The 559,121-nt window shown below is 56.7% G+C and overlaps 8 protein-coding genes and 1 pseudogene across 20 annotated transcripts; 6 read left to right on the top strand and 3 right to left on the bottom strand.

Annotated features, from left to right (window-relative positions):
- The first annotated feature begins 5,406 nt into the window (after positions 1–5,406).
- SNX8 (sorting nexin 8) lies at positions 5,407–44,657 on the top strand. 2 transcript variants are annotated; one of them, XM_047713355.1, is made up of 11 exons: positions 5,407–5,542; positions 29,553–29,743; positions 31,922–32,039; positions 32,287–32,408; positions 34,137–34,217; positions 35,152–35,312; positions 35,916–36,048; positions 38,845–38,913; positions 40,355–40,504; positions 40,813–40,962; positions 42,006–44,657. In XM_047713355.1, exons 1-11 carry the CDS (start codon positions 5,437–5,439, stop codon positions 42,114–42,116), a joined length of 1,392 nt encoding a protein of 463 aa, XP_047569311.1. In that variant the 5' UTR covers positions 5,407–5,436; the 3' UTR covers positions 42,117–44,657. The 2 variants fall into 2 exon arrangements, with proteins under 2 accessions (XP_047569311.1, XP_047569312.1); XM_047713356.1 differs by having other exon boundaries at positions 40,816–40,962.
- A 304-nt stretch (positions 44,658–44,961) lies between these two features.
- Positions 44,962–55,779, bottom strand: NUDT1 (nudix hydrolase 1). 3 transcript variants are annotated; one of them, XM_047713361.1, is made up of 4 exons: positions 55,683–55,779; positions 54,018–54,186; positions 45,508–45,653; positions 44,962–45,254 (listed from the first exon to the last, which is right to left on the bottom strand). In XM_047713361.1, the coding sequence occupies exons 2-4, from the start codon at positions 54,167–54,169 to the stop codon at positions 45,082–45,084; spliced, it is 471 nt and encodes a 156-aa protein (XP_047569317.1). In that variant the 5' UTR covers positions 54,170–54,186; positions 55,683–55,779; the 3' UTR covers positions 44,962–45,081. The 3 variants fall into 3 exon arrangements, with proteins under 3 accessions (XP_047569317.1, XP_047569315.1, XP_047569316.1); XM_047713359.1 differs by having other exon boundaries at positions 44,962–45,386; XM_047713360.1 differs by having other exon boundaries at positions 44,962–45,386; positions 55,688–55,768.
- Positions 55,771–61,176, top strand: MRM2 (mitochondrial rRNA methyltransferase 2). Its single transcript, XM_047713357.1, has 3 exons — positions 55,771–55,850; positions 57,571–57,860; positions 59,997–61,176. Exons 1-3 carry the CDS (start codon positions 55,786–55,788, stop codon positions 60,437–60,439), a joined length of 798 nt encoding a protein of 265 aa, XP_047569313.1. The 5' UTR covers positions 55,771–55,785; the 3' UTR covers positions 60,440–61,176.
- An 810-nt stretch (positions 61,177–61,986) lies between these two features.
- Positions 61,987–378,795, top strand: MAD1L1 (mitotic arrest deficient 1 like 1). Of its 4 annotated transcripts, none has more exons than XM_047713391.1 (19): positions 61,987–62,216; positions 64,709–64,868; positions 67,874–68,014; positions 70,079–70,258; positions 72,841–72,965; positions 73,774–73,855; positions 74,759–74,889; positions 74,976–75,090; positions 76,711–76,772; positions 77,969–78,106; positions 124,470–124,556; positions 187,726–187,870; positions 229,640–229,780; positions 244,367–244,423; positions 265,780–265,868; positions 286,132–286,222; positions 306,350–306,557; positions 333,033–333,223; positions 378,323–378,795. In XM_047713391.1, exons 2-19 carry the CDS (start codon positions 64,719–64,721, stop codon positions 378,479–378,481), a joined length of 2,292 nt encoding a protein of 763 aa, XP_047569347.1. In that variant the 5' UTR covers positions 61,987–62,216; positions 64,709–64,718; the 3' UTR covers positions 378,482–378,795. The 4 variants fall into 4 exon arrangements, with proteins under 4 accessions (XP_047569347.1, XP_047569348.1, XP_047569349.1 ...); XM_047713392.1 differs by having other exon boundaries at positions 64,712–64,868; XM_047713393.1 differs by lacking the exon at positions 77,969–78,106 and having other exon boundaries at positions 61,989–62,216.
- Positions 349,405–351,961, top strand: LOC125090586 (RNA-binding protein 42-like; annotated as a pseudogene).
- A 40,759-nt stretch (positions 378,796–419,554) lies between the features above and the next one.
- ELFN1 (extracellular leucine rich repeat and fibronectin type III domain containing 1) lies at positions 419,555–422,478 on the bottom strand. Its single transcript, XM_047714562.1, has one exon. It carries the CDS (start codon positions 422,468–422,470, stop codon positions 419,996–419,998), a length of 2,475 nt encoding a protein of 824 aa, XP_047570518.1. The 5' UTR covers positions 422,471–422,478; the 3' UTR covers positions 419,555–419,995.
- Positions 422,479–422,623: 145 nt separating this feature from the next.
- Positions 422,624–486,994, bottom strand: LOC125091126 (basic proline-rich protein-like). Its single transcript, XM_047714563.1, has 3 exons — positions 486,530–486,994; positions 448,594–448,731; positions 422,624–422,737 (listed from the first exon to the last, which is right to left on the bottom strand). Exons 1-3 carry the CDS (start codon positions 486,964–486,966, stop codon positions 422,626–422,628), a joined length of 687 nt encoding a protein of 228 aa, XP_047570519.1. The 5' UTR covers positions 486,967–486,994; the 3' UTR covers positions 422,624–422,625.
- Positions 486,995–541,209: 54,215 nt separating this feature from the next.
- On the top strand, positions 541,210–542,977 carry PSMG3 (proteasome assembly chaperone 3). 3 transcript variants are annotated; one of them, XM_047714647.1, is made up of 3 exons: positions 541,210–541,561; positions 541,677–541,913; positions 542,464–542,977. In XM_047714647.1, the coding sequence occupies exons 2-3, from the start codon at positions 541,698–541,700 to the stop codon at positions 542,614–542,616; spliced, it is 369 nt and encodes a 122-aa protein (XP_047570603.1). In that variant the 5' UTR covers positions 541,210–541,561; positions 541,677–541,697; the 3' UTR covers positions 542,617–542,977. The 3 variants fall into 3 exon arrangements, with proteins under 3 accessions (XP_047570603.1, XP_047570605.1, XP_047570602.1); XM_047714649.1 differs by having other exon boundaries at positions 541,210–541,409; XM_047714646.1 differs by having other exon boundaries at positions 541,210–541,913.
- Positions 542,978–546,051: 3,074 nt separating this feature from the next.
- TMEM184A (transmembrane protein 184A) lies at positions 546,052–557,296 on the top strand. Of its 5 annotated transcripts, none has more exons than XM_047714639.1 (10): positions 546,052–546,308; positions 551,014–551,259; positions 552,587–552,679; positions 553,005–553,170; positions 553,466–553,556; positions 553,663–553,738; positions 553,825–553,916; positions 554,981–555,150; positions 555,674–555,871; positions 556,478–557,296. In XM_047714639.1, the coding sequence occupies exons 2-10, from the start codon at positions 551,014–551,016 to the stop codon at positions 556,711–556,713; spliced, it is 1,368 nt and encodes a 455-aa protein (XP_047570595.1). In that variant the 5' UTR covers positions 546,052–546,308; the 3' UTR covers positions 556,714–557,296. The 5 variants fall into 5 exon arrangements, with proteins under 5 accessions (XP_047570595.1, XP_047570596.1, XP_047570597.1 ...); XM_047714640.1 differs by lacking the exon at positions 546,052–546,308 and adding an exon at positions 550,167–550,340; XM_047714641.1 differs by lacking the exon at positions 546,052–546,308 and adding an exon at positions 550,414–550,533.
- Positions 557,297–559,121: the final 1,825 nt, after the last annotated feature.

A 559,121-nucleotide genomic window follows, 5' to 3' on the forward strand; every position in this document is an offset into this window, starting at 1 on the left:
GTTGGCCACCTGGATGGTTTCTTCTACGTGTCCCTGGAGGCACATGGTCCGGCTACCCCCCGTAGGGCAGGACCTCGTCTCTCCTGGTTTCCAGGAACGTGTTCCTTGCTTCCTTCTTATTTTTTTTTTTTAAGATTTTATGTATTTCTTTGACACAGAGAGAGAGAGAGACCACAAGTAGGCAGAGAGGCAGGCAGAGAGAGAGGGGGAAGCTGACCCCCTGCCAAGCAGAGAGCAGGACGCGGGGCTCGATCCCAAGACCCCGAGATCATGACCTGAGCCAAAGGCAGAGGCTTAAACCACTGAGCCACGCAGGCGACCCTCCTTGCTTCCTTCTGAGGCCTCCCCTGAGATGCCTGTCATGTGGGAAACTACCAGCCTTGTGTTTATAACAGTTTGAGTATTACCATCTAAGACGACGTAGCTTTTCTATGCCCCAGTCCTCCCGAACCGACTTGTTAACACGCTCGTGTCTGCTGACAATATGTTCGTGGCAATCTAGGCTCTTTCTCTCATGCTTCTCGGAATTCTTCCAGTCTCTGCCCATCCCCCACCTTGGAAGCCTGTTGCACAGTTTGCAGGGGCTTGGATAGCGACAGCCCCCTCGTGCATACCAGCGCCAGGATTGTGTGCTTCCTGTGTGGCATGCCATTGTGTGTGTCTCCACGGCCATATGCTCGCCCAGGCTGTCGTTAACAGACATTTGGGGTATTTCCAGAATTTAGCTATTTGAGGGAGCCTTCGAGGAATGAGCCTTCTTGGGTGGGTGTATGATTTTATTTCCCTCGCGGAAATACCTAGGAGTGGGGTCACCTCGAGGGCCATTCTTTTTGCACTCTTGGTCTGGTGTGGACAGCCAGCTCCCATGTTGCTTCTCAAGGTGGGCAGGTTAGCTCCTTGTCAGTCCTCCTCTTCTCTGGGAGGTTTGGGCCATATCCCATCCTCTCTGGGGCCCAACCCTCGCTCTCCAGCCGTCTTGATCTCTGGCCATGGAACCCAGGCTCCCAGGGTTGTGATCACGTCTCAAAGCTCTGTGGGTCACTTGGTCTCCACTCTAGTTCATTGTTGTAACTTAAAAAAATCTTTCCTGTATCAGGTACGCTTTCTTGCTTAAGATGCCAGGAATGGGGGCGCCTGGGTGGCTCAGTGGGTTAAGCCTCTGCCTTTGGCTCAGGTCATGATCTCAGGGTCCTGGGATAGAGCCCCGCATTGGGCTCTCTGCTCAGCGGGGAGCCTGCTTCTTCCTCTCTCTCTGCCTGCTTCTGTGCCTACTTGTGGTCTCTGTCTGTCAAATAAATAAATAAAATCTTAAAAAAACAAGATGCCAGGAACGTATTAAAAACATTTTAGGGGGAGGGGACAATTTTTGCCAGCACATCTGTATGTTTGGGGAAGGAGGGTGAATGTTCTTCTGCATCAGACTACCAGAAGACATCTCTTATTTAAACCTTACCCTTTGGGGAACAAACCTTTGAAATAAAGAACTGCTGATATTTGCACTCGACACACCAGCATGCAGAAGCTAAAGAGAGTCAAGTAGCTTGTCCAGCGTCTAAAGAAGAGAACACAATGTTGTTGTGATATTTAAACCTTCCCAGGGCTCCTGCTCCTGGTGTGAGCAAATCTTTTTCCTTCACGTGGGAGTTCTAGGATAGGCACTTCAGAAGGTATCTTGGAGGGTCACAGGAGGATTTGATGTTTTTAAAGATTTTATTTATTTGAGAGACGGGGGTGGGGGAGGAGAGGGAGAGAGAGATGCAGACTCTATGCTGAGCACAGAGCCCAATACAGGGCTTGATCTCACCGCCTGAGATCATGACCCTGATGTCACGACCTGAGCCCAAATCAAGAGTGGGACGCTCAACACACTGAGCCAGCTACGCACCCCCGGAGGGTCTGATTTCATGACCTTTATGCGATGAAGTGAGTTGGTACTGGTTCATCACTCAGCACGGAGCCTGTCACATAGGAGTTGAATAAACGTTTGGGGGCCGTCGATATTATCCATGACATTGTTACCATTTTCCCTGCCTTTAGAATCCCTCCCCTTCCCCCCGGTATGATTTACAGAGCCATACGCCACTGGCGCCCCAAGCTTCCTCAAACAAGATGTTCCGGGGGACTGGAATTTCCACAGTGAGAGTGTTGAGGGGTAACGGCTGGGTCTATGGCACGGGGTAATAATGCCACAGGGACTATGACGGTGGTCTCCGGCACTGGACAGGCCGGGTTCAAATCCTGGCTCTTCTGCGGACCAGCTCTGCCATCTCAGCGTGTGGATTTTCCGCCTTTGTTGTCCGGAAAATGGAGACAATTATGCTACTATTTCATAAGATTTACTGTGGGGTGTCGAGGAGCCTCCCGATAAAAGGCACCTAGAAAAGGGCTCAGCACATAGTAGGCAGGCATTCAATAAACGCTAGTTTGGTTAGTGTGGTTAGTATTGACCGCTGTTTGCAAAATATTTCTGGCTTTCTGTCCTCCAGGCACAGGGTGATGTCATCCCTTTGGTTCTCTCGTGGGTGGGCAGAGCCACGCCACTAGTTCTAGCCAAGAAGCCCTGAGTGGAACGTTGTATCATTTCTGGGCCAGAGCATTTCAGTGTTCACGCTGGACCCTCCAGGGGCGCTTTCCCTTGGTCACGATGGCAGAAATCCCAGACGGTGGCCACTCCATCGTCCTGGGTTTCCGAGAGACTATGGTGAGCGTAATCGCCTTGTTATTTCAGGCTGCGGAAATGCACCAGCATGATATCACTTATCCTGACAAATACATCAGCTAGATGAACAGTCGAGGATACAGTACTCAGAGCATTTTAGAGATTTTATTTATTTATTTGACAGACAGAGATCACAAGTAGGCAGAGAGGCAGGAAGAGAGAGAGGAGGAAGCAGGCTCCCTGCTGAGCAGAGAGCCCGAAGTGAGGCTCGATCCCAGGACCCTGGGATCATGACCTGAGCCAAAGGCAGAGGCTTTAACCCACTGAGCCACCCAGGCACTCCTGAACGGTCTTAATGTAACTGGATTCTTGCCATTAATTGAAAGGTTTTAAAAGCCAGAAATTCTGATTTCTACTTGCTGTTCCCCGAATGAAAGAGAAATAGTGTAAGGATTAGTCTTCCTGGTGAGGATCTAAAGAAGTCGCAGACAGACATAGTTCAGTGCACATTTCCGAAGACTTTCTAACCATTGGAGATACCTGGCAATGGAGCCCACCACCTGTGAGGACCGAGTTCCCTTTTCTGGCATTCAGAACTGGTCACGTCAGAACCCACGGCCTGTTCCCCTTTCTTCCCACAACACGTATGTTTCCAGCCCTAACAGCTGCTTCGCTCTGCGGTGAGAATCCTGCTGTACCCTTCGGTTCCCCACCCTCCTCCCCCACCACACAAAATCCAGTACCTAGGAAATGCCCAGGCAATGTTTGCAGGAATAAAACTTTCAAAGTAGAGCAGTGGTCTTCCACCTGGCTGCTCATTAGAATCATCTGGGAAGCTTAAGAAAAACAAAAACAAAAACAAAACCACCAAGTCTGGGCCACACTCCAGATGAATCAAATCAGAATTTCTGGGGGCTGAGTATATTCGAACTCTCCCCAGGTGACTGGAAAGCACAGCAAAGATCCAGAACCCCAGAACCACTGAGCTAGAGGCTGTGTGGGTCAGTGTCAGGGGTGTTAAAATAATACATTTATGCTATCATTCTTGAATAATGTCTATCTGTATATCGTATAATGCTTTACAGTTTGGAAAATGCAGTGAACTCTTAGATATTTAGTAAAGACTATTATCTAGTGAGGGACAGAGATACTTGCTGACAATACAGGGACGTTAACAGAGAGAGTGTGTGTGTGTGTTTGTGTGTGTGTGTGTGTTTCGGGGATGGAGAGATGCGGAGTCAGGGAAAGTGCTGAGCTCATCATTTGATGCAAGAGCAGCTGAAAGCAAGGTCAGGGTGGCGGAAGGAAGCAGCATCAGAGGGGGGCTGTGTATCATAGGATCCTTCTGGGTCACCCCCGTGACTTGGGGAAGCCCATGTGTAGCAGGGGGCAGCACTTGCTAGGTTATGGAGGGAGAGAGTGTCTCTGTGTCAGCTCCCAGGGACATCCTGGATGCGGTGATGTGTAACCAGAGCAGGGTCTGGTAGCTGCAGCAAGGAGAAGGGACTTCCTGGGGAAGGACCCAGATGGGTTAGAGCTGGGCTATTGATCGCTGTAACCAGCTCCCAGAGGGCTTTGGTAGGCATCAGAATCAGGAGGTCCCAGCTCCTTGCTTTGGAAAGGAGGCCCTCCTGGACGGAGCCCTTCCTGGGGCTCCAGCTTCCTCTTTTGCCATTTCTGCACCCACACTTTTAGCTCCAGGAGGACCACAGTGCCTGCAGCTGCTTGATGATGCCTCAGGGTCTTTGTGCCTGCTGGAGGCTGCTGCCTTCTCCTCCTGCTTAACTCCTCATCCCCTCTGCCTCACCCAGGGGTCCCCTCATCCCTTCCCTGAGCCCCCACAGTGTGACTTTCGAACAGCCAGGACACTTCCTCTGCTGTCCTGTCCTCCAGATTGGGGTGGGGGGGGGAGTATGTAATGGACCCAGGTGTCCTGGGCTCCCAGCACTGGGCAGCCTGCCCTCGGGTCAGGGAGGGGTAGTGTGTGTGCCGTGTGAACAGTAAGGCGGGTTTGCGAGAGAGCAGGTGAGCAAGTGAGTGGACGGATGAATGAGTGAGTGATTGAGTGAGCGAGCCACAGACGGGATGAATGAGCGAGTGAGTGTGTGGGTGAGTGAGAGAGCAAGGCGGGGGACGCATGAATGAGTGAGCGAGCGAGCGCGGGAGTGAATGAGTGTGTGCTTGAGTAAGGGGCGGTGGACGAATGAGTGAAGGAGCGAGCAAGCGAGGGGGTGAGTGAGTGAGCCGGAGTGGGAGGGTGGATAAATGCAAGAATGCGAGTGGGGGAACTAATGAGTGGGTGGGGGATGGGTGCATGAGGGGCGGGGCGAGAGCCTAGGGGAAGGGCTGAGGGCTGCAGGGTGAGGGACGCGGGGGGGGGGGGGGGCGGGGTGCGGGGGTGGGGAGAGGCCCACGCGGAAGTCCAAGTAAGCTGACAAGGGGGTGAGTGTGATGACCCGCGGCTGAACGAGTGGGCGAGCGGCGCGGGCTGCGAGCCCGCGGCGGGAAGCGGGAGCGCAGGCCAGCCCTCCGGGTGGCCGCGTGGCCGGGGCGTGGCGTGGCGGGGCGTTTAGGGGCCGGACTAGGGGCGTGGCAGGCCTGGGGTGGGCGTGGTGAAGTCAGGCAAAGGGCGTGGCAGGCCCGGAGCGGGTGTGGCGAGGCCGGACAAGGGGCGTGGCGAGGGCGTGTCTGGGCGGGGCCCGGGCGGGGCGTGCGGGGGGGTGGGCGTGGTGAAGCGGGTCGGCGGGTGCGGAGGAAGTCACGTGGCGCGCGCTCACATGACTGGCGGCGTGATGGACCGGCTGCCCGTGGAGGCAGGCGCGGCGCCAGTCGCGGCGGCAGCTGAGGCGGAGGCTGACGAGGAGGCGGACCCGCCGGCGGCAGGTACGGCTGGCGGTCTCTTGCTATCGCGCCCGGCCCTGGCCCCCCACCCTGTGACCCCGCGGCCCTCGGCTCCTTGGCTGCGCGCTGGTGCCCCGCGCGCCCCTGCCACGCTGCGGAGCGCGCCGCGGGCCCGGGGACCCGAGCACCTGCTCAGGTTTGTCCCGGCCGCGCCTCCCTGTGCAAACTCCTCGGGGCGGAGGCCTGCCCCCCCGTCCCCCAGTCCCCCCACTCCGCTCCCTGCGGTGCCGCCCAGGCCGGCCGCGTGGGGCGCAGCCCCGGCACTTGGCGGGGCTCGGACAAGAAATCGCGCCGGCCAGGACTTGTGAGTTCCTATTCGCAGCCCGGACATACTTCGCCCTCAGCGCTTCTGCCCCAGGGGATGAGCGTCAGCACGGAAAAGCGTGAGCGAGGCTTGGGTTTTCTAGGATGCTGCGTGTTGAAAAGTTCCCTGCTTTAGTCCCCTAACTGGAGAACAGTTGCAGGGGCGGTGTTGGTCGGAGTTGCTGCTGCTGCTTGGAGCGGGTTGGGATGGGGCACGAGGCTGAGGGACTCCGCCTGGGGAGAGGGTCTGGCGAGGTGTCCCCTGGAAGGCTCCCAGAGTGTTTATTCATTAGGGAGAGAAGGCAGGGGAGTGGCTGGGAAGCTGCGAGAGTTGCTGGTGGACATTGGACTGGGCCCATTGATGTAAAAGCTTGTGGGTGAGTCTGCGTTCGGAATGAAGTCCCCCACCTCCAGAATTGGTTTTTAGTTATTTTTCATTTCATTTGTAGCCGTGTAAGGGGAAGCATGTGATGGCTCTTGCTGTTGTTTAGAACACTGTGTTCTTGAGGTCACACATTTGAACCTGGCGTGGGCAGTCCACCTCACCCGTCCCAGGGCCCCAGCCTGGACCCCTTGGCTGGTCACTCTTGGGAATGGGAGGCTGTCATTGGCTTATTAACGCTGGGATTATGAAACAGTTCCTAGTTGCTGGATGTGGTGGGGATTCGGGGGTCTCTTCATAGGCATGGGCGCTGTGGCGGACCTGTCCGGCGGGACTCAACCATTGACTGCCATTTGTGGATGGTACGAGCTCTCAAGCTTGCGCTTCCTGTGACTCGGGGGGAATAACCATGGTAGTTGGCTTTCTTTGGGGCTATGGTGATTTTATTAGGCGTGCTTACCCTGCGGACAGTGCAGCACCTGTTTACAGAGTACTGTCCTATAGCCAGGTGAGTCTCCAAGTGGGGTTCATGGACTGTTGGGATATGCTCTGTCCTTTCATTCCATTTAAAACCCTTTGTCCTATCAGGCAGGTGAAATGGTGGAACAAATCTTTTCTTCTTCTTCTTCTTCTTCTTCTTTTTTTTTTTTTTTTTTTTAAAGATTTCAGTCATTTGAGGGAGAGAGAGAACGAGCTGGGTGAGGGGCAGAGGGAGAAGCGGACTCCCCACGGAGCAGGGAGCTGGCTGTGGGGCTCGATCCAAGGACTCCGGGATCATGACCTGAGCTGAAGGCAGACACTTAACCGACTGAGCCACCCAGGCGCCCCAGAACAAACTTTTTTTACACTGGGGTAAATACAACCCAGAAGCAAGTGACTTGGCCAAAGTGGGCAAGTATTAAGGAGGCATGTCCAGGTGGGAGTCATGGCTGGGGTGGGGGGTGGAGTCAGAAAACCTAGGGTTTGAGGCTGAATCTTGCCCTTAGACCATAAATGTCTATCTCACACCGTAACCAAGGCTCATTTTGATTTGTCGAAGGGTTTGTGCTTACGAGTGTAGAATGGAGTTTCTCTCTGGTATTCTGTCCACATAGGCAGAACCCGCTCATGATATTGATTGTAGGGACTGTGAGGTCTAGGTCTTTGTAGCGCTTTTGGGATTTTCAGAGAAAATGGTGTTCCCTGGATTTCGGCATTAAATAGTCTTATATTCGAATGCTTTGGAGCTCAATCTGTGAATAGTAACTCCCTAAAAATGTAACTTTCAATTCAACTATATGTGGACAAATGGGTTTTCTTAAAAAAAAAAAAAAAAAGTAGAACAGTAGCCATTAAGTGAAAATCTCACACCGATGGCTATCACTGTCTTTTTACAAGAGGGGACGTTACTGGTCTGGGATGGATTCTGTCCTGTTTTTATGTTTTATATGTATATGGACTTAGGAAACGTGGATCTCCTCAAGCACATGTGCCCACATTCCCCTAAATCAGTTTTCTGCCACTGCTGTAACAAATTACTACCAATGCGGTGGCTTAAACGACACGAATCTGTCATCTCACAGATCTGGATGGAGGTCAGTAGTCCAGAGTAGGTTTCCCAGGGCTAGTATCAGGTGTGGGCAGGGCTGCGTTCCCCTGGAGGCCCCAGGGGAAAATGCATTTTCTGGCCTTTCTAGCTTGCACACGCCTCCCAGATTCCTTGGCTGCTGGTCCCCTTTCTACAGCAACCATGGGTCACTTCTTTCTTAGGCTGTCATTTCTCTGGTTTCCCTTTTCTTATTTATTTCTTCCACTTTTGAGGACCCCTGGACGACACTGGGCCCACCTGGATAATCCACACCCTGTGGCTTATTTTAAGGGCCGCTGGCTGGCCACCTGCATTCCATCTGCTGCTACCTTAGTTCCCCTTTACCGTGGAAACGACAGATTCCGTTTCCAGGGCTGAGATTGTGGACCGCTTGTGGGGGGGCATTATTATGCCTCCCACGAGCAGTGGGAGTGGCATCCTTGGTTTGTGGGGTGTGCACATGTTTCGTCTTAGCAGACACCCACCCCTTATCCTCTTGGCGGGTCCTGCCAGTTTGCCCTTGTGACTGTAGTGTGCCATGTTAAGAACATCACTTCCTCATAACCTCCTGGATGCTACCTGCTATCTTACAAACTCCTTTCAGACTTATAATCAGAAAGTGTTTCATTTCTGTTTGGACCTGATTTCCTCTAGTATTATTGGGGTTTAGTTTCTTGCCACAGTTTGATCTTGTGCGGCCTCTCTGAACTCACCGTTCGTATCTCCTGCCCATTTTCTCAGGAGTGTGTCTTTTCCCTTATTGATTTGTCCCGTGCATTTTTTCATTTTGAACACACGGCCTTTGGGGATTTTGTGTTAAAATTGTTACTATTACAGTGTCCGATGGGAACATCCTGTTCTCTGTGCAGGATGAGATTTAATTTCAGGGCCTTTTGGGAGGTTCTAAAGCTCAGCACTTGGGACACAGAATGGCAAGGAATGAATGTGAGAGATGCGTGACTGTGTAATTGGAGTTTTTGAGATTGCCCTGATAAAAAAACACACACACACACACGACTGCTGCGTATCGCGGCCCGGCTTTCTGCAGTCCGATGGACCTAAATTTGTATTGAGAACACGGGGGAACCAGCTTCACTTCTGTTGGAGTGCCTCACTTGATGGCATTCCATACGTTCCATCTGGTTAGGAAGCTCCCAGCCATTTGTCTCCTGGTTTTCTCTGGGGTCACGGCTGAGCTCTGCTCATCATCTGAGCTCCTGCACATGGGCACCCACCTTCTCTGCATGCCTGGCCGATTTCCTTGCTCTCTTGGCCCCGCCACCACCCCTCGCCTGCTTCTTCTCTGGGTGTGCGTTTGTCAGAATTCACTGAGCTGTCACATAACATGTATGCATATGGGTTAAATTATACCTCAGTGTGCTGTTTGCATTCCGGAAAAAAGCTCTTCCTGTCCATCCTCCTCGCCATCACTACACACGTTTTGACTGTAAGCTCCCAGTAGGCAAAAACTATTATTTTTCTTCACCTCCCAGGATCTAGAGTAAGATCTGCTTTGTAGGAAAGGCTGAGATGTTTGAAAATAATTTTTATCGGAAGTTTTTTTTAAGGATAGTATCGCATTTTCATTTGATAACGGTAGCGTGGAAATACGATTTAAGTTTGCTTTGCTGGCCTTTAAACTCTCTTCTACTGACATACACAATTTGCAAGGTAAAATGTGTCAATTTGAAGAAAGAGGAACTAACGGAATCAGTATTATGTAGAACAGATTTGCCAGAATTTGTGGTTAGCAAGAAAGTGATGTGTTACGGGCGGGGGAATTCTGTTTTGATATTTTTTCCTTCCTAAGAAACAGGCAACACAAAAAGAGATGTTTGCTCGTCCCGCTTGCTGGGGAGAGACTGGAGGGGTGGCCTGGGTGTGAAGTGGGGCCGGCCGGGGGCGCAGGGGGATGCCTGGCCCCCAGAGTATTTGGAGAGCGTGACTCTTGATCCTGTTGCCCTCTGAGGAGCTGCCGTGTTTTCACTCTCTCTGTGTTTTTATTATAGAATCACTCAAAAACTGTAACCAGACTTCAGGGGTAGAAACTCTTTGTTGAAACAGTCAGGATTGAAATACCCTCTAGCCCAGGGTCCTCAGAATGGCTGAGATGCATGTCCTGTCTGTCGTTTGGCTTACTGGGGACTCTGATGCCTCACTTGACGTTTTCTGTTGGCTGGGTTGCTGGAGGGGAGCCCACCGGCTGTTTCTGCCTGTGGAGCAGTGTTTGGTGGGGTTTTCGAGGACTCCTGACCCGTTTGGAGGTTGTGTGCTCAGCAGAGGCGAAGGGAAATTATGTGATGCTGGATTAATTCCAGGGAAGCTCGGTATGGACTGGAGAGATTTGTGGGTTAGAAGTCCGTTTATGTGGGTCTCCCGAGAATCTTTCATACCTGATTTGTGCTGGTAAAGTTTGCTCACCACAAGTCTTAACCGGTGAGTTGTAATCAAACCAGTAAAATTGCACTGTTGTATGAGAATTGGCACTTGGAGGAGAATGTTTGTTGTACAAGAACGTAACTGCCAGTACAAACTTTTGATAAACGGAGAACTCGCCCATAATTCCGCCAGTTCAACACAACCGCCGCATTTTGGCGTGCCCTTGACTGGTGAGCAGCACGACTGTCAGCTGTATGCGGTAAATACAGTGTGGGGCCGTAAGCGGGTTTCCTTTCTGATTTTCTTTTTTTTTTTTTTTTTTAATTTAAAAAAAATTTTTTTTTAAAGATTTTATTTATTTATTTGACAGAGAGAAATCACAAGTAAGCAGAGAGGCAGGCAGAGAGAGAGGAGGAAGCAGGCTCCCTGCTGAGCAGAAAGCCTGATGTGGGGCTCGAACCCAGGACCTGGGATCATGACCTGAGCCGAAGGCAGCGGCTTAACCCACTGAGCCACCCAGGCGCCCCCCTTTCTGATTTTCTTAATGTTTCTTTTCTCCAATTTATTTTATTGTGAGGTTAGGGTAGATCCTACATATACAAAATATGTTTTAATTGACCTTTTGCTACCGGTGAGGCTTACAGCCAGCAGTGGGCTGTGCGTGGTTAAGTTTTTGGGGAGTCGGAAGTTACATGTAGATTTTCAGCGGTGCTGGGGTGAGGTTATGCCCCTCACCCGCATGTTGCTTGAGGGTCAACTTTATTTCCTTTCTCCTGTGCGTATGTTTTTTACGTGGCTGTCCTCATGGTGTATGGACCCCTTATAGCCTGGCCTTTCCACTGAACATTATTTTTATGTTGCAAAAAACAGCTTTCATCACTGTCTGTTGAAATCCTGCGCACCCGGCATCAGGCTGTCTGTTGGTGCTGCTGAAGTGCTGATGTCCTGCAGTTTGCGTTCAAGACACTCTTGCCGTGTTTTCCAGAAAATGGTTCTTTGAATTGAACCAGGGGTAAAACTTGCCCTCCAGCTTGCATTAGGTCAGCGGTTTGTCTCCCACGAAGCTAGTTTGCCACCTCACAGGTGACGCCGTTACCCGCTGTGCAGCTGAATCAGAGTCTCTGTGAGCTCGGTTGCCTGGCTTTGAGAACGGGGAGAGGCCCTTGGAGTGACCTCTTTGGGGCCCTTTGCTAATGTCAGAACTGAGTCCCCCTGCCCTTTGCTGAGGGGCTCCAGAGAAGCCAGAGAAAACACACACATTAGTGACCTAGGTTTCTGTCAAGTTAAAAAACATGTGGGGTTCGACTCTGTCGCGTAGAATGCTTCCTTGCGTGGTGAAACTATGAATGAAGAGCAAGCAAAATGCCATGAAAAGTTGGCAGTGGTCGCTCTGGTAGGAGAGAGGGGGGTTTGACCTCCAAGGCATACAGGGCGGGGGTGGGGGTTCAGGTACTGCTGGTCTTTTACTGGTCCACCTGGGTGTGTGTTGGAGATACAGTTTTGTTACACGGCCCGTAGCCATGTCACACCCGTGTGGTGTTATCTGTTTCACATGGGAAACGTGGAGGGCAACCCTGCGATCCCAAGCCGCCAGGCGCACTTGCTGACGATGTGGCTGGCCCAGTAGAGCTGGGCGCAGGGGGTCTTGTTTTAATGTGGTTTTGTAGGCATTTTGAAAGGCATTTTGAACTCTTTTGGGTTCTACTCTCTAGTTCATATTGGAAATGTATTTGTAGTGAAATACACGTGTGATTGTGTCAAGGTCAGAATCAATGGAGATTCCTGCCCTGAATCAGCAGGAGAGGGCCCCCCACCCGCCCCGGCTTCCACTGTTTCTGATGTCTATGTCTGGTTGCTACCGGCGCTGGTGAATTCAGCAGTTTCGGTGGGTCTGGGGAAAAGAAAAGCAGCAACCCAGACCTAAGGGCTGCTGGCCTGTGTTGCAGCCGGAGAGCTGTCTGGGGACGTCACCAGCAGTTCCCAGGATGTCCTTGGCCAAGGCCATCTACCGTAAAGGAATACGGCAATCGTCATGACTTAGCACTGTTAATTGTCTTGGGGATGGTAAGGTCACCTCCCAGCTCCTGAGAAATGTCCCTCACTGCTGGGTTTTCGTACCAGTGGGAGATTGAAGGTTGCATTTGTTGCTCTTCTGAGGAAGGTTTGTAGGTGCAGTTCTGTATCTCGGGGCGTCTCATGTGCCACAGGCTTTCCTTCTCGTGACAAACAGTGAAGGCGGGAGTCTGTTGGAGTCCCTGCAGAGTTTAGAGGTTAGCTGTGACCTGTGGAAGTGGCATGTTTCTCGAGATGGACCTGGTCACGGGTAGACAGTATCCCGTCTTCTCCCTCCTGGCTGAAGGGGCTTCCACGGAGGGCAATCTTCACGGAGCAGAGGACGGGTCGTGTTGCTGAGGAAGCCTTGCACACAGCTTCCTGTGTGTCAGACGCCCTGTTGGGGTCTCACGGAGGAGATGCGGTGCCCCTCACAGTCACCCTGCAAAGTCAGCTGTTTATCACACCCCCACTTTACGGATGGGGAAACTGAGGCGGCAGCAGTCCCGTTGCTGGCCTGGGACCCGAGAGTGGGATTCACATGCAGCTGAGCATGTGGCTCTGGTTCAGAAGCGGCAGATGTCACCTCCTTGCTCCAGTCCCCCTTGGGCTTGTGTCGTGATCCTGCCTTTCACGAGCCTCCCCCAGGTTTCACTTAAGTAGCCTTCCCTGCTGTGAACTTCCCTTCTCTGGAACCTTTTACGCACAGCGAGATTGTTCTATGTGACTGTTCTTGAAATACCACGGAGGACCATTCATTGTGGAATGTCGCCTATCTCTCTTCAGGAAGGGGGTGCACAGTAGATGGTGTGGCGGGATGACCGCAGGAGGTCTGTATATGGGCGGTGGTGGTTTTGCAGGAGAACCGTGACCCGCATGGTTTGCACGTGGGCCTGGGCTCTGCTCGTCGCTATCGGAGCCCCAGTTCACTCTGGGGAGCTGGGGGTCGATGTCGAACGGAGTGTTTCTTCCCGCTGAGCGGGATGTGACAGCGCTCAAAAACAAATTTCGCAGATCATGGCCGAGTTCCCTCCTCTCATGAAGACACTCAGATGATCCGAGATAACGGATTCTGGAGTCTTGGGGCTGCAGACGGCAGAGCGCAGTCCAGCCTTCTCTGCACGGAAAACTGGGTCTCCACGTTCAGCACACATTTGGCTGTGCGGGCAAGACTGACTACATACTTCTCTCACTGTGACATTCTTCCCAGTTCCTAGTTTGTTCATGCCAGTTTCTGGGGCGTTCCTTTCTCCGGCTGATGAATGGCATTCCTGGTTGTCGACCCTGCAGGCAGCTGGCTGGCAGGGACCTCGTCTTACTTTTTGTGATTCCTTCCATAGAGCGGTTGAGGTTTGTTCAGATGGATTTAATTGTATCTCACTTGGCTTATAATATGAGTGACTGCTTGGAATTTTATTAGCGGAGCCTCATTTGGTTGTGAATGCAGGCTTTTTAGTCTTCGCTGGGGTAGAGACGCACTTAGGCCTGCGGGATGTTTTGGAATATTTTCACTTCGACGGCAAGAGATCCTAGAAAACCTGAGTCACTTTCAGGCTGAACCAACCAGACCCGGGGTGAGGGTTTAAAGAAAGAATAAAAACCAAAACCAGATTGAATTTAGTTAAAGAGAGAGAGCATGATTCTTTTTGGAATTTTTGAACTCCTTCTTTGTAAGTTATTCTAAGATTTCCCAAATTAGCTAAAACAGTATTCCTTTTAAATGCTGGAAAAAATCTTTGGGCCTCCCCACATGTAAACATTCCAGAAGTGAGAGACCGAAGAGGTTTTTTGAGGAATAAACCCAACTTGAATGGGGCCCTTTCAGAAGCAGGTTTGGTGAGCTTCATGGAGAAGCAGAGATTGGGTGGCCCCTGTGCTGGTTCCTCCTGCTCCAGTTTGAGTCAGAGGAAGTCATCTGAGAGGTGACTGTTTTTGGCACTCAGCTTCAGTTTTGTGATGTCTTCAGGAAACAGACCCGTGATTTTTTTTCCCCTTCTGTGGTTTGGTCTCTTGCGTCTCCCTTGGAAAGGGGTAGCCCTCACAGCTGAGAATGTCCTATTTGTGTGTGAGTGGCTCTCCTGTGTCCCAAGATCCCCGGGGCCATCCTCATCGGTTTGTGATTAGCACGGAACTTCAGGCGTCATCAGTGTCACTGTGTAGAGTCCAGTGCTGGCAGCCATGAGCACGCCAGGCCCGTAATCCGCTTGGTCTGGGGTTTGGTCTGAAATTTCCATGTCTGGTCTGTAGGTCCTTTGGAAAAGAAAAGCTGGAGCACTAGGCACCATGCTAGCTGCTTTCACATACCTTCTTAAGAAAAAATTCTTGCATCCGGACAGTGATGTTGATCGTATGGTCCCCATCTTAGGGACGAGAAAACTGAGCGAGGTGAGGGAGGTGAGCTGTTGGTTCACAGTCACACAGGAGTCAGTGATGTGTGCTTAGACCATCTGAGCTCCGGCTCCAGGCATGGGGTGTGCCTGTCCTTGCTCCTCTCCCCATGAGTCATGGAGCAAGCATGGGATTGGACATCATCAGGTAGTCTGGTGTGGGTTCTGGCTCTGAGAGACTCAGCTGGCCAGCTCTGTGACCTTGGGCTGGCCCTGCTGCCAGCTGAGCCTCGTTTTCACATCTGTAAAGAGGGACCAAGCACCGGCTAAGGAGACGTTACGTGAAGCATTCAGTAAGGTTCCAGACACAAAGAAATGTGACCATTGGGAATGGCCCCGGTTTGGATGGTGGTGGGTACTGCACGCAGCTGTCTGGATGGCCGGCTTCATCCCTGTCTGAATTTGCGGGAAGAGTTAGGGGAGTGGGGAGACACATTTATTAAGGGCAACTCTGTTTGCTTCGGGCATTTAGCGGCTGCTTCTACTTCTGACTTGTAGCTTCCTGGTCACAGGGGTGACAGGGACCCCATGGGCCACTGTGAGTTTCTGTGGCCGTGTCGCCAGCTGGACTTTTCTGCTTGAGCCTGGAACAACCGGAGGGTTTCACAGGTGGATGATTTTCCCCATCTTGGTAGATACCTTCGTTCAAGGTCGCAGGCCACTGTGTTCCAGGCACGGCGCTGGCAGCGAGAAGCAGTTTGTATCCACAAGCTGGAGAGAAGAGCGGGAATTCGTAACACATGTGACAGCCTCACTGAGGTCTCAGTCACACACACACAATTCTCCCATTTGAAGTCTCCAATTTGGTGGTTTCAGTGTATTCATGGAAATGTGCAGCTGTCGCTGTCCTCAGTCTTCAGGCCTTCTTGTCTCCCCCAGGAGGAACCCCAAAGCCTTCATGGTCAGTCTTCATTCCCCAGTTCCTCTCCTCCTAGTCTAGGCACTGTTGATCTTTCTGCCCCTACAGATTTGCCTCTTCTGGGGTCTGTGTTACGTATGCCTTGGTGCCTGGCTTCCTTCACTGAGGGTCAGGTTTATCTGCAGGGTAGCACGGACCGGCATGCCGTCATGCTGTGTGGCTGCGTGGTGTCCCATCTTATCGAGACTGTACCTTACCTGTTCATCGGTCGGTGGACACGTGGACTGTTGTCACATTTTGGCTGTTGTGAATAGTGCTGCTGTGCACGTCCATGTACCCTTGTTTGTGTGGACACAGTTTTCATTCTTGGCAGTGGAATGACTGGGTCCGATGGCAGCCTCTTTCTGACCCTTGGAGGGATTGCTGGACTGTTTTCTGGCAAGTACGCGGGCTCCAGTTTCTCCATGTCCTCACCAACACTTGTTAGTGCCTCTTGTTTGTTTTTCTTTTTCATGCCCGTCTTTTTGATTATCGCCATCCCTCTTTTTGATTATCGCCATCCCAGTGGGTGTGAGATGGAATCTCCTTGTTGGGCGTCTTTTCATGTGCATATTGGCCTTTCGTGTATTTTTTGGGGAAATGTATATTCAAATCGTTCATCCATTTCTAAAATTACGTAGTTTGCCTTTTTAACTTTTTAGTTCATTTTATTTTTTTGGGTAGTTTGTCTTATTAAAAAAAAACCACGAGTTTTAAGAATTTCTTTGTATATTCTAGATACATACCCTTTATCAGATCCGCGATTCCTCCGTGTTTCTCCCCATTCTGTGCGTTGTCTTTCAGCTTTCTTCACGGTGTCTAGCAGCAGGACAGCCTTTAATTTTGATGAAATCCAGTTGATCTTTTTTTTTTTTTTAAGATTTTATTTATTTGACAGAGAGAGATCACAAGTAGGCAGAGAGGCAGGTGGCGACAGAGAGGGGGAAGCAGGTTCCCCGCTGAGCAGAGAGCCCGATGTGGGGCTCGATCCCAGGACCCTGAGATCATGACCTGAGCTGAAGGCAGAGGCTTAACCCACTGAGCCACCCAGGCACCCCCAGTTGATCTCTTTTGTTCTTTTGTTGTTTGTGCCTTTGGTGTCAACGGCTAAGAAGGCTTTGCCTCACTCCAGGTCAGGAAGATCTGGTTCTGTATTTTCTGCTCAGAGTTTGCAGTTTTAGCGCTCTCAAAATGGACCCTGGACCTGCGTGTATGGACCTCTCGTGTATGGCGTGCGGCTGGGTTCCAGCTGCATTCCTGCATACGCAGAGCGCACAGGCGGCACGTGCTGTGTGCCACCCCCAGGCTTGGCAGCGTCAGGGAGCCCAAGCTCCCTGAGCTGGGGTGGGGACGTGGTGAATGTTCAGGGGTGGGAGAAGCCTGTGGGTGAGACATGGAGGCTCGGCAAGGAGATTCAGCCCAGAGAGTAGGAAAGGATCACAAGCCTCTTCACGGAGCTTTGGAAACGCTTTGCTGTTACAGGAGTGTTTGAACTGAGTTTTGGAGAGGATTCAATTCCAAAATTCTCGGCTAAGAAGTACCTGAGGACTTGGAAGGACCTGAAGAGATTGTTTATTTTTACTTTGCTTCAAGGTAAAAACACTTGAATCGTTGCAGGAAGATGAAAACCTTTCTTCTCTTGCTGCGCAGGTTCACTATCCGTATGGCGCGTTACGGCTTTGTACAATCAGCGTTTTTGCCTTAGTTACTCTGGGGAACAGTGGCGATGGTCGCGAATTGGCCGGGTGGCCGTGGCGGGGGTGGGGAGGTGCTGCCAGTGTGAGTGGTCCCCGCTCAGGTCTCACCACATGTATCTCACTGAGGCAGGGTTTGTCACCGAGGGGACCTTGATGAGATTTGGTGTGGACGAGTGGGCAGGAGGCTGCTTCCCTGCCCACGAGATTGGAGCGGGCCTCCATTTCTGTATGTGGCTTTCTTGCTCACAGGACTTGGAGGATTTTCACTGAGGCTGCAAATGATTCCTGCGCACTTACTGTGCCCCGCGAGCCGTTCTTGATCACTGTGTGTGCCGAGGGAGGAGGCCTGCTGTTCTGGAGAGGATGGTCTTGTCGGGGGAGGCAGACAATTTCCAGACGCACTGAGCCAGTGACCTGTGTTTGCACGTGGAGTGGGGGGAGGGGACAAGTTGCAGTTGTCTCCGAGTACATGTCATGGGAAAGTGGTGTTGGTGCCAAGATTCAAAGGAGGTGAAGGAGCCGGCCTGCGGGTGGCTGGAGAGGGGGTGGCCCCTGCATGTGAGCGACAGACTCCCAAGTGGCAGGTGCCTGCCATGGCTAGAGAGAGGCGAGCAGAGGGGCGGCAGGACTGGAGTGTTTGCTGGTTGAGAAGGCAGAAAGGGACAGTTGTGGGGGCTAGAGGGGCGGGTGTGAGGAAACCTTGCACAAGGATCTATTCCCCTCCGGGATTGCCATTCTGATCACAGGCAGGAAGCTAAAATTTCAGTTTCCTTAGTCTTTTTTTCTCTCTCTGTCTCTCTTTTTTTTCTTTGAGAGACTGAGAGAGCGTACATGTGTAAGTGGGGACAGAGGAAGAGAGAGAGAATCTTTTTTTTTTTTAAGATTTTATTTATTTATTTGACAGAAAGAGATCACAAGTAGACAGAGAGGCAGGCAGAGAGAGAGAGAGAGAGAGAGAGAGGGAAGCAGGCTCCCTGCCGAGCAGAGAGCCCGATGCGGGACTCGATCCCAGGACCCTGAGATCATGACCTGAGCTGAAGGCAGCGGGTTAACCCACTGAGCCACCCAGGCGCCCCGAGAGAGAGAGAATCTTAAGCAGACTCTGCACTGAGCAGGGAGCCCAACATGGGCCTCGATCCCAGGACCCCCAGGATCGTGACCTGAGCTGAAGCAGAGTCAGACCTTAACCGACAGAGCCACCAAGGCGCACTGGTTTTCTCTTTTTAATGCCGCTGTCGTACATCTGTGGGATTACTGAGGTCACTGCACCAATGCTCAGAAGAGGGTTTCTTTTCCTGTTTTTTTTTAAAGAATTTATTTATTTATTTGACAGGCACAACGAGAGAGGGAGCACAAGCAGGGGTAGTGGGAGAGGGAGAAGCAGGCTCCCTGCTGAGTATGAAGCCTGATGTGGGGCTTGATCTCAGGACCCTGAGATCATGATCTGAGCCAAAGGCAGACACTTAACGACTGAGCCACACAGGCACCCCCAGAAGAGGACTTCTGAAAAAAGTCTTACTCAACATGGGTGTGTATAAAAGCCATCCAGGGAAGTGTCCATTAGCAGGAAAAAAATGTAGCATTCTCTAGGATTTGATGCTAATGATAGAATAAAAAAATAGAGCAGAATATTTTGCGAATGAGGCTGTTCTTCATGCATTTTCAGTGGCTGGGAATAGTTAGCGGGAGACTGGCTCCCTGAATTTTAGTTGCATACCTGAGATCTTGTGCAATCACTCCAGGTTCTTAGGAAGACAGAAGAATGGTTTCGGTAAAAAATCAAGGTGAAAAGATGAGTTGCTGGCAGCCGTGGTGGAGAAGTGTAGGCCCTACTGGAACGGTGAGGGGGAAGCAGGTGAGATTCCTGGGTGTGAGGCAGCCAGGCCTATTGCTGACGGGAGTGGGATGTGGCTCGGTTGCTCAGGAAGCTTGGAAGTACTGGCCAAGCCAGACCTGTGACCCCGGGGACCTCACCGAAAGGACCGTACCCAGCAGAAGGGAGTGTACATGCCTACCACCCGCCGTGTGCCAAGTGCTCCTGGCAGCGCCACGCATCCAAGGGAAACCCGGGAGCTAGTCAGGTGTCCAGCAGCGGACTGAGGAGCTAGACTGCAGCCTGAGCCCATGGTGGGGTCTGTAGCGATGACTGCGGCATGCGGGGACACGGGTGGGCCTCACGCAGCATGCCCAGTGGAAGCAGGCAGAGTCAGGGGGACTTACGGCCTGATGCCACTTATGCAACAACGGACCAAAGTCATGTGTGGGGCTAAAAGGTGGCAGTCACCTTTGGGGAGCGGAGGGGAGCCTATGTGTCCCCTCTATCTATCTGGGTGCAGCCACCCGGCCAGGCACGGAGCCAAGCAGAGTTGATGTGTGCACTTTGCGCACATGTGCTCTCTTCGGGACAAGAAAATGCAAAGGGAATGATTACGTTTATTGTATATGTGAAATATAATACTGCGTGTGCTTTATGGATGCGTGTGGACATGTGGGAAGCACGCTGGCCTGCCTGCAGATGCTGCCCGCAGGCCCTGGGGCAGTGGGTGCTGGCAGATGGCGGTGGTGGTGTGCCCTGTAATGTGTTTGCTGTAGCTGCCATCTTTTCAGAGAAACACATGGCACAATGTTATCTTCCGTGAAATCTCCATAGCGGATACAGGGAGTCTGATATTTTTTGTACTTTTATGTACGTTTGAAATATTTCACAACAAAGACAAACGTAATGCATTTATAAAGTACCCAAGAACAGAGCTTGATGAAAGGAGAACAGGGTTTGTGGTGATTGTGTTATGTGAGTGGCTAAGAGCCTAGGAGGTTTTTGCTTTTACAGAAAATTTGGCAGAGGAATGTGGTCATGTACACAGGTGGAAACACACTTTGTGTTTAAAAAATCCCCTATATGTTGTGGTCTGTCCGTGTGGGGAGTATGTGCAAAGGGGAATCAGATGTGTGCACGCTGTAGGGGGAGTGGCGTTCTTTTTCTTCTCTTTTTTCTCGGTGGAGGGGACAGAGGGACAGAGAGAATCCCAAGCAAACTCTGCATAGTGTGGATCCAGATGCGGGGCTCGATCCCCGGACCCAAGACCATGACTGGATCCGAAATTAGGAGTTGGGGCCTCTGGAGTAGTTTTCTTTTCTTTTTTTTTTTTTTTTTTAAGATTTTTATTTATTTATTTGAGAGAGAGACAGTGAGAGAGAGCATGAGCGAGGAGAAGGTCAGAGGGAGAAGCAGACTCCCCATGGAGCTGGGAGCCCGATGTGGGACTCGATCCCAGGACTCCAGGATCATGACCTGAGCCGAAGGCAGTTGTCCAACCAACTGAGCCACCCAGGCGTCCCTAGTTTTCTTTTTTTTTAAAAATGTCATAATGGTCCATGAAATAGGTTGGTAAGAGAAAGCTACATCCGAGCGGTAGCAAAGCTGGGGCTGTGAGCGTTTCTGTGTGTCTGAGCTCCAGGTTACGGGTCTGCCACCCACCCGAGGGTTGTTCACGGTGCTCCCTGGCCGTCCGCCTGCTGAGCTGTTACTTCTGAGGCCGTGGTCACCATAAGGACGAAGACACTGTTGCTTCCATTTCCTGAGATCAGCTGAATTTCAGAAAAACAGAGTAGCTTAGGACAGCTCTGGATCAGATGTAGAAACCTGTTTTGTGAGCCTGAAGAGGAATATTCCTTTGAAAATTGGGGACCCTGCTAGTTCGATTTCCTGTTATTTTGGTGGAAGAGTGGTCATCTGGAATGCCCTTGGTCACTGCCCTCTCTGATGATGAGTTCAAGCATGGTGTCCACATTTATGAGCCCCTGCCTGATTTTTGTCAGATTTTCCATGGGTCCAGGCAAGGTGCTGAGTTCCTTCTTCTGCTCATTCTTGTTTGCTGGATCTCAAACTGTGGCCCCCTGGACCAGCAGCCCCTGCCCCTGGGAGCTTGTTAGAAACTCAGGGTCTGAGGCCTCACCCTGGACTCTGGCGACGAGCCCAGCAATCTGTGTGGGTTTTCAGCTGTAAAACATCCGTGACCCACAATTCGAACCATTTTCAGGTGTGTAGTTCATGGCGTTAAGCACATTGACACTAGTGTGCAACTGTCACCACCGCCTGTCTCCAGAACTTTCTCATCTTCCTAAACGGAAACTCTGTCCCCATGAAACACTGACCCCCCCACCCCCACCACCCCAGCCCCCTGGCCCAGCTGTCCATTCTCTGTGTCTGTGATTTTGACGAGTTCGGGGACCTCCTAAAACGGGATCCCACTGTGTCTGTCCGTCCGTGCTCGGCTTCTTTTACTGGGCCCTGAGGTTCATCCGTATTGGGGCTGCGGCCAGGGTTCCTTCTTTTTTTTTTTTAAGATTTTATTTATTTATTTGACAGAGATCACAAGTAGGCAGAGAGGCAGGAAATCAGGCTCCCTGCTGAGCAGAAAGCGCAATGTGGGGCTCGATCCCAGGACCCTGGGATCATGACCTGAGCTGAAGGCAGCAGCTTAACCCACTGAGCCACCCAGGCGCCCTGGTTCCTTCCTTTTTAAGGCTGAAACTATTCCACAGTGTGGACAGACCACGTCGTGTTCATCTGCAGGACTTGGCTGCTGGGACTTGTGCTGTGAGTGACGCGTCCTCCTGGCCCTGCTTCCAGTTCTTGCAGGGAGAGACCCAGCAGTGGGACTGCTGGTTATGGGGTGATTTTCCTTATTCTGCAAGGTGATGCCCACTCTGCTTGGAGGCTGGACCCCCGAGACTGCGCCGTCTCTCGCTGGCCCTTGTCCTCCCGTGTTCTGGTTAATGGGTGGCCGAGGATGGCGGTCATGGTGGATCTGCGTGGTGGTAGACACGTGAGCTTGGAGGCCATCAGAACATGTCCCAGTGTACCCTCCTACTAAACTCGGACAGTGGGAACCTTCCTCCCTGGCTGCCTCTGGGGAACAAATGACTTATCGAGATTTGAAAAGCTCTTGATGCTGGGAGGGGCTCTGTGCAAGCGGTGAGGACCCCGGGCAGTGGCAGGGCTGAGCGCAGTTAGGGACACCCACACGAGCTCCATGCAGCCCTGGGCGTGGGTCAGTGTGCATCCCAAGGGGCGGCTCCTGGGACTGGCTGGCCTGCGCCGTCTGTGCAGCGTCTCATGGCCTGTGACTTCTGCAGCCCTCGGTGCTTGCTGAGGCTGGCTTAGTGTGAAGCGCAGGCATGTGTACCGGTGTGACTCACCAGGCAAATCCTCTTGGTTTCCTAAAGCTCTGGCCGTGCTGGGTGAGTACTGGCCTGGTTGATAGCTGCTGTCAGAGCACGGGGGGCTAGCCGTCTCTGCATGTGTGCCCCTGGCAGGACTGCCACCCACACGCTCTGACGGAAATGTGTTGGGAGGGCTCGGCGTGTTGGACGTTTTGTTGTGTCTCATTGGTGGATAGCTGACTTGGAGAATCACAGCATTTCAGAGCTGAGGGGATGCTGAAGACGGCTCACTGACTGGTACCCTTCGTGCACTGCGGAGAGGCAGAGGTGTGCACTGGGGGTCCCACGGGGCGCTGGTGGCTGGCTTGGGAGTGACGCCTGTTTCTCTGACGCCTGCCAGGCTGTCTGGCAGTAGCGAGGTATCTGGAGGAGCGGGGCCTGAGCCTCACCCCTGCCATGCGTGAGGCCTTGGTCTGCAGCCGGCCTGGAGCCCAGCGCCCCAAACACCTGTTGTTATGGGCAGTTGGGTCTACATTTTAGTCCGTGGATGCACCAAGACTTTTTGAAGTTGAACACCAGAATCTGGAAAGGAGGCCGGGGGATTACGAGTGAGTTCTAGGAGTTATTTTTAGCTCTGTTGTGTTGTTTCCTCACAAGGGCCACTAGGGCAAGGAGGAATCAGCCTGCGGGTCTGAGCCTGCGGGTGTGGGAGCGGCTTTCCTCCCAGTGGCTCGTGGGTGGCGTGTCCAGTCTAGGCCTTGTTCTGGACTGGCCTTCTGGTTGGGTCTAAACCCCACAATTGAGCAGGTTGGTGCCAGAAGGGTTGGGCCCGGGAGGGCACTCCGCTGGGGGGGACCTCTGAGGGGTTGTTGTGGTCATCGAGGTGCACCGAGGGTAAGGGGCAGGCGTCCTGACCCCTTCTTACTGGTGATAAGTGGTAAGCTCAGAGGCAGTCACCTGCCTGGCCACGTGGTGAGGAAGTGAGACACCGGATATCAGCACATGTGTATCTGACGTCAAAACCCATCCTTCCAGCCCTTCAGTCTGGGGCCCAGCCGCCTCTTTCCTTGTCTGCCTCACCTGTCGGGGCTGGGTGGGCACGAAGTATGTCTCTTTCATGAGAGCGTTGAGGTCCTGTCTTCAAACTTGACATTCACTCCCAGAAAACCAGAGTCTTCCTCCACGTGTGCCTGATCTTTCCATGGTGAGTGGGCCGTTACAGGACAGGTGGCTGATCTGACATGACCTGTTTTCCTTCCTAAACCGGTTTAAAAACATTTTTTTTTTTTAAAACATGGATGTCCTCATTCAGGAAGCCGATACTTGGGGCCATAGCTTCCTTAAAACTGAAGCTTCTCCGGAGGGGCTCTTCTTCGGGTGGCGGGGACCCATCAGGAGCACGTGCTGTGTCTGTGAGTTAAAAGGTGCCACTTGGAGTCTGACTTGAAATGTTTTTTTTTTTTTTTTTTTTTTTTTTTTGTTCTGACTTTTAGCTTCTCTTGTGGTCAGAGTTCAGATTCTTCAGCAGCACATGACCATTTGGTAATCATTACTGAGCATACGTTCTGTCTTGGGATATCTTACTTTAACCATCAGGAAAAGAACAAACCTAGGACGTGCTTGATAGTGAAAACTCCCTCTTACTTACCAATTAAATTAAATTAAATTAATTAATTAATTAACTTTTTTTACTTAACAAATTTTAGTGAAGACTTCTTGGTGCTTCCCAAATTATTTTTCCCTTATTACTTCTATCCTCCATTCTTTTGACAGTGCCCTGTTTTGCATCAGATAGGTGTTTTCTTGTGTACTGTTGAAATTTCTTTGTTTTGGTCCCTATATGATTTTCTGGTATTTTCTTAGGGATTGCCCTGGGAGTCATAGTTTGCATCTTAACATGTACCAGTCCAACTTGGATGGTACCAGTGTAATTTCAGGTGTGTGTGTGGAAACCTCGCTGCCGTACAGCTCCCTTCCGCTCTGTGCTCCCTCACCGTCCTGCAGATTGTATCCCTGTAAATGGTATGCGGTCAAAGCGGATTTGTGGGCTTGCCCAACTCAGCTGTCTTCTAAGTCAAGCAGGAAAACAGTTACAAGTGAGGAGTTAAGTTTCTGCTGCCTTTTATATTTACCCTGTGTAGTTCTGGTTCTCGTTCTTTCTTCGTGTGGATTTGTTTCTTGCAAGGAAGGGCTGCTGGTGCCAAGGTAAATTTGCCGTTTTTGCTCTTCTGGGGCTGTCTTAATTTCTTCTCCGTTTTGGAAGGATAGTTTTCCTGGCTGTAGAATAGGGTTGACCGTTCTGTCCTCTGGCACTTTGTGCCATCCCACTGCCTTGTGGCCTCTGCGGCTTCTGAGGAGTGAGCTACCCACTTGCTGATCTCCCAGTGCTTTCAGGCTTCTCTTTGTCTCTGGATGGTTTGAACAGTGCAATTCTGATCTGTCTAGTTGTGAATCTTCCCGAGTTTATCTTAGTTGGAGTTTTTTGGATTCTTCGATTTTTGGGGGGAGATTTTATTTATTTATTTGAGAGAGAGAGAGTGTGAGCATGTGCATGTGCACACAGGGGCGGGGAGGGATGGGGGAGGGAGAGGGAAGGAATCCCAAGGAGTCTCTGCACTAAGTGTGGAGCCTGACATGGGGCTTGATCTTACGACTCCAAGATCATGACTTGAGCTGAAACCCTACAGTCGGATGCTTAACTGACTGAGCCACCCAGGTGCCTCATGGGTTCTGGGATTTTAAAAATCAAATTTTGGAAAATTTTGGCAATTCCTTCAAATATTTGTTCTGAGCCTTTCTGCTTTGGGGCCCCTGATGATGGTGATGTTGGTGTGCTTGACAGGTCTCTGAGGGTCTGTCCATCTTCCTCATTCGCTCTCCTTTCTGTCCTCTGGACTAGACAATCTCTGTTGGCCTATCTTTCCCTCTGCCCTGTCGGATCTGCAGTTGCATCCCTCTAGTGAATTTTTCATTTCATTTATTGAGCTTCTCTAATCCATAATTTCTATCTGCCTCTCTTGCACAACTCTTTTAATCAGTATTTTCTGTTGCTGAGACATGGTTCTCCTACTTTCCCTTGGTTCTTTAGAGATGGTTCCCGTTAGTTCTTGGAACCTATTTCTAAGAGCTGACCTACAGTCTCTGTCAAATGAGTTTAGTGCCTGGTCCTCCTCGAGGACAGTTTCTGGTGGAGGTTTTTTCCTTGTGTTTGGCCAACCTGTCTCATTTCTTTGCATGTCTTACAAACTTTCGTTGTTAACTGGATGGTTTAAATAATATAATGTGGCCACTCTGGAAATCAGATTTTCCTCCCTCCCCAAGGTGTTGCTGCATATTGTTGACTTTTTTTTAACGACCTCTCTGAACTAATTCCCGTAAAGTCTGTTGTGAGTGTTGTGTGGCTGCCGTGACAAAGCACAAACTAGGTGGCTTGAAGCAGCAGAAACGTCTCACGGCCCTGGAGGTAGGAAGTCTGAGATCCGGGTGTGGGCAGGGCTGCGTGCGCTCCCAGCCCACAGCGGAGAGTACTTCCTGCCCCTTCCAGCATCTGGCTGCCATGGGCCACCCTCCACCTTCTTGGTTTGTGGCCACGTGGCTTCAGTCTCTGCCTCTGCTGTCATGTGCCCACCCCTGTGTGTTGGGGGTCTCTGGGGCCTCCTGTGGTCCTCCCTTGTCTTATGAGGACTCTAGTCACAATGGAGTGAGAGCCTGCCCTATTCCAGTGTGGCCTCATTTTTTTGTTTTCTTTTATGAAAGATTTTATTTATTTTCTCGAGGGAGAGAATGCAAGCATGAGCAGGGGGAAGGGCAGAGGCAGGGGGAGAAACAGGCTCCCTGCTGAGCAAGGAGCCCAATGTGGGGCTGGAGCCCAATGTGGGGCTCGATCCCAGGAGCCTGAGATCATGACCTGATCAGAAGGCAGATGGTTACCCAACTGAGCCACCCGGGTGCCCCCAGCATGGCCTTGTTTTGACTTAAGTAATCATCACATCAATACTACACTCTGGCTTGCCACACATCTTCAGTTTCCTGTGTTCTGAAAACGCGAGTTCTGACCATTTTTGTTTCTCTCGAAGGAAGGATTTTCGGAGGTTCTTACTTCTGCCACTTACTGGAGTCGCCCACCTTCTACGCATAAGGTGTTCCTAGTTCTCGTTTGTGTTCCGTACGCTGCGGTCACGCTGACTGTACAACATAGCGGTATTGGCGTGTTTACGGGCGGTGCACCCTCGACGGGAACAACTCAGGAGCATCTTATCAACCCCCAAAGAAACCCCTTATTTTCCAGTCCTCACTTCCCAGTTCTCCCATCGCTGCTCCCCACCCCCAGGTGGGCACCCGTCCACTTTGTTTCTGTACTTTGCATGGACTCATCCCGTACGTGGTCTTTGTGTCTGGCATCTTCCACCATCGTGTTTTCAGGTCTGTCTGTCTTGTAGCGTGAATCTGTCCTGCATCCCTTCGTACAGCAGACTAGTAGTCCGTTCGGATAAGCCACCCACTTCAGTTTATTCCTGGCCAGTTGGGTTTCTCTGCTCTCTGGCTCCTGTGGACCTTTGTTTGCAGGTGTCTGTGTGGACATCCACGTTCACCTCTCGGGGGTATTTCTGCCGGTGGGACTGTGGGCTCACACGGGGGCTCTGCCTCTCACGCTGTGCGGACGTGCCGGGCTGTTCTGGAAGACGGCTTCCACCAGCACGTGTAAGGCTTTTCCGCATCCTGGCCAGTGCTCACTAGTCCTTGTCTTTCTTTTCTTTTAGATGAGAGCTGTTACAGTGGGTGGTATCTTACCATGAATGTGATTTGCATTTCCATGACGGTCTGGGATGTTGGAGCATCTTTTTGTGTGCTTAGTGGCCACTGGTATACCTTGGGAGGAATTTTTATGCAAATCCTTGGCCCATTTTTAAATTGGGTTGTGTGTCTGTCTTTTATTTTTACTGTGTCGTCAGAGTTCTTTATGTATTCCAGGTATAAGTTTCCTTTCAGATATAGGTATTTGCATATCTCTTCTCTGATAAAAATGTTCTTCCCCTGGTACCTTTTGACTTCGTTTTTCCTGTCTGTCCACATATTCTGTGCTCTGATTACACAAAACTTTGTTTTTCCCAGACATGCTGCTTTTCATTCCTGAAAATGCAGTAAATAGTGGCAGTCAGCCATTTGGCAAGCTTTCTTTGAGGCCCTTCTTTGTGCCAACCCCCCCCCCCCCCAAGCAGCAGGGATGTATCCCCTGGAGCTTGTGCTCAGACGTGGCGTCTGGGCCCCCTTTCTCATGATCAGGGTGTTGTTAAAGTTAGGTCACAGTGGGATTCCCATTTGCCCTGGAGTTTGGATCCTCGCGGACTGTGCCCGGCCTTGGGGACCGTCCATAGCCGTGTACGGAATGCGTATTAGTGAGCTCAGTGAGCCTGCAGTGTTTGTTACTGTTGTCGAGTGGGCACTTGAGAAACACTTGTTGGCTCCTTGACTGAGAGGACATGTGGTCCCTGAAGAGAGTGGGTAAACAGTTTAAGGCCAGCAAAATATTTTTACACGGAAAGGGGCTGGGTTCTTAGGATGAGAGAACCTTCTGGAGCTGTGGTCTCCACATTTCGGCCATTAAGATATTGGGGACTCTTAATATATACACACATGTACACACGCACGTGCACACGCATGACATACACACGCACAACCATGGTTGTATGCACAGACACACTTGCACATTCACACTTATACACACCCCATATACTCGTCTACTTAAATGCTCATGCACACACACGTACACAGCTGCGTACATACATACCCACATATCTCACACTTGTATACACTCGCACATACACTGTATACACATACCACCCCCATATACACACAGTCACACTCATGAACACACATACGCCCACGTACACACACTCAGACACGTGCACACACATGCTCACATATGCACACACCATGCTCCTCTACATGCTCACGCACACGTATGCGTGGACATGCATACAATACTTGTTTAGGAAGTTATGTGCATGGCTGTCCTGCATCACGTGTGTTGTATTGCTGTCACAGGAGTGTCACGTTGTGGAAGGAGAGCTGGAAATACAACTAGAATTGCTTCTGTTTTCTCCTTGCGCCCTGGGGTATGTGGCCGCACTCAGGGGGGAGCTTTCTGCTTTAGAGCACATAATACTGAGCTTGTGTGTGGAGTTTTTATGAGGCCCTTGGGGTTCTCAAGTAAGCATTAAGGCTGTAGTTTATTTTCTTTCTTTAATCTTTAAGGTCAATTAAAGGCAACTACATTTTCAATTCTAAAATGCTGAGTAATTTCACGGATGAAGATAATCTAGTCTTTAATTCTGTTTAGAATAGAAGCCATACTCTTACTTTGAAGTGTTGTTTTAAGAAGGAAATCATGAAAAATGATACAACCAAGTTGTGGAAAATTTGGAAAAAAGAGGAAAGAAATCTACATTTTGTTGCGGTTACTTACAGTAGTGTTGGCTAGAGGAGGACCCCCTCCCCCTCTGTGGGGTACCTTAACTTTACTATGTTTTTTAACCCAAAAGAACTTTGTTTCTTAAGAACTCGCTGTACTAAAAACCAAACTGGCTTTTTAACATGACTTCTGTGTTTGTTAGCCTGTGATCTCTCTGCTCCGTCTCTGGCTGTTCTGTGAGGGGTGGGCGGCTCCTGCCTGTAGGGAAGCGGAGTGATTCTTCGGCTTGTGAGATTGGGGATCTTAGCTCTAAGCAAGCATGGGGGTTTTTTGCCTGCATGGAATTGGAATGATTCTTTTGGCACACGGAGTCATAGGTGTTCACTGTAGAAACGGTGGGACGGAGAAATTGTACAGCTCGCGCTTCAGTTTTAACCTCTTTCTGGGCTGTAGAGAAATGGCGGGCTCTTTTCCATGAAACTCGTAAAGAGCTCACTTTTTTCCTGTCCAAGTTGAAAACTCAGTCTGACTGGTCTTGGATCCATGGGTGTATTTGCTGACTCCTGGTCGGCTGGATGCCTCACGGTGGTGACTCTTAGGAGCAGAAGCTCCATGGCCTGAATGAAGGGGGGTGACAGGGCCACGGTCCGGGTGCTGAGGGAGTGCACGGTGGTGGGAGGGCCGGCCGGGGGCAGCCTCCACTTTTCCGAGCAGCTGTTTTTATTGGCCATTTACCATCTCTTGTCCAGACTCCCCCACGCCCCAAGTCAGCCAGCGGAGGGACCCGCACCCCAGTCGGATGCAGATGCCACAGGGGAACCCGCTGCTGCTGTCCTGCACCCTGCAGGAGCTGCTGGCCAGGGACACTGTGCAGGTGGAGCTCATCCCTGGGAAGAAGGGCCTCTTCCTGAAGCATGTGGAATATGAGGTCTCCAGCCAGGTGAGGGGTAGGCGGCGTGTGCCCTCTGGGAGGGGGGGCGGCGTGGGGGGGGATGGGCCGCGAGGGAGTCTGTGTGTTGGTCTTAGAGGGGAGAGCCGACACCGGGCGTGGAGAGCCAAGCCGCCTGACAGATGTTTGCGCAGCTGGGCCGTCCCGGTGTCTCCGTCTGGCTCAGCCACACCCCCAGCTCGCTCATCCTGCCCTCGCTGGCCCTGTGTCTGGGAAGCTGCTTGGAGGAGCGCCTCTGGGGCACAGGCTGGCCTGACTCCATCCTTGAGGGTGGAGTGTGGGCTCCGGGTCATGTCTGGAGGGCAGGGTTGCCATGCATCTTATCCCCACTGGGGACGCTGCCTGTGCTCTTAGGGGCCCCCGATACCGGAGTCAGGGAGGTGCTGGGCACCTGGCCGCTCTTCTGTGCGGTGACGGGATGGCATCCGCAGTGCTAACTAACTTTCTTTCTCTCTCTCTCTCTTTCTTTCTTTCTTTCTTTTAAAGATTTTATTTATTTATTTACCAGAGAGTGAGAGAGAGCAGGAGTGAACAGCAGGCAGAGAGAGAAGCGGGTTCCTTGCTGAGCAGGGAGCCCGACGCAGGACTCAATCCCAGAACCCTGGGATCATGACCTGAGCTGAAGGCAGATGCTCAACCGACTGAACCCCCCAGGCTTCCCTGCATTCTCTTTCTATATCCTGGTGCTTTTAGATCAGATACTGGGGTAGTTTTTGTTCAGAAACCGAGGATTAAGTCATCGATGAGCTGACAGCATCGTTGGGCTTGTGGAGTCCCACTGTGTTAGTGGGGGACGCACCAGGACAGGTGGAGTGGGGCTGTGCTGGCATGCCAGTGTTGGGCCATTGTGGGGCTTCGGTTGGAAGGGTCCGTGTCATCCCAGGGAGGAAACACGTTTTCCAAACCGAACGGCCGTGTGTGTGCGCTGTGGGAGTCTGCAGTCACAGGGTTTGTGTGTCAAGATGTTTTCAAGCTACAGAGGCTGAAGTCTGTGAATCAGCTTTGTTCTAGGGTGCGTGTGGGTGCTGCTCCCCTGGGCGCGGGCACATCTCCTCCCTCTGGGTCTTGTTGCAGGTGCGGTGGCTCTGGGTGGTGGGGGCTACCCTCCCTGTGTGGTGCTAGCAGCTGGCCCTTTCCTGTTCTTTCAGGAAGTCTGTTGTCCCATGATGCACATTTTCTCAAGGAGGCAGCTGTGTGCAGGCCACCTCCTGAGACATGCTGTTCTGGCAGTGGCAGGGCCACGCGTTCTGTCCTGAGCCCCGCTCCTCCACGGGCTGCCCCATGATCTGTGTCCCGCAGACAGGGCATCTGTCACAGTCTGCCCCACACGGACATGTTGTCGTCACTCAGAGACCACAATTGGTGCCATGGTCCCTCTGGGTGGGTGTGCATTCTGTGGGTCTGGACGCTGATGACCGGTGTTACCCGATGGTGTCCCCCAGTGTTAACGACCCTGAAAGTCCTTGTGTCCCACCGTCCATCCCTCTGCCCTGAAGCCCTGGCGGCTGGCCCTCCCCTCCTGTGTGCACAGCTCTGATTCCCTGGAGCACCCAGCCATCGGGATCAGACAGGCGTCTGTCGCTGAGCTGCGTTACTTACAAGCAAGACAGCCTGCAGACCGCTGCTCGTGCGTGTGTGTCACGTGCGCTCTGACGTGGAGCTGGGGTGGGCTTCTCTGCTGCGTGGGGGCTGGCTGTCACGGAGCCCGCGGGTCTGTCCAGGATGGGACGTCTGCGTGTCCAGCCTGCCTGGGCAGTGTCTGGTCTGCCGTGACAGCCAGCGCTCTCCCAGGAGGTCGTGCCTGTCACACCTGCACCGTGTGACCCTGTATGGGAGGGTGCCTCCAGGACGAAGTGAAGAAGGCGTTGTTTGCATGTGCTGCCTTGTAAGGGTGGGGGGCGGGGTGGCTGTGCTGGGGCAGACCCCTGTGAGAAGTGTGCAGTCCTCAGGAGAGCCCGGTCATGGGTGGGTGGGCAGAGTGATCACTCCGGGCAGTGTTGGCAGTTGTGTGAGCTCTGCCGGGGGGATGGGGCTTGTCCTCGGTAGAGTCTGGTGAGATTTGGGGTGGGGGGTATTGAGCCACAGCACTCCCGTGGCTCTGGTTGGTGGCGGGGGCGCACGGGGGCGGTTTCTGGTGTCCAGTCCAAGCACAGAGCCCTGGTCTTGCAGCGCTTCAAGTCCTCCGTGTACAGACGGTACAACGACTTCGTGGTTTTCCATGAGATGCTGCTGCAGAAGTTCCCCTACCGCATGGTGCCGGCCCTACCGCCCAAGAGAGTGCTGGGAGGTAAGGCCGGGGTGCCACACGTCGGGGCGCTGGAGGCCAGGGTGCCGGGAAGGCCGGTGTAGGCCAGCGGGCAGGTGCAGCTGAGCCCATCTTGCCAGTCAGCGGTCTGCATGGTGGGGAGCACTGTGGGTGCGGACAGCAGGGCCCCTGCTGCTCCTGGCGGCTTTCCCTACTGGGGTGTGTTTGCGGGGGGCTGGGATGGTGCGGCTGCCCAGCCCGTTGCTGAGCCCGTGCTCTTTGCCTGCAGCCGACCGAGAGTTCATCGAGGCCCGGCGGAGGGCGCTGAGGCGCTTCATCAACCTGGTGGCTCGGCACCCTCCGTTCTCCGAGGACGTGGCCCTCAGGCTGTTCCTGTCCTTTAGTGGTCCCGTGAGTACTTTGCTGTCCCGGGTGGGGCCTGAGCTTCCCGACACTCACTTTGCTTGTCTTGCTGTCCTCGCGTGGGTGCCCTGACGGAGTCCGGCACACGTGATGGCCCCGAGTGAGATTTCCTTTCTTCCCGGTTTAATGGGAAGGTGGTGTCAGGAGCCATCCGTGGCTTTGGCCTGGCAGGATTTGGAGATTCGGAGCGCCGTCACTGTGGGCGCTGAGGCTCGTTCACTGAAGGCTTTGCTTGGGAGGGTTACGGAAGTGCTGGAGACCCCAGGTTGCAATGAGTCTCAGTGTCCCAGAAAGCAAATAAGGCCACTTTGATGACGTGCCATTGGAAGACTAAGCTGAGTCCTTTTCACAGAGCTGCAGGATAGACCACGTCCTGGGAGACCGTCTCCACATGGATGTTAATTTCTGTTAGAAACCAAGCAGCTGTGTCTGTCAGCTGTTGTGCAGCGTTCCTTAGCCTTGGGAAGCAAGGCAGAGCCCTTCCTTCCAGTTGGGGAGGAAGTCCCTGCCTTGTCCCAAGAGCAGTCTGCTCGCTGGCTGGGGTTGGAGTAGGGGTGGTGGAGGGCCTCCAGCAAGGTCGCTGTACCGGGGGCATAAGCGGGGGCATCTTCTGTCCGAGGGAACCCCTTCTTGCCCCTTCTTGCGTACTTTCCCAGTATGGAAAGCCGCCAGGAGCAGCCCACGGCCCTACTGTCCGCAACCTCTTCTGGGAGGGGCTCAGTCCCACCCTTTCCCACTGGGGAAAGGTGCTGGACACAGTTGAGGAGGCGCAGAGGCAGACACACCCCGTGAGACAGAGGGGCCTGGGACCTCCTCGAGAAGGCTTTCCTGCTGCTTGCCTAGGGGTACCTGTCACCACCGCCCCTTTTCTGGGACGTGAAGCAGACATTCCATGAATGCTTGCTGTGACCGTCTGCTCTTGAGCTGAGTGTGGGCCTTGGAACCCCGGGCAGACAGGCTCCTTTCACGCAGGAATCTTTACTGTCAGAGAGGAATGTGGGGGGACATGGGAGCCACATGTGCTGGGCACAGAGCCAGGCGGCATCCCTGTGCTGGGGACGTGAGGCCCCTCTGACCCCTTCCTCACACAGATAGGGTGTTCCTAAGAGCTCCCTGACTCCATTTCCTCTGGTAAAATGAGAGATTAGGACAGATGATCCTCCAGGCTTCTCTGAAATTCTAAAATTCCCTGACCTGTAAAAAGCTGCAGATGAGGCTCTCTGCTGTATTTCCCGTGGCTCTTTGTGGGTCCTGGTCTTAGCCATGGCTTTGCTGAGGAGGCCTGTGTGCTGCCCATCAGCCCTCCCGGGGCTCTGTGGGGCTGCCTTCTGTGGGTCTGTCCGTAGGAAGGAGACCTCAGCTCTCGTCTCTGTGCCCCATGTGGCGGGACCTACCAGGACCTGATGCTGTGGCACGGGGGTCATCCCTGCTCTGCAAATGGGAGTTCCTGTGTTTCTGGAGAGAGAGCTCCCCTCTGGAGCCAGAGGTTTCGTGGTGCTGGTGTGGTTACACCAGGCTTTCCTGTCTGTGGAAGGCCACTTAAAGGTTAAGGTCAATGGGAAGAAATCCGGGAAGATAGTGACAAGATCTTCTGGGGATGCCTATGTAACAGCCCTCTTGCGGAGGGTCTGCGTCCTGCCTCCTGCTGGCCTCCTTGGTCTCACACAGACTGTTCTGCAGCTGGTAGATGTGGGCTGTTTCTGTTTTCCTTTGCAGGACGTGCAGCACAAGTTAAAGGAATCAGCTCAGTGTGTTGGAGATGAATTCATGAACTGTAAGCTGGCTCCCCGGGCCAAGGTACTTCTCTCGTCGTGATGCGCACCCTCCAGTCCTGGCAGTGACCACTCGACCCGGTCATGCTCTCTTGCTTCCACCACATGCCGGGGATGGCGCTGAGGCCCGCCGCCGGGTTTTCTCATCGACTCTCCTTTCACCTGCTCCAACGCACAGCACGTGACCTGCCCATTTCACAGATGGGGAGACGGCCCCGAGAGGCTGCCAGGGTCCCAGACCCGCCTAGCAGCCGACCCAGTTGGGGCTGAATGCGGTCTGGCCTCAGAGCCCCCCAGCTCTCCTGCCACTTTGAGGCTTTTTTGTGATCCAGGTAGACTCCTGCCGGGTCACCAGGCTCTCAGATTTCAGGGGGCGTGGGATTGTTGCGTTGGTTTATTGTAAAATTTGGCAAATCTGTTTTGTCTCTAAAAAGAATTAAGGTGGCCACTGGGTAGCTTTTTCCTTTTCCTTCTTAAACTGCTTCTCTGTGCGGAAATATGGACTCTTATCTTTGTTTCATTTCCTAAGGTTTCTGTTTTCTAAGCATTACGGAGTTAACATTAGTTAACGCTAATGGGTAGTTAACAGTAAAGCTGGTAAAAAGCGCCCCTTGAGGGAAAAGTGCGGCCCCTAGAGTCAGGATTCATTCATGTCACTTCGAGCTTGAAGGTTCTCATTGGAGCACATTCTGGCAGGACCTCTGGTTGGATCCGCTTTTGGTGGACGCTAGTATTGCCATCTCCTGGGGTCACTCAGCTTGGTGTTTGTGGTGTATGCATGATGATGCTTTCTGTTTCTTTTTTGGACAATGAGGGAGGCCCTAGGAGGCCCCCACATGGCCTGATGTCTGGGCTGACGAGCTGCTCCGTTAGAGGGCTTCGTCTCCGTCCTGAAGGGCGTAGTCTCCAGAAGGCCCCTCACAGCCTGTAATCCACAGCCTTGCTGTCCTTCCTGCCAGGACTTCCTCCCGGCCGACATCCAGACTCAGTTTGCCGTCAGCCGGGAACTCATTCGGAACATCTACAACAGCTTCCACAAGCTTCGAGATCGGGCCGAGCGGATCGCGTCCAGGGCCATCGACAATGCTGCTGACCTTCTCATATTCGGGAAGGAGCTGAGGCAGGTGCCCCACTCAGTTCTGCAGGGCAGTCTGGGGAGGGATCTGCAGCGCATGGGGCAGAAGGTGTTTTACCATAGCCACACCGGTTCTGACCTGTTTCACTTTTAGAAGGTGAAGGAGAGGGTTGGGGAAATGGATCATGGAATTTAGCAGAAAAAAAAATGGGGGAATTTAGGCAGGGAAGCGTGGATCCCTGAACACACAAGCCTGTGCTATGTAGGTGACACGGTGTCTTCCCTGCTGTCAGGACTAGACCAGAAAAGGACACCAGACTGTTCGTGCTCCTCTGGGTGGAGGGGTGGTGGGACAGGCATCCAGGACCGCGCCCTCCTCCTCAGTCTACACACGTCTGCCTCCCAAACCCTCGTGTGCACACCTGTCCCCTGGGCGGGGGGGGGGAGGGGGGCCTTGCTGACCAGGACTGGTTCAGGAGGCCTGGGTGGGGGGTGGCTGAGGTCCTGCCTTTCTGGCAGATGCTCAGGTGGCCCTGGGGACCCCTTTTTGTGGAGTAGAGGGTGCCCTGGGATGACACGTCAGGCTGGATGGCCAGCTCGGCTCCCAGTCCTTGAGTGTCTTGTCTCCTCTGTTTCTTGTTCCCTTAGTGCTTTGGGGTCTGACACGACCCCACTGCCCTCCTGGGCCTCTCTGAACAGCAGCACGTGGGGGTCCCTTAAACAGGCGCTGAAAGGCCTGTCCGTGGAATTTGCCCTGCTTGCTGACAAAGCTGCCCAGCAGGTGAGTGAACTTGTTCTCCTTGGCGCCTGTTCCAACAGGCCATGCCTTGGGAATGGACGCCGGCATGGCTTCCTATGCAGACTTCGGAGTCCTGAGTCTGGAGCGAGTGGGTGCTGGTCTCAGTTGGAACCGCACGTCACCACCTGTTCTGAGGGCCTCCCCGTGAGCCCTTGACACTCTGAAGAGGGTTGCCCGTGACAAAGACAGACTGGGTTCTGGCCCTTTGAGAGTTGACTTTGCTGAGATGAGAAGCTGTAAGATGTCCTTGAAAACATAATCTAGGACTTCCCCGGATGCTTCTGGGTGGACTAGGTGGTTCCCACTTGGCTGTGCTAGTCAGCAAGTACTCGGTTCCTCGATAACTTACCAGGACAGTTAGTAAGCTCTAGTAGCCCAAGAGAGCCCACCTGCGTTCACCCTAGAGACCCAGTTAGCCTCCGGAAATGCTTCCGCCACACGCGCAGGGGCTGTGTGGTCCTCGGGGATCGATGCCAAGGTCCGGAGGTTACTGACAGACGGAGAGGCTCATCGGCATGCGTTTATGCTATAAAACTGCTACGTGACTCTGAGGGTGAGTGTTGGCAGCCTGGTTCTTGGGGAGATGGACTTTAGGCTGGTAGTAGATGGTTTCAAATAGATGAAAACGGTGTACTTGTGTAGGGCCTTGCTGCCTGTGTGACGCTTGAAGCTCCTTAGTAGCAGGCCAGAGGACACAGGGACAGCAGCAGACCCTCTGACCGTGAAGCTGGGTGATTTTCAGGCTCGGGGTGAGGCCCTCGGGCCCAGGACGTCTCTGAGTGCCGAAAAGGAGATTTGATCTCATTGTTGGTATGGAAAGTCCTGGGTTTTCTTTGTGGTTCTGGTGCCTGTGTGTTCCCGTTAGAAACTGAGCACAGGGTGTTGTTGGCATTTCTCAGAATTGGCACTGGGCCCAGTCCCTGTCCAGGCCTGCCAGGGGCCCACGTGTGCACCGCAGGGAGGACCGGTGCCGTGCTGTTGGAGGTGCGGCTGTGGAGAGAGGCGGCCTGCTCCGTGCTCGGCCACTGTCCTGTGCTGGGCCTGCGCTGGGGTTCCGTTGCTCCCTGGGCCTGTTTCCCTGTCTGGGCGATGCAAGGGCTGGAGGAGGTCATTTAGACACTTTTTATGGAGCCTGCTGGACTTTACTCAAAGCTCACTTTAAAATCTAAAATGGAAGCTGTCCTGGTTGCAAGGACCTAGGTCCTGGGCCCACACAGCTCCCAGTTCAATGGGTAGCCTCATGCGGGGGTGGGGGAACGTGTAGGGGTGTGCCGTGAATCTCCGGGCATCACGCGGAACAGAAACTTCTCTAACTCTGTCATCTCCCGTGTTTTCCAGCTGAGATTTGGATGCTGTGTTTCTGCCTTTGAAGAGGGAGAGAGGGTTCAGGCTTCTGATGTGGTTCAAGTTCATAGTTTGAACCTCCCCCCCTCCCCCTGCCCCCAAGCTCTGAGATTCTCTGATAGCTCTTGGATGCTGCTTTGAAATGTGATGTCTGAGGAAGTGCCACTTCCTGACTATTCCTCGTGGTTTTCATGTTGGAGTGAAATTAATACAGTTTTAATGTGAAACTGGATCAAACGATCGTCAGGACTTTCACCCAGCATGGCTCAGGTTCTGTTCACTCTCACTGCACGAGGATGGACATCTGAGGGCTGGTTTTCCTAACTCTGTTTCCACATACCCTGGTTTTATTCTTCCTAGACCTGTTAGGGGCCCCAGGTTGCTGTATCCCAGTGGGACAATGGAGACTCCCAGTGGGCTGTATTTTTCCACACTGATGGGATGGTGGTTTGGGGTCTTGTGTGGCGTTGGACAAGAATTGGGACCTAGCCAGTGACGTGAGCAGGAATGGCCCCTCAGCTACTAGGCCGGGGAACCTCCATCCTCCTGTGCCCCTCCACCCAGTCAGGAGGGAGCAGGGTGCCTGTGGACCTCTGGTGTTTTCCTTTCTGAGTTTAAAAAACCTGGAACATGCCTGTTATTTTCCTGTGACCTTATTGGCTAGTCTTGGCTTTAGGTGTGGGAATGAGTGGCCTGGAACCTCTGAGCTCAGCAGGTGTGAGTCCTGGTTCCCCTGGTGGCAGAACCTGGGCAGGAGCCCCTGGCTCCCAGGGCAGTGCTTGTAACCTGGTCAGACTTATCCTCATTTTCCCCATTCTCTGTCTTTTGGCTCTACCCTCTACACACACGGTCTGATGTGTGGTTTCTGAGATGAGCTTTTCATGCCATTGCTGGAGCCCTAGAGGTTGTGAAAGGGGCTCATTTCTCTGAGGAGCCCACATTGTACCTGGGAGAAGTGAGGTGCTCACCATACACCTGAGAGAGGCACTTGGTGAATGCCTAGGAGGTGTTCAGCAAAACACCCAGGCAAGGTGCTCAGCAAACACCCGGGTGAGGTGCTTGGCAAGTGCTGGTGGCTGAGGGGCATGAGCTGTGCTAGAGCCCTTCAGGACATGTGGCTGTGAGCACAGTGTTAGTATGGAGGGTTCCCAGGAAGCCAATCCAGCCCCAACTGTACTTGGCTTTGGCACGCTGGGAGGAATGGTATCAGTGAGCACAGTGGGCACATGATCTTGGGAACTGAGGCCGTAGTTTTCATCCAGCTGCAGGGTTCTGTGGCTTCCCTGCCTTGTGTTGGGGGTCCGTCATGTGGGAAGGGGGCTCTTCTGCAGAGCTGGCTGGTGGCTGCTGGGGGTGGGGAGAGCCAGCTCAGGCCTACGGATGGGTCTGTGGGTCCTGTGGTGCTCGGTGTGGTCACCCACCCTTGTTTTCTAGGGCAAACAGGAAGAGAATGACGTGGTGGAGAAATTGAACCTCTTCTTGGATTTGCTCCAGTCGTATAAAGTGAGTCTGGCTGCTCCTTGGGCAAAGACAGAGCTATTGAGAAGGATCCATGGTCTCTCATGGGTGTGACTCCTGAGGATGAAGGGCCGCGAACCCAGGGCTGTGGAGGGAGGATGGGCCGTAGGCAGTCTGGCCAGTGTTACTGCCCCTTGGTGGGTTCTGCAGGTGCTCTGGGCTGTGGCCCCCTCAGGTGTGCAGATGGTCCTCTGGCTTCCCTTGGTCTGAGAGTGGCGGCTGTGTGTGCACACATGCGTGTGAGCATATATGTATGCCTGTGTGTATGTTTGGATGTATCCACGTGCATGAGCTGTGTGTGTGCGCATATATATGTGTGTGTGTATTTGTGTGTGTGTATGAGGGTGTGCACGAGTGTGTATGCGCGTGTGTGTGAACATGTGTATATATTTGTGTTTATGTATGAGTGTGTATAGGTGTGAGTGTGGGTATGTACATGTGCACATGCATATGCATGAGTGTATATGCATGCATGTGACCGTGTGCACGTGTGCGTATATGTATGCACCTGTGCGCACACATGCATGTGTATGAGCACGTGTGCACCTGGGGATACACACGTCCACGCACACACGTGCATATGCGTGTGCATGTGACTGTGCAGGCACATGTGTACATGTAGGCATGTGAGCGTGCGTGCTTGTGGGCGCGCGCGTGTGTGTGTGTGACTGTCGTAGCTCCCACCACATAACTGAGGGGCTGGTCTGGTGCTGAGGGAGCTTGTCTCTTCCTGGGGTAGAGGTTCTGGGCAGTCCGACTCCGGCTCCATGCAGATCTGGCTTCCGGACCGGGGTGGCGTTGGTGATGGGCTGGAGTGTCTGTGAAGCAGAGAATCCTTCGTGCTGAGCTCAAGGAGAGGGGGCCCAGTACTTTGAGGAAGGTTCCAGAAGGGATCTCTCCATTAAGTTGGATGGTAGTCAGATCACCTTGAGATCACAGTACTGTCATTCTGTGGCCAGTGTTTCCCACAGGATTCCTGACTGGGGCTATTTCAGACCCCTGGGAAATGCCAGTGTACCTTTTGGAGACGGGTCTTTCTGTTACTGGAGGGACATGGGCTTCCTGCCACTGGGCAGTGGGAAGGTCAGCGGTCCACCTTCCATTGTCCCCGTCCATCCTCTCCTGTGGACAGGACCTTTTCTTGTGGGTTTTTAGTTTGTGGTACTGATGTGCGCTGCAGCCTCTCCTGGTTCGACCCCGGGCCTGTCACCCGAGCAGCTCTGTTCCACGAACACTTGCTGAGCGTGGAGCGAGTGGGTGTGGTGTGAGCAGTTTCCGAAGAGGAAGGGGCTCATGCATGAACAGCGTGGACTTTGGAGCGTGTGTCTCCTCCTGTAGTTCCCCTTTGCACACTGCCTCCCATGGAGGGAGGGTGGCTCCAGGGCCCTTCTGGCCGGTGGTTGAGCGCAGCTGCCCCTCCCCCCAGGACCTGTGCGAACGGCACGAGAAGGGTGTGCTGCATAAGCACCAGCGTGCCCTGCACAAGTACAGCCTGATGAAGAGGCAGATGCTGAGCGCTGCTGTGCAGAGCCGTGAGCCCGAGTCGGTGGAGCAGCTGGAGTCCCGCATCGTCGAGGTGGTTCTCGCATGGGGGATGGGGTGGCCTGTGAGCAGGCCTGACGGGGCCGCTGCATGCCCAGCCTGGCTGGACCCTGGAGTGGTACTTTGGGGCCTGGCTTTGGGCTTCCAGAGTGCGCCGCCTGGGGCTGCCATAGCCGGCAGTGTAGCCAGGGGGCGCTGTGGTGGGCAGGTGGCTTGGAGTTTGCCTCGGCTGTGCTGCGGGGAAGGGGTGGTGGCCGCGGGCTGGGGGGGGGGTTGGCGGCATGTTGGTGCGACGTTCCTCGCGTCCGCGGGGCCGGGAGCAAGGGTGGCTCGTGTGTGCAGCAGGAGAACGCCATCCAGACCATGGAGCTGCGGAGCTACTTCTCCCTGTACTGCCTGCACCAGGAGACGCAGCTGGTCCACGCGTACCTGCCCCTCACCTCCCACATCCTCGGGGCCTTTGTCAACTCGCAGATCCAAGGGCACAAGGAGGTGGGTCTCCCTGCGCTGCCTGGGAGCCTGGCATTTGTGCAGCTGGCCTCGCGAACTGCCAGGGAAGGGCCGCGAGCTGGGGAGCACGGGACCTGGAAACAGGTCTGGTCACAGCTGCTGCCTTACACGTAGCCTGAACGGCAGTGGCAGAGTTGCCCCCTTGATTCGTGGGTTTGGGGGGTGCAGCATGGGACCATGAAGGAAGCAGCATTCCTCCTCTCCTGGAGGAATTTTGGAGTCGGGTAAAGCACAGTATCTCTAGAATTGAGAGAAGAGATGGGACACATCGGGCAGAGAGGGCAAGGGGTTGGTACAGACCCCGGTTCACGTCCTCTGGGTGGCGGCTCCTGCATTGCTTGGAACAGGTGCTCTGCTTGTCTGGAGACTTGGCAAGGTCTGTGGCTCCCTGCCTGGCCCCATGACTCGGCTGTGCCATTTACCCTCTGTGGCAAGTTTCCATTTCCAAAACGTGTGCTGTGCGCCTCCAAGATCGGCGTGGGATGCGGAGGGCGATGGGCTGCAAGCGTCTGGGACTGCTGTGTCCCTGTCCCTGGGCGAGGGTCCTGATGCAGCGGCCAGAGAGGAAGGGGCTTGTCCCCTCTGGGGAAGGCCTACACAGGGGAGTGGGCTCCGAGCCTCCCTCCTCCCTGGGCTGCTGGTAGCCGCTCCTCAACCTGGATACCGGAGTGTGAGCTGGTGGCTGCCGCACATCTGACTCCCACACCCGTGTTCGTGTGTTCCTCTGGTGGAGCCCTCATGTGCGACCCGCCACCCTGAGGGGCCAGTGCTGGCAGAGTGGTCAAGGTGGCAGGTCCCACCTTCTGGCCCGCGTGCAGGGCGCGTGGTTCCCTCTGGTTTCGGCGTCCCTAGTGGAGGAAGGGGTGGAGATGGCGAGGGAAGGGCCAGTGGCCCCCTGGTCTGGCGGTGCTGGGGGAGGTGGCACAGGGCCCCACATGGGCCATGTTGGGGCTCCTCAGGGGTTTTACGGAGATCCGTCTGCTTGTGGCCTTTCTCATCCCGCCGTGCTCCCTCTCGTCCTCCAGATGAGCAAGGTGTGGAACGACTTGCAGCCCAAGCTCAGCTGCCTCTTCGCGGGACCCAGCAGCTCCCTGCTCCCGCCGGGGCCCTCGCAGGACGGCAGGTCTTCTCACTAGTGCCAGAGGCCTGGGGCGGGAGCTCCGGCGGCCTCACTAAAACCTCTTTCCAAACGGTGTGTCCCTCTTTAATTCCCTTCAGACAGCGGCTGCCCCCGCCCACCACAGGGTCCCCGGTGTTGGGCTGATGTCCTGTCCGGGCCGGGTGGGGGTGGGGTTGGAAAGTAGGGCGGAGGCCACGGGGATCTGCTCAACTGCCCCTGACCCCTTCCCTCCCCCCGCCCCCGCCTGCCACACTGTGCCTGTGAGTCTGGCTGGGAGAAGCAGAGGGTCCCTGAAATGGTTTTCTCTGATCCCCAGAGGGCAGGGCGGCAGGATAGTTTCCATGTGGCAGGTGCTGGGGGGACATGTGCAGGGACCCCAGGGGCTTAGAGCAGTCGGGAGGGTCTGGATGAGCTGGCCCCACAGAGGGCAGGACTGTCCCTATGTCGGACGAAAGGTGGCTGTACCGGGCATATCCCTGGAGGCCAGTAGGACGTCTTGGGAAGGTGTGGGCATGGCAGTGTGAGTGTGTGTGGGGTGGGGACTTGGGGGGCGCTGGGTGCACAGAACGTGTTGATTTCCAAGAGACAAGCCTGGGGGAGTGCTGTGGGGGCCGCGGTTTAGTCTTTGGGGAAAGTGTCCTGTGTCCCTACCTGTGTGCACCTCATTCTCTAACCTGTGTGTGCCCAGCGGTCTGCAATGTTGGAGACAAGGTGAACTGTTGCTTCTGTTTGTCCCAGTGCAGCAATGGCTCTGTTCTCTCGGCTGCCTGGATGCCCCCCTCTTTGCAGACCGCACCTTAAGCCTGGAGGCTGGAAGGGCACAGGAATGCCGGCGGGTGGGGGCAGCGTCCTAGCTGGGCTCGGCAGGAGGGGGCCATGCTGCCATGGCTGACCTGCTTTAAACTGACCTCATTTGCTCTGGGCGTTCAGACCGCTGCTTCTAGCTTCCCTCTGCACACACAGGCCCAGAGGGCATCTGTTCAGGAGTCTGGGGTTCCTGTGTGTCGAGGTCCTGGGTGTTTCCTGTTTGGAATCCCTTCTGTGTCTGCAGGCAGGGCGCGTCCTCCAACGTCTGCAGCCCTCTGAGCTCACTGTCCTTGGTCCCGAGCGGGGCTGGAGGTTCTGACCGCATGGCAGGATTCCTGAGATTCACGCCTTCTGGGGGTGCGTGCAGACGTGCAGGGCTTCTCTTGGGTCTCGTCTGCCTGTGTGTCTGCGCACGGCATGGGGACCGAGGGTGACTTCTGTACCCGCAGGCAGGTGGGCTTCCCCGAGGGCACTGTGCACACTGCAGTCTGGGAGACCGTGTCCTTTTGGTCTGGCTGGACAACTGTGTCAGGTGGGGACTCGGGCCCACCCCACGCATGGGTTCTACCTGTGCCAGCAGAGCAGCTGTGGGGGCGCGGGGGGTGGTGGTGGTAAGGCAGTTGTGCCCCACCCAGCCCGTGGTCTTGTGAGGGTGGCTTGTGCCTTCCTGGGCTCACAGGGAGCAGGGCAGAGCGCCTGCAGAGCCCAGCACGTCAGGAGCTGCTTTGGTTACTGGCCTGTTTCTGGGTGGTGCTTGCGTTCTGACCCCCGTTGTAGAAACGGGTTCTCGGGTGCTGTGAGTGGGTCTGTGCGGTCCTGAGGGCTGCTCCCACGGCCTCGTGTACACTTGAGCCATAAAGCAGGAGCCTTAAGTCTCCTGTTCTGTCCCTGCCAGCTGCTGCTCACCCGCATGTACCCTGGCCCGTGAGGGACGGGCCACCCCAGGACCATGGAGACACCCTGAGCAGGCCCTGCCTCACACGCGCTGGGCAGCAGCATGAAGGCGGGAGGGCCGGTGCAGGGAGGGCCTCCTCACCCATGTCCGAGGAGATTTCCAGCTCTAGAGCCTTGCAGTGTGCTTTCTGAAGAGGACTTGCGGACGACTCTGTGTTCCTGCCGTGGAAGCTGGGAGCCACTCTGGTCTGCTGCTCTTGGCTGGAGGGGTGTTTCTGGCCCAACCCCTCCCTCCCCCAGGTCCTGCAGGGAGGTCAACAGATAAGACTTGCTGGAGGTGGGGTGGGGGAGTCATGTCCTCCTGGTGCCCTCAGCTGGGGACAGTAGAGGCCACTTTTAGTCCTGCACACATCCTCCATGTGCCCCTGTGCCTGGGCTGTTCTGCTCAGTGATGTCCTGGGAGGCCTAGGCTGCCCAGGAGAGTGGGATGGCCTTGTCTTCCATGGCCTGCACAGTCCGATGGCATCGACCAGAGCCCTGCTCCGCACTCTGGCAAGGCTGGAGTGGAACTCTGCCCAGGACCTTCCAGCCTGGACCTCGCTCACTTGCTGGCCTGCAGATGTGTGGCAGGAGCAGAAGACGCAGGCTCTGATGTGGGTGCGCGTAGGGCTGCACGGACTGGTGCTGGGCTGCTTCTGTACCCCCTCGGGGATGCAGTTTGCTGTGCGGAGCACTTTATGAGGCTGTGGGGGTCAGTGATTACTACACCCAGTAAACTGGAATTGTTCACAAATGGCCTACATTCCAAGATTTTTACGTAAGCACGAACAACCATTAAACCTGTTTATGACAGTTGCTAAGTTGTGCATTCTCTGCCTCCCCCCTTCCTGGTGGTCAGAGATGTGGACAGCCTCTGGTGAATTAGACCAGGGTTTTAGCCCTGGGCCATGACTGCCTCAGTTTCCCCATGACGTCAGGGTGGTGACTAAGGAGGATACAGCTTCTCGCCCACACGGGTCCCAACAAGAACCTGTGGCATGGCACAAGGCAGCGCCCAGCCCTCCAGCTGTCCCCTCTGCCCCCAGGCTGTGGTCATGGCCAGCCATCTGGCAGCTTCCCGAGGACGGACCTGGGTTGGCTGTACCGGGGTCTGCAAGGAGTGTGGAAAAGGCAAAGGGTCTTTATTTTCACCTCCGCCCACCTCACCCCACCCCTGCCTTGGGGCTCAGTGAGGGGGCATGAGAGTCCTGCAGCCCGCAGGGGTCAGGGTTCTCCTGCCTTTACAGCTCGTCCACCTCACGGAGCGTGTAGTCCAGGATGGTGTTGGGACCCTGGAACTTGAAGTACCCCTGGAATTTCTTCTTCTGAAGCAGAAGGGGAAACCAGTAGCTGTCATCGGGCCACATGTCCGCAAAGGGGATCTGGTCTAGCTGGAACCACTGAGGGCGCATTTCTGTAGCGGGTGGAAAGGAGAGAGCACGCATGTTCCACCTGGGCTGCAATCGCAACGTCAGTGAGTGATCGCCACGCACATCTGTGTGAGGAACTGGACGTGCTCTAGGGTTCAGTCCTCCCAGCTGTGTCACTGTGTGGAAGAGGAACAGGGCTTAGAGCTGGGTGCTGGCGTAGCGCCTGCCTCCCGGGACCTGGACCTGGCTTCCCTTTGCCCGCTGGGGTAGGGAGAAGGGACGGACTCCCACACTCACCGTCGCTTTCCATAGGTGTCCCCTGGACACTCTCTGTGCAGAAAATGTGCACGTCCATCAGCTCAGGCTCACCCACGAACTCAAACATGATGTGGCCCACCTTGTGAAGCGTGTTCACAGTCAGACCGCTCTCCTCCTGTAGCTCCCTGCAGGCAGGGTGGGTGGCTGTTACAGCGAGGCGCTGGGGGGATGTGGAGGAGCGGGGGGGCGGGGGGGTGGGTTGTGCGACCGGAACATGTGAGCACTTCCTGACCTGGTAGGACTTGACGGTTAATCTGGGGACTGTTTAAATCTTGATTCTGTTTAGAGGTTCTGGGTCAGGGCAGACAGGCCAACCCAGTTCAACAGCCCGTGAGCCACAGGGCAGCCCAGGCCCGGCCGAGCTCAGCTGCTTGGGGGTCATGGGGGGCAGGCAGCAGAACTGGGACCCTCCCACCCTGTCCAGCTCCTACTGTTCCTGTGGGCTGGCAACACGCGGGCCGCAGGCTCCAGGCACCTGGGCCCGGAAACCGAAGATCCCCTCTGCTCATACCCATGCTCAGAAAGCACAGGATCACACACAGGTTTCCGTGGTCTCCCAAGGAGGCACCCCAGCCCTCCAGCTGGCTCCCCCACAGCTGATCACAGGGGACCCACTCCCCATCCCAGCACAGGTGTGAGGCACAAGAGCAGAACCAGGCTGCCCCTGAATGTTCTGATGCTGGCCTGTTTCACCGTATCCCGACCACATGTTCGCGGCAGACAATGTGGCCAGTACCCTTGGACACCTCCCCAGAAGGAGCACTTGTGACCAGTTCTGTGTCATCTCTGGGCTGTCTCCCTCATGCATGCCTTTACATGCCTGCAGACACGATGCATGTGCTCGTGCCCGTGGATCTCACACGGGAGCACAGCAGCCCCCGCACCTCCCAAAGCTTGGCCAGTTTCCCAACCAGTGCGGGTCACTAGATGGTAACAGTGGCCAGCTGACCGGTTACGAGGCCCCGGCAAGGAGTTGCTTTGCGTGCATGCCTTGAACCGCTCATGTCTGCCCAGCTAGTGGCTCCACTGCCTCCTTCACTTGTGGTCCAGCAGCTAGCGCGTTCTGGAAGCTCCATGCTTGGGACATGTGGGCTCTCCAGGCTGTGGCAGCAGTGGGGCTCCGTCTGTTCCTTCTTGGGGGAGTCTTGGTTCCCTCCTGCCCTGTATTTATTTGTTTCTGTAAGTGTTCTCATTATGCCTGACCGTTTATAGTCGTGTGCAATGAAGGTGGTTTATTTTCCTTAGCTTTGATCTCTGGGTTCTGTCAGGGACACAATGCATAATTGCTTCCTGTACTGGAACGAGAAGCCAGGGAAGCTGCTTTGCTCATTAAACACAGACACACACATGTGGGGTCTCGGTGGTCCGATTCCAACAGACACCTTCCTCTGTGCGGCACCCACCCCGAGCTCTGGGGAAGGCCTGTGGGGGCGTCGTGGCAGCCGCCTGCCACTGCGGACCAGGCCTGAGTGGTTCTGAAAGCTGGAATTTATTCACTGCCACGGCTAATTAAAATTAGACTTGACCTAAAAACATGAACGTGTGTCTTCACTTGGAGGTGCAAATAGCTCCCCAATTCAGTCCTGGCTCCCCGTGGGGCCTCCCCCAGCACTCCCAGCAGCAGGCTGGTGGGCCTTATTTTGAAGAACCTCACCTAGTGATTTAGTGTTTTGACTAGTTTTGGTTAATCTTCCCCGAATACACAGCAGTGCACGAAATATCAGTAACCTCACTTCACAGGCTGGGGTAATTAGGGGGGATGACAGTTTCAGCTTTGCTGGAGTGTCGGATTGTATGTGTGACGCTTAGCTCTCCAGATGGCAGAGAACAGGCTGAGTCATGCGTTAAAATGACAGCAGCCAAGTGTCTGGGTGGGTGTGGGGGCCCCTGTAGCCCCTCCTGAGGTTCTCTGAACATGGTGCTGTGCCATCATGCTGGGGGCGTCTGGTACGCTAGCCAGAGATGGGACCCTCCACCCACCTAGGGCCCAAACCTGACTCTGACAGGCCCCAAGTCCCCAAGTGCTTGGAACCTACACCCCCTCCCTCAAAGAATGCTGCATCTTTGCTGCTCACACAGCTGCTCCCCCAGGGATGATGGTTCACTTGGCCACCCCAGGTCCGCGGTGAGGAGACCTGCGCCCTGCTCTGGGATCCGTAAGGGCATAAGGGGAGCATGGTGGACAAGGCATGGGCCAGGCTCCCTGCAGAGGCCATCCCCACTCACTTCCCTGCCAGCAGCCTGGACAGCCGTTGTGGCCCAGGGCTGATGCTGGAGTTGGTCATCCCTGTGGCCTGTGGGGCCCTGAGCACCAACAATGGACTAGGGCCAGCAGGCCCTCCCTCTCAACCCAAAGGGGCAGGGGTACCATTCTCCATTGTCAGAGGGGTCCTGACCTCTGGCTCCATCCTGGGCACCGGGCTGGTACCCCAGTGGCCCTGGGGAGAGGAGCTGGGGTTCCTGGAGAGGGCGCCTCAGAGCTGACCCCAAGCCCAGGAGCCAGTGTGGGGCTGTGCAGCCCGCTGGGTGGACTGTGTGGGGCCAAACGTCTTCCCTCAGCCTCAGGGTAGGCCTGCCGCTGCTTTCGTGAAGAATGTCTGTGGCACCATGGCCCGGCCCTCTGCTTCTGAGCATGGGAACCATGCCTGCCCCGTGGACACGGAGGATGTCCTTCAGGGGGAGCAGGTCCTCCACGGGGAGCATGCTGCCTGCAGGGGCATAATGTGCCCTATGGACACCCGGGGGCAGCCGGAAGGAAGCGCCCTCCACGGCCCCACTCATGGGATGAGGCCTCAAGAGTGTGAAAGATCCCAAGCCTTTGAGGACCACGGGCACCTTTAGAACATGGCTGTGAGTGAGCCTGACAATAAAAGGTCGCCGACTCCATGGAGGATGTAATCTGTGGTGAGGCCAGGACAGAGCGACAAGTCCAGGGCCACGGGGTGGCCCTACCGGCGGCCTCTGTGGTCAAGCAAGCATCTGGAGGGCAGACCCCAGGGCTCAGCACAGCAGCTCAGTTACCCATCTGGCTGCAGACACCTCTGTGTGGCACTGGGTACAGTGGCACAGGAAATGGACATCAGGGTCCATGTCATGTCTGCCCTGTGATTATGCCAGAGGGGGGCTGCAGGCAGTGGAAGACGTGTCTCCTTAGCAGAAGATGCTGTGGTAGCTGGACATCGGGATGGATGAATCTCGATCTCTGCCTTACATCGCACCCCAAACTCCATTCCAGATGAGCGGCGGCTATCTAACACTCCTGAACGTTCCAGAAGAAAACTTAGGGCAATGTCTCCTTAAGCTTGGGATAGGCAAAGATTTCTTTAAAAGAATGTAGAAATCCTGCCTTGTAAAGAAAAAGCTGTACCCGGGATCCCATTAAGAGGAGATTTGAGGTCATCGAAGTATCGTTAAGAACAAAGAGGAAAGGGGCACCTGGGTGGCTCAGTGGTTAAGCCTCTGCCTTCAGCTCAGGTCATGATCTCAGGGTCCTCGGATCGAGTCCCACATCGGGCTCTCTGCTCTGCAGGGAGCCTGCTTCCTCCTCTCTCTCTCTCTCTGCTTGCCTCTCTGCCCACTTGTGATCTCTCTCTGTCAAATAAATTAAAAAATCTTTTTTTTTTTTTTTTAAGATTTTATTTTTCTGACACACACAGAGAGAAATCACAAGCAGGCAGAAAGGCAGGCAGAGAGAGAGAGGAGGAAACAGGCTCCCCGCTCAGCAGAGAGCCCAATGCGGGGCTCGATCCCAGGACCCTGAGATCATGACCTGAGCCGAAGGCAGAGGCTTTAACCCACTGAGCCACCCAGGCGCCCCTAAATTAAAAAATCTTAAAAAACCTGCCTTTACTAACCAAGGCAGTTATTAAAAAAAAAAGAACAGAGAGGCAAGCCACGGGAGAGGACACCTGCAGGGGTCTGCATGTGGCCGCGGGAAGACTGTGAGCCGGAGGGCATCTCGACAGAATGGCCCAACACAGAACAGCAAAGAGAACAAAGATCAGAAAAAACTGAACAAAATATCCAGGGTGTGGGACAGCCAGGAAACAGGAACCACGTGTAATGGGAACACCGGCCGGAGGAGAGAGAGAAGGACAAGAAGACATGACTGGGAATGTTCTCGAATTAATGTCAGACACCAAACTACAGGTCCTGGATCTCAGCAGACACCAAACATGACAAATGTCAGACACGTTACCTTCAAAGTGTAATAAAGATAAGAGCCAGGGTGCCTGGGGGCTCAGTTGGCTGAGTGCCTGACTCTTGACTTCAGCTCAGGTCATGATCTCAGGGTTCTGGGACTGAGCCCCGCATTGGGCTCCTTGCTCAGTGTGGAGTCTGCTTGGGATTCTCTCTCTCTCTCCCTCTGCCTCTCTCCCCACTCACATACACACCCTCTAAGATAAAGCAAATAAATAAAATCTAAAAAATAAAATAAAGAATCCTGAAAGGAGCCAGAGGCAGAAAGCACCTGCCCCAGAGAGGAACAGGGTAGGACTCACCTCTGACTCCTGAGACGCAGGGTGGGCAAGACAGGGAGTAGGCCAGCTAGAGTTTGGAGAAGAAACAAAACCCACCAGCCTAGAATTCTGTACTCTCCTTCCCTTCAAAAGGGAAGGTGAAATACAGACATTCTTAAACAAAAGTGGAGGGATTCTATTACCAGCACACTTGCCTGCTAAGAAATAGCAAATTCTTAGAAGGAAAGGGACAGATCAGACCTCGCATCTGCACAGAGAATGTAAGAGCGTGGAAGGAGTAGGTGAAGGCAAGATGAAACAGTTTAATTTTTTTAAGAAAGATTTTATTCATTTGAGAGAGAGCAAGAGAGTGAGAGCATGAGCTGGGGAGAGTGGCAGAGGCAGAAGGCAGAGGCTCCCACTGAGCAGGGAGCCTGACATGGGACTCTATCCCAGGACCCTGAGATCATGACCTGAGCCAAAGGCAGACGGTTAGCTTAACCGCTGAAAGGACTGAGCCACCCAGGCTCCCCAAGGTGAAACAGTTTTAACTCTTAACTGATGTTAACAGGTAACCATTTGCTCAAAGTAACAGGATGTATCTCCTCCTATCCTGTGTGTGCACCTCCCACGCGCCTACGTAAAGGGAACGACCACAAGGATACAGGGCTGGGGGCTGGAATCGGGATGTCTGTTGTCAGGAGGCAGGCAAACTGCCCATGGGACGGGACAGTGCCTGGATTAGCTGTAAATTCTGGGGCAAGTAGCAGAACAGTCACATAAGGAGAGCTTACCTGCTAAAAAAGGAGATGGATGGACTCCTAGAAGGTGCTCAGTTAACACCACAAAAACCAAGAAAAGGAGAGGAAGACAAGAACAGGAACACAGAACAAGGGTTCAGATATGAACCCAACCGTAGGAGTCTCCACTTGGAACATCAGTGGACCACACGCTCCCGTGGAAGGCAGATGGTTGGAGGGGATCGGAAAACAAGACCACCTGTCTGCACGGAACCACGCTGGATAGAAAGATTACAAGCATGAAGGATAAAACGATAAAAATTTAAAAATACAGATCAAAAGTAAGTGGAGAAAAACACACTATGTGAACTAATGAAAGCAGGAATATCCGTCTGGATTTCAGGCATTGGGAATAACGATGGGTATTATGTGTGGGTAAAGCGGCTGCTTCTCCACGATACAGTCTTTAACACGCACGCATGTGCCTCAAAAGAGAGTCAAACGACAGGAGGCAAAAACTAACAACTCCAAGGAGAAACAGATGAATTCACCGTCCTCGTGCGAGACTTCAAGCAGGAAATCAGTACGGATGTGAAAGTGTATAAAGAACTACAAATCCTTAAGAATAAGACAGGCAACCCAGTTTTTAAAAAATGGGCAAAAGACTGGGGCAGACAGTTCACAAAGACCAGACATCCAAGTGGCCCGTGGACACGGAGCAGGCGCACCAGTTCAAGCCCTCGGGGCAAACACAAGTTCATGGAGACCTGGGTCCCTCCAGAGCAGCTGAAATCAGAGAAAGTGCCTGTTGCTGATTGGGAGGGAGAGGAGCTCTTGCGCCTCTGGCGAGTGCACTCGTGAGCAGGACCCGGGGCTCTGCATGCCCCGCCCTGGGGAGCAGCCACCAGGAAAGCTGACATGGCACGGGTAACCTGGGACTGCTGATGGCGGTGCCACTGGTGGCTGCCACCTGGGAACAGCCAGGGGCCATGCACAGGACAGAGACAGCGGTCACAGCTGGTGCGTGAGCCGCAGAAATGCACAGGGGCGCCGGGCGGCACACACCAGGGCGCACATGCGTCACTGCACTCTTGGGACGTTTTAGAACAGACCGAATCTTCGACTGTGACAGAGGCCAGCGGACAGGTGGCCCTTTCCATCTTCTGATCGCTGTGCTGGCCACATGATGGGCCCATTTCTCAAGTGTTCCTGGTGAAGATGGGTGTAGGCTGACTTCAGGACCAGTGTGGTTCATGGAGCCTTGGGGTGTGGGGATGGCAGGGAAAGGAATCATTAACTGTGAGGGGCATCCGGGTCACCTGCCAAGATGGGAAGGCTGTGGTGGGCGGGCAGCCAGGCAAGGAGAGAGGACGAGCCGGGTGGGCCAGAGCTGGGGGTATCTGAGGGGCTGTGGCGGGAGAAGGGTGTGCCCGGACCCCATGGGGCTCTAGGGGTGACACAGGAGGTTGGTTTAATGGTAGACACTTTAAAGGGACCTCATGCATGAGTGCGAGACAGAGACCCAGATGCAGTTTCAGGAAGGCCGCCTGGGGGTCGTGTGGAGAATGGACTCAGGAGGGAGAGGGCAGAGCGGGGAGTCCAGGTGAGAAGGGGAGGTCTGGGTGTGACAGCAGTGGGAGGCGGACTGAGCGGGATTCAAATTCTATCCCGGGGACAGAGAGCACGTCCTGCTTCATCTCCAGGACACGTTTCCTGCCTGATCCCACACCTGCCCTGCGGGAAGGCCACCATCACACTCAGTACTGAGGATCTGGGGTGAGTGAGGCTTACGTATGTGTCTCGTTCAGGAAATGCGGAACATAGAGAGGGCAGGAGGGAAAGGCCCTAAGAAATCAGAGGCCTGGAAGTTTGCTTGCTTGTCGCCAGGACGGCAAGAATGGAGGTGAAGCTCTGCAACCCACAAGGCCCGCGGTGCACACCTCTGCATGGTCCTGCCCCTCCAGCCTCTGGGCATCTGTGGGTGCTACTTTCCACCTGCCATCTGCTCGGACCAAACGTCAGGTCCTTTGGGAATTTTCCCTGTTGCCTGGTTATCTGCCCAGGCTCTTTATTCTGGATGCCCCAGACTACTGGGTGTCCACTAGACCCGCTCTCCACACACGTCCTCAGGCTAGATGAGAGCTCGGGACCTGTTCCCGTGTCCTGACACTGAGCAGAGCCCTAAAGATCGGTGACCCAGTGAACAGTCTCAGTAGAACAAAGACATTTGCGTGGTTGGCTGAACAGACCACTGGCACCCCCGGTTGTCCATATTCCATGCCATTTCTTCCACAGCCCGGCCTACCTCCGGGGCAGCTCACAGGCCCAGATGCCAGTGTCAGCAGACTGGGCTCTGTCCCTGCTGTGCCCTCCCCGGGCAGGATCGGTCACATGGCCTTGCACTTGCCCAGACCAATGACCCCCTGCGGCGGGCCGGGTCCTGGGCCCAAGATGGGGGAGGTGCATGCCATGGACAGTGCAGCCATGGCTTTTCACACCGGGCTGTGGGCCAGTCATGCACCGTGAAGTCTGCTTGGTGACCGGCGATCAAAGGAAGAACAGGACAGGAGATGTGTTCATGCCCCGTTACGTGGTGGGAGCACTGCTGCTCAGGGACTAGACGTTTCTTACATGGGTTGTCATGTTTAGAAAACCCTGAACTCAAGAACCACTGGGCTGTAGTGCCTACAGCCTTCTTCCCTTCCAGGAGCCTCACTGGTATGCACAGGCTCTGTTCCCTGCCCAGGGAAAGCGACCTTAATTAAGGTTGCCAGCTTTCTTCAAAATAACATCCAAATGGCGAAGGCTTGTGTAGTGCTTGGTGACATTTACACACAATTTCATTTTATCTGCACATGCCTATGAGGAGAAAGAAGGGCAAAGGCTTGAAATCGGAGAGCTGTGTGATCGCAGACAAGCTGCTTGGCCTCTCTGGGCTTCGCTTCCCGCCCTTGGGAAGTGTTGAGGATTGTTCAGAGTGTGTGCATGTGCTTGAAAAGGCTGAGACAGAAAGGCTCGTCATTGGCTCCCCTGAACAGACCAAGACACCCAGAGATGGACCAGCCCCATAGCTAGAAGAAGCTGCAGCCTTAACCCACTCCCAGCATCCCAAGCAACACAGAGCACATACACGGCACTTGCCGCCCTTCCACACCCTTTGAGAGAGGCAGGAGATGTTCCTGTCATTCCCATTCCGCAGATGAAAGAACGGAGGCCCGAGGGCTAGTTCAGGAGCTCCAGCCTATCCCCTCGGGAGATGGTGGTGTGGTCAGGCCCACCCTATCCTCACCTTTTGGCCCCGTCCTCGATGGTCTCTCCGTCTTGAACTTTGCCCCCGAAGCCATTCCAGCGGCCGACCCCGAAGCCTCTCTTCTTCATGCCCAGGAGCACTCGCTGAGGCTGCAGCACCAGCACCAAGGTGTAGAGCCTGGAAGTGCCCATGGTCCCCTGGAGAGCCCCTGAGGAAGGCAAGAGGGCTGGGTCAGCCTGACCTGGGCGCAGATGGGGTGGGATGGAGGCCAGGGCCCGGGTGAAATGGGAATGTGCCATGGAAGGGAGGGAGGGGAAGCCTGCTAAGTCATCTCCCAGCCCTCCCCCACATGCTCACCTCTGAACAACAAGTGGGCTTCCGGGCTAGAAAGGGGCTTGGCCCTGTGAAGCCGGCAGCAACAGTGGCCAGGCCCCCAGCAGGAGGTGGCCTTGTCAACTACTCCTCCGCCTCAGCACAGAAGCTGGAGGGCGGTCCACCCCCGGGTGCCAACATCACCATGCAGGTTAGCCCATGGCCTTTTCACCAGTGGGGTCGTCTTCTGGCCTATGGGGATCTGCCTTCTGCCCCTTAGCAGCAGTTGACCTGCAGAGTCCCAGGGAGTGCGTAGCTCCTGAAGGCACAGAGCCCCCCCCAGGAAGGCTGGTTCGCCCTCCAGCCTGTGACAACCATTGCTGCTCTGGGATCTCGTACTGGAACCACAAGGGGCCCCCTTCTGCTCTAGTGGGGGAGCACGATCCTGAGGAAAACTCCCAGGGTGAAGTCTGGGTGACTGCTGGAGACATGGTGGAGAGCCAAGAGCAGGTCCCCTGTCCATGCAGCCCAGCGCAGCCTGGGGCCCACTGAACACAAGTCTTCCCCGCTGGGGCCCACGCTGGATGAGCAGCAGGAGCAGGGATCCTTCTGGGAAGTTCCTGTGTCCCCCAAGGCACCTTCAGCTGGGCCTGGCGTTGGGGGTGGGTCTCTATGCCTGTGTACTTCGTCGTGATGCTCATGGGCTCCGGCCCAGAGCCCTGGCTTCCCAGAGAACTGTGTTGGTGACGGAGAGGATCCTGGGAGCGTCAGCGACCACTTAGGAAGCACTCACTATGCGCGTCTCCAAAAGTATTCATTTAACAAACCCAACAACTCCGTGAGCTATGACTTGCTTTCTCCATTTCCAGAGGAAGAAGTGGAAGCTGAGAGGCAGAGTGGGCTCAAAGGGCAGACTCGGTGCCCCAGTCTGGGTCTAGTTCCGCTGGTGCACAGATACCGGAAGAAGCCGCTGGGGTCCTCGGAGAGCCTACCTAAGGTCAGGGGCTGGGAGGCTGTCGCAGACGGGGCGGCCCTATCTGTTAGCCGTGGGGTCCCAGTCTAGTCACTGTAGACGGAGGCCCCTTCCCAGGGCTCTAAACGGTGATATCCGCTATCCGCGGAGCCCCAGGCCGGCCTTACACAGCGCGGGGGCTTGGGACATCAGGTCCCCGGGCTGCGAGACCGCGGCGGTCCCGGATCCACTCCTCCGACCTCTGCTCACCTCGCCCCCCGCCCCCCTCCCCCAAGGTCCCCCGAGCCCTGCCCTCTTCTACCCGGTCCTGCTATCACCCGGCCCCGCCCGCCCTTTCCCCTCTCCCAAGTCCCCCGAGTCCCCCAAGGTCCCCGATCACTAGGCCCCGCCCCCCGCCCCTTCCTCTCTCCTCAGCTCACCAGACCCGGGCTCCGCTCCCGGGTTCTCCGGTCCCTGCTCTTCCAGCCCGCGTTCCGCGCGCGCGCTTTCGGAACCCGGGCGCCGCTTCCGGGGGCGTGGCCTATGGCCGGAAGTGATGCCTCTACTTCCGGCGCGGGCGGCCGCCGCGGGTCTGCACCTATGGCTCGGTGAGTGAGGTTGGAAGGTTGGTGCGGCTGTGCGCGCAGCCGGCATTTACCGAGCGCCTGTTGCAAGCGTGAGGGAGGAGGAGCGGCCAGGGACGCGTCCCAGGTTCCGGCGGCGGAAACGGGGCGCGGACGCGGGCATCCCCGGCGAAGTGCCTAGGAGCGGACTTCCAATACGGAGCCAGTATTCGGGACGGCTCCCAAGGAGCGGCGGGCGGGCGGAGGGAGCAGGTGAGGGGGCGCTGCAGGTGGAGGTGAAGCTTTCGAAGGGCACATCAGGTCTGAAGGCTGTGAGGGCTCCCACGAGTGGCCATTGTGCTGAACCCCAGACGTGGGTGGGCGCTGGAAGTCAGCTGGCAAATCTGCAGGTCCAGGTGGGTGTGACTCGTTTCCAGCCTTTCCCCCAATTGTGGGAGTTGGTTCTGGGGCCCAGGACTGTTCTGTGCTCCTCGCAGGAGACCCCTTACGCTCTTTGAAGGCAGCAGTTGCAGTTGGTGTGTCCTGATCTTGCCAGCATGCTTCGGTTGTTGAGGGGGCTTTGGCCTGGAGCCATGGGGATGACGGTAGGCTCTTTCCATCAGAAACGCGGATGCAGAATTTAGTGTGTAGGGTGGTGATGTGAGATCAGGAGGGGACTTCGGGGGAGCTCCTGGCAGTCGATAAACTATTAAAAACTTGATTTTGCCAAAGAGACTTGGAAATGGTCCTTCACCTGGTCACACAGGTAGAGTTAAGCTGCATAAGGTGGTGTGACCGGTAAGGCCCTGTGTTGGCCTCTGCAACCATGGAGCTAAGTGAGGCCAGGGCCTGTCCTCGGGGGTTCTCTCGCAGTCCCACAGAGCCCAAGGGAAAGTTGTACTGGGTGAGGAGGAGTTACTGTCGTTGGTATTAACAGTAGTATTAACCAGGGCTGGAAAAACGTTGGTTGACACAAAGTGACTTTCAGTGATGTTCGAGTCTTCCTTCTGAAATCCAAGAGTGGAAGACGCTTCTTTCCTACAAGGTGACAACTGCTGTGCTCGCTTGCTTGGGTGCTGCGAGAAAGCACCCCAGGCCGGGCAGCTGGAACGGCATGGACTTCCGCCTCCCAGTGTTGGGGGCTGCAGACCAGGTCAAGCTGTGGGCAGGGCTGGTTTCTCCTGAGGCCCTTCTCCTTGGCCTGTAGATGGCTGCCTTCTCTCTGTGTCTCCACCTGCAGTCTTTCCTATATGCACATGTGTCCCCTTTTTTTTTTTTTAAGATTTTATTTATTTATTTGACAGACAGAGATCACAAGTAGGCAGAGAGGCAGGCAGAGAGAGAGGGGAAGCAGGATTCCTGCTGAGCAGAGAGCCCGATGCGGGACTCGATCCCAGGACTCTGGGATCATGACCTGAGCCGAAGGCAGAGGCTTTAACCCTCTGAGCCACCCAGGCGCCCCGATGTGTCCCTTTTTTGATGAAGACACCAATCATACTGGATTTGGACCTACCGTATGGTCTCATTTTAACTGAACCACCTCTTTAAAGATCATTTCTATTTTGAGGTACTGGGGTTAGGACTTTAACATATGAATTTGGGGAGGGACTCAGTTCACCCCATTCCACCTGCTTTTGGGCTGGGTAGCTTGCCAAGTATCCTCCCCCCTCAGGCTGCAGGCACCGTCTCTAAAAACATGTGGGTTGAACCAGGGAGCCTCCTGTCCGTGTGACGCCAGCCCATTTGCTCCCTTTTTCTCCATCAGGTTCTGGAAGCTGATAGGTGCGACCCTTCGGTGTCAAAGGTTTCATGTTGCCGGGAGTCACTACAAGGGTCGCACCGGGGCTGAGCACCTGTGGCTGACGCGCCATTTTAAGGACCCATTCGTGAAGGCTGCGAAGGTGGAGAGTTACCGGTGCCGAAGTGCCTTCAAGCTCCTGGAGGTAGACGACAGGCACAGGATCCTGCGGCCTGGCCTCCGGGTGTTAGACTGTGGGGCAGCCCCTGGGGCGTGGAGCCAGGTGGCTGTCCAGAGGGTCAACGCTGCGGGCATAGGTAAGGCCCCTGACCACCCTGGGTCAGCAGGCGTGAGCCAGCTGCCCTCCACCAGAGAATTCGGGATGGCCAAGTCACTTGGTGGCTTGTTTGGTAGTAAGAAGGGTGAAAGTGGAACACTGATGTTTTTGAAATAACGGACAGGGTAGAAGGCTCTAGTGCAGCTTTAAAACACCTTAAATCGCACCATATCTGTGCGTACATCAGTGCGTCGGCGTGCCCCCTTCCAGGGTTTGCTTTTGCACACATAACTATATATGTATGTTTTCTTTTCAAAAAACGCTAGTATCCCACATCCACAATCTTCTTGCTGATTTGGAGCCTTAACGGAGCTGGGTTTTTTCACCTACTGATACACTAACATCTTTCTGCGACAGTACAGCTGAATCAACCCCAGGGGTTCCCAGGTCCTGGTCCTCGAAGCCCAGGGGGTCCCCACAGTCCTGCTGGGGCTGCTCTAGGAGCACCCGCCGCTGAGGCTCTGGGTTTTCCCCTCCAGCTTGGCCTGAGAGACTCTGCTGTTGCCGTTTTTTATTTTAGGATTTTGTCAAAGATTTTCTATATGAAAATGGCTCCCCTGGCTGATCAACGGGGATCCTGTACCCTCAGTTTAGAAAACCATGTTGTCCCTTCAAGTGCTTGTACAGAGCTCCAGAAGACCGCTGTCCGGCGCCGCTTGGCCAGCCTCCCCTTGGGCACTAAGCGTGCCTCCCAGGTCTTCTGCTAGTGTGTGTCCCTCCCTCTCTTTCCTGCTGTAAAATCGGAGGCTGCCACCATCCCTGGCATTCCGTGAACTAGGCCGATTCACAAGGGCCGCTGTGACACGCAGAGTGAGGGCATGTGCCCATTGTCCTACTGAAGAATGGGGTTCAGAGGAATTTGCTGGTCTGCTGAAAGCAGAGGCTGGAAGTGCCGCTCCCTGCATTCACATCTAAGATCCAGCCTCGTTACTGTGGATGGGATGCCTGCAGGGGCTCTAGAACAGGTGGGAAAAATGTTTTTAGCTCAATAAATATTGCCTGAGTGAAGGAATTTGTGTCAGAGACTTCAGTTCCTTTTCCTACCACTGAGCCTACCCATAGATCCAACAAGTGATTTCAGTGCTTCCCATTCCCGTAAATGCTCTTCAGGAGAAGGATGAAGATGGCCAAGTTTAACCTGCAGGAAGACGTGGCAGAGGCAAACTGTGGATAAAATGATGGGGTTTCTTTTCCTCCCAGAAGTTGTGAAAATGCATCCCAAGCTATTTGTCTCTAGTGGACCCCTCCCCATCAGGTTATAACACATGGGATATGAGATGTAGGATGTCCTCCTTTCCAGGGATGAGAATGGTATTTTCTCCTTTGAAACATGTACTCTACAGAGTACCTGACTTCCAGTCTTTACATAAAGTAAAATACACGTTACCCCGCCATGGAACAGCCTCTGCTAAGCAGACGGAACCAGCAAGTCTATGACGCACCCTGATCTGGTGCCCCCCGCTCCCCGTGGGTGCTGGCAGAGGGGGCCCTCCCTGGTGTGGGGGAGGGCCTCGGATGGAGACACCTGTGCCGTGAGGGGGGAGCCCCGCGTCTGGGGGCCACTGTCCCGCAGGCAGGAGGGGGTCCTGCTCGGGGCGAGTGAAACAGTGGCATCTTTACTGTGCCACGGGTGCCACTGAAACCTGTGTGAGGGGTTGGGTTCTGTACCTTGTCTTCTGCCTGTCTCTACCCCTTTCTTGGCTCGTTTCTGGTAGCTTCTGCATTGAAAGCAGTTGGGTTAAGCTGGAGAGCGGACGTGTTGACTGCAGAGGTAGTAGATGTATTAGTGGGTCCTGTTCTGTCCTGGCTTGTCAGAATGGCCACTCAGTTAAGACCTCTCACAGCGAGCAGGCCCCAGGAGGTGACATGACGTCCTGTGCTCTGGGACAGGTGCTCTTCTCCGGGCCCCAGATTCCTCCCGTGCGGATTGAGGACCGCCTCTCCTTGCGCTATGTCTGTGTAGACGGAGAGATCTGGGGATGGGCCTTGCGTCTACTCTCTCGAGTTTGCTCCTGTCCTTTGTCCTGACCTCCTGACCTTTTACTTCCGTTTTTCTCTTTGTATTTCTGAGGGATAGTTCAGGATGTAAATAATGGACTCCCTCTCTCTTCTTTAGATCTCAGTGCTCCCGTTGGCTTTGTGCTTGGGGTCGATCTTCTTCACGTATTCCCCCTGGAAGGAGCAACTTTCCTGTGCCCCGCTGATGTGACTGACCCAAGAACCCTCCAGAGAATCCGAGAACTGCTTCCTGGAGGGAGAGCAGATGTGATTCTGAGTGACATGGCACCCAATGCCACGGGGATCCGCAGCCTGGATCACGACAGGCTCATTGGCCTGTGCTCGTCCCTTCTGGACCTTGCTCCAGATGTCCTGGAGCCCGGCGGAACATTCCTCTGCAAAACGTGGGCTGGAAGTCAGAGCCTGGCATTACAGAAGCGACTGACAGGCCAGTTCCAGAACACCAGGACGGTGAAACCCAGAGCCAGCAGGAAGGAGTCGGCAGAGGTGTACCTCTTGGCCACACAGTACCAAAGAGGGAGGGATTTTGCGGAGGACTGAGAGTTTCTTCTGTCATTTCTGAGCCTTGTTCGCTGCAAGTGTCGTCTGAGCTCTTGCCAGGAGTGTGGTGGGGGCGCGGGGAGTGGGTTCAGGGCTTGACTGGGGATGCAGGAGGCAGGATAAGTGGGGGACCTTTGTTTGAAGCCAAAAAGGTACAACAAAACAATATTCGCTGGCCGGGATGTACCATCAGAAACAGTCTCTAGGATGTGATTCGTGAGGCGGAGGAAAGGATGAAAGGACAGTGGCAAGGTGCTGGCAGCACACTTGGGCCTTGGTGTGACCTTCATGTAACTGTCACGTCACAGAGAAAGTCTCCACCCCTGCCCCTGGACTGACTGCAACAGCCAGTCTCCTTGTCATTTTGCTTATGTAGTGCTAAGTGTGCAGACCTCGACTTTCAAGCTGGGGGCTGATCTCCATCTCTCTGGTGGATGATACGTTAATCCCATCTTCAAGTAGCGGGAGTTCCCCTGTGGTTAGGGAAGGCATTTGGTGTGAATTACCCAGGGGGTGGACGTGCTTTGTTTTGTTCCTGGAATCCTGGCAGGGGGGTCCCCAAGACTGGCAGTGGCCAGAGCAAGCAACCACATGTAGTGTGTGCATTTATTTCCTTCTACTCTCTTCCTGCTCTCTTCCAGGAACTCAGTGAGGCTTTAAAGAACAATGTAGACTGTGCGATTTTAATGGATTTCCATGCTTTTAAGTTTGTTTTTATAAAAATTGGTTTCTCCAAAGCCATTTCCTGGAGGCGTGCTCATTCCTCATGAAGAGTGTATTGACCGTATCACTGATTAAATCTCAGGGATAGGACTGCGGGAGAGCCCAGGAAGGTACCCATAATCTCCACGAGGGCCCGAGATCTCAGTCCAGCACTCTGAAGTGGTTGAAGGCCAGATTTAGCATTTTTCCATTATATTTGGTGGTGGTCAGTTACGTCCGAGACTCCCCTGTCCTACCCCCAGCACATCCCCCGTTCCCATCCTATTTCACACCCTGGGGGGCATTGCAGATCTTCCAGACCTTGGGGGGGGGGTGCAGACCCTCCAGAGCCCCCCTGGGGGGGATGCATACCCTGCAGACTCTGACCTTTGGGGCACAGTGCAGGCCCTGCAGACCCCCTGGGGGGGTGCATACCCTTCAGACTCTGGGGGGGGGTGTGCAGACCTTTGGGGTGCAGTAGACCCTCCAGACTCTGGGCGGGTGGTTGGTGCAGACCCTCGGGTGTTCAGTCTGGGTGGGGGACAGGGAAGAGGAGGTTCAGGAAGGACGACGACCCCCGTTACTAGACGAGGGTCTCTGGCTGTAGGAGCTCAGAGGGCCCTGGGAGGATAGCCTAGCAGCAGAGTATTTTGCTTTGCCAACGAGCCCAGAGAAAAGTCAAGATGTATTAATTCAAGTCAAAAGTGAAGCAAAATTTTCGGAGTTGTCAAGAGCAGGAAAGTTTGGCCCGAAGAGGCCACCGTCGGGCGGTGCTGTTCCACACAATACGGTGAGAGGCCACCGCCCCAAGGGCTATCCGTCCCACTGTGGGGGGCGGGCTCCCCGATCGGCCCGCTGGCTACCCTGTGGTGAGAGTCCTCCGGGCGAGGTCTCCCGGGGACCGGCGGCTCCGGGGCGCACACGGGGCTCCCAGGACTCAGTGGTGCACGGACCTGGGTCTTTACGGCGGGTCCTGCCCAAGTCTCGCGAGAGCACGGCGGCAGGTCTCGCGATACGCGGGCGCGGGCGCCGAGGAGGGAGATCTGAGCGGTGGCGGCGATCGCCGGTGTCTGAGGTTAGCTGCCTAGCGCCGGGGTCCCCGGGGGGCGCCGGTGGGTGGCGGGCCGGGGCAGGGGCCGGGGCCGGGGGACGCGCTGGACGCGGGCGCTGTCCCCTTTTCCTGCCTGTTGGCCTCCTCCCCGCCGCGCTCGGTCCCTCAGAGCGGGACCGGGGTCCCAGTCGGCTTCTCGGGTGGCGGGGAGCCGGGCGAGGGGCCGGGACCGGTGTCAGAGCGGGGCCGGGTCCGAGTCGGCTTCTTTGGTGGTGGGGGCCCGGACCGGGGTCAGAGTCGGACCGGGACCGTGGTAGGAGCGGTACCGACTTCTCTGGTGGCGGGGAGCGGGGCGGGGGCCGGGACCGGAACCGGCACCGGCACCTGAGCGGGGTCGGCTTCTCTGGTGGCGGGGAGCGGTGCGAGGGGCCGGGCCCGGGACCGGAGCGGGGTCGGAGCGGAGCGGGTGTCCCAGTCGGCTTCTCTGGTGGCAGGGAGCCGGGCGAGGGGCCGGGACTGGGGTCGGAGCGGGGTCGGAGCGGGGCCGCGGTCCGAGCCGTCTGCTCTGGTGGTGGGGAGAGGAGCGGAGGTCGGAGCGGGGCAGACCCCGACTCGGCGCCTGGGGTCTGGCGGAGCCGGCCCTGTGCCCGGAGTTGCCAACGGTGGCAGAAGTACCGGTTCGGTGCCCAGGCGGAGAAGGGCCGCTGACAGGCAGCGTGCTCTGCGCGCGCAGCCCAGAGGTTGTGATTTCCCGGGGCTTGGGTTTCCGTGGTTGGGTTGCTGAAGATTGGAGTCTGTGGCATAAAGAGGATGGAGTTTGAGCTGCTGCCTAATCGCGTGCCTTGTGCAGCGGCTTAGTTCCAGGCAGTTGAAAACCTGTGTGTGCTCTTCATTCCAGTGGGTTACATGCATCAGTTCTTACAGGGGACGGCCCTAGTGGAACAGAACCTAGTGGCTAAGTTTCCCATTAGGGGGTGGAGAGTGTGGCCCCGGTCTAACCTGGGCGAACAAAGGGGTTTGCCTTCTGGAGCAGACCTGTGCTGTCTCCTACCGCTTGGGCCTGTATCTACCGGGCTCTCAGCACTCAGTGCTTGTCCTGTTCTGTCTCCCAGCCGGTTTTCCACTGACAGTGTGGTTGAGAAGTGAAGACAGGTGTGTTGTCCGGGATGCAAACGTGGCCTACAGAGAAGGGCTCTATTCTCCTCGAACAGGAATTCAGAGTCAAACTAAGATTCCTCCCTTTCTTCCTTTGGGGTGTTGGCTGGGAGTCGTTTTCTTTTTTCTTTTTTTTTTTTTTTTTTTAAAGATTTTATTTATTTATTTGACAGAGAACACAAGTAGGCAGAGAGGCAGGCAGAGAGAGAGAGGAGGAAGCAGGCTCCCTGCTGAGCAGAGAGCCCGATGCGGGGCTCGATCCCAGGACTCTGAGATCATGACCTGAGCCGAAGGCAGTGGCTTTAACCCACTGAGCCACCCAGGTGCCTATGGGAGTCGTTTTCAATCTAATACTTGGGAAAGTCCAGGGCGCCTGCGTGGCTCAGTCGGTTAAATGGCTGCCTTTGGCTCAGGTCATGATCCCAGGGTCCTGGGATGGAGCCCCGATCGGACTCTCTGCTCAGTGGAGAGCTTACTTTTCCCTCTCCCTCTGCCTGCTGCTCTGCTTACTTGTGCTCTATCTCTCTGTGAAATAAATAAATAAAGTCTTTAAAAAAAAATCCTTAGGAAAGTCTGTGTGAGCAGGCCTTTTACCTAGGTGGAACGTGGTATGTACCTGTAGGAATTCACACCTTTGCTCATTAACTGTACCTGGGATGTTCCCCACGCATTGGTGGGCGGGCGGCTGTCAGGCCATGGTCAGTACAGGTTTGGGTATGTGGGTTCTTTTTATTTTATTTTAATTATTTATTAGAGAGCAAGAGAGTGAGCACAAGTGGGGACAAGCAGATTTCCCTCTGAGCAGGGAGCCTGATACGGGGCTGTATCCCAGAACCCTGGGATCATGACCTGAGCTGAAGGCAGACACTTAAGCATGCCCTGGGGGGTGGCCCACAGATGCTGGTTCTTTGCTGTTGTTCATGCTCTGTCCTCCATGCCCTGGCTTGTGGAGTCCAGTGCACACTGGACTTTAGAGCCACGTACACCTGGGTTCCAGTCTGTTCTGTAACTTTCTGAAGTGCCACTCCATGATGTGTGAAATATGTGCAGAAAGACCTAGTTGGCCCGTCGTGCTGCCTGAGATGTCTTGTGTGGAGTTACAGGCAGAGTGAAGAACCATGTGCCAGTCGCAGCCCTGCCATCTGGACATGTATGCTGGACACTCGTCCTCATGGCATCCTTGCCAAGTGGCTCTCAAATTTACAGATGAGTCTTGGCTGCCAGCTAACTGCAAACATGTGCTGATGAACAGTGGGGTCATGTCAGGACCCAGAAAGAGCCCTGGGAGAGTGGGGCTGTTGGTAGAGCTCGTGGTGCCTGCAGAGGCTCACGGTCATCCCTCCCTCATCTTCCTCCAAAAGCAGAGGGGCCATGGATGACCTGGGGGAAAACACCACTGTGCTGTCCACGCTGCGGTCTTTGAACAACTTCATCTCTCAGCGGGTGGAGGCTGGGTCCGGCCTGGATGCTGCCACCTCTGCCCCAGGTTCTCTGCAGACACAGTATCAGCAGAGCATGCAGGTGCGTGCCCTGGGGTGCCGGGGAGGGGGGGATGTCTCTGGGTGGAAAGTGTGTGCCCTGGGGTGTGGGGGGTGGTCTCTGGGTGGAAGATGTGTGCTGTGGGGTGCAGGAGGGGGTGTCTCTGGGTGGAAGGTGTATGCCCTGGGGTGTGGGGGGTGGTCTCTGGGTGGAAGATGTGTGCTGTGGGGTGCGGGAGGGGGTGTCTCTGGGTGGAAGGTGTGTGCCCTGGCAGTTCTTTTCCAGCGGGAAGTACTTGTGACTGCCTTGTACAGGGGAGTGTTCTCCGGGTAGAAGGCACCTGCCCTTGGCGGGGGCCTGTTCAGGTGCCGGGTAGTTCAGGGGAGTGCCCTCCACGTGGATGGGTCTCCAAGTAAAGAGAAGGACTGGGTGTGCCAGTTGGCAGATCTTGGCTTCCCTCTGCCAGGATGTGGCTTTTATAGTTTGGCTGTAAGAAGTCTTATTTTATTTTATTTCGTGTTCTTAGCGGTGCTTGCTGTAGACCCATCAAAGAGGGGCCAGGTCTCCTGGAGGACTTGAGCTTTCACAGACTTGTGGGGTCCGTCTCACGGGGACCGGGGTCACTGGGGCCACACGAGGAGGGGGTGGTGTGTGCAGCCTGGCCCCGGCCCCTGCCGGTCTGCGTCACTGCTGTGTCAGGCAGCTGCTGTCCCCTGCTTCTGCAGTGGGAGCTGGTCCTTGCTAATGGCCTGGGACAGAGACAGTGGTGTCCTGGGGCTCTAAGAGCCCAGAGGAGGCCCAGGCAACCTGTCCTTGAACACATGCTCCTGTGTTTGTGTGCATGTGTTTGCTGAATAATTGAATGATTTTTGTTTGTTTAGTGGACGGAGCTACTCACTGCCATTTTTTCCCAGAGAATTTTTTTATCCCCAAATTGGATTTTTTAGTGTTTGTTTTTGGTGTTAAAGCACTTTTTGGAAATGACTGTGGTATTTGTTTTTTGTTTGTTTGTTTTTGACTCTTGCTCACAGGAAAAATAAGTTGACAACTTTAGTCTAAAAAATTGTTAACAGTTTTTTGATGCAAATGTCTGGAAACTTTTGGCTAATCTGTCAGAACTATAGGATTTAGAATTTCAGAGGCCCAGTTCTCACTAAGCTAGTACTGTGGATGGCCGCCTCTGTGTGGCGGATCCTTAGGTGGATGCCGTAGGCAGAGTGAGCTGGTCAGAGTCTTGTAGCTGCAGGACTGGTTGGGGGCCCTGATCTGGCCCTGTGCTGTCCCCACACTTCCAGCAGCGGTTTTGTGCCCTACCTAGCCTGCAGAATCTGGGCAGTCCCCACCCCCTGCCCTTTTTCTATGCTCCTGTTTCTGTGGGAAAGGGTTTATAGTCTGGCTCTGCTGCATGTCAGTGCTGGCTTTGCTGCATGTCAGCATGAGTGGAGCTGGAGCGGGTGGCCAGCACCAGTGCCAGGAGCTACAAGGTTGGTTTAAATAGAAACATGTTTCAGTTACTGTCCTTCAAATGCAGTCCCTGTGCCAGGAAGATGTGGCCACGGACCTGTCTCTCTGGAGCTCCTGGCAGCTGTGCGGTAGTGCCCACGGGAGCTGGGGGCCACCGTCCTTTGGAGAGGCTGGGCCCTTGCTGCACGCTGAGATAGGGAGGCCAGTGAATGCGGCATAGGGTGGGCTTCGGAACCCCCACACTTCAGCCACTGTGAACTGAAATGAGAGAAAATGTCAGAGGATAAAGAAAGTGTGGACTCAGGCCCTTGAAGAGTGTGTGAGGGGTTGGGTAGAGCAGATGCCTTTCGTCTGGCCTGGGACTTCTCAGCCTCCGTGCTGCTGACATTTGGGGCTGGAGAATGCTTTGTTTTGCAGGACTTGCTTCTGCTTTATGGGTTGTTAGGGGACATCCCTGGCCTCTGCCCACTGGAGGCTGGTAGCAAACACTGGCTCTCACCCCCTCTTTTGACAGTCAGCAGTGTCTCCAGATGTTGCCAAGTGTCCCTGGTGGGACTGAGAACCTCTCGCTGTAGCCAAGTGTTTCTCGAGCTGCAGTGTGCCTGAGAGTCCCCGAGACTCTGTGTGGAAGGAAGTGCCCGGTTGGGCATCTGTGGGGTGCAGCCTGAGCTTCTGCGTTTCTTTCTACCGCCCGGGAGCTGCTGTGTTCGCAGCCATCCCTGGAACGGTCAGGCCATGGTCCATATGCGGAGGAGGCCTTGGCACACTCACTGGTTCCGGGAAACTGTTTAGTGTGTCTTCTGAGGCCTTTCCAGGCTGGACGTCACCTTTATGTATCTACCCTGTGTGGCAGCCCAACTTCTCAGATGGCTCTTAAGTCCCTGGTGCCTGGTGGACCACACTTTCTCCCACTAAGATGGTTTTGTGGCAGCAGGATTTTGCCGACATAACTAAGAAACCAGTCAGCCTGAAGATGGTGGGCCTGACCTACTCAGAGCAGGAGAGGGAGTCTACATATGGGGGTTCTCCCTTGCTAGTTTTGGAGGTGGAGAGGGCCACATGGCAAGGGATGTGGGTGGTCTCTAGGAGCTGACAGCAGCCCGGGGCTGGTAGCAAGGAGGCGGCACCTTAGTCCTCCTATGTGTGGAAGAGGATCCCAAGGTCCAGGTGAGTTTGGAACCTGGCCACCCCTGTTGATTTTAGCCTGTGAGACCCTGATCAGACAACCTGGCTGGTGTGCCTGGCCTTCTGCCCATAGACCCTGACTGATAACAGGGGGTTTGAGCTGCTAAGTTTGTGGTAATTTGTTACACGGCAATAGGAGACTAACATGCCCTTTTTTCTAGAATGAGCCTACACACTGTCATCTTAGAGCCTACCTTTTTTCTCTGTTGTTATTTCCTCTTTGTCTACTGCTTCCTCCCACCCACTTTCCAGCGAAGGGCCCCACATCTGGCCTTATTCCCCAAGGCTGAGTATGGGCCTTGTTGGTGGCAAGAGCTCAGTGTGAGTGTTGGACAAGCCGCTCCCCTATTTGGCACAGCTGCTGAGGGTTCTCTTTTCCCCGGGTGTGACCTGGTCAGCTGGAGGAACGAGCGGAGCGGATCCGTTCCAAGTCCCAGGTGGTCCAGGTGGAGCGGGAGAAGATGCAGATGGAGCTGAGCCACAAGAGAGCACGAGTGGAGCTGGAGCGGGCGGCCAGCACCAGTGCCAGGTGCTACGAGGTGAGTGCGAGCAGGTGGCCCCGGTGTTGGGGCGTTGTGCACGGGGCCTGCCAGGCCATAAGGCAGGTGAGCCTACCGGCTGGGAGCCTGGGTGCTCTGCCTCTGGGCTGCTGGGGCTGCCTTGTTAGGCCACAGACACCAGCCATGCTTAATGTCCTTGGGGGGCAGGGCGCAGGGGATGGCTGTCCGCCACGTGTGCCCGGCCAGGGCATGCCTCTCTGCTGGGCTGCCTGTTCTCCCTTCTACCCCCACCCCACCCAAAGAATTGGGGTGTAAACCCAGCAGAAATACCAGGTACTGCAGCGTGACAGGCTTAGAAAGTTATGGGGTTGTGTCATCCCAAGTCCAGGCCAGAACAATCTTGCTCACGTGGTCATAGGGCCTTAGAGCCAGGATCTCCAGTCTTGGGGATACTTTCTGTTGTCCCCGGCTCACCCAGGGCAAACTGGGCAAGTGCCACCCCCATTACCTAGGGAAGGTGCTTGGTTTCTACTGAGGTTGTAAATCCCTTCCTTGGGTGCGATCAGCAGCACTTTGCCAGAGGTTTTCAGTAAGTGCCCGTGACCTGTGGGAATGCTGCCAAGACTCGGGCAAAGCGTCGGACCAGCAAGTCTCTGACCTGCTTATGCTTTCCCCAGCTGTAGATGTCTGGCCCCATTCTGGCCTTATGTGGCATGTTTGCGTGCTTTCCTAGTCCTGTAAAAATAGTGATGTCTTCAGGGGTGTGATGCTAACTGGGTGTATTTGACTCTAATATGCAGGCTTCTGGCTGTGGTGTGCCATGTGGGTCTAGTAGCCCAGGAACATGGCCTGTGAGTGGGTCCCATGGCCTTGGCATTGCTCCCAGGCCTTCCTCTTAAGATGGAGCTTTAGTTCATGTTCTGGGTCGTCTTAGGAGGGATAGTCTGGTAGGAAGTGGTGGGAAGGGACAGGGATAGGCTGTGGGAATCTTGCTGCTCTTGAAGGTGCATTATTAGGGCTGCAGGTGGCACCAAGGGCCATTAGATGGTAGGAATGGGGGGTGTTGGTGCTATTGCCCTCGCTCTCAGGCAGACAGCAGGGGGTATGGAGCTATTGGAATTCTCCTGTGCCATTAGTCCTCCAAGGGCAAGACCGGTCCGGGCTGTCCTTGGTCTCCAGGGTGCAGCACAGGCCGTGGCACCTTATATGTGCTCAGAATACGTTGGAATGAGTTGGAGGAGTGGATCGTTGCATGGTTGGTGGAAGTCTTTTCTTGGGGAATTCGAAGGGTGTAGGGCTGAGTTAATCCCGGGTCCTCGAGGAGCTTTCCCTTCCCCCCCACAGACATGGCTGAATGTGACCCAGAACCATGTGAGCCGGTGGCTTTCAAATTGTCCCTTTGAGTCTTAGACATCTATCATGGTTTTTCAGGGCCTGCCAGTTTGGCTGTGGGTGGGGATCTCAGAACCTCTCAGATGGTGACACTTTGGTTGTTGTCTGAGGTCTGGGGACCCGCAGGGACTGTCCCCTGCATACTTGGGACGGGCAGTCTGAATAGAGATGCTAGGTTCCTCTCTGGGGTGGGTTGCTCAGGGCCCTGCATTGTGGAAGGGTTCCCTGACTCTTCGGAGGCTAGACTTGCAGTTCCCTCAAGTGGGCCATGTCCGTCTGCGTTCATTCAGCATTTCTTGGTGCCCGGCTAGAGAGGCCTGGTCTGAGCACCGGCTCGGGAGTGCGGGGGTGCCTCCTGCTGCACCGCCTCCCAGGGAGAGGCCAGGGGTCAGCAGCATCAGGTGCCCAGTCGGTGGTCCCTTTGCTTCTGGGGATGAGGGTGAGCTCCTAAGTGGCTGACTGCCGACTCCCTAGACCCCCACCCCTGCCCCGTCCCGCCCGGGTCCATCAGAGGGAGAATGAGGAGTCTCAGTCTTGGGGCTGCCTTCCCAGTATCAGATGGTCTGCAGGAGAGGATGTGCCTGGAGGGACCTCAGCTCTCGTGGGGTGAGCGGGGCCTGCTGCATGACTGGCACCGGTGTCGGGGGGTCCCTTTCCTGAGGGAGGGCTGGGTGGGTCTCCCATTCCTGCTCACTCTCTCCACTCTGGCAGCGCGAGGTGGACCGCAACCAGGAGCTGCTGACGCGCATTCGGCAGCTGCAGGACCGGGAGGCTGAGGCTGAGGAGAAGATGAAGGAGCAGCTGGAGCGCCATAGGCTGTGTGAGCAGAGCCTGGCCGCTGCCGGCCAGAAGCTGCGGGAGAAGGAGGATGGCCTGGCTGCGGCTGGGGAGGTGAGGGCTGTCCCGGAAAGGGGGCGTTTCTCGGGGGAGAGGCGTGGGTGCCCTGGGGTGCTGGGCAGTGTCTTCTGCCTCCTTGCCATGTGTGCGCAGTGTTCCGGTCGTAGTAATCCTAGTAAAAATACTCATTTTCCGGGGCACCTGGGGCACATCTCCCTTCGGCTCAGGTCATGATCTCAGGGTCCCGGGATTGAGTCCTGAGTCGGGCTCCCTGCTTGGTGGGGAGCCTGCTTCTCCCTCAGCCCTTTCCCCTTCCCATGCTCCTGCTCTCTCCCCGCTCCCTCAAAAAAAGAAACAAACCCAACTTGTTTTCCACTCTGTGGCCTTCATAAATCAAACACCTAGCATTTCATCATTTAAAAACTTGCCCCACGTTTTCTCAGCATATCCTGGTAAATGTACATACGAGCACATGTATGCAGTGGGTAGCAGGTAGCTTTTGGCTTCTGGTACTGATTTTGACGTATTCCCAGGAGTGGGGTTCTGGGTCTCCAGGGACAGCGTCTGGCTTTTGCTACCAGTTGCTGTGTGGTCCGGGCAGCGTTGTTGAGGGCCCTGGTTTCCCTGTGGCCTTACCTGTCATGGATGGTGGTATCTTCTGGAAATACTTGCATCCCTCCCCCTTTCCGAAGATGTAAGTGTCACCCCTGGATTTGCATTCCTTTGATTATTAGCAGGTATGTTAGTATTTGAGAACGTCTTTGAAGCCAGCACACAGAGGAACTGTAGTCCTTACTGTCTCTACCAGTTGAAGGTTGTATAAATTTTAGAAACAGAGCCCAAACACTGCTGCTGGTGGAGCTTGGACTCTCCTGACCTTCCCTGTCCCTCTGCTATGGCGCTGCGGATCACAGGTGCAGTGAGGAAACTGATGAGGAGCTGCCTGGGGAGGGAGCAGGGTGCGGGATCATTGGTATTCTGTCTCTGCGTGCTTTTCTCTACTTGATAGATCTCGGGAAGCAGGCTGCAGGTTATTTTTGCCTTGGCAATGCTGGGGAGCATGTTAAGGTTGTTCCTACATCTGTCTTCTGATGTGGATGTTGGCAGGAGAGGAGCGGTGATCAGCCTCAAGACAAGTCCCCATGTCACCCTTGGCTTGCCTCTGCTGTGTGCTAGAGGCTGGTCTGGGGCCCACGGGGGAGGGCAGGGCCTGCGCTCTGTTCGGTGAAGAGCGAGGTGGTGGGGTAGGACCTTGCCACACAGGTTGCAAAGAGGATGAGAGAGGGGTCCAGGGTGGGAAGGTGGCGGCCAGTTGGGATAGAGGACCGTGAATTTTGTTTCTGTTTCTTTGTACCTTCTTGGAGAAGCCTTCCCCGGTGACTCCATCATCACCGCCCCCACATGCTCTCTCTCCACGCAGCCTGGCTCGTGTGCTTGTCACTGGGAAATCCTCTTGCTGACTGCCAGGCTTCCCTACAGCTGGGTCCTGCGTGCGGCCGGCTGTCTGACCCTGTGTCCTGCGCGGCGCCTGGTGTCCAGGAGGTGTTAATTAGATTCCCGAAGACTTCACAAAGGCTGCTTTCCTAGTCAGATGTAGTTTCGTAGCTTCGTTCTTCTGTGATGCCCAGGTTGATGGGCATCCTTGTAACAGAGTGGACCATGCAGATGGATGGAGCGCAGGAAGTGGATGGCCTGTGTCAGCCTCCCCTGGGGAATGTGGTTCCTGGGTTGGCATGGGCCCCTGGGTCAGGTGAGAGCGTGTCAGGCCTCCTTGTTGGCAGGGGTGCCCTGGAACTGCAGGGACTTTGCTGGACCAGGTCCCTGTCCTCCACTCTGGGAGGTTATTTACAGAGACGTTTCTGAGTGGGCGTCTCTGGTGGCCTGGTCGGTGAGCTGGCTTCCCCTGGGAAAGCCACAGACAGAGAGCAGTCACCAGGTGGTCACTAGGAGGTCACCTGGTGAGGGTATGTCTGATGCAAGGATGGCAGGTCTGTCCCTAAAAGTCCTGAAGCTCGGTCCTGGGCCAGCCTCCCCAGCCCCACCTTTTTGGCCAAGAGCATGCCTGCACTTTCCCCAAGGGTGAATGTCTGGCCTCGTTCTTGCCCTCTGGTTGAGAGTATGAGGTCTGCAGGACATTCCCGTGGCCCCTCCGTCCTAAAGATGGCCTCAGTCCCTTGCTTCTGACCTCTTGGCAGGTCGTGGCTGTGGTTCACAGGGAGTGTTTTATCTGGGGTGGGGACGTGATAGGGGCTCATTTAGGATGGAGAGGCCAGGGCAGGTGTGAAGGGAGACCCACACAAGCACATTGGACATAAGCGAGGGTCCCAAGTGACAGATGTCACAGGGCACAGGGCTGTCTTGTCAGGCAGTCCATCACCATGACCCAGTGGTTTCCCATTTGCTTGAGGGAAATGTGAGGCAGGCTGTAGGCCGGATACTCTGAGGCTGGATTGAGGTTGTGGCATCTCCTCCCAGGTCATATTTTGTAAAGGAGAAGGTGGCTCGGTCCCTGCCCGAGGGAGGGGGTGGCCAATGCAGGCTCTTTTGGAGGCATTTGTCCGTGGGTGTGTGGGTCAGAAGCTCACATCTGCATGTGCGTCGAAGCCTGTAAGCAGCTGTGCCCCCTGCCCCCCCAGACCATCAGCACACTGAAGGGGAGGGTCTCCGAGTTGCAGTGGAGCGTGATGAACCAGGAGATGCAGGTGAAGAGCCTGGAGTCTGAGAAGCAGGAGCTCAAGGAGCAGCTGGCCTTGCAGCACAAGTGAGTGGCTGTGCTGGGGTAGGGCTCTGTCCCAGTGCCAGATGAGCCTGCTCGAGGGTCGCCCTGGATCCAGTCGCCCTGAAACCTGCTGGGGCCCATGCTGAGCTGTGTGTCCGGGTGTCTGGGTGTTACCGGTGCGGGAGACCGTGGATGGAAAGGCTTGGGCTTGTCATCCTGTGCCCTCTCTGGTCTGAGCACCCGGTGACCATGTGTGCTGTCCACGCTGAGCCTGCCCTTCCGGTCTGTCCTCCGCATCCATAGGCTGTTGGCCGCCGATGTAGGGGCCACTGAAGTGAAGACAATGAGTGTTTTAAATGTTCTGGGAACAACACTTAATGTTGTTAATGACTGGGAGCGGTCATTTCTTCCCTCCCCGGAGACTGGGATGCCTGCTTGCAGAGAAGCAAAAGGCGAGGCTTTAAAGGCTATGTGGGGCGCCCCTGGGGTGGGTGGGCTGTGGGGCTGTCCAGGCGGAGGCCACGTTCTGAGCGTGCATGGAATTCTCTCTGTGATCTAGGACTTTCCCTTCACAGGTGGTGTCCTAGGAGAGCTTTGGACTCTCCTGGGCCGGATTGGGGGTGTGGTGGGGGGGTGGTCACTCGAGGGCCCTCATCTGTGGCTGTGCTGGGGCGTGCAGCAAAGGTGAGGGAAGAAAGCTGGGGGTGTGGACTTAGCACCCCAATCTGAGGAGATTGAGACCACAGTGCTCTGGGGCCTGGGGCCTACTCAGGAAGGCCTCCAGGGTGAGGGCAACTCTTGGCTTTACCACCTACCTCTTTCTGCACATGATGTGCTTTTCTCTCGACAGGAAATGTCAGGAGGCTAATCAGAAGGTTCAGGAGCTCCAGGCCAGCCAGGAAGCCAGGGCCGACCAGGAGCAGAGGATCAGGGTGCGTTACTCTGTTTCAGGTGCAGGCTGTACCTGCGGGGTGTCCTGGTAGTGGTCTCAGCCATCCTGCCGCTTTAGCTTGGGCTCGCTTGGGTGTCCAGGGACTGTGAGCAGCCCGTGCCCACTGTACCTTTGACTTAGTTCCTCATTTCTGTGTGTGCCTTGCCTGTGCTTGGGGCTGGGGCTGCTGCCCCCCACCTCCCTCCAGCTTTGCCTCCTTGTCGGGCCTCCTGGCTCCTCCTGCTTCTGCTCGCTCACGTGCTGTTCTCTGGCTCTGGGGCCTGCCCGGCTCTGGCACCTCATTCCTGCTCAGCCCTCTGGCCCGCCTGCCAGAGTGTGCTCGCCTGCGTAATGTGGTGCCTGTTTTTCTTCCAGACCTGATGTGCAGAGACCTTATCTGTGTCCTGTGTCAACCTGTGCCTGCTGCTTGACCCTGTACCTGGCACAGAGCTGGGCCCTGTTAATGTTTGTTGACTGACTGATTTGGTCCTGGTCTCATGCACTGAGCTTGTTCAGTGACTTGTCACTGATGGATGCCAGCTGTCCCCAGTGTGTCTCAAGGGGACTGCAGATGGCAAAGGAAAGGCTGTTGTCAACGTGGAGAAGACTTGCGTGTTACCTGGGCGCTGGCGTGGCAGGAGCGGATCTGGCAGGGGAAGAGCGCTGTATCTTACCGATGCGTTTATTAGGGAGCCTTGGCTGCCTGTCCTCGGACAGGTGTGCTGCACCAGGGCCCCAGCCCCAAGGGCAGGGCATCGCAGAAGTGTGACCCCAACCTGTAACACCATGTTGGGGGTGCCCCTGGAGACCAACACGGACGTGGCACGGGGGTACACTTGGTATTTTGGAAGGGGGCCGGGCCACAGTGGTCAACTTTGTCCTCTCTGTCCCTGGCCTCACTCAGGATCTGGAGCAGAAGCTGTCCCTGCAGGAACAGGATGCCGCAGTCGTGAAGAATATGAAGTCAGAGCTGGTGCGGCTGCCCAAGCTGGAGAGGGAGCTGAAGCAGCTGCGCGAGGAGAGCGCCTACCTGCGGTGAGGCAGGCGTGGGCCGGGGCCAGGCTTTGCTCCTCCTCTCAGACTTGTGGGATTTTGAGGGACTTTGTTTCTGTCCCTGCCAGGGAGATGCGGGAGACCAACGGGCTGCTCCGGGAGGAGCTGGAAGGGCTGCGGCGGCGGCTGGGACGCCAGGAGAAGTTGCAGGAGAGTCTGGTCGTCCTGGAGCTGGAGAAGGAGGTGGAGTGTGGGGGGGACAGTGGGCTGTTCCTTATGGGTGTCCTCTGTCTGGGGGATCCTGGGGTTTCACTCTGGCATTCCGGTTCCCCCCCTGAAATGTGGAAGTGCTGGACTGGTGTGGTGGGATGAAGAGTGGCCGCAGAACTGTGGTGTCCCGTGCGGACGCTCATGAGCCGGTCGGTGGTGGGGAGACTTGGCTGGGTGAGCACAGTGTGCTGGTGGTCACGCATCCCCATGTGGGTGGCGGACACAGAGCAGGGAATCAGGTGACGTGGGGAGGACCCGATCCCCTTCTCCCTGCGCACACGGGGGTGCAGAAGCTCTGTCTCGCCCAGTGCACATGAGGGACACGAGCACTTAGCCTTCTGGCCTCTAGCCCTGGGTCCTGCTGTCCTGTGCTGCGTCACTGACAAGCCGCAGACCCTCTTTTGTCTCCTAGGTGGTGGGAGTGTGCTGGTAGCTGCTTGCACTTGGCCGGACGGGCAGCCTGTGGCCTCACAGGGTGGGAGCCGAGCTCCTCTAGGATGCTGGCTGACATGCGAACTCAGCCTGAGGAAGCAGCTCCAGACCGAGCAGTGTTTCCTCTGGGCAGTTCAGAAATTGGTTAAGATCCGGTCTCCGGAGTCACTCTGCCTTGCGTGAAATCCTGCCATGAATGCTTGCTGGCTCTGTGACCCTGGGCAAGTTACCTAACCTCTCTGTCTGCCTATGTAATGAGGAGTAACGGTGTCTGCCTTGCAGGGTTGTGAGGGCTCAATGAATTCACGTCCCCTGCTTAAACAGGGCCTGGCCCTTGGTAGGTGGTCGCTGAGCATCGGCTCTAGCGACAAAGTCGTTCACCAGCCTGTGCCCTGCATGTGAAAGAGCCATCGAGTGACTGCATGAATGCAGTGAGGCCAGCAGGGCGCTTGGCCCGGGTGGAGGTGGGGCAGGCCACACAGAGACGCATGGTCCTCCCCCTGACGTTTCTTACGTCTCTGGAAGAGGTGGGGAGGACTCCAACATGGGCCGCGGGTGAGCGTGGGAGAATGTGAGATGCAGGATCAGGCAGCCCCACGTGCAGTGCCAGGTGGGGCATGTCCCACCTCCTGTTCTCCCTGCAGGGACCCTGGCCCTAGTCGGCCATGTCCGCTGAGGGGGAGCGTATCTGCCCTGTGGGCCTGGCCTCCCATGGAGCCCCTGGAGCGTGAGAGAGGCAGCACATTCTTGTGGTTTCAGCACTCAGGTCTGCCCTGCTGTTTTTATGGGAGCAAGCACGAGGCTCTTTGCCACCCCTGCCCCCATTCTGTGGTGCTTTGTGCGCTGAGACTCTGACCTGACTCCAGGTCTGACCTGACCAGGAACGGGCGAGGCGCTGAGCGTGCTTGTTGTGGGAGTAAGCCGTCGGCTCCAGAGCGGACTCGGGGCGCTCGGGCGCTCAGCTCAGAGATACGACCAGTTTCTTCTGAGGGATCAGGGAGACGTAACATCCTCCTTGTCGCTGTCACTTTTGTGGGAGGCTCTTTGGTCTGGGGACCGAGGTGGGGTCGCATGATGAAGGGCTGCAGGTGGCTGCAGAGGCCTTGGAAGGGAAATACTGGGGTTACGGTGCTCTTAGCATTCACCTCCCTGTTTTTCCAGAAGCTGCTGGCAAAGCTGCAGAGTTGGGAGCGGCTGGAGCAGACCACGGGCTTGAGCATCAGGTAGGTGGGGGTTGCAAGTGCCTCGGGGTGCTGGGCCGGTGGGCATGGCTGGGAGTGCGGCCCTGGCTCCCCGGCATTGCCAGTAGCCACCCTGCTAGAGTCTGTCGGGGCGGCTCTGGCCGGGGATGCGCAGGTTGGATGAGGTACTTACATTGTTGGGGGGGAAACAGGACCAAAGTGACTCTCTTGCCGAAGTCCTAATAACTCCTTTATTTAAGGTCAGCTGGCAGAGCGCTGGCAGGGATCTGATAGCCCTGGGGTGTCAGGCTTTGTGAAAGGACATCTTTGTGGATGCTGAGGGAGTCATTGCTTTCAGGATAGGTTGTTCCTTTTCGGCAAAAACAAACAGTGGAGATGAACTGGGTTTTGGGGGGCAAAGAAAAAACACTATGGTCGAGGATTGTTGTGTCCTGTAGGTCCCCGCAGCAGCCTCGGCTCATCTGTGAGCTGCTGCCATTGTGGGGATGGCAGGAGGCGGAGGGGCCATGGTGGGGTTGCTGGCTGGGCAGCGGGGGTCTCGTTCCCAGTGGGCAGGACGGCCAGGGTGGGCAGCATTCCACCACCACCTGCCCCTGGCCCCACACGTTCTGCTGCCCGTTGTTCCAGGGGCTACTGCCCCTCTCCCTCCAGCGTGGTTGCCTGTCCCTCGGTCCCCAGGACTCTGTGGGTCCGCTGCGGACTGGCTCTTGCCTGTAGCTTCATCACTGTGTGGTGGTTCCATTCTGGGAGAGGGCTGGTGGGAGATGAGTCCATGGAGCTGTGGTGTTTCAAGAGCCTTTTGTTTTGTCTGCTTGGGTGATGTTAAGACTGTAGCTCCTTGGTTGTCTTTCGTGTTGCTCTGGGCAACTGGGCCAAGACTGAGAACCTTCTTTAAAGAGTTGTCCTGTGATGACACGGTCCTGCTGCTGGTTCTGGACCCTGTGGCAGTTCCCGTCAGCATTATTGACTCCATTGTGCGTCCCTTGAAAGTGCCTCCTCATCGGCTCTGCATGGCTAAGTCACAGGACAGACGAGGCTGCTGATCACGCTTGAACTGCACTTGCGGGGCCCAGGCTCGTGGAGGGCCGGCCCAGCGGGGCCTAGCTGCTTTGTGCTTCCTCATGCTCTCGGCACCTATTAACTCACCGGAAGGCTTCCGTCCTGCTCCCAGGGAGCCTCGTCAGAAGAGAAACCTCCCTGATTTCTTTCTTGTGCAGGAGATCAGAGGCCCACGCATGCCCGATTGGACCAGCTGCCGGCAGGTCTGAACGCCCAGCGCGGGCCACAAAGCACGCAGCATCAGTCAGGCCTGGGGCTGGGGCCCAGCTGGCGGCCATCTCTGGCCCGGAGGGGAGGTACGGCTACTCCTCGGTCCTTTGGTCTCACTTCCAGCCTGAGTATGGCTGGCGTGCGGGGCGCTGACTGCCAGCTGGGGCGGGTCATCTGCCTGGTCACCTGCTTGTGTGTGTTGTGTGTTCAGTGGGTGGCTGGGCTAGGGGGGTGTTGAGCCCCCTTGGGGTCGGCCGTAGGAGAGTGGGCTATGTAGGCAGAGGCCGGTGTCTCTGTCAGCCCCGGGCCAGGGAGCCCCTCTTCAAGTCTGTGCCTGGCTCTGGGCTGGTCTTCTTGCTGGGAGTGCAGCGCAGGCCTCACTGTGCGTGCAGGGAGGAGCACAGTCCCATGTTGCACAGGTGTCCCTTCTGGGGGGCCGGAGGCTTCTGGAAAAGCAGGTGGGGCATCCTCGTGCTCCTGGGCTCCTGGCAGCTGTTGGGGAGGGGTCCTGTAGAGGCAGCTTTTCTTTCATGTGCTTTGTCACCTGTTCCCTGGTCCCTTCCAGGAGCACTTTGGAAACCCCGGCTCCTCCCCTTTACCCCTCCCATCCCAGCAGGCAGGCTGCCCCCCCGAAGTGAGTACATGTGTCATGTAACAGTTGGTGGATCACAGACTTGTGTTTTCCCTGTCGTCAGAGCCGTGTGGAGAGTTGGGTACAGATGGGTCAGCCTGCTGGGCACTGGACTTGAGTCTTGTATGACCTTGAGTGCTATAAGGAGGAGTTTGGCTCTCGTTTTTTGCTGAGTTTGGGGCAGTTAGAGATTTCTGTGCAGGGACAGTGACTTGTAGGAGCCCACATCTTGTGGGATTGAATATGGGGTGGGAAACGTGCAGAGGGAAATAGGGCACAGGGAAAGGTTGGGGTCCCTGCAGGGGGAGCATGGGAGGGAAGGGTGGGCATTGGTTAGGAGCTCTGAGACTGCTGTCTGGGTGGCTGGAGGTAGAACTGCCTGCAGTGGGTCCAGGATGGATGCCTTCCATCACTCTTGCCATGTTCTGTGTGGCAGGGGACTAGAGGACTGGTCAGGCTGTGCTGAGTAATGAATGGCTAGATGTGTGTCTGTCCCCAGGGTGGCCCTCGTGTTGCGGGGGGGTAGCTTGTGCCTCATCTTTCACACCTGTTTGTGGAAGGACTTTTCTAGAACATGGCTTTCTTCCTGTGGAAACATGTTTGTGGGTGTGTCCTAGTTCAGGGGTTCCCCCACCCAAAGCACAGTCAGCCAGGGCGATGGCAGTGGGTTGGAGTGCAGCAGATACCCTGGATGTAGGGGCTGGAGGAGCAAGGTGGGTCTTGTGAGCCGGCGGGCTTGAGTTTCTTGGTGTTTAGGCCAAGGTGTTGTTGTCACGTTGGGACTGAAGGCATTCACTTGGCATGTGTCGTGACCGCAGGTCTGGCCCACGTCCAGTGTCTCCTGGGCTTTGAGGGCTGCCACCACTAGGTGGCACCCCTGCCCCCGTGATCCTGATCCCTGCACCTCGAGAGCCGCAGGGTCCCCGTGGATTTCTGGCCCCACACTTGCTGCCTACCGCTCTTCCTGGTCCTCTGCCGCTCTGCGTGGGACTTACATGCTGCACCTGGGGCCAGAGGAGCAGGGGTGTGAGGGCACCTGTGGGCAGCTGGCTGGCCCCTGTTCGCTGCCCTGCCCGCCCCCGTTGGCTGTCCCACACTTATTCTATTTTCCACCAGCTTCTTTATCATCCGTAAATGCTTGGTGTCTGTGAGCTTCTGATGTTTCAGACCGGATATTCTCTGCACAGGCCATCCTCTGTGCTCACGGCTGTGGCATTTCGCAGCTTCTCGGAGGGCCCTGTAGCTTTACAGAGGTTGGGAACAGAGATCAGGTCTGACACCTGGAAAGACCAAAACCCCTGGAGCTCTCGACTCTTGTCACCCTTCTCCCAGTTTGGGTTTTCTTAGGCCCCAAGGAGCCCAGAGGTGTCAGGAGAGTTGGGTAGAGTTAGCCGGGGAGGGTCAGGCCGTGTAAACCAGTGGGGAAGCCCCTTGGGTCTTTCCTCACCTGCCCTGTGGGCTTGTCCACCTGAGGTTGCTGGATACCTGTCTCCAGCCTGCAGGTCACCTGGGTTGGAGGCGGGTGGGCCTCGGGACTTGGAGAGTCCTGGGTGGGAGGGAATGCTGCTCTAGGCTGGGTGGGGTGCCGCGCACCTGGGGGAGGCCGCCGTGGGGGAGGGAGGGTGAGTGGGTATGATGCTTGGATGTCCTCATTTCAGGGCTTTGAAAGGTGAGTGAGGGATTCGGCAGCAGCACACAGAGCGTGCCCGGGTGTGGACAGCTTTGCTCTGGGTACGTGGCCTGGTGGGGAAGGATTTGAAGGTACTCAAAGCGGATGCCAGGAGACACTCTCTGCATCCGTGTCAGCGTGGATGTGACTGTCTGGGGCACCAGAGAAGGAATAACGTGGGGGAGGGGCAGGGGCAGTAGAGCAGAAGGGGCACCTGCTGCAACATAAGGGCACCTCCTTCAGAGCGCTGGTTCGCGTGGTTCGCTGTGGTAATAGGTTAGGGGGAGCACACTGTCTCAGTAGCGCAGAAGCTTTCTGAGAGCTTAGCACCCTTGCACGATGCAAACCTCCAAGCAGCGCAGGAGGGGAAGGGCCCGGCGCAGTTCCTGCTGACTGTGCGCTTGCACGCCCTCTCCCTGCTCCTCATCTGCGGCGGTGGCCGGGCAGGCCAGGCAGAGGTGGGAGGGGAAAGAAAGGCGTGCAGCCGGAAAGGAGGTAGTAAATCTGCCTGTGGTTTGAGACAAGATGATCACCCACACAGGAGAGCTCAAGGATTCTGTGAAGGGCCACCCAGAACTGGTAAGCCTGACAGGTTCGCGGTTACAGAGACAACTCATGGAGCTGGACTGAATTTCTGCGTACTGGCAGCCAGCCACTGGAAGTACGTGCCACTGACCGTGGCCTCAGAAACTTGATGTGCTTGGGGGTAAATTTGATGAAAACCTGTATGTTGTAAAGTGTAAGTTCTTCCTGAGGGATACGGTGCTCACGGAGTAGAGGAGCTCATGTTGTGGGATGCCAGTTTGCTAAAATTGGTCTGTACTTCCAGTGCAATTCCAGCCTAAGTCCCAGCAGCTTTTTTGGTAGAAACCAACAAAATTCTAAAATTTTATAGGCTTGTTCGTGAAAAAAACCAAGGGCTTACAAAGATTGATTTCAGGACATATTATAAACCATATTGGTCAAGGCAGTGTGGTAATGGCATAAGGATAGACATACACGTCAACAGAAAAGACTAAAAAGTTCAGGAATAATTCAAAAGTATCGAGTCTCTTGGTCTCCATGAAGGTGATGAGATAATTCAGCAGGAGAGTCAGTGTTCCACAAACGGTGCTGAGGCAGTGGGATGTCTGTGTGGTCAGGTCCGGACTCTTGTCTCTTAACGTGGGGCATGCACCTGCCTGGGGTGAAAACCAAGGCTTCTGGAAGGTTAGGACACAAAAGAAGGCACCAAAGATGTAGAAAACTTGGTAGTTTGGAGTTCTCCAAGATGAAAAAGTACCTTTGTTCTTGGAAAAAACAGTTATAATAAAGAAGAGGCAAACCCTCTTATAGGAGGGAGAAAGTACTTGTAATGTCTACAGAGGCCTGATGGAAGATTTGTATCCAGGATTTGTGAAGAATTCTTCCGAGTGAATAAGACAACAGCCAGTTTTTAAAAGCTGGGCAAAAGGTGTTGAACAGACAACTTTACAGAAGAGGGTCCGCGGACGGGAAGGAATAAGAACGTGACACACGTTCCTCATCGTCGTTGTTCAGCGGTGCAGGTGAAGGTCACATGAGGTGCTGCGGCTGGCCCAGTAGAGTGGCTGGGACCAGAGGGAGGCCCCAGCAGGAGTGAGGGTGTGAGCAGTGGTGTTGTGCATTTGCTGCAGGGGTGAGGGGAGGGCAGCCCCTGGGAAGCACTTGGGAAGGCAGCCCCAAGCACTTGGGAAGCTGTTTGTAGTTTCCTGTATGTTTACGACAGAACCTGGCAGTGGTATCCTGGGTTCCTAGCCAAGAGAAATGAAAATGTGACCTCAAAAAGACCTGTCCCTAAATGTTCCCAGTGGCCTGATTCCTAACAATCAAAATGTGGGGACAGCAGGCATGTCCATCAGCAGGGGTGCGGGTTCATGGAACATGGCATATCCCTGGGGCAGGCCAGACTGCTGTGCGCGCACGCGAGTCCTGCCGATGCCAGGTGCTTGGAGGCCACACCGTGTGATGCCCTTTATTTGGAATTTTAACAAAGGCAAAACTGACTGTAGTGGCTATCAGGTAAGTGGCTCCCCACATCTCAGGTTGGGACATAATTGGAGCTAAAGGGGTCCTGATGTTGTGCCAGAAATCACGTGCCCTTGGCTGTCGCAGCAGCTGCTCAGGCGTGTACGCGGTCAGTCGCTCATCCCACCTCCATGAAGGGGACCCATGGATGATGGCAGGCTGGGGAGGGGTGCCGAGGCATGCTTTATAAAGCCTTCATTTTGGGTGGGGCCTGCCCCTATGCTCCTCACCCTGTGTCACTACTGCCCGGTCCCCATCACATGGCTCTTGTGCCCAGTATGCATGACTTGTCAGAGAAGGGGGCCCTTGGCTGCTCCAGCGGGGGGCACCTGACCCCACAGTCTGGGCACCGCCTGGCACATTGTCGTGTGGCAAGCTCTGATTCGGTGCTCAGTCTGGATCCTGTATACCTCGTCACTCGATTTCCACCGGTACTTCTGCACCAGCAGCGAGCTCTACTGAATTGAGGGGCTGTACAGTGTTGTGTAAAGTGGATGAGCTCTGAGTGATCTCAGGCCCCTGGAAGCAGGGCCTCATTAGTTGGACAAATTCTTAAAAGTAGGTGTTTTTTTGTTTTGTTTTGTTTTTTTACCTCAAAAGACATACATGTTTGAAACAGACAGATGGTGCTAAATTGTCCTCCCCAAAGTGCTTTATGTCTCTGTCCTGGCACACAAGTGGCATCACTGGGTTTGGGCAGCATGCTTTCCCAGTGCGGAGCCACAGCACAGCGAGGAGGGCAGGGACCTCCAGTGGGTTGGAGTTGAACAAGCATGTTGAGCAGTTTCCACCCCGGGGGTGGGGGGGGATCCTTACTGAATGGGTGTGGAATGCGTGGTGAGACCCTCTGGAGTCAAGCCTCTCATCTCATGGAGGGAGCAGTTTGCTGGTGGCGGGCGTGCCTCTGTGATTTGGCTCCTTCCCCTGTCCCTTTGTGCCTGGATCTGGCCTGGTTTCAGTCCAGCTGGGAGGGCGTGGCGCCTGTCAGGCAGCTGCAGCTTTGATGGGATTGACGGCGCAGGGAGGCGGAAGGGTGGACAGGTTTTGTTGAAACCTGGCGTCCGTGTCCCTGAAACTGGCCGGTCACCTGCAGTGAGCACGGGAACCAGCTGCTGACCGGGCTGCTTCCCAGCAGCACTTGTCCGCTGGCCAGGGGAGTGGTCTTGGGGCCTGTGTCCCATCCTGGGTGAGGCCGGGCACATGATTCCTTTTAAGAGAGCATCTCATTGACCAACCTGGACTCTTTTATGGCCACAGTCACTGTGGTCGCCACTTCTGATCCCCTGGGTGTTGGATCTGTCAGTACACGAGGTGGTGCTGAGTATCAGGAGGGTGGCCGGGCTATCAGGCACCTTGGTCTTGGTTTGGTTTCCTCTGGGGTTCTGGAGGAGGAGGAGGAGGGAGGCAAGGGCTTCACCTTCTGGCCTCCCGTGCTGGCACCTCTGTGGCCTCAGCCATGAACCTTTCTTTTGTCCCATTGCATGCTCATTTGTCTGCTGAGAGCTGTCGTCCTGCTGCTCGGCCCCGGAAAGGCGCCTTCACCCGCCCTTGGCTCTCCATCAGGCCTGTGCCCTGGTGTTGTGCTGCCTTCCAGCCCCGGTGGCCCCCAGAGGTGTGCAGGTGGCGGCCGGAGGCTTCGGAGTCCATCCCAGCCCCGTGCCACCCTGTGGAGGCCAACAGGGGAAGCAGGCGCTCCCTCGATTTATTCTTGGCCTTAAGTAGCCGGTCATTCTCCTGGTGGCTGAGCCCCAGCTTCTACCTTCACATGTTTGATTTCTTTACTGGTCACCTGCTGTCTTCAGTCTCGTGAAAGAAGAGCAGGGCTTGTCGTCAGAGGCTCTGGGGGCTTGGAGGGTGGCTAGCCTTCGTGAGCACCGAGGGACTGGTGGCCAGTGGCATTTAGTAATCGTTTGGCTAAGTGTTTGGTGAGTGAGTGAGTCGTGAGAGTGTCAGGACTGCTTGTTCCTGTGCCTTTCTGTCTGTGGTTATTGTGACTTAGGATGGGGCCTCTTCTGGCCTGCGCGGCGCGGTGACAAGGCGCCTGTATTGTTCATGCTCTTGTGTTCCCCGGGGGGGAGTCAGAAGACAAGTGTAGCAGAGAGCTCCCTGACAGCTGGCTTTCCCCTCTTGGGCCCCGGGGGAGCGGCCCCTGGCTGTGCCCGGCTCCCCAGTGAGCTTCAGATGTGAGTCCGACTGGCCTGTGCCTGCTGCTGCAAGTGGGTGTGTGCAGCGAGGGTGGAGGGAGCGGCATCCCTGACAGGCCGCTTCCCCCGCCGGCCCAACTGCCGCCTTTCCAGAGGCATGCGGGTGGGCCCACATGAGTCCGGGCACAGTCCTGGCCCCTCTGTCTCTCTGTGTCCCATCCCTGCGGGGAATGGAAACAGGGAGGCGCTCTCCCAGAGGAGCTCTGCCCACTCTTCAGGGGCCGTCCCCTGCGTGTGCTCGCTGGGGCCCCGAGGATGGCCGGGCTGGTCCCAGGTGGAAGGGCGTCTGTGTTTTGCACTTCTGGCTCGGTGCTCGAAGCGCTTTGGAGGGCTTTTCTCCAGCTCTGTAGATACGGCTCGTCTACTTCTGTACCTCCTTTTAAATTGGTTTTAAAAAGTCTAAAGCCAGATAGCAGAAGGATTTAGACAAATTAGGCTCTGCTGGGTTCTCAGGGGATTATGTTGGAGAGAGAGGAGTATCTCTGTGTCTGGTTTCTGCAGACTTGGAGAGGCTTTACTGAATTCCTCCTGGGAGTGCGGGAGGATCCGGCCCTCCCTCATCAGTGCCCCCCCCACACACACACCCCAGCAGTGGGGAGGGGCTGCAGCCGCAGAGCTGGAGGCCTCTGGGGTAGCCTTGCCTGTTTTCCCAGCAGCCCCCGTGGCCTTCGGAGGCCCGGTGTGTTGGGCAGGCTGCGGGGAGCAGCGGGGGCCGGCTACTCGCGCAGCATTAGTTTTGGACTTCCTCACCCGACAGCCTTGGATGTCACCTTTCTGGCTGTGAGGAGTGCGGTTAAGTGCATGGGGCCTTGGGCGCTGATGTCCTTCCTCACGGTCACTGTCATTCGTGTTCGAAGCTAGAGGGCTTCTGTCCTCTCGAGAGCAGACCAGGTGGCTTTCAGTGTCGAATTGCTGGAGTGCGGGGTCAGGCGGTGGGCACACCTCAGTGCTCATGTGTGGGTGGCTGCCTGGGAACACGGGTTCCGATTTTGCCAACACGAGCTGGGGGCCGAGGCTTGGAGGGTGGCCGGCCTGGTGAGCGCTGAGTGACTGGGAGCCCACGTGTCCGTGAAGCAGAGCCCCAGCAACAGGGTAGGTCCATGTTCTTAGAGGCCAAGCGGAATTATCTTTTAAAGAACAGATGCTGGTCAGTACGGGGCCAGGTGATCGTGCTTTGTTGTGTTCCTTCAGCGAGGCTCACACTGTTACCCTGTGCAAAGCCCAGACCTCCCCCCCTGCCCCCCCATCCTCAGCTGTGCCATTTGTCTTTGGGCGCCTCAGGGACAGAGTGCCGAGGTGTCACTGGGGTCTTCATATGGTACACGTGGTGGCTCTGGCACCATGCGGGCTTTAGGCTCCCCGGTCAGGGGGGTGGCATCTGGGCCAGTCCAGCAGACTCTTCCTCAGACCTGCAGTATGTGCGGTCCCCTGGGGATGGGGATGAAGCAGGGGAAGGAGGAGGAAGGCATCCCAGTGGCAGGGGGACATGAACGCCAGTGTGGGTAGGTGCTGGAGTGTGGACCGGGATAGAGGGGGCATTGGTGACCACCCGCACAGATTCGGTGCTGCCGGATCAGAGTCTGCATGGAGCGAGGGTGGGACCAGGAGGCATTGTTCTGGATCCCCTGCTCTTCCTTGCTTGACCTGCCTTGGGTCCTCCCTGGGCTGGTGGGTGGCACTGGGCAGGCGTAGAGACCCTGGGCCTGGAGCAGGCCCTGGTCAGTGGTTCCTCCTGTCCTCACGTCTTCACCAGGGTTTAGTTCCATGGAGGCCGTGGTGGGTTTGTCTCCAGTAGCCTCGGAGTGCTCTCCGTCCCCCCTGGTGGAGCCAAGTGTGTGGCCTAAAGCCTAGGGACTTGGAACTCTGTTTTAAAGTACTTGCCACGTGTGTGCACATCCTGCGTGTTCTGTATTGGGTTCCTCTCGTGGCCTGGGTGTTTCTTCCTGCAGAATGTCTGTCATGGGAGCTGGGAGTGCTGGGGGGGTGTTTTGCTGGGGGGGGGGGAGAGTGGGAGAAGGAGGTGAGTGGGGGGGAGTGGGAGAGTAGAGGGGGTGGGAGAGTGGTCTGGGTCAGCCTTCTTGTTCTGATTCACCAGGCCTTAGTTTGTAGAGGGGAGACAAAGTCTTGCTTTGTAAGGCACCATGACAGTGACACTCAACAAGGAATGGATGTGTCCTTACCTTCCTTCTTGGCTGCTGACACTCACAGATGAGACAGTCGAAGGCAGGAAGGGTGGGTGGACCCTGCCTCCCCCTGCCACCCACACATAGTTTGGGGAACTGTGCGGAGGCCGGTTGCCTTTCCCCGATTGTTTGGGGCAGTGAGGGCTGTCTGTCTGCAGATCAAGCATGGCCTCCTCCATGTGGCTGGTACCGTGGAGCTCCTGTCCTGGGGCTTGGAATTAGTGGCCCTTCCAGAGCAAGGGCCTGGTTTTCCTGCCCTGCCAGGTGTCTCTTGCTCACAGACTGTGTGCGGGCTGGTGCCCGAGGGCCCAGTGGGCAGGTGGCCCCCGAAAGCAAGTGTCTCTGTACTTCTCAGTGAGTCACACGATGGTGGAAGGAGTAGCCTTTGTGGCAGAGGGGCACGTCCTGTGGACCACCATGGGCTTGCGACCTGGGTCGTGTTGCCACAATTTGCATCTAGCATTCTTGACCCTCCGTTGAAGAGCACGTGCTCCCGACCAAGGCTGCTCTACGGGCCCAGGAGGAAGCCTTCGCATGTGCTCTCGGGTCGTCTGGCGTGTCTTGCTTTGGGATGGCCGGCTCTGGCTGGTCTGGGCGTCGGGGCTTGCGAGCAGGCCAGCTGCTGGGACAGCAATATGGCGTGGGGGCAGTCATGGCCCTTACCTGCAAGAGCTGGCTTGGCTGCAGGAAGCCAGGGAGGGCAGAGTAGGAAACGGCATGGTGCCCGCTGGAAGGGCCACCTCCACCAGTCTCGGGGCCCTGCAGCCTTGGGGCTGACGCGGCACACCCAGGCTCAAGCATGCAGACGGTCCTGGCAGACCCCCGCTCTCCTTCCACCCAGCTCCCAGAGTGGGATGCAGAGTAGATGCCTGGAAGGAGACCCCCCCACTGTCCTTTGTGGGGAAACTGCCTGGGGAGATGTCATTCCCGTCATTTTTACCCTCTCTCACTCAAAAGCGAGTTTGGGTCGGTCTAATGGAGTACAGAGGTGTCCCTGTGTGCGAGAACACGCATCCAGGGGTGTGGAGGGAGCATGTGCAGAGGGCAAAGAGGGAAAGGACACTGTTGCCATGAAGCTGAGGGTGAGGGGTGCACGGAATTGCCACCCTAGGCCCTCCACCTCCCTTGCTCTGGTACCTGGAGGCTCCTGGAGGTCCATGGAAATAGGGAATCCGGTGCCTGTGGGATGAGAACCAGCCAGTGGCTGAGTGCTGTTAACATTCATTTCTCCTCCGAGTGTGGGGACTTCTGGACTGGTGACCGCAGTGACAGTGAGGGCCTGTAACGGGTCTTGGGGTCCAGGGTAATGGCCTGACTTATGTAAATGGTAAGATTGGCTGTCAGGCGGCATTCTGTGAATAGCATTTTGTTAGAGACCTCTGCAAATCAGGGAGGAATAGAAGAGAGAAAGCAAATGAAATTTTAAAAAATTGTTTTAGAGCATGCCAAACTGTCCCCAAGTTCCCAGCACAGTGGTTGCCTGAAGTTGGTGTTGAAGGCTTGGCTGGGGAGGGAGCAGCCAGAGCCCTCCAGGCAATGGGGTGCCATCTCAGTAGGGATGTGGTCACGGTCCCGTGTCAGTGTTCTGTGACCCAGGTCTTAGGTGCAGTTGTTATGAGGTAAAATTGATGGTATGAAACAGGTGTAAAACGGATGGAGTTGGGGGTGGCGAGTGGGTGCCCAGTGAGGGAAGCATGGGTGGCTGGCCCCTGGTGTGGTTGCGGGTCTGTCGTGCGGTAGCGGTCACTCTGCACATGTTTGCAGGGTCCTCTCATGAAAGTCGTTGCCACCAGCCTCTTCCTTGCATTCTCCTGTTTTTTCTCGGCCTCCTCCAGGTGCCAGAGGTCCAGGCTCCGGGTCTGTGGCAGCTGGCTGCCCTCCAGGAGGTGCTCACATCGGGAGTTGCCAGAAGGACAAGGTGTGGGAGGCCGCAAGGGGGCTGCTGGCTGCGGCGCAGCAGGCGTGCTCAGGCCGAGCCGGCGGGGAAGCCCGAGCCGACTCTCGCCGCGGAGAGCTGGCTGTGTGCACCTGCACTCGCCAGTCTGCCTCGTGGAGCCGGTGCCGTGCTGGGTATGGAGGGAGCCCCAGGCCAATGCCCCTCGAGACTGGCTGATCGTGCACATGTGTCTGCATACTACCTTTCCGGTTCGACTCTGAAGGCTGTCGTCTTAAGCTTCCTCTGCTGCCGTGAGCGGGTGTGTGTTTGCGGGCACACATGTTGGTGAAGGGGCAGTAGCACATGGGGACGCCAGGCAGCTCTCAGCCCAGAGGCTGATGCCAGGGCAGGGGGGAATAGAGTCTGTGATTTCCGTGGTCCTCGGAAACTGTTGTGGAGCAGCCGGTGTGATTTCAGATCCTGAGGGGCTGGAGACCCTTGCGTGAATCAACACTGTGTTGGTGTGGCTCTGTGGTCGGAAGACGTGAGGGCTGGTCAGGGGGAGTCTCCTTGTGCGCCGTCAGCCGTTGGTTTCCTTTCCCAGGGCTGCTGGTGCTGCTGGCTCTGGCGCCTTGAGACACATACACACACTCACACACACACACGGATGCCCCCCTAGCCCCCGTGTCTGCTGGCATCAGTCCTGGTGAGCCCCGGCCGTGCCGAATTAGATGCCCTGGGGTGTGGCTTGCTGAGAGTCCGGTTTCTTCAAGGCACCCGATGCTTTGTTGTGTGGCGGTCATGCAGTCAGGGGACAGGTGGGAGGCAGTCCCTGAGGCCCCCCTCAGGTTCAGTGATGGCTGGAAGGGTTGCGGGGCTCCAGGTAGCTGTGCCTCGCTGGTGGGGCTTGTTTTAGGAGCGCAGGACCCTGAGGGCTGGGAACAGAGTGCATGTAGGGCACTGGACGACGTGCCTTTTCTCCACCCTTAATCTTTGAGTCCCTCTATCTCGGAGGAGATGAATCTGTTCCAGACGGCTTGCTTCAGTGATTTTCATTAACTCTGCGTCACAAGGCCCGTGCGCAGGACGTCTGCTTGTATTGGCCAGTGGTTCCGTCTGCTTTATCAATCTCTTGCCTGGGGAGGGGCCCCTGGAGCTTTTGTTGGAAGCTTTCCTCCTGGACTGTGTCAGGCTGTATTAATTGCAGTGGGGCTCTGAGGCTGTAGGTTGTCCTTGCCAAGGATCCCCAGTGTCCCTCCTGTCATGCTGGTCTTGAGGAGCCCATGGGCACAATGCACGGTGGGCTTGTGTGTGCACCAGGTGTGGCCTCCCTCGCACACACTCCTTGACTCAGAGGGTTGCACAGACAGCACGAAGGGGCAGCCGGCCCTTGGACAGGGGTTCCTGCACTTAGGGAGGCATGGTGGTGGTGGGGGGCGCCTGGCCCAGGGCAGAAGTGCTATGGGAGGTGGCAGGGCAGGCTTGAGGTGACCTCTGAAGGCAAGGGTGAGTGTGCAGTATAGGACAGAGGCCATGGGCTGCTGAGCAGGCCGAGGTACAGGGAGGACAGCCGGCCATGACAGGTTGGCTTTGCATGCCAAGGTGACTGGCTCTGGTGCAGATGAGGAGTCCCACAGGGACTGTGGAGCTAAGGCTGGGAGACGTCCTTAGCACACAAGACAGGAGGTCACAGGCCTACATGGGGAGTGGGAGGATGGGTGTGGGGAGATGGGGCAGAGGCAGAGATGGGTTTTGGCCCTTAGGAAGGGAGAGCTGTGGACTCTGTTGAGGGCGTGTGCTTTTGAAATAGCCAGGGGGGGGATCATCACGTGTGCACAGGTCTGGATTTGAGGGCTCACTCGGGCTCCCTATCCTCCGGCGTCTTCCAGACCTTGCCATGCTGGCCGAGGGAGCAGTTGTGGGTCAGGAACAGCAGATGCCTGGGCATCAGTGTGTCTCTCTGGCGGGATGGCAGTGCAGTGGAGGTTTCTTGTGGGTTTGCCTGAGTCCCAGCTTCCTTGTCTGCAGAACAGGCATGGCAGCCAGGCATTGACAGGCAGAGCCAACGGCATGTGGTAGCCAGCAGCATCGGTCTGTCCCTGTACCCTGCCAGGGGACCGTGACAGTGGAATGAACACACTTCGGGACACACTGGGCCCTGGGAGACGGGATGGCAACTTTCCTTGGTCTGCCTGTGCTGTGTCTGTATGAGAACCTTGCCTGTTCTGTTGCCAACCTATGTCTTTGCAGGTTAGCGACACCAGAAGGGTCGGGGTGGGCCACAGAGTGAGTGGGCCCATGGACTGGTGTGGGGCTGTGGTTGTGACATTGGTAAAGCCTCCGCCTGCAAATATGGGAGAAGAGGTGATGGGATGGTGGTGGAGTTCCGTGCTTCTAGCGAACACCTGGGATCCGCTGGTGTCCTGCGGTGATGTTGAAAGCATGGACCTCAGCTCTCAGCACACAGCTCCTGTGGCTCTGTCTTGAGTGGGGCGTTTCCTGGGGACTGGTGTGTACGTGCTTGTGGGCCTGTCTGTGAGCCTTGGGGCAGCGTGGCCAGCTTTGCAGCAGGATGAGAGGCAGGGGCTCCTAGAGGGCCTCTGGGCCCAGGAAGACATGGCTGGAAGCCTTTGGAACACGGGCTGGGCTAACGGGACCCGTCCTGTGAGTGTCAAGCCCACTACTGACCTTCAGGGCCCTGAAGTGAGCAGGTTTGCAGATGTGTCTTTTCTGTGAGGCTCTGGGGGCCTGACCTAACTGAAGGACACAAAGAAAACAAATTTGTTGCTCTGCAGACTTTGTCCTCAGTGTTATGGGAGCTGTGCTAAGCAGAGTGTCTGGGTGGCTTGGGTCGTTGGTTGGTTTAATCAGAGCTTGGTGATAGTAGAGATTACTGTCTGCTGCGGGCTCTGAGGGTGTCAGGGAGCCATTCCTTCCTAAACATTGACTACCTGACATGGCGGCTGGCAAGGTGGGGATTGATGTCCTTGGTTTCTCTGGAGACCTGAGCCATCCTGTTAGGAATGAGATGGGGAAAGGGGGTGGGCAGGCCCTGCTGGGTCTCTGTGGTGGCGAGGCTACATCCCTCCTCCGACAGCAAGGGCTGTCTTCTTCCCCTTGCCTCACGCTGCGTCCTACAGATTTTCCCTGCCTGTTGCCCACCTGTGGACAATGCCTGAGCATTTACGGCATGTCTGGCTGGTTCTGGGTGCTGGGTGTCTGAGTCCTCCCAGAAGTGGGCAGGCCAGTGCACAGGTGTGTCAGGCATGGCTCCTGGGAGGGGCGGTGCCTGACCTTCAGCTGAGAGGTTGGGAATTTTCTCCAGGTAGGGGAAGTGGCCCACGTAAACCCACTTAAGCTGGAGGGACCTGGCGAACTTTGATGTCCTCCAGTTCCAAGTGCTGCTGGCCGGTGTGTGGGGGCATGGCAGAGGCCCATGAGCAGCAGGGGTCAGTTCTTGGAGGTGTTCTGGGTCATGCTGTGGAGGTTGGACTTAGGCCTGCGGTGGCGGGGGGAGTATCCGCTGTTTGGGAGGAAGTGCTTCCTTTCTGTGGCCTCTTCCCTGAATTCTGAGACACGGTCTTGGTCCTTGGCTAGACCCTGCCTGTAGATGTCTGTGGTGTGGGTGGTCTACTACAGGTGTCCAAGCCCTGTGGCACGGGGCAGGGGGCCCCCACGGGTGCAGGGGGACAGTCTGCTTCCGACCACAGGGCTGGCAGTGGCGGTCGAGTTGTGTGGGCATTTCGAGAGTTGAGGTGGGTGCAGGTGGCTTGAGTGCCAGGCCAGGTCCTTTCCGTTGTGGCCGCTGTTTCCTCTGCAGGTGAGCGCCTGTTCCCTGCTGACCCCATCATCTGTTGAAGAACTGAGATTTTGGGAAAAGTCAATCACGTACTCCTCCTCTGCGCCTTTATGAGAAGCATAAAGGGCAGACATCAAGCTGGTTCTGGGGATGGCATCACGCAAGCCGGCCTCTGCCCTCATGGTACGAGGACAGAGAGCTTCAAACAGAATCGAAGGGGAGCTCTTGAGGCTCAGAGAGGAGAACTTGCTGCAGCAGCATTTGGCAGAAGTGCTTGACTTAGTTGGAGTCAGACCTTGGTTATGTCTTTGCCGGGTTTGAATAATGATGGTGGGCAGATGGCCAGACGTTTTTCTGGTCTGGAAATCGGTGGCTGACGAGGCTCCAGAGCCTGTTTGTGTAGAGACAGGCCTTGCTCTGAAGAGGGGCTGACCTTGCCGACAGGATGGCTCTGTTGGACCTGGGGCCGCCCTCGAGGGGTCTCCTTGGAGGGTCTCCCTGGAGGGGCCGCCTAGGCCAGCTCCTGGTTGCTGTCTCGGTCACGTTCCCCCCAGCTCTGGATGAGGGGTGCCCACCATTATCCCCACTTGGCAGACGACGCACCAGAGCTTCTGGGGGGCTCACTGGCCAAGGTCACGCAGCACGTTTGTGCCACCCTTGTTGGATTGCTTGGCTGGTCGCAGCGCATGGTGGCCACTGCCCTCCGTCACCTCCGCCCATCTGGCTGTCCAGGTGGTACCGTGCCGCTGGATCCTGCGTCTCCGGGAGCTGAGCTGCCTGCTGCTGGCATCTCAGGCTTCTTTTGGGGCGCTGCCCATCTACTTTGCCCAAGGCGCACTGGGCACAGGTGTGCGTGCTGCCCATCAGCTGATAGCAGCTCTTTGAAGCTTGATGGCTCACAGACGATCTTTGGCAAAGAAGGCCTGCCCACCTTCTGGAAGGCTGACCTCCCTGCCTTTGCTCAGTGCTGAGCACCTTCTGGCGGGTGCTGGGATTTGCTTTTCAGATGGGGGAGACTCTGTGAGGTAGAGGAAGACGGTAATTATTTGGGAGAGGAAGACGGAACTTTAGGGGGATCAACATGACACTCTTCTGTTCTTGGAGGCGGCTGAGTTAGAAGATTAGCAATGAATTTTTTATTACGTGCAAACTGCTCTCAGTTCCGTGGAACCGAACCGTCCTCCCACAGCAGGCGGTGGGGGGGGTGGGGCAGACTTACTTCTTGTTTGGCTTTTCAGTGTGCTGCCGTCTGTCAGCTCTTGAGCTGGTAGGAGATGTTCATGAGCCTGTGCGGAGGCCAGTTCCACACACATGTCTCTGTTTTCAGGCTTGTTCTCTGGTTCCACCTTGCCTGTGGGGCAAGGGTTTGCTGGCCTGATGTCTCCTGAGCGCACTGCCCTTCCCGTGTGACCGTTGTCGCTGAGAGCAAGTCTGGCGTTGCACGCGGGTCTCAGAGTAGGTGCCTCTAACCCAGAGCTCATTCATTCTGGGCTCATACGGGAAGGTTGGAGTTGGTTTTTTACTAGTTTGTGAGCTGAGAGGAATCGCCAGAAACTATTCCCGAAGTTTCTCTTAGTTGGGGCATCTTTTCCTGGTTACTAGTGCTCAGCCACAGTGTCCCAGGTGTCCTAGAAGGGGCCACGGCTCAGCTTGATTCTTTGGGACAGGACTTCCTTTCTTGACGTTCAGCTGACACGACGTGGGGCTGGTCTCGTGAGTGCAGCACAGTGATGGCCTGCCGCAGACTCACTGCCGTGTGTCCCCACGCAGGGCCGTGATGGCTGTCTTGATTGTGTTCCCGGGGCTGTGCTGGTCTCCCTGCCACTCACTTACCCTGTCCCTGGAACCCACCGCCTCCTCCGCCCCTGCCGCCCAGTTGGCCCATCTCCCACCCAACGCAGGGATTCCCCATCGTAGAAGATGTACTTTCTCCTGTTTTGTCCATTTGCCAGGCTGGTTTTCTTGATGGAACAGTGGGTGCCTGTGCAGAAACTTGATTTTGCCGAGAACGGTGGTGGGCCGACTGGGCCTGGCGGCTCTAGTGTGCTGACCCCTGCTTCTGGCTGTGGGGTGGGTTGACCCGCTCACACCCCTGCTCGCTGCTTTCCCTAAGGACTGTGGCAGTCTCCTTCCTCCTTATTTTTGCTCTGGGAGGATCCGGTCTTGGAAAATGAACTGCGTTGGCATTAGTTAGCGGGAGTGGCCGTAGCACGGGATTGGGTGTGCTCTGGCTCTGGGTGTGCATCTCGTGTAGGGAGGCCTTCTCAGGGGCCTGGGCTAAGCCATACTTGTGTCTGTCTTGCCTGCTCTCCGGTGGCCCCGAGTTCCCGGGGCAGGCGATGCTGCCCGTTCCATTCAGCAGCTGTTTGCTGAGTGATCACAGCGTATAGAGAGATCACGGCATGCAGAGAATGAGCTCAGTGTGGTCCCCGCACCGCCCCCCAGCAAAGCACGGTCACGGTTTGGGGGGCTGAGAGGGAAGGGTCTTGAGGGCTAGGGCAGGAGGCTCTGCCTGTTCCAGGAGGGGAAGTCCTCCTCAGGGAAGGCATAGGCCACCTGAGCTGGGCTGGGCATGTGTCTCAGCGCCTGAGGGCTGGATGCCGTGGGCCGCGAGGCCTCCGCTTGGACCCGGGAGTCTTCAGAGCTCTCCTTCCTGGAGCTCTGGAGCTCTCCTCTGGAGCTCTCCTCCTTCTCTCATCTCCCTGGCTGCCCCGTCCTCCTGTGCCAGGACAGGCCGCCACCAGCTCCTCAAGGGACGTGAGCTGCCTGTCTGCCTGTATGGCAAGGAGTTGCTTTTGTTTCCATCAGAAACACGAACCTCGGTTTGGAGCGCTTCCATTTACTGACAACCCTTGCCAAATTAATTTTATTTAATTATCTCCCGGGGCTAAGCTTGAATACATTTTGTGTTAAATTCACATTTTTTCCCCTTTTCTAAACGAAATGGACTTAATATCCTTGTTAAAATCTGATTAAAACTAAAATTGAGTTTTTTGAAGTCTGATTATCCCATGAAATGGAATTTTTAAACGTAATTACGGATGGATTTGCATATACTTTTCAGCACCATTGAAAAGAAAGTTGAAATCATTTATTAATGACATCTTTTCTGTCATTTCCTTGGGGCATGACGCTTGTTCAGGAGCGAGGCAGGTGGAGGAGAAAAGCTCCCCTTCTCCCTGTTCTTTCTCAGAATCTGTTGTAAACTTTCTTCCTTGGAGAACCTGTTCCCAACGAGTCTGAGCATCCTCTCCCTTCCACTGTGCCATGTGCTGCTTGTCCTGTGTGGGCAGTTGACGGCCTGCAGGGCGCATGTGCACCCCTGAGCTGCCTCTCTGACTTCAGAGCTCTTATCCTGGAGGAGGGGGATGGGGCTGGGGGACCGCAGCCTCTGGCGGCCTCCCTGTTCAGCCACCCAACTGTGGATTGATAGTTGACGGGCTACCCCCATCCTAATTCTGGATTACATGCCTACTATTAAAAAAAACAAAAACCAAACACATTTCATAATCACCTGGGCAAAAACGTGGGATTTTTCAGAAGCTACCTCCTTATTCTTTGAGAAACCCCACTATTTCAGAAAGGCATGTTTCCTGTGTCGTGCCTGGACTCTGAGCAGCAGCTCCAGCCACATAGCTGACAGCCGTCTGGCCTGCCTTACCTTCAGGGACTCCGTGTGTAAGGAACAGCAACACCGGCTCTCCCCGCAGGCTGGCCCCTCCCTCAGTGTTCCGGGGGGCTGCAGCCACAACGGGAACAGCCGTGGTGATGGGACGGAGGGGTGAGCCGGGGTGAGGCAGAGTGCCTCACGGCGTGCTGCCCGGCGGGGACTCGTGGTTGCTCTGCGCAGATCTGTGCTGGGGCTGGGAGGGATTCCACATGATCTCAAGAAGCTGGGGATCAGAGTCTCTTTGGAAAATTGCCTGAATTTGAAAGCGCTGCATGGGCTTAGTTAGCTCCATCTGGAACATCACCAGTGTACATCCTGGGTCGGTGGCCGGGGCGCAGCCTGTGTCGTGGCCGGGGCGCAGCCTGTGTCCCAGCAGTGCCTCCTGCCTCCCTTGGTTGGAACGTACAGACCATACAGTACATAGGTATGGGACCGTTCTCATAAGTCTGTTCCTGGGTGAGCTTCCTTCCTCTCTCCTTCCCTCTCCTCCTCTCGCCCCTCCTCTGCTCCCCTTCTTCCCCTCCTCTGCTCCCCTCTTCTCCTCCCCTCTTTCTTCTCCTCTCCCCTCCTCTGCTACTCTCTCCTCCTTCCTCCAACCCTCTCTGCCCTTTCTCCTCTGTCCCCCCCACTCCTGTCTACCTCTCCCCCTCCTCTGATCCTCCCTCCTCCCATTCCTCCTCTCCGCCTCCTCTGCTTCCTCCCTCCCCTTCTTCCTCTCCTCCTCCTTTCCCCCCACTCCCCCATTCCCGCCCCCGCTCTGCTCCCCCCTCCTCTGCTCCCTCCCACTCTTCCTTTAACTTCTCTCCTTTTTACTCTCCAGTGGTTATTACACTCATTTCAAGTCACAGTAAGGGTTACTTTCTTAATTTGCTTTTTATCTGTAGTTATTTTTTCATTCCCATTCTTATTTAATTCAAGTTTTTGAATGTACAGAGCATTAATATGTTTTAGACTGCCAAAATTCTACACAGAAGCAAATCCAAACTGTTTTCCATCCCGTACCCATCCTGTTCAAGTCTTCCCTTTCCTTGGAGGTAACCCATTTTATTTATTTTTTCCTGCAGTATCCTTCCTGTGTTACTTCTTATAACCACTAGGAATGTGTGTGTTTTCCTTTCCCGTTCTGTCACATAAGGGTGATCTGCTGTATTTGCTCTCTGGCGCTTTGCTTGTTCTGTGTGATGGTATCTGTTGAAAGTCCCTGCATGGTCAGAGAGAAGAACACCAATGTTCTTCTCTCTTATTGTTGGGACATGAGTCCTCCGTTGTGTGCGGGCACCACACATGGTTTATCCAAGCCAGTCTCCTGTGCTGAGATGTTTGGGTAGTTTCTGATCCTTGGCAGTTATAAACAATGCTCTCATGAATAGCCTTGTCTGTGTGCACTGACGTTTACTGGTGTTTCTTTGGGGTCAACTGCTGGATTAGGATTGTTGGGGGAAAGGATATCTGTGTCCTCTATGTGCTGTGTGATTGTGTTCTTCGTGCTTTTATGTTCTAAGTTTGTAGAATTATTTTGTAGTTAAGATTCTATGTACTTCATCGTGAACGTGACTGTGTGTGTTTGCTGTGTGTACGTGTGCGTCGGTTGGCTCCCAGGCTGTCCTTGGTCACACGACTGTCTGCCCTGCCTGCCGTGTGACCGGATGCTCGTGTCCCCACAGTCCTGGGGACCATGACTTAGCAGGGTTTTCAGGTGGTCGTGGGCATTCGTCTTCGCTACAGTTCCCAAACAAGTTAGTTTCTTCTTCTTTTCTTTTTTTATCGTGATAGAACACGCCTAACATGAAACGTCCATCTTAAGTGTTGTAAAGCCTCTGGTTCGCCGGCATTCACGTGGTTGTGTGGCCGTCAGCACCGTGTCCAGCACGTTCTCATCTTCCCAAACCTGCAAGTCTGTCCCCATGAAACCCTCGCTCCCCTTCCCCCACCCTCTGGCCCCGGGCGCCCCCATCTCTGTTCCCCTCGCACGGGTGAGATGCTCATACCAGGTTTGTTCTTTAGTCACTGGCCTGTTGTACTGAGCCTGCCGTCTCCACGGTTGTCCCCTTTGGGGGCGGCGCCAGAGTCTCGGTCCTTGTGAAGCCTGACGCGCAGCCACCTGTGCACGACTTGTTTGTTCCCCTGACAGTGGACATGTGCGTCGCTTCCTTCTCCCTTTTGGCTATTGTGAATAATGCTGCTTTGAACATGGGCGTACAGATGCCTCTTCCAGACCCCACTGCCAGTCTATACGTGGCAGTGGAACCACTGGATCCTGTGGCAATTCCGTGTTTCCTTCTCTGACAGAGCCCCGGTCCCTGTTCCTCAGCTTCTGCCCCATTTTACGTTCCCGCCAGCAGAGCACAGGGTGCCAGTTCTCGGCCTTCTTGCCGACACCTATTATCTGTTTGCTTTTGCTTATTTCACTTGTTTGTTATTTTTTTGGCTTGTTTTGATAGTAAGCACCCTAGTGGGTGTGAGGTGGAGTTTCCCTGTGGTTTTGATCTCCAGGTTCCTGGTGCTCAGAGGTGCTGAGCATCTTTTCACGTGCTTGTTGGCTGTTCGCGTGTCTTTGAGGACCCGTGTGTTCGGTCCTTTGTCACGTCTTTCTCAGGTTATTTGTTTCTTGGTGCTGAGTTGTGAGGATTCTTTGTGTCTTCTGGGTGCCAGACCTTATTAGATCCCGGGGTGTGCAGGTACTTCATCCCCTCCATTCTCCTGCTAGCGTCCTGCGTACAAAAGTGTTAAATTTAGACTGAGTCCAGCTTCTGTCTTTTCCTTTGTTGCCTGTGCTTTGATGTCGTCCCCAAGAGGTCCTTGCCAAGCCCAGGGTCTGCAAGCTTCCCCCGTGTGTTTCTTTCTGGGTCTTACTGTTTTAGCTTTTATGTAGAGGTCCTTTGATCCGATTCGAGTTTGTTTTTGTATACAATCTGAAGTAGGGGTCCAGAATCCTTCCTTTCCTGTGGATGTCCAGTGTCCCAGCACTGTTTGCTGGAAAGACTGTCCTTTCCAGTCTTGGCATCCTTGTTGAAAATAATTTGGCCTCAGTGTGCAAGGGTTTATCTCTGGTGCCTGTTCTATTCCACGAGCGTGCAAAGTGTGCCGGTCTGCTTTTTATACCAGTGCTACTTTGGTTCGATTACTGTGGCTTTGTGATAAGCTGTCGAATCAGAAAGTGTGAGCCCTTCCACTGTGATGTCCCCCCCCCCCGCCCCATATCGTTTGGCCTATTCTGGGTCCCTTGAGATTTCACAGGAACTTTAGGATTGACTTTTCTGTTTCTTGCAAAAAACATTATTGGAACTTGGACAAGGACTGCAATGAATTTGTAGATTACTTTGGTTTGTCTTGTCATCCTAGCGACGTGAGCTCTTCTGCAAGGGATGGCTTGCCAGAGGCCCGCTGCAATGCGGCACCTGAACCCCATCGGTGGCTTCTCGTCCCGTTCTGTGCACTAGTCTGTCTGGTTCTTTGAGTGGGCATGTTATCCATGCGTGGTTGCGGGACACCATATGTTGGTCATTGGAAAATACTGGTTCAGGGAGTCGTGCAGATCTTCTAAATGGTACCGCATTGATTGTATATTGTAAACAAAAATCACATCACCAACAGATGCTGGAAAGTCTGTAAAAATAAGAGGTTGTGAAGCTCATGGTGGCTGATAAAAATGTTTTTAAAATGCCCATTTGTATCTGGAAGCTTCTGATGGTCCGTGGCAGCAAGTGGTTTTGGAGGTTTTGGAGGTTTTCCGGGAGGTGAGAAGAGTGTTTCACTCACTCGTGAGAACGATGTGCCAGACACTAGGGGTGAGTGCCTGGGGTCTGCCGTCGTCTCTGGGAAAGGGATTCTCCGCCGAGGTGGCCTTGCCACCTGTGCCACCTGTGGCCTCTGCCACAGCTTGGTCTGCAGCGGAGGTTGACCCTCGAAACAGGCAGGGGTTGGGGTACCGATGCCCCTCGCAGTAAAAACTCCACACGTAATTTTGAATCTCCCCAGACCATCTTCCGATTGTCCGCTGTTGAGCAGAAGCCGTACTGATAACATAGCGGATGCCCATATTTCACGTGATAAAAATTCTGTGCTGTGTGCTTAGGAGGAAGCGAGCCGGAGGAAGTCCGCGCGCAGCACTGTCCTGGAAGTATCGAAGAAACTGCGCACAAGGGGCCCCTTGCAGCTCGCACCAGTGCTGTTTGAGAGGCAACTGTGTATGTCTTGCCAGTAGTTTTGCCTAGTCGATGGCTTGGCTTTTCATTTAGTTGTTGAAGTAGAATTCATGTTCCATCACATTGATGGTGTTAAAGAGTGTGAGTCAGCGCCGCTCAGGATATTCTCAAGATCGTGCAGCTGTAGTCCGATTGCAGAACCTTTTCAGGACCCTCAGGAGGACTCCTGGAGCTCTCAGCAACCATGGCCCATTCTCCTTTCCTCGGTCTCTGCGACCACGAGTCTGCCTGCTTGGATGGTTCATAGGGATGGAGCCCGACCGCATTGTGCGCTCACATCCGGCCCTGTCTTTGCGAGTTTCGTCCGTGTTGTAGCGCGTCTCTACTTGGTGACCTTTTGTGAGTGACTAGTATCCTGTTGGATGGATGGACCACATTTTGTTTGTCCGTTCATCAGTCGACAGACCTTTGGGTTGTTTCCGGTTTGGCTATGTTGAGTAGTGGTGCGTTCTCGCGTGGGTTTTTGTGGGGATCTGTGTTTTCAGTTGTCTTGGGTAAATACCTGAAATGGAGATGTTGGGTCATTGGGCACTTCTCTCTTTCCTTTTGTGAGGAGCTGCCAGACCGTTTTCCACCGTGGCTGCGGCATTTCACGTTCCCGTCCGCCGTATGGGGGCTTCAGATTCCTCACTCCCTCCCCCAAGCGTGTGACCATGGCTGTCCTTGGGGGTGTGGAATGCTAGCTCACTGATGCCTGTTTGTGTTTCCAGTGAGCAGACTTGAGTGTTGCACACGACAAAGGGACGGTTGTGACAGGAGTAGTTCAGAAAAGTCACAGAACATAAACAGCAAAATAGGCAGCAGCCAGCAGCAACCCCCGGTGGGGTAGGGGTCGTGCTGCTCAGGGCTGCCACGTGAGAGCATTTGAAGTCATTTGAAGTGTCCCGTTCTCAACAATTAGGAGACACAGAAAGAAACAAGAAAGTGTCTCTCAAACACAGGGAGAGCAATCATTAGAAATAGAGAGTATTAATATACGGAAATAATGAACAAGGACCAAGTAGAAATTCAGCAGTGGGAAAGTACCCTAACTGAAGCCTGGCCATGGGTCTGAGCATTTGGAAGGGAGAATCTGCGTGGGAAGGCAGGTCCGTTGTGGTTGTCTGCTGGGAGGAGTGGAGAGGAAGGGAAGAGGGAGAGTGGAGAGAGGACACCTCTCACCGCCTCAGCACCGCACCCCTGTTAGCGCTGTGAGATGGGAGCACGAAGGACACAGTCCCGGGTAGGGAAGCGGGACCACCTGTATAGGAGGTGTGGTTTGTGTACAGAAAATGCTAACACACGCGCATGCACACACACACACACACACACACACACACGGCTCTGAGGGCCAAGGGTTGAGTTTGGCATCTCAGACATTGAGGGTCTCCTCATGCTGGTTCTGAACACTCTCATGAAGACGGTCACCCTGGGACATTGTCTGGTCTCTCATGGTCTTCCTGTCCTTGGTTGCCATGTGGACAACCTGCTTTCCAGGTCAGTTGTGTGCCTCTCCTGACAGAACCTTGTCAGACCCTTCTCGCTTGGAAGTAGTCGGTCATGGTCCACCACTGCCATTATGTCTCTGGTGTCTTAGTGTATACTCCATGGTGTTTTTTGATTTTGATTTTGATATTGATGAAATCCAGTGTATCGGTTTTTTCCTTTTATGGGGGGGGTGGTTTTTGTGCCTTACAGAGGGTTCTGCCACTTTGTGCCTGAGAATTAATTTTCCTGTGTTTTTTTTCCTAGAAGCTTTCTGTCCTAATCTTTCATGTGCGGCTGTGTGATCCATCTCATGTGCAGCCCGAGGCTAGAGCCAAGGGTCTGTTTTTTAACCTCTGCTTTGATCAGGTTGAACACTGGTTTTGAAGTCACTCCTTTTCCTGTGCTGTTGTTCCCACAACCAGATAAAGGTGGTGTGCTCGCGGCGGTCTGTGTCTGGCCTCCGTTGTTCCTCGCTGTGGTTCCTTGCTAAATCTTGAAGTGGAGCAGTGCAGGTCTCCTACGCTGGTTTTCCTTTCTTTCTTTTTTTAAGTTTTTTAAGTAGGTTCCACGCCCAGCATGGAGCCCAGTGCGGGGCTTGAACTCACAACCGTGAGATCAAGTGCGGAGCTGCGATTAAGACTCAGACGCTTCAGCATCCGAGCCACCCAGGTGCCCCTGTTTTCCTTTCTTAAGATTGCTAACAGTGGAAGTTTCTCTTGCTTTTCTGTGTACATTTTAGAGGTAGACCATTAGCCTCTGCAAAACCCTGCTGTGATTTTTTTTTATTGAGTTTGCATGAGTTTGTGGATCCGTTTGGAAAGAATTGATGTCTAGCGACACGGACCCTTGCGGTTTGTGGTCGTCTCTCTATTCATTTCAGTTTTTGCATCAGTGTTCTGTACTTCTCAATAGAGGGACCTCGGAGGTTGTATTTATTCATCTGGAGGTGTCAAGTATTAATTGAAGGAGGAACCAGTAAGGTCTCAAAATTGGTCCAAAGGAGAATTTCAAGTATCGTCTGCTTATTTTCAAAGGGGGATCTCGTCACAGCAGATTCGGAAGACAGACGGGTTCAGCTGTGGTCCCAGTGCGTCGTTAGGAGCCGCGGAGAGCACCGTGCCGGGAGCCGGCAGTGCGGGTAGACGGCGCTGCGAACGTGCTGCTCGGCGCGCCCCGCTGTGTAAAGGGCAAGCTCTTCATGTTGCTGTGTCTGTGCCTTGAAGTGGCAGTGATAGGAAACAGGAATTAATTGGCACAAGGAAGCTAGACCTGGGAAACGGTCGGTGCTACAAGGCAGGCAGAGCCGCATTCACAGGATACAAGGCGTAGTTCTGGGGGTGGTATTTGCGTCACTGTTTTCTTCCACTTGCCAGTTTGTACCAGAGCTCAAAGATGATGGGAGTGAGAAGAAGCCTTGAGGGGTAGTGAGAATGGATACCAAGTTCCTTTTCCCTTTTCTCTTTGAAGGTCTGCCCTTCTCTTTGTGATGATAGCAGTCTCAGAGAAAGATTCTTCTGGCTGCTGTCTGTGGGTTTGATCTGATTGTGGGTTCTACTGACGGAGTATTGCAGAGTATAACTCAGGGTATTGGTATTGTTAGGGTCCGTGACCAAAGGAACAAGACTGATATAAAGCGAAAATCAAACAAAGCTTTATTTCACGCCAAGCATCAAAAATCAAACTGACCGGTCAGGGCTGTCTCTTACGAAAAGACGACGCCGATGATTCCAACAAGGTCACTCCCAAGAAGGCCGCTCCGGACGAGGCTGCTCGCAGATGAAGCCGCTCCCCGGTTGGAGCCGCTCCCAAGAAGAGGCCACTCTCAAGAAGGCTGCTGCTGGTGAGGTCACTCCCTGGACAGGGCCGCTCCCAAGAAGAGGCGATGACGACAGCGACAATGACAGGGAGGACAACACCAATGACACAGATTCTGCTCCCCATGACGCCACTCTGACAAGGCTGCTCCGGCGAGGCCGCTCTGGAGGAAGCCTCTTCCCTGACAATGCTGCTTCCGCAGGGCCGCTCACCGAGGAGGCCTCTTCCCAGACGAAGCCGCTTCCCGGAATGACACAGCTCCGGCGAGGCAGCGGCTCAGGGTTTCGGCGAGGTTGCTGCCATCTAGGCCATTCCCTGCGGCGCTGCTGCCGAGGGTCGCAGTGTGTGGACGGGGCCGCTGGCGTCTTGGTGCCGCAGGCATCTTGGGGCCGCAGGCGTCGGGGCGCTGGTGGCGCGGGACCGTTGGTGGCAGGACCGCTGGCAGCACGGGACCGCTGGCGTCTCGACTGCTGGTGGCTGGACCGCTGGCATCTCGGGGCCGCTGGCAGCTCGGGGCTGCAGGCGTTGGGACCACTGGCCGCGTGGGATTGCTGGTGGCACGGGACCGCTGGCATCTGGACCTCTGGCCTCTGGACCACTGGCGGTGCGGGACCACTGGCATCTGGACCGCTGGCATCTTGGGGCCACAGGACTGTTGGTGGCTCGGGGCCGCCGGCGGCGCGGGACCCCTGGTGGCTCAGGGCTGCTGGTGGCTGAACTGCTGGTGTCTGGACCGCCAGTGGCCCCGAGCCACTGTGAGATGCTCGGGGCCGCAGGCGTTGGGACCGCCAACGGCGTCGGGACTGCTGTCGGCTCGGGACCGCTGTCGGCTCAGGGCCGCAGTACCGCCGGCGGTGCTTATAGGTCTTACAAGAGCTGTTACAGCTATTCTTCGGCTCCCTCCAACTCTTCTCTTTGCTGCTCCCGCCGACTCTTCTCTCTGCTACTCCCACCGACTCTTCTCTCTGCTACTCCCACCGACTCTTCTGCTGCTTCTTCTTCCTTCTTCTTCTTCTGACAGCTCTCCTCTCCTCCCCTTGCCAGCCTTGCAGACCAACCTTTATGGGGGTGGTTGAGTCCCGCCCCTACACAGGCGGCCAATTGAATCCCAATTCACCCCAGTGATATACGCACGCCCCACCGATTGGACGTCTCCACCGGGCCTGCCCCGCCCCTACATCTGGGGTCCACAAGCCAGTTCCTCTGGGAGGGGCATGCCCTTTCAGTATGACATGGAGGGCTTCTCTCTGGCCTTGCAGAGCCCTACAGCTAGGCTGTCGTAACCAGGCACAAAGTTAACTTCTGCAGAAACTTAGATAATAAATCTCAGGTTGAACATTTATAGGCTTTCTGTTTGCTCTCTGCAGGCGAGGAAACCGAGCCTGGGGCATTCTCTCCACCAGGTTTCACCCGCCATACCTGTAAATTCGGGTGAGCTCCTCTTTTCTCGAGGCCCCCAGATATCCTGAGTTTCCTGGCATTCCTGGGAGTGACCTTACTACCTATAAGCCGGGGGCTGGGCTGTGTTCTTGGGGCTCGTTGGCATTGCCTGTCGAGGTACAGTCATCCTCTGACCCTGACAAGTGATTCACCATGCTCTGCTGTGTGAGTGTTGTTGTGAGATGCAGACACCCCAGGCAGGGTGCTGGTTGTCCGCTGGTGCAGTTCCGTGCTCTTCGAAAAGCAGAGACGTTCTTCTAGAACCGCACAGGTACCCGTGCTGCCGGGAGAAGGAAGACTCCTTCACAGTCCCTGAATGTGGGAGGCCAGTGCAGTCAGATAGCATTTGCGAATTTCATTTCTTACCAAAGCCAAGTTCACTAAATTGCTGTAGGTCAGAGAGCTTACAAAGGAACCGAGGAAGTAGAACTTTCAGACAACATCCACAAATAACCTTGATAAAGTGTCCCTTTTTAGTTTGTTTTATGTAAGTAGTTCTTACCCCGTGACATTTGGGTCAGTTGACGTCTGAAGTCCTCTGCTCTTGACTAGAATGAGGAGATCTTGACTCAGTTTCTTGATGCGTCTGGAGATGCCACCTCATAACCTGTACCCTGCGTCTGTGCACCGGGGGCCAGGAACACGGAATGCCTGGCTTGCCGCTTCTCTGTGAGCCTGAGACTGTCCTCCTCTGGGGGAGATGCGTGCTCTGGCCGGGGTGCACCTCCAGCTTCCAGGCGGGCCTCAGAGTGAGACACAACTGTCCACAGAGGACAGAGGCTTCAGGACTCTGGCTAACTTGTGACAGGAAATCCTCACTGTGAAACATCTGATGAGCTTGTTATAAGTAAGAATAACGCAGCAGAGGAGGACGTGGGATTGTTTCTGGAGCAGGGGTGAAAGCAGCGTTAAGAAATGAGAGATCTAAGGGCGCCTGGGTAGCTCAGTGGGTTAAAGCCTCTGCCTTCGGCTCAGGTCATGATCCCAGGGTCCTGGGATCGAGCCCTGCATGGGGCTCTCTGCTCAGCGGGAAGCCTGCTTCCTCCTCTCTCTCTCTCTGCCTACTTGTGATCTCTGTCTGTCAAATAAATAAATAAAATATTAAAAAAAAAAAAAAGAAATGAGAGATCTGTGGGGCGCCTGGGGGGCTCAGTCGGTTAAACGGCTGCCTTTGGCCCGGGTTGTGATCCCCGGGTCCTGGGATCAAGTCCCACATCAGGCTCCTTGCTCAGTGGGGAGCCTGCTTCTCCCTCTCTCTCTGTCCCTGTGCATGTGTGCGTGCACGTGCTCTCTCTCTCTCTGTCAAATAAATAAAATCTTTAAAAAAAAATGAGAGATCTCTGTCAGGATAATGATTAATCCTGTTTTCAAAGAAGTCAGCAGGTATTAACATTTGACTCATCAAAACGGGTGAGCATGATTGTTAGAGAGAGCCTCGTAGGTGGAGCAAATAATAATTCTGAGACAAAATATTCTGGGGAGGTACCAGAGACCACCAGATGAAGAGATTGTGTCAGTCTGGAATGGAGCTCTGCCATCTTTATTTTTGTGAAACTCCACTGTCATGTCTGGGAGCTATGGCTTGGAAGGTTCTGGACTCATGGGGAAGAGACATGCAGTGGCTCCTGAGCGGTTCCCATCATGGCAGACCTGGGGTCATTAGCACCGCCTCGTCACTGCCCAGCGCCAGGCACTGTGCCCATGGGACTCTGTCACCACGGACGTGGCGCAGTTTTAGAGGGAGTTGTGATGAGTGTTTCTCCTGAGGAGACACCTTCATGGGACGCAGGGGCACGGGCAGATCTCCCGGGCTTCTGTGGGAGCCTGCGGTTTCCAGAGTCCTTCCCCTAACACTGGACTTGGACAGATTCACACAGAAGATTTTTTCTGGTTGGACAGCGCTCGCCACGGAAATTACCGCTTATTTCCAGGGTGTGTCTTTCTACAAAAAGACCTTGCATACCTTTGGCCAAATTGAATCTTAAATATTTTATAGTTTTGGTGCTATTTTGAATAGAACTTTTAAAAAATTTCACTTTCCAGTATTTGCTGCTAGTGAGTATGTGAGAAACGTTACACAGTTTTTTGTACGTTGACTTTGTGTCTTGCACTCCACTAAATCTTCTCTTAGTACCAGTGAATATTTTTAGATTTTGTAGGATTTCTTATATGAATAGTACTGCTGTATGCAAATAAAGACAGTTTCATTTCTTCCTTTTGAATTCTTTGCCTTTTATTTCTTCCCTTGGATTGTTAGCCGGCGAGGGCCTCCAGTACTGTCTGGAACAGCGGTGGTGATGATGTGCTTTCGTTCACAGTCTTTGGGGAAGACAGTCGATATTTCACTGTTGAGTGTGATTTTAGCCATAGGTTTTTTTTTTTTTCCTAATAGATGCTAATTTTTTAAATGTAGGAAGTTTCAAGGAGATAATGATTTCCTAGGATTTTGTAGAGCATACAATGGCCCACTGTTCTGGTGTGCAGACCTCCTTCACACCTGTAAAGGGACCCGTGCCTATGGGGAGGCGCCCAGGAAGTGCCCCAATATCCTGTCCTTCCAGCCGGCGGTAACCAGTCTCAGCAGTGTCATTCACGTCCTTAGACTTCTGGCTTCTTCTATGCACGTATATGTATTTACTGACGTATCCCGTATCCCAGTATAGTGAACACACAGGTGTACAGTAGCGATCATGTGTGCTCATTGTGACAGGTGCGCTCTTAGTGCCCTTGACCTGTTCTCCCTGCCCCTGCCTGCTTCCTCTGTGGCCCCCACCAGTTCCTCTGTATTTAAGACTATGTTACTCCATTGTGTGTGTTTACCCAGAGAAAACTAACAAAACTCTGGTTTGGTTTGAAAGGATCCGTGCACCCCAATTTTTGTGGCAGCGTTGTGTACCCTAGCCATTGTGCCTGCCTATAGGTGCATACAGAACGTTCCTCAGCTCTAAGCTCTAAAGAGGATAAAATCTTGGGCTGTGAGACCGCATGGACGGAGCTGGAGGGTAGAACTGTGGGTTACTTTTCATGGCGTGTGTAGGGTCTGTAGTGATGACATTTGTTATTCCTTCTTGGTGCTGTTCATTCATGCCTTCTCTCTTTTTTTCGTCAGTAGAATCTCCAGATGTCTATCAACTTGGCCTTTTTAAATAACTACTTTTGACTTTGTTGATTGTGCCATTTTTTTTTTTTTTAATTTCCTCTCTTTTCCCTTTTTTGGGTTGACTCCGCTGACCAGCCTTCCAGATGACTGTGGGCACAGCCAGGGCTGAAGCTGCCAATGGCCTAGCTGCTCATGGGCAACCGCTCTGAGCTCTGGGGGCTCCCTCTGTGCCTTGAGGGGCCATTGCACCAGCCCGAGACCTGTGGCTGGCTGACTGGCAGCTGCATGGCTTGGGTACGGAGGGCAGTGAGTGCGCGAGGGGAGGTAGATGGACAGCATCTGCTTGTCTCCTTCCGAGGTCCGGTATAGCTGTAGTGAAGACCGTGTGGAAGGCAGAGCTCCAGAGAATGGGGACAAGGTAGAAGGAAGTGACAGCGCTGCATTGGGAGCTGGACGAATGTCATGGAGCTGTGATGAATGCAGCCCACCTGAGAAAGGACACAGGGCCGGCAGGGCAGTGGTGGAAGCCAAGCCCGCTGGATGGACGGCCCCATGTTTCCGGGAAGCACGGCTGCTTTCCGTCCCGTGTCTATCGGAGTGGCAGTGACCGACATGGAGGAGGAGGGTCCTTGGAAGTTGTCTTTCGAGGCTGGCAGATCCCTGTCCTCCTCCTTAGGGCAGTGTGGTCGGCCGCCTGCCCTCAGCCCAGCACACACAGGGGTTGGTGTGGTGGATGCCCAGCCGGGGCCTGCTTTCTGGGATGGGGGGCCTCCCAGAGAGCAGGTTCTGCTGTGCTTGTGCTGAACTGGGGCCGTGGTGGCTGGCCTGGGTGCCGCCTGGTTCGTGAGGCAGGGGGGCCCCGGCGCCTGCCTGTCCCAGCCCCTCCCCCAATGTACATGGTGTCTGGGCAGAGGCTCCAGCCTGAAAGATGGGAGACCAGAACAGCATGTGGGTCAGAGCAACCGGGAGGAAATGCAGACCGTGCAAAGAGAAGGCTTCTCACAGATGTCCTCCAAGGAGAGTGGCCGCTTTAGCCCAGAAGAAGGAAAGGCTGTGTGGGAAAAGCACGCAGGGGACAGGAGCAGCTATGGGCAGTCGGGCCTGTGGGAGCGGGTGTGAGAAAGAATCACTCCAAGGGTTGGAAAAGTTGAGGAAATGTCCCAGAAAGAACAAAGGGACAAGAGCAGGCAGAAAGACCAGGCCAAGGGCTGGTGCTTGTGGACCGTGTCCAGATGTGAGGGGTGGTTCGAGTAGTGGCTGGCCCAGGGGTGCTGGTATGCCCTGGTGGGAGCGTTCACACCTAGAGGCCATCTGGCCAGCCTTTCGCAGAATGGAAGCATGTTACCTACAGATCAGGGATCAGAATGGCTCTTGGGTTCCTGACAGCGGCATTGGAATCTGGTAGAGTGCGTCTGTTCTGGACTTGGCAAGAAGATAGTTTTCCTCCTGGAATTCTATTCCCAGTCAAACTGACAGTCCAGTGTGGGGGCAGACTGAAAGTGTTTTGGGATTTGCAGAGTCTTGGAAACCGTATCTCGTTACATCCCTTTCCAGAAAGCTGCTGGAGGGTGCATTCTATTAGAAAACAAAGAGAAAGTGAGGATTTGGGTGTGGGGCCCAGGGACACTGGTGGCCAGAGCCGGAGGGAGCCTCAGGTGTGAAGAAGGCTGAACAGGGAGGAAGGTCTGGGAAAGTTTCTTCCGGTGGGAGCTGATGGGCTGCCGCCTGCGTCTGCATCCCTGGGTCGGGTGTGTGGATTCAGAGAGCTCAGGGTGGGGTCAGGCCTAAGTGCCCTGAAAACCAAGCAAGTGAGGGGAAAGTCAAAGCAGCATGGGAAAAGGGAAGGGCGCGTGTCCCGCGTGGCCATGGTGTGAACGGCGATGGCCCATCATCTGGGCATCACTACTGACTGTCACAAGAGGCGCGACCCGGGAGTCATTGCTGGCGTCCAGGGCGGGAGGGAGTGTGGTCCACACGCGTGTGCAGGCTGGATGGTCCTGGTCCATCACGGGAAGTCGTAGGTGATTCCCCAAACGGGAGAAATCTGGCAAGGTAGCAATATAAGCATGTTGCCGGGAGAATATACCGGCTCAGATAATTCGGAGCGTTTGCTGCAGGAGACAGAGTGGAGGGGGCAAAGGTCTGCCAGTTTGCATAATAACCCTTCTAGTTCGACTCTGCGCTTTGTGTGACTTCTGCAAACGTACATATGCATGTAAGTTCTGTAGACAGGAGAGGAGGTTCCCTGAGAATGAGCCGGTGGGCCAGTGAGTGGGGTGTGCGGCCGGGCGTGGGACTGCGGTGTTGGGACAAGAGGGAATGCCGTTCTGCCCCAGATCTGCCCCTGAGATCACCGGGTCTGTGTGGGTTTCTTGCTCAGGGTGTGGGACACAGCCATGTCCTCACTCAGGGGCCTGCAGACATTTGAAAGACCTAGGCCAGGGCCCACGGTGTGTCTTCCTGCGGGCTCCCAGCCATCGTCGTCACCCTTTGTGGTGGGTGGGCTGACTGGCATCTGGGACCGTCCTTGGAAGAAGGTGGTGAGAGCTGGCACCTTCACGTCAGGGGACAGCCCGGCTGAGGAGGACGTGTGGAGAGAAGCCTCTGCAGTCAGCAGGGGGACCTGTCCTCAGCGCCTGACGCATGCAGCCTCTGCTGGCCCACCTGGGAAGGTGCTGTCAGTGACGTTGCTGTCCTTCCTGCTGTTGCAGCCCACACGAACCCCACCCTGTGAGGCACCCACATGATTGGTGCTGCTTTGCTTCCGTGTGATCTGTGTGAGCACTGTGGTCCTGGGGTTTGCGATCCTGGAGTGTCCTGGGACCCTGACCCAGCAAGTGTCTGCTCAGGGGAGGCGGAAGGCCGGGGGAGTGGTGTTCGTGTCCTTGTAAGAGAATCGCTTTGGCCTTACCTTCTGTTGCAGTGCCACTCACATTCCCAGGAGACCATTCCTTGCAGAAAGAATTCTTTTTTGGTTTGAAGAAGACTGGTTTATACGGGGTGCTGCCAGAGAACCTGCCTACTGAAGGTTTCTACTGAAGGTCTCTACTGGTGTCCCGGGGAGTCTTGCTTATGGCCTCTTCCGTGGCTCTGCTCTTGGTGGGACCACTGGGGGAGGCGGGAGGGACTCTAACTAGAGGCCCAGAGGAGTGACCCAGGGGTGGGCCACCTGCTGTGCTCCCCTGAGACGTTTCTGTGGCCCAGTGTGGATCACACTGTCACCAGGTGCTCCGGGCCCAAAGCTGCATGTTAGCAAGTGTGTGTGTGCCCATGTGTGGTTCTCAAGGCTCTGTTGGACGCAGACCATCCTGCCAGCCTGGTGCCAGTCCCGGGGCTGCGTCCTTCAGGCGACCGTTTGGCCCCCGTCACTGTGTTGGGACCTGTACGGTGGGGTAGTGACCTAGGAGGGTGGGTCAGCTTGGTGCTGTGTGTGCCACCGCTGCCCCTCAGCTTAACATCGGGATTGTCAGAACCCTTTCCCCTTCCCTTTTCTGGGCCAGCCCTTGGCCGCGCCCTCCAACTGCAGCAGCCCGGAAATCTGGGCCCTTCGGATGCAGCATTCAATCCTGCCTGTGTTGGCAAGTTATCTGTTCCAGCTGAGGCCTTGGGATTGTCATGAGGGGACTGCCCTTGGGCGGCCAGCCTGCCACCTGTGTTTCTGCCTCTCGGCCCCAAGCGCCTGGCCCCATTCCATGTCTCTGGGAACGACACCCTCTCTGCTCCACCCTGGAACCCTGGTTCTTGTCGTCCACCGCCGCCTCCCTACTTCCCGTCCATCTCCAGAATACTTCCCTGGTCGCTCCAGCCCTGCTCTTGGGCGGTTAAAACCTCAGCAACTGCCCACTGTGGCTCCTGTCTCCACTATGGCCTTATCTAGAGCCTTCTTTGCTGCAGCCTCCCAAGGACTCTCTCTCAGTGAAGCTATGAGCACTAACTGTCTGGTGCTCTTATTACCAAGGTCAGCTGACAGGTACCCCTTGGCCCTGGGCTCTGCCTCTGCAGCCCTTTCCGAGCTGTCCTGGGTGCCAGCCACCGCCTCTACAGGATTCTGTAGGTGGTCAGGGCACCTGGCGGCTGCAGTCCCTCAAATGCTGCGTGGGGACGGGACATCCAGGCTGGCTTTGTTCACCCAGGGACACCTTCATGACAACCAGGAGGCTGGCCTCAGTTTCCCTCCATGGCCTCTCCCTGTGGCTGGACTGAGCTGCTTCCGGCAGCACCCGGATTCCATGAAATCAGGGAGTCATGGCCAGAGCTCCCCAGCCTCGACCTCGGCCCAGAGTCCGTGTGGCCTGAGTGCTAGAGCCCCACGCCTTCTTCTCTGGGAGGACACTTGCTTATCATTTAGGCTTCATCTGGAACCCGTCTTCTCACGGAGCCTTCCATGAGCCCCTCTGCACCCCAAACTCACCTGCTCCCCACTGTGGCTCCCACACCAGCTGCTCATTGCTCCGTGTTCTTGTGCTGTGATGGTCTGTCCTATCATGGGGTGTGGTGCCCAGCCCGTGCTGAGCACAGGTGGGTGCCTGCCGTGGGGACCTCTGTGTGTTCTTGGCTCTGTGGGTCGGGAGAAGACATTTTTTCCAGGTAAATAACAATTCATGTCCATATATTTGTTTTTCTTGACAACAAAGTAGAACAAGGTGGCCGTAGAACTTTGTTCTTAATTGTGTTTCGTGAGTAACGTCCTTTACCAAGTGGTGGAATGCATATAGATAGAAACCGGTTCCTCACAGCCCCAGCACTAGGAGGTAACCACTCTCAAGGGAGTCCTGTCCATCTTCCTAGATTTTCAGTGTCGTTGTATAGACCTGGTGGCCCTGTGTGTGGGTGAAAGCCTTCCCTTCATGTCCCGTGTCCTCGTGCTGGGTGACAGCACACCCTTCGTGGCACCCGATCCGTGGCTGCCCAGCTGTCCTGGGTGGAGCTGCCGTCATTTCCCTGCTGGTGAGGGTTTGGGCTGTTTCTGCGTCTTGTTGTAAACAGCAGGATAAACTTGTGGTACCCACCTCTCTTTAAAATGAGTGGACCCTGAGACCTGTGTGCTCCTCCTGCTCAGTCCTCCAGTGGCTTGTGATCACACTGGGAATAAAACTCAGAGTGTTGAGCACAGCTATGGGGCTGCTCGCCTGGGCCCTGGGCCCTGGGCCCTCAGGACCCGGGGTCTGTCCGGACTCTCCCAGAACTCCCCTCCTGTGTTTGTGCCTCAGGGACCCAGCACTCAGTGTACCCTTGATCTGGGGACCTGGCCTCACTGGGCTTGTTCTCCACCTTTTTGCTGTCATCACAGGGAGCAGATCCTCAGGCCACTTTTGTTTTTGCAAACAGAATCCTAGATTAGGACAGGAGGTCCTGTTCTCCTAGTCCCTTCCTCACCTGAGGATGGATAGACCCATGTTCAGAAAGGTAGAGTAACCTGCCTGGAGCTCCGCAGCCATCTGGGGTCCCTCCTGGGACCACTGCCTGGGCCTGGGCCTCTAGCAGACCTGCTGCGTCTCCACGGTTCTGAGCCCTTTCCTCCTGTGTGGCTTGGCAGGTTCAGAGAGCATCTTCGCTGTGTGGGCTCTCGTTTTGGGAGTGTCCTCTCTTCCGGCGTTGCCTTTGATCGTCGCCTGCAAGGCGGCAGACCTGGTCTTTAACTCTCCCTTCTTTGCTCTGCTAGCTGCTGTCTCTGCTGAAAGAAATCCCCACGGGCAGGCTGCATGGGCCGGGGTGGGGGTGGGGTACTGAATTTATTGTTCGGGTTTTTGTAATTCTTGAACAGGAGGGGTCGCGACCGGGAGTGGACAGTTGGAGGTGGCAGTCTAGCATGTCTGAGTCACGGCGTGGGTGGACTGGCGGGGAGATGAGCGTGATGTCCCCTTTCTCTCACATGCCCCTCTACCTTCCTGCCGCATCCTTCACCTTCCTCCCTGTGGGGCTGGGGTGCCCGGCCTGTGGCAGCATATCTGGCTGCGTGAGCTGCGATTCCTCCCCTGACACCAGCCCAGTCCCCACCCCCCCCAGCCTTCCTGGTGTCGGGAGAAGTGTTCCCCGAAGCCACTGCTCGGGTGTGCAAGATGATGGCTGTCCTCCCAGCCTGCGAAACTGCCTGCGGCGCTCACGTATGCCGAGGGATGTTTCCTTCTGTGTCCGGCTATGCCTGAGCCCCCTGCTTGCTGGCCTGTTTGAGCTCCTGGCGAAAGTGGGCTTTGGGGCCACTATGTAGCTGCCTTTTTGAATGTTTAAAGTGTTCAAGAGATCAACTTTTCCAGAGATTGGGGGAGCAGGGAGAGAAAATTGTGGCGTTTGTTTGAAAGGTTCTGAGAGTTTTTTTTAGCTCAGACAGTTCAAAGAGCGTCTCTTGTTAGTTAGAGGAATATTCTAGCATCCCTGGGGTGGGCACACGGGCTTAATTGGGACCCAGGCTGCTTTGAAGTCCTTTTAATCCTGCCTGAGCTGGAGGAAGGAATTTGAAGGCAGCAACTGTAAGTCTGAAATTTCTTCATTTTATTTACATGTGTCTGGGGACTTGTGTAAGTCGTTTCCCTGAAGCAGTTAAGCCGGGTTGCTGGCCGATGGACGGCAGCATCTGGGGCCTTGCCGGGTCAGGCGGTTGGCTGCTGCTGACCGTGGCCAGGAGTTTGCTGTCCTTGCAGCTGTCCCCGTAAATGGTCTCCATGTGGGGGAGTCTGTAATTGTGCCAAAGTCACGTAAGGAGGGCTCTCTCCACCCTGATAGTTCTGACCTCACTAACTGAGTGTCCTGCCGCAGGCCTTGGAGGGGAGATTGGACTGTAGCTGCTGGAATTCCAGCCACGGGTTCGTTCCTGTGGAGGGAACTGAGGGCACATGTGCCACCAGCGAGCCATGGCCTGTCATGGTGCGTCCTGACCTCCTCGATGTTCCCCCCACTCCTTGTTCCTTCCCTTCCTGCCACCACTCACAGAGTGGCTGTATGGACTCCGATTCTGTCCTTTGGCTCCCGTCTGTCTCTGAAACACAGCGGGTGCTCAGTACACTGGCTTGTTTTCATTTTGTAAACGTTTGAAATGTTTTTTTTTTTTTTTTTAAGATTTTATTTATTTGACAGAGAGAGAGAGATCACAAGTAGGCAGAGAGGCAGGCAGAGAGAGGAGGAAGCAGGCTCACCGCTGAGCAGAGAGCCGGATGCGGGGCTCAATCCCAGGACCCTGAGATCATGACCTGAGCCGAAGGCAGAGGCTTAACCCACTGAGCCACCCAGGCGCCCCACGTTTGAAATGTTTTATACGTGGAAAAGCACGTCTTTAAGGAACACGCATGTTCCTCTGTCTCTCCACCCCCAAGTCACGAAGAACAGTGGCTCCTCCACGGCCTAGTGGGAGCCCCGTTCTTCTGGAGCTGGCTGGCCTCTGTGAACCTGGCCCAGGCGGGGCACTCTCTGGGACCACGAAGCTCCTGTCTCTGCAGGTGCACGCATGACCCTGATTCCTTCGTTCAGTTTCGTGGGGGCTGGTAACCTATAAATGTGTGAGGGAAGCCGTGTTTCCGTGAAAACACTGCTGAATGCTTCGGAAAGCCTCACAGGACTGCTAGCACATGGCTGCTGAGCACAGCGCCTGGCTGGGAGATAGACCGGGGGGTGGGGGTGGGGGGTTGGAAGATTCAGGAAGGTTGCAGGCGTCCGTGTTCAGGAAACAGCTGAAATCGTGGATGGTGGTTCATGGTGTCTGTAAAAATGTTAGGTGGAACTCAAGTTTGAAAACCCACATTTGGAGAAGTCTGCATCTTGGTGGGGGCTTGTGCATTTGTACCATTTACCAGGTTTGTGACGCCCGTGTGTGGGGTCATTGGCCGGTCCTGGTGGCTTTACATAGGAAGCCTCCTGCTGGTACGTGTCTGGCTTCCTGGTACACGTAGCCGAACCATTGGTGGATAGCCTGCGATTGTTCCATTATAAACGGCCATGACTAGACTTATGTGCACTAACTTATTATGGGATAGATCTAACTCTGTAATGTAAGTTTACAGCGCTAAGCTTCACAGTTGTTTTTTAAATAGTGTAATGCTTCCCAGTTTTCATCCTGTCCTACAGAAGCTGCTGTTTTTGTCTCATTTGTCCTTCTAGACATTTCTTATGCATCTATAAACCAGCTCAGCCACGCTTGCTTATACCCTGTCTCTTTCATACAAAACGTGGCCTAGCACTCTAGTTCTGCTCCATTTTTTTTTTCTCTAGCAGAACACTTTTGAGACCTTCTCACATATAAAAAGATTCTTCTTTTCTCTTTTAAACAGATTTCACTGTAGGGGTGCACTGTGATTTATTCAACCAGCAATTCTAAACTTCTGCTCCGCTGGTCTGAATTCCAGCTCTGGTTGGATACAGTTTTGTTAGTTACTCTTCTGCAAAGATAATGTGTTTTTTTATTTATTCAACTAATATTTATGGCCAGCCTAGTGCCCTGGGCCCAGTGCTATTGGAGGTTCACGGATAGTGTAAGAAACGAAACAAAAGGGGCACCTGAGTGGCTCAGTGGGTTGAGGCCTCTGCCTTGGGCTCGGGTCGTGGTCCCGGGGTCCTGGGATCGGGCCCCGCATTGGGCTCTCTGCTCAGTGGGGAGCCTGCTTCCCCTCCTCTCTCTCTGCCTGCCTCTCTGTCTACTTGTGAGCTCTCTCGCCATCAAATAAATAATAAAATAAAATCTTTGGAAGAAAAAAAAAAAAAAAAAGAAACGAAACAAAACAGCAGTGTCTGTCTGGAGCCTGAATTCTAGTTGAAGCAGAACAAGTAAACAAGTGGGGGCTCTGTGAAGGGGCGGGCATGAGGCAGGGGGACAGAAGTTCAGGGCTGTGGCTGCGGGCTCAACCAGGGTGGTGGGGGCGGGCCCAAAGGAGACTTTGGGGATGTTTGAGCAGGGACCTGAGAGAGCCGAGGGATGTGCTCTGCAGGCACCTGAGGGAGGAGGCTTCCAGAAGAGGGGTGTGCAGAGGCTCTGGGATGGGCCCATGGGAGGCCAGGCCGTACTGGCTCCATAAGCTCTGCGGGCAACTTTGGCGCTGCCCTGGCATTGTGGAGGGCATGCGCTGCTCAGCTGGATGTGAGGTGTGGGGCCTCACTTAGATTTTAAGTGCTCGCTGTGGTTGCTGGCTTACAAGCTGATGCTTGGAGGCAAGGATGAGATAGATGCAGGAAATGGGCCACCAGTCCCCCAGATGGTCACAGGAGAGCCAGGATCGGGGGAGAGGAGTGAGGTGGGAGGAGCAGGAAGGACTCTCTAGCCAGGAGCTGTCCAGGAGGCAGGTGGGCAATCCTGGAACTCAGGACCCTGAGTTTTTTGTTGGGGGTCCATCCCAGGGTGAGGGGGTGGGGAACACAAAGTGGGTTAGGGGCAGGGGCGAGAGGTACCCGGCAGGAAGATGCCAGTGAAGGGACTGGAGAAGGAGTGGAGCTGTCCTGGGAGGACAGGCAGAGCCAAGGGGTGTGGGTGCGGTGGTTGGCAGCCAGTCCCTGCCTGGAGGGGAGGGGGAGCACAGGTGGGGCTGACTCGGGCATGGGGAGCTAGGCTACTGTGCAGAGGTGCTCCAATGGGGAGGGGGGCTTAGGCTCTGTTGAGCAGGGGTAGGATGTGCAGACCCCTCCGGAGTGTTCCCCATGGGCAGAGGGGGCCTAAGGGAGGGTTGTCCACGGGCAGTAGCTTGTCAGACAGGCAGTGTGATGGTAGGGAGAGAGGCCTTTGTTTCTGTGTGAGAGCATCGTGGATTGATTGTGGGGGATGGCTGCAGTGGGATAGGGGTCTGTGGGTGTGTGCTGAGACCCTGTCTCTTGACTGGCCTGCACCTCTCTGTGGGGAAAAAGCCATTTGTTCTCTGTTTATCTGGGAAGACAGGCAGTTTTAGAAGATGTGTGGATGGCTGCTGTCTACTACTTGGCCACCGTGTCATGGAGTAGGGAGAGGGACAGATGACCTTTGTGGGTGCCTGTGGTTTCAGGACCATCAGTGGTCACTTCCTCTGGAGTGTCTGATCTCCAGCTCTGTAGCCATAGGCCTGGGTGCAGCAGGGACAGCCACCGAGGGTGACCCCATCAGAACCTGGTCCACATCCAGGTCACAGGGAATTCATCCTTTTCTTTGGGAAAACAGTCGCTGCTTTTCCCATCCTGAGATAGCAGATTTTATCTTAAGTCAGCGCTTGGTGACATAGCCCCCCCCCCCCCCCCCCCCCCCCCCCCCCCCCCGCCCCAGCTCCATATCCTCCCACAGCTGTGCCCTATCATCAAGAAATACCTGATTTAATGGGACATCCCATTGCCCCTGTGGCTTTGCAGTCATGAATGTCTGTCCTCCTTTTGGGTTTAAGCCAAGTTTTGTGGTGCAGCGTTTTCTAATCCTGGTTCTGCATACTTTCTGCGGGGGGGGGGGGGGTTTGTCCCCCTGTTGTAGGGCCCTGTGCCCGGCTGAAGCCACTCCTGGGAGCCGGGGCCCAGTGGGCTTTATCCTGGGCAGAGTGGTTCTCTGGAAGCGAGCTTGAGCTTCATCTTAGAAATTGGAGTCCTCTGGGTCTCCCGAAATGGGGACTTCAGGCTCAGATGGGAGACCTGGCACCTGCTGGCACGAGCCTCAGAAAGAAGAGCTGCTGGGCAGACGGCCTTTCCTCGAGAGCCCCCCGCGGGGTGACCCCCCCGCTAGGCCCCCACTGTGCTGTGCACAGCTGAGTTGACGTCAGAATTCAGCTGCAGAGTAAACAAAAAGACGTCTTCCCTCTTGAAAGCCCACCAGTCAGAGTTAAAAGGCTTCACAGCTAAAGCCAACGTTGTCAGCAGCAGCTGTCACAGCGTGGGCTGCCGTGGGGACTGTCACTCTCCTGTCATCTCCGAGTCCAGGATCCAGAGGCCCTCTGAAGGCCTTCCGCCTCATCGTGTGTGAAGTGCAGGTCTGGGGACAGATTGATGCTCCTGTCTGAGTGCTCCCGTGCTGTGTCTGGGCCGAGTGCTGCTCGCCAGGAGCGCCGAGCCAGGCCCCAGAGCACTTGCTAAAACATCTCTGCACAGCTGTGGCTCCGCTACAGGCCAGGAGGTCTCTGGAGACTCCGCGCCCTGCCCGTCGGAGGTGCTTTGGCCCCTGCTCTGTGACCTGACGCCAGCGAAGCCTGCAGTTCAGTAATCCCTCCTGCCCACCCAGCTCCCCGGGAGCTGCCTGTGTTCGCGCTGGCCGCTTACGACGGGCGTCTGGCGCTGTGGGCATGGCTCTCCATCCCTGGCTCCCAGGGCTTCTCCTGCCTTGTCCCCAGCCATCGCCTCTTCCGGATGCCCTTCCCCCGTTGTCCCCCGCCCCGGGTCATGCTGTGTTGAGCTCGCACAGGCACGCCCCAGGTGCTGTCAGCCTCTGGCTTCTGCTCTCCAGCTGCACGTTTCCAGCGACTCTTTGCACGTAGTTAAGACACTGCATGGGGGGGGGTGTTCAAGTTTTATTTGTATTCCAACATGTAGGTTATCGTAGGTTAAAGATCCCTTTGACGGCCACTGCTGGTCTCGGCCCTAACCTGGAGGTGCCCCCGGTATCCATTTGGGGTGTCTTTTCTGAGCGTGCTCTGTCAATACACGCATGTGTCATTGGCATATTTTCTTTGAGCCTGGACTTGTGAAGTTGTTGGTGCAGTTTGAGGGACGCTGCCCTTGAGCTCTTTCCCTGAGCACCTGCCGGACACACCGGGTCCTTTGGGAGGAGGAGGGAGTGCTTCTGGAGGAAGGGCTGGGCGGCTGCATGCAGGCAGGGGGTCCTGAAACAGTTGTCCATGTTCCCGTCCTACGGGCCTCCTCCTTGCCTGGTGTATATTACCTGTGCTCCCCCACAGTGCCGCCTGCACCCCCGCTTTCCCTGAGACATGCCAGGCATCTCGGCCCTGCCTTCCAGGGTCTTCGTCTTCTGTCCTCTGTGCTCTGTGCCCAGACCTGTGTAAGTTGGAGAGCACGGGCGGAGAAACATGCACAGACGTGACATGTGACACTGCACACATGCCGGTCTGCCTCCTTTGCCGCCATTGGTCTGGCCACAGGGGAGGGTGGCCTGGGCCTCCAGAACGGCGGGTCTCCCTCGGGCCCGCATGCGCTGTGCAGGGTCTGCCTGGGGGCCCTGACCTGTGTTATGAACCTGGGGAGGCCTGAGTGGCTTCCCATGCCTAGCCCAGCCTTTGTGAGCCGCCGGGACGCCAGTGTGAGAGTGTAGGTCCCGGCATCCTATGGAAGGGCAGAAGGCCCATGGGTTCGGCCCCTGAGCCGCTCTGTGAGCCCCCTCGCCAGATGTGCGTTCTCCTCGGCTTAGCCCCAGTCACTGTGGCCCCCAGGTTCCACCGGTCGAAATTACAGTTTAGGAAAAACTTCAGGAAACTTCAGGAAAAAAATTTAGGAAAAAATTCTATAATTTGTGATGTTCTCATCAGAAATTATAGAAACTCTGGAGGGTGCTCTGCCTCTGTGATGGGGGCCTGGCTCTTCCCACACGTGTTCTCCCTGCTGTCCACACAGGCGCATTGCTGGTCTAGTCGATCCGGCTTTTGGCTTTTGCTCTTCTCAGTGTGTGTATTTTTGTAATCAGAAGACCCACACATGTTGGCATTTCAAAAATGCTGTTCCCGTCACCTCCCCTTCCTGTTCTCACGTGAGTAGCTCATGGTGTGAAAGTAGCCTGAGTGTGGACGACAGCGCAGGGGCCTGGCTGCCGGCCATGTGACACGGGATGCAGCTGTCTGCTTTGTCCTCTGCGCCTCTGTCACGAAGCCTAGGTCGTGGAGGTCATGGCATAGTCTTCTGGGATTCTTTTAGACTTGGACCAAATTCTGGAATCAAATATTTGCATGTGAAATTGACAGAGAACCTGAGAGAGTGTTTTCTTTTCTTTCTTTTTTTTTTTTTAAAGATTTTATTTATTCATTCATGAGAGACAGAGAGAGAGAGAGAGAGGCAGAGGGAGAAGTAGGATCCCAGCTGAGCAGGGAGCCTGATGAGGGCCTCTATCCCAGGACCCTGGGATCGTGACCTGAGCTGAGGGCAGATGCTTCACTGACTGAGCCCCCCCAGGCGCCCCGAATCCCACACAGTTTAATGTATTGATTCCTTATTTCGAGTTGGACCTTGTATTCCTCATTTATGCAGTGAGACATCACCCGTCACTGTCACTGTCACTTGTGTCTTGTTTCCCCCGCAGTGTTATGTGGGTTGGCTTGTATACCTTACAAAAACCATTGCAAAGGCTCCCGTGTCCTCTTGCACCCACGCGGCTAGAGAGTGTGCAAGGCTTGTTGGGTGGCTGCGCTATGCTATGTCTGGGTCCTCGGGTTTGGGGCTCTGCTCAGAGGAGCCCTGTTGAGCTACAAGTCAGCTTGCAGTTGTCTGGATGGTGACTGAACCCTGGCCGTCTCTTTCCTTCAAAGACGGTCCACCTGTTCTCCATCTCTGCAGGGAGAATGTGCCGGCGATGGGAGACCCCTGAGTATTACCTTCTGGTTTTCTGTGCTTTGGGTTGTTAGAGGAAAGCGGGGCCCGGTGCTTGCAGGAGTGACCAGTCAGGACAGTCTGGTTGCAGATCAGAGTCTGGATGCAGGCAGAGGCAGAGCCGCAGGGGTTGGCCCCGCAGGCCACTGAGGAAGGGGCTGCATGGCGGCAGTGAGACCTCCAGCAGCTGCAGGCCGGCTGATACGTGGGCATCATGCCATGCAGTCTTGTCTTCTAGAATTGGGCGTGTGAGGGAAGCAGTCCCTGCAGCCCACATCCTTGCACCGCGAGGAGGGGGTGGCTCATTTGAATGGTGGCACCTGGAATTCGGGGGCTGGGACTGGGGCCAAGGACCAGCCTGCTGGAGGGTCTGCCACAGGTGTGTCGGCCAGATCTGCATGGCTGGGTGTCGTGGTTTGTGCGGGGATGCTCCGGGAGGGGCAGCGAGAACTCAGGCCACCTAGGCTGTGGATGTCCCGCTCCTCAGGCAAGTGGACCAGGTGTGTGTGGCTGGTGTGCTCTCTGGGGGATGGGGGGACGTAGGCTTGCCGCTCCGTTCACTTGAATGTGGAGCCAGGCCCCTTGATGGCTGTCCAGCAGTCCCGCAGTACTTGGGCATCTGAGGGCCTCTGTGTGAGCATTGGCTGAGAGAGCAGAGACCCCGGCATCCTGGGCACAGCGTGTGTGTGTGTGTGTGTGTGTGTGTGTGTGTGTGTGTGTGTTTGTGCTTGTGTGGGAGCGGCCTCGTGTACACTGGCCTGGGTGGGGGCCCCAGGGGCTGCAGGTGCCCACAGTGGGGTGGAGTGTTTCACAGTACGTGTTGGGTTCACTTTTTTCCTGATTGGAACCGTTCCAATTTTCCCTTTTTATGAAATTGTGTCATTTCAAAATATGTTCAGAGGAGATAAGAGAGCCTGGGTGAAGGTGAGTCTGGTTGTCCACTGTGTCTAACTCCTGGCTTTGGGGTCAGATCTGGGCCGCAGGGCACCAAGCTTGCTTCGCGTGCTCCTGACTTTGCCGTTCGGCCTCAGGGTTTCTGGAAGGTGTCTACCTGGAGGGAGCTTCAGGCGACCCGTCCTTGGTCACCGAGAACCCCTAGAGACTCCGTGGTCCTCAGCTACTGGGTCCTGTCCATGGGCCCTTCCCTGCACTCGGGCCTGAGCAGCTGTCTTAGGCAGAAGACGCGGTGCCCACCTACATCCCCACGAAGCGAGGGCAGGGCCAGGGGCAGTGCCCACGTGGAGGCGCATGCTGGCTTGTTGGCTTGTTCTCATTAGACTCATCCCACGGACTTGGTAACCGTTCATGTAACCCTGGACTGGGTGACACAGGGAAACAACAGCTTGAATATCTCTAGAACGTTTCAGAAAAAAATACCTCTTGGCTTGAAAAGATGTATTTTTATGTCTGTATTTTTAACTCCCCGAGGTTGGGAAGCTTGAGGAAGCTCCAAGAAGAATGAGAGCTGGCGTTCAAGGCTGGCTCAAGCCCTCCCCGTGCTGGATTTCAGTCTTGCCCAGGGTCCTTCCAGATGATCACGTGGTCTGGGGAGGAGCGCGGGGAGAAATCGTTCCTTTGCCCCATGGTTCCTTCAGGCCCAGTGAGGGGCTGTTTCGCAGGTGGCCAGGAGGGGAGTCTGTGAGGGCATCTGCAAGGGAGAGAGCCAGGAAGCACCTGCGGGAAGGGTGTGGACTGCAGAGGCCCAGGTATGTGACTAGTCGGGCCATATGGGTGTCATGGACTGTGGACGGGTCACAGGTCCGTGAGCTCCTGTTCTAGGGCCGGCAGACACTGAGAGACCCTGAGGTGAATGCCAAGTGGGGCAGGCGGGATGGGGAGCAGCCTAGGGGTGTGATGGGAGGGTCCCTGTTCCAGGGAGTGCTGATTGTCCTGAGACCTCTTGAGGGCAGAGCACTGCGAGCACAGGGTGAACTGACACAGAGCTTCGTAACACTGGGGTGACATGTCCATATCCAGAGGCAAGGCTGTGGGAGGTAGACCCCTGGGGCCTAGTCCTGTGGTGGATGCTTGTGGGAGCCGGGCCCTGTGGTGCCCTTGGAGGCCAGGGAGAGAGCCTTTGGATCCTGTAGTGACCGGTAGCCACTCCTGTGGTTTGTTACAGCCCCCGTGGCTCCTTCAGTGACAGAGGAGGCTGTGGCGCCTCCCACCCATGGCCACATGCTTGGTCCTTAGGCCCAGAGCTCAGCTGCCACTTGCGGGCCAGGGAGCCCCTTAGCTTGCTTGCCGTGCGCTGTGTGGGGACCACGCCCGCGGTGCCGGGTGTCGTCGTAGTCTATCGCAGGTGTTCCGCGCGCCGGCGTCAGGTTCGGAGGGGCTAGATGGCGGCCCAGTGCTGCTCAGAGAGGAGTGCGCCGCGAGCCGCTCCTGACACCTGGAGGCTCTGTTTCCTCCTCTGTGAGGTGGCAACAGGGCAGTGAGGCTGCTCTGGACGGGATCTGAGATGGGCAGTGTGGAGCAGCGTGAACATGATGAGGAATCGTCTGTGGGGGCGTCTGCTGTGGCCTCTTTTCCCGTCGTTGGTTCCAGGGAGACGGGTACACGACCTGTGCTGAGGACCCCCCAGCTCCCCTGCTCTTCTCTGTAGGGTGACGCTGGCGGCTCGCTGTTGACCGGTTCTTACAACTGAAATGGAGTTGTGTCAAATAAGAATCATTTAGTGCTGTTACATGGCCAGGGGTGGGCTGCGGTTGGAACCCAGGTCATGGTGTGCGCATAGTGACGTGCCACACTGGCCTGGGAGCCACACACGGACGCCACTCGTCCTGGGTCTGTGACTCCTCGGCTGTTGGCATGGTTTTGGCGGCTGTCCTGTGCGGAATGAGGTCCTCTCCAGGAGGTGGCTGACGTGGCCGTGTGTTCTCCACTCCACAGAACCCCGGAAGACCTGTCTGGGTTTGTCGTTGAGCTGCAGCGGCGGGAGCTGGCCTTGCAGGACCGGAACAACACCATCACCACCAGGTAGGCCTGGTGGCCCGGGCGTGTGCGGGGTGGTGGAGCCCCCAGCGTGGGTGTCCCCTGGGTGTGGCTTGGGAGCGGCTCCACTTCACTGCTCCCTTGGCCTTGGACTGAGTGAATGGGAGCTGGGTCTGTCTGAGGGGTGCAGGAGGCCTCATGTTTCTGCCACATGCCCGGCTGCCCCCGCCTTCCCGTGCCTGGGGGCCTTGGGAAGGATGTGTGCGGCATCGGGGAACCCTGGCTTTGTTGTGGCGTGAGCTCCAAGTGACCCCCTGATTGTGGGGAACCTTGAGCCCAGGGGAGGCAGTGCGTGTGTGTTTGCATGCGGTTAGACCTGTGGGCTCAGGAAGGTCCCAGAGAGGAACAGAGAGATGCCCTCGGTCGCGGGTAGCGGGAAGACCTCTGCCCGGGGCTGCATAGTGAGGAAGGAGCCCCCCTTCCTGGTGGGAGGCCTGGAGGCCAGCAGCTGTGTGACATTGTGCAGGCTCAGCATTAATGGTTTTCCCTCCTAACCCTGTGAGGCCAGCACACGCTCGTCATTATACTCCATCCTGACGTGACCCCACAGGGAAGGGCTTGGTCCCATAAGCTGCCCCACTCCATGCATCGGTCTTAAGTCCCGGGTCCTCGGGCTGCCTGAGCTTTTGCCCTGGTTGACTCCAAACCCAGGGTTTCCTTCCACACTGTACCCGTTTGAGGGTTTGCTAGCATGACTAAGAATTCAGGAAAGTGCTTTCTGTGCCGTCACTGATTTTTTGCAAAGGTTGCAGTCTGAGCAGCCAGATGGCAGAGGTGCCTGTGTGAGGGCTGGGGGGTGAGAGCTTCCCTGTTATCTCTGGGTGCAGCCCTGCTCCCAGCACCTAGGTGTGTCCCCAGCTCGGAAGCTGTCTGAGCCCTGTGTGGGCTTGGCGGGGGGTGGGGGTCTGATGGTGTCTCCCTGCTTGCGTTATGCTTATGTTATAGGCTGCTGGGGAGGAGCTTGGCCCCCGCCCCTCCCCCCCAACCGCCATGGGGGTGATTGCTTAATCTGGCCCCTTCTGCAGCCCCCTTGTTATCTCAGACAGGACAGCGGATACAAGGGGCTTGTTAGGAGTCATGAGATGCCCTACCACTTCAGCAACCCTAGGGGTCTTAGGAGTTCATTGCCAGGAAAGGGGGCAGAGACCAGATGCTTCTCCGTCGGGCTGCCCCTGGCTTCTGCCGTGTGGTTGGCCTTCTTTCTCCGGCCTCAGGTGACCCATCCGCAGGCCTCAGGTGAGGTCTCTTTTCTCAGGTCTCCACTTTGGAACAAGGAGGCCTTTCCTGGGACCCCTGCCAGCAGATGCCCCTCCAGCCTCATGGGCCCAGGCGCAGAACTGCTCCAGGCGGGATGGGGTTCCTTGTCTGTGGCTGGCCCACTTCCTGTGGGGCTCTCTAGGGGGCCGAGCGCTGAGTGGGGTCGGGTCCCCACGGGCAAGTGGGTCTGTGAACAGCCGGCCTCAGCCTTGTGCGGACACAGGGTCTTAAGGGCTCACTAGTAGCCAGAGGGAAGGATTTCTTATTTGGGGGGTTGATGTCACTTTGAAAATTGGCTTTTAGAAGCATCTGGTTATGTAGGACATAATCACGTCAATTTAGCTTAAAAACCTCAAACGATAAAGATTGCCTTTTGCTTTCAAAGCTACTGTCAGATGAAACGGGTGTTAAGAGTGATTTGAAATTAAAGCTTTTACATTTTTCCAGACGATCTTCACTTTACTTTGCATTTGAAACAGAATGAACTGCTCAAAGAAAGAAAACTCGCCTTGGTTTTTCTCAGGCCAAACCATGAGGTGCTGGGAAGGTTGGCTTTCGTGTACGGGGAGGTGGGGGCCAGAGCCGCTCCAGCCACATGGCCCCGACAGCCAGCTCACTCTCGGTAGTGAGCGCAGAGCTGACCTTCTCTTCTCCATTCTGGGAGTGGCCATCCCCTGTGGCGGTACCTTGTCCACCTCTCCGGACCCCTGGCTCCCCTCCGGGAGCAAGCTCACGTGTGACAGATGGCCGGGCAGGCCCCTGATGAGGTGGTAGGGACCCTGTGATGTGAAGCCCTTCCTGACCAGCATGGAGAGGACTTGTGTGTCTGGCGTCCTTCACGCTGGCCGGCTGCCGGGTCTGTGGGTTGTGGTCTTGTGTGGGGTGTCAGGAGCCCTGGTGAAGGCAGGACAGCCGACTTCATTCGCTGTTGACTGGGGGTGCCGGGGGCCCCTGGGCAGCCTTTGGAGGAGGCTGTTGCTTGGTGAAGGGGACTTGAATGAGTGGTGAGAGGGCAGTCCTTGCTCATGTTGCCTGTCCCCATCTCTGAGAGGTGGTGCCCTTGGCTGTGCGTCTTCTTGGCAGCCCGCAGGTTGATGGCTTCCCTGTCATCCCTGAGGGGGACTTGAGATCGGCATACTGGTCATAATTCTTCGTGTGGCTCTTTCCTTGCTGTTTGTCTGCAGCATTTAGGCCGTCCTCGCAAACCGTCTAGTGTGATTAGGCCTTGTCATCTTTGTCATCGTGTGTCTGTGTGAGTTATGGTGCTCTTGGGCTGTCCTGAGGCCAGCAAGGCTGGTGACGGCCACAGAAGATTCATGATGACCGAGGACCTGTTCTCTGCACATCGGGGTGGAGTTCACGCTGTGCTAGGAGCTCCAGTGGGTCCCTGGCTCTAGCTCAGGCTGGCCGGCCACCGAGTTGCTGTGTGTCCTTGGACAGAGGAGTCAGCCTGTGCCTCCTGTCAGATGAGAAAGGTGATAACTGTCATGGGACCGTGGCACACTGAGGAAGAAGGCTCTGTCAGCGTCAGGTAGACCTGTGCCTGGTGGGGGACGGGGCAGGAGTGGCCTCTGGGGTAGTTGAGGACATGGCGGCATGAGTTGTCTCCTATATGTACCCAGAGGAGGCCTGGAAGGGGGTGGACTTGGGGTTGGCATGCAGGACAGTGACATCAGGTGAGAGAACAATCCTGGGGGGTGGGTAACTCTGAAGCATGAATTCCGGCGTGACCTTGTCTGTGTGTCGATGGAGGGTGCACGGGAAATTGCCTTGGACCTGGTGTGTTGAGGAGCTTGTGTGGTCCGAGAGAGGTTGGAGAGGCCGTGGACAGTCAGAGATGTAGGCATGCTCAGTGTCCCCCGTGGACTCCACCCCGGCCGCTGGGTGCCCGAGCAGTGCTGAGGTCCCGCTCGGCCTGGAGCTCCCACTCGGAACTCCAGCATCTGTTCCCACAAGGCTCGATCTCCCTGCGTGGGGCTCCTGCTTTGATACGTTCTGGTCGGCGAGTCCGCCCCGGCGTGCTCCTGCCGAGTTCCTTGTGTGCCCTGCGCTTGTGCCGCAGGCTTCTTGGGGCAGGGACGGCATGTTGTGTGCGACGGCGTCCCCGGGGATGCAGAGGACGCGGGTGAGGAGCTGCTCGGTGAGCATGTGTCGGCTGAAGGAATGAACGAACAGCCCAACTGAAGAGCCACAGTGATGGACTGCTGGCCCAGTGAGCCCCGTGGGACTTGCGTCTGTGCCGGGCGGTCGCGGGCCCACAGCTGGGCTCTGGGTGCCCCCTGCTGGGCTGGCTGGACCGCTTCCTGTCACGGGGCGGGCCTGGCTTTGCCTCGTGCATCAGTGCTCCAGTTCCGGGACTCCCGGGGGCTCTGTGATCACCTGGCTGGCCTTCGTGGGGACCAGCCCCACAGCCGTTCCCCTCCCCAGGCCTCACTCTGGTCTTAGGCACGACTGTCTCTGCAGGAGCGTGTCCCGGGGCTTTCCAGGGGTGTAGACTGGGGCCCTGCTGGTCTGGCCAGCTCCCGGTGTTGCTCGGTGTAAACGGGCTTCGGCGGGTGGTGCCGAGGCAGCCCGTGTCTGAGGCCTTGTCTTCACGTGTTCCTTGGTGGCAGTTTGTGGTGGTGCATCTGTTCCACAGACACCGGCACATGTCTGTGAGCTCGGTGACTCCATCGACCGGGACCCCCTTCCTCAGGCTGGGCCGGGCTCCGTCAGCTCGCACTGGTCACAGTACTCACACGATGGGAGGCCCAGAGTCGTGCTGTGAGCACGCAGACCTGGCCGTGGGGGCATCGAGACCCGTGGTGCTGTCTCTCTGGGGCTGGGGGTGAGCTGACCCCCCGCACACACACACACAGTGTGCAGCGTTGGGGGCTCCCATGTGGAGGGAGGAAGTGATGAGATTTTTGGAAGCCCCAACCTTTTCAGAGCCTGCGAATTAGTCATAGTGACATTCGTTCTTGTGCTATGTCCTGGACCCTTGGGAATCTTCCTTGGGTGCTTGCTTCCATGCAGAGGTCAGAGCCCAGTCTTCTGCTGTAGACCATGCTCTCTCTCTGGGGCAGACAACCATCAGTCTAGGGTAGATCGGCTGTCTGTCTGGCTTAGGCTGGCCATTTGGGGTAGATTATACTGTCTGTCTGTCTGTCTCGTGTAGACCACATCATATTGGGTAGACAGGCTCTCTGGCTTAGGCTGGCCATCTGACAGGACTTCCGGTGATGCTCTTCTCCTGTAGCTATGGAGCCCTTGCACTGTGGCCAGTGTGGGTGAAAAACCACATCTGTAATATAACATTAAGTAGTCTCTTATGGTTGGTGTGTGGCTTCCGGGTGTGGCTGCATGGCCTTAGTCCAGGGTCCAAAGTTCAGCTCTGCCACGTGCCATTGGGACCAGTCCTTGAGGGTCCCTCATCTAGAACATGGAGATGTAGTAGGCGCAGGAGACGGTTTGGCCCCTTATGGGGTCGGCATGCGGGTTAGCTGGGACAATAAACCTACATCCCTGTTCCGGCTCCTAGCTGATGAGCCAGTTGTCAGGATGCAGCAGGTGTTGTCACCATGTGCCCCCATTGTCATCAACAGCCATGTCCTCCAGTTGCGATGATGACAGTCTTGGCACATAAGAACTCACAACCTTCCTCGTGGCTGCCTAGCTCTGTTCCTTGGTGCCCTTCCTCTGCTGGGTTCCCTCTGTTCCTTGCCTGTGTGGGCTGTGCTCTGGATGGCAGCTCTGGATCTGGCCTTGTCCAGCCCCCGTCAGCCTCTAGGGTGTGGTCTGGCTCCCCCTTACTGGGCTGTGCCCCTGCTTCTGCTTCCCCTTCCACCTCTCTGGGGAAGGGGACGAAGGGGATGCTTCGGGGCAGCCGTGGCTGGAGGTGGAACCGGCATTCTGTGCAAAGCCCTGGCCCCTTGCGACGCTGGCTGCCCTTCTGCCGTTGCCCCTACACCCTGGTCCATCCCCCCAGCTACACCGGGAACGGCTTAGGCTCCAGACCCTTTGCACTTGTGACTGTACTTCGTGGCCAGCACAGGCTGGTCCTGGCTTGGCGAGGGTTTCACGGGCGAGGAGTCAGAGTGGGTGCCGTGCTCTTGGGCACCACATGGTGTCCTGCCGCTGTGCCTCACATCTGCATGTGTGGCCCCAGGCAAGGGCCCCTCAATTGGCTGCCGTGACTGGCAGTGTGTGCCCCTCTCCTTGACTCTGGGTTGCTCCTTATGCCCCACGTGTTCAGGAACCCAGGACTCTCTTCCACCACTGGCTGCCATCTCCTTCAGATGACGAGGATTCGTGGCGGCATTTCCCACTCTGGCAGCCTCTGCTGTCCCTACGGCCTTCCCTTGGTGTCTGCCCCTGCTGACTTCTCTACCCGCTCCCATTTCCACCACCTCTGCCACACAGCCCCCCTTTAGCAGCGGGACACACTGTGCCCGCCTCTGTCCCTGCTGGCCCTGGAACTTTGCTCAGGCCGTGGCTGACTTGGAATTTCTCTGTGGCTGCGGCTGACTCGCTCCTCAGGGAGGCTTCCCGTTCGACTGCGTGTCCTATAATTAAATGTGTCTTCGTCGTGCACTTGCTTGTCTACCTTGTCCCTGCCGCAGGGCTGGGTCTGGGTGGTTGGGGTCGCCGCTGTGGTTCTGGCCAGAGCGACCCGGGGCGTGCAGTGAGTGAGTGTGGTGCTGGAGGTGTGAAGCTCGGGCGCTGGGGGTGCACAGGCCTCACACGTTCACCTGGCGGGGCCCTCTTGACTTCTCAATCCACCGAGGTGACAGGTGGTTATCTCTGCTCTGCCTGCAGAGTACCTGAGTCCACGTGCCGGCCACACGGGTGCCAGCTGTGTCTCCGCCCGACCGCGAGGCCGGCCCCAGCAGCACTACCTGCCCCGCAGGGTCTGTGTGCAGAGGAGCCTCTTGAGATGGGCCTCAGACTGTCCCTTGGGCAGGTGCACATGTACAGGACCCTCTGGGGCATTCTGTGTCACTCGCCAGTAGGCTGTGGTTTGCTGCCGCCCTTGGGGCCTTGCCTTTCTCTCCTGTCCTTGTCGCCATCGTGTCACTCCTCCCTGTGCCCAGGGCCTCACCTACCTCATGCTTCTCACCTCCTCTGTCAGGAGGTCACAGGGCTCCTCTCTATTCTGGAACATTCCAGCAGTGCTCCCTGACGGAGGGCTAATGCTTCTGGTCTTCATGGAGGCATCTGTGTGTGTCCATCCTCACCTTTTCCTGTGGGAGAGTCCATCCTGCCCAGGCTGCAGCTACCCACTGCCTCCGGATGTTGTTTCTGTGCTCTTCCTGGCCTAATCTGATGCGTTGATTGACCAGTTGATGTGTGCCTGGTGCATTTCTCCATTTGAGTGTGAACTCCATGAGAGTGCAGGGACCGTGAGCATGGGATCAGTGCCCAGGGCACATCTGTTCAGTAAAGAATAAGTGTCTTTTTCTCTTTTCCCAGGATACGTTGTCGATTCCCTGAGCAGTGGTGTCTCTGTGGGTTCTCGTGTCCTCACCCCTGCTGATGAGGACTGGGGGTCAGCGGAGACATCCCCCAGCAGTACCCATGATCCCAGCCTCTCACCTCCACCTGGCGAGGACTGGAGGTCAGCGGGGACATCCCCTGGCTGTGCCCACGATCCCAGCCCTTCACCTCCACCTTGCGAGGACTGGGGGTCAGCGGGGACGTCCCATGGCAGTGCCCACAATCCCAGTCCCTCACCCCTACCTGGTGAGGACTGGGGGTCAGCGGGGACATCCCCTGGCAGTGCCCACAGTCCCACCCCCTCACCCACACCTGGTGAGGACTGGGGGTCAGTGGGGATGTCCCCAGGCAGTGCCTACGATCCCAGCCCCTCCCCCACCTGGTGAAGACTGGGGGTCAGCAGGCATGTCCCCCGGCAGTGCCCATGATCCCAGTTCCTCACCCCTACCTGGCGAGGACTGGGGGTCAGCTGGGATATCCCCTGGCAGTGTTCCTGTCCTTGTCCTTGCCAGGATTAGGGGACAGGGTATCACTCACTGGGGACCCAGGAGCATGGACCTCTCCTTCTTTGCTAGTCCTTCATCAACCGATCCCTCTGAATCTGCGGAGGATGCAGCAGTGGGGCTGGCTGAGTTGGCACCTGTCTTGCGCACAACTGGCCTGGAGCTGGTCCCCTGGCTCCTGCACCCCATCTTGGCCGTGGTGCTGCCAGTCCTCACTGTGGTCTGCTCTGCCCCACACTGTGGCAGGCCAACGGCTTAAAGCCAGTCACACGACGTCCACTGGAGAGTACACGTTGCTGATTTTCTCTACAAAGTGGGTTTTGTAACCCGTTTCATGGCAGCTGGGAAGGCTCCTCCTCCTCCAGGTTTATGGCTGGTGCCCAAGGGGAGACAGCCTGGTGTCCTCAGTGCAGCTGTGACCGGGGTGTCGTTCTGCACAGGCGGGCGTCGTCACTGAGATCCCAGCTTGGAAAGCATCGCACGCTGCAGCCTGGGCTGCCTGAGCCTCGAGGAGCACTGGCTGCCAGGGCAGTTTGGGGCGGGGCAGGAGGGGGAGCTGTGGGTAACCCTGTGGGGGCGGGGCGTGTGTGCATCTGGATGCACTTGCGCTCGTGCACGTGTTCTCGTGCTGATGCCGAGGCTTGGAGAAGGGAAAGGTGTGGGTTCAGAGAGGAGACGTGGTTGCTTTCTAGCCATGAGGTGGATAGGGATCGCTTCTAGGGGCAAGCAGGTTTTGAGTCAGATCTGGCCAGATTGTGAAAAATAAAGACCTGAGAACGGCATATGTGAAGGCCAAGGGGGGCTGCCTGCCTGGCCTGCTGCGCAGACCCCTCACGTCTGTCCTGGGAAGACCTCGGCTGGGGTCTCCTCCAACCTTCGGCCTGCGGACTACAGTTGGGCACTGAGCTCTGTGTGGGGAGCCGAGGGGCTTCTGGCTGTGGGGACCCTGCCTATGGTTTCTGTGTCCTGCTTCTGTCCCTCACCATCCCTGTAGTCACCCGCAGGCTGGCTCCCAGCAGGCTGGACGATGCAGACGCGTGTCCGCTAGGGTGCTGGGGTGCCTTGCTGCCCAAGTCAGGCTGATGACCAGGGAGGCCGGACCTGAGTATTGGCCCATGTGGGTTGAGGCTTCTGCGTGGGCTTCATTTTCTTTATATCCCAAACCGGGGTCATGACACTGGCTGATTCGTAGGGTGGTGGTGACCAGGCAGGCACCGAGGACAGCACCCGGCTGCTGTCAGAGCTCAGTGAAAGGCAGCCTTTCTCCCTTGTCCCAGCACACGTAGCCCCCGTTCAGGATGGTCTCTTGTCTGGCACACACATGCTGACACCAGCCTGTCTGTAAGTCAGGGCCTGTCTTCTTCCCTGAGTCGTGACATGTGGACGGAGACATGGCTGTGCCCCAACGCTGTCACCTGAGGGGACATTAGGACTGGGCCTTGGAGGCGTTGGGGTGGAGCAGGTGTGTCCCCTTGGGACTGCTGCCCTCCTGCTGTGTGGGGTCTGCCTGAGGGCTCTGGCCAACTGCTGGGCTGCCCTTACTTTGGTTCTCAGACCCCCTTCCTCCTTGCTTGGAACTTCTGGCATGAAGGAGAGAGCCCAGGAATCCCTGTGACAGTCGCGGCTGAGCAGAGGGACCCTGGGCCTTCCAGTCCTTGGGGCCCAAAGGCTGCTGGCACCTGCCTGCAGTGCCCGTGTTCCGACGTGAGATGGTGCCCATGGCACTGGCAGCCTTTCTCCCGCTCGGTCCTCCGAGCTTCCCCTAGGGCCTCCCCAGCAGGAGCGCTGCTATCAGGCCTGTAAATTCTGTGGCCGGTTAGAGAGGGTAAGGGAGGGAGGGGGAGAGCGCGGGGACTCAGCGCTGGGGGGCTTCTTCTCAAGCAGCCGTTTCTGGGTCTGCTGGTTGGCTCCTGGCCGGTGTTGGTGGGATGTGCGGGGCGGGCGCAGGCCTTCTGCTAATGTATCTCCAGCTTGGCCTGGGCTGGGTAGGAGTCACCTTCATCATCTGGACTGTAACCATCTGGCTTCTATCCCAGAGACCAAGGTCCCCTCCCCCTAGGGGACATATGGGGTCCCCAGGGAAGTCTGGGCTCATCGGCAGACGTTGCTGGGATTCCTGGCGGTGCCAGCCTGGCATGGGGCAGCTGCCGGCAAAGGGGCAGGTCCGGGAGAGTGGCCTCGGGGGGATGACCATAGGGCCTTGGTCGTGGGACGTGCCCTTTAAAGACCAAGGCTTCTGATGAGCTGGATGGCTCGCGTGTGCTTTGTTGTGCGAGAACAGCAGCTCTCACGGGCTGTGTAGAGTGTGGGTCCATGTGCGTATGGTGGTCCATTGCCACGGTTGGTGCCCTCTGTGGCTGGAGAACTCACCGGCTTTGTGGCCATGGCCTCCATGGGGTGACCTCCGAACTGTCACCCAGCTCGGTGAGCGCACAGAATCCCCTGTGACATGTAAATGTGCGTTCTGGGCTCTCAGGTGCCTCATCTTCAGCCGGCCGCCAGGAGCACGGCTGTGGAGTTGTAAGAAATCCGTTCTGCTTCAGTTCCTCCTGCTGTCAACAGAGAGAGGCCCGGTCCCTGGTTTCTTCTCCGGACCTTATCAGAAGGTCCTCGAAGTCCCGTGAGCTCCCTGGACATAGAATGGCAGAATTTTCTAAAGACTGGCCCCGTTGTGTTGGGCGTCATCAGCCTTGTGCTTCTGGGGTCCTTCCTGTGGATGCACTTAGGTGTGCTGCCTGGAGGTGGTATGTGTGTGTCACCGCAGGCCCTGCCAGCGGAGGTTTGTGTCCAGCCTCTGGGCCCTTTGCTCCACATGCAGACCTGATGGTTCTGAGCCTCTGCATGGACGGTGCTAGGTGCGTCCCTGCCTAGCGGGCGTGTATTTGCTTCCCTCTGCTTCTGGGCCAGGAGGGTGCCTTGTGCTCAGTTCTCCCAAATCTGAGGCTTAGCTGGTCTGTCCTTGGGAGATAGAGCCTGTCCTTGCTGGGCCGTCCCAGCTGAGGGAGAACTCCATGTGCTCCCCAGGCCCTGTCCATGCCCCTGCCCTGGCACCAGTGCAGCCTGAGGTTGTGCCGACAGGGACGCAAGGTTTGGACCTGCGGTGCTGCGGGGACAGAGTGGCAGAGTGGTGGTTGTGGGCAGGGTGTGGGGCAACAGGGGGTCCGGAAGAGCAGGGGTCTGTAGCGGAGGCCAGCCAGGAATGGGCAGGGCAGGGTAAGGCAGGGTAGGGGTTGGCCAGAGTGTGGGATGGGCTTAACAGGACATGGGGTGGGTAGGGCAGGCTGTGGGCTGAGTGGGCAGGGCGTGGGCATAGGGTAGGGCAGGGCGAGGGGTGGGTAGGGCGTGGGCGCAGGGCAGGGCTCTGGCTGCTCCTCGGGGCTGAGCCATCCTGTGACCTCCGCCGTGGCAGCCGGCTCGCATTGTCTCTTGTCAGCAAGAGAAGATGCCATTAATACTTCACGCCCAGACTGTTTTCTTACGTGTTTTGCATTTCCATATTTAAAATGGAATTTGCATATTCATGGTCTTTTAAATAGGTTTTTATTGTTCAGGGATGTGGAAATGGATAAAATGTGAAACTCCTCCTTTTATTCAAGCACTGGAAGGAATTTTCATCCCTAAAATGATATCCGTTTCTGGGCGGTTAGTTCTGTAGCAGTTGCCGTAGGAAAATTACCCTGGCAGCGGGGCTGTCCTAGGTTCGGGTGGCTGTGCCCTCGGCAGGGACTGGGCAGGGTGGGCCTCCGGCCTGTTCCCCAGTCTGCAGCCAGGCCCAGGTGTCATCCCTCTTTGGGGAGAGCAGGAAGGACAGGCACCTGCCCTCTCCCCTTGGGTCTCTCCCAACTGGGACCTTGCCTTCCTCCGGGAGCCAGGGACGAGGTCACTCATGTCCCTTTGGAGACAGAACATAAGGTAGACAAGGCTCTGGATTTCAGAAGGGGCTGAGCCCTTCCCTTTGGACCTGGCAGTCTCACCTGGTGGGCCAGCCATGTCCTCAATGCCCATGGGGGAGGTGTCCCTGTCACTAGAGCCCTGCGCCAGCCACGGACTCCCACCCAGGGCAGCTTGTGCGGGCCCAGCGCCTGGGCCCAGGGGAGACAGCTGCAGAGAGTGTTCCACTTCGCTGCTGCCCGCCTGGGAGTGGGACAGAGCTGGCTGCCCTCTCCGTGCCATCTTCCCCTCCGTGGAGAGGCATTATTTCAGGGATGTGTGAGGTGCTGGCCTGGAGCTGGTTGAAGACGTATTGGTATTTTCATTTCTCTGTGTTTGGGCCAAGCTTCTGGGATGTTTGGGTCGGAGGGAGCTGAGTGGAGACCCTAGACACTGGTAAGGAGCGGGGTGCCCAGGATGCCCTTGGCTCCGGGGTTTTGCGTGGAGCCAAACTGGGCTCCAGGGCCGTCGAGGGCTTGAGAACATGCAGAGCCGTGGCCGCGGTGGCCTCTGCTGTGGTACGGTGTGTCGTAGATACAGGGCCAGATGAGGGCTCTTGGCAGTCCGGGTCATGGAAGGGCCTTGGAGCCTCCAGGGTGACTGAAACAGGGCAGGGAGGCTTTGTTCAGCTCCGACCGGGGCTGCTGACGGAACCCGCCCGATCGCAGAGCTCCTGCTCATTGGACTCTTGATTCTTTTAATATGAAATTTTTTTCATCTCAGGGAGGCCTTTCTAAGTCTCACATAGAGGTCTAGAACACACGATGGTGAACTTTCAAAGTTTTTATATTGTTAGATGCACAGTGCAGAAACAGCAAAGCTGAAATGAGGTCTAACCGTCTGTTGTTGAGTCTCTAAGTGTCACTGATTATGAGGCTGGGACCAGGCGATTTCCTCGCCCAGGGTCACCTGCATGGCTCTGCTCGAGTGAGGCTGGGCTGCAGAGGACAGCGACTACCCTCCTATCGCGGGAAGTGTTGTGAGTGCGGGCTGCTTCCATCAGGGTGGCATTCCGCACCTAACCGGGACTCGTGGACAGTGACAGAAGGTACGGGTGTTGGATCTCCCCACACCCAGACCATCACCCTGGCCCACACTGGAACCCCCTTGGCCTGGGGTCTCTGGGTGAAGGGACCACATCTGGTTTCTCCCTGTTGCTGCTGGGTGTGTCCTTCGCCCCCGCTGGCTTCTGGTAGTGCTGGAATGACAGTCTGTCCTGGCGCTTTTCTGGTGACTTCCATGTGCTCAGGGCAGGCTCAGAGATGGGGATGGGGTCAGCTCCCAGGACAGACAAATCTTCTTTAGTGCCCCCTACCTGTCCAAGGTGGTATTAGAATGTAGGTGTCCACACACATTGGGACATAACTAGAAGCCCGTGATACCTGAATGTTGTTTATTGTTGGGAAGAAGGAGATAGTGAGAGATCTTACAGAGCCTTGAAACTTGCAAAGGGACTGACGTAGACGCAGCCACTGGCCCTCCCTGCTTCCCCTGTGGCAAGAGCCAAAGCCGGTGGTCAGGCCTCCTTGACTCGCCATCCCATTTCCTCAGGCCAGGGCCTCCCTCTGGGAGGAAGACTCAAGGCTCCTTGTTGACACATCTCTCAGTTTCCCGATGGCCTTGTGCGGACTTGATGAGCCGTAGAGCCTGCTTGCCACTGGTCACTGTAAGGAGCGAGCCTGGGAATGTGCCTTCAGGTTCTGGGGGACAAGTGCAGGGTAGCAGTCCTCTGATGTCGTAAGGCAATGTCAGTGCACTTTCGTGGTGTTTGGCAGTGCATTAAAGCCTGCTCCGCCTGGTAGTGTAGCCCAGAGGAGGCCTGGGGAGGGAGGCAGTGCTGAGACGGTGGAGGACACGGCCTGGACACAGCCCGGACACTTAGCCCAGACCAGCTCATTTGGGAACAGTGGCCTGTGGAAGGCATCATTTGGCACGCACATCTGCTGGTGCCTCTGAGTGGTTTCCCTAGAGCCTGCTAGAAACTGGATAAGGCAGAGAGCACAGAAGCACGTGCTGATGCCACACTGTGAGGGCACCAGAAACTTCACACACGTCGTCCTCTCTGCCCCTCGCACTACTGGCATGCAGAATACCGTACCCTGCGTGTGTGCTGGTCTCACTGTCACTGGCCTCCTCTGGGTTGGAGCTTGGCCATGCACTCAGGCGCATCTGGCTTCAGACCCTGGGGGCTCTCATCATTTCGCCTCTCATCGGGCATTGATTTTTCAATGGCTGGCTTAACTGCAGGTCGCTCCTCAGGGTCACGAGACCTTTCTTCCTGACCCTTGTCTGATACTTGAGGCAGAGAAGTGGTTTAGTAGACTCGGTAGGAAGAACAGCAGTGATCTCGTCACGCGTGGGCAGTAATGGTCAGTCTCTTGTCAGGCGCCGGACACCTGAGGGTACCTGATTGCCATGGCTGGTGCCACAGACCTTCTGGATGAAGTGAGCAGTGGAGGCTGGCACGGGAGGAGCTTTTCTGCTGCCTGGGCAGAGAGGACAACAGCGAATCCACCAAACCGGAAAGGCGCTCCTGGTCTTGTCCATGCTTCCCGAATGCCAGAATCGCTCACATTACAGGCTGGCTGCTTCAGAAGTACGTGCAGGGAGATACCCTGAGAATGTAGATTTTTGGGACGTCTCTCTGGAGGTTCATAGTTAGGACTCTTTGTTAACTACATGCTTTGTCTGAGTTAGGACACGATGCCCTCGTGTTGACCGTAAGCATGCACACGCTGTGACTGTGCGCTGGGGGGTGAGATCCAGCACCTTATCTGGACGCGGCTGGACCCCCTGCCTGCCCACACGTACCCCGGGCCCTTGCCTTGCCATCTTAGGAGTCTTTTATGCTAAAAAGTTATGGAAATGCAAGGAGCTTTTGTTTTTCGGGGTTCTGTTTTTCAGTAGTCACTGTTTTTGGAAATTAAATTTTAAAAATTATTGATAATATGTTTATAATTTCCTTAAAAGGAACTCATCACTTAACAAAAGATATATTTTCTGAAACAGGATGTGGTGAGAAGAATGACATTGTTTTATATTTTTACACATCTTTTTAATGTCTGCTAAATGGAAGACGGCTGGATTCTCATATCTGCTTCTGCACTCAGCCTCCTGTGCTGGACTATTCTAGTTGGAATATGTGAAAAAAAATCTGGCCTCATACAGATCTGTAGGTGGAAGTGGGAGGACCTGGGAGGTCCCCACAGCACGTTGGTGCTCAGAACTCTTCATGATCGGGGAGGGGGGTGCTGGAGAAGGGGTGCCGACTGTCATCTGACACCTTCTTTGGGTGGTCCTGCCTTTCCGTGTGGTGTTGCTGTGAGTTTAGAGGGCCTCCTGTGATGTTTTGCCATCTGAAATTCACGAGCACCAGTCATGGAACATCCAGGAAGACTTCCCTCGTTCGGTTTTTCTCAGGAAGCTGTTATTCCTACATACCCCAGAGAGGCCTGTTTTGCCCCACGTTGGGTGTTTGAAGGAGGAGGCCTCTGTTTTTCTGTAGCAGAGCGGATTTTCCTTGCAGGTATCTTTGTTTAGATGGTTCATGGGTGGGCCAGTTGGTATGAGATGACTCCCACCAGGTTTCTGGGGGCGTTAGGACCTTGCTTAAGGCGTTCTCCGGAGAGCAGTAGGACCGCTGTGTGCCTGAAGGGGCTAAGGCCTCTGGGATGCAAGAAGAGCCCTGAGCGGGAGGATGGGGCCTTCTCACACAGTTATGGCTGCTGAACTCACTTGAGCTCTTCGGTGACTGAGGCCGTTTAAATGGGCAGGTTTTTCTTCTTTTTGTGCTAGAGAGCTGACTTGTGGTCAGACATTTCTATCTTTCTTCCAAATAAGAAGCTAGGTGCTGGGTGCCTGGGTGGCTCAGTGGGTTAAGCCGCTGCCTTCGGCTCAAGTCATGATCTCAGGGTCCTGGGATCGAGCCCCGCATCGGGCTCTCTGCTCAGCAGGGAGCCTGCTTCCCCCCTCCTTCCCCATGCTTGCCTCTCTGCCTGCCTGTGATCTCTGTCTGTCAAATAAATGAATGGAATCTTAAAGAAGTTAGTTGCTTTCTCACCAAGATTGGAAACAAGTCAAGGATGTCGTTTGACTTTATGCTGGAAGTCCTAGCCGATGCAATAAGACAAGGGAAGGAAATGTGTGTAGTGGGGGGGAGGAAAGAACACTGTTGGTAGATGACATGGTTGTCTACACAGAAAATTCCAGAGAATCAGCCGAAGGACTTTTAGAACCCAGCCACTATAGCAGGGTTGTAGGATGCAAGGGGAACAGGACCCAGTCATGCATGCTCCTGTATGCCAGCAAGGAGTGGCTAGAATGTGAAGTTGAAAACCTATTTATGTGAGCATAGAAGAAGACAGACCGGCTGACTTAGTCATGAGTCTGATGAACGTGTACAAGATGTCTGTGAAGCGCTTGTCTTTAATAACAAGAACCCACAGTGATGGCGACAGCGCGGAGTGGGTGAATGAGGTGGGTCAGTGGAACATGTGAGAACCCAGAGCCCCTAAGTAGACCCTGGGAGCACAGTTGGATGAGCTTTGCTGAAGGAGCAGAGGCTGGAACTACTGGATGTCCCCCTGCAGAGAATGCATCTAGACACAGTCCTTGCCCCAGAATTAACCCCAAATGGGTCATAGACCCTAGAGTAAAATGCAGAACTTTTACGGAAGTCCTTGAAGGTAACGGGACCAGGTCTGGCTGACCTTTGGTTTGGCGATAATTTTTTAGATAAGAGATCAAAAGCGTAATCTGTGAACGAAAAGCTTCATAAGCTGAGCTTCCTTAAAATTACAGACTTCCATTCTGTGAAAGGTACTGCTAAGGAATGAAAAAACAAACCTCAGTCTGGGGGAACATGTGTCTCAGAGAGGACTGTGATCCAGAACCTACAAAGAACTCTCAGTACTCAGTAGTGAGAAAGCCCAATTACAAGGTGGGCACTAACCAGAACAGACACCGCGACCCGGGGCGTCTGCGCGGCGAACACCCGCACGGGAAGATTTCCCCCGTGGTGTGTCCTTGCGGACACGCAGAGGAAAGCAGTGAGGAGACACCGCTGCCCGCCACCCCTTGCCCCCGGCAGAATGGCCATGGACCAGAACAGGTCAGCACCAGATGCCGGCGGGACGCGGAGCCAAGGGGCCCCTCGCAAGTGGCTGTTGGAAACTCAGAAAGGTGCGGCTGCGTCGGGAGGGGCCTGTGGTTTCTTCCAAAACCAGCCAGGTGCTCGGCGTACAGTCCAGTGGCCACATGCCTCGGCATTTACCCCAGGAGATGACCATGTGGGTCCGAGTGACCCCTGCGCACGGATGTTCACAGTGGCGTTACCCACAGCTGCCCAAACTGAGACGCGACTGGGGTACCCTGGAGTCGGGGACGGACCGTGCGGACCGTGGACGTGCGGACCATGGATGGTGACTTGAATGCTGCAGAGACGTGAGCTCCAGAGCCATGGGGACCCTGACATGCGTGTTCCTGAGCCAGCTCTGGACTGCAGATTCCAGCAGGGGACGGGGGTGGGGTGGGGGGAGGCATTCCCGAGAAGGCGGGACTGCGGGGACGGTGACCGGAGTGGGGGACAACTGAGCACGGGATTTTTTGGGCAGTGCAGTTGTTCTTTATGACATGGGTGTACGTGTAACATTTTACATTTGTTAAACTCTGTAGAAAGTAATGTAAACTGTGCTCTTGAGTAACGTGTCCGTGTTGGTTGCTCAGGTGGGACAAGTGCATCACTCTGCTCTAAGGTGTTAACGGGGAAGCCGGCGGGAGGTACGGGGCAGCTCTGTAACCTCTGCCCAGCTTTCTGTAAATCTAACACTGCCCTACAAGACAATGTCTACAGAGCCAAAACAAAACAGAGACCATGATGGGCCTGCAGAAAGAGCTGTCCCAGTGCTCAGAATCTTGGGACAAGTGCAGATGGCCCTGTCCTTTCTGCCCAGTCTGATTTTCGGGCCGCATGGAGCCAAGAGGGCTGCGCTGTGTCAGGAGGTGGGAGTCCCAGGTCTGTGTTCATGAAGGTGTGTCCCTTCACCAGCCTCTTAAAAACACCTGACACCCCTGTTGTCACGCGCCCTGGTTCCAAGTGGAGTTTCAGGGGGAGATGGGAGGACTTTTGTGACTGCTGGTTACTGTTTTGGTAGAAGCAGATCTGTTTCTTGACCGGTGAGGACCGTTGTGCTTCCCAGCCCCGGTGTGACCTTAGCTCTCACAACCGGGGGTGGTGGTGGTGGGTGATGAAAGTGGGGGAGTAGGGGGAGTAGGGGGTTGGGTAACAGGAGCCCTCAGAGGGTGAGATGTGTGGGAAGAGATGCACCAGGCCACTCTGCAGTCACCCCAGATCAAAATAGGGGTCCCAGCCAGAACATTCCAGACTACTGTTTAGGAGGATGAGCTGGGAGACCTGGGTGCTGTGCTTGGTGTCCCCAGGGACAAGGCTCAGCAGGGAAGGAGACGGGAACTTTGAATTTGAAATTGGTTTAAATTCCTTTCAGTTGAACAATCTCCAGTGTTCCTTGTCTGTTTCTGTTGGAGAGCCAAGGGTATTTAGTAGTCTCTCATTTCTGTGCTCTGCTAATTTTATTATCTTTCCATATTTTCTTGCCATAAATGTAACAGATTTTATTAGGTTAAAGCCATTTTTAATATAGCCTCTCATAAAAAGCCAGAGAAATGAGCAGGATTACATGTTGCCAGCCCTTAGAACGCTGGTCCTTTGCATTTTTTTTTTTTAAAGATTTTATTTATTTATTTGTCATAGAGAAGCGAGAGTGAGCACAGGCAGACAGAGTGGCAGGCAGAGGCAGAGGGAGAAGCAGGCTCGCTGCCAAGCAAGGAGCCCGATGTGGGACTTGATCCCAGGACGCTGGGATCATGACCTGAGCCGAAGGCAGCTGCTTAACCAACTGAGCCACCCAGGCGTCCCGGTCCTTTGCATTTTTAAGCCTTTGGGCCACAGCCGCCTTGGAGCCCTCCCAAAATGCCATCACATGGTGGTCTCACCATGGGCTCTGCTTTGTGCCCCTGGCCAGCTGTGGGGTCCCCGCAGAAGCAGGTAGCCTGTCTTCCCTTTCAGAAGCTTGCAGAGCAGTGCAAGAGGAAAGACCTGTATGAGCTTCTGTTTGGGAAAACGGGAGTCCTGGAGGGGGTGGCTCACTCCGTGTCACCCCTTTTGGCTCAGGGTGACGGGCTTCCCAGGCTCCTCTCCATATGTCCTGTCCATAGGCAGAGACTTGATTCTTAGTCCCAGATGCCACTTGGTCAGACAAGAGTGTCTGCACAGTTGCCTGTGGTTGGACTGTGTTCGGGGGCCTAGAGGAGACAGCAAGGTGCTCCCACTGGGCGGGGACCCGGATCATGGCTTGTCCCTGTGAGTCCTGAGCCCGTGGCCCAGAATATGGTGGTTGCGCTGCGGGGAAGCGCCTGGACGCTTCCTGTGTGGCCGGTTTGAGGCTGCTGGCAGCCCTCCGCATGGGGACCCAGGCTGTGCTGGCTGCTGCCTGGCCCAGAGGGCTGGGCATGTCTCCTGGGAGAGCTGCCCTAGCGGGACGTTTTGAGGCAGTTTCCTGATTCATTTTACATTTCTGTGACATTTTTGTAATTTACTCTATAATATGTCTTAGTGTTAATTATGAAACATCTGCAGAAATTAGTTTCCCATGGAGAGACGTGGTCCTCCAGGATTGTGCTGTGGTTTGTGTGCGGCCCCCTGGGGCACCCTGGAGCCACAGCCAGCGGGTCACACCTCCGGGTATTTTTGGTTTTCTCCTTGCCCTGATGGCACAGCAGTCCTTGCTCTCTGTACCCCTGGGAAGATCCTGGGCTCTACAGGCAGTGGTGGGGAGAAGCAGCTACGGTCAGTGGTCCCCAGTGCTTCCTGACCTGTCCCTCCACTGCACCCCCTCTCGTGCCCGCCTCTGCTGGCTGAGTGGACAGTGGCAGGCCGTCGATGGGGTCAGCCCTGTGGGGCTTGTGACCTAGTCCGAGCTCCCAGCAGCAGTGGGGGTCAGGAGGGGGCCGGTGTGTCTGGTCAGGGGGGCTGGGGGCACGCTCTTAGGGTTTCAGTGATGGGGGTAGGTGCTAGGACTCAGAGGCCGTCCAGTTCTGGGAGAGAGGGTCACAGGACAGACACGCACACTGTCCTTGGCTTTGGGCGGAGAGTGTTGTGCCCACGGAGGCCCACCTGTTGACCTGGGGGGCTGCTCTGATACAGGGGGAGTGTAGCAGCCGTGTCCCTTGTCCTCCGGGATTGGCTCTTCTGTTTCACAGCCCTGGGCTTGCCCATTCCTCTGTGGGTTCCTGATTCTCTGAGAGGACAGCACTGTGAGCTCCCCCCCCCCTCCCCGTGATGGTGGTGCTGCAGACAGGACCCCAGGGGTGGCTGTCAGCCGGGCAGTGTGCTGAGTGTGATGCTCCCTGTCACCCCCGCGGCCTTTCCGTGGACCGCCTCATTCGTGTGTGCAGACAACTCTGTCTGTGTCTGCGACTGTGGGCAGAGAGCCGTGGGCCCTGCGGTGTGTCCGCTTTGCTTGTTTTCCTCTGTCAGGGAGATGAGCGTGTCCGCCTGGCTGTCTCCGCAGACCAGTAGCTCCGGAGGCGTAGATCGCTGTGGCTGCTTTCCTCTCCACGGGAGAGGAAGTCCCTCGGGCTTCATGTCCTGGAGTCTTGTTTACCACTGGGCCTTGGGAAACCGGTTTTCCTCAGCAGCCTTGTCATCGGCAGGCGGCCGGTCAGGAGGCTGCAGAGGGGGCGTTGTGGACCCTTTGGGGATGGAAGGCACAAATGTCCCCCAGAGATCAGTCTCTCGCTTTGCTGTGCTGTTCCGGTGCACCCAGTCTTCTACAGACGCTGAGCAGGCCCCAACTGGAAGCTCCGTCCTGCTCCGTCTAGCTGCTTCTGCACGGGGTCCTGCCAGGCCTGTCACGGGGACGGTGCCACTCACTCTGCTCTAGGTAGCTGCTGGGACTGCTTCCCACTGGCTCTCGGCCTAGAAAGATCAGAGTGCTGCCCGCCCACAAATCCCATTTCACCCTCTGCGACGGCCTCTCGTGTCGGCCTGCCCCCAGCGCTGCCCGGTGGGGTCCTGTGTGGCTTCTGCTTGGCCGGGCGTTCGGGCAGCAGCGCGTACTCTCCTTAGGACCCGGGACACCTCTGCGTGATACAATTTGGGAGCTGAGGCCGTGAGAGTGCTTGTCCCCCTCCCACTGGCATCTTCTGGGTTCCACCTTCATTCCCCACAAATTTACCCGTGGCTGGCCATGTGTGGGTGCGGGTGGGGAAGGGAGAGTGGGTCCCAGCACGGGTGAGGCTGGAGTGGTTGCTGCCTCCGGGGACTTTAGCAGGTGGTCATCCTGCTCGGGCCAGAGAGCAGGCTGTGGCCAGAAAGGGGCTACAGGGCATAGGGAGGTTGAGGAGGAGCAGGCCCCTCCTGCAGGGGATTGGTCCCAGCACCTGCCCTTGCTGCTCCCGAGTTCAGGGGAACAGAGGGGTTTTGGTGCCAGGGCAGCCACGGGCACGGGGAGCTCCGTGCAGTGGCCTCGCTGGGACTCCTTGGGCCCCCAAACCCGTGCAGGCCGAGGCTGCAGGCCGGGGCCCCAGTGCGCTCGCGGACAGAACTTAACTGCACCATATTGTTCCCAGCTCGGCCGTGCCCCAGACACGACCTGTCAGGCTGGGCCTGTTGATCTGACGCTCCCATCAGAGAGGTTTCTGTAACCCCTGAAGGAGGTCATCCGAGCTGCTCTCAACGGTCATTTCCTCGAAACAGCCTTCACAGTTTTTGCTTCCCGCGAATCCTTTCTGGATGTGCGGATTGTTCTATGGGAGTTGAACTGTCTCGGTCCTTGACGACGGTGTGTGCTTCTCTGCCTCCTGGCCGCTGGCCTGGAGAGTGAACTGGGCCACACTCAAGCCCGCGGCCTGGCCCTGGGCCTCTGCAGCCCAGGACACCGCGTGGCGTGATGAGCAGGGCCCTTGGCTGCAGGACGAGCTTGAGCTAGCTGCTGACAAATGCAATTCAGTGACAGAAATGCCAAATAATTAGTCTGGGACCAGAGATGTCTGAGGAATATGTGCAGAACGGAATAATCATCCGGCTTCACGAAGACCAAATTGATTTGGAAACAATCTGGGGAACGCTTCAGCCGCTGGGCTATGGCCCAGACCAGATATGGAATTGTGTGAACCGAAGTGGCCTCAGTGCATTCTTGTAACCACTGACTGTGATTAAAATGCTTTCTGTTTATCGAGGCCCGTTGTGTGCTAGGAGCTTGGCCGACATTGGCTGGACTCATTGTCGCGGTACCAGGGGTGGCCTGAGCCACAGAGCTAAGGGCTCAAGGTCACAGAGCCGGTGCTTGGAGCCTGCCCAGACCGGATCCCAGACTGGCCACTCTTGCTGGGTGCTGTCCTCTGGACCGCTGTCCCCAGTGCCAGCGGCGTGACTGAAGTGGGGTTCGTGGTGGCCCAGCAACGTGGGAATCCGGTGCCGAGACCCCCGGTGACCAGTCTGTTGTCTAGGCATCTCCCCAGGATGCAGCGGGCTTGTCACATGCGCTGCTGCGGACAGGGGGTGTCCGTTGTGGGCCTCTGACTGCTCTCTTGGGGGGCTGCGGGGCTCCTCCTTCCCCAGCTCCTCTCCAGGGGCAGCAGTGCTGCCATATCCCCTCAGCTAGGTGCTGCCCAGTGCCACTGGTTCCTGAACCGTGTCCTGGGCCTGTGCTCTCTGCCCAAGAGCCACCCTGGCTTGGCCCCCTCCTGTCTGCTCACCTCGTAGCCCGCGGGGCCTGCCTTTCTAGCAGGTGTCCTGGGCCAGCACTTGGTCATAGCTTGCCCTCCTCGGTACCGTGCTGCCAGATAGAGTCCAGCTGCACCCTGCGGGCCTGTCCCGGGTCCTTCTTTCCTGCCCCAGCCTCGTCTTCCTGCTGCTCTCCATGCGGGTTTCCGCCTCTTCTTGTGACTAGACTAGAGCCACCCCTCCGTGCTCTTAGAGCCCTATCTCCATGGCCTGTGACGCCGAATTGTGGGCACATCTTCTAGGTATTCCCGCATGGGACCCAGGGCCAGGAGCCCACTCATGTCAGCACCACGCAGATACCCGCTGGAGCGGGGGATGCACGCGTGGCCAACTGTGCTGGCGGCGCAAGGAGTGGCTGGTTCCACGAGAGCGCTGGCAAGAGGCCCTTGAGCCGGACTGCAGCCACTCTCGTCCCACTTGTGTTTATTCTTCCCCCGGGCTTGCCTCTGTGACGCGTGTGTCATTACTCAGTGGACTGCTTTATTACACATCTCCCGTTTTAATTCACCGTTTGTCTGAAATGCCCTGTTCAATGCACGGGAACACGATTTATCAGCCAGGTCGCCTGGCTGTGTGAAGTCGGGTTATGTATTGTGAGGTCTGCGGTTACTAATGAAGCCTGAAGCAGAGGTGGGCAGTGCCATCGCCGGACCGCCGCCTTGAGGGGGCCCAGTGTTCGATGTGGGGCTGATGCGTGAGCGTGTCACGACTTCCATGCCGAAGGAACTCAGTGTGCTGTTTGCAAACCCTGGGAGTGAGCACAGCAGCCAGTCCTCCTCATGCTTGGCTTTTCAGAGCGAGGTTGTGTAGCCGTGTGCCTCGCACGAAAGAGCCACGAAGGGTCCACATGTGGGGCAGTGGCCCATGGCGGCTGTTTCCTCACTCTGAGTGCTCAGAGCATGTGTACTGGGCCTTCCGCGTGCGAGCCCCACGCCTGCTCTCGCCCTACCTTGCAAGGGGGTGGGGTGTGCTCGTGTGTGTGCTCAGTGGGACGGGACTCTGCTCCTCCCTATGTGTCTGGGGACCTAGGTTTTTACTGATCCAAAGTTGCAGTTTGAAGCTGCCTGTGCCGTGGTGGTTTTTACGTCCGCTCTTTTTTTATTTTCGGCTCAGTGAACTGGGATTCTTGGCGGGTTGCTTTGTGGGAGTTTTTGGTCTGTGGGCCACATGTTAAGCTCTTACTTCCATGCACTCTGGGCCAGGGCAGGGGGAGGCTGGGCCCCCCCACAGTGGAGGGGTCTGAGTGCAGTGACCCAGCTCGGTCCGTGCTCCCCGGTCCTTGCTCGTCCCGCCCCGGCAGGAACAGCATGGGAGCATCGTCCTCGTGAAGGGGTTGGCGGGCCGCCACTGGCCTTTCTCATCTACAGAACCACAGATGTCAGCAGGTGGAGGGACCGCGGGCTGGGCACTAATGGGCTGCCTCCTCAAAGCTGTGTGCTGGCTCGCTTTCAAACAGAGCCTTCGAACTGACTTGTTCGGGAGTCTCTTCCTGAGATTTTCAGGCTGGACAAATGTCAGGACTCCTTTTTGATATTGTCAGCTTGGTTTCCTGTAAGAGCTACCAGTGAAAGACCCCAGGAAGCCAGTGGCTGGAAGTCGAGGCAGGAACCGTGCCCAGCCTTGCAACAATGTCTGGAGGGCTGGCACCCTCCCGTCCAGGTGGGAGGGCTGGGGGCGCGTCGTCCTCTCCCATGTGGAGGTTTGCAGGAGCCTCTCACCTGCGCCTCACCAGTTAGGAGCCGAGCGAGCTGGTCCGGTGTCTCCTCTCACTGAGATGGAGGCGTGCAGGATGCTTTAAACTGCCTGTCGGCAGTCTCGCCCCGAAAACGCAGGGCATCTTGTGTGACTGCCCTGGGGAAGGCGTCGTTACCTGCTTCGTGGAAGTACACTGGGTGGATACCTGGAGTGTGGGATGGAGAGGACGACCCCACGGGGCGACACCACATGCTGCCTTCTCCCCAGCCGGTGTCTGCCCTGTGCTCTGTGTGTCCTCAGGAGGGGCACCAGCCCATGTCCATTGTGTCAGGTCTCTGCTGGCATCTGCCTGTCCCCACCTGTCCCATGCGTCCTGTGTCCAGGGGCCTGCCTGTGTGAGCCACAGCTGCTCTTCTCTCAGCCACCCACCTCTCCCTTCCCCTCACATGTCCCCACCTTCAGGCCTCCCCTGACCCTTCTAACAGCCCCCTGGGGTGGCGGGGGTGGTTTCTGAAGGTGTGGTGGCTTCTTTTCCTGCTCTCTGGCTGACTCTGCAGGAGTGAGAGCAGTTTCTGCCATCCATGAGCTGGGTCCAGAGACCAGTCCTGCCACCTGCTGCCCGTGAGTGCCTGGTGCTGGGCTCAGCCTGTGGGTCCCTCACCTGGGAGAGGCGGGCATGTCTGGCACCTCTTGGGGCTGTTGGACGGTTGGGGTGCGATTCATGTCAGGCATGTGGTAGGGTGCCTGGCTGACTTCGTTTTGCAGTTAGTGTCACCATCGTGAACTGGTCCCAGTGCTTTGCTGGGGCTTCCCCCATGACCGTCCGCATCGCCACCAGCTTTGCCCTGGCGTGTGTGGCCTGCGGCAGGTGGTGTTCCTGCTTGCTTCCTTCTGCGTCCTGGGCTCCCAGCTGAAGCATCCCCCCCCGCAGGGCAAGCCCCTGCTCTCCCAGACACAGTCCCGGCATCACGGCCCTTTGGGGGCATTTCTACTCTCCAGTGTCCCTGCCTTGGACAAAGGAAGGCTGCTTCTCCCGGCCGGGGTTCCTGGACTCAGAGGTAGGGTTCCCTGTCCTTGCTAAAGTGCCTAGCACTGAAAGAAGAGGTGACTTTCGCGTGAGTGTGGGGTCGAGGCCGCGCCACTGCGGGTGCCTGGGCCAGGCAGCTGCCCGTGAGCGTTGTCCTGTGTCCCCGGCAGCGAGGCTGTGGGAAATGGGGCTGTGCGGCGTCCACGGCCGGACCGAGTCGCTGTCCCCCTGTGTCGTGTGCACAGCCACGTGTGGCTGTCTGCGCTTCAGTGGAGGACCACGCGGGGGCACTGGCTTTCTCAAAGTAACTAAAAAGCTTGTGCCAGAGAAGCTGAGGGTGCTGACTAGTTGGTGGCTTTATTTATTCATTTCTGGGCATGAATGGTAAACAGCTTTGCTTCTTGGCTCAGCGGGAACAGATTGGGAGCGTTTGCCTGATTGATTCTTTACCTGCAGGGACACGCGGCTGGAGGGGGTCTATCGATCGGGCACCTCCTGCCAAACCCACTCTGAACTAGGCTTAATTACCTCAAGACCAGCTTCCGAGCACCAAGTGTCCCAATAAATCTGCGCTTGGATTTGTTGCTCTGCTCAGGCTGCTGTCTCCCCTGGGCTGCACGTTTCTCCCTGGTGTGTGTCCTTGAAGGAGCCGGCCTCTGTTGGCTGCACCTCCGTCTCGGGCCCAGACCCCCAGGTGGCTTAGTTAGCTGCAAGAGAAGGAAGCCCACCTGTGACCAGCCTAGGTAGACACAGTGCGTGTCACTTCTGCGAGTGGCTGGGAGGTCAGTGTTGGCCTCCCAGAGCCAGTGCTTCTCCCAGAACCAGTGCTTCTCCATCCTACCTGCCGCCCGCTGTCACCAGCCATCAGGTGTTGCCTGCACTGGCCCCCTGGCTGCTGGCTGCCTGGTGCATCTGTCCTAGGGTTTGTTATGGGACTTCATTTTGTCCCTGAGCTGGTGCAGTCCCTCATTGCCCCCGGGCCAGCCCCAGCACACTGGGATGAGGCGTCTGTGTGCCCCACTTTTTATAGCTTACCCCTGTGGCCAGGACGTGATGGACATTCCCATGGGGACAGGAGGTAGCAGGGAGTGCTGGCGACAGAATGGTAGCTGTCCCCTTGGTGGTCCAGTGCGAGGCTCTGGAGTATGTGTCTCTGTGTGTAGGCCCCACCCCGTCCTGCCCTGCCCGGCCACCCGCCCCCCCCCCCCTCGGAGGCTCATGGACAAGGTGCTGCCACCTGCGCCCAGTGCCGTGCCGCTGCCTCTGCGAGCCTGGGCTGTCTCACGACCAGCTCTCAGTTGACGGGAGCGCGTGTGAGGGCGTCTGTGCCTGGTTTGTGGTTCAGGATCGGGTGGGGGATTATTATGTGGCAGTTCTCAAACAGAGGGTACTGCTTACAGCAAGATGAGTGAGAACCAGGGAGTGGACAGGTGTCTGTGGGCAGCTCCATGTTTGTCTATAACTGGATATGATGGGCCCTGCCCCGCCCAGGGTGAGGCCCAGCCCGTGGCTTCCCTTGTGCCGTGAGGACCACTGCTCTGTCCTTGTGGTGACTGTGGCCTTGTGGGCCGGGAGCATGGGGGAGGTCCTGTGCCCGCGCTGGAGCTCTGACCTCATCCTGATGGCTTGGGCGGTAGAGAGACCAGTGTCCTGGGGCTGGGAGGTGAAGCTGTGTGCAGTCATGTTTGACCAGGGCCCTGGAAGTGTCTGCCTGCTCTGGGGCTGGGCTGCTGCAGTGAGGCGTTGGGATGTTGCCTGGCTGTTTCTCGTGCGTTATTTAATGAGAAACTGAAACGTAGAAATGGCTCCTCCTTATGCCCCAGAGGCCTTGAGCGATCTACTTGCCAGGCTCGCCCACTAGGGCAGTCACTAACAACTTGGGTTTTTTTTCTGGAATTTTCCCTCCATTTTTATCTGTGTGTGTGTGTCTGTGACCCTCCCTGCCTGTCTCTGTTTCATCTACTTTGTCCATGGGTCTGTATGGGTCTGTGTGTCCCTGTGGCATGAGCCAGTGGCAGGCAGTCGGCTCCTGATATGGGTAGAGCTTCACGGAACTCATGGACGTCCAGGGAGGTGGGTGGAGTCGCGTGTGGGGCCTTGGGTAGGCCCTGGTGCAGTGGCCGTTGCTGGCAGCTGCCCGGCCTCCTGCAGGCACATTTGAGGACTGCCCTGACTACAGCGGTGTCCTCTGCCCAGGCCTTCCGTGGTGTACTCAGAGGGCTTGCCTTGAAAAGCAGGAAGATAAATGAACCTGCTAATGGGCTTCCCGCATGGCACGGGGGGCCTGTGCCAGCATGCATGTGGGAGCGCCAGGCAGGAGGGTAAATGCTCCTTGGCCGTGCCAGATGAAATGCTGGCGTTTGGCTACTCACAGACCTCATAGCCGTCCGTGGGGCCCTTCACCCTGGCCGGCCGGAAGCAACCCCGGGGCCGGTCCTCACTGTTCGCAGCGCCTGCACTAGATGTGGAAGTCCAGCTGGTTAATGAAGTCGCAGGGACGAGCTGGCCAGGACCTGTCCGCTCCATCGGGTTCCTACCCTCAGGGAGCCTGGGCCTGGAGTGTCTGCTTGGCTGGAAGCCCCGCGGTCAACATGTGTCCAGGCTCCCCGTGAAGCCCTGGGGCCGGACTGTTGGCTCCTGTCTCGGGACCATGTTGTGGACTGCGCGTTTCTGTGAGTGCGTCCAGTGTAGGCCTGTGCTCCGGGGCCATCTCCTCCCTCAACTGTGTGCTACGCATCAGAGGCCGCCCTGTCGCCCTTGCTGGACGCCATCACCCGTCTGTGTGCACGGTCACTGTGGGCAGTGTTGGGTGAGGGAAGGAAGACCCTGGCCTTGCTATGTCCACAGAGGCCACACAGACCAGGCCATGCTGTCCACTCTGTTGCCCAGAGATGGCCTGTGGCTTCTGCTCAAGATGAACTCCCGACGCTGCCAGCCATATGGTTTCGAGGTGCCGTTCTTTTCCACCTTTGTCCCTCCCCTCTCTCTCTCGTCTCTGGCACATGCTCCTGTTTACAAATCTGGAATGATGTGCCAAGATAATTATAATGTTTTATGTTTTAAAAAAGCCTTGGCTTTGTGTTGTTGGGGAAACAAAGGGAGGGCAGACACAGCTCCTGGCGCTGGTGGCAGCTTCTGAGAGCCAGTCTCTTTGGGGGCGTGGAGCGCCGAGCTGGGGTGACGCAGGGGAAGCGATAGGTTCCCGCCCCACGAAAGAGGATGTTGCCTTGGGGTCCAGAAGCCCTGCCCGTCCTGCAGGCATCTCCCCCCACCAGTCTTGGGCACGAGGGTCCTGTGGGCGGCCTGTCCATGTCTCGGCTGGTGCAGACACCTGGCAGTGCCCCCTCTGTCCTTCTGGTGCTTTGCGGGTTATGTCCGTGTACAGCCCTGGTGGACCATGGTCTTGTTCTTTTTCAGAGGATGTGATTTGTGGCTAGCTCAGGGAGGGCTGCCCCTGGCAGTGCTGACTTTATTTTCAGCCTAGGAGGAAGTTATGGAGGATTTTGGGCTGGGGGGTGGACGTGGGGTGATGTGATCCGAACTCTACTTTATTGCAAGGTATAATACATAAGATGGGTTGTTGGGGTGGGAGTGGCCAGCGGGAAATCAGTAGGAGACAGGTGGCTATTTTGGGCAGCATATGGGCTATAAGGAAGTAGTCCCAGAGGTTCAGTGACAGACCGGACCAGGGTGGGAGCGCGGTGCTGGGCGGCGAAGGCAGAACAGGGGTGGCTCTTGGACATCTGGCTTTGAGCTTGTGTGGTTAGAGGTGCTGACCTGGAGAACTGGGGAGGAGGAACAAGAGTCCAAAGGCTTTAGGCTTAATTTGGGTGTGTGCAAATTGGAGGTGCCCTGTAGCCTTTCAGGAGCGAGGCCTGATGGGAATGGAGGGGCCCGGTTGGCATTAGACCTTGGGATGGAGAGCGATTTGGAGCTCGTGTGCCCAGGACATTGATGGGGACACCCTGGAATCCTCCCAGCAGGAGGTGGAGTGAGGAGAGGTTTGCTGAGTACAGTTCTGGGGCTCAGCCCTTTTACAGGAAGACAGGGTGCTCGGCAGGAGGCCGGGACACAGCTGTGGCTGCTGCTGGGGAGAGGCCTCTGAGAGCCCTCTGAGAGCCCTCTGGCGCAGGGCTCCCCTCTCCGTGCAGCACCCTGGGTTTTGGGGTACATTGTTTCTCAACTGAAAGCGCTTCCCAAATCCTCAACCTCTTGTCCTTCCATTGACCACCTGCAGCTGACTTCAGTGTACAGACTAGAGCTGGGGTTTGTGCCCTTCCCGCCAGGTCGGAGTGCCCACGGGAGCTGTGGGCGGGGGCCAATCGTGACGTAGCCGGGGGTCGTGAATCAAAGAGCTGCTTCGGGTGGCATCTTCCAGCTCTGCCCAATTAAAATGAGTGGGTATTTTGTGACACACACCCCCCCACCCACCGCAGTGTCTCAGGGAGAGGAGGGAAAGCCCTGACCTCATGCCTGAGTGTCACAAGGACTTCTGTCAGGGTAGGTGGAGGTGGGCCCAGTGCGGTAGGGGCACACAGCCTCTGAGCTGGCAGCTTCTCCTCTGTTTAAAGAGGTGGGGAGACTTGTTCTGACTTTCACGTAGGGGGACAATGGGGGAGGGGAAGCAGGGAGAGGTGGGCAGGAGAAACGAGAGACACGTGAAGCATAGCAGAAGCCGTGTTTACCACCAGTGGGCACACCCTGCCCTTTGGGTGCAGCACCTCTCCCTCTGGAGACCTGGCATGGGTCCCTGAGCAGCCCTGGGGGTTCGGGCTCTTCTGTGCTGACCTCTGGTCATCGGGGCCGAGGTTTGGAAAGCAGCCCTTGAGCCCGCAGGATTTCCTAGTGGCTGGCTGCTCACGGAGGGAGTCTGGGGTCTTGAGCCACAACTTGTCAGCCCTGGTCTGCATGGAGCGTGGAGGGGAGATGTGGAGCCCACGTGAAAGGGAAGCCTCCCCTTCTAGAAAGACCCTGTGGTGTGCACGTGGTAGAGTGCCAGACAGCATGTGCATGGGGCTTCATTTAGCCTGTTGGGTCTGATGGTGATTTTGGAAGGGAAGTGCCCAGTCTGGGACAGTGCTGCCTCCAGAAGGATGGCTCTGGACAGCGCACACATCCTCGCGGCCCACTGAGGACATGAAGGCTGCAGACTGGGTAGTGAGGGTGGCTGGCTGCCTATAAACCCTTTGAGGGAAGGGAGAATCTGAGCAGGGCTGAGAGGGACACATCCATCACGTGGTTCCAGAAGCCTGGACTGGCAGGGTCTGTTGGCTGGGACGGTTTCGGCAGTGCTGGCCTGGGAGAAAAGCACATAACGGAGGAGCGAGTTGGGCCTCTGGTCCCTGTGTGTACATGTTGAGAGCCACGTGTGTGAGGAGGCAGAAAGGAGACCCGGCTCCCACTGCCTGCAGGTCAGAGCGGGGCCATGACTATGCCCTGTGTGTTGGCCGCAGGTCAAGTTCCCTGACGGAGCCTTAGAGAGAACAGAGGCTGGCTTTGTCCTCTGGGCCAGGGTCAAGGTCCTTCTGGGGTGGGCTAGGCCAGTCTTTTGGGGAATCAGCCGCTTTTCCAAGGAGCTCTGGCTTCTTTTGATGAAAAACACTTGCCCGTGCTCTGGTCCTCGGGCTTTGCCGTTTCCCGAGTGCCATACAGCCGGGGGCCAACCGGATGCAGTCTTCTGGTGGCTTCGCGTCCATGCCGAGTGGTGGTCTCTTGTGTACTCGGACTGGGGCTTGCTCCTCTGTCCGTCAGTTGGAGGATGCCTGTGTTCCGTTTTTGGTTTTGTTTTTCTTTTTAAGATTTTATTTATTTACTCATTAGAGAGAGGGAACACAAGCACTGGGAGCAGCAGGCAGAAGGAGAGGGAGAAGCAGGCTCCCCGCTGAGACCATGACCAGAGCTGAAGGCCGACGCTTAGCCGACAGAGCCACCCAGGCATCCCCATTGCCTTGGTTTTGGGTAAAATGGAATAAAGTGGCTGTATAAACACAAGTTTTCATCTCTCAGGACTGGATACCTGGGAATAGGATGGCTGGCTCATACCCTACATTTAAGTCAAGTACCTGCCCCACTGGCCTGCATCTGCCCATTGTGTGTGAGCACGCAGCCGTGCGCATCCTGCCGCCTCGGCCTTGGCACGTTTGATCCCAGTGGCTGTTATCGGGTGTTGGTGGTGCATGGGGGGTTTACAGCCCGCGCCCCCCCCCGACCCCCACCTGGCTCAGACACTTGCTCCTGGGCCACCCGGCACCTCCCCTCCTAGCCCTGCTGGCACTTGCTTCCCGTCCAGATCCTTCTGTTCCTGGGGACGGACGGTGGGCTTATCTGGCCTTCCTGAGTGCATTAAGTGGGGCCTGTTTCCTCCCTCTGACTTCCCACACCGTTTGGTTGTGTTTCCTCTTCTTGTCGTCACTTGGGAAGCCCTGTGGTTGTTCATCTTCCCCTCCCTCCGCCTGCAGGATCATTTATTTCATTTCTCTGAGGACTGGAAGGGGTGCTGCGCCCCCTCTTCCGGGCCAAGCTCTCTCTCTGCGCCCCAGGCTCTCTCTCCGGCTGGCCTGCCCTGGGGCGATAGCTAGACCTTCTTCTTCAGGATGGCTGCCCCAGCCTTGCTGCGGATGTGCGGTGCACGTGGTCTGCAGTGGCTGCTTAGAGTGAGGTCCTTTCCCGGTGGCGTTTCTTCTCTGCTCCTCTTTTGCTTTTCACTTACTTTCCCTTCAGCGACTTAGCCTCCTTGTGCCATAGGGACTTCATATGAACATTTTCTTTGCTTTTTATACTTTACTGTTTCCTGATTGGGTTTTTATCCCTCAGTTGCGTGCAAGGTGCCAGGGAGTGGGAGACAGAAGGATCTCAGGGACTTGCTGAGACTTCTGGGGACTGTGTGAAGTGCATGGAGCCTCCCTCTTGCGGGCATGTCCTTGGATGTCTTTGCCCAGGCGGGTGATGTGGAGATCTTGAGCCACAGTGGTTATGGGTCTGTGATAGCTGTGGTGGAGCCCTGGAGCTTTGGAGCAGTCTGAAACTGTGCATCCTTCAGCGCTGTGAATTTTGTTTGGGACAAACGAGCACCCTTTCAGAGCAAACTGCTGTCTACGGTGAGAACGGAGGAGGGGCCTCTGCTGCCGTGCCATGGTGCACATCACGTGGAGCGAATCACCGAGGTGTTGTGATGTCAGAAGTAAACTTTCTTGGCCTGTGTTGCAACAAGTAGAGCATCACATGAAAGGAGGTGACAGTTCTGCTACTCTCAGTCCTACAAAGCCGCTGTGCGATCTGCCTGATGTTTGGGCGTGGCTCACAGGAGGGACGGCGGGACACTGCACCTGGGGTGGGGACAGCATCCATCACTCACCTGGGGTGTGGCCTGGCCACTAACATGCGGCCTGGCCACTAACATGCGGCCTGGCAGCCAGGGGAGGTGTTAGGGTTCTTTGAGGCACTGTTTTCTGGGACGGGAGGTGGATGTTGGACACACCGTGCCCGGTCAGAAGCCTTATGAGAGAGGCTTTGGTTTACCATGGGGAAGTTCCTGTTGCTTACTACCCAGAACAGAGCACTTCGGGGTTGGAACGTGCCACCCGTGATGCTCACTGCCTTTCTGTCCCAGGCTCCAATGGCTCCGGACTGCGCTGGGCCCCCCTGTATGGCGCTCTCAGGGTCCTGACCCCGTGCCGTGGGGCCTGGGGTGTTGCTGTTGCTCACCCGGGCCTCCTCGGGTGTGTTCAGAAAGTACCCGGATGCATTCAGAGGAATAATTAGCGTATCCTGTAAGATATGAATCTTAATTCCTAAATTACATATTTAGCAGATGGTCCAAAATAGCACTTGTAATGGCAACATTCAATTAGTGAGTTTAAAAAATGTATATTATTGCAACACTCTCCGTGGGTTTTATTTAGAGGTTTCTAAATATAGCGCTATAAAAACACAGAAGTGTTGCAAACTGTTTACACCCACACTGCGGCAGTGCGCTCTGCGCTACACTTCCCACGTCCACCAGGGCGCGGGGTGTCGTGTCCAGAAGGACACAGTTTCCTCCTCTGCATGGACAGCGAGGAGCAGCATGGCCAGTCCCAACCCCCCATGCCGCCCAGGCTCGTGAGTTCCCACACAGCTGCTAGGAACCCCCACTTCTGAGTGTCTTGGTGGGGCTTGACTCACATGGGGCTCAACATAGGGCCCAGTGCACACTTGACTCATGTTGCATGCTTGTAAAATCCGTTTTCTGCACCTGATCCTGGGGGTGCCTCCAGTGGTCTCATGGCAGCCTCGCTCTGGTACTGTCCACATCGACAGAGGAGGAAGCGACGTTTGAGGTCCTGCTCCAGTTCAGGAGAGAGCTGGGCTCCCACCGTCGAGGGCTCCATCTGGGGTCTCCAGAGGCAAGCCCCATCGCCCATGGTACTCACCGTGGTCCAGTCGTGTTTGGGGGTTCTGAGTTGAGGGGTGGGCGTGGGGAGCCGGGGCATGGCCCTGCTAACGCCCCCTTTCAGGGTGACATAAGCCGCGGAAGCAAGAGTGGGATTAATTTGGGCTGCTGTCGCAGAGACTGCTTCTGCCTAGAGCCCGAGGTTCTCCTCCGTGGCCCTCCTCCTCCTGCTCTGTCCGTCCTTCCACTCTGTCCGCACTGTGGGAGGAAGCACTGAGCCCAAGCAGTCACCGACGGGAGCGCCTTTGTTGTTTCTGCCCTGAAACGAGGAAAGTTTCTTACCAACTTTAAAGAACGCGAGCCAGCACAGGCCTCCCCCCACCTACCAACCCCTGGATCTCTCTGAAAAGCAGGCCTTCCTGGTAATCAAGTGTTTACAGAGGAAGGCTTTGTTCAGACCCTTCCTAGGGCTCTGTATGTTTAAACAAAGAGCTTTTTGGACCTAAACACAGATGTTCATTTGAAAATGAAAAATCAAATTATGCGGAGCCAGCTTTTGAAAGTTAATGCCCTATAGCGAGCAAGACAAAGAGAGGAGACACTGTGTTGTAAATTTCACTTAAATAACTTTTTATTTTAAATAAAGTTTTAAACTAAAGAGGAGTCATTTGAAAGCTGCTCATCTTCCTCTCTGTCCTCCAATGGAACATCTGTGCTTCTCGGGAGGCTGGGAAAGACATGAATGCACAGCTAACCGGCAGAGAGCTCTTTTTACCATAATTACACCTTGCTCATTTCAGAAGCACAATGCCCGCATGAAATGCCAATTAAGCCTGCTATGTTAATGAGTCGGAGCCTGAATGCCCGATTACAGCGGACACGAATCCCACCGGAACGGAACGGGTTTGATAGGACCCCTGAGTTTGTTCTGTTTTAATGGAAATGTTACCATATGTAGCGAAACTTACCACTCGCTTTTATTTAAAAGTGATCCATTTTGGGGTTTTTTGGTCAGCAGATTTTATTTTTTTTATTTATTTATTTTTTTAAAGATTTTTTATTTATTTATCAGAGAGAGAGGGAGAGAGAGCAAGCACAGGCAGACAGAATGGCAGGCAGAGGCAGAGGGAGAAGCAGGCTCCCCACCGAGCAAGGAGCCCGATGTGGGACTCGATCCCAGGACGCTGGGATCATGACCTGAGCCGAAGGCAGCTGCTTAACCAACTGAGCCACCCAGGCGTCCCTGGTCAGCAGATTTTAAAGTAGGTATATTCCGAACCCCTGGAGGGGAGCCTTGTCCCCTCTGCTCTAGGTGGCTGCATAGGGCATCTTGAAGGTCACTGTGACTCCGCTTGCCGCGGGCCTGGGTGCTCTGTGGTGCAAGGCTTGGGGTGTTGCCAGGCGAATCCGGCCCAGGTCAGCAGTGACAGTGACAGGCGTCCAGGTACCGTGTCCATGTCTGGGGTGGCAGCTTGGACACGTGTCTGGGGTTGAGAGCCCTGGACGGCAGAGCTCTGGGTGTCCGGCGGATCCTTGGGTCCCAGCGCTCTGGTGCCCATGGAGGAGCCGCTCTGCACTGTGGCGTCCCCATCTGTGACAGCCAAGCCCTCTCTGGTGGTTTCAGGTAGAAGCACTGGGGACTCGGTGCTGGCACGTTTGCTGTGGCATCGGCTCCTTCTAAAGCTGCCTTCCTGAACTTGGTGCCAACAATGAAAGTGGTCAGCCTGATCTTGGGCAGGGCCCATCACTTGTGGGTGGGTGTCGCCAGTGAGCAGGGCAGGAATGCTGACCTGCTGCTGGGAGAGAAGAAAGCAGTACTCCCTTCCTTCAGCATTGCTCAGAGGAGGGTCCCCTGCAGGGTGGGCAGAGCCCCTCTGACCTGTGGGGTCCACGTGTTGGGCTCCAGCGGTCAGGCTCCTTTCTCTTAGGCTGCTTCCTGGGGTCAGTCACGCAGATCCTCTGGCCTTCAGGACACCCTGTGTTCTCCCTGTGCCCGGCCAGCCCTTTGGCTCCGCCTTCCGGGACTCCTCGGTTAAGTTGGCCCTTGTGCTTTTGTCTTCTTCATAGCACTTAGTGCCTGGCATTGGGGCCCTCCCCTCCTTCTTTGCTGCTGACATACCTGCAGTGAGAAGTGCCTGTTGTCCTGGGCTGTGGTGGCCAAGCACGTCTCACCCCCAGATGGCTGTGGGAAGGCGGCCAATCCCTCCCTTGCTCCCATATCCTGCCCTGGACAGGGAGGACTATCTTTGGGTGGCTGGGGTGGGGGCCCCATCTTGGGCTCGAAGCGCACTGTGTGTCTCGTGGTGAAGTATTTGGGGGGGATGTGTCCCCTGCTCGTTACTCCAGGAGCCATCCTTGGGCTAGGGTTTTATGACTACCCAGCCCATGGGGCTTGGGGGCATCTGACATGGACATTTGCACCACAGGTGGGCAGTGGAGGGCCGCGCAAGGCCCCGGAGTGGGGCCGGGTGATGGATGTGCCAAGCAAAGCAGGCTCCCCTGGCTTAGGATAATTACAGTGGGATTTGGCGGTGCTGTTGTCCACAGAGAAGGCATTCGGGGTGTCAGAATGAAGCATGGAAGTATCAGACAGTTATGTTTTCAGGTTAAGAATTTAATGAGGAGTAAATTCATTTAAACCAGAGAGCTGGCTGTAGGGGAACTTCCTCCGCGAGAGCGTTGTTGCACGGCTCTCCTCGCTGCTGACATTTCATCCTTCGTTGTGCGCTCTCCAGCCCTCTCCCGGGAGGGCCGCCTCCTGCAGGCAGCAGAGTGTTGGACGTGTGGATCCAGAATGTAAAGCCACGGTCTCTGCGGACCACGCCGCATCCCTCGGCTGTCCTCCAGTCGCTGGTGATGGCTCCCCTCTGACACGGCCGGGCGGGGTGCACTGTCACCTGCTTTGCCCTGGCCTGGCCCACGTGGGCGTGTGGCGGCTTCCAGACCACAGCTGCCTATGGGGCACGGGGGGTGCCCTCTGGTCATCATTCCTCTGGCTGAAGATGCTTCTGCTCGAGGCAGCTGAAGCTACACGTCTTCTCCTCATGGGTGGTTTTCAGACACTGGCTAAAATAAATGTTTCATTTTCTGCTGGGTTCTTGGGGGCCCTTTCTTCCATGCCCTGGGGGACTGTTTTGCAGCTTGTGATCAGGACTCGAGTGACTGGTGGCTCCCCCGTCTCACACTCTCCCCATCATGTTCCCAGAGTCCAGGGCACCATCTGAGACTGTCCGTCTGGCTCCAAGCGCCACTGGGGGACTCTTGTTCCGCGGTTGAGTGTGCTATGCCACGCGGCAGGCTACTCTGGGTGGGTGGTGTGCCCTGCCCTCCCCCTCCCTCCGTTGCTTTAACCAGTGGTCCCCCTGACACCTGGCGGGTGGCGGGGTGGTGGTGGTGGGAGCTTGCTGCTGCATGTGGAGTCCCAGAGCCCCTGAGCTCAGTCCACACCTTCTCCATATACCAGGTGGTGGGCTGTGCCCGGTTCCCAGCAGCCCCACCTCTGTCAGATGGATCCCAGGAGTGGGGGCGTTCCAGGGTTCTTCATCTCTCCTTTCCGCTCCCCCTCCCCTGCTCCTGCATTTATTCTCTGAGATGGGAGCACCGTCATGGAGCATTGCCGGTCGCTGTGTGCTGTCCCAGGAGCAGGCCCCATGGGCTTGGTCATCTGGCGAGGAGCCACATGCACTAACATGGCTATGGGGGGCTAGCCTGGGACACAATGCAGGAGAGAAGGGGCACCTGCCTTGGCTGGCTGGGGCTTGTCACAGCAGGAGTGGGTGACCTTGACGTTGAGGCTTGGCATGATAGGAGTTCCCCATCGGTGGGCGGTGTGTGGGGGGGCTCTGCACGAGAGAGCTCATGGGTGGGAGGGAACAAGGCCAAGGGTAGGCCTTGCGTGATGGGGTCCTGGATGGCTGTGTACATGGGGGCTGGGGTGTGATCCCAGGGTGTTGTCTTTGCTCTCCTTAGGTTGTAGGGCTGACATCCTGAGAAGGCGCAGTGCCCCGTCCGCCCAGCCTGTTGTGCAGCATACCTTCTCGGGGAAGGAGGAGAGAGCGCCGCACCATCCTTGGGTGGTAGGCCTCGGGTCTAGTCTAGATGCCCAGTGCACTTGTTGGTGGTGGCAAGTGCAGCCGCAGGGCCTGGTTCTCTCCTGTGTCCTCCCCGCAGCCTGTTTGTGGCAACGGACTATTACTTGTGTGCCACGGAACAGGGCCCAGAGGCTCTGAGAGGCCCACACCCCAGGTGCAAGGCATTGGGTGAGTGAGGCCTTCGTGGCTCCCTCTGCTGCCTGCACCGCACTGTGGAGCACGCTGCCTTTCCTTGTGCCAACTGAGTGTTTATGGGGCGCATGGGAGGCTTGGGGCTGCTTGGGGCCTGTTTGCAGAGCACACGGCCCAGCAGAACAGCCAGCAACTGCTGTGCACTTGGGTCAGCTGATGGAAGAGTATCTTTGTTGTTCCCAGTCTCGCTCTGGCCCGGTGCTCTCTGCCTCTGAGTAGCCTCCAGGGCCGAGCATCCTTTGGGGGCAGAGCCGTCTGCATCTGCTGACACCGTGGACAGAGGTCTCCCCTTGGTAGTGGGCTCCATGCTTAGAAGGACACTGTTCAAGTTGGCTACTTAAGACGCACATAATTGGAAGGGGAGCCTTCCCTGTCCCGCATGGCAGAGGATTGTAAATCTTCTCTGATTAAAGGGAGCGGATTCAGAGGGTGGGAGAGAGGAGTTGGAGACAAATTGGCAGCGCGACTCCCTTCCTTTTGCTGATGGGGAAAGTGGTTAATTAGGTGATTTTTCTCTTCCTCTGACACGTGCAAATGAGACTCTGTTAATAACTGAGCTGTTACGTAAATGGTGAAATTTCAACACCCCTGTCAGCTTGTCAGGCGTGTCTGCAGAGTCGAGGTGAGCTTGAGGGAGAGACACTTGAAGGCTCTTGCCTCTCCGTGGGGTCCTCTGTAAACTCCCGGGGCTCGCTGTGGGCAGGGGTGGGGGGCACCCCATTCCCATCCTCCAACCTGTCTGGGCCTTGCAGCTACTGAAGATGGAGGTAACAGGATGAGTTGCCAGGATGAGGTCAGTGGTCATTGCCCGGGGCTCAGGCTCACCTCGCCACGCTTCTCCCCTGCTTCCTGCGTGCGGGAGCACCAATGCCAGGCTCTGGCCATGCATGGGTGCGCATGTGTGGGGGTCTTGGGAGCCGGCTGTCCCGGGTCGGCGGGGCTCAGAGCACGACCCTGGGCACTGGCCAGACCAGGAGGCGTTTATCGTCCTTAGGAAGCAGGCTTTTCGCTCTCAGAAGTGTGTAGCTGAGACATTCTTTTCAGTCTTTTTTTCTGCCAAAACGCCGGAATCTAAGAAGCTACTGCTTTCTCACACGGGCTTTCGGGAGTAAACACGATCTCATCACTCAGGTGGGGTTTGTTGGTCTGCTCCCTGTTTTCCAGCCAGTCTCCATCGGGGGCGTGCCAGGCCGCTGGCTGTGGGCTTGGAACCTCAGCCGGCTCCTGCCATTTGTTTTTTCTTCCTCCCAGACTCTTGACAGGTTGTTCTTGAACCCCCGTGCCTGCCAACCCACCCTGGGGTTCTGCGCTGTGTGTGGTTCACTCTGCAGGCACCCCCAGCCAGTGGCAGTGACACATGTGGAGCATGAGCTCATGAGGGCTCAGGCCTCCTCCTGCACCCTGCCAGCACCAGGACTGCCTGTGTCTTGGCCTCCCAGCCGGATGGACCATCTCGGGGGATTGTTCCTGGAGGACATGCGGCCTGGGCCTCAGGAGTGCCACCAGGACGTGGTAGCCGAGCTGGTTCCTGGCCTGAGGCATGGAGGCCCTGACCCTGTCTGGTGGATTTTGAAGACGAGGATCTTCTGGCTCAGGTTCCTGGGACTTCCATACCTCCTACCCTGATGCGCGCTCTCCATTCTCCACTCCTGCCTGGCCTCTGGGTGGTGGGTTGTTAGTATAGTGGAGACGGGTAGCTGTCTGTCTTGCAAATCTAAAATGAGATTTTACTTTTTAAATAAAAAGAAAGGAACGCTTGAATATTTGCAGCTGGGAGATGGCAGAGATTAGAAATGCTACTTATCTCTGTAGCACAAAAGAAGGGGAGCGAAGTGCTGCTGAATACTGATGAAGCTGCGGCCGCACGAGCCGCTGTGGGGACGGCCGCCCTTGCTGACGAGCTCCATGGGGACAGGGCCGGCGTTCCCAGCTGTGCTGCGGGCCAGCGGGTGTCTCAGGCCGGAGTGGGAAAGTCACCCTGGCTCTGGCTGGAACTTCCTGAACTCCAGGTGCCTTGTTCTGGAGTCCTACCTGGCCCCAGGCCGCGTTGCCCCCATCTCTGCCATCCCCTGTGCGGCCTCCAGGCCTGCAGCACCTGCTGTCCCCCTCTATAGCTCCCTCACTGCCCGTGTAGCCGCTGGGTAAGGTCACATGGCTCCCTGGGCCAGTGCGTCTTCCCGTCTTCATTCCCATGGCCTGCAGTCCTGTGGGTGCACACAGATTGCACTACTGCCACATGCTGTGTGTCCTCAGCATTGCTCATTCCCCTCATCCGCAAACCAGGCAGGACCGCATGCACACATAAGGGCATGCTGCCACATGCCCGGCCTCCTCCTGGGCTGGGGTCATGGTTGCTGTATGCGGCCGGCTTCCATCGGGCGACGCATGCTGACCACCCCACCGTGGGCTTGGCTGCCCCTCACCCCCGCAGCCCTGTCTTCCCCCTGTTCCAAGCTGGCATGTTCTTACTAGGCGGACTCGTGCACTGTCCCTGCCTTTGGCAAGGAGTAGGCCAGCATTGACTGAGTACCCTCTGTGGGTGGAGCCTGACTGATGGGGCACTCTGTGGGGCTTCTTGTGGAGGCCGGCTGCACTTGTCGGACTCTGAGGTTGTCCTGGAATCTTTGGAGTTGAAGCTGTGTGAGATGTGTCTTTGGAATAAGGGGGACCCTGAGAAGGCAGAGCTATGCAGCCTGGGGCCTGCTGTACCAGGGACTCGACTGGGTCCTTGTCACTTGCATCTCACCTCATCCCCAGAGGTACTGCGTGCTGGGCGTGGTCTTGTGTTGCTGCGGTGCTGATGACAGCCGAAGGTGTCCACGGTCATCAGATGCCTCATGTGTAGGAAGGGGGAAACTGAGGCAGAGAGGAGGCTGCTGCCTGGCCCATAGTGTGTGTCTAAAAGTGGGTGTCCTCGCACCAACGATGACTTCTGTGGCTGGTCACACCTTCATGCCCAGTGCTCTTTGGCGTTGCTGGTCTTACTTTCAGCCTAACAGAGAGTCCCTATATGGGGGCTAAGGAGACTGAGGTTGTGGAGTAATGACCCTTGCCCAGAGTCACACAGCCATTCAGGGGCAGGGGTGGGTGGAAGTTGGGGCTGGAGCTCACGTTCTCACCCATATGCGTTGCCAGGGCTCTGTGCCCTCCGCCCAGCCCTGGGCTCAGCCATGCTGGGTAGGTGCTGCCTGAGCCAGCCCATGCCCTAGCGTTCGTTATTGGGTTCCTTGGAGGGGCTTGAGTTGACAGGTCTGCCTGAAACAGGCACAAGAAGGTTCTCTGGGCGCCGTAGCCTTCTGCCATGGGGGTTGCTTCTTGGTGACCCTGGCCTTGGCCTTGTGTCGTTTGCTAAGGAGCTCCATGATGTTGCCTGCAGCCCCTGTCACCACCCCTTGCCTCCTGTGCATGGTGAACAAACAGAAGTGGACCCCAAGGGGGTCCCAGGAGGGCAGTGGAAAAATTGAAAACCTGGTGAGGGCCAGTGCAGGAAATGACATGGGCTCTAGGCAGTGGAAACCAGAGCCAGATTCATGTTCAGCCACAAGGTTGCTTGTGCCTAAGAACCAGATCTCATACATTAGCTTGCAGGTGGGGACGCTGGGGGGTAGACAGCCCAGCCCACATGCTCAAGAGGGACCAGGTTTGTACCCAACCCACCATACAAGGGAGATACTTCTTTTTTCTTCTGGGAACCCTGGTTGTGGCCGACTAGGTCAGCCTTTGATGGGCCGGTCTCTTGGAGACCATCCATCCTGTCCAGGTAGGGACCCCATGCTTGTGGTGAGCAGCACCTGCTTCCTCGTTTCTGTGCCCTCCAAGGTGATGTCACATCCCTATTCTATTGGTGGGTGGCTGGGGGTTGGTGTAGGTGGCCCTGAGATTTTCCACCCCTGCCAGACCCTTGCTGTCGACACACTCTCTCCCCCTCCTCAGGGAAGCACAGTCTTCCTGGGAGAAGACCCTGGGCCCCCACCCCGGGCTGGGGGCTGCCCCTGAGCGTGCTGTACACCCTGTCTCCGCACAGCCCAGAGTGTGTGTCCACGGATGCTGTGGCTTCTGCACGTGTTCTCCCCCTTGCTCCCCTCCCGAGAGTCCTCCCTGGTGTCCTGGCCCCACCGGGCCGGCTTGTAAATGTGCATGCCTCCCTCTGTATGCCTTGACAGAGCTCATGATACCATGTGTGCAGAACAGCACAGACGTGTGTGTGGTACTCACACACAGTACAAGAGTCGTGTGTCGGGTGTTGCTGTCTGTCCATTGTCCCCGCTCTGTGATGCTTCCTTGTGCGAGCTTGCCCTGGGTTCCAAACCACTCTGCTGTTGGCAGGCTTTTGGGTGGTTCTCTGCTTGGGCCGCTGGTGAGTGTGTGCGGCACGGCGGGTGGGCAGGGTCCCCGGGGCCTCCACCGACGGCAGCCTGTTGTCCCCGTGCTGTGCCGGGAGCCCTGCTCACACCGTCTCTCACCACCATTGTGTCCTGGGGCCTCTTGCCTGTCCAGTTTTGTGATGTGTGTAGTCAGGCCTTGTGCCCGTTTCCCTGTCATGTCGTTGGCTTTATACAGACAGATCTGTGTGGGTTCCTTGGATAACGTGTGTGTGCGTGTGTGTGCGTGTGTGTGTGTGTGTGTGTGTGTGTGTGTGTGTGTAGCGGACTCCTTCTCCTTGAGCCCAACTCATCAGCTTTTTCTCTTTGTGTCTTTCAAGACATCTTTGATGACTTGGAAAAGCACTCCGTGTTTGTTTCTGAAAGCTGTCTTATCTTGCCTTCCACGTCTAGATCCCCTGTCCAAGGACCTGTGTGTAGGTCCCGTGTCCGCGGACCTGTGTGTAGGTCCCCTGCCCGCGGACCCGTGTGGCGTGCTGTGAGGTGCAGGGTTTCAGAAGCCTCCTGTGCCAGGTGGCTAGCCGGCCGACCTGGTCACTTTTGGAAAAGACCACCCACCGTTCCCTGCTGGACTGTTGTGATCACTGTATGCGTTGACTGTGCATGTTTGGGGCTGTTCCCTTAGTTTCTTAGTCCATCTGTCCACGCGTTTCCTTCTGATGAGTGTACATAGAGGAGGAAGAGGCCCGGAGGCTGAGCTCTGGAGGAGCCTGGATTGAGGCGGATCTGGGAGCCGCAGGTAAGGGTGTGTCACAGAGCAGGGGTGATTGATGTGTGGCTGCCTCAGGCTGACCCATTAAGACGACCCTTCAGAAGCTTGCGGCATGGAGTTTGTGGTGGCCTTGACCGTAGTGGGTTCTGTGGAGGTGCGGGGGCAAGCCTGTGTGAGTGAGCGAGCGTGCCCAGAGCCGGAGCGAGGTGGCTCGCGTGAGTTCTGCAAAGGGGATGGGTGAGCCAGTTGGGCTGGGTGAGCTGATGAGGCGGGCTGTGTTCAGGATGCATATTAACGGAATGGCCTGGACCGTGGGCTCCGCTGGAGGTGAGTGTGTCACTGATGAGAGGAGGTGGCGTCAGGGTCTGCTGTGGCTGGGACGTGGGCCGCCATCCGGGCCAGCAGCAGGAGGGGCTGCAGAGTGGGCCCAGGGGAAGGAAGGTGTGGTTTGTTCTGTTTCCTCCATGGAATGCAAAGTAGGACTCTGCGGCCAAGCCTGAGGTTGGTGGAGATTGGTACCTGAGATGGGCATGAGAGACAGCGGGGCAGGGACGCGGCATGACTGCGTGGGGGGCACCAGCCAGCAAGGCCCTGCGTTCCCCTCAGCGATACTCATTGTGCTGCTGCAGGGGTGCGGCCGATGTGATGGTGGCAGCCTCGGGTGTCGTCAGCCCCTGTGGTGAAGTCAGCAGGAGAGCAGAGGTGCAGAGTGAGAGGCATGGTCTCACTGATGCTGGACTTCCCACTGGGATGAGGAGGGGGCGAGGGCAGTGGAATCTGTAGCCTGTGGGCAGCAGGGATGGAGCCGGGTCACAGTTCCTGGAAGGATAGTCAGGCCCTCCTGTGGGGGTTCAAGGGGGCAGGTACTGGGAGGGCAGGACAGGAACTGAAAGGCACCTTGTGGGAGCAGCCCAGCTGCCTGGTAGGTGTGCTGTGGGGAATGGCAGCGAGGCCAGATCCTGCCGGATCTCAGTGCATGTCTGGGATGGAACCAGTCTCCTCTGTCACGGTCACACTACCCACTGGCTTCCTCGTGACACCTCTGGCTACGCCCTGAGGACGCCTCACCCCGGCAGCATTCACAGGGCAGTAAGAATGTGGATCATGGCATGCATTCTTTGCTGAAACCCTCCAACGGCTTCGTGTCTGAGGGGGAGCGGACCAGTCTCTGCAGTGGTTCCCCAGCCCCTGCCTGGGACTTCCTCCCCGTCTTCACCGTCTCCCTGCCTGCTGCCGCCCTCCCGAGCCCCCGCCTTCCTGAGCCCCCACATTAGGGGTCATCCTTTCTGGGCTAGCTCTTCACCTTCTCTTATGGTTTCCTTTGTGCCGCTTGTCTCTCCAGTTGCTTTCATGTCCTCGGGAGCAGCTACTGTGCGTTCAGACAGCGGCCTGACATTTCCATCCTGTGCCTTCCCAGCTGTGCCCTCTTTTCAGGGGAGCCCAGCCCAGCCCCGTTGGCCCAGTGAGCACTCAGAGCTTCCCCGGCCACCTCATCCCAGTTCCTCTGGCTGGCCAGTGCCCAGGGTCTGCGGCTTCTGGTGTCCGTGACGTTGGCTGTGGACGTGCCAGCGACGGGGGCCGGCTGATCCCCGGGTTGGCCAAATCTCCCTGGCCCATGTGCTGGGAGGGAGCCTTCCACGCCCGGAGGGATGGAGAGGGGCAGGCCAGAGCTCTTTGAGTAGCTTTTTAAGATTGTGATTACAAAAGGAATCCATTCTCATTTACAGCATTTGACAAAAACAAAGCAAAAGAAAACCAGGGCAGCTGAGAATAAAGGTTTCCCACAGTCCTTCTCTCCTGTGAGAACCACCTTGAACGTGTTGGCTAAGATCCTTGCTCACATAGAATCGGTGTTTTCCTGATACTATTTTTAGGGAAGTGTAACACTCTGTGTAGTTTGTGGTTTGGGTCTTCTTTCTTTGTTTAATCTCATGAGCATTTTCCGTGTTAAATATTCTTTTAAAACAACTTTTGGCTGTAACTTTCTTTACGAATGCTCTATTGACCCAAACTTGTTATTAGATACTTTTGTCATTTTTTCCATTTTTCTAAGTAACACTTTGATTGGTACACACGTCAGCAAACCTGTCTGCATCCCTGGCCATCTCCTTGAGGAGTCCTTAGCCTGGGACTGGTGCCAGGAAAGTCCGCATGTTCTCCTGTATGACAAGACGTCTGGGCTGCTATAGCACTCAGGGGTCCTGGTGCTCACTCAGTGGTGATGGCAGGCCAGGGTGACCCCACAGCCCAGGGCGGGTGCAGGTCTGGCCCCGCCCCCGATGTGCCGTTTGACCTTGGCCAGGAGCTCATGCTCTCAGAGGTTCCCAAGGGACATCGGAATAGGAACGGTCGGCGTCAGCATGGCTGTGCCCCTGCGCACGGCAGGACCTTCTCTGTCAGCGCCCCTCCCGAGTCAGCCGGCTTTCTGACCCGGATCGGCTTGTTTATGCCACGCTGCTTGGACACCAAGGTGTGCTTCAATGGTTTTCCTGAGACCCTTCTCCTTGAGGGGCACCCTTGCGCCCACCCCGCTCTGGGCCTATGGGACGGCACCCCGTGCTCAGCATGGGCAGGACCCTGTGCGCGCTGGTTGTACTTTACTAGGGCCCCCGCACCTGGCTGGTTCTGTGTGTGTCCAGTGCTGGGGGCCCCGACAGGCTGTGGAGCCCCTGCCCTCGCGGCCGTGGCATAGTTGGTCCCGGCTCCGGTGCCGCCCCAGCCCTGTGTGGAGACTAGAAGAGGGAGGAAGGGGGGTGCACTTGGAAGTTCTGTTAACAGACACGTGCTCACTTTCTTGGCCCCACTCGTCTCAAGCTCCCAGTGGTCTTGTTTCCTCGAAAGCTCCCTGCTTTAGCTCGTCTGTGACCTCAGCATTCCTGGCAGCTCCTTGCCCTGATGTAGGGCACCCCATTCCCCTGCCACCTTGGTGTTCTACCTGAGAGGAGCAGAGCAGTTGGGGGCACCGTCTGTCCCCTCTGTGGCGTCTCCGGGGCCCCAGGGGAGGAGGGGCGGCCGGTGCCTGTGGTTGTGTGCATTTCTCTCTGGCTAGCGCCCACTCAGTCTTTGACCTGCTCCTTGTCACCGGCTGAGTGATAGATCTGGAGTCTCTGATTGGAGGGGCTCTGGCAGCCCTTGTCTTGAATCTCCACATGACCGAGATTTGGTTAGTTGAGGCCAAGGCCCAGCTCTTCACCTGTGTCATTACTGCTTCTCATCCTTTCCTGGGGGCCGGCTTCATCCCCTTCCTCCTGCCTTTGGGTTTGGTGGTTTCGGGAGCCTGCCTTCTCTCCTGTCAGGTGTCCCGGCCTGATGCAGCCCTGTGGGGCGGGCCTTGTGAGTTTACTTGCCACGCCCCTAGCAGGGTCTCAAGGAAGCAGGCCGCGGGCTGTGCCCTCCGGGATGGGTGTCTGACTCCCACGGAGCTTGAGCTGCCCACGTCTCAGGCCGGGCTGCAGGGAAGCCTGTCCCGTGCTATGAGGACACCCCCTTCCTGCGGCCCAGTCCCAGCCGTCTGACGTCTGATGTTAGGGGAACACGGTATGTCGGCATTACCTATTAAACAGCACCTTATCGAGGGGTCATTACATCCCATCAGATGCTGACACCCCGCGCATCCTCCCGCCAGGGCCTGCCCTGCCCCCGGCTGCTGGGTGGGTTCGGTCCCTCTTGCTGCCCAGTGAGGTTCTGGCGGGGTTCCCCCAGCTTGTTGGTCTTTCTCCCGCGTGGACCGTGGGCAGTATTTCTGTGCAGGTCTGGTTGAGCGTGTCCTTGGCTCAGAGTGTGGCATTTGTGCTCCGCCTGGGGGAAGCCGCCGGCTTGCTTCACTCGTGCCCTCACGGTACCTGCTGTGGTGGGTCTTGTGGGTGCAGCGAGGCCAGGGGTGGCTCCTCTTGGGTGTTGTCCTCGTCATTCCGCTTGCCCCACCCTCTCTGAGTGCTTCCTGACCCATCGGGTATCTTCCTTTTGAAGTGCTCTCAGCGTAGATATGACTTAACGTATTTTTCTCCTTATTTGCTCACAGCCTTTGTCTGTTTTTCTGTCTTCTTAAAAAAGTAATTTTGGAGGAGTTTTTAATAGCTTGAGGAAATTAGCTCTTTGTCTGGAAATATGGTTTCCCAGTTTGACATTTTCCTCTATTTGCTCATGAAATTTTCCTGCCGATGTTAATTTTTAATTGTTATCTAGTTGAGTCCATGGGCCTTTTCTTTCAGTGCTTCTGTTTTATTTTTGTTAACGTGGGAGTGCGGAGTGGACGTTGTCTTTCCTCAGTTGGGATCGGTCTCCTGCAGTTTGCTCTGTCGTGCTCTGGTTCTTGGGTCTGGAACCCCTGACCGCTGAGGCTGTCTTGTGTTCAGAGCAGCGGGCTCTCGCTGTGTGGTCCAGAGACCTCTGGTTGTCCTAACAAGACCCTGTGGACAGCCAGTCTTTCCGCGATGCCAGGCTCCTCTGACCGGGAGGTCTCAGTCCCTTTCCCTTGTTTTGAGCGCGAGGACGTGGCTGGCTTTGGTTCCGGTGGCTGCGTGTGGTGTCCGTGGGCCCAGGTGGTGGGGTCCTCTCTGTGTTTTCTCCGTGTCCCGGTTGCGGTTGCTTTCTCCACATGAGCTCCAAGTGTGGTGGCCTCATTTCAAATAAGGGCAGTTCTCATCGGCTTTGCCTTAAACATACAGGCTCATTTAGGGGAGTTGGTGTCTTAATGATTCTGACTCTTGAATACATTGTCCAGATGTGCCTGCTGGTTTGTCTTTTTCTGCTTTTCCTAGTAGTTAAAATTACCTTCCAGTGGATTTTACAGTTACTTTATCTTTTTTGTTGCCCGTGTTGGGGTCTTTTCTTCTGTGACATTGTCTGGGTTTTCCCATTCGGTCCGAGACAGTGCTCAGTTCTGTGAGCCGGGAGCTGCACTCCTGCTCTGGACAGTGCTTGAGAGCTCGGGCATTCTGGTCTTGCTGTGCTCCGTACTGAGTTGAGTTTTAGCCTTCCCAGACCCTGTTTTCTTTACTTTTCCCTGGGGGTGTTATGAGTGCCTCCCTTTGGGGTCTGGCATGAGGCTACCGGAGCCCGAGGGTGCACAGTGCCGTGTGCAGGGCCGGCACCCACGGAGCCTCTGCCCTTGTCACTGTCGTGCTCAGCATCGTGGTCAGCGTCTTCACCACTGGTGAAGTCTTCACCACTGGTGGCTTTGGAGTGGCCGCGTGTCTGTGAGTCCGGGCCTTGAGCCGCACGACTCTGCCTGCCATGCACAGTGCTCTCATGCTTATGCCTGGCTCCTGCCCCTTCGTCTGCGGCCAGGTCCCACTCTCCCTCTCCCTCCTCTCTCTGGAATGCTTGGCCCACCGCGTGAGAGCTTCTGGTGTGGCCCTGGCCCACTGTACAGGAAGGGAAAGCCGAGTGAGGGATCCCTGCAGGGCGGCTCCCTTCTCCTCTGGGTGTTCCGATGGACTGGGCATGGGGGTTGGTGCACACACCGCACATGGGCTGCGGCAGAGGTGCCGGCTCAGCCAGGCACACAGCCGGGCACATGCACATGGCTGGGGAGTGCTCGCCCCAAGGCCTGAATTGCTGATGCCGGCCCCTGCTTCCCATGTGTGTTCTAGCTGCTGCTCTCCCTTTCTGGACTCCAGTCCTCACTGCAGTGCTGAGGGCCCCCTCCCTGTGCACAGATCTGAGGGGTCAGTGTCTGGTTGGCCCCAGTGCTTCCTGGACCTATGCTCGCCAATGCCTGCAGGCACGTGGCACTCCCCTGCTGCACCCCACACCCCATCTCCCAGCCCTGGGTGCACTGGACTCCTTGTCTTCCCCTCATTCGTTCAGGATGTTTTGCTCACCGCCTCCTAGGTGTTGGGTACCATGCATGATGTTGCCCTCCCGCAGCTTCCTGTCTGGTGGGGTGGAGGAAGGGCCCACTGTGTGCCGTGCTGAGGATTGTGGGAGCTAGGGAGCTGGCTCTGACTTGGGCTGTGCAGGGACTGGGTCCGGTGGGAGAGACCTTGGGAGAGGCCAGGGAGAGAGAGCAGTGGGGAAAGAAAAGGGCGTCTAAAGGAGCGGTTGGCTGGTGTAGTGGTCAGGGGAGGGAGAGGCTGTGGAAGAGGGGGGCTGCAGGCAGGTGAGTCTCCCCCAGATGGGTGTGCCCCAAGTGGATCTGGGGCTCAGCCTGAGCAAGGATGCCCTCAGCTTGCTGTCCTCTTTTCAGGGACTCAGCCTAGCCAGGTACAGGAGCGGAGAGAGGAGCAGGTGTGGTCCAGCCACCTGGGCCCACCCCTGAGTCCTTGCTGGGCTGGGAAGCAGTGAGGTGCCATTGGGATCTTTCTGGAAAAATGCTGTGTAAGCACCTCGCACTATTATCATTTAAATGGGACTTTTTCTACTACTGTGATGAAGTCAGGGCTCAGCCAGAGCAGGCTCCCTGCTTGTATGGTTGTGTGGCTTTGGGATGCTAATCTCATAGACAGATGGCCACTTTGAAATCCATTTCCTGTGAAGAAATTGTGTGAAGGGAAGCACTTTCCTTTGTCACCAGCCTTCTTCCTCCTCTTGCTGGGCACCGCAGGCCTGTGGGACTGCTGAGTGGGCTTCTTATCCTGAAAGGCGCTGGTGATGCACACACAGGAAGGGGGCCCTTCAGGAGGCAGGGTGACCCACTGAGACAAAGCTCCGGCCTTCGGGGCGCAGTGGGCGGCTTCTGGTCTGTGTTCGCGGGCCATGTGGGAGACCGAGGACGGCTCCTGCAGTGTCCTCCCAGTAGCACCGGAAGCCCTGCCCGCCGTGGTCTCTGGGCTGCGTCTGCACGCAGGTGGCCCCCTGAGCCTCTGCCGGTGCCTGTGCTGTGGGTCTGTTGCTCCCCACCTGCCACCGAGGTTCTGCGTCAGGCCTTACGGTAAACCACAGTATCACCCTGGCTTCAGCGGGATGAGCCCATGGGCCTGAGCGGCCCTGCTGTCCCGTGAGCTTACCTTGAATGTTGCCGTGCTTGCACTGTGCCCGCGGCTGGTGTGCGCATTCACCGATGGGCCTCCTCTCCTTGCCCTCATGTAAGAACCTGGCGAGTAGGGGTTTTTATCCCATTTGTGGGTGAGGAGGTTGAGATGTGCACTGGGGCTCATCGTCTGACAGCATCCACACCCTCTCCGGTGTCTGGGGGGCGTCGTGCAGGGCAGACTGCAAGTCACGCTAGCAAATGTGCCTCGTTTAAAACGTCCAGTGTCACACAGAGTGTGTTCTCCTACCACAAAGGGATGGAAATTAGACAACAGAGGGAAATTTGGAAAATCCGTAGACCAGAGGACATCAAACCACACATTCGCTAATACCAATGAGTCGAGGGAGAAACATGGGAAATTAGAAATGACTGTGGGTGAGCAGGGCACACACGTGGCACTCACAGGGACGCTCCCAGCTCTAAGGGCTGCACTAAGACCAGAAGATCACGTCCCACCTTAGTGAGCTGGAAGAAGAGCAAACCAAATTTACAGCAAGCCCGGGGAAATATAAATTAGAGATGAACGAAGGAGAGGATAGAAAAAAAGAACAAATAAAAAGTTACTTACTTGAGAAGACGAATAAAATGGGCAAACCATTAGCTGAACTGACTGAGGAAATCGGGGAGAAGGGTCAGCAAAGCAGGAGTGGGAGTGGGGACGTTGCTCCACGGAGGAAGAAGGGCCTGGGAGAGCACCGTGGGGGACTGTGTGCCCACACACTAGACTGTCTCGTGAGACACACGGAGCGCCAGAGTGGACTGAAGATGGGAACTATAGATGGACCTATGTGATTAGTAATCAGCCGCTGGAGTATTTCCAGTGAAGGTCCCAGGACCAGATGGCCTCATTGGTGAATTCTGCCTTATGTTTAAAGAAAGAGCTTACACAATGTTTCTCAAACTATTCCAAAACATAGAAGGGGAGGAATCCCTTTCTACCTCATCTTATGGTGTGCAGACAATTTCAGGAGCTCCCATTTGGGCCCCTGCCTTAGGGCACACACAGTGACTCAGGTGCTAACACCGTGAACTTGTGGAAGAAGCATTGGTGTCCTAAGTCTTTGTGACCTTTGACTGGGGAGTGGCTTCTTAACTAGGATGCCAGAAGCAAAGAGTGCTTCATCCGAATGAAATGCTTACGTGGGTCAAAGGACACTGTTAAGGAAGGGAAAAATCAGCCCACGGAATGGGAGAAGAGACTTGCAAATCAAGTATTTGATGGGGACCTAGCATCCAGAACGTCTAAAGAATTCTCACAGCTCAATGTCAAAAGGACTAAAAACTGAATTTTAAAAATGGACAAGGGGTCTGAGCCATCCACCCACAGAGGACACACAGATGGCCTGTATGCGATGTGGCTGGGATGCCGGCTATTAAGAACTCAGGAAACCGGGATTGGCGAGGATGTAGAGAAATTGCAGCCGTTTCGTGTGACATGGGGCAGGCGCTGTGGAGGATGGGCTGCTTGAGCAGATGCTGGCACACCCATGGCTGGAGATGGAGCAGTTGCCGTAGTCTGCAGTGGGAAGCGGCCCAGCGGCCCGGCGGCCCGGCGGCCCGGCGGCCGGGGAATCCCTGATTGATTTTAAAAATAGGACGTGTCCAGACAACGTGGCTATCGCTCAGCCTTTGAAAGGAGGGGAAGTCTGGTACCCACTCCAGCATAGTCGAGCCTTGAGGACACGATGGTCAGTGGAAGAAGCCAGACAGAAGGAATACACTGTAGGATCCCCTTCACAGGAGGTCCCCGGAGTCATGTCTTCAAATTCAGAGAGACAGGAAGTAGAGGGTGGGCGAGGGGCGGAGGAGGGGAGGGGTCAGTGTTTCATGGGGAGAGTCTCAGTGTGGAAGACAGAACATTCGGGAGATGGCTGGTGGGGGCTGTACCAGTGTGCCTGTGTGCTCAGTGCCCTGGGAGTGTGTGCTTAGCAGAGGTTAAAACATATGCTATGTATATTTCACTGCAAGCACAAAGGGCAAGGGACTTAAGTAGACGTTTTTCTAGATGCGCAACGGTCACATGGGAGCATTGGGACGACTGTGAGATGCCACCTCACGCTGGCTGGGATGGCCAGGAGCTGGGGAGGAGGGCGTGGCTCCTGGAGCAGTGAACTTCCGTCATCCTAAAGTCCTGACACTGACACATGGTGTCTCTGGAATGTGACTGTAAGAGACAGCAAGTAACCAGTGTTGGCCGAGCTGTGAGGAATTGGGAGCCACACAGACAGCGAGCAGGGTGCCAGGCGGTGCCGCCGCTGTGGGAACCAGTCTGATGGGTCCTCAGAAGGTTCACGCGGAGTCCAGCCTAGGGTGGCCGTGTGTAGGGCTGTTCCCTAGGGCACTGAAAATGCATGTCCCCCTGCAAGCCTGCACTGGAGTGCTGAGAGCCGTGCTGCTCACAGGAGCCAGGAGGCAGACAGAACCCAGCAGTCCACCCAGTGACGTGCAGATAAACCTGGCGTGGTGCACCTGTCCCACCGGGGGTCGCTCATTCCTGATTAAGGCGTCGTGTGGCCTCACCTGGTACTGCGACGACAGACCTGGGACCCGTGGTGCACAGTGAGGGGGGCCCTGTGTGCACGATTCCACGGGGCTGGCACGTCCACACCAGGCAAAGCCATGGACACAGACCATAGGTTATGGGTACTGGGCTGGGCAGGGGCTGGGGAGGGGCTGCCCGTGGGCTTGGGGTGAAGGAGTCTTCTTGAATATATGTTTGCATAGCATTGCAAATATACTAAAAACCACTAAATTGTTTAACATGGTGAAAATGGTGAATTTTCTGTAGATTTTATCTCAAAAAACAAGTCAGTCATGCAACAAATGGTTTTGTTATGGTAGTGACTGATAGGCTCACTGAGCAGCTGCCCCCCACCCCCGTCCCATTCTGTTTAAGTGGGGTTGGGGGATGCCCAGTGCGGGGCAGGTCCTTGGCCCCAGGTGTGTGGAGGGCACTCCTGGGGTGGGCTCGGTGCTGGAGTAGACGAGAGCTCAGTGGGACCTCAGGGAAGTCTGAACTCAGTGCTCATCACTGCTTGGTGGGGACAGGGCCAGGGCTCAGGCTTCTGGGAGGGCGTCCCCTTGTGTCGGAGTGGGGCACTGCCATGAGGGCACCCACTCGTTGCGGCTCCCTGGAGTTTGCCGGTTCTGTGATGGGCCGTGAAGGGGTCACTTCAGGGAACACGGTCTTCCAGTCCCTAGGTCTTCATGTGTAATGTGTGGGAGCATGACCATGATGAACTTGGGGCCACGGGAAACAGTGTGGGCACGTCCGGTCATCGGTCTCTGTATGTAGGTGGTTGCTGGAGCCTTGGTGTCTATGGGCAAAACAAAGCTGGGCCTTGGAGCATTTTATAGGATTTGAAGTCCTTTTGCCTGTCCTCTTTGTCTCTGCTGGTAAGACGTTTCTCCTGAGACCTGTCATGACCTCCATCCTGCCCGTGAGCTCTGTGAAGGCTGTCCCCCGCCGTGTCTGCTCTGCCTGGGCGGGTGCCCGACACTCAGTTTGCATTGATTTGTCGGCTGCATGAGCAGCGAGTCCATGGCTGCCTCCAAGCCAGTGGTCGTGCCTTGTACAGGCTCAGGACTACATCCCTGTCTGCAGCAGGAAGAAAGATGGGCCGTGGCAGTCGGGTCTCCTCATTGAGATCATGCCCTTGCGTCTGTCCTGTCTGCCAGCTCCTTCCTTCCTTCTCCAATGGTGCTCCCTGGGGCCTGGCTGTGGAAGCCTTGGGGAGGTTTGGGGGCACGATGGGTGAGCCACAGTGTCCCCAGCCATGGGCCGGCAGGCTGGGTGTTCTTGGTGTTCTCCTCTCGGACCTGCTGTGGCAGATGGGGTGCTGAGTGTCCCTGCATCACCTCTGACCGGTGCGTGTTGTGGGCGCTCACTGCTTGCAGCTGCTCCCACGACCTGCTTCTCTTCTGAGTCTGGCCATGGGACCACGTGGCATGTCTGGCACTGCCACGACTGTCCTCTCTGTTGGCCAGGCTCCTTTTCTCCTCCAGAGATTTCAGAAAATTAGTGGAGCTTTTGTAATTACACCAGACCTTTATTTTTCTACACTATCTATTCAGACACTTTTGAACTTGGAACTGTAGTATCCGGTCTGGGCAATAGAGCTGAATGTCCACCACCACCCCGTTACCCCTGCTGGTACTGTTCGTTCAAACCCCCCTTGAGTGCACAGATTGGAAGGTGATGGGAGAGGCAGTGCCCACAGTGTGTCGGGGAACGTTCATGTCCTTGGCCCATGGTCCTGCATTGGCACGTGCTGGAGGCCAGGTCTGAAGCTGACCGTGTCCCATGTGATGCTTGGCCCCGGGGTACACACTGCATGCAGTTGTCCCGGTGTGGCTGGAGCCCCCACGCCGGCCTCCACTGCCTCAGAGGGAGAGCTGGGAGCCCTTGTGCCCGGGTACCTGGTCACCGCAGGGGCGTGGTCCCATGGCAGCGGCCCCGCTCACGGAGCAGAGCCATGCTCCCGCAGTCCCGACGAGTGCTGGCCCTTCCTTCTAAAGGTCATTTCTGTCTCAGTCAGTTGTTAAAGTTCAAGAGGAAATAAACTGCTTGGAGCTGGCATTTCTCAAGTGTCAGCTCTCCAGCCCCAGCCTTGCGCCGAGCAGGAAGTGGGGTTAATAAGTGAGCTGCTGTGTTGACACGGTGATGGGTGAGCAGATGCTTCTCTCATCTCAGCTTCACTAAAAAAAGTAAAAGAGAAACTAATGATTTTTTAAAATCTCATTTTCTCCTTTCATTTCTGTTGTTCAGCATGGGAAATGCTTTAGAGATGTTTATTAGTGGGGTGCCAGCCCTTAGAGAGCTTGTCCGCCACGGGCACCAGGATGTCATCCCCGGGGAGGGAGCGCTCCTCCCCGTGCGCCCCCACGCAGCCCCCGTGTCCTGCATCCCTGATGGGGGCTCCTCCCCAGGGTGGGGGGAGACAGCAGCCCTCCAGGAGGGGGTCAGCTTCAGCGTCTGCACACAGGGGCCGCACCTAACTGGGTATTGACTTGTGCTTTGGGTCGAGGATGGTGAAATCGATGGGGAAGCAGGCAGGCAGGATGGGTTTTATTAATCAGGCAGCACTGGTGGCTGGAAGGATGCTGCCGGAGCGCAGGTGCTGATTGCAGGCTGTGCCGAGAGAGGCCGCAGCTCCGCTCGCCGAACCACGGCGGTCTATCGATCCTTGGCCCGCTGGGTGCTTCCACCTCGGAGCTGCTGATGGGCCACGGGCCGACGCCAGAGAGAGATGTGGGGGATCTGCCGGCTCGTCTGCCACCCCCTATCCTGCCTCCGTGCCTCCTGCCCTCCCCTATCAACTTAGGAGAGGCTGGGTGGAATGCCCTCTAGGGCGGCTACACACCGTGTCCCCAGCTTCAGATGGAGTCATGGAGAAGGTGGGAGGACACCCATCTCCGCTCCTGCATGGAGCCCCAGTGCCCGTGCAGCACTTGGAGCTGCCCCGGACGGATCCCCAGCCACCGCTGCCACATGGGGCATGGTGGCCGTGGATTCACACTGGAGCTGCTCTGGTCCTGTGCAGACGAGATGGTCTGGGAGTCTTACAGGAAGGGATGGGAGTGAGTGAGCGGAGGGTGCCTTTGGGCATCATCTCTCTGAAGAGGAATGAACACTGCACATGCACGGCCCCGGGCCCTCCAGGCCAGCAGGCAGGCTCGTGGCCACCAGCAGGCTGGTGGGGAGCGCCTGGGGCGGGGTCTGTCTGCCTCCTGCCTCGTGCCTTTCTGAACCTTAAGTCCTGCACGTGTGGTAGAGGCAGGGACCGGTAACCGGGGTCTGCAGGGGGCCAGGTCATCAATGGCTTTTGCCCTTTTGGGCCACAGAATGTTGCATGAAGGCAGCCACAGATGCGACATGAACAGTGGTGGACGCTTAGCCGAGCACGGGTGAAAGAACAGGAACACGGCCCCTTTGGCTGGGCTCCCGCCCGGCCCTGCTGCCTATTGTTCCTAGTGTGACTTCCTGCGTTAGGACCAGGACTGTGCACAGACCCTCATCCCCTCAGCAGCTCCAGGGTGTGGCCATGGTGCCCGAGGAGGTGAGGGTCCGAGTGACTTCTGCCTCTGCCACATCCTGCCCTGCTGAGTCTAGGTGGCCTGGGGTGGGTGATGAGCTCATCCTTCTGTGTGCCTGGCACGCCCGCACTGGGGGACGCAGGGTCTCCCCATGCCTGTGATTCGGAGGCAGCCCCACCTGTGTGTTTGCAGGCTGGGGATGGCTTGGCTAGACCACATGATTCATCACAGTGGGACTGAATTGCAACCGCAAGGTGAATTCTCCTCACATCTCAATGGGGGGTGTATGGTGCAGACCCGGCCATCCGGCTGGAGATGCTGGGGCAGCAGGCTTGTCTGAGGTGGCACTGGGCCACCGGCTGGGGGCCTGGCGTGTGCCTTCTACCCCTACTCTGGGCAGGTTCTTCGAATCCTTCCTTCTCTGGTTTTGTTTCTGTTGTTTGGGTTTGCATTTTTATTTTTCAGAGAAATGTGTAATGACACTTGGATACATTGAGGACGGGAATTAGATGGCCTGTGTAAAGAGCGATGTGCCACCCGGCCTGGGCATAATGGGGCACCGGAATGGGGCTCGCTGCTCTCGCTGAGGTGGCCCCTCTGATGAGTGCTAGCAGGACCCACAGAGGAGGTGTCGCCTGCCTCTGTCCTCTTCTCCCTTCCCCCCGCACGTGGTTCTTGTTGTACCACAGTTAGCACGCGGCAAGACTGACAGAGCCTGTGGTTGCGCTGCTGTCCCTGAGACTTGCCCTCGCGGTGCCGGGCAAGGCTGGCCCCACAGTGGGAGGGCGCCCCCGTGCACGTGGGGCTCCGGGCTGGCCCGTTCCCTCGCCAGCAGGGCTGGGGGCTGTCTCCTGGGATTCCTTCGGGTTGGCAGGACCGGGCTGCTGGTGTCCTCTGTCTGCAAGCCCGTCTCATGGGGGTGGAGTAGCCGCCGTGCGGCCTTGTCCATGCTGGGAAAGGCCTCCTTGACAGACCCCAGGCTGAGATTTGCTCGTGTACTCTTGCCAAAGCACGCGCGGAACAGAAGGTGAAAGCAGAAGGTGAAAGCAGAAGTGAGCAGCCGGGGTCTCTACGGACGGCGGAACTTGGGCCGCCCCCAGCTATTCACCCCCCACCCCCCCGAGGGTGGGCCCAGGGCAGGGGACTTCATGGGTGCTCTGCTTTTTCCACATCGGCTCCTTAGATTCCCCGTCGCCTTCAGGCAGAGCAGGGCAGAGGTGAGTGGCTTCCTTCTTACTGGGGAAGAAATGGAAGGTTCAGGCTTGCTGGGAGCACCCAACCAGTTAGATGCTGAGCGGGCCCCCACTGGATCTCTCCAGCAGGGCAGTCCAGGGCTCTCTGGACGCCGCCGTCAGCGCCCCACCCTCCTGAGTGCCTCGGGATTGGCAGTGGGCTGTGTGGGGTGTAATGGCTTCCAGGCAGTGCACCCAGCCCCAGTGGCGGCCAGAGCCTCACTCGGCAGGGACCTGGGAGTAGAACCCTGCCCATGGCACAGGGTTGCCCCTGGGAGAGTGTTTCTGTGTCCCTGCCTTCCGGAGCTGCTGTGTGACCCCCTGCCACATTCTTAGGAACCTGGCTGGGCATGCGTTTCTTGTGGCCGCAGGATGTGTGTGCCATGCCGGGGATGCCGTCTCGTTGGACGGTTCTGCTGGGGCTCCTCACGAAGGCATTCCATTTCAGTATGTGTGTAGTGCTTGTCGCTGGTGGATCCCTCTCAAGCAGGCCAGGGCACACTGTCCTCAGCCTGGCCTTGAGCAGGGTCCTCCTGTGCCTCCCGCCCTCCCCTCCTCTTGGTCAAGTGTCCCCAAAACCTATCTGTGTCCCTCTGATGTCCACTCCCAGGAGCCCTTGCTGCTTCCTTGCTCGCTTGAGTCCCCCCAAGCTGGGCCGTTCCCATCCTTTCCTGAGGCCCGGACATCTGTTCTCCTCTTGTTGTTGGCTGGTCTGGGAGCCCTGAGCCATCAGTGAACTCCAGGGGCGGGACTGGGGGTGGAGCTTGCCGTCCTTCAGAACCGTAAGACGTGCCTTTGAAGGCTTCATGGTCAAACTCGGATGTAGGGTAATGAGTCCATTCCTCTTTGGCCTGGTGGAACACAGTCGGGGGCAGAGGTGTTAAGCGGATAAACACACGTGAATCTAGAAACTATGACGTGAGCACAAACAACAAAGATTTAGAGCAAGGTGCAGGAGGGAAGCTTGTGATCTGATGGGCGTCACCTCAAGTCTGTGAGATGGTCATGGGAAGTAGGAGACTGTTCCTGGCCGTGTGCCCACCGTGTGCCTTGACCTGGGTAACGGAGGCAGGAAGACTGGTAGGAGTGGGAGAGGGCTGAGGTGTGGGGCCTGTCAGCCCATTTAGTGTGTAATGTGTTGCTTGTCTGTGATCTGTTGAAAATGTGCCGATCCCTTTTACCCCCTGCCCCTCCATCCTGCTGCTATACCTTCCAGAAGGAAACCTGAAGTCCACAGGGAATCCATGTGGCATGGGACCCAGTGGCCAGCAGTGCAACCCCTCTGGCTAGAGGCTGATCCTCTCCAAGCAGTCCTCTCCCTGGGGATGGCTCTGACAGGCACTCCCTGTCACTGAGACCACATGAAGCCTGCATGGCCCCTTGATCCTAGAGGATAGCTGCTCTGCCCCCTTCTCTGCACCTGGGCCCCCAGTCTCTCCTCACCCAGGTGGTGGGGTCTCCCTGGCCTTTGCCCGCACACTGACCCCTCGAAGTGCTCTAGATTGGCTGGAGTTTGGCCTGTCCAGGGCTCTGTCCATCCTGCCTTGTCCCTTGGGTTCCCTCCGGCTGGGTGTCCTCCTGCCCTGTCTTTGGCCCCATGACATCCTGGCAGCCCCGAGCCATCCAGCTGCTGGTGACCCATGTCAGCCTCTAAGCCTGGTGGCAGCGTGGGTGTCCTGTGCCCAGGAGCAGCACCTGACCTACACACCAGTTACACCTCCCTGTGTTGGATCAGCTGGCTCTGACCTGCTGTCCACTCCTTGGCCCTTAGCCCTACCCTGTCCTTTCTGTGGCTTGCCCCTTCTTTCTACCAGACAAAGAGACTTCTAGAATGTTCAGCCTCTCAGCATTCCCTGCTGAGCCTTGATGGAGCCAAGAGCTTGGCAGCCTTCTTGTGGGTGCAGCTACTGCCAGGGCCTGTCGTGTCTGGGGCTGGACCTGTGTGTGTCGCTTTGTCCCGACTCAGCCTGGGAGCCTGAGTACCCTAGACAGAGAACAGGGTCACCTGCTTGATGGTGGTTTGGCCTGGACAGTGGCCCTGTGGGGTGCACAGGGCCTCGTGTGAGTGAGTGAACTGCTGGGGACCAGAATTTTCCTGTCTATTAAATTGAAGAAGTTAGTGGTTTGATCTACATTTCTGAGAGCCTGAAGGCAGATGCTTTAGGGATTTTGCAAAATCCCTAAATAAAATAAAATTTCGTTAATGCGAATAAAATTTGTTAATGTGAATAAAATTTGTTAATGTGAATAAAGTTTTGTTAATCTTTTGTTAGTTTTGCACAAAAGTGTACTTGGTAGAAATCAGGTCCATGTTGGAGACCCCGTGGCTGAGCTTGTGCTGTGCCGTTAACGCCCTTGGGCGGTGGTCTGCCGTGGTCAGCATAATCCCGCGCTATGTGTCTGAGTGCCTTGGATAAAGGTTTGCTTGGCTTGGAGTTGTTTTGGGTTCGAGTCTGGCAATGGCTGTTGGCATTCACCCATACTCCGTGTTTACTAGCCTGGCAGGACGAGGCCCGGGCCCCACACGAGGAGCAGAGCTCCACCAGGGGATGACTGCCCATCTTGCGACACTGCAGCGCCCTGTCCGGGTCCTTCCCAGAGGCGGTGGCCGGTCCTTGGGCTTTCTGCACACGCGGGGTGGTTGATGTTCTTCCTGGGAGGACACAGACAGCTGTGGGGGGCGGGGGGCGGGTCCAGAGGTCACACGGGACCAGAGCCTGCTTCTGCTGAGTCTCCAGGAAGGTCATTAAAATGTCTCCTGCTGCTTCAGAGTAAGCTGTGTCCTCTGTTCCCTGAAAGTGGGTGTTCTCCGGCCGGGACTTTGCCGAGGGCCGCAGTATGAAGATGGTTCTCCGAAGCTCAGACCTCGTCTCCTGCTGCAGACGCCCGCTCAAAAAGGCATTGATCGATAGGCATGCCGACTTCGCCTTCAAGCACTAAGCGCTTTGTTTTGGACTCCCAAAGGCTTGCGGAAATGCCAGTGACCCCAGAGTTCGGCTTACTCTTGGAACTAGCAGTTTAATGTTTTATGAGTTTTCTCTTCTTCGCTTCCCAAGAAAGGCTGAGGTTCACCGGAGAAGGCATCCCGGCGGGAAGAGTTGGCTATCCAGGCACTGGTGTCATGGGTCAGGGCCCTGGGCTCGGCACACATGTGGGGTCCCTTTCTGCCCCTTGGTATGTAGGGGAGAGGGCAGGGCCATCTGTCAGCCGGTAGTTTGAACAACTCTTTTGGGGCACTTTAGCCGGATTCATGGAAACGGAAAACCGTGCTCCTGTGGGAGGCTGGGCTTTCTTGGTTCCTGAGGGCCTCGCTGTTCCTCGCCCTCTGGCCTGTGAGGCCAGGATCCCTGCCGTGGGGCCGGCCCCCTGAGTGTGCCACCAGCCGTTCTCTGTCTCCTCAGAGTTCGTATACAGACGTGAGCCCCTCCTGGCTCCTTGTCCTCGGCCCGCGCTTTGCCTTCCTTTGCAGCCGGGTGGGCATCTAAACGGGGAGGGTGGTCTGCACTTCCTGTCTCCCACTTGCTCCTCTGCTCTCACACCCTTTGCCTTAAGCCCCCTCCTTGCCCACATTGGGGTCACCCTCCCCTGCTCCTTTCCCATGTGACAGAGCCATGCCCTGGATGTCCCCCCCCCCCCAGATGTCCCCTCATGTGCCAGTCATACCTGTGTGTTTGCCTCTCGACCGTCTTGTGCCCGTGGTGGTGGCTGAGTGGTGTGCACGGACCCTGTTTTGTGAGGGGGGGCCTGGGGGGAGGCTGTCCCAGCAGGGTCTTGTAGAGGTCTGACTCACTGGTCCAGCGGTGCCCATGGCCCCAGGAACCGACTGCTTCCTGGGGGCTGCTCTGTGACGTCATGGCTCTCGCTTTCCGTCTCGGCTGTGGCTTGACAGGTAGCAAGAAGGACCCTTCGTGTCATGTTCTTTTGGTTCACGTGAGCCATGCGGTTTCTGTGCCCCATCAGCCTGCAGCCCCATGAGGTCAGGCTTGTGTTTCTCATTCCCTAGGTTTGTGCAGGACCCACAGAGCTTGTCGCTGGGGCCTGTCGCCGCTGGGTGAATGGCTAAGTGCCTCTAGCTGCCGATGGCGCTGGGACCTGCCACAGAGCGTTCAGCGGCGTCCCTTGTGCTGCCCTCAGGGGGATTTTACCTTCCCTCTGGCTTTGGGACAGTTGAGCCCTGATCAAGTGTCAGGCCTCGGCAGGCCTGGGGACACAGGGCCAACAGCCCTGAGGATGGAGCTCATCCCACGGCTGCGGGCATGGTGCCTGTCCCGTGCCTGCCCTACAGGGTCACGTGTCGTCTGGTGTTACTCCTTCCCTTCCGGCTTTCCTGGAAAGCATCTCACCTCTGGGAGAAGCAGGTGTTCTTTCTAACTGGGCCCGAGGGCTTTGCTCACCTGAGCTCAGCCCCAGCACTCTGAAAGGCCCAGTCACCTTCCTGTCTGGGGCCGCCAGACACACGGGGGTGCTGCCTCTGAGTTGACACGCTTGTTCCTGTGACATGTCAGGACTGGGCTGGGCTCCAGTCAGACACCAGGGGGCTGAGGCCTGCTGGTGCTTTAAGGGCCTGCACGGTGAGCTGGCAGCCAGGAGACAAAGACACAGGCATCCTGTGCCCCCAGCTTGCCCCCCCCACCAGCTGCCACCTGCTCTTGGGGTGGTCTCCCGTCTGACTCCCACATGGCTATGAGGGCATTGTGTTGCCACTTTGTGGGACTACGGGGCTTGGCAGACTCCCCCAAGGCTTTCCCCACCGAGCTGGTGGTCAGGGCAGCTTCTGAGCGGCTCAGGTCGATGGCATGCTGGCTGTGTTCTCGCCTTGGCATGCTGGCTGTGTTCTCGCCTTGGCATGCACGAGTGAGGGAATGGGGCTGGTTGAATTCAGTAGCCCGTGTTGGAACATGGGTTCCAAGCCCTCATGAGCTGCTCACCTGAGTTCAGTGATTCTGGGGTCGACGTCACAGTGCTTGATTATCAGGTTGGCCCATGAAGAGTTTAGATGGAGTTAGAACTCAAAATAGCCTCTTCGTAGGCCTGTTTCAAGTGGCTCTGTGCGCCTGTTCTTAAGTGTCTGGTCGTGGAGCACCTGGAGGGGTGGGAGCGGTCGGTCAGGCGTGCGGCTGGGTCACACCTGGATGTGAGACTCTGGGATGGCCGAAGGGAGGTGAGAGTGAGGGGCCCGGTCCGTGGTCCACTCTCTCCTCTCTGCGTGTGTCCCCTTCACTTCTATATTGAAAAACAAAACTCTGTGCTCATGTGGGGAGAGAAGAAACGGGCATTATCTGTCGTCCCCGTAGATGAAGGATTTCTCCAAGTTGAGTGATCAAAGCTGAAAGGCTGCAGTCGGAGGCTGGGTGTGGCTGAGCCCGTAGGTGCCCTCCATGGCCCTCAGCCCGAGCCTGACGTGGTCCCGCCTCCCTGACGCTGCTCCTGTGAGCTCCCCGCAGCCCCCCATGGCACAGTCCAGATGTATGTTCTGCTTCCCCAGGGCTCTTGAGATGGTAAGGATTTCCTGTGGAAAGAGGCACCTTCCCCGCACAGAGAGGTTGGCTCCTTAGTGAGGGTCCTTTCCCAGGACGCCTCCCTTCCCAACCCCTCTCCACAGAGCTCGCTTCCTAGGGGGCTGCCCTGGTCATCGTCCCCTCCATCAGGCCCTGGGGACAGCCACCCCGGGTGTAGAATAGTGAGGCTGTGTAGTCTCGGGATTCGAGGACTCTTCTTCCCGTGCGTGCTGGGCACGTCAGAAGCAGAGGGCGCTCCCTGGCAGGACGGGGGCACTAAGGGCGTTTTGGGGGAAAGAGAAGCAAAGACCAGGCTCTGGAGGTGCTTTGTGGCTGTGTCAGGGGGGTGGGTGTTTGCCCATGGGCCGTCAGGACTGCGGGGTCCTGAACGGGGCCACCCGTGGTCTTCTGAAGGGTCGGTTCCGAGGGGGCTGGTCCAGGTGGGGCCCACAGAGAAGGTCGGTGTGCCGGGATCGTGGCCCGTCGTGAGCAGCCACCCGGGTGCCCCGGCCCCCCGGGGTGTCCTAGCCCCCCCTGCTGGCGGCCGGCCGGGCCGCGTGGGGAAACGGGCCCAGCTCGGGCAGAGGGGGCTCCCTCACCCCGACTGCTGCACATCTGGCTGCTGGGATCCGGATGGAAGTGCTTGCTGCTAATTTAGCTCATTCAGAAGTGCTTTCTCCCCGAGCGCTGTGGTGCCGACAATTTTCCCCATTGTGTGTAGGGTTGAGCTCCCCCTCCCCCCCGCCGCCTGCGTGTTCTGGGATCACCCTGGGTGTCTCTTTGAAATCCAGAAACTCCTGAAAAGCTCTAAGTAGCTATTCACCAGTGAGGAAATGGCAGCGTGCCGCTTGCACGTGCAGCTCTATTTTGGGACCAGCGTGACGAGCGTGTCCTGGTCCCGGGGGGCCCGTGGCTGGGGTGGTGTCCCGAGGGCCAGGTCTCACCGCTCTGCCCTCTCGCCTTTCTCACGCAGCGCCCGAGGGCTGGAGAAGGCCCGGCAGCAGCTCCAGGAGGAGGTCCGCCAGGTCAGCAGCCAGCTGCTGGAGGAGAGGAAGAAGCGGGAGACTCAGGAGGCCTTGGCACGGAGACTACAGAAGCGGGTCCTGCTGCTGACGAAGGTACGGGGTGTGGCGGGGCTTCCCGGGCTGGCCCTGCTCGGGAGGCCTGCTATCCCGGCCTGCAGCCACCAGCCTGTCCCTGCCATGTCTAGCTAGAGCACCTGGTCCCCAGACATGCATGGTTGTCAAGCTCGCTACCAAGGGAAGGGCACCGTTAACCACAGTGGTTTATGTGGTCTGACTGGTCAGGCTTGTGTGGAGCTGCCCGTGTTCTCCCACAGAAGAGCGTCCACTTCCCTGCATCTAAAGCAGAGAGTCATGGTGGCTTCCTCAAGCTGGCCTTTTATCCTGGGATGCTTGCGGGTTCTTGAATCCCAGCAAAGACTTCTGTAAACCCCGCTGGTTCCTTTGGGACTCAGAGGGCCCAGGTGTGGGACCCGTTCTGGAAGGCCATCCCGCCACCCAGTGCTCCGGTGAGGGGCAGGGCTGGGGCTGTGCTGACCCAGTCCTCAGGCAGGGTCTACCTTGCCCTAGGCTGTGGGCGAGGGCAGCCTTCCCTTCTTTCCCCTGAAGCACAGGGTAAGTGGGGGCTGGCCTGTGGCCCGTGGTTTGGAAGGGGAATGGTCTCTGGGGCCAGATGCCCTGGGCTGAATGTTCTTGTTCCCAGCCTTATGGGTGGGGAGACAGGGCTCTCTCTAATCCTCCTGTGCCTGATAAGCTTCTGATGTCTAGCTGGACAGAGTCTGCAGGCAGCGTGTTACTTAAACATTCCCTTGGTTGTTGAAGTTTCAGGAGACGGGGGCAAGAGAGCCTGAATCTGGCCCTAGACATTCTCCGCACGGATGTGGGCTGTCCAGCCTGTTGGCCAAAGACACCTTCCAGCTGCCCCAAACCCCACACTGTGTGGGCCTTGTAGGCCATGCCAGGGAGTGACAGTCTACCTGGGGGACACCAGGAGTTATGCCTCATGCTCTCAGCCTCTGGGACCTCCTGCTTATGAAGCTTGGAGGGGACAGTCCTATTTCAGCTACAAAAAGCCTGCCATTTATTGGCTTCTCCAGCACATTCCTTGTCATGCCATGTTGTCACTCAGAGCCTTGGCATTACTCAGGGCCCTGGGTCCAGGGGCTTCCCAGGTCATGCTCGGCCAACCTTTGCATAAAGGTCCCTGGTGCTGCCCCCAACATCCTGGCTCTGCGCGTGGTCTCTGCGGGAGAGTTATTCAGTGTCCCCTCATGCGCCATGTCCAGGATCTTGGCAGCCTTCTGGCAAAGGCGAGGACACGGTCCTTAGGCCTGGGTGCTCATGGTGGGTGATGGTCAGGGTTATGGAGCCGCCTCCTGGTGCTGCCACTTATTTTTCCCTTCCTTCCCCAGCGCGTACTGTGTGCCACCAGCTCATCTCTGCGCGTGGCGGGGTCATGGCCCTTCCAGCACTTACAGTCTCACGGGACAGGAAACGGTGACACACGTTTGCTAATTGTGATGGAAGTTTTCCTTTTTTTACATTTTTGTTTTAGAGAGGAAGAGTGTGCTTGCACACGGCGGGTGGGCGGTGAGGCAGGGGGAGAGAAGCTCCCAAGCAGACTCCCAGCTGGGCATGGAGTCCGACACGAGGCTCTCTCTCATGACCCTGAGATCGTGACCTGAGTTGAGATCGAGCCGACCGCCCAACCGACTGAGCCCCACACTCATGCCCCGTGTGGTGGAAGTTGTTGGAGCTGAAGCTGTGGTGGAGCTGGGGCCAGAGAGTCAGTTTGTGAGAGTCGTGTGTAGGATTTGGGGGCATGGGCATGAAGGGGCAGCCCAGGCTGCCGGCGTCGGTCCAGACCGTGGAGGGCAGAGGGAACCAGAGGTGGATGGCATGCCTGCCCGGAGGGCGCGTCCACGGCTCAGACGGAGGGGCTGCATGTGGCTGGGGTGAGGGACGCCTGGACATGATGTTCTGTATGTGGGAGCGAGGCCAGGCTGCAGTCCCCAGCGTGGGAAGCTCCCTTGGAGAATGTGCTCAGTCCGTCCGGGTCCCCGTTTTGCCATCCACAGAGCAAGCAGGGCCGTGGTGTGCTGAAGCAGCCTCATGGGCCAGCCCGACTGGCTGCTGTGTGGACAGTGCTCGTGAGGCATGTGAAAACCACGAAGGAGGAAATGGGTTGGAGGGCTCTCAGGAATGGAAACCTGGGACCATTGCGCCATCCGGCAAGCCCACTCTGGGTGTTTCCTCGTGGGCAGCGGAGCCAGTGTGTGGAACAGATGTGTGCTCCCCTGCGTTCACAGCAGCCCAGGTGCCCGGCCGCAGGGGAGCTGGCAGAGAAGACGCGGCATCGGCGCACAACGGAATATCGCTTCACTGTGAAAAAGAAGGAAGTCCTGCCATTTGTGACAACGTGGGGGGCACCTGGAGGGAATTGTGCCAAGTGAAATAAGTCAGAGAAGCACAAATACTGCATGATTTCACACTGGGATCTGAACACGCTGAATTCATGGATACCGGGAACAGATCGGTGGTTGTCAGGCCAGGGGCTGCGGTGGGCATGGTCAGAAGCAACCGACTTCACTTGTAGGATACATCATAGAAGGAAAAATACAAGCCACAGATACAGGGCGTGCCCCCTGCTCATGGGGGATGCAGCTCCCCTCCCAGCCCCCAAGTGTGTGGCAGCCTAAGAGCTACAGGTCTGCTTGGAAGGGGGGCCACAGGGTGCTGTGGCTGGTCGGGAGTCTTCGTGGGGATCCCGGGACCGCTTGTGCGTGGGCATGCGGTGCTCCATCTCCAGGGCTGTCTGTCCAGCCTCATGGGAGCTCTCACGGCTGGATCTGTAGGAGGCCCTGGGTTTCTGGGGCTGTCCTCCCTGCGAGGTCTGTCCTCCCTGCGAAGTCTGTCCTGGTTAGCATCCAGATGGGGACAGCACCCTGCCTACCCCGGTGGCCGCTCTTCTCCTGGGGCGCAGTGATAAGGTCTTGTTTGCTTTCAAACAACTACTGCTTTTGTGTTTAATAAACTTCATTTTCTAGAACAGTTTGCGATTGATAGAAAAAAGGTAAGGCTAGCTCAGAGAGTCCTCACGCGGTCCGCTGCCCTCCATCTCCCCCGTACTGACCCCTCACGTCAGTGTGGCGGGGTCATTACTGGTCACGAACCAGGCCTGACCAGCATCACTAACTGACGTCCACGCTTTCCTCCTGTTCCCTTAGCTAACGCTCCGCCCTTGCTCTGTCCTGGGATCCTGGCAGGACTGAGCAGTCACTTCTTCTTGGCTCCTCAGGCTGTAACGGTTAGCCCTGTTGATGACTTTTCGTATTCCGAGCTTTTTGTTTTGAGATAGTTACACATCACAGGAAGGCAAGGATAGCACAGAGGTTTCCTCACACCCTGTACCACTTCCTCGCTGCTTCCTTTCTATGTCATCACGGTTCCACGAGCTGATACGGGCACACACTTGTGTACATCTGTCTTCTTATCATGTGTGGTTTGGCATCGCCGCCGCTGGCAAGGTGCTGCATGGCCTCACGCATGCCCAGTCACACCCACTTCACCTGCCCCACAATGGCCTGGGCACAGCAACCACTCATCCATCCTCTGTCCCTAAAGTTTATCCTTTCAACAGCATGGTAACCATGGAATCGTCTGGCATGTGGCCATTGGGAGACTGGCTTTTCCACTCTGTGGATCTCCCCGATCTGCCCAGTTTGTGCCTGTGTCAGTGTGTGGTCCCTTTTTGCTGCTGAGCAGGACTCCATGAAGCGGGCACGCTACAGACGTATGCCCGGGTGTCACATGGTGTTTTCATGGCTTCCAGGTTTTGTTGTTACAAAGGCCCCAACTCACAACAATGCCCAGGTTTTGGGTGGCTGTGAGTTTTTGTTCCTCTGGCTGCGACTATGGAGCCCGGCATCAGCGGCCCCTGGGAGCTGGGGACAGGTAGTTCCATACCATCCTGGAGGTGGTAGCCCAGTGGCATTTCTGGGGCGGCAGCTCCGAGCTGTTGTCCAGGTGTGGGGACGTGGGCCAGCATGGTTCTTCCATATGCCAAGCCTGCATTTGCTGGTTTTCTCTTGCTGCGGTGGTGCTATGGCCGTGGGTGGCAGTGGACATGGCACGAGGGTGCTATCTCACAGTTCTGGGCGGGCCTGGCTGCTTCCTAGGACCTAGGGACCCAGGTCCTAGCAGACCGCATTGGGTGGCAGCCCCAGCCTTGGGGGGTGCTGGTGCAGAGGCTGTTGGGGAGAGTTTGCACCAGGTTGGCTGGGCCTGTTGTAGAGTTCAGTTCTGTGGTTGCAGGACCACAGGGGTCCCATCCTTGCTGGCTGTCCTTGCTGCTGCTGTCTGCTCACGTTTTTTCTCACACTTTCCCTGAGGCCCCTGAGGCCCCAGGGGGTCGAGGCCACGCTGCATATCTCTGTGGCTTCCTTTTTTGCCCACACCAGCAAAACTCTTTGCTTCTCCCAGCTTTTGTGGCTTGGTCTGGGGCCAAGGCAGCCTAATCCTTGGTTTCAGGGTCTCTGAACTTAGTTCCATCTGCAGAAATGTCCCCATCTTGCCAGGTGACCATGGCACATCGTGGCCTACCACCTGCGCAGTTACAGATGGGTTATGCTGTGGACGCCAAGGCTTGGAGACTTAGGTGCCTACAAGGCCGGTGGGGAGCACAGATGTGGGGAGTGGTCCTGTGCAATGGGATAGGGTGGACCGGAAGACGGGGTGGGTGTGCCACTCAGAAGGGGCAGCCCCTCCCGGCCCCAGCTGCCGTGTGCCGCAGGAATCGCCCAATTCTGGGAGAAGTCAGCACCCCTTCTATGAAGTATCCCACTCACAGATTTCCCATGGGTCAAGCAGGTGTGCTCATTGTGTGTGTTGAAGGTGACCGGAAGGGATTCGAGAGCAGAGAAGCAGTTGCTGCACACAGGGCGTGTGGGTCCAGTGTTCATGCTAAGTGAGTCCCTCTGGAAAGATCTGCCCGTTGGCCATGAGCAGGTATGGGAAGAACCTTCCTGTCCTCCTAGTAGCCATGCTGCTGTCCTCCATATCCTCGGATCACCACACCAGGGGGGCCAGCGGCTGCGAGCCCTCTCTGTTGGCCGAGATCACTTGGGTTCTAGCAGTTAGAATCCCTGTGGGAGAGCCTCGTCAAACCAGCGCCTCACAACTGGGGCTGGCAGCTGTGACCCCCACCTGTGGACCCCGTGGCCCTCTGTGCCCAGACTGTGCCCCCACCTTTGTGAGGTTTTAGCCTGGCTGTCTTCTTGGGCATTTTCTGTCCTGCAAGGTGACTGTCCAGGTCCCAATGCAGGAAATTTCCATTTTCTCTGTCTCAGCAGGTTGGAACCCAATGGCCCTTCCTGGCCTCATTCCGTCCTCGCTCTGACCCCTGGTGCTCATGGGCCTTGCTGAGTTCGGGAAAGAGTGGATATTGATTGCCTGGCACTGACTGATGGCTTAGACTGACTGTTGCTTGAAGGCACGTTCCCGATGGGTCAATAGCAATCTCCCATATAGCCCTGGGTCCGGCTTGCAGGGTCCCGTCTGGCCAGCCAGGGGGATGATGAAGCCGTTCATCAGGCCTGTCTGTGTGGGCGGGGGTGCGGCCGGCCTGCTGCGTGCCAGGGGCATGCCCACTGTGTGGCCATGATCACAGTGACCCTGTGGGCTTGTGGCATGTCTGTCCCACCCCAGCCAGGCCTGCTTCTGTTCAGGTGCGTCCTCCTCAGGGTGCCTCCGTGGTATCCGTTCTCAGGCCTGAGGGCATGGGGTTGTTGGTCTTCCCCTGTCCTTGCTGAGGAGAGACCACCGCCCCCCCCCCCGCCCTCCCCTGCCTGCCTCCCCCCTGGGCAGGGTGGTGTGTGTGCCCACTGCTGCCGCCGCAGCTCAGCGCCAGGCCGACTACAGGCCTGCCGGCTGGGCTCTGTGCACCAGGGTCCCGTTGCGGGCCCTGTTTATGTGCTTGACATTTCCGCTTACAGTGCTTGGAGCGTGTGGCTTTATTTTGAGACCTTATTAAGCGGCTCCAGTCTCAGGGTTTAATTGTTACTGATAGCTGAGAGCGTAATCACCTTGGTAAAATACCATGACTATTTTAAGCAATTGAAAATTGGCTTCCAGAACTGGGTGAGCACAAACCATTTTCCTATTTGAAATGAGCTATTTCCAGTGTGCCCCTAATATTCCACAATATGGTTATAGAATTTTGTTATTTATAGAACCTCAGCCGTAAAAGCTAACTTTTTAGCAAGAAATTTAAAAAACAAATGAAAGCAGACACTTCCCTTAACTCTTTTATCTATATCCTAACTGTTTCCGAATTCCAGATTGCACTGGTTTCTGAGAGGAGGATGCAGGCCCTGGGTGTCTTACCACCCTGGGGATCAGAGTGCGTGGTTTGGTAGTGATGATGTCCCACCCTTGAAAGATTCCCTGAGTGGGGGGTGGCCCTGGTGGTGGTGGTGGTGGGAGGGGTGGGTAGAGGTCCTGGTTGGGGAGCAGACAGGTGGTCGGAGGTCCTCCTAGGGGCTTCCTTTGTGTTAGGCATGCCAGGGTGTGGTGCTGGCTGGCAGATGTCCACCATGTGGGCTCAGCGTCACCGGGGCTGCAGGCTGTTTTGTGGACACCCGCCCTATGGGCGCCCCGGGACTGTGCCAGAATGTTGTGACTCTGGCTTCGGTCAAGTTCTGGTGGGCTGAGGGGGTGCCCCACTGTTGTTTGGGTCTGCTGGTGCTCAGCAAGTTGGGCCCTCCCCGTGTGGGGGTTTAGAGCTATATGCCCTTCTCTCATGGAGTTCTCTCCATATTCTGACCACGACTCTCTCGTGGGAGATGCATACTGCCACATCTCCCATCTGTGGCTTGCTGCTTCTCTCTTAATTGTGTCTGTTGATGAGTAACGGCTCTTAATGTTAGCGCAGACCAGCTTACGGATTCTGTTACCTTTGTGTGAGCATCTCCTGAGACTTGGTGACCTCAATCACCACAGTTGTGGCTCCCAAAGTCATGGAGATGGTTAGCTGTTCTTTTCTGACTGCTTTATTGTCTCACCTTTTACGGATTGACGTTTGGGTGTGACAGGCCGTGGGTGTCAGGATCTTTTCCCCCCAAGGTGGTAACTGGATTTACCCCGGTGATCATCTTGCCACATATGCAAACACTGAATCGTTATATTGTATGCCAAAAAGTAATGCTATGTGTCGGTTATACCTCACTTAAAATTCTCAGAAAGATTATTTTTTCTCTGTTGAACATGCACTTGGCACAGCACCATCTGTTGAGAGACCAGCCCTTTCCCATGGAGTGTCCCGGGGCCTTTGCCACCCGCAAGGGGTGTTCGTGGACGGTCCAGCTTCTGGATTCTCTGTTTGGTTCCGTTTCCTCTCTCTGTCTGTCTTTTTACCCTGCCACCTTGTCTTCAGTAGTACAGCTTTATGACATGTCCGTACCTGGTAGTCAGCCTTCACATTAGTTCTTCTCTAAGATTCTCTGGCTCATTCTGGTCCTTGCGTATCCTTATGTACATCAGAATCCGTTTGTCCATTTACGTGAAAAACTCTGCTGGAATATGGTAAGGATTACAGTGAATTTGTAAATCAGTTTGGGAAGACATGACATCTGCATGTTGTCTTCTGAACAAGAATATCCCATGTTACATGCATTTTATTAGACACTTTCCTGAGCATTTTCTGTTCCCAGTGCAGTTTTAATGACCTCTCTGAGGACTCTGACCTCGTATGTGTTACTGGTGTGCTGAGATGCACTTGGGTTTTGGCTGCTGCCCTGTGCATAGCAGTCGTGCTGAACTTGCTCCTTGGAAAGCAGCTCTGGCAGAGGTGAGCCTGGCCTCTTCCTCTCCAGCCCTCGTGCCTTTCGTTTCCTTGTTTTCTTTCCCCTCTTATTGCTGGGACCACCTGTCGACTGCCTCGCGGAAGTGATGTGGGCTCTGTCCTTGTGTGCAGATCAGGGAGCTTCGGTACCTCGCCGCCAACGGTGACACGTGCTGTTTGTTTCTGGTGGATACTGTTTATTGGATTAATGGAATTCCATTTTTTTTTTTTTTAAGATTTTTAAGTAATCCCTGTGCCCAGAGTGGGGCTTGAGCTCCCAACCCAAAATGAAGGGCTGCACACACCACCTACTCAGCCAGTTGGGTCCCCCATTTGTTATTTTCTAAAATGCCTACCCCATCAATTTTTTTTTAAGATTTTATTTATTTATTTGACAGAGATCACAAGTAGGCAGAGAGGCAGGCAGAGAGAGAAGGAGGAAGCAGGCTCTCTGCTGAGGGGCTTGATCCCAGGATGTTGGGATCATGATCTGAGCCGAAGGTAGAGGCTTAACCAGCTGAGCCACCCAGGTGCCCCTACCCCATCAATTTTGATGTGGGTTATTTTTCTTATTGTTCTGTTTCGAGTATTTTCTCATACTGTCTCTGTAAGAGCCTGTAAGAGCCGGCCTTCACACAAGGTTCCTGTGCTCAGGACCACAGTGCAGACAGATGGGGTGCTGCAAAGGGATGGAGGGGACCCATACTCCCACTCCTGCTCGTTTGCTGTCTTGTCCACAGACCCTGCTGGAGTGAGCTCTGCGTGCTGGCCTCTGTGCTGGGCACTTCTGGGGCACAGTGACTGCATAGACCTGTGCTCCAAACCCAGGTGTGCCTCCCTCTAGGGGACAGAGCAGATTGGTGAGAGCCTGGGAGCACTGCTGTGGTGACTTTGCTGAGCTCTGGAGTCTGCTAGGGGCGAGGCCCCAGGTGACCCTCTGGTGCTGGGGCCTGGTCACTAGGTTTGGGTTTCTGTGTTTGTTTGAATGACTGTAGATCCATTGGAAGTTGTGAAGATGGTGGGACAGGTCCCCCATAGCTTTCCTGCAGCTTCTGTCCTAGAAACGTCTCCCATGATTGTAGTGCAGAATCAAAGCTGGGCATCTGGTGTCTGCTTTGTGTGCATGCGTGCGTGTGTGCACGTGTGTGTGCGCATGCATGTGTGGCAGTGGGGGCCGGTTCTTTGTCGTGCTAGCACATGTGTAGCTGCACGAAAGCTCTACCACTGTGAAGACCTTTCGCGTGCTGCCCCGAAAGCACACCTGCCCGGTTGTCCCCTGCTGTGTTTGCCGTCTCTACTAATAGGGCATTTCAACAATACTCTATAAATGGAATAGTTACAGTATGGACATTAAAGTTTTGTGTTTTTAGATTCATAGGCTGTTTTTTAGAGCTGTTTTACGTTTATAGACACATTATGGGACAAATACCGACTGCCGGGTTCCTGCTTGCCCTGCCTCAGCAGTAGCTCTCCTGCGAGCCCCCTGCTTCGGAGCTTGGTCTGGTACAATCCACACAGCGTTATTGCCCCACGGTTGTTAACGGAAGCCTGTCCTTCCTCGAGGCTGGCCCTTGGTGTGCGTTGTGCAGCTGGAAGGATTCATGATGGCCCGTGTGCACCGCTGCGGTGTCAGCTCCCAGAATGCGGTCACTGCCCTCAGATCCCTGTCCCCATGTGACCCCCAGACCTGGGAAGCCACTGATGTTTCCCTGTTCCGTGGTTGTGCCCCTCCCAGGCATCATATGTTTGGAGTGCCCCAGCGTGTAGCTTTTCCAGTCAGGCTGCCCTGGTTCCACCATGTCTTCGCATGGCCTGATGGCTTGTTCCTCTTCAGCGCTGGACAGAACAGTTCACCTGCACACTCACTGAGCAAGGGGCATCTTGGTGCCTCCAGGCCTTGGCAGTTTGAAGGAGCATACCATACATGCCTGTATGCAGGTTTTCCTGCGATGCACATTTCCACTTAAGTGTCTGGATCACACGAGAAGAGTGTGTTCCGCATCAAATGCTTTTATAAATTTTTTTTTTTAAGATTTATTTATTTATTTGACAGACAGAAATCACAAGGAGGCAGAGAGGCAGGCAGAGAGAGAGGAGGAAGCAGGCTCCCCGCGGAGCAGAGAGCCCGATGTGGGGCTCGATCCCAGGACCCTGGGATCATGACCTGAGCCGAAGGCAGAGGCTTTAACCCACTGAGCCACCCAGGCGCCCCCGCATCAAATGCTTTTAGCACCAACACTTCCTCGAGGAAGCTGTGTCTCTTCCCTATTTTTCCCTATTTGTAGAAGCTCTGTGGGGTGGGGCCGTTTGTTCCTGATGGGCCCATGGGACACAGAGCTGGGGAAGGAGGGCCCTGGAGGCTGGAGCCTCGCGGGTAGGGTCTGGCTCCCCGCCCCCAGCCTCCCTCCCGGGACAGGTCTTGAGTCATTTCACCGCCTGTAACTGTGTAACTGGGTGCACATAAGACTTCAGGGCACTTGGTTGCTTCTCCCGGGTGAGTGAGGGTACCAGAGTTGGCATCGATGGGGACTAGGCTCATGAGGGAAGGAGGCCGGGCTGGGGAGCAGACTCGGATGGTGAGCCTCCAGCCTTTGCTCCAGCCGCCCTGGCCCGGGCCACAGGCTCCTCCGTCCTGGTGCCTGAGCCCAGGCAGGTTGTGCACAGCTTGACATCCCAGCCTCTTACCTCCATTTCTCTCCCAAAAGAACTGAAACGGCGGCTGCTTCTGATCCAAGTCTTCATCTTCTTCCCGTGTCCTTCTTCAGAGCCCACAAGTTTCCTAGTCTTATTAAAAGGATTGCTCTCATACGCCTTCCTTTTTAATGCTGAAAATTCCTGGGCTTAGGTAGCACAGAAGGAAAGGCGGAAAGCACCCAGTACCTTCCCTGTCTCCTGAGAAGCAGCTGGCTGTCAACAGGGCCTGGCTTGGGTCTGTCCCTGGTGCTCTCTCTACCCCCTCCCCATTGCGGTGACTTTGATCGCTCTGCACCCTGCCCCCCTCTGAAGCCGACCCCCACCCCAGCTTCATTCCGCATGGCAATCTATGCTTTGCGCAGAGATGGTGAGCGCAGGTTCTCCTGACCATGTGTTTACGTCTGCAGCTATCTAGGGAGCTGTGGAGATGGGCCGGGATGTACCTGGTGTGTGCAGAGGGGTAGTGCCTCTGGGCAGTCTGTTTTCAGTCCTCTGTCTGGGGGCATTCCAGCTGTCCTTACTGGATGGAAGCTGCTGTGGGGGTTGCAGCTGGTTCTGAGTAGTAACGGTCACTAAGCCACAGCATGTCTGCACTGTCCTGCTCTGGGACCTGCATTGTCAGGGTTTCCCATCCACACACATGCCCTTAGGGATGTCTTGGGGCCTGCTGACCTGGCACGTGGTTTTGGGGGCCTTGCCACGGTGTGCCAAGCAGAATTTGACCAGAGCCCTCTGTCCCTGTGACTTGAGATGATGAGGCTGAGGAGCTCGACCTTGACCAGGTAGGGGCTATTCTGCCCACCTCGAGACCCACCCTTCCTGGGGTACCCTGGCCTTCTCTGCTGTCCCCAGTCTCTCTGTCTTGATGCCCAGCCTGTCCTCTTCAGGCAAGACTTGAGTAGCTCCCACCGGATCCTTTGGAGCTCTGGGCCTTTGGTGTAGCTGGATTTTGCACGGTCGTGGGTAGTTTCTCCATAGGCAGAGAGGAGTGCTGTCGACACTCGGGCTGATGTTACAGACACACTCTGTGGCTGGCAGGAGCCTGAGTGTGCCCCTCGTCAAACCCATCTCCTCCATGCTAGGGACGAGAGTACTGCAGATCAGAGAGGTTAGTAGTCCTGCAGACTCTGCACTGTCACTCTGTAGGGCGTGAGTCAGTCCTTTACGGCTAGCTCCTTCGTGTGCCTACGGATCAGGTGGAACTTGGGGCATGTGGAGTTGAGTAAGTGGCCCTGGCAGGGCCCAAGACCCGGCCTGTCTGCCTGGCTCCCAGGCACTACCTGGGCTGCGGGTCGGTGGACAGTGTTGAATGCAGAGTCCAGTCTTTCAGAGCCAGTGTAAGGGGACCTGTGCTGGACTGGGCCCAGGGGTGTGCCACAGTGGAGACCTCGCACACAACGGTGACATGTTTCTATCTGCATGGGTGCCCAGTGCTGACTGCTGGTCTTTGGTGATGCTGATGAGGTCTCTGCAGATGTCTGCAGGCCCCCCATGGTCCACATCCTTTCCTGGTCCTTGTCATACCCTGCTCTCCTCCAGCGACCATGGTCATGTCCTTTCTGCATCCCCTCCACCTCCCAGAGGAACATCCCTCTTGCTGTGTTTATTTGTTCCATTTGCCTCTGGGTGCCTGTCCTCCTGTCCCCACACCTGCTGTCCTGGGAGGTTCTGCGCTGCACTTCCTCATTCTCCTGCTTCCGTCCTGGAGGCCACCTAGCTACTGGGGAATGGCAGGAGCTGGGCTCGGAACGCGGCAGCAGTCTGCGAGGTGGAGTGGGGGGGGCTCTGCTGTGAGTTGGGGTCTCAGTCCCTGCCCCGGCTGTGGGGCAGGTCCGGGCAGTGATTCACACCCTTTAAATTCAGGCTCGGATTCAGACCTTGCTTCTTTCTTCCTTCATATCACTTTTGCGTGATCCTTGAGAAAAGCCTGGAAGAGGGTAGTGTACGTCACCCAGCCCGTGGTTTCTAATTTAGCATTTGTCCTGCTTAACGCGGCAGTCCTCCTTCCAAGGCTAGGCAGGCTCCTCTCGGATCCTGCATCGGATCTTCAAATTTTAATTTTTAGGTGTTGATATATTGTCCCTTCGGGTTACCTTTCCAGGCTGACATTTCTCTTACATCCACTGAGGTAAAAAAAGATGCATGTGTTTTGTTATGGGAGCACGCCATTTGCAGACTTGTCACCCCTGTCACCGTGTTACCCACCGAGGAGGCAGCTGGAACCGGGTCAAGGCTGCAAAAACAGTCTTAGAGAGAAGAGCAGTTTTAGGAAATATAATGAAATCAAAACAAAGTGCCTTCTATCCCTCTCCAGTTGGAAAATGTTTACTAAGTTAGGGTTGGAGAGGGCGTGGGGGGTGTGGCACCCTCGGACCCACGACCGTCCAGCCACGGACCTCGCGGACTGCACTGGGCTGCCCTGCTTCTCTTGCTGGCAGCCTTCCCCGTTGCCTGGCTCACTTGTCCTCTTCGTCACTCTGGACAGGGAAGGGCCTTTTCTGTTGTGTTCACGAGCAGCGTGCTATTAGGAGGCTCTTTGTGTGTCGGGGCACTTGGGGAAGGTCTGCTAAGTGTTCGTCGGCCCAGGGAGGGTAACTTGCTCGGCCCCCATGGTAGGTGAGGGCAGCATCCCAGCTCTGATCCCCGTCTCTTGTCTGTACGTGCCGCCTCTGCCTACGAGCGGCCCCTCCCACCTTCCTTCGGCCCCTGGAGGGGTGCCCTGTGTGAGCGAGGGCCCGCTTCCCCCGGGCCACCCTGTCTGCCCACCGCCGATGGCTGTTCGGGCGTCAGAAGCGCTTGCAGCGACATTGTGGATACAGAACTGTCAGTATTGAAGGTTAGGACCTAAATGAGCAACTTGGAAAATGGTGTCTTTCCTCCCAACAGTGGAAGTTAAAAGAATGGTAGCTCCCAGGGGCAGAGGGAAGGAAGATGAGCTGTAATGGGGGCCAATGCCCAGGGCAGAGCCGAGGCTGTGCCCCAGTAATGCAGGGCTTGGACATGCGTCCTCTTCCTCTAGATCCGGGGGTGGCCTGTGTGTGGGGCCTTGGTTTTAGCCTGGTCCCTGCTGTCCCCACCCCGTGCTCCAGAGCATAGCTACAGGCCGCATCCTGTCCTGTCCCCACCCTCGCCCCCAATACAAACCTGAGGTCCCCGGGCCACCTGGGGCTCTTCTCTGTTTTTGGACTTACGGACTGTGTGCCCTTGTAAAAGGTTCGCCGACACATGCATGTTTACTTAAGAAGCACGCGTGTGACTCACGGTCAGTGATGAAGGACTAAAGAGTTGAATCTCAGTGCATTTACGTGGAAAGTTTTAAAAAATTAGTGATAAAAATTAGTATGAATAGGACCTCCCATTTTCCCCAGCTTCCTGGATTGTCCTGTGCACACCCTGGGTCACGGGCTCCCTACACGGAGGTGACTGCAGGGTCCCACCTGAGGGCTTCCCGACTGTGGTGGAGGAGCTGGGCCTCGGCTATCCAACAGGGCTGCTGGCTGCCAGGTCGCTGCCATTGCTTATGCCGTTCTCCGAAGGGGAAGTGGACGGCGTCCTCTCTCATGTCCCCTGCATGCTTCCATCTCCGAGTAGCTGCACTTCGATCCTTCCTCCTTTGAGGTTGGCCCTTTTGGGGTCATGGCCTGTGGCTGCCTGCTCGGCCCACACCGGTGTGGAAGGCGCTCAGGGCTGGGGGGCAGGGATGGTGTGTTCTCCACCCTCGGCTTGGTTTCTCAGATGCCTCTCTGCCAGCAGGTGAGACCTCAGCCCCTAGGCCCCTCAAGACACTCCTAGCACAGGGCTTCTCTGGTGACACTTGCTTGTGAGGCCTGTGTGCCCTAACTGGCTGCGTCCCCATGTCCTGCACGGGTCCAGACTCCAAGCCATCCCACAGGGTGGGGGCCAGGGGGCTGGGGCTATCTTCGTTTGCACGTTTACTATTTTGTTTATGGGGCATTTTTGCTTGAGTGTTGAATTTCTGAAATACAGCATTGAAGTATTTTCTGTCTTGCTTCCTGAGGTCCTGGGGTGGGTGCCTCCCACCGCTCCTCAGCATCCCGGCTGCTAGGGTCTGAGGCATTTGCAGCAGGGGGTTTTTGGCGAAGAAGCCTGAGTGTCCTCACTGGGAAACCCCCATGCAGGCCTACTAGCGCCGGGACAGGGGGGCGTGTGTGGGGGGAAGGACTGCCCACGCAGCCCTGGTGGCCAGAGGGGCCTGAGTGCCACGGGCAGACCTTGGACTCCCGTGTCCCTGTTCACACCGTAAAACCCCCTCCCATCTTGTGAAGATCTGCTGTCTTTTTAACTTGGTTTGGAAGAGATCACAATCTTTGAATGACCTGACCCTGAGCAGAGACAGAGCTGCCAGTGATGGTAACGGTGGTGACAGTGGTGGCATTGGTGGTGGCGGCACTCAGAGCATGGTTCCCGGCCAGGTGCCTCTCAGGTGCCACTGCTCTGAGGAGCCGCACCTCCTGCTGCTGCTGGACCTGCTGAGGGTCTCAGGGTGCCCAGATGCCCTTGACCTCCACTGGCTGCCCTTGGCCTGGGGCTGCTTGGCTGTAGGCCTGCTGGGCCATGTCTGCATTCTGGGTGCCCCCAGGCATCTCCCTGTTGCTGGCTTTTGCCCCCTGACTTCTCCTTCCTATGCCAGCCCAGAGAGGGGGTCTGGAAAGGTGCCTGTGCCCTGAGTATGTGGGAGGGACCCCGGGCTCTCACTCTGGGAGGGGGGGTCCCCACAGCCTCCATGTAGGGGAGGGACCCTGTACCTTCTGTCTGGGGGCGGGGACTTTCTCACTCCAGGCTGCCTCCAGGGGGCCTGGAGACACCAGGCACTCAGCTGTTCCTTGAGACTGTCTCCACCACAGGGTGGTTCCTGGCTTGCAAACTTACCACAGGCAGTAGCAGAATCCAAGGCTGCAGCCGCCTTTGGGTATTCCGTGAGGTGAGTGAGGTGAGTGCGACTTAAACCAGGGTTTGTCCTGAAGGAGAGGGTGTGGCACATGTGTCCCTGACATTGCCCTGGGACTCCTACTGCTGGGGGTGTGGAACCACCGTTCTCCTTCCACGGCCGGCTGGGCTGCCCCTTTCTCCTCCTCTCTCCGGGAACTGGAGGCCCTCTGAGTCTGTGTGTGACCCCGGCCCGTGGCTGCCCTGGGTGGGTGGCCCCCCAAGGCCTGTCCATGGCTGTGTCAGGAAGGCAGTCAGCACCTGGGCTGGGGCCTGGCAGCTGGGCTCCCAGTGTCTCCCTTCTGAGGGAAGAGCCTGGGCCTGAGACTTGGAAAGCCCAAGTTGTAACTGACCTCTGGGACTCTGTGCCTGGAGCTTCTGCCTCGGGACACCCCGCCTCGGAACCCTCACTTCCTGTCCTGGGTGGGGACACGCCTGTGGCCCGTCCCAGCACAGGGCAGCACCATCTGAGTGTTGGGGAAGGCTGTGTGATCCTGAGCCGGTGCTCACGCCAGGCCAGTGGATCGTTCAGCACACACTTGCCATCAGCCCTGCTCTCAGAATCACCCCGCTCCAGAGAATCACTCAAGACCTTCCTAGGTGACACGGGAGAGAGAAGCAGGGACTCTGACAAACGGTAGCTCAGCTATGCCTGCACTCAGTGGTTAAGAAGCACACAGGGGCTGGAGCGCGCACAGCCCCTGCCCTGGGCAGAGCCGAGCTTGTGGGGTGGGGGGGTTGCCTGGGTTTGTGTGGTGCGGCGGCCGCCAGGCCAGCCCCTCATGGCGCATCAGCAGTGTGAGAACAGGCTGCTGCTTCAGCACGCGACATGGTGATCTACTCGTCCGTACCCTCCGTGTGGGGCTGTATGCGGTCTGCTTTAAGCTGACGGTTATGCCTGCATGTCTGTGTTGCAGTAAGGCAACGGCAGACACCCGGTGTAGGGCCTGAATGAATAGTAGTGACGGCTGACCCCTGTCACGCTGACGGATTTCCCTGAACGGAGTTGGGAGACTGGCTGGGAGCTCCTTCCCGCCTGTCCCTGTTGCTGCTTCCTCGTGTCAGAGACTGTGTGTGTGAGTGTGTGTACCTCTGTGTGCCGGGGTGTGAAAATGTGTGTGTTACTGTGCACATATATGTGGTATGTGAGTGTTCACGGAGTGCCGTCGTCTGTGTGCATTTTATGTGCGCATGCATGGGTGTGTATGTACGTGTGAGTGTGCATGTGTGTTTTCTCTGGAAAGCTGGCTGTTTGATGTAGTTGGCTACTTTTCCCAGGAGATCTGCATGGAACATTAGGCCCAGAAGATGAGGACCAGCCCTCGCTGTCGTAATAGTTATTAAGTAGCAATAAAGTGGGATCTGTATTTACAGACCCAGAGTGCACTCAGACTGGAAGGTATTAAATATCATCCATCATCAAATAGAAAACAGTCAAATGCAGGGAGAGTGTTTCAGAGTCAATAATCTTTTGGTTAACTTCGCCCATAAAGATCCCAACTGCCCCTGATAAACCTCTGAGGAGGAGGGAGGGAGTTCCTGCAGACCATGGCACTCCCGGCACGGCCCGGAGTCAGGCCCACAGTGTGCCACGTCTCTGGACTTGCGGTATCGCCCCGGGGGGACTGGATATCCAACGTGGCCTCATGCTGTGGCTCTGGGCCAGGACAGAGGCATCTCTCGGTCCCTTCCCAGAAGTCTGGTTGCTTGCTTTTGCCATGGGTCATTCCCGGCTTACACTGCGTCTGGAGAACAGGGAGAAGTGGCACTCACATTGGCCAGCAGTGCCTGGGGCTTGGGGAGGGGGTGCTGGCTGCTGTCTGCCCAGGAGGGTGGTCTCAGTAAGGAGAAGCTTGGGGGGCCCCTTGGGTCTGTGGTGGATTGTGGACTCTCCCACTGGCGGCCCCCTCCTTCACCGAGGCTGTGAGTCTCCTCTGGACCTGCAGGAAGGTCGTGTTCGCATGAGAGACCATGTGGTGTGCCCGGTGCATGGCTTCGTCCCCGGGGAATCCAGGGGGAAACAGTCCAGTATGGACTTTGTGAGGGAGCGACCGTGGGCTCCGCAAGGCTCTCTCTCCTCTTTTGCCTGGGCCTCAGGACTGGCTTCCGGACCAAGGGCCAGTGGTGCCCGCTCCTTGCCTGATCGGGTCCTGTAAGTAGATGTAAGTGGAAGCCAGAGGCGAGTGTGAGGCCACTGTGTAAGCAGGGATCTGTGTCATGTCTGTTGTGTGTAAGTTCTTGTCAGGGACGTCAGGCCTGGGAGATGTTTGCATAGCTTATGGATGTGCTTTCCAGGTAAAGGGCCTGGTTTCTGGAAGAATGTGGGAGAATTTAGACAGTTCCTGAGTTTGCCCCTTCTAAAGTTTTTATTTTTCTCTAGACCAGAAGTTTCAAGTGTGCGTTACTGTGTTTAAAACTTCTTTACTTGTCCGTCAAGCCTCTGGCCAAGAAGCGGGGTGGTGCCCTCACGGAGCAGCCACTCTGATGGCCCGAGGAGAAGAGGACAGGACCTCCTGCTGCTCTGGGGTTTGCAGGGTCCCATGGGGGGTGGGGGGTGAGAGAGGCTGGCCAGCCCCCCGCTGCACACAGGAAGACAAGCTTTCCGGCCCAGGCAGCCTTCAGATGGTGACCGACTGTGAGAAGCTGTGACATCGCAGAGTGCTGTCCTTGAAAGGCAGTGCCCCCCACCCTGAAGGCATGGGCAGGTGGGCAAGGGGGGAGTCTCGGCACAGCCCTGTTTGCCGGCAGACCGCCCACCTCCACGTGCCCTGGGGGTGTTCAGAGCCGCAGGGTCTGTGACTGGAGCCCTCAAAGAGCCGGGTGGGGACTGCCTGCTGCAGGGACGCAGGTCCAGCCCTGAGCCTGTCCCCTGCCAGCTGGCCCTGCAGCTCCTTTCTGCCACGTGGGACCCGCGCATCCAGTGTGGTCTTGGGGGGCTCATGCATGTGGTCTGGGGCCGCTGCACGCTGCAGGCAGAGCTCTCCTGGGGGGCTGTTTTGTCTTCCCTTGGGCCCCCCAGGAGAGTAATGTGGACTGTCTTCCTGTTGTGTGACCTGTGCTCCCCAGAGCTGAGTGCTCGGCCTGCAGAGTGTGTGTGGGTGTCTGTCTGGCCAAGGACGGCAGCCTTGGGGCGACACATGGTCTCCCACTTGGCTCTCCCCTCCCCTTCCTTTGAGGAATTCGGGTTGCCGTTTCCCTTGCTCTGGGACTTATAGCTCCCACTCTGGGACGTCCTCTTTTCTGGGGCTCCCTTGGGGCTCTGCACTACGCTTTTACAGAGGGCTTTATCCCCAGCTTTATGAAAGACTCTAAATAAATTAGATCCATTGGTTAGGCTTTGCCGGTGATTTTTTATTAACCTCCGGTTAAAGAAATATTGCTAGTTACAGAAGCGTGATTTATTCCCGTGTAAGCCGGCCTCGTTTAGCCACCTGTAAGCCCCCGGGAGGAACGGCTCCGTATTGATGCGAAGTGCTGGGCGGTAATGAGAGGCGTATGTAAGGAGAGGGCTTGGTGGCTGGAGGGGCTGGGAACCTGTGTTTCAAAAGGACTTTTCCCTTTTTGCATGAAATAACTGGGGAGAGTAGCCATCTCACTGCAGTGCGGGTGGAGAGCCGAGCCCTGGTCATGCCTCCCGCAGACTCCAGACCCACATCCAGGGACTGAGTTCCAGGCGCGGAGAGTAGTGCAAACTGGGGGCGCTGAGGTCAGGGGGTAGGTGACCTTCCCTGTCATCCCTGGTTCCTGGTGGCCCCGCCGTGGAGGCGGCGATGCTACCAGGCAGGCTTAGAGGCCTGGGCTCAGATTCTGTGTGGCTTGGGGTATAGGAACTCCCACCTGAGTTTCTGCTTCCTGTGTGGGATGGAGGGGCGTGGGGTATGGCCCCTTCCCTTAACTTCCTTCCTCTGCATCGGGGACATGGAGGTGACCCGTGTGCCTTTGATACGAGAGGCGGTGCTTGTCAGCCTCCTTCCCTGCTGTGCTTGTCACTCAAGCAGGTGGCTTCCGTGCACACACTGCCTTCTCTTCTTGGTGGAACCTGGTTACACTGAGCAGGACAAGTGGGCACCACGCAGGCTGTGGGGCACCAAGGATGTCGTGTCTGGAGCACAGGCGCCCATGTCAGCCCCGATCTCCAGGCTGCTGCCTCGGCTGCCTCTGTTTCTAGACCGCATTTGTAAATCCTTGTGGGTAAAATCCAGACTGCACGCCAGTCTCTTTGGGGGTGCTCGTGTTTTTAGGGAACCATTCCAAGCACATGGCTTCTTGGTGGCGCCCTGTGGCCAGACCTGCAGCCCTGTCATGGTGGCATGACTCCCCAGAGTGAGTGTGGATGTTCGGATCTGGCTGTGGGTGTGCTGCATGGGATCCAGACATGGTCCCTCTGGGCCCGACGCCCTCTGCTGCCGCGGGAGGAGCTGATGGTCAGGGCTTCTCTGATGGCAGGTCAGCCCCGTGTCAGGGCTCGACAGCTGCCTCCTTAGAGCCGTGCAGGCCACTGGCCCTGACCGCCCTCAGCGTTTGCTGCAATTCGAATCCTCTCGGGCCTGCCCTGACATGTGCTTTCTGCTCAGCCCGTGGCATCTGGCCACCTTGGACCCCTTGTCTTCCTCTGTACCTTCGCACGTTGTTGGAACCCCTGCTGCCGGACTGTGGCCGGCGGTGACCCAGGCTCCTGCAGAATCGCAGAGCCACATACTGTGAGCCCAGCTGGACCCAGTGACTTCACAGCTCAAAGCCACTGCCACCTCCCTGTTGCCTGCAGAAGAAGGTGTGTGGACCTGTCTGGAGCCAGGTTCTCCGGGGCCTGTTGGCTGTCCGCTCCCACTGCCGTGGACTCAGCACTATCTCTGTGTGAGCATGCTGTGTGTTGGCAAGGCCGATGGGACCTCCCCGCACACTGTGCTGGAAGAGACCTCAGGGCCCAGAACCCTGTGTCTGGGCAGGTGGGCTCGGTGGAGCAGCCCAAATTCCAGGGGGCAGCTGTGGCTCGGCCTTTTGTGGGCCACATACCAAGTGTCCCTTCCGCAGGTGGGTCCTTGCAGATACCCCCAGTGCTATCCTGGCAGGACCCCCCTGGGCCACGGAGGGCCTCCTGTCAGAGCAGATTGCTGCGTGGTTTTTCAGAGGATTAAAGTTAATTAAAGAGCTCTTCCTTGCTTTCATTTCCTTGTATCTGCTGGCTATTTACATGCTAATGCAAGCCCTGCCGTCCAGAGTGAGGAAGGTGTCAGCTCCAGGCACCTCATCATGCAGGAAAACAGTGGGAAATGAGATGAGCGCTCGCTTATAGATATATATTGTGTCCCTATGGGTAGTGAGAGGTGTGCGGATTCAGACACATTTGAAAGTCAGTGGCACAGTCTTTTTTTTTTTTTTTTAATATTTCCTGAAGTGTCTACAAGGCTGACTTGAATTTTCTCCATTAAGGCCGCATCTTACGCTGCATAATTGAATGCATTATGCATGGTAATCTCTTTGCATAAGCAATTTTATAAAGAAAGAGGACGCAGAAAGTGGAGTCCAAACTTTGCAAGTGCAGCTCTGTCCTTGCAGGCAGCCCAGTTTCCGGGGTGAGGGGCTTTCCGCCCAGAGGGCCAGCTGGTGGCTGTGTTTTCTGGCTCTTAGTACAGCTCTCCAGATGGAGAAACCATGTGGGGTGCGTGGGGGGTCCTGTGAAATGCGTGTGGGTAGATGAGGGAACGCGGCTGCCATTGCAGGCCGTGCTTGGGCTGCAGTGTCCAGAGGTCTCAGGGGTGTTCCTGTCGAGGGGATGTGTGTGTGTCATTTTCTTTTTCCGTAACCACACCTTTTACAGGGGGATTGTCCTCCCTGACTTTTGTCCGCGTGCCTCATTGGAACAGAGCGAGTGAGTTTCTCCTCCAGCTTTCCACTCCCCCTTGGGGGCCTTGGTGGTCAGTGGCATCTTCACAGCATGGAGGTTAGTACCATTTGATGGAGTCCTACCTTCCTCAAGGCAGAGAGGGTTTCGTGGTCCATCACTAAATTAGATGCCTTCAAAGCCCTTCCTCGTCTGGTTGAATTCACACATTGGGAATGTCACTGGAGAGCCTGAGCAATGCTGGACACTGTCTAGTTACCAGAGTGAGCGTCTGAGGGCAGCATCAGCTGCAGTGCCCAGCACCGAGCTTGCTGAATGTCTGTAGAGAGCGGCTAACACTTTGCTGTCTAGGAGGATGGAGAAGTCCTGTCTTCTCCTTCTGCTAAGCACAACTAACAACCCTGGACATTATGTGTAAAACAAACATAAAAGACACAGGGAGATGGTGGCTGGAGACCTCGGGACCTAGGAAACACCACGCGGTGTTTTGCTTTGTTGTCTTATCCCACGATTGGAGCTGGAGGAGTCACCCGGAAGCACCAGGGGCCCTGAGCACCTGTGGAGCCGGACACGTTAGACCGTAGCTGGAAGTACAAACGAGCCTGTGGTGGCTGAGCTCAGTAGTGGAAGGCGGGAGCTGTGGGAGGCGTCCCTGAACCTGGAGACCGAGCAGTGGAACCCGCCAGCATGCCCCCGCACAGAGCAGTGCATCTGGAGAAACACGGCAGCGGCATCTGAACAGAAGCCCATGCTCACACGGGTGTCCTCCACACCCCCAGGACAGGAGAGGCAGGGCTGACGGGCCTCCCAGCGACGACAGGGAGTTGCGGGTGGCTCGCTGGTCTCTTGAGTACAACAGGCTTTTTATTTCTTCCTGAGTCAGTTTTGGTAGTTTGTGTCTGTGGGAATTTGTCCATTTCACTAGGTTGTTGGAGACTTGGTGTCTAGTTGTTGATAGCATTTTTTTATAGTTCTTTTTATTTCTATAAGGTCAGCGATACTGCCTCTGTCATTTCTGCTTTCAGTTACCTGAAGCTTTTCTGTATTTTTTCCCAGGTTGGCCTAGCTAAAGGTTCATTGATTTTACTGATCTCTTTAAAGAGCCACCTTTTGGCTCTGCTGATTTCTCTGTTGTTTTCTGCACTCCTTTTTGCTTACTTCTGCTCTCATCTTTATTACTTCCTTTCTTCAGCTTGCTTTGGGTCAGCTGATATTTGAGGAAGATGCAGAAGCAGTTCGGCGAAAGAAAGATGGCCTTTCAGTAGGTCTCTCTGGAGCACTTAGGCACCCACAGGCAAAAAACCGAACCTTACACTTCATATAAAAAGTAACCACAAAATTAAATGTGGAACATAAAAGTATAAACCTTTTATGAAAAAAAAGAGAGAGAAAATTTTCAGGGTCTAGGCAAAGAGTTCTTAGACCGGGCCATCGAAAACACGATTCGTCAAAAGGAAAAGTGATAAACTGGACTTTGGAACGGCTGAATGTTCCGCGCTGTGAGAGACCCTAGTCCGGACTGCAGAGAGGCGTGCAGACAGCGCGTTTGCAAGCCACGTGTCTGACCAGGACTGTTAGCGGCTATGTCTGAAGAACCCCGAACCCTCCACAGGAGCGAAAATCTAATTAGAAAACTGGCACGCACAGATGGCGGATGGGTGTAGGAGAAGCACCGATAGCCGGCAGGGAGTTGCAAGGAGAACCACAGTGAGGGATCGTGCACACCTCCGAACGGTTAACATAAAAAGTGGTGACAACCCCAAGTGCTGGCAAGGCTGCGGAGAAACTGGATCCCTTGCTGTGCTGGCGGGCACGTAAACAGGCACAGCACTCTGGGTTATAACGTCTCCGTTGTTGAAAGCTCAACCGCAGTGACCAGATGGCCCAGCACTTGCACTCTGGGCATTTATCCTGAAGAAATAAAACTGACGTATGGGACTGTTCCTGGCAGCTTTATGTGGACCAGCCCCGAGTGGAGAGGACGCCAGTGTCCTCCGGCAGGAGGCGGTTGCACACGGCAGGAGGGCCGTTGGGCTGGAGTTGGTCGGATCCAGGTGACCTTCTCTCCAGCTACTCCAAGCTACTGTGATTCCTTCTCTCCTCCTCTGTCCCTGGGCATTTCCACCCTCGGGTGCTGGCATGGGTTGTGACCTTTCCACTCCAGGGCTCTGACCCCTTGTGGAGTGGCCCCAGTCAGCATCGTGAGGGCTCCAGGCAGATGTGTCTAGAGGTGCCTTTGAACCCCGAACCCTTTTAAAACCTAGAATGCCTCTTTTGGTTTTTGTCCTTGATGATAATACTGCACATTTGGGAGCTTTCAAATGCTCCCCCCAAAATACAAAAAGTATAAAGAAGACCTTTTACAAGACCTTAATTCCTGTACCCAGAGGTGGCATTGAAATCATGTTTTTAAGTTTCCTTCATTTCTTCCTTCCTCCCTCCTTCTCCCTTTATCTAGCCATTCATTCATTCGTCTATCCATCCTTCCCCCTGTGCATCTGTTTATCCAGCCAGCTACCCACCTGTCAATCCACCTGTCTGTCATTCCATCTATCCGTCCATCCACCCACCCTTCTATCCCGCTGTCTACCCATCTGTCCATGCATCCATCCATCTGTCCACTCATCCATCTGTCCGTCTGTCCGCCCATCCATCACGGGCTGGTGACCGTAGGGCCAGCGGTGGGATCAGCTGTGTTCCCACAGGTGTTCCAGGTATCAGGAGAATGGGCATGAACAGGACAGACAAGACCTGTTTGTGTCCCCGTGTTTGTCACTTAACATTTATCATGACAAATGCTTGGTCATTAAACAGTTTTTGAAAAACTATTGGAAATTTAGACTGTTTTTAATTTTTCATTAGTTTTGGTGGTGGGAACAGCATCCTTGGATATAACTTGTGGCCCCATCTCTGACTCATTTCTTTCTTTCTTTTTTTTTTTTTTTTAAAGATTTTATTTATTTTTTCGACAGACAGAGATCACAAGTAGGCAGAGAGTCAGGCAGAGAGAGAGAGGGGGAACCAGGCTCCCCACCAAGCAGAGATCCCGATGCGGGGCTCGGTCCCAGGACCCCGAGATCACGACCCAGGCTGAAGGCAGAGGCCCTAACCCACTGAGCTACCCAGGCGCCCCTCTGACTCCTTTCTTAAGATGTGTGTCGGAGCCTGGAATTCCTGGTTATAGGGGAGGAGCACTGCTGGGAGCCTGGGTCAGTGCTGCTGGCTCAGTGCCCGTCCCCTCCAGCAGGCATGTCCATCGCCACTCTCATCAGCAGCTCGTGTCATGTTGCTTTGCGTGAGAGATGGATCTTACTGGATTTCTATGGCCCTTGCCCAAGACTGCATTCAGTCCTCTCCCGTCTTAGACGACACTGTTTTCCAGAGGAGGGAGGAGATTTCCGGGGATTCAGTAGCTTGCCAGAAAGCATTGCCAGGAAGTGGGAGAGCCAGATTTGCAGCCCGAGTCTAGTCCGTCTGCAAAGGGAGGGCATCTGAGAAGCAGGGAAGGCCAAGCAAATGAAGGGTTTTTTTGCAGTCAGATTTGTACAGTAGTGCCCTGTGGCTGCTCTGTCGTGCTCTGAAGAGTCAGCTGGCCACTTGAAATGTCTCTGCCATGTCGAGCGCTCATTGCTGTTTGAACCGGGTGACCTTTGCTGCTGGAGGAGTCGGAGCCCGCTGGCGCGGGATATAGGTGAGGGGGGCCTTTAGTCAGATCCCATCATGGTCCTGCAAGCCCTTGGGAGGTGAGCTGCCCCTGTGCTGGGCTAGGACTCGGCCATGCAGGCCTCCCTCCTGCCTGTCCTGCTGCCTGTCGTCAGGAAGAGGAGAGCCGGGGGGTGAGGGGGACTGCAGGGGTGCTCCAGCCCGGGATGCAGCGGCTTCTCTGCCCTGTGGTGATGGAACCGGGAGGCTGCTGCCAGTGTGAGCAGCTGCCTTGGCTTCTCTGAGTCCCTGGTGAGTCCCTGGGCTGGTGTCCCCAGTCCCGTGGAGCACCGCTGCTTTCCTTGCTGAGGGAAGTGGGAGTCTGTTTTTCTCCTGGCTGGGCTCCTCTGTTCTGTGACCCGTTTGTTCTCCAAGCCTCAGCTGAGTTGGGGTGAGAGGAGATTTTTGTCCCTGAGTGCTCCAGCACTGCCACCCTGTTCGCTGGCCGGTGGGCCTGGAGGGGCAGTTGCACACAGAGACCTTGGCACAGCCGTCCCCTCGGGAACCAGCCCCACATTGGGCCTGCTGGGCGGTGGAAGGGCAGGCCTGTAGCTGGGAACAGTGTCGGCCTTGTAAGCACCTGGAACAGGGACACTCAGTGTGGACGATGCAGCCTCTCCTTTGGCTCTGCTCGAGGCCAGTGGCAAGAAGCCACCATGTGTGATTTAGAAAGTCAGAGGCCAGAATGCCCTGCAGGGCCTGACTGGTCCCTCCATCTCTAGTGCCAGTGTGGGCCTGGGGGACACTGGGAGGGGCCCGTGACTGCAGCATGGCGAGGGGGGACATGGGCAGAGGGGCACGGGCTGAGGGGCCATGGGGAGAGGTTCCCTCCTTCCCCCAGAGGCTGGGAGGGTCCTGGAGACTTGAGGGCCAAAGGAGTGGCCAGCCCTCTTAACCTGTGAACCTCACAGAGCTGCTGCAGGGGCATCGAGGCAGGTCCCCCCCCCAGCAGCTGGCCCCCATGCTCTTGACCCTGAAGGTCACTCACTGGGAGACTAGGCACCGACAGAGCCCTTCCGCCAAGTACTGTGAGTTGTTCAGCAGTTATATTTTTAACATCTTTTTCTTGCTGAGTATTGTCTTGGGTGTCGAAAATTCAGCCGTGAAAGACAAAGAATGAATGTCTCACCTACCCCGTGGAGCTCGCCGTGTGGTCAGGGAGGCACAGAGAGTCCTGACCTAAATAGGAAGTTGTGATGATGGCCGGATGGTGGGCCACAGAGTATGTGGACGGACCCCCCCACCCCAGCAGGGCCCCTGTCCTGGGACGCCCCTCTCCTGGGACATTCCCCCCCACACCCAAGCAGGCCCCTGCCCTGGGACACCCACTATAGTGGGTCCCCCGTCCTGGGCTGTCCCCTCTCCCCACCCCGCCCTGAGCGGCCCCAGTCCAGTGGTTCAGTGGGAATAACCAGGCTTGTATTTTGCTGTTTAATGGGCAAAGACACTCCAAGAAGGTCGGGGTAAGAATAAATTGATATTATGGGTTTTACATAAGTGATCCTACTTGGTCTTAAACATAAGCCGATGAAAGGAGATTCCTCATGTTTCCTGGCTGACAGAACCGAGGCCCCTGGCAGAGTCACTCACTCACGCCTGCCGTGGTGCCACATGGGGCCTGGAGTCCAGGATCTGCCATAGATGTGGCAGTGTGAAGAGCTGAAAGCAGGCCTTTTCGTTGGTTGCTCCGTCCTGGGGACCCAGTGGTTGGTGGCCCTCGGTGTTTATGGTATGAGTGAAGGTGGTGGATCTGGGTGTGAGCTTTCTGGTGTCCTGGGCCTGTGGGGCTGTCAAGCATGCGTGTGCCGAGACCCTGATGGCATGAGGCCACGTGGCCAAGCTGAGAGAGCAGTGCATGGGGTGGGGGTATCCCGCGGACCCAGAGGCGGAGAGGAACCCGCGTGTGGAAGTGGCGCTGCAGGGTAGAAGGTGGGGCTTGGAGAGTCACCTGAGCCGGTGCCCCTTTGCTGTCCTTCTGGAGAGATGCCTGATGCACCCTGCCGTCCGAGCTGGTCCTGTTCCTGGTGTGCTGCCGCGGGCTCCTGCCTAGGCATCCTCACCCCCACCTCCCCCATGTTTTCTCCTTCGTGGCCCTACTTGCTTTTTCGGCATTTACTTCCAACTCTCTCCCGGGCTGAGGTCTAGGAGAGCAGGGCTTCCTGTAGAGCTACTCTAAGCTCGGGGGGACATCCATGCCACTGGACACAAGCTAACTTATTTACTTTCTTTCTAAGATTTTATTTGTTTATTTGAGAGAGAGAGAGACAGACAGAGGAGGAGCCAGGAGGAAAGGGGGAAGCAGAGCTCTTCACTGAGCAGAGAGCCCAATGCAGGACCAGACAGATGCTTAACCGACTGAGCCACCCAGGCGCCCCAGACGTGAACTTCCAATTGAGGATGCAGAGCAGCGTGGCCTCCCTTGGCCTTGTTGGGGATGCTTCCCAGTGATGGGTCATTGAGCTCGGAGCCCCTGTCTAGATTTCTGTCTGGTCAGCAGAGCAGTGCTCCGAAGGAGGGTCTGGCAGGGGGAGCCCCTCCCTGAGCTCTGGGGTCAGCTCCTTGGGGAGGGCCAGGTGGAGGGACAAAGCCTGTCTAGTATCTGATCTTCTCGTTTGAGGAAGGACTTTTAAAATTAGAACTAATTGGGTCATGTCCTATGTCCTAGAGGCACGGGGTTTGGTGCTTTAGTGAGTGGTGAAGACCTTGGGGTCACTGTTGCCCGTGACCTTCCTATGCTCTGTGATCCCAGGGGCGTGGGCTAGGAGCTGTCATGGAGCCTGGGTTTATAAAATGTGTCTCCATCCTGGGTTCCACGCCACCTTCAGGACGACAGCTGAGCCGCCGGCCCCTGCTTCCTGCAGACCTGGGCTCAGATCTCAGCGCCATCACGAGCACCTGAGGACCCTGGTCATGTTGAGCAAGTTCAGGAACTCCATAAGCCTGTTTCCTCACTTGAGAGGGTGAGCCCCTGCCTCCCCTGGCTGTTCCGAAGATGGCGCGACGGACTGTCATGTTCACTCGCATGATGGCCGAATGGATATTTACTGAATGGCTGTTAGCTGTGGGGCTCTGTGCCAGGCACTGGGCACCCCGCAGTGAAGGAGAGGCCCAGTGAGCCATGGCGTGCAGTCACCACCTCGCTGGGCACCTCGTACGTGGGGAGTCCACCTGAGCTCTGGCGCCCATGCCGAAACCTTCCAGTGGGGAAAGCCAGCCCATCTTGTTCAGCTTTTGCTTTACAGCCGTGGTGGGGACAGGGTGCTTGACCCAGAGCCAGGCCACGGCAGCTCGCGCTCTACCCATGTGCCCCCCCCACACACAGCACGGACGCAAGGCTGCCTGCTTGGATCATGCGCACGCGTGTACCGCGCTGCTGTCAGGAGTGACGGCCACAGACGCGTCCTACACCCACCATAAATGAAATGGCAGTTTGTATTAGGGAGTGTAAAATCTCAGTAAAATTGCTTTGGGAAATCTCAATTGATTCCTGCTTTGTTGTAGGGCTTTTCATCCGGAGGTTGAGACTGCGGGAACACGGCTGGCAGTGAGGACACGAGCCACAGCTTCCCCCTTCCCCTGCCTGGCCACAGTTGCTGGCCGAGGACGGGCTGGGGAGGGCCGTGGTCCGTGCTGGGGCCGGCTCCTGGCCTGCTGCTGCCATTGGGGGGACGCCCGAGGATGCTGGTGGACCCGCCCGGTGTCAGGCCTGCCCTGTGCCCGCCAGCCTGTAGGAAAGAGTGCTTGGCCTTGCTCTCCGGGTGGTAAGGTGAGCCGCTCGAAAGACTGCAGAGAGTCACAGCAGCAGAGAAGGTGGTAGGACCCAGAGGCGGGAATGAGGTGTCATCAGGTGTTTGCTGTCAGGTGTGGTGGCCGCAGGCACAGGAGGTCCCGAGGCCCCGGGAAAGCTGCTGGGAGTGGGGTCTCGGCTCCTTTGTGTTGACATGGGGACAGTGGTGTGTGGGACCATGGGCCAGCTCTTCTAGCGGACCCACCAGGGCAACATGGGTGTGTTTAGAAGCATCTCACCAAGCCCAGACGAAGTTTCTGCTGCTTTCTTGAGCGTTCCACTGCCTGTTGTGGAAGCTTGGCAGTGCCCAGCATTTGCACAAGCCAGCCCGGAGCCCTGTGCCTACCAGGATGTCGCTGGCCTCAAAGGGGATGCGTGTTTGCTGCCTCGCCCCCCACCCCCAGCATCTCTGGGAGAGTGTGGGGAAAAGCGCTGTCTGCGAGACCCCAGGCTGAATTCTTGGGAACACAGCCTGGGTCTCCTGGCAGGGCTTCCCGCCTCCCCGCCCACTAGCATTGGTTCTGGGGGGCTTTGCTCCCGATTTGTGGACATTTGACTCTGTAATGCTTCACTGGTCCTTACCCTGTCACTCCATTGTCATCCAAGCTCTGGGCCAGCCTTCTGAAGTTTTCACGCTCAGCAATCCTTTCCCAGAGCCCCCCAAGCGCCCCCTTTCCAGACTGTGCAGTATGATTTTCGGAACTCCCTTGGGCAGCCCTGCCATGCCACCACCTGACTGAGGATCAGCTGCCTCAGGGAGTTGGTCTCTGGTCTCGAAGTTGCTTTCTGATGAGCTGTTTTTAGTGTGACTGGACAGCCACAGCCACGCTTCTAAAACTACAGAATCTTGTTTGTTTACTATTTATTTGTTTCAGCTTTGCACTGGCCTGCAGCACACATACATCAAGAGCTGTCCTAAGAGGACGAGCCTGTGAGTCACAGGAAAGCCGGTCTCCTGTGCTCAGCTCCCAGATGGACAGCTAGTGCCATCATTGGCACCCCGGATGCCCCCCTTTCCCATGCCATCGCACAAGGCGATGCCTTTCTGCTTTGAACACTGCACACCCCCTTCCCCGTTTTTAAGTTTCATGTAAATGGAATCCTGTAACATGTAATCTTTTGTATTTTCTTTCTCTTGCTCAAAATCAGGTTTCTGTGGGCAGTTACTTCCTTTCTGTTCTCTGAGTAGACCACATTGTGCTTTTTCATGCATGCATTCGTGTATAATTTTGAGTTTCTCCGTTTCTGGGCGAGGGTGAACAGTGTTGGTGTGAACGTTCTCCACTTGTCTTTTGGTGCACTTAGATCTGAACTGATGTCTGAGCACCCAGGAGTGAGCTGCTCCGCCACGGGCACGTGACGTGGGGCACGGGAGGGGTCCACTTCTGTGTGTGTGACGCCTGCTGGCGGTGAGTGAGCACTCCTGTTGCCCCAGAGCCTGCTCTCGCTGGAGTGTGTTGTTCAGCTAGGCAGCTGCGTGTCAGTGTGGGTGGTGGGTCTGCCTGTGTCTCCAGTTTGCGTTTATTTCCCAGGGTGTGGCCGGGGGCGGACACCTCTTCATGTGCCTCCCGGCAGGTGGAAGCCCCTCTAGTGAGGCCCCCGGCACACCCACTGTCTAGTTTTCTCTCATCTGCTGTTCTCTTTACGATCAGTAAGAATTCCTCATGCTTTCTGCATGCTGGCCTTTAGTCAGGTGTTTGCACGCAGACGCCTTCTGCCTGTAGCTGGTTTTCACTCTCTCCGACTTAAAAGATCCAAACTATAATGCAGTCTAATTTATCATGTGAAAATTCCTTGTTGGTTATCATTTCCCATGTCCTCTCTAGGGAACCCTCACCTGCCCCATGGTCACTGATGTATGTGTCAGTATTATCTTCTTTTCCGCTTGGCCTTTCCACCCTGAGGGCTCAGAGCACAAAGCTTGACTGTGTCATGGCGAGCTCCCCCCATCCTCCCCTGCAACTATGTCCTGTCAACTCAACTTATGAAATGCTTCCTTTCTCACCACCCCACTGGGCTGCTTATGTGGTAAAACCAGGGTCCCCCTCTGCACCAGTCTGTTTCTCTCTCTTTTTCCCCAGACCACACTGCCTCCATCCCTGGGACTCTGCTCAGCCCTGTTACCTGATAGAGCCAGTCCTCCCTCCCTGGCTGCCTTGGCTGGCGGTGACCCTTTATGTTTTCATGTGGGGTTTAGAAGTCAGTAATCCTGCTGAGATCTCTGTTGGGGGTGTAGCACCATCTTGGTAAGGGTGCATCTGATCCATGAACATGGTATGTATGCTTCTGTGCTTTTTAGGTCATCTCTTTTTCCTCTCAGTGTTTTATAGGGCTTTCTAGTAGACATCTCGTAGATTTGTTTTTTGTGTGTTTTTGTTTTGTGTGTTATTATAAATGGCATCTTCTCTAAAGTTTATTTTTCTAACAATTTTTTGCTGGCACAGAGAAATATAATTTAACTTTGATTATTGAGTTTGATCCAGCAACATTCTAAACTTTTTTTTAAATAAGCTATTTGTGGATTCCATTAGATTTTCTGTGTTCACAGTGTGTCACCTACTCATAATAGTTTTTACTTCCTTGTACCTTTATGGCCATTCTCCCCTTTGGCTGCTGCTCAGGATCTCCAGTACTGTTTCAAACAGAAGTGCTTTGGTAACAGGTGTGTCAGAAGGAAATATGTTCACACTTTCCCTGTTGCAGACGGTGGTGAAATTCCCTTACAGTTTTCATTTGCTAAGAGCATTTTTGTTTATTGTCTTCACCATGAATAGATGTTGAATTTTTATCAAATGCTTTTTCTGCATGTACTGTGGTGATCATATGATTTTTCTTTACTCCGTTAATGTGGAAAATCAAATTAATTGATTTTCAAATGTTAAACCGAGCTGGCATTTCAGGACTAAGCAAACCTATGTATGGTTTTCCTTCCTGAGTAATGCCTAGTTTGATTTGCTAGTAAGTCAGATAGGGATTTTTGCCTCTGTGTTTATGAGATTTTGACAACTAATTCTCATTTCTTCCAAAGTCCTTATCAGGTTTTGATGTCATAGATTTTTCTGGCTTGATAAAATGAGTCAGGGATTCTTTTTTTCTCTTCTCTGTGATGGCGTTTGTGAGATCAGGGTATTTCTTCTTTAAGGGTTGGGTAGATTTCGCCAGTGAAGAGATCTGTGCCTGTGGGGTTTTCTTGTTGGGAAGATTTTAAATTGGGGCTTTGATTTCTTTTAGTAAGTTCAAAGTCGTTTGGATTCTCTTTATGGATGATCATTCATCTTGATGATCTGCGGCTGTGTCTTCTTTTTCCATCTGGCTGTTTGGTTGTGTAAGTGCTTGCTCTCTCGAGCTGTCTCACGAAGAGTTTGTCGGTCCTACTGCTCACTTGAATGAACTGGCTTCTGGCGTTCTTGATTCTGTACCACATATATTCTGCCTCATTAACTTCTATTTGTATACTTTTCCCTTTTCCTTTTTAATTTGTTGTTCTAACTTTTGAGCTACTTGATGATTGTTTTTTTTCCCTCCTGTGCCTTTCAGGCTGTAAACATAGATGCATGCTGTAGTTAAGATACGTTTTATTTTTCTTATCATTTATTTCAAAATACCAGTTTAGTGTGATTTTTATTTTGACTACCAGGTTATTAAGAGTAGATTTAATTTCCAACATTTTGTGATCACCAAATTATTTATTTATAGCTTAGTTTCATTGTGTTAAAGACCACACTCTGGGATGTGTTGTATGACCCCCTAGGGAACCGATGTTTGTAAATGGTCCATGCACCCATCAGAATCACGTGTGGTCTGCCTTGTTGAATGCGGTGTCTTTTAAGTCTCTGCATATCAGTTGTTAATCATACTGTTAAGATTTTCCATGTCCTCAGTGATGTTTCTCCCTTCTTTTTCAATCCTGAGAGACCACCATTGGGATTTCCCAGCTTCACTGTAAGTTTGCCTATTTCTCCCTTTAATTTTGTCAATTATGGCAGCATATCTTTATTAGGCCCATATAGACTGAAAATAATTATCTTCCTGGTCCATTTAGCCTTTTATTATCATGAAATAGGCTTTATAATTTCTTTTGATCTTTGAATCTCCTTTGTGTGATATTAATACAGATGTTATCAGCTTCCTTTTAATATAGCCTTTGTGCCTTTTACTTTCTCAAGTTTTGTTATGATTGTTTCTTCATTATTTTATTATGATGTCGCTCCTACACAGGTTAGAGATAGATTTTGTAGTTTTATACAGTCTGAGAATCTTTGTTTTTTTAAAAAATTGAAATATTTAATTTAGTTGCAATTAGTGATTGATTTGCCTTTTTTTTTTCCAAAGAATTATTTATTTTAGAGAGAGAGTGCACTTGGGCAAGTGAGTGGGGGCAGAGGGAGGGTCAGAGGGAGAGAGAATCCCAAGCAAACGCCCCACTGGGTGCTGAGCCCCACATAGGGCTCGATCTCCCAACCCTGAAAGCACAACCTGAGCCAAAATCAAGAGTCGGAGGCTCGCCTGACAGCGCCACCCAGGCGCTGGATAAACGTGCTTTTAGACTAACAACCTCACTACCTGCCTTTTGCTCATGTTCTTTTTTGTTTTTAATACTTTGTTGTAGACTAACCATTTCCCCCTCATCATCTTGTCGTTATGCTTTAATGCAATTTTTTAGTGCCTGTTGTGGTGATTACAACAGACTGTCAAAGTCTCATAAAAAATAAATACTTCTCTCTCTTCTAGATGATTCAAAGGACCTTAAAACACGGTATCCATTGAGCTTTTGTCCATTTACAGACTGTTCTTGTTGAGCACTTTACACAACACACACACACACACTACTGTAGCTGAAAACATACCATTGTTATATTTTTTAAAAACGTGAATTCCAGGATAGTTACCACACTGTGTTATGTTTAGTGTCAGGTATAGAATAGAGCGAGTCATCGCTTCCATACGACACCCAGTGCTCATCTCCACAAGCGCACCCTTAGTCCCCACCACCTGTTTCCGCCCCACCTAGTGACCATCAGTGTGTTCTCTACTGTTGAGAGTCTGCTTTTTTGTCTGTTTCTTTTTTTCCTTTTGCTCATTTATTTCTTAAATTCCACGTACGAGTGAAATCACAGATTTGTCTTTCTCTGACTTATTTAGCTTAGCCTTATACTCTCTAGGACCATCCATGTCATTGCAAATGGCATGATTTCCTTCTTTTCCTGGCTGAATAATACTCCACAGTGTGGAACGGATATATATATATCACAGCACAGCTTCTTTTTCCATTTATCAATCAGTGGACGCTTGGGCTGCTCCCATAGTTTGGCTATTATACATAATGTTGCGATAAACAGGGGTGCATGTATTTTTTCTAATTAGTGTTTTCATATTTTTTTGGGTAAATATCTAGTAGTGCAATTTTTAGATTATAAGATAGTTCTATTTTTAACTTTCTGAGGAACCTCCATACTGTTTCCAGAGTGGCTGCACCAGCTTGCATCCCCAGCAACATTGCATGGGGGATCCTTTCTCTCCGCACCCTCGCTGACACCCATTGTTGCTTCTGTTGTTGATTTTCGCCGCTGTGACAGGTGTGAAGTGGTACCTCCTGGTGGTTTTGACTCGCATGTCCCTGATGATGAGTGATGTCGAGCCTCTTTCCATGTGGCTGCTGGCCCTCTGGTTGTCCTCTTTGGAGAATGTCTGTTCACATCTGCTGCCCCTTTTTCAACTGGATTATTTGTTTTTTGGGTGTTGAGTTTTGTAACTTCTTTGTATTTTAGATACTAACCCTTTATCAGAGATGTGATTTGAAAATATCTTCCCCCACTCAGTAGGTTGCCTTTTAGTTTTGTTGATGGTTTTCTTTGCTGTGCAGAAGCTTTTTATTTTGATGAAGTCTCAGTAGTTTATTTTTACTTTTGTCTCCCCTGCCTTAGGAGACTTATCTAGTAAGATGTTGCCACGGCCGTGCCTGTGTTCTCTTCTAGGATTTTAATGGTTTCCATTTTCACATTTAGGCCTCTCATCCATGTTGAGGGTGTTGTATATGCTGTAAGAAAGTGGGCCAGTTTCATTGTTTCGCATGTAGCAGTCCAGTTAGTTACTGTTGTCTTGTATGTTCATATAGATGTATAATTCTCACCCTTTTTATTTTTTTTCATTACCACCTGCATCCCTGGGCATCCACCTGGGATCATTTCCTTGGGATCATTTTCTTCTGCTCGCAAAATGCCCTTCGGTGTGGGTCTGATGCTGAGCAATTAATTCAGTTTTTCCCAGTGTGAAAATGTGTTCCTTACAGTTTGACTTCTGAAGAATATTTTTGTTGGGTATGGAATTCTCGGTCGGCTGCCTTGCAGCTGTGCCCATTGAGCCTGGACTTGTGTGTCTTTTGACTCGGACCAAGTGAGCACAGGAGCAAGCCACCTCCTTCCTGCGCCCAGTCCCTTGCCCGCTGTCTCCTCTCCAGCTCTTTGTGGGTATCTTTGTTTCCTGTTTTGTTTTCAGAAGGGATATAAATATTCTACTATATCTAGAATTATATTTTCATTAATAAACTTTGCTTTTGGGACAGTTTTGGGTTTATAGGAAAATGGAGGCGATGGTACAGAGCCCCTGTATTCTTTCCTGCATCCCACCATTTGACCTAACATTCCGCATGTTCCGTGGCCATGGCTGTCAGGATGAGTGCACTAGTTTGGGCACAGAACCGCTAACTAACATCTGTGCTTTAAGGTCTGCTCTTGTGTGGGTCTGTGGGTTTTGCAAGTACATGTCATGTGTGGACCATTATAGTATTATACACAAACACGTATGTATGAGTGCTTCTGTTTTCTGCAAAAGATTTTAGGGAATTGGTACAATTTCATGCTTAAATATTTGGTGGAATTCCCAAGTGGAACCATCTGAGTCTGGTGCCTTGTTTTTAGGAAGGTTATTATTAATTCAACTTCTTTCAATAGATCTAAGCCGACTCAGATTTTCTCCTTCTTGCAAATTGTGGTAGTTTGTGCCTTTCGAGGAATTGGTCCATTTCATGTAAGTTACCAAGTTTCTGGGCATGGGTCTGTTCATAATACTTCTATTCTTCTTCATATCCCCGCGATTAGTAGTGATGACCTTCTCTCACATCTGATATTAGTGTTTTCTGTCTTCTCCCTGTTGTTTAATCTCGGTCAGCCAGCTAGACATTGGTTTTGTTGATTTCTCTCGACTGATTTCCTGTTTCCAATTTCATTGATTTCCGTTCTAATTTTTATTACTTCTTTTCTTTTGCTTTAGGCTTACAGTGCTCTTCTTTCTTCAGTTTTCTAAGATGGGAGCTTAGATGATTGATTTCAATTTCTTTCCTAAACTAAAATATGCATTCGGTGCTGCCTGTTCCCTCTAAACCCTGCTGCATATTGTGTTAAGTTTCATTTCATTTAGTTAAAAATACTGTTCTGTTTCTCTTAAGACTTCTGTGACCCATGTGTTCTTTAGAAGTGTTGTTTAATCTCTAAATAGTTTGGGGGTTTCCAGCTATCTTCCTGTTATTGACTTCCATTTTAATTCCAGAGTGCTCTGAAAGCTTACTCAGTATGATTTCTATTCTTTTAAGTGTGTCCAGGTGTGTTTTATGGCCCAGAACGTGGTCTGTCTCGGGTGAATGTTCTATTCGAGCCGGAGAAGAATGTGTGTCCTGCTGGTGGCGGGTGAAGTATTTTATCAATGTCAATTAGATCCCTTTGATTGATGGTGCTATTTGGTGCAACTATATCCTTACTGATTTTCTGCCTGCTGGATCTGTCAATTACTGATAGAGGGTGTGGAAGTCTCCAGCTACACTAGGAGATACGTCTGTTTCTCCTTGCTGCTTTATCAGTCTTGCCTCATGGATTTCGACCCTCTCTTGTGAGGTGCATGTGTGTTTCGGACTGGTATGTCTTTTTGGGAATACTGACCCCTTTATGATTATGGCATGCCCCTCTTTTTTTTTTTTTTTTAAAGATTTTTATTTATTTATTTGATAGAGATCACAAGTAGGCAGAGAGGCAGGCAGAGAAAGAGGGGGAAGCAGGCTCCCTGCTGAGCAGAATGCCCCATGTGGGGCTCAATCCCAGGACCCTGAGATCATGACCTGAGTGGAAGGCAGAGGCTTAACCCACTGAGCCATCCAGGCCCCCATGGCATGCCCCTCTTATCTCTGATAGGTATTTCTTTTTCCTAAGGTCTGCTTTGCCTGAGATTAATAAATTTACCCTGTCTGCTTCATTGTCTTTTGATTGAGGTTAGTGCAATGTATCCTTCTCCACCCCTTAACTTTTATGTCTGTGTTTGTAAAGTGGGTTTTTTATAGACATATAATTGGGTCCTTTTCTTTCTTTCTTTTTTTTACTCCGCATTGACCTTATCTTTCAGTTAGCGTGTCTTGGTCACTCACAGTGATACTGATCTAGTTGTTCGGCAGCCGTGAAGTTTGTTGCCATTTTCTGTGTGGACACTTGTTCTTGGCTCTTTTTCATTCTTCCCTATTGACCTGCCTGGTTTGGTTTTCAGGAGCGTCTTATAGGACTCCATTTCTTTCTTTTTCTCTGTTAACTCACGAATTACAGTTCTTAAGTGATGTGTCCTCACGGTGGTCCTTGAGTGTGCGGTTGTATCCCAGTCAGAGCCCATTTTGAAGCAGTGCTGTCCCTCTTCCCAGGGCATGCAGGAGACTGACTCCACTGCACCCCCAGGCCCTCCCTCTGTCCCTTTTCGCCACACTACAACTGACTCACCTCCCCACTGAGGCATGGTGGCCCGTCCCTATGAGCGTTTTCTGTGTGATCAGTGCAGACTGAAGAAGGGAGACACTGGTTTGGCTGTCACTAGCCCCTTCCCTGAAGCTCACGCTTTCTTTCTGTAGATCGAGCTTCTGACTGCTACCGACTGCTCCTCTCTGGAGAATGCTCCCGCGTGCTGTTTCCGTCTGAGGATGTCTGTATTTCCTCTTCACTTTCACCCAGCATTTTCCTCTCAGCGCTTGGACGTTTTCACTCCCTCTTGTTCTCACGTGCCGCCTCGCTCTGTTGGGGTTTCTCTGTCTTTGGTTTCCTGAAGTTTGAACAGGAGGTGCCAGAGTGTAGATTCTGTGGTATCGATCTTGCTTGAGGTTCTCTGAGCTTGCTGGATCTGAGGTTTGGAAGATCTCCCCACTGGCGTCTCAGTGCAGCTCCCCTTTCGTAACTGCCCCTTATTCTGAGATGCTCTGCTTTTCTCTTTATTTCTCTCTCTCTTAATTTCAGTTTGGCAAGTGGCTATTGCCACATGCTGTGTCTTTGTTTCCTCTGCCTCTTTTATGTCCGTTTTCATCCTTCCACTCTTCCTGTGTTGTTTTATCCTTTCTCTTATTTTTGTGTTGATGGGCTGGCTCATTAGTTTTCAGGGTTGCTAATGCAGATACTAAAGTTATAGACTTCCTGCTGAATTTTTTCTTGCATCGTTTTTCTCTCTCATATTTTTCTCCATGTCTCCTCTTTTAGAGGTTCCCGGGCGTATTTAACGTAGCAGGTGCTTAATGATATCTTTATCCCTGTTGGAACAATTTAAGGCCCCAGGCCTCCCTTAAAGGCTTTTATTATATTTTATATTAGTTCTTTGTTTCCTGAATTTGTTTCTGATTTGTATGTCGCTGGTTGGTACCTCCACATCACAAAGTTGAGAAGTTATGAACAGGTGCACAGTGAGCAGCACACCTCTAACTTCCTTGCCCTGCTCACCCATATGAAGGCGGCGGGGGATCTGGCTGAGCTTCCGGAGAGTGTGTGCGCGTGCGCGTGCGCCTGTGCCGTGCGCGTACCACTCCTTCCCCACCTCCTCCGCGGCCTTAGCGTCTCAGCTATTTAAGTGTCTAGTGTCGCCGCTGCGCGTTCCTCGTTGGCGGCCCAGGAGCTGCGTTCATGCGCCCTGTCCCACCCAGAGAGTCTGGGCACCTGGTGACCTCACGCAGTCACGGTTGCCTGCTTCCTGGGGTCCGTCCTGCGTGGCCTCCTCTGGGGAAGCCGTTGCTTCCTCCGCCCCTGCCGCCCTGTTGCCGCAGCGTCTTCCCGCCCTCCCCGTGACACGCTTTTGGGGCCTCGGCCAGGCTCTCCTGCTCTGGATGGGCTGCAGGCTGCTGCAGCTGAGGCTGGGGGCTCGTGGTCACTTCTGGAAGTTACTTGAGCTGGCTGGTTACCCTCCTGTCCTTCCTGCCCTTCCTCCCAAATGTTGATGGAAACCCTGACCTCCCCTGTTCTGCCTGGGCCCTCGGCAGCTGGCTCCCGTCTGACCGGCTCGTCCCTTCATGTTCTCTTCTGTAGCCCCGAGTGTCTCTGTAGCCACAGCCCCCATTGCTGTGTTACCTACTTAAGTGTTTGAATTGTTTGCTCACCTTGTTGAGCTTCATTTAGTCTGCTTTTTGTCTTTGTTCTAAACTTGCTTATTGTTCGTTGCTGATACGGTAAATCCCTTTATTGTTTGACACACACCCTGTGAACCTTTTCTTCCGATTCTGGTTGTTCTATTACCTGATGCTGTGGGTTTCATCCTCCTCGTTCTTGTGTTTGCGGGTCTGTTTTCAGTTGTGCTCTGCTCTGTGATCTAGTTTTATTTTTATTTCGTTTTACTATGACCTTACGATCCTTAGAACTTTGTCTTTGGAACTGGTTTGACGCCTGGAGTGAGGTTCTGCTTTTCTAGCCAGGTTCTCTGTTCCCTCCTGTCACGTGCCTGCATGCACCTGCGGCCTTGGGCTGCCGTGTGGTTGCCCGCCCACAGGCAGTGCTGGTGTGCCTATGAGCGTGCGCCACTGTCTGTTTTGTTCTAAAGATTGCCCACTGGGGAGACCGACTTTTTCGGTTCTGGTTCTCTGATCTTCCCTCCTGTTCAGGCACCACATTTTTTGCTTCTCCCCTGCGTGGGGGACTAATTCCATTCCACCCCAGGGAGCTCCTGCCCCGGACCCCAGGGCTGCCCACTCCCTCTGGACTCAGGAGGAGAGCGGCGGGGGTGGGGGTGGCTTAGGGTCCATTTACAGGAGAGGGGGGCGCACGTGTGAGGGACCACGTTCCTTAGGACCACGGGCTGGGGTATTTTGGTGCAGGGGAGTCCATGGAGTAGGGCGGGCCTGTTCTTCAGGAACCTGGGAGTCGCAGCTCATCCGGACACTGGTCAGGGCCACCTTGCCAGCTGTGAGAGTAGCATGTCACCTCTGGGTTCTGTCCCTGCCGTGGCTCAGCAGCACCAGAGGAGGCAGAGCCTCTGCCCCTGTGAGCCAGACATGGTCGTGCCTGCAGCTGCTGGCTGGTTTGCTCACACACCCAGCACAGGCTGGGGCTCGGGGGGAGGTGGATGTGCAGCCTTCGCCGGGCTTGGTGGCAGCGATCTCTCAGTTTGTACTCGGGGCGCGTCTCCACAGCTTCCGCGGCCCTGACCGGATGTGTTTGTTCAGGGATTAATCACCGGCATTTGCTCAAGTGGAAACGGAGCAAACTTCACCACAAGTGGAATCACTCATTAAAAAGTCATTATCAAATCAAACCGGCACATTTCTTGGTCTTTTACTAGTAATGACAAAATCTCTTGAACAGGTATGACAGACAACGAGTCTGCTAGTTCACGCACTGCTCCTTCCATCCTCGGCTCCCCTGGGGACGTGATAGGAGAGCCTCTCGAGGAAGGGCAGTGTTGGGGGGTGGAGGGGGTCAGCGGAGGAGATGACTGCAGCTTGTTCTTGAAGGGAAGCCCCTCACACCGCCCACCGCCCTCTGGGCCAGTGGCGCTCTGGTAGCTCCAACTGAAAAAGTCAATACCAAGATAGAGCGTTCCAATGAAATGAGGATGCTCCATAAACCTTCCTTTGGAAACAGATTTCCCACTGATGTGCGACCAGTGCCAGGTGGATTTGTAACTTTAATTTCTCACTTATTGAATTTCTTGTCATCGGCTAATTGTGGAGTCCACGCTGGAGTGATGAGCGGGCGTGAGGCTTGTGAGCTCTGCCCCTCCTCCAGTCCTGCCCAAGAAGGAGGGCCTCTCCCACCAAGAGGACGTTAAGTCAGGGGCTGTTGCGGGTCCATGAATGCGCCTTTGAGCCTGGGCTGGTACCGGCTGTCCGGATAGTATGTCCGGATGGGAGGGGCTGGGGCCTCGAGGGACCAAGGCAGTGCCACGGCTGGCGCGGGACATGCCTGTGAACCTGATTCCGCAGCATCAGCCTCTCTAGACGCCTGTTTGTAGAACTGACTCTCAGGCCCCACCAGACCTGTGGAAACTAAGTTGACCTCCCCCAAGCCCCCCAGAATGTTCGCATGCACGAGGGTATGAGAAGCATGCTCAGAGCACCTGGGCTTCTGCACGATGACTTGATTTTCTCCACGTGGGCTTCCCAGGTGACAGCACGGAGACAAATGGGGTGCCTGTCCCCAGCTCAGGCTGAGGAAGAATCCAGGCCCCTAAGGAGTGAGAACGGGTGGTGGGCAGCTCACAGGGGAGACAGCAGCTCCTCTCCTGGCATGGGCGCCTTTTGTGCAGGCCCTCCAGACCCTCTCGGTAGCTGCACCCGGGGACCTTAGGTCCCTGCTGCCTTTCCTGGTTGGCCTCCAGAAGCTTGTCTCCCTCTGTCAACATCTGGGGAAGGCATCTTGCAGTTGTGGGCGGGAGAAGCCATGCACCTCTCCCAGGGCCCCGACTCTGGCACACTCTCAGCCTCAGCAGGTGTTCTCAAGGGGCCCCACTGGGCACGCTGCTCTGTGGTGTGGTCCTCCCACTGTGAAACCTGGGTGTGCCTGCTGGAATGGGGTAGAGGGCTTCTGCACAGCTGGGGGCGTCAGCAGGCTCAGGGAATGGGTCTCTGGCCTCCCAGGTCTCCACTCACCTGCAGCTCAAGGCCAGGCCATTGTGGGGAGTGCCTGGATCACCACTGGACCCTGGTCACACCCAGGCTGCTGATTTGGAGCAGCTCGGGGCCCTATGGTGGCCTGGCTGGGCTCTGTCAGGCCATTGAGAATCTAAACGCTCCTGAACTTCTCGAGGAGCCTGACCCCCTGCCCTCTGTGCCCACAGGAGCGGGACGGCATGCGCGCCATCCTGGGTTCCTACGACAGCGAGCTGACTGCGGCCGAGTACTCACCCCAGCTGACGCGTCGCATGCGTGAGGCCGAGGACATGGTGCAGAAGGTGCACGCGCACAACTCGGAGATGGAGGTGAGTGTGCGGTGGGCACAGGGCCAGCCACCCGACTGGCTTCCGCATGCCGGCCCCGCTTGCGACCTGGTGGCCTGGGAGAGGGTGGCCCACCAGGGGACCGCTGCTGGTACAGTGTCACAGACAGACTTTCAGTTCTGATTGGAAAGGTTAGCTCCAGCCGTGCTGAGGGAGTCATCATAAATATAAGTGCATTAATAGCCATTTTATTACGACACATTTGGCTCCACATGAAACATTAATGAAGAGAGATTTGCAGGGAAGGCTTCCTGATACCTTCAGTCGTCCCTGGCATTTTTTTCATTGAGAGATTCCTCCTGTCTGTGTGCGCCCTGTGCGCCCTAATCAGTTAATTACGAGGCTGACAGATCTGGTACCTCCGGTGCCATCTGTTTGAGTTTTGTGTATGTCGGGTGAGGAGGGGCTGTCACTGACCGGCGTGGTCACCCCGTCTTAGCTCACTGGGTCTGCACATCCGGCCCCCGGCCCTGAGGCTTCCAACATGGGCTCGCCCCTCCCACCAACGGCTTTTAGCAGAGGCTTTGGCAGACAGATGGGCACCCGCTTTGTCTCAGCTCCCTGCCATGGGCCCCACTCGCCTCCTAGTCTTCCCCTCCTGGAGTCCTGCCTACTTGCTCAGGACTGGCCCAGTCTCAGCAGAGAAGGTCCCTAACTCTCTCCTCCCCCTTACTGTGGTCAGCAGTGGAGTGGGGCATCACCCAGCCTTCCCATCCACCCACCTCTGGAGTCCTGGGCGAGTCCAGACACGTGGAGGATGCCTAGGCTCAGCCAGCGTCACCACCACCATGGTCTGTTCCTCTCTGTCCTGGTCACTGTCGTCTTTGCTCCTGGATGTGGGCACGGCTGGGCCCCTCCAGAAGCAGGCGAGCCCCTTGTTGGTTTCCTGCCCTTCTCCCAGGACCCAATTCTCTCCATTGGGAGAGAGACTCCCCAGTGCATAACTCCAGCTTCCTGGGATCCCCTGTCTTTGAGGCTGGGTGCTGACCCTGAGACGCAGCCTCAGAGCCCGTTCACTGGCTCTGCTCGCTGTCCTGCCTGCTAGAACAGAGGCCCTGGTCCTCCCGGCAAAGCATCCTGTCTGGCCCTTCTCCACGTTCCCTCCACACCCTGTCGTCTACAACAGCCTCTGTTAGCCTCCACAGGAACACCCCCCCACACCGGGCCCAGGTTGCTGCCTGCAGGGCAGACCGAGCATAGGGAGACTGGCAGCCAGGTGTTCCTGAGTTGGGCCCACCGGTTACTGTTCCCTGGCCTTTCTGGAGCATCAGCAAGCAGGTGAAGTGAAGCTTACTCAGGTGTTAGTGATCAGCAGGTACCCCCCACACACACACACAGACACACCCCAGCCTTTGGAGTGTGGAGGCCGTGGTTGGGTCAGCGCATCCCCGGGGTTGGACTGGAGCGGTCCCATCCTGCTCAGAGGCCTGGGTCTACCCGTGTTGAGAGCTGTGCGCCTCCCAGCCCCCACCAGGTGGCAGCAGACAAAGCCATGGGTCCTGCTCCTGTGTCCAGGCCTTGGGTGGGGACAGGCAGTGTCTCCTCAGCCTCTGTTCCCGCTCTCATTGCTAAGCCCCTCTCTCATCATCTGTGCTGGAAGCAGGGTGTCCTCCCCAGGAGGCTGACAGGCGGCTATCCGACACACGTCCTGGGGGCGGTGTGGCGGTGTAGTGAGGACAAGGGACCCCATGGCAAGGCCTGCCACGTGTGCGATCCACAGAGCTCCTTCTGCCGGAGGACTGTGTGACTGATGAGCTCAGTTCTTTGCTGGCAGCTGCTGGAGCCGAGGTGCCTCTGCTCTCGGGGTTGTGTGCAGGATCAGGATGCGGAGCGCATGGGAGGGGCCTGCAAGGAGCTCTGGCTCATCCACCTGTGGGGACGTCCATCATCCTCGCAGAGAGCCCACTTTGCTCACGCTGTCCCGTGCTGTCTGGGCTAGTCTGGCTAGTTCTCCGGCAGCCCGAGCAGGGGCAACCCCACTCGATGATGTCATAGAAGTGCTCCAGGTAGCACGGACATAGACAGCCCCTCTCTGTGGTCAGTGGAGGACGAGAGCATGGTAGACAGGTAGAAAAGGTGGGAAAGCACAAAGTCCTTCTTGTTCCCGGGCGTCACAGCCTCGGTCCGGGCACAGAGATCAGGCTTCCTCCATGGACCCCGCAAGGTCATCAGGCTGCCCCGCAAGGGGTCTCACATGGGCCCAGGGGTGGCTCTGTCAGCGTCTTGGAGGGTGTGCAGCACTTAGAGGGAACGGCCCAGGTTCTGTCCATACCTTCTCTCTTCCCAGCACCACGCTGGCTCTCCTGCAGCACTGGGACTACCCGCTTCCCCTATGGGAGGCTGCTGCCCCCGAGCACCATCCAGGGGGAGGTCTGAGTCAGGGAGAAGGAGGCCCAACTTTAAGAACTAAGCCCTTTGCAGTGGAAAAAAAAAAAAAAAGGGATTCAGAGGGGGTCGGCGGTAGGTCCCAGGTTCAGGAAAGAGTTGGGCGAGCTCAGGGATGAAGTGGATGTGAAGGTGACCGTGCCCGCTGTGTCCAGAGCAGTGGCACCAAGATCAGCCTGCCCAGTAATGCCAGCAATGAGAGGTGGGAGCGCTGTGGGGCAGCTGGTGCCTAACAGCTCTGCCCCGCCCGCCGTCACCGTCTGTGACAAGCTTCTGTCTCTGAATGGGTGGGCATCCTATCCCCCCAACCCCCATGAAGGTGGGCCCATCCCCAGCCACTGTGCTGACCCTCTCTACACAGCGGGTGGAGGAGAACCTCTGGAGGCATTTTGGTGTGCTCGGTTCTGGCCAGGCAGGGGACCAGGCTTAGGCTAGGGATGCAGTCCCCCCCCCCCCCAACATGAGTCAGCAAACAGGGGTTTTGATGCACAGCTTCCTTGGGGGCCAGTGGCTGGGACAGAAGGAATGCGGTAGTGGCCGTGGGCTGTGAGTTGGGGTCTCTCAGGTTCAGGAGCCTTGTGGACTCCAGGAGGCAGTGGTAGAGTCTGCCTTCTAGGTGGGACACCAAAACGCAGACATGGGCCTAGCAGAGCTGAGTCCTGCAGACGTGTGTCCCCATTGGTGGACAGAGAGTGGGTGGGCATGGGAGGGTGCAGGTGGGTTCACTCTGTTCACACAGGCTCATGGAGCCCCTGGCTTTGTGGCAGCCTGGGGGGCCCAGCCCTACTTGCCCTCATCCCATCTCCCAGCCTGCCATGGTCTTGCCATGTGGTCCCGTGTCCTCACCACACCCGCTTGGGGTCCAGACCGTCTACTGCAGGGCAGCTCTGAAGCCAGGGTCTCTGAAGCCCATTTTACCTCTTCTCTCTGCTCTGGGGCTGCACCCTAGACAGGAGCCCCCAGCCCCTCTCTGCTGAGGCCCTGGGTCCTCGATGGTGGCAGAGGGGCTGTGGCCTCTACTCTGCCTGCTTCCTGACCCTCAGTGGGCAGCCAGCCCTGGGAGAGACCCATGGCTCATCGAGTGGAGCTGTTCATCCACTTTGGGCAGGGGCAGCACGCTGGTGCTGGGAGCAGGTGCGGGCACCCCAGCTTGGAACCTACTCTCTGGGTCACCCAGGCCATGTGCTGACCCCGGGCCCTGTAGGCCACAGGGTGCTGCTCTCCAGGGCTTGGGGCAGAGTTTCCTGTTCTTGGTTATTAAACAGTGATGCTTTACGTACTAGGAACTCAAGAGCTTTCAACACTGCCCCGAAAGGTCTGTCAGAAGTGTATTAGTTGAGCATTACATACGGACACACAGTGACAAGTTACGTCACTTCGTAGAACCTGGTTGTTAAGGTTCCTTGGTGTCTCTTAGGCAAGACCTCTGTCACTGCATGGATGCACCTATCACTTGGGGGACACATGCAGGCCCTGGACCAGCAGTGGTGTTCCAGGTGCTCACTGGCAAGCCCCCAGTGTTGCCTTCAGGGGCCATGGGGAGCCACGAAGTGCATGCAGGGGGAACACCCCCACAGCCCTCGGGGTCTGATTACCGAGGCGGATTAACTCTCCGCAGCTCCCCGCCTGCCTGATGGATTGCCTGTCTAGAAGGCAGGGTCCAGGGGGACAGAGGGGGAGAACATGACCGTGCTGGAAGTCGGGTATGCGTGATAGGTGCGGGGTGTATGCATCTCTCTGCTCCCCACCCCCACACCTGCTGCTGCTTCCTTTTGTTTCCTTCCCTGTTTTGTGTTCTGCCTTCATGGCTGCCCTGTATGTCTTCCCCTCCCCTCCTCCCGTTCTCTGCCATGGCTTCCCTCAACCCATCCCCGTCCCTCACCCCAAGCTCCTATGTCTTCTCACTTGGCTTGGTAGGTTGGCCTTGCCCATAAAGGGCCAGACAGTACGTTCTGTGGGCTCTGCAGCCACATGCTCAGCTGTGTGTGGCTGCTGAAAGCAGCTTTGAGCCCTCTGTGAATGGTGGCGCGTAGGCATGGGCATGGGTGTGTGCCCATAAAACTTTATTGACAAAACAGGCGGGAGGCCTGGATTTGGGTGCCGGCTGTAGTCACAGAATGCCCGTTCCAGCCGCGCTCTTCCTGGGACCCCCTTCCTGGGAGCTGCTTGTGTGAAACCACCATGGTGGGGCGGGCAGGTGCCCTCGGGCAGGCGCAGGGAGAGAGCTGCTCCAGGGGACCCTCTGTTCACTAGCGGGGAGGGTGGGGGTACTGGGCGTCTGACAAGCTTCCTTGCTCCTTGCGAGCTGCTGTCTTTCGCTCCTTCGGCTTAATCAGGTTGTTCTGATGTGGAGCACGTTTTGAGTCCAGCAGACACATTTCAGTGGAACAAGCTGGAAGTGTTGAGATTGGGAGAATCCCAGTAGCGTGTCTCTGGTGAAGTTTGTGCCGTTTTGCATGGATTTTGTTTATTCCACTTAATAAAGCGGCTGAAGAAGTTCGTAGCCTATGTCACGAACCTTCCTGTGTCGACAGAGCTATAAATATGCAGCTCACGCCACCCTGATTCCACATATCAGCCTGATTTGTTTTTTCTGATTTAATTAAAACAGATTATGGTGCTACTGGCTTCATGAAGGTATGCGGAAAATCCCAATTTCCAGTGATTCTCGTGAGAGCCCGGTGACGGTGCTCGGGTCCTCCTGCCCTGGCCGGGGCTGGTTTGGCCTCCGGAGGAGCCCCGGGTAGTTCAACAGGTCTAGGGCCCACTTTTCCTACTTAGGAAAGTAGCCACTTGCTGTCCTTGCACGAAGAACTTGGGGTTACTATCCTGTGAAAAAACACAAAAAACAGTGAAAAATCTGTAGACAGCATTGAAAGGCAGTCACTGTGTGATGGACAAAGGGAGATGAGAAGGGGTCCGTGAGACCAGCCAGGCTCGGGGACCCCTCTGTGGGGAGTGCTCTCTGAGTGCACGGGCAGGGAGACACACGGGAGACAGGTGTTGGGTGGAGGCTTGGGCTCTTGTGCTCAGGACCAAGAGAGGAGGTGGGGGAGTAAGGCTGGTGGCAGGCTCTGTGTGGACACATCAGTGGAGCCCTGGCCTCCGGGGGTGGGGACTGGCCCTATTGGACCCCTGGGGAAGGGCGGACACTGGACTTGGCAGACCGGCACCCCAACTGCCCTGAGGCGGGAGTGGCGGATATGGATTGCATTCATCCAGCGGTACAGTGTGATGTTTGGGTGTCCGTGCCCATGGTGCAGTGACCACCACAGTCCAGCTGGTCACCCCTGCATCACCTGGCCTAGCCCAGCCAGTTTTTTCCTGTGGCAAGAATATCGAAGATCTGCCGTCAGCACATTTCAGGCACGTGGGGCGCTGTAATGCTCTGATCCTGTCACCGGGCTGTGCTCGAGGTCTCCAGGTGTTGTTCGCCTCCCACCCAGCAGGGTGCACGCATGCGCCCACACCTCCCGGGCCCGCCCACCCCTGCCCCTGGCAGTCATGTTTCTCTTCTCAGTTTCTGTGAGTTCAGCGTTTTCAGATTCTGCATGTAAGTGAGGTTTCGTAGTGTTTTTCTTTCTGGTTCTGTTTTAAGTATTTTTCACTCAGTGTGATGTCCTCCAGGTTCGTTCATCTTGTCACAGGTGGCGGGGGCTACGGCCTCTTCGCTTCCTCGTCTGTCGGCCACTGGCGGGCGTTGTGCCTGCCCCTGAGTCTCGGCTGCTGCGACCGGTCCGGGAGGAACCCAGAGTGTAGGCACTGATTTGCGGGAGTGACTTTACTTCCTGTGGACATGCTTCCAGCAGTTGGAGTACTGGATCACATGGGTCATATTTCTATTTTTAATCTTCGGAAGAGCCTCCGTACTGTTTCCCGTGGCGGCCGCGTCACTGCACATCCCCTTCAGCGCTGGGGTCTGGTTGGGGATCCCCGCACGAACAGGCATGAGGTGAGACCCCACCGTGGTCCTCATGTGAGTTTCCCTGATGGTGAGGGCTGCTGAGCACCTTCTCATGTGCCGGTTGGCCGTCTCTATCCTCCGGGAAAGTTTCTCTGTTGATTGTCTTCCCACTTTTAGTTGGGTGTTTGTTTTTTTTGCTCTCAGATTGCACAAGTTCCTTACATGTATGGCATGTTAACCCTTCATCCGATAGATGGTTTGCAAATATCTCCTCCCATTCTGTATTTTCTCCCATTGCCTTGAATTTTGCTGATGGTTTCCTGTGCTGTGCACTAGCTTTTGAATTGGATGTAGTCCCATTAGTTTATTTTCGCTTTTGTTGCCTGTGCTTTGGGTGTCCGATTAAAAGAAGTCAGTCACCAAGGTGAACGTCAATGAGCTCTTCCTGTTTTCTTCTAGGATTTTTCTGGTTGCAAGTCTTTGTTCTGTGTTGATTTTGTGTGTGTGGTGTGAGATTGGGGGTCCATTACTGTTGTTTTCCACGTGGATGTCCAGTTTTCTTAACACGGTCCCTTGAGAGCCTGTTCTTTCCCTGTTGCAAATCGTTGGCACCTTTGTCAAGTGCTAGTTGAGCATATATGCATGGGTTTACTTACTTCTGGGCTCTGTGTTCAGTCCCATTTGTGTGTGTGTCTGTTCTTAGGTTGTTATGCTGGTTTGATTACAACCATTTTATGGTAGTTTGAAATCAGGAAGTGTGATGCCTCCAGCTTTGTTCTCCTTACTCAAGATTTCTGTAGCTACTCAGAGTCTTTTGCGGTTCTATACAAAATTTAGAATTCATTTCTCTGTTCCTGTGAAAAAATTTTGGTAGGGGTTGCACTGAATCTATACTTTGCTTTGGATAATATGGACATTTTAACAGTAGTATGTCTTCCCATTCATAAGCATGAAGAATATCTTTTTATTTATCTGTGTCTCGTTATGTTTCTTTCATCAGCGTCATAGCTTTCAGTCTACGGGTCTTTCACCTCCTTGCATAGATCTATTTCTAAGTGTTTTCTTGTTTTTTTTAATGCTGTTGCAATAGAATCGTTTTCTTTTTTGAATTGTTCATTGTTAGTGCATAGAAACACAACTGACTTTCGCATCAATTCTGTATCCTGCAACTCTACTGAATTCACTGGTGAGTTCTAATGGATTTCTGGTGGAGTCTTGTTTGCTACCCGTTAGATCATGTCACCTGCAGGGACACTTTTACTAATTCCCTGCAGAATTGGATGTCTCTTGCTTCTTTTTCTTATCTGATTGCTCTGGCTAGGACTTCTAGTACCATGTTAAATAGGAGTGGAGAGAGGGCATCCTTGTCTTGTTCCTGACCTCAGGGGGAGATCACTAGCTTCTCACTGCTGAGTATGACGTGAGCTGTGGGCTTGTCCTGTGTGATCTTTATTATGGTGAAGCACTGTGCGTTGGTACCTAATTGATTTTTATCATTAAAGCATGTTAAATTGTATCAAGTGCTGTTTGTGCATCTGTTGAGATGATCATAGGATGTTTATCCTCCATCCCATTAATGTGGGGCATCCCATTGCCAGATTTGTGCGTCCTTGCATCCCGGCAATAGATCCCACTCAGTCATGGTGTGTGACCCTCTTTTTTTTATTTTTTTAATTTATTTATTTGGGACTAAAAACATACACATGTGGAGGGGAGGGGCAGGAGGAGAGGGAGAGAGAGAGAATCATTGGCAAACTCTGTGCTGAGCATGGAGCCTGACACGGGGCTCTCAATCCCATGACCAGGAGATCACAACCTGAGCCAAAAATCAAGAGTCAGATGTTCAGCCAACAGAGCCACTCATGCGCACACATTGTGACCCTATTAATGTGCTGTGGAAAATGGTTTTCTAGTACTTTCTTGAGGATTTTTGCGTCTGTGTTCATCAGGATACTGGACTGTGGTTTGGTTTTCTTGTAAGATCTTTGCCTGACTTTGGCATCAGGCTAATGCTGGCCTTGTAAGATGAGTTTGGAAGTGATCCTTTCTCTCTGGTTTTTTTTTTTTTTGGAGGAGTTTGAGAAGAATTGGTAATAATTCTTCTTTAAATGTTTGGCAGAGGGGTGCCTGGGTGGCTCCGTTGGTTAAGCGTCTGCCTTCAACTCAGGTCATGATCCCAGGGTCCTGAGATTGAGTCCCCATATCAGGCTCCCTGCTCAGTGGGGAGTTTGCTTCTACATCTCACTCTGCCCCTTCCTGCGGCTCATGCTGGCATGCTCACTCTTTCTGTTGCAAATAAATAAATGAATAAGTCTTTTTTCTTTTATTAAATAGATGTTTGGGGGCGCCTGGGTGGCTCAGTGGGTTAAAGCCTCTGCCTTCAGCTCAGGTCATGATCTCGGGGTCCTGGGATTGAGGCCCGCATTGGGCTCTCTGCTCGGCGGGGAGCCTGCTTCCTCCTCTCTCTCTCTCTCTGCCTGCCTCTCTGCCTACCTGTGATCCCTATCTGTCAAATAAATAAGCAAAATCATAAATAAATAAATAAATAGATAGATAGATAGATAGATGTTTGGTAGAATTCACTGGTGAAACCAACTGGTCCTGGGCCTTTCTGTGTTGGGAGATTTTTATTACCAATTCAGCCTTCTTACTTGTTACTGGTTTGTTTGGATCTTCTGTTTCTTCCTGGTTTATTCTTCTTCTTCTTCTTCTTTTTTTTTTCCAAGATTTTATTTATTTGACAGAGCACATGTAAGCAGAGCAATAGGCAGAGGGAGAAGGAGAAGCAGACTCCCCACTGAGCAGGGAGTCTGTTGCGGGTCTTGATCTCAGAACCCTGGGATCATGACCTGAGCTGAAGGCAGACCTTAACCACTGAACCACCCCCACATCCCTTTTCATGGTTTTATTCTTGAGAGCTTGAGTGTTTCTAGGAGTTTGTTCGTTTCTTTTAGGTTGTTCTGCATATTGGTAATTGTCACTAGTAGTTTTTTACGCACCTTCGTATTTCTGTGTTATCTGTTGCAATGTCTTTTTTTCGTTTCCGATTTTCTGTCAGGTGTGTGTGTGTGTCTGTGTGTGTGTGTGTGTTTACTGAGTTTTGTGAAGTTTTGTCAGTTTTATCTTTCCAGAGCAGTTCTTTGTTTCTGTCCTTCCCCATGGATAGTCGTCTCAGCCCACGATCTGTGGGGTCATAGCAGAGACTCCTGCCCCACACCTTGCTGATGTCCCAGGCCAGTCCTTTGTTTCCTGTCTTGGAGCGGGAACGTGGTGACTTTGGGACTGGCTTCTTTGTTGTCTGGCTCCAAATTAAACCTCTATGGCAGTGGTTCTTGAACTTGGTGCATGTCCAAAGGGCGTGAAGGGCTGTGGGTCTCTCCCTGTGAGGCTGTGACTCTGGGAGTGTGGGGGTTGGGCTGAAACATTGTCCCTATGGCAAATTCCCAGGTTACCTGACTGCACTGGTCTCCACTCACACTCTGAGAGCCCTGCCCGCTGAACGGGAGGGACTGAGCCCTGCAACGGGTCTGAGGCACCACCAGGGAGAGCCTCATGGTGCCTGGGTGTGCTCTGCTTATGGAGAGGTGTCGGCGGCTTGGGTCACAGCAGCAGTGGCCTCAGGGTACGGATGTCTCCTTCTGATGGGCTGCACTGCCGCCAGGGTCACCTGACAGAACCCGGGCTCTGGGCTACCACGCAGCCCCGGGAGCAGCCCACCGCTGGCATACAGCAAGCTTGTCTTGTGGCTGCTGTCCATGCAGGGTGGGCTCTTTGGGGCCTCTGCCAGACAAAAACCACGAATGGGCGTGGGTAGGGCCCAATGACTGGTTGGTGTCTCCTCTTCCCTTCTTCTTGGTCACAAACGACATTTGAAATAGAGGAAAGGCAGGAAGCCTGAGGCTTCTGTCTCATTCCCTCCATGCAGCCTGTGACTTTGGCGCACCCTGGCCTCCCTGGGCTTGCACCTCCCCGCTCCTCTCTGTAAGGCATGTGGAGACTGTGTTCAGCGTCTTCCCCAGCCCCATCAGCCCCTTCTCCTGCTGCCCATCCCGGCCTGTGTGTCGGCCCCTCCGCTGGGCCCGGGCTCCGCTGCCAGCGGGTGCTGATCTTCTGTCGCGGCTTCTCACCTCCAGATAAAAATAGCCACACGAGGTCTTGGCGCAGCCTCCACCTGTCACACGTGGCGCGTGGGCTTGGAACATGTGTCTGAGCGCAGTGGCCCCCTGCAGGCCTGGCTGGAGGACGCATCTCTGGAGCAGGAAGGGCTGTGGGAGCTGCTGGGCTTGATGTGGCTCGTGGGCAGCCTTGTCTGCCTGATACGTGCTCCTGGGCCTGCCGCCTTCTGGGGAGTGCCTGGGCCCTGCGCCCGATGTCCCTCTTCCCGTGCTGCCTTCATACATCCGCACTCCAGCCAGCCCCACTGCCTTTCGGGCCCGGGTCGTCTGGACGGGGCTGGAGCTCAGGGCCTGGGCCGCCCGACGCTATTGCGGGTGCACCTTCAGGATGTGCTCCAGCCTTGCATCTGTGACGGACCCAGGGGATGGGGACTCCAGCCAGCCTGCTGTTCCCTGGCCCCCAGCCTCCCTTCTGAGCCCCTCTATAAGCCTCGTACCTGAGAAGTCCCATTACCTCCGTACCCCCAAATGTACAGGACGAGCACCAGCGTGCTGGTCACATACGTCCTTCCCTCCTTTCCCAGTGAGGACGCTGGGGTGCGGAGCCAGGCTGGATGATAGGAGTGACATCTGAGTCCACATCTGGGGCACACGTGGGTTCCTCCAGCCCTCCACCCAGCCTCCGACGCGTGAATGCTGGCTGCAGGGAGGAAACAGCCCTTCTTGGGGTCCTGAAACTGTGGTCCGCGGGCCCTGCTTGGACTGTACGAAACCCAGGCAGTGACCACTGCCACCCACCCCTAGGCCTCGTGCGACTGTCTGAGGGCTCCGGGTGCACCTTCTTCCTCTTCTCCTGGGTATGAGCCTGGTTTTCCCTGAGGCCTCAGCGTTTCAGGCGGCGCCAAGAGCCTGCATGTTGTGAGTGAGACAGATGACGCAGATGACGCGGCCTGCGCCCAGCCACCTGTGGCTGACAAGTCCGGGAGGTCTGACGGCATTCTCCTGCTCAGGCAGCAGCCTGGCCACAGCAGAAACCTCAAGGGGGAGGCGGGAGTAAGTCCCTGTGGAGGCAGGCTGAATGCTTCGGGCAGATGCCATCCTGGCCGGCAGCTGCTCTCATCGACAAGCGGCTTTCTGTGTAGACAGGCCACCCCGAGGGCAGACCTGGGCCCGCCTGCTGCCTTGGCCAGGTGCTGCTTCCTACTCCCAGCTGTTCCCCAGCTGTCCTGGACATGCCCCTCCAGGGGGGTGACACCTGTAGGGACAGTACCGAAGGAAGGAGTGACAGGCTAAGGCCCAGCGGATGGGCTCTCACCAGCGGCCTCAGGGTGGGGGGGACTGGCCAACACTCCATTCCCAAGACGGGATTGACTGTCCTCCAAGTCCCGTTTTTGCCAGCTCTTCTAGTTCCCCAGGATCTCTGTAGCCCTCACGGGTGCCTGTCAAAGTTGTGCCATTTCTGAGCCCTGCGTCATGCAAGGGTTGGAGAAGCACGCCACCTGCATCTCTGTCTTGCAGGGACTGGGATATTGAGCAGGGCACCGAGCATCTTGGATCAGCCTCTGCCTGTTCATCACGGTCTCTGCGCCCCTGCTCGCATGCGTCGGTGCAGAGACCATGGTGACATGTCTGCACCCATCTGCAGTTCTGGTGGTGGGGCCCTCTGCTGCCCAGACTGCCTCGGTGGTCACCGCTCCATTTCTGTGGCTCGTTTGCCAAGTCTGAGTGCAGGAGCCTGGCTAACACCTGGTGTGCCCATGGGCAGACTCAGCACTGGCCTTTCCTCCGTTCCTGGCTGACCTCACACTCGAGGGCTGTGTGGGGACGCTGGTGTCACCACTGGGCACACAGACACACCGCAGCCTGTGGGTTAACCCCTTGCCGTGGAGCACCAGGCAGTTTCTGATCATGGCTGCCGCAGCGCAGCTGGGCATACATTCCGTGGTTTCCTGTGAACACATTCGTGGGTGGGATCCCTGAGTGAGAGGGGACACGTGTTAGACTTCAGGCAAAACCCAAGTCATGCCGCAGAGCGGTTTCCTAGTTTTAATCCCCGCTGTCTGTCCCAATGGCTGGGATTTAATCCCCGCTGTCTGTCCCAACTCTCCTGAGTTCTTTGTCTCTGCTGGTGAGACGGGCTGGTACTTCACGGCAGACCTCAGCTGGCCTGTCCCTGGGCTCGTTGGCACAGGTGCTTTGCCCTCTGGGAAACACCTGTCTTGTGCCCTCTTACCTGTCGTGTGGTTTTGGTTACTGCTCTGTAGCTCTGTCCCTGCTGCTGACCAGGTAGGTGGGGTGGGGTCATCCCCAGCAGGAGCCTATGTGGTCTTGGGGGCAGGGCTGGTCGTCATCCCCAGCAGGAGCGTGCATGGTCTTGGGGGCAGGTGGCCACACTGCCCAGGGCCTTCCATCTGGGGGGCAGCCTGTATCACTCCTCTCTCCCTGACAAGCCACTCACAGATGCCAGCCTGAAAGGGTGGGAGCCACTCTCAGTCCCAGGTGGGCCACATCCTGGCTACACAGAATGACTCTCGTCCTATCCCTGTGAGTGTGCACGCAGCCTCTCCCAGGTGGCCCTTGGTTGCAGCGTGATGTTCCCTGGGCTTCCTCCTTCAGTCTTCCTTCAAACGTCATGTCCTGCCCACAAGAGGTGGTCTCTGCAGTGCCTGCCAGCCTCCCTCCCCAGCCCCCCACTGGCCCACCTGCGCCCCCCTGCCAGCCCTCCACCTACCCACCTGACAGCTGTGCCCATCCCTCTGTGCCTGGCCTGAGGTGAGGCCAAGGCAGGTGGGCTATGGCATGAAGCTTAGCACTCGGGCCTAATGAGCAGTGTTTGGTTTGGGGTTTTCAGCTTGGTTTTGTGGTTGGGGGTTTAGCAGACTGCACTGCTGGGGCGGTGATTCCCATCCTGCCTATGTTCCGCTCCTGGGAGTGTTGGTCACGTGGCCTTGCAAGGTATTGACAAGCGTTCAGGAGCCCTGGCCTCGTTGGCAGGGCTGGTGTGTTGGGAGTGGGTGTGCTTAGGGAGCTTGGTGGGTGCACCCAGATGTCACGACAAGATGCCGGTCTCCCTCAGCCCGAGGACCCAACACCGCTGGCTTCGTTGGTGACCACCTTCTAGCCGCCCTTCCGCAGGCCTCGGGAGCTGGGTGCTGGGAGCCCACTCAGTGCCCTGAGCGTGGAGGCGGTGCATGACCTCTGCATGTCTGTTGCTTGTCGCTCTAGGAAGGACAGCATGTCCAGTCTGCGGGCTGCTCTGGTCTCTGCTCAGGGTCAGGCCGTGGTGGCATGGACTCTCTAGCTGTCACCTCGGCACCTGTGTCCCTGGTGCTTCTGCACAGAGGTGGCTGCTGGCACGTAAGATAGTGGCCTCACAATTCTCTTGCTGCATCTGTTTTCACTGTTTTCTGGGAAAGGTGTATGACTGCTTCTGTCCCTGCACGGCATGTCCTAGACTGATGCTGCTCAGGAGGCATCCACGCAGGACCCCTGGCAGGCTGCTCACCATGCTTCTGGCATTGAGGCCAGGGGCACATTGCAGTGATGGAGGCCTGGGAACCCGGCCCTGGGTGCTGGTGGGCAGCTCCAGACTTCGGTCTGCTGCCTGTTTCACGGTGGTGTCATGGAGACGTAACATGCCAGCTGCACTGGTCAGGCTGGGAGGGTGACCACCCCTGAGCTCCTGCCTGCATCACTGGGACCTGGCCTGGCCCTGCTGTTGTCCCTAGTCAGGAGCCTCCCTTGCATCTCTGTCCTGGGGTGGGCCAGGCCCCCGGGGAGGATCCTAGAAACCCGTTTAGGAGGGGGGTGTCAGTGGTCGGGGGGCGTCAGGGGTTTTCCTGATGTTGCCCTGTTGGAAATGTCACCTCCATAGCTTCCTCTAGAGTATGAGCTTGGCGGGAGGGCATGCATTGTACTCCTTGTGCCAGGGGTGTGAAAACTCCATCAGGAACGTTTCTGCACCCGTGATTGCATTGTTGCTTCCGGCAGCAGGCTCAGGGGTGGACTTCCCACTGTGTGTCCCAGCACTCCAGCCCCCTCCCTGGGCCGCCTCGCAGCCTTCAAGGCCTCAGGCAGGGGCCTGCTCAGGCAGTGGGGTGGTAGGGGCAGTGGAGAGGGGCAGCGGGAGGCCCACTCACAACTGCTTTCTGCCTTGTCTTGAAGGCTCAGCTGTCGCAGGCCCTGGAGGAGCTGGGAGGCCAGAAGCAACGAGCAGACATGGTGAGTCTCTTGGTGGTGGTCTCCGTGGCCACAGGGAGCCTAGGGCGTGGGGACCTTCAGAGCCTGGGCGCAGAAGGAGTCATATCCCTGTCAGGCGCAACCCTGTAGGTCCCTGATGGTCACAGGGTGTCCCCTCGCAGAAATGCAGGAGGGGATGGGACAGGCATGGGGCTTGGAAGCTGGAGCCTGGCCCCCAGGGACTCTGATGTGGGGACCCCAGTGCCCTTTCTGCTCTGCTTCCTGACCTGCTTGACCTGGAGCCAGTGTGAAAACGCTTGTGATCCCCACTTGACCCCCATGGCCAGGTGGTCATTCGGTAGTACCCTGGCTCTGGGCCCATGGCAGCCCCACCTCATAGGGTGTGCAGACAGACACCCACCTGACCCTGCAGCCCGCTTTGCCCTGCTGAGCACTAGGTGTGCTCCTTGGCCGGGTGGCCTTGTGGCCGTATGCTGCCTTCTTGGACCACGTTCCCCCGGATGGGCCGCCTGTGGGGCTGGGTGGGCCGCCGCGTCTCATCATGGGGATACCCGGGGGACGTGGGGCTGGAGGGCAGCTTTCCCGCCTGTGTGTTCCCTTGCTTTCTGCCCATGACGTTTCTTTTCATTGTGTAAAGCTCCCTTGAGCCCTGATATACTGAAGCCCGGTTCCACCTCTAGACCAATTAGCCTGGAACTCGCGGGGGTGGGGGGGTCCACTTCTGCCCAGGTGCTGCTGATGTCAGCCTGCCTCTGCTCAGGGGCCGCTCCCCAGCGCTGGGGGCCTTTGGGGAATGCGCTCGTTGGGGAGCTTTGGGTGAAACGTCCCCGTGGCTCCAGACCCGCAGAGCCGGGCGGGCGGGTGGGGACCCGGCTCTTCCCCCAGTGCGCTCCCGGCTGGGGCCTGGAGGTTCCAGTGCTTGGTACACATCGGCGGGAGGTCTAAGGGGCGCTGGCCCCTTCAGAGCTGGGCTGTGGCCGGCGGCCGCCTCCTGGTCGTCTTGAGCTTGTGTCCTGCTTGTTTCTTTTCTGTCTGGGCTTCCCGCCGGCAGCAGCACCCAGTGGAGTAGAGCAGGCCTCCCTCAGAGGCCCCGGGCCCTCCTCCTCCTCCGTCCTCCCCGGAGGCCCCTCTGCGCCGTGAGGCAGTGAGCCCAGGTGGGCCCCCAGCCCATGAGGACGTGGGTCCGGCCCTGCTGGAAACCGTATTTGCGTGGCAGTTCGAAGGGGGCATCCGTGGCCAGAGCTCCCTGTGACCTGGGGACCAAACCACTGTGGGTCTTGCTCTGTGACCCTCAGCCTGTTTTGGGGACAGTTGTGGCAACGGGTGTGACGTAGGGCACCTCTCGCCGCAGGAAGATGTGCCCCCCAGCCTCTGTCCAGGTGGGTTGGGGACAGCCTGGTTCCTGTGCCACCTGTCCCAGCCTGCTGTCTCTGGGTCCTAAGTCGATTCACTATTTAGGAGAGGAGAGAAAAAGAATATAAACATCTGTAGCTAATTGCAGATGACAAGACAAGGACGGTTTGCCTTTCTGTTATTAATTAGCAAATGTATGCTAATTAGGAAGCACGGCAGAATTCAGTCTTTTCTCTTTAAATGCAATTAATATCACAAGGAAAGATGTCCTGGGCCATAGTTGTATCGTTAACATCCCTCACCCTAATTAGACATGGCCAGTGGTGGCTGGAGAAATGAGCTTTTTGATTAAAACTATGAAAATCCCTCTAATATTTTATGTACTCCAGGGAGCAGGAAGTGAGCATTTATTTTCCGATTTAAGGGGAATGATATTACCCCTCACGACTCTGGGTAATGATGCTGTCGTCTGCCTTGAGTACCGTGTCCCCTTCTGGCTCCTGTGGGCTTGCACTGGCCAGTGTAGGCCCGTGGCGGGTCAGCCACGAAGGGCTCTGGCAGGAGAAGTTCCATCCATTGCACTGGTTGCAACAGATGCTCCTGGGGTGTGCATGGTGTGGCCACATCCCAGCAGGGCAGGCCCGTCGTCCAGGGCTGAGGGGCGTCCACGAGGCCGCAGCCCTTGGCCTCCATGTGGCCTCTCCCAGCCTGCGGCTTCCATCCAGAGCATCAGCTGCGGCTCTGAGGGGCTGGTGCACAGATGGCCGGAGATACCAGTGAGTGGCAATTTTCAGCTCTATGGAGGGGCTGTGCACCCTAGCATGTGCCTTGCTGATGTGTGTGGGACCGTGAGAGCAGTGGGGGGTGCTGGGAAAGCTCAGGAGGAGTCGTGTGCACTCCCATTGTTCAGTGCTGGCAGCCGGCATCCGTATGTACCTGCCGCCCGAGAACCAGGCCTTATCGCAGCCTGCCAGCGTTGCCAGCTGCCTTCCGGAAAATTATTACAAGAATCTCCTGGTTCTGTGACTGACAGTGACTCGTTTCTCGTTCCGGATCCATCCTGCCATGCAACCAAGCCCAGGTTGGAAGATTACCCTGCCTCCACCAGAGAACTTCGTCTGTGGTGGGGGAGTCACACAGGCTCATGGGGGACGTCATGCAGGGACCCAGGGCTGGTGGCAGCCTCGGGTTTTGGCCAGCCTGTTCCCTCGCAGGGTTCTGCGCACATAGAACAGTGTCTGACTGTGTCACCTGCTGCTGAAGCCCAGCATGCTGGCGGCGTGCCTGGCTGTCCTGTAGGCTCCGGATAGCCGGTGCGGGAGGTGGGCCTTCCCTGAAGGTAGTGGGGCTGCTGGCCGGCTGGCGGCCCTGAGTGGTAGTGCTGCCTTGTCCACACCCAAGCCACGTCCCGGGTGTCTTCGGGTGCCCAGTGCCTGGCACGGAGTGAGCACTCGACGTGCAGTGGGCTTGACATAGGGTGAGCATCTGCAGGCTGGTTGGTTCGCGAGTGCCCCAAATACCCATGGTGAGGGTTCAGTTTATTACTGCACACTCTGCTGGTGTGATGGGGAGCCAGGCACTGTTCCAAGAGCTCTGCACACGTCCACTCTCGGAGCCCTGCTAGGTGGCCCTGTTGTCACACCCCCCTAACTCAGCAGGAGGCAGAGGCCTGGGTCCCAGTGAGTTCCAGCTCTAGTGGCTTTGCTGCCGGCACACACCTCTGCCTGGGCCTTCAGTACTCCCAAGTGTGTGGGAATGTCCCTTGTGTTCCTGACTGCACTGACCCATGTGAGTACAGGTCATGGGGTCAGCGTCCCCATCTGGGAAGTGTCCGATACCCAGAGCTTTGTGTCCCTTCCAGAATGGCTCTGCTGAGTGCTGGCCCCCAGGGAAGAGTGCCTGGGGTGGCTCTGTGGGAGCCAGGAAGCCATCTGTAGGGATGGAGGGAAAAGGGCCTAATGAAATATATGCAGAAGTTAGCGTCGAGCTGACCTGAAGTGTACAGGGCTGTCCCTGAGAGCAGAGTCCCCAGCAGGCGCCTAGGGCTAGGGGGTTCCAGGTAATGGAGGGACATGAGCGGGTTTCCAGCTACTATCCCTTGATGGCTGCCTTCGGGCAGGGCTCACGAGAGCATGGAGCTGGCTGCCCTTGCTGCACTGGCTCGTCTGTCCCCCGAGCCCCAGGATGTGGGAGTCCAGAGTCCAGCCCTGGGTCCCTTCCTCCTCAAGGTGCTCCCCATTGGATGCTGGCAAAGGCCAGCCTGGGGCTCTCTGCCTTTGGCCACAAAGGTCCTGCATCTTAAGATGTAGCTCCTAAGGGAGAGACGGGGTCGCATGCCTCCCCGGACAACTCTGCATGCTGGTGGTAAAAAGGTCGGATTCGGCGAATGTTTCCTTAACATGACACTTCGCGGTGGCCGTTTGGACTTTCCACGCCTTTCCACATGCGTGTGTTCACTGAGGCCCCTGCCGTGCTCTATGCATTGCTTCCCTCACCCTTCTGTGTCTCCCCATGCTGTTTCTGCCTCTCGGAATGTGTTCCTGTCTCGCGGGCCTGAGTTTTCCCTCAGCATCGAGCTAAACATCCTCTGCCTCCCCCAATTGCTGTCCCTTCATAGGACATGTTGCCCTCCCATTCCATGCTCATTGTGGGCGCAGGATTGTCATCACAGCCATCATCCTCACTGTGGCCCTGCTTGGGATCATGCCGTGGCCACCGAGTGTGGAGCACTCGCATGTGCTGGACACACGCTCACTGTTGTACTGGACCGTGTCTTGGAGTCCTCGCTGCAGACCCTCCTATGATCTGGCCATGACCCGATGCGGGGACAGATGCAGTGAGTGGCTGGGCGGGTGGCAGGCCGGTGGGCACTGTGGAGCGGGTCCAAGCCAGCTGTTTTTTGTGGACAGTGCCGTCCTGCGGGGCCGAGCCCGGGACTTGGGTTTAAAGTACCGAGTGACTAGAGGCGGACTCGGAAGCATCCTGTGCTGCTGGGCCTCTCGCCTGGGGTGGAGACTTTTTGGTTTTGCCAGGATTGCAAGGACCTAACAAGAGGTTGGTGATTTATTACCTTAAAAAGATCCGTTTGCATCTTAGGGACACTGTCCTGAGAAGATGGCTTCTTAGCCTAGGAAATAAATGTCTAATGGTATAATTTCTGGTTCTTAATTGGATCTCTACACAAAAGGAGAAGAAAACTCCCCAGTGTGGAGGGAGCGCTTTGGTTTGTTCCTGTCTGGAGCAGAGGAACGTGCAGTTCCCAGAGCTGTAGCATGTTGAGTGACTGGCAAGGCCTGACCTCTCCAAGTTTTCTGTCCCGGCTGAAGCTCGGACTTAGCTCGTCAGGTCAGAGGAATCCTGCTATCTTGTGCTCATAGACTCTGTGCAGTACTGACCTCCCATCCGTGATACCGGCCGTGGCTCAGTCCCCACGGTCTTCACAGCCTTCGCTGGAGCTTGGTCCCTTGTTCCCATGCGTCTTACACGCTTCTTGTTAGGCCTCTCCCCAGGTGTTTGATCATTTCCATTTTTCTCACGTTGCTCTCAGCCCTGGCTGACAGCCCCATGCTCACCACGAGCCTTCGGGGCCTCTCCCGGGGCTGAGGGGCTGAGAGAAGGCAGGCACTCCAGATGAGGAGATGGAACCCTCCCACAGGCCCCAGCCTACACAGTTGAGACACAGTGAGAATCTGGAATAGCCACAGATCGAAATTGGTTAATTTATCTTTAAAACCACGGGGTTCCTTCCAGCCAGGGGAATTCTCCACAGTAGACCTTGTCGTGCTTGTCCCATTCTAAGGACAGTGTTTCTGTTTCCTCTTAAATGTCTCACGTCTCTGCAGTGACCCTCTCTGGCCTAGCTCCTTCTCAACTACCAGGTCTTACCATGTCCATGCTACGTCATTTTGCTGCTTACCGTTTTATCAAATCCACTGTGGTTCCCCTCCCACACGTCCGCTGTGCGCCCTGCTGGTGTGTTCTGGAGGAGCTGGGTCGGATGTGGTCCTAGCCATAGCGCCCACGGTCCTCTACAGGGGCTCAGCTGACCTGGATTCTGCCCACCAGGGTCTGGCCGCTGCTTCCTTTGGCCCTCGGCCTGAGGGGGAGGCTTGTGTGGTGACCATGGCCGCCCTGCTCCTCTGGAGTCAGGCTTTTCACGCTGCCTCCCCAACTGGGAAGCGTGGGAATGTGGGTGTCCTGGTGCCCCCGGGTGAGCCCCATAAGGAAGAGCTAAGCTGGGGCATTCAGCAGCATCCATGACATCACCTGTGGAGACATGAAGGGGCCCAGAGTCCTTAGAGCTGTGCCACATTTTCTGGAGAGGGGGTTTCCGTTCTCCAGGGTTTTTCCTGGACTTTCTGACAGTCTCGCCTCCCGGTGTTAACAGCCGCTGTCCTGCAGGGGGCGTCCTCAATGGAACCCTCTAGCAGTACCTGGATGCCTCCTTCCGCATGTTCCTGGGGTAGGCGTCCCCCTCTGCGGAGCTGGGCCTGGGGCAGCAGAACCTTCTCTAGGGACCCAGTGGACGTGAGCTGCCTGTGCTGCCTCCTGATCTGGACAGCGTTTGTCTTCGTTTCAGGTTTGTTTTTTCCAGCTGAAACACTGGATTTCTCCAAGTGTGTCTCTGGGGCCTTTCTGTCTTCTCTCACCATGTGCCTGTCACCTGCTGCTGGGCTGCCCCGGCCAGTGCAGTGTCTCTGGCTCTGAGAGTAATGGCCCCTGGGGCGCTGTCCAGCCTGCCCGCTGGGTCCTCTTTCTTAGCAGGTGTGCCGGCGTAGGGGGCAGCTCCTGGAGGGTGGGCACTGTGCTTGCACATGCTCTCCACCTTGGCTGCTTTGTCTGAGGCATAGGCAGGCATGTACCAGCCCAGGTGACCAGCTGTGCTCATAAGAAAATGCCCAGGACAGCCACCGGAGACTGCCTGTGGCCTCTGGCCTGTCGCATCAGGTGTGTCCCTCTGGAAGGGATGGAACATGATGAGGGCATTCTGTTTCGGCCCCCTCGCCCGTCCCCAGGAAGCAGCAGCCACCACAGGGAGCTTCCTGGATGCATGATGGGCCAGAGCTGAGCAGAAAAATGGCCTTTGACCAGGATTCCCACTCTGACCTCAGCGTTGTCTCTTCTCTGGGACATCTGAGTCACCTACCCTGACTGGGCTCTAGGGAGAAGCCCGGTTTGAATCCTGGGACGCAGCAGGCCTTGGCTCCGTCAGTACCACCTGTGGTCCTTGGCCCAGGGGGAGCCCTCGTGTGTCCCAGGAGCAAGTGATGGAACAGACGAGGGGTTCGAGCATCCTTCCTCTGGCGCTCCCCAGCGCTGGGTTCATTTGGACCTTGTCGAGGGAGAGGCACATTTTCCCGCTCCTCCTGTTGGTTGTGGCCTCATGAAACCGGGTAAGGCCCTTGGGATCAAACTGTGTATCCTCCCAAATTAAACTGAAATACACAGTCTCTATTTAAAGGTTATACTGTACTTGCAAGCCAGCCTTGAGTACCATTAGTATTAAAGTTTAATGATGCTTCGGAGCTGTGAGTGAGCCTGGCAGGCCAGGACTCCTTGCAAGGAGGGAGGGACTTTGTCACCAGAGGAAACAGGCAGGTCAGAGGCTGGTCCACGCTGACCCTGGTATGCTGCCGTGGAGGTCTGTGCCTGGTGCTAGGCCGCTCCGGCACTCTGCTCTCATCTGCTTCTGCTCAGGGTCCAGATCCCCAGAGAGCTCCACCTGGAAGTGTTCATCAGCCCCCCACCCTCTGGGTCTCACGCTTGGAGGTGAGTTCTGTACGTGAGACCGCACTCTGGGGGCTCTGCAGCCGGACTGTCAGAAGAAAGGGAGAGAAGACACAGATTACTAGCATCAGGAATGAGAGAGGGGGCAGGAACGCTTGTCACTGTCCTGGTGGGTGTGAGGTGCATGTCGCTGTAGTTTTGGTTTGCGTTTCCCTGATGGCTAGTGATGTGGATGGAGCATTTCCTCACATGCCTCTTGGCCGTTTGTATACTTTCTTTGGAGAAATGTGCTTTCAGATCCTTTATCCATTTTTAAGTTTTTAAAATCTTTTTATTGAGTTGTAAGACTTCTCTAGGGGTTCTTCATAAATTATAGATACTGGGTCCTCATCAGATAAGTGATTTGTGGGTTGTTCCCTCTAGAGAATGTCTTTTGGTGTGCACACGGTTTTGTCTTTTGTACATTTTGTCTTTTTTTTTTTTTTTTTTTTTTTTTTTTTTTGGTCATTTGGTGTTCTTGGTGTCATATCTAAGAAACTGTTACCATATCCAGGGTCGTAAAAGATTTACTCCTGTGTTTCCTTCTAGGAGTTTTGTGGTTTTAGCTCTTACACTTAGGTTTTAATCATTCTGATGGTGTGAGGTAGGGGTCCCCCTTCCTTCTTTTGCCTGGGGACGTCCAGTGGTCATGGCACCATCTGTTCAAGGGCTGTTGTCTCCCTACAGAAAGTGTCAGTACGCTTGTTGACGATCATTTGAATGTCTTTTGGTGTGCACACGGTTTTGATGCTTGGCTTTATTTCTGGATTTCCGTTTGGGTCCCTTGGTATGCGTGTCGGCCCTTCATCAGCACCATGCTGTTTTGGTTACTGTCACATTGTGGTAAGTTTTGAAAGTAGTAAATGTGAATCTTCCAACTTTCTTCTTTTTCACATTGATCTTGGCTGTTGGGGTCTTTGTAATTCCATATCAATTTTAGTATCCGCTTTCCCATTTCTGCAAAAAACACTGAGGATTTTGACAGGAGTTGCATTGAATTTACGGATCACTTTGAGGAAGATTGCCGTCTTGGACGGCATTAAGTCTTTCAACCCAGGAACACAGGATGTCTTTCCATTTATTCAGGCTTACTTTCTTCTGTTTTAGCAGTGTTTTCTAGTTTTCAGTGTGTGTGTATTCCATCCTTGGTTACACTTACAAGTTTTTTTATTGTCTTTGATGCTCTTGTGAATGGAATTGGTTTCTTTGTTGATTGTTCACTGCTGGGTGCTGCCAATGTTTGTGTGTTGGTCTTGTTTCCTGCCGCTTTGCCAAATTCTTTTAACTCCAGTAGTTTTTGTGAATTCTGTAGGATTTTCAATTTATGAGATCATGTCATCTGTGAGTAGAGATCACTTTACTGCTTCCTTTCCAATTGGAGGTCTTTTGTTTCTTGTTCTTGCCTAACGGCTCCCGCTGGAGCTCCAGTGCCATGTCGAATAGCAGTGCTGGAAGTGTAGGCATCCTTGTTTTCTTCTTGATCTTAGGGGGAAGCTGTGCGTCCTTTCCCACAGAGGATGATGTGAGCCGTGGGTGTCAGTGAATGCCCTTTATCGGCTTGGGGAAGTTCCCTTCTACTCCTACTTGATTGAATGTTTTATAATGAAAGGGTGTTGGATTTTTGTCAAGTGCTTTTTCTGCCTCAGTTGTGATGATAGTGAGTTTTTTTCCCTTCATTCTGTTAATGTGGTACATTGCATTAATTGATTTTTGTATGTCGAGCCATTCTTGCATTCCTGGTAGAAAGTCCACTTGGTCATAGTGTGTGACTTTCAGGTGCCGACAGTGGGGCTAGCTGCTGGTTTGTTGAGGTTTTGTATGCCTGGGTTCATAAGGGCTCTTGGTCTTAGTTTCCTTTTCATGTGGTGCCTTCTCTGGGTGTAGTTTTGGGGTTATGCTGGCCTCATGGAGGAAACTGAGAAGCATTCCTCCTCTTTAACTGCTTGGAAGAATTTGGAAATTCTGTGTTAATTTTTTTACATGATTGGTAGCATTCTCCAGTGAAGCCATCTGGTCCTGGGAATATCTTTGGTACTCATTGAGCGTCCTCGCTTGTCACGAGTCTGTTCAGATTTTCTACTTCTTCTAGAGTCAGTTTTGGTGTTTGTGCATTTCTAGGAGTTGGTCTGACTTGTCCAGGTGGCCTGACTGTTGGTGGACAGCTGCTCTAGGACACTCTGAACATCCTTCTTACTTGCTAAGGTCAGCAGCAGTGACTCTGCTCCCCTTTTTGCCATTGGCAGATGGGCCCTTATCTCTCCCTCTATCAGTCTAGCTAACGTTTGACGGTTTGTTCAGCTTCACTTCTCGGTTGCCATGATTTTTCTTTTCCATGAAAGGGTTTTCCCATTGACTTGGACTTGCCTTGTTTCCATCGACCTTCTCATGTAACTCACCTGTTCTCTCTACTTTCCGGTGGTTTCTTCATCCCTGAGGGGAACAGTTTGATTCTGGTGTGCCTCGCTGCACTTTGCGGTGTCGGCTGTGTTTGGGGTTTCTGCGCTTCTGAGCTCCATGGACTTGGTGTCCTCATCCTTTGTGAGTGTCTAGTTACCCACAGTTGGGGTGCTGGGACTAGTGCCCCAGGCCACATTTGCTCTTCTCCTTTCTGAAAATTGTCTCATTGTGAATCGTTCCTGTGGCTGTGTCTCCAGCCTCCCTGACCTAATCTTCCAGCACAGTGACCTGTGCATTTTTATTTCCAGCGTTGCTGTTTACGTTTCTACAAAGTTTGCCTCGGTCTTCCTTTTTCCCCGTGTGTATCTACTTGATGTTTGAAAGTATGGCATCCAGTTATGTGGACTGTTTCAAAGTCGTTCTGTGCTCATTCTAACATCTGCGTTGGGTGGATGCCAGAGACCCATGTGAGCTTCGTTCAGGGATGCAGCGAGGCTCCTTAGAAGTGGTCAAGTGGTCCAATCTGCTGGGTGGCATCTTGATGACATTCTGGGCTACTCTGGGTCAGCGCTAGTTCTGGGGCTAATTATCACCAGGCCTGGGCCTCGGCCTTCTGGGGTACTCTGCTGGGTGCCCCATGAGTGAGGGGCTTTGGAGTCTGGCTGGACGGAGCAGGTGCTCTTCCCTCTAGTCCCTTCTCCTGGTTTAGTCTTCGATCCGGGGGTCTTTCCTGTCCTGCATCTGCCTGTCAGGGTTGTGCCACGTACTTGTGGGGGACCCTGCATGCGCCCTGCTCCATGGAGTCTGGCTGCCACTGTCACCCCGCGCTCCTCACTCTGCCTCCTCAGCAGGGATAGCAGGCTGGGACAGCCAGCAGGCCTGCCTCATGCTTTCAGCCTTCCAGTCTTCCAGAGGCGGCCCTGACGGTGGAAGCCTCTGGCCCAGCTCTTCCCTCTAGCCTATTGTACACCTGGCCTCACTTAGAGCACTGGGCATTTTTTCCAGAAGGTGCCAGGGCATATGTCATTGATTCAGAGTCTTCTGTGAACATAGATTTGCAGAAAATCACACTTGATGTACTGAGTACTTCCTGATACCAGGGCCTTTGCCTGATTGTCCGGGGCTAGGGCCAACTTAGGCCTGTTCCCTGGCCTGGTCAGGGCTCTTTCCCGTCCCTGTGGCTGTGTGGATGGACCTCAGTCTGTAGGCTGTGGCCCCAGCTCCCATCCTGGCTTCCGGGTGCTGAGTATCCCAGCTGGCGGGATACTCCACCCTGGCGGCCCAGCGTCGCCGCCAGGGTGGAGACGGGAGTGCTGGTGTGAGCTCTGCCTGGGAGGCCAGCCAGCCTTTGTTGTATTAATATCCGGCTTGTCGAGGGGATTTTCACTTGTGTATGAATATTCCATTAATATCTGCAGACTGATGGGAGGATGAGTAGTAACTTTGAGAAGTGGTGGGGCCTCCTGAGCCGTGACCTACTCCAGAGACCTTTTCCTGTCCTGTGTCCTCCTGACCCGTGGACACCACACTCTCACCCTGCTGCTCCCCTTCTTCCCACGTCAGACTGATGGGGATTGGCGGCCGGTTGGTGGTCTGGAGTTCTGACCACACAGGGTCCACGTGGATGTCTGGGGCGGCTCCAGCCTGTACTTGCCTCCCTGACTTGAGCGAGTGGGGTCTCTGATGTGAGGATCTCAGTGGTTGATCGCCCATGTGTCCATGTTCTCCATGCCTCCGTGCCTTTGTCCCCACTGTCCCCGCGTCTCTTTTCCACCCGGGACAGTTCCTGTCCTTGAAGCTGCGCATGTCTGTGTCCAGCTGCGTCTCAGGTGACGGCGTGGTTTCTCAGCAGGCACGTCTTTCTGCCTGCATAGACTGTTCAGTATCAGATGTTGTACTGCGACCTTCCTGCCAGAGGTGGAGGGTTAGGGCCTAGCCAGGGCTCTCGCCCCTTCGACAAGAGCCTTTTCTTGGACTCTTTGGTTCTCCATAGCCGTGTGGGGCTTGGAGGCTGCTGGGGGCTGCTGTGCACACGGGTTCAGGGCGTCCCCCTCGATGCCGGGTGGGGGCTCCATAGGTGCCACCCCTGCTGCCCCCTCTGGGAACGGAGTTGACGTAGATGGGACATTCAGGCACATGGTTGGTTTGTGGGCCTTTTGTAGTTTTGCTTCCTACCACGAGCACATCACCAGACTGTCATGAGTCTGTTACTGGCACCCTTGACAGCGGGTGACTCTTACGGCCCTTGCTTTCCCAGCTGCTTTGGAAATGCCCATAGTCAGTAGCAGTCTCAATATCAGACGAAGGGCAAGGAAAAGAACAGTAATCAATGAGAACAGTACCCCTACATGTCAGTGTGTGTGCCCACGTGGACATTGACCGTCTGGTGAGAGTGGGGCTTGTGTCCAGAGCCGTTGGGGACGTGGCCACGTGGCATGCTGTGCCGGTGCTCCAAGGCCATGCACTTGCCATGGCAATGCAGGTTTCTCATGTGATAGCCAGTTTTTGTGTTGTGACCAGGAGTGTCCTCGTCCCGCCCTCACGGTGGAAGGCTTCCCACAGACTCCGTTGCCGCCGAGAGCATGCGGGGAGCCTATGCACTGCTCTGTCGAAGCGTGGGGTCCGCGTGTGTCAGAGTCACCACTTAGTGCCCCTACAAGCTTGGGCAGCACCCTTAAAATTGATGCCATGTGCCTGGGGGTTCCTGTGTGTCCTGTGCTCGGGGGTTCCCTTGTGTCCTGCCTGCGGCAGGGGGTGCCCTCAGCTGCTGTGCCGGGCTGGCAACCTCCCCAGCGAGAACCTGGCACAGAAGCCCCACAGACCCTCCAGCCACGCGGGGCTGGGCCCCACCACCTGGGGGTTGCAGTCCCAGGAGTTAGCGGTGGGGAGCCAGTGGCCCTGTCACTACTGGGGGCTGGCAAGCCCCCTACTTCTGGACCTGGGCTTACCTCTGCCTACCCCCACCTCTGGTCAGGAGAGTGGTGGGGCCAGCTGTGGGGCTGCTGGGGCGGGTGTCCTGTAGATGGTGTGCCTGTCAGCTCTTGGGCCTCTGTCCTGGCTGACTTGTCCCCTCATCAGCAGGGAGAGGGGTGTCCAGCATGGGGCAGCAGACCAGCCCACTGCTGTCTTGAAGTAAATGCACTTAGAGCAAAGTGACTGTGCCCATTTGTGTGCATGTCGCCTGGGGCTGCCTGTGTGCAAGGCAGCAGCCGGGCCTTCATGCTGTGAGTAGGCTTGATCCATGCCAGTGCAGGGGCCTGGCTTCTAGGGCTCTGTGCTAGAACCAGAGCTCTGCCGGTATTTGCGAAGATGCCCTGATGTGTGGACACCTGGCCCCCTGAGGAGGCACAGCCCCCTGGGAGGCAGGTGGGAGGTGTCCAGGGACCCCAGACCCCCAGACCCTGGCTGTGGGTTGGCCGGCAGAAGTCCCAAGGGCAGCATTTCCCGGTGCTCTCCGCTGTCTGCGCGTGTCTGCCCAAGAAGTGTGAGACTTTCCTGGGGGCCCGTTGAACCAGTGTCTTTCCTGTGGTCTGGGGTCAGGGCTGAGAGTTCCAGGCAACCCCAAATTCATTCAGCAATAGGGTGAGGACCAGGTTCATGCTTCTGGCCCCTGTGAGGGCCTGGAGGTCGGTGCTGGGCCTGGTGGGAGCAGCCTCTCCAGAACTCAGCATTCCTGGGGCAGAAAGCCAGAGGGACAGTAAGGACCTGTGGTTGGGGCATGTGCTGCGTGTGAACCGCTGGCTGCGGTTGGCCGTTGAAAATAAAGGCTCGACTGGGTGGCCTGTCCTTTGGTGGATGCTGGCCTGGGCTCTGAGCCAATAACTGGGTATTTTTAGTGATTCTGTACTGTTTGAGTTAGCAACATGTACACGTGGTATGAAGTGAGGTTCTGGAAAGAAGGCAAGATGGTAATGCTCAGCCGTCTTCCCGCCCAGTAGGCCTTTGTGCTGGAGGCTGCTGGTGTCCCCAGGGTCTTGTGTGCAGGCTGGGAGGTTCTGCGCCGCCTGACTTCCTCCTCGGGCAGCCTCAGAGTGGAGCCGTCAAGTCTTGGGCAGTTCATGGCCTTGGCGTCAGGGTGAGTGGTAGGCTCTGTTTCCCTCATCATCGGAGCCAGGGAGGCTGGGGGTGGAGGGTCCTTTGGCCAGGCCCAGGGCGACTGGCACCTGACCCTCTGCAGGGCTGCCTCCCCAGTCCCCATGCGTGTTAGGTTCCGGGTTTGACACGGAAGTTGCAGGGGGTGTCAGCCCGCCTTGGCTTTGGAGGAAGGTTGACCTCCTTGGCCTCAGCGTGCTTGGCTAGGCAGCGAGAAGCAGCAGCCTCCAGGGGGGCCGTGGGCGGGGCTGGCACATCTGACTTCCCCAGGGGCACCCCCGTTTGTGAGCACAGTCTGCCAGTAGCCGGGTTCCCTAGGCGTTAGAGTCGTTTGGAGCTGGCGCTGCTGGTAATTATGCCTGTTAATTTGGAGAGTGAGCCCAAGAAAGGAATATAAATTTGCGTATTAACTTCAGAGGTTGGAAAGGCAGAGCAGTGTCTCTCTGGGACACACATGTGGAGATGAAGCAGGGAGCTTTGCGAAGGGGCTCCCTCGGGCCGTTGTGAGCCCAGGACCTCATCCAGGCTGTGCCTGGCTTGTTGAGCTGGGCCTTATCACGCATGCTGCCTCGGTCCACGTGTCTACAGACAGCCCCTCTGAGGGACCCCCTTCGGAGCAGACCTGGGAGCTGGCCGTGGTCCTGGGATGCCTCGCAGAGCAGCCCTCGTGGTTTTGTCACTTAGCAAGTCTCTCAGAAGATGCAATCCAATTAGTCCTGTGTTCTTTTTTTCTCTAAACCAACTCCAAATACAGATTTTTCTCAGTCAAGTATGAAATAGGTAGTTGCAGACGGCAATATTAATGCATTTCCAATTTTCACTTCTTCTAGTGCCAACTCCTAGCAGCGTGGCTTCTCCTGTGCCTCCGAGCGAGCCAGGGCTGGGCCTGAGGGTGGAGGAGGGAGGTGCTGCCGGTGGGCGCTGGGCGCCCTTCAGAGGAGTGGCTGTGCGGCACCATGGGGATGGGGCTCTGGCTCTAGCATGTGCTGGGCCCTAGAATGGGCGCTTTCCTCTCGGTCTTCTCGCTTCCTGCTCAGACTTTAGGAATAGGAGGTTCTGTCCCCACTTTACAGATGAGAACATTGAGGTTCAGCCTGTATGTGAACAAGCCCAGGGGCTCCCGCACAGTGTAGTGTGAACCCCCCAGAAGAGGGGCCCGGGAGAGAGGCTGTTCCCAGGCACCTGCAGTAGCACTGCTCACATCTCTCCTCCCACAGCCCCTTTCAAACCCAACTGGTTTCCTTCCTTTTAAATGCTGATGCGTTTAAGTAGTTTCTGAAATTGGGTGTCTGGTGGGTAAAGAAGTTCCAGGTCTCTCTCCCTCCTGGATGGCGTGCTTCCTTGCATCTTTACCTGGGATCCACCCCCTCCCCTGTGCTGTCCTGGCGGGGCCTGGCCCGTCCACGTTCCCACGGCTGCCCTGCTCTGGACCACGCATGCAAGGGATGCACCAGGCCTGGGCGTGTACTGGTCAGCCGTGTGCCCTGGGCCCCTGCCCGTGGGCCTGGCCTGCCTCCTGCACCCCGGCTGAGCTGGGAATCGGGTAAAGAGGTGACAGCAGTGTGTCCACCTTCAGGGGTTCCCAGGCTGGTGGGAAAGGAGAGTCACACACTGGAAGCGAACGGCTCAGTAGCACATGGGGGCTGGCACTCCCCTCTCGGGAGGACTGGTGGGGAAGGTAGCCTTTGAGGTAGGTGTGGATGGTGGCAGGGGACTGACCAGCAGACAGATACCATGTGTCTTGTGTGCCGGCCACCGTCCCGGGATGGGGAGCTGGGGCAGAGCAGGCTTTCCCAGGGCTGAGGCAGTTCCTCATGGGCCTCAGCACATGTGGCCTATAGCCCTCAGAGGCCTGTAGTGTCGGGCCCCGGCAGGGTGGGAGAGGGTGAAGTGGAAAGCCTATTAGTTAGGAGTCAAGCTTACAAGTTAAAAGGGCCTGTTTGGCCTTGAACACTGTGGCATAAGTCAGCAGTTCTTCCTCCTTTCCTGGAAATTGTCCAAAAGTACCAAGAAGAGTAAAAGCCAAAAACGGCAAACCTAAATTTGGGCCAAACAGAACTTCAGCTAAAGCCCAAGCCCCTAATGGGAGGGAGCTGGCTGGCAGCGGAGGCGGTGCCGGTGCGTGGGGGATGGAGCCCTGCAGTGAAGCTGCTCAGAGAGAACACTGCTGGAAGGAGCAGCCCCATGGACCAGCTCCGCTGCCAGGGCACGGCCGCAGCGGGAGGTGGAGATGAGAGCTTGTGGCTTCCCCTCTTGCAGAGAGAAGTTGGGAGGGTGCATGGGACTCAGAGCCACCTGGTCAGATTTGGAAGAAGAGAAGGCACCCTGTCCTTTCTGCAGTGTGGCCCTTTTGCACAAAGCTGGATTGAATGAAAATCTCCTTCACCAATGAGTAATAAAGGCAACATCACACAGTTTTGTAAAACCCAAATGTTTTGTAGAAAAGCAATAACAGAAAAAAGAATTTCACAGAAAAAATTAACAACCCGACCTTGAGCAGGTGAAAACTGTGAACATTTTGCCAGGAATCTGGGAGTGTCCGTGGGGCCGGAGCAGAGGCTTAGCTGCAGCTGGGGGGCCTGAGGGCCGGGGTGTGTATCTACAAGGAGCGGCGGCCACAGCTGACCGCACAGGCCTGGAAGACTGAAACCAGCATGGGGGGGTCAGGAAATAGGGCCAGGCAGTTGCTGTGGGTTCTGTAAATGCGGAGTTCATGGGTTTCATGGAAATTCTCTGGGAGGGAGCAGACTGGAGTGGTCATGGTAGTGGCAGTGTTCCCACCGTGGTAGCTGAAGGTTAAAGCATTTGAAGTTAATGTTGTGTAGCGAGAGCACTTTTAACTGTTGAAAGTGAGCAGTGAGAAGGGTCACACTTCCATTGCAGGAGGCGAACAGGGACTGTCAAAAGCAGAAGAGTGTAGGTATTATGTCAAAGGAAGAGTTACAAAAGCAACCACTAGAACAGAGAGATACAGACTCATTCCACACAAAAAAGTAAACAAGATCATGATACATCATCGACGTTCAGAAAGAGCAGAAATGGGGAGAGATTCGGGGAAGTCCTCGAGGACATCAGCAGGAGAGTTTGACTTTGTGACACCTGGTATTTCGAATGGACCAAGAGTAGTGATGGAAGGAACAGTCTGTTTTAGATAAAGCCCTCAGCGCCAAAACTAAAGAATGCTGTTTATAAACCACTCATGGAAAACATTCGCCAGAATTCACTGTATATTGACGATAGGAAAACCTTCCTGAGCTCAAACAGGCAGAACTAATGCAGACACGCACCTGCTCACGACATGATGAATTTGAGATTATGAACAAAACAAAACAAAAATGAAACAGAACCCAAGCCTCTGTCTTCAGCATTTCTTGGGTCGGAAGTGCACAGAATCCAGAAAACACGTTTCAGAGCCTGTGGGAAGCAGAGCAGGCTTGAGAAGAAAAATCACGGATTAAATATTTATATTATTGAGCAGGAAAGCATGAATAGAGATAGATTAAAGACTCCGATCAAGAACTCAGGAAAGGAAAACAAAATAAGCCCTAGTAAAGCGAAAAGTAGGAATTCGTGAAGATCAAAGCAGAAGTTAATAAGAAAGTGAAAAATAGTGGAAATAATAAATCCAAGTGCTTGTGCCCCAAAATAAAGTTAGTTAAATGCATGAATCATTCACAGTCCCAGTGAAAAATGAGCAGACATACCCCCCACACACATGAGGACTGAGGATAATCAGTTTCTGGCAGGGAGGGTGTGTGGGAGTCCTCCTGGTGCCCGGCCCCCTGGTCCTGCTCGGAGGTGCCCTGCAGGTGTGGGCCCACATGGCCACAGAGCCGGCCGTGGCTCCTGCACTGGACCATGTTTGAGCTGCACCTCGAGGGTGGCGGAGACAGAGCAAACATGGAAGTCAGTCTAAAAAGAATAGACGGAAGTACCACAGCAGTACTCACTCTGGACATGACTGAAACGTTAAGGAGACTGAATACACAGTCTGCACATTGGCTGCTCCTGCCCTCCCCCAGCAAGAGGTAACAGAGAACAGTCGCCTCGGGTTGAGGCGGTTTGGGGTAGATTCTGTGGGGCCGACAGAGCACAGACCCCGTGTATGCCACGCGTGCTGACCGAGCATGATGAGAGAGGCTCTTGAGAGGTGAGCGACAGCTGTGCTGCGTGGCCGTCATGTCCGCGGGGGCCTAGGCTGTGGACGCCACCCTGAGCGCTGGGCCCACAGGTCAGGCAGGGAGCCAGCAGGCCCAGGGCGGGCCCCACAATTCCCCCCATCCCCGCGCTGGGCTGCCAGCTTTTGTTTTAGGGCAAATATTTGCCGTAAAGGAATTTAAACCCAACATTCGTCTTAATAAAATGAGAACATATGGATAATTTCTCGACATGATAGAGTGTGTCTATTTCAACCTCGAACTGACATGCTGTGGAGGAAGATACGGGCTTCCGCTCCAGGGCTGCCGCAGACAGGCACAGGATTGCCCAGGGCTCCAGGCGCCCAGGAGCAGACTCGGGCTGGCAGAGGGAGGCTGCTGCTCGCGCCTCGGACGTGACCATGTGCCGGACTTGCCCACTGAGACGGCCGCAGCAGCCCACGGTCGTGAGGCTGGGGACAGGGTTACCCCGCTGGGCTTCTCAGACCCGCACATCCGGACATGAGCTAGGTAAGAAGATGCACCACGTACAACAGCAGCACCGCAGGGCACCCACAAGCCCCAGGCCCGCTCCCGGTGTGGGGTGCGTGGGGCTGACGGCACCCCCTCATGCGCTGACTTCCCGGTCTGTGCATTTACCACAACCCCAGTGTTTCCTACAAAGGTTGGTTTTTTGTTTTGTTGAGATGGTTGAGGGGAGGGCTGGGACGGGAGAGAGAAAGTACCCTGGAATTGTTGTGGATAGAAGGGCAGAGGAAGAGGACATGAGAGGCAGATGCGGAACTCGCTGACAGTGTGGAGTCAGACGTCGGCGGGTGGCCGTCGCTCCTCAGCATCCTCGTACAGGGACGTCGGGGCCGGTAGGTCGGCCACAGGAGGAACCCTGCGAGGGGACCAGCGCATCCAAGAGCCACATGCTGCGGCATGGATTCCATGCTGTTGGGTGGGAAGCAGCTGAAACCTCTGTCCGTGGAGACGGGTCAGCGAGAGACTGGAGGCCCGCACGGCGGGGTTCTGTGGGGCCACAGACATGAACCGGGAGGCGCGCTCCACACCGGTTTGGAAATCTCTCCCAAATAGATTAGGTGAGAAAGCCAGAGTACAAGACAAGGTGAGGCTGTCTTAGCATTTTTCTAACAGTGAATAAAGAGAGAAATGAGGGGGAAGTACCGGGTCTTGCTTGCTGGCAGGAGCACATGCTGTTCCTGGAGCCGCATGGCCGGACGGCTCCGCGGGGCTGCAGCTAGTGACAGGGTGACCACGGAGCTTTGCAGAGGCCTCTGGGCTGTGTACCTGTTGTGTCCCACCTTTGAACCTCGGGTCCCGAGGCTGCATGGAAGGTGGGGCGGCAGACCGGGGCTGGGACCGGGACATTCCCACAGAGAGACCACCTGTCTGCTGCGCAGGCACTGGCCGCTGTGGGATGTGCAGCCTCCTCCGCTCGAGAGATAGAGACAGCCCAGCCCAGCTGCACTCCGCTGTTTCCTTGTCCACCTGGGAGAGTTATCCTGGGCCACTAGCCCCTGCATAAGCATCTGTACGGCATCAGAAAGGAGTGAGGAGCCTGGCCAGCGCGGGGAGGTGTGTGGGAATGGGAGGGCAGCAGGGGCTCCGGACATGGTTGGCACCACTTCTCCGGGAAGGTGAGCAGGCCTTGTTGCGTGTTGTGGGGCCACGGCATGGTCTCTTTGTGCCTGTCTGTGCAGGGGGACCTCAGCCAGTGGGCACTGGTGGGTGTGTGTGGGGACTCTGTCTCCTTTCCTCTGGGGACTTCGTGGAGGCCACTACTGCTCATGCTGGGTCTCCACAACCAGCAGGATTGTGGTCACCCACATGTGTGGTGGTCCCACCTGGGACCTAGATGACTGGTAACAGGGCTTCATGCAGACTGGAAGCCTTGGGCCTAGGAACTCCTCAATAAGCTGCTGCAGGAGGACCTTTCCAGGAACAATCCAGAAAGGACATTATTGAGAAGAAGGCTGCTCATTCAGGCCCAGTTAGGCAGATAATGTAGACGCTCTCTGGTCCCCCAGCCCTGGGCCACACTGATCTGTCCGCACCCTTCCCACAGACCCTGCTGGCTCCTGGCTCAGGACAGCGGCGTCGTCCACTTGCTGGTGCAGGCTGGGAAGCTCTCGGCCGCTCTGGGGAAAGGGCAGAGTTTTCAGTCGTGCAGCCCAGAGGGTAGTGAGACGGGTCCACAGACCCGGACTGGCCACGTCATTCCCGGCCTGTACCTTTGGGTGGGCGTGGGAGGAGGTCTCTTCCTGAAGTCACCTGTCCCTTGGCGTGCAGAGTTGTGGGGGGTGGGGTCGAGTAGCCTTGGGGCATCAGGACAGGCCACTGCAGGGAGGGGCTTCCTGGGAGCTGTGTGCAGGCCACCCCCAGTGATGTGGGAAGTCTTGAGTCTGCCCTGTGACCCAACCCTGTCCATTGCCCTCATCCGTGCTCACTGGACTGTCGTTATCGTTGTCCAGGCGTTTGTGGGGCTTGGAGCTTGAGACACCTGTCAGCTCGCCCCTGAGCTGCTTTTTGCACTGACTGAGGTCATTTCTAATGAGTACTGGCTTGTCAGAGTCCCTTGGGGGACATCTGCCCCCTTGACTGGGTCTGGTGTGATGAGGAGTGGCAAAGGCTGGCACGCCTGTATTCTTGGTGGTGTGCCCGCCAGCCGTAGGGCTGCAGCTTCCGGGAAAGCCCTATGAAAAGACAAAGGCACCTCTCCGGCCTTCCGCTGTCAACTCGGGGACGCTCACATTCCCACAGAGGAGCCTCGAACCCCACGTCTGGGCCAGAGCAGACCATCCTGGTTACGCGATTTCCTCTCTGGCTGCATGGTGGTTACCGAGAATCTCTCCTGGTCTGAGAGCTGGACGTACAGCGGTCAGACAGACTGACCCTGGCCAGATCAATGGATGCAGAGCCACATCTGCCAGACAGGGCCCTGAGAAATAGCCCTGGGCATCGCGAGCATCTCCAGCAAGGAGGGGGTTTGGGGAAGGGGGCATGCTTTTTGGGGAGCAGGAGTGCTGGGGGCTGTATGCAGTTCACAGGCTTGCTTCTGTGAAGGCCCCTGCCACTGCCCCTGTCCGTGAATCTGGGCCACCAGGCAGGAACCCCCTCTCTGCTCCTTCTTCAGCCTCTTTGCAGTCCCAGTCCCCCGGCACTCCTAGTTAGTTCAAATCCCCGTTCCCTTCCCGGCGACCTGTGCGTCACTGTCATTCTGCAAGGGAATTCAAAGCAGCAAATAAATAAAAGACCATGACTATTAGAGCAGATCAAAGCACTGGTAAACTCAGACTGTGTTCTTTCCAGCTCTTGTGACCCCTTTCCCCCGTTCTGATGTTTCTCATCCGCATGGCCCAGAACGGGTGTATGTCTGTTGCTGCCCCGGCGGTAGGTGCTGAGAGCTACAGGCTGTGAGATCCGGCCGCCCAGGGTCCCTGGGACACAGCAGAGCCCAGGCGATGGCAACTCTGCCCCCAGTGGCTCTGCCTCTGGTGTCACCCCCTCTCCCAGAAGCCGGGTGCAGGATCTTGGGTTCTTGCGGCCCGTGGGGATGGGGTGGGCCGCAGCAGCCACTCCTCCTGACCTGCCTGTGCTCTCTCGTAGCTGGAGATGGAGGTGAAGATGCTGCAGTCCCAGTCCAGCGCTGCTGAGCAGAGCTTCCCGCTGTCCAGGGAGGAGGCCAGCTCACTCCGGTACGTCAGCACCCACGGCCTGTGGGCCTGCCTTCCTGGATCACACTCCGTGCAGTTGGAGCCCTCCGCACGGAGACTCGGCTCTGACCCCTGGCACTGAGGTCCGTCCAGGGTCCTGCCGTCTGTGGGGGCAGTAGGGGGTTGCCCGGGTTCAGGCATGGACAGCCCTGCTTCAGAAGAGCGTCGGCCAGGCCACCTTCCGTCCGTGTGTCCGGCCAGCTCAGGACACAGCTGTCTCCCCCAGAGGCTTTCTTAGTTCCTCCTGACCCCATCCTCACAGAGCGCACGGCCCGCTTCCTGGGAAGGGGGGTGGTCGCAGGTCCTGAAGGAGGAGGCTTTCAGGGAGACTGAGACAGCACTCTGAAGGAGCTTCTCCCAGCTCCCCTTGGGTCCCCAAGCTGGCCCTGCTGTTTCGGTTTGACACTGGAAAGTGGCTGATGGGCAAGTAGACGGCCTTCCCACAGAATCTCTGTGCAAAGCAAGTGCAGGCCAAGCCGCCTGGGCTTGGGGTGCTCTGAGCGCCTGCCACAGGCCAGCACAGGGCGCCCGGCATCCTGTCCTTGGGAGCTTCTTCTGGGTTAGGGAGACAGAGTGGATGAGGACCCTGCTGCTTGGGGATGTGGCTGGGGTCAGAGCATGAGCTGGCTCCTGTGCCCCCCACCGGGACTATGGCCCAGTCTGTGCTGGGCGGACAGCTCTCCTATGTAGATTGAGAGAACCAGGTGCGAGACCGAGTGCCGGCCATGGACATCCCCGTGGAAAGTGTGTGTGCAGGCGATGGTCCCCTTCTAGGTTCCAGGTTTCTCCCGTTGTCCCAGAGCCGCTCTCGTGTCAGGACCTCGGCCTCATAAATAGCCATCTCTGGGGACCCTGTGGCCCTGCACTCACCAGTTTGTTCTTCCCGGGCTTGTTCAGGTGTGAGCGTGTGCGGTGGGTGTCCTGTGGGCTGAGCGTGAGGACGGGGCAGGGCGAGCAAGAGCGCCTCTTGTCTGTCTTCCTGGATGTTACTATGTAAGGGGGATGAGGGGGGATGTCCAGCAAATCAGGTCAGCAGCATTGGGCTGCCGAAGCATGGCAGACGGGCTGTGAGAACCCGAGTGCGTGGAGTCTGCTGGCCTTGGGAGGCTCCGGGGGTGGGCTGGGCAGGGCTGGGGACCTAGGATTAGTGGCGGAGGCAGCAGCGTGTGAGGATGTACGTGGGAGGAAGGTCTCCGTGCTGGAGAGGGACCAGCAGGGTGCTGGGGACTGGGCCAGGCCAGGCGAGGCCCTCTGCAGTTGTGGCCTTATTCCCAGGAGCAGTGGGACCCACAGAGCCTTGAGAACCAAGGAGCTATCACATCTGTAAGAGCACCCTTGGCTGCTCAGAGTGGGGCCCTGGAAGAGGGGCTTGGCCGGGGACAGCTGTCTCCCAGCCGAGCATCAGCTGAGTACTTGCTGTGGGAACCTTGGTGTGCAGAGATGCAGAAAACACTCTCCTACACCTGACTTCCCGGAGCAGACCCAGCCCACAGATGAGCACAGTTGTTGCAGTCAGAGGGCGGGGTTTGTGGGGGTCCTGATAGTAGGTGGGTGAGAAGGGGTGGCAGAGGGGCTCCAGGCAGGCCTGGGGCACAGCCAAGTTCTGGGATGTGGATGGGCTTCCCCACAGGAGCCCCACAAGGAGCTGGGCCAGGGCAGTGTGCTTGGTACTGATCTGAGGGGCCTTGGGGGCTGCCCTGGGAGCCCCCCACAGTGTGGGAACGTGGATGAGACACAGCATCCCCACTCTACCTTAGTGCCCTCACCCCCGGCCATGTAGCAGGTGCTTGGGACCTGAGCCGCCAGGTACAGTGGTCCCGCCTCCCACCGCGCCCTCCCCAGGAATTCGGGGGTGCTGTCCAGACCCTGGTCAGCTGTTGGCCGACCAGGGCCAGCTGCGCTCAACATTTGCATGGGCGGGTACACTTTGGGTGTATTCATTTATATTTATTTTTAAGATCTAAATAAAAGGCTTCATCAGTGATATCTTGTACATCAAAATCAAAGCTGCCTGTTTCCACCATCTCGTTTGGTGAAAGCAACCACGGGAGACGAGCCTTTGTGGCTAATTAATTGGAATTGGGTCGGCAGTTGTGTGGACCACTTGCCGGGACACATGCTCATTGCCCTCCTGAGTATCTGGCCACTTGAGGGAAGGCTGGGGCCATGCATGACAGCACATTGTACGCTCCCCCTCAGCCCTGTGGCGAGAGCACCTGCCAGGCAGGCTCTGGCGTCCACTGAGCACAGCCATGGGGAGCCCCCGACCCTGTCCCTTTCCCGGGATCCTGCCAGCCCCTCCACTGCTATAGTGTGGGTGGAGCCCGCCGCTCACCCTGCCGTTCACTCCACGGTTCACCCTGCTGTTCACCCTGACACTCACTTCACCATTCACCCCGCCGTTCATCCCACGGTTCTCCCTGCCGTCCACCCTGCGGTTCACACGTGTTGTTGTGCACACACACGGAACGTTGCTCTTGAACCAGCAAACTAGGGAATGTGCACAGAGATTCAGGTGGAGCCCGTGGACCTTTTCCCAGGAACAAATCCTGGTGCTCCCCTCTCCGTGGTCACATGGCAGACTGGCAGTCCAGAGTGTGGTCTGTGCCTTCAGTGGCCAGGTGGACTTCAGTCGCTCTAGGGTCGCGTGTGGCTCTCACACCTGCTGGCCCCTCCCACTGCTCTTGGCCCAGCTCCATGCCCTCTCCGCTACCCCAGGACCCCTACTTCAGGGGCTAAAAGGATGTGCCCCATGGTCCCACCCACGCCCTTTCCAGAAGGCCAGGTGATAGACTCTTATTTGTTTTTTTTTTGTTTTTGTTTTTTTGTTTTTTAAAGATTGTATTTATTTATTTGACAGAGAGATCACAAATAGGCAGAAAGGCAGGCAGAGAGAGAGGGGGAAGCAGGCTCCCTGCTGAGCAGAGAGCCTGATATGGGGCTTGATCCCAGGGCCTTGAGATCATGACCCGAGCCAAAGGCAGAGGCTTAACCCACTGAGCCACCCAGGGGCCCCCCTTATTTGTTTTTTTTTTTTTTTTAAGAAAAAAAACCTTGTATTGAACAAGTCCTTGACGAGCACCCTGTCTTCTGTACACCCACGAGTCTATAATCCTGAGGACACGGGCCCTGCCCCCTGAGCTCCCAGAAAGGTTGGTTGATCTCAGAGGCGAGGGCACTGCTGGACAGCCCAGGCCTTGAGGGCACAGCCAGCCTCCCCATGTTTCAGACCTGCTGCTGCCGCCTTCTCGTACAGACCTGGGGCCATGGGCCTTGGTGAGTGGTCCCAGTGGAACAGTGGTGCTGCCAGGGTGAGGCAGCCCTCCAGGCCTGGTGCTCACAGGCCATGAGCTTCTGGGCCAGCACCAGGTTTCTCAGGATCAGCCAGGGAGACTAGGACAGCCTCCTGGAGCCCCTGTGGCCTCACGCTCCCTGCTGACTGGCTGCTTCGTTGGGAGGGTGGACAGGGGAAGCAGGGTCAGCAGGATTCCACCACCTGGGCTGCAGGCACCTCTGTGAGCAGTGGCTGGACCACCAGGCCTGGGCCCCTCTGCCAGCCTGCAGCTCTGCAGACTAGAGCTGGTGGCCGTGGGCCAGGGTCCGGGTGCCACCTGCAGAGTGATAGGGCCTCTCTGTACTGACCTGTGGGGCCTGCTGGCCGCACAGGTCAGCACAGGGGGAGGCGTGTGCCTATGGCCATCTCTGGGCCCGAGTCTTCTCCTTGGAGCCTGTTTCCACCTGCTGTGGATACCCGCTCGGGCCTGTGCTCATGTGCTCTGTGGGCACTCAGTGGCCTCTGGTGGCCCTGCCCCCTCAGTCCTTGCCGATTCTCGTGGGTTATTCTGCATTATTTTTTCTCTTCGGTATTTCTAGTTCTTTCTGAGACTACAATCATCTGGGGGTTGAACTTCCTGAATTAGTGCTGTGTTTTAAAAAGATTTTTGGTTTTATTTTCTATCTTTTTATTCTACTTTCTGTAAGATTCTCTGAGATTTATGAGCCTGTTCTTACTGTATTTCTACAGTGATGTTTCCTAAAATTTCTTCTTGTTGGGCTGTTCCTTGAGGATTCTTTTATACATAAGACGCCTTGTGGCTTCGTGAGCACACTGTGTCTGCTGTGTAGCTCTCCGTTCTCTGGGCGGCCTGTTCTTTCTTGGATGCTTCCGTGTTCAGGTCAGTGTGGTGGGTGTAAACCAGACCTTGTTCTCTCAGTCTGGTTCACTCCGACCTCCAGAGTGCGGTGGGCCCAGCCATCTGCTCATGGGACAGGTAGGGCCTGGAGGGGCCTTGGGACTGGTCGTGTCTTTGGGGAAGATCCTGTCTGCGAGGCGTAGGTGCTGCCATCGCCTGGGAACTGAGGGGACAGGACGACGGGGAAGCTCAGCATCACTATGGAAACCTTCCCGAAGTCCCCTGGTCACCGTGGTGACTTTGCACTTTATCTGGTATTCCTCGGCCCGGAGACCTGCTGTTTTCTCTCTCAAGAAAATAAACGTCTGGTGTTCTTCTAAGACAGGGAGAGAAAAGGGTGATGGGAAACAGAGATGCTGGCTTTTCCGAGGATCTCTAAGTCCCATTCTGGTCAGTCATCCTGTCCTGCCCACGTCCTCACCTTATGACTCAAAACCCAGCATGACACACAGGCAGGCAAGACCCGGAAGGGGAGTGAAGGTGGCCCACGTGGGACCCTGGGACTTGAGCAGGATGGTGGTGAGCTCCCTGCGCCTCTGCCTGAGCCCCTGGACTGGGAGCTGCAGAGGCTCTGACCTGGAGGAACCACAGACACACACTCATCGGGGGATGGAGGGAGAGCCTGTCTGACCACACCCACCCATGACAACCAGCAGGGGCACTCCGTCCCCACAGCCCATGTCAGCCGGGCCAGTGGTGACCCGTCTTCTTGTCCAGGCCCCAGAGCGGGCAGTGCTGCATGTGTCAGCAGGACGAGGTGAGCTGGCCTCCTGCAGCCCACTATCCGGATTTCCCTGCATCTGAGAGCTGGAGCAAGACAGTGGGGGCCTCCTCCCCCCTCCCCACTGCCCCTGCCTCAGAAGGCCCAGCAGGAAGCCTGCACTTTGCCCTGTAGCAGCCACGAGGTGGCCCTTGCTTTCCTGTCCCCAGGGTCCCTGGGACCCCATGGGGAGCCCGGCTTACACCCGACTGTGTGCAGTGTCCACCTCTGCCAGCATCGCATGAACATGGCCCATGGGTAGTGGGACGTGTGCCCGCCTCCTCGACCAGGCACTGCATCTACCCACAGCTGCCTGCCAGACACAGGGAACTCGGTTGCAGGATGTGGTAAAAAATCTCGTATCGTACCCAGGCTGTCGTAACGTGAACGAGAGAAGACAGCGGGCAGCAGAGCAGTGACATGGGTGTTAGAGTTATCTGACACGGATCGTAGAGCAGCAATCATAAAAACGCGTCAACAAACAGGAATCTTATTTAAACAAAGGAAAAAATGGTAAACCTCAACAAAAAAGGAGAAATTAGTTTGTTTATTTGACAGAGAGACAGTGAGAGAGGGAACACAAGCAGGGGTAGTGGCAGGCGGGGGAGAAGCAGGCTCCCCATTGAACAAGGAGCCCAACACGGGGCTCGATCCCAGGATGCTGGGATCGTGACCTGAGCCGAAGGCAGACACTTAATGACTGAGCCACCCAGGCATCCCAAGGAGAAATTAGTAAAAAAAAAAAAAAAAAAAAGAAGGAGAAGAGCCCAACAGAAATTTTTGTAGACCTGGAAAATCCAGCAAGCAGAAATGCAGAGTTCACGGGCAGACTCAGAGTGGGCTGGGGCCAAGAGTCAGGACCTCAGAGGCAGACGGACAGACGGCATCAGTCAGACAGACGTAGGAAACAGGCTGACAGACGGGAGCAGAGCCGCTGGGATCGGGGCCTTGGAGATAAACATGCATTAATTGGAGCCCCAGAAGCAAGAGAGAGACTGGAGCTGGAAAAGTATCTGAACAATGCCTGAAAATGCCTCAAATTTGGTGAAGGGCGTAAACGTGTGGATTTAAGAAGCTGGGCGAACCGCACACCGTGTACGACCACGGAAATTCACATGGCACATCCTAATTAACCTGAAAATTAGAGACGGAGTCTTGAGAGAAGCAGCCTAGGAGTATGCAGGGACGCTACTTGGAGCCGCGCAGCACTGGCCTCGGGGGCTGTGGAGGCTGAGGGAGCGCACAGGGGCATTCACGCTCTGAGGGACACCAGCTGTCAGCTGGGGACAGTGTGCTTCAGGGGGCAGCAGAGAAGCCAGACATCCCCAGAGTGTGAGCAAAGGACCCGCCCATGCCCAGTGGCTAAGGGAGCGTCCCGGACAAGAGGACAGGTGAATGGAGGGGAGGAGGGCAGGGGCGTGGGCTGTCCTCCACCCCTGTGTTCGCTGACTCGCTGACTGGCACATGGCGGTGGCGCTCCGTGCACATGGGGGGCCAGGCCCTGGGGGCAGCTCTGCTTCCACTCCTGACTGTGGTGTCCTGTCACGCCGTCGGCTGAGCCACAGGTGTACGTTTGAGGGCCTGAGGCAACCACGGAGATAGCTGTACCATTCACTGTACTCCGCACTGTCAGTAAAATACAGAGGAACCCTGAATGCGTCCAAGGAGGGCAGAAAACGAGAAACAGAGGCATAGTCAGAGAACAGATGACACCATGGCAGATTTAAGCACAAGCAAATCGGTGATTACTTTTAATGGAAATGATCTAGGCACACCAGTTACAAGATGGAGCTTAGCGGGTGGGTGAAGACATAGGACCGCTCGTATTCTGTTGACCAAGCTTCCTTCAGCCACAGCCATCTCAGCAGGGCGGAAGATGGGGCACCGCTCACATGGCCGCATTAACTAATATCAGATAAAATGTACTTGAGAGCAAAGAAGGTTGCTGTGGACACAAAGGGACATCACACGAAGCCCAGTGTAGCAAGAAGGCACAACAATCCCAAGCGTGTTTCTGCCGAATAGCAGAACTTTAGAACGTGAAGTGAGAAGTGGTAGGACTGATGGCAGGAACAGATGATACACGTGCGCGGTCGAGACCTCTGCTCAGCTCCGATGGCAGGACCGCTGAAAGGGACCGCGTGAATTCACGGAGGAGCTCAGCATCACCACCAACCACAGGGTCTGGCGAGCGTTTATGGTACGCTCCATGGAACCCCCCTTTCACAGGCACCCAGGCATTCTGTAAGTGACCGTGTCCGGGGTCAGAAGACACACTTGGAAGAATCCGTTACAGAGCACGCTCTCTGACCATACCAACCTCACACTAGAAGGAACAGGAAAACAGCGGGACCATCTCTTCCCACTTGCACATTAGACAGCACATCTCCAAATAGCCTGTGTGTGAAAAAGGAAGTCTCGAAGGAGAAAGCACAACTGAGTGGTCTTTAGCTGCGACACGGCTCCGTCAGCACCAAGGCGGTGGATAGCGCTCAAAGGGGGTGGCTCCCAAACTTCTATTCCAGCCTCCAGCCCCAAACAAGCAGAAACGAAGAAAGAATACGTAGCAAACAATAATGAAATCGAAAGCAGAAAAACAATAGAAAATTACTGAAACGAAACATTCTTTGAAGAAGGGCAATAAAATTAATAAACTCCTTGCAAAACAGACCCACATGGAAAGAGAAGGCAGTCACCCGTACCAGGAACGAGATGGTGTTCTGTGGACAGTGTTAGGCTGACAAGCACATTATCTTAGGAGCAATGGACCAATTCCTCAAAATCCACAGATTCCCAAGCCTCAACCAACATGAAATAGATCATCTGCATAGTCTTGCAGGCATTAACCAACCGAGTTCATAACTAAAACACTTCCCCAAAAGATATTTCCAGGCCCAGCAGGTGTCCGTCAAGAATTCTGAGCTTGAAGAGTAATTAACATCAGTTTTAAGCGGTCTGTTCCAGAAAACAGAGGAGGTTGTCAGGGTTTGGGGGGTGTATCTCCAGGAGGATGGCGTGAGCAGTCTTGTATGTTGACCCAGTTCTGCATCTTAACTGTGGTGGTTACACAGATCTGCACATACGGTGGGATTTCATGAGGGCCGGCAAGTGGGAACCTCTGGGGGCTGCCCCAGGGTCCGCTTTCCTGGGTTTGATATTGAACTGTATTTGCTTCACGTTGTTGCCCCAGAGGGAGGCTAAGTGAAGAGCACATGAGCCTCCTTGTACATTTTTTTGCAAATTCCTGTAATTATTTCCTACAAATTGTAGTTTAAAAATTTAAAAAAAAAAAAGGCACCTCCACACAGTCTCCCAATTTGAGCCCTACCCTCACCCTGTTTCCAGAAGTGACTACTGGTGGTGCCTGTTCCTGAGACTGTAGAATTTTCTTGGCTTTTCCATGGCCAGCCCCGGATTTAGCTTTTTGGGTTATTTACCACTCCTCCATCTGCTTTCTGGCTTCTAAAGGTCTTTTGATGTTGTCCCTTCCTTTGTTTTCTTTGTCCTCATGGGAGTACAAAGTATAGGGAAAAACAAAAAGCGAAGCCTTTACTCTTGTTTTAGTGAGATTTTCAGGGAGATTGCACTTCAGTCTGTAGACGAACCACTACCTCTCCTGGAGTCATGGCATTCTTCCCATTCACATCTGTTTTATAAACAGGGAAGGACAGCATTCAAACCCTGTTTCTTCCCATGTTTTTACAGACTCTTTATAAACTTAATGGATAAAATAACCAAACATAGTTAATTAATCCATTTCTGGAGTTTGTTTCCAGTTTTCAGCCATTCAGAGCAAGCTGCTATAAACATCTCTGTGCGTTCGCTGTGGTCCGTGTTCTGACGGACGTGCAAGTATATTTTCTAGGTCTCAGAAGCCCGACAGTATTTGGACCACAGAAGTCTGGCTGCGTTTAGAATTCTGATGCGTCGTACTTTGGCAAGTGATGACAGGTCCTTGCTCTGGTAGTGGCGGTAATCATTGCAGTCAAAGCAACTAGCGTTGATTCATTCCTCTCCGTGGGCCAGGCTCTGCACCTGTGCCTTCTCTACTCTAGGCTATAGAACTCTACCAACAGTCCAAAGAGGGTTTTAGGAAGTAGTGTTCTACTGAGGCTAGTGAACCTACAAAAGAATACATCCCCTAAAAATGCATCCCTGAAAAATAGGGAGCTATGCCTGGCAGAGTACCAGTGGCTAGGTTGTGCCATTGTACCCCAGGACACAGGTCTAAGATGGTGCGTTCTCTTTGGAGAAGGTTAAAACATAATGAGACCAAATACAAGCCACTTTCCTTTTATTATCACCGTGCACCTTAGTTCTAAAGAAGGTCAGCAGGGGTGCCTGGGTGGCTCTATAGGTTAAGCCTCTGCCTTTGGCTCAGGTCATGATCTCAGGGTCCTGAGATTGAGCCCCCCATCGGGCTCTCTGCACAGTGGGGTGCCTGCCTCTCTGCCTACTCTTGATCTTTGTCTGTCAAATAAATAAATAAAAATCTTTAATGGAGGTCAGCAATAAAATTACTCCCTACCTTCAACCCCACCTGGTGCCAGAGACATGTTTGATAGATGTGGACACATGTGTTTGCCATCACACTAAGGTACAGATAAAGTACAGAACATTACCAGCTTTTTTATATTTTACTTTAAACATTATTACAGGGGCATCTGAGTGGCTCAGTCAGTTAAGCATTTGCCTTCAACCCAGGTCATGATCTTGGGGTCCTGGGATCAAGCCCCACATCAGGCTCCTTCCTCAGCGGAGGGTCTGCTTCTCCCTCTGCCTCTTTCACTCCCCCTGCTTGTGCTCTCTCTCTGTCCTTCTCTGTCACTCTGACAAATAAATAAAATCTTTTTAAAAATATTTATATAGTAAAATTACCTTTTTTCGTGAGGGGTGCCATTCTATGAATTTTATTCGCCCCCTCAGTCAGAGAACAAAGTAATCTCATCACCTCAGAATCCCCCTTGTGCCCTCCCTACCTCCACACCGCTGACCCGGTGGCAACCACGGACACCTTCTCCATGTTTGTCAGTGACGTCTGATGAGTGGAGTTCTACAATATGTCATCTTCTGAGACTGGTTTTGTTCACTTGGCTTCAGTGACATTCATCCGCATTGTTCATTGTTATCTGCATAAAGTCCATTCCTCTCCGATGACTATTGCCTTCTAGTAAGTTTTGAAGGCAGGATGTAGGAGTCTTCTAGCTTCATTCTTTCTCAAGATTATTTGGACTCTTCCGAGGTCTTAACCACACTCAAGTCTTCCTATCCCTGAACATGGGATGCCTTCCATTTATTTCGGTTTTCTTTCATTTCTTTCTTTTTTTCTTTTCTTTTTTTTTTTTTTTTAAGATTTTATTTTTAAGTAATCCCTACATACAACATGGGGCTCAAACTGACAACCCTGAGGTCAAGAGTCACATACTCTTCTGACTGAGCCAGCCAGGTGCCCCTTCTTTCATTGCTTTTAGTAACATGTATCAATTTTCAATATACATATCTTTATGTCCGTGGGTAAGTTAATTCCTAAGTATTTTGTTCTTTATGATGTTGTTGTAAGTGGAATTGTTTTCTTAATTTCCTTTTCAGATTATTCATTACTAGGAGATAGAAATATAACTGAATTTTACATAATTGTTTTTAAAGCTTGCACCTTCCTGAATTCATTTATTAACTCCCAATAGGTGTGTGTTGGTTTTGCAGATTTTTTAGGGCTTTCTAGATTATAGCAGCTGCAAATACAGTTTTACTTTTTCCTTTCTAGTATGGAAACTTTTATTTCTTTTTATTGCCTAATTGCTCTGGCTGGAACTTCCAGTAGTATGTCAAATGGAAGTGGTGAGAGCAGGCATCCTTGTCCTGTTTCTGATCCTACAGGAAGACCTTTCAATCTTGTACCACTGAGCTTGATAATAGCTCTGGGTTTTTTCAAATAGGCCCTTTGTCATGTTGAAGTCCCTCTCTGCAGGTAGTTGAGTGTTGCTGGTATGTCAGATGCCTTCCCCATGTCTGTTGAGATGATCATGTGGGGTTTTTCTTTATTCTATTAATATGGTATATTGTATTGAATGATGTCCATATTCTGAGACAACCTTGCATTCCTGGCACGAGTCCCACTTGGTTGTGGTGTATGATCCTTTCAATATGGTGCTGAATTCGGTCTGCTAGTATGTTGTTGAGGATTCTTACGTCTCTGTTGAATAAGGTCATTGGTCTGGGGTTTTCTCATGGTGTCTTTGCCTGGCTGAGTACCACCGTAACACTGGGCTTGTAGAATGAGTTTGGAAGGATGCCCTCCTTTTTAACTTTTTGAAAGAATTTGGGAAGGATTCATGTTTACTCCCTTGTGAATGTTTGGTGGAACTCACCCATGAAGGTGTGCGGTTCTGCGCTTTTCTTTGCCCTGTTTTATCCCTGCTTCTGTTTCCTTACTTTCACTGGTCTCTTCAGATTTCTGTTTTATCTTGTGTCAATTTTAGTAAGTTGTTGGTTGCTAGGAATTAGTCTCACGTATCCAATCTGTGCCTAGTCATCCGTGGTCTTATCGGGCAGTCCTTTTTATTTCCAAAAACATTAGAAGTAATGTCCTAGTTTTCATGTCTAATTTTATTAGGTTTGGACCTAAGTATGTCTTTTCATGTCAGTTCTAAAGTTTGTTTTGTTTTGGTTTACTCTCATACATTGCTATTACCTAGAAATGATTGATTTTGTAGTTATTCATTTTGTATCCTGAAACCTTACTTCATGTTCTCATCAGTTTTATGAGGGTTCTATTGTTCCAATACTTTGGACCTTTCTACATGGATGTTCTGTTGTCTGTTAATTTGGTTAGTTGAGGTCTTCGCCGAGTGATACGCTTTTGGTCTCCTTTCCTTGTGGTTTGTGCTGGTTGGGACACCTGCACGATGTTGAAGTGGGATGATGAAGGCGGACACCTTTGCCTTGTTCTTGGTCTTGGGGGAGGGCATTCAGTCTGAAGCCCTTGAGAATGAGGTGAACTGTAGGTTTTTTGTAGGTGCCTTTTGTCAGCATGTAGAAGTTCCCTTCTCTTCTTGATTTATATTGAATGAATACTGAATTTTTTCAGGTCCTTTCTTTTTCCTTGAATTGATTGGTATGATCATGTGGTGTTCCTTCTTCAGACTGTCGATATGGCAGATTCCGTTGATTTATTTTTCAGTCTTGAACCAGCCTGACACCCTGAGGTGAGCCCTCCTGGGTTGTAATGTAATGTCCTTCTCACATATTGCTGGATTCAGCTTGCTCACATCTTGTTGATGAGTTTTGTGTCCATATTCATGAGGGGTGCCAGCCCGTGGCTCTCCAGGCTGTGCCTGTCTGGGTTTGTACAGCATAATGCTGACCCAGTGAAATGGGCTAGGAGGCATCCCCTTCTCCTTTGTTTTTCTGGAAGAGATGGTGTCGAACTGGCATCATTTCTTCCCTAACCGTTTGCACCCAGTAAAACCAACTAAGCCTGGATGTTTCTGTCGTGTGTAACGTCTCCTCTAGTCCTGGAATTACCCAGGCTGTGTGCTGTATCTTGGGAGAATTCAGCTGGATTGCTGCATTGGTATATCCCACCTGAATTGGCAGGTTCTGTGCACACAGCTGTGTACACGGCTCCTTTCCTGTTGGTTTGGAGGATCTGTGGGGGGAGACCTCTTGCTCCTGATATGATAACTTTGTGTCCTCTGTTTTGTCTCTTCTTTGCCAGTCTTGCTGGAGGCTCGCTGTGTCACTGGCCTCTTCACAGAACGAGTGTTTGGTTTCTTGCATTTTTCTCTTTGTTTTTCTGTTTTCAGTTTCACTGATGTCTGCTCTTTATATATCTTTCCTTCTGCTTGTTCTGGGTAGATTTTTTTCCCTTTCTGTCTGGTTTCTAAGGTGGAGGCTTAGATTATTGATTTGAGATCTTGTTTTCCAGTGGAAGTGTCCCTGCTCCCCTTCAGCTGTGTCCTGCAGTGAGCTGTGTCGTGTTCTTGTCGCATTCACGCAAACGTAATTTAGAGTCTCATCAGGCGCTTCTCCAAACAACGTGTCATTGAGATGTGCGATGTTAGACTTTCAGACACTTAGAGATTCTCCTGCTACTTGCCTGTTACCGATCTCTGGTTTAATTCCGTTATGGTCTGTGAATATAGTTTGTACAATTTCTGGTTTTAAAAATGTGTAAAGGTTTGCTAAATGCCACAGGAATACGATCTGTCTTGGAGAATGCTTTCCTGTCCTTGTGAAGGACTCTGTTGTCCCGGGGAGGGGGAGTGCGTTGTTCCCACATCCATTAGGCCTGCCTGGTCTGTGGCTCGTGTAGCCCTTTCTGCCGCCAGCATCTGCTTGTTGCAAAATGCTTGCTCAGTTTGCTTTCCTGTGCCTCTGGGACCCAGGCACGGGGTCTCCACACTGTGCCTCCACATTGTGCCGTGGCCCCTTTCCAGCGGGCGGCTGGTGCCGTGTCCAGTGTCAACATAGCCCCTCCGCTCGCTCCCTTCCTCCTGTTGTCATTCCTTCTTTCCGTGTTTCTTTCTTGCATGAGCATGTACTATGTGCCAAGCACTGACTCATTTAATTCTTAAAACAAGCTGTTAAAAAAAAAAAAAAAAGACAAAAAAAACCAGTATGGACTATTATTTTCCCAGTTTTTTTTTTTTAAAGATTTTATTTATTTATTTGACAGAGAGGTCACAAGCAGACAGAGAGGCAGGCAGAGAGAGAGGAGGAAGCAGGCTCCCTGCTGAGCAGAGAGCCCGATGCGGGGCTCGATCCCAGGACTCCGAGATCATGACCTGAGCCGAAGGCAGCGGCTTAACCCACTGAGCCACCCAGGCGCCCCTATTTTCCCAGTTTTATAGATGAAGGAAGTGAATGAGTATCTTGTCCAGAGTGATACCCATAACCTTCTTTCGTGCCCAGTGTTCATTTTGGATTACATTTTGGTTTGCAGGAGGCTTACAACAACAGGACAGAGAGCTGGGCATAGTGTGCCTAAGCCCTCGGATCTCTCTCTGACAGGGAGGGTCACCCCATCGCAGGGTCCCACCCTCATGACCTCAGGGAACCGTGGTTACCTCCACGTTCCATCACACGGTGGGTAGGGCTTCAGCATAAGAATTTGGGGAGACACAGACATTCGGTCCACGGCCAGACCCCCGCTCCGTGTATGACTGACCCCAGAGCCTGGGCCGTCAGCCTCTCCATGCTCCAGCCTCTCCAGCCTCTCCTGCGGGATTCCGACAGTTGTGTGCAGACACGGTCCTCTAGGCCTGTGTGAGCCTGACACTTTGCTCTGTGCTGGAAACGCAGGGTGGGCGTGTGACGCACGGGATGGGGAAGGCCGCGGGGGTGGTGTGAGCCGGCGGTCAGGGCCCATCAGGGAGGAGGAGGCAACAGGCAGTGTGTGCAGGTGGGATCTGTGGGTGCTCAGCCTGGACAGGTGCATCATGGGCCACTGCCACTGGCTGTCCCCTCTCTGGGCAACTCTGGGGCTTCACTCCTGGCACCCCGTCCCCACACCATCACCGTTTCGTAGTTCAGTGAGAACAGTGAGCAGCTGCTGTCTCCTAGCTGATTCTTGGACACACACACCCATGTGACTGGCTGAGACTTCTCAAGCAGTGACCTGGGATGGTGTCCGGGTTATAAAGCACCCCCACGTCTACAAAACGTGGAGGTCCTCGGTTTCAGGAAACACACACAGCTGCTTGCTTTGAACCACTTGTAGGCAAAGCAGCCTTGTGAGTGGGGTCCTTCTCCTTCCCTCGGCAAGGTGACAGCTTGCTGGAAGAGGAGGACCAGGGAGAGAAAGTGCTCCATGTTAAAATGAGTCAACAAGTGTTAGTGGTGTAGGCTTGTCCTCCAACTGTGGGCTGGACAAGAGCAAGCCGTCTCCCTGACGTGCCTGCAGCCACATGCCTGCTCCTTTGAACATAGCCCTCAAGGGCACGTGCTCACGAGCCTTCAGAATCCGGAACATCCTGCTGCCCAGCGGCCCAGAGGGCCTTCTCTCACAGCCTGCGCCCAAGATGCAGGAGTCCTTCCTGGAAGGCGGCTTCTCTGAGGCGGCCTTGGGTGCTGGACTTCCCCCCACCCCCACTCTGGGGGATGCCTCCTCGTACAGCCCTCGGCGAAGCTGTGACCCAGCAGGGAAGGGCAGCAACGCTGGAGCCCGACCACCAGAGCCCGCTTCCCGTCAGTTCCCATCGGTTCCTGTCGGCGAGGGTGGTGCATGTCGGCGCTCTGGCCAGTACCCCCAGCTCTGGGCGGCCTGCAGCAGGCTTACGCAGGTGTGAGGTGGGGCACATCAGCCATGTAAGTGACAGCGAGCTGCCTGTGGTCAGAGCGTATAGTGTGACGTTCTTGCAGACACTGTGCCCGCACGCCGCTGTCGGGCACCACACGCCTGCGACCTGACGTTTGCTCTCCAGTGCCTGAGGTCCTCCCTTCCTCCCCCACCCAGGCCGCTGCTCATCTGCGTTCACTCGAGCGGACTGCGTGGCACTTGGAAGTTGGAGAGGAATGGACTCCCGCAGTGTCCACTCCTGTGTGTCAGTGCTCGCTGTTCGGAGAGATCTGTGTGCACAGACCGGCAGTGCGTTCCTCCCGGTTGCCGGCTCGACAAGGCGCGGTGTGTCTGTGCGGGCACTTGGGGCCAGCCGTTCACTTTCCCAGGCTTTTGGCCTTCATCTCCGACAAAGTCCTCGTGTGGAAACGTATTTTCTCTTCTCTCAGGTACCCGCCAACGTGTGGCATGGCTGACGGGGGCGTGTTGCCCTGGTTTGGGAATCTGCCTGTCTGCAGAGTGGCTGCACCACCCCGGATCCCCACGGGCAGCAGACGGCCTCCCAGGGTCTCCTTGCCAGCACCTGGACCGCAGCCTTTCTCACTGTGACCATAGCCGGTGCACGGTGGCCTCTGCCTGTGGTTTGGACTCTGTATCGCAAATGACCGATAGCGCTGAGTGTCTCTGCTGGTCCTCATCGGTGTCTTGCTCGGCCCAGCGTCCCCACTCGGGCCGTTCTCCCCTGGCAGTCTACTCCTTGCCGAGTCTGAGTGTTCTCCGTCCGTTCTCGCACAGGTCCTCTGTCACACACTTTCTTTGCGGGTGTCTCCTCGCATTCTGCCGCTCGCCATTTCGCTGCTTCCTGAGGCTTTTAGAGAGAAATCTGTATCATGTTTTTTCTTTTTATTTGTGATGATTTGGATATCAGAGCTGGGAAACTTCTCCTATCCCAGATTCACATGTTTTCCTGTATATTCTTGGGAACTTTATTATTTTTCAACTTATGTGGAGGTCTATATTCCCATTTTGAGTTTTTTTTATATTATACACATTATAGAATCTGAGGTTTGTTTTTTTTTTGTGTTTTTTTTTTTTTTTTTTTTTTTTTTTTAATAAATACCCAGCTGTCCCAGCACTGTTTGTTAAACAGACATCCTTTCTGGGCACTGGGGTGGCTCAGTTGAACAAGTGTCTGACTCTTAATTTTGGGCTGTCGTGAGTTCTGCGACCTGGGATCAAGCTCCATGTCTGGCTCAGTGCTCAGCGGGGCGTCTGCTACAGATTCCTCCCCTCCCTCTGTCCCTCCTCTGGCTTGCATGCATGCTCTCTCTCACTCTCTCTAAAATAGTTAAATAAATCTTAAAAAAAAAAAAAAACAACAAGCATCCTTTCTGTGCTGGATTGCCTTAGAAAATGTAGCAGAACACACTGTCCACGTGTAAGTGTTTATTTCTGGGGCCTCTTGTTTTTCCTCAGTCTGACTTCAGGCCAGGGCTATTGTGGTCACTGTGGTTTTTTGACAATTCTTGAAATTAGGTTGTTCGCTCTCCAACCTTTTCCCCATTGTTGTTTTGAGCATTCTGGGCCTGTTACATTTCCACATGACTTTTAGAATGAGCTTGTTTGTACAGAGAAATGTGTGGGATTTGACTGGGATGGTTTGGATTCTCTTGAACAGTGTGGGGAGAAGTGAAATCTCGTCAGGCCAGCCCTCCAGCCACGGCCACGGGTACCCCATGTTTCGGGCTCATGCTGATTCCCCGCTGCTCTGCGGACCTCTGCGTAGTTATCAGAAGGCAGGCCTCTGACAGGTTTTCCAGAATGATCTCCCTGCGCTCTGTGTTCTTGGGTGCTGTTGTGGATCACGCTGTCCAATTATCATTCTTTGGTTTCTGTTGATTTCTGTAGCTCAATTCCATTAGGGACACAAAAGGTACTTGAATTACTAAAAAATCCTTTTCAGCACATTGAGGGAGCCTCCTTGCATGGCCCACCCTCTGTCTGTGCTGGTAAATACTATGTGTCCACCCAAGAAGACTGTGCCCTGTGCTGTACTCATCAGAGGGCTCCTGCTGGATGCTTGAGTCAAGCTGGCTGATCATGTTGTTCATGTCTACTTTCTCCTTCTGGGTTTTTTGCTTCTCGCTCTCTCAGTGATTGAGAGAGTGATATGAAATGTCTGGCTGTAACTGAGGGTCTGGCTCTTTCTCCCCACATTTCTGTCAGGTTTTGCCGCGTCTCCATTGAAGCGCTGTCATTGGTGTATGCGCGCTTAGGACGGTAATGTTCTCTTGGCCAGTTGGCCCCTTTGTCATTATGACTTTGCCTTGTGGGTGCCGTTCTTGGCTCTGGAATTCACCTTGACACCAGCAGTGTCTCAGCCTTCTCCGCTGTCCTCTTCGTGTTGGTATCTTACGGAGGTGTGCCTCTTCGTATCACGAGTGCTCCTGTAAGCAGCCCATGGCTGGGGTCTGCTGTCCTGCCCACTTTGATGGCCTGCGTGTAGGCTCACATGTCCTGTGGCGACTGGTACACCTGGGTCTCACTATCTTCTACTCGTCCCATCTCTTCCTCTGCATTCCCCATTTTCCTGTTTTCTTTCTAACTCATTGTGTATATTTTGTTTCATTTTATTTCCTTTATTTCACTTATTAGTCATCACTCTTTGCTATTTTAGGGATTATTTTCAGGGTTACGGTACATCTTCCACATACCACAGCCTTCCTGCAAGTGATGCAGCCTCGTAACTACATGTATCTGATCTTCCCCTCGAGCCTCTGTGCTGTGTGTGTCACACATTCTATTTATAATCCTACCTCAGACCCCAATACACTTTTTATTAGTGTTGTTGAAACAGTCTCCTCAAAAAACAGTAATTTGCTTTTGTATCTTGGCTAGAAGATGCAGTATATACACACAGTAGAATATTACTCAGCCATAAAAAAAAGAATGAGATTTTGCCTCTTGTGACAACATGGATGGACCTAGAGGCTGTTATGCTCAGTGAACTAAGTCAGAGAAGGCAAATGCCATACTGTTTCACTTATGTGGAATCTAAAAGACAAAATGAGTGATCAAATGAAGCGAAACAGAAACGACTCACAGATAGGAGCAGAAACTGCTGGCTACCCAAGGGGGAGGGGTAGGCAAAGTGGGTGGTGGGGATTGGAAGGTACAGACCTGTGGTCATAAAACAGGTAAGTCACGGGGTGTGACATACGACACAGGGAAGGCAGCCCCTGACCGTGCAGCAACTTTGTGTGGGGACAGATGGTGACGTTAGTCATGGGGTTACGTACCTGAAAGTCCTGTGATAGCATTTGTCAGCTGTGTACCAGCTGCAAACAGAAGCTAGCCATCCTTAGAGGAAATCAAGAGCCACATATTTGCCACCATAGTCACGCTGTCCACTGCTCCTCGCTCCTTTGCATGGATCCTCGTGTCCCTGCGGTGTCCCCATCTTGCTGCTAGGAGGGCTTCCCTCGACCTCCCTTGCAGAGCGGGTCTGCCGGCGACACGTTCATGCAGGTTTCGTTCGCCTCAGAACAGCTTTATCTTGTTTTTGTTTATGAATATTTTCACTGGGAATCGAATTCTAGGTTGGCATTGTTTTCTTATTTCAGTATTTCGAAGATTTTTCTTCTGTTTCACACGTGCACTGGGGCTATTTTTCTTCATGTGTCTTGTGCCTGGGGTTTGTTGAGCTCCTTGGGTCTGTGTTTACTTTTCATCAAATGTGGGGCTTTCTTGCAGCATTTGTCCTTCTCTCCATCCCTGTCCTTTCCTCTAGGGACCCTGCTCATGCAGATGTTGTGTTCCATGATGGCCCCACAGCTCAGGGACGGCCCTGTCAGCCTTAAATATTCCTTTTCTTGTCTATTTCACTAGGGATTGTTTGGGATGTTTTGTGTGTTGGGTTGTTTTCTTTCTTTAGTCTTCAAGGGTGTGAACCTGTCTCCTGCCGCGTCAACTGTGTTGTTAGCCTGTCCGGGGTGTCTGTCAGCCTGGGTGCCGGGGCCTCCCCTCCAGGGATCGGGTCATCTTGCTCTTTGCTCCTCAGCCGCTGAGCTGCTGGACAGCGGACTGTTGCTTCCATGTCCCGACACTTGGAGTAACTGTTCTGGTCCTTGGATGCTACTTCCTGTCTGCCATTCTCGGTGGGTTCCAGTTGATTGATTTTTCTCCTCATTATGGGTCATATTTCCCTACTTCTTTTAATGCCCGCTAGGCCTTGATTAGTTGGTGGACACTGAAGTTTTGGCTTGTTGGATTCTGAATGTTTTTGTATTCATATAAATCTTGAGCTTTTTCAGAGATGCAATTAGGTTTCTTGGAAAGAGTTTGGTCCTTTCAGATCTTGTGTGATTTGCTAGGCCATCCTGGAGCGCTTCTGAGTCTGGAGATAATTATCTCTCGCTCCTGAGCCAAGACCTTCCTGAATAATCCATGAAATGAGAGTTTTCCATTCTGGCTAGTGGTGGGGAAGGCCCTGGTCCTTAGCCTGTGTGCGTGCCAGGCCCTGCTTCCTGGACATGCTTTCTGCTTTGTAAATCATGTGAATGTAGTGCCTTTCAAAAAATTAACTTTAAAAAAATGAAGACAAAAATAAGAGTTTCTCACAGTGAGCTGAAGCCTGCCACATGCCTGTGTCGGCACTGAGCCCACTTCCCCACAGTCTGGCTTCCCTCCCCAGCCCACGCTTGTCCTCAGGCCATCTCCATGGTTCTGTGTCCTCTACGACATGTGGTCACACCTGCTGTGAGCAGACCGACAGATGCAGGACACGTGCAGGCTCCTACCTGTGCTGGTTCATTTTCCCTTGCACCCCATCCCCCAGCTGTGATCAGTGAATATCCCCTGTAGCACCCTCCGCTCTCGGTCAGAGCAGACACGTGGGCCGCACTCCCCGCCTGTGCAAGAACCGGCCCCACCCCCACCCCACAGAGGCGCCCTTGCTGCGGAACGGATGTGCGGGCTGGGGACTGTGTCCTCATGGTCCGGCTCTTCTTGTAGGTTGAAGATTGAGGAACTGGAAGGGGAGCGCAGTCGTCTGGAAGAAGACAAGAGGATGCTGGAAATGCAGCTCGAGCGGTTCACCCTGCAGGTGCGTGTGGGCAGGCGGCCACAGGTGGAGGCTTCTCCCAGCGCTCTGCGTCCCCCCCGGGCGCACCCTGCTCTCCTGGCTTCTCCCTGCGTGTCAGTGTCCGTGCTTCCCACACCCATAGACGCCCTGTCTTCTGGTTCATCAGACTAAGCCGAGTCAGGGACCTCCCAGGACACACGCACCCCTCGTTGGCCGAGAGCATGTGTCCCGGAGCCTAGCAGAGATGGGTGCTGCCTTTGGCCCACATGTCACCAGGCCAGGGTCACGGTCCTGTGCTCCATCAGTGCTCTTCCCCTCTCCCCTCCCCCTACACCAGCCACAGCCTGTGGCCCGTGTGGTGGCTGAGAACCCCCAGGGACCTTCTCTGTTGGGGTCTGTGTCCAGGCCCATCCCCACCTCCCACAGCCGTGAAGTCACACTGCCTTTGACTCTGTTCGCTGTTTTTCGTTGTTATCCTCCTGTCTGAATTGTTCCATGGCGAGGAACCTGCAAGTTCGTGATTACCCAGATTTTGGACAGGCCATTGATTTTATCTTGACACCTATTAGAGGCAAATCAAATCCCTTTTTTATTACCGATGCTGGGAGTCGGGAGCAGTGACAACTCTGATGAGGCACGGCGCCGTGGGCCGTGGCTGGCGGCGGTCAGTGCTAGGAGCTGTGCCGGTTTAATTGGGCCGCGGGCCTCAGAAGGGAGAGCTGGGCTGTTGGCAGGTCGGCCCCAGCTGCCTGTCAGCTGGTCCCTGTCAGAGCAGGCTTGGTGGGTGTCTCCTGCATGTCCGGTTGGGTGCAGCCTGCCAGCGGGGCTGACAGCGGCCCAGGGCCCCCCTCCCCACTGTGATTGGGGTGCATGGAGCCCTGCTAAAATCTTTCATTTCCTTTTTCCCTGCCTCTGGGCTTCCAGGGAGCCTGCTGTGGCTCTTGGCGGGATCTCTGGGGTGCGGTGCAGGTGAGCCCCATGGCTCATGGACGTTCACCACCAGTGCCAGCATGCTGGGAGGTTGGGTGTCCGGTGCTCTTCCCATCTCGAGTCTTCCTGGGTGGAGATACTTGGAGCACCACACCGGCCCTTGGGTGGGGCAGAGGCCTTGCAGCAAGTTCTGGAGCTGCTCATGGCCCAGGGGGCTGGGCTCCCACCCACGGGGCCAGGTAGTGTCTGTCTCCCCACCTATGGGAGCCGGTCAGGAGCTCAGCAGGTGCCACAGCCCAGCCACGGGGGCAGGCCTTGGGGGCCAGGTCTCCGTCCTGCTGGGGCTCAGGTGCATGTGGATGGATGTGACGGGACTCCCTGAGTCTTGGCTGCAGCCCCCGGGTGGGGGTGGCAGGGCTGAAATGCAGAGGAGTGGGTGGCGGAAGCTTCTAGATGGTCACACACGCCTGCTTTCTCTGTTCCGGCGGGTGTCCCGCAGCCAGCCTGCTGTTCCTGCAGCAGTGCCGTTGCTGACCTTGAGAGGCAGGGAGAGGGGGACTGTGATAGCCTCTCCATATTCCTGCTTGCAGCTCAGATCCACGAGGGCCTTCCCTGCGTGGAGACTGGGTCTTGTCTCAGGAAAGTCGGCCATGCACCATTGCTGTGCTCTGAAGACCTTTATCTGTGTCCATGATCGCCAGTGGGAGGTCCCACTACCCCGTTTCCCTGATGAGGAAACATCCGGTCAGGGAGGGGCTGTCATTCGGCCCAGGGTACCCAGCAGAAGGGGCAGAGCTGAGCTGGGAACTCTGTTCCTGGTCTCCTGGTCCGCTCCCCCCACCGGCTACCCCAGCCCGGGTCTGCTGTGTGGTGCAGAGGTTGGCACCCCGGGGCTAAGCCGGCCGTTTCAGAGGGCTGGGACTCTGGCTGAGGCAGCGGCTATTCTGTCTGACTGACCCAGACACCATCCCCTCGTCCGGCTCATGACAAGCACCTGTGAGCTCCGGCCCGGCTGAGTGCGCAGACCCCCAGGACAGACAGGAGTGAAGGCCAGGTGAATGGCCCTGCTGGTCATGCAGAGTGGATGAGAAGGACTTGTGTCTGGCCGAGGCCCAGGTGTCCACCCCCTACTGCCCAGTGAGCCCCCCGCCTCACAGGGTGCAGTCCGGCCACGGGACTCCGGTGTTTCTGAGCACACGCCCCCACACTGTCCCCTCTTCCCTCTGCGACAGGCTTCAAGTTGGGCCGCTTCAAGGAAGATTGATTAAAATCAGCTGCAGTTTGACTTAATTGGGAACATATGCTTGGAGAGGGAGCGCCACTAGTTAGACTTCTTGTAATTAGTTCACAGCTGGTTGGTGAGGAAACAGCTCCGGTTACCGCTCCGAGCCTGGTGTGCGCCTGCTGCTCCACTCGCTCTGGGTGCCCAGACGGCGTTGGGGGCAGGTCTGCCGTGGGGCCGGGGCCCAGCTGCCCCCACACTCGTCCTGGTGCCCCAGCCCACGGAGGGGACTCCCACCAGCCGCCCCGGGGGCGGGGGGGGGGGGGGGCGGGGGGGCGGGGAACTGCAGCTGTCCCGTGCATGCCGCCCTCTAGTGATGGGGAAACAGGCCTGCGGTCGGCTAGCCTGTGAATGGCTCACTCACAGACACCTTCTGTAGAGGCGGGATGGGTTGGACAGGTCCAGAATTCTCCAGGGCTGGGAGTGAGCAGACGGCCTGGATGTCTGGGCCTAGAGGCAGAGGGCGCCCTGTGCTCCCCATGTGGCTGCTGGAGCGGGGGACTGGTAGCCGTGGAGCAGGACGTGCCGCCATGGCCCTGGTTCTCCCTGCCTGGGCCCCCTGCTCCCTCCCACCCCAGCCCTGCTCCATACACCTCTCCACAGGCCTCAGTTTCCCAGAGTCAAGAGAATGATTGAGGAATGGTAGCAGGACACGTCCCATTATCCCTGACCTCCCACTGGCCTTTTCTCAGTGAGTGGGCTCTGGCGTGGGTGGTGGCTGTGGCCCTGGTGTCAGTCAGGCCACTTTGATGACCGTAGTGACAGCCCCCAGGCTGGGTGTCTCACTGCCAACCGAGCAGGGCCACTGCTGCGACTTCTGTGAGTAGAAACCCCGCCATCCTGTGCATCACCTTGATGACAACACACATGCTTTTCCACATTGGAGGTTCTGACGGGCCAGGCTTGGGGACTGTGACAGCCATGGGCCACAGGTGTAGCCGAGAGGAGACCAGACATGGCAGCACCAGGGCCAGGGGCCACATGTCTGTCAGCAGCCTGGCCCGGGCTGGACACCGCATGTGCAAAGCACAGCCGGGCCACGTACGTACATGCACTCTGTGCCCTCGGCCCTGCCGGGTTGGTCCCAGCGCGCGACAAGTATCCTCAAATGTCCAGCAAAGCCGGACAAGCTCCTCCGTGCAGACCCACTTCCTACCGCCCAGATCCTGGCATGAGCGTGGGGGCCCCTGATGCCACCCCTCCACCATCCATCAGTGCTTTTACCGTTTTTTGATGCATTTTAAAGCAAATTGCAAACATCTGCACCCTTCCCTGTAAATGCTTCAGCATGCATGTAATCAAGCAGAATTCATCTCTGGGAGAAGAGCCCACGTCCTGCTGCCCTCAGTGCTGCCTGATCACGCTGTGTATCCAGCCAGGTGACCAGCCGGGGTGGGCGCAAGTCCCGATTCACCCCCTGCCCCCCCAGCCCGCCATTGGCTCCCCAGGACGGGATGGGGCTGCCCATAGCCCACCAGCAGCATTGCTCAGGAAGGGGACCAGACTGCAGCCCAGTGACATTTGAAATAAGTATCGTTTTTGGAAACGGAGTGGGTAGAAAATTGCTGGGTTGCCTGTGAGCGGAAAGCTCACGGTGCCCGTGGAGACGTCCCTGCTCCTGTCCCTGCGTCAGCAGGCAAGCAGCCCTGTCTCATCAGACCCTCCCGGCCTCCACCTCCTTCCCTCTTCCTGAATACGAGGTTGGGGGAGCTGCACTCCTCACACCATCCTGCCCTCTCCCCACTGATGCTGTGACAGGATGGCCCCCAAGGTGCCCACTGGTTCCCTCCCACCTGCAGGTTCCCTCTGCCTGGCCTGGGCCCCCTCCCGGGGACAGACCTCCTCTACCCCACCTGCTCCCACCTGCCCAGGAGCCCTGAGCCCAAGGCAGGCCTGACCTCTGCTTCTCAGAACCCTCCTGCCTCTGACCTTTCCCCTGTGGACTCCGGCTACTGACCACGACCCTGGGCGTGTCCCATCCCTGGCTGGCCCTCTGCCTATGTGTCTGCAGTGCTCTCTGGGCCCCTCCCCAGGGGGGCCAAATCCCATAGGCCATGTGTTGGGGATTCCTGCGTGAAGGGAGAGCCCCAACGAGCATGACCAGAGCTTAGGGGCGCTAGACTGACAGTGGCCAACCACAGCCACAGCTGGTCTGCGACAGGCAGGTGCCGATCTCCGCTGTGCGGGAGTCGCCCCTCACCCCTGCCTCCAGTGCCCAGTGAGGCTCCTTGTCAGCTGCACACATAGAAGGCCTCACGGTCGCTGAAGAAAGAGAGTGGTCCTTCCCTCCAAGCAGATGAAGGAGCCGGGTCCCTCAAGTCCCAAGATCCCCACGTCCTGTGCCTCCATTCCCCCAGCAGAGGCCCATGCCTCCTGCTGCACCGTTGGCTCTCATTCCTGCCCTGACAGCTTGGGGTCTCTGTGTGAGGACCACAGGCCCCCTCATCCAGCTGGCTTTCCCCTCAGTGCTCCCAGCTCCCACGACAACTGTCTGGAGCGCCCCCCCACCCCCCACCCCCGGTCTCTGCCCACCAGCCCTGCCCATCCCTTGGGGCCAGCTTGGGCAGTGCCTTCAGGCCACATCTGGGACTTCTTTGTGGGTCGGTCCTCTGGAGCACGAGCTCTGCAGGCAGTGACCTTGCCTGGCTCCCAGCCCACACTCTCGGGGTGTGGACGAGCGGAGCACACCTGGGGATGCAGCAGCAGGTGACATGGCGAGGAGGTGGGCTCTGGAGGAAGCTGGGGCCAAGCAGCTTGGCCCTGCGTCCTGCGGTGGCTGGGACAGGTTGGTGCCGGAAGTGTTTCGCGGTGTTCCTCTCGTGTAGGATCTCCTCTGACTGCTGGTTGTTTTTCCCCTAACAAATTCTTAGTGCCGGCCCCCCTTTTAACTCAAAAGATGACCTGTTTTCAAACCATTCGGCCCCTTGTTGTTCACGTAACAGATCTGGGAGGTCTCATTGGTTTTCTTATGGCCACTTGATGTGTCCCTGTGATGTGCCATAACATACTGAATTCGGTACCTGTTTGTGGCCTGTCTTCGCCTTCTGCGGCCATAAACGTGGCTGTGGCGCATGTCCTGTGTCTGGCATCTCTGTGTGTGTGCGTGTGTGTAGGATAAACTTCGGATCAAAGGGCACCTGTACTTCTTTTGGTGGCTTCTGCCGGATGGTGCCTCATGGTGGTCTGTCAGCGACCACTGCCCCCCACGGGGGACGGCGTGGGCTGCAGGCTCCCCCGCTGTCCCCCGGGGAGACCTCCTGCCCCCGCAGGTGGGGGGGGCTAGCATGCTTTCAACTTCCAGTCCTTGTATTACACGCGGGAGCGAGGGCGTTTCAGTATGTTCGTGTGTGTTAATGTCCTTGGTCCGTTTTTCAAATGGGTTGTTGGTCGTGTTGATTTCTTGGAGCTTTTTGTATTATGAGGAGCTGAGGTGTTTTGTTTTAAGTTGTGAGTTGTATTTTCCCATTGATCATCTGTCTTTTGACTTTGCTTGAGGCGTCTTTAAGTGAGTGGAAGTTTTTGGTATGTAAGTTTTCATACAGGTGCATCTGTCGGCGTCTCGTCTGTGGCTCAGGTTGTGAAGGAGTTCCTCTATGGCGGTTCGCTTTCACGTGTAAACCTACGGCTACTGCGGCGTTTGCGTTTGGTCTGGTGTTTTACCAGGTATGAAGCCTGCCGTCGGCCTGTTCCCTAGAAGACGCTCGTGCCCATAGCCCCAGGACCGCTGACTGCAAACCTGCCCTCACTGGTGCGGGGTGCTGTCCCCTCGGGCCTGGGGTGCCCCCGGGGATGACACGTCCCCTCCTCCCTGCCCCTGTGACTTCTCCTGCAGGATGTTTCTGGCACCTCTTGTTTATTTTTGTGTGGGCCCTGGAATAAATGTATCTAGTTCCCCAGCCAATGTGGACATTGTTAGGTTTCGTGAGAGGAGAGTGAACCTCTGGGGGCGCAGACGTAGGAGGACAATTACCGTTCTGTGTGGGAACACCGCTCTGTGTACGTTTGTGGGGTCCCCTTTGTGCCCCACCCTCACGCTGACAGGTGTTCATCTCCTATGTTTCTTGGTCGCATCTGCCTCTGGTCAGGGGTCTTCCCTCCAGTGTCTCGGCCGTATGAGCGCACACGCGGACTCGGGGCTCCGCTCCAGCGGTCTGTGACCCAGCCCGGGGCAGCCGCGTGCGCCCCTTCACACGTGGAGTGAGCAAGCAGGCGTGTGCCCCAGGCCTGCACTTCTGGATGGATGTGTAAAACAAGACGCTTGAGGAAAGAGCCCAAGCCTCCCTTCCCCTCCGCAGCGCCCGGCTGCTCATGTTTATTAACGCCGAGGACTAAAAAAAGCCAGCTTGCTGATGTGTACTTGCATGGAGACATTTCCACAAGCACTGATTTCTCTTGATTTTTTTATGAGGAGAATGATGTGTCTTGAATCATAAGCCCCCTCTCATCCCACGAGCCAGTGTCAGCAGGCGTCCCCGCAGGCCTCAAGCCCCCCAGGCTCTGCCCCGCCAGCTCTCTCCCCTGTGTGCTCATGGGGCCTTTCCACCTTGTGACCCTCTGGGTACCGGCTGGCCCACTCTGCCCGCTCTGCCGCTGGCTGTGCTGGAACCACGTGGCAGAGGGAGCGCTGGCTCAGGGTGTAGTGGCCCCGCGCCGTCGGTGGCCCTCAAAGCCTCGCTGCTCTCAGACCGCGTGCTGATACCTCGCCCTCTGCATGCTCCTCACCAAGCGTGCCGGTGAGTGTGCCGGTGGCCAAGCCGTCTGTGAGCCTAGAGGCTGGGCGTGATGAGATGTCATGTGTGTCCCTTCGAGGCAAGCTGAATTTTCCTTGGAGTGGGGCTGGAGTGTCGCGGCCACAGGCTGAGGCTGGTGGGCAAAGGCAGCGCCATCATCCTAAGACCACCCATGTGTCCTGGGCCCTGCTCAGCCAGCTATAGCCTCGTGCCCAGTAGCACCCGGTGTCCCTCCTGGGAACCAAGGCCTCGAGCCCCTGGGGCAGAGCTAGGAGAGACCCGTTGTCCTGACGCCAGTGCAGGGCTTCCTGGCCATCATAGCAGTTCCCCCAGCTCCTGTCAAGTTCAGAGGTGTCCATGGAGACACCTCTGAGACGCAGAACGGGCTAAAGGAAGGCCAGCTTAGGGAGCACTTGTCCTGGGCTTCCTGTCCTTTGGGAGTGTCCCAGGACTAGCAGGACACCCGGCCCCACCCTGCACGCCGGGGTCCTGTCCCGGTGGGTGATGGCCTCCACAGGCCCCTTTCACAGCCTGTCACTTTCTCCCCATGAGGCCCGCAGCCTGGATTTGGATCCCATCCTGCTCCTGTCTCCTTGACACTGGCCGAGGGCATGGCCCCACCGGCTGCCATGGCTTGTCCCTTCAGGGCTGGCTGTGTGGCGCTAGACACAGTATGCACACAGACCCCCGTCATCAATCAGGACAGCCCACTGAGAGGTGGAGGCTTTGGCCACAGGTGATGGTGAGTGCCCAGCTTCTGAATCAAGCCTCTGTCCTGGCGAATGAGGGGAAATGAAGGAATAGGAGCCGGGCTTGTGTCGTCCCTGGCCTCTTCCTCGGCCATGTTGGCCCAGGGCAGACGGAGGCTTGCAGAATACCTGCTGCCCCCTCACTGAAATGCCTCTGGCTTGAGGAAGGGACTTGCCTCTGTGGCCACCACCCCTGGGCCTCTATCCCCTTTACTGCCCCCCCCCCACGCCCCCAGTGACCAGTCATGGGCAGGTGTGTGGGTCTCCCATCTGCTCTGGGCCTCAGTTTCTAAATCTCTGAGACAAGAAGTGGGCTGGCTGCTCATGGTGCTGGAGATCCGACAGGCGGTGGGTGGTGGCATGGAGCTTAGCCTGTGCTGCTCTGTGTGACTTCTGCCACCACTCCCTACACTGTCCACATGCAGCTGGCACACTGTCCCATGGGCTCCCGCTCCCCCACTCTGGGGGACGAGGCCTGCTGGGTGCCTAAGGCTTCAGAGGCAGGGAGTGTCCCCAGGAGCCCACTAAGCACCAAGCAAGATCCTTGCTGGCTCCCCGCCGCCTGTGGGACCTGCCCAAGGTCATGTAGCTCCTGAGCCCCAGGAGCACCAGCCCTGGGCCTGTGCAGAGCCAGTCCACAGGCTCGGGGACAGCAGGCAGAAGACGACACAGGGCCAGGGTGGGGGATCAGGGTCACAACGGCAGGGCCCAGGGAGGCCCTGAGACCCAGCAGGTGCCCCTGAGGCCTCTGCTCTTCTTCCTGAGCTGTGCTTCCCTCAGCCAGGAGAGAGATTGATTTAGCTTAGAGGCCGGGTGATTTATAAATATGCATGAGGACCAGCACTTACTTAACCGTGCTGTTTAATTCTCCCTGCATCCCTGCCTCTTCCAGCAGGGCCCGTTGGTATGCGCGTCAGGTCTGGCAGCAGGCGCCCTCCCTCCCGGGCCGTGGGCCAAGGGGCAGCAGTTCCTTGCCTGGCTTGCCAGGGCCGCCGTCCACAGCACGTGTGGCCACAGGCTGGGCGAGGGCCCCCGGGGCTCACTCTCTGTGCAGGCCTGTGAGCACTAGGCCCAGAGGGCCCTCAGGGATGGTGGCCACTGCCCTCAGTCTTCTGCTGATGGGAGAGGGCCGGCACGGGCTGGGGCAGAGGGGCCCCTGGTGCTGCTTGCCACCCCACACCCCGTGGGCCCGGACGCAGAGGGAGCGGCCGTTCTCCCCAGCTAGCATGGAGTCGGGGAGCAAGAGGAAAATCCTCGCTGTGGGGGCAAGTGGGGTGCACCCTGCGGCCCAGCCCCCTGCCCCCAGCACACGGCTGGTGGTCACAGAGGCAGGTCCCTTCTGGAAATGTGCAGCAGATGTCCCCACGACCCTGGCTAGCCCCTGTCTGGCCCTGGTTGGCTTCAACTAGGTTGTTCTCTGGCAGGGGCGCCGGCTCCTGGCGCGAGCGACACAGGTGTGTGTTGCGTGAGGGATCTCACCAGCTGGTCTGAGGACGCCTGCAACTTGGCCTTTGGAGATTCTTGTCAGGACCGCCCGCGTCTTAGCTGCGAATCGATCAAGGGGACGACACATCTCAGCGCCTGGTAGCCATGTCCCCTTCTCACTCCGAGCTGCCCCTTGGTCACAGATGCCCGCAGAGTTGCCCACTCTGTCCCTTGTGCTGGGCGCTCCTGCCACTCATGGTGGAGACGGTAGTGCTCGGGAACAGCTCTGCTCCCTGGGCGCTTGCGCTGTCCTCTGGGTGGGAGGTCGGCTGCGAAGCAGAGGTTCCACGACGCATGCTGCCCAAAGAGCCAGGTGGGAGCTCGAGGGTGGCCCTTGGTGGTGCAGGGCCACTGGCTCCCCTCGGTGGGTCCTTATGGGGTGCTGGCTATGGGTGAGGCACTGGGTTCCCTTTCCCCATCCTCATGGGATCCCCACCTGCTGGAAGCATCTGGGAGCCTCTGCTCTCGGGGGCTGGACGTCCTGTGATCAGCCAGCCGGGGGCACCTGTGTCTCCCTTCCTTCCTGGACCTCCCTGGGGTCCACCGCACGATGCTGCCCACACAGAAGCAGAAGGACGGCCTCCTTGCTTCGAGAGGGGATGGTGTAGCAGGCGCTGTCCAGCTACGCGGTCCCGACACATGGGTCAGCGCCTGTCTGCCCCATGACTGCCCCATGACAGCTCCGCAGGGCATGGGGAGGGGAGAAGGATGGGGTTTGTGGGCGATCCTAGGATGACCACAGTGCCCATTTCCAGTTTGGCTGGGCCTACAGGCAGCTGCCCTGGGAACCAGTCTTCTCTGGACCCTGGGAAGACAGCATTTGGCCACCTGGTATGTACGCTTTCCAATTCCAAACCTGGGCAGACTCCTGAGGGGCCCCGATGGCACCCACCAGCTTCACTTTCCCCTCACCTCCTCCAGCCCTCAGCTTTCTGAGCTCAGTGTGGAAGGCTCCAGGTGGCAGGTGCCAGCGGCACACCCAGGCCCTCAGGGCATTGACACCTCGCTTCGGGGACTCGGTCTGTGCACCCCCCGCCCCCAGCTCCCTCCCCGCCAACCAGCCTCTCTGCAGTCATGGCTGAGAGGCAGCTGCTAGGGTTTTTCTGGGACCCAGGCTGGCCGATGCGCTACCTTGCAGTCTCAGGTCTGCATGTGCTAGTTAGGCACCTCAAAATACCCATGTGTCAAGACTCAGATGAAACAGGCCTGAGCAGAGGGGCCTGGCTCCTGCCGGACATCTCTAGGGAGGACAGACAGCAGAGCTCTGTCCTCGGGATGGGGGCCCAGCAGTGTGTGGGGTCTCGGGGCGGCCAGTCCAGGCAGCCATGGGGGCCTGCAGGAGCCCTGAGGGCCCGGGGCTGGGAGCCTGAGCCCAGGAAACTGGTCTGAGAACATGAGGTCAGGGAACGTCCCTCAGGGGGGACCGTGGCGGCAAATTCTGACCAGCCATGGGGGCACAAGGGTGCCCAGGAAGCTCAGAGATGTTGCGGCCTGGCTGCTGGTTGGGTGCCTCCTGAGGCCCTGGAGACAAGGAGAGCCACTGGTGGGGCCAGGCCCAGCTCTCGGGTCCTGACAGGACAGCTGAGAGGTGCCCAGGTAGATAGGTGCGCGCCCCCAGCTCTTCCAGCTGGCCCCAGGGTGACGCGGGAGGTGGGGGCCTGTGCCACTGTCAGCACACGTTCCCTCACTGGGCCCGGGGCTGCTCTCCCATCTGCATGCCAGCTTTTAACCCCAACACTTGCTTTTTTTTCTCTTCTTTTTTTTTTAAATAGCTGTGTGGGGATTGGATTTATGTATCACTTACCTCACTCATTTGAAACGAGAGTGATTTGGTGGTTTTGGTGGACTTGCAGATGGCGTACCACTCTCATTACCTCAGGACGCCGTCCCGTGCCCTGCCCCTGCGATACCTCTGTCTCCTGCCCTGCGCAGGCCCTGGCCCACTTGCCACCTGTGTGGGGTCCTGTCCTGGGGGTGCTCTGTGAGGGGCTTCTCTCCCTGGGCATTGTGCATCTAAGGAGCACGTGTGTTGTTGTGGGTGTCAGAGCTGAGTAACGTTCCCTTGTGTGGACGTGGTTCTCCCCGCCTTTCATCTGCCGTGAATAGTGATGCTGTGAGTATTTCTTCACAGGCAGACCCCGGTGTGTAGGCCTGCTGGGCTGTATGGTGACTCCACATTCAACTACTTGAGGACCTGTTACCATTTTATACCCACAGCCCTGGTCCTTGGGGGCTCGGCCTCCTCCCCGCCCTCGCCAAGGCTTGTTATCTCATGGGGACTTTGGTTTCCCTTTCCCTGAGGAGCGATGACATCAGCTTTGGGCATCTTGTCATGTACTTACTTGGGTTTGTGTCTCCTCCTTGGAGAAGTGTGTCATCAGACCCTGCCCAACTTTTCATCTGTTACCTGGTCTCGTCTCCACTGAGTCAGTATCGTGGGTACAAGTCACGTACTTGATGTGTGACTCATGAGTATTTTCTCCTGTTTTGTACGTTGTCTTTTCCTTCTCTCAAAGGTGTCTTTCGAAGCACAAAGTTTTTCACTGCGATGACATCCAGTTTGTTTTCCTTTTTCTTTTCTTCTTTGTGTCTAGCATCCTGTCCAGGAATGCATGGTGGAATCCATTGTCACGAAGGCTTAAGCTGACATTTTTTTCCTGGGAATTGTAGTTTTAGCTCTTATGCTTAGGTGTTTGATTAGGAGTTGGGTTTTACATATGGCGTGAGGTAGGGGTCCGGCCTCACATATTTGCCTACGGGTGTCCCGTGGCCCAGCACGTGTATTAAAGGACTATTCTTCCCCGTTGAGTGGTCTTGGCAGAACTATAGGAAATTGCTGGCTATAGATGAGAGAGTCTCCTGTGGGCTCTCGATTCTCCTCCGGTGAGTTCCCCATCTATACCAGGGCCGGCATCCAAGTGCATGGCTCCTGTAATCGAGGTGGGGGTCTTTGTGCCGTACCCCCTTCAGGGTGGCCAGGTTATTCAGGGTTCTCCCAAGCCCCTTGCAGTGCCACGTGACTTTGGGAAGCAGCTGGTGTCTGGGTGATGCGGGATGAAGGGCACGTGCCCACCAGCTGGGTGCGGTCATTGTCACACATGCCGTCCTCCGGTCTGTGGGTGCTTATTTCCGTCTCTGGTCCTTGCCAGCACTGTTTGTTCACTATTGTTTTCAGTGTGCTCTGGCTCGGCTGTGTGGGCTGAGGACGCTCCCCCATCACTGGCACCAGCACTCTGGAAACCAGCCTCTGGCCCAGCCTCGGCGCGGCCTGCCACACAGCCCGTAGTGCGTCCCTGCAGGAGAACCTTCCTCCCCCTCCCACTTTCCTGCTCAGATTCTTCCCACCTAAGGTCAGCAAACCTGAGCCCGTGGGCCAGGTCCAGCCGGCCGTGGATTTTGGCAAATAGAGCTCTCTTGTAACGTAGCAGTGCCCATCTTTCTACATACGTCTGTGGCTGCCTATGCAGTACAGTGGCAACAGAGGCTGTGTGGCCCACAAAACCTGAATATGTGCTTTGTGCCCACTCGTGGAAAGGATTGCTGGCCCACATGATAGCCATCTCCAGGAAACAGGAGAGCAGACCACCAGGCTCGTCTCCCCAGACCATCTGCCCCAGCTTTCGGGGCCCTAAGCCTCTATGCCCTGACCCATTCTCTACCTGTTTCCACTAAAATGAGGGTTTTGTGAAAGACGGAGCGTGATCACAGATGGGATGGAGCAGGGCATGCGCTGTGACCCTGGGCTTCTATGCGGGGCTCCTCATTCCTGGTGCTGCAGTGCGGGCCTTCAGCCCCTGCAGCAGGAGGAGGGCCTGGGACTGCCTGCCCAGTGGTACTGGCTGGCCTTTCCCCCAGCTAGCTGTGTATCCTCCCACTTGTCCTCCACAGTCGGGCCGGGGCAGGGGTCAGTGGGGCACTGTCTTGGCACTGTGGTTACCCAGGTTGGAGTGTAACCCCTCGGTGCTGTTCTTTGCAGAATCCCAAAAGTCTGGCTCTGGAGCCTCCCAGGAGCCTGCTGCCCACCCGGTGGGAACCAGGATGCCCTTAGGGCTCATCTCATTTCTTTCATGGCCTCCTTGAGAGACAGCATCTGTTCCGTGTTGCTTTGTTATTAACACCCCAAAACATAGTGGCTTAACACAGCAGCTTCCTTGCTCAGCACGGGCGTCTGGGTGACTGTACTCGTGTTCCCCGGGCACTAGCTCCAGCTTTCAGTGGGTGGACCTGCAGGGAGGCTGGAAGAGTCAAGGCCTCTCTTGGGGTCTTCGTCCCAGGGAGGCTCTGTCGGGGTCTGCGTGCAGCCTCTGATGCTTCAGAAGAGGCCACACAACGCATATACTCAGACCTAGATGCGCCATGTCGACCTAGAGGCTGTGGGGGACTCCACAGGGAGGATGCGTGGGGCAGTGGGCACTGAGACCTGATCTGGAACCTTCCTGCTGTGGCTGCTTGTCTGGAGAGGGGGCTCAGGCCTGCCATGGGTGCTCATGCATGGGACTGTCTCCCAGGAAGCAGCCTGCCCTCAGCTGTGGGGAGGGAGCGGGTCATGCCCGCAGGCGCATTGCTATTCCATCCTTGTATCGGTCCCAGAAGTGGGGCACCAGCGTTGGACACTGGTCCTCAGGCAGAAGCAGGCGCAGTCAGGATGGCGCCGGCGGATGTGCCTTTAGGCTCACTTGTCAATTTGACCGTAGAGAGGAAAAATGCCCTGGTGGGCTGGGACGCCCGGGATGCCATAGGCTTATGGGGCATGTGACGGCCTCCCAGCCTGATTCTGTGGGGGCCAGCCTGCTTGGGGAGCTCACTCCCTAAGACCCAGGGCTGGCAGGCTCCGCGCTGCCTGGACAGTGGATAGCTGTGCTTGGCCATCCCTGACCCCCTCTGCAGGCCCGTCTCAGTGCAGGGATGAGCCTGGGGTGTGGACCACAGCCCCCATCCCTGCCCCAGACCCCCTCGGGAGGGCCTCCCAGCTCCTTTGACGTCCTCTCCAGCGGAGTCAGGGATGTGGCCCCGCCTGCCCTGCTGGGTCCTTACGGTCCGCACAGATGGAGGGAATGGGCAATACCCAGTCTCACACCTGGGGAGTCTGGCTGTGGCCCCCTGTCAGCTGATGTGCCCAGGAGACCTTCCATCTTCTTTACCCACTGCGGACATGCTGAGGAAGTGCTTCGCGGTGGCACAAAACTTCATGGTCCGTGACAGACCTCAGAGCACATCACTGTCACTCCCTGACATTCCTGAGGGCTGGGTCCATCCATGTTTCCCAGGGGAGGGAGCTCAAGGCCGTGGTGAGCAGTGTGTGGGTGGGGGCAGCTAAGCTCACCCTGGCGCTGGCCATAGGTGCCATCTCCGTGACAGGTGCCTCCCCCCTGGAGGTGGAGGCCAGGCCATGGGACCTTGTCTGCTGGGCTCTGCTGTCAGCCTGTTGGGGCTCCCAGGGCAGGACCAGGTCAGAGGTCATCCTAGCCAGGACACTGTGGCCTCTGCCCACCATCTGGGGCGGTTGGGGATTCTGCTCTCTGTGGCCAGAGCTGGGAGGAGCAGGAGCTTTTGCAGGTCACCCCCAGACTGGGGAGATGACTCTCGCTGCAGCAGAATTGGCTTGGGTGCCAACCCCATGGCTCTACCCTCGCTGTAAATGCCGGGAGCCGAGGCCTCCCCATGCTGGGCCTGCTTGTGTTAACTCCTGTAGGGAGTGGGTCGTTTGTCCCAGCTCATCAGACCCTCATCAAATGGTGAGGCTTTCCCTGCTTGGGTTCCTCCCTCTGTCCGCCCCATCTGGCTGAGCCCTGCTGGATCCCAAAATCCCCTAGCACATGTTTTCTATGCCCACAGTTCGCCCTCGAGGGGAGGACCACCCCAGGATGCCATGGTCCAGGGTGGGAGTGGTGGTTGTCCTTCCCACCCACATGTGTTTGGCATCTCCATAACAGAGGATGACATTCCAGAACCTTGATGTCTGGGCGCAGGTCCCTGATTCACCCCACACCTGCCTCCCTGTGCAGCCCCCTGACATCAGCGGTCACTTCCCGTCTCCAGCCAGGAGAGCATCTACTTCGTGGCTGGGGAAGGAAGGGACTTGACTCTCTGGCTCAGCAGGGGTGGGTCCAGGCCCAAGGACTGCTCACCCATCTTTGTTCTTACACTTTTGAAGGGTTGAAGGAAAACCAAAGGAAGGATGGCATTTGGGGACTCGTGTGTGACAAGAGTTGGGTCTGTGTTTTTGCACGGCTCATGGCTTACTCCTGGGTGCCCAGTGCAGACACCAATTGGGCTGGTGGATGGAGGCGTGTGCCCGTGAAGCCTTACACTCCCTCCCTGTGTGCCCAAACCCCCACCCCAGCCCACAAGGGCCCAGAAAGCAAGCTGCCAGGCCGTCTGCTGCCACCGGGCCTCTGCCCAGCTGCGTGGGGCAGATAGATTTCACATACTTGCTTATCTTTCCCAGACTGTTCAAATTCGAGGAGTAACACTGCCTTCTAGCCTGAGAGTCTATGATTCAGCCAAAGCTACAGAATCTCTCTTTAATCCTTTGGGGTTTTTACAAGGTTCTCAGAACCCATCAAGAGCTCTGAGTCTTCCCCACTCAGTGCCTTCCCCAGCAGGCTCCTCGGAGTCCCGGGCCCCCACCCTCTGGTGGCCGCAGGTGGCCTTCCTCTCTCTCTCCGAGGTGATGCCAGCAGAGAGGGGCTCAGGGGGCCGTGGCTACTGGCCCGCAGCTGAAGCTGGTGTCTGTTCTCCCCTCCTACCATGGGGCTTATGGGCTGCCTTCCCCTGTGCCTAGAACACCCAGAAGTGTTTTACTTTCCAGAGGGGGCATGTAGAAGGGAGACGATCCTGCTGCTCCCTCCCCCAGCCCCATCCCCCTCCCCTTTGCAGGCACCTGCAGGTGTTCTGGGCTGGCGGCTGGCCCCGCCCCGGGCCCCCATGATGGCTGCAGTGTCCTTCAGTGGCGGGGCAGGACCACACCCAAGGCAGCTTCAGCTCGTGCACTGACCCTGGTGCACTTGACGGATGTGTCTGCAGCCAGCCTCCTTCCCAGGGGAGTGGGATGATCGGAATAAGGGCTCTGCCCCTCCCCCATCCCATTTTTCCGGGAAGAGAGAGGAGAAACATGGCAGCGGGAGATGGGACTGTTGTCGAGGAGAAGGCAAAGAACGGCGGATAGGGCGGGAGGGAAGTTTGGCTGTGGTTGTTCTTCTGGCCCAGGTGCCTCACCAGCAGAGATGGGATGGGGTGGTGGGCCAGCGGCCTCCTGCCCGTCTGCTCAGGAGACACGGGCCTCCCAGAGCACCTGGCTGGAGGGAGACCTTGGACCTGCCCCAGAATGGGTCCGGGGCCTTCCTCAAAGCAGTGCCAACTCTCTGCTCTGGCAGAGCTGAGGCCCTTGAGGCAGCCCTCTCCCTCCCCTGCCCTGTTGTGGCCCCTGTCCTTGTCAGGGAGGCCGGAGAGGGATGGCGAGAGAGACGTGGCCAGGGCTGTGACCCCACAAACATCTCTCCCAACAGAAGAGGCAGCATCTCCTGGATCCTGAGCCTCCAGGAGCCAATTTTGTGTGGAGGGGGAGCTTCCCAGGCCTGGCTCCCAGCCCACCCCCACTCGCCTGGGCCACAGGGCAAGTCGTCCAGACTATAAACTGGAGCTGCTCTTGGCAGATCCAAGAGCATGAGGGCAAAAGGCTGGGACCCCCCCCCCACAAACTGACCCAGGGTCATTAGGGTCTTAGAGGCAGGTCCCATGGGCCGCAGGGGTCCCCAGTTCCCCTTCCCCTTGGGGTTCTCTGACCTTCATACCTGTGTGTGTGTGTGTGTGTGTGTGTGTGTGTGTGTGTATGAGGCTGTGCATTGAGTGCCCATCCGTGTGTGTACACATATCTCGGTGTATGAGCATATATGTGTGTCTACCTATGTGAGTGCATATGAGTGTGTTCGTGTGCATGTGCGTGCACACACCTGTACATGTGTGCGTGTGCACGTGAATGTCGTACATGTGTGCGTGCACGTATGTATCTGTTCGTGTGTATGTGCCTCCCTCGCTCCCAAGCGTGAGTAAATTCTGGGAGAGTCAAGCATTCGGCTCCCGTGAGTTTCTGGATGGTGTGTCAAGGCGCCCCTTCCCATCACGGCCACAGGGCGGGACACCAGAAACGGATTTCCCTTGACTGACTGACCCCGCTGGTGACAGGTGTCCTGAGCAGGAGGCAGAGCATCACAGACACCCTGGAGCCCCCCAGCTGGCCCCTCCTTCCCTTCACGGCCCAGAGCAGTGTGGCCTGCCGCCATGGGGTGCCATCGGGCCTTGACGTGGGCTCCGCTGTGTCCGACGCTTGCTGCTCGGTGTTGTTTGTGACGTCCGTTCTCGCGGACAGTCCTCCACATGGGGACCACACACTGCGTTTGATGGGCGTGGACCATAAGACTAAGACCTGTTGGTGCCTGACTCCCGGTGGCCATCTGTGCAAGGCCTGGAGTTGCTGGCCATGGGATGTCCATCTGCTCTCCCTGAGCACCCGTGCTGCCAAGTGGTGTTTCCGGGGTGGCTGTGTCCGTTCCCGTTCTCACCTGCACGAGTGCTGGCCGCTCGATACATGGTGCTCGGTGTTTCCCATCTGTTTGGTGCCGGCTGGGTATTTGGGGATGCGTGCGGGCTATCTCGCAGCCGTTTTAATTGGCATCCCTCTGACGATTAATTTGTGCTCCATTTCCTGCCTTGTCGGCCTTTGGGACACTTTTGCTAAGTGTCTGCATTTTTTGCCCATTTAAAAACTTGAATTGTCTGATGCTTGTCTTGCTTGTGTGAGTCCTCCAGGGATTCTGGGCATGAGTCCTCTGTCAGGTGTTGTATTCCAAGCGTCCGCCTCTGCCGTCACCTTCTCGCTCTGAGTCAAGTGTGCTTGTGTTCATGTGTGGCCAGCACCTTTCCTGTTTCAGAGAAGCCTCTGTCTGCTCCAAGGTCACGATGTCCTCTTGTGTTTTTTCCTAATGTGATTCTGTTTTACCTTGCGTTTCCCAGTTTGCCCTCCCTCAGGAGTCGGGGTTCATGTGTGCTGTGAGGTCAGGGTGATTGGGGCATCCTGTTGCCCCCACACCATTTACTGGGGAGATGGCCCTTCCCCCTGGGCTCCATCTGTCCATGCATTGGTGGCTCTCGGTCATCACTGCTGAGACTGTCATGCGTTGTGGCGTCTGCCAGGTGGCCCCGTAGGCATGTTCATCAGCCGTAGGCTGCAGGGTTCATCCGGGCCCTGGGTTGGGTCTGAGGTTTCCAGTCATTCCCCACATGCTTACTGAGCTCTGCACGGAGGCCAGGCCTCACTCGTTCCCCATGTCTGTGTTGCTGACCTTGTTTCCCTGGGGTGGACCGGCCCCTTCCAGGCCAGGAGGGAAGAGGCGGGACGTGTGGCAGATAGTGAGGCCTTGGTTCTCCCAACTGCAGCCTCAGGAGGGAGGAGGCGTCTTTCCCAGCCTCTGCTGGCTACTGGGGATAAAACCTCAGGAAAATGGCTTCGCCCAGTCACAGGGCCACGCTCACGCTGGTTTCCGGAACTGGGCAGAGCGGGGATCCGCATTGGCTGGAGTGGGGCGGTGTATGCTAACCAGAACAGGGGCTGCCAGGCAGGCGGGAGCAGCAGAGGGGGATCGAGGGGTGTCTGTTGGCTGAGCGAGGGTGGTCCTGGGGCACGGGGGATGCAGGGGCCCCAGCAGAGGCGGTGGGTGAAGCAACAGAAGGCTGGACCCAGTTACTTGCACACCTCTCTGTCCTAGAAGTTGCCTGGGACTGCTCATGGCGGCTTTCTCCATTACTGCCCAAACTGGAAGCGATGAGGGCGCCCTTCAGAAGTGAGCAGACCCGCACACAGGTGCGTCTGCATGAAGGAGTGCTACAGAGCACCAAAAAGAAATGAGCCAGCAAGACAGCAAGGGAGGGGTGCAGCCTTCCACACACGGCGCTAAGTGAAAGAAGCCTGTTTGAAAAGGCTCAGCTAGCCACGTTCTGGAGAAGCCAGAACCGCGGGGGGCAGTGAGCGTGGGGCAGGACACGTGACTGTGCGTTTGTCAACACTGACTGATCTGACTGCACGCTGAACATGGACGTGTGCGTCACTGTGACGTCATCCATGAGGCCAGCACCCAAGCTAGACTCCCGAATGTCAGGGCAACCTTGCTGTGCTTGGAACAGCACCCTGAGGCGGGACGGGGGCCAGCCTTGGTGCCTGGGAAGTGGAGAGGCTGGACCCAGAGGCACGAGGGCCTGTGCCCAGTGCGGCTCTTGTCACGTGCGGCCCGCAGATGCTGGACCTGGTAGCCATGTGGGGGGTGGGCGGCTAGGGCAGCGGCGGGGGAGGGGGCTGGGCTGGGCTGGGCCCCGTCGAGGCGGGGTGCACAGGTGGCCATGGGCGGGAACGCACACCCAGTGTAGAGCAGACACAGGTGGCTGTACCAGCACGTGTGTGTAGACTCACAGCTGAGCAAGGGCCGCATCCACACTGGTAAGCTGCTGACGGCCCTGGTGCTGTTAGTGATAGGGACATGTGGCAGGGCTGCATGGGTACTTAGCTCTCGTCTCAGTCTTTCTCTCAGGTTTGTGTTGTTTTTTTGCATCTGTGGACCTCGAGACAGAGGGGTGTGTGGGAGCCAGGCCCCTGGGTGTGAGTGTTTGCCAGTGGCGTGTTGGAGCGCACAGACTCCCGTGATGCCCTGCCTGTGTGCTTTTCCAGGTGCTGTGTGAGGAGACGGGCAGGCGCCCGGGCAGCCCGAGCACCTGCGACATTCCGAAGGGCTGTCTCCGGGTCTCTCCGTCTTTCCTCCCCCAGCTACCCCTTGCCGCTCCCTGAGGCAGGTCACAGCACCACGGCCTCATCAATCGGGTGTGGAGGCCCAGGGAAGGGGTGGCCGTCCTTGCCCTCACCCCTTAGTGTCCATCCCCAAAGCTGTCCGTCCAGGCCGTGCTCACCCGCCCTGTGGTCCTGCAGGGTGGCTACGACCAGAGCAGGACCAAAGTGCTGCACATGAGCATGAACCCGGCCAGCGCGGCCAAGCAGCGGCTCCGCGAGGACCAGGCCCGGCTGCAGGAGGAGTGTGAGCAGCTGCGGGAGCTCGTGCGCGCCCTGGAGCGAGGCGGCCCTGTCCCCGCTGACCTGGAGGCTGCTACAAGTCTGCCTTCGTCCAAGGAACTAACAGGTAGGCCCCTCCCCAACTGCGTCCGTGGGCCATCCTGTGGGCAGGGGGCTGCGGGAGGGCCTGGGACCGAGCCCCTCAGGGGCCGCAGGTCCCGGCGGGAAGAGATTCCAGCAGCCGTGGGGGAATAAGTGGCTGAACCCTTCCCAGCCCCTCACACGGATTCGTGCCATTTTTTGGTGTATACGTGTCCCATTAATCACGAGTCGATCCAACGCTCTGTGGAAATGGGGACCATCTTTCATGGATCTAAGTACCTTTCATGGAGTCCAGAGCCCTGGCGAAGGGGCCAGGAGAGGGGCACATGAGCACGGCCTCACCCGTACTCTGCAGCTCTGCATACCAGGGCGACAGGCCTTGAGCCCATGGGTCGTCACTGCCTGTGCGAGCAAGTAACCCTCCTTTTCCCACTGAGTCCTGTGCTGGAGCTACCCGGCCAGTGCAGAGCAAAGGGGCCCACCAGCCAAGGGGGGCATATCTGGGAGCCCCACTTGCTCGGGTCCCTGTCCAGGGTGAGGGCCAGGTGCAGAAGCCAGCCTCTCTGCGGGCTGCCCAGCCTATTCCGCCACAGCTCTGGCGGGGACACTGAGCCATCAGTGAGCTAGGGTGAGGCCCCTGTTCCCTGGGTGTTTCCCAGCTGCACTCCGGCACTGCTCCTCCTGCTCGAAGCCCCTCCCGACCTCCTTGGGCAGATCCTCTGTCCCATGAAGGCACAGGGCTCTGTCCACCGTCTTGTCCCCCTCAACTCTACCAGCCCTGCCCAGGACTTGTTCTGCACATGTCTTCTTGCTCGGGGGTCTTGGCTGCAGCCCCCTCTCTGCCCCGTTTGCCATTGCCATTGGCCCAACCTGCTGTCAACTTGACCATGGGAGGTTTGGGGTTTTATATTTCATTTTCAAGGAAGGTGCAAACCCACAGAGAGGACTGGAGGACGCTGGTGGGCGGGTGGCTGAAGGGGGTGGAGCTGAGAGGGGTCCAAGTGGTGCCCCAGAGCCCCCGAGGCTGGAGGTGGTGGCAGGTGGCCCCGGGGGCAGACGGTTAAGGGCACTTGCCAGAGGGCATTAGGACAGGCATAGGTCCCCAGGCCTTCCACTCAGCACCCTGCTGTAGGCAGTGGCCTTGCCCCCGGCAACAATGAAAAGAGGAAACAGAAAACCAAGGTTATTCTCTTAGAGCCAGAATCCCAAAGAGCAGGCCCCATGCTGGCAGAACCTCCCCCGGAACTCGTTAGGGACCGAGGATGTTGGGCTCCATGTCAGGCCTGCTGGGCCAGACACATCTGCGGCGTGCAGAGGGTCCCTGGATGGAAAGAGCGAAGTGAGCTCAGAGGTGGTGCATGTGGGTACCGGGACCCCCGCCCCAATCTGCCCCCTTCTCTTCACCCACCACAACACCCTCTGGACGGGCTCCTTTCGCGGCAGCTGACATGGGGCACTCTGCCAGGTCTGTCCCCTCGCTGTGAGCAGAGTCCCAGGACTGCCGGGCCCTGAGGGAGAGAACAGCACAGGTGAAAAGACAAAACCTCCGTCTTCAGAGAGGAAGGATGTGTTGCTTTACTTTTTTCAAAGAGGAAACACGTGAACTTTCGGAAGTTAAAGACACCAAAACTGAAGTGAAAAGCTAAACAGAAGACTTAGAAAATTGGGGGAGTGTATGTGCACAGAAGAGCAGAAGGTCAGATAGAGGCATGAGGGGCATGGGGTGTCTGCAGCTCCTCTGGTGGCTCCAAGAGAGGGCGGGGGGCCCAGGGGACTCGTGGCTGGTCAGAGGGAGGCACCCCATGCTGGGACTTGTCATAGTGAGGCTTCTCAACACGGGGACAAGGGCACCTGTCACCTCCCAGAGAGGGAGAAACAGGCCTCTCCTTTCTGAACTGTGGCTCGAGGAGCAAGAAAGCCACCAGGGGCCAGACTCTGGGTGCCCGAGGGACCAGACCGCAGCCCACAGCCAGCTCCACGCTCAGCCCCATGAGGGAGGAGTTTGCTTCTGTTTTCGACGTTCAGTGTCTAGAAAACGCTAGCTTGAGGTGCCCTCTCTCAGGAGGCCCGTGGAGGATGCACGCCTTTGAAACGAGGGCAGAAGCCAGGGAGCAATATGTGGATACAGAAGGCTAGAGCGCCAGCCCTGGGGAGATGAGGAAGACCCGGGACAGCTGCCCCAGGAACAGCCAGAGCAGGTTGAGACTGGTCAGAAAGTTCTGGAACCTTGTAGAATGGAAGGTGTCCAGTGTCTCGAGAGATGGTGCAGACTAGAGCTTTCCTCGCCTGGGTGCTGGACTCCCAGCTCGTCATGCCTACCAAACGGTCAGGGTGCTCCAACGTCGACCCCCAGTAGGGGTTTGCCAAGTCGGTCACGAGTACCCAGGAAATGGAGCCGCTGGAGAAACAGGACGGTCAGCAGCTGCAGGGACAGCAGAAGGTGTCGGGAGGAGAGAGAGTCCCGGTCTCCTGTCCGTCCCGGCTCGCATGGCTGCGGTCAGGACAGTGTGGGGACCTGACCCAAGCGACTCAGGGCAAGGAGTCCAGGGAGAGGTCTGACAGCAGTAAGCACGGCCTCACTGTCCGACCCGGGAGCGCCGACACTGTCGTGGGTCCACCACAGGAGGACCTGGTACCGAAGTTACCAGCCAGTGGGTACAGCCAATGCCCCGAGGTAGTAGGACATACACCCATCCCGCCACTGGACTCTCGAAGACTCTCTGTGACCTACCTGTGCAACAGAGTTGGCATCAAACCAAAGCCTAGAATTTCAGGCTCGCGTGCAGGTCGAGCTTGTGAAGGCCGGTGCGTGTCAGTTTCACTGAGACCCCGGCGCTGGTCTGCAGAGACAGAGGCCACAACCCTGTTAGGGATGGGGCCCCCTCAGGGCACCAGGTGACAGCCCGCACAGCTGCCACAGTGGGGAAGGTGCAGGGCTCGTGGGCGTAGCTGGGGCCGCTGCTCCTGCGAGCTCGGTGAGAGCAGGAGCTCTGAGAACCTCTGCTGGGTTGCCCATGGCCTTGTGCCAGGCATTTGTGTCATGTTTGTGGCAGAGGCCACACGGCGAGTGTGGTTGTAGGACCCAGCCCCAGGGGATCACGGTAGAATAGCCAGGTACCTCGTGGTTAGCACTGGAGCCTGCAGGCGGACGACTGGCCTCTGCTGACCGGCTGGCGAGCACACAGATGGCGCAGTGGGGTACTTGTTTCCGCCTGCGAGGCTCCGGGTGCTCAGCCAGCATGCCACCCCGAGGCTCCCAGGTCATCTGCAGGGCACGCAGCCCCAGCCACGTTGGGCCAGGCTACTGGGCGGTGACTTGTGACCTCCCGCCACTCACAGAAGCCTCAGCACTTAAAGTCCCTGGCCAGGGTGCCTGAGTACCCCAGAGATGCCCCTCGGAGACTGGGGCTCCAGGGGCCTTCCAGCCACCAACAGATATCCCCCATGCTGCTGCCCTCTACCCCGGATCTCACAGGCCACCTGCCCTGCCACACCTCCGAGCAGCAGTACCCCTCACCCAGGCCTTCCGCTGTGCTGACCAGTGCTACTGGGAGCAGTCAGGCTTGCCCCACTCTGGGCATCGGTGGAAGGCCAGAGATGAGTCAGGAAACCCCTACAGGGGCCCCTGCTCTCGGGCACCCCAGGGATAGTACTGACCGACGGACCTTATAGGAGCACGACTGGTTCCCTGACAGATGACGTAAAGGGTTAGACAGGCTCCCATCTGCTTTGAGCTGGCCTTGTGGAGCAGCCCCCAAGTTCATTGTGGGTACCCACGGCCTTCAGATGGTGCAGGTGCACATGGCAGGCAGCTGGACTAATGGCGGGAGGCTGGCCTCCTGAGGAGAGCAGCTTGGATGAACAGGAGGAGAAGGACCCATCGGGCTAGCTGGGGGGCAGGCACAGCCGCCCACCCTCGCTGACTGCGCTCTCAGGGTTCAGGGAGAGCTGCTCTGAGGTTCTTATGGATCTTTGACAGAGGGATTGCTGAACGACCACTAGCAAGGACCCAGCCCCCTGGGTCGACAGGAACCGAAAGGCTCAGCCTCCCCCAGCTGGCTCTTGGCTCCCCACAGGGCTCCCTGCAGTACCCGGGCTCGGCCAGGGAGATTATTAATTGCACCTTAATTAGGTAATGCATTAATATTAAAATAACCAGGTTTTGACAGCAACACAGTGAAGGTGATGAGGTTTGTCACGGCCTGGCTGTGTGGGTGCAGCTGATCCCAGGGTGTCCCTGAGTGGGGGAGGGTGGTGGGCTCTGGAGCTCCACCCTGGGGAGGCGGACTGGGGCACAGAGAGCAGCTTGCTTCTCCCTCCGTCGTGCCATCCTCTCTGCGGGCTCTGCAGCGGCCTCCGTGGGTGGGCCATGGGAGGGCCATGGGTCATGAACCAAAGCGGTGCCATCTAGGTGCCTGGCATGGTGGGGTGGCTCCACAAGGCATAGGCCTTCTGAGTTTCTGCCACCCTGGTGCCCTCGGGTGAGGCAGCCACCCCCAGCTTCCACTGGCTCACATGGAGGGGAGGGGAGGGCGCCACCACGGAGGAGATGGGGTGGGCTTGCCGTGGCCCTTGAGGCACACACTCCCATTACCAGCAGCACCAGCCGCTGGCTGCCTTCTGGGCCCACAGGTGGCAGCAGGGCCTGTCCCTGCCCTAAGGACAGAATGGAGGAAGAGCCACGGGAGTCAGGGGCCTCAGAGCAGACCCTGGGTATAGAGGGCCAAAAGAGGGGCAGACTTTGGCGGCTGGGCAGCTTCCCAGGCCAGGGTGGGTGGCTTCAGCTGAGCTTAGTGGGCTGAGTAGGAGGGGAGAAGGGCTGCTGTTCCAGGCAGGGGTCCCCTCAGCTGGTCCTCCGCCCCCACACATGTGCCCAGCCCTGTGTGGGGCCACAGTGAGAGCCGTCCCTATGTGCTGCCAACAAGGAATGCTGCATCCACTGGGGGAAGGAAGACCGACGTGCCTAGGGAATCCAAGGAGCAATGCAGGGTCCCTGCAGTCACCCGCGCCTCTGCCCCAGATGAGCACTCCCATTTGTCCCCGGGGCATGTCCTGTGAGCTGCGGGAGGGTCCTGATCTGGGGCTCTACTGACCCACCCACCCTGCAGAACAGCCCTCACTCCCCAGGCCTGGGAGCAGGAGGAAAGGGTGGGTGGCCTGGGTCTTTGGAGCCTCTGGCTGGTGCCTGAGTGGCACACAACTGGGATGAGTCTGAAAAGCACCACAGGGACTTTAAAACAGAGCAGACATCGAACCTGAGCTTCCAGAATGGGGGCAGATGCACCCAAATACACTGATATTAGAGTACCGGGCACAGGAAACCACCACACAGGTGCTTGTGGGAGCATTAGCCCATTTTCTCAGGGCACATTCTTGGTGGGGATGGCTGGGTCAGCCCGTGGTTGGCTTCCAGAAAACTGGCCCTTGTCCCTCAGTGTCCATATGTGGCCCGTGGCCATGTGGCCCGTGGCCATGTGTCCCCGCGGACGCTGGTGCTGCCGGGGTAGTTCTCATGAGTGTGCATGTGCATGCGCGTGCACGTGTGCGTGCATGTGTGTGGTGATGCAGCATGTCCCGTCCTAGCTGATGCTCCCCACTGTCCAAGGATGAGCCCCAGCAGCACCTTGGGCCGGCCCCGCGTCCTCTGGGGCAGGACTCTGCTCTAGCTTCCCCTTTATTGGGTTGTTTTCTTTATACTGAGTTCGGGGCATTTCATTTTCTCGCTTTCTCCCTTCTCAGAGCAGACATTTTTCATTTGTGCTCAGACAATGAATGTTCCTTTTACGGGAGTCTCATCTGAGAGCCCCGCCTGACCCAAGGTCAAGACACTTTTTTCTTACTTTTCTACGAAGAGGTTTTTAGTCTTACAGCTGACTCGGTGATCTGCGTAGAGTTGAGTTTTGCGTGCGATGTGAGGTTTAGGCTGGGATGAGTTTTGAGAGGAGTTTGCTGAACATCCGGTTGTTCCGGCGTCAACCATGGAAAAGCCTCTTCCGTCTCCGGTGAATTTCCCTTGCTCCGAGGTCCTGTGCCCCTGACCTACGTGTCTGTCGCATCGCTGCCAGCCTGCCTGGCAGCCATAGCTGGACCCTCCATCCGTAACACAAGTCCTCGGACTCGTGCCCCCTCTTCACGAGCACCTTGCCCATTCTCGTCCCACTGCCTTTCCGCATGAACATGAGATCCAGCTTGTCTATGTCTGCAGGAAATCCTGCCGACACTTTCATGGGCATCCTGTTAGGTCTGCACATCAGTCTGGGCAGAGCCGTACCCCTGCGGTGGAAAGACAGCACGGGCTTCCTTGCATTTCCTTCCTCAGCGGTTCCTGTGCTCTGTTAGAAACGTCCTGAAGTGTTTCCTGGTTGTTCTTTGAAATTCTTGGAGTTTACTGTGTGTGTGTGTGTGTGTGTGTGTGTGTGTGTGTGTGTGTGTATGTGTGTATGCTCACTGTTTCCAGCTGATCTTGCTGGATCTTGTGTGTAGAAGTGTGATTGGTCTTGTGTCCTTTGACCTCACAGAACCACATACCAATTTGAGGAGGGTCTTGTTTGGATTGTGTTGGTTTTATTCGTTGTAGTCGTGCCATTTGTGAAGACGGACTGTTCCGTATTTTCCCGTAGAGCCTGGGCACCCGCGTCCCCTGCCTGGCCCGCAGCCCAGTGCTCTGCTGAGTGGTGCGGAGTGTGGGTGTGCCAGCCATATTCCTCACCTCCTGGGGGGCCTTCCATCCCTCCCCGCCGCCGGTGCTGGGAGCTGCAGGCCGTGTGTCTGTGACAGAGGAGCCCCCTAAAAGCCTGCAGAGTGTGTCTGTCAGGTTGGATGCTGAATTTTGGGTCTCCACCTGTGGGTAAGGTCGTGCGTTCTTTCTTCCTTAGGCTGTCAGTGTGGAGGATTGCTTGTGAAATTTTTCAAGTTTGGACTAGCCTTGTATTCCTACAATAAGTTCCTCTTGGTTGTGGCATATTCTTCCATTTTATGGTACTGGATTCAACTTACTAATATTTCATCAATAATTTGTGTGTCGTTGTTCATATTGGTCTGTAGTTGCCTTGTCCTGTCCTTGTCTGATTCATCAGCATAATGAATGAAATGAGTCAGAAAATGTTTCTTCCCCTTCTGTTTCCTAGAGGAGTTGGTGTCAGATTGGCATTACTTCCTCTTTAGCTATCTTATACACACCTGCTGGACTCCATCTGTACCTGTAGCTTTGGGTCGCCGAAGGTTTTTAATACTTACAAGAGCCAGGGACTGAACGGTTGTGCCCCCTTCCCAACACACACAGTTTGTATGTTGAGCCCCTCATCCCCAATGCAACGGTGTTAGAAGGTGGGATCTTGGGGGGTGATGAGGGCATAAGGGTGGGGCCCCCACGAATGGGACTGCTACCCTCAGAAGAGAGACCCACAGCACTCCCTTGCTCCTCCCACCACATGAGAACACAGTGAGAAGACGCTCTCTGTGAGCCTGTAACTGGACCCTCACCAGACTCCAAATCTGCCAGCATCTTCATCTCAGACTCCCCAGCCTCCAGAACCATGAGGAATACAAGCTCGTGTTGATAAGCCACATGGTCTGCCATGTTCTGTGACGGTGGCCCACGGGGACTACGACCACAGGAAGATCAGCTTATCTGGTTGTTCTTAGGTGAATTGTGGTAGTTTGTGGGATTTTTTGGTAATTTATGTCTTTGCTTTTGTTACTTCCTTTTTCAACTTTGATGGAAATTTATCCATTTGATCAGTCTTTCAAAGACCTAGCTTTCGGTTTTATTGGTTTTTCAGTATTGTTCCTCTGTTTTCCAATTTTACTGACTTTTGCTCATTTCCTTGTTACTTCCTTGATCTGCTTGCTCAGCTTCCTCTTGCTCTTTGGTTTCTTTTTCTTTCTTTTCTTTTCTTTTCTTTTCTTTTTTTTTTATTTTTTAAAGATTTTATTTATTTATTTGACAGAGAGAGAGAGAGAGATCACAAGTAGGCAGAGAGAGAGAGAGGAGGAAGCAGGCTCCCTGCCAAGCAGAGAGTCCGATGCGGGGCTCGATCCCAGGACCCTGAGACCATGACCTGAGCTGAAGGCAGAGGCTTTAACCCACTGAGCCACCCAGGCGCCCCCTTTTTTTTTTTTTAAAGATTTTATGTATTTGTTTATTTATTTGTCAGAGAGAGAGCACAAGCAGGCAGAGTGGCAGGCAGAGTCAGAGAGAGAAGCAGGCTCCCTGCCAAGCAAGGAGCCGGATGCGGGACTCGGTCCCAGGATCCTGGGATCATGACCTGAGCCGAAGGCAGCAGCTTAACCAACTGAGCCACCCAGGCATCCCTCTTAGTTTGGTTTCTTAAGCTAGAAAGTGAGATTGCTCATTTGAGATCTTTTTTTGTTTTCTAAAATAAGCATTTAATGCTATAAATTTCCATCTGAGTACTGCTTTAGCTGCATCCACAAATTTTAGTACATTGTAGTTGCATATTTGTTCAGTTCAGAAATTTTTCAAATTTTCTTTAAAGTGTCTTCTGTGATTCATAAATTATTTAGAAGTGTGTTTTTAATTTCAAAATGTCTGGGGATTTTCCAAGTGGCTTTCTGTTATTGATTTCTGGTTTAATTCCATTACATTTAGGGAACACACTTTGTATAATTTGTTTTTTAATTCAGGATTTTTCCGATGGCCAGTACTGAGCAATCTTAGTAAATGTTCCGTGTGCACATGACAGGAAGGTATATTCTGTCTGTTAATCAGTGTGTTTAGATCGTTTATATTTAATGTGATGTTTTAATACATTTGGAGTTAGGTCTGCCGTTTGTGATTAGTTTTACTTGCCTTTGTGTTTTATTCCTGTTTTCCCATTTCTACCGATTTCCAGATTATTTGAACATGTTTTAGTATCTCATTTTGATATATCTTAGGGTTTTTTTATTTTATTGTATCTCTTTGGACACACACACACACACACAACGGCTCAGGATTTTTATCTAGACATTTAGAATTCCTGTTGCTTTGTCTTCATTCCTGACATTCCAAGTTTCCCCCTGCTATCTGCTCCCTGGGTGTTTCTTTCAGGATCCTGGGGTTCCCTCCACATGGTGACCCCGTGTTGCCCTCACTTCTGAAGGACGCCCCTGCTAATTGTAGGTGAGGGGTTCTGTGAGCGTTATGGAAATTGACACTGCTTCTCTCCCTCCGGCCTCCACGGCTTAGGACAAGTCCTCTGCAGTCTCTCGGATAACCTGCCCTCAGCATAAGAGGCACAGAGCATCGGAAACTCAGATTGCAGATAATGGTGTTTGTAAGTTAAAAGTGGGAGACAGGCAAGTGGCAGCATCTGGGGACAGGGGACCTGTACACCGACATGCTCTCCACAGCCGGCTCCAGTGCTAAATGCTGTTTCCGAGCAGACAGTGTTGCAAAGTCCTTGTGGGGCGTCTGTGGAATCTTGCTTGGCGGTTCTGCCATCTCCGTCATCCTGGGTCGGCACCTGTTGGCTGTGTGTTTCCTAGCAGGTTAGTGTTTTCTTGGTTCTTCATGTGCTGCTTAATTTTGGATGTGTTCTGTATGTTTTGAAAGCCGTGTTGCGAGATTCTCGGTGTTTCCGCAGCTCTGTGGAGAATGTTCATCTAGGTCGGTTGGTTTCAGCAGGCGGGCTGTGCAGGTGGACTGAGAGAGCAGTCCCCGTGCCTGCGGACAACTGTGCCTCCACAACCGTTCAGTTTTGGGGCCACACCACAGTCTCCATGGCCCGTGTGGGTGCCAGGCAGACCCCTCGGAGTCCCCTCTCCCCTTGCCCCACATTCTCCTGTTCCCTCCCTGCTCTGCTGTGTACTTCCGCAGCTGGGATTCACCCCACTGTCCTGAGGTCATGGCTCTCAAGGGGCTAGGCGCCCACCCAGCGGCACAGCACCTGCACCTCCATGGGGTTGCCAAGGACCCGGAGGAGAAGGGGATGAGATGAGGAAGAGGAGGGATTTCTCCTGCCTCCTTCTCTCAAGTCTGCCTGCACCTAGCGCTCGCGGCATCCAGCCCAGACTCCAGTGCCTCTCGTCCAGGGCGGGGGCGGGGACACCAGGAACCAAATAAACAAGCAATGGCAGCCAAGCTTGGCAGACTCCGACTGTAAATTTCACCCGCTGTGAAGGAACTAGCCCCACAGTCCCATAGCTGTTGCAGGAGCTGGAGCTCCGATCAGGATGCCTCCCGAGACGTCTCCAGGCGCGGGTGCTGTCACCGGCAAATTGTACCAAGGAAAGAACAATTACCAGCTCTGTACAAGCTCTTCAAGAAAAGTGAAGAGGGAGCACTTTTGAACTCATTTTATGAAGCAAATATTACCCTAATTTGAGAACCAGTGACAGGACAGAAAACAAGACCCTTAGGAACTTATTTTTGTATTTATTCCAGGATTCAGATATCCATTGATGTCATCCACTACATTAATGTGATCTAACCGATTGCTGGGGTAATTTGGCAAAGTTCAACACCCAGGAATACTCTCAGCAAACTAAATAGAGAGGGGGCTTCCTCAGCCTGACACAGAGCGTCTGTAAGCACCCTCACCGCAGATCTGTGCTTCCCCAAGATGAGAAATAAGGCAGAGGCGGTCTAGCACCCCGAGTGAGCATGTCGGGAGTCCAGGTCTGGGCCCCCAGGGATGAGCAGCCTTAGGGACAGGAAGGGAGGGAGCAGAAGCGCTCCTCTGTGGATGAACCTCGGTGCATAAAACCCCAAGAAGCAAAAACAAACCCGAAGACTGCTGAAGTGAGACCGGCATGGATTCCTGTGATCCAGCTGACCTCGTGTCCTGCAGCCTTGCTGAACACACTTGATGTGACAGGAGAGTGCGTGTGTGCATGTAAGAAGCACGTGTGTTGTGCATGATGTGCTGGCAGCGGACACATGGACTCTGAAGTCAGGAACATAATGCCGTTTCTGTTCACTCTCAGCACAAGCAATTCCTGGGTGTGAGGCCAGCAAACTCACAGAGGATCCTTACGCTGCGTGCTCTCGAGCAGTGCTCTGACCAGACAGGAAATGCGACACGCTGTAGATGAGAAGATGGCTCACAGCGTGTGTCCGTCGCCCAGGCTGGTGCGGGGACTTCCTGTGGTGAGGGTGGTGGGACTGGTGCTGCTGGCCCTCTGGTCCCACCCTCGGCCACCTGTGGCCTCTCCCTTTGGGACCAGTGGCGGCCACTCCATGCACTCTCTCCAGCGTGAGCCCCTTCACTGAAAGGCAGGCTTGAGTTCACACCCTCTTCTTTCCTGGAACTGGAATGCATATTTCCAGCAGCGTCACACATAGTCACCAAAATCCATTACCAGTCCAATGTCCTTTAACGGGTGAGTGGAGAACAGGGGTCTGTCTGTGGGTGGAACACTGCTCCGTGTCAGCGTGACCCCCTGCTGACCGCCTGGGGACCTGGGGGGCCCCAGAGGCACCATGCTGGAGGAAGAGCTGGACCCCAGGCAGCGCCCTGCAGGGTCCCCGAGACAGGACACTCAGGAGGGCAAGCGTGCAGGTCGGTGAACAGGTGTGGTGGCAGGTGCCGGGGCCAGGGGCACAAAGTATGTGGCAGTTAGCTGTCCAGGGTAACAGAGCGGTCCTGAGTGTCGGAGGTGGTGGCCTTATAGAACTGGACACCAAAAAGTGTCAATTAAACTGCACAGTTTTCAAAATTTTATATATAAATGGTACCTCATTTTAACATGTTCCTTTGCTCACTAACAAGGAAGAGTGTGTCTCACCTGCTCCTTCCACTGTGGTCTCACCAAGTCCATGCTCCTTGATCACTTCCTTATTGTTTTTCTTTATGATTATTTTTTGTAGAAAGTTTGAACTGTTTTTGAGTTCTCTTCTATTGATTCCATTACTTTTAAGATTAGAAAGTCCTTTTGATAATCCCGTTTTCTTCTGGGGTTTTCTTTTCTTTTTTTTTGGGGGGGGGGGCTTATTTTTCATACTTAAAGATCTACTTGGAACTTACCTTGGTGTGTCGAGTAAGGTCAGGGTCTAAGTTGATCCCTTCCCAAACCAATGAGCGATCGCCTGGCTCCCATTTATCACGCCGTCTTTCTTTCTTCCTCATATTTATGACCTGCCTTTATCTTTGCGAGCCTCTGATACATAACAGCGTCTATATTTGTGTCTCCTGTTGACTTCGTTTATCTCTACTATATGTTTGTTTCTAATTGTAACTCTGAGATATGTTTTAGCATCTGGTGTAGAGCGAGGAGTTCCTTGTCACTTGGAGACTTTCTTACCTGTTTATTATTCTACAGGAACTTTAGAATCACTCTGTCAAGTTCAAGAAAAGGCTGGGGAGGTTTTCGTTTCTATTGGAATTGTGTTAAGTTTGTAACTTACTTCGGTAGGTGAGTCTTCAGCTGCACCTCATTGTCTCTGGGCAGGGAGGGCCCCAGGCACAGACTCATGTGGCCCGACTGCCAGGAGCCAGCACTCCCCCGGACACGCGGCATCCTTGTACTTGGCCCCAGGACCCACGGGCACACCCCAGCCCCTGCTGCTGGGCTGGAAACACAGGGTCCAGGTCACCTTCCTTTTCCAGGTTGGGTCCCGAGTTGCTCTGCTGTGGCACTATGGCTCCCGTGCCGGGCCCCAGGCCTCTCTCCTCCTCCCCCAACCCTCTGAGCTCTGCTGTGTGGCCCCCAGCACGGCCAGGCACAGAGTTGTCTTTGGGAGGGAGAAGTCCACTCCATCTCTCTGGGCCAGAGGTCCCCATGAAGGTACTGTAACAAGTTCTTAGCAACCCTGTAGTTCAGCCCAGCTTGGATCCTAGGTCTCCCCGATCCCATGCCCTGAGCGTGCGCTGAGCCCACCCTTTCAGCCTCACCTCAGAGGGTCCGCAGTGTCTCTGAAGGCTGGGCAGGAAGCAAGGCCCAGGGAGGGAAGGCAGCTTCAGGGTCAGGCTGCTGGTGCATGGGGGGGCAGGTGTGGCCTCGATGGAGAGCCCAGAGCCCAGGGTCATGAAAGAGTCCAGATGCCCGGGCCCCGCCCTCCTGCGCTGCCTCCAGACAGGGGGCTCAGCTGAGTGGTTGGTGCCTTCATCACCACGTGTCCCAGGCCTTTCTGTCCCCAAGCTGCTTGCTTGTTCTCAGGGTCAGGTAATGAAGGGCAACACCATCCGTGGGGTGTTTGACTGGAGTTGTAAAGAAGTTCTGATACTTCGCCCCGGGGACTGCAGCAGACCGGCAGAGCAAGGGGCCCTGCCTCGCCTGCTCCGTGGGCCCCAGTTCCTCCGATGGCCCCGCTGCCTGGACTCTGGGCCTCGGCTCTGTCTGCACCGGGAGGCTGCTGTCCCATCCATCCTCCCTCCTCCGCCCTCTCCCCTCTGCTCTGGGGACAGCCGCTGGGTGCGAGGCTGGAGCTGCTGCCCTGGGCAAGGCCTCCTGCTTGGGGACTGGAAGCGGGTGGGGGCATCTGTGGTAACCACATAGAAGAGGCCTCGGTGGGCATCTGTTCAGAGAAGAGCTGTGTCTGTAGGGCCTGTCCCTCTGCTGGACACCCCCACTGGGGTGTGTCTGAGGCATTGCAAAATCCACGTGTTTAAAACTGAACTCCCATGGCAGCAAGGAGACACCGCCACCCCTTGATAGAATGGCCACGGGCCAGAACACAGTTAGCACCAGACGCCGACGGGACGTGGAGCCGCAGGGCCCGTAGCGTGGGGGAGGATGTGTTGTGTGTCCACGTAGGGGAAATCTCTATACCTTCCACTCAGTTTTGCTGTGACCCTAGAACTCTTCTAATAGCCTTTCATACAAACACTCCTGATCTTTACCTGTTTTAAGCGTGCATTGATTTCTAGTAAATATGCAGGGCTTGCGACCGTCAAAACAATGAGCCTTTCCATCACCCCGAGGGGTCCCTGCTGCCCACTTAAGGCCATCGTCCACTCTGGCTGTGGGGCCAGAGTCTGCATCCTGCTTCTGGTGACATAACCGCCACCTGCTACACACCGAAACGTGTTCGAGGTCCGGCCGTGAACTCATGCGTGCTACCGAGTAATGCTCTCATGGTGCGGACCTCGCTTTGTCTGGGCCATCATCCGCTGATGGATGTGTGGGAGTGTCCTCTTCTTGGCTCATTGGAATGTCACTGCCGAGGATGTGGGACCACGAGACTTGCACGGGGTAAGAGTGGAATTGGGGACTCTGTTTCTTGGGGTGTAGTGGGGACAGGCTTGTGTTTAACCTTTAAAGCAGCTGCCACGCTGCATTCTGGAGCAGCAGCAGCGTCTCTAGCCCGCCGCCTGTGCCCCACATGCCGCTGATTCTCTGGCCCTGGGCATGGCCGTGCTAATGGGCCTGCTGACGGTGTGCCGTCTACCCCGCTTGTGTCTCCCCGACGGCGAGCCGTGGCGAGTGCGTTCCCACATCTCCTGAGTCATTCTCACATCTACTCCACTTAAACGCTTGGAGTGTTTTCTTGTGATCGTTTTCTTCATGCTGCTTTTTGATAAGCAAAAGTTTTAAATTTTGATGAAGTCAAATCTACTCGTGTTTTCTTCTGTGCTTAGCTCTTTGTCTAAGAAATCTTGGCTTGCTCCAGCGTTGCCATCTCCCGGTTTCTTCTAGACACTTTTAGACCTATGCTCTGTATCAAACTAACTTTGATATGTGATGTGAAGGAGGGTGCAGCATTCATTTATTCCTACTTAGAGGTCTGGTTGTTCCCAAAGTACCACCTCTCTCCAACACAGCTTGCTGCTGGATGCACGAAATCGGTCAGGAGAAAGCATAGACGTGCACAGCCGTGGCTCTGAGCTCTAGTGGCTAGATGCTGGGATGCCACGCATGGCTCCTGGGGAAGGAGCTGGGGGGCCATTCACACTGCCAGTGGTGCTCGCTGCCTCTGAGGCCTTGCTGCAGAACCAACACTGAATGCTACTATTGCTTTTTGCCTTTTTTATAAAAGTGAGAAAACCCTCTTTGGATTTCTTTCATCTAGCAGAATCGGGAAATATTCGCATGGGCCTTTTGCTGAAGTGGAGCGGCGGCACGCGGACTGCGCGCTGGTCTCTGTGGTCGGATGACTGTAGCCCAGCCTTACCGTTGGCGTTCCTGTGTCCGTTTCTGCATTGGCTTGCTGGCCTCGTCCCTGCTTTTCATGAATGGTCCAAGCTGCCTCCTGCCTCAGGTCCTTTGTACTGGCTGCCTCCTGCCCACCTTGTGCTTGACTTGTTCCCTGGCTCCCTGGAGGTCTGCTGTGACCAGCTGCCAACACTGCAGCCCCTTCCCAGCCCTGCCCTCTGGTTCTCTATAGCGCTTAACTGCTCTGGAGACCACCTCGCTCTGCTTGTGTGTATTTCTGTCTGTGTCCCCTTTGGGAACATAATTCCCTCAGACCTGAGGTTTCAAGGTTTGTCCACGCTGTGTGCCTTAAGCCTAGAATGATGCCAGACATCCTGTTCACTCTTGTCACATACTTGTTGGGTGAGTAAAGAAGTCACAGCCCTTCTAAAGTTCCTGTCCTGGGGGCTGGTCACAGTGAGGGCTTAGTCCTGCTGCTGCTGTTGGGGGCAGGGAGATGGTTCTCAGACAGGCCACCATGGCAGTCACCTATGCCCCCAGGCACCTGCGGCCACAGTGGAGGTCACCTACACCCCCAGAGGTCTCATCTGGCAGCAGTGGGGGTCAAAAATCACATCGGGGCTGACAGCAAGGTGTTGGCAGGGCTGCATCGACCGGAGGCTCTGGGGGTCCTCTTCTATCTCTTATTTCTAGCTGCTGAAGGCGGCTGCTTTCTGTGGCTCTCAGTCCACCCCCTATCTCCATGCCAGTGGTGCGTCTTCTTCAGACCCGCTCTGCTCCTGCCTCTTCCCCTTGTAGAAGCCACATGAGGACCCTGGTCCCCTGGACCATCTCCATCTGCATCTGCGTCGTTCACTCCCGCCTGCCCGGTCCTTCTGCCTTGGTTCTGGGATTCAGACACAGAAACCTCCCCACAGCCTCTGTCTCAGTAACTCATGTTGATGGGAGAGCCCTGGGCCCTGCCGTGCCTGCAGAGTTGAGCTGGGCTGGACTCTCGTTCTGGCAGTTCCTCTGCTGGCTGGGTGTGCTCCGCCAGGCCCCTTCGCCTCTCTGAGCCTCACCTGACACTTGGCAGCTCTGTTTGCCCATGGGCAGCTATGCGCCACGGACCAGGTCAGGGGCCCCGGGAGTAGCAGCCTGGCTCTGTGGCAGAGCCCCTGGAATGCGGACCACCAGTGGGCCCCCAGGCGCCAGGGCTGCCGTCTGTCCCTGCAGCTTGCCACCTCAGAGCCCTGCTTCCCTCTCGGGCCTGTGTGTCTGGCACACTCCTCACTCCTCTGGATCCCCAGAGGGCTGACTCGCCCCCTGCCCACCCTCTGTCTCCCCCCGCCGTCCCTCCTCCAGACCCTGTGGTCTGTGGGTGGCTACAGCCACCAAGCGGGTTGTCTGTCCTCTGCCTTCATCGGCCTGGCCGCATACATTGGCAGGTTTTAATAGACTGCCACATCTCAAAAGCAGGGAGAGAAAGATTTAAAATCTTGTCTCACCCAAAGCAGACAGATTGACTCGAAAATGACTCCGTCAATAAAAGATGAGCTCTGAGAGGCTCTTCCCTCTCCGAGAGGAAGCACACCTTCCCAGGACTCGGCTTCTGGGAGCCCACTGCTGGAAATGAGGAATGTGCACGCCGTGCGGAACGCCGTGGGAACGGAGCAGGAGCGACCCTGCCACCGCTGCTGGCCTCCGCTGCCTTCAGCTGTGGGCCATCCTGCCCGCTGGCCCCAGGCCGCCGCTGCTCTGTGAGCCCAGCAGGCCACCTGCCGGGGCGTGTGTGAAAGGAGTTGCCGGAAACTTGCCTTAAGCAGTGGTGTTCTCCATTTGTGATGGGATGGAGCTGTTATGCGCTTCTCCACTCTGCATGGCTTCTGGCTCTGGCGCGGGTATATGAGCATGTGTACGTGCCTGTGTGTGTGTGTGTGTGTGTGTGTGTGTGTGAGCGTGTATGTGCATGTGTGAGTGGGGGGGGCCTGTGTGTGTGTGTCCGTGTGTGAGCACACATGTGTGCGTGTGCAGGCCTGCGTATGTGAGCGCACATATGTGGGGATGCGTGAGCGTGTGTGCGGGCCTGTGTGTGTGGGTGTATGACCGTGTGCATGTGAGCACGTGTGCATGCATGGGTGCATGAGCACACATGTGTGGATGTGTGAGAGTGTGTAAGCGCACGTGTGTGTGTGTGGAGCTGCGAGTGTGAGCGCGCGCGTGTGTGTGGGACTGCGTGTGTGAGCACACCTGTGTGTGTGCAGGCCTCTGTGTGAGCACCCATGTGTGTCTGTGAGTGCATGCCTCGGGCAGTGTGCTTCCAGCTGTCTGGTCCCCGGTCCCCCACCCCTGGAAATATGACTTAGCTTCACGGAGCCAGTGTGCTTGTAAGCCAGCGGGTTCCACAGGGTACGTATTTCCCAGCCCTCCTGGAACCTGGGACCCTGCGCTCATGGGGTATGTGCTTTAGTTGGAGGAAATGCCCCCAAACAAGTGAAACAAAGTCAGAGGAGTGTGAGCTTGTACATGAACACTGGGACGTGGGGATCCCAGGGTGGGGGGCCCCTGCTGGTAGCATGGCCGGGAAGGCTCCAACAAGCAACTGAGGCCAGACTCTGTACCCGAGGGGGCGCCTCATGTCCAGGGATGGTTCCTCACGGCAGCACTGGCGCTGCCTGGTGGCCTTTGGGGGACCCATCCTGCCCCAAAGTCCTGGTGTGAATCTCCGACTTCTCTGCTTCCTGGCCGGGTGACAGTGAACAAGGCACTGACCTTCTTTGGGCCTGACCCCACATCTGTCAGCTGCCCAGACAAGAGGCTGGCCATGGCCTTCCACCAAGGCTCAGCTGGTCCTCCACTCCCGAAAGAGGCAGCAGGGTGGGGAGCCTGGTGCCCAGTGAGGCGAGGGAGGGGGGACAGCATTCTCTGGGGCTTCGACTATTCTCCATTCTCCGTGCCGGGGGAGGGAGCCTTCCCGGGAATATGATATCACATGAGCTCCCGCCTGTCACCCCGGGACTCTCCCACCCCATAATCTGGTGGGCTGTAATTGCTGGTGTCTTTTCAGATCATTTTTGTGCAAGGTGACAAGCTGCTTGTGGAGTGAGCCATTAATCACACAGAGATGCCCCTGTTTGAAAGCTGGCACCAAGCTCACCCAGGGCGGGCGTCTGCCAGGCAGCCGGCGGTGGGCATACACGCCGCTCATCTGCATATAATTCCAGGCCAATGTCTTCTCTCTTGTGTAAAACGTGCAATTTCCGGCCCAGCAGGGGAACATGGGCTCATAATGGAGAGACCATGTCCCAGGGGCCCTCTGGCTGCAGGCTGTTTAAGCGAACCCTTCCCTAGGAATGCAAAAGTCTGTGTCTAGTGGGTGGTAGGGACCCATCCACCGGTCCCTGAGGCCCACAGCGGGGGGCAGCAGCATCCACCGTGCCCTTCTGTGGAAGGCTTCCCTGAGTGCTGTGCAGGGAAGCGGGGAGCCCTCAGACCTCCCGGCTGGCACAGGCATGGGCACACAGGTCGCTCCAGGTTGCCTAGGTGCCCCTTGTGCCTGCCAGCCTCCCAGGGCCCTCTCCTGGGTTTGCATTTGGGATGGGACGGCAGCCTGCAGAAAGAGCCCATCAGGGATGCACTTGCTGCGTCAGGGCAGTGGTCCTGCGGTTTTTCTGCGCATGTCCCAGAGGCATGGGACCCCTGCCCAGGGCAGGCATGTCTCTCCCCACTCCGCACCGTTGGCCAGGACCAGGACCCAGACCCACAGTCACAGCCCCTGCAGGGTCGGCTCCCATAGTTGTTGATAAAATTGCATAAATATTTGATGCTTAATTATTAAATATTTAAAAATGTAAAACTAAAATAGTTAGAAGTTACGAGAAGTGAATAATTTAGCCCCAGAAGTGTGGCCCAGCTTTGGGCACAAGCAGAACTAGCACCACCCTCCCACCGTACCTTCTTTCTCGTGCACCTGCCGGAGAGGCCCAGGGACGTTTCCCACAGGGACACCTCAGGCCCAGCCTGGCTCTTCGGCCTTCGGCATGGTCCCGTGTGGTGGGAGTGTGGACAGGGCGCCCACCGCACTACCCTCAGGGGCTAGCCTCTCAAGGTGCAGGGGTGCAGGCGCTCTTTCATTGGATGTCAGGCCCTGCATGGCCCTGACACTTAGCCGTCCTCAGGACGCACCTCTTTACAGAGGCTGGTCCCCTCCCTGGTCTTTTTTGAGCTGCAGGGGCCAACTCAGAACGCATTTGCTTTCATCCATGTGCCCTTCAGATATATGGGGACACGGTTTGTGCCCCAACTTCTCCAGGCCCGGCCAGCACGTTCACATCAAAGAGCTGCTCCTGTGGTCTCGCGGTGTGCTGCCGTGGCTTGGTTCCCATGGGCACAACCGCTGTCCCCCTCTCCTCCCCTCCCCATGTGTGTGTCCTCCGGACACCAGGCAGGCATTTCCTTCAACTCCATCACCAGCTTCCAGAACCCAAGGAACAAACACCCAACCCAGGACCTTGACCTGCAGACCCGCGGCTCCCCCAGGGCCTGTGCACAACGGAGGATGGGACTGCCCTTGCCTCATGCCCATTGCCAAGACTGGGCACCATTGTGCCTCCTGGGCCTTGGGGCCAAGGGTAGCCAGAGCACCAGCTGGCCTTCTGGAATGTCTGGCCCACCTGCCGGTGTCCTGGGGGGCCTGTTGGGGTGGTTGCGTGCTGTCTTTCCTGACCCTCTTGCCCTGCAGGCCTTGCCTGGGCACCTGACCATTTAGTTCAGCCAGAGACAGCCAACAGGGAACACTCTTCCAGAAGCCATCCGGCCCTGGTCAGCTGTGGCCAGCACTGCTGGGTGCATAGTGGGCCTACCCCTTGTCAGGGCCTTAGCCTCCTCACTGGGGAGCCGGGCAATCAGTCAGCCTCCCCACAGACACGCCCAGGCGACAGGCCATGGATTGGAGCTCAGTGAGCATAGAGGACACCGGTGCATGCACCCAGGACACAGGCCGTGCATCAGAGCTCAGTGAACATGGGGGCAGTGGGTGACAGGCACCCTGCTGTCACTGTCCACTGCTAAGCACCCGTGTGGCGTGGACCCCAAGGGCACACTAGCCATCCTCTCTGCCTGTTGACCCCTCCAGGCTGTGGAGTGCAGTGCCAGGGATGCCCAGAGCTGAGGGGCACAGTGTCCAAGGGCCAGGGCACACACGCCAGCCTCAAGGCCTGGGACAGAGCGGGAAGCTGGTTGTCCAGCCTCTTGGAAAAGTGGGGGACACTCCACCCACCCTTGGTCCCTGGGCCTCACCCTGCTGCCTCCTTCCTAGCTGGCCAGTCTCGAAGCCCTCCGTTGCTGCCTTTCCCATGCTGCCCTTGGAGCGGCCCGGACGGGCACCAGGTTTAGAAACAGCTGCCTGGAGCAGCCTGGGCTCAGAGGGCCACTGTTGCTAATGGTGAAATATTAGTGCTGTTTGTTGTTGTTTAAGCCTGAAAATCGTAGCATTGGCTAAGTGTTTTTTATTCACTTCTCAGAAAGAAAAATGACTCTGTCCTGAGTCCCCAAAGGAAAATTTCAAAAGCTGCTTCCAGCTCCTAAACAAAGCACCACTGCAGGAGCCGGACCGGCCTGCCTCTGATGGCTTGGCCAGCAGCAGCCTGGCCCCTGGCCCCCAGCCTCCGGCCCGCTTCCCTGCCCTGTGTGCTTGCCCTGAGCCCGGCCCTTCACCCCTCCTCTCTCCTGCCCTCCCCAGGGCCTCTGTCCCCACCCAGGCAGGCAGCCGGCTGGTGGGCATCCCTGCTGGGGCTGGTCTGCTGGACATGGGGACACACAGCCCTGGGCCCCCTTCCAGGGATCCTGAGCATGGGGCGGGTGTACAGGCCGCTTCAGACCCCGCTGGGTCTGCTGGCGCAGTTTGACTTCTTCCTGCTGAGCCTGTGCTCTTGCCTACCTCCCTGCACCGGTGTTGACAGGTGGTGTGGGTGCCAGTCCACACTTTACTGGTTGGCTTCTCAGGAAGCAAGCTGCTGCCCCCCCCAGTGGGGGGGGGGGGGCTCCAGCTCTTCCCTTGGGCATGAGCCTGACTGCAAGGGGGCAGGTGTCGGCATTTCCCACAGCTGCCCTGAGAGGCGAGGCATCACCTGGGGGACAGGAAGGACACATGTGCCCCCATATGGACCCTGAGCCCCGGCTCCAGTCGGCCTCCCTACCACCCAAGGCAGTGAGGCCCCACTCTTGCAGGTCTGCCAAGCCTCGTTCCTCTCCTCTGTCTGCTTTTTGTCTTCAAAGATCTTGCTCACCCCACTCGTCTGCCACCACCTCCCCTCCCTCCCGCAGCAGTTGCAGTGCGGAGCAAGGACAAACATGCGTGTTCAAGGATGGGCACGTATGTTCCATCTGCCCTGTCTACAGGGAAGCCCCATGTGTACGTTACTTTTGTTTACACTGATTTTCTAGGCGTTATGATTTAGGATTTATGCAGAAATAGCATTTTCTGTACTCCCGGCTCCTTGAGGTGCTGTAGGGAGGCAGTGGGACAAAAGGACCTAGTCCTTGGCTATTCTGAGCTCAGAGTCTGCTGGAGAAATAATGATAACAAAGGAGCTTTTAAAAATGCTCTGTTGTGCTAAAGCAGGCACTATCATGTACCCTGAGAACATACAGCAGGAGATGAGATCTATTCCAGATACACAGTTTTGAAGGTCAGCTAGAAACAACCTCCAGGTACGTGCAAAGGTCCTGAGATGAGGAGGAGAGTGGTGTTTCATTCAGAGCATGAAATAAAGGCAGCCAGGAGCAACTGGAGGGGTGGCCTGGGCTGCTTGGCAAAGGCCTGATGGCCACAGAGGGGATTTTTGGTTTTGTTTTGTGTTAAGATTTTATTTGTTATTTGACAGAGAGAGCACATGCACCAGAGCAAGCATACTCAAGTGGGCGAGAACAAAGGGAGAGGGAGAATCTCAAGTAGACTCCATGCTGAGCATGGAGCCCGACACAGGGATTCAGTCTCATGACCCTGAGATTGTGACCTGAGCCAAAGTCAAGAGTCAGATGCTTAACTGACTGAGCCGTCCGGGCACACCAGCAGAGGGTTTTAACCCAGACCACATCTTCCCTTCAGAGCTCAGAATTTTGTCAGAGGGCCTGACTTGGCTGCCAGGGCCACTCTAGGCTGACTGTGCGGGGAGGCCCGGGGCCCCAGCTACCTCACCTCCCGGTCCCAGCTGTGCTCCCCTGCCAGCTGCCTCCACCATGAAGGGGCTGACCTCCCACAGGGTGGCTGGGATGGTGGCCAGCGGACAGCACCTGCTTTGCTGTCAGAATCCTCTGGCCTGAGATGTGGGTCGGGGAAGCCCACTGATGGGGAGCTGTGGCCCTGAGAGGTCCCAGGATGGAGCTCAGGCTGAGGCACTCAGGGCCGGAGATGTGTCTGTCCAAGTTGGCAGTTCTACTTGGCCCTACTTTGCAGGGCCAAGCAGCTCTGAGTGGGCATCAGGCTGAGACCCGGGCACCTCGCTGGAGCACTCGGGCCACTGGTGCAGAGGGACGTGGACCTCCAGCTGCCCTCCTAGGAACCGTTGGCGTATTTGAAAGTGTTTCTGTGTGGTCCTATCTGCTTGTGCTTCTCAGCACTCCAAGGAGTAAGGGGAGCTTGGAAGAAGGGGCTGCACGTCGGCAGCCTGTGCGAGCAGGGCGCCTGGTTTCCATCCTGAACCCAGGTCAGTGGTCTTTTGGGGCACAGACCTCAGTTGTTGCCGCCCTGCCCACCCAGCTCCTTGTACTTTCCCCAGAAAACTGGGAAGAAGGGGATTAAACCACAGTAGCGCATGTACATTTAGCAAAGTAGAGACACAGTGGGCTCTGTGGGCCAGCACGGCCGTGTGCTGGGGCCCTGAAGAGGCTTTCTGCAGGGAAGGTCCAGCCGTCCACCCGTTGGCCTCTCACTTGCGCTCCTCACCCCTCCAGGATAAAAACATTTCTCTGAATTTCAGACTGTGATCTGGGTCTCCAGAGTTATGTGCCCATAACCGCTGCTCTTTTATCCTGACATCTCTGCTCTCGGGGTGAAGTGCTCTCTCCTGCTAGCCTTTATATAATGGAGAGATGGAAAGCAGTTTATTTTAGTTCTGTGTCCTTCCCACGGGCTTTCCCAGCTGCCTTCCAGGACTCCAGGAGGAGCCAGGTGTTAGACAGAGATGAGCAGGGGGTGGAGGGCAGAGCCATCCAAGGGCCCCATGGACATGGCTGGGGACAGGTGGCATGGCCCCTTGACCTTGGCACCCAGCCCCAGCTCCAGATCCCACTGCCCATGCCCACCTTCCACACCCGGGCTCCTGGCGACAATGTTCTCTCTTTGGCACCCACTTGGCCATCGGCCTTCCTTGTCCCTCACCAAGGACTCTAGGAGAGCAAAGGGCTGCTGAGGAGAGGAGGGGCAGGAGTGGCCTAGAGAGGAAAGACAGTGGTCAGGGTTGGGGGGGCATAGTCTCCCGGCCAGCACAGCTGGAGACTAGTGTTGAGAGGTTGGGGGGGGCAGGAAAGGGCTGAGGGCAAGTCTGGGCCGGGTGCAACCTCCCCCCGATTCTGGGGCTAGTCTCGGGCCTGAGTGCAGGCGCCCCAGGCACGAGGTCTCCATCCTGTCTGGTGATCCCCGGGATGTGCACCCAGCAGGAGAGCTTTGGGGTGGGTGGTCCAGGCTCTCAGCAGACTCGATGAGGCCACTTGTCTGCTCTGCCAGCCCTGCCCACGTGTGGTTGCCACCAGCAGGCCCGGCGCTGGGGATGGCTGTGGCAGGGTACCTGCATGTGGGTGCAGAATGTGGTCCCCACAGGTCCTGGGGTCTCGGGCTCTTGGTCACTGGGACGTGGAGGAGCATCTCATGAGTGCCACATGCACAGGCCACCAAACCCGCCCAGAGGAAGGCTCCGCTCGCTCCCGAGGAGAGCCTGCATCAGAGCAATGGCATTTCCAAGGCAAAAGGCACATCTTTTATTTATTTAATCCAAACCATCATGTGAATTATTCATTCACGTTTATATAAGCAATTGAACGGCAGAGTAAGGGGGAGGTCAGAGCACCGTCTTTGCTCTGCCCTGAATCACAGCCAGAACTCACGGTGTCCCTCCTGAACACGCTGCGTTAAGGTGACTTCACCGGAGAGCTGCTGCCTCTCGCCCGACCCGCACCAGGCAGGCTGGGGTCAGAGCCCTCTTTAGACCTCTGACGGCCCGTGGGACCTTGCGGCGGCTCCCCCGCCCCAACCCAAGCACCCCTGCTCTTGCCCGTCAGAGGGTGACGGGGGACTTACTTCATGCTATTGAGCAGGCTATGTGGGGTAGGGTGTGCGTGCTGCCTGGCGTGTGGTCCTGGCGCCTGGGTGCCCCTCCCAGGGGCACCTGGCAGGTGGCCAGCCTCATCCGCTCCTGATCCAAGCCTTGTCTACTCGTGGGAGTCCATGAACTCTGGAAAGGGCAGCATTTTGGTGCCTGTGGACGAAGGGGCTCCTACCTTCTCCAAGTTCAGGCTCTGTTATTACCAAGATTTAATTTTCCCCGTGGACATCAGCGATACATTAAAGGCCGTGCAGCCTCTGACAGGGGTGAAATATTGCCTCAGAACCTCGGTCAGTGGATTTTCCCTGGTGGAATGGGCTTTCCTCCCGCTGGCGGACCCATCCTCGGTGGGCTGGCCGAGAGACACAGGGAGAAGCGTGGGGTCAGAGCCACCAATTACCCCCTTGGATTTCATAGTCTGATTACTTGATTAATCCAGGGCTCCGTGCCCAAGTCCCAGTGGAGAGGCTCTCTGCTCCAGAAGGAGTGTCCACCAGGGCCATCGGCACCGTGTGTTGGATGGGGGGCAGGTGAGGGCAGGGCATGGAGATGGATATGTGTGGTGGAGAGGCCAGAAGGAGCTGTGCTCTGGTATCAGGAGGCCACATTCAGAGCAAGAATGTGGCCGGCCCCAGGCTGCTTGCAGAGGCACGGGCAGTGCAGACGAGACAGAGGATCTGTGCTCACAGGCCTGGCACCACCCGGAGCATGTGAGGGGCAGGGGGCTGTTGAGAGCTTGGCCTGGGGCAAAGGGCCCTCCCTGTGGCCTTGAGGCAGCCGCAGAGCCTATGGGAGCCTGTGTGTGGCTGTTGGGCTCCCTTCATCGGTGGTATGGCCTGAAGCACGCCGCACTTCACTGTGGCCCCTTAGGGTCCCGTGAGGTCCAGCTTGGTCCTCGTGACACCTCTGGAGACGACTGTGTGCCTGACTCGTACCCAGGAGCTGCAGGGGGAGGGCCTTGAGGCTGCAGGTCAGGAAGGGCAGAGCGGGTATAGGGTCTCCAGTGGGTTTCCCTCCCCGGAATGCAGGCTTCCTGTCCCCTATCCCCGTCACCTCCTCCAGGAAATGACCCTACCCACATCTGCTCATGTTAAGCTGTCCAACTGGACCACCTGCTCTCAGCCCCGCCAGGAAGCTGGTGGTTGACGGTTCTGGGTCTGGGCGTCGGTCTGAGAACAAGGGGCTGCTGTCCCAATCACGATGGGCAGGGCTCTGAGCTGGGCTGACCGGCTCCGAGGCTGGGGGGTTTCCCACCACACCCTTGGCCAGGGGACTCCTGTCTGGCCCAGGGGCATCCCCGTCGTCAGCTCCAGACAGGACCACTGGGAAGGTCCTGGTTTCAGAGGCTACACTGGTGTTCGAGGAGAGCCAGCCTCACTAATGAATGGGGGGGTGGTGGTAATCGAGCTTTCATTACTGGGAAGGCACCATGGGGGACGGAGCCATGGTAATTGCTGTGTAGCCTCCCAACGGCTTTGCACTTGGCACGGCATCTTCTCCTGCAGAGGCCTAGACTGTGGTGGGAGTGACGGGTGGGCCCGGGGGCCTCTGCCCTGAATGGCGCTGCTCGAGCCACATGGGGGCCGAGGGGGCCGAGGGGCCTGACTTCACCTGGTGGCCTTGTCTCCGGGTGCCAGGGGAACCCCAGGGAGCATGGTCATGAGTCTCTAAGGCATCTCTTCTCAAAGACCCCCGTCCACCTGGTGCTTTTCTGCCCTGGCCCATGCAGGTGGGTGTTGGCCCCTCGACAAGAACGCGGCTGCAGCTATGTGTGGGGAACCAGGGCTGCAGGCCAGGCCTGCGTCCCCAGTCAGAGAGCACTCCTCCCTGAGGGCTGTGGCCAGGGGCTGGTCCCTGCACCCCCCACGTCCCAACCCGGGCCAGCTTCCGTGTGCCCTGGTTGTCCTTCAGGAAGGGACCAGGCCAGGGGTGGAATTGGGGCTCAGAGCCGGGAGGGGGTCTGGCGTTCAGAGCCCTGCTCTCCGTGGAGGCACGAGCGCACACTGCTTACGGCCCACGCTCTTCACTCCCGGACAGCACACACTCCGGGGCTCGCCAACACAGGTGGCCTATCCAGCTTCCTGGACCCTCTGCCCGGAGTTCTGACCCTGGCCCCCTACTGCCACCCTGGCTTGCAGGCTCACCTCCTCTCCTCTCTCCCTCAGAGCTGAGGAAGCAGGTGGAGAGCGCCGAGTTGAAGAACCAGCGGCTCAAGGAGGTCTTTCAGACTAAGATCCAGGAGTTCCGGAAAGTCTGCTATGCGCTCACGGGCTACCAGATTGACATCACGACAGAGAACCAGTACCGGCTGACGTCCATGTATGCGGAGCACAAAGCCGACTGTCTCATCTTCAAGGTAGGGCTGCCGGGACCCGCCGTTCGCGCTGCTGGACGACGGCGTGTGTGCGGGATCAGCCTCACTGTGTGTGCGCAGGGGCCCGGGCCAGGGGCGTCTCCTGACTCTCAGCCAACCCCAGCTCTGCCCTGCCCCCCAGGGCCTCTTGCAGGAAGCACCAGGCCCTGATCTGGCTGCCTCTGGCTGTTGGCCGTCCCTGTGTGGCTGGGAGGGAGAGGGCAGTGAGGCCCTGGGCATCCCGCACCAGCCGTGCTCAGGGGACAGCTGGAGTAATGGGGTGAGGGTCCGTGCTGGGCCAGGGAGGCGCCTCAGGACTGGATCATGGCCAAGGCCAGCGTGCTGCACTGCAGGACAAGAGAGGGACCTCCCCTCCGTGGGACTGTGGGACATGCACTCGGGCTTGCTGGTGAGGCCAGGGCTGGGACCCCTGGCTCACAGAGGGCGGGAACTGCGTGACCCGTGTTGGCCCCCAGACTCTCTCTGGAGGTGCTGCCAGGGTGTAGTTCCGGACGGGACACGATAAGTGTCTGTGTGAACTGTCAGAAACGTACTTCACTCCTCTGTGATGTCCCACATCTTGGGAGAACTCGGCATTGCTGATCGTTGTTTCACATCTTGTAGAAATACCACGTTTTCTTTTAAGTGTTAAGTAAATTAACAAAGATGTACAATTCGCTCTGGGCAGCCACCACAGAGTGGAGACAGGCAGAAGTCACTGTCACACCCCCAGGCCCTCTGCCATGCCCCCCACCAGACCCTCTGCCATCCCCCCCAAACAGTCTGCCATACCCCACTCAGACCCTCTGCCATCCCCCCCCACTGGATCCTCTGTCGTCCTTCTCCCAACTCTTCGCCGTTCCTCCCGATAGTCTGCTGTCCCCCTCAGACCCTCTGCCATCCCTCCATACCCTCTGCCATTCCCCCTCCCAACTCTCTGCCGCTCCCCCAGACCCTCTGCCATCCCCCTCTCAAATCTCTGCCATCCTTCAGATGCTCTGCCATCCCCCGAGCCTCTGCCGCCCCCCACCGATGGTCTGCTGTCCCTCCCCACCTTCAGCTCTCCCCCATGCCCGAGGCCTGACTATGCTCAGCAGCCCCGCATAGGCACATGCACCCTGTCCCAGCTCTGGCCAGGGCTTGGTGCAGCAGGGGCCCGCCAGGCTGGCGGTGTGCACAGAGTCTTTCCAGTAGCTTTGCAGAATCCTGGAAGCACGGGCTCCTGCTCTCCATGCCCAGCCTTCAGGGCAGCTCCCAGCCCTCCTGAGCACCAGGGTATGGGGAGGACTGGCCAGAAGCAGGAGCCGTTTCTCTCATTTGTCCATGGAAATCTTGGGGGTGGGTCCATGGAATGGGCCTGGTGATTTCCGTGTCCTTGTCTAGCCTCACTGCCTCTCCACAAAGCAGGGGACCCAGGCACAGGACAGGGTGGTCCCTGTCCCTCCTGTACTCGGCTCTCAGGCATTCCCCTAGATGCCCCGATGGCCCCCATGGAGGACGGCCATAGGCCAGGCAGCTGAGAGACCGCGACTAATGGGTCAGGATCTCCTTCGGCAAGCGCTGGCGCTGTGCAGCCTCCTGGGATGGGATGGAGGGGGGGTGTCCCGGGAAAGAGAGCCTAGGAGCGTGCATGTATGCACATGTGCATGGACATCTGCATGTGATAGGCACATGCACAGGCTCCCCCCTACCCAGACCCCCAGCAGGGCATGGAGGCAGAGTCTTCTCGTGCCTGTCACGGGGCCCTGCTGGTCGGGAGCCAGCCTAGCTCCTTGTGGATGGCTCTGGACAGGTGCCTGCCTCCCTGTGTCTTGGTCCCCTGGAAGCCCAGCTTTGCCAAGGACACTGGTTTTCTTATCATGTGCAGTCTCGTCACCCCATGGTGCCTGGTGCTGTGTGGGCAGGAACGGATGGTGGGGTTTTGCCTTTCTCATCATGGCTCCTTAGGAAGGATGGGAAGCCATGTTGGGTAAAACAGAGGGACAGGGATCTGGGGCCATGGGGCCAGCTAGGGGCCCCAGACACACCCTTCCTGCCCCGAATGTGCGTCTCTCCCTTCAGGGAGAGGCTGTGAGTCCCCAGCGTGGGCCCTGGGCCCTACATTGGACCCCTTTGTGGGTCCAACTGAGGGGATCTCCCCTCCATTCTGCAGGTGAAGCCCACGCTGCCCCGCCCAGCCAGTGCCCCTGTCCTGCACGGGACACGAACCTGCCTCTTGGACTCCCCGATGTGGCCGTGAGGGCCTGCCAGCCTCAGTCCCCCATCCCTCACCCCCAGGGCGACCCCGGCTCCTCCCTCACTCTTCCACTGAAGCCTCCCCCTGCTGCTCACACACACACGGGCACCCGCTGCTCGGGGCACATCCACGTGGGGCCTTTCTCGGAGCTCACGGGCCACCCCACGGGAGGGGTTGGGTGGGCAGGGGGTCCGTCCTCTTGGCTGGCTCAGCCTTCTGTCCACAGACACGCTCCCCAGTGTCCTGAGGGACGGTCCCCTGGCACCAGCTGCCATGCCTCGGGCAGGGCTGGGCAGGGCCCGGAGAGGCGGCTGCTGGCGTGCTGCAGGGCCCCAGGCTGCCTCTGTGGAGGCCCCTCCTCCCCTGTGAAGTGCTGGGCTGTGGGGAGCAGCTAGCCAGCAGCGGGCAGTCTCCGCAGACTCTCCGGAGGTGTGTGCGTGCATTCACATGCTCGGCCAAAGGCCTCCCGGACACTGACGACACCGAGCCTCTGAGCTTCCTCTGGGCCAAGGGCTGGGGGCCCGTGGCTGGAGCTGCCTGGCCTGTCAGGAGTGCTCCAACCCGGCACTCTGAGTGACTGCTGGTGAGTCACCTGTCACCTTTGCCTGCTCACTGTCAAGGGACAGGATACCCCATCCCACCCTGTTCTCTGTCTACTTCCCCGCTCAGGGTCTGGCACGGGCAAGGTGCTCGCTGAGGACAGACAGATGGGGGAGAGAGTGTAAGAAGCTAAGTAGAAGGCAGACCGACCCTCTGCAGATACTCACTGGCTTCCAGAGTCCCAAGAGGGGACGCAAGGGGCCCTGGAGCCCTCCTACCCTTGGCAGGGTCACTGTACCCTGTGGGACTCAGCTTCCCCACCCACAGTGGTGAGCTCAGTCTGGATGCGCCCTGGGGTCAGAAGGGCTTCGCCAGGGCAGGGCTGCCCCTTCGGTGGGGCAGGAGGGCAGTCTTCTCTGTGGGCTGGCAGTCCTGAGTGTGAGAGGCTGTCGGACAGAGATGGGCCCGAGAGACGGGGTGGCCCAGCAGCCCCCATGGGGTGTTGGGACCCTGCCACCTGGGGGCTGATGGCAGACTCCCGCGGCGGTGGTGGTGGAATCAGGCTGGAGGGGGGTTACCTCCTAGCCCCTTTGCTTTATTGTATTTTATTTTCCCAGCAGTGATTTTTCAGGCAGGAAGGGGCCCTAGGCAGAGTTGGGAAATAGCTGAGCACTATCCCAGCTGAGCGGGCTCTGCAGATGTGCGCCGCCATGACTGAGGGCTCAGGCTCACATGCGCACTCTGCGCTAGGACACGTGGCGCCAGCGGTCCGGACATGAGCTGGCTGTGTGCAGGGAAGCTGCTTGGCTTGGGGCCGCCACTTCGAGGACAGCAGGAGCTCTGGCCCAGCAGGGGCCTGGTTGCATGCACACACACACACACACACACCCCTGCCGCAGAGCAAAGCCGGCTCTCCCTTGTGCTCATGCCAGGGCAGGGGCCTGTGAGTTCCCAGGACCAGCCAGAGCCCTGGTTTCTGTGGCCCGTTGTTCTGTGTGGCTGTGGTTCAGGAGCCCTCCCGCCTGCCTCCTGCAAGAAGGCCCTGTTGGAGGGAGGAGACGAGGATGGTGACGATGGCAGCTGAGTCTCATGCCAACGCCCTGTGTGGTCTACCTGTGGACGGGGTTGCTGTGGGACGTGTGGTGTCCTCTCAGCCTAGCCCTGGGGATGGTGTTGGGGCTGGCCGGTAAGGCAGAACCCAGCTTCTGGCCGCGGCAGAGTGGCTCAAAGGCAGCATAGCCACGTCCGGGGCTCACCTGCTGTCCTGGGGTCTCCCATCTGTCCAGGGCATGTGGCAGCGTGTGCCGGTGGGGGCTGGGTGTGAACTGGACACACCCCGTGCGGGCTAGGACCTGAAACTCTAGAGTGACTCCACTCACCACAGTGAGGGCTCTGGGGACTCGGGGGCTGCAGGAACCCGCCAGGTGCCGACCTGCTACCGCACAGTGCTCCCTGGGGGTGTGGGCAGCACCCTTCCCGCACGCTTGCTTGTGTGGGTCCAGGCGCCCCTAGGAGAAGTCTGGCTCATGTGGGGACATCCCTCCCTTCTGGGCTCTGCTTTTGGGGCTTGGAGGCACATTGGTGGCAGCCCGCTCCCCAAGCCTTGCCCCAGAGCTGTCTGAGGATCACCTTGCCCCTCCCATCTGCTGACCAGTGTTTGGGGACGGGGCTTCTTCCTTCGCTTTCACGTGTCTGGGTCAGCTGGCCTTCACAACCCCGCTCAGGCGTGGCCTCCCTGAGAAGCAGGACCTGTCTGGGCTCCTCCAGCACCTGCCTCCCCACCTGGCCCCCGGGAACATCTCTGCAGAGGCCAGGCCCCCCGAGCAGCTGGGCAGGAAGGCAGGCTTTTGAGGGTCCCAGAGCAGTGGAGACCGAGGTCAGGTGGCAGGCAGTGTGTCGGCCTCTAGCTCGCTTTATGCTGTGGGTCTCCTGGGTGGTGCACCTGCTCTGACGGGGTGCACCTCTGCTGGGGGCTCTGGCCTCTCTGGTGTGGGCCCAGAGCTTACAGTGGGGGAGTGTCTCCTAGAGGGAGGTGACCCTTTGGGCTGCAGGGATGGCCCCTGTTGTGTTGTGAACGGCGCCAGACTTGGGGTCAGAGCTATGGAATGTGACTGTCATTATGCCTCCCCTGGGCCATATGGGACATTCACGGGGCTTCGCCTCTGTGAGCCTCCCCTTCCTCTGTGTGCACCTGATGGCCGAGTCGGCCTCAGGGGTCCTCACAATAGGGCCCACAGACCATGTGTGGGAAGGAACCCGGCCCTCTGGACCATGTGGTTCTTGGTGCTCAGCCCTAAGAAGATCTCACAGCATCACACACAGTCCCCACAGGCACGTGCGCACAGGGCTTGGTGCCTCTCCTAGGGCCGAGGCCGAGGTGCAGATGGGCCTCTGCGAGCAGTTTCCTGCCTCTCCCATAGAAGAGCAGCCTGGGGACGCCTGGGTGGCTCAGTTGGTTAAGCAGCTGCCTTCGGCTCAGGTCATGATCCCAGCGTCCTGGGATCGAGTCCCACATCGGGCTCCTTGCTCATCAGGGAGCCTGCTTCTCCCTCTGCCTCTGCCTGCCATTCTGTCTGCCTATGCTCGCTCTCTCTCCCTCTCTCTAAAAAAAAAAAAAAAAAAAAAGAAGAAGAGCAGCCTGAGCACACATCAGAGGTCACGTGTGTCCTGTTCCTACACAGATTGTATAGCTGCTAGAGAAGCCACGGGGGCTCATACCTTGCTCCCACCATGCAGTCATGACAGCGAGCTTTCTCCCTTGGGTGGGCATGTGGGCCACACTGCTTCTTGGTACCCCCTTGGGACGTGCCTGCTGGGCCCTGACAGCCTCCCTGCACCTCCACAGACCTGGGGCCTGCCCCCTCCGTTCCTCTGCCAGCAGATGCCGCTTGTTGGACCCTGGGGAGGAGCAGATCTGGTCCTGCCCAAGGGCATCCATTGTTGAGGGGACATAGGCCCAGGCTGAGCCCCCTGTGTCTGCTCAGCTTGCCCCCAGAAGGGACTGGGTGTATGACTGCCACTGGCCCCACCCCAGCCCTCGTGGCTGTTCTGTCCCCACACCCTGTGCGTGGTGTGGCCCTCGCAGGCCTGGCTGTGGCTGGGACCTGCGCAGGCCATGCTGTCCCCCGACGGAGCTTTCTACTTTGTCCCTGTGCCTGCGGCCTCTTCTGCTTGTAGGGCAGCCTCGTGAATCAGCAGAGCAGCTCTGCCGGCCAGCCTTCCCCTGTGCCCCATCATCCACAGAGCACAGCCTCCCTCCACCGCCCGGGCTCACACCAGCCCCATTGGGCCTGGCTGGCACCGTTGCCGGGGGACCCCTATCCGATGGGCAGAGACAGGCCAGCAGCCTCCTGTGGCACCAAGGGCAGAGCCACCCACTGTAGAGGTGGCCTCCCATGGGAGCAGTTGCTGTGGGTCAGCAGAGGCGGGGAAAGGGGCCAGAGCCAGGCTGGGGAGATGTAGGGCCGCCCTGTCCAGAGGTGGGGAGGTTGGGCCAAGCAAGAGAAGGGATTTGGACAGGCCGTGGTGAGGAGAGAAGCTTGTACTGTGGGGCGATGTCCATGTGGCATCATCTTGCTGGCACAGGCCTAGTAGGCCTTGCAGTTGCCACACCGACAGCTCTTGGCTAGAGGAGGAGGAAGGGGGGCTTCTGGGAGCAGGAACTGCCCCTTGTGCCCCAGGGACAGCTCCCTTTGTTAGGTACTGATCTGGAAGCAGCCCCGACAGTGCAGCCCCACGTCGGGGCCTCGTGTCAGGACAGGAGCCGGTCTGAAGCTGGGTGCACGTCTCTCTGAGGCTGCCTGGGGACATGCCCCACTCCCCGCCGTGAGTTCTGCTCCCGTTGCCGTGGGCCTGATGGTCTGATGGTGTTTCGGCAGCGGGAGGGGGTTCCTGCTGTCCCTATGCAGTGTCTGGCTGACACAGGCCACTTCCCACATTGCTGTCTTCCCATGCAGGAGTCCCAGATCCTACGGCAGAGACGCCCCGACAGTAGGAGAGAGCGGGTAGAAGGGTGAGCTCGCAGGGACCAGTGTCCCAGCACTTTTACCCGCACACGAGAACATCTGCCCGGGGCTGCTCAGGCTTGTTGGACACAGGGCAGGCACAGCCTGGCCTTGGTCTATTGCGGCTCTCCTGTCCCTACCCGTGTGGGACGCCTGCCCTCCCCCACCAACCCCTCAGTCCCTTCCCTGCCAGCCTGCCCCCTGGGCACCCCTTGGCCTAGACCAGGCCATTCTCCGATGTGCTTTTGGATTGCAATAGGCTCTCCCATGAGCGGACGGAAGAGAGTGAGGACCCGAGGCCATGTCCCCAGAAGCAGTGTGTGGGCCTACCTCTTTGTGGGCTGGAGAGCTGGCAGGGCCATGAGAGCACAGTGGCTGACTCCGGGGACGTCTGTGGGCTGCCCCTGCCAGGCAGATGGGTGGCGTTCCTGCCGTGCCTGGTGGCTGCTGACTGATCTGGGTGACCAGGGCGTGCTGTGTCTGGAAGCTTGGTGGGATCAGGCCAGCCCCACATGTAAGTGCCAGCAGTGCCTCTCGGTGGTCCCCTCCTGGCACTTGTCTCCCTGAAGGTGACTTTGTAGAGCAGATGATTTACCGCAGAGCGTGGCTGACTGCTGGGGCACCGCGCAGGTGCACGGGGACGTCCCTGCAGTGTGGCCTGCAGGCCTGATGGTCTAGGGGGCACCGGGCTGGCGTGGGAGTCAGGACTTGGAGGCCTAGTCAGGCCAGGGCCTCTGCACCCTCCCTGCCACCATGGCTGTGTGGTGACTTTCGCAGAACAGTCAGGACTCCAAGGTGCCGGGACATGGCCTGGTCTTACCCCTGCATTTATGCATGAGGGGGCCAGCATCCCAGGTTGGGCCACAACTGTCCAGTTGCTTCAAGTCAGATCCTACAATCAGAGTTGGAGTATGTTTCTGAGCTGAGTAATCGCGAGAGAAAGGGGTTTGCTCTGTTTTCTCAGATTTTTAAAGGAGAGGAGAAAAGGGCCCTAAGGGCACTCAGACTTTGCTGGGTGAACCTGGTCTTCCGTCCGCAGCTCCTGGCAGGGGAGCCTTGCCTGTTGGGGGATGTTAGGGGATATTGGGGGGGTGGGAGCCGCCCTGCCTCATGTCGAGGCTGTGGTGTGGTGTGTGGGCTGCACACACTGTGGGGAGGGGGCTCCTGCTGGTTTGGACAGAGAGCCCTGGACAGTAGAATACGGCTGCTCCTGGGAGGAAGACAGCTTAGTCCCGCCAGCTCTCTTCCCTCGTGGCCCCAGCTTTGCCCTCACTTTGTGTGGATGGAGGCCTGGCTGCGGGAGAATGGTGGGTGAGCCTGGGCATCTATGCGGCCCCACCAGGCAGTGGAGAAGTAACAGGGCTCCTGCGTGGGAGGCCCGGGGGAGGGGGGGAAGCTGTGCTGTTTCTCCTTCGCTCCCTCCCCTGACAGGCAGTAGAGACCACGCACAGGCTCCTGTCGGAAGAAAGCTACTCGTGGAGCATTCCAATCTCCTGCTGTAACAATGAAGTCTAGATAGACACTTTAATTTGAATTTGCCTTTTTTGGGTCCCCTGAATTTCAAATAGAGTTGGTTTGAATACATGCTGACTTCAAAACCTCTCTCCTTTCTTCAGCTGAGCGGGCTCAGGAATCGGGGTGACCCAGAGTGTCCGAGTAGTCGTGTGGAGTGCACTGTGGTCCCCAAGCCCCCTCTGCCCAGACATACTTGTCCCCCGGGCCTCAGGAGGAGAGGCCAGGCTTATGCTAACCTGGATGATGCCCAAGCCAGAGCCCGCGCCTTCTGGTGTCCGCCCTCCTGGGGTGGGGGGACTGGCTTGTTGAGGGGGATTGGACAGCAGCTGGGATCCCAGGACACAGCCCTCAGTTCAGGATGAGGAAAGGCTCCCAACATTGGGAAGAAAATTCATGAACATGAGTAAAGAGCTGGCTGACTTGGTGTACAGTGCTGCCTTTCTGGTTACGAGACACATTCGGGAAAGGCTGGTGACCTCTTGGGATGATAGCTTCTTCCCAAGCAGACGGGCCATGTCCTTCCAGAAGACAGTGGGCCCTCACACTGTGAGCAGCACAGTGCAAAGGAAGACCTGGTTTCAACTCCAGGAGCTTATGCAAAGGCCCTGTGGTAAAGGGGGCCCAGGCATCCTCAAAACTGAAATAAGGCTCTGGGGCTAGATCCCAGGGATTTTGGAGGGGGTCTGAGGGGAGGGAGATGAGGAGCAGGGCCTGGGGCACACAGCACCCTGGCGGCTAGGGCAGCATGTCGGCTCTCCGAGAGCATCAGGAGCTCATTCAAAAGATTTTAAGACAGGGGCTGAGGGCTTAAGCGGACTATTAGGGCGTAAGCACAGAAGCGTGAGGGGGAGGGGTGGTGAGTGGAGTGTGCAGTCCACGTTCACAGCGAGGTGAGCCCCTGCCTCCCCTGGGGCCGCCACCTAGCCCCGTGGTCACAGCCACAGACCCTCTCCCCGACCTCCGTCCTGCGACTCCTGCAGGCCTGGACTCATGCCTCCTTCTTTGCTGGTGGCCATGCTTGCCTGGTGGCCACACAGAGGCCCGGGTCCTGATCGTACAAGCAGCTGTGGGAACCCTATCCAAGTATAGCTGGGCCTGCAGGGTAACTCTCAGCCACGTGGGACCCCGTGTCCGGGGGCAGCGTGGGCTGGTCAGCGGCTCGCTTCTGTGTTCGTGTGTCTTTCCTGGTGAAGTGGGCCCAAAACACGGAGTTTTGTCTCCCACTCTATTCAATGCCAGATTATGAGCATTTTCTGCCTGGTTAAATGTTCGTCCCAATGACGGGCTCAACAGTCCCGTGAGGAACTGTTTGTGGTCCTGCCTTCATTGATTGGGGTATTCCTTTGTGCTCAGACGGTTAGCCAGGTCCTCCGGTCCATCTGCTGGTCTGCTCACTGCAGTGAGATGGCGTTGGCGGGGGAGGGGGGGTAACACCTCCAGATGAGGCCCCCAGGAGATGCATTCTCCATTCAACCCCACAGAGGCCTGTCCCTGTGCCCCCCGGGGACATCCTTGTGCTTCGGGTCCCTAGACAGCATCGCTGGAGAACCCAAGCACATCGCAGCTCCTGTTCTTGGGGGAGAGCCAGGCTGGGAGTCAGTCTGGGTCTCTCATGCTCTGTGCCCTGGACTGTCAGCAGCCCCCTGAACACCACCACCTTCGTCCGCCACAGTGGGCACCAGGGCCCACAAGGGGCTGAGCCCCTGGACACCCAGAGGGCCTGTGAGGCTGGTGATCTGGCCTTGCCCTGTGGACCTGGTCTCCTGGCCTTGGGCTGCTTGCAGGATTTTTTCTGTGCTCACTTCACTGTGGTCCCAGTGGCTCCTCGGGTTTGTGGTGTCATAGTTCACCAGATTCAAACGATCCAGGCTGTCATTCTTCATGTGCTGCTCCTGTGCCTCTCCTGGAGCTCTGGCCCGACTCCCAGAAGGTCACTTGGTGTCACTTGGCTGCGTGCTTGTGTTTCCGTGTCTCAGTTTGGATGGTGTCTGTCGCTCCATCTTCCGGTTCACTGACCTGTTCTCTGGGAGCTGCTCATCTGCTGTGCGCTTTATACGGTAAGCTTTTTGTCTCAGATGTTGTGTTTGTCATATCCAACAGACCCGTTCGGTTCTTTTCTCGTAGGTCACCGTCACCCCCGTTTCGGTTACCTGTTAGCCTGTAACAAATCCCTTAGAGCAACAAGCGCCTGTCACGTCCCAGTGTCTGAGGGCCAGGGCCCCACGAGTGTTGGGTCAGGGGTGCCCATGGGCTTCCGCCCAGGCAGGAGGCTGAGGGGGCACACATATCCTGCTGTCACACCGTGCAGCTCCTGGCAGGAAGCTTCACGGCTCACCACATGGCACTCTCGGGGGCCGCTCGATGCCTGTGGAGTAGGACACGGTGACTTATGTAACTTCGGACAAGGCCATCGCGCTGCCTTCTCTGTGAGGGGACCGCATAGGAGGTGACTTTCCAGGGCGGGAGGGCCAGGAGGGATCATCAGGGGCCGCTCGCCTGATGCTCACTGTGTCCATGTCTTATGAACCGAGAGCGTATTCGTCACTGCCGCGTTCAGGGCCTGCTGTGGGGATTGCCTCGTCTCTGGGCCTGTAACTATTGGCGGACATGTCTCTCAGTTACCGGTCACAGTCGCCTTTTCTGCGTGCTTCCTAACTTCCTGCACTTCCTGAACATGACATGGTTGAGGGTCTTCCTCTGAGCAGTGGGGGCCTTTTTCTGGCTGGCAAGTTGGTCAGCTGGCTCTTTTGGAGGCCGGTGTTCAAGCGTACTCAGAGCTCACTAGTTTGCTTTTATTCTCGGGCTGCTTAGATACTGCTGCTGAGACCTTCGCCCTCTGGGGTCTCTGGTAAAGGCCTGGATGCCCACCAGAAGGTCCTCTCTGGCCAGCGAGGCCCTGTGCACCCTGGGGGCCTTCCCAGGTCACCGAGTGCTCCTGCTCTACTCCGTCCTGCACGGGCTCTGGCCTGCAGGGCCTGGCTCCTCAGGGCTGCTGAGCTAGCCACCCACCCAGTGAGGGGCCCCTCACGTGCCTCCTTTCTCTGGGACTGCTACAGCCGCTCGCCCAGCGTCTGCGCACAGTTGTGTGTATTTCGTCCATTTTCTCCGGTCGTTTACCACATGAAGGCAGCTCTGGTTCCAATGCCCTGGTGGACGTCCCCAGTTCATGTTTTAAGAAGACCAATCAGCCCACAGCAGGGTGGGCTCTGGGGGGTCCGGTCACCCCTGAGATTACACACAGACACGGTCTGTCTCCGCATGGATTCCGCATCTCCTTGCCTCCCCGGAAGTGCCGTGGGCCTGGGTGTGCAGAAGGTCACTCGAGGCAGGACAGTGTGCCGACAGACCGTCCCCGTGCATGCTCTTCCTGGCCGCACAGATGCCTTGGCCCCACCCTCCAGGAGCTGTAGCAGCTCGCCCCACAGACCTCCCAGGGTGACAGATGGGCCAGGGGAGTAGTGGCCTCTGCTTTCCTCAGGGGGGTCTGATCGTTGCTCTTTTCACTTCTCACTGGGGAAAATTGTAAATGTATGAAAGTAAAGATCAGCATCGAGAGTCCCCATGAGCCCCCGAAGCCCTCCACCACCTGCTCCCCATTATTCCGCAGCAGCACTTGGGCTCTGTACCATCACCTAGGACAGTCCGAGTATTTGGTGGGGGCACCGTGATAGCAGGCAGGTGCGGGGAGGGGAGGAGTGGGGCAGGAGGGCCTCGTGGCACAGCGACGGGGCGGCATGAGGGATTGGGCCAGTGCACGGGGTCCCGTGGAGCGCGCGGGGTGGACAGCAGCGGACCAAGCTGGCCCTGCGCCCGGAGAGGGCACCGCAGTGCTGGCGTATGGAAGCCTGAGCAGCAGGCCGGGGTGAAGTCCTCGCTGTGCCCACTGTGCCTGTCCCACAGCCCCCCACGTGCACACACGAGAGCACAGCCCACAGCACATGTTGGGGCTTGAGTGGCTGCTGCCTGGCGGGTTTGTACCAAATAAGACTCTGCTGTGGACACTGGGCACAGTCAGCTCAGTGCCCCCGGCACTGGCCATGGAGCTGGCGGCTCCGCTGCTGAGCGCATCCTCCCACCTCACGGACAGTGTCCTCCACTTTGTGTCTCAACGTGGCCTGTCCTCCGGCACGTGCCAGGCGGGCGCACCATGGGTCCGCGGTGTCTCCCCCCTTCTTAGGGGAGGACAGCGGGCCTGGTGGATTGGGGCCTACTCTTATGACCTCGGTCTACCTTAACTTCCTCCTTAGAGGCTCCAGCCCCGAAGCTGGGAGGCACAGGCCAGCCCGTGCAGCATGTGTCACGCGCTCATTCCGATCCGTACGTGTGTGTGAACCATATACCACCCAGGCACACGTAATCCGACGTAACCGGGGTCGTGTCACACCTGCTGAGGGTTTTCCTGGAGATATCTCTGCTCTCTGTGAACCTTTCTTGCACTTGGCTCCCCCCACCCCATGTGGGGAAGCCCCTGCCTTTGCCCACATTCATGCTCTGAGCAGCCAGGGAGGCTGTAAGACTGAGGTTCAGACCTGACCACGGTGTCCCCCAAACTGACCTGTTCTCCGTGGCAATTTCCCCTTGGTCTGGCGGCTCCTGCTTCCCACAAGCTGTCAGCCTCAGCCGCAAGCGCAGATCCCAGCGCAGGCATGGGCAGGTCTGCCGTGTTGCTAGAGCTGGGGTGCAGCAGGAAGGGGGGGGCCTTCCCCAGACAGGGGCCTGGTTACTGGATGCCTGGGGACTCGCCCGCTCGTACCTGCCCAGCCTACCTGCAGGAGAGGAGGGGCTGTGGGTCCTGAGCCTTCTGCCCCTGGGCAGGTAGCAGGTGGCATGGCGTGAGATGTTCTCCCTAGGCAGCCCAATGCCTGAGCCCCCCAGGCAGTCAGTGAATAGCCACCAGCCCTGGGTGATGTTGATTTGTGAGAGCAGCTCAGTACCCCTCTTAGTTTTTAAGGGAGGCACACGTGGCCTGTACACTGTGTGGACGCTCCTGCGTTGTCAGGATCAGAGAGCCGGCCCTCCCCCTCCCCCTGCCCCTAGAGATGCGCCCTGACACGTGGTGGGGGAGCTTCTGCTCTCCCCCAGAGCCACCCTCCCCAGCCAGCTCAGGCTCCCAACACTGCTTCCTGGCCCACTCAGCACAGTGGCCCTTGCCACACAATGGGACAGTCACCTGCACCCCCACTCTGAGAGTGCCTCCATGAGCCCCCATCAACACCCTGCTGTCCGCTCGCTGGCCAAGTCTTCCTATCTGCAGGCAGGGGTCCGGGTCCAGCCAGCAAGTCGGGAACACTGAAGCCCAGGCCTGCCCTTCTCCACCTGCTGACGGCAGGAGCGGACATGGGAGCCCTTCCAGGTCCCAGGTCTGTCCCCATGGTCCCTCACATGCCTAGCACAGGTGGGGTGTTCCGAGAGGAGTGACCTGGCCCCAAACCAAGTTCCGCGTGCCTCCCAGACGTCCTCCATCCTTAAACTTCAAGCATCTGGCACAGGTGCTGCCCCCATTCCCACAACACACATGTACCCCAATGGGCTTCCCGGGGCGTTTAAGGGTCCCCTTGGGAGGTTAACATAGAGGTGTGTCCCGAGGGATGGGGCTTGTGGTTTTTGTTCTCTTTAGAGAGAGATCTAAGCAAGAGTCTGTGTCATGAAGGAGCACAACGACATGACCCTGTGGCCGGGGCAGATGTCAGCCCAGCGTTTGGCAGGCTGGGCCTTTCATTGGTGCTTAGTGACCTCTAACCAGAAACCACCCCCAGCCCCAGAGGCCGGCCAACTCCCCGTGCCGCAGACCCCAGGGCCTTTGCCTGGCGCAGCATCCTGTCCCCCCGAGCACTGCCCAATCCTGCCACCATGTCCGCTCCTCTGTGTCCTTTCTCTGCCTGACAACAGTGCTATGTTTTCCTCAGGGACACAGCCCCAGGGCTGCACTCCTTGGGCACCCTCCTGACCCCTCTGGAGGCAGCAGCTCCCTGCCCCTGGGTGACTGCATCTGGGCTGCCTTTCTCCACAGTGGGAGACCCCCAGCCATGGAGAGCCTGAGGGGTACCCTGGCCTGTGCGGGGCCACGACCTCTGTTCCCTGCCCACGGCTTCTCCTTAGTCCTCAGAACTGCACCGGAGACGCAGCTGCCTCCACACCCCTAGGAACAGGGAAACTCAGGCTCCAGGCAGAAGATACTGAGCCAGGATTGGCATGGTCTGTCCACCCAAGGCTCTCCTCCTATCTCCGCCTCCCCCCAGGCCACTGCATCCTGTGGGGACTGGGTGGGGCCCTTCCTCTCCTGATTTTGACCTCGGGATGAGCAGGGTTGTGGATCAGAGGCCAGGGCCGTCCCCCCCAGGGCAGGTGTTGACTTTCTCTCTGGGGACACAGTCCCTGCCCCTGGCTGCTGGGATTGACTGTACGCTCTGACATCTCGTTAACTCACCGCAGCGCCGTCTCTGACCACACCTCCCCTCGGGGCCAGGCCTGGGCGCCAACCAAGGCCTGGCGCTGGTCATCACTCAGGGACACTGTCTGCCTGCTGGCCCTACGCTGCTCCCTGGAGCCCAAGGATAAGGGCAGCAGGACTCCAGAGATGAGTGCAAGCCTTGTCCTGGGGGAAGGGGAGGCCCTGCTGGGCACCGTGCATCCTCAGGGCTGATGTGAAATCGGCTGCCTCTGCGTGGTCTGTCCACTGCGATAGCAGAGCCCTATGAAGGGCACATGCCCAGTGCCGTGGCCACCAATGGCAAGTGTGGGCATGGAAGCACATCAAACCTCGAGTGAACACCACTGCCGTTCTCCGCCCTGAGCCCGTCACGCCCATGCTGTGCCCCAGGTGGCCTCCTGTAGAACCACGGGCTGTCCAGGGCTTGAGGGGAGCAGTGTGGGCGACGCGTATCAGAGATAGAATGCCACCACCTCCTTGGGACTTTGGAGCTGTGGCCACCCCTGCGTCTCCATGGGAGCGAGCAACTTCCCCTCCAGCCCCAGGCTTGCCGCACCCCAGGGCTCCCGCCGCATGGCCACCTCCTGCAGCCCAGACTGGTCCATCCATGGCCTCCTTCAAACCCACTGGCGCTCCCTAGAAAGCAGATGCCTGAGCGACACACGCCAGGCTCCCCAGGAGCCTCCACCCTCTCCACCGGTGCCTGTCGGGGTTCTGCCCTACTCCCCACCCCCCCACCACATCCCCACTGGCTCTCTGCGTGTCTGCAGCACCTGACACCTTCCAGGTGAGTGTTGCTTGTACCATCTGTTCCTCCCAGCGTGCTTCCTCTCCCCGGGCAGGTCCCCACGTGTCTGTGTGCTCCCAGCCTTCACACCTGGGGTTAGGGACTAAGAATCTGCCGGTCTGGCGGGAGGTGGGGGCAGGCAGACAACCGGTTATGTTCTGGGTCCACATCTGCCTTCCTCTAAATCCCAGCCTCTGTGTGAGCCCATGCAAGGTGCTCTGGAGCTCTGAGGAGCAAGGGGATGTTGAAGTGGGCCTCATAAGGACCCCAGGAACACAAGGTCCTCAAGGTGGGGACCCTGTGTGCGCAGCTAGGTGCAGGCACCCCATGGCCAGGCCCAGGGCTGCCCCCATGGCAAGGTCTGGAAGTGGGAGCAGTAGTCCACCAGGAGTGGGGGGCCACCCAGAACTCAGGTGCAGCTGTTGGAGCAGCCGCCCTTCCCGGCAGCAAGGGGTGACTGCCACAGAAGCCGACAGCGTGGAAACGTAGTCATGAGCTAACGGTGATCATGTGCGGCTCCCTGTGGCTCAGGGGAGGGATGCCCAGGGCAGTGAGTGATGCCCACAATGACACCAACAGCCTCAGCCTAGGGCTGTGCGTTCCTTGGCCGGCCTGGGCAGCATCCCAGAGCACCTGTGTCCAGCGAAGGCCATGGCTCTGGTGGCTAGACCCCCAGGATTCTGGATTTGGGAGAACCATGAGCACGTATGCATCATGATTGGGAGTGAGGGGTCACGGCCCTGTTCCCATAGGCCTTACTGCTGACCGCATGGGGCAGGAGGGTGCCTGTCCAGCTTGGCAGCGTGGCGCGTGGGCCGGCTGCTGTCTCACCACTGGCTGAAGGTCAGTGGGGCCTCCAACAGTTGACCCACAAAGGGTAGGCTTCACATGGCCCTGCCAGGGGGCCACAGGGGATGGGGTGCCGCTCTAGTAATTGGCCGCCAGCTCTCAAGCCGGCCCCCGGTGGCCACTCAGCCAGGTGGCCACTCTGGCTCCCCAGTCAGCCACCCATCCTCAGCTTTGGCGCCTGTGAAGAGGTGGCCTGATGACGCCCAGCCTGGTCTGCAGAGCGGCGGCAGGCCAGGGCCATGCTGGTTCCTGTACCTGTGACCTGCTCCCTGACTCCCCCCTCCGTTGCCGGGAGGAGTTATGTGTGGTCGAGTTGCCATTTCCAGGGTGGCGTTGACGTCTTGTGATGGAGGCCGGAGGAGGGGACGTCAGAGCAGCACGCAGAGCAAGGTCTCTGCCAGCCTCATGTGCCAGCTGCATGCCCCTTCCACCTGCGCCTGGCTGCCCGCATCGGGGTGCCAGCCCCACTGAGGTGCCTGGCCTCAAGAGTGCGGCCGGGCCTGGCAGCCGGCAGGGAGAGGCCCCGGCCAGCCCCACAAGCCAGAGGGCAGGGCCACGGCTCACAGGGGGAATCATTGATGCTGGCAGCGGTGGACACCCTTAGGCCCCCCGGCTCAACCACATGCTGCAGGGGTGACCCTTCAGCCAGGTGGCCACACGCCGAGGCCACGGAGGCTGGGAGCAGACCCTCTGACGGTGGGAGGGGCAAGGGGGCTCCCCTAGGTCTCTGTAGGGGCACTGACCCTCCTCCTGACCTCCTGGCACCCCAACAGTGGGGTTAGGCTTTAGCCTGTACATCTTGGCATGACACATCAGTCCATAGCAGACACCCCCAAACCGGTCTGACGTGTTTCCCCCCGGGACCCTCTGCGCCATGTGAGCCAGAGGTCAGCGCCACTGTGACCAGTCACTGTTTCCAGGTCCTCTGTGTCCAGGCCCAGGAACCCTGGAGCACCCATCTGCATGTGGGGGTGTCCCCAACACACCGAGGGTGGGCTGGCAGCTGAGTGCACAGCGAGCCCTGCCTAGTCTGTCCTCCACGCGCAGGTTCGGCTCTGCTTCACCACCATGGCCGTCAGCACCGTGTGGGCTCTTAGTGCGGACACAGGCCAGGGCTGGAGAAGGGTCCTGAGCGCATCAATTGTTGCAACCAACACTTACCAGCAGGTCCAACAGACTCTGGAGGCCCAGGCAGCTGCTGCAGCCACAGTGGTTCCTCCCATGGTAGGTGGACCTCCTTTCGTGGGTCCAGTTGGCTTTGGCCCTGGTGATCGGAGTCACCGGGATAGTCCAGAGGCTCGAGAAGCTCTGTTCCTACGTCGAGCAGCAGGTGGTCCCCGCCCCATGGCCCTGCGGCCCCCTCACCAGGCCCTCGTGGGTCCCCCTCTGCCTGGCACCCCGGGACCACCTATGATGCTGCCACCGATGGCTCGGGCCCCAGACCCCCCCCCCCCCGCCGGGCTCCGTGGCTGCTCTGAGACCTCCGCTGGAGGAGCCAGCAACACCTCGAGAGCTGGGGCTAGGCCTGGGGTTGGGCTTGAAAGAGAAGGAAGAGGCAGTGGACACAGCGGCAGTTGGGCTGGAGGAGGCTAGCGCACCTGTGGCCGTTGGGGCAGGAGGTGCCCCCACCAGCCCTGCGGTCATTGGGCCCAACCTGCAATTGGCCCTGGCCATGCCTTTGCCTGAGCCTGAGCCCCTGCCCCTCCCACTAGAAGTTGTACAAGGCCTACTGCCCCCACTGCACATTCCTGAGCTCCTGTCCCTGCGTCCACGACTCCGGCCCCCTCGGCCTGAGCCACCACCTGGCCTCATGGCTCTTGAGGTCCCAGAGCCCTTGGGTGAGGACAAGAAGAAAGGAAAGCCAGAGAAATTGAAACGCTGCATTCGCACAGCAGCTGGGAGCAGCTGGGAGGACCCCAGCCTGCTGGAGTGGGATGCAGGTGACTTTTGGATCTTCTGTGGGGATTTGGGCAATGAAGTGAATGATGACATCTTAGCATGCGCCTTCAGCCGTTTCCCATCCTTTCTTAAGGCTAAGGTGATCTGAGACAAGCGCATGGGACAAGACCAAGGGCTATGGCTTCGTCAGCTTTAAGGACCCCAGCGACTACGTGCGCGCCATGCGTGAGATGAATGGGAAGTATGTGGGCTCACGCCCCATCAAGCTCCGCGAGAGTATGTGGAAGGACCGGAACCTGGATGTGGTGCACAAGGAGCAGAAGGAGAAGAAGCTGGGCCTGAGATAGGGTCGGTGGCCAGGCACCCGCTCCCTCCTGGCCGGGCGCTGGCTCTTCTCCCCATTCTCTTTGGAAGACCCCCAACTAGCCACCCACCCACCCTCCCCAAAACCAGTTTCAATAAATTTACGTTATTTTCCTCACAGCACGGGGAGGTCTCATGGACACATCGCCTTCAGCGTGGGCTGTTGAAGACAGACGGGAGGACGTGGCACAGGGTCAGAGGCCAGGGAAGCCCAGGCTGTCCTCAAGAGCTGACAAGCATTGGAGGGAGGGGAGCCTGAGTGAGGAGCCATACGGATCTGGGAGGTTCTGGCTAATTCAGTCCTGCAGGAGGTGGGGCTTTCTTCCCAGTTCTGCCGCTGCCCACCCCCTCAGGGCCACAGAAGGATCATGACCCTGACTTAGAAGAACCAGGAAGGACCCTTCGGCTCACCCCTGCCCCTTCAGGCAGAGCCGCAGAGCAGGACAGCGCCCAAAGGACTTGGACCGAGGATTTCTTCAAGCAAGTGTCGCTTCTCCTTATGGGAGATGGTGTCTTAACTGTGTGATTCTTATCTGGGCAGTGCCTTTCTACATGGGTGGAAATCTGTCTTCATTAGTGACTGGTTTACATCGGGAGCTGATGGCTGGCCCATGCTCACACCCCTATCCCCTGGTCCTCAATGAGGGGCTCTTGCCCATGACCTTCCTTTACTTTCGTTCCCTACTGCGGTGCTAGGGACAAGGATCAGCCAGGGCAGGGGGAAGAATTGCGGTTAGGGCCCCTTTCGGGGTTCTCTGGGTGCTGGGGAATCACAGATTGGAGGCCACACACCTGGGTCCAGCTTCAGTCTAGGTGACTGTTAGCAAGTTCCAAGGGACCAGATCAGGCGCTCCGGCCCCACCTCCCTTCTGGGCCTCACATACAGGTCCGTCCCCCCGGCATTTGTCCTCCTGCGGTGGCAGCCCCCGCCAACCCCACCAGCGGTCCTCCAAGCTGGCCCCTGGCGCCCGTCACAGGGATGCCTGTAGGAGGTACGGTCACGCAGCTAGGCTGGACCAGTGGTCCTGGCACTTGCGGGTCACTGGAAGCCCGCATCTGGCTCCCAGAGCCACCAAGACCCTGGTGCGGGAGCATTGCCAGCAGCCTGGGCCTGGGTCTCTGCGTCTGAGTGGACGTGCAGGCAGGAGGGCTGATGTGCTAGAGCCATTGCCCTGTGTCCCCGTGGCCCATCTCCGCGTCTGTGAACACCGCGTCTCTGAGGCAGCCGGTCCTGATTAACTGTGCAAACGTAATTAGTTCACATCACAGTTTGTGGAGGCCATTCCTCAGGGAGCTGGTGCACACAGCTTCTGGTGGCCGGGAGGGCCGGCTTCCTGGTGCGGCACTGGTGCTAACCGAGTGCCCTGCTCAGGTCTCCGCTGTCCCGAGTCGAGTCGTAAAGAGCCGCGTCTTCCTGTCTGCCCCCCACCCCCGCACCACACTGTGAATAACACAAAAGCTGCTTTCCCAAGGAGAGTGCCAGGAGCGTGGGGCTGAGCAGGCAGGGTGTCCTGAGACCTCCACAGCCCTGCTGCCCGAACTGGGCACCATGGAGCATGGCACCTGCCACCTGGGGGCCTGGAGTGGTGGGGAACAAGCTGCCTCACCGTGGGGGCATCTCCCCTCCTCACTGTCACTTCCACTGCCCAGGTGGCCACCAAGGTCCCAGGCAGAGCTGGGAGGCTGGGGGGCTGTCCCAGGACAGCCCTTCCGGTCACTGCTCTTCACTGACTCCGTCCCCTGGCTACCAGGCAGCCCAGTTACTTCTTCCGTGGCCCCACACCGTGCTGCGCTCTATCTCACTCACCCGCCCTCTCCCTCTGGTATGGCCTCTGGAGCGGGGCCAACACCAGGCAGGTCTCCCCAGGACGTCTGTCACACCCACAGATCCCATGACGTTGGCCGTGGTGGCTGTATCACGTTAGCCCAGGCAGCTCAGGGAGGAAAGGGTGTGTCCCAAGTCCCAGTCCTTCTCCCCCAGGTTGAGTGCCTCAGTGCCTCCCACATGGAGCCTGGGCCCTGGGTTGGTAGAAGAGAAGGGGGCCTGCTGTCACCTGCAGCAGGCACCTGGAAGGTCTGGGCTTCAGGTGGCTTCTGTCTTCCACAGAGCTCCATCTGTCGTCCAGGGTGCCCTGTCCTGCCTCCCAGCCCTTCCCCTTCTGTAGACAGTAATGTGAACATGCTTATAGGGGACAAGGTGCGCCTCGTAGTCATGGTGAGGCTGCTGGCACCAGAGTGCAAGGCAGTGCTTCTCTTGCTCAGGGAACACTCTGAGTTGGCTGCGGGGAGGGTGCCCCAGCCCAGGTGCTGGCCCCACACTGCCCCAGGCCTGAGGTCTTGTGACAGGTGCACCCCAACACACGCCCCAGCTTCTTTTCCCTTAGGAGGTGTGTCTGGGGAGGGGGGCTGGTCCCTTGAGAGCACGCGTGGTGGGGGTTGACGAAGTTATGAAGGACCAGCTAGTGAAGATATGGGCCTTTGCAGGCCACACGTTCCCCGTCTCCACTGCTGGGCCACACTGGGGTCTGGCACCAGCAGTCCCAGATGAGCACGTAACCGACCACAGCCGTGTGCCGATCGAACTTTACCTACGAGATTCTGATGGCGGGTTTGGCCCACACGCTGTGGTTTTGCTGGCCTCTGTTCCAAGAGACGGGTCTGTCTGCTGAAGTGACTCCAGCAAATTCCTTGCGCCCACATGGGGTGTCTCTGAGATGTGATTCACTTACCACAAAACTCACCCTTTTCAGGTGGACGACCCAGGACTGTTAGTAGGGTATTCGTGGTGACGCGTGGGCCCTCACCCTGGGCGGCGTGTCCACATGCTCCCCTTCTGTCTCCCTCCCCCAGCCCCAGCACCCAGCACCCTTTCTGCCTTTGGACATTTCACGTCAGCAAGCCCCTGACGCACTCCAGTGTATCCGGCTTCTCTCACTCGCGTCAGACTGTTGGGGTTGGTCCATGTGTAGCAGGGGTGAGCACAGCGTTCCTTTGTCAGGGTCTAGTGACGCTGCAGTGTGTGCGACCACGTCTTGTTTATCTGTCGTCTGTTGGTGGTCATTCTGGTTGTGTGCGCTCTTCAGCTGCCACGAGCAGAGCTGCCGTGACGTTTGTGTCTGGCGCGTGGGTAGAGCTTGCTGGCCGTGTGTCGTGGCCGTGGGCACAGCTCACAGGTGCCGGGCTGGGGCCCTTCCTTCCCTGAGCTCAGTTTCCAAGCAGCAGCTCTCACTGGACTGGGTCTGGATGGGGTCGGGGGACTTGGTCAGGGACGTTAGCAGGTGTCTGTTGGGTGTTCTGAGACCCAGAACTCTTCCCCTCTCCTTGGTGATGACTCTTTCCCGTTGACACTTTGAGCACCTTCTGCACGCCCACCCCAGGCCCACGCCTGTGGCTGCAGCCAGGGCATCACAGTCCTGCCTCAGGACAGGCTGCGGGGAGCACACACGAGGCCCGTGGACTGTCGGCTCCCAGGCAGCACCTCAGCTCCAAGGAGGATGTACAGACAGGGCAGGGTGGTGAAGTCGAGGGGAGGCAGGCTGATGGGCTGCTGGGGGAGGGGGGCAGTCAGGTGGCACCTGAGATGGGCGGAGGGTGGTGCGTGCCATCAGGATGGGCTGGGCAGGCCAACATGGAGGAAGGGAGGCCTTCAGAGGCAAGCACAGTGCAGGACAAGGGGTTCAGCGGTGGGTCTGACATGTGAGGCAGATGCACACGGGCAGATAGGGTAACCCTGGTGTCCATATGGGTGCTGCGTGGACAGGGACATCACCACGTGAGTGTAGAGTGAGGGGTATCCCCATATGCATGTGGAGGTTGGGGAGCCCCTCTTCCCCGTCAGGCTTCCAGAAGTACGGTTCAGAGGCTCCAGGGAACACGGGGCCAGAGGCCACAGACAATTGGGCCACTGGTCATCTGCTCCTGGCCCATGCTGGGCAGTGGCTGCATGGCTGAGAACCAGACAGGCAACCAGACAGCCTCCAGGAAATAAAACCAGGGAGAGGAGCAGGGGCCAGCCCGAGTCCTTGGTGACGTGATGGGACATGGGCTACCAGAGCTGGTCTCTGCAAAATGCACCATTTAAACCAAACCAGGACCTACTGGGCAGGGAAGGGGGAAGCCTATGGGTGCCAGGGCCAGAGTGGGAGCCAGCGGCCAGGATGGACAGACAGACCAGGGGTAGATGGAGGAGTAGATGGATGGATGGGTGAGTGGACAGACAGATTGTGGGTAGATGGACAGATGGTAGGCGGATGGGTGAGTGGATAGATGGACAGGTGGTAGATGGATGGGTGAGTGGATGGATGAATGCACAGATAGATGGTAGGTGGATGGATGGGACTGATGGGTGGATGGGTGGGTGGACAGATAGATATGGATGGATGAGTGAGTGAACGGATGGACGGATTGGACAGACAAGATGGTGGATGGATGGGTGAGTCAATGGATGGATGGACAGATGGGTGGGTGAGTGGATGGATGGACAGATAGATGATGGATGAGTGAGTGGTTGGATGGACGGACAGATAGTGGATGGATGGGTGAGCAGATGGACAGACAGTGGATGGATGAGTGAATGAGTGCACGGATGGACAGACAGATGGTAGGTGGGTGGGTGGATAAGGAATGAATAAATGAGGAGGTAGCTCATTCTGTCTGAAGGCTCTGGGAGGTTTCGCAGGAGCATCAGGTTTTGAGGCAGCCCTTGAGAAGGGCCTTGCAAGGAGCCCATTACATAGGCAGAGGAGCTAGCACCTGCAGACCTGAGATGGGAAAACATGGAACATGTGTAGAGAACACATGGCTGGAGAGTGTGGCGCATGACATTTCTGCCCATGGTGTTGGACTCTGTGGGGGGCAGTTGGAGCAGAGGGGATGGCTGGTTGCCCTCTGGTGGCCTTGAGGCATGGAGAGGCACCAGGAGAGTGATACAGCTGCTGTTAGTGCACACGCCCAGCTGGCAGAGTTCCTGGGCTCTTTGGATGCATGTGTCATGCTGTCCTCCCGGTGGGCTCCCAGGTAGACCCAGCCTCTGTTGTGTTAGGAGGGGACGAAGGCTCAGAGGGTGCAGGGCCGGGCTGCCTGCCACAGGGAGTGGATTGCCCTCCGCACCAGGCCAGCTTCCTGCCTGAGGCCGTCCGTCATGGCCGCCCCAGCCTTGTGTCACCTCACAGACACCTCAGCTGATAGGTGGCTCCCACACAGGACAGGCTGCCCATGAACTGGCCAGCACCTGCACCTGCCAGGAGCTGTCCCTCATTAGCTCAAGAGCAGGCGGGAAGGGTGTGTGGGTCTGTCCTGGGGGGGTGCAGACACCCCAGGAGCCTGGGCCCTGGAGGAGGGGGAAACCATGAGGACAGACCCCTGCAGCAGCCTCCTCCCGCCCCCCTTCGCTCCGAGTGCCACCGCCCTGGTATCAGCACGCCGACGGTGGCACCTAGGGATGGGGTGCGCGTGCTCCAGGGTCCCCACCACTGATGACAGGCGCTCCAGTAATGACTTCCCTGGCTCCAAGCCTGACCCCATGGTGAGGAAAATCAAGTTGAAATTAAATCAAATTTCAAATGTTAAGCCAACCAATTAAAAAAAGCAATCACATAGAAACATGCGTTTTTCAAAACACTGTTGTTTACTCTGTCTTAATTAATGTGAGCAGGGCGCCCACCCCAGCAGGTCTGGGGCAGGTGCTGAGCAGGGCAACGGGCTTCCTGTGCAGCTCTGTGTGGGCAGCCAGGGAGCCCAGCCCCAGTTCAGACTTCCCACCATCTCTGTACCGTCTGTGGGCAGACCGGATGTCCCGGGAGGCAGCTTGCAGCCGGTGACACACGATGGTGGCCCTGTGAGGTGGTGAGCTCCCTGTCAGGGCATTGCCCATGCAGGGTCAGCACCATCCACAGGAGGTGGCCATCTGGACCAGACAGCACATGAGGTCCCCGTGGGCCTGGAATCCCCCACGTACGCCTCTGACCCCACACATCCTTGGGGTTTCACCCCAGATGCTGCTTCCCAGGGTGGTGCCTCCTGCTCTGTGGTTGACAGATATGACCCTGGGCGTCCCAGTGGGGCCTGCATGCTCCCCTCCCCCTCCCGCTATGGTCTGGCCAGTGCTCAGGGCAGGGATGCGGGAGTGAGGGAACAAGTATGTGGAGAGAGATGTGCGCGGGTGAACCAGCGAGCAGAGGAACGAGAAAGTGAATTATCGAGTGAGCAAGTGAACGCATGCATGGAGGAGCGGGTGGGTGAGCGAGTGAACGAGTGAGCGAGGAAGTGCGTGAACAGATGAGTGGGTTGGTGAGCGAGTGAGCGAGTGAATGGACGAGCAGGTGGGTGAGTGAGTGAGTGAGTGAGTGCGCGAACGGAGGAGCTGGTGGTGGGCAAACGAGCCAGTGCCTGAAGGATGAATGCAGGAACTGGGGAGCTCACACACACACACGGCCGCCTCTGGAGGGCGCTGCTGGGGCAGGCCTAGCTGCAGCACCCCCTCTGGGCCAGAAGGGTCATGGGGTTGGGGGGGTGGGGGGAGGCGGGGGCAGGGACGGAGCGCAGGCATCAGGAGGCCCACTGCAGAGGCCGGTGATTTAGCGATGTGATTACTTCCTAATGCAATGCCTCACAAAGCTTTTTATTAGATTTCCCCTTTTCCTTCCAAATGCTCTTTGGAAATAAACACCTGGGGCTGTTAGACTTTGTACCACTCAGTTTAATTAACTTTTAAATCACATAGTGTCACTCGGATCGCTCTCAAATGTCGGCTCCCTGCTGGGCTGGGGCATCCTGCCGAGCTGCCCACCCCCCATCTGCCCCTGGGGGCCCCCAGAGCCCAGGCAGTCGCCCTCAGCCCCTCCCCCACTGGAGGTTCTGGGCTGGGGGCACCTGGGGCTGCGGCCCCTCAGGGGTGTCAGTTGTCCCGTGGGCCCTCCCAGGCCAACGGACATGGTGACGGTAGACATGGAGTCTCACTGCAGGACAGGGGGTGCCCGCTCTCAGCCTGGAGGTTTTCCGGAGCACATCTGCGGGCCCTGCCCTCCACTCAGGCACCTTGGAGCCCCTCCCCGCGCCCCCCACAGCACTCCTGAATAGCCCAGCTGCACCTCCTTGACCTGTCCCTCTCTGTTGCCAGGAGGCACTCTGGCCTTGTCAGGTGGGCGGGTTCCCTGTGTTTCCTGGGGTGTAGACGGGCTGAGAGCACTGGGGAGGTCTGTGCGCACTCGGGGGTTGGGGGAGCATCTGGGTGCCTTTCCTCATGCCGGTCTTGCCCAGCTTCTAGTCCCGGCTCTGCTGGCTGGGCTCACTGCGATTGCTAATGTGTGACTTGCCAAGAGAGCCTTTCAAATTTGTGATCTTATCCTGGAGCACGGGGAACACACTCTACTCGCCCCTGTTACTCGGCGTGGTGGAGGCCATGGTGGCACTTACAGGTGCTTCCACGTGCTGGGCAGCTGACACCAGAGAGGGAGGCGCCCACCGCCATGCTCCCCGCCCGCAGGCTGCCCCTGCTCTGTGCCTTGACGCCCGTGGAGGCCGTCCAGTGCTGGCCTGCCTCTGGCCCTTCCAGCCAGAGAAGCCTGGGATTCAGGGACACATTCCTGGAATTGCCAGGGACTCGTCCTGGCCCTGGGCCCATAGATGTCTCAGGGATGGGTGCCAGGTATTGACCAGGGTGCTTGTGATGGGTGGTCCTCCCCAGTGCTGTTCGAGCCCCCAGCCCTAGCAGAGGGGACAGCGCGTGACCCCTCCGCCTGCCAGCCATCTGCTTGGGCCTAGCCTGCGCTCACTGTCACCCGGGAGCATTGTCACCAGGTCCCTCCACCTTTCTGTCAGGACACTGGCTCCAGGAGGCCCCTCCTCTGAGCAGCCTAAGGCCCAGGCTCTGCCTTGTGGCTCTGACTACCCCGCAGCAAGGACAGAACTTGGACATGTGAGGAGTGGGTGCAGTGCTCGCTGCGGGCTCCCGTCTAGGAGCGGCTCTGCCTGGGAGGGTGGCCTCGGCCCAGCTCCTGCGTGGGCAGCATTCAGGTGGAGGCTGGTGGGAGTCAGAAAGCCAGCGCCTTGCCAGGTAGTCCGGGAAATTAGATCCCCTTAAGGTCACATGCTCTGCTGGAAAACTAACCGGTGTTTTCTACATCAAAGCATGGCTATTCCTGCTTCAAGGGTCGTTGCTTGTCTCCAAGGCCGGGCCTGCGGGAGCCCTTTTTCTCGTACACACCACTCTCACACCCTGTGTCCACAGAGAGTGGCCCCAGTGACCAGCGCGGCACAGGCCTTCACTGCTCACACCACCCTGGCCCCAGAGCCATGTTGCCCCAAGTCAGGGCCCATCTCCTTTCCCACATCGGGACCTCTTGGGGCAATTCCCAGGCAGGAAGCCGGACCCTCCCACACCTGTGTGCATCTCCAAGTTTGTACTTTTGTGCTGTCAGGCCCAGGTGCGGTCTTCTCAGGGTTGTGCAAACCCAGCAAGGCCTTCACAGCCCTGCCCCTGGTGGCCATTGGTTCTCTCGGTGCAGCCTCAAGGGATGAGGAGGAGTGTGGGCCCCGAGAAGCTCCAGCCCCCACACCCAGCAGCCCCAAGCCTCCCTGACCTCCCGCAGGGCTCTCCCGGCAACTTGGCACAACTGTGACTGCATCGCAGTGGGAATCAGGAAAAGGCACGGACCATGCCCAGAGTGGACTGCAGTAGGGCTGCCTTACCTCACACGTGTGGCTGAGCTGTTGGTGACAGGGACGGCAGCACCGTAGCCATCCATCAGCCACACCCAGCACTCATGCCCCTGTGTGATACGTGTGTGTGTGTGTGGACACTGCTCACATGCACGTGGCATGCACACACGCTTGGCACACACTCATATGCTTAAAAGGAGGACAGAGGAATGTGGCATCACCACTCTTGGGGTGTTGTTCCGGGGAGGGGGTGATGGATGATGGAAAAAGCGTTGTTTTGTGTTACCGATGAAGCGTGGGCCACGGCTGTCCTGTGGGGGCCTCGGCCGTGCCCCATGGGTGGCTTGGCTCTAGCGCAAGGACCTGGGATGCTGTGGACATAAAGTCATCGCAGGCCTGGGCCTTGTCCTTGCTGGACCCAAATGAAGTGAACTGGTCCTCCTTCCCCGACTGGACTGTGTCCAGGGTGGGCCCGGCCTCTAACTCTCCTCCCGTCCCTGCATTTCACAGCCCGTGTCCAGGGCAGGCCAGCGTCTCACAAACACCTGCAGCACCTCCCCCTCCTCTCCCAACCCTGGTGGCCTGCCTGTAAGGAAAGCCTCCATGGAAGCGAACAGTAACCAGCCTCAGCCACCAAGGAGCGTGGGGCACGCTGGGCTTCGGGGTTCAAAGTAGCTGGAAGCTCCCAATTTTTTTTTTTTTTTAAGATTTTATTTATTTATTTGACAGAGAGAAATCACAAGTAAGCAGAGAGGCAGGCAGAGAGAGAGGAGGAAGCAGGCTCCCTGCTGAGCAGAAAGCCCGATGTGGGGCTCGAACCCAGGACCTGGGATCATGACCTGAGCCGAAGGCAGCGGCTTAACCCACTGAGCCACCCAGGCGCCCCTGGAAGCTCCCAATTTTTATGTTCGGTCCCCAAACTCTAAAACATTGCCTCACGCTTGTAACGACACTGGATCTAACCCCACAGGACAAGGTCTCCACCTGGGAAATGACATAAAGCTCCTCCTTCCTGCCTGGGGAGTGCAGGGGGCTCTGGCCGAAGGCTCTGTGCACTGAGCTCCCCGGGCCGCCTGAGCTGCGCCCGCCCAGCCCCCTGGTTTGCTGCTGTGTGGAAGCCACGGCTTCAGCCGCTCTAGCACGTTCGGACGCGTCCTGAGAGAAGTGTGGTGCTAGCTCAGTGGGAGAGGACACACGTGCTCCTCAGACACCCTGAGGAGAGCAGTGACTTCCCTTTCCCAGGACGGGCAGGAATGTTCAAGTCCTTTAGAAAATCGTTTCCGAAATTAAATCACAGGAAGATACCTGCCGGATGTGAGCAGATCACTTGTATTCAGTTGTTGGGGCCGAGGAGCATATGGCTGCAGAATACGTTTTGAAATTTCCTTTTCTGATGAATGTGGTCAATGAAAATGCAGAGTTATCAGCAGGACGTGAGATCTCCTATTGCAGGATGAAGAAAATCCCATAATACAACTCAAGCCCCATGAAACGGGTCTGAAAGCAAACAGCAGCTTCGTGCAGGCTGAGGTGCTGATGAGCTGGAAAATGCACGTCACACATTTTGCACACGCAAATTGCATCAGTCCGAGCAGAGACTCAGTTTTTTTGCAGAGAACGAAGGACTTCCGCCCTTTGGCTTTTATCGTCTGGGGGCAGGGAAGCAGCGCGCGTGCTGAGCCCTGGCCGCAGTGAGGGGCGGGCATGCTCGGGGCTGGAACAGTGCAGGTGCACACACAGCATCTCCCTCCCAGGGCCGGACGTGCAGTGAGGGAGTCCAGGACCTTTCACTCTCAGCTGGCTGTTTGCCCCGGGGGGAGGGAGGTGGGGAGGCCTTGGTTCCAGCGACCACTTCCTGTCCTGCGTCCTCTTCATAGCCTGGACACTCTGTTGGTCCCATACCACCCCTCGGTTTGGGGACACTTTGGGTGCAAATGACTCTTGTGTGATTGGTGTCCTTGGGTCTCAGTGGCCTCCATCCCGGTGGACGGCATACTGCCTCTCACCGTGGCTGTGCTCCCTGGAGGGTGGATGGAGACCCGCCAGCCCCCCCACACCCAGTTCTGGGTGCCAGGGCCTTGGAATAACACTCCCCCCCGCCCCCGAGTTGGGCCACCGGGAGAGGCCCCTGCCTGCTGGCTCTGTGGTCAGGAGCAGTCACCCAGCACCAGCCGCCATCTCCTTAGGACCCATGGAGGGAGCCACGGTGAGTGGCCCGTGGTTCCTGATGCACCTGGCCTGAGACGTGGTGGTCAGCGTGCTCCTTTCTGGGAACCAGGGAGAAAGATGGGCCAGTGGGTTGTGTTCCGACTCTTGTTTTGGGGTGGCTGACTTCTCAGCCATGGGCCGTGAAGGAGCCGGGAGGGCTGCCTGATTGTCCAAGGTCAGAGCTACAGCCTCTCCCGCATCAGGATTCTGGGCACAGCCATGCCGGATCAAGTTGCACCATGGAGCATGGCTGCCTCCCAGTCCCCCCCCGGCTGGCACGCTCCCTGGCAGCCAGTGAGTCTGCCAGGCGGGGTGGTGGGAAGCAGGGGACCCGTGTCCGAGCCCTCCTAGCCCATTGTGGTCAGCCCCTGCAGCCCACCTGCGCCGTGCCCATCACGGTGACGGTAGCCTATAGGCCTGGGTGGTTTCTGTGCACAGGACGAATGAAACCAGCCCTGAGCGTCACCGTGACCCCCTCCCCTGTCCTGGCACTCAGACTCCCGGCGGAGGTGACAGCAACCATGGCTCCCTGCCCACTCACAGTTCACTGGCCATATACCCCGACGGCAGCATGCAGGGCAGGTGTCCTGCATCCCTTCCCACTGGAGATGCCCCAGAGGCTCCCAGTTCTAGCCAAGTTCAGAGCCCCTTGCCTCCAGGGTGTTCCCCCCACCAAAAGCCCCAAAGGGAAGATGGAATCATTCATGGGGAAAGTTGGGTCACATCATTCTGGGGGCAGCCCTGGGTTCCCGTGTCACCCCAACCCCTCCCTCTCCCACAGGGCAAAGGGAAATCCTGGGGGAGGTGTCGGCCCCCAGCCTGACTGCAGCCCCTACCACTGCACGGGCTCCGTGTACTCCACCATGGCCCCACATGCCTCCCGCACGGCTGTGGCGGGCTCTTCCCGGGGTCTGCCTGTTGGGCGCCCACCGTCTTTTGCTGGATTCCTCCCAGAGTCCCGCCAGCCACCCACCAGTCTTGGGCTCAGGCCTGCCTTATCACTGAGGGTCCTGCAGAAGTGTGTGCAGCCACCGCCTCCCAGGGTCTGAGTGCTGGGCCTGTGGTGGGGTGCATGCAGCCCCGGGACGGGCTATGACCTGGGTGGGACCAGCATGGGCAAGGCACGTGGTCACCATCCCAGGGGTGTCCGAACTTGCTAGCTCTTTCTTCAGCCCCTTTTCAGCTGTAGTGAAACTACACTGATGTGCATGAATGTCCCAGTGGTGGCTTTGGCTCACTGATATCCCAGAGCCTCTTTCCTGTCAGGTACTTGTGTTTGCAGAGCCCAGACTTCTGGAGTGTCTATCCCTCCACAGCAAAGGCAGGATGGCAGTGCCATTGACAGGCAGAGTTGGAGGGAGGCTCTCGTGTGACGCAGCCTCCGGGCTGCACGGTGTGCCAGGGGGCCGGGTCTCCTCGGGGACTGGTCCTGAGCAGGTCTGCCACTTTGGGAATGAGAATGGCCGCGGAATCGCCACCCCGTCTTTGTTTTTGACTCCTTGGCACGAGGGGAAAGACTCAGTAGGAACCGTGCACTCTGGCAATGAGATGTTTTAATTGTATCTTAAAATAGGATTGCAATAAAAAAAACACTGAAGTGTGACTAACCAGTTGTATTTAAGGAGGGCCGAGCACACTCAGCCAGGCAGGCCCATGAGGTCTGTCCGCTCCTCGAGCCACAGCCCTTGGCCAGCGCACCAGAGACTCCACCTGCCCAGCCTGCCTGGGAGCCTTTCCCAGGTGCAGCCCCACCACGCAGGGACAACAGGAGGGTTGCTGCCCTGTTCGGTCGATTGATCACCATCCCAGAAGCTGTGGGTTCTACAGGGAAGGGCGGGAAGGGAGGTGCCTGCCCGCTGCAGTGTCCTGGCCCAGGGTGACCAGCTTCTGCTTCCCCAGGTGCCCTGCCTGCCGGGAGGTCCCTGGGGGGGCTGTGGACGCTCCTGGAGCAGGAGAACATCATGCCCCAGAATTGTGTAGCCTTGAGCCCCTGCCCCAGACCTGCTGGTGGGCTTGCTGGGGACCGCACCTCTGCTGAGGGTCCCAGGTAGGCTTTCCCACTGAGCCCCAGGCAGGGCGGAAGTGTATGTGGCCTCCCAGGACCCCCAACAGCTCAACACTCACCTCCCCTTGGAAGGAGGGAGGGGAGGGCACGTAGTAGGTGCTCAGCGAGGGTCTGAAGAGCTAAGTGGCCACAGGGCCATGAGAAAGGAAGACCGAGGAGGTGGGCAGTGTGTCCTTGGTAGAGCCAGGCCCTCCCATGAGCCTCCAGGAGACCATTGGCTATAGACTACCCATGCCCTGTGGGGTCCCAGGACTCCTGTGCTTCCCACCACCAGAACCCTGAAACATGGCGCCCAAGTGTGGAGCAGAGCCGGAGCACCTTGTCAGGATCACAGGGGGCTGGATGCCTGGAGGCAGATGGCCTGGGGAGGGGCTGGGTTCCTGCCAGGGCCATGGGCACTGCGGCCACACGGAAGCCAGAGCACGGGTCGGAAGGGCCAAGTGTGACGCCTGGAATCTGTTGCCTCTTCCTCTCTTGCTTAATTACCGGCATGGCAGTTGCAGAGTTGAAATGCGGCTTAAAAAGCCTTTGTGAGTAATTAGTGTCAAAAACACAAGATCTACAAAGCCATAAACTCACAGCTTGGTGATATTACCAAGTACTAATTAAAAAAGAAAAAAGAAAATCTCCTTTCATGATCAGATTTTCAGCCTTGCCAAAGATGAAAAATAAGGCAATTTGCAGATGATACCAGCGCCAAAAGGGTAAGGGGTCGGCACAGGGACAGTGGCAGGCATGTGAGGGCTGGGGACCTTGAGGGAGCACCTGCAGTCCCCAGCGGAGACGGAGAATCTCGACTCGGGGGCAGACACAGTCCCGAGAGAGGGGGGTCTCCTCCCAGTGGAACCCCACACACAAGCAGCAGCCCCTTGTTCCGAGGGGAGGGAGACCGAAATCACACCCTAATGGAATGTGCCCCGGGTTCAGGTTGCCCAGCCCCTCCGAACCTCCTGCGGCCTCTCTGCTCCGGACCCCCTCAGAGGAGGAGCGCCTGGTGCCAGGGCTGGGAGCCAGGGGCCAGGGCAGTGTAAGGTCTGCCCTGGGCCACCATATTTGCTTCTGCCAATCCAGATGGAAGTCAGGCCACGGTCAAAGCAGTTGGCCTGGAAGCTCGGGGGAAGAACGGACTCTGGTCATCAGGGTGGAGATGGCCTATGCTGGCAGCCCCAGGAGGGCAGGGGCGGGCCAGGGCGCGTGAGGATGGCGGGGCTGCACCAGCGTGACGGTGGAGATGGAACTTTCTGGAAGTCCACAGTAGTCACAGGGATAGTTTTGGCCCAGAGCTAGTGAGACATGCCTAGTGCACAGCGCTGTGACTGCGCCAGTTGTGCTCGCGGGTAACCTGTGAAGCACGGGCTTGCAGGAACAGTCTGGCCCAGCTGGTGGAGGCAAGAGGCTGCAGCTCGGACCAGCATTAATGTCCACAGTCCAGACCATCCTGCAGATGCTCAGGCTCCCCCAGCCAGGTGACCACCCCCCCCCCTTGTCTGGCCTTGGTGTCCTCTGGACCGTCCTCTCCAAACCATCAGGCCCAGGACTCCTCTCTTGGCGCCCCAGCCAATGTGGGACCTGGAGTCAGTGTCCAGCAGTGCTGGCGGAGGGAGGTCACTCTGTTAATGGCACAAGACCAGGTGTTGAGGCCCCTCCACACCCCAGGGCCCTCAGCTGCTGGCTCACTGTAGATTTACGACGCCCCTGCTGCCGATGGACACACACGCTGTGCCACGCGGCGTGAGGACCCTGTAGTAGTTTCTCCCAAACATGTCACAGGCATGCAGAGGAGCCTGGGAGTCCTAGCAGAGGGCCAGACTCAGGGGCTGGGCACGAGGTTGTTCTGCTGGGACAGCAGTTGGTGCCTCCCGGGACAGGACCATGCACACCTGGCACGCCTGGAGGGGCAGGCAGGTGTCTGCGTGCCAGGACCACCCTCCTTCCACCACTCCCTTCACATCAGGTGGTGTCCCCCTCCAGCTTTGTTCTTCAGACTTGTTTGAAGTGTTCTCCATTCTTTGCATTTCTGTATTCATTTTGGGCTCCTCTGATCCACGTGTACAATCCAAGTCTGATAGGGTTTTGGTTAGGGTTTAACTGAGCTCCTAGATCCATTGTAACAACACCAGGCCGAGAACAGTTTCTCTCCGCACTAGCTTATAGCTTTGTTCTCTTTATCCCCGTTTGCTATTTTGACGCTATTGTAAAATGTCTGTCACCAGTGTCAAAGCAGTTTGTTTTTGTGTATTGATCTTTTATTTTGCACGCTTGCTAACCTCATGTATTAGTTCTAGTAGTTGTTAATATATTTGATTAGATTTTCTGCACAGACCATGATGTTGTCTTTGAGCAAAGACTGTTGCACTTCTGCCTGTCCAAACTGGATGCTTTTGTTCCTTTTTCTTACCTTATTTCCTTGACTAGAAGCTCCAGAGTGATGCTGAGCAGAAGTGGGGAGCTGTGCACCCTTGCCTGCCTCCTGAGGGCCAGCGTTCGCACTCAGGCCAGTGAGGACGGTGTGGGCTGCGGGTTACCCCCAGGTGCCATCTGTCAGGCTGGGAAGTTCCCTCCAGACCCTGGTTTGCTGAGAATTATTGTGAAGAATGCTGGCGGGCGTGGACCCTGCTTTTTCTGCATCTGTTCAGATAATCGTCTGGCTTTTCTTCTTCACTTTGTTAATACGGGAATTACTATGATTGCTTTTCTGATGGAAAACCAGCCTTGCCTTTTGGATAGACCCCACTTTGGTCTATCCCACGTGCCGCACTCTGTGCCAGTTACTGGGCACACGTTGCTCACTGTTTGTTGAGGATCTCTGCGTCTGTATCCCTGAGGATTACTGGTCTGTAGTCTGGTTTTTTCCTTGGAAAGTCACTGTCTGATCTTGGTATCACAGTGATGCTGGGCGCACAGGGGCGCTGGAAAGTGTCCATCCTCATCCGTTTTCTTAGAGTTTATATCGAATTGAAATTTCTTCCTGGTGGTTTGGTGGGATTCTCCAGGGGTGCCACCCAGCCATGGAGAGTTCTTCAAGGGAAGGTTTTCCGTAGCAGGTGCAGGGCCGTCCAGGTTGTCCATCTTCTCTGCGGTGAGCTTGGCCAGCTTGTGTCTCGCAGAGACTGGGTCTGTGTTAGCTGAGTCGTCAGACCTCCCAGCACTCGGTTGCTGGCCATGGTCCCTGTTGCCTTCTCAACACCTGTGGGACCACGTGCGTCCCTCCTCTGTTCCGTGACCCCGTCAGGTGTCTTCTCCATTTTGTCCCTAATGAGCGTGGCCAGACTGTGTCTATCGACATGAGACATTTTGGGCTGTGTTTTTTTTTTGCGTTGTTTTTCTGTGTTCTATTTCATTGATTTCTGCTTTGATCTTTGTTTCCTGTCTTCTCATGTTGGGACCAATTTGCCCTTTTCATTTCAGTTTCTTAAGATGGAAGCTCAGTCACTGATTCGAGCACTTTCTTCTTTTCTCATGTAGACAGTCAGTGCTAAAATTTTCCCCCAAATGCTGCTTCAGTCATTCCACAAATTCTGATATTTTGTTCTTATCTTCATTCAGTTCAAATGACTTAGTGGTTTCCCTTTTGGTTTCTTCTTTAACCCAGAGGTTTCTTAGAAGTAGGTTACTCGGTTCCCAAATATTGTGAAAATTAATCCAGCAATTACCTTTCTGTTACTAGTTTCTAAATTAATTTCGTTGTGGTCGGAGAACATACTTTGCAACATGAATCCTTTTAAAGTCACTGAAATTTGTTTTAAGGTCTAGACTGTTGTCTCTCCAGGTAAATGTACTTGAAAATAACGTGTATTCTGCTGGAGGGCTCTCCTGTAAATGTCAGTTATGTCGAGCTCTTTGATAATATTGTCAAGTCTCTTATCTTCCATCTATCAAAATCTTGCCGATTTTCTCTTTTCCGCCAATTAAAGAGCGACAGGCGTTGACACCTCTGACTGTAATTCTGGATTTGTCTGTTCCGTCTCGTATTTTTGCCCTCTCTCAGTCGATGTATAAACCAGTCCCTTCATCATTTCGAAACGGCCTTTCTCCCTCATGATCCTCTTCGCTGTGAGGCCTACCCTGTCCGATGTCCACAGGCCAGTCTGGATTCTGGCTAATATGCAGGGGGCAGAGCTCCTTCATCCTTTTCCTTTTAAGCTCCTCGTGTCCTCACACTTTAGATGTGTTTCTTCGGAGCCACGTGTGGCCAAATCTTGCGTCTGTGTGCAGTGTGCAGTCCCTGCCTTCCCGCTGGGCTCGTCAGACCATGCACGCCGGCGCTGATTCCTGCTCCGACCGGGCTCCGACTGCCAGCTCACCGCTCCTCTGGGTGAGGTGAACCACTTCGTACAGACTTGCGTGTCTCCTTTTTTGACCTTGTACCTACAATTCTTTGTGATTTTGTGGGTTGCGGCAGGATTTGTCATGTGCATCTCAGCCTTCACGCAACGTGGGACGTGAGAACCCCATCGTGCCCGCCCAGTCTGCGCACACTCCGCTGACCAGGCTCTCGCCTTCCTGCTGAGTCCGCTCCGCACAGACGCTCCGCACAGACGCTGAGCCTCCCAGCACTGTGTTAGGTCTGTGGTGTGAGTGCTCAGCTGTCCTTTGGGGAGATTTAAGTGATAGCACATGTCATCATGTGTCATTCTTGGAAGGAACAGGGCCCTCTCTTGTCTGTACTGCGTGAGCCCGTATTTCAAGCTTCATCGTCCTGAGACCGTTCTCACGTTCTGAATGACACATGGGTGGAATTCTGGGTTCACGGGTTTCGGTTTTGCTGTTCTTTGTGGCATCCCCGGGCCACATCCTTGTGCCTCTGCGGGCCTGGGGCTGGCTCCCTCTGACTGTGTAAGGTGCTGACTGACCAGTTTTGAGCAATTGGATATGACACGCCTCCGTGTCATCCCCTTCACCTCCCTTTTGTGCTTGGGGTTTGTCGGGCTTCTCAGATCTGCCAGGTCGTAGTTGCCCTCACGTTTCAGGTGTTTGGGGCCATTCTTTCTCAAGGCTACCTCTTCTGTCATCCTGCATCAGCCATCTGTCATGAACGAGCGTGGTGGCCGGTTGCTCCCAAAGGTCCACGCTGCAGCCACCTCATATCTCTTGGGGGGGGACCAGTCTCCTGAGCGCACTTGCAGGGGTGTGGGTGATGCCACTGGCCAGAGGCCCCCTTCGATCCCCGTGACACAGCAGCTTGCCTCATCAGCTTGCTATAACGGGAGCGAGTTAACGTCCACGCTGGGAGCCGCGACCTACGTGCCCTGTTACGCTGCAGGGCATCAGCTCAGAGAGGTGAGGTGAGGAGCCATGGCTCTCCTGGAGCCCTGGTCTCCGGCGGCGTCCCTCTGTCCCTGCACCACCCTGTCACTCTTCAGACAATTCAGTTACCCCGTGAGCCCCACACACAGGCACTCCGCCTGACCCAGCCTGTCTGGTCGGGAAATGAGGGGCTTCCTCCAGGTTCTTGTTTGCTCACGTCATTGCACTTGAGGGCCGCTGGGGTCCAGCCCATCTGACGGATGAGGTCCAGCCGGCCCAAGCTCTCCCAGGACGCTGGGCCTTCAGACTCCTCCCGTGGCTCCTTGCACTTGGCCCCCGGCCCCCACAGTTCTCCCCACCTTCTTCCCATGACGGTGTCTGTGTCCCAGGACTCCCCACACATTCCCACCGTGCCGATGGTCCTGTGTGTGCGCAGGACCGGGAAGGAGGCCTGGGCCAGGAGCGGAGAAGCGGGACAGAGCCTGGCCCTGGGCTCACGGGCTGAGATGGGCGAGGCTGCTGCAAGGACCCTGGGTCCTCGCGCCCGCCTGCGCCCTGCTGCCCCTCCCCTGCAAGGCTGCGGGAACAGCTGTGCAAACTGGAGCGCCGGAGGAAAGATGCGGCGCCGTATAAATAGGGGAATAATAATAACCGCGGGCTGGAGACGGATCTGCAACTGTGGGGGCGCCTGGCCTCGCCCTCCCCGCAGATCACGCTTGGGAGAGGTCGCCCCTCGCCGGGATGGTAATTCCAGCACCGCCGGTATAATTAGCACATGCAGCATTGAGACGTTTTCTCGGCACAATTAAGCAGGGATAATTGGGTGAGCTATTTCCCCGCGTGCTGGACATTCTCTCTGCCAGCGCGTTTTCTGGAACTTCATGCCGGGACAGCCTCCTCAGCATTCTGTCCAGCTTGTCCTGACCCACTTGCCACCGTGTCCCTCTGCCTGCTGGCTCACGCGGTGGCGTCTGCTCGGCCTGCCCGGCCGAGAAGAACAGCCTCGCCCTGCTCTGAGGGACACCAGGGGGTCAGGATGAGCCGGTGCCGGAGTGGGGGGTGTGCAGGGCGTTCTGGGAGCGCCCGTGGGCGGCAGTGGCCAGAGTAGCCTCCACACCCAGCCTGGCCTCGAGGGTGGGGGCAGTCGCAGTGGACAGGGAGGGAGACCAAGCTCATAGGGTGGCTGGTGGCCTGGGGAGGGCCAGCAGGCTCGGGGTTGGGAGCTGGGACAGGTCTTCTAGGCAGCAGGAGCAGCTGCGTGCAGGCTGGGAAAACCGTCCTGGGGCCAGCATGGAGGAGGAGTCCCATCTCCCCACGCAGCGCACAGGTGGGCCAGGTGGCACGGTGACTTCCACCACGCCCCGCGGCCGCATGGCCCAGGACACCTCGGGGCAGGGGTAGCTGGCCTTCGCATGCCTATAGGTGGGATGCTTCTGGGGCTGGCAGCCAGGTGCCCCTCCAGGGCCGAGCTCACACTTGCCCTACAGACCAGCAGGTGGCCCCAGTCCCAGACACAGGGCGTCCCCACAACAGCTGGGTCTCACACGGGGCCAGACCCCAGCCTGCCGGTGCAGCCCCCACACGTGCACATGTGGCAAGGACGGTGTGTTCTCAGAACTCCTCAGCTTCCTTGGATATAATTTAGGTAGGACTTTTTCTGATTACAGTTACAACGTGCAGTCACAGAAAAATCTGGGAAGTGCAGAAAACCATGAGGGGCCGTGTTTCATCTCTGCTCTCCAAGCTACCCGCAGTTACGTTTCATTGTTTACACGCTCTTTCTGTGGGTGTGAGTGTGAACAAGGGAGAGCGTGAACCACCACGGTGCAAGCTCGTGGGGCTTTCTCCAGCCCGGAAGGCCAAGGTGCTTTTCCAATGGACGGGGTGCGACCGCTCTCCCCAGATCACCTGTGAGCACATGACAGATCTGGGGCCATGTCAGAGTCTCAGCTTGAGAAACCCAGACTGTCCTCTGAAGCGGGGAGCGCTTGGGTCTTCTTGGAGCTGGGTCCATGCAGGATGTCTCCTCTAGCGGCTCCGGGAACCGGTGTGCACGTGCAGCCCAGGTGCACGGGCCTGGTGCTCGGTGGGGAGGAGGCTCGTCCTCATGGTGCCGCTGCGGGGCTGCCCCTGTCCCCCATGGACTGGGCTCTAGCAGGTCTCCTCTGTGTGCGTCCCCGTGGGCCGGGAGCTCTCACACACCTGACCTCTCTGCTCAGCCATGGCCGGCGTACACGTGCGACCTGGGCTTTTTCGGAGCGCCCAGGGTTGCACAGCTTCCTGGTGTAAAGCCAAGGTTGAAGCTAGGTCTGACCCAGTGCGGGGCCCGGGTGTTGGGCGGGACCCAGAGGAGGCTGCCCCAGTGGAGGGGTCCGCGGACATAGTTCAGGTAGTGTCTTAGTGTGGAGGCGCCATTCATCCCCGAAGGCCTGGGGTGCCCATGAGTGGTGGCAGGAAGGAGTGTGGGCGGGAGCACTGAGCACTGTTAGTGCTCACTGGCCCCTGGGGACCACCCTGCCCTGTCCCTGTGTAGCCACCCTACCTGGGACCGAGCTGCACAGTGTGGCTCTGCCTGAACTGGCCTGACCTCCTGCCACGCGGCAGTCCCCAGGCTCTCGTGCCTGCCCCTCCCCTCCCTCCTACACGAAGGCCCAGGAGCAGCGCCAATGACAAGGCCGAAAGGGGAACGGCCACACTTCACGACAAGCAGGGCCGCCTGGAGCTGTGTCCAATTAGACACAGCTGTGTAACCTGCCCACAAATCTGTACGAGAGTCTTCATGCCACTGAAGACAGCCACTGATCAGCCTGCCTCCCCCGGCCCCTCCCCCAGCCACGACCATCCCACCCGGAGCTGGTGGGAGCCCATGAGGGAACCGAGAGCCGGCCTCTGGCATCCGAGCACATGGGTGAGGGGAGGCGGCAGGGCAGCGTTGGGCTGCTGTCCGTGCCTCCCCCGCTGCCTGTCCTGACCGCGGCCGCCTCGTGCTCGCATGTCCTGGGAACACAGTGGACCCAGTGTCCGAGAGCCTCAGACGTAAGGCTGGTCGTGCCCGTGGCTGGTGCTGTGCAGGGGGCCCGGCTCAACCCCACGTGGCGGCCCCTCACTGAGCCTGACGTTGCCAGAAAGGCCCAGACCCAGGACTGGCAGCTCTGGGCCCCTCATGCAACCCGCAGTGTGTCCTCCCAGGTGGGCCTGTCCCCTCCTGCTCCTGGCTCTGTCAGGAGCAGACGGTGGCCATTTGCCTGGGGTCCTTCCGGTTTGTCCATCTCTGTTTTTTTGGTTGTGCTTTTGGGATCAAGTCTGAGAATTCTTTGCCTGGTCTCAGATCTTGAAATGTTTCTTCTCTCTGTTTTAAGTTTTGTTGCTGTTGGTTTTTGTTTTTTTTTTTTTTTTTATGTTTTATGTTTAAGTCTGTGATAGATTTTGAGCTAAATTTTGCGTGAGGTGTGAGGTTTAAGTCAAAATTCTTGCTTGTCTAAGTAGGAACGTCCAGCCGCCCCAGAACCGTGTGTGGAAGAGGCGAGCCTCCTCCCTGCGTGGATGGCTCCTGCCCTCGTGTCGGGGTTGGTGGGTGTTGCTGGTGCGGCTGTCTCCAGGAGCTCTGTGGCGTCCCCAGAACCAGGACCACACCAGCCCCATGCGCTCGCTGCTGGTGCCACTCCGGCCTGCGGAGGGGTCTCATGGGGAGTGGCTGTGGGGTCTGGCAGGGGCTCTCCTGCGGCCCCTCCTGGCCTGTCATCCCAGCGGCTCACTCCGCCAGCCTGACGCAGAAACGAGGTGCCCGAGCTGGGTCTGGTCATCTGTTCCGCACGTTGCTGGATCCGACTGGCTGAAATCCAGTGAGGGTTTTTGCGTGAGTTCATGGGAACCGCGTGTGTGGACTCTTCCTTCTCGGCCGTGCGTGTGGGCGTCGCGTGAAAATGCTTCTGCGCAGGGCGCCGTCCCTCTGCTCTGCGGTCTGGAAGGGACGCATGAGGTGGTGTTAGCTCTCGTTTACATCTCTGATAAACTTCCCTGTGAGACCTTCGGGGATGGGAGGCTCCTTTCTGAGGAGCTTCTTAGTGACAAACTCCGTCTCTCCCGTGGCGGTCGGGCTGCTCGGGTCTCGACTTCCTCTTGGCTGAGCTTTGCTGCCCCGTGGTTTTCAAGGGATTCCTCCGTTCCCGGCTGTCAGATTTACGGGCATAAACAGTTTTTCGTAGTGTTTTCTTCTTATTCTTGTAACAGCTCCAGGATCTCATTTCTGATTTTGGCAACTTCTGTCTTTTCTCTTCCTATCTCCATTCATTTTTTTGCTGTTTTTCAAGGGACTGGCCTCTAGTTTCAGTGACTCTCTCTCCTGTTTTCAATTTTGTTTATTCCCCTTGATCTCGACTCTTCCCTTCTTCCTCTGGTCTCCTGAGGTAGAGCCTCAATGCCCGGTGGGCGCCCCCTTCTCTAGCAGGGCACCCAGCGCTCCATGTCGCCCACGGCTCTGCCCTGTGCGCCCCGCAAGGCGTGATGGCACGCCTCATCCCATTGGGCCCAGTGGCCACGGAAGTGGGCCATGTGACCTCTTGTGTCTCTTGCACACTGAGCTGAGGTTCCTGAGTCACTGTGACATGTGCCGCCTTCTGTTTTCAGACCCCAGGGTGTTCCAGGTCATCCTGCATTTCCCCCCCGGGGAGGCGATGGGACCCTGTCATGACAAGGCACGATGCCACGGTCTCGCAGAAACGGTACTCAGGTCCCTGTGTCCTGAGGGAGTAGCATTTCTACTCCCTGTTTTATAGTTTTGTTGCATTGTGCACGTCTTGTCTGTTCAGATCAGGATTTGGGGACCCACCCCTTGCCGTGGGTTCATCTCTGGATTCGTCCTGATTCTTCACACATGGGGCTGTCGTCGGTGCCCTAAGCAAAAGGTGACCTTGCACGTGGCAGGCAGCCCCACATGCTTAGGCCCTTCCTGCAGGGCTCACCACCCCCTGCAGTTGGGGGGCTCAGGAGGGGACCATTGAGGGGAGCTCTTGTCTCTGCTTTTCGGATGGGCAATTCCCTTCTCAGGGCGTCTCATGAGAGGAGTGTCGCAAAGCGTCTGCCAGCTGGGATGCCACAGATTTGAGGGTGGCCAGACTGTGTTTAAAAAACCCGTTTCGAGCCAGGCATCGCATGAGCACCGCACACTTCCCTTATGCTGACCTGCAGCGGCAGACCCCTCCTGCCCATGACGCCCCCGGCTCCCCCGCACTGGCCCTTCTCCACAGACACACGCCGTGGTGGACAGACCTGCTCAATGAGGTCTGGGCCGATCCTTCCGAGGGAGGCCCTGCCCTGCCATCCAGAGGGAGGAGGAGGCCCCGAGGCGAGGCCCGGCTGAGGTCTGGGCTGCTGGAACGCCTTTCAGCCAGCCGTGGGCAGCGCGGGCCTCGTTGTGGCACAGGGCCCCTCGCGCCACAGGGCGCCTGCCAGCCGCACGGCAGCCTGTCACTCCCGGACGCTGGGGGCAGAGGAGGCAGAGACACAGCCGTCAGCCCATAAATATTTCCAGCCTCAGCCAACACGTCTTACTGGGCAATTTGCTTTTTAAAAAATCGCTCTCTAATTTTAAGTGAACAGCCCCTAATTAGAGTGATTTACAAGGTACCTGGGGACCGGGTGGTATTTGCACACAGCAGAGCCTGGCAGAGATGGATCCGCACCACGAGCTCAGGGGCGCATTCTGGCAGCCGCATGGCGCCGCACCGAGTGAGGACTTGGCCCTTCCGACCGTGGAGTGGGCAGGTGCAGCCAGTGGCGGCTGGTGGGTCGCAAACGCTTGGCTTTGCCTTGACTTGGGTTGAGATGAGAACATGGCTTTGGTCACACCTCCTTCTAGCCCACCCAAGGCCCAGGGCCCCCAGTGCCCCGGGTACAGCCAGTGTCGCCATGTACCTGGCATTCTAGAGTGACCGTCGGCACTTCCTGAATGCCAGACCTGTGGAATGATGCGTCCGGGACGGGCCTTGTGCTGGCTCGTTCAGCTGTGCTGCTCCTCAAGATGGGGCTTCAGGGCTGGAAGCCACGAGGGACGTTTGATGCAAACAAACGTTTGGTGCAAACGAAGCCTGGTCAATGTCCGCAGCCCCAGGGGACCTGGGGAGGCACGCAGAGAATGACGTTCTTCGGACTGAGCTGGTGGAAGAGCACCTCCATCCTGGGGGCAGGGGTCCCGGGCAGGCCCGCCGTGCAGAGTAAAGGTCCCCGGTTTAGGGGCTGGTTGTCCCTCAGCTGCTGAGCCAGGAGAGCGCCGCGGCCTCCCTTGCCTCCCTCACCTCCCCCCTGCCCTGCGTTGGCTTCTCCCCCCCCCCCCCGCCCCCGACAGCTGCAGAGAATCAGCCCCTGTGACATTTAGGGGAAGAAATCCAGATTTGAGCAGAAGGCAGAAATGAAAGGATTTTCTTGGTAAAAGGTCAGAGTGGTTTCTCTTACTTTTGTTTAAAAATGGTTTGTGTTGAACTCTGACAAGGCTAAATGTAGGAGTGGACAAGGGAACAGGGTTGGCCGCTCAGGAAGGGGTGAGCACTCTCAGGAGGGAGCAGAGGCCCGTCTGCACTGCAAACCAGTGCGGGGAGCACTGGGGGCCACACCAGGCTCATGGGAGCACTGGCAGAGGGCAGGCTGAGCCCTCTTCGGCTCTGGGCTCTCAGAGGGAGCCCAGCTCCCTCTCACAGGCCAGTCCAGGCCTAGGACCCGAGGCATCCACACCAGGGAGCAGGCGTGGCAGGGGTGGTTCCCGGGGGAGAAGGCTTTCCTCATGAGAGCTGTCCAGGAAGGAGGGATCCTCCGCCATCCAGAGTGGGTACTCTCCAGACAGGGGGCAGCATGGTCCTCAGGGTAGGCAGTGGTCCCCAGCCCACCCCTGAGCTGCCCAGGTTCCATGTGCAGAGTGGGAAGGAAGTTGTTCCTTTGGGGGTCCTTCCCCCCAGTGACCCTACTCAGCTCCTGACACCGCTTATGCCCCGCCATTGCCACTCACCTTGCTGAACGGGGTTCAAGGGACACAGGGTTCTGTCTGGCAAACAGTCGCACCTTCCCTGGCAGTGCTCCCAGCCCACCCAGCAGGCAGGAGCCCCCAGACACCCCCCAGCCTGCTGCCACCAGGGGGCATTCCTGAGGGCTAGCACTGGCCCCAGGCGTTCCTACTCCCCAGGCTCAGCTCCCTGCCAGGTGGGGCCCACAGCAGAGCCGGCAGGGTGGTGTCCATGGTAAGGCAGCCTCCCCTGCCTAAGTGCTCAGGCACCCTGACGTCTCTGTCCACACTCCGGCCCAGAATCCCTGGCTGTCCTCTACCCTGTCCCCAGGGGCACCTGGCCTGGAGAGCTGGCCCTGTGGCCCAGGCCCAGCTCTGCCCAGACCTGCCCCGTGAGCTGGAAGGGGGGGGCAGCTCTCAGGGCCTTGGTCTCCCCAGTTGCACATGAGGGGACGGCCAGCTCGTTTTGGGGAGCCCTGCCCTGGGACCCACACAGTGCTTGGAGCTGAGGCATTTGGAGGCTGGTCTCAGTCACCGTGGGATAGACTTGTCTTTTTCCACACCCTCCCCAGGCCCTGAAGCTGGAACCACACACATACACCTGTGTTCTCCGGGACTGCCCGGCCCCCCAGCCCCCCCAAAGCCACTTCCTGAAGGCCAGCAGGACTCTAGACTGCTGCTCCCTCACTACGCAGATGGGGAAACTGAGCCCAGAGGGGTATTGTCAGCAAGGCCACCTGAGCGGGGTTACTATCCTAGCAGTGCTGCCTGTGGGAACCCCCTCTTCTGTGGCCAGAATGGTGTGATGGGGAAAAGATGGGATGTGAACTCTAGAGGCAGCCCCACGCCCCACCCAGATGGCCAATGCCTGCCCTGGGCATGAGGTTACGGCACGGCCTACATCCCCTGGGCTGTTCATCTGAGGAACAGGAGGGGTTGTCGGCCCCCGCAGAGCGCCTCTCAGCCTTCCAGCACCGCTGGGGAACGTGCAGGCAGCTGTCCTCATGTGCCGGGGTCTGAGGATGGGGAGGGCTGGACGGGCCAACCGGGAGGAGCAGTCTTCTAGATCCCGCAAACATGGGTGAGACCACCGCCCACTGGGAAGGGGGAGACGCCCAGCCTCACTGGACATGGGGGCAGCGCTGCACCTGTCTGACCCCTGCCTACAGCAACCCTCCAGGGGCATCATGGGACAGGGTCTCCACTGCTCCCTGTCCTGGCATGGGGGGGCCCTAGGGGAGGGGAAGGGGCAGCCCCAGGCTGCCACCATGCTGACCGCTGTCCTCCCTGTGTCCCGCCTCCCCTCGCAGGCCACAGGACCGTCGGGCGCCAAGATGCAGCTGCTGGAAACGGCGTTCTCGAGCTCTGTGCAGGAGCTCATCGAGCTGCACCTGCTGCGGCAAGACAGCATCCCGGCCTTCCTCAGTGCCCTCACCCTCGACCTCTTCAGCCGCCAGACCGTGGCCTAGCCTGCGCCCAACCCCCGGCGGCAGCTGGCCACTCGGCTCCACGGGGGGAGGCAGGCAGCCACGCCCCCGACGCCCCTAGTCCAGCTCCAGGCCACACGCTGGCCCTCCTCCCAGGAGCCCTGTGGGCGTCCCCTGGAGCCGGCGGGGGGCCGAGCTGCCAGCGGGACAGAAGGCTCCACCCTCCCCCTCCCCCAGTACATGCGCTGTGGCGGGTCCAGGTGAGGCCTGGGGGCCGTGTGGTCTCCCCTCCCCAGTGTGGGCTGCCGGCCGACGTCCCTGCTCCTCATGAAATAAATTTTGCTCTTTGGCCACCCCGACTGTCTCGCTGTGTGTGTCTGAGTGGACAGACTCGCTCTGCCAACCCTCTGTTTGGCCCCAAGGGAGACACTGGACACCAGGGGACAGTGGGTCGTGGCCCAGGTGCCACCACTGCCTGCACAGGAAATGGAGCAGGTGCTCAGGTAGGGCAGAGTGGCCACAGCGCCTCCCGGACTCCAGACTCCGGCCACCTGCCTGCCATGTGGACTGGTCTGCAGCCTCAGATCCTGGCCAGGAAAGCGGCTCCAAGCACCCGCCCATGGAAGCCCGGTTGGGACTCGCCGGGTGTCTTCTGAAACCCCAGGCCCCCATAAGAGAGGCCAGCCCTTCCATGGTCCCATCCTCGGTCTAGGGCTCTTGGGACAAGCAGTGTGCACACCTGGGCGCCCAGAGCTGAGTTTGCTGCAGGCCAGTCTTGGGCCCAGCGACAGGGGCTGCCTGCTTGGAAAGGGGACGACGCTGCAGGTGTGGGAGGGACTACGACCTCTGTGCTCATAGCTCCGGGTGTGAGAGGGGGCCCGCAGACTGGGGGCCTGGAGGCCTGAGGGGCCTGGGGTGGGGTCCGCCCTCTCCCCCGGCACAGGAGGCTGGGGGGACAGAAGACGGATTGCCTGGTATGGGAGGCCAGAACCCCACCTCATTGACATGCACAGCTCGGCACGCCAGGCCTGTCAGCAGTCATGGGGAAAATGAGTCCTGACGTCAGCCACCCTGGTGTCTGCGTCAGTGGCGCCAGCCCGTGGCCGGGCAGCCTCACCACGGGCACACAATCATGTTGTGCACTGAACCCGCTATCTGAGCCCAGCAGAGGCCAGGGGAGTAGCCTCAGTGCCCCAGCACTGTCAAGCAGTGGGTTCCGGGGCCCCTGGCAGCAGGGGATGGGGCCGGACTAGGTCCACCTGCTCCCTGGAGCCCAGGGGGCACATGCCCTGCATGTCCCCTCTAGGTGCACACCCTGACCCCCAACCCTGGCCCCCTGCCCCCCCATCCCCAATCCCCCATGCGCAGCAAAGCTGAAGGAAACCGGGGCCATTCAGCTCTGGAGCTTGGACCATGGACGTGGGCCTCAGAGATAAGGCCTGCCCCACAGCCACCAAGGTCAGCTGCAAGTCCACCAGGCTCTCCTGCTAGCACCCCGAGCCCCCTGGCTCCTTTGATCACAGTATGGCCAGGGAGCGGGGGACCTTGGCTCTTCCCACTCCGCAGATGAGAGAACAGGCCTGGTGTGGTCAAGGGGCTTCCAGGCCATGAGCCAGTTGGAATGGGGACTCTGGCCCAGTGTGGGGGACTTTCTGCCCTGCACAGCCCGAGGTGACCTCCGTGGCCCTGGCACCACTTGCTGTGAGCCCCCACTCACGTCCGCCTCACAGACGACACTCAGAACCCCGCTCCCCAAGCAGGAGCCAGTGGCACCTCCAGACCAGCTCCTCGCGGGGCATGGGGAGGAGGCTCCTGGGGGTCCCGGCTTCAGAGTGGACTCGTCCCCTCAGATCTTCGTGAGCAGCCGCTGTGTGCGAGGCTCTGTTCTAGGCTCGGGGGACATGCCAGCCCGAGCCAAGCCCTGGGTCTCATCCTGCCCACCAGCAGCCTTCAGGGAGGCGTGGGTGCCCTTCTGCGCAAGCAAGTCTGCACCATCCCTGTGGTGGGAGGAGGCCGGTGCTCACTGAGATGGCTTAGGAGGGGGCTCCAGCTGGGCCCTGGCAGCAGCTGGAACCTCAAGGGACAGGCCGGAGAGATAGGACAGAAGCTCTTCACCTCTGCCCAGCAGGCAGCCAAGGGAGTGGTGAGCACCAAGGCCCAGGGGCCCCGTGGGATGGCCCCCAAGTGGGTACTGTTGGTTACAACACCAACCTGGGCAAGAGAGGAATGTTCTGGAAGGATTTCCATCAGGGCTGAGGAATTGGCTGCATTGTGCTACAGTCCCTCCTCCCACTGGTGGACACATGGTCCCATGGCCACCACCTGCCCAATGCCTGCATGCCACGAGGCAGCAGCCCCTGGCTGCAGGACTCCACTGCCATCTCTGTCCAGGATCCCTAACCCATCCCCGAGGCTCTTGTCACCTCTCCAGTTAGGGTGCCTGCTAGGTCTCGGCTTGGCGGAGCCTTGGCTGCCCCTCTACCATCCCTGCAGGGTGGGCACCAGGCACATTTTGGCTTGGGTCCAGATGCCCAGACATGGGCCTCATCCCTGCCATGGCTCCTAACTTCCTCCCCCCACAGAAAGAGGGTCTCCGAGGCCCCTTCCAGCTGCAGAGCCCACTGGGGCCCACTGGGGCCCACCCTGCCCGGCCAGCGGCAACACACGGCTGGCCAGCGGTGGACGGTCACTGTGCTCGACGGCAGGGTTTTCCCTTCCAAAAGAAGCAGACAGGTGCAGGTGAGGCCCGCCCTCCCAGGTGTGATGGGGAGCACACTTCCGGCTGACACCCCCAGCCCCGGGCTGGCTCAGGCACCTGCTACTGGAGTTGGTCCAGGCCCCGTGGAGCCGCCCACCCGGGGAGCCGGGGAGGCACAGACAGCTCACGGTGTGGTCCCAGCCAGGTCCCAGCCGCCAGGCCATGAAAGTTCTGGCTCTTTCTGGCAGATCCCCACTTCTGCCAACTCATTAGTGGGCACCCGACGCTAAATGGTTCTTAAGCCGCTAATGACTAATTTTAAGGGATTAGTGCCACAGCGATAAACTCTAATTGGCAGGATGTAACAGGATTTGAGAGCGACAGGGCCCCTTCCAGCTTCTTGGAGGCTCCAGGGAGGACAGCGCCGCCTGCTGGGGCCTCTGCAGGACCCCCACCCCCACTGGCACCCAGCCTCCCTCGGCCATGGCGTGGGGACCACACTAGCAGCCCTGGGGGCTGTTAGAGGTGCAGGTTCTCTGGACCTGCCTGGACCAACCCGATGGGAATCCACATTTGACCAGAGGCTGCAAAGCCTGGAAACCTCCTAATTCACAAAGCTCTCTCCCACCTGGGAGTTCCTTCCCACCCCACAGCAACGCTGGGTCCAAAAAGGGCAGGGACCTGTCCTGGGTCACATGCCCAGCCCTCCCATCCATGTTCTGCAAGACCCCAGCTCCTGGGTCTGCCTTGGCCCATTTCCCTCATGGTTAAACGTCACCAGGACGCCTGAGCCAAGCAAGGTCCAGACGTGTGGACGTGGGGGACTGTGTGTCCGTGCACGCCTGTATGTGTGTGCCTTTGCATGTACATGGTCATGTGCTGTGTGTGCCATGTATATGCACACGCTCACATGGGCATGGCTCTGCCTAACCGCCTCCTATCCTGCTCCAGACCAGAGAGGGGCAGAGCTTTGCCCAAAGTCACACAGCACGGGGACTGGTGATGGAGCACGGGTCCGAGCGCAGCTGCCACTCGTCTTGTTGAATGGATTTTTAATGCACACAGAGCCGCCCTTCAGCCCGGCCAAGCCCTTCAGATCCATGCACGGATGGCACACCTAACGTGCGGACACAGGGAAGTAGGCTGGATTGGCGGGGCGGGTGGGGTTGGCGCAGTAGCCGTGGCTTCTGAAGCTTCCTTGTTCTCAGGGACTCGTCTTGGAGGTTTTCTGTGGAAGCATCTACTGATGCATTTCACTGGGGCTACGCCGTTGTTCTTCCTAAAACACTTAGGAAGTTTTATTGAAAACAATAATGTACAAAAACACCCGAGTCTCATTTTAAAGTAAAATTGACAGCATTTCTCAGAACTGTCATAGTTCTGAGCCATTTGGGTCATTCTGTTAAAAAACGAACAAAAGCCAAAACAAGACAAACAAAAGAGGAACTAAGTCCCAGACTGAAATTAACAAGTATGTCTTGCTCATAAACCTTCCTCTTGGGCTTCTGGTCCCAGCCCCACGCTTGGCTCCAGATTCCCCAAATGTACCTTTTGGAGAATGAGCGGTGGTTTGGGGGTGGTTTCTAACTGTCACTCTTTCTGAGACCCGGACTCCTCAGACCCGCTGGTCCCATCACGTCTTGCCATCCCCACGTCTCGCCTAAACCACCCCCGTGAGGGGTTGAGTTGTGTTCCCCAAATTCAATCCCCAGGACCTTGGAACGTGATGTATTGGGAGATGGGGGTCTGCGAAGAGGAGGTTAAGGTGAAGTGAGGTCACGCGGTCACAATGATTCCAAAATGTCACTCCAATGTGTAATCCTCATGAATAATTAAGGAGACGTTCGTGTTACAGTACACTACATCTGGGCAACCCAGTGTCATCTTTTGTGCCCACTGCCTGCCTCCATAGGGACAGGACCGGGTCTCGCACCACGGGCCCCTCCAGGCTCCCTGTGCTCGTGACATGGGTCAGACTGTCTATGTCTTTAATTAATAAGACAAGGGGCTGTCCCAGCAGGTCACCCTGGAGTTCATGGGGACTCAGCAGAGCCAGGAAGCGGTGAGCGGCATCCCCCACAGACAGGGGCCCTGGGCTCCTGGCAGGGTGGCTCAAGGCAGGTCCAGTCCCTCTAGGACCCTCCTCCCCCAGAGCCCAGCTGCCATATGGTGGCCTGGAGGACTCCCAGCCTCCTCCCCACCGTGAGCCTCAGTCTCCACATCCAGAAAATAGACTGACAGCTGGGGGCCCGCCCAGAGGGCGCCCAGAGCCACTGGGACCTGCCCGGCTGCTGCCCCCTCCACCTGCTGGGGCTCCCTGTGTGGTCTCGTTAGTATAACACCGTAATTAGCTCAATTACCAACAGCCTTCATGACTTTCTTCTTTTTTTTTTTTTAACTTAAAATGGAAATTAAATTTTGCACCAGGTTTACAGGCTGTTAACGGAATTCACTAATCAAACCCCAACACCAAGTCCTTGAAAATGAGAATTTAAAAAGGTCTGCATTTGCATATTCATGTTTTTAATAGGGTTCAGAAGGTATATTTGCAACCGATGAAAAGGATTAATTAAACCTGATTTGCATTGGTGGCGCATCTTAACCGCTTCGGGGCTGGCCTGTGTGTGACTGGCCTGGCCTGGGGGTCCAGGTCCCCACTGCCGGCCGCTGTGTAATGAGCCAGGCTCGGGGAGCAGGACCCTTGCACCCACATCCCTGGCTGGAGGCAGCGGTGGTGTTTCCTGCCTAAGAAACAAACCTGTCTGGGAATATTTTGTTCTGATTCACGCCGGTTGTTGGAAGACATTTGGAAAGTCTAGGAAAGTCTCAGGAAGAAGAGAACATTCTTGTCACTCCACCACCTAGAAACTGTCACCGTGCCTTCGGATGGCACATCTGCAGACCGTTCCCCTTGAGTGTGTGTGCACACGTGTGTGGCAAAGCTGCATCTGCAGAACCCCAGCCACAGGGCGATCCCGAGGAGGAAGAGGGTCCCTCACCTCCTGGGGATGCTACTTGCCCAGGACAAGGAGGCGCCATGGGTCCGCAGGCGGTGTGAGCACTGCTTGGAGCGGGGGTACCACCCAGGTTCCCTCAGCTGGTGGCGGACGGCAGCCCCCGATGGGGATGGACCAGCGCCCCCCCCCCGGCAGGCTTCACTGGGATGGACACAGGGAAGACGTGGGTTCGAGAAGAACCCAGATCGCGCTGGCAAGGCCGATGGAGGGCATGTCCTCTCCGTGTTTCTGGAAAGTCCCTGCACCCATGGAAAGGCGTGAGAACAGCAGAGAAGTGGCACCGCGGGCAGCTGGTGGGCTTTTCTCACACTTAGAGACACCCTGCCGATGGGACCACGCTCCCGGAGGGGCACAGCCTTTTCACAAAAGCACACAATCACGTTCCCATATCTCTGTGCTGGCGGGGCCTCGGGCCAGCGGTGGTGTCCTCACCGAGGCCAGAGAGAGCTCTTCAGCGTCCCCTTTGTCTCGTCTGGACACGGTCCTGTGGAGCCAGAGCCCCATGGCCTGGTCACCACCGTCACCACCTCCTGGAGGGTCTCCAGTCACGCTGGGGGTCACGCCCTCAGCACGAGAATTTGGGGGAGACAAAGACACTCTGCCCTTAGCACGTAGGTTGGTCCTGGTTGTGAAGGCGGTTACAGCAATTGAAACAAATCTGATATATTTAGCTTGCGATTTTAATTAAACATTTAGAAGCATTTGATTAAAGTTTATAATCAATATCTAAATATCTGGGAAATTTTATTGGTTAATTTTTCTAGTTGGGATTCATTCATTGTGCAAGTGTTTAAATATTTAGGGAAATATGGTTAATAGATGCATCAGATAAGCAGTATCAGACACCACGCAGAGAGCAGAGACACTCGTCTCCCCTAGAGATAGCAATCCTGCTAGGAGGGGAGCAGATTCGCGTGACAGCTCATCTGGGCGGCGACCACCTGGGCAGAGGCCCAGGGCGGAGCTTGCTTCTCAGTCACAGTGCCCATTCCCTGTGTCTTCATCCCCAGCCCCGGGTTCAAGAGGGGACATGATGTCACACAGGTCATTGCGTGGGACATGGTGTCCCTCTGAGCATGGCCTCCGACCACACTGGGCCCAGCAAGGGCTCCCAGGGCTGTGTTTCTAACCTGTGACTATGACTCAGGACAAAGTCTAGGGATGGGAGGCCAGGGAAGGCGCATTGGGCAGGGTCTGTGCGAGGGGAAAGAGGACAGGCGGGCAGAGGGACCCCTGACCCCACTTCCCAGCTGAAGGAACCCACAGGTGAGCGTCAGAGGAATCTCCAGGGCATCCGGGCTGGAACGGGGACTCCCTACAGAGGAAACAGGTGGGCGGCAGGTGTCCACTCTTCAAACCGGGACTCTGAATGGCAGCGCGGCCTGACACGGACAGATGGGAGACGCGGTCCCCACGTCGGAGCGGGTGCACTTGGCAGAGAAGGAAGGGGAAGGCCGCACCTGCTCAAGGCTCTTCCTCGAAGACGTAGTCCAGCCAGCAGAAGGCGCGAGGACACCGAGAGCTCTGGGATGGCAAGCCCTGGTGCAAGGCACTAAGGCGGTACGAGTGAGCGCAGATGTTGTTGGAAGCCCGTCCCGCGAGCAGAAGGAAGCATGAATCACTGATCGGGCCCGGGGCCCGGGGTTGTTCGTGACGCTTGGGCGTAAGAAAAGCCCTGCTTCTGTTCTTCATTAATTCAGTCGTGTCCTAGGGGACCCGTTGGGTGAGACGGTGTCATCTGGGGTGCACCGTGGGCCGCGATGGGACCCTCCCAACGCCGCCACATGGAGCTGGAGGGCCTCCAGGTCCGTGACCACACCTCTGCCCCCAGCTCCCCACGGCCCTGAGCGGGGCGCCCCCGACCTCCTGCTGGGGTCACACACACGGGAAACAGCACATGGCTCAGCTTGCTCTCACGCTCGCGGCATGGGACCCACCCGTGTGATGCCTCTAAGGTCTGCCCAAACCATCCGAGCCCTGTGCTTGCGCCCTTCCACCTCTGGGCCAGACTCCCCCATGGGGACGCTCTGAGCTCGCGTGTGTCCCTTCACCTGCCACGTGGACGTGGGCCCAGGATGACCCAGAGTGAGTCTCCTTGGGCTCAGGACTGACCGTTTCCTTAGGGTTTAATGAGGAACAGAATGCCAGATCCCGGGAGAGAAAGCCCTGTTATTCCCCAGGGCGCCAGCCCCCCACCCTCGCCTTCCCCGTGGACCCCGAGCGGCGTCCACGGCCTCACAGCAGCCCAGGCCCCCGCGGGGCGAGTCGGCAGCTCACTGGGCCCCACACACCCTCTGGGAGATGCTCTTCCCTCCGATGTGCCACTCGTGTGCGGACTGCTTGCCTCCACGTGGCCTTTCTGTGGCTCTGGACACGCTCCGCCCCCCCCTCACGGATGGATCCGCCGGCATGGCTCCTCCCACTATACGACACGCTTTTCTCCTCTTTATGTCCTTTTTCGATGAACAGAGTTCTCGATGTTAATGCAGTTCCCTGTACGAGTCTCTCCTGCGCCCGGCCGGCCCCGCATCTCTCCCCGACTCCGGGAGGTGGCAAAGACGAGCCCGCACTGTCTTCTACCACTGACTTTTATTTATGGCGAGAGACAGAAATCCAATTTCATTTTTTCCACACGAATAACTAATTGTCTCCGCAGTGTTTGCCACAGGGCGTCCTCTTCCCCGAGTGGCCCTCCTCCGCCCACGCCCTCATAAATCAGGCTCCTGCCAGCGGGCAGGTCTGCGTCGGGCTCCGCTCCTCCCCAGCAGCCGCGATGTCCCCACAGAGCCGTCTCAGTTACAGGCGACCCGCCCCACGAGGACAGCGGCCCTGGGACGTCAGGGGAGGCTTCCGGCTTCTTGTGATGACTCGGGGGTGGTATGTCAAAGAGACCGTGCATACGGCCTCAGGGTGACGACCGCGGGCCGTGGGCAGCTGGAGCCTTTGCCCAGGGTGAAGACCTCCCGGTCCATTCCCGTTTTCCCAAGCGTTTCCATGGTATAAATTCTTACTGAAGCTTAAAAATACAAGTAAAATGCACACATCGTAAGGGACCCCCAGCACAAAACATCCTGGGAGCCCGACCCTTGCAGAAGGTGGGCCGCTCCTGGACTTTCTATAAACAAAGTTCCACGGTGTGAGCTCGCCTGTGTCTGGCTCCTTCCCCTCAATGTCGTGCCCGGGCCCACCAACCACGATGCCCCGAGCACTTTCATTCCCCCGAGCTTCTTGTTACAGAAAAACATCTAGCAGAGACGAAGGAATTGGACAGGAAACACAAACACGCATTCCCTCGCATGAATGCTTTATCACGTGTCCGTCTGTCCCTCTTACTAACGCATCTCAAAGGAATCCCAGGCAGCTCCGCATCTGGGAGGCCGACTGGAATTCCCCCCGGATGCTGGGGTTTGGTTTCCCTCGGAGCAAAACGAACACACGAGATGGAAAAGCCTTCAGCGACAAATCAGCACACGTGTGCTACCCAAGCCCCAACAGTGCTCAGGACATTCCAGAAAGCTCCCTCGTCCCCTTCCAAATCAGTGCTCACATCTTCCTGCAAGCAGCCCTCGCCCTTCTGTTTCCACCAGCTTCGTCGCAATGTGCCACAGTGGCGGGAGCAGATGGTGTCGCTGGGATGACGCCACCTGCGGAAGTGGAGGGATCACGACCTCCGGACACTTACCCCATCCCTCACCTGGTGGCAGCGGGACAGATCCCAGCCAGGCTCGCCCCGTGAGATCGTGAGGAACCTGCCGGCCAGCACCATCTTTCCAACGGCACCTGCTTCCTTGGTGTCCTGGGTCACCCTCGCTGATTCCCAGTGTTCCAGCAATTTTGTTACTATCGCATTTGTCCCCATGGCCAGTGGCCCGTGGCTGATTCATGGTCGGCTCAGATGGTGGTTGGCGTTTTCTAGCTGAAAGTATATACATTGTGTTTTTATTTTTTTTTAAGATTTTATTTATTTATTTGACAGATTACAAGTAGGCAGAGAGGCAGACAGAGAGAGGGGGGAAGCAGGCTCCTCGCTGAGCAGAGAGCACGATGCAGGGCTCGATCCCAGGACCCTGAGATCATGACCCGAGCCAAAGGCAAAGGCTTAACCCTCTGAGCCACCCAGGCGCCCCTACATTGTGTTTTTAGACCTACTGTCCTTGTGCCCTGGCTAGAGTCCGTGTCTCGGAGCCCAGAGCACTGCCTGGGCTCCCGTTAGCGGTAGTGTCTGTGGCGCTGTGGGGGCCGGCGCCGAGGCTGTGGCGTCCCCGGGTGCGCCCACTGTCACTACCACAAAGAACCCCGCCGTAGGGGCAAGCAGTGGCTCATCCATTCTCTCGTGGGCAGGAGCTGGGGAGGTTTCTCATGCTGCCCTTCGAGGTTGGGACCCCGCACAGACCTCGCGTCCCCGCCTTCGGGCGAGGGTTCCGGGTGTTTCCACGGGAGCGTGCCTGGCACCACCAAGTCCAGGGAACCTGTATTCAGCCTCAGTGTCCCCAACTGTGCCAGAAGGGTCCGGCCACCCCCACTCCGCAGACAACAAGCGTCCTGGGGACTCCACGTCCTGGTGACGCATGGCATCCGTCCTCCTCCTCAGCCACCCTCCTGAGCAGTATCTCCCTGAGGTTTTAATTTGTGTTTTCCCTCCCTGTAAGGAGGCTGATGGTCTTCAACTGTGCTGATCACATGCAGCCTCTTAGCCAGTGTGTCTGCAAACCCCTCCCCACCCCCGGGCCCCCCCCACCCCACCCCCAGGGCCAGGTGGACTCCATCTACCTGCGAACCCCTCCCCCCCCAGGCCAGGTGGGCTCTGGCTAACAGCTGGTCCCAGGCAGGCGTGTTGGGACGGGATTTGGCTGATCTGGTGGGACCTCTTCCCTCTGCTGGCAGGAAGCAGGCGGCAGGAAGCAGGAAGTGGCCTTTCTCCCATACTTAAGGGGAGAACCAGGTAGGACTCATGGAGATGAGGCTCTCACGGGACTGCGGTCCCCAGGACGGGCCCCCAAGCCTCACCACGCCACCTCTGCCGTCAGCCCCTCGCGCCCAGGTGTCCGCCCGCAAGCTGAGGACCTGCGCACACCCCGGTCAGTTGTGAGTTGTGATTCTCTGTCTCCCGAGGGGACCTCGCTTCTCGGCCGGATCTGCGCGTTGCTGGTGCTGTTTGCTCAGCTCGGTGTTTGCTGCAAGGACGGGGTGGGGACGCGGAGACCCCGTGCGTGTGTGGCCAGACGTCAAGAGGGGTTCTGCCTGTTTTTAAATTGGGTTATTGCCCTTTCCCTTACCGATGTGGGGACTCCTCCACACGATCTGGGACGTACACGTTTTGTCAGACGTCCGTCCGCATTCCAGATTGCGGGCTTGCCTGTGGGTTTTCAAACTTCTGGACGAGCACAAGTTTCTCGTTGTAGTTTAGCCCAGTCCGTCCCTCTGTGAGGGCCCGTGGATTCACGTGGTACTGGAGACTGTTCACGGCCTCCTGATTTGCAGACATTGTAGGCTTCCTTCTAGAAGCTGGACGTTATGAGTGCTCATGCTGGGCTGTGGGGTCCATCTCAGACCGAGCTCACAGCCGGTGAGAGGGGAAGACGCCCTCTTCCCCTGGGAACATCGCTTTAGAGCTACAGATGCAAGTGACCCCCTCCCCCCGCCCCGGATTCCGAGCGCTCAGGTCATGGCCATGGCACCTTATGGGAGGGCTTGTTCCAGGGCTTTGCATTTTTGTCCCATGGCTCATGACTCCTCCCTCCCTGGACTTCTTCCCTCCCTGCTGTTTTGAGTCCCGAAGTCCGGTGTTCCTGAGCTTGCACAAACTCATGGTCCTGGTGGTTTGTAGATCCTTTTGCGTTCACGGTGCACGCCAGTCGTGTCTGCAGATAAAGACGGTTTACTTGCTCAAATGCAGTCTTTCTTCCTTTTCCTTCTCGAGTCCATCAGGTGGGCTGAACGGCTCCGTGCTCCCCAGGGGCACAGACGCTGGTGTCCCCTTCTGTTTGCAAAGGGGGCAGGTGTGCAGCCTCCCAGCACGGACGCTCCCCTGTAGCTTGAAGCCTTGTTAGACTCCAGCCCCGTCCAACCTGTGATTCTCCGAGTATTTATTATGAACACCTGTGGCTCCTCTGCACCTGGTGAGGTCCTCCTACGGCTTCTTTCCATTGTGGATGCGGCAAATTCCACTGGGGTTTTCTTGTTGTTTTTAATGTTGAACCAACGTTTCATTCCTGGAACCAGCCCTACTGGTCACAATGCCCCATCCTGGCCAGACGTTTCTGGATTCAACTTGCTACTTTTCAAAAAGGGGGTTGGGTCTGTGTGACCGAGGCACATTCTGAAAATCTCATTTCTCGTAGGTCTTTAGCAGATGTTGGTGGTGTCGGCGTGCTAGCCTCCTGCGCCGCGGGCGGTCACCCCTCTGATCGCTGTGTGCAGGGGATGTGCCGGGACTGGAGGCTCGCGCCTCACTAGACGCAGGGCTGCTCTCTGAGCGGGTTCTGGTGGTTTGCACCGCTCATGGACCACGGTCCCCAGGGTTGTAGGAGGCAGGGGCTTGTGGCAAACAGTCCCACGGACCTTCTCTTGCGGTGAGACCGGTGATGTTTGATTCCCCTTCCTCATCCATGAGCTAAAGATGTGTTCATTTGACGGAGCTTTTCAAAGAACCAGGTTTGGTTTTGCTGATTTTTCTGTGGTTGCTATTCTCACCCTGCTCAGCCCCGCTGTTTGGATGAGCTCTGTCCTGTGGCTTTGGGTTTATTCGGTCTCCTTTCTCGAGTTTTGATCCAGATCTAATCGGAGAGAAACCACACGGCGTTTAAGCGGGGCGGGCAGGAGGTGTGCACCGAGGCAGGATGACCCGGAGGGCACCCTGGGGCTCAGGGTGCAAATCTAGGCCGGGAGGTGTGGGGGTGCTCCGCTGGGCAGGGAGGGGCGGGGGCAAGCGAGGGTGCCCACAAACACGGTCCGGTCTGGGCAGAGCTGGAGAGGCTCCGTGGGCAGCAGCCTAACCCACCTCTACCCCCTGGGCTTCCTCTCTGAATCCCCCCCAGCCCCCCTCGGCTGCCCCACCTGTACTGCTGTCTGGAAACTTCCAGGCACCGAGCTGGGGACACGGCGGGACTCCGTCCAGGAAGCAAACACAAGAAAAGTTGGAGGAACTCTGAGTGCCATGGTTACCAGGATTTACTTAAGACACAAATATGTTCCAACTGTTTCTCATTCAATCAGAGAACATACCTTTTAAGTCCTGTATAACATTTAGGAAGATTGACAGTATATCAAAACACAACAACAAAAATCAATATTTATGATACCACATCCCCAAACGGCGATGCAACATAACTTGTAATTAATAAGCATTTTATGACTAGACTCCTAAAATATTCTCCTAAACCAGTCCAGTCGAAAAGGAAATAAAGCACCCCTTAAACTTTGTAAGGGTAGAGAGAATGTCAGGTATTGAGAACGGGGGATTCCGCCAGAACACCAGAGGGAAACAGGACCCCACATTCCCATCATCTAATGAGAAATAATGAAAGCCAAGAACTCAGACATCAAACACACCTAAAAGGAAACTAGGGAGAAGAAGTAAATGAAACATGGAATTCATTTAAAAACCACATTATTAGTGGGCTCTGTAGATGCTAAGGCTGGCTCCCGGAAGCCCGTATTAGTCAGCTACCTGGATGATTCTCGGGACGTCCTGTTGGCACCCCACTTCTGAGGCAGTGAGGGCGACTTCACTGAAACCCGCTGCTGTGCCCACCCCTGTGTGCGGTATGCTTGAGGGAGCGCCGTCCTGGGGGGACTTGGGGGACGTCACCTGAGAACCTGGGACCATACCCCAAAGTTTGAATCAGAAACTCTGGGGGGACCCAGCAAGCTCCTCTCACAAGTGCCCTGGGAGAGTCTGCTGTGAGCCAAAGTCGGAAAAGTGCAGGACCCAAGGTCCTGGGGTTGTTCCCCCCTACACCCCCCCCCCCCAGTATCTTAGGTAGAACCCTGCCAGGGAGAGACAAGGACTGGGAGTCTGAATGACAAGGGGAACCTGAGGCCTGAGGCCAGGAGCTGGGGGAGGGTCTCAGCTGCAGTGCCCAAGGGTAAAGCTGGCTACCGGCTATTCTGTGCCCTGGGTGGGGGGGGTGGTGGGCTGCCAGCTCCCCACCCACCCCTGGGATGCAGGTGGGCAGGGCCAGAGACCCCAGCCTCACACCAGTACTTGGACCTGCTGCACCCTCCCCGAACAGTGAAGGAGAAAACACCCCCATTCTTAGGGAGGAAATGGTCTCACCTTGAGTCCAGAGGAAAGTCTGGGTGTTTTAAAAATTCCTTTGGGAATTTGTGGCACTGGTCAGTGCTGATACGGGTTTCCACACCGAATTTTATGCTCTTTGCATGACCCTGAAAAGGGCAAGGTAAGAATTCTAATTGGAAGTGATCCCGTAGTGTGCTGGGTGTCTGCCCGAAGCAAACACACATTTCTCAGCCCAGATCTCAGAGAATTTCCAGGGTCAAGGTTGAGCAAAATTATTTACAGATTTATGTAAAACACACACACATAGGAAATGTTTTCGTAAATCACAAAACCTACAAGAAAGCAAGGCAACACGCAGATGATCTCCCCAGATAATGAACGAGGTAAAGACTGGGCTTTGGACTTTGCAAAAGCAGGGTGTAAAACAAACATGTTTAAAGACACAAAGTGAGAGAATATAAAAACTGGGTAGGAAAGGAACAAAATAGGACCAATACACACACGTAGAACATTTTAACTCCTTAGAAAGATTAAACCACAAATGCAGCTGAGGGGAGCTGAGACAGCTGGCGGAGGGGGAAGGAGGCTGGAGAAGACACCAGCATGCAGGGCAGGGGCAAGGCGGACAGGCAAGGGCAGCTGCAGAAAGAGGAGCCCCCCTGCCCCCCTCCCCGGTAGTGGACCGAGGCTGGGTGTCAGGTCAGTGCCCCAGACGGAGAAGCCTAGGGCAGTGGGGAGGCGCCACTGAAGGGGTTGTGGCTGAGAGTGTCCCAGAGCCAAGGACAGATGGCCGTTTCCAGAAGGAGGTGGGACCCCCGGACGGTGTCTTCAGAGCCGTGCAGGAAGGGGCCCCAGCCGCCCATGCGCCCTGGGGGACAAACGGGGGCCACTTCCTGGGAGCTGCGCAGGGACGCAGAGAAGCCAAAGGGCGCCAGGCTCCAAGCTCCGAGGGAACGTAACTGTTACAAAACACAGTGGAATTGGACGCCCAACAAAACTGTCCTTCAAACGTGCAGCAGACACATGATTCTGGGAGGGCTGGAGGCTGGAGGACTGGTGGGAGAGGAGGGCAGTCCCTACACGGAGGTCTGGAGGTCCCCGTCAACACGTGCGGGTCCGCCGGGCCTGTGGCTGTGGGACACAGGCAACACGCCACTGCGGTGACGTCCATCGTGAGGGCGGGAAACCCAGAACAACCAGTCGGACGCAGCCACAGGGAGGGCATGAGAGCCCGGGGGGCTGAATTCCAGAAGCATCCCGAAGTTCTCAAATGGTATCTGGGGATAGGGGAAGTATTGGTTAATTTTATGTTCTGTTGGATCAGGTGTTCATTTCTAAGAATAACCAAAAAAAGACACATTTGATGGGTAAACTAATGGAGGAGGGAAAGAAGGAAATGAGGAAGGAGGGTAGATAGGAAGGAAAGGCGAGGAGAGGAGGAAGGAGGGAAAGGGGAGGGAGGAGGGTAGGAAGGAAAGATGGAGAGGAAGGAGAGGAAGGAAGGAGGGAAGGAAGAGGGGGGGAAAGCCTCTGAATCAGAGAGTGAAAAGACAGAATCTGCAGACAAGCGTGACAAGGACGAAGCGTGATGTGAGAGAAAACGGCAGAAATGCGCCCAAATGTCCAGCAGAAACATCGTGTTCCGGGCAGAGCACACGGGTTGAGCTAGACCACGCGCTCCCGCACCGGACGCTTAGGGGAGACCCGCCCAAGACTTCACTGCAGCGAGAGACCGAAAGTAAAAAGGAGACAAACGTTGTAATCAAGATGCGGAAAGCTTTGCCAGGAACACGAAGAGTTAAGTTTCCATTTCAGGAAGTACAGAGTAACTCAGATCTTGCTCCAGAGCGAGGCACAGACCCCCACGCAGGTGACGTCTGAGCCCCTTTGTCCACAACAGAACAGACCCATACACGTCGGGAAAGATTTCAAGGAATTGGGTGACGGAAGCAACGTACTTGATCTGGGAGGGGCTTGGGGTGCTCCCCTCGAAGTGATGGGAGATGCTCTACAGGTGGGTACGGGGCACCCCGCGGCGGGACCAAGCGTTTGTCCTAAATCCGATCTCCACGGGCAGGGGGGCCAGCGGTGTAGACAAGGTGCTCTCTGATCCCAGCACAAACAGACTCGGGATCCGTAACAACGAAAGACCCCCCAAAGCCCCAAAACCTCAATCTGGGAACTTAAACATATACTTCTAGTGACTCACGTGTAAGAAATTTTAAAAAATACTTATGACTGGGGTCGCCTGGGTGGGGTACTCAGTCAGACTCTTGATTTCTGCTCAAGGGTGTGGATGGTTCCTTGAGAGTCACTCCCTCTGCTCCTCCCCTGCTCACGCTCTCCTTAACAAAGAATCTAAAAAAAAAAAAAAAAAATTTATGCTTAAATAACAATGAAAATACCATTAAAAAAAGATAATGAAATACCATATGGTGTCTGGAGGGTAATTTATAATCATAAATGGATATGTGGGGATAAAAAAGAACTAAAGGGACCCCTGGGTGGCTCAGTGGGTTAAGCCACTGCCTTCGGCTCAGGTCATGATCTCGGGATCCTGGGATCGAGCCCCACATCGGGCTCTCTGCTCAGCGGGGAGCCTGCCTCTCCCTCTCTCTCTCTTCCTGCCTCTCTGCCTGCTTGTGATCTCTGTCAAATAAATAAATAAAATCTTAAAAAAAATTTAAAAACAACTAAAAATTAATGCATTAAATATCTAACTTAAAAAGTTAGCAACAACACAGAACACGGAGGGAGAAACCGAAAGCTAAAACCAGAAATGAATGAACTGGCCGGTGAAGGTGCGAGGTGGGGGACGGGCAGACATAAAGTTAGATTTTTTTTTTTTAAAGATTTCATTTATTTGTCAGAGAGAGAGAGGAGAGCGAGCGAGCACAGGCAGACAGAATGGCAGGCAGAGGCAGAGGGAGAAGCAGGCTCCCCGCCAAGCAAGGAGCCCGATGTGGGACTCGATCCCAGGACGCTGGGATCATGACCTGAGCCGAAGGCAGCTGCTTAACCAACTGAGCCACCCAGGCGTCCCTAAAGTTAGATTTTTGAGAGGACGAAGGGGGCTGGTAGGCGTCAAGCAAGACCGATCAATTTTCTAATAGAAAGCAGCAATAAGAGTATTAGGATTGGAAAAGCAGACGCAGCTGCAGGTGACAGGATAGATTTGAAAGTTAATGAGGGAGTTCTGCCGGGACTGCGAACACATCCACGAAACAGACAGGTTCCCAGAAAAACACAGAGGCCCAGCCTGAGCAGAGCGGTACCCACAACAAAAACTTCCTCGGGGATCTAGAAATCTTCCCATAACAGGAAAACCAAGGCTCAGCCCTTTTTACGGGCAGGTTCTAGCGAGGCTTATTCAAGGCCGAAGGCTCTTATTCAGAGTCTTCTGGAAAAGAGAACAAAAGGGAACATTCCCGAGCTATTTCTGTGACAATTAGAAAATCTTCATGGCCAACCCCAGGAGGATGGCAAGAAGGATGGAAGCGTGGGCAGCCTCCAGTAAACACAAATGCAAAATCCCAGAGGTGTTTTTTTATAGCCGACCCCCCTCAGACACGTTAAACATTCACATAACATGTCGTTACCCCCTTTCATTTGTCCCCGGGGCTGGGAGGGTGCTTCACCACGGACGCGCTCGTGCATTTCTCCCCGGTAACAGAGCAAAGGATGAAAATCTTTGGTCATCTCAACAGATCCCAACAGGTGAAAGAAAGAGTCCCATCCGTCAAGGCCCGGCACCGCCACATGGCGGTGACTCACAGGGAGCACATATGAGATGTTTGTGGGATTTGGACAGACCCACCTTTGAACTTTCAGGCAAGACCAAAGGGTCCGGAAAAGCCAGAGCCTTGGCCTCCCCGTTACCAGGACATGGGATGAGCCTCTGGTAAGGGACTGGCACGGGAGCGATCCCGTTCTCGATGACAGGACAGGATGGTCAGCCGAGCAGAGATGCATCTGTGTAGGCGTGGCACGGGGCAAAGGGGGTTCTGGAAATCAGTGGGGAAAATGGCTTCTGGGGGCACGGCCTGATTCTGTGTGTGACCAGCGTCCTGCCTCATGCCGGAGCTGTTCCACAGATGCCCGGGGACGGGGCTACCGCCCAAATCCCAAACTGAGCTTGCAGCAGCCCGCGCACCAGGTAGACCCAACTTTGGAAACTGTGTGGTATTGGAACCGCCGCCCCAGAAGGAACCGGAACCTGAGGACTGGGTCTAACCACTGGCTAAAGCCCCAAGAAGAAAGCAGCGTTCTCTGGAGTATTCGGTGGACGGAGAGTCTAAGACGCTCAGGGCGTGATCCAGAATTCCTCGACTCAGGAAAATCTGGCCAATACTTCCGGACCATCCTTCTGAGCTTAAGGTCAACAGTCTTGAAGCGAACAGGAGGATAGAATTTCCCTGCAGAGAAACAAACTGGAAAATACCCAAACAAAATGTTGTCTCTGAAACAGCACAGCATCGGGGAGGAAGCATTGGGGGTTCATTCCCAGGAGCAGAGCGGAGGCGGGGGGCGGGGCCCCCAGAAGGATCCGGAGAATCAGGGCTCTGAAGAACAGACAGAAGGAACAAAGATGGGGAAGGGAACGGGGCCCCCAGAGCCCGAGGGGCAGCACCACGCAGAATAACATTCTGCCAGCGAGGCCCCAGGAGGCGAGGGGAAGTCGGTACCAAAAACAAGACTTGGGGAAATCGTGGCCCAAACTTCTCAGACTTGGTGAAACACCTGAATTCCCCAAGTCTCGATCTACTCTCCCACTCTACGCAGAAAGTAAAAAAAACCGGATCACAGACCCAAATACCAAACCAAAAACAAATACTTTTAGGAGAAAACATGAGAGAAAACCTTGGCAATCTCAGAATTGAGCACAAGCCCACACTCTGAACGAGAGACCGTTGGTGAATTGGCTGAAATCAGGATGAAGCAGGAGGAGGAAAAGACCCTCCCAGGCGGGGAGGAAAGGTGCCAGTCGCAGATCCGCTGACACTCCTGTCCTCAGCAAAGAACTCTCCAAACTCAGCTTTAAGAAAACAACTGAATTTTTTAAAAAGGGGTAAAATATCTCAACATATGTCTCCAAGGAGGATAGTGGGCAGCAAATAAGCACGTGGAGAATGAACACATCACCCTCAGGGCAAGGCAAATAGACGTTGAACGGCTCTAAGTGTTTGCTGGGAAGGCTCAAGCACAGAAAACCGGAAACTCCGTTCACGCACAAATCCGTGTCTGAAAGTTCCTCGTGGCTTTCCTGTCCATCTCAAAACACCCAGAAAACCCAGATATCCTGCAGCTGGCGAGCGGGTGAGCCAGCAGCTCCGCCAATGGCCCGGGGTTAATCCCAAAAGCATCATGCTAACCCGAGAAGCCAGACCTGCAGCCCGCTCGCCACCTGAGTCGGAGGGAGCGATGCCCAGCGCTGGGCAGGGAAGGCAGACCCCGGGAGCTGAGAGGCCGGCAGGGTGCTGGGGGTGGGGGTTCTCAAGGCAGGGAGCTACGACGGGTGTTTGCATGGCTCTGAGCGTTTGCCAAATTCTTATGATTGTACCGCAGAAAAACTGGATTTTACCACCTGTAAACCAAGATATAAATTTTAAAAAGAAGTCTTCCAACACAAATCGTGTTTCTGGGACGGGGTAACAACTCCTAGAGCATCGTGGGAAAGGAGCCCATTCCAGATAATGACAGCACGTAGTCAGAGAGGCCAAAAGTCTCGGGGATGGAAACTGGAGAACTTCAGAGTCAGTGCTGCTCTCCTTGGAGGTGACGGGGTCCCCGCCCGAAGGAGGTCACCAGAACCAGGCAACTTTGCTCAAGGAGGTGCACAGTCAGGTCTGGCCAGAGGCAGGCACTCCTTGTCCCACTCGCCTGCCAACCCACGTTGTCCAGGACGCAGGAGGAGCAGGCCAGAGCCATGGCCACCAGGGCAGACAGAGCATCTCAGGGACGTTGGGTTGAGTTGTGGCCCCCCACCACCTCCCCCAAAAAAGGACATTACAGTACTAACTCCCAGTTCCCGTGAAAGTGACTGGATTTGGGAATGGGGTCTCTGAGGACATGACCAAGTCAAGATGAGGTTGCTGAGGGAGGCTCTGCCCAGTCTGGCTGGCGTCCTTGCAAGCAGGGGACATCGGAACACAGACACATGGGGGGGACCACATGGGAGGGTGAAGGTGGACACGGGGTGTGTGCAGGCACCAGTTGGGGCGCAGCCATGGTGGGGTCTCCCCCAGAGCTTCCTGGAAGAGCCAGCCCCCCACACATCCGTCTGGGACTTGGGGCCCTGAGCCTGTGTGCGGTTGCATGTCTGTGGGGTGACCCCCACCCTGCCCCGGGGCATGGTGCTCAGTGATGGCCAACCCGGCCAGATCACCCATGTGGGCTTCCCGTCTGCACGTTCCCACCACATCCCCTGCCAAGAGCAATGTTCATGGGGAGAGCTGCCTCCCACTGACGCTTGCCCCCATGCAGCCAAACGCAGCAGCCCACAGCTAGCTGGAGAGCAAGTTCATGACCCTATGGGGTCCTTAGGGCTTTTTGTGAGTGTGAGCGCCTCCCACCGGCCTCACTCCCCTGCTGAGGAGTGCGCCTGGGGAAGCAGGAGCAGCCGGGGCCCTGTCACAAGTCCTCCCCACCACAGTGGCTCAGAGTAACGCCCGCTGACCATGGGGGAGGCCGGGAGTCCCTGTGAGGTCTCACTGGCCGAAACCAAGGTGGTGGCAGAGCTGGGGCCCTTGGGGGGGCTCCGGGAGAGAAGGTGTGTCCTGGGCTCTCCAGCTTCCAGGGACCCCCACCCTCGGCCCCCAGCGGGTGGCCTCCACCCTCAGAGCCTGGCAGTGGCGAGACGGGTCCTCCCTCCCTGTCTGACCTTCTCCTGCCATCACAGCTCCAGCCCCAGAGGGACAAGGTCCCCGCTCTTCAGGATCTGTGGTCACACCATCACACTGAGCTCCCTGGATATTCCAGACTATTCTCCCCATTTGGTACCTGCAAAGTCTCGTCAGGGCACCTGTCACCGGGCGGGTCAGAGCGAACCGCAAGCATCCTATCATGGTTCAGGAGAGAGCAAGTCTTCGCTCATGAGCGAGATAGTTGATTGAATCTGATTTTTAAAAATCAAAATTATTCCTTTTCCAAGGCCGGTTTCTGTTTTAAAACTAAAGAATGCATCAAGAAAACAAAGCCGTTGCCTAACTTCTACCTCTGAAGGCGATTCGGTTTTCTGAAATTTGAGGATGTGTTTACAAGAAGGGCTGCATATCCGGAGCTCAGCAGAGCGTAGAACCACGTTCACAGCCACCCTTCCACGCTTGCTGCTGCCGTTCACGTCCTGATTCCAAACAGGGGACAGAAATGGGTATCTCAGGTGTCACATGCTGAGTACAGCCCTAAGAGAGGGATGGAATGTTCCGGCTGGCCGAGCCCGGTCGCCAGCCTGCCTGAAACACAGGAGAAACACGGGAGAGTAGCACACGGGGGGCAAGGCTAGCAGGTGACTCTCACCTGTCCCCACCATGTCCCCAAGAGCCCTTTCTGGTGGTGATGTGATGATGTCAACTCTCATCCACTCTCAGAAATGCAGACGGCAGCCCCTGAGGCCCTGCTCAAGGGGACCGAGCTAATTCTGGCCTGCCGTGACTCCACTGGCGATCCCAGCACTGGGAGAGTGCAAGCATGGTCATGGGTCTGGACGTCCGTTCTCGGCAGTGAGCTTCAGGTCCCCCCGCACCAGACCCCAGCCTGAGCACATCCCCGTCTCCAGTGTCAGTGGTGCCAAGAAGCAGCTGGGAGGCTGAGGGGGCAGAGGACAGCGTGGCAAGGTCTGAGCCTGGAGAGCTGGCCTCCCCTCCCTCAAGGCCAAGAATACCCTAGAACTCTCGGCTTTGTGCACAAGTGTCCCACAGGTGACCAAAGACCATCCCTCCAGCTTCCTGCAGGGACAGAGGATGGCCATCCTCGCAGCTGGGCGCGGGGGCTCACCACCAGGGCACACCCCTGCAGCCCGCGAGCTATCCACTCCCAGACCACTCTCCAGATTTAGGAGGGAGTCCGGGCCACCCCACGGCCATCATGTGATCCGAGGCACGGAGTAAACGTCTCCAGGCTCGGTTCCTCGTATGCAAAGTGGGTCAGTGGGGCCTCCCTTCAGAGCCCAGATCCGACTGGCACTCGCCAGTCTGGATGTCGACGTTGGGGTCCAGCCAGGTACTAAGTGCTGCGAGCATCACCCCCAGTGAGCACGTCGGATTGGGTTACCTGCATCTGTTCTTGGGAAATTTGGAGAACGGCCCCGGTGGGTCGAAAGTGCTCAGTAACTATGCTCATTTGCTGCTGCGTTTCTCGGACCCCAGACTCACTCCCTCTTTCCGGGGCGGGGGTAACCCCAGAGAAGAGGAAGCCGTTTCCTTCCTGGAATCCCAGACCACATCTCACAAGGGACCAGCGGCTCCTGCCTGAGCGGGGAGGCATCCCTGTGCCCAGGGACCAGATTCATCCCCGTGTCACCCCCTCAGTGGGGACAGTGCCATGGGAAAGGCCTCCCTCCCAGGAAACGGGGGGTCCCGAGCAGAAGGAAGACACGGGAAGGTCCCATGCACGCGGGCGCACACACGCACCCTCCACACCAGGGCAGAGACCGGCGGGAGAGCAGCCAAGGAAAACTGAAAGTATAAGAAGACGAAGGAAGGGGGCTGACCCAGTGGACAGTAAACTTATCAGCAGCTAAAGGAACGAAAGCAGCGTGGACATAGAGAGGGGCAGACAGGCCAGCGAGCGAAGACTTCCGGGCCCAGAGGTGGCCACGAGCGCGCTGGAGAATTTCACGTGGGTGCGGCGGCGTTTGGAGCCCACGGATGCTGGATGGGCGGGTCTGTGATGCTGTTGAAAGTCTGGTCCACCCCTCAGAAGAAACCTTCTAGGATCAGACCCACAAACCTTCCCGAGCCTTGCACGTGTGGCATAAAGGCCTTATTACAAACTGAAAGAAAAGGTCGCATTGCATGCCATCCGGGGCGGGCTGGGATCAGAGCCCACGGCGCACCGTGTTCCCGGTGGGGAGGGGGGCCCTGGCGCCGGGGCTTCCTTTGGCTGGCGGCCGCCGCGGGCAGGGCAGTTCAGGGGTGCCCTCCCGGCATCCTGAGGGTCGGCAAGCTGTCCCCCTTCAGCACACGGCAGAGGTCAGTGTTATGGTAAAGTCACAGGCTGGTCACCTGGGTTTCCAGCTTAGGTGGCCACAAAGAGTCTTGTAATCATAGGAGAATCTATAAAGAAGAAAGATGGCTCTATTTTGCTAAAAAAGTACTCAAAACTTTTAAGAGTCAAATGCATGCCCAGGTCACATTCCCAGGTGCAGCAGGCAGGCGGGCATGGAGGGGTCCCCCCGGATTCCTCGGGGCCCCACAGCCACTGCGGGCCACCACCTGCGTCCACGCCTGACACCTTCCCCGTGGACCATCGCCCCGGGCAGTCGGGCACGGGAGGGACTCTCCCTGCAGGAGTGGCCAGTTCCCCACCTACACTCCCTTCTCTGCCCCTCCCACAGCCCTCAGTGCCCCCTGGGACGGCCCCCTCCGTTGCTGCCGAGCATTCCTGTTCCGGCCTCTTCTTCCAGAGATCCCGAGCTAAAACTTTAGCGGGAGAGGCGGCCCTCCTGACTACACAGGCGAGGGGCCGAATGTAGATGTGGCCGGTGACAGAGAGGAGCCCCTCCCTGGGACCAGGTGGCGCATGTGAGTGTGGGCGGGGGAGAGGGACATGCAGAGGGACTGGTGGCCTGGGGTAGGCAGGTGGCATCTTGTGTGGGAGCAGCCCAGTGGACACAGGACTGTACGGCCACCTGGGGCGAGGAGCTGTGGCTTCTGCTTGTTTATGCTGGGCTCCTTTTGGCAAAGAGAGGGGACCGCACACCAGCGAGCACCTGGCCATGATGAGCATGGGACAGTAAGGGAGCTCCTGCATGAGGGAGACAGGGAGGAATGTATCTGACGCTTGGGTGACTTCTGGGCCATCTCTCTGCACTGCCATGTAAATGAGGAAGCTACCCGGCATGTGCCCCCCCTCCCCCGGCCCCAGCAGCCTCATGCTGGAGGAGGCTAAGGGGAATCCAGAATTAAGTGCACCAGCTGGGGGCTGGGGTCCGCTGCACCAGTGGGGACCAGAGCTTATCCCAGCGACCTTTCTCTTGTAAGTGCACCAGGAATGGCAACCCGCTCACATCCCAGAGAGGCAGTGATGAGACAGGATGGGTTTGCTGTGAGAAGCCAGTGCCCTTGCGTGTGGTGGTGGGGGTCTACACCAGATGCCGCTGCTGCCCTGTGCAGGTGCCACAGGCTCGTGTTTGCCCATCTGCCGTCCTGCACTCCAGCTGCTGCCACTGCTTCCACCTGCTGCCTTCCTGCAGGACGCCCTCGGGGTGATCTGCACCGCCCCCCATGTAGGGGCTCAGAGATCGTACCAATCGCCGCGGGGAAGCTCGTGGCTAAGACCAGCTGACACAGGTCACCAGCGCTCACGCCTTTGCCATAAGACAGGACAGAGGCTCTATAGCCTTCCTCAATAGGTACAGGAAAGAATTAAGTCCCACAGGAAACGACATGAGTGGCTGTTGTCTAGAGTCTCTCCAGGACAGCTCACAGATAGTACGCCCTTCCAGAAGCATGGGAGAGGAGAGAGTGAGTGACAAGTGGCACGAATCTTAGGGCTGACGAGCTAAAGGATATAGTGACTGTACTGGTTGAAGCAGGAAAGTCACCGGGTGACTTTCTTGTTTAGATGTTTACTCCCAGGGGAGGGAGAACCACAAAGACCTTGGACTCAGGGACCCCAGGGGCAGTGGAAGAGAAGGGCTCTATGCAAAGCAAGGATGAAGGTCAGGGTCTCTCCTCTCCCCTGCCTCCCAGATGAGGGCACTCGGGAAGGTGCCCGAGGATATATCATATATATTTATATATATATATATATATATATATATATATATATATATATATAATATATCATATATATTATGAGGATAACTTTTAGAGAAACTGGCCCAAGCATAAGAGCCTTATGAATCGTCTGTTGGTGTCTGCCAACAAAACACCCTTCCGGCTCACCCTCCTTGCCGCCAAAATTGGCAGACCCTGTCTAGGCATGAAAGGTTGCAGGGAGCTCGTGAGAGCATCTCTCTTGAATATAAACAGAGAGCAGACCCCCCACGGGAGACCTGAGCAATGCATCTAATAGCAAAAATTAATGCAAACAGGAAAAAGGATTCTTTTATAATTATAGTTCATATTTCCAGAGAGCTCAGGAAGATATTTTTCCAGGGCTGCTCATGAGGCTAGATGAACTTCTATGGACATCCTGGTTGTGTAGAGTCTGCCTCTAGGGTTACTCTTTTTTCCATTGGCTGGTTCTGTATTTATCCTACTCATTAATGATTCTGAATATCACTATTCTTTGTATGCTAAAAAAAAAAAAAGAGAGAGAGAGAAACTTTTAAAGAACAACAATGATGCACACAGTAAAAACCACGTATCATCCCCACAACCGTAACAATCACAGCTTGGATGAGAAAAGACAACCAACAGCGACGTGAGGGAGATGCTGGGGTTACCTGACAGGTATTTCCAAGCAGCAATCCTAAAGAACGTTTCAACAAACAATTATGAACACTCTTGAAACATGCAAAAAAGAAAATCTGAGCTGAGAAATAGAAGACCTTAAAAAAAATGGAAATTAGAGAACCAAAAAATGCAAGAACTGAAACTAAAAATTTATTGGACAAGCTGAATACTGGAGACAACAGGGGAAAAAAAGAGTCCATAAACCAGAAGCCCTGTTTTGGAAATGACCCAGTCTGAGCAACAGAGAGAAAACAGACTGGAAATAAATGAACAGACTGTTAGGAATCTGTGAACAACAATGAAAAATCTAACACTTGTGCCAGCAGAGTTTCAGAAGAAGAGAAGAAAGAATGTAGGCTGAAACTTTTTTTTTTAAAGAATTTATTTATTCATTTGACAGAGAGAGATCACAAGTAGGCAGAGAGGCAGGCAGAGAGAGAGGAGGAAGCAGGCTCCCTGCTGAGCAGAGAGCCCGATGCGGAGCTTGATCCCAGGACCCTGAGATCATGACCCGAGCCGAAGGCAGAGGCTTAACCCGCTGAGCCACCCAGGCGCCCGAAACATTTTTTTTAATTGAGATATAATTGAGGTATTACATTAGTTTCAGGTGTGGCCCATGGTGGTTCAGTATTTGTGTATGTTGTGAAACAATCACCACCGTAAGTCTTGTTAATATCCATCCCAGCACAGAGATACATTTTTCCTTGTGGTGAGGTCTTTTAAGATCAACTTTCTTTCAGACACAGCACAGTGTGGTAACTGCAGTGCCGCACATAACGTGGGGTATGGGACAGCCCCAGGACTTACCGATTTTTATAACTGGAAGTCCACATCTTTGGACCCCCTTCGCCCATTTTGTCTACCCCAAAACCCCACCTCTGGCAACCACCAATCTGTTCTCTGTATCTGTGAGTTTGGTTTTGTTCTGGTTTTGATTCCACATGGAAGTGAGATCACACACTATTGGTCTTTCTCTGACTTCTTTCACTTAGTTTATGCCCTTGGGACCCAACAGTACTGTTGTCCATGGCAGGATTTCCTTCTTTTATTGCTATTACTCCAGTGTGTGTAGATGCTGCATTTTTTCTTAATCCATTCGTCCATCTACGGACACTTTGCTGCTTCTGTGTCTTATCCGTGGTGAATAATGCTGCAGTGATCATGGGGTCTGCCGCGAGAAGCGTCTTTCCGAGTTAGCGTCTGTCTTAGGGTAAAGACTAGGGGTGGAGTTGCTGGATCATAAGCTAGTTCTGTTTTTAACGTGGTAAGGCATGTCCATCCTGTGTTAGAGGGGCCGCAGCCAGCTTGCCTTCTCACCAACAGGGCACAGGCTTCCATTAACTCCCAGCCTCGCCGACACTTGTTACCTCTTGTCTTTTTGATAACAGCAGTTTTACAGGTGGAAGGTAATACCTCACTGTGGTTTGGACTTGCATCTCCCTGATGACGAGTCATGTGGAGCGCCTTCCCATCTACCCGTTGGCCATCTGTATGTCTCCTCTGAAAAATGCCAATTCCGGTCTTCTCCCCATCTTTAATCAAGTCAGATTATTTTTGTTTTGCTACTGAGTTCTGTGAGTTCTTTATATATTTTGGACATTAGCCCCCGACCAGAGATATGATTTGTAAATATTTTCACCCATTCCACAGGTTGCCTTTTCATTTTGCTGACGGTTTCCTGCGCCTTGCAAATCTCTTCAGTTGACTGTGGTTCTGTTGGTTCATTTTTGCCTTTATTGCCTTTGGCATTAAATCCAAAAAGATCATCACCAAGACTGAGGTTAAGAAGCTTACTACTTGTGTTTTCTTCTAGGAGATTTATGGTTTTGGGTCTTATACTCAAGTCTTTAATCCCTCTTGAGTTGATTCATGTGTACGGGGTGAGGTAGGGGTCCAGTTCCTTTCTTCTGCAGGAGGTTGGCCCATTTTCCCAGCACCATTTATTGAATGGACTGTCCTGTCCCCATCGCATATTCTTGGCTCCTTTATTATAATTTAATTGACCATGTATATGTGGGCTTATTTCTGGGCTTTCTGTTCTGTTCCATTGATCTATGTGTCTGATTTTTTGCCAATACCATATCATTTTGTTTCCCTTAACTTTATAATAGATTTTAAAATCAGGGATTGTGATGCCTCCAGCTCTGTCCTTTCTGAAGATTGATTTGTTTGGCTATCCGACATCTTTTGTGGGTTCCATACAAACTTTAGGATTGTTTGTTCTATTTCTGTGAAAAATGAAATTCTATGGAATTTTTATATGGATGGCTCTGAATCCATAAATTGCTTTGGGTAGTATGGACATTTCAACAGTATTGATTCTTCCAATCCATGGCACGGAATACGTTCCCATTTATTTGTGTCTTGTTCAATTTCTCCCATCAGTATCCTAGTTTTCGGTGTATAGGACTTCACCAACTTGATTAAATTTATTCCTAGGTATTTTATGCTTTTTGGTGCAGTTGTAAATGGGATTGTTTTCTTAATTTCTCTAATAGTTTGGTATTAGACTATATAGAAATGCAACCAATTTTTGTACTTTAAGTCTGCATGCTGTGACTTCACTGAATTAATTTATTCTAATAGCTTTTAGTGGTGTCTTGAGGGCTTTCTATATATAATAACATGTCATCTGTAAATAGTGTCACTTTGGGGGGCACCTGGGTGACTCAGTCAGTTAAGCATCTGACTCCTGGTTTCGGCTCAGGTCGTGATCTCAGTCCTGAGATCGAGTCACACATCAAGTCTGCTTCTCCCTTTCCTTCTGCTCCTGCCCCTGCTCGCTCTCACAAATAAAGACCTTTTTTTAAAAAGTAGTGACACTTTTACTTCTTCTTTTCTGACTTGGGAACATTTTCTTTGTCTTCCTACTTGCCTCGCTAGGACTTCCAGCACCATGTTGAATAAAAGTGATGAGAGTGGACATCCTTGTCTTATTCCTGATCTTAGAGGAAAAGCCCTCAGCTTTTAAACATTGAGTGTGGTATTAGCTGTGGGCCTGTCCTGTATGGACTTTGTTAGGTTGAGGCACATTCCCTCTGTACCCACTTTGTTGAAAGATTTTTCTTTAAATCATAAAAGAATACTAAATTTTATCAAATGATTTTTCTGCACATATTTAGAGATCAAATATTTTTATCCTTTACTTTGTTAATGTTGTGTATCATATTGCTTGATTTGTGGATGTTGAACCATCCTTGCATCATGGAATAAATCATATATCATTTATTCATATATGCAATGTATATAGAGACCCTGCTTCTCCCTTTGCCGACCCCCACCGCGCACACCTGCTCTCTCTCTTGCTCACTCCCTCTCTCTCAAATAAATAAAATATTTTTATTTTATTTATGGTATATGATCTTTTTAATGTGTTGTTGGTATATGATCATGGTATATGATCTTTTTAGTGTGTTGTTGAATTCAATTTGCCGATATTTTGTTGAGGATTTTTGCATCTACATTCATCATGGATGTTGGTCTATAATTTTCTTTTCTTGAGGCATCCTTGTCTGATTTTGATGTCAGAGTAACACTGTCCTCATACAATGAATTTGGAAGCCCTTTTATATTTTTTTGAAGAGTGTGAAAAGGACTGGTATTAATTCTTTTTACAGGCTAGGGAGAATTTACCAGTGAAGTCATATGGTCCTGGACTTTTTGCTTATTGGAAGGTTTTTTTAAAATTTTTAATTTGGAAGGTTTCTTTATTACAGATTCAATCTCCTTATTAATAACCAGTCTGTTCAGATTTTCTATTTCTTTGTGATCCAGTCCTGGTAGGTTGTATGTTTCTAGGAATTTGCCCGTTTCTTCTAGGTTGTCCAATTTGTTGGTGTATAATTTTCCATAGTAGTCTCATGATCCTTTGTATTTCTGTACCAGTTATAACATCTTCCTTCATTTCTGGTTTATTTATTTGAGTCCTCTCTTTTTTTCTTGGTAAGTCTAGCTAAAGGTTTATCAGTTTTGTTTGTCTTTTCAAAAAAACCAGCTATTCATTTCATTGATCTTTTCTGTTGTCTTTTTAGTCTCTCATTTATTTCTTCTCTGATCTTTATTATTTCCTTCCTTCTACTTGCTTTGGGTCTTCTTTTTTCTTGTTCTTTGAGATGTGGAGTTAGGTGGTTTATTTGAGCTTTTTCCTTGTTCCTTGAGGTAGACATTTATCACTGGAACTTTTTTTCTTAGAACTGTTTTTACTGCAGTCTGTAAGTTCTGGTATATCATATTTCCATTTTCATTCATCTCAAGGTATATTTTTATTTCCCCTTTGGTTTCTTCTTTGACCCATTGGTTGTTCTGTAGCATGTTGTTTAATTTCCACGTAATTGTGACTTTTCCAGTTCTCTTGTGATTTCTAGTTCCATGCCCTCGTGGGCAGAAGATTCTTGAGATTATAGCAATTTTCTTAAATTTATTAAGACTTGGAGTCCAACCTGTGATCTCTCCTGGAAAATTCTCCATGTGTGTTTGAGAAGAATGTGTGTTCTATAGTTTTTACATAGAATGTTTTGTATATATCTGTCAGGTTCCTCTGGTCTGACATGTCAGCCAATGTTTCCTTATTGACTTTCTGTCTGAAAGATCTAGCCATTGATGTAAGTGTATTAAATCCCCCTTTTATATTATAGTTGTTTACTTCTCACTTTAGGTCTGCTAGAATTTGTTATATATGCATACATGCTCCTCCTATGTTGGGTGTGTATATATTTACAAATATATCCTCTTGTTGGATTGATCCCTTTATTATTATGTAGAACCCTTCTTTCCCCTTTATTATAGTCATTGTTTTAAGGTCTATTCTGTTTGATAGGAGTATAGCTACCCAAGATTTCTTTTGGTTTCCATGCACATGGAATATCTTTCCCATCTCTTCACTTTCAGTCTCCGTGTGTCCTTACATCTGGAGTGAGTCTCCCTCCTGTAGGCAATGTATAAGTGGGTCTTGGGTTTTTTTGTTGTTGTTGCTGTTTTTTAATTCATTCAACTACTCTGCATCTTCTTAAAAAATATTTTATTTATTTATTTGAGAGAGTGAGCAAGACAGAGAGCAGGAGTGCGGGGTTGGGGGAGGCAAAGGGAGAGAAGCAAGCTCTCTACTGAGCAAGGAACCTGATGTGGGGCTCAGTCTGGGACTCTAGGATCATGACCTGAGCAGAAGGTTAATGACTAAGACGCTCAATGACTAAGCCATCCAGGTGCCTCTACTCTGTGTCTCTTTATTGGAGAATTTAGTCCATTTATGTGGAAATAAGTGTTGATAGGTATGTACTTATTGCCATTTGCTCATTGTTTCCCGGCATCTTATAGTTCCTCTGTTCCTCTCTTTACTTGTTCCCTTCCTTTGTGATTTGATGATTTCCTGTAGTAGTGTGCTTGGATTTTTTTTTTCTTTTGTGTGTCTACCATAGATTTTTGCTCTCTAGTTACCATGAGGCATACATAAGACAACTTACACTTATAACAGTCTGTTTTAAGTTGATAACAATGGAAGTTTTAATGTATTCCAAACCTCTACATTTTACTCCCCTCACACATGTTTTATGTCTTCGATACCATGAATTACATCTTTTTATCTTGTGTTTCCCTTAATAAATGATTGTAGCTATCCTTTACTACTTTGTCTTTTAACCTTCACTCCAGCTTTGTAAGTGACTAACCCACCACCTTTACAACAGTAGATTAATTCTGAATTTTGAGATTTATACTTTCTTATGTTTTCCTGTTAGTAATTAGCACCCTCTTGTTTCAGCTTTAAAAAGTCCTTTTAACAGTTCTTGTAAGGCTGGTCTGGTGGTGATGAATTCTTTCAGCTTTTGCTTGCCTAGAAAACTCTTTCTCTCTCCTTGCATTCTGAATGACAACTTTGCTGAGTAGAATATCCTTGGTTAGAAGCTTTTCTTCTTCCAGTACTTTGAATACATGATGCCACTCCCTGCTGGCCTGAAGAGTTTTTGCCAAGAAAGCTGGTAAATGTTTTACAAGAGTTCCCTTGTACACAAAAGTTGTTTTTCTCCTGCTGCTTTTAAGATGGCCTCCTTGTTTTTTCCTTTTTACTTTTTTACTTTTTGTTTTTTACTTGTTGGTCCCCTGGTTGTTCAGTAATTCCCTTATGCTATCTTAACTCCTTTTCACCCTTCCTGCTGTTCTTCTGATCTGGTGAGTTCCACTGCTCTGTCTTAGAGTTTTCTGATCCTTTCTTCTACTTCATCTCATCTGCTGCTGGGTCCCTTTTCTGTATTTTTCTTTTTTTTTTTTAAATTTATTTATTTGACAGAGATCACAAGTAGGCAGAGAGGCAGGCAGAGAGAGAGGTGAAGTAGTCTCCCCACTGAACAGAGAGCCCAATGCGGGGCTCGATCCCAGGACCCTGAGATAATGACCTGAGCCAAAGGCAGAGGCTTAACCCACTAAGCCACCCAGGCACCCCTTCTGTATTTTTCATTTCAGTTTTTCTACTCCATAGTTCTGTGTCTTCTCTCTGGTACTTTCTTGTATTTTCTACCCTTTTGTTGAAGTTCTCACTTTGTTCATCCCAGTCTTGATGCATACCTTTATGACCACTACCATGAACTCCTTAGCAGATAAGTCACTTAACTCCACTTCATTTTGGTCTTTTCCTGAAGTTTTATCTTGTACTTTCATTTGGAACATGCTCCTCTCTATGTTCATTTTCCTTGACTCTCTGTGGGTGTTTGTGTGTACAAGAAAGCAGCCCCTTTCCCTACCCTGAAGGAGTGGCCTCATGGGGGAGATGAAGCTTATCGTTCAACCCCGCCCGAGCTCTTGGCTATGTCTCAAACTTTAGTGATTATACAATAGCCTACTTTTAGTGACTTGAAAAAATATTTTGAAGAGCTAAAAATTTCCCCAACTTGGTGAAAGGCCTAAACCTACAGATTCAAGAAGTTGAACAAACTCCACATAGGAAAAAAAATATATATGTTGAGACATATTGTCATCAAAGGTCTGAAAACTAAACACAAAGAAAGCATCTGGAAAGCAGCTGGAGAGAAATGACGGAACACCTGCAAAGGAGCCACTCTTGGAACAGTGGATTTCTCACCTAAAACCATGAAGGCCAGAAAGTGACATTTTTGGAGCGCTGGAAGAAAATTTGAATTCTGAAAATCTGAACTCAATGTCCAGCAAAAATATCTTCCAGGAATTAAGAGGAAATAAAGAGATTCTCAGATGAAGGAAAACTAAGAGAATTTATCATTGGCAGGGTTACCTTTAAAAAATTACTAGAGGGGGCGCCTGAGTGGCTCAGTGGGTTAAAGCCTCTGCCTTCGGCTCAGGTCATGATCTCAGGGTCCTGGGATCGAGCCCCGCATTGGGCTCTCTGCTCGGCAGGGAGCCTGCTTCCCTTCCTCTCTCTCTGTCTGCCTCTTTGCCTACTTGTGATCTCTGTCTGTCAAATAAATAAAATCTTTAAAAATAAACAAATAAATAATTACTAGAGGAAGTTCTCCAAAAAGAAAGAAATTTATAACAGAAGGAGGCCTGAAACTTCAGGAAGTTGGAAAGAACAATAGAGTGATATAGGGCTCCATGTATGTAAAGAAAATAGTTAAGACAATTCTATTTTAGGAGGGAGGATAAGGACCTAAATGGAAGTAAGTTTTCTACACTTCACTGGAAGTGATTAAATTTTGATACCAGTAGATTGTGGTAAGTTACATAGGCATTTTGTAATATACCATTAAAAAAACCTACGTAGTAAGATACACTAAGAAAATATGGATTGGGGGAAAAAAGCAAATTATAAAGGTTAAAATAACCAACAGGTAGGTGAGAAATAGGAAACAGAAAAACAAGAAACAGGGACCAAACAGAAGACAAATAATAAACTGTCAGCCTTGGGCCCTGACACATCAATAATTACTTTAAATGGTCTAAAAATATTAATTAAAACACTGAAAGAATGGATTAAAACACACACACACACACACACACACACTACCCAGCTATATGCCGCCTATAGGAAACCCACTTGAAGTATAACTATATATATAAGATGAAAGTAAAAGAATGGTAAAAGATATACTATGCAACCACAGGCTTTTAAAACGCATAGATATATTTTTTTAAGATTTTATTTATTTATTTGACACAGAGAGAGAGAGAGAGAGGTCACAAGTAGGCAAAGAGGCAGGCAGAGAGAAAGAGAGGAAGGGAAGCAGGCTCTCTGCCAAGCAGGAAACCCAACGTGGGGCTCGATCCCAGGACCCTGAGACCATGACCTGAGCTGAAGGCAGAGGCTTAACCCACTGATTCACCCAGGCACCCCAAAATGCGTGGATATATTAATACCATATAATGCACACTGCAGAAAGAAGATGATCCTCAGACACAAAAAGAGACCGTCCTAAAAGTGAGGTGAGCAAGGTTGTCGTGAACAACCCCAACACCAAAATCAATCACATTATTACACACTAGCAACAAACAGGGAATCTGACATTTAAAATAGCGCCACTCAAAATTGCTAAAAAGACAAAAAGGGGGACGCCTGGGTGGCTCAGTTGGTTAAGCAGCTGCCTTCGGCTCAGGTCATGATCCCAGCGTCCTGGGATCGAGTCCCGCATCGGGCTCCTTGCTTGGCGGGGAGCCTGCTTCTCCCTCTGCCTCTGCCTGCCATTCTGTCTGCCTGTGTTCGCTCGCTCTCCTCTCTCTCTGACAAATAAATAAAATCTTTAAAAAAAAAAAAAAAGACAAAAAGGAATAGGTATAAATCTAACAGAACCAGTACAGAATCTATATGCTGAACATTGAAAAATGCTCATAGAAAATAAGATACTCAGAGAACTGGAACAGCATATTGTGTTCATGACTTGGAAGAGTCAAGAGTGGTGTCTGGGGACGCCTGGGTGGCTCAGTGGGTTAAGCCTCTGCCTTTGGCTCAGGTCATGATCTCAGGGTCCTGGGATCGAGCCCCACATTGGGCTCTCTGCTCAGCAGGGAGCCTGCTTCCCTTCCTCTCTCTCACTCTGCCTGCCTCTCTGCCTACTTGTGATCTCTTTCTCTCTGTCAAATGGATTAATAAAATCTTAAAAAAAAAAAAAGAGTGGTGTCTGTTCTCCCTGAATTTATCAGTAGGTTTGTCATAATTTCTGCTAAAATCCTACTAAGATTTTTAAAATAGATATAAACAAGCTTATTCTAGAATTTATATGGAAAGGCAAAGGAATTTGAATAGTTGAAATAATTTTGAAGGAGAGTGAAGTGGGAGGAGCCACTGTGCTCAGTGTCCAGATCACCTTGCAGCTTCAGCACTTGGGACAGCTCAGTGCTGGTGGAGAGAGAAACACAGAATGGGGGGCCCAGAAAGAGACCCTCGCAGTACAGTTGCTGGATTTTCATGGAGGGGCAAAAGCCATCTGATAGTATCACGATAGTCTCTCCAACAAGTAGTATGAGAGCAACTGGACGTCCACAGACAAAAACGCAATGGCCAAAGGACGTTTGACCTAAACTTCTATAAAAGTGAATTCAAAATGGGCTATGGGCTTAAATGTAGAAAAAGAAAAAAAAAAAAGTAAAACTATAAATCCACTAAAATAAAATGTAAAGAACGTGTTCAGGACCCAAGGCCAGGCAAGAGTTCTTAAATATGATACCAAAAGCCTAAAATAAAAAAAATAATAATACATAATTTCAACAAATTAAAAACTTTTGTTTTTAATTTAGAAGATCCTGTTAAGAGGTGGAAAAGATGAGATGAGCTGCAGACGGGAGAGAATGTTTGCAAATCACATATTTGACAGAAGTCTTGTATCTAGAAAGCACAAAGAACTCTCAAAACTCAATAAAGACAAAAAATTCATAAAAATGGGTAAAGATAAGGAAGTATTTCTTCAGAGAAGAGATACTGATGGACAAGTAGACACATAAGAAGATGTTCAACAACACTGGACATCAGAGAAATAGAAATCAAAAGCACAACAATATGTCACCAGAAAACTATGAGATCAACCAAAATAAAATTAAAAAAGAAAAAAACACCACCAACTGTCGGTGAGGGTGTGGAGACATTACATCTCTTGGAATCTAAAATGGGAATGTAAAATGGTGCGGCCATGCTGGAAAACAGGGGAGCAGTTCCTGATGGGAACCAGGCACTTCCCACACAGCCTGGCAATTGCCCTCCTGAGCATTTATCCCAGAGAAATGAAAATTTCAGTTCACACCAAAGCCTGTATGCAGATTTCCATAGCAGCTTTATTTGTAATAGCCCCAAATCGGAAACGACCCAAATGTCCTTCAAGAGGCGAATGGTCAAACGGTGCATGTCATTTATACAACGGAATATTACTCAGCAATAAGAAGGAACATACCAGATACATGCGTGAACCCAACAGATCTCAAAGGCCTATGCTCAGTGAAAGAACCAATATCCAAAGGTTACATAGTGTCTGATCCCATTTATAGAACATTCTAAAAAGGACAGAGATGAACAGATTAGTGGGGCCAGGGGACAGGGATGGAGCTGGAGGCATGGGGGAGAAGTATGGGGGTGGTTTCGCGTCTTGACCGTGGTGGCATTTACACAAAGCCGATACCCTGGACACATCTGCAGACCACACACACGCGTGAGTGCATGTGAAGGCTGGTGAATGCTGGGTAAGATCTGTAGCCTGGTGAACACAGTTGTACCCACAGACTAAACACCTTCCTGCTTTCAGTGCTGTACTACAGTTGGATCTTAGCATCGGGGAGTGGGGGAGCTCAGAGACTATGTACTCTTTCTGATGGCCCTATGATTCTTTCATATTGAAAAAACTGAAACACAAAAAACCTCCCAGAAAGAACAAAAAGGCCGTGCAGTGGAGTGAGACAAGGTGCCGTGGGTGTGCAGTGACCGAAGGAGATCTCCCTCGAGACCCCATGTTTACCCCTGCCCCTGCCTCATTCCAGGTACCACCCAGTCTGCAGGGCAGGTGGGTGAGCTGTCCATGGTGCTAGTGAAGACCAGCCGTTCCATGAAGCAGTAAGCCTCATTCTTCCTCAACCACTATCGGCAATCCCCCCGACCTCCCAACACACACACATCATCAGTGCCTTTACTAGATCCTGCAAACATCCTGGTGTGGCTCCCGTCTCTATGTGCCACACCCTTCACCCCCTCAAGGAGAACGGAGGCTCCAGAGGGAGGTACACAGTACAGAAAGCAAGAACACGTTCCTTGGCACAGTCGGTGGTAGATAGTGTGTAAACTCCAAGTCTGATGCATTTGTAGAGAAGAGGAACTAGAAAGACATGCACCAAAATGTGACCCATGGCTTATCTTGGGGTGGCAAGACGGTGACTGCTTTTTTCTTCTTCATGCTTAAGTCTCTTCTAAAGTTTATGTAGTAAAAGGATTATTTTTGAGATAAGAAAAAATCAATAGAGGTGGTTGTTCTAGAAACTGCCATCGAGGGGCCCCCATGGTCTGACTCTCATCTCTTTATGCTTCCAAGGTGGGCCAGCCTGAAAGGGGTCCCAGCAGCCCCGGCCCCACACTGCCCCAGCCACTGACCTCCCACTGGGTACTACCTGCCCCTTGGGGCATGGTGAGTCCCGTGCTTGTCTCCCAGAGTCTGTTTGTCCTTTGGGGTCTTGGCCTCCCCAAGAAGTCTCCCCCAGTATGAGGCACTGACAGTCTCCTCCTCTATGCCCCCATGGCACTCTGTCACTGCTGCTGGGCTGGCAGGTCAGCAGCCACCTCTCCCATTGTTCCCCTCCCTTCCCTACGTCCTTCTCTGCTGCCTCCTTGACTGATGAGTATGGACCTCATCCCTGGGCTCTCTGAGTCCTGGGGTTCTGGCTGTTCAGGCAAGGGGAGCCCTGCCAGGGAAGGGAGGAGCATGGGGTGGACACACGGGCCCCTGCTCCCTCCTTGGAGTCAGCTCAGGCTGGTGGTCATCTGCTGGAGGCCCCTTTCCAGGGCCCTGGCAGGTCTCTGACAACACTTCATCCTGTGGTTTCTCCCTTATCCCGATGGGCCACCATGAGCCGCCCCCATGGCTGTTGCTATCCTGAGTAGGTCCCCTATCCCCTCTCTCCGGAAAGCGTCCTTTTGTAGGCATCCCCCCTTGAATTACTCTGTGATGTGTTATCACCTCTTTCCTGTGGGCGCCGTGACTGAGTCACTCTCAAAGGAGCAGACAGGTGTCATTGACGTCTCCGGCGTCCCGGTACACAGTAGGCGATCTGTAATCGCAGTTTGAATGAGAGAAATGTGTGAAACCTGAGGAATACCCATCTTGGATTTGCTGCTCCCTGTGCTCTGAGGTCTGCCCTGGGGAGGGCAGACACGTGCTGCTGGACCCTGCATTTGGCATCTGTGCGCGGATAGACCTAACTCTTCAGCCCTCCCTGCATCTGTGTCTCCTGCGTCTGTGTCAGCTGCCTCCCTGTCCCCCACCAGCCGCCCCAAGGACACAGGCAGGTTGAGCGAGAGCCAGAGCACTGACCCTCCGGGGGTGTAAGCAATAATGCATTGGGATTGTTTGCAATGGAGTGTTATTGTGCCTGTGGATACCTGGTGAATAACCAGTCCGGTCCCACGTGCCATTCGCCCACCACTGTGACCCCGAGTGGTGGAGGAGGGGCAGGCATCAGCGTATCTGCTGGGGTGCACGAAGGTCAGCAACGTGCTGTGGTCCCATGGTCCTGAGTGGCAGAACCTTGGTTTGGGAGTCTGCTTTTGGCCTTCAAATGCTGTCACCTGACGGACCAAGAGCTGCCCTTCGGGGCCGCCTTGGGGACGCAGAGTACCAGTCCCGGACAAGGGCAGGGTGTACCTTATAGGTCTTCAGCCTGCACTCAGAGCTCAGTCCTGAGCCCACAGGACACCAACCTCTCCTGATGTTGTAGCCTCCAACCCCCTCCTCACTACGATTCCCTTATCCAGAACAAACGCCACCCCTTCCAGGAAGCCTTCCAGGTTCTTCCTATGTGGGGGTTCCCCACTTTCATTGGCCTCCTAGGTCTCGTACCACCCTGAGCTGGGTCACCTGCCTCTGCCTTAGGTGCCCTGATGGCCGTGAGCTCCTCAAGGGTGGGGGCAGGGCCCAACAGTGCCCGGCATGGAGCTCTGCACACATTAGGTGCTTAATAAGTGTCTCTTCCATCCCATGCTGTTGCCTCTTGTTGATGTCACTACCTCTTTCAAATAAGGGCATGGTGACATACACATCTGTGTTTTGGAATGGGCCTGGCATTGGGCATCCAGCTGCCTCTCTAGGGCCCTGGCTGTTCCCGGTAGGGTCTGTGCTTCTGGAACGGGGCTTCTTGGCTGCTCCAGACACCACGCCTGCCTTCCCCTTTCTGCATGTCCCTCCCCCAAGGCCCCTGCCCTGTGGTAGTGCTCCTGGTGGTGACGTGTCCCTCTTATACACCTGGTCTGTCTGGCCAGCCGCCCTGCCTGCCCAGGGCACGCACCTCTCTTCTGTGCCCATTGTTCTCCAAGCCCCTATAAATAGCCAGTTTTATCTCTTTGGTGACAGCGAGCAGCTGGCTTAGAGGCCTGGCCCCACTTCTGTCCCCTGGCCAGGACTGTCCCACGTCACTCTGTGACCTTGGGCCAGGCAGCCCTCTCTCTGGGTCTCCCCCACCCCATTCCTGCCCCTGCTGCCCTGGGCCCCCTTGCCCATCACCAGGCTCCCTGCACTGTCCTCCCAGGGCCCCATGGCAGAGACTAAGGAGCCGCCCGGGGCTGGGGAAGCCTGGGCCTGTTGGGGCAAGCAGGGAGCAGGAGGAATACCTAGACCTCGGAGATGACCGGTTCTGGAGGGGCTCCGGTCATGGGGATCAGTCAGGGTCACGTGTTCCACACAAGCCTCATACACAGGCCCTCAACGGGGTCGGCTGATGTAGAGGTCAGGAGCAGGTGGGGGGCGGACTGGGCCTGTCCACAGTGCTGCGTGGACACTAGGGCCGAGGGTGGGGTGGGAGCTGGGCCCTGTGGGAAGCCACTGGTTTCCCCTCGGTCCCAGGGAGGGACCTAAAGCTGGAAGAGCTGACATAGGGGTGAGCTCCCTGTCCCTGGAGGTATACAAGCAGAGGCTGCTATTAGAGCTGTTTCCAGTCCTGAATCCTTTCCTACTCACCTGCCAGATTCTGAAAACCCGCTTGCATCCCTCTGCTCCCTGCCCCAACGTCTCCCAGGATCCCTATTGCCTCTGGGATCCAGCACCTTCTCCCGCCAATGCCCAATTGGGTCTTCCTGGGTTGAGTCTGGGTTTGCCCTTGGCAGAGAGGGTGAGGCCTTAGGAAGGAACAGGGAGGGCCTGGGGTGGCCAGGCCAGCAGCGCTGGGGAGATGAGGTGAGGCCAGTGGGCCAGCCTCAGGGCCAGCAGAAGGAGGGAGGGAGTCCCTACAGGGCCCTGGCCACCCACTCCCTGGGGGAAGGTGGCTCTGCTGGACCTAGGACTGGGGCCAGGCATGAGGGAGACTGTGGCCTCCATAGCAAAGACCACTGGCACTGGCCATGGACGGGGGCTTTGCTTTGGAGTTTGGACAGTCTGGAGTGGTTCATACATTCCCAACTGCTTACTAACTCCAGATCTGGGGCCACACCGGGGAGGGCGAGGTGCCCGTGCAGCGAGCTGTCCATGGGTCCAGCCACGGGGCTTAGGCTGGCCCACCCCCGACTCTGACTCACCTGCCAGTCCTCTCCAGCTCACCCCCACTCAACCGCAAAACCGCGTCAGCCACCCATCACCTCTGGCCACCCACTCACGCCCACGCATCACAGACACATGGCCCTAGCTCCTTCCTGCCCTGTCCACACTGCCTCTGCCCCCTCTCCAACCTGGCGTGGGCTCTCGTGTGTCCCCCGCTCTGGGTCTCCAGGGATCACTCCTATTCTCCTGGGAGGAGGGATTAGTAGTGACCTTGCTTATAACCCCAGAGCCCCAGCCCAAGGCCAAAATCAATAAAACCCCCACTAAACAGCACATAAACCCAAATCATTCCCTAAATCCCCAGAGTAAAAACCCAGTACAAGCATTTGGGTTTTTCCCTTTGCAGATTTTTTTTTTTTTTTAGTAGACATAGTCTCTTTCTCGTTTTACAGCAAACATTGCAAATATAGAAATATTTTTCTGTACAATGGGAGGACGACAGCGTACAGTGGGGACCAGGACAGAGCACATACGCCCAGCCCGCACCCCTTCCAGCCACACCCCAGGCACAGCCCTCCCCAGTGCCCCTCGCGCCCCACAGGGCTCCGGGCAGGTCCTGGAGGCCACCCGGCTGCCTCACTTGCTCTGTCCCTCTTTGGTGGCCTCTGGAGTTGGCAGCAAAGAAATGGACCGGGGAGGGGATCCACAGGGATCCACAGCAAACCTAGGCAAGGCAGTCGTGGGAGGAGCCGGGTGGCCACTCTGTGTCTAGTGTTTTATGTCTTTAAGAGAACTTTACTTTTATTATTTTTTGTTTAAAAAAGGAAGAAAATAAAGACATAGAGTAAGATCAAGAAGGCAGAGAAGAATCCAAGAGGAAAGAGAATGAAAAAAGTCCCCTCCCCCACCCCCATCCCCAGACACAGTTTTCTCAAGTCCCTTTTGTGTGTGTGTGTGTGTGTGTGTGTGTGTGTGTGTGCATGTGTGGGTGTGTGGAAGCCACGGCTCATTCTCTGTTGGGACTGGCAACGCCCCCTCCCTGCGCTCTCTGTGGGCCCCAGGCTTCCACAATGGCTGTGTGCGTGTCTGTGTACACGTGTGTCTCTGTGTGTGAGTGTGTCTGTGTGCACATCTGTGTACACAGGTGCGCATCTGTGTGCGCGTGTCTGTGCGCACGCATGCGCGTGTCTTCCTGTGTGAGCATGTCTGTGTGCACGTGTCTGTGCGTGTCTATGCGTGTGTACGTGTGTGGCGCGTTGCGTGGGAGTCTCTGGGTTATGATAGCTGCAGTGGGTCTTGTGTCCTTTTTGGTCCCGTGGGCGTCACGAGTCCCGGGGAAGGTGCGGGGCGGGCGCGGGCCGTGGGCTCAGGACTTGTGCTGGGCCGACACGCCCTTCCAGTAGTCCAGGATGTCGTGCAGGTCCTCGTCTTTGGCGAACTGAACCTTCTTGCGCAGGGCGTGGCCGGCTGCCATGAACTCCTCGTGGTCCTTGTGGCGCCGGCGGCTCAGTCTGAGACGCTCCCAGATGCTCTGGGAGGCCCTGCAGGCATACTCGGGGCTGGAGGAGTAGCTCAGGTTGTGGTACTGCGGGGACAGTGGCGAGTAGGCCAGCTCGCGGGGCCGCGGCCGGGTCAGCGGCTCCAGGATGGACGCCTTGCGGCCACCCAGGCTCTCATGGGGTGGGGGTGCGGGGGGTGCGGGGGGCTCGGCCGGGTGGGAGCCGGGGTACGAGTGCCGGTGCTCGCCGTAGTGGCGGCCTTTCTCGGCCTCGGCCCGCAGCACGGCAGCTGCGGGTGTCACAGTGAGGATGGCGTCGGTGGCAGGGGAGCTCTTCTCAATGTACTTGGCCTCAGCGGCTGCGGCCTTATGGACACCAGCGGCCTCGGCGCGGAAGGCTCGCGGGCTGCGTGCAGAGCCGCTGGACGAGGAGCTGGCGCGCGGCGGGCCGGTGGCTGCCTCCACGCTGTGGTGCCGCTGCAGGCCATGGCCAAAGGTGTCCTTGTAGACGGGCGCCAGGAAGCCGTGCTTGCCGGCCAGCGGCTCCGACAGCAGCACCAGCTGCGGCTCAGCCGCGGACACGGCCCCGGCGCCGGCCTTGCCGCCCTGGAAGGAGGTGGCCTCAGACTTGAGCGCGTCGATGCAGTTGTTGATGATCTGGTTGACCTTGTCCACCTCCTTGGCGATGGTGGAGATCTCGGCCACCGAGCTCTGGCTGTCAGGGCCGGGCCGGCCCAGCTCGCAGTCCCTGCGCTCCGCGGGCTCGCCCGTGCGCACCTCCATGTAGCTGCCCTTGCTGGCCTTGGGCGTCTCGCCGCTCTCTGCCAACTTGTACGGCTCCATCTCACCAGCCGCCAGGTACGGGATGCGGGTCGTGGCCTCAGGGCCCAGCAGTGGGCCCTGGGACAGTGGGGCCAGGCCAGGGGCCTCCAGCTCAGGCCCGTACTTGAGCTCGATGATGGTCTTCTTGAGGCTGCCGGCCGCGGCCGCCTTCTTGTGCTTTTCCTCCTGGCGTCTCCGCCGGCGCAGGCAGTAGTAGACGGCGCCCAGCACCAGCACCATGCCGAACAGGCAGCCCAGGATGGTCATGATGTAGTGCGTGGCCGTGGACGGGCTGGGCACAGGGCCGGGCGGGCCGGGCGGCTTGGGCAGGCCGATGGTGAGGCAGGTGTGGTTGTGGTGCAGGCCGGAGCTGGTGGACACCACACAGTAGGTGTAGTTGGTGAGCGTGTACAGGTTGGTCAGGCGGATCTCCTCCTGCGGCTTGGTCAGCCGGGACACGGTGGACGAGCGGCTGTTGTTGAAATGCTCCAGCGTGTACATGCGCGTGAACGGGCTGGGCAGCTGCACCGTGATGGTGGCCGAGTTCTGCGTTAGCTGCTTGACCTTGAGGAGGGGCCGCGCCTCAGCCTGGGGGGCCAGCGTGGGCAGTGCCACCAGCGGTGTGGTGCCGTCACCAGAGAAGCAGTCCTCATCGGCGCAGGGAGGCTCGCTGGGCTCGGGGGGCGGCGGGGGCGGGGGCGGTGGGGGTGCACGGCCTGGGGGCAGGCGTCCCGGCACAGGGGGCGGCTCAGCCACGTAGGCGCCGTCGGTGCACACGGACTGCAGCTTGGTGAGGATGCTGCGCTGGCCGTGGCGGCCCTGGCCCAGCAGGAAGTAGCCGGCGTAGAGTGGCGGCGACTCACACTGCACGCGGTCATGGGCATGCGTGGCGTTGGCGAAGGCGGCCAGCCAGCGCAGGAAGCCCAGGAGCTCACAGGAGCAGTAGAAGGGGTTGCTGTAGAGCTCGCACACGGACAGCCGGGCCAGGCCGGCGAAGGTGGTGCCGTGCAGCCGCTGGATACGGTTCATGGACAGGTCGACGTTGACGACGTTGGGGCACTCCCAGAAGGCACCGGGCGTGACCACCTCAATGAGATTGGCCTGCAGGTACAGGTACTCAAGCTTGGCCAGCCCACGCAGCACGCCCTCCGTCAGGTTCCGCAGCCGATTGTAGCCCAGCTGCAGCACCTGCAGGTTGAACTGGCCCGAGAAGGCGCCGTCCTCGATGTAGCCGATCTCGTTCTTGGTGAGGTTGAGGTACGTGAGGTTGCCAAAGCGGCTGAGCGAGGCGTAGTGCACGCTGCGGATCCGGTTCTCGTTCAGCCGCAGGTCCACGATAGTGCTGTTGATCTGCTGTGGGATGGCCTCGTAGGGCGGCTGGTTCTGGCTGCAGATGGCCAGCCACACGAAGCCCTTGTCGCCCTCGATCAGCCAGCAGTCTCCGCGGGCCAGGCCGCCCGCGTGCAGCAGGATGGCGGCCGCCACGCACGCCCATAGCGCGCCCCAGAGGCACCCGGCCATGGGGATGGCCTCCGTGGGACAGCCCGTGCCACCTGCCCAGGGGGACCGGCCGGGAGACCCCGGAGGAACCAAAGGGGCCGGCGCTCGCGCTCAGGGGTGTCCTGTCCCAGGCCGCATGCTGGCGTCGTGTGGGCACTGGGAGCCGGCTGCCACCCTCAGTGCCGCAGGCCCCCGGTCATGCGCCTATGTCCTGCCGAGACCGTGGTCGCCTCCCCCATCGGCCCGGGTGTCTGGACAGCTCCGCCCTGCACCTCCAGCTCCACGGTCCTGTGGCAAGACAGAAGAGGGGAGAGCCGTCAGGAGGGGCTGGGGTTCCGGCAGGCCCCACCCGGAGGAGCAAGGCCCTGTCAGGCTGCCTGGTCAAATCAGAAGGCATGTTGGGGGAGCCCATAGTCCTACAGGACAATGTCAGGTACCAGAAGGGCGCAGGACAGGTTGTGTCTCGAGGGAGGGGAGTGAAGGGAAGCCCCCATCCCAAGCCCTCCCCTGCCCCCAGCCCCATTTCCTCCCAGAGGCGACAAAACCCCACCTGCTGGGCCGGGCCCCCGGAGATTCAAGGACTATGGGTCTGGCACAGGCAGGGCCACTCGCGGGAGTTGGGAATCAGGGACGTCCTCTCCCGGGAGGGCCCGGCCAGACTCACAGCCGCCTGCAGAGGGTGCTTGGATCCCTGGCCCAAGGGTCCTCAGCCCCAGCACACAAATCCCTTCAGGGCCTCAGGGCGCCTCCGGCTCCCCTCCAGGGAGGCACAGGGAGGCAGCCGGCCCCAGGGACGGCCAGGTTCGGGGCCTGAGCCCTCCCGCACTGGGTCGAGGCACATCACACTCCTCTGACCCTAAGTTTCCCCAAATTAGACTGCTGGATGGTCTCAGGGGAAAGGAGGCTGCCACCACCCCCTCGTGGGTGGATCCCAGTACAAGGGCTGGGAAGGGAGGAATGACTCTGCCAAGAAGCCCCCATGCCCACCCACACCCCCACCCGGGGCCTAGGAAAGGCCCGATCCCTCCCAGCTCTGCCAGCTCCTGAGACACAGCGTGAGGGGATGGCCACCGGCCCCTGCACAGACTCAGGATGGGACCTTCCCTCCTGGGTCAGGCTGGGGAGCCCGTGCACAGGGAGATGGGGCTGGACACAGCAGCTCCCGCCAACAGGAGGACCTCTGGTCTGCGGGACCCGCCCTCTGCCCCCCACCCCAGGTCTCCTGCGGGACAGACGAGCAGGCGTGCCTTTCCTCGTTAACATCTGGATTTATAGCCGGCCTCTGTCACTGTTCTGTGGCCTGGCCAGCGGCCAGCTGAGTATATTTCACAGATATTGACGTTTGCAACTAGTCTGCACTGAGGCAGCTTAAATTAGGGAACAAAATATAATGATGTGAAATGGATTTTCTTCCCCTTCGGAAACTTCATAGAGCACTGTTTTGATCTGGCTCCTGGGGAAGAGAGTGACTGGCAGATGGGGGCCAGATGGGATGGAGAGGGACCCGGGGCGAGGTCCTCCCGGCCAGCCTGTGGCTGTGTGACTTCTTGCAAAGCACGGGGCCTCCCCTGGCCGGTGGGACACTGGGGTCCCTGCATGGTGTCCCTGGGGAGGATGGAGGGCATCTCCAGTACCTGCCCCTCTACCAGGGGCCCCACAGTGTGGGTAAGGCAGGTGGGGGCAACGGGGTCAGGCTGGCTCCCACTGCTGAAAGCAGGTGCGTAGAGCCTGTCCAGGAAGTGTGGCGTCTCAGCAATGCTGATTGTAATCACCTTTAATCTCTTGCTCAAAATAACCCAAAGTCAAGTTAAGGAGGATTACAGGGGCCTGAAGAAGCCTTATCACAGGCAGACTCCAGTGGAGGAGGGACGGCCCCCAGGATACCGGCCTCTCCCTGCCCCCCCCACCCCCTGCCAGGGCCACTGGGCCCCTTGGCGGCTCTGGGGAGCAGCATGCACATGTGGGTCTGTGTGCGGTGAGGGAGGTGGGGGGGGGGGAAGGGGGCTCACCACGCAGGCAGGCTCCCACACGTAGGAGCTGGGGTCTGCATCTGCGAGAGTGAGACTATACCAACACACATGTTGGGACCCATTTAGCACCCATGCACGCAGACAGGGGTACCTTCGGGAGAACACGGCTCCATGGAAGCCTGCCCACGTGGTCGGTGTGAGGCCCCCCCCCAGCCCCACCCTCCCCAGGGCACACGTCCAGGAACGCAGCATCTTGGGACGGGCACATGGTTCTGAGGACCCATCTCGTCTCCCCTGTGAACCGCCCCTACCCCGGAGCTGCCTCCACCAGGCCAGCAGTGTGACGAGGGAGGCAGGGCTGGCCCCCCTGCCCTGAGGACAGGGCACGTCCCCGCCTCGGGCGCTCCCTCTGGCCTGGCAGGTGTCCTGCTCTCACCTTTGTGTGCCATGCCTGCCCCCAGAGCCTGGGCTATGTGGGGATGGGCGGCCTCGGGGGAGGGACATGCTAGGAGTCTGGGTGTGACCCTGCTGGCTGGTCCCCTCTGCCCCTCTTATAGCCCCCAAGACCTGGCCTCAGAGGGACGCCAGGATTCTCCTTCCACAGCTCACTGTGCAGATGGGAAATGGAGACCTGTCTGTGGTCCCAGTGCGAGTGGCCCCGTCCTCCTCCTGTTAGGGCTGGGTATCCACACCTGCAGGCACCTCATCCCTCCAGGAGAACCTCGGCTGCAGGGATTGGGCTTCCTGAGCGGAAACTGATGCCCAGGGAAATGGCCTGATCGGCTGGGAGGGCTCTGCTCAGGTGGTGTGCTGTCCCTTGGCCTGCCCCCTCCTCCTGGACTCACTGGCTCACGGCCCATCGTCGGTAACAGGCCCCAGCGCCAGCCCCGCCCCCGTCTCTCTCTCTCTCTCTCTCTCACACACACACACACACACACACACACACACGTCCTCCATGCCTGGCTGGTCACGCATGAAACAGACGTACCCATATGTGTGGGAGGCACAGGCCTGTGTCACAGCAGCCCCCACCTGCCCCTGCCACCCACACCCCTGCAGGCCAGGGTCCCTCTGCCAGCACCTCTCCCTCCGCACCATCCCTGCCAACTCGTGGTGCCCCATGCCGCCGCTGGCCGCTTGACCTGTACTGTAGTCCTGGACAGCGTAGTTCTACAACATTCCACAGAAGCACCTTGACTAGAACACCCTCCAGCCCATCCAGGCAGTGTCCACCCCGAGTGGTCACCAGAGACCCATCTTGCCAGTCCTGGGGGCATACTGTTTCCATGTCCCCCAGCCCCACAGCAGCCCCTTCCTGGAGTGCCTTCTGCTCCAGGTCTCGGAGCAGCCGCCCCTCCCTTCCGGTCCCCTCCACAGCCCCCGAGGCCACACTCCTGCCTCAGTCGTTGCTTCCTCTGCTCACTTCCCCGAGGGGGTCTCAGCGCCCCTCAGGCTCACAGACCGCTCCCGCTGTGAGCTCGTGCCCCACCCCCCCATTCCTCAAACCCCACACCAGTGCGCCATCCTCAAGCACGCTCTCCCCTCTCTTCCCACATGCAGCCCAGAAGCAAAAGCATCCCCCCCACCTCCCTGGGTCTCTGGATCTCCTGGCCCCTGCTGCCAAGGTCACGCTGGTCCAAGCCACCGCCCCCTCTGGCTGGGCTCCCACCTCGTCTCCTGCTGCCCACAATCCACCCTCCCAACCGCAGCCACGGGAACCGGGGGGACCTTGGAGCGCGGTCATGGGATCCTGCCACTCCGCCATCCCCGCCCACAACCCGGGATGACATCGTTCTTCCAGGAGGGAGCAGAGGAAAACCCAGGCTCCACCGGGACCTACCAGGCCTCGCCTGCTGGGGCCCCATCCATCCGCCACCTCCCCCACCACCCCGTGTGCACCACCCCCGTCCTTCTGGCTGCAGGGCCTGGTCCCTCCCCGCAAAGCAAGAGCTTCGGATCCTAGAGCCGACAGCTCCCCCATCGGAATAGCACCCCTTCCAAGCCCCTGCCCAGTACTTGCTTATTTACTTGGAGTCACTGCTGGTTCCCTCCCCGCCCCCCGGGGTCACAAGCCCCAGTGCCCAGACCCCACGTCCCACCGGCTGGGACGCCCCCAGCCCAGAGTGTCAGCTGACAGGAGCTGCATGGGGACAGGCAGGAGTTGCACGGGGTCAGGCACCAGCCGTCAGCTCAGTTTTCTCATCTGTGAAATGGGAGCCAAACATGCCGCCTTCCCCGGAGCCCGTGGGAGGAGATGCCCCCCCTACCCTGCTCTGCAGGGATCCAGACCACCTCACGTCACTGTGGGCCACATCAGCCCGAGCCGCCTCTGACCTGCGGATTCAGACACATCCAGTGGGATGAGAAACGCACGTCGGTCTCACGTCCTCACTTGGCAAAAACACCCCACTGCCCCCCCGCAGAGCTTCTCCGTGCGCACCTCCCCCGATGGAGAGAGACCTCTGAGCACGTCCCCTCAGCCCCAGGAATCTTGCTGGACACCTGCCCCCTCCCTTCACGGACGCCTCACGCTGGTCCCTGCAAGGCCCTGTGACAGAGACCCCCACACCTCGGAAGGGCAGACGGGCCAGGTGCAGCCTGGCACGTCCCAGAGGGACAGGGCATGAGTTCTGGCCCTGACCAGAACGGCTTCAGGGCCAGTCCCTGCTCACCTCGCTTCTGCCCTCAGTGGGCGTAGAGCCTGGGGCCCCCTCATGTCCCAGTAGAGACCAGAGGCCCCCAGGTGGTGCCCTGCACAGTTGGCGATCACGTACAAACGGCAGCCAGCCTTCTGTGTGTCTGCACATGTGGATAGGGACCCGTGTGCCAAACTGTATCCACGGCCTCACGCCTGTCTGCACACGCATGTTCACATGTGCCTGGGGGGGGGAATCTGACAGTGGTCACTGAAGCAGACTGTCCTGAGGTCATCAGTTACCAGTGGGGAGGGACAGGAGAGACAGTAGGGCCTGGAAAAGGGCTCCCCTCCCAGCCGTCATCACCATGACCATCGGGACAAGTCCCAGAGCCATCACCTCATTAAGCTTCATCACTGCCCTCCACAGGGACAGGGGACAGCCACAGTGCCCTCTGTGACCCAGGAGAAAGGACCAGCCAGGGAGCCTCAGCTACTCAGGCAGGACTCAGGCCACCCGAGCTGCTCAGCCACTGACCCAACAGCTCCCTGTGGAGGGTCCCCCTGGTGCCCAGGAAAGGGGGCAAATGGAGCCCCTGGCTGCCCAGGGGGTATCTGGCCCCACCCAGGCCTGCAGGGAGTGGGAGGTGCTCACAGGGCCACCCAGGGATGGGCCTGGTGGGGGGGGATGCAGATGGCAGGGGTGACCAGCGTTCCCCAGCCCCTGGGCATGCAGAGCTGGGGGCTCAAGAATGCAGAGGGGGAGGGTGGATTCCCTGTAAATGTGCTCGGCTGTTGTTAGAGGGGTGCTCTGGGGGACCCTGCGGTGGACGCCTGGTGTAGAGCCCTGTCTGGGAGCCACGGGCAGTGTAAGCCCCCAGCAGGTGTATTCAACAGGGAGGGGAGCTGGCGGGCTGAGGGCAGGGGCCTGTCCTGGGGGGTGATGCAGCATCTGGCCATTGGAAGGGGAGGGAGGAGAGCACGAGCATGGAGAGGACCCTCAGAAAGAAGTTGGACTTTCCTAAAGAAGCATCACATCTGGATGGCACCGGGGCCGGGGGTTGGGGTTGGCGGGGGAGGGACGAGTCTTCCTTCCACTCACAGTGGGGCCCCAGCCTGACTGCAGAAAATACTTAGACATGAGCATGGGACGGTCACACGCACACACACCCACGTCCGGTCCAGCCCCTGCCAGGAGGGCCCTGGCGATCACATCCTCGTCCACAGCAGGGACACGCACCAGGCAGCGGATATTTAGGAATAGGTCCCTGAGGGAACAGCAGGGAACGAGAGGGAGGCCTGCTCAGTGCCAGGAAGACGCTGGAAAACTGTAGGCAATCAGGGAAGGCCTCCACTAGGAGATGCCATGTGAGGGGTTCTAGTAGGTGAGTAGGAGTTTATTAGGTAAAAAGGGGTTACCGGGCATCCCAGGTGAGGAGGAGGCAAAAGGCACATGCGATCAGAGCACAGCCCCCGGGCAGGGTGCCCAAGAATGGGTCCTAGAACCAGCGTGGAAGGGCGTGGTGGCAGGAGAGGAGCCCAGACTCCCTGCTCCCGAGAGCCCGAGGCACGATGGTGGCACTGGGCTGGGGGGGGGAACCCCTCCTCCCTCTCAATCCTGGGGTTGTGGGGAAAATTGGCGACAGTGGGGGAAGACAGGGACCTGCCCCAGCCTGGGTTGCTCCCAGCCTCAGTTTCCCCACCTGTAACATTAAAGAAACGGTTGTGCTAGGTACCTCCGAGTGGAGGTGCCCCAAGTCCCACGTGGTGGCTCCTAACCCCCCACGTGGCGCTTGCACACACTGCCCCCTCCAACCGCTGCCTGGGGGGGACGATGGTGCTCAGGAGGCTGGTCCCACGTCTGTTCCCTCACGTCAACCCTGCCGACATGTTGCCGCTAATGAAATAAAGAAATATGGTGGTTCCAGGCTTTTAAACTTGTCACGGCCAGATTTGCATAATCACCTGCCTACAAATACCATTGCTCTGCTCCTTCCCCGCACCCAGACTGGGGGCCAGTGCTGGCCCCGGGGATTCTGCACAAGGCCCCACTCTCATATCCAGAGGGAAATGGGCTGAGCGCCAGGCACACGGGGAGGCGGGGAGAGATGGGCGGGAAGTTAGAGATCGATAACTTTTTACCACTCCAATATTTGGCCGATAGATCATGTTTACTGCTAACATTTGTCTGCCGCTGCAGCCGGGCTCTGCCGCAGAGGCCCAGGGGCCGCAACGGGCACAGCGGGAAGTGCCATTGTGGGGCAGATGCCAGGGCCTCGGGCCAGCAGAGGCCGGTGGGGGGAGGGTGGTAGTGGTGGTGGTGGAAGGGGGCTCCGGGCCCCCAGGCCAGGCCACGAATGTTGGCTCCTCCGCACTCTGGCTGTGTGACCTTGGGCAAGTCACTGGCCTTCTCTGGGCCGGTTTCCTCCTCTGGCAGATGGAGATCGCCGGGGCTTATCCCTCACAGCCTCACTGCGAGGGTAACACGACCTTACCCTCCATACCTTCTGCATGTACACGCGCTCTATAAGTATTCATTTCCTCCTAGGGCAGCCCCTTGGCCTCAGGCGGGCAGGGGAGGGAATGCACTGTTCCAGGCCGTGTGGGTGGACTGAGCAGGCCAGCAGGACAGGCCTTGGGGTTTTTTTGACTTCAGGAGCTACCCAGCCCGGTGCCCCCAGCACTGGGGCCGAGCGAGCACTGTCCCCAGCCTCATTACCCACCTTGAGCCTGCCCTCCCCGCTCCTGCTCCATATTCACCCATGGAGGCTGGCCCAGGCTCCTGCAGCTGGCCGTCCCGCAGTGCTGACTCAGCCGGGCTCCAACCTCAGGACTTGGCCACAGGGTCGGACTGGCAAGCCCCCGACCTCAACTGGCCCTGCCCTTGTCCTCTGGGAGGCAGGCTGGGAGGCCCACGGTGGAGAGACTGTCCCTTGTCCCTTGCCCTCCACCCCACAAGGTGCATGCAGAGGGAGCTGGAAAGGTGATGAGTTGGGGCCCAGGGAGAACATGGAGGACACACTTCACCCACCCAGTGACCTTGGGCGTCCCCGGGAGCCCTGAGCCTCAGCCTGCCTGGCCAGAGTCCAGGATGGGCAGTGAGCATGCAAACAGCGGTGGTCTCTGGTTTCCTATAGGCCCCCACGTGCAGCCAGTATCTCCTGTGTGGGAGCACCCCCAGGAAGACAGGAGGGAAAGCCAGCAAGCCCAGGCTTTCCCCTCAAGCAAGGGCAAGGGAACATGGCATCAGAGTCCACCACTTTGCTTGGTAATTCCAGCCCTACCCCAGAGTTTCCAGGGGAAACCCTGCAGCTGGAACCCAAGCTTCAGCCCAGGGTGGGGCTGGGCCAGGGTTCCTGGAGGGGCAGACACAGCAGGAAGGGCCCCAGGCAGGGCTGGGGGCTGGAGTCCGGCCCCCCATGACGCCGGGCTCACCGCGTCCCCGTCCCGCCAGGCCCCACAGCTCCCGGCTGCTCTGAGTTAATTAGGGATCCAAACATTTAATGGTCTTTTATGCTTCCACTGGGCATCTTTTTAAATTAAAAAAACATGATGTATGGCACTGTTGGAGGGAGAAATCACTTTGCGATGGTTTCCTGCTCAGGCACTTGCAGGGACCAGGAGAGGGTGGCTGGCTGGCCTCCAGGGAGGCCGGACGGCGACACGTGACCCTCTCCAGGAACACCGCCCCCACCCCCCCACCCCCGTCAGGAAACATGTTGCAGACTCCAGGCAAGGGTCTGGGTGTCCAAGGGACACCTGGCACTCTTCCCCATCACACCCTCCTAACCCGGGCAGCCAGGAAGTTGTATCTTTAGTCTGACATGAATCTCTCCAGTTGTTCTGAGGGACGGCCAGCCTGAGACTGCACTTGGAGATGCGCTGGTTCTGCTCTTCCCAGTCGAACCTAAACCCCCAGGAACCCTGAGCTCTGGGAGCCCTTTTCTGGGCACGGGGATTCCGTCCCTGTTCACAGCTCTGGCGGAGGGCAACACAGACCGCTGGGAGGGCCTCAGGGGACACTGCCCCCATACCCATGCTCTACCAGCCGGGGCCACGCACCCAGACGCGGGGACCGCTGCCCACCCCGCTCACCCATCAGGTCCTGTCTCGAGTCCCCACTGCTGTGACGATTTTCTCTGAGCACTGTTACCGGCCACTATGAGTTGCACTAAAGATCTGGGGCATGGTTTTCAAGCAGAGGTTGTAAGAGAGCAGTCAGCTCCTCGAACATCACAAGAAGGGGGGAAACCAGGTCCGAAGCAAAGTCCCGTCTAAGGCAGCATCGGTGACACCACCCGGGCCAGGAACGGAGCCGAGACACATGCTGTCCCTGGGCTAACCGGGCCCCCGGCTATGTGTCGGGGTCACCGGCCATGCTGGGATGGCATCATCACTCTGGTGAGGGGTCCTGGGGAGAGTCCAAGATTGGGGAAGAACACCCAGTACAGTCCCTTGGCAAGCTGGGGGTCTCTGCATTGGAAATGGGGCTCTCTCCCAACGCTGACCAGATCAACACGGGGCTTCCGACCAAACAGCCTGCCCAGCGCCCTCGCAGCCACAGCTGGGACCACCAGCCCCCACAGGCCCTCTCCCTCCAGAAGCCATCCCCTCCCTCGAGAGCCCCTCGTGGACACCTGTCAGGAGGCTGCTGCAGCTCCCAGGGGCAAGGATCCTTCCCAGGCTCCCCGGGAGCTCTGAGAACACGACCCCCTTTCCCTGCAGCCCCTGTGCCCCGGGGACTTCAGGCTCATGTCCCAGGAAAAGAGGCTTCTGGAGGGGAAACCATGGGCAGGCCTGGGCCCAGACTCTCGTTCTTAATTTGTCACTGAATCCAAACACACACACACACAGACACACACACACATGCATGGGGTCTGCTGCCTGGCAGCCTGGGGAGCCCCGAGCCATCCTAAGAGCAGACATCACCTCCGTCTGCTCACATATCTAGGGTCCCACCTAGAAGGCATTTTACTGGGGTGAAGGAGTAAAATCGATCCCCCCAACCCCGCACCAACAGGCAACGAAACGTCCAATACCATATAGTGAATCATCTGTTCCCTCGGCTGATCTGTGATGCCCCACAGGGTGAGTCGGGTCGAGCCTGCCCTCCCCATGTAACCCCGCATGGCTCCCCAGTGCCCTCAAGAGAGCCCATGTCCCTGCCTGCCTACCTCTCTCTGCCCCCACCTTGCCCTGTAAGGCGATAGTCAACCTGCTTCTCTTGCATTTTCTCTAAGCTGCTGTTTCCAAGCCTGGGACACATCCCCCTGCCACCATTGTGGTCTCTGCTTGGACTCCCGAGAGGGGCTGGGGTCTCTCCTCGTAAGCACGAAGTGGCCCAGCTGTGCCCCCGTGCGTCTACCCTATCAGCCAGACTGGGGGCTGCAGGCATGGATGGCTGGCTCTTCCCCGTCCCTTCCAGGCACAGGGTAGGGAGTGGACGGGGACTGAGCCTGTGGAGGTGCTCAGCCCGTCACCTGTAAGGGAGGGTAGCTCCATGTCGTGATTCTCCCCAGACGGTCTCCACGCACCGGCTGTTCGGTGGCACTATGTGTGGACCCCCACCCCCACCCCAGTCACACACCCCGCCAGGTGGCTCACAGTTCCATTGGTATAGACACCTCTGCTGGGGACCGCCATTGTATCGGTGGCCCCTTGCCCCTCTCGTGACACCTAAACGGCCCTGTTTATGTCCCTGGGACATAAACTCTGTAATGAGCTTGCCCACAGAGGACGATAGACACCCTTTCATGTTTCTCCGTTTCTAGAACCTTGGCTCAGCGTCCCTCTCCCAGGTGATTGGGCACAGTTCTTCCAAACACACAGCCAAGATGCGGGTGGGACCCCACGGAGCCTACAAATTAACTTTGGAAGAACCTTCGGGATTGTAATATTTTGGCACGGCCTGTCCCGTGACGCCCGCTTTCTCTCTGGTCTCCCAGGAAGACTCCGCAGAGTTCTGCAAGATGATCTCAGATTTTTCTCATAACTGCATTCCTGGGAATCCCACGGGGTGTTTGTGTTGTTGCCACTGTGAGCGGGGACCGCTGATCTCATTATGTTTTCCGACCAGCTGTCACGGATACAGATGAGAATTACTGACTTGTGTATGTCTGTTCAATATCCAGCTCACTATTTTCACCAAGTTCTCCAGTGACCACTTCAGTGGCTTCTTGGTTTCCTCGGGCCTCTGAACAGGCTGCCGGCAAATGATTACAACTCTTTCCCAGAGACAGCACATTTAATTCTGTTTCATGTCTTATTGCTATGTCCAGGATTTCTGGACAATGATAAAGGGCTCTGTTGGTGGTGGTTTTTTTTTTTTTTTTTTTTTTCTAAATAAAAGTTTTTGAACTCCCAGGAATTTGAAAAATCTCATCATTTAGCATGGTCCTGGCTGTGAAGTTGGGACAGTTTCTTTACCGGGATGAGAAACCATCCCCGGTTCCATTTTTAGCAGTTCCTTTAAGATCGGAAACCAGAGCTCGATTCTGTCAGATGCTTCTTGTCATTTCTCAACAGGGTCCCACGGCCAACCTGTTGAGGTTGTTATGTATTATATTAACAGGTTTCCCCACTATTAAGCCATCTCTGAATTCTTCTGATAAATCCTACCTAATCACAGTGGATGACCTAACATTCTGGGAAACGGGATCTGTGTGTATCTCACAGATACAGATACACACAGATACACACAGATCTGTGTGTATCAGAGGATTTCTGATCCCATCCCCAGGGGCAAGATCTGGGTGAGGTCTCGTTTCTGTATGGTGTTCACAGTCTGGGGTTTGGGGCCGTTCTCACCCTCTCTCACCGGGGTGACTTCCTGCAGATGGCAGCTGCCCGCTCCGGTGAGACTCCGGGTCTCTGAGCTCGGGGCCCCTCCATGGCGAACGTGTTCCCAAAGCCATGTGGGCAAACACCACGGACCACTCCGTCAAGTGACTGTCACTCTGAGTTCGTTGTTTGTACGTTCCAGATTTTCATGATTCGGGGTTGGCTCCAGGCCGGTACACGGCAGGGAAATGTGCTGGGAAAGTGGACACCAGCCTGAGGGAGGTCAGGACTGTGACACCACCCGCCGAGAGGACCCTGCAGGGCCTCCTGGTCTGTGTTCCTTGTCACCCACATGCAGACGGATGGACGTCACGTTGGGCATCAGGGGCACGGGAAACACAAAATGAGGGAAGGCCTTGGACCCTCTCAGAAAGTCCACTCTGAGGAGAAAACCCACAGAAGTGAGGGGCTTGGCAGGAAGGACACCCCTGAAAGATGGTACCATCTCCCTGTCCGCCTGCCACGCTGGGACGCTGACCTACCCCTGCACGGGATGTCTGTCTCTGCATCCCTTGAATCTGGTGGTCCTGACCACACTGGCCACCAGCGCTGCCAGAATTGAGCCCTATCTGTCCCAGGCATGGCCCTCGGCCACTGACACGTGGACAGAGCCGCCGCCACCAAAAGCCACGAGCTTTGGCGTGGTTTGTTACATGGCAGCAGACAATGACACAATGCCGAGCGTCAGGTGAGCGCGAGGACAGCGACAGGGAGAGGGAGAGCCCCCCCCACCCACCCATCACAGGGAACTCCTCACCCTCACAGTCCGGGGGGGGGGGCGGCTTCTGCAGTGTGTGGGTCAAGGAAGGCCCGTCCATGCCCACTCCCCTGGGCGGCAGCCTGGACAACGGGGTTTCTGACCCATGTGTGACTCAGGCCCTGGTGCTCTCCAGGCCAGCAGGTTTGTGCAGATGCCTTCACTTCCGAGGCTCGGTTTACCTCCCTGACAAATGGGGCCATGGGCCCCTGCTCACAGGTAAACGCAGCCACGTCTGGGAACGGCCAGGACCCAGTGTGGCAGGTGTCCCCGGAAGCGGAGGCTCATGGGATGCAAACCATCTGCCCCCAGACCCCTTAGACTTTCTCAGCTGCATCTTGTCTCCTCTGGGAAGTGGGGACAGTGCACGGAGCCCACAGGTTCACCAAGGGGCCTGTGCAAGACACGTGTGTTCGTGCACCATGCCACATCCAACGGGGCCGTGTGAGGCTCTGGCTGCCGCCAGGATGTGAGGACAGGGCTGAAGAAGAGCTGATGCAAAGTCCAGGGGGTGCAGGCAGGCCTGGGCAGCTGGAGGGTTGGGTGGCCCCTTTCCCAGGGGATGGGCTGCAGTCGGCCCACAGCTGTCCCTCTGAGGCCCCGCCAGCTCTCGGAGTCCATAAAAAATCAATCTAATGACACAGCAAACATTAATTAGAGCTGTGAGACCAGGACCGGGATTGATCTGGAAGGGGCCGCTCTGCTGTTAGTCATCGAAACGCTCTGCGGGGGTGGGGAGGGGCCGGGGCTCGGGGGCAGGGGCCACGGAGCCGACCAGAGCCTGCCTCCCAACATCAGGCTGACGGCAGGGGAGTGGAGGCTGCTGGGGGGCCCAGCCAGGGGTCAGGGCCCCGGAAAGCTCAGGGTGGGGAAGGACCAAGCCGGACCCCTCAGCTCTCCCTGCTGTGCGAAGAGCAGAGCTCCCAAGTGCAAGGAGCTGAGCATGAACCCTCACGTGCACAGCCGGAGCCCCCTGCCAGACGGCACTGGGGAAGGGACTGCAGTCAGCCAGCTGGACGAGGACATGAAAGGAAGTCCCGGTGGGAGCTGGGCAGCCAGCGGCACAGCCTCTGACCCACGGAGGGACACAGACATGTTTTAAGAACATGTAGAACATGTCCCGTGTCCCCTGGGGAGGGGACACCTGGCAGCCCCCTGCCCCTCCTCTAGGTGGGGAACACAGGCTCCATTCTCCCTGATGCTATCCCCCCAGCAGCACACTGGTCTGTGTTCTGGGGGGTGGGGCGGTTGGGAGAAGAGGTGCTCGGGGACCCTTCCCAGGTGAGAAGTGACCGCAGACGCCCTCGGAGGGTGGGCTCCCCTCTCCCACAGTCCCACCCATGTTCCTGAGGTCCAGGGGTGCTGGGGACCACCATGTGGGGCCGGGACGGCTCCGGCCAGGCCTCACTCTGTGTGTGTGGCTGGGGAGGGGGACTGGAGCGCGTCTGGCTGTGCCATGCCTCCCAGCATATGTCTGAGCAAGAAATCCAACGAGGTCCATATGCCGCTGTTCTAAATAGAGCCTCTCATGGAGCCTTCAAAGGGCCAAGGTCAGTGAAACTGGAAGCCGGGAAGCCTGGTGGGCAGGGGGCTGGGCTGAGACGTTGACCCGGGTCCCCCTCCCAGGCAGCTTCGAGGTGAGGGTCTGGGAGGCCTGTATCGAGCGCCCTGAGACCCACAGGGAGGAAGTGTCTATGGCGACCGCACGTGTGTGTCCCCAGAGTGCGACCCCGCAGCCCTGGGCCCTCTGCCTGCCCCCACCGCACCTCACGCGCACACACCCGCACGCACACACAGGCGTCTAATTATTGTCTCGCGGTGGGCAGGAGTCCGACCGCCGGAGCAGCTGGAGGACATTCAATTCTCGGAGTAATTGACAGTGCTGGAAAGCACCCAAGTGGGGTGTGAGGACGCGCTCCCCTCAGAGACTCGATCCTTCATCGCCGAGCACATTACTGCCTCGGTTCACACTGCCTCCGCCCCCTCACCGCCTGCCCGCCTGGCTCTGGGCCTCCGTCTGTCGGCCGGCCGTCTGTCCGTCTGTCACCCGAGTTGCCACCGGCCACTGGCCTCGCCTCTGTGCGTGGAGGGAGCTGCTTTCCCCCCTGGCCGCCCGCACCCTGCCCCCCCAGTATCAGGCCCCGGGGATGGCTACAGGGGTGGGGACTTCAGGGAAGGGCTCTGGGACATAGTGTTGGGACTCCAGGGGTCACCACCCCAGTCCCTGGACTGCCCAGCAGGTGCTAGGAAGCCAGGGGCACCTGCCCCTACTCGCTCCTCCCCAAAGGCTCCTAGAGGACAGTGTGACATTCATGGGGACCGAGCCTCCCACAGGGGATAGGGCCAGTTATCAGGCATGCACAAGACAGGGCAGTGCCTGGGTGGCAGAGTGACCACACACCCAGAGTGACCGCAGAGTGGGGGGAGGTGCAGAACACATCCAGGGGCTGGGGGGCACCCACAGGGCTATCTGGGGAGGTCTCCGGGCTCTGTCCTCATCCGTGTGAGCAGCAGCCTGGGTGAACTCTGAGAACCTGTAGGAAGGGGACGGAGGATGGAGGCCAGGACCGGGAGCCAAGCACTCCCTCCAGCTCGACGAATACCACAGGGCAAAAACCACGCCAGGAAGGGGTCAGCATGGCTCCACATCACCCGTGGGGAAGAGAATGAAGCGAGAGCCGGTTGGACAGGTCAATGTGGCCACCTGAGAAGGTAACTGGCTGACTTAATAGAGATATAGCAGGGAGAACAGAGAAGGTGATGACCCGGCTCTAGGCAGCACGGCTCAGCCTGTGCTTAGAGTGTCTGGCTCCAGACTCCAAGGAACATGACCAGAGCCCACACTCCTATAGCACCTTCTAGGAGCTAAACTCTCGTCTATCAAACTATTTAGTACTGGGGCCAGTCCTGTGAAGCAGGAACTAGTATTACCCACCTAACCAAAGAGGCACGAAGTTGTTAATGAACTTGGTTGAGTTTCCACAGCTGCTTAGTCATGGGGCAGGACTGAAACCCAGGCACCTTGGCCCCAGAGCCCCAGTGCCCACCCACAAGTCATGCAGCCAACAGGCCCAGGAGGGCGCGTCTGAAAGTGACAGAGCTGGCGGAGCACGGACGCGAAGGCAGGACGGAGGGCATGGGGGTATCTGGCTGAGAGGCCACCTGCAGAGGAGGGCCTCCCAGGCCATGGGGTGGACCCATTCACCCTCCCAGAGAGTTCCCTGAATCTGCTCACCAAGGTTTAACACACACGGCCTCACTGGGAAACATCTAGGCAGCATAGCACAAAGATCAAGACGTACGGAGCCCATGAGCCCAATTTTGGTGTGTTTTACCACAATGGGATGTTCAGAAAGAAAGGTGGCGGGTGGGGGTGGTCTGAGAGGGGCACACAGAGGCTCTGGCAGGGGTGGGGGGGGCGAGGAACACTGGAACACCCACCTTCTCGCACCCCTTCAGGGCTTCCCTAGGTCCCGGGCAGCGTGCGGGGACTGACACTCAGCTGGAGGGGACAGCGTTCGGGTTCTCAGGGTATCTCTCTTCACACCTTTAGCTGTATTAAATATTTCATAATTAGTGAAATATTTATTTGAGAGTTCTTAAATCTTTGAAACGTCTGCAATATTTTATAATACATTTTTAAATGTTTTGGAAAGGAATGGGCTGCTGTGTGCGACTGAGCTCCCCGTCACCAGAGGTGTGCAAGGAGAGGCTGGATGTCAGAGAGGGCACTGCCCCCAGCAGGGAGGTGCCTAGAACCAGGAGAACGGTCAGCATCACTCATGAGCCTTTACAAAACAGAGACTTCCGGGACCCATCTCTACTCCTGATTCGACAGGTCCAGTGTAGGGCCTGGGTGTCTGCGTTTGTGCCACGGGCCACGTGCCCTCTGCCCTGGTTGGGACACGGATTCTGGCTCATGCTTTGTTTTCTCTGGTCTTGAGGACCAGGCCCAGGCTCCTCGGCCCCCGGCCAGGCTGAACACAAGGTGGGGGTACCAGCCCCAGGAGCTGAAGGCCTGGGGCCTTCAGCGAGGTGTGCACAGCCCCCTTTGCAGAGATGGGAGCACTGAGGACCAGAGAGGGGAAGAAAGAGCCTGAGGGTCACAGGAGAGGAGAGAGGGGAGACAGATCTTTCTGTTCCAGGGCTGCCCCGGTCACGGGTGTCCCCCGTTCTGGTCGTCAGAGCACTAATGTTGACCCGTGGTGTCTGGAGACAGTCCCTCCCTCACAGGGCCCTCCTCAAACCTGAGCCCCTCCCACCTCTGACCACGCGCAGAGGAAAGGTTGGACGGATGGAGCTTGGCAGGTGTGTAACTTGGCGCCCAGCAAACAGGCAAGCTGACCGATGGCCCTGAGCTCTGGCCTTTCTTCATCTGATGGTGTTGAAAGTGGCTGTGTGCCCGGCCCAGGCCAGGGCCCGGCAGCGGCAGACGGGGGTGGCCACGAAGCCGGGTGCCTGAGGAACCACATTGAGAGAACCTCCCAACATTGGCCTCAGCCTCGTGAGGGTGTGCACTCAGGCCCCGAGAAGGAAAGGCATTTTCCCCAGGTCACGCAGAAGATTGTGGCACAACCAGGACAAAGGCTTTGTTTGCTCTCCTGAGCCCTCTCTAGCCCTCCCGCAGCCCCAGGGCGTTGGGGCTGGGCCATAGCCCAGGGCTGGGGGGTTAGGGAGTGGGAGGAGGCTGCCCCCATCTGCCTGCCACTCCAGTACCCACAGGGGCCTTGGAGCAGCGGGGTCAAGTGCCCAGGTTGGCAGACAGAGATGCCACCTGGCTGGTGACGGCCTCGTGGGAGGCCCACAGTGGCCCCACAGGGCTGGGAATCTGTTACAGGAACGGCGGCTTCCAGCCACGGAGGTCTGACTTTACCAGCCCCGTGGCACATTTCTGTAAACGTTAGCACACACGCAGCATCACGAAGGAGCGGAGAAGCGTGCACTGTCCTCGCTCTGCTGAGGAGAAAACAGGTGGAAGCTGTGGGGAGGCCAGGCCGGACCGGGCCGGGAGAGTGGGTGGGACAGCCCCGGGGCCATCGGAGAAAGCGTGGCTGAGCGAACTCGGTATTTAGCTGCGGTTGATTCCCGTAATAACGAAGCAACGTTCGCACTGTTTGATCAAAATAACCATACCAACCCATCCCATGAAGAGAGACCCAAGTACGAAGACAGGAAGGAGGCTCAGGGGAGGAGGAGAGCCAGTCCCGCCGGGAAGGGAGAGGTGGTCTCAAGGGCCCGCGGGGACCAGGAGCAGGAAGGGGCTTTGAGGAACTCGGAGTCAGAACCCCACGCTGCCAGTCCTGCCACACAAGGCTGGGACAAAGGGCCATCTGGTCTACCCCCTGCCCCCACCCCCAGATCGGGCTGGGCTGCTGAAGATGGCCCAGTGCTCCTTCTGGAGGCCGGACAGGCCTCCCTCCCCACCTGGCCCCCGGCACGGACAAGGGGCTTGATGTAATCCGCAAGGCCTCTGGGGAAATGAAAAGCAGGAGGAGGAAGCCCACGGACCAGGCTAGAGAATTTGCCTCCCCGCACCTTGGTTCTGCCTTCTTCTTCCCAAAAGAGGTAATGCGTAGAGGCTTTGTCTAGGCGGGGGGCCAGGTTCGGGGATGCGGGCTTCCTCCTGAGGAGGACAGCAGGTGTGCCGTGGGGTTGAAAAGGAGAGGTGTCGGGCCAGGCTGGGCTCACAAGGGAAAGCATGCTGGGATGCTGTGGACTGGGCTGGGGCCCGGGACAGAGGTGGGGGTGGCCAGAGCCCGCCAGGGCCAGGCTGCAGGAGCCATGGGCCTCCCCAGGGATGTCCTCCTTGCTGGACCACAGTGCCCATCCCTCCACTGTCCGAGGCGAGCCCTCTGGGCCCTGCTATGTCCTTGGCTCTCAAGACAGTTCTGTATACGTGCCAGCTGCCCTGGGAAGAGCACGTCCCCACGGGCTCCGTGTCGGCGGCCCCTCATTCTGCAGACCCGCTGGATGACTGACCACGCCACTCTGGGGCTCCCTGATCGTGCCCCCACACCATGGGGGCTGCAGCTCTGCCCTGCCCATTCAGAGTCCACACCTGGCGAGCGGGTCCCTGCCATGAGCCAGAGGCGGGGCTAATGGGCTGCAGAGGGACGCCCAAGTTTCAACCAGTACGTGGGTCAGCCGGGGACGCAGCCTGGTCTTGTGGGCCCAGGAGGGCTCCCCCAGAGAGCTGACATTTCTGCAGAGACTTGAACAGAGAAAGACCAACCCTACAAAGGCAGTGGGGGAGACAGGACAGGGGAAGGGCCAAGGAGGCCGGAAGAGCCAGAAGGGTGAGGGTGAAAAGACCCTCGAGGCTGCTGGGAGCCTTGATCTCACCCCAGCGCCCCTGCCAGAGACAGGATGTTATCTCAGGGGTAATAGGAAGCCACTGAAGGTTTGGTGCAGAGGACGAATGACGACTCTGGCTGTTGATGGAAAAGGGACTGTTGCAGGACAACCGTGGGTGTGCAGGGAATCGAGCAGAAGCATCTGCAGTCCGTGGGAGAGGGGCAGAAGCCCGGTCAGTGAGGGGCAAGAGAGGGACGTGGGCAGAGCCGAGAGGCACAGATACACCTGACAGAGCACATGGGAGTCCAGGGTGTACACAGCAGCCACACTCGGGATAGCCCCAAACCGGACGTTACCCAAACGCTCGTCCACAGGCAGACACATAGCTCCCAGCGGTGCAGCCATGACAAAAAGCTATCACACAGCCACAGAGATGCACAAGCCGTCCTGACGCAGCGACATGGAGAAACCCTACCCTAGAGGGTGTGCAGACCGCCCCAGGGAGCCGCTGATGCCCGGCCGTCGGTCTGGGAGCTGGGGACATGGGTACATCTAGGTTATAAGAACTTCAGAGAGCCATGCTGATCTGGGGTTCCTCTGTCCCCATGGCCCGCACTGGGCAGAGAACCAGCGCTGTCTGCATGGGGACGTAGCTGACCCCAGACCCCAAGGCAGGACAATGGATGCAGCATGAGAAGGGGCAGGAACTTCGGGGACACCAGCTTCTAAGGGGGCACATGAGAGGAAGCATGTCAAGGCAGGAGAAGTGCGATGCCAGGAGCAGAGAAGGGGCTGTTTTGAGTTAGAAGGTGTGGTCTGTGACCCTGAACCGTGAGTCTGCAGGGACCCTGCAGAATAACCGGAAGCTGTCATGGCTGTGGCCCATCCCACATGTGGGCTGGCATCATGATGCATTCTCATGGGTAGCAGGTGCGTGTCCACTGTGCTGACACCAGCCACAACACACACAGCCCAGCTATGAAGGGCTCCAACGGCACGCACACAGGACAGGTGCAGGGGGACCTGTCCTAGCCACACACGGAGGAGGGACTGCGGACAAGACCAGGGTGGACGGGACTGGGGAAGGGAGCTATCTCTGAGCCACAGATATCCTCCCGGACACATGTGTCCACACCAGACCCTGGATGCAGAAAGGGGCACTAGAGGGGGTCAGGGCTACCTGACCAGGTACTGCTGGTGGGGAGCTCACCTCCGGGGCGTGGCAAGGAGGGACGGGTGGCACTCAGCTTGCTGACACTGTGCGGGTGGTCAGGACCCTGGATACCTCAGGCCCGCCTAGATGCTCCCGGAGGCAAAAATGGGGAAGGCCAACCCTGCCGGCCTCAGAAGAGCTCAAACCCAGACTCAGAAAGGCAGAGATGCTCAGGAGGAGACATGACAGCCTGCCCGAGGCCCTGCTGTCAGGGAGTGGGGGCTGTGTCCCAGGCCCCACCTGGAACAGTGGAGTTGCAGGAAGCCCTGTTGCTCCAAGCCCAGTGTGCACTCATGGTCCTGTCTTGGGGCAGGAGGGTTGGCGCCCTGCTCCCCCCAGCCGCATCCCCAGCCAGAACTAGGCTTGTGGGAGCACACAGTAGGACAGCAGCACAGGCCCTGCCGCCACCTGCCTTTCCCAGGAGACTCAGAGCAGCCGCTGGCAAGCCCAGAAGAGCCTCCGGTTGACGTACACACCGCATTTCAGGGCCCAGCGCCAAGCGGCCAGGCTGGGGACGTCCGTGTGCCAGGGCGAGGGCCAGCCTGGAGCAGAGTCCCTGCAGGCGGCTCTGTGTACCCTCCTCCCCATCAGAGAGCCCAGATACTTCCACAAGGTGGGTGCATGTCAGACCCCCCAGGCACATGCCTTGGGCAGGACTCACAACCTCCCTCCACCTGCAGACCTTGGGGTAGTTACTCAGGGCCCCTGGACCAGAAGGCCCAGTACTGGAGGTGGTGCAGAGTCTTCTGGACTAGGATGGAAAGCCTGTGCAGAGTAGGTGCTCAGGAAGGGAGACCTCCCCCAGCCCACTGCGCCCTCCCTGCCTCATCCTGGCAGAGAAGCCTTGCCAGAGCTCTGGGCCACGTCCCTCCGTATCAGATCATTACTGTGAGAAACAGCCCTGTCTGCTCGTTTCCTCTGGGCTGCTCCAAGCCTCTCTCCCCCCACCAGCTCCCCTCCTCTCCCATCACTCGCCTGCTCCAAGCCTCTCCCACCAGCTCCCCACCTCTCCCATCGCTGGTCTGCTCCAAGCCTCTCCCCACACTGGGCTCTCCACCTCTCCCATCACTGGCCTCCTCCAAGCCTCTCTCCCCCGACCACCTCCCCTCCTCTCCCATCAACCCCATGGCCGCACCAGGCCTCCCTGCCAGACCCTCCCCCTCTCCACAGACCCCTAGCCCCACTTCCAATGCCGGATTCAGGGTTCACAGGCTGGGGCTGAGGCACCAGGCCGCTGTGAGTCACTGGCACTGACCATGTAGAGCCGGGGGGGCAGGATAGGATGACAACAGGCACAGCAGCCCCCAGCCCCCCAGGGTCATGGGAACACCTACGCAGAGATGCTTACACACATGTGTGCAGAATGTGGACATCCACAAAGCCGGAGTTGGTGGGGAGAGGACAGGAGAGGCACAGGTGGGGCGCCCCTCGTTCACTTTATCAGAGATCTGAGGAAAAGCTGCTGTTGTCCCCGTCACACAAAGAACACAGAGAGGTTAAGTGACTTGCCCCTGACTGCACAGCTGGTTAGCAATGGGGTCTGCAGTGGGACCCCTGCACTGGTGGCAAAAATAGGGGTCAAAGGCCAGAGGCAGGAATAACGTCTATGATGGGAGGAGGCGAAAAGCAGCTCAGGCAGAAAAGCAAAGCCCGTGGCAAGGAGGGGCCGAGTCAGGAGCCCTGCACGGACAGAGAAGGGGTCCCCAGGGCCTGCAAGCCAGAGAGAGGCCAGAGGCGGGAGGCACCCCGAGGCCCGCCCACTCCTGCTCATTAGAGCCAGAAACCCAGGGTACGCATTCCACAGGGAAATGAGAAAACAAATTAAGACCTATAGCAGCAGCAATGCAGCCCTGTGGCCAGCCGGGCTGCCGGCTGAGAGACCAAACCGCTTCAGGAGGGGCTTCAGGGAGGCTGGAGAGGGAGCATGGGGAACCAGGACCCCAAGAGAGCTGTGGGGGAAGGGGAGGGGCTGCTTCCTTCCCAGGGCAGCCCAGAGGTGGGCAGCTTGACCTGGACCCTCTCCAGCAACACCCCCCACCTGGCCCCACAGGTGGTGAGGACAGCCTATTCTTCAGGGAAGGGGAGTGGGGACAGCGCAGGGTCCACCCTGAGCTGGGCCCACTATGGGCAGCAGAAGCCAGGTATGGGGGAAGGGGAGGCTCCAGGAGGGTGTCCTGGGACGGGTTGTGACTCTTTCCACAGATGCCAGTATGTAACCTCATGCCCGGGGTCTACTGCCTGGAAAATGACAGACAGCACATCAATATATAGCCAACAGGCAAACTCTTCAGTGAGAATGTCCGTGAGGCAACAGTGGACCATGGTGGGTGAGAGCACAGGCTCCAGTGCCCACCATGATCTTCGTGATAATAAGGATAATAATAATAAGATAATAAGGAACCGACCCAGCCAGCACACTCCTTTCTCTTCACCACTGCTATTGCTGCCTGGAATGCAGACTCGATGGCTGGAGGAGCCGCCGCCATCTCGAGGCCATGAGGACAAATGCTAAGAATGTCTAAGAAGAAGTCTATGTGGGGTGATGACTGACAGCTTTCTCGGGCTGTGCACCACACTACGGCCACCCTGTATTTTCACGAGAAAGGAGAACCCCTATGCGGGGCTCAATCACAAGACAGGGTCTCCATTTCATGCAGCCAAACCAAGTCCCCGGCTGATGCAGCAGAAAATAATGCTGAATTCTCTTAGTTACCTTCAATGTAATTCTTTTCAGGGCTTCTAACTACATCAAAAAGAAAGTCTCGGTTTGGGGCTGGTAAGTGTTGAACACCTCTGCACACTTCCTGTTCTCCCTTTTTAATAAAGCAACAGCAGGCCTTGGGCTCCAAGCCTCCCCTGGGCTACAGCATCTAACTAGAATTTAATAACGTTGTTTTGTTTCCACTGAATTTATTTTTATGATTATGAATTCTATTTATGGCAAAGGAGGCTTGTTTTCCATTTGTAGTAGTGCTATAAAACTTCCCTTTTAAATAAATGTATTTATTTAAGTTTTTTAAAAGTGAATTTACTTAAAGAAAAACAGTAAGAACACAGAGGGAATGTGGGGGCACGTGGGCGGCTACTGCCCAGCCCCACACTTCTGCCGCTGGGGACAGTCTGTCCCTGGGCCCTGTGAGGGAGGCCTGCCCTCCGACATGGGCTGGGGACGCAGTCTCTGTGGACTGTCCAGCCTGGGGCAGTGGGCGGACGGCTGGACCCCTGGTGCTGGGAATCTCTAGGCGAATGAAGCCTAGAGTCGTGGGCCGGGCAGTCAGGCGATGAGCCGTGGCCAGCGGTTTGAAGCTGTCCTGGTAACCAAGCCACTAACTCAAAGTCCCAGGTTCCTTCCAGCCCGACTTGTGAGGCCTGACTTCAGAAGCGGGGCTCGAGCAGCTGGAGTGACCTTTTGCTAATTAGCTCGGGCTGTTTGCTCTGCAGCCACCAGCTGATCTCCGGACAGCAGCTTTAACTCCAGCCACTGCCGCCTGTCACCATCAGGCAGATAAATAACTCTGCTCTGGGAATGGGGGAGGGAAGGGGGACTGTTGGAAGGCTGGGGGAGGGGCAGGACTGCAAGGGAGAAGGTGGGTGGCCTTGGGCAAGTCACCCGTGTGTCATGCCAGCTTGTGCTAGGGAAAGCATCACCCCCACTTCCCAGAGAAGACTGAGGCCTGGGGGCAGGGGTCTTACAGTGGAGGCTGGGCTCTGCCTCTGCTGGCCCCCAGACCCCATTTCCCAGCATGCCTTCCATGGTACCCAGGGGCCCAGCGTGGGGCTGGCCATGGCTCTGTCCCTGGTGCTGAACACAGGGCCAGGGCTGGGTTGGGGCCAGCAGGTCACCTGGGGTCATCAGAACACACAGAAGCCTCCTTCTGGCCTCTTAGTCATTGCTTCAGTAAAGCAACTTCCAGGGACGAGGCCTCAGGACCAGGAAACAGAGGGAGGGAGGGAGGCAGGAATAGAACTGAGAAAGTTCAACTCGCTGCATGATAAAACGTTGTGTCTGTGCGGGATCTCGGGAACAGTGCACCCCGCACCCACATTCCTGAATCACTGTGTGTGGTCCGCACGCCTCTGCTGGACCCTGCAGGAGCCTCAGGCCATCTGGTCTCCCACCTGCAGCCTAGGTGGGCCAGGCTAGGAAACATCCCTCCATTCATTAGGCGCATACTCGCTCAGTGACTGCCACCTGCCAGGCTCAGGAGGTGCAGAACATGAGGCCCTGAGGTGAGGGAGAGGACGGAGATGGACGGGTCTGGGGCTGACGGGGGACTGAGCCCTGCCGGGCTCCCCCTGGGCTCCAGGGACCTGGGAGCAACTCAGGGAAGCCTGAGTGTGGGCTTCGAAGAAGGCAGAGAATAAACATTGCTCGGACGTGACATCCCAGAGACTCTGCTATCTTGTGCTCAGAAAGGGGGGCATAACTACCAGCATTTCTTAAGTGCCTACTGTATGCTGAGCAACTTGCACGTCCTGCTGAATGCTCACCTTCTGGGAGAGGTTATTACTCTTTACAGATAAGAAACAGGAGGTCAAAAAAAAAAAAAAGAAACAGGAGGTCAGAGGTAGTAGGTGACTTTCAACACTCTACATGCAAAAGTCATCAGAATGGGGTCTGTGGGACACCCATACCACCCCAAGGATAGGCAGAGTGGGGAGACAGGGTGCTCTATGCAAATGCACAGAGGTGGGAAAGCACAGGGCTATCGCCAGGAGTCTTGGCCAAAATCCTGCTCGGGCTGGCCCATGCCCTGGGGTCAGCACCGTCAAGTCCACCCAGCCCAGACCCAACTGCCCCAGCACCTCTGAAGGGTGCTGTTGGCCTGTGGTGGCCCGCCCACCCCGCTGCTGCATGGGTCTCTGTGTCCTGGCATGGTCAGAGTTGACCCCAACCCCAGACCACACACGCTGCCCTCTCAGTATCTCTTAGCCTCAGGGGACATCCTTCAGGACAGTCCTTGGGGACACCCTCATGTTTCAGACAGGGAAACTGAGGCCTATGGAGGGGTAGGTGCTGTTCACTGTCCCATGAAATGAGTGGCAGGGATGGGGTCAGACCCCAGCCCCTCATCCCAGGCTTTCCTGATGTCCGCTGAAGGGACGCAGCCGTCACGTGGAATGAACTGTACATCCTCACGCCCCTTCCCTCATTCTAGACTCGGAGCTCCTAGAGGGATGTGTGTCTCTAGCTCCACAGTATCTGGCAGATGGCAGGCACTCCACAGACATCTGGAGGAACATGACCAGGCAGCTTCACCCGCCCTGTGACCTAGCCCCTGTCTGCCCTGCAACCCCGTGACTCCCACGCCCACAGGTTCCAGCAAGCGTGGTCTCCCCATGAACCTCACACACACTAAGCTTGTCCCGCCTCAGCTCTGCTTCCCCAGCTGGTCCTTCTGCCCAAAAAGCCCTGCTTTTTCTTCTCATGGTGGGCTCTCCTCCCTCCTTGGCGCTCCCCTCCTGGAAGTCTCCTGCTAAAGCCACGGAAAAGGCTGGGGAGCCATCTGACACCACCAGAAGAAGGCATGCCCTTGGAAGTTCTAGGAGTCTCTGCTCCTCCCTGTCACCAAGGACAGAGCCCCGTATCCCCAAATGCTCCCTCTCTCGGTCCATCAGAATTGGAAGAGCCTGAGTATCACGATTGCGATGCCCGGATGCAGCAGGCAAGCAACATACTGCAAAACTCCAAACCCTAAAACACACATTTTAAGGTATCGAGTCACTGACCCCCTGCTGGTCACGTGAGCCAGGACAACCCAGCTCCAACAGATGGGCCACCTACCGGGTAGGAGCACCTGCACCAGAACTGGGTTTGCAAACAGAAGTCAGTCCCACCCCTGCAGGAAGGGCCCCCAACGGCGGAGTCCAATGCACAGGTGGCAAGAGGGGTTCTGTGACCTGGGACAGTGCTGAGGAAGCTAACTCCTGGCAGGCCCAGCACCCCAGGCCGCGAGGACACCCACTGTGCCACCGGAAGGCTGCCTGATTCCCCTTCCTAAGGCGCTCAAGTTGGCATTCCGGGTCACTTTCTCCATTGGAGACCCTGTTTTTCAAATACACGGGGTGAGTCCCTGTTAACACACGGCGCGTCGTATACTTGGCCTACAACATATAACGGAAGCCCACAGCATGGCGCCCAGCTCCGCGAGGTGGCAAAGGATGAAACCCACATGGCACCCCAACTCACTGGGGGGGACGGTGGAGCCCCTACCCCACTGTGCACACATTGAGGTGGCCCGTTCCTCGGCCTGAATACCCCGTCGGCTGGGCAGCAGCTCCATGTGGGGACTTGTTTCCGTGGACCAACTGAGCCTGACCCTGAGCCTGGCTCCCCCAACACCTGCGTGGTGACCCCAGCACACAGGTCTTCAGGACCGGCCCCCCCAACCCCCCGCATGCTGAGCGCATCGGATGGGCCACAGCGCCCCTTACCTTCCGGTTAGGGCCGGGCAGCGACACGGCACACCAGGGCAGTATGGGCTGGCGGGCTCCTCCCTGCGGGGGTCATACACGTCTTCTCCACCTTCCAGGACCCCAAGGAACAGCACACGGTCACGCAGGCAGCTGCCACTGCAGGGAGACAGAATGGGACGCCGGTGAGAAGGGTGCGGGGAGCTGTCACAGCTTGAGCAAGATCCCATCTGCAGAAGCCATGGGGATATCCGTCCTGTGGGCCCCATGCACAGAGAGTCCACCTCCATGTGCACACCAGGCAGGCCCACGCCCCTGAGGGCAGAGGGCAGGGAGAGGAGTGGCCTGAGGCAGGATTTTGGCAGGTCAGACAGGCAGGGTGGAGGGGGCGGGTGCTTGGTCACGGCTGTTTCTGGTTCGGTTCCCCCAACGCTGCAGCCCAGGTGAGTGTGGGGGGACCAGTTCTGATTCCCTGACCCCCTAACCCCCCATGGAGGTGGGCTACACAAAGACCCAGGGCAAGGCCTCTCCCTGCAGGCCCCAACTCCACGCCACAAGCGAGTGCTTGCTGGGGAGCAGAGGGCAAGGACTCCAGACCAGGTCCCTGACGACATGGGAGGGCACCAGCCAGGAAGCCGAGGCTTGAGCTGGCCCAGTGAGTCCGCCCACAACTGGTTCCCCCACCTGCCCATGAGGCTGCATCCCTCCCTGCTCCCTTCCTTCCCCGAAGCAGGCCCGGCAGCCACACACAGGCTCACTGTGGACCTGGATACATGCCCCCCGTTCAGCCACACTCCTGCACACTCGGTCCCCATTCTGCAGACAGGGAAGCGGAGGCTGGGAATGGTGTCCACGCCCCAGGCCACAGCACAAAGGTGCAGTGTCAGACCAAACCCGGAGGCACAATGCCGACCACTCGCATTGTAGCACGTGATGGGGGAGCAGGTGGCACCTTCGGGACAAGGGGACTCCCCTGAGGCCCTGCAGGCCAGGTGGTGACCCTCAGGAAGGCCTGGACAGGAGCCAGAGGGGCCCCTTGCCCCAGCTGTGCAAACCGCCCCTGCCAAGAACCCCCAGGCTCCTGGGCCAGGAGCAGGAACTGGAAGGCAAGAAGGAACCCGTGGTGTGAGAAAGAGCTTGTGCGTGTGTGTGCGCACGTGTGTGTGTGTGTGTGTGTGTGTGTGTGCGTGTATGTGTGCGCAAGCGCAAACGTCTGAGTGAGTGGCACATAATTACCTGAAATTGTGGTTTAGAAGCAGATGTAAATAACCAAAAAATATGTGGGGAGGTGGGGGAATGTTCATCAATTAGAACTAATTACCTAACAGCTAATTGAAATAATAATGGACTGCGTTTGAATATGCTAATAAGGGCAAACCTATCTTGGAAAAGGTGATTGGGACAGAAAGAGCGTGCTCTCCACACCCGCGGCCCCAGAGGAGGCCCCCAGGCTGAGACCCGGGGCCCAGGTACCTGGACGCCTCTTCTTCCTGCTCCCCGGACCTTTGCCTGCATGGGTTGCCTGCCGGGAAGGCCCTCTCCCTGCTACCCACCCGGCCAGGGACTGCTCTCCTCTCCTGGGCCCGGTTAGCCTGAAAACGGCCTCCCCGGACCCATGCCTCACGAGTGAAGCCGGCGGGGAACAGGGATGCAAGCTTCTTGAGTGCTCACGGTATGCCCAGCCCCACTTTGCAAAGAATCCCAGGTTTTACACAAGGAAACTGCTTTGGAACCACAGGGCGTGGCTGCAGCCTGGGCGGGCCACGGGAAGGGCTGGGATGCGGGTTCCTGGCCACGCTCAGACCTCACCGCAAAGCTGGGAAGGTGGAACATGAGCCTGGGGCACTGCGCATGTGAGCGGAAACTGGGTGAGCACAGAGGTGCCTTGTGGCCTGCAAGTGGGCTGTGTTCTCAGAACCGAGGACTAGGTGCCTGGGCTGGAGATCTCACTGTCCACGAGCACCCCCTGCAGACCCCCGGATCCCACATGCTTGCTCACACACATGTACACACACCTGTTCACGCACGCACACCCTCCACTTTCCTCACAGGCACACTGGACCCCAGGCCTCCCACATGCCGGCTCTAGGCTGGATCCAGGTGGTAGCCCAGCACCCACGCCCCACCACCACCAGCACACGGCCTGGAGAGGCTGAGCCCAGAGAGGGTGGCCCGGCTGGCAGGTCACGCCTGGGCCGCTCTGACCCACCGGCCCCTGGATCACACTGATTCTCACCTTCATTGGCCCAACCCAGGGCATCTCTCGGTGCCATCCCTGGCACGAGCCGCGAGCCCTGTCGACCCGCAGGGCCTGGCAGGAAGCCTCGCTCCTCTCTGGGGCTGAGGAACTCCTGGAACCGAGTCAGTCTGAGAGCTTTAAGACCGCGCCCGGCAACGCAGCTAGAAATATAGGGGTCCCAGCACCTTGTCGATGATGTGGGATCTGCAGCGGGTGGGGTTCGGGTGAAGCTGGTGATCTGATACACGGGGCCTCCCTGGCCCTGGGGGGCTGCAAGGTGTAGGCAGATCCGGGAGGGGGTTTCTAGGGGGAGCAGCTTGCTGAGGCCAGAAAGGAGGAGCCGGCCCTCGGGCCTCATGGGGCAGGGAGCCGCCGGAAAGGAACCAGGCACCAGACAGAGCTGGCATCCGAGCACGCTCATGGGTGAGACCACCACAAATCCCGGCAGGCCATGCCTCAGATTTTCCTCTGTTGAATGGGGTTGATGGTGGGCACCTCCCACTGGGTCACACAAGCCCAGGCTTGTCTGAACCCACAGGCCTGGGAGCCCTGAAACCTCAGGGAGCACCTGGGTTGGAGGAGCCACAGGCAGGCACCCACCCTGGAAAACGCACACACACATCTTTTGTGTGCTATCTGGGGGTGCGCCCATCCAGGAGCCCTATGTTCCCATGTAACAGCAGGGAACACATCCGTGTAGGATTTTACAGATGGGAAACTGAGGCCCAAACCCATCGATAGAATTGCTCCTGAGCCAGAGAGCACAGCGATCAGACACACCACAGCCTGAGGCTGGGGGAGCCCATTACACAGACAGGTAAACCGAGATTCCCAGAGGCCAAGTATAACTGGCCCCTGATCACACAGCAAGGAGGGGAGGGGAGGGGAATGGGAGGTCTCCCTTCTAAGGCCTCCTCCCCACCCCAGCGCACCACTGAGGGGGGAGCCTGGGTGTCCCTCAGGCTGCAGAGGGAGCAGCTGTGGGGGGAGCAGTGGCCTCGGAGGAGAAGGAGGAAGAGGCAGGAGGGGGGCCCCAAATCCTCCTTCCAGGGCTGAACGTAGACTTGCAAACGTCAGGGTGAGGGGTGGGGAAAATGAATGCGCCCAAACTTGACATTTGCATTTCAAACACTTATATCAGCAAAACAAATAACAGTAATTATACCATTTGCATATTTTGTGCAATGATTGTTTGGCGAGGTGAGGAGGAGGGGCTCCTGCTGATGCCAGCAGCTTGGGCTCCCCACAGCTGTGCCTGCCCCACCCACGGGGTCCCCTGAGTCTCCAGCCCGCTCCCCACCACCCACCAAGGCTGGGCAAGGGAGGACCCCCAGCGAGCAGAAAGATGCCCATCCCAGGTTGGGTCGGACTTGCCCTACTACCTGGCCCGGCCTCCCCTCTGAGGACCCAGGCCCCCACCTGGGAAATGAGGGTGCTGCTGGGTGCCCTGGGGCTCTCCTGGGGCCCCCACCCCACCTGCCAACCTCAGGTTGTACCATTCACTCCTCTAGGCTCTGTCCCTCCGCCACTCCTCTGCCTTTCTGTTTCTCCAACGCATCCCTCCCCCTCCCCCAGCATGTGGCCACCTCAGGACCTTTGCACAAGTTCCCCCTTGCCTGGAAGGCTTCCTCCCAGATCTTCCCACAGCTGGATCCCCATCATTTGGGACCCAAGTCCAATGTTCCCTCCCCAACACCCCGATCGGACAGGTAGGGCTGCCCTCACTGGGGCCAAGAACTCCAGCAGGCCTAAGGGGACCTGGAGCCTTGGAGGGCCAGCAGAGCCCACAGCCTGGGACACACAGGCCCTCAGCAATCGTGATACACCCACTCAAGTCCCCTGCTTGCCATTCAGAAGCATTAGTGAGGCCCCTACTGTGCGCTGGGGACTTGCACGGACACCTGGAGGTGGAATGCTGGGGGGAGAGGGCGGGGGAGAATCCTCCCACTTAGAGGGGAGCCATGGAGCAAGTGGGAAGGCTGGGCAGGCAAGCCTAGCTGCCTGGGGTCTTCTTGGATCTTGCTCAGAATTCCAAGCAGACCCCTCCCAGCTGCTATGGTGAATGAGCCTTTCAGGGCATATCCAGTCCTGAGCTCACTTCTGCCCCCCAGTGACCTTGCTCCACCCCAAGGGGTCTTGAGGGAAGCTAACGGACCCCTCCTCTACCCACCCCTGCAAGGCTCCGGGTGGCAGGTCAGGCACAGGGAGCAGGTCCCATGCCGGTTCCAGACCTTCATGATATCTGTGAGCGTGTGCAGACCCCTACAGAGGGAGCTGGATGGAGGGAGGAGAGGTAAGAAGAGAAGGGGAGGACAGGGAGGAGGCTAGGGGAAGAGAGAAGGCCATCAGCATCACCTCAAAAACTGAAGTGCCAGAGAGGAGAGCCAGGCTCCTGACTGTGCAGGGCAGCGGGGCAGGTGAAGGCTGACAGGTGTGGGAGCTGCCCAGGGAGGGCCCTGGTCTGCAAGGGCGAGGCAGAGGCATGATGGGAGCAGGAGAGCTGAAAACCAGCTGTGGCCCGGAGCACAGCTCTGCCAGATGCGTACCTTGTGTGTGTGTATGTGTGCATGCACCTGTGCCTGGTGTGTGCATGTGTTGTGTGCACGTGTGTGCATGTGTGTATACATGCCTGGTGTGTGCAATGTGTGTGCATACGTGTGTCTGGGGTGTGTGCTCATGTGCGTACATGTGCCTGGTGTGTGCATGCATGCCTAGTGTGACTGTGTGTGTCTGGGGTGTGCGTGCATGCATGTACATGTGTGTCTGGTGTGTTTGTGTACACATGTGTTCGTGTGTGTTGTGTGTGTGCATGCCTGGTGTGTGTGTGTGTGTGCACATGTGCACACATGCGTCTGGGTGGTGCACACATGTGTGTTTATGGGTGCCTGGTGTGTGTGCGTGGCCTGTGGGGACACACGTGTGTGCTGGGAGCACTGTCTCTGCACCTCTGTTTATTAGAGCACATGTGTTTCTGACCTGTGAGTCTACATAGGTGGTGGGTCTATCTGTGCATGTGTTTCCGTGTCTGTGTTTGTGTGTCCAGTCTTGCGTGTGTCTGTGATACGTGTGCGTGGCTCTCCGTGCACGTGTGGCTGTGGAGGGTGGGCACTGTGTGTGTGTGCCACCACGTTCTGCTTCTGCCCAGATCAGGAAGAAGAGACTGGGCTCTGCGTGCACATCCCCCCCACAGCTGGGGGAGCGAGGAGGAGAAGTGGGGGGGCATGCCCCACCCCCCTCAGAGCTGCAAGAAGGAGGGGCCCTCTGTGCCATGCCACTTCTCCCCCCACTCTCCTTTCCCCATCACAGCTGGGCCAGGGCCCTACCCAGAGTCCATACTGGAAACCCCCTCCCCACAGAGATGCTCCTCATCCTCTCCCAAAGGTGAGCAGCAGCAACAACCATGCAATGCCTAGCTGCTGGAGAACTAAGAACCAGACACATGGCCCAGGGCCCCACGAGGGGCAACTACAGTACTGTCACTCTGGTTTCCAGATGGAGAAACTGAAGCCCAGAGAGAAGGGTCATAACATGCCCAAGGTCACACAGATGAGCCAGGATTTGGACAGGGCTGCCTGACTGCTTGCTTTCTGTGGGACATGCCAGACATACACGCTCCCAGCTGGACGGGAGTCATTAGTATGCCCACTTCGCAGATAAGGAAACTGAGTCCCAATTACGTTAAGAGATTTGCCCTAGGATGTTGCTAAACTGGGCTCACAGCTCTCTGCTTTAGACTTAAAGTGAGGCAGAGGCAGCTGACGGGACTGTCCCGAAGGTAATTACAGCACCACAGTCCCAGGGCTGGCTGCACACGGGGGCTGACTCCCTCCTCCCTTTAATCTCCTCCCACTCAGCCTAGATGTGGGGAAGCCAGAGCCCTGAGACTTGGAAGTGCAAATGAGGCCCCTTCCCCTGGTAAAGAGCAGAAGCAATTAACTCCCAGCTTCACACCCCACAGCCCCACCAACTCCAGACGGAGTAAACAGTTAAATATGAAATATTAAGCCATAAAAAAAAGCTAGAGGAAAACAGAATTCAATACTTCTCAGTCCTCAGGAGGGAAACAAGCCTTCCACGCTCAGGAGGAATAGAATAAATTGTAAAAGAAAAGAGGCAGATTTGACCATATACAAATAAGGAAAGGGAGCATAAAAAAAATAACAAAAATTAAAAGAGATACAACATACACCGGGAACACATTTGTAGCAAATGTGACAGGGAAATGACACCTATCTTCATTCTGTAAAGAACGCACTCAGATTTGTTAGGGAAACACCAACAATGTATCAACAAATGGAGGGAGGAAGAGAAGCCCAGGACAAAACACAGGTGGCTGATGAATATGTAGGACAATGTTCCACCTCTTGCATAATCATGAAAATGCAAATTTAAAAGAGATACAGTAAGACACCATTTAGGCTCATCAGAGAAACAATGATCTAAAAACAAAAACCAACCAACCCTCCAGGAAAAAAACCTAAAAAACAAAAAAAAAAAAAACCCTCTAAAGATAATACCCAGTGCTGGTAAGCTTATGTTGAAAATGGCACAATTCTTTGGGAGTCATTCTGTGATACCAATTGAATGCTTATAAAAGGAGCACAGCCTACGGCAGACAACTTGCCAAATGGTGAGCTAGGCCTTTCCCTTCCAGATCAAGAATGACACAAGGATGCCCACTACCACCACTTCTCTCCAACACTTAAGACAAGAAAAAGAAACACAAATGATACACCTTTGAAAGGAAGAAAGAAAACTGTAGCTCTTCCCAGGTGCTACAATTGTGTACATTAAAAAAAAAAGAAATCCCAAAGAATGTCTAAATACAGTCATGGATAAGAGGGCTTACTTAGAGCGCTGGGTATAAAACCCATACACAAACAGGGACTGGATGTGTATACATCTGCAGTAAGTAGAAAATAAACATTTATTAAAAAGTCAACACTGCAAATTGATCCATAGACTCGCAGCAACTGCAATCAAAATCCCAGCAGATTTTTTTTTTTTTTTGCATGGAATTTGACAAGCTGATTCTCCAAGTTCTAGCCGTAAATAACTACGTCGAGCGGGGGTTTCACTCTATCAGATAATTATGATTTATTATGCAGCTGCAGTGATTGAGAGAGTGTGGTCTTCATAGGAGATTGGGCAAATGAACCCAGGGATCAAAACAGAAAACTCAGAAACTGACCTAGGAATTAACCCTTGATGTGACAAAGGAGGCCCGGCAAGGAAAGGACAGGCCAATACATTAGGTTGTGTGTGGGTGGGGGGAGGGAAATGAACTTGAACCCCTACCTCACACCACACACAGAATCAATCCCAGGTCGACTGCAGACCCAAATGGGAAAAGAACTACGTATTTTAGAGACACAGAAACATACACTGATGACTTGGAGGCAAGGAAGGACTTCTTCCCACCCACACGCACAAGAATATATTGATAAACTTTACTGCGCACAAATGAAGAATTTCTGCTCTTAAAAATACGGCTATAAAAAGAACAAAACCACAGGCCACAAACGTTACAAGGTGGATGTCTTCCTTCCACGTGGAGAGAATGTTTGCTTTCTCACTCGGAATCTGTGAACTCCTACACGTGAATGAATAAAATACAGACACCCCAGTAACAAGATGGGGAGAGGTCTTGAAATGGCACTTCACAAGCGAGGATCTCCAAACAGCCAAAAAACCCAAACCCCAAAAGATGCTCAACTTCATGATCCGTGAAGACGGAGAAGCTTCCACAGCCTGGCGACACGGTGCATCAGGGAAGGTGAGAGCCCCGTGCCCTGTGCTGGGAAACAGGGTGGTGCGAAGCCGCGCAGCCAGACGGCAGTGATCCCCTTCCCTGGTGTAAACCTGCCACGGCGGCCCACGCGCAGAAGAGACACAGAGAGGCTCATCCTGGTCCTAGAGTGGGGACGACGATCCTGGGCTAGTCCTGGAACAGAACACTCCACAGCAATGAGGAGGGACAGACAGCACCTCGGGATGGGTTAGGATTCGTCCCCAGATGATGTCGACCGAAAGGAAGAGGTCAGGTAAGACTGTGTACGCTGCGGTCACATTTATGTAAATGTCAAAAACGGGCTGAGCCAGGATAAACTGTTTGGGGCTGCTGGCTGCCTTTGCTCGGGATGCAAATAGGGCTGCGATCGGGGAGGCGTGCTGGGCGGGCTGTCTCTGCCTTCACCTGGACACTGACGTCCCCTCAATAATCATTCCTTCTCTTCCTGGAGGTTTTTCTGTTTTCTCCTGTACGTACTATAAAATACACGGGGTGTAGGAGGAAAGCCCACACCCTCAAGCCAACAGTCTTCCTCCTAAGAAACTCTCATAAGGAAATAACTCCATAGAGAGAAAAAAAAACGTATGGCCGAAGACTTCCACGGCCACTTATTATAGAAAAGGAGAAAAAGGGGGAAGCAGCCTAAGTGCCCGGGAGCAGGAGAAAGACTAAATCAATTGCAGCACAGCCTTACTGAACATGGCCCAGCCATTTCAGTAATGCTGGTGAATATTCTGCAACTGGGAAATCATTCAGGGTCAGTAAACTACCAGACACACCAAGTCCGCTCCCAGATGGACGCACAAACATATACCCACATCCACACACGGTCAAGGAAGGAGGTTCTTAGCAAGGCTGTCCGGGGCAGCCCAGTCTCGGACAGCCTCAGTGTCCAGCCGTGGGAGACGGGCTGCTCCTTCCCAGAGCGCGTGTCTCCGTGCCCGGGAGGACCACACCGCAGCGAAGACGGGAAACCCACAAGGCCGAGTGAATGTCACCGGCAAAGCCAGACAGAGCGCATAGTGTCCGACTCCGCGAAGAGATGGACAGAATGTGGCTGGTGAGCCGACACCGCGGCTGCCCGGGGAGGGGCCTGGCCCGGGAGGGCACGAGAACGAGAAGGCTTCCGCGGGGGCCGGGCCGTTCTGCCTCCGGGACCGGGATGCTGGTCAGACCTTGCGAAGATGTGCTCAGCGGTAACCTGCAGTTTGGGAACTTATCTGTGCATTTCAATTTCTTACAAGGTTTTTGTTATTTTGTTTTTAAAGATTTTATTTATTTATTTGACAGAGATCACAAGTAGGCAGAGAGGCAGACAGAGAGAGAGAGAGGGGAAAGCAGGCTCCCCACAGAGCAGAGAGCCCGACACGGGGCTCAATCCCAGGACCCCGAGATCATGACCTGCGCCGAAGGCAGAGGCTTTAAATCACTGAGCCACCCAGGCGCCCCTTGTTTTGTTTTTTAAAGGAGAGATGGATACTGACACTGTAACAAACTCTCGTGTCGAAAGAAAGAAAAGACCAGAAGGACATTCTCCAAAGCGCAGACGTGCTCAGCACCCTGCGGCAGACCGTGACTCCTGCCTCCACCCTGCAGCAGCGTCTCCAAACCTCCTTCAAGGTTTGAGGTTTTTGAAATCAAAAAATAAGTAACAGACTATTTATCACGTATATTTACATGCCTGGCCCAAATCACCCGTGTTTGTGCTGACCGGTGCAATGTGGACCCGGATAGCCGCTGGACCTTTCCTCCGACGCGACCCACGCGCTGACCTGCCGAGCAAAGTCAGAGGGAGTTTGGGGCACGAGTAGAGAAAAGAGACCACAGCAACCTGAGGTGGGAATTCCCAGAAGGCACTCGCCTCAACGGGGGTATGTAAAGGCCGTAAATTCGATACGTGCTTATTAGAGACGTGAGAATGAGGCTGAGAATTTTCCTGTTTGCTGAAATGAGGCTGAGGTCCCCTTGGACTGTAATTGGGTAAAACTTTGGTGAGATACCGCATTGTAGGCATGCAGAAGGACATGAAACCTGCAGCAGGGCCCACAGCAGGCACCCTGGAAAAGCCCCTCAGAAGCAGGTCTGGGAGTCCGCCATGTCCCCTCACCCCCTCCCGTCCCCTCCTAAAGGCCGTCCAGGCCAGCACTGAAGCCTCGACCCCAGCCCACATCCAGCCAGCCTGGGCACCTGTCTCTCTGCCCATCGCCTCTGAGCTGACCTCCAGGCTAGCGCTGATGGTGATGAGGGCGGCAGCGACGGTGTGCTCAGGGACCTCCCAAGTCTCATCTCTCATCTACCACCAGCCCAACCCCAGGGGGGTGAGGCCTCTCTTGAGACCCATTCTACAGGTGGGGAAACTGAGGAGCAGGAACAAGTCGCTGCCCTCCCAATTCTCACCCTGCTCAGAAGCCCCCACTCGACCAACTGCCCCCTTGTCAGATGTGGCGCCCCATGGGAAGGCCCACGGGCTCCTCATGGTGCCCTTGTTCCCAGATCCACAAGTGGTTTGCCGGAGATGACAAATGCCTTACGTAGTCCCAGAAGAACGGGTGGGGCTGGGGGGGGTCACCCCTGAAAAGGGCCTGAAGTCATAGGGAAAATATTGCAAATCTGGCAGATGCTGGTTTTCACAGATGTGTCCCTGGGCCAACTGTCTTCTCACCATGAACCCTTTCGATGGATAAGGTAACAGCGTCAGAGGCCCCAAGGCCAGTGGGAGGGCAGCTGGGGGATAGGAACCCCGACCCAGACACTCCCCGCACCCCTAGGCCCACCGCAGTGCTCCATTCCAGCTTGTGGAAGGAATGGGAGCTCAGAGAGGCCTGTGGTTGGTGTCCATCCGTGTGCCCACTAACAGCCCAGATAACCTCCAGCGGGGGAGGTAGGGGGGGTAGAGACAGCTGTCCTAGGACTGTCCAGAGCCTCGTCTGCATTCCGAGGGTGGCAATGCAGGCATGAGACGCAGTCCCTACCCCTTCTGGAGCCTGACTCTCAGCATCTCTCTCACCAAGAATGGTGGCAGTGTTTCTCTTCTATACCCCAGGAGGAAGGCCACCTTGTCCCCTTCTCCCTAGATTGGAGCACACTCTCCCTACCCCTGCTGGCGAGCCCAGGTCACGAAGGCCAATGGCTTCTCCAGGGTCTCAAACTGAGTGTCAGGGGGTGCAATGTCACCTTCTCCGAGATGCCTTCCCAGGCTGCCCCACCTCGAGAAGCCTCACAATGGCCGCTCATAGACTACCCAACCAGGGGACCTCTGCAGAGCCCGATCACTCTAGCATCTGTTTCCCTTCCTCACTCACTCACATCACCCCCACCGGCTGCAGTGCCCTCTCCTCCATGGCTGTGCCCTGGGGTCTACACTAGCTCAGGGCTTAGCACACAGTAGGAGCTCAATAAATGCACACCTCATGAGAATACGAACTTTGTCTTGCAGCCCCTAGGCCTGGCCCTACAAGCTTTGCTGGGGAAATGTTTGTGGGTGAGTGAATGGGGACCAGTTAAGTCAATACCAGCCAGGCTTTAAAAGCAGGGGCCATGGTGGGGAGAGCCATATCCCCTTCTCTGCCTCCAGGCAGCATCTGCCCTAGACCCGTATCAAGGAGCTCGTTCCTGCCTTGCACTTGGATCCACGACCCTTGAGGGTACAACCCAAAGGAAGAGGATGTGGGCTGGCATTGGGAGGGGGCTGGATGGAGCCAGTGGGATCCCCCTCCATGTGGACTAGATCTGCCCGGGGTCGCAGGCATGGAGGGAACAGAGGCTGCCGGCACCCACGTCAGTAGGAGCATCTGCGTGGACCCACTGAGCGACAGCAACGCGCCACAGGCCTGGCCCGGCTGGAAGGTGGGCACTAAAGTCACGGGGCCCATCCCTCCCTGCGCGTACCCGGTGCACGCAGGGGACGCTGATGGCCTTCACGGTAACCTGTACCTGCAATGTCTCAGAATGCTGATGGAGAAGGAAGGGGCACAGACCCAATGCCGGCTTCTAGGGTCCTTTATGTCCCCGTGTGGAGCCGGCGGCCCCAGCGTGGCAAGTGTGGGCAGCAGCCACACCCTGGCTTGTGGCAGGGGTCAGGGAAGCGAGAGTCTGTTGGAAAGGGTTTTTTTCAGGAATGAATCTTATGTTAGTTCCAATGGCAGTTCAAGGGCAGGTTCCAAGGCCTCCAGCCCTGCAGGGTCTGCCGGGGTGGTCATGGGACCCCTGTGGATCAGGCGTGTTGGCCAGCTGCCCTCAAAGCCAGTTGAAGCCTTGCCAAAGAGCAGCTGGGCCGGCCAAGTGTGGTGGCTGGCCTTGATCCTGTGAGGGTCTCTGCAGGTGGACAGGTGGGGGCATCCTTGGGGGGGGGGTGCGGACAGTGTCCTGTCTCTGGGCAGCAGGAGAATGCTCAGGACCCACTTCCAGGGTCACAGCTCATACCCGCGGAGGATGGACCGGAGGAGGACCGAGAAGCCAGGAATCCCCTCCTCCGTCCTGGCCCTTTGTGACGCACCACGGTTGCCATGGGAACCCTGCCAGCTGAGCCCCGACTTCAGGGCAGAAGGGGAGGAGCGCTGCTGGGCTGGCCTGGTCTTGCAGTAAAGGTCCTGGACAATTAGCCAAACGGCAGAGGCAAAACTCGGCCCTAAGGCGAGGGAGTTCCAAGACTGGGAGCCCGCGGTGGGTGTGGGCAGAGTCCCGCTCCTTCCAGAGGGAGGTGGGTGAGGCCCACAGCTGCAGGGCTAGCCAGGGTCCCCCACCCCAAGCTGGCTCTATCCTCAGTTTCCCTTTCCCCAAAGCGGGATGAGACTACAAACAGGGCTCCTGGCTGTGTCTATGGGCAGCATTGACTGGGAACAGGAAAGCACCTTCACATCTTCCTAAAGCCTCAGCCCAGGGGCCCTGATTGGCTTGGCCCGGGAACCTGTCACGTGGGCCCCACCTGTCAGCACCAATTCGGGTCTACCAGACACCTGCTCTGCACAGGGGGTTGCCATGGGGACGGGTCGCGGGGAGTGTGTGGACACACCTGTCTGTGTTCATACGGAGCTGCGGCCACCGCTGAGATGTCCACACGGGAGCGCGCAGGCTGGGCACACGCCCACAGCCTTGACCACGGTCCCCTCTGGTGCTGGGAAAGGGAGGAGGCCTGCTTTTCTCCTTCATCCCCACAACTCCGGGAGAGGGATTCAGGAAGCTTCTCCCCGTTTCCAATTAAAGAAACAGAGGCTCAGAGAAAGCGCTCACTTTATGCAAGGTCACTGAGCCCCCAGAAAGTTCCAGAGCCAGTGAGGGTTGGAGTTGGGGGAGGGGCCAAGAGGGCCCCAAGAGTCCGGTGGAGCAAGGCCCCTCCAGCGGCAGACCGGCACTTGGGTCCCTGGTCCCGGGCACCACCTACATCCCGCTCTGCATCTGAAACAATGAGCAGCTGGTGCAGCACGACTTCCCTTTGCTGGGCCCTCGCGGCCGTGGCCACCGCTGACCGGCTCTAGTGCTGCTTGGCTGCCCCAGCCCCACTCGAGACACCCCGCAACCCACTCCCCTCCCCTGCCTCCAGGCCACAGGGCCCTCTGGCCCAGCTGGGGAGAGAGAAGCCACTGCCCCAGGGTGGACAGTGAGTGGCCATGAGGACAGAGGGAGGGACCTCAGGCCCGATCGGCACAGCCTCGCCTGTCCCCGCAACCAGCAAGAGTGCTATGAGGGGGCCTCTGAGAACCCAGTTGTGGCTGGGCAGGCTGGACGGAGCTATCTGGGTCCAGTGAGCAGGGCTGAGAGCTGGAATATGGCTGCAGCCTGGGGGAGGGGGGGTGCGCCCAGCCCCCTTGCCTCCAGGAGAAAGGCTCCTTCGGCCTCAGGAGGCTACAGAGTCCCCTGCCCACCCCTCACGGGCAGTGTCCATTTCCTGTCCTCCGCTTGGCACACAAGACATGGTGCAGGTGGCAGGTGGAGAAACTGAGGCTTGGAGTCAGACATGGCTTATCCAAGGTCACAGAGCCGGGAAACGGCAGACGCTAGGAGGGTCTGACCTGGGACTGGGTCACCACCCGCAGTGACAGATGATAGGAGTCCCTGGTCCCAGTACCATCCCCCCCAGCCACCCCAGCTGTCCCAGCTGCCCAGGGCACCCATGCACCAGCCCATCCCGGGGCCCAGGACCGCCGGGCTCGGAAAGTCGACGCTGCTGCTCAGGAATGCAGAATTGGCCTTTAAATACTTCAGTGATTTCATGCCGTGGCATCTCCCTCTTCCCCAGCCGCCCGAGGCGCCGGGCCGCGCCGCTGAGGCCTAATGAGCTGTGAAGGTCCATTTTTCAAAGTTAAACATTTCCTGGGCTCCCCGGCCCCAGCCTTCAGATGCAGCCCGGGTGCGGGGCCAAGACAGCCACCGGGGGAGGCTGTTGTCCACATGGATTCCCATCACACGGTCAGCTCCCACGGCCCGCTGATACCCATGGAAAACCTGCCCCGGTAGCCAGCGCGTGGACGCAGAGCCAGGGTAGATGAGGTCTGGGGAGCTGGGGATCCCAGCTCAGTGTAACCTTCAGGTGCATACGCCCCAAAACTTCCCCTTTACAGATAAGAAACCCGAGCGGGCAGTGATAAACCCCCTGGTGTCCAGGATCACAGCGTCTTACCCACTCTGCTTCCCTCGGGGTCTAACATGGGGCCAGGCACACAGCAGGGGCTGAATGAAGGTCTGCTGCCGGGAAGCGCTCACTGGATGTGCGGAGAACGTAGTGGTAGCTGTGGATGGGGCTCCGGAGCCCAGAACCTTGCCCCTGGATCCGCAGATTGGCCTGGGGGGGCTCGAACTGCCCTGTGTGCCGGGACCCCTGCCAGCTTCCACATGCGGTTACCTGACCCTGGTCTCAACCCCACCTCTCCGGGGGGTGCTGGTGGAAGGAAACCTGAGTGTGGACTCGGGCAGAGTGGGGGCGTCAAGCCCCAGATCTGCTCCCACTGGGCTCTGCGAGCTTGGGCAAGCCACTTCTCGGGGGCCCAGGATCTCTATCTGCCGTTTAACAACATTAATCTCCTCAGCCAAGTCTTCTTGCTCCCATTTCTTCCAGCCCCTGGACGTCCGTACGGACGCTGTCCCTCCTGATCCCCGCAGGTGCATCTATCCGTTATCTATACCGTCACCATAGGTGCATCCAGCTTTCAGCCATGCACCCTTCTAGTCATTCACCCATCCACTCATTCATCCTTCCACAGTCCACCACCCCCATCATCCATTTCATCTACCTGTCTATACACTCACCACCTCGCCGAGCCACATGTCCAATCACAGATATACAAAGAATGCAGCAAGCATACAGTCTGCCGGCTGGGGGTCAGGGCTAGAGCCCTGTCTCCAAACCCTGACCCTGACCTTTCCACAATGCCAGGAACTTCAAGAGCTCTGGAAACACCATCTATCCCTGGCTCTGCCTCCGAGCCCTGCTGCTTGGGGAAGAGCTCCTCTCCCCAATTCGAGATCCCTTGGAGAAAACCAGAAGTTAAGGCACCAGCAAAGCCCCACAGCCCCCACTAACCCAGCTTCAGGACCACGTGAACCTGGTTGAGAACCTCAGACTTGCCGCCTACAATGTCACACGATGGCACAGGCTTTGAATTGGGCCCCACCAGGAAAACTGGTGGGCTCGGAGGACCGTGAATGGACAATATGGTTAGGAGATCCAACAGAGTGACTATAAATAGAGGAACAAGATACATTTTCCCCCTTGCCACCAGTTCCATGCTTCTCGAGGGTCTGTGGTGCAGACCCTGTCTCGAGGGTCTGTGGGTTCCAGCCACCAGCAAAGGTGGGACTAGGCCTCCCCGGGTGAGCCCTCTGCAGATCCCAGGGCAACTGGTTCGGCTGGCAAATCCCAATTATACCAAACACCCAGAAATACGTGCACGGTTCCTTAGCAACCATAGCTGTAGGGAATGAGCTGGGAATCTGTGTTTTTCCCTGCGTGGCCCTCCATGCTTTGGTCCCCTCACTTGTCCATCTGTACTCTCAGCCCTCGGACACATTATATGCTGGGGATAGTGACTGAAATCGTGCTTACTCCAAAGCACAAGCACCTGCATACCTACCATATACCGCGTGCCACGAGGAGAGGCTAAGGTCAAAAAACGTTACTACTGAGTCAGAAATTACTACTCCGTCAGAAAAGGAGTGGACTATTGATAAAAACAACAACTTGGGTGAATCTCTGGGGACTTTTGCTGGAAACAAATCCAATCCCCAGTTTACATAGGATATGATTCCACTTTTAGAGCATACTTGGAAAGACCTCATTACAGAAAGAACACGGTAGCGGTTACCAGGGTCAGGGACAGGGCTGGGGGCGGTGAGCTAAGTGTAGCTGTAAAGGGCAACGAGATGGAACTTTGTGCCAATGGAGATGTTCTGCATCTCGACAGTGTCACTGTCCCTATCCTAGTCATCACACTGTACTACAGTTCTGCGAGACGGTATCCCTGTCGGGAACTGCCAAAGGGCACGCGGGATCTCTCTGAATTATTTCTCATGACTGCATGGGACTCTACAGTAACCTCAACATAAAATAAGATTAAGTTCCTATAAATGATGTCATCAAAAATGGATGGTATTATTAATAAAAGATGTAAGATCAACTGGATTAATACATGGAAAGATCTGAAACTTGATCCCTACCTCAAGCTGTGGTTAAAAAATTAATGCCGGTTGGGCCACAAATCTAGCTGTCAAATGTAAAACAATAAAGCTTTTAGAAGATGGCACGGAAGAGCATCTTTAAGAACCTGAAATGAGAAAACATTTTGTTATAAGCCAACGAAAAGCACTAACCATGAAGGATGACTTGGACCACATTAAAATCAAGAACTTCTTCTCTTTTTTTTTAAAGATTTTATTTATTTGACAGAGAGAGAAAGAGGCCGCAAGAGAGGAAACTCAAGCACAGGGAGTGGGAGAGGGAGAAGCAGGCTTCCCGCAGAGCAGGGAGCCTGATACGGGGCTCGATCCCAGGACCCCGGGATCACGACCTGAGCTAAAGGCAGATGCTTAACGACTGAGCCACCCAGGCACCCCAAGAACTTCTTCTCTTTAAAAGATAGAATCAGGAAAGTAAACAGCCAAGATGTTGAATAGAAGAAGATATTTATAACCTACATAATCAAGAATAGACATGTTTATAGACATACAAAGAATTTCTACAAACATGGAATCAAGACAAACCGCTCAGTAGGGGAAAAAAAAATGGGTAAAGGTTTTGAACAGATGCACTACAAAAGAGAATATCCAAATGGCCCATCTACTTATGAAAAGGCACTCACCAGGAGGGCTAATGTTAAAAGGACAGGCAAATATTAAGTGTTAGCAAGGACCTAGGACAACCAGCAGGTGAGGCGCGCTCCTGTAAAAATCGGCACAACCACTTCTGAAATCTGTTTGGTGGTAGCTACTGAAATCCAACATTGGAACAAACCCACAACCCCACTGCTGGGTATCTGTCCCACAAATGGCGAGTACAAGGGTGTTCACAACAGTATTGTCCGTAAGCACCAGAGACTGGAAACAACCCAAATATATGTCCATGATAGACGAGATAAACGCAATACAATACAGCGTCGCACCAGTGTTTAGGGACCACATGTATATATCTTGTTGAACAAAAGAAACCAGCCTCAAGAGAACACTTATGGTGTGGTTCCATTCCTACAAAGCACAGAAACAGGAAAAACTAATCAATGGCGTGAAAAATCAGGGAAGTGTTTCCCTTTGAGGAGGAAAGGGGAGCGGTGATAACAGAAGAAGCAGAAGCACCATGAGATGCAGGTGATATCTCATTCCTTGATCTAGATGCTCCTTCTATGAATTCCATCATGTGATATTTTACGGAGCTGCATAGGCTAAGTTTTTCAGAGTTTTGTTTTCCAAAGACAATACCACAGGGTGGGACTTGCAGCATGCTAGAGTGAAAAGGTCACTAAATCCTGTCACCAAAACAACTATAAACCGAGTCAAAACGATTAAAAATAACATTTTCAACATCCTAGAAACTGACCAAAGGCATTTCAGCATGAAAAACAGATGAACTTTGAATAAGACAGGGTAAAGGGGGCGTTCTTGCCTGAAACTGTTCCCATCTCCCCACTCCCAGCTCAGCTGGTGCACCATCATAATAGGGCAGTAAAGGGCATGGAAGGCCAAGGAAACTATAAGCTTCACTGCCAAAGGCTGATTTGATTCAGAGCAGAAGACACAAAACTCACGAACAGCAGCAGTGGTGTCTGTGATAAGTGGCACTCTCAGCGCAAGGGAATGGGGAAAGCCAGAAATTCTACCAGGCAGAGCCTGTGATCCTGACTTGGGCAGCAACACCTCAGTGGATTAGCTGGAACTCTTGACAGAGAGAGACATGAAATGTGACAGTCGTAGCAATGCTCTATAAGCCCTCCACGTGCACCCAGCTGATGGGCTGTGCACATGAATAGGCGAGAGCAGAGAGGGCCCAAGAAATTCACATATCCCTGGCTTACTGAGAGCCTGAGGACATAACACAGAGGAGACACAAGAGGTTCTGGCAGAAAGTAAATACCAGGCAGGCTTGAAAACTGCCTGGTCTTTAAATGTGCTCTTAAACCCACAGGCAGATTCATTGGCAGAGAGTGGAAGACTGACCAGCTCCAGGTGTTTGCACGCAACCTCAGACCAATCACCAGCTGACCGCTAGGCTAAAGCAGACTCAGAGACGATCCTTGGGAAGCTAGAATTCAATACAATAGCAGGACTTAAAATGGGGAGGAGGACAAAACAGAAATATCCACAGTTACACAACGGGGAAATGGATTTCAACATTTTAGTCCAGAAGAGTTATTCAAAACCCAGCAAAAATACCAACTTTGGGGTCAAGGATGGGGGAGATCGGAATCTAGAGCTGCTGCAAAATATTATCTACAATGCCCCTGTTCAACCCCAAATTGCAAGACAGGCGGGAAAACAGAAAAGGGTAACACATACTCAGAATCAGAAATTGTCGATCAAAATTGTCCATGAATGTCACAAGATGTTGCATATAACAGACAAAGACTTCAAGACAGTGATTACAAAACTTTTTTTAAAAAAGACAATTATGTTTGAAGAATGAAAGTATGTGGGTGCCTGGGTGGCTCAGCCATTGAGCGTCTGCTTTCTGCCTTTGGCTCGGGTCATGTTCCCAGGGTCCTGGGATGGAGTCCCACATCAGGCTCCCTGCTCAGTGGGGAACCTGCTTCTCCCTCTCCCACTCCCCCTGCTTATGGTCCCTCTCTCACTATGTCTCTGTTAAATAAATAAATAAAATCTTTAAAAATAAAAGAATGAAAGTATGACAATGACTCAAAAATAGAGAACCCCCAAGAGAGAGATTATTCAAAAAATGGGAATTCTGGAATTCCAAAGTACGCTAACTGAAGTGGGAACTTCACAAGAGATGGTAGAAGAAAGAATGAATAAACCTGAAGCAGATCAAATGGGATTAACCAACGTAAGACAGAAAAAGTAGGGAAGGATAACAAACCAAGCCTTGGACACGAGTGGGACATCAGGGACACCAACACTCATGTGATAGAAGTCCCATGATGGGGCGGCGGGGAGAAGCAGGAAAAATATCTGAAGAAATAATGGCTGAAAAATTCCCAAATTTGATGAAAAACATGACCCTTACAAATGCAACATCAACAATTCTCAAGGAAGACAAAAACAAAACCTGCACATTAGACACACCATCATCAAACAGCTAAAAGATAAAGAGAAAATGGAGGAAAGTAGTCCATCCTGTGCAGGGTGAAGACAGTATGACTGATGGCTGACTTCTCATCCAAAATTATGGAGGGGAGGAGACAGTGGAGTAGCATTTTCAAAGTGCTGGAAGAAGAAATGTCAGCCAAGAATTCCATATCCCATGAAACTACCCTTCAGACATGGAGGTGAACTAAAGACCATCACAGACAGAGACTGAGAAGGCGGTGCTGCAGTCCTGCTTCAGGAGAAATGCTAAAGGGAGTCCTGTAGGCTCTAAGGAGACAATGGCTGATGTAATTCACATCCACAGAGAGAAAGGAAGAGCACCAGAAATGGCAAATGTGTGCGCAGCCACTGGAGTTCATAAGGGGTGCCTGGCTTGCTCAGTTGGAAGAGTGTGCAGGTCTTGATATTGGGGTTGTGAGTTCGAGCTCCATGTTCGGCACATGGATAATTTTAAATTTAATAAAGTTTAAATAATTTTTTTAAAGAGTATATAAATGTCTTTCTTTCTCTTTCCTTAACTTCTTTTAAAAACGTAAGATTAGGGGCACCTGAGTGGCTCAGTTGGGTAAGCATCCAACTCTTGGTTTCAGCTCAGGTCATGATCTCACGGCTGTGAGATCTGAGCCCCACATTTGGCTCCACACTCAGCGTGGAGTCTGCTTGAGATTCTCTCTCTCTCCCTCTGCCTCTCCCCCAGCTTATGCCCTCTCTTTCTAAAATAAATTAGTTTTTTTTTTAATTAAAAAATTATATATTAGAATAAAAACAAGATTACATAAAGCAATAAGCATAACATTATGTTGTTGGGGTCTTAGCAGATATTAATGTAGTATATATGACAATAACAGAACAAGGACAAAAGAGATAATGGGACTACACTGAAGCAGAGTTTCCATATTTCACCATAATTAAATTAGTGTTAATCTGAAATCACGTGCAATGAGTTAAGATGCACATTCTAATCCCCAGGGCAGCCACTAAGAAAACAACTTAAATTAATGTAGTTTTAAAAATTAACAAAGGAATTAATACAGCTCACTAAAATTATTTACTAAACACAAAAGAAGACAACAAAGGAGAAAGAGAAAGAAGGGGGAAAGGAGGAGACATGTAGAAAATAAGAAAAGTGTAATCATATCAAATACAAAATACATTAAATGTAAAGGGACTAAACAGCCTGATCCAGAGGCAGAGATTGTTGGACTGTGTTAAAAGAACAAGATCCAAGTACAGATTATCTAAAAGTGTTGCACTTTAGGTTCAAACATACAGCCATGTTAAAAGCAAAAGGATGGGAAAATATGTGCAAACAGTTCATGTGACAGAGCGGGACTGAACACATTAGTATCAGACAAAATAGACTTTAAGAAATATTACCAAAGGCTTGGGCACCTGGGTGGCTCGTTCAGTTAAGCATCCGACTTTTTTAAAGATTTTATTTTTATTTATTTGACAGACAGAGATCACAAGTAGGCAGAGAGGCAGGCAGAGAGAGAGAGGAGGAAGCAGGTTCCCCACAGAGCAGAGAGCCCGATGCAGGGCTCGATCCCAGGACCCTGAGATCATGACCTGAGCTGAAGGCAGAGTCTCCAACCCACTGAGCCACCCAGACGCCCCATCAGTTAAGCATCTGATCTTGATTTGGGCTCAGGTCATGATCTCAGGGTCATGAGATCAAGCTTTGTGTCGGGGTCCATGCTGGGCTTGGAGCCTCAACATTCTCTCCCCCCACCACACCCATTCTCTCTCTCCCCACACTCTCCTGCTAAGAAAGAAAGAAAGAAAGAGAAAACCAAAGGCAAAGAGTGACATTTCATAATGATAAACAGGTCCATATCTCAGGAGGACATAATTCTATGTGAATATGCCCATAATGAAAGAGCCCCAAAATACATTAAGCAAAAATCAACAAAATTAAAAGGAGAAACAGACAATTCAACAATAGTTGGAGATTTCAATACTCCACTCTCAATAACTGACAAGAACAATAGTCAGAAAACAAGCAAAATTGTAGAAAACAAACAGTACCATCACCAAATTGACCAAACTGACATTTATAGAATATTCCATCCAGCAGAACACACATTCTTTTCAAATACACATGGTACATTCTCCAGGGCAGACATGTGCCAGGCTGTAAGATGAACCTCAATAAATTTAAAATGAATGAAATTGTAGAAAGTATTGTCTCCAGCCACAATAGAACTGAAAAGAAATCAACAAAAGAAATAAATCATGAGAAATCTCCTCAAATATCTGGAAAGTAAACTAGAGTTTTAAATAGCCCATGAGTCAAAAAAAAAAAAAAATCAAGGAAATTAGAAAATGTCTTTAGTACAATGAAAATAAAACCAAAATGTACCAAAATCTATGAGAGGAAGTTAAAAGTAGGTCTTCTCTTGAAATGTATAGATTTCAATGCATATCAGAAAAGAAGAAAAATCAATAACCTAAGTTCTCACCTGAAGAAACTAGAAAACCTGAGGAGGGTGCCTGGGTGACTCAGTGGGTTAAAGCCTCTGCCTTTGGCTCAGGTCATGATCCCAGGGTCCTGGGATCGAGCCCTACATTGGGCTCTCTGCTCAGCAGGGAGTCTGCTTCCTCCTCTCTCTCTCTGCCTGCCTCTCTGCCTACTTGTGATCTCTCTGTCAAATATATAAAATTTTAAAATCTTAAAAAAAAAAAAGAAATAAAACCAGAGGAACCTGAACCCAAAGCAAATAAAATAAAGAAAATAGAGAGGCTGGGTGACTCAGTGGCTGAGTGTCTACCTTCGGCTCAGGTCAAGATCCCAGGGTCCTGGGATCAGGTCCCGTGTCAGGATCCCCACTTGGCAGGAGTCTGCCTTTCCCTCTCCTCACTGGTCATGCTCTCTCTTGTTATCTCTCTCTCTCTCTCAAATAAATAAAATCTTTAAAAAAAAAAAAGAAAAAAGAAAGATAAAAGCTGAGATTGATGGAATAAAAAACAGAAGAAAATAGAGAAAAATCAATGAATCCAAAATTCAGTTATTTTAGAAGATCAACAGAAATGGGAAACCTTTAGCTAGACTGTCCAAGAATGGGGAAGACACAAGTTATAAAAGCAGTTAGTAAAGAGGAAACATCACTACCAGTCCTACAGAAATTGAAGAGAGATTCAAGAAATATTATGAACAACCTGATGCCAACAAATTAGACAACTTAGATGAAGTACACATATTCCTAAAAGACACAAATTTTCAAAACTGATGCAAGAAAATCTGAATAGACTTAAACCATTTTTAAATGAATGATTTAACCCCCCCCCCACGAGAAAAGTCCAAGCGTAGGCAACTTTAGTGGTAAATTCTGTCAAATATTTAAAGAAAGAATATTGAACTTTAACAAACTCTTTCAGAAAAGAACACGGAGGAAAACTTCCGTACTCATTCGCTGAGACTGGCATTTTTTTCCCTTGATACCAAAACCAGTCAAAGACATCATAAGAACAGAACAGACTGATATCCCTGACGGACACAGGTGCAAAAATCCTTCACGATTAGGAAACCAAATCCATCAACATATAAAGAGAATTATATAGGTGGCACTTATCCCAGGAAGGCAAGGCTAGGTTTAGGGCTGGCATCTGAAAATCAACTAGTCCCATACCACACGACTAGACGAAAGGACAAGAACCCCATGACCATGTCGCAGATGCAAAAACCAAAACAAAACAAAACCACCTGACCAAACCCAGCACCCATTCGTGATAAAAACGTACAACCAGGAGTACAAGGCACCTCTTCAGCCCAAAAAGACCATCTATGAAAACCATGACCAACATCATACTGAACGTGGAAGACCAAATGCTTTCCCTGTAGAGCCAGGGCCAATAGCAAAGCACATCTGCCTTTCAGCATCATTCTGGAGGTTCTACCAAGTGCAGTAAGATGAGAAAAATAATAATAGGAATCTAGTTTGAAAGGGAAGATGTTAAACTCTCCTATTTGCAGATGACATGATCCTGTATGAAGAAAATCGAAGGAGTCCACAAAAAGTCCACTGGAACTAGCTCCTAATTAGATTTAGCAAGACCGTTGGATAACAGATCAATATATCAAACTCAATTTTATTCCTAGGTAGTAGCAACAAACAATCTGAAAATGAAATTAGGAAAATTATTCCACTCACAATAGTATCAAAAAATATTGAGGAATAAATTTAACAAAAGAGATTTAATTAGCAAGATTTGCTCATGGAAAGCAAAAAATTGCTAAGAGAAATTAAAGGTCTAAATTCATGGAGAGACATTCCATGTTCATGGATTGGGATACTTAATATTCTCAAATTGATAGATAAACACAGGCCCATCAAAATCCCAGCAGCCTTTTTTTTTCCCTAAATTTTTCTCAATTTCTAAATCATCTAAATTATCTAAGAAACTGACCAACTCAGAGGCCTGGGCGGCTCAGTCAGTTAAGCATCCAACTCTAGGTTTCGGCTCAGGTCATGATCTCATCATCATGAGACGGAGCCCCACATTGGGTTCCCTACTGGGTGGGGAGTCTGCTTGAGGATTTTTCTTCCTCTGCTGCTCTCTGCTCCCCCTTCTCCCACTCTCACTCTCTAAAAATGAAGAAAAAAGAAATTGACCATCTGATCCTTAAATCTACATGGAAATGCAAAAGGACTTAGAATAACCAGAACAGTTTTTCAGGAAGAAAAGCAAACGTGGAAGATTTACATTACACACTTGAAAAACTTGACCACAATGCTGTCCAGGCTGTTCAGACATCAGAATAGACAGGAGCATCAGTGGAATAGAAGCGAGACCTCACAAACAAACCTTTACCCTCATGCTACCCAGAACACTTCATGCAGAGAAGTTAGTCCTCAAAAAAAAAAAAAAAAAAATGGTGCAGGGACAATCAGGTCTCCATATACTGAAAACTAAACTTAGACCCTTACACACTGTGCCCAAATAGTCACTTCAAAAAGGACAAAGGCAGGGCTCCTAGGTGGCTCAGTCAGTGAAACATCTGCCTTAGGCTCAGGTCACGATCCTAGAATTCTGGGATTAAGTCCCACATTGGGCTCCCTGCTCAGCAGGAAGCCTGCCTGTCCCTTTCCCACTGCCCCTCCCTCTGCTTGTGCTCTGTCTGTCTCTCTGACAAATAAATAAAATCTTTAGGAAAAAAAAATAGACAACAGACTCAAATGCAAGAACTAAGACTATAAAACTCATAGAACAACAACAACAGAAAAAAACGTAGAGGAAAATCTTGGTGACCTTGGATTAAGCAAAGAATTCTCAAGCACCAAAACTGTGAACGGAACACAGTAAAGGGAAAAAAAATGGACAAAAGCAGAGTCTACTATAAATAAAAACTTCTAAAAGCCACCTTCAAAACACTGAAAGATGAGCTACAGACTGGGAATAAGGCATTTGCAAGTCATATTTCTGATAAAGGCCTTGTATCTGGAATATAGAAAGAATTCACTCGATACTTTTGAATGGTTTCAAAACTCAGTAAGACAAATTAGTGTGGGCAAAAGATTTCAACAGAAATTGTATCCAAAAAGTAATAAGAATATTTCACGAGTGCACGAAAAACATTCAACTGCGTTGATGGGAAAATCATTTGACCGCATGTTAATAATTTAAACACGAACTTACCATAAGATGGGACAGTCCCACCACAGGGACCCTGCCCGAGAAATGAAGACACATGTCCACGCCAAGCCTCTACACCAAAGGAAGCAGCATCAATCATGCCTGTCCCAAACTCCACGCCATCCCAATGCCCAAGATCCGCGCACGGATAAATGAAAGCCGGTACAGCGAAAAATGGAATCCTGTTCAGCCCTGAAAGTAAACAAGCTATTACCGTGCGTTACGGATTCAGGAACCTGGAAAAGAGGAAGGAAGCCACATGCTATAGGATTCAACTGATGGGAAATGTCCAGAAAAGGGGAGTCTATAGAGAGAGCCGTGGGTCCATGCCGCGGGGGGTGGGGGGGTGGGTGGGTGCGGAGTACTCATGGACAGGGACCCCTGGGGGGAACCTCTGCTAGTGTGCAGAAACCAGGAGGAGCACCCCCCAGCAGGCTCGCACACCTCCAATGTCACAGTAGGTGACTGATCCCTCCGGCAAGTGGCTGAAGGCCACGTTGCACTCATACCACGCAGCCTCTGCTCAACCCGGCCTTCCTGACCACCAGAGTCCCTCCAGAACACCGTGCGAGCCCCCAAAGGCCATCGGCCTCTGCTTCCCTGTCTCCCTTAGGATTTCACTCCAAACATGACCTCGGGGTCATTTCCCTACAATCTTGGCTGCTTCCTCACCATCAAAATCCAAGGCTGCCTCAGTCCCGGACTCCTGCTGACCATGTCCGACGAAGAATTCTAGGAGGGGTGGAGAGGGGGTGGCCTGAGCCCCACCAGCCCCTCCTGCGGCCCCTCACCCAGGGCCCTGGTTCCTCTGCATCGAGGGCCAGGGCCAGCTCCAGGCTGTCAACGGCTAGTGACTCTTCCCCCTCCTCAGTGGGGCTCAGCTTATGCATCTATAAAATGGGCAGAGGGCCAGCTGCAGGTGGGCTGGGGTGGGAGGTATCTGTGATGGGCAGATCTGGGCTCTGGTGAGCAGCAAGCCTGGCTCATGCCTTAGTCTGTTCGTCTGTGAAATGGGCACACAGCCCCTCCCTCCCTGTCCCTGTGAAGATGCCCGGGGTGTGTGGCCTGTGAATGAGCTCAGCTCACGGGGTGCGAGGTCCTATGGCTGCAGGAGCCCCCCTGAGATGGAGGTTAAGGTCTGTAAGTGGGACAGGAAGGAAGGGTCCTGAGCTGCTGGGAGATGACAGGGGGTTGGTGGCTGAGGAAGCCAGACAGCTGCGGCTGAGCACCAGGAGTTGAGTCCCTGCCCCTCCCAGCCCGGGTCCCCAGCTGGAACAGCCCCAAAGCTCTGATTCTGAAGCATGGCCCAGCTTCCCCCCCTTCCCACCAAGTACCTCCCATCTCCTGTCCCTCCATGTGGGGGCTGTCTCCCCGAATTCAGAATTTCCAGACATTTTCCCTCACGGGACGGTGGGAGCTGTAAGTGCCGTGTAAGTGCCTGTGTAAGCAGGGAGGCACCAGCGCCACGAGAGTCTGGGCTTCCCCACAGCCCCGGACCCAGCCGCACACGTCTGCCCACACAGCCGCCCACTGGAGCCCTCCTCCCAGCCCTGCCAGAGAGAAATGCACCCCTGTGTGTCGGCACACACGGCGTGAGCACACCTGGCATGTGTGCCTGTTGGAGCACGCCGGGGGGGTGCACATGGATGTGTGGAAACTACAGTACCGCGTCCGACGGCACAGGGGTGTGACAGAGGACGCGGCTGGGCACGGCGGTGCGTGTGCTCAAGAACCCCAGAGCCCGTGCTGACTTGTCCAGGGCCTGGGCGTGAGCATGCGTGTGTCCCCACACCTGTGCCCAAGTGAGAGCCGGCTGGCAGGTTTGCACGTGCACCGGAGAGATGAGAACATGTGGAGTGCATGCACACGAGCGTGGGAGAGGTGCCCTGCGTAAGTGCATGTGAGTGTGCACGCGTATGCACTGTGCCTGGCAGAGCGTGGGTGTCCTGGCCTTCCGGGCACAGCTGCCCACTTCAGCCCCGACGAGTATGGATTAAGGCCGGTGGCAACACTGGGTTTCTGGTGAGTTGTTTTTCTAAAAAGCTGTCTCTGGCGAATCACGTTCCTTTAGACCTAGCATGTTCTTGCTCTGTGGGGACAGCATAATGAGGACACCAAAATAAGCCCGCGTCTGTCAGACGGCAGACGCCTCCGAGGCCCGCGTCTGGCCTGCCCTCCTCCCCCAGGTCCACAGGCGCGAGCAGTCCGAGCAGGGGGCCTCCGGAAGCCCGACAGGCACCCTTCATTTTAAACCATCGGTCTGCTCTACTGAATTTGCAAAAAATAAAAAGAGCAGACAACAAATTCATGTCCCAGCATCTAAGCCCTGAGCCCAAGGACTCGGCCGGGAAGGTGCCCTTCGTCGGGCGACGGCCGCTGCCTGCTCCTGTCTCCAGGAGGTAGAGGGGGCAGCTCCCCTAGGAGGCCGTGGTGCAGATGCGTGTGTGAGCACACACACACACACACGCGCACATAGAATGCACGCCCCGGCACACACACGATCGCTGGCAAACCCAGACCTGAGGAGCGCGTCTCCAAAGGGAAGCTCGCCTGCCCGTGGCCACGAACATTCTGGCACTCCACCTGCACCCGGCCCCCTGAGGGCTGGGCACCACATCCACCCTGGGGGGCCTCCTACCCATCTGTGTCCGGGGGGGGGGGCGTTCAGCTCCCCTGGAAAGGGGATGTCAAAGGGCCGAAAAGATTTGCTTTACACAATCCTGTTCCCTCCACAATGCATGCCTCATTTCATAACGGACACTCATAGACAACGGTTCACTTTACAGGATATCCTTCTCTATAGGAACACAGCTCTGATTTTTAGGCGATGCCAAAACACAGGCAGCCTATGCCTCTGTCTCTCCATCGCTAGTGCCGTCCTTCAGCCTGATGCGGGCCACCCCATTTCTCCCAGACATCAGAGACTCCCAGCTGGGTGCCTCATTCCCACTGGCACCCCTAAAAACCCTGCCTTCGCCCCCAGAGGCATCCCTTAAACAGAGAAGCTATCCTCATCACTTACTGCTCAAACTCCCCAAGGCGAACAGAAAGGGACCCAGCTCTTCCCAGAGCTCTGCCACCCTCCCAGACGTGGGGGACCCTCTGACCCCGCCTACCGGCCTCTTGCTCCTGGTGGCTGGCCTGCTGGTCTTGCCCCTCCTCCAAAACCAGGCTCCTTGTTCCCCAGGGCTCTCGCACTTCCTGGCCCTTTCCTCAGCACCCTCTGTCCCTGCCTCTGTACGGCAGGGCACAGAGGGACACTAGAGCCGAGCCAAGGCCTCCCTGAGGAAGCCAGGATTGTGGGGCTGAGGCCCCACGGGAGAAAACAGAGGCTCTGGGGGCCCCGTGAGTGGCAGCAACTTTGTCCTCCACGAGAACACCAGGCTCCAGGAGAGGAGGAAAGCCACCGCACAACCTGGGCCTCCCCCGCCCCGCCCCAGGGGCCTGTGACACCCCAGCCCCAGCATCCGACAACCGGGCTGTGCTTCAGACCCATTTGACAGATGAAAGCACCAGGCTCAGCCACCCCCCAACCCCTGACCAGCAGCCGGGTCCTTCCAGAAGCTTCTGAGGGCTCTCAGAGGCAGGGCATACCCTTCAGTGCAGATGGCGGGGAGGCCCAGGACAGGCTCACGAGACACATCCAGGGGGTCCCCGGCCCTTTAGGCTTCCAGGATGGGCGTGGGGGAACGGGTTGGTGGACGTGGCCTTTAGGGAGGGGCCAGGAGCCGACATCTGCCCAGCTGCTCCTTGGGGCTCCGTCTGCCTGTCTGCAGCCTCTCCCCATGGCTCAGACAGTGTGCTTTCAGGGCCCCCAAGAGCCCGCTGCCTGGATGCTGTTCTTCCCCTAACTGCCCCCCCTCCAGAGCCAGCTGCACGGTCCTCATGCCTGAGCGTGGGGCAGTGCATGGTGCCCTGCCCTTGTGTCTCTGTGGTTTTTAAACTAAAGGGATCTAATGACAGGGAGGTGCCTTGGCTGGATCCTGCTGGAAACAAAATCAGATTCTGTCGGTGAACATTGGGGAGCCTCCAGGCTGCCCTCCCCACGCACGTCTCCAGGAACGTCCCGGGCCTCCTGCCATACGGTGCGCATCTGCAGACACGGATGGCTCTCAGGGCCCCGGGCTTCCTAAACGCCAACCTGCAGAAGTAGCCACTGGAGGGGCAGACAGCAGAGAGCTGACCTAAAGGGGGGCTGCGGCCCACAGGCCAGTCTGCATGTGCACACCCTGACCCTCACCCCACAGAGCAGTGGGCAGGGCCTCCGCAGCCCCATCTGGGAGGCAGGGAAGCTGTACAAAGACCCCGTGCTCACTGCAAGGGGGAGCGAAGGCGAGATGCAGGGCTGAGCCCGGACACCCCCATCTGCTCTGACACCAGCCTGCTGGGCTATCTGGGCCTCAGTCTCCCCATCTGTTATACGGAAGGGCTGAATCAGAGGCACCATGGAGTGCCACGGACCCACACTGACGGCTGCTGATGGGGGGCACCAAGCCCCATGGCCGTGGGAGCCCATCCTGGCGGAGGGAGGTGCCCTGAATGGCATCCCCAGGCCTTGGTGTGGGGTCCGCACCTTCCCTGCCCAGCTGCCTGTGAAGGTCCCCCTCCCAGCTCCGCTCACTGCTCCCCCAAAAGCCTCTGAGCCTAGATGTCTGCTCCTTCCTTCTGGGTCATCCAAATGCTGCCTGCCATTTAGGGGGCTGGCCCGACCCCCCTTCTGGGAGCCCCCAGACCTAGGGCAGGGCAGTCCCCCAAGGAGGAGCTGGAGGCCAGCTCACAGAGGAGAGAAACCCTGAAGGCAAGGCTGGCCATTAATTCTGAGGAACTAAGTAAGGCTCATTGTCAGGCAGGAAGGGAGGCTGAGTCACAGACAGCTCCATGGAATAGCCCCAGGGTCTGGGCAGGGAGGGGTGGAGGCTGCCACTAAAAGGCCTCAGTGTGGCCTTGGCCCCAGTACTCAGACGCTGGGCCAGCCTCTGTGACTCAGTCTCCCCACTGCTCCCCCAAAGCAGGGAGCCAAGTTTTGCCCATTGTTGACCCTAAGAAAGCAGTCAACCCTACTGGGCCCCCGCTGCCCTGGGTTCTCTGTTCTTGCCTAGTCTCTAAGCCCGAAGCCAGCCTGGAGGAGGTAAGCACCTGGTCCTGCTTCCCTCCCAGGAGGATTCCAGCCCTACTCCACCCCCCTGTAGCTGTGTGACCTCTAGCTGATGCTAGACCCTTCTGGAAGATGGGCCTGCATGTGTATGTTTGTATGGTTGTGTCTACGATATGGGTCCCCACCCTGGACACAAGCCCCACCAATAGCAGAGCTCTGTCCTGTCGCAGTCTCGTCCCAAGGCTCCAGGCAGAGGGCACAGTAGGTCCTCAATATATTTGCTGAGCAAACCTTCAGGGACTTTTCCAGCTCGAAGGGCTGCCCCCATATGGCCACCAGGTCCCAGGATAGTCCCTATAACCTCTCCTCTTCCCCAGAAGAGCTTGGCGAAGCCAGGTCTCAGCCGGCCGGACTTGGGCAGGTGGGGTGGAGGGCGAGGGACAGGCAGGCCCAGAGAAAGGAACCGAGCAGCCACAGTTCCACGCCATTCCTGCTCCCCTCCGGGGCCAGCGGCTGGCACGGGGGGTTTGGGAGGTCAGGGGTGCACAGGGAACAGGAGCTGTCCCTAGCCATGGAGGCTATCCGTGCCCGCCCAGTAAGCCCAGAACCACTACACAGGGACGGGACCCCTTTACCGCCCTCTCTGCCCCGACTCACTCTGCGACCTCAGACAACAGCCCGCCCTCAGTCTCCCCACATGTACAGCGGGTGTTGGGATGGATGGCGGCAAGGTCCCTTCCGCGTCAGAGCTCCAATCCCCCCCACCTCGTGGGCGGCACCATCGGCCACACACCCAAGGCCAGCGGACACCCGAGCCTGTGTTGGAAGAAATCAGAATCCACGACAAACGTAAAGGGAAGGGCGCTGTTGGGGGGCACGGCGGGGACCGCAGAGATGACAAATGGATCCAGTGTCCGCAGCAATACCACAGCCGCTCCAGGTTCATGCCCGGAAATTTATGGCCCCATCACCCGGCCCTGGAGATCTATCTCCTGCCTGTCACTCATGGGCATTTTTTATCCTGCGTCCTCCCTCCATATGTATTCTCCGCCACCCACTTGGCGGGCATCCACAGGGTCGGTCTGCCTGTTTCCCACGGAGATATACGAACACCCCAAATCCAAGCAGCTTTGCTCAATTTCCCTGCTGCTTTGACATCCTTGGGAACAGGTCCTCTGCTAACTGGCCCTGGGCTCCTAAGGGGGAAGAGACAGTGGGTGGGGCAGGGGCCCCGGCTCCTGGGTGTTTAGAAAACCCCTCTGAAACCTACAACGGGGTGTGTGTGCATGTGTGCACACGTGTGCGTGCTAGAGACACACAGATGTGGGACCCAGGTTGACCGTTCCATTTCACTCCATTGATCTGAGTCACGGCCACAATTCTGGCCTAATGCTTCTTCCCTGAAACAGGTGACGCTGACGAGGAGACATTTAGGGTCCAAACAGTCAAATCCCGGAGTCTAAGAGAAGGTCCAGGCTCTGGCCCTAGGCTCTTCTAGGGACTACGACCACCTGTTCCTTGGGGGGGGGGGGGGCGGGGAGCAGAAGCCTCTCCCCAGCCCAGGTGTGAGGCACCTGCTCCCAAACGCATTTGGAAGAATTTCTGAGCTTTCCAGAGAGTTCCATGGGGCTGATGAGGAAAGGATATTGTTCTTCCTCCCTTCCTCTGGCCACAGGTGAAGGCAAACCCCCCCCCCCCCCACACACACACCCGGTTTGACAGGCCTTCAGATAAGGTGCCTATCTGGGCTTTTCTGAGAGTCGAGAATTGCTTGCTTTCGGCAATCCTACACAGGCGACCAGCCTATCACCATCAGGAGGGCTGCACAGCTGTCCCCAGGAGAGGGTCCAGCTGATGCCAGGAGCGCATGGCTCCCAACCTTTCTGATTCGGACGTTGTCTGCCCACTGAAAGGTGTTCAGAGCCCCCCCCCCCCCCAAGCCGGGGGCATGTGCCCAAGAATACAAGGAACCAAAGTGCTGGCTTGGGTCCTGGCCTGTTTCCAACCCCCTAAACCCAGAGTAAAGGCAGGCATTCCCTTCTAACAAGGCCCACTGTCTGGAGTTTGTCTCTCTAGCTCTGGGGTTTTCTCCTCTTCAGACAAAGTGGAGCACAAACCTGGCATGGGGCAATGATTCTGAGCACACCCCCCCCCCCCCCCGGCAAGGCTGTTCAGTTAAAAGCTGAAAGCTGTAAGGACCCAGGGCAGGGGAGGCCAGGGGGCTGCCTAGGTGGGAAAGATCAGAGTCTCTGTGGTTTAAAACAACATAGCCCCATTTTTTCCTTCCCTCTTGGCGCTGGGCAGAGGCTGGGGGTCTCTTTGGAGATGGCCCCTGTGAAAGACAGAGTGGAGAGGTTTGCCCTCCTAACTCCGTGCACTCTGCACACTTCAAAAGCTTCTGTCCCCAAGGCTTGTAGGATCTGAGACCCGGGGAATGCTCTCTGCACAGCCCTCAGCCCAATATAGCAGGGGAAAGGCAGCTACAGCTGCATCCGAGCAAGGACTCCATGATGCACCGGCCCAAAGAGAAGCAGTTCACACCTGAGGCTTTGCTGGGCAGTGCAAACCTGGGTTGGTCTCCCAAGCCTGGAGGAAAGGATTGCGGGGGCCCTCCCAGTGCTAAGCCTTCATCATGGTGTTTCCTCCATAAATTACACATTATCATCCTACCCCCATCTTCCAGATGTGATAACTGAGGCTCCAAAGTCATGTGCCTCCAAAGTCACGCAGGTGATGCTTGAAGAGTCTGATTTTGATGCCAGAGGCCCTCAAGCAGGTGATTCGAGGATTTTAAAAGATGAAAAGCAGATGCCTGTCTTTAGAAGCAGATTGGGGCAAGAAGGCTCAGCCGCAGTCCCCCAAAAGCCATGACAAGAACGGGTACTAGGTCGGGGGAGGGGTGGAGAAGATTCACCAAGTTCAGAGGCAAAGACCCCGACACCGGGGCTTCAACTCCCCCGGGGGGTACCGCGGACCGCGGCCCCTCCCCCGAGTACTCCGGGACCGTCCCGCCGCCGGGTGGGGAGAAGCAAGACGCCTGGAAGGCGGAAGGCAGACCCGGCGGGGATGGTGCCGCGGACACCCACCGGGGTCACGGACCCAAGGCCACGGAGGGTGGGCCGCTGGGAACAGCAGCAGCTCTGGGGCACACGACCCGCCGCGGACAGCGAAGGGTGCAGCCTAGAGAAGACCGAGGAAGGAGCAAGGCCACGCGAGCAAGCTGTGGTGCGACGGGAAGCAGCGACCGGGGCGGGGGGGGGGGGCAAGCAAGACCCCAACCCGGACCCCCGCTCCGCCGGCTGAGCCGCGCGCCCGCCCCAAGTTCCTCCAACTTTGCCCGCCACGCTGCGAGGGCGCACGGGGCCGGGGGCGAGAGGGAGCGCGCGGGCTCCAGTCCCGGGCTGGGCGCCCGCCGCGCTCGCCTCGGGCTCCGGGCGCCGCGCTTACCTGCCGCCGGGCCGCGCTCCCCGGCTGCGTCTGCCGCCGCCGCCGCCGGCGTCCTCCAGGCTCTAACTTCGCTCGGGGGATTGAGATTCCTCCCCAGCTTCGCCCATCGATCCGCGCGCGGCCCCGCCCCGCGTCTCCCCCCGCCCCTCCCGAGCCCGCCCGCCCGCTCCCCGCGGGAGTCAGTCTCCGAGCCCGCGCCCGCCCGGTTCCCCTCCCTACCGGCCGCCGGGCGGGGGGCAGGGTGCGGGGGGGTGCAGGCCGGGGAAGGGGGTACTAAAAAGCGCAGGAGGGCTGGTTTCCTCGCGGTCCCCTCCTGCCCTTCCTCCCCCATCCAGGTGGGGGCGGAGGGCGGCGCGCGGGTGGGGGAGCGCGCGACTGCTGGTGACGGCCTGAGCCACCCACGACCCCCACCACATGAAGCCAAGCCAGGGCGTTCGCAGGCCCCGGTTGGGCCCGTGGGTCCGGCCCTCGTCGGGAAAGACGGGGACCTGGGCGCAGAGAACGCGGTAGGAGGGGGGGACAGGTAGGGCAGCCCCTCTCCCCAGCCCTGGCTCCCCTTCCTTCTCTCACTCACCCCCACCTCTGGGATGACTCCGGGGGTTCTCGCACACTCTTCCCGTTCAGTTTGACCCTCACAACCTGCGTGTGGAAGCCCCTCTTCCCGCATATTACAGGCGAGAAAACGGAGTCAAGAGGGACCCCGACGTTTGCCCCACGCCACACAGCCCATCCAAAGCAGAGGCCGAGGGGCAGCGTCGGCCCCCAGGACAGAGCCTCCCGACCCCTCCGGACTCCTGGCTCCAGCCGGGCAGGCCTGGGCATGCCCCTCGGCCAGCCAGGTTCCCAGCTCAGGGCCCTCTAGCCCGCTCCAGTCCCCTCCCGGGCAGCGCCCCCTCCCCGCTTCCTGTCCCCGCCCGCCTATGATTCCCGGCCTCAGTACCCCCGGCACGCTCTCCGCTCCCCGCCAGCAGCTGGGCAATTCACCGAGCATACAAAAGAGTTGACTCAATTCAAAGGCAGCAAATCAAGATAAATCCTATAGTGTGTGGGGACAGAAGAGGGAATATGAATGAACGTCCACAGCACAAGCATGTCCTATATGGACTGGCGAGTCACCCCCCGCCAGCCCTGCCCAGGCACAGAAGGCTGACCAGGAAGCAAGGAGCGGGTTCTGAGTTGGCCACCCCCTGCCAGGCCAGAATTTGTGCTTTGTAGCCCCCTCCTGCCTGTCTGCTGGAGCTCCGTTGAGGGTAGATGCATAAAGGGGGTGTTAGTTGGTGCCCCTCATGGGGGGTCAGTGTACCCCACTCACATATGGCTCCAGGGTCAGGGCTGAAGCATGGGGAAGAAGGCTAAGGGGCCATTTGAGCTGTATGTAGCCTTTCTCCTTGGGCTGCCCCCTACCCACACTCCTGTCCCAGCAGGTGCAGGCCAAGGGCAGCCCCCCATTTATCACCAAATAGGTGCTGGAAGCCTCAGATATGCCAGGCCTGAGCACAGGGGACAGAGAGGGTGGTGACAAGTCTCCCCTCTCCTCCCTGCTGTTCACAAGGTCTATCTAGCTGCCACTTGGAATGGGGCAAAACTCATCCTCCCCCAGAGGCAACCCTGGTCCCTCTTAGTAGGTCTCAGAAAGCAACCTTCTAGCCTCTGGCCTCACTCTACACAGAAAACGCACAGCAATGAACGGAGATCCCTGTGCAGCCTTTCTGAGGCAAACCCCTGCCAGTGATGACTGACCCCTCCCTTTCTGACTGATTCCTCCAGACCCATGCTGGCCAAGCGGCTCTGGTTCCAGAAGGATAGGCAGGCTTTTTGATGCACGTCTCCAGTGTGCCAGGGACTGTGCTAGGCTCCTGCCCAGACTTGACATCAGGACCTTCTCACTACTCTGCTGTAGCAAGGGCTATGATCCCATTTCTGCAGCCTGCAAGCAGAGGCCAGAGGCCTCAGCCCGCCCTTGACCCACACTGGCCATCCCCGAGGCAAGTATATGTGTGCCCAGTGTCGGAGCTCCGCAGAGGGACTCAGAGGTCAATGGGGGGGGGGCAAAGAGGGGGACGGGACTGAAGTCCTCGCTGGAAGGTCCCTCAACTGCAGGATCCTAGAATTGGTGGGGAGGCACAGAGGTTTGGCGGTGAGGCCCAATGGCTAGGGTCAGGGTCCTTGCCACTGCACACCCCACCCTGAGCAGAGGCTGCCACTCCGGCTGTGACCTCGTCCCCTGAGTCTCATCTGGGTCGCCCCTCCCCCGTGGCCTTGCCGATTGGCGGTCTGCGTGTAAGTCATTAAATCTGTTACAGAGACGCCGGCGCCGCCACGAGGACATCTGTCAGGGACCCAGGACTGCGATCCACGCCCCCTACCCCACCCCCAGACCCAGAGGAGGGGAAAGGATGCGACACCTCGCTCACCAAAGCTGAGATTGCCGAGAGAAGCACGAGAGCGCTGGAAGGCGTTGGGGGTCCCCGAGTTAATGGAGGGGGCGGGGCCGGTAGCCAGCCCTGGGGACAAAGACTCCCAAGCTGCTTAGACGCGAAGAAGTATTCCATATTCCCCATCCCCCAAATCCTCAAATCCACTCAAGCTCGGATCTGAGTGTTGGGATGGGGTGGCGGCAGGAGACGGAATCCTCCTGGGCCTTCGGGGGTGCGTGGAAGAGACGCTAAAAGAGAGGCCCCCAGGACACTGCCTCCACACCCCCAAACCCTCTCCGGAGCTTCGCGAGTCCCTATGCCCTCCACATTTCCCCAAGGCTGCCAGCGGCGACCACCCCACTCCCCACTGCCCCTCAAATGGGGCGGCAACCGGCCTGCAGGGTGGCGGGGCGTGTGTGAAGGTGTCGTGGCTCACTGTGTAGGCTGGGAGAAGAGGCGCTGATGGGAGGAAATCCCCGCTCATCCCTGGTAATCTGGCCCCAGGAACCCCACACCCATCCGGCGGAGGAGGACTCTGTTGGGGACTGTGCTCGGATCGCGCCAATCTGGCTCGGCCCCCGACTGACTGGGCGGCCACAGGCCACACCGTGCAGTTTGGGAAGAGAAAAAGTTGGGGGGGCGACACCCCGAGACCGGGATGGACAGGCCGGGAGTAGAGCAGGGAGGAGGGGGCGTGGAGGGAAGAGCGACAGGACAGAGACGATGAGAGCCGGGAAAGGAGCCAGTTCCGGGCCTGGGGTCCCGCCCCACCCCGCAGCCAAGCCAGCTTCGCAGCTTTCAGGGCCTGGAAAGGTTCGGGTCACAGGCTCCTATTAATAGCTGCGAACCCGGTCCTTTCTCGGCAGCTGCGGGCAGAGCAGGGCGAACGGGGGGGGGGGGGGTGTCCTGCAACACCCCTCCAAGGGCTCCAGAAGCGCGGGGCGGAGCGCTGCTTCCCCCATCCTGGCTGCGCGAAGGCTAGGCGCCTTTAGTCTGCTCCCTCCCCGCCCTCCGCTAAGAGATGGGGTTCTAGGTTGGGGGGGCAGTCCCGGGGCCAACTTGGGGCACCGCGGCTACCAATACGCACTCACAAACAAGACCACCCTGTCCCACTCCCTGCCCAGCCCGTCCTTCGCTCTCACAGCGCTCAGGAAAGTTTTGGGGTCCCCGAGGCGCCTCCTGGCCCGAGGGGTCCGGCGTCCCGGGCCTTCGGGCCGCGGCGTCGGAAAGGGAAGTTTGACCGGCCGGCGCTCGGCGACCGCTAACTTCGGGTGCGCCCGCCTCGGAACCCAGGGTGTGTGTGTGTTGGCGGGGGTGCCCCGAAACCGCGGACCCAACGCGCCGCAACCGAAGCCACACGAGCGGGGGGACTCGGCCCCGGCGCGGACGCCCAGGACAGGGCGCGGGGGCTGGAGCGGCCCGGGCCGCAAGAGCCGCCGGGGACCCCGCGCCCGCCCCCACTGACGCCCGGGAGAGCATCTTCCCCGCCTCCCCCAGGGGCGGGGACCCACCAGCCCCTCTGCTGCGGCAGAGGGGACCCCCGCCCCTGCAGCCCCGCGCAGCCCCTTCCCCCACCGTCCCCCTCATACCTGGGCCCGGGTGCGGGCCGGGGGCTGGCGCCACCGTCGCCGGCAAGCAGAGCGCGCGCGCCCAGATCCCCGGAGCGCGGCGGCGGCGGCGGCGGCGGCGGCTTCCCCTCCTTCCTCCTCCTCTTCCTCCGCCGGGCTCGCTGGCTCCAGACAGATCTCCTCCCCCTCGCGCCCTGCCCGCCCCTCCCGGAGCCCGCCGGGCTGGGCTCGGCCTGCGACCGGGAGCGGAGCGGAGCCGGCGGGAGCCGGGCTGCGGCGCTCACTGCGTCAAGCGCGGGGCGAGCGCGGGGCGGCGGCGGCGGCGGGGACCGCGCGCTGCGAGCCCGGGGCCGGCCCGGCAGGCGGGGCGGCGGCGGCTCCGGCTTCGGCTTCGGCTCCGGCTTCGGCTCCGGCGCGGGCGCGGTATCGGCCGCGGCAGCGCCGAGATTGTAGCACATTCTTTCTGAGCGTGATCGAAGGTTTCCTGTAGGAGCCGGAGCGGGGAGGGCTGGAGGAGGGGCGGGGGACGCGGGCGGGGGCGGCCGGAGGGCGGGCGGCTGTGTGGCTCCCGCACGTCGGCGGACTGGAGGTGTCCCGAGGGGGCCTCGGGAGGGGAAGTTGGATCGCGCCGTGGGGGCAGCGTGCGGAGCCCAGAGGCTGCCTCGCCCCCTCCTCCTGGCCCGCCCCGCGCGCCCTCGCCCCCCGCCCCAGGCCACCGTTTGGAGCTGAAGCCCCCAAGGTCTCGGAGTCGAGACTTTGGGAGGCGACGGGAGGTAGGCACCGGGGAAGGAGGGTGTGCACGCGCGTGCGGACCCGGCCGTGTGCACACACACCCGGGAGCCGCGTGAAAGTTGACCTGAAGTCAGACCCTGTGTGGGCGCGCGCGTCCGCGAGTGCAAATGCACAGCCCGCAGGGGCGCGCGTATCCGGGGACGAGGAGGGCTAGGCACGTGGGGGGGCGGGGGCGAGAGGGTGGTCGGGCTCTCAGGGACGTGCCCTCCCCCAGATAGTTGATCTCCACCCCAGCGCTCCCATTGCTCACCCCCACCTTCAGCTGGGGAGAAGGTGGGGGCGCGGGATCACCCAGGCCCCTTCCGATTCCCGGAAGGTTCCGTTTGGCTGACTTCCCTCCCACCGATCCCCCCTTCCCCTTCATTCGCCTCCGGAATACCCGGGGATCCGAAATCACTCGGCTGGCCTCTAAACTGGGTTCTAAATCCGCAGCCCCCTAGACGCCCCGAGCCCTCACCCAGCGGCCACACCGCCCGCCCGGGGCTGCCACTGCCCACCACCCCTGCCCTAGCTTGCAGCTTGCACGGCGGGTAAAAATTCCAAACCAGGCTCAAGAGCGCCCCCGCCCGGCACGGCCTGCGCGCCGCTTCCCGAGCCGGGGCATTGGAGCTGCGGAGTGGGTACCCCAGCGCGCGCGGGGCACGACCCCCGGACCCCGCCCCCGGCGCTGCGCACCTGCTACGCGTTCCTGCCCCGGCGGGCGAAGGGAGGGAGGTGCCCCGGCCGGGCTGCGCGCCTGGGAGAGCGCGCGCGGCAAAGGGGAGGGGTCTGTTGGAGGGCGAGTGGGTTTTCCCTGGGGTGCCCTTTCCCCCACCCCAAGAGGAGGCCCTGGGCGGGGTGGGAGCGACGCGTGAGGCTTCGAGCAGCGGGGCCCAAGGCTGTCCGCCGAGGATCGGTGCGGGGCTCTGGTCCGGGTCCGGTCTAGCGGCCTCTCCGTAGCCCATAAACTCCATCCAGCCTGCTGCGCCCGCCGCCCACCCTCGGTGCTCCTCCTATCCCCCCCACCCACCCACCCCCGCCTCGTCAAGTTCCTGCAGGCGATACCCTAAAGGGGGATAGTCGGGAGCGTGGGGGAGAAGCCACCACCTTTCCCTTGGACTCTTGGACCAGAGGCTGATGGTCAAGGACGAAGCCACTGTCTGGAGCTGTGCTGTCCTTGAGTCTAGGCGCAGGGGCACTCAGACCTCCTGGGAACCGGCGTGGAGACAGAGGCTGGCCTCGGGGTCTCTTTTACCTAGGTCTCTAATGGAGGTGCACTGCTCCTTTGTAGCCCTGGCCGGCATGCAGCCCTTTTCCCCAAGTCCTTTGTCCCCAGTGAGCCAGGGCGTTGAAAGTCCTGACCTGGTTCCCCAGGAGCCGTCCTCCCGCCAGACATTCGGGCCTTTCCTGCGTTCACCCCCTGACTCCCTCTCCAGCTCCTTGAGGTATTGAAATATGCCCTTGTTTTCTCGGGGAGGGCAGAGTTGGGTTGCTGCCTCCCAAAAGGCAAGACAGCCCTCAAGCTGGGAAGAGGGGATCCCAGGGAGTAGAATGGAGGGAGTCCTTCTCTGGGCATAATAAAGCTGGAGCCCCCCCACAGCAAACCCCCCCCCCCGGCCCTCTATGTGTCTGTTGTGAGGCAAGATCTCAGTCTTCTCTCTCAGACACTCCTCTCCTCCTGAATGCCCCCACACAGCCTCTGTTGTAGACACACACCGCACACCCACACTCTGCAGGTCTCCACACAGCCCTAATCTCACCCTGCCAGGCCCTCCCACCCCAGCCCCTTGGAGATAGGAGGACCGCCCAGGTGGGGAACACCCCAGCGCCCCCTCCCACCCTCACAGCCCGGCTTCCACCTGCCGCTGCTGCTGCCACTCGTAGGGGCACCCAGCTCTGTGTCCCCCCAAACCAAACACCTCGCCCTCACACGGGCTGGCAGGCCTGTGGGGAATTGTAAGTTTCAGCCCCATGTGTCAGGCACGTGCGTGCTGCTCCCTTCAACTCAGTTCCGCCCCACAGCCACCCTACAAGTGAGCTCCTTTATCAGGTCCCATTTGCCAGGGAGACCAACACTCAAGTAACTAGCACGGCAAGATTCTTGCTTGTATTCAAACCAACCCACCCTGCCCATGCCATTTAGGGAGAGGCAAGCTGAGCAAGGGAGGCCCTGGAGCTCTGGGGCTGCCACCTTCCATCTGTGCCTGTGCCCCCAGTTGCCCTGGCACTCCCTAGCCAAGGACCGGCCACTCAGGACCTCCCACCAGACTGTGAGTTAGCTCAGGGAGCAGGAGAGCCTGACTCACCTAGGACTTGACGTGCCACATGCTGGACCAGCACGGAGGGGATGACTGAGCATGCTTTCAGAATAAAAGAGGTCAATCAGTCACCCAAGGGTGTGCTTGGACATGGGGCGGGGACGCAAGGGTCTGGGACTCATGTGGACCAGAACCCTTGCCACACCTATCCTAAAAAAATGGTACTCAGAGAAAAGTAGTGACAATCTTTTCCTGTGCCCAGAGTTTTACAGTCACAACAAACATCCGTAGAACCTACAAAAGAAACAATACGGCCATTTATGTCCCAAGCAAAGAGCCCATGTCTCCATATATAAAGAGCTTTTACAAATCAATAAGAAAAATACCCAAGAGGGGAAAAACTGGTCAGAGGTTATGAACAGAAAAGGAAATGAAGAGAATGCTGAAATGTACCAAAAAGGGCCCAGTCTCACATGTGACAGCAGAAATGCAAATTGAAACTACTCTGAGAGATTTTTCGCTTGTCACATGGGCAGACTAAAAAGCTTAATAACTCACCCCGTTGCCATAGTGCAGGGAAGCAGACACTCTTGGAACCTCCGAAATTACGTCAAAATTCCAAATACACATACCCTCTGGCCCAGCATTTCCTTCTAGGAATCTATCCTCCAGATACTGCTCACAATTATGAAAAATGACAGAATCCTATGCGCAAGGTTACTCACTGAAACACTCTTTATAATAACAGCAGATTAGAAAGATCCAAAATGCCCGCTGACCACAGAGGCACTTAGCCGTATCCCAGCACAGCCATATGGGTGCCTCAGCAGCACTGTGAGCCTCCCTCCCCTCCCCCACTCCCAACCCAGTGTTTGAGTTTATCTCCGGGTATGTTTTTAGGGGGAAAAAACAAGGGTAGATCAGTGTATGTAGTACTTTTTTTTTTTTTTGACATTGTGTACAAAAGGGATATAAAAAAATTTTCTCTTCTTGTGTGTGCAAAGAAACAACAACCGTGCATCCTGTGGGAAATTGGAAGGTGGGAGGGTGCTGGGAGACACAGAGCAGAGAGAGGGAAGAGGTTTACTTAAAAATATTTTTTAATGTGTTATTTATTGACAGACAGTGAAATCCACAGTTCTTATGGGCTCAGTTCTATGAGTCTTGGCAAATGTTCACATCTGTGTAATCACCACCCCTATCGAGATATTGAACATTTCCATCACCCCAGAAAACGAAGCTGACTTTCCACCGTGTCCCCGTTTGAATCTTGTACAATGCGCGTACATTTCCATTCGCAATAAATGTAAATACAAAATGAAATCTTCAAATGAAACTTCAAATGAAACATTAAACTGAGAAATGGGTTCCTATCTGTCACCTGATCCGGTCCCCACAGTAACAAGGTAGGCAGATCATCCTGCCCCATTTTACAGAGAAGACTGAACGTCAAGAGGTGGACAAGACTTGCCTAAGGGGTCCCCGAGCTCCAGGTCAGATTCCTCTGTCCCACACCGTTATCGGGGTGTAACTTACACATCATACAGTTCACCCATCTAAAGTGTACAATTCGATGGGTTTGAGTCTACCAGAGTTGTAAAACCATCACTACCATCCAGCTTCAGAACATTTCAGCCCAAAAGGAACCCCCACCCCATGCCCATTAGCAGTTACTCCCTACTCCCCGCCACCCACCCCCAACCCTAAGCAACCACTGATTTCTTGTCTGTCTCTGTGGATTTCACTACTCTGGAAATTTCACATTGGTGGAATCGTACGATGTGCGGCCCTCTGTGACTGGCTGATCTCACTTAACATTACAGTTTTCGTGAGTCCTAAATGTCATGCATATCACAATTTCGCTCCTTGAAATGGTCCGATATGATCCCTTTGCATAGAGAGACCACATCGTCCATTTATCAGCAAATGAGCGTTGGGGTCGTCCCCACCTTTGTGACACGACCAGCAACGCTGCTGTGAATGTTCCCAAGCAGGGTTTTGCGTGAGCTTGGGTTGTCCTGTCTCTGGGGAACACACCTATGGGTGTATTTGCGTGGTCAGGTGGTATCTCTTTGTTTAGCCTCTCGGAGAACTCTCAAACTGTCTTTCAGAGCCCAGGTAACATGGTGCAACCCCACCAACACTTGCTATTATCTGTCTTTTCGATTCTAGCCATCCTGGTGCTTCTCCCTGGTTTTGACTCACGTTTCCTCAATGGCTAATAATGTTGAGGACTTTCCATATGCTTCTTTGGAGAAATGCCTACTCAGGTCCTTTGCCCATTTTAGAAACTGGGTTATTCATCTTTTTATTGTTGAGTTATATGCGTTCTTTATATACTCTAGGCTCAAATCCATCATTAGACGTATAATTTGCAAATATTGTCTCCCTTCCTATGAGTTGCTTTTTCACTTTCTTGCTGGGATTGTCTGCAGACAAAAGTGTTTAATTCCGAAGAAGACGATTTTTCCTTTTCTTGCTTCTGCTTTCAGTGTCACATCCAAAAAGACTTTTCCAAAGACCGGGATTTACGCCTATATTTTCTTCTAAGAGTTTTATAGTTTTAGCTCTTTTGTTTAGGTCTTTGATCCATTGAGTTAATTTTTTTTCATATGGTGTGAGGTAGGGGTCCAGCTTCATTCTTTTGCCTGTGGACGTCCAGTGGTCCCAGCATCGTCTGTCAAAAAGACGCCTCTTGCCCCCACTGGACTGTCTTGGCGTCATTGTTGGAAAAAAAGTGACTGTAAATAAATGATTCTTCCCCCAGAACCCTCAGTTCTACCCCACTGATGTATACGTTTCTCCCGCCACTCTGTCCAGCCAGTACCACTCTGTCCTGATTACTGTAGGAAATTCTGACAGTGAGAGTCGAATCTCCTGGCTTTGTTCTTTTTCAATATGGCTTTGGCTCCTGTGGCATAGCAAGTCTAATTCCGAGTTTGTAAAAAGAAAAAGGATATAGGTACATGGGGGCAGTCTTGGCAGAATGATGTGTGCTTGTGGTTCTCTTTCTCCCCCCGCCGCATTATTTCTCCAAATTGTCTGGCTTTGAGAATGTGTGTCATGTGGGGTGCTGCAGCCATGGGGAAGGACATGGGCGCCCTGCCCCACAGAGACCCTGAATTCTCAAATGTGTGGCTCTCATAGAGCAATGGGACCCAGCACAGGGCCGATGACCAGCCAACACTCATAGGCTGAATGGCAGCAGGAGGGACAGACAGATGGGCAGAGGGACGGGGTCTCACACCCCAGGAGCTACAGAGGTGCGGTGGGCCGGGTGGGCTTGGGAAGGCTGCCTCCTCTCTGTCCTGAAGGGCCTCACACCCCTTGTGTGTTGAAGGGCAGGAACCCAACTCCCAGCCTCAGCCCCTTGCCCTCCGCCCTCTGCCACTCATCCTACTAAGACAGGCCTTCATCAGAAGGTAACAGAACAGGCATTTGCATGAGAGGTACTTTGTTTCTTAAAAATAGTTTCAACCACCAGGATTTCTTTTCTGGGGGAGGTGGATCAAGGATGTTGGGGGTGAGATTGAACAGCCCCACAAGGGTCCCCAATGCCTTCTGGAGGCTCCATGCTGGCGGCAGCGACCAGGGGCCACATGGGGCCCGCGGCACGTGGGGTCCTTTCCCTAAGCTCTCACGGGAGCTCCCCAGGGGTCTGGACTCCCACGCAGTTCTTAGCATGCCATGGCCTGCGCATACCCCACTGCAGTCCCATGGCATCTCCTCCTCTGAGCATGCCTGTTTCCATGACCAAATTCTGTCCTCCCCTTTCTTTAAGGACACCAGTCCCATTGAATGAGGACCTGCCCCGATCACCCCATCTTCACCTGATCGTCTGCAAAGACCCTATTTCCAAATAAGGCCACACTTGGAGACGCTGAGGGTTAGGGCTCCAGCATGTCTTTTGGAAGGGAACACAATTCAACCACAACAATCCCCATCTGGGTCACTTCAGTCACCCAGAAAGTCCACGCGTTAGTCCCATTTTATAAAGGAAGTTCAGAGACCTCCAGCCCTTTGCCCAAGGTCACACAGCCTGGACACTAATATTCCCTAATATTCTCACCAGCAGGTGCTGCAAATGCCGGGAGGATATTAATTCTGTCCCAGGCAACCGGGTTGGCCTCCTGGAGGAGGTGGCAAATGACTGGGGGAAAAGCTCTGAGAATCAAGTTACAGGGGAAAGGCCTGCCCTTGACTTTGGGGCACCCCCCACGGCCTTCCTTCCACACTCTCTTGAGCAGGGCCTCCCACTGTCCCCAGGGCCAAGGCAGCACAGTTGCCCAGGGACTCCTGCCCCCAGCAGACCCCAGGCCCCATGTCCCCTTCTCAGGTCTGACACTACAAGGTGGGTCCCTCAGCACAGGTAATGCTCCTCTCCCTACCACCTGCAGGTTCTCCTCACCTCCAAAAGCGGCCCGCTCCAGCACCCCTGCCTGACCGGGACGATGAGCTGGTCTCTCAGCTCTATCTGCCTCACCCCTGCCTGCATAACCTGCACCCTTGAGTCCTCATACTCACCGGGTCCAGAGGTAAGAACTCAGACATCCTGTGCCTGATGTTCAGGAAGCATCTGGTACTTTAGCCCATGGAGCATGAGTCTCTGCCCCAATCCACACCCCCGAGAATACCACTCCCTCCCCTGACCTGTGACCCCTCCTCAAGAGGATGGTCACTACCCGGAACAACGGGAGCTGTGAGGAGGGGCCTGTGGGTCTGTGGGCTGGCCCTGTGCAGCCTGGAGACATGAGACACATAGATCCAGCTGTGCCTGAAGCAGGTTCTAGAGACCCAGTGGGGAAGGGTGGAGGTGGGGGCAGCCAGTGTGCCCAGGATATCAGCCTGACTAGACCCAGGGGAGATTCTCTAGCTCATGCCGCGGCCGGAGTGAGCCTTCCCTCAATCCCTCCCTACCCTCAGAAGCAGCCTGGATCCTTGGAAGGCCTCGGCCCCCACTGAGCATCCCCCTCATAGATGCAATCCCCTGTGCACTGCCACACTTTGCTGCTGCTGGTGCCTCTGTCTAGCTAGTGTGCCCACGCCTGGGCTGGCTCGTCCCACCTCTTTGTCCTCAGGACAAGTGTAGGTGTCCTGGGCTGGGCAGGGTGCCAGGCATGGCCTGTCACCTGGGTTGTGGTTGTGGGGTCAGAGAGTACCTTGCAGGGAGGGACTCGTCAGGTCCCACTCTGGAGCCCCAGTCTGCAGAAGGACAGGCTGGGATTCTGGGACAGGGATGAGCGGGGGAATCCAGAGAGTGGGGGCTTTCCCAGAGAAGGGCCAACTGCCCACCACCCACGAGCAGACCGCCCCACCTCCTCATAGGAAGGCCACTTACTTGGGGCCCCCACGGTGCTGGGAAGCCAGGCACAAGAAGGAAATCCTAGCCAGCCCTCCCTCCACTGCAGGGAGCAAGCGAGCAGATTCCTCTGGGAAGGAGGCCAGCGCCTCCCTGCTCCCTGGTTGAACACCTCCTCTGGCCTGATTGCAGGTCAGAGACACGTAGGAACAAGAGTCCGGAGCCATGGCCCCCCGTCATAGCCATCGCTACCTGCCTCGGCTGCACGGGGTCACACAGGCCCTGGGAGCCACCCCCCCTGGCGGGCCCGTCATCTACAGCTACAAGGCTCTGATCCCACCTGGAACCGCTCTGTGGAGATCACTGCCTGCCATGGACCAGAGCCCACAGCCTCCTTAAAGTACCAATTCACGTGAGAGGCAGGAGAGCGACAGGGGCCCATCCCCTGGCCCCAGAGGTCGTCCCCTCCACTGTTTGCTTCCAGGACATTCTACCCACCCCATAATTACTTTGGTAAAAATCCTCCCCTTGTGACCCTGGCCTTTCTACTTCTCCTACTTGAGCCTCCTCAGCCAAGGGGCATCCGGGCCTGCTTGATTTCCTCCAGTGTCAGGGAGCTCAGCACTGCTCCACCCTGGAGGCTGCCGGCTTTATGTACCACCCATGTCCCACCAGGCTCTGTCTAGGACAGGGCTGAACACCCACTCCAACCCCCCATAGGGTGGCTCCTCAGGCCAGCCCCTCCGGGCCCTCAGCCTAGCTCAGACAGCCTGCGGCAGATCTCCCTCCGAGGCCTCCCAGGGCATGTCCCATGCGCCCCCCCCGCCTCATTGCCCCCCCTGGATCTCTGCAAAGTTCCCCCCACTCCTCTGGTCACGTGGCCACCAGCATTGCTCCTAGAGCCCATTTCTTGTGGTGTCCCCGCTCCCTGGGCTCTGCCGGCAGCAGCCCAGGACAGACAGGCGGTGACGGACTCCAGCAGGGCAAGGACCCAGCTTTATGACAGACCATCAGGTGGGCAGCACATAAAACGCCTACCCAGCATGACACCAGCAGGATATAAAAAGCCTCTGAGGTGCCTTTTTATTGACTAGAAATCTTGGGCTTCGTGTCCCATTATCTCCCAGCCTAACAGGCCGGACACAGAGCCAGAGGAACTCTGTGTCCTGGCTGGCAGTGAGCCCCCGGCCGTGGGTCCCAACATGGCCCGGGGGGTCCTGGTTCTCCCCAACCCCAAAGGAGGGGCGGTCCCTGTCCCTTTCTATTCCCTCTCGCGGGGGTTCCAGCAGGACACGAGGACCCCTCACAGAGGCCGCGGGCAGAGAGGGACTTGCCAGAAGCCGAATGAGCCACTGGAGCGCTGGCCCAGAGCAGGCCAGGTTCTGCCAGTGCCAGGAGGGACCCCAACGGGAGCACAAACCTGCCACAGCTTCAGGGGTCCGCAGGGCCCTGTGGCAGGATGGAGGAGGACGATCCCCTTGTCCCCAGAGGCCAGCAGATGGAAGGTACAAGGAGGGCTTCCTGGCAGCCCCAGCCCTGAGCTAGGTCCCCAGGGGCCCCCTAGCGCCTGGCTGCACCCCTCACACCGAGGGTTGTCCTGGCACGGGGCCCTCTCCAGCCTCCTCCTGGGCAGGTGGCAGCTGCACGCCTGCTTCTCCTCGGCCGGCCTTGTACCCCGGCGACCACTCAGAGCCAGAAACGTCTGGTCTCAAAGGAAGCCGGGAGGAAACGCACATTGAGCTAAATGCAGGGCTGGTTCTACTTCCAGAATAGCTGGGGCTCGCGCGGCCGGCAAGCCTGGGGCTCGGGAGCCAGTCGAGGCACGCGGAGCCAGTAATTAATAAAAATGGGTAATGATAGACCATCTGTCCCAGCCTGTGCTCCGTGGTGGGGCCACGCCGAGTCCTCATTAGGCATTCCTCTGCTGTGTCCCCACAGATGTCAGTGGTGGCCATGTGGGTCCTGTGGGAAGACGAGGTTTAACAAATTTAGGCAAACAGCACGGAGCAGGCTAGGCCCCAGCCATGGAGCTCACACAGGGTCAGCCTAAGCAAGAGCCACAGGCAAGGGACCTCCATCTGTCCTCCACCCGGGAAGGGGCACGAAGTACAGGCTGCAGCGAGGGGGGCCTGGTTCCCACTGCTCCCTGTGTGACCTTGGACAAGCACCGAGACACTCCAAGGCTCCTTCAGGACGGCGCAATGAGGTCAGGGCAGAGCCCCAAGGACAGAGGTCCGAGTGTGCACCCGGAAACACAGGGATGAGGGGTCAGGTCTCCCGGAGCCTTGAATCTGCTCGCGTGCAAGGACGCGGGCATTGCACAGAAACTGCCGCTCACAGACGGTTAGGCGAAGCTCCCAGGACAAAGTCAGTGCTCAGCCGGATGCACAGGCCAAGAGAGCCCCGTGTCTGGGAACTTTCCAGAAGGTGCTGGGTGGGGCTCATCCTCTCGGACAATTCCAGGCAACCTGTCTGCTCCTGCTGGAGCCCCTCTAGGCAAGTCCGGCAAGCCCAGCACCACCCACCCCCCAGAGGAGGAGCTATCCAGTGGGAGACGGGGCTGCACACCCAGGAAGCGTTGGGGACCCCAAATGCCCATGGCTGACAGCCCAGGGAGAGCCAGGTAAGCGAAGGAGACTCAGGGAACTGGCGCTCAGCCTGGGCAGAGGAAGGACCCACAGGGTCTGGAGCTGGCAGTGGGCTTGTTCTTGAGCACCTGGGGGCACAGACAGGGGGACCGACGGGGGACAGCCAGCAGCAGGGCCAGGCCGGCCCAGGTCTCAAAGCTTTGGGCCCTGCTCCCTAAGCTGGGTCCTCTCTGGACGAATGGCCAAGTGCCCGCAGAGTGACCCTCCGTTGCTCAGGGCAGGGTGGCTCGGCCCGGAGCACAGTGGGTGGAAGGCATTCACAGAGAGGAACACTGAGGCATAGAGCTGAGTGGCCTGCTCAAGGTCATGCGGCCTGAGCAGTGAGCCCAGTTCCCTCCAAGCAGGCCCAGCCCCATAGATGGTACAGTCCTGACTCAGCCTGAACCCTCCTCCCTCGAGTTCCCTGGGTCCAAGCATTTCTCTGCTGCCCATGCAGTCTGCCGATCAGGGCCCTCGGCCCCCCCACCCCCATCTTGCCAGTCCCAAGGGACAGCCAGCTGAGCGGGGCCTGGTTGCAGGTGTGGAGGGCCACAGGGACACCTGACCCCAGTTCTCTCCAGTTACAGGTAACCAAAGTCGGTCCTGGTGGGTCCTTGGGAACCTGAGCCTCCCGGCTTTGTCCCAGCACAATGGAGTGCTCAGAACAGGGAATCAGAGAGGACTTGTTTGCTCCTGGGACAGTGAGCCTGGCTGAACCCTTTTGGGGCCAGAAGGGCCCTAGAGGTCAGAAGGGAAACTGAGGCCTGGAGAGTGGGGCCAGAGTGGAGATGGGAGCTCCACCCTCCAACAGGCCAAGGAACCTTTCCACATGGGGGTCTCCTTGGAGCAAGGGCTCCCTGAGGTGGCCAGCGGTCCCTGGGAGCCGAGGTAAAGCTACCTGCGGGCAGGGGTCAGTGCGGGGAAGAGGGTGTGGGGCACCCCAGAAAGCAAGGGAGGTGCCCAAGGTCAAGGGGATAGAAAGCAGGTGCCTCATTATCACCGTGAATATTCATGAAACCTCTCCCACCGGTTTGGGAGAAGCTGAGCTGTGAGGCAGAGCCCATCTCTGTCTCGCCCCTCAGGCCAACCTCAGAATCGGGGACAGTGGCCCTGGGCTTTGGATCCAGCCAGGTCCCCTCTCCAAGGACTGCCAGGGAGCAGACCAACCTGAGAGGCACGTGTCATCTCTCCCAGCCATGAACACGGGCCCTAGAGCCCAGCCAGTCACGGAACCCGAAGACGGGGCAGGTAGCCATGAAGGAGGTGGGGGGAGGCCTGAAACAGGACCCTCTGGGGCCTGACGGGGAAGGGATCATGTCGGGCCCACGGTGGAGGAAGTCCAGAGAAAGAAATGCAGGAAGGTTCAGAGAGCCAAGGAGTAGCCCAAGCCACACAGCAAAATCAAAGGGAAGCCCGGGGCTCTGGTCTGCAGGGACGGGACATCTGAGCTGGTTCCTACCCTAAGACAGGCACAGAGCTCATCCCGGCACACATTCGATCCTCAGTGGGTGTTTGTTGAATGAATGAATGATCTACAACCCTGTCTATGTGTGTCTCTATGTAAAGATGGGGAAACTGAGTCTCAGAAGAGACCCACCCTGGTGGTGGGCCAGAAACTTCTGCTTTATTGGATAGCGTCCGCAGGGTGGACGGACCATCCTCAGGGCCCACGAGGAGCCCAGCAGGCTCCAGAGAGCCACCTGCCTCCTCCATGAGCTCCGTGCCTCTAGGAAGGGGAGCTGAGAAAGGTGGGGAGGTGACACTTACTTGAAGGAGGGAAGGGGCAATTGCAGGAGCGGGGCCTGCAGAGCAGAGGGGCGGGGAGCTATGGTGCTGTGTGCGGCTCTTGCAGGGGGGGGTCCGTCCTCCAGCCCAGGCGCACATGCACCGGCACACACACCCTAGTCCGTAGGGCAGGGGCAGGGGCGCAAGGCAGGTGGCCAGCTGCGTTGCTGAGAAATGAAACAAGACGGCTGACCGTCAGTGGAAAAGAAGAATCATAAATGGTTTTTATTAAAATATATAAATATAATATAAAATATAAATAAAATAAAAAATATAAAATATATATATATATATATAAATATATATATATATATATCACCAGGAAAACATGTGCTCATTGCAGGAGCCCGGAAAGAGCCTGAAATGTAATAAGGGGGAAGCAAGAGGAAGGGGAACAGAAAATTAAAATCTCGAAAGTGGCCTGAGAAATCTCCTGCTTTCTGCTAGGAGTTCACTGCACAGTGGGAGGAGGCAGGAGCAGGGGAAGGACAGAGGGAGGAGGCAGGATGCCACTGTTGTGTGAAGCGATAAACATTATTCTGCAACTAAAATAGCAAGAGCCGCAGCAGGAGGAGGGACAGATCATCTATCACGGCTGTGATGGATGGTCCCGCGGCAGCCTGAGGGGCCGGCCGGGCCTGGGGTCCGGGGGGTGGGGGAGGTGGGGTGCTCTGCCCAGAGGCAGCCCTGTCTGCCCAGGGGAGTTATCCATGTCTGGGCCAGAGGAGCCCTTGGGACCTGGAATTTGATCGGTCAGGAGGAGAGAAGAGAAACTGAGGCCCAGAGGGAAGAAGACATGTGCCCAAGGTCATACGGCAAGCTAATGTCAGCATGAGGCAGTGGGGGGCCTCCCCTGGAGAGGCCTGGGTCCCTGCAGCCCCCCACATCTTCTCAGTAAGCCCACGCGGGGAAGCTGAGCCCCATTCCTCAGGGTTTGCCGTCTGGGTTCGGTCCCCAGGCTGCCCTTGGCAGCTGCATTACCCCAGAAACTCCAGCCTGGGAGGGGAAGGGGTAGCATGTGTAGAGGGCCTGACCCAGAGCAGGGCGTCCCATGGGGTGCCAGGTCCTGACCTCTATAAAGATGGGAGAAGAGGACCCAAGGGGCTTATGGCCCTTCCAGCCCTAGCATCTGTCTCTGGCCGGGAAGAAACGTCCAGGGTCGAGCTGACCTCGCAGGGGAAGGGCCAGGGTGGCGGGGGCTCAGGGGCTCTGGGCCTCTCCTCACCCGCCCATGACCTTGGGAAGCGGGCAGCTGACAGGCACTGTGGGGGTGGCACCTGGACAACCAGCACCCTCAGGCAGGTGGCTGGGGCAGCCTGTCGCCTGAAACCCCATGAGCTCCCCACAGCCCCCCTCTACCCACGGGGCCCTGGGCTGCCCTGCTCAGCCGCATACCCAAGGCCCCGTGGGGCAGGCCAAGAGCCTGACAAGCGAGGAGACAGACTCAAAAGGCCAAAAGCACACCAGACAACAGAGAAAATGAGACAGAGACCCCCCCGGGGCCCCCAGCTGCCCAGTCCCCCCTTCTGGGCCTCCTTCCTCTTGCCTTCTACTCACTTACATGGGAACCCAAGCTCCCAAGATTTTTCAACCCTAGGAAACCCACGCTTTGCCTCCCTGGGACCTGTGTTTTTTGGGATCCCCTTCCCCAAACTCTACAAGACACCCCCTCTCCCAGGACCCTACCCCTCGGGGACCTTCACCTTATCAGGACTCCTGTCCCCCCACCCGCCTCCCTGGGACCCCTGCTCTCTCTGGGGCTCCTGCACTCAGTAACCCCTCCCACCATCTCCCTGCCCCCAACCCACCTACAAGGGCTGGACCTGTGGGAGCACCTCCCCTCAATAGCCCCAACCCTCCCACCTCCCTCTGCTCCAAAATTAAAGGCCATCCCAACCCCTTTCAGGAAAGTCTGGTGAAAACCCCAACTGGCTTTTGTGTCACTATGACCAGAGCAGGGACACGTGCTTTCCGACCCCGAGGGGCAGCCTGTGGTGGGCTCTGGGACCCAGGCATGGCCCCACCCCTGGGCCCCCGCTGTCTGCCGCAGAAGGATCTGGGGTCGGGGTCCCAGCACAGGCCGTGCTGAAGAAGTGGGCGCAGAAGGGCTCCCACCTGGAAATGGGGAGCAAACCGGCCTCTCTTGGGAAGTTGGGAGGACCACACCTGCCTGCTGTGGGGGGAGTCCTGACCATCTGGCATCCCAGGGAGAGATATGTCCGAGACACCCCACTTCTGCCCTCCTGGGTGGATGTGGGCCCCGACAGAAGGCAGCAGAACAGCACCTCAACTCCCCAGCCAGCCTATGGGACCTCAAGTCCAGGCTCCTTTGGGGACTCAGGGGTTCAAGAGGCATTTTACCTCATTTTACCCACGAGGCTATTCCCACAGGGTTGCTTGTGACAGTGCCTGGCTTGTATCCAAGGGCTGATGAGCACAAAGAACCGGGAGGGGCCCATCTGTCCTGAACAGTGGGCCTCCTCGGCCTCTCCTAGGAGCTTTGAGGGGAAGGGGAGGGGAAGCGGAGCAGGAGGAGGGGGCAAGGGACACAGGGTGAAAGCTTGGGTTTCTCAAAGGCATACTGGTCAGAGGCTGTTTTGGTGAGGGCAGGAGGGAGGGGATGGGAGAGTGGCCTGGCCAGCAGGGGAGACTTAGAGGAGCGGGCACCTGGCCCAGGGGGGCTGAGGGATGTCTCTGGCCCAGCCATCAGGGCTCCTGGAGCACCCACTGCACCCAGGACCCAGGGAGAGACCATGATCAAGCCCACAGCTTGGAGGGCCTCTGAGCCCAGGCTCCTGAACGGCGCTCCGCTCCACAGAGGAATTTTTCATCAGACGCAAATGATTTCCCTCCACGGTGGGGAGAACAGAGCCTCCTTCCCCCTGAAGGCACCACTGGGACTCCCTGCCCAGGATCCTGAAGGGCCCCCCGGGCCTCTCACGTGTCAGCCCGACACTGGGGCCACCCCAAGGCCCCATCCCTCTAAGCTGAGGAATTCCACAGGAAGGGACAGGGACGATGGGGGCGTCCTTCACCCTGAGTGGAGGCAGGGCCGCCCCCCCGCCCCAGACCAGGGCGGCCCTGGACCCAGGACCTCCCACCCCCCACCCCGGCCTCCCGGCCCGCCCCGCGCTGGTGTGACACCAGTCCCTCCCCAGCCCTAGCGTTTCCCGAGGGTCGATTAAGATGTCTGGAGTTGATTAGATTCTGACGCTGATGAAGCCCAGAGGTAATTAGCAAACGAAAAAAAAGTTTTGATTAGTCCTCAGCATAATTCGCGGCAATTATTCAAAGTTCATGCCTGCAGGGGGTGGAGTGTCTCCAGGAATATTTATTTATATCGGGATTTTTTTTTTCATCAACTTTGTGATTCTATGTAATCACCAAGGCCCGAACTTGTTAACTTGGAGACTTGGCAGGGCGGCGGCGCTGGGCCGAGGGATGCGGGGGCCCCTGTCAACCCCGGAAGGGAGCCTGGGGTACCCCCCTCGGCCCTGGCAGCGTGTAGGCCGTGTGGTGTCTTCACACAGCTGAGCAAGGTCGCGGCCACCACATCCGGGAGCCCGGCACACAGGCAGATTCACCACCGGCCTGTGTCCGGGCTGCGTGCCCCCCCCAGATGGTCAAGGAGACCCTGACCTGTGGCCTCAGGGGCCCTGGCATTGGACAAGAGGTAAGGCCACGCGTCTGAGCATGGGAGAGCACGAGGCGAGGACACGGGGAGGTCTGCCTCTGCCCTGCCCTGGAAGGCCTAGCTGTTTTGGGAAAACCCCAGGGCAGGTTTGGGGACACCCTTCGGGGCTTGGGCTCACTGGCTCAGGGTGACAACTTAGCAACTCTGAGCTCAGAGTGACTGTGTGGCTGCTGGCCCATGTGACGGTTTCCTGCATCACCAGCCCAAGCCTCGCAAAGATAGTCCTAGAAGAGGGGCGGGCGGGCGGGCAGGCGGGAGTCTGGGGATGAGAGGGGAAGCCCAGCACGGAAGGAGAGGGGTTTTTACTGCCCAAAACGTGCTTCAACCTCCGAGGAAGGGGGACGAAGCTGTGGGACCACAGGCTGTGCCCCCCTCACCCACTCCCAGGCCCAGCCCCTCCGAGTCTGCCGCTCGCAGCCTCGCCATGTCCATTCGCCTCGGGACCTGCAGCCCCAGGAAAGCTCACCCCAGCTTCCCCACTGCCTGCAGAGCTCTGGGCAGGGCCGGCCTTCTGGGGGAGCTCTGAGCCAGGTGACCCTGGGGACCTTTCTGCTGCTCAGCCTGCGGTCCCTGCAGGGGACCTCCAAATGGCCATCACATCACCCTCTCATGCAGCCAGCCCTTCCAGAACCTTAGCACTCCCCTGCCCGGAGGTGGCGTCTTGGTCCCAGCCCATGTGCAACGGTGTCTGAGACCTGGCATGGACATGTGATGCTCTGACCTCAAGGCTGGCTCACGAGGGCCGTTACACTTGCCACCCGCTCTCCTGCGGACCCCTGTCTTGAGACCCCCGACACCTGCCCTGGGGAAACCCGGGCCTCGCAGAGACACCCGTGGGCAGCCCCAGCTTGAGTGCTCCTGGTCAGGCTGCCACATCCGGCATCTGCAGGCTCACGCCCAGCCCTGCCCACGTGGCCAACTCGCCAGCCCAGTAAATGAGTTTGGGGTGCTTTGTACGTGGCAACGGGCAATGAGAACATGGAAACAGTAGGGAGAGGGTAGGCTTGGCTCTCACCTGCCTGGCCCCCAATGGCCCTCCCCTCCAGCCCTGGCCTGAGCAGCTCCTGGAGCAGGAGAGGCCGGGATTGCCTAGGGACAGGTGGCAGAGACTTCTGTCCTCCCAGAGAACTGAGAAAGGAAGCCTCCAGTTTTCACAGAGGACGCTGGGGGCCCGCCCGCCCTCCATCTTTTCTGCCCCTGTCAAGGCTGCCCAGAAGAGATGGGCATCAGATGACTCTCTTTTTGGATTAATTTAGCCCAAACCAGCAAGAGCTCTCAGGAGGGTGCTGCTAGTTCCGTTGTAATGGCGAGCTTATTAGCTGGGTGGTTCGGGGAGGGCTGCATGTTCCCAGTCCGTCCAGTTAATGCTGCCCTAATCCAGCCAAGACAGGAGCCTGAAAACTCCCCTCCTTGCCCTGCAGGAAGAAGTTCAGCGGAAGGCTGTGGGCTTTTCTAAGAGGGGAGAGGACCTCGGGACTGGGCCCCCACATGTTGGGCAGGGAAAGGCCTCGCTGCTGGGGCCAGCTTGGACACCAGCCCCACCGCCCCAGGGGGCTTCTCAGGCCTGGCCCCGCCTGGACCTCAGTGCCTCGGGGGGTTGGCCTCCCTGCCTCCAGGCCTCCCCCACACAGGAGGGCCATAGAGCTGCCTAAGAGGTCAGCAGACTTAGCCCACCTCTGTCTCCCACTCCCCAAACAGGCATGACCCCAAATTGCACAGAAGCTCTGAGGGCCGAGTCCTGGACTGGGAGCTGGTACACAGAGGAGGAGACACTTGGAGACGTGACATCTGCAGGCAGATGTGGCAGCCCGGCCTCCCAAGACCTCCATAATGGGCTCTGCTGCACGCTCTGCTCCTGGCTGACCCAGAACTGACCCCTTTCATTCTTGGCTCTGGCCTTACTCTTTGGGGCTGGGGCTAGATACCTCCTCCAGGATGCCCTCCAGGGCTGCACCAATCCCGGAGGCCCAGCTCAGGGCATAACAGTGCCCACAGTGACTCACAGAGCCCCCACCTCAGCCCCTTCACAGGTAAAATGGCAACATGTCGGGGGACGACAAGCTAATGCGTGAACTCTGCTTCGGACGGTAGTTCTTTGCAAACCGCGAAGTGCTTTGAGATCACAAAAACCCTCCACTAGCTGTGGCTGCCGTCGCCTGCAGCAGCCTCCAATGACCCTCCCTGCTGGAATTTATGGCCTCGTACAGCCTTCCCCAGCCCCGAGCGAGCTGGCCTTGGTGTGACCTTCCCCCTAGGCTGCAAAAAACAGGGGCCTTCCTCGTTGCCCCCATGGGCCCCTCGTCTTGGGAAAGTCGGCGTGGCACAGCTGTGGCCCCAGCTGGCAGCGGAGGGTATGGACACATGTGCTGCCTTGGAGGAGGTGTGTGGCGGGGGTCCTTCCTTGGCTCCAGGCGAGCCTTCGGATGCTGGACCCCCCAGGGGAACCCCAGCAGTAGCCACACAACTAACCCATACCCAAATCCCTCGCCCCAGACATTGTGTGAGGTAACCCGTTGTACGTTATTGAACTGGGGGATGATTTGTTACACGGCAGGAGCTAGCCAGTGCACAAACCATGTGAACCAAACATCATGATAATCACAATGCTAAAATCTCATAGGCGCATGGCTGGGGGCTCCTCCCATGGGGACCACCATGATGGTGGCAGGTGCAGGCTTTCCTAGGCACACATGGGGCCAGCATGGGTCCCGTGCACTGACAGCCCCCAGCTTCCGTGGATTTCCCATTAGCTGCCTCCACGTAGCTTCTCCCGGGCAGGGACCAGACGCAGGGCTCAGAGGCCCCATCTCTGCCTCCCCCCAAGTCCAAGTACTGCCCCTGTCCGGGCAGAAGAAAGGCCCTCGCTGGCTTCCCTCACTCAGTGGCTTGTGCCAGCGATGTCTGCTTTCTCACTCAGAAACCCTTTCTTTCTCAAAAAGCCCTGCTCTTACAAAAGAAATCCTCTCTGCTTTCAGAATATGGCCTCTGCTGTGAGTTTTTAAAAATTCATCCAGAAAGTCAATTGATTTCTTTGTTCTAGCTGTGTCTGCCTCCCCCGCGAGGCAGCTGGGGCCCAGATTCAATGGGCAGAGGCCACAGAGCAACAAGAAAACTGTGAACAGAGAAAAACGTCTGTTATTAACTCCAAACTGTACGGTGCCACCACGGGGCCCAGGCTGCTTGGGAGGTCCAGGCAAACCCTGGGAATCCTGGTGGCGGTGCAGCTGGGGCGGATGGGAAGGGGGTCTACTGCCCCCCACACCCCCCCTGCCCCCCCATGCCCTTCAACTTGGAGGCCAGCCCCTGGGATGTCAGCTGTGCCCACCCACATGCTGTGCACAGCCCAGCCTGGGCCATGGTGGCGGTGGGTGGGGGGCTGCAAACAGTGCTGGGTACACAGAGGTGTGGCGGAAGGTACAGGCAGAGATGCGGTGGGAGTGGCTAGAGCAGGGCGTCACGTCTGATGATGGTGTCAGCTCAAAGACTGTCCACATGGTGGGCCTGTGCCCTGCCCCGGGAAAGACTAGCCTAAGGCTTCCTGAGGCCCCTGCTCTGCCCCCAGGCCCTGAGTGGCCCCCACTGCTGGTGTCTCCATCCTCCATGCTCACCCCCCTGCTTCCTCGGGGTCCTGTTGCTGTAGACGTCAGCAGGATGTAACACACAAGCAACATATGGACAGAGAAGGACACCCTCCGGGTGTCCGGTCAGTGCTGCCTATAGCCACTAGAGGCCATCTCTGCAATGTCCCCTATGATGGGGATCTCAGTTCCCAGGATCTTGGCTTAAACATGGGGCAAGGAGCAATCTGTGTCCATCCAGGAATCAATGGGCATGAGACTGTATCTCTGACTTGGCCCAGCTCCTCATCCTTGTGAGAAGAGGGTAACCCCCTCAGCCTGAGCTTTGGGTTGTCTTTGCACAGCAGTCAAAGAAAACTAGAGTGTGAAGGACCCTGGGAGAACAGTTCATTCAAACGTCTCCATTAAAGACAGGCAACTGAGGTCCTGGGAGGCATTCTGTGCCTTGGTGTCCAGCATGGTTTGTGATCAGGACAGGATGGGTGGGCAATGGGAAGATGGACAGGAGTTGGAAGGGTGCGGGTAGAGGATGGACAGATGGGTGGGAACTCGTAGCATTAGACATCCCCACTAGTAACCTGATTTTAGTCCAAAATATAAAGGAAAGGACTTGTATGGAAATATAATCAAAGCCTGGAAACCTCTTCTGTGCACCTGAGCCTCCTGGGCTCATGCTGGACTGCAGAGAAAGAGTGACAGTCCCCAGCTCCAGGACATGCAGGGGGTGATGCAAGGTGCCTGGGATCTCTGTATGGGGGGAGACACAAGTGAGGGAAAGGGTCAGAGAGCGGGGGACCACATCGGGGAGAAGCAGGAGACACTCCTGGGAAGATCAACCCACCGGAGAGAAAGGAATCAACAGCAAATGATTGCCGATCATAGCTAGCCTGCTCCAGCTTTGGTCTGGTTGTGTCTTTGGAAACTGACAGCCATTTGTAAAATTCACATGGGCTGCCAAGGACCCAGAAGAGCCAAAATGGTTGAAAAATAACAGAGCTGGAGCATGAACAGGATTTGATTTCAAGACAGATCATAAAACTGTAGGAATATAGACAATATGGTATTGGTGTACATAGAGACAAACAGATCAGTGGGACAGAATATGGTACAGAAATAAACGCCCCCAAGAGTAGACAAATAATTTTTGACAAGATGCAAAGGCAATTTAATAGATGGTCTTTTTATCAAATGGGGTAGGAACAAGTAGAAATTCATACCTCGCATATATACAAAATTTAATTCAAAATGGCTCGTGAATCTAAGTGTAGAATTCAGAATTATAAAAGTTGTAGCAGAGAGGAGCATCTGGGTGGCTCAGTGGGTTGAGCCTCTGCCTTCGACTCAGGTCATGATCTCGGGGTCCTGGGATTGAGCCCCACATTGCGCTCCCTACTCAGTGGGGAGCCTACTTCTTCCTCTCTCTCTTCCTGCCTCTCTGCCTACTTGTGATCTCTGTCAAATAAATAAATAAAATCTTTTCAAAAAAAGTTGTAGCAGAGAACATAGGAGAAAATCTTTTTCTTTGCTTAGATAAGAACTGTTTAGCTATGACATGAAAAGCGTACTCCATAAAATAAAAATTAATAAGCTGCATACCACCAAAATGAAAAAAACCTCCTGCTCTCTAAAAGTTACTGAGAGAGAAGAAAAGGACAACTCACAGACAGGGAGAAAACATTTCCAAACCATGTATCTGATAAAGGATTCACACACATTCATACAAGGAACGCTTAATATTCGACAATGAGAAAATAAGCAACTCAACTTAGAAATGGACAAAAGATATGAACAGAAACTTTGGAACAGAAGATACAGGAATGGGAAATAAGGACCTAAAAGGATGCTCAAGGTCAACAGTCATTAGGGAAATACAAATTAAAACCTCAATGAGATACTCCTTGGTGCTTATTCAAATGGCTAAAATTTAAAAGACCAACCATCTCAAGTATTGGTGAGGATTTGGAACAACCAGAAGCTTTCACATGCTGCTGCCAGGAATACCAAATTGTTTAACTACTTCAGAAAATAAAAGCTAGAAGTTAAATACATACAGCCACAGGACCCAGTCATTCCACGCCTAGGTGTTTACCCAAGAGGAATACAAGCATATGTCCATTCAGAGACTTGTGTAATGACCACAGCAGCTTTATTTGCAATGGCCTAAATGAAAAGTATCCAATGTCCACTAACAGGTGAATGGATAAATAACAGTGACATATCCATTCAATGGAATACTGCTCAGAGGTAAAAAGGAACAAACTATTGATATATGCAACACCACAAGTGCATTTCAAGGTTCCAAGATGCTAAGTAAAATTATCTCTAGTCATGAAAGACATGATCTTATGTAGAGAAAATCCTAAAGAACCGAAAAAACATGTAAGAGCCAATAAACAAGTTCAGCCAAGTTGCAGGATACAGGATCAACACACAAACATCTGCTGACCGTGAGCCATCCAAAAAGGAAATTAAGAAAACAATTCTGAATAAGGAATCAAGAATAAAATACATAAGAATACATTTAACCAGCGTGGTACAAACAGATATAGTGATATCAGCAACATTACTAAAAGGAATGAAAGACGACCTAAGCAGATGGAAATACATCCCATGTTCATGGATTGGAGCACTTACTAATATTGAGATGATAATCATCTCCAAATTGATGTATAGATTCAACATAATTCCTTCCAAAATTTCAACCGCCTTTTTTGCAGAAATGGACCAGTGAATCCTCAGATCCATACGGAATTGTAAAGGGACCCTAAATGGCCAAAATAATCTTTAAAAAGAGCAAAGGGCAAGGAGTCAACTCACAGTTTTCAATTTCAAAACTTACAACAAAGCCACAGTCATCAAACAGCATGGCACCAATACAGAGACATAACGATCAGTGAGAGTCCAGGGGAAAACTGTATGTCCACAGCCAACTGATTTCCAAGAAGCAAGCTGGGGCTACTCAGTGGGGGATAAATATTCTCTTCAACAAAGAGTGCTGGGACAATAGGTCATCCACATGCACAAAAATGAAGTTGGACCCCTACCTCACACCATAGAAACAAAATTAACTCAAAATAAATTTTATGATTTTATTTATTTATTTGTCCAAGGGAGAGAGAGAGACCATAAACAGGGGGGAAAGCAGGCAGAGGGAGAAGCAGGCTCCCCACTGAACAGGGAGCATGATGTGGGACTGGATCCCAGAACCCTGGAATCATGACCTGAGCCGAAGGCGGATGCTTAACTAATGGAGCTACCCAGGTGTCCCTCAAAATAAAATGTAAAAACCTAAATATAACAGCTATAAAACTCTTAGAAGAAAACACAGAGGTGAATTTTTATGACCTTGGATTTAGCAATGGTTTCTTCAATAAGACACCAAAAATGCAAGCAACAAAGGGGAAAAGAGATACATTGGACTTCATCACATTGTAAAGCTTTTGTGCATCAAAGGACATGACCAAGAAAGTGAAAGGACAATGCACAGAATGGGAGAAAACGTTTGCAAAACATGGGTCTGGTAAGGGTCTAGGACCCAGAACACATAAAGAACTCTCACAGCTCAAGAACAAAATGACAACTCAATTTTTTAAACAAACAAATGATCTGAGTAAATGTTCTTTCACTAGAGGACGTACAGATGGCCGAGATGATACAAGATGCTTGTCACTTGTCATTAGGACAATGCAATCAAAACTGCAAGGAGTTACCATGTCACGCCCACTAATTTGGCCTTAATGCAAGAAGAAGAAAGAAAATGCCAAGTGTCGGCAAGGATGTCGAGAACCGGAACCTTTTTATAAGCTAGCGTGGAGGCAAGATGGCACAGCCAATGTGGAAAACACCATGGCAGTTCCAGAATGTTCCATGTAGACTCACCACACAGCCCAGCAAGTCCATTCCTGGGGAAATGAAGGAACTGAAACTCATTCTTAGAACAGAGACCTGTGTGTAAACATCCGTGCTGGCATATTCCCCAGTCAACGGGTGGAGACAACCCAACTTTCCATCAGCTGTGATGTGTCCAGAAAGGAATACTATTCAGCCGAGCAAAGGGATGATGTGTGGCCACCTGCTCCAACACAGACAGCCCTTGACAGCACATGCTGAGTGCAAGAAGCCACACACACAAGGCCACACAGCGTACGACTCCATTAAAATGCAACATAAATTTGCCCCAAATCCTACAAAGTCTCCAAAGGCCACATCATATATGATTCTATTTACAGGATGTCCTAGAAAAACTAAAAACCATGAATACAGGCACAGATGGGTGATTATAGGGGCTGGAGCTCAGGAGGAAGGAGGCTGCAGGACGCAACTCTTGGGTGCGTTGGAAATGGCCTACGCAACATGGCTGCATTTGTCAAATTTACAGGACTGGACGCCAAAGGGTGAATTCCATAGTCTTTCAAAAAGCCTTTGAGGTTCAAGTCATAAGGTAAGGTCTGAATCCCAGGACCTGGCATAGAGAGAGCCCCTGCCAAGGAGCAAGAAAGGGACAAAGGTTCTCAAACAGTGGATACAAGAGCTCAGACGCCCGGCAGGTCACAGGAGGGAAGGTCACAGTCGGCAGGTGGCCAGCTGTCCACGTGCCAGCAGCTCATTGAGTACTGCTGATTCCAAGACGATTTTCCAAAAGTGGCCCCGGTAATATTGCTGGTCCCACATGGCCTTTAGGACCAGGGCTTCTCCCTCCAAAAAGTGTGTCCTGTTGCCTCTTGTCCCATCTGGGTGAGGACTTGTGTCTCCTCCAGCCAGCCCAAAGCAGGGCAGACAAGCATAGGAAGGGAGCAGGAGCAGGGAAGAGAGACGTGGAAAGTGAGGTCCAGGCTGCTTAGGGCCAGCCTCTGGGGGAGCAGGATGGGAAGTGATAAACTGAATAGAACCAGGCGTGAGGCTAGGGACAGGCAGCTGCAGGGCCCTGGCCCAGGAAGCAAGGGGCAGGTGCGAGCTGTGAGCGGGAGGGAGGGGCAGAAGACGGAGAACTGGGGCCAGATGGGGACACGGGGGGGGGGGGGGGGGGGGGGGGGGCTTCAAAGGGCTCTTCCCAGGTGAGTAGCTGGAGGGTCTGAACAGAATCCAAACATGACCCCAGGGTTCCCAGGTCTTGGGTTTCTGTTTCCTCCAAGAAGCTAGAAGTAAGATTTTAATGTAAAATCTCTCCATTTCTAATCTTGGCAGGTCGTTCCAATTTCTTTCTTTCTTTCTTTTTTTTTTTTTTTTAAATATTATGCTTTGCAAAAAAGGGGAGTGTCTGAGCCACTACTGGGGATCTCTGGTGAACTCTCCAGCCTCCAGCCTAGGAGCCCACGTCAAATCCTGTCAAGGTCAGAAGGAGACGCCTAATTCCCAGGGGCTCAGCAGGGGGGCCTCTCGGCTAATCTCTGCAGGGGCTGGGAGGGCCCTGTCAGGCCCATGCCAAGCTGGAGGAGCCCCAAGCAGACCTGTGAGGGGCCCTTCTGCGCTCTGTGCCCTCCTGGGCTCCGGGGAAGGGGCTGCTGTCCACCTCTCCTCACCACGGTCTAAACCCACCCAGCCACCCTGGGAACCCAGCCCACCCCACCCCTACCCCCACCCCCAGGCTAAAGCTCCCAGGGCCCAGATCCACTTACAGGCCCAAGATGGAGCAGGCGGGGAGACGGGCCCCCGGGACCCCTCCCTTCCCAGGCACCACATGCTGGACCCTTCTCTCCTGGCTTGTCTGACTGGCCTTTCTCGGTGGCTGAAGTCCAAGCTCTGGGCCAAACGCAAAGACCCAGGAGAAGCAATAAGACAGACCGCGAGGAGGGCTGCCTCCGGCCCCAAACTGGGAACAATTAGGATTCTCTGTGACTCCGCCATAGGGCGGCCTTGAGGCTCCTCTCCTCCTGGGGGGGTGGGGGGGAGGGGAGGCAGGCCCGTGGCCTCAGTTCATCTGGGCCCCCTCCCTTCTCTTGACAAACTTGGGTCTGAGTTCCTAAATGTGTGTGTGAGAGAGGCTGGCTCTCCACGTCACCTGCTGCTGGGGCACTGCACGTCCCCGCTCCTCAAAGGCCCCCAAGGCATCCTCATCCCCATGGCCACATGGCCTCCAGGGCTCTCTCTGCTCCTTCTGCCCCGCTTTGCAGCCTGGGGACAGCAGGCCATCTCCACCCCGGCGTTACCTGCCACCCCCATCACACTCCATACCCCCATCACCCACACAGTCTGCCACACCTTCCACGTGCACCCCCAGCCCCAGAACCTCGACCAGGGTTCAGAGCAGGTAACAAGGGCCAGGTCCTACCACCCTCACACCCCTCCCTCCCTGCGCACCCCACCTTCAAGGCTGAACGGTGTCTTCCCCAAGTTCACACATCACCGTCCTAGCCCCCAGCACAATGTAGAGGCGATTCAGGCAAAACACATCCCAAGTGTGGGCCCCCATCCAGTGGGACTGGGGTCCTATAAGAGGAGGACACGAGGACGCAGACTGCACAGGGGGACGACCACACAAGGACATGGGGAGACAATAGCATCTACACGCTTCAGAGAGAGGCCACAGGAGAAACCAGCCCAGCCCACACCTGGACCTCTGGCTTCCAGCCCCCAGGACGTGAGCAAACACATTTCTGTGGTTTCAGCCACCCCTTTTGCAGTGCTCTGTCCCTACAGACCCAGGGCTGACACCCCCATCCCAGGGCTCCAGGGCTCTTGTCCTAGTAACCTGCTGGGGCGACCCCCTGATGGCTCAGGGACAGGCCAGCACTCTGGACCCCTGCAGTGTGAGGCCACAGTGCTCAGGGAGGAGGGGGGCCCACCGGGGGGTCTCCCAGTGTCCCCTCCCCACCGGTTGGGGCAGCTGTCCTGCGTAGGTGGGCTGGGGAGCCCCACCAGGGGCCCAGGCTCCTGGGGCTGGTCCTAACCCTGCTAACTTGAGTGAGCCCAGGCCTCACACCGTTGTGTGCAAAGTAGACTCATCGGAGCTTTCTGGCAGGGGAGGGGGGTGGCAAGGAAGCTTGTATCCAAGAACATGGACAATGAACCCCAGTGTTGCCTATTCCTTCTAATAGTCTGTTTCCATTTCATGCTGTTTAGGGATACCCATACCTGTCCCTGCTGGACTTCTCTTACCTGCCACAGCGCCACCAACAGCCCACGTGGCCTCCTCACCTCCCTCCACTTCCAGTTTCCCAGGCTCCTCTCCTGGGGCTGCCAGAAATGCAAATCACCCCATTCATCACGGGGAGGCACCCAGCAGAGGGAGACCCAGAAGGAGGGCCACACAGAGAGGCTCGTGGTGCAGGGTCTCACGGGGATGGCCACACCATCAGGAAGGGGAAGCTGGATTACGCTATAACTGGATCTGGGGAAATTGGCTAAGCCTCTGGGAGATGGTAAATGAGATCCCTACCTCACACCGTTACAGGTGGGCCAGAGAACTCAGTGGGCAGGCAAACCTATTTACGACCTCCAGTGGGACAAGGTCTCTTAAACAAACACAGAACACACAAGCCACGCAGGGAAAGATCGTTAAATCCAATGAGAGTGAAATTAGAAAAGTCTGTATGACAAAGCCTGGCCCACATGAGGCAGTAAGACAGCCCTGGACCCAGAGCCGGCTTTGGAACTCCCATCAGCCACAGAGGGTTCACACCCAGCGTGCACGGGACCCCTCCTCATCACCCTCATACAGTCCGGCAGGGAGGGAACCGGGCAGGATGGGCGGTCCAGAGCCGCCCTGCGGGCACTGGGCTCAAACAGGGGATGTGGACCAGAGCCTCAGTGAGACTGAGACGATCATTAGATGTGAAACTGTGAGAGGTGGCCAGGGGCTGGCCGGGCGCCCTCATTTGGGGAGGCTGCTCCGTACCGTTGCACACACACATCCCCCAGGACCCAGCGGCCCCACTCTGCCCCTCCAGACCCCCGCACACGCGTCCAGGAAGAACGCCAGGCAGTCCACTGCAGCTGTGTCCTTCATGCCTCGTGCATGGACCCTGCAACCAGGCACGAGCACGCAGCGTCCGTGGACACGAAGCGGAAAGACTGTGCCCAGGGGCAGGACCGTGAGACCCAGTTCTGTGAAACTCCGTGGGCCACGGGGATATAAGCCCATGCTGTCCATGCATGGGAGCCATGGGGGAGTGGGATTTGGGGAGCACTATTCGTGTTACTCCCCATTCCCTCTGGGTGGTGGGACCACAGGAATCTGCTACCTCCTTGAGCTTCCCAGCCGGACTGAGGGTGCTCTGAGTTCTTCCAAGGGTGGCTGCCCCTCTGCTCCACTCAGCCCCACTCCCTCCTGCAAGCCAGAGCCCCAGAGTCAACGGTCCACACCTTAGGTCTGCTCAGACGGAAGGTGCCCGAAGCCGCTGGACGTTCTCTCCATCTGGGCCAGGGCACCATCATCCCCCGCAGCTCAGCTGCCCCTGTCTGACTTCCCCTCCAACCCAGAAGCAAACCCCAAAAGTCTCCAGCTTGACAGCAGCCCCCAATCCCCAGCCCTCCAACCAGGGGCCAGGGCCCTGGATCGCCCCAGATCACTCTGGGGGCTGCTCCTGATCTCCCTCCTTCCCTCTCTCTCCATACGGTCCATTCCCCAGTGAGATGTCAGCTCAGTCTTTCCTAACACAGATCACGTCCCTGCCCCGCTCAAACCTCTGGCGGCTTCTCACGTCACTGCCCGCCCTGGCCTATGGACAAGGCGCTAATGACTCTGTCCGGCTTCCTGTTTCCATCCGCCTGCCCTGTGTTTGCCACACTCCAGGGAGCACACTCCAAATCTGTTTCCACCCCAGAGCCTTTGCACAGGCTGTTTCTTCTGCCTAGAATGCAATGGACAAGGCCAACCTGACAGCCTCACTTCAACGTAAGGGCCCTATTTCCTACATGGTAATGGGCCTACGGTCACATGTAGGACTTTGACACCGACTTGGGAGGGGACACGATTCAGGCCCTAACAACAGCCCAGTGGCAGCCTCAAGCAGAGCACCTGACTGAGCCAGATTGACGGCGGTTCTTCCCAGGGAAACCAGCTAGAGGAGTGCAAGCTGACCATATCAGGACAGAGCCTGCCTGGGGCAGACTGTGTGGAGTGTGAGGTTCTGGGCACCATGGGGCCTGGGCCATGTCGCCTCCTGCACACCAGGCCAGGCGAAGATGCTTCTCTACAGGAGACTACGTGTTGACAGAGCCTTCCTTTGTGTATAAAACCCCAGAATCCCACCTTCCGGTAAATCCCTTCCTTGTCTCAGCAAATTCAAGCTGGGTGTCTTCTTGTTTGCGGGTAAGCATGGACATGGCAGAATGAACTGGGTAGTAGGTGGGCTCCATCCTAAAGGGTCTGAGCTGCATGGTCACTTGGCTGGGATGATAGAGAGGGACCAGGCCCACCTTTCTGCCTCCCCCATCTTGAGGACCTCTGTCTCTCCCACTGTGAACCGCAGGGTCAACCTGATGGCCCCTCGGGGCCACGTCCAGTGGAACTGTAACCTTTGGGACTGGTTCCTGGTGGACCTCCAAGCAGACCAGCTCATCACCCTACCCATCATCCACCCCCTTGCTGGGCAGAAAAGACACTCGTGCCGAGACCCACGCTGACTGGCCGGTCATCCACCAGGGCCCCCTCCCATGCTGGCTGTGCCCCCGGGTTGCTGACGGAATGCAGCCTCCTGCCGGCAAAGTCCTATTACAGCTGGTTGGGTTGCGGCAGGTGCACACTCAGCTCTCCCAAGTCCGGCAGCAGCCCAGCACAAGGGGCCCATGAGGAACCCCAGGGCTGCCTGTTGGGATCAGGCCCTCCAGAACAGACCTGTAAGCCATGCTGCGACCCCCCCAGAAGGCAACCAGCACCATCTGCTAGACTCCAGCCTGGGGCCCTCGAGCCCACAAACTTTTGCTGCTGCTGCGAGTCCCCCCAAGATGTCCCAAGACAGAGGAGTGAGTGGGCACAGGGTCCCCAGCCCGGTGTGGACGCTGCTGGGCAATGAGACAGCTGGTTGACCACCTTCTTCTCCCCCTGGATCTCCTCCCTTGCCTCCGCCTGCACTTCTCCTGTCCCTTCCTGCCTTCCTTCCCTCCCTCCCTCCCTCCCTGGCACCTGAGGACCTCCTCCACACACACTATGACCCACCTCCACCCCAATGATGGTCCCCCACGTGACTCTCTGCCCTGGACCTCTCTTTGGACAGCAACCCCCCAGATGTCTGCAGGCCCCTCAAATTCAACATGCCTGCCATCACCCCCATCAGTAGACAGCCCCACCACCTAATTAGCTGATAAAACCAGTGCCCTAGAAATCATTTCCAGCTCCCACCCTCTTCCCACATCTGCCAATCCTTCCGAGTCCACCAAACAGACCTTCTAAGTGTCCCTGGAAGCCATTCCTTGCCCTGCTCCCTAGCGCCGGCCCAGGCCTCTCCCACCTGCCGCCCTGACCTAGGCGAGTTGGGCATTGGTGTGCCCTCGGGGCTCCTGGGGCCAAGGGGTCTAGGTGGGGCTGTCAGCCACGAGCTCAACCCCGCCTTGCTGGTGACCAACCTGACCCTTGAAGAATCCACTCTATGGGCGTAGTGACCGGCTCAGGGATGTCACATGCCTCCATCTTTTCCAAGATTTCTTTTCCAGAGACAATGATTCCCAGGAAGATGGGAGGTGGGGACTTCTGGTGGTCACTGTCCCCACTTAGGTGACCCACTAGGTGCCCCTTTCCACACACTCTCATTGGAGGTGAGCTCCCCCGGTTTACAAGTCCTCAGGGATAGCTTCTGTGGCCGCTCCCAGGCCATCTCTCCACCTCCGAATGAAGCCCTCAGTCTGCTCTTTGGAATCTTTCTAAAGTGCACATGTGAGCCTCTTGCCCTGCTTGTTAAACAGCACCCCCAAGTTCCCCCAGGGTCCAAGACGTGATCCACACTCCCGCCCTGGCATGGTTTCCAAGCCGTATCTGTCCCCACTGTCCCCTTCATGCCAGAGGCCCGCTTCAGGAGCAATGATGTGCTCCTGATGTCCCTCCCAGGACACCTGGCCTTCAATCAGACCATTTCATCTGCTCAGAGGGGTTCCGCCATGACACACGCCCAAAACCTGGCTAACTCCTGGCCATTCTGCTCAGCAGCCTCCCCTGACTCACAGGCCAGGGTGAGTTATGAGGGCTTCCCGTGCTCCCCCAGAGCCGCCGGGTTTAGACAGCAGAGGACTCATCACACCATAGCATGACCCTCTGCCGGTTTCTCCGTCTCCCTTTCCGCCACACCCCCTGGGGCGGGAGCCCCACTCAGCCCGGCGCCTGCCCCAACCCCCGTCCCTGTGCATAACATGCACTCGACCCAGCTGTCAAACAGTCAGAAGAATTATGGGCTCCAGAATCCAGCCACTCTGGGCCCCCACCTTGGTTCTACCACTTCCTGGCTGTGCGACCTCGGGCAAGTGGGCAAACTTCTCTGAGCCTGGCCGTCCACCTGTAACTTAGGAGCGGGCACCCCTGGCGTAGAGAACCATTCGAGGCATCCGACATGCTGCCTCCAAGGAGCCCCGCCCATAATGCGTGTTGGACAACGTAGGACAAAGCTCTCCAGCCCCTGCCTGCGCACAGTAGGTCCTTGTACCTGTGAAGACTGTGCTGGGGCACACGCCACATGGGGCCTGCTTCTCTGTCTGGGCCTCTGGTCCCTCCGGGGGCTTCGAGGTCCTGGCCGGCTCGCCCAGGCCTCTCTGCACATCCCGGCGGACCTGGAGGGCTCCTTACGATGCTTAACATGCCATTTCTCATCAGAGACAACCTCCCGGTTCTTCCCTGTGTTTCCACCATTTCCAATTTCTTCTTTTTTCTATTTCTGATTCTTTCTCTTTTTGTTGGACTGCTCTGGCTCTCCCCTTAATAAATCTCATTTTATTCTTGTAATTTACACAGACAAAGCTGGGTAGTTTTAATATCATCTGAATTATTAGCCATTCTGCCAGTTTAATGATATCTGCAAGTGTTCACCGGTGGATTTGCCAGCCTGTCCTCTGGGTCAGAAATCCACATTCTTTACGGAGGCAGCCCCCGGCCTGTGCCCGGCTGCTGGCCTCCCCTGGACTGGAAGGGCACGGGCAGCAGGGGTGAAGGTGGGGGGAGGCCCTTCTGGGATGACTGCGGAGCCCACAGACAGAGATGCCACAAGAAATGAGAGGGGGGAGTGGCCCCAGATGGGAGGCAGGGAGGAGGCCCCTGCCTGTGCAGGCCTGGCGGGCTTCTTGGAGGAGGCAGAGCTTCAGGGGTTCATAAGACATTTGTCATTTTTTAATAGCTACCATTTATGGAGCATTAAGGATGTGTCAGGCACCGTTTTATGTATTTTACAAGAGCGAGCACACTCAAGAACACCGTGAAGGTGGGTGCTGGTCTGTTTTGGCTGCATTACTGAGGTCTGCCTCCCCCGCTCAGAGGTCCGGGACCCTCGGCTACCACTGGCCCCTGGACACCCAGCTTGTCTCCCACATCGGGGCCGAGCTCTGCCCTGGGGACTGGAGCCCGGACCCCTGCCTGTGTCTCCAGTAAGGCCTCCTGCAAGGCACTGTCTGCGTTGCGGACCGTGGTTATGGCCCGGCGCCCAGAGGGCCTTCACAGGAGACCCGAGTGCCGGGGGACATGTCCAAGCCAGGAGAGCGGTGTCCCCCTCCAAGGACTGGCCCCTGGGGACCCCAGGGCACTGTGACCCGGGGACCATTGTCTGTCTCCAAGATGGTGGAGAGCCTCTCCGCTCTCCCAAGATGCACGTTTCTCATTTACAGAGATTAGAACTGTGCTCTCAAGTGTCCCCAGCCACAGCCCCAAGGCCCACATCACACGGGGTGACAGTCGCCACAGCAGGCCATGTTCCATGGACACCTTGGCCTGGCCCAGCGGGCTCTGGGCTCCCCTCTGGTTTCACGTATCCCTTCCCACTGCATCTGGGTCACTGGCTTTCTCCTGACACCACCTGCCTGAACCCCCCACCCTGGGAGCGCACCCCTCTCTCAGACTCACTGGGGAGCTGCCGCGGGACCAACCATGTCCCCACAAACGCTATGCACCCTGCCACAGGCTCCTTTAGGGCCTTCCCTGGCAGGAGTCAGGGTCCGCTGCGCGACCCCCATCAACTGGACAGGCCTTTGTCATCCCCTCGAATGGACAGAGCAGCTGTGGAGAGATACTCCACCAGTCAGCTTGGGCGGCTCAGACCACAGACGTGGACCAAGAGTTCCAGAAGCCAGGAGATCAAGGTGCCGGCAAGGCCTCTCTCCTCTGCACGTCCCCATGTGGTTGTCCTTCTGTGCACCCCTGTGTCCTGCTCTCCTCTTCTCCAGAGGTCACCAGTCCCATCATGTTAGGGCCACTGAACGATCTCATCGAAGCTCAGCCACCTCAGGAGGGGACCCCATTCAGCCTGTGACAAATGCCATCTGACCCAGAACCTGGTCCACTGGCCTTGGGAGCGCAGGCCACACAGGGAGGCCACCTGGAGAGGAGCCAGAGGCCTCTGACCCTCCACCCCATCCCACCAAGCTCCCTGCCAACAGCCAAGGCCAACTTACCAGTCCCATGAATCGCCATCTTGGAAGGTACACTCCTACAGTTGCCAGTGCTGGGCACTCTACCCGTGCTGATTCCCGAACTGTCCCAGGAGGTCTGTGGGGCGAGGGCACTGTGGTCCCCATTCTACAGGGGAGGCTCAGAGAGGGCACAGACGGGACTGAGCAGTCTTGGCCATGCTGGGAATCCCACTGCTTTGGCCTTGCCACCCCACCTGGCTGGCCCCACACCTGGGTAGGTCCATGGCCAGCAGCCAATTAATGGCCTGAGGGAGTGGCTGGGCACAAACTACAAAAGGCACAGACAACACAACCAGGAGGAGCCCCAGGTGACAGGCTGCTGGTCCCTCGTAGGCACTGACTTGTATCACCCTGGGCAGCATGGAGGGCTGGACCCTGAGAGGCTGGGGGCTGTTGCCGTGGCTCAGATCTTCCCACAGGGCTGAGCCGGCTCTCAAGGACGCTGGGGAATCCTGGCACCGGGGAGGACTGGGACAGGGGCTGGAGCCGGACCTCAGGGCCAGCTCCTCAGCACCCTCATCCCCACTGTGGGTTGTCCTGGTTCTAGGCACCCGGGAGAGCAGGTGACGCAGGCGGGCTCTGGGCATGTGCCCACCGCCCTTCTCTGTGCATTTGTGCACCTGCTTTAGCTTCTCTGCCCCCTATGTACCCCCCCCAACTCTCTTCTTCCTTTGCAAACAGACTTCAGATCTCGGGGAATAAAGCTGCCCCACGGCCACCTGCAGACACAGACCCATTGTCCCCAATTCCTGAGGGGAATGGTCTAGCTGGAGTCAGGTGACCAGCTCTGCTCCAAGTAGCAGGGCCCAGGGTGGTTGCCCAGGAATGTGTGCAAGCTGGGCCAGCATGGGCTGGCGGGTTCGTCCAGACACCAACAGCTGACACCGGACTAGACTTAGCCTCCTGCAGGCCGTCTCCCTTGCTCTGGCCCCCAGTGGTGACGGGCACAGGACTAGGCACGCGGCGGTTTCTCCGAGGATACCAACCATATGGCCAAGCAGTCTTGCAATGGAGGTGACCTCTGGCTGGAGGTATGGTGTCCGGAAGTAGGAACGTGATGGGAATCTTGGCCAGTCATTCGGAAAAAAGAAACAGGATGTCTGGTCCTGAGCACCTCACTTTAGGGACACTGGCAGACCAAGACATCCCCAAGGACAGGATGGTAGGCCCGGACATCAGCTCGGGGACACATGGGTAAGGAATCAGAGGTAGTCGGCAGGAGAGGAAGACCAGCTGGCTGTGGAGCCCACGCAGACTCTGGAAAGGCTGCCGTAAGGAGGAGGAAGAGGGTGATGTCGTGCATCTTCAGGTGACAGAACATAATCAACAAATCAGATTGTACCTAACATTGAAAAGACTTTCTCACAGCCAAAGCTTACCAGCATTAGATGTGGCTGCTCCTGAGGTAGTGAGCTCTCCATTGGTGGGGGTATGCAAGCAGAGGTGGGACAGCTGTGGGTCAGGGACATCACACAAGGTGAGTGGCTGGCCCTCATACTCCCTCAGGTCCTTCCCATCTGATTGCTCCATCCTGGGCGGGCTCCAGGGAGAAAGCGTATGCGTCTTCCTGTCTAAAAATGAATTCTTGCCTCTCATCATTTCTGTCATGTTGAGTCCTACAGTAACAGCTGTTAAGAAATCACATTTGTACCTTCTCAGGAGCTCTCTTGAACTGGAGTGCAAATTAACTTCATGTGATCTGAAATATAAAAGGTCGCTTCTCCCACAAATTAAAAGCTGGGAGACACTTGCCAAGCTCATGAGCACAGCAAGTTCTGCAGGGACATCCGGGGGTGGGGGCACTGCCGTCCGCCCCGCAGCCACGTTCACGAGGATGGCCTGCCTCGCCCTCTCTCAAGGCCAACTGCTCTGGTCACGACGTCCTCCCGGGCCACGGACTCTGCTCCCTGACACCCCCGCTTCTGCCGACCTGCCGTCCTCTCAGGGACTCAGGATACGCTTAACGCCCACACAGGGCACACAGAACCAGGACCCCACCAGTCCCATTGTCCCGGCTTCCTCCCACAGACCCTCCTTGCCCTGTCGTGTTGGAAGGGGCCTTGGGTGTCCCAGAGCTACAGCTGGGGACAGACCCCACCTTCTCCATGTTTCCATGGTCCCCACACCCAGCTGGAGGCTTCTAATAGCCCCTGGATCCCAGCTTTGAAAGCGGGGCGAAATCCTGACTTCTCTGCTCCTCCTTCCTCCTCACGTCCCCGCCTCCCCCACCACTAGGACCCGAGCTCCTCTGTGCGGCCACATCCACTTCAGAGCTAGCTCACCCTGCACTGTCAACAGGACTCTAGGCGATGAGCTCTGCCCTCCTTCCCCAGCCCAGGGGCTTGGAGGCTTGGGGCTCAGCACCAGAGATGGAGACGTTGAGGGGACACGAGAACATGACCGTCTCAGCAGTGCCAGCATTTCTTCCATCACTCGCAGTGGGAGCAAGGTGAGCTGGAACATGACTGACATCGCGGCTCAGCATCTGGGGTTGGAGTGTGACAGGTCTGCCCCCGTGGCCTCAGTTTTCTCATCCATAAGAAGGCAAGCGTGTGCGCCTGGCACCAGAGGCGTCTTGTAAAAGAGATGCTGTCTGGTGCCCACTGGGTCCCTCACACAGCACGTGATGGGTGGGCGCAGGATGGGGTCCGGACACCCCCAAGGGGGTCCCAAGAAAATGAGTAACAGTGGGCGGAATGACCAAGGCACCCATCCTGGGCAGGGGACTGTGCCCTGTGTTCTCAGCCAGCTCACATCACAGGGGGAAGGACCACGGCCTCCCCGGCAAGGCCCACGTAGGCACACATGGCCCATGAGAGGCAGAAGCTCAAAGTCTCCTTCCCTGTGGAAACTGTGCCATTGCCACAGGCGGTAACCCGAGGGCTTGTAGCACCCCCAGAATGATCGTATTTCCAAATTCCCATACCTCCTCTTCATCACCACCATCATGATCACCATCATGATCACCATTATGATCATCATCACCACCGTCATGATCACCATTATCACCATCACCACCATCATTGTCATCGTCACCATCATCCCCATCATCACCATCACCATAACCATCATCACCATCAACATAACTATCATCACCATCACCACCGTCATGATCACCATCATCACCATCACCACCATCATTGTCATTGTCGCCATCATCCCCATCATCATCACCATCATCACCATAACCATCATCACCATCAACATAACTATCATCACCATCACCACCATCATGATCACCATCATCACCACCACCACCATCACCACCATCATGATCACCATCATCACCACCACCATCACCACCATCCCCATCATCACCATCATCACCATCACCATGACCATCATCACCATCACTACCATCATGATCACCATCATCACCATCACCACCATCATTGTCATCGTCACCATCATCCCCATCATCACCATCATCACCATCAACATAACTATCATCACCATCACCACCATCATGATCACCATCATCACCACCATAACCATCATCACCATCACCGTGACCATCATCACCATCACTACTATCATGATCACCATCACCATCATCACCACCACTGTCATCACCACCATCTCTAGAATCATCATCACCATCACCATAACTATCATTACCATCACTACCATCATGATCACCATCATCCCCATCACCATCATCGCCACCATCACCATAACCATCATCACCACCATCACCATAACCATCATCACCATCACTACCATCATGATCATCATCAACACCATCACCACCACCGTCATCACCACCATCAGCACCATCATCATCATGATCACCATCATCGTCACCACTGCCATCATCAACTCATGCTCTAAGCAGACCCTCTCCTACCTCCAGGCTGAGGCCTATGCTGTCTCCATTTCCAGAACTCTTAGAATACCTTCCCCTGAAGATCTACTCAATCATCAGGTCTACGCTAGCAGAGCTCCTCACAGAACTTTCCTCCGAGAACCCCCACCCCTGCTCCCGGTGAGGCCGAGCCCCATTCCCCATCATGGCACTGAGGACACTAGATTCAAGCTGCTTGTTGGAGTGTCTGTCCCTCCAACTAGGAGGTAAGCTCTGTGAAGGTGACCTTGACCATGCTTGTGTTCCCCAGCTCCAGAGAAGGCCCACCCACGGTCCATGCACAAACAAACATGCACCCATGACAGGACCTGCACACCCACAGGATTTCTAACTCTTAGAGCATACGGCCTGTGCCAACAAGAAAACTTCTGTGCAGGGACAGTGAGTGACTTACCCCAGGTGGCACAGCTCCTAGAGGCCATGCCAGGACCAGAGGCCACGCCAGATCCAAAGGCCACGCTTCCCCCGCCCCACACTTGGCACAGCAGCTCATCACCGTGGCTCTGATTCCTGGCTCCCCACACTGGGGTCTGGTTTCCTGCAGCTATTTCTACATCACTCTGGGGCCTCCCTTCCTGGTCATTGATCCCCAGAATCCCCCATACTCCAGACTTGCACACAGACACCACTGGTCACTGCCAGGGTGGTGGTGCCATCATCAGAGGGGTTCTGAGTCACCCTGGCCTCACGCCGGCTTCCCAAGGGAGACCCTTGGCCTTGAACTTCCTTCTGGTCACCAGAAGCGTGATCCAGTCTTGCCAGCCGCCCAGAGGTCAGAGCAGCCCGAAAACTGCCGAATGTTCCATGACCCAACCCGCAGCCCCACCTGCTGTACTTTGCCGGGAAGGTTCTCTCCAACCTGGTGCATGGAGGAACGGTGCCCTGTGCGTGTTCTTCTGATAGTCCCGGGTACTGCTCCCTCTCCTTGTATGTTAACAAGGAGTCCATCTGCTTAGACCCTGCATGTGGGCATGCGGTCAGTGGAAGACGGTCCCCGCGCACCCACCAGGCCCTGGAGGCCTCGGCAACATGGGCTGAGTCTTGGGTCAAGGAGCCTATGCACACCCGTGCACACACACGCCCACACACCACGTGTGTGGTCCCCTGCACACATCTTCTCATTTCTTCTGACACCCACTGAGCCTGCCCTGGCCAGCCCCCCACTTTCCAAAGGCTGCACTTGACACTCATGGTCTCACCAGAGAGAGAAACCTGGAGAGCAGATGGAATCCAGAGAAACTTCATGACTAGTTCAACCTTTCCGTGGACACGGACTTCACATGAGAGCGCAAACCCAGCCAGACAGCGGTGTGCCGGAAGCTTCCCTCGCATGTAGTGGGGACGGGGTCTGAGGGTGGGGGAGGGAGCAGACCCCAGCAGACTGGGGTCACAGAGCGCATCTGCCCCCCGCCAGCCTCTGCTCCTCGAGTACCCCCCAGAATAAAACAGAAGCAGAGTGATACGGCCCCTCAAGGTTGGGAGTGGTTTTGTTCTTTAGCAAATATATTAAAGTCGTGCAACGTCCCATCCAGCCCCAGGCCTTGGGCCAGCCTCCTCTGGGTCTCGCCCCCTCAAACCGGGGGCCGGGTGTCTGCGTGTCCGCATGTCCCACGGGCCTTCTGTTTTCCCAAAAGCCACAGGGAGAGGCCCCAGCTCGCCACACCCACTCCCCCAGCAAATCCCCCAAGGTCTCCCTCCAAACCGAGTCTGGAATCCAGCCCCTGCTCCAGTCCCAAGCCGCAGCCCCAGTCACCCTGCTGTTGCTGTCCTGTCCCTACAGCTGCTCTGCCCCCTCCAGCTAGGCCGTTCTGTGTCAGGAGATCAGACAGGGTCCAACCCTTGCAAACCCTGCGATGACCACCAGCTGCTTGGGAACTATGGGAAGCCCTTCCTGGGCCACAGCCAGATGTCATCTGGGCTTGCCCCGGCACTCATGCATCCTGTCAAGATGACCCTCTTGTTATCCCTACAACACGCCGACTGCACACTGGCGGCAGGGAGTCCAATGGTGTCCCCGAAGACGTATGTCCAACCCTACAAGTGCAGAGCCCAGAAAGGACCTTATTTGGAAAAAGGGTCTTTGCAAACATCATCGAGTGAAGGGTCTCAAGGTGAGGCCACCCTGGGTTTTGGGAGGACACAACAAGGGAGGGGCAGAGGGAGGCCTGAGACACAAGCACACAAGGTGACCGCAGATGTGGGGTCGGGGCAGTGCACACTTGGACAGCCCAGGATGGTCCGTAGCACCAGAAGCTGGGAGAGGGACCCAGAGTCAACTGTCCCCCAGAGCTCCCAAGGGGAACCACTGGGCCCACACACTGGTCAGACTCTGGGTCTCCAGGACTGGGAGGGAGTGAATTCCTGTTGCGTTAGCCGCCTGGTTTGTGCTCATTTATTCCAGCAGCCCCAGGGAATGAAGACACAGAGGCCTCAGGGCCTTTGCACATGCTGTTCCCTCTGCCCAGAAGGTTTTTCTGACCTGCACTTAGCTGACTTCTGCTCGGCCTCTAGGTCTCAGATGAAATGCCACCCATCTCTCCCACCACCCCCGACACCCTCGCCTGCCTCCTGGGTGGCCCCTTTGTGGGGGGATCCCCATGTCCAACAGGTTTGCTTACCACCCTGCCCACATGTGCCCCACAGCATGTGCATTCAGGGTCCAGTGTGGGTCAGGGGGCCCCACGGAAGGCCCTCACTCACCGGGAGCAGGTTTCAGGCTTCTAAGGAGGAGTGGCGTCTGCGTGTGGGAGCCACCTGCTCTGCCTAGAGCATCGCCGCCTTCCTCCTCGACCCCTCGCCTTGGAAATGGGGCAGAGTGATGGCTGGGTCCTGAATCCCCAGGAAGCCCAGTGATGCCCGTGACCCCCAGGCCTTGTGGCCGGACATGCCCCCTCTCTTGGCCACCTGAGCCCCAGGGACAAAGCGCGAGCCTGGAGCACACAGGCTCCACCACTTCTCCCCAAACCCCTGCCACCTGCCGTGCCATGCCGTGAACGGTCCCCACACAGAGCACAAACTATGACGGCAGGCTGGGCGCAGCCCCCCTCCCCGCCCCGGTAAACATGGCTGTTGTTCTCCTGATGGGTGGACGGACGCGGGAAGGGAACAGTGCAGCCTAGAGGCATCTGGAAATGAAAATGCTTTAATTAACTTTCCTTGATGGATGTTTGCAAAGCCTTCTAGAGATGAAAGCTCTCCGTTCCCACTGTGAATTCCCGAGCAAAATAATCTGCGTAATGGGCTAAAGACACACTGGGAGAGCCTGACCCCCCAAGGTCAGCCTAAGAAACCAGAGAGATGCTTCCTGCCCAGGGAGGAGGTGAAGGGGGCGGGCAGGGCTTGTCTTCATCGTCACACCCCCTCCCCTCCCCAGGATTGGCTCTTCCCTCCCTGAACCATCTACCAGGCCAGGACCCCCAAATACCTGCATACTCCTTCACTAGTAGCTGCGGGAGGGGCCCGGTCTCCGTTCTATGTGGTCACCCCCACTCCAGCCCCACCTCCCGACACGGCCTGCGTCCCACCACCTCCCGGGCCCCCAGGGAAGCAGCCGTGTTACTCCCCCATTGGGCTCAGCAACCGTCGTGCACCTGCTCTCTCTCCCACCACCCAGAGGCTCTCCCAAGGCATGACCTCTGTGGTCTCTCCCCGCCACTGTATCTCCAGCACCTAGCCCCTCCTGGTCCTGATAGAGGAGGATGGAAGAAAGTCGGCCGGCAGAAGGGAGGGGCAGTGCCCTGGTCTTGGGCTCTGACCCTCTTGTTGGCTGGGCCTTGGGACCATCTCAGAAAGGCGGGGAGCTAGGGGTCTATGAGCACAAGTGCTTCTGGGCCTGGGGTCTGCGTCAGTTAGGACTTTTCTCCTGTGGGTTTTCCTGCCAGCCCTGCCCAGGGGACAGCTTCTTGAGGTCCAAGATGCCCGGTCTGGGCTGGGCTCCAGCTTCAATCCAACTTCCTGAGGATTCCTGCCTCAGCCTCGCTGCGGCCCAACCCCCTCTCTGCAGCCCACACCCTTCTCTGTGGCCCATCCCCCTCTCTGCAGTCGATCTGGTGCCCCAGGCAGGCCCCTGCACCCCACAGGGAGGCCATCCCAATGCCACCATCCCCAGCGTCCGCCAGCTCCCTGCTGGTATGTCTTCTCCGCCAGACAAAACTGAAATCCCAGGGACCTAGGCTCTGGCCCCGCCTGGGCTCATCCCAGTCCAGGTGACCTGGGCTATCACAGGCCCTCCTGAGCCATGGTTCCTGGGGACAAAATGGGGTCCCCAGGGGCGAGGGTGAACCCTCAGGATTCCATGCGTTAAGGCCACTGATGCTCGTGGAGAGCGCCTGGCCTACCAATGTGCTCTCTTCTTCCCAGAGGAAGGGCTGCTTCGGCCTGATCGAGCCAAGTGCCTGGACAGTGCAGACAGAGGAATGGACAGCTCAGTCCTACCATCACCAGCAAACAGCCCTGCAGGATCACTTGGGAACCCGCAATCCTCCGCCCCACACGGGGTCATGGAAAGTGTTCCCAGGCTACCCCGGCCCAGCCCAGCCCGGCCCACCGCTCCTCTCTAGCCTTCCTCGCCCAGAACTGAAGCGTGGGGGAGAAGCCCAGGAGCATCTCGCCCTGTGGATAAGGCCATCAGGGGAACCAGGCTTGGCTGATGGGCCAGGAAGACCCAGCCCAGGAGGGGAGAGGGGGTGGGCCATATGGAGGGGACGACCTGCACCGTGGGCACCACGGGGCAGGGAAGGACACTGGCTGGTGGCTGCTGGCCCTGGAGCAACACCAGCAGGAGCCCCGAACCACACCTGCCTGGGGTCCAGCCTGGCCGGTCCCCCATCCCTGGTTCCTGGGTGGCCAGTATAGGCCGAGTGTCCCCTGAGTGCTCCCAGTGGCCCGTATGGATCCCGGGCCATGGCTCTTGTCTGCATTTCTGCCCCTGCCCACCCTCCTCTGAGTGGGCACTCCTGCCCGTGTCCCACCCCCACGGCAACATGGTCCCATGACCCTGCCACTGCACACTGGCCAGCCGTGACCCCGGGGGCAGACTGCCCTCAGAGATGGGCACAGGAGTCACTCCCCACCAAGAGGGTAGTGTCTTTCTCCCCTCCCTTGAGGTCTCCCTCGAGGCTCCCCGTGTCCATGGCTTAACCTCCAGAAGGCCCGTGATTTCGGTCTAGGCCCCTGGAAGCCCACCCAAGACAGCCCCACGAGGGAGCTGGTCTGGTTTCCCGCAGGCAGAGGCCCCACAGAGGAGCGCAGGCCCAGCACCAACCCCAGCCCACGTGGGCCACCCCCAGACACTGCCGCTCAGCATGAGGGCCGACCACATAACCACCTGCAGAACCCCAGTTCCCCCAGCACATCTGGAAACACCCTCCCAATGTCCCCCAACTTTGCTTGCACGGGTACAAGAATGCAAGGCCGGGCCGGCCCCTCTCATCATTGCCCCCTCGACCGAGAGACTCAAATTCACCCCCTACAGAGTTTCCCTGGAAGCCACAGCCCTACTCCTTCCAGAAGGCAGGCCCCAGCCCAATCTAGAAGGCTCTGGGCCTGCTTTCCCTCCCGGGGCATCCCTGCCTGGTGCCTGGCCTCTGGCCTAGGCTCGCAGACCCAGTCTGGTCTCTCCTGCCTCCCCAGACCCTGGGGGCCCCGTCTCCCCTGCCCCCCATCATGCGACCATCTCTGCAGCAACCGCTCTCTCTCTCTCTCTCTGCACAGCATGACGTTGGCAATGGAAAGCAGCTGCAAACTCTTGTCAGCCTCCCATGGGCAGGGAGCTCTGTGTTTACCACAATGAGAACAGCCAGAGGGTAGGGAATGGGCGCTGTGGCCCTGGCCTCAGGGGGCCAGCAGCTTCCAGCTCCCGCCTCTCGCAACATGGGCTCCGGGAACCCTGAGCGGCCATGACTTCCATGTCGGAAGTCTGGCCAAGCCGGAGAGGCCCCAGGCAGGAACCACAGGGGACAGTCCCAGCTGAGCCCAGCCCCTAGCAGCCTCCACCAAGGTGCCAGGCATGGGAGGGTCCCTCCAGACCTGCCCACGCTTGACCTCAGTACCATCTGGTGGCCTCTGGTCAATGACACATGGGGCAGAAGAACGGCCCAGCCAAGCCCAGCCCAAATCCCAGACCCACAAAACCATGAGCTTTAACAGAATGGCTGGGCGGGGGCAGGGGTGTGTTATGCAGCAGGGGTGCCCGGAATACAGGGTAGACAGAGTGTGAAGGCACAAACTCAGACGAAGTCCCTCTCCCTGTCCCCACAGCATGCAGGGAAGTGGGGGCATTTGGGAGCATCAGCAACATCCCCTGCCCTGCAGGGACACATGCAGGTCACCAGGCAGTGTCACTGGGGCAGCCGTGAAGGAAACACCAGGCAGCACCGGGGTCCAGAGAGGGATCCCACCCCAGGTGGAAGGAACCCCAAGAAGAGACCCTCAATGGCCCTCACCTGTCACCCCTGCCTTGCTCCACCCACACTGGGGGGGGGGGTCCCTGCCTTCGGGGTCTATGTCTGGGGACCCCCAGGTCTTCTCAAGGACAGCCTGACACCTGTCCAGCACAGGCAGGGAGAGGACTCCGGGAAAAGCAGATAGGGCCCCAGCCAACTCTCGAGTGGGGCAGCTGTGTGACCTCAACCAGAACCCCAACCTCTCTGAACCTCTCTGTCCTCCTCCGACCATAGGGGGGATAATCACTACCCCTCACAGGGCTGTCGTGAGGTGGGGACAAGCTGACATCTGCACATGGAGGGCTGGGCTCCTGGGTCACCGCCAGCATCTTCCTGTCTGGCTCTCGTCATGGGTCCCACTCACCCCCTGGGGCACATGTCACTTTCCCTCCCTGGGCCCCAGCTTCCTCCACTATTCAGCTAAGGGACTGGCCTCTATCCTGAGATGCCCCGCCTCCCCGAGCTCTTAGGACACAGGCTGTTTGCTCAGGAAGAAGGCCCCGAGGACCGCCTCCACCCTAAATCTGGTTTGTCTCTGGAAAGTATAGAAGGACAAGCCCCCAGGTCTGTGGGGGGAGCTCTGGGACAGAGGCACATGGGTGGGGATCTTTGTTCTAGACTTTCCCCACCTTGCCCTGCTCTGCCCTGCCCCACCTAATCCAAGACGGTGTATGTCCTGGCTGGCTGCGCTCAGCCCAGCTGGTGACCCCTGGGGGGGTGCAGGGCCCTCCTTGGGGACCCCTGCCACCCCTCGCTCAGGCTCAGCTCCTTCGACTTCAGTTGCTACGCCCTGTGGCCTAAGCCCTCCAGCTGCACCCAGAACCCCTCATCTTTCCATGACATGCGTGCACACTGCCAGAGAGCCCGAGGATGGGACGTGTCCCAGGGACGGGCCCTGGTGCCCGCACTGTCAGCGCCACAGGACTGACCAGCTAGAAGGTCATGGTACTGGGAAGAGCAACTGGCCAGGGCGTCTGATCCCAGCACAGGAAACAGCAAACCGCCTGGCCCCGCTCCCCTCGGGCGGGTACCACAGCCCCATCCATCACTCACAGCTGCCCAGAAAGTGATCCCAGCTCTGGGCAGGGACCCAGCCTGCCCTTGCCGTGACCCCGGTGTCCGTGTGCACAAGTCGTGGGTACAGAAGGTACACTCACGGAGCCAGCTCAGCCCGCCAAGCCCACCCCGGGAGCAGCAGCGAGACGGCAGACGGCCGTGGTCCCCAGCTTGTGGCTCAGGCCCTGGCTGCCTCTAGGGTCTGCCGGAGGGATGAGGCCAGGAAAGCAGGTCACCCAAAGCCACAGAGGACAGCTCAGTGTCCACAGGAGGGCCGCCACCAGAACAGAGGCTATATTATGTCTCCTCCGGACACTGTGTGTGGCCCCCCTCCCCCGGTGTCCCCAGCCCCCATGGCCACCACCCCCTTCCCAGGCAGGAAGGGGCCCAGATGCTCAGAGAAGGGCAAAGGGGGCCCGGTGGGCGTGGCTGACCCCCTAATGAAGCCATCGTACCACCATAATGAAGACCTCATGTACCTCCAGTGACACTTAGCAAATCCAGGCACAAATAAATAACCCAAGTCCAATTGAATTAACCTTCAACTGATCAGCACGGCTAAACAAATTATCCCGAGGCCCGAACGAGATTAAAAGGCCTGGCGCAGACTGGGATCATTCGGCGGGAGGGTTCATTGGCTTTAACGAGTTTAAGTCAAATCCCCGATGTTCTTTTTTCTGGTTTCAGGGCGCTCTGCTCCCCGAGTGCAGCCTTTGGGGGGCCATGGCCCCTGGGGGTGCTGCAGAGGGAAACCAGACGCACAGCAGTGGGGAGAGAAAGAGGGACACCCTCTCGTGCACAAGAGGCTGTTGCAGGACTGGTTCCCAGGGACGATGACAGAGCCCAGACTGATTTCCCAGGAGACCAGCAGGTACTGGCAGCAGACACAGGGCTGTCCTTGTGGCCCAAACCCCCTGCAGCGCCACCGTGAGCAAAGCCCACCTTCCTTTGGCCCCAGGCCCCCCTCCCAGATCCAAGGCCTGGAGTGTGTGGGGGGGTTCTCCCTCCCCAGAGCAGCCCCTGCCCGCAGCACCACGCACAGGGACCCCACGCACACGAGGACCTGGAGTCATCAGACTCACAGACACAGAGAGCAGACAGTGGGACTGGGGGAGCAGGCAGGGGTCCATGCATCACGGGGACAGGATCTCCATGGGGGGATGGAACATTCTGGAGCTGGACATGAGGACGGTGCCCCTGAACTGAACGCTGAGAAACGGTTAAAGGGTTAAATCTTATATTTATTTTACCACAATTAAAATTATCCAAAAAAAGCATGTGGCCCGTGAGCCAAGAGACAGGTCAGGAAGAATGAGGCAGGGTGGGCGGGAGTCCCCAAGCAGTTATCCACAGGGGAAGGAGGGCAGGGAAGGGGCTCTGGGGAGGGGGCCAGCAGCTACCAAGGGTGCACGGGGTAGGGAACGGGAGGCTGGACTAAAATCCTGACCCCACGCAGCCCTGGGTCCCCTGCGCCACCACCCACACACCAGGGACCTGATCCTGTCCCCCTTTTCTCTGTGGCTCCCAGGAAGGTCAGAGCCAAACCTGAGGCCCCATAATAGCAACTCTGGGGGGAGCAGAGGCCAGCATGCACCCCTCTGTGTTTGCATCGTGGCCTTGACTGTCTAGTCTAGCTTACGATTCCTGCTCCTGATTTCAGATGCCCCATCCGAGGACTTACGTCCCTCCTGCTGCACACACCTGACAGTCCCCCCAGGGAACTTCTCGCCCCTCTCACAGGGTGGCAGCACCGGGTCTGGCCCTGGGGACGGGCTCAGCGGGTGCCCGTAACAACACCTTCAAGGTCTTTGTGGTTAGGTGACCGTGCCGCTGGGGGGAAGGAGACACCCAGATACGACAGAGGTGGACAGAGATGGGGACAGAAGGGAGCGAGAAGTTGAGACCTGAAGGACAGAGGAAGTGAGATGGGCTCCTCGGGGATCTGCCCCCCAGAGAAGAGGCAGGCTGGAGGAACCGGGGGTGGGAAGCGCCGGGGGAAGCAGAAGCCCCTCTTCCCCACGGGGAGTGAGGACCACAGGACAGACACCAGGGTCCCTCCACCCACACAGGGCTCTGCAGGCCACAAGCGTTCTGTGGCCTCTGCTGCCGCCCAGAGGTGTTCGCTGGTAACACAGGCTCTCTCCACCCAGCCTTCCCCTGGAGTGCGGGCCGCAGCCCTCCTGCACCTCCTTCTGGGCCAAGACCCAGCCCAAACCGCCTGGGTTCTCCATAGGACTGTGGGCACGTCCTCGGGGCACAAGGCTCCTGGGCCAGGGAGGTCATGAGCATGCTTCCTGCCCCATGTCCTTTCCTGACTATGAGAACAAAATACAACAGGGTCCACGTGTGCCGATGGAAATGGGAAATGCCAGCACATCTCCACCCGCTGCCCCACCCCACCCAGGACCAGCTCCTGACAGTGTCACAACCGGCCTTTCCCACCAGGCCGCAGACCCTGTGTGCCCAGGGCCACCCCACTGCGGCCTCCCTCAGGCGCCTTCCTCCTCCTTTCAGCCCCGATCCTCCAGTGCCGTTTCAGTGCCGACCTCTCTGCCGGGACCTGCAGCCACCCGCTCACCACCTGCCTTCTCTGGGCAGCCCAGAGCCCTCGCGCCAGCTCCCACTGCAAATGCTCAGCAAATGCTCAGTGGGAGCCTGAGAAACCGCTCTCTCCTGGACAGATGGACGACTGCAGCCCCTTCAGGGCATCAGGCAGGGCGGGCCCCAGCGGCGGCAGGAATCAGACCCGTGTGCCCCAAGGGGCTGTGGGTGACGCAGTCCGGGCAGGGCCCTGCTGGCGCCGGTAGCAGGCCACGTTCTCCATGTGGGACCCGAGGCAGGGTGAGACCTCCCGTCGGTTCTGCCCGTCAGGGGCCATGTCTGTTTGCTCCCACATGGTGTTCACTCTTCCTTTCTGCACAGACCCTGAGGCTGGTTTGCGAGGTATGGTTTCACGGGTGCAGACGAACCCTGAGTCACATCAGCACAGCTACGGCCGAGGTGCAGATGGTCTCCTCTGGGGTCTGTTGTCAAAGCCATCCCTGAATCCCAACCAGCCCCGGGAACCCCCTTTCGGTTCTAATAAGTGGGCCCTCGCAGAGCCCCAGAGGCGTGGTCGGGCCTCACAGACTCTGTGCTCCGCTCCTTGCTCTCAGCACAGGCTTTGGGGCCCCCCCGTGCTGTTGCAGGAACCACTAAGTCCTTCACCTCTTGGGAATACACAGCAGCCTCCCATCACATGGATGCACTCCTCTGTGTCGGCACGCCCCTGCCAAGAGTGCGTGGGGTGCATGGGGTCTTCTGTTGGCTGTAGACCAAGGAATGGCCCCGCCGGGACACGTGGGAGGTGGTGGTCACCTCTCCAGGGAACCGCTAACCCGCTCTCCAGAGTGCCTGTGCCATCCCGAGTTCCCACCGGCCCTGCACGCAGCCGGTTCTTACTTGGTTCAGGTCCGTGTCTTGTTCCATCTGGAACCTTCCAGCAGGACTAAGTGTCTCCCTGTGTTATCAGTTCTGTATGCACAGAACTACAGGCAATTTGGACTCAAAATCCCCCCAAACACTTTGCATCCAGCCCCCCAAATGCAAATATCCCCCCCATCCCACGAGTCCCTACCCCAGCCGACCGACCACCTGGTCTCCATTCCCCTGAAAGGGAGCATACTCACTACCTCCCAGGCACGGCCCTGGCGTTTCTGGTCGGCACGTCCTCAAGCCGAGGTCTGTCCTCCTCGAGCCTCCACCTGGAGCAGTGGAGCAGTCCACAGGTGTGGAACAGGCTTCAGAGCCATGAGGCCGCCTCCCGCCTTCCCAGCCAGCTCCATCCGGTCCCTGCCAGGTCCCTTTTGCCAGAGTCTCTGGGCTGCCTCTTCCTCTGGGGCCCCGCCCCTCCCGTGCTGAGCAGCCGTTAAGACTGGATGGGAGGTTGGGGTGCCTGGGTGGCTCAATGGGTTAAAGCCTCTGCCTTCGGCTCAGGTCATGATCCCAGGGTCCTGGGATCGAGCCCCACATCAGGCTCTTTGCTCAGCAGGGAGTCTGCTTCCCCCTCTCTCTCTGTGCCTGCCTCTCTGCCCACTTGTGATCTCTTGTCTGTCAAATAAATAAATAAAATCTTTAAAAAAAAAAAAAGACTGGATGGGAGGCACCTGGGGGCCACGTGGCCCATGTGCCCATTTTACAGTTGATGGTTTGCAGCTGGAGGCCCAGGGAGGGGAAGGGAATGGTCCAAGGCCACAGGTGAGTCCACCCTGGAGGCCCGGGTTCCCTCGACCTTGTCCTCCTGGCTCCTGAGCCCCAGCCCCTCTAGCCAAGGCTTGACAGACCCCCCAAATGCAGCCCAGTCCAACAAGCATGTTTTGAGGCCCCGTGGCACTCAGCACTGGCTTCCCTCTTCTGGTTGGAAACAGAGCGGGACCCGGGCCTCCATGCAGACAGGCGAGCTTTGCGACAGGTTCCACGCCGGGGGAAATAACCACTTAAAATATTGAAAGAAAGGCTTCCCGAAATTGGGCATGGATTAAGATTTCATTTATTAAGGAGCTAAACAAATACGTGGGTGCAAGGCCATTGTCAGGATTTCTAAGGAGGCCAGAAAATCTCGCTCTGGGAACAGAACGTTATACCGGCCAAGCTTTACCGAGTTCGAGGGGATCAATGCACCGTCCAGAGTTCCCGGATCCAGGTGGGCAGGGAACCGGATCCAAAAACAAGGGTTTTTTTTTTTTATGTTTACTGTGCGGTGTTAAGTGAAAACAGTCCCACCGACATAAAACTCTGAAGCTCGGGACCGGGTAGGCCACACAGCCCTTGCCTCCCACGGCTGAGCAGAGGCTACACCCAACAGGGAACACCACCGGCCTCCGCGGGAAAATGATGTTGCTCCTTCTTACCCTGTGCTGCAGACATTCCAGAAAAGATCTTTAAATGCTCCCTGGGAAGAGGATTTATCCCCTTTCCGGATGAACCGCTCCCCAGATCCTTATAAACTGGACTCAGTTTTAATGGCATTCGTTAATTTCCCTTGGGAAAAATTTGAATTTCACAGACACCTGGTGTTTTGTTTTTATAATAAAATATACGCAATTGTCAATTGGTTGCCTTTAATCTTTTTCTTTTTTTTTTTCTGAAAACCTTGGTGGCCTGTGTTTCCCTCTGCTTGGATAAGCCTGGTTTGGAAAAAAAAATTAATTGTTCATTGTTTTTCCAGAAAACCGGGTGCTGCTGAAGGTAATTTCTGTCTTATGGAGAACCCTAATTAGAACCGCTTCTGATTCCGTGCCACTGTGTGTTCGAGGGTGTCCATGACTGTCGTGCATGGCGTCACTCCCTGCTGGGGCACAGAAAGGGCAGGCGTGGGCTGGGGTAAATGCGGGACCCCCAGGGCAGGGTGTCCCCAGCCCTGGTGGCAGCGGGGACACCACTCAGATTCGCAGACGGCCGTGAGGTGGACATGCCCATGTGCCTGCCCTTGCCACCCCTGGGGCTTCTCATGCCCACTCTGTCCTAACCCTGCCCAGGCCATCCTCCAAAACACCACCACCTTTCCCCAGGGACAGGATCAGGGCATGAGGACCTCACAGCTTTGGCCGCATCAGGGCCTGCAATTAGATGTCTCCCGAGCCATCTTGGGGGCATTAGGGGACCGGGTAGATGGGTGAACATGGCCATGCGATGATGTCAGCTCCCCACAAACACCCCCAGTGCAGAGGCCACCAGTCGCTCAAGGTCCCGTGAAGGGAAGGCAGCCGAGGTGTCCACCAGGCCCTTGCATGTGACCTCGTTTAATCCTCCCAGTTACTGAGCAACCAAGAGCTGGTCTGTCCGAAAGAGAGAAGCCCCCAGTGCCCGAGGGGCGTGCATGACCCTGGTCCACCCTGTGCTGAGTGGATGGAGCCAGCCACAAAGGCCACGTGGCTTGGGGGGGGGGGCTTGCTGGTGTTGTCCACATGGGCAAATCTGTGGAAACACAAAGCGGGTGCATGGTTTTCGGGGGGTTGGGAGGGTGGGGCGCTCAGATAGTCAGGTCCGTTATGATCTCCTTTGACGTGACTGCCGACAAGTACTTGCTGACTCTCAGGTGTGGGGGGAGCTGCTCGTACATGAACTCATTTCCCCAAGTTTCCACAGGGTGGTTGGTTCAGGGACAGGCACGTGGCCCAGGTTGGTCTAGGGAGACTGGCCTGGATGTTCCCGGGGGGTTGTAGGGAAGAAAGCGACAGCAGTTTCAGAGTTGAGAGATGGAAACAATTGTCGGAGTGTCTGGGACTTCCCGGCTATCCAGTGAGCCTGTCTGTCCTCCTTTGGAGCAAAGGTGTCTGTCCCCTCTGCCTGGAAGAACCCTAATGGAAACACCTCCCCTCATGCAGTCCTAAGTCTCTACCACCTCAAGGGGGTAAAATTCGTTTATCTGATGCCCTGTCTCGGGTCTGCATCACAGGCATGATCTCCAGCTCTCCGAATCCCCGGGTCCTCTTAGGAGACTGGCGGGGACACGTGAGAGGGGCAATCATTTCCACAAGTAACACCTCTACCTGTCACGCCGGCTCACTGCCGGTGTAGACACTGCTGTGCTACGAGCCCCTCCCTTGGGCAGACCCCCGAGCCGCAGCAGAGTCCCTCACTGGGGCAGATGGGGTTGGGGAGGGCGTGGACAGCAGAGACCCTCCCTCTGGCAGACTCAGGGACAGCAGCTCGGAGAGCCTCCTGCAGGCCTAGAGGGTGCAAGCCTGCAGGTCAAGGGTCTCGGATTCTCCGAGGCTGATTTGCTTTCAAGCCTTTCCTCACCCAGCATGTGGCAGCAAGTTGTTACCCACCTGATGATGAAAGGACAGATGATTAATAATAAAGGTAATAAATAATGCACAGATATGTAAGCAAGTATGAAAATACGTAAAGTCAGAGCTAATTCCATAAAGCTCCGGGAAATCACGGCACACACGCCACCTCACTCACTCCTTCCAGGCCGGCACACTCCATTTCTGAGCCAAGAAGCTGAGGCCCGTGGGGAAAGTTGCCCAAAGGCACCGTTAGTAACGGCCGAGGGGGTAGATTCCGGAAACTTCCAAGGCTGACGTCTTAGGCACATGAGCCCACGGAGGGAAACAGAGTCATCACAACACAAAGCATTTCCCAAATGCATTGATCGTTTACAAGACCGGGCTCCCTTGAAATGCCCCTCCGTCTCCCCCACCCCATGCACAGGCACAGAGCTACAAGTTCTGGAAAGCACGCTGTGAGGCTGTGGGCGAGCGGCGCATCGGGAAAGATGCGAGATTTCAGAAAGCTGGTGAAGGTCGATACTGGGGAATGTGGCGGCAAGTGTGGGAGGGCCTGGCAGTGCCAGACAGGCAGGCAGCGGGGCCGGCTGGTGAGAGGACAGCATTCCAAGGGCAGACGTGCATATCACAAGATTAGGAGAGGCCCTGGGGTAAATGGATGGTGCCCTTGGACCACCCTCTTCCCTACACAGCTGGGAACGCTGCTGTCGGAGGATTTGTTGGGAAAATTATGACCCTGCCAAACTAACGCTTGGTTCTTTGGTGGCGCAAATTAATAGAGGATGGCATTCATAACCTAGAATTCCTTGAATACAAGACCATTTCAAGATATTTTCTTTGGTCGCCACTTTTTAAGATAAATTCTCGAACTCTTCTGCCCCACCGGTGACACTATCACTACTTAGCTCTCATTTTAAGTGAACTCACTTAAGGGAATTCGCCTCCCCCTGGAGAACGGCCAACTGCAGGCAATGAGCTGGGCCCCGTTACTCTAAGTGCCCAAGTCCTGCCCACACATCCACTCCGGCTGCCAGGAAGCCCCTCCGAGACTTCCCACCTTCTTTCCTTCATATGCAGCCTCTCCCCCAGATCTCTCCCCCAGATCTAGACCAACAAACAGGCGACAGACACTGACATAACTGCTTAAGTGTCATCAAGACACCCGCCGCTCTGCTCTTGCCCATCTTTTATGGTGAGAACTTTATGTCAGAGGTAGGCTTGGGGGGGGCGGGGGGCAGGTGTCACACTTGTGTCTATTTGCATAGAGAATGCATGAATAGGTGAACAGCAGTAAACTCGCCTTTGGAATGTTTCCAACCAAGGAGCAAGGAATTGGCCATTTGCTTTGAGGTGTGTGTGGGTGGATGTGGGTTTAAATTTAGCCCCAACAAAAACACTCTCCAGAGAAATTGATACCCTTCCTCCTTTTTGAGTACTGGCACCTGGAAAGTCATAATCTTTCCCTCTGTGAGCCTGCTGCAAGAAAGCTCACAAGTGGGTTCCTTTTGATTTTTATTTCTATTTTGATAATGTTTTGTATACATGCCTTTTATTTTAAGCCACCAGAAATCGTTTTGGAAGGCACATGCTTCATTGGACTTGACACGGGTTGTCTAAGGAGTCATTAAATCACTAGAAAAGGGAGCAAAGATTAGGGATGCCAAGGCTTCCTACAGGGCTCAGTGGGGTGGGCAGACCAGGTGGAGGGGAACCACACCCCCGCAGGGGCTGTCAGGAAACTGGAGGGCAAGGCCTCTGAGTGTGGGGTGCTGAAGGGCTGTCACTCACAGGGCCTGCAGGCTCAAGCTATCCCAGTATCAGTGCAAGACTCCCCCACCCTGACAACACACTGCCAGCGTGGAGAGAAGATGAGCCCTCACGGGCTGTCAGAGGTGGGGGTGGACCAGACATCCTCCTGTCACAAGGGCCACCCTGGTCCCTTCTCCCCCTACCTGGGCACCTGGGAGCAGAGCCCTCAGACCAGAAACCCAGGGCAAGCAACTGAAGCCCGGATCCAGCCCTTACCAGCTTTAGGACCCGAGGCAAGCTTTCCCAACCTGAACAGCTTGTCTACAGGACACTTTGCACAATGCCTGTCACCCACCGCAACCTGAGGAATCTGATGGATGGGAGCTGGAAGGGTGGCTCAGATGGAGCCCCAGGGCTGGGGCCCACGGGAGAGTGGGATGAAGGGCTCGCGCGCGCGCGCGCGCGCGCGCACACACACACACGCAGAGCTGGGTGCCCCGGGGGAGCGGGGCGGAAGGCTTGCCCTGCAGACTACCCCGGGGGAGTGGGGAAGGCTCGCCTCCGCCCTGCAGCTCGCCCCGGGAGGACTGGGGGCCCCGGGAGAGTGGGATGGAGGGCTCGCCCCCCACCACGGGCCGCCCTCCCCCTGCAGACCGCCCCCACCCCTGCAGACTACCCCGTGAGACTGGGGAGGGCTCGCCTCCGCCCCGCAGCTCGCCCCAGGAGGGCTGGGGTCGCCGGGAGTGGGACAGAGGGCTCGCCCCCCAAACAGGCCGCCCCCGCCCCGGAGTCCTCGGCCCCGGCCTAGCCGTGGGGCCACCGCGCCGTCCCCGCATGGGTCAGCAGGACGCCCCGTGCCCTGGCTCCGGGATGGGACTTCCGCCGGACACACCCAGGTCCCTGTGCACGCTCTCCGTGGGGCGACCTACGCACTACTCCGCTCCCACAGCCCCAGGGTCGCCATGTAGGGTAGCAAACCCACAGCTAGGCAGCCCCCCCGACCACCGAGGACACCCCGGGGGAGCAACCAGAGGCCGGGCGGCCGAGACTCGCAGGTGGAGGATGCAGCCCCTCGCCCAGAACGGCCGACCCCTCTCAGCAGCGTGGAACCGCGCCGCTCAGGAGCCAGAGGCCCCGCCGGGACCGGAAACCCCCAGGCGCACTTCCGGTGGAGGGGGCCGCAGGGTCGGTGGGCGGGGCCCCTGCGGGGGCGGGCCCGCGTCGCCCATCGGACGTCACTTCCGGGCGCGGCGCGGTGAGCGCGGGCAGCATGGCGGGTGGGATGGGTAGCGAGGGCGCCCCGCGGGGCTCCCGGCCTCCCGCCGCCCTCTGCGCGTAGCCTTCGCGGGGGGTGCCTCCCTGTCCTGCGGGGGCGGTCGTCTTCCCAAGCGGAAGGGGAAGCTCAGAGGGCGGCGGGGGCGCGGCCACCTGCTGGAGCCCGGGCTTGTGCACCTGCGGCGGGTGGGCGTGGAGCCTGGTTCGGGGACAGAGACTGGCGAGTGCCCCGACGGCCCGTCTTCTCGGTGCAGCCCGCACGTCTGCACACGCGCGCCCTGGAGCGGCTTCTGAGGGCTCCCCGTGAAGGCGGCGGGCACGCGCGGGCGCCTGCTCGGGTGGGCGTGCTCGTGCCTCTGTGCGAATACCAGGCAGTGCTAATGCTGGAGCATGAGCACCTCCGACACGGTTTGAGTGACCTTTTTTCCTCTCTTTGCTTGGTAAACGTTAAAGTGCCACTGAAAAGACCCATCCATGGAAGGCAAACCCTTGCTGACTTCCAAACAGAAGACGGAAGTGGTGTGTGGGGTCCCCACGCAGGTGGTCTGCACATCCTTCAGCAGTCATATCCTGGTGGTGGTGACCCAGTTCGGGAAGATGGGTACCCTGGTCTCCCTGGAGCCCAGCACCGTGGCTGGTGACATCAGCAAGCCCGTGCTCACCACCAAAGTCCTTCTTGGGCAGGACGAGGTAAAGTGGTGGAAAGGGGTCCCCACCCTGGAGGGAAAACTGCTTGTGTGGCTGCGGGTTGTGAGTAGGGGCTGGAGGCCACAGGCTCCACATTGTTTTCTGAGGCCTATGCAGCTGCGAGGGCACCTGCCTGCCCTTGGTGCATGCTTTCCCCAGCGTATCAGTGTTTTACCTAGCAGAGCGGCGGTACTAATTTTGTAAGATTTGGCTCTCTCGTGCGACCTTGGAGCCGCTGAGATTTGACAGACCCCACACCAGCCCTGTAGAATACTTTCCATGATTCCTTCTGGATGACAGCCTGCCGGAAGAGACCAAGGAATCAGAAGGCACCAAGGAAATGAGTGTAATGGTGCCTCTCTAGCGTTTTGTTTAGGACTGGAGTGTTCTGGAGTCGGTTGAACGCTAAACCAGTGTTGGATTGAACTTACATGGAGGGGGTTGATTATTGGGGGTGCAGGAAGTCAGGAGGGTTCCTGGGGGACACTGTGAAGGCACTAAGGGAAAACAGATTTGTCACAATTAAAATGGTTTTTCTCCTTTCCTTTACCAGCCTCTCATCCACGTCTTTGCAAAGAACCTGGTGACGTTTGTGTCTCAGGAGGCTGGAAACAGAGCAGTCCTCCTGGCCCTGGCCGTGAAGGACAGGAGTGTGGAGGGGCTGAAGGCCTTGAAGGAGGTGATCCAGTCCTGCCAGGTGTGGTGACCCTGGAGCCAGCAGCTGCGCCTGCTACTCAGCAAGCCGAGGGGACACGCGGATACTCTCTCGATATGGAAACACTCCCTCGGTTAGGCAGGAGGAGCAGCTCTGGCTTAGCTCTAGAAGCCAGAGGAAATATGCACGTCCCAGGCAGACCCGTACTTTGGGCGCTAACATACCCGCGGATGGAGGAAAGCTGAGGATTGTGTCTTGGGGGGTTGTGAATGGTTTTTACTAGGGTCCAAACAGCTGCATGTATTCAAGACTGAGAGATGAGTCATTAGGTTGGAGTCCTGGCTCTCCGTGTGCAGTATCTGTCGCTGAATGAAATTTTTTTTATTCACAATAAATGCCTATCCCCAAATAACTCACCAGCCTTCCTGGCAATACTGAGAACTAGCGTCCCACTGAGAACTAGAGTCCCAGGCTCGGTTCAACACACTATGCGGAGGTGGGAGGAGACCTTGTTTGGCAAGGTTCACATGCTCTACACACTTCTTTTGCTCCTCCTTCTCTGACTTCTCTGGACAGCTATGAACTTCCATTCCGCAAACATCTCTTACTGTCCTGCTGCATGACAGGTCCAGTGAGGTGCTGGCTTCAGGATGGCGTTTGCCCCTGCAGACAGCAGCTCGGTCCCTCTGGGCTGGTCCTCATCCCCCACTAGCCACAGTGGCGCATTGCTGTCCATGTTCCGTGTGACTGTGAGCCCACCGCACAGGATTGGAGACCAGAGAGGATGCGGGCTCAGGGTCTGGAAGCTGGGGTCCCAGTGTAAAGAGCGGCACCCAGCTAGCTTGGTCAGTGGAGTGTGCAACTCGATCTCGGGGCTGTGCGTTCCGGCCCCATGGTGGACATAGAGATGACCTAAAAATAAAATCTTAAAAGAGATCTTTGTACAGAAAACACCTTGGGTGGCGTCCATGTCCTCATAAGATCAGAAGGGGATGTTTTTAATTTGGTTTCCCTCAGAATCAACAGCTTCTGAGACCCTGAAGTTCTTGACTTTAGAAACTCCTCTCCAAGAGGCGATGGAAAGGACTGGTTCAACCTGCCAGTCTGGTCTAGAGGCAAGCATGAGTTTGCTGAAGATGAGACAGAGGGAAAGTTTTCAAGGGTTCATTCTGTCAGCAGACAGTGCAATGTCACCATCAGCCCCACCACCAGCCCTGTCCCACTGGGAGCACAGACTGGCTGACGGTGACCACAGCAGTCACCCATGGGAATCCTGCCAACTTCCCAGAGTAGGTGCCGATGCTTGAGCAGGGAAGGTCCCTTGTGCTGCTGCTGCTGCTGCTGCTGCTGCAGGGAGCCTGGGTGACCAGGGGAAACAGGCAAGCCCGTCCCTGAGAGACACAGGGCTCCTTTGTGGCCAGCTCTGCCCCACCTCCCGACCTCTCGGGCAGGCTGCATCCAGCCTGGCCGCTCCCACCCCACCTGTGTCCACACTGCCACTCCCCCGGTTAGATTCTGGCCCCCAATGCCATTTGGTGGATCCCTCGGCAGGACTGGGACCAGGGCCAGGTCTAAGGACACAGGAACCGACTGAAGAAGGGAGGAGACGTCCACACACATGTGGACCCCCAAGGCCTGGGGTGTCCCAATGGGTGAGGAGGACCCCCCCTGCCCCCCAGCAGAAGCAAAGGCCTGGTGTCCTCAGATTAATACTTCAAAGCAATAGTTATGCAGTGCTCATCTAAAAATTATGTGTTTGTGCTGTGGGACCACGACTCCTCCCATCGCACAAGCAGGGAACCCGAGGCACAGAGAGGGTCCCAGTATGAGTCTGGGTTCAGAGTTGCAGCTTTCGGTGTTCTGGTTTGGTCCCTAAATTCGTCTCTATGGGACTAGCACACCTGCCTATCACAGTGACCAGGCTCAGGGTACAGCCTTTGTCGCATGTACGCTAACAGTCCTCACTCCGACCCGGGAACCTTACTCCTCTCATCATCCATGTGTTCCAGAGACGGAAATGGAGGCAGCATCACCGAGCTGCCCCGGCCGAGCCTGGACTTGACCCCGGGGCACAGGACCTCTCACTGCTGCCAGTTGGCAGCCTGACCATGTGAAGGAGTGACACTCCCACCCCTGGCTGCCACCCTGAAGGAGAGGCAGTTGGGCGGTGACATGGACACCGCCTGGCAGGGGGTGGTGGACCCGGCATGGAACTGAGAGTGGGGCCCCCAGGACTTTGTCCGCGCCGCACCCTTACAGCTGCCGGAAGCTGTCTGGTGGCTGGTGGAAATCACAGCCCGGCACTACATGCTCCTGTCCCTGAGGCCTGCACGCTCCTTGGCCTTATAAATGCAGGCATGGGACGGGGTGGGAAGGTGCAGGGCCCTCGGCTTCGGCCGCCACTATTTAGGAGGAGCCATCGGTGAAGCCGCAGCTCCCACAGGCGGTGGCTGGCGCCATGCAGATTTATTCTTGTACATGGCGCTTAACCAGTGATCAGACTGTCATCACACCTTCCAGCGATCCGTAGGCCCACGGAAGTAAAAGACGGGGGGCTCATCTGCAGCCCCCCCAGCTCTGACTACCAGGGGCTCCTCCATCAAGGTCATGCCCTTGGACCTCCAGTGCCACCTGCCCTATGCAGTTCTCCGCCAAGCTGCGCACAGTGGCCCCCCCAGACCCCATCCCTTGCACGCCCTTCCTTCTTCTTAGTGGATGTAGGGATGTGGCTCAGAGCCAAGGGCGAGCAAGAGAACCCAGGGAGGCCGGCCACTGTAGGCAATCTCTCCGAGCGGCTTCTCCAGGGCTTTGCAGCCCCCGAGCCTCCCAAACCAGTTACGACAAGGAGCCAGTGGACTAAGACAGCCACGTGCAGGACCGCTGAGCCTCTGAGCATCTCAGTGCCTCGGAGTGATACTGGCAGTCAGGAGGGGGCACGCAGTGAACGACTAGGATGCCCAGGGCATGTGTGCAGTCAGAGGGCCCTGAGTGACCAGAGATGGACTGCAGGGAGGTGCTCACCCCCTGCAGCTTCATGGTCTGAACCCGAAGTGGACAGATGGGTCTACAGGGCGGCGGGGAGGGAGGAGGTGGGCTCAGTGGGAAGTGAGGCCCCACTGATTCCGAGAGATCGTGACGAGATGGTGGAAACCCCTCTCCTGCGGGAGCAGCTGGCCACGGGCCATCCTCTCAGTGGCTCCGCGTCTCTTGGGGAGGCCACTCGGAGCCCCTGTGTGGGGTGCTCGAGCCAGGAGCTGTCCCTCTGTGAAGGCAGGCAACCCCCCGTCTACCCCTCACTGCACCGGGGCAGGGGTGGATCGGACCACCACCCACACGGATGGAGAGATGCGGCCACTCAAGGCCACACCCGGACGTCAGAGACTCTGAGGCTGGCTTGTACCCCGCTCCAGACAGTGCACGACTGGAGGGATGGGAGGGAGGCCCAGGGTGTGGGCAGGGCACAGCAGAGGGTGTGGCCAGGGCTGCACCCCGCCTGGCAGGGCCGGCCTGGTGAGGTGGGCGGTGGCAAGGAGGTGTTTTCTGGGACCAGGGAAAGGCCGTCACCCCCCGCCCCCCAGGAGCAGCAGTGCCTTGGACCAGCCCAGGCTGCTGTGAGGAGGAGCAACGGAGGTCTAGAGGCTGCACATCGGGGCTGGACCCCCACCCCCACCCCCTGGGGCCTGGAGCCCTGAGCAGAGCAGCCCGAGGGGCCTGACCAGACAGCTGACCGAGCCACCAGAGAGGTGAGCACAGGCGCGCATGTGTGTGCAAGTGTGCACACCCACAGGAGGGGTGGGGTCCAGGCCGGGGTCCCATTCACTCTAGTGGGGCAGGGATTCCTGGAGAAAAAATCTTGCACTGTGAAATTCTGTGAGTCCAGGCCTCTCTGCCCCACCCCCTTTCCACCCAAGATGACAGGGCCCTGCCAGGCCCTGGGATACCACCTGGTAACCAAAAAGGGTTTCAGGGCTGCACCCCTGCCCCAGCCCCACATGGAGGGCTGCCCCTGCGGACACACCCAGGGCTGGCAACTGGCTCTGGGACAGCAGGCAGGTATAGGCAGGCTCCAGGGACACAGCTCCTCTCTGGGGACGGAGGCCTGGGGGAGGGAGGTGGCCCAGGGGAGGGACACAGGCTAGGAATGGGCAGCACAGAAGGGACAGAAAGCCCCAGGAGGGAGTGAGGTCCCCGAGATCCCACAGTGGGGTCCCCCCTGGGCTAACCGGCCTAGAGGCCGAGAGAAGCCCTGGGACAGTGATCTGGCCAGCAGGATGCAGGTTGACTGAGACGGCTAGTGCCGCAGAGTGGTCCTGGGCCTCAGTGACCTTGACTGCAGAGCAGTGCTGGGCCACACTGACCCGGACCTACCTTTAAGCAAGGGACGGATGCTGACCTGCTGCAAGTGGGGTTCCAGGTGCAGGGGACACTGAGGAAGGTCACAGACACTGTGAGGGCCACGTCAGATTCCTAGCCCGGTGTGTCTGAACCAGGGCCCTGCTCCTGCAGCTCTGGGGCCCAGGACCCGGCTTGCCCACCACACAAGGAATCCCAGAACTGGAGCTGGAGGGACCCACGGTCCCCGCTGCGGGCCCAGAGGAGGGGAGAAGGGGCTTGGGTTCCCCGGGATGTAGGTTCCTTCCATGGCCTGCAGAGGCCCTGGGGCCCCACCGCTGCTCCCCACTTCTCCCAGCTCCCACCTGAGTGGCTTAAAGAACTGAGCACCCAAGGCCCTCGGTTGACAGTGGCCCCGGGCCAGTCACCCCCAGGCCCTTGGCCACAGTGGCTATTGGTTAAGTCAAGGGCCGTTGCAGGTGCCGGGACCAAAGTTCCCCAGATGACAGCAGGAGGGCACCCCTGGAGAGCCAAAGGACCCCGGGGGTCTGGCCTTGGGAAGCGTAGTGTCCTGATGCCCCCACTGTCCTCCCCCAACTTGTCTCTGCCTGCCCGGGGTGGGGGGGTGGCACGCTGGACTGGGCCAGTGGCAGGAAAGGAGCCACAGGCTCCCAGAGATGTCCCCAGATGGAAGGCTGGCTGAGAAGGGGTCCCCTGTGGCAGGGTGTGTCTGGAAGGAGCTCTAGGGCCAGCAGAAAGGCCAAGGAGCCATGGGCATTGGGTCACCAGTAGTGAAAGGCAGGCATGGGGATGAGGAGACAGGTCTGACAGTGGCCACAGTGTCTCAGCCACCCACGCCCCAGCTACAACCTGCTCAGAGCCTCGTCACCTGGTCACCACAAACAGGGGTCAGAGGCCCCAGCTCCCCGGACCCGGGCAGGCAGGTCTGTCCTGTGCTGGGCTTGGTCAGCGTCCAGCCCCAGGCAGGGAAATCAGGCCGGGCCGGCCCAGCCACCTCTGCTGAGTGCACATGGGCCATGACACTGGCTGCTGGAGGCAGGGCCAAATTCGGGCAGGTCAGCTCTCCTGCACCTACCGCCCAGTGACCCCGGTGCTGGAGCCCAGCACTCTGTGGGGCAGAATCTGGCTCCTTCCCCTCCCCATCTCCCACGCCTCCCTGACCTGGGCTCTCGCTGCTCTCCATGTCACACCCGGGCAGCCCTGGGATGGCCAGGCTGCTCAGGTCTTTCCCAGAGCTCAGAGCAAGGCAAAGGGGTGTCCCAGGCCCACAGTGATGGCAGGGACCCACCTGCTGTACCCCACGGTGCAGTGGGAGAACCCCAGACTCATCTGTACAGACGGAAAGAAGAGGCCCAGAGAGGTGAAGGGCTCTGCTGAGGTGACTGCCGAGAACGTGGGCAAAGCATGGCACAGAGGGCTAAGGCTGCCCCTGGAGCAACAGGTCAGGACCCAGAGAAAGGGGTTGGGGGCAGAAGGCCCCCATTTAGCAGAGGCCCGGGATTCTACAATACCTACATGGCCTGGTGCCAACGGGAGGGCCCCTGAGCAAAGCCATGCCCGGGAGTGCGCAGTGTCCTGGAGTAGGGAGGCTTCAGAGCCAGGGATCCCTGGAGGCCTTCCTGGAGGCAACGGCTGAACAAGGCTTCAGAGTAAGGCAGCTACGGGAACAACCCAGAAGTGACACTGGGCCTGGCCTCCACCATGAGAGCAGGGATGGCCCTGGGTGGCAGGGGCTTCCCAGGATCAGGGACCCCTGGCCCCCCTTGCTGCTGGCAGGCGGGCCTGACCCCCGTGTACAACCTGCAGGTCAGAATCCACTGCCCTCCCCCACAGTGTTTTCTGGCTCTGAAGAAAAGGCCGAGCTCCAGAAGCACCTCCGTCTTGTCCAGGGTCCAGGCTTCAAGCCTCCCCAGGGCCAGGGCCCCTCAGCGCTCTCCCAAAGGCCTGGCCCCACTGGGTCCAGCAAGGAATCCCTTCTGACCTGAGTGCTTCCTGCTGCAGGCTCGGTTCCCCAGTAGCAGCCTGGGAAGGCCCTAGGCCTCACTTCCCCACCTGTGGCATGGGGGGTGGGGTGTCCCTGGGCCCCTGCCAGCCCATCCATGTCTCCATAACTAAGTGTACACCCTTCAGGGTCCCCAAGCCATTGTCACCAGGGGCCGTGAAGGGTGCTGCCTCCACACGTGCTGACCCACGCTCCTGGTACCCAGGGCAGGTGGTGGGATTCGGGCGCACGGGAAACTTACTCTGGCTGGATGCGGTGTAGACCACACCAGTCGCCCCAGCCAGAGCTGGTGGGAGCCACAGCCAGAGGGCCGGCTGCACACTGGTCCTGGCACAGGATTCTGGAAGCTCCCACGGAGGGAGTGCTGGCAGCGAGCGCAAAGCCAACAGGTGGACAGGAACTCTGGGTGGGATATAAGGGGGGGGGGAACAGTATTGAACGGTGACATCTGAATCAGTAGGACAAGGAGACAGCTGGAAGAGAAGTCAGTAAGGAAGTTTCCAGGCAGTGCTCAGAGGAGGCCTGCTGGGGTCTCCTGGGGGGCAGGGGGCTGGTGGGGGTGGAGGGGTGAGGAGCGGCCTCATGGAGGGGCGAGGAGTGGGCTCATGTGTCCAGGGGTTGGGCCTGCAGCCTCCCACACACCTGTGCACACCGGTGTGGATGAGCCTCTCTGAGCGAAAAGGGATCAGTCATTCCAACAGTTCAGCCCTTGACCCATGGCCCAGGGCCACAGGGAGAGTCAGGTGGCCACAAAGGACGTGAACGTGTGGCACCATCAAGGGCACAGAGCAGACCCTCCGTCCTGGTGGCCCCCCGCATCGGCAGCGGGGGCGGTGGCGTGAATGCGCAGAGCACACCCCTACCCGCTGGACCCTCCAGAGACAGAGTTGGGGGAGCCTCTTTGCAAAGAAGCCACTGGCATCCGGCTGAACACAGGGACCTGCCTGTCCCCCTCTCCCGACCCCACAATCCCAGCAATGTTTCCTGTGCACCTCGTGCAGACTGGGCAAGATTCTCACAACAGAAAGTCACCTGTGTTTAGGCAAACACCAGCCCAGCCTCCCAACCCCTCCTGCCTGCTTGGGGCCCAGGCAGAGGCCACGTGGCTGCCCGTCTGCCACTGGCAGGTGAGGGCACCTGGCGGCCCGAAGCTTCCTGGGAGCCAGCTGCTGCTGAGCAAAGATAGAATGTCAGCAGCAGCGGGAGGGGACAAGCCTCTGCTCCTCCCCCTCCAACCGGGTCCCTCCCTGCAGGCGGCAGCCCTGGCAGGCCCCCTCCCCAAGCCTGGTACAGACTCCAGAGAGCAGCCCTGCCCCACCCCCAGTGGGGCTGCCCTGGGCCACGTGGCCATGCAAATGACCAGCCAGGCTTCCCTGGAGGCCGGGCCTCCCAGGGCCGGCCAGAGCTTCCTGCCTGAGAGGTAGGCACTGGGCCCCTACCTGCCGTGGGCTGGAGGCCGGGGGAGAGGCCGGGTCAGCCTCTGGCATGGGAGGAGCAAGGTGTCCGGTGCCCCGGCTGGCTGGCCAGTGACCAGAGAGCCGGCATCCGGAGCGAGCGAGCAGGCCTGGGGAGCTGAAGGGCCCTGAAACACAGCCGGGCACCCGGACAGCCGGGCAGGGCCGGGGAGCTGGTGGCTGCTGGGCTGCACCCCTGTCGGCAGTGGCGGGCAGCACCAGTCCGGCCTTCTCTCCGACTGCCCTCCCCTCCGGGCAGGCAGGGCAGCCGGGCTCTCTCACATTCCCAGACATCTCGGGCCCCCAAACGTGGGCTCCCACAAGTCTGAGCAGCAGAGACGGGGACCACCCGATGCCACAGTCTGCTCCCCGATTCTGCGCCCAGGCGGCTGAGTCCCACCTGGGAAGGAGAGCCCAAGTCAGGGGAGTAGGCACAATGGTCAGGCTCGAACCACACAGAAGGGATGGGGAGGGACGCCCAGGCAGCCCCGGCCTGTCAGTGGCCTGTGCGTGGCTGCCAGGAGGAGCTCCTCCCGCCCTGCCCCCAACCCCCTCCTCCCTGGGCCGGCACTGGGGCTGCCAACTGCCTGGGTGCACCTTTGTCCTCACTCCTCCCCGTGTCCTCCCTCACCTCTGCAGATGACTAATGCCTCAGGGCTCCTGGGAACAGCCCGCGGCCCCCTGGTGTCAGCAACCTGGCCACAGCCCAGCCCCCCTCCCGCCATGCCCACCGTGCCCTCCGTGTCCTCCGTGCCTGGCGGGCCACAGATGGACCCCATGGGGAACAGCTCCCAGGGCGCCTCCCGCCTCTTCCTCACCACTGCGTTGGCCCATGGCGTCTCAGGGGTCTTCGTGTGGACTGCCCTGGTGCTCACCTGCCACCAGGTAGGCCCTCCGTTCCGCACCTCTCTTGGGACCCTGCTGGCCATGGGACATGGCCCTGGTTGACCGTGCTGGGATCCGGGGCAGCCACCAGAGGCCTGGCTGCAGGGAGGGCCCTCAGGGGTGGCAACAGGCCAGGGTGCAGGGGCGGTGGGGGGAGCTTTCCCCCGAACGCAGGGTGTGGGAGCCAGGGAAGACTGGCCTTCAGGATGGGGAGGGAATGAGTGGGGGTGTGAGCTTGGGGCAGGGGCGGTCAGCGGGCCAGCGGGCAGGGAGGGGTGAGTGGACTCCTTTCTCAGTGAGAGCCGCCTCAAACAAACACATCAGAAGTAGACACAAGGGTATGAGGGGAACTGGGGGGCACAGTACAGGCAAGAGCAGTGGGGGCCAACCGGGAGGGCTGCCCGGAGGAGGCAGGATTGGCACAGAGTCTTACCAAGCTGCTCCTGGGGCTCTGGCCAGGAAGACTGAACTGGTGGGTGGTGCGTGTGCACTTGGGTGGCAAGTAAAGTCCGGGGTAGGCCGTGACTTGGGGACCAGGATTAGCAGGGGGAGGCCCCAGAGTCCTGAGTGGGGGTCTTGGATGCCCCCTCTGTGTGAGCCTAACCCCAGCACTTCTGCGTGTTTGTCTCTGACTCCTGGGCCTCCCCAGATGGGCAGACAGAGGCCCCGTGGGCTGCAGCCCCGCCCCTGCCCCCAGCCCCAGACCCTCCGAGACAGGAGGGCAGCCGTCTCCACCCTTCCAGAGCCCCCAAGGGCAGAGAAGGACTCATCCTCTGGCTTTAGGATGGGACGGTAAGGTGGGGAGAGGACGGAGAGGGCCTGCCAAGGCCGCCCCGCCAGGTAGTGCCAGCCCCAGGACAGAAACCACGTCTCCCAGGGGCTGCCCGTGCCAGGCGCTCCCACTGCCTCAGCCAGACGGCAGGGACTGATAAGGGACTGTTCCGGATGCCAGTCTGCCCCTGCCACTCACTGCATTGTGCCCTCTGAAGACTGGCGCACGCAGGGCTCCACACACAGCCTGCCCTGCCATGGCCCTCTCTCCACCTACACTCAGTGGCACCTCCTCCAGGAAGCCTTCCAGAGGTGCCATGTGCCTGGCTTCCAGGCACCTCTTCCTCTTCAAGACCTTCTCGCTGCTCTTCCACCTCCCCGTGGAAGACGTGGACAGTCAAGAAAGGTCTCCAGACAGACTATAATCAGCTGTATTTCCCACCGCCCAGGGACAGGACAGCGCCATCTTTCCTTTCGTGTTCACCCGATGTTTCCCACATGCGTGGGGTCACACCTGCTTTGTCCTCTGATGCTTCCATGCCCTATTATCGCACAGCAGGTCCCCTGTGGACAACTTGGGATGCCCCTTTCACTGGCCGTCCAAGACCCTGCCGGCCCCACCAGCATCTACCCCCGCGTCGCTGCGAGGGCCAGTCTCATACACAGACCCTTGCTTTCCCGATGTACCTGCCCCATGAGGCCAATCCCGGAAAGGGCACCAGGGGGTGAGCCCTTTGCAGACCCCCCCATGCTGAGATGCCAAACTCCGGGGCCACAGACGCTCCCTGGCCCGGAATGAACGAACACGGGAGCAAGAGCGTGAGCAAGCAGGCGTTCCCGTGGCAGAGTGTGCGGGCAGAAGGGGCCGGCCGCGCCTGGGGGAGCTCGCGCTGCTTCCCGCGCTGCTCCACACGGGGGTGGGGGGGGGCACATGCCCATCGTGCCCCAAGCCTGCCCTTGCTCTGCCTGCCTAGATCTACCTGCACCTGCGCTCCTACACGGTTCCCAACGAGCAGCGCTACATCATTCGCCTGCTCCTCATCGTGCCCGTCTACGCCTTCGACTCCTGGCTCAGCCTCCTCCTCCTGGGGGGCCACCAGCACTACATCTACTTGGACTCAGTGCGTGACTGCTATGAAGGTGAGCGCCGTCTGGCTCCGGGCTCCTGCGAGATCCAGGGAGGGCGCAGAGAGGCCTCAGCCAGCTCGGGAACCCCAGCCTCCAGGGATGGTCAGGATCGGGGGTGCCAAGGGTGGGGGCTCTGCAGTGGGGCTGGCCCAGGGCCTGGATTGAGGGGAAACGGGGGCCCTCGACGGGGTGGGGCCTCACTGCCACAGGGACTGCTGACAGCCGGGGGTCAGCAGGGATGGCGGGGAGCGGGGGGCCTCGGGGAGCCCAAGCTCACTGCTGCCCGCCCTGGCCCCCTGCCCTGCAGCCTTTGTCATCTATAGCTTCCTAAGCCTGTGCTTCCAGTACCTGGGGGGCGAGAGCGCCATCATGGCAGAGATCCGGGGAAAGCCCATCCGGTGAGCATCTCGCCCCAGAGCCCATGGGGGCCCCCCGCACCCCGGCAGCAGGGCCGGGCTGGGGACGGGCCCTTGCGGGCCCTGCTTCACGGACTTGCACACTCAGGTCCAGCTGCATCTATGGCACCTGCTGCCTGCACGGCATGTCCTACTCCATTGGCTTCCTGCGATTCTGCAAGCAGGTGAGTGGGGGTGTGGGGGGCTGGCCTGCCCTGCCCTGCCCCTCCCAGCTACACCCCCCCATCACCCCTTGCTCCCTCCTCCCCAGGCCACACTGCAGTTTTGTATCGTGAAGCCTGTCATGGCCTTGGTCACCATCGTCCTGCAGGCGTTCGGCAAATACCATGACGGGGACTTCAAGTGAGGCCAGGCTGCTGTGGGGGCTGGGAGGGGTGGGCTAGCCTGACGGGAGAAGGGTGCCGGCCCCGGGTCAGGGAGGGGGTTCAGCACGAGTCCGAGTCCTCACGTGCACTCCTGGGAGACTAGCCAGGATGAGGCCACAGCAAACAGACCCAGAGGAGTGGGCCCCTGACTACCAGGGCTAGGATCCTCGCTGCCGTGGGTTCACCCTCAATCCTGGCCTGCAGCCCGCCTACCCAAAGGAGAGCCAAGGGGGAGTTCAGGCCCTCAGGCCCAGGGAGCCACTGGCGGCGCCTCCCGGACAGCCCAGAAGGAGCCCTACGCCAGGTCCACACGTGCACACAGCAGGTGCACACGCACGCACACACACACAGCAGGTGCACACATACACACACGCTCACACGTGCACACGCACACGAGCAGGTGCACACATGCATGCTCACACACACGCTCACGAACCCATGCACACACGCTCACACATGCACACAAGCCTGCACGCGCATGCTCACACACGCACACGACAGGGCACACATGCATGCACATACGCGCATGACCCCCTCACACACGCTTACACGCACGCTCACACAAGCCCCCCCACGCACACACGCATGCACACGAGCAGGTGCACACGCTCACACACATGCTCACACGTGCACACGAGCAGGCACACACGTGGTTTCACGTGAACACACATGCTCACATGCTCAGTGTTGACATGCGCGTGTGAACACACCCACAGGTGCACGCATATCACGTATGCACTCCTACACTAGCACACGCCTGCCCGTGTGTGCACAGTGTAGAGGCCCGGTCCTTCAGTCTGCGCACAGCCGGACCGGGGAAGAGGGACAGAGGGTGGCCTTTGTAGGGAAAAGGGCTACGTCCTCACAGCTGCGTGGGGACACCCCCAGCTCCCTGGCCATTGTGCTCGGGTGCCGCCCACCCGCCTGCCTGGCCTGCAGGGAGGGTCCAGGCCTGGGTCACTGTGAGGGCCCAGGCTGGGATGGCAGGGAAGGCACAGGGCTCGGGGCCTGCCCTGACCCCGGCATCTGCTCTGGCCCCAGCATCCGCAGCGGCTACCTCTACGTCACCCTCATCTACAATCTCTCCGTCAGCCTGGCCCTCTACGCCCTGTTCCTTTTCTACTTCGCCACCAGGGAGCTCCTGCAGCCCTTCGAGCCTGTCCTCAAGTTCTTCACCATCAAGGCGGTCATCTTCCTCTCTTTCTGGCAGGGTGGGTGGGCTGTGGGGGCCCCGGTGGAGCCTAGAGCCATTCCCCATGTGCCCTCAGGCCTGGCCTCAGTTTCCCTGGCTGGAGCACAGGTCAGAACCACCACCCCCTCAGCTGGAAGCCACGGTGCAGGGAAAATCTCGAGTCCCCCGCCCAGCAGGTCTGGCCGTTGTGGGTGGAGAGGCCCAGCAGAGGCTTGGGGCTGGGATGGGGGTGCTCCCGGACCTCACCCCACAGACAGTGTGTGGGGGGGGCAGGGGTGAACCCCAACTCTGGGATCGGGAGGCCAGAGCAGACATGTGGGGAGTAGCCAGATGCCCACTGGGCCATGACCCTGGTGTGGGAGGTACCCACACCCCTGAACATCAGCCTCTCCCTCCATGGAACAGGACCACGGGGATGGGACGTCCCAGGGCCACCCAGGGGAGCCTTTGCAGGGCCGGAACCTCGTCCTCCCCCACAGACCCCACGCAGCTCCCAAGGCCTGTGCAGGGTGGGTGCCTGAGCGGCTGTAACTATCCCCCAGGGATGTTGCTGGCCATCCTGGAGAAGTGTGGAGTCATCCCTGAGGTCCAGGTCATCGACGGGAGCAAGATTGGGGCTGGCACGCTGGCCGCTGGCTACCAGAATTTCATCATCTGCATTGAGATGCTGTTTGCCTCCATTGCCCTGCGCTATGCTTTCAGCTGCCAGGTGTACGCAGAGAAGAAAGAGAACTCACCAGGTGCACTAGCCGGGTCCTCTACAAGAGTGGGTGGGCACATGGACAGTGGGCCCGGGGAGAAGCACAGACAGACAACCCCTGGGGAGAACCCCAGCCCCCTGGGGAGAACCCCAACCCCTAGAGAGCCCACATCTGCATCTGGCCCAGGCCCCAAGCTCTGAGTGAGATGGGCTGGACTGGATGTCTGGCAGTGGGGGGCTTGATACCTCCCAAGCCTGGGGGCCCCTGCCCACCACACCCAGAGACCCAGACATCCCTGAGGAATGACGCATTCGGGCAGGGATGGCCTGCCCTGCTCCAGCTGCCTGGCGTTACCACAAGCATAAAGGGCTCACTCCGGGCTGGGGAGAAGGCAGGAGCCAGCCAAGGTGGTCTCTCGATGTGTCCCCTGGGGAGTCTGGGCTAGGACAAGCTGGCAGGGGGTTGAGGGGAGGAGCCAGGCTGGGGTTCGGAGGTCCCGAAGTCACCCCCTGCTGGCCAAGCCCAGGGCCTGGGCAGCCCAGAGGTTGGTGGGGAGCAGGGCCATGTCCCCAGGGCTGGGGTCTGAGTGCAACATGACAGATCTGGGCACCCCCCTGACCCCATACATGTGCCGTTTGCCCCCAGCCCCTGAGGCACCCATGCACAGCATCTCCAGCGGCCTCAAAGAGACCATGAGCCCACAGGACATTGTGCAGGACGCCGTCCATAACTTCTCGCCGACCTACCAGCACTACACCCAGCAGGCCACACACGAGGCCCCGAGCCCCAGCGCCCACCCCAGTGCAGCCAATGGCCCCGGGGGGATCCAGAAGAGTCGGAACGTGGAGAAGCGGATGCTGATCCCCGCGGAGGAGCTGTAGGAGGGCCACGGGTCACCGGACGCCTGGCTGCCACCTGTCTGCCCGGGGCCTCTGGCCAAGCACAGAGCCCCTCACCCACCAGCCCTGTTGCCAGAGGAGAAGCCCCTTCTGGGAGCCTTCCTGCCAGGAATGTGGGGCCACTGTCCAGCCTGTCTCCCACCTGCAGGCCCGTGGCTCCAGATGGGACATCGGAGTTTATCTGATGAGCTTGGGATTCGTTGGGCACCCCTGGCCGTCTGCTCAGGGGCTGCTATGAAGCGGGCGCCAGCAGGATGGACGGACTCCAGGCTGGGCCCCTGCAGGGAAGGGCGGCCTCCGGAGAGCGAGCAGCCACCCCGAGATCATGGGAGCTGTGGGTGTGGACAGGTGGGCCAGTAGGGGCCTCAGCTGGGCCTTGCCAGGCCGCCGCACAGCCCCTCCAGCCAAGGAGACTCCTGAAAGTCCCCACCCGACATGTGGATGTGGGTCTGGGAGGTGTCCGGGGCCACCTGCACAGGGACTTCGTCCTGACCAGCCCGCAGGGCACAGGCGGCTCGCAGATGAAATCACACTTATTTGTACATAAACACCTGGCTTTTCTAGAGACTCCAGCGGCCTCTGTTCCCGCAGGGTCAGCCCTGGAGGAGCCAACTGTACTGGGGTGTTCAGACAAGCCCCACGGTGCTAGGTCTGCAGTTGGGGGAAGGATCCGGGGCGCTGCTCAGAGCCCAGCGGGGCACAGAGCTCACAAGCAGACCGAAGGCCGTGCCCCGTGCCCTCGGGAGACCCGGAGCATTGCCCTTCCCTTGGGAGCTCAGCTTCCTCCTTAAGATGGACCTCCAGCCAGCCCTGCCTGCAGTGGGTCCATGAAGGCCACAGATGGACTCAGGCCCAGAGAGCGCAAGGGGCGCAGGACGGAGCTCGCAGCTTGAGCCCGCCTTCCTCCGTCCTTCTCTCTTCTGTGTGCCAGGCTGGTGCCTGGGGAGACCCCTGAGGGTGAGAAGAAATGCAGCCCGGCCCTGGCCAGAAGAGGGGCTGCCCCGCAGCCTCCCTGCTCCCTAGGCCTGCAGACCTAGCACTAAGGCCGCAGCTTCTCTGAGGGCCCCACCGGGCTGCCTGGTGAGATAAGCCAAGCCACCACCCTGCCACCCAGCTGGAGAGCACCCCCCCACACCGCCTTATCATGCCATCCGGGCTGCGGGACCACAGTGGGCCGCACTCCGGCACAGCCGGCTCAGTCAGCAGCTCTGGGAGCAACCAGGGCAGGAGGTTGTTTGGAGGACTCAGAGGGGGCCAGTGCCAGACCCCCTGTGGGCAAATGGGGGTGAGGCCCTGCAGGCCCCCGCCTGGGGAGGGTCACCCCATTAGGGCGCCAGTTGCCTAAACCATGTGCATGGGGTATGTGGGCTGGGACCCCCTTCCAGTGACCACACTCAGTGGGGGCTCCCAGTTGGAAGGCGCCTTCAGCACAGGCCCCAGCAGCCCCTTGTGCTGTGTCCACAGTGTGCTGAGGGCGGGGCCCGGACCCCAGCCTACCCTGAATCCTCACAAGCCCCGGGAAAGGGGCCCGAGGTCACACAGCCGGCAAGAGACAGACTAGCCCCAGAGAGGCAGCTCTCACACTCGTCCAGCCCCCACAGACTTCTCTGTGGGACGAGGCCTGGCTTCTCCTTCAGACACAAAGTCAGGCCGTGCCCCACCGCCCACAGGTAGATCACAGTCGCCCCCACCTCGCTGGCTTCGCCCGCTCCAGGGGGGAGTATGGGCGCTCTCGAGGAGGAGGGAGGGAGGCACGTCTTGCTATCCATGATGACAAAGTGGGCTCCCAGTTCTGGGCCCCAACGCACAGGGCCTTTCCCGGCCTCGGTGCTCTCACCTGGGAAATGGCTCCAGCAATCCACCCCAAAGGAGGCAGCCCAGAGAGACGGATGGCTGGGCCGGGAGGAGCAGCAGCCTTCCCCAACTTCCCAGGGGCCCTGACAGGGCTGGGGTCCAGGCCTGCCCTAGCTCCAGTCACCAGGACACCGTGCAGAGCTCTCGCAGGGGGAGCAGGCCTGGCCATGTGGGGGGCCACGGCGACCCCACAGGGCTGGCACACTCCACTCCCCGCCCATTTCACAGAAGGGAGCCAGCGGACTGGAAAGGGAGGGAACAGGCCCCCCAGAGGCTACCCCCCCCCCCAACCCGAGCTGCTGGCAATGACCGTGGGGCGGGAGTGGTCCCATCAGCTCAGGCAGAGGTGAGGTGGGAGGGCCAGCGGGTCTTGGAAACCCCAAGACCTGGCCTGCAAGTCTGCCCTCCTGCAGAGGCTGAGGCCAAGTGCTGACATGTCTGCCCCTCAGAGGGACGGGGGTGGGGAAGGCCCATGGGGAACGCACAGGCCCCGGGCGCCGGCTTGCAGGAGAGCCCGCTTACTTTAGGCACCCTGC

The sequence above is a fragment of the Lutra lutra genome, chromosome 18, assembly GCF_902655055.1.
Source record: "Lutra lutra chromosome 18, mLutLut1.2, whole genome shotgun sequence".
Lineage (NCBI taxonomy): Eukaryota > Metazoa > Chordata > Mammalia > Carnivora > Mustelidae > Lutra > Lutra lutra.

Bases quoted from the DNA above. Each gene is read 5' to 3' on its own strand.
- SNX8 (XM_047713355.1), top strand. From the start codon at position 5,437: ATGACTGGCGGCGTGATGGACCGGCTGCCCGTGGAGGCAGGCGCGGCG. The intron at 35,313-35,915 runs GCAGGTGCCCCA...TTGTTCCCTTAG, and splicing joins ATATTCGGGAAGGAGCTGAG to TGCTTTGGGGTCTGACACGA. The intron at 38,914-40,354 runs GTGAGTCTGGCT...CCCTCCCCCCAG, and splicing joins ATTTGCTCCAGTCGTATAAA to GACCTGTGCGAACGGCACGA.
- MRM2 (XM_047713357.1), top strand. From the start codon at position 55,786: ATGGCCGGAAGTGATGCCTCTACTTCCGGCGCGGGCGGCCGCCGCGGG. The intron at 55,851-57,570 runs GTGAGTGAGGTT...TTTCTCCATCAG, and splicing joins GGGTCTGCACCTATGGCTCG to GTTCTGGAAGCTGATAGGTG. The intron at 57,861-59,996 runs GTAAGGCCCCTG...TCTCTTCTTTAG, and splicing joins GGTCAACGCTGCGGGCATAG to ATCTCAGTGCTCCCGTTGGC.
- LOC125091126 (XM_047714563.1), bottom strand. From the start codon at position 486,966: ATGTGCTACAATCTCGGCGCTGCCGCGGCCGATACCGCGCCCGCGCCG. The intron at 448,732-486,529 runs GTATGAGGGGGA...GTCTCCCTGCAG, and splicing joins CGGCCCGCACCCGGGCCCAG to TGGCAGCTGCCTGCGTGACC. The intron at 422,738-448,593 runs GTAAGGGGCGCT...GTCTTGCCACAG, and splicing joins TGCCCGGCCCTAACCGGAAG to GACCGTGGAGCTGGAGGTGC.
- MAD1L1 (XM_047713391.1), top strand. From the start codon at position 64,719: ATGGATGACCTGGGGGAAAACACCACTGTGCTGTCCACGCTGCGGTCT. The intron at 78,107-124,469 runs GTACGGCTACTC...TCCACTCCACAG, and splicing joins ATCTCTGGCCCGGAGGGGAG to AACCCCGGAAGACCTGTCTG. The intron at 124,557-187,725 runs GTAGGCCTGGTG...TTTCTCACGCAG, and splicing joins AACAACACCATCACCACCAG to CGCCCGAGGGCTGGAGAAGG.
- NUDT1 (XM_047713359.1), bottom strand. From the start codon at position 54,169: ATGGGCACTTCCAGGCTCTACACCTTGGTGCTGGTGCTGCAGCCTCAG. The intron at 45,654-54,017 runs GTGAGGATAGGG...CCCTGCCTGCAG, and splicing joins ATCGAGGACGGGGCCAAAAG to GGAGCTACAGGAGGAGAGCG. The intron at 45,387-45,507 runs GTGAGTGTGGGA...TCTTCCACACAG, and splicing joins GACACCTATGGAAAGCGACG to TGACACAGCTGGGAGGACTG.
- PSMG3 (XM_047714646.1), top strand. From the start codon at position 541,698: ATGGAAGGCAAACCCTTGCTGACTTCCAAACAGAAGACGGAAGTGGTG. The intron at 541,914-542,463 runs GTAAAGTGGTGG...TTCCTTTACCAG, and splicing joins TCCTTCTTGGGCAGGACGAG to CCTCTCATCCACGTCTTTGC.
- TMEM184A (XM_047714637.1), top strand. From the start codon at position 550,727: ATGCCACAGTCTGCTCCCCGATTCTGCGCCCAGGCGGCTGAGTCCCAC. The intron at 550,814-551,013 runs GTCAGGCTCGAA...TCACCTCTGCAG, and splicing joins TCAGGGGAGTAGGCACAATG to ATGACTAATGCCTCAGGGCT. The intron at 553,557-553,662 runs GTGAGCATCTCG...TTGCACACTCAG, and splicing joins ATCCGGGGAAAGCCCATCCG to GTCCAGCTGCATCTATGGCA.
- ELFN1 (XM_047714562.1), bottom strand. From the start codon at position 422,470: ATGGCCGGGTGCCTCTGGGGCGCGCTATGGGCGTGCGTGGCGGCCGCC.